At 40.7% G+C, this 491955-nt stretch overlaps 3 protein-coding genes, 1 long non-coding RNA gene and 1 other non-coding gene across 55 annotated transcripts; 3 read left to right on the forward strand and 2 right to left on the reverse strand.

Annotated features, from left to right (window-relative positions):
* Nucleotides 1-66359: 66359 nt before the first annotated feature.
* Nucleotides 66360-383001, forward strand: Sorbs2 (sorbin and SH3 domain containing 2). 50 transcript variants are annotated; one of them, XM_052752150.1, is made up of 28 exons: nt 66360-66574; nt 82976-83062; nt 209613-209751; nt 290150-290199; nt 295751-295843; nt 299567-299593; nt 299861-299985; nt 314620-314758; nt 318364-318536; nt 324461-324527; nt 325229-325273; nt 327221-327395; nt 329891-330005; nt 337401-337565; nt 338155-338238; nt 339879-339935; nt 345157-345206; nt 347266-347453; nt 349340-350926; nt 353635-353723; nt 355299-355345; nt 358021-358135; nt 358220-358348; nt 360092-360292; nt 374095-374196; nt 374830-374879; nt 378781-378887; nt 380791-383001. In XM_052752150.1, exons 4-28 carry the CDS (start codon nt 290190-290192, stop codon nt 380850-380852), a joined length of 4002 nt encoding a protein of 1333 aa, XP_052608110.1. In that variant the 5' UTR covers nt 66360-66574; nt 82976-83062; nt 209613-209751; nt 290150-290189; the 3' UTR covers nt 380853-383001. The 50 variants fall into 50 exon arrangements, with proteins under 50 accessions (XP_052608110.1, XP_052608109.1, XP_052608114.1 ...); XM_052752151.1 differs by lacking the exons at nt 66360-66574; nt 82976-83062 and adding exons at nt 180473-181149; nt 250666-250721; XM_052752149.1 differs by lacking the exon at nt 82976-83062.
* Nucleotides 383002-415409: 32408 nt separating this feature from the next.
* LOC128119535 (U6atac minor spliceosomal RNA) lies at nt 415410-415535 on the reverse strand. Its single transcript, XR_008221565.1, has one exon. It is a non-coding gene; the product is annotated as a U6atac minor spliceosomal RNA (small nuclear RNA).
* A 16443-nt stretch (nt 415536-431978) lies between these two features.
* On the forward strand, nt 431979-467947 carry Pdlim3 (PDZ and LIM domain 3). 2 transcript variants are annotated; one of them, XM_052752204.1, is made up of 8 exons: nt 431979-432193; nt 444634-444785; nt 445947-446031; nt 454685-454752; nt 459397-459660; nt 461012-461142; nt 463174-463285; nt 464436-467947. In XM_052752204.1, the coding sequence occupies exons 1-8, from the start codon at nt 432101-432103 to the stop codon at nt 464623-464625; spliced, it is 1095 nt and encodes a 364-aa protein (XP_052608164.1). In that variant the 5' UTR covers nt 431979-432100; the 3' UTR covers nt 464626-467947. The 2 variants fall into 2 exon arrangements, with proteins under 2 accessions (XP_052608164.1, XP_052608163.1); XM_052752203.1 differs by lacking the exons at nt 454685-454752; nt 459397-459660 and adding an exon at nt 454120-454307 and having other exon boundaries at nt 431986-432193.
* On the reverse strand, nt 435870-443597 carry LOC128119079 (uncharacterized). Its single transcript, XR_008221442.1, has 2 exons — nt 443467-443597; nt 435870-437288 (listed from the first exon to the last, which is right to left on the reverse strand). It is a non-coding gene; the product is annotated as an uncharacterized LOC128119079 (long non-coding RNA).
* Nucleotides 467948-471867: 3920 nt separating the features above from the next.
* Nucleotides 471868-487328, forward strand: Ccdc110 (coiled-coil domain containing 110). Its single transcript, XM_052752861.1, has 8 exons — nt 471868-471964; nt 474374-474519; nt 475986-476131; nt 476267-476580; nt 482090-482145; nt 482393-482458; nt 483946-484056; nt 484880-487328. The coding sequence occupies exons 1-8, from the start codon at nt 471868-471870 to the stop codon at nt 487040-487042; spliced, it is 3099 nt and encodes a 1032-aa protein (XP_052608821.1). The 3' UTR covers nt 487043-487328.
* The last annotated feature ends 4627 nt before the right edge of the window (nt 487329-491955 follow it).

Below are 491955 nucleotides of genomic sequence, written 5' to 3' on the forward strand. Positions count from 1 at the left end.
ACCAATAGCCTTTGCAATATCCTGGGTTATTTGGGGGTTCCCATGGGACTACTTTGGCCAAGAAAATTAAGTACAACTTTTTTTTTTCTACCGGAAGCTTCATTTGATGACTGGAGATGTCCAGTTGGGACTCTGTGTCGCCATTATTTGGAGATTTCATTTAGATTGGCTTCACATATGTGTATGTTTTAGAAAGTTTCTACTATATTAGGTTTCCATACAACACAGGTGTGTAGCTAGAGTTTTCCTGCCTGGCCCACAGTCAGGACAAATCTCTATCACCCGCCAGTCCCACAGCCACTCAGACCCGACCAAGTAAACACAGAGACTTGTATTGCTTACAAACTGTATGGCCGTGGCAGGCTTCTTGCTAACTGTTCTTACAGCTTAAATTAATCCATTTCTATTAATCTATACCTTGCCACATGACTCATGGCTTACCGGCATCTTCACATGCTGTTTGTCATTGTGGCGGCTGGCAGTGTCTCTCTGACTCAGCCTTCCACTTCCCAGCTTTATTCTCTTCCTTGTCCCACCTATACTTCCTGCCTAGCCAATGGCCAATCAGTGTTTTATTTATTGACCAATCAGAGCAACACATTTGCCATACAGAACATCCCACAGCACTTCCCCCCCCCTTTTTTTTTTCCAAAAGGAAGGTTTCAACCTTAACCTAGTAAAATTATATATACTTTGGGAATTTGGGCATAGCTTCTCTTACTACTTCCTGCTGGAGGGGGGCGCTGTATCTTATGGGGACACAAAGAAAATTTTAGGATCATAGAGTAGTCTGTGAGGCTGTATCGTCTGAGCCAGTTGCCTTGAAACCATTCTGGATGTTGGATCATCTGGGCCATGGTGTCATCGGAGACCTTTCAGGGGGTCTTGGCTGGTCAAACCTGATGTATCTTTATCTGGAACAAATCCATAGCCTTTGGCTTTCTGTGGGAACAAAAGCAGAGTCTCTTTTCCAAAGCAACATATCCTTATATCCAAATTTTGAAGTCAAGGTATCTTTAAAATATACATTTTGGCATAACTCAACAGCTTTTACAATCAAATGTTTTTCTGCAATTAAAAATCCCAAAGACAAGACAATCCAGATTCTCTGTGTAATATTCATCTTTACGTGGGTTATTTTTTATATTAATTTTACTGTCTCTTTAAAGACTTTATTTTTTAAAACTATGTTTGTTTATATAACTGCATATATCACCTTTTTTGTCTCTTTCAAGCCTACGTATCTTTTACACACATTGTAAACTATTACATCTGAATCTGTCTTATTGTGAATCTGTTGCTTTAAGCTGCAGCAGCAGTGGCTGCTGGCTCCACCCACCTCAGCTTCCCAATATGGCGGTGGTTTACTGCCAGCTCTGGGAGCTATCATGGGTCTATGCTTTTATCCAAGCAGCGTGTAGCCCAGAAACCTCTTTTTTTTTGTTTTGTACTAGCAAAGGCTAAATCCACCACGCAGCTTAATGTGCCACTTGCAGAGGCCTCATTCCCGCCATACAGCAGGTCGAGTATGCACACCAGGAACCCACAAGTAGCTCAAACCGGCAGCTGCCGCTCATTTGAGAGAGACAATTAGGAACTGTTTTTAGCTCCATTTTAGAATCTTTTTTCTCAGTTTTTAGGTGGAAACTCTTGCCACCACGTCGGACGCCATTTGTAGCTAGAGTTTTCCTGCCTGGCCCACAGTCAGGACAAATCTCTATCACCCGCCAGTCCCACAGCCACTCAGACCCGACCAAGTAAACACAGAGACTTGTATTGCTTACAAACTGTATGGCCGTGGCAGGCTTCTTGCTAACTGCTCTTACAGCTTAAATTAATCCATTTCCATTAATCTATACCTTGCCACATGACTCATGGCTTACCGGCATCTTCACATGCTGTTTGTCATTGTGGCGGCTGGCAGTGTCTCTCTGACTCAGCCTTCCACTTCCCAGCTTTATTCTCTTCCTTGTCCCACCTATACTTCCTGCCTAGCCAATGGCCAATCAGTGTTTTATTTATTGACCAATCAGAGCAACACATTTGCCATACAGAACATCCCACAGCACAGGTGACCCTTAGTTTTAGATATCTTTCCCTGTATTAGCTTCCCTGTCCCCTCTTCTCTCCCTTCCTATTTAATATTCCTGTTCTAGTCACACCCTTCCTTCATCCATAACTATCTATTTATCATTCCCGTTCCTAGGGAGAGCTCTCCTTCCCTCCTAGTCCCTTGCTCTATACCTAGCCTCAGTGGTTATACAGATTGTAGCTTTCTTATTAATCAATGATTTAAGAGCTAACATCCACATATAAGTGACTACATACCACATTTGTCTTTCTGTGTCTGGTTCACCTCACTCGGGATTATTTTTTTTTTCTAGTTCCATCCATTTGCCTGCAAATTTCAATGCGTGGATATACCATTGTGTAAATGTACTACATTTTCTCTGTTCATCCATTGATAGACATCTTCATTGTTTCCAATGTCAGGCTATTATGAACAGAGCAGCAATGAACATGTTTAAGCCAGTTTTGTTTTTGTTTTTGTTGGTTTTTTTTTTTTTTTGGTAGAAGGACGAAGCATCTCTGGGGTATATGTCATTTGTTTTATTGACCTTGACCATTCTGACAGGTGTAAGATAAAATCTGAACGTAGTTTTGATTTGCATTTCCCTGATGGCTAAGGATGTTGAGCATCTCTTTAAGTGTTTCTTAGTCGTTTGAGCTTTCTCTGTTCAGAGTTCTCTGTTTAGATCCGTACCACACCTTTAATTGGTTTGTTTTCTTGATGTCCAGTTTTTTGAGTTCTTTATATAGTTTGGATATTAACCCTCTATCAAATGTATAGTTGATAAAAAAAAATCTTTTCCCATTCTGTGTGACTCAAATTCTTAAACTTAAGATGCTTGTTTCCAAATCTGGTGACCTGAGTTCAATCACCAAGATTTATTCAGGAGAAGGTAGAAGGAGAGAACTGAGTCCCACCAGTTTGCTATGGCCTCCCTATGTGTGTGCCTCATGACATGTACACACACACACACACACACACACACATGCATGCATGTGCACATATATGCACTAAATAAATTAATAGATGCAAAAAATGCAAGCTAAAATTATAAAAATTCTTAGGAGAAAACACAAGGGTAAACCTTCATGGTGTTAGATCTGACAATTATTTCTTGGATAAAATACCAAAACATTAGTTATAAAAGAAAAAAATATAGATAAATTGGATTTCATCCAAAGTAAAATCTTTGTATACCAAAAGGGACTGTCAAGAGATTGAAAGATAGTCCAGAGAATGGAAGAAAATATTTTCAAAATATCAAATAACAGATCAATATGTAGAATACTATAATCAAACAATAAAAAATCCAATTAAAAAGTAGGCACAAGAGCTGTGGAACTGGGATGGATGGTAAAGTGCTTGCCACACAACCACGGGGACCTGAGGTCATAAAATCCCAAGTACCTACATTCACATAGCTAGCAGAAGGCATGCACCAGCAATTCTGGTCTTAGAGAGGTGGAGACAAGAGAAACAGTCCCTAAGGCCTGATGCTCTTGATGGTTTCCAAGCCACATGGCAGCAGCTTCAAGGGCATCAACACTTAGGGACTCGTGACCGATGTGGGTTTGTTTTTGTAGTTCAGTCGTGATGTTTTGAAGATGGGAATTGACATTTGCTGTAGTTTGGGGAGGTTGAATAAAGTTACTGCAGCAGTGGTAACATCTGGGAGAGTGGCAATCATCATTCTGATGAATCTTCCTGTGTGTATGTGTCCCAGGTCATACTTAAGTTATTCTAAAGCAGATTCCCTCCATGCCATTGGTAAGTCAGAGTGTCAGGAATCCAGGCACGGACTTGTTATCTTAGATTTAAAGCCAGGAGTTGAAGATATGGTTTAAAGAAAGGAAGTTTGGTTAAGGGGGTAAGAATTAGAAGTGACGTGTTAATATTCTGATACTACCCCTTGGGGCCACCCTGCATCCTGATGTAGAAGTTTCTTCTTAAGGAAAAACTCTGCCCCTTTCTCTCTCCTTCCGCTTTCCCTCCCATGGGGTGTGCATCTCCCTCTCCCTCTCCCTCTCCCCCTCCCCCTCCCTTTTTCTGTCTCTCTGCCTCTTTATCTCTCTACTATAATAAACTTCCCAGGTAGATGCAGCATCTGGACTGTGTATTACTGGCCGCCGCCATCACCACCGCTATGCCCACATGGCGTGCATCTGCCCAGCCTGCCGCTGCCCAACATGTTTCCCTGCAGGAGCAGGATACCCTCAGCACTCCCCCACTGTGTAATAAATCATAACAACGTTTGTTTGCATGCATTTGATATTCAAGCAATGTTCCCTTTTGTTACCAGGTTGTAGTCCCCTGGTGCCAGCTCACCGGGTGGGTTTACCAATCATGTTGGAATCCAGAGAAAATCTGCAGGAGAAAGCACAGCTATGGAGTCTCAGCTCCAAGTGACCTTGGACCCAGACCTTGCTTAGGTCCTTATGAGAGTTTACAGAAAGTCATGAGTTTGGATAAAGCTTTTCGTATTATGATGTTGTCTTTGATAGGTGTCAGAAGGAAAGATGAAGAGAAACAATTTTTAAAATTTAAAGGGTAAACTCCTTTGGCAAGTTGCTCCTGAGCTGTTATCTTATTTCCCCCTTTGCTGATTGTGCGCTTGATTTTTGAATAATAAGTGAGCTTGCTCAATCATGACTTGTCCTTGAGCGTGGTGGAGAATGTCATGAGACACATGAACTTTTTAGAGTTGACAAAAACATGACGAAGGCTTTGGGTATATAAGCAGAACCACCGTCCACTTGAATCTCTTTTGCGATCTCATCATAGAGAAAGCCGTCCTTACACAGCTTGAGCAGACTTGTGTTCCACTGAGCCAAAAACAGAGCCTGAAAAACTATCAGCATGAACGTGAGAAAACTTTAGGTGGCCAAAGGAAATTTAATCTTTTTGAGCTTGTGTCTGATTTTTTTTTTTATTGCTTTGGTCAAGCTTTAGTAGCCAGTACTTATAACTGTCACAGGTAGTAGATTAATAATTTAGGAAAACAGCCGGGCGGTGGTGGCGCACGCCTTTAATCCCAGCACTCGGGAGGCAGAGTCAGGCGGATCTCCGTGAGTTCGAGGCCAGCCTGGGCTACCAAGTGAGTCCCAGGAGAGGCGCAAAGCTACACAGAGAAACCCTGTCTCGAAAAACCAAAAAAAAAAAAAAAAAAAAAAAAATTTAGGAAAACGTCATTGATTTTAAGCATAGGTTTAACACTGACATGTTGAACTTTGGACTTGAGAAATTTAATATTATATGCATTTTCTCTAAATCTCATTTTCCACATACCTTAAATCACTTACTCAGACCCTCACAACTTGTGTGAATCTTCTGCTTTTCTTTTCTATTCTGGAAACATCCAACCATCTTTTTTTTAATCCTTTCTTTTTATTTATTCAACGTGTCTTTTGCATCATGCAAACTAATCCATTCATTTCCCTGTCCCTTCACATCTGCCCTCTGCCCCTGCAAACCTTCCCCCAATAAAACAAAATTTAAAAGGAAAAAATTAAAAATCTCATCATGGAAGCTGTAGTGTGGCACAGTGAGTTGCGCAGTAGACCCCCTTGTCCATATATCTTTACTTGCAAGAGTTCACTGCAAAGAGTCCTTGGTCTGGTTCAAAGCCTCTGGTTTCTACTACACCATTGATGCTGGGCCCTTGCGAGTCTCCTCTTGGATATCCTGTTGTTGCCCTGTGTTGTGGAGATCCTGAACCTTTGGGTCTGAGAGTTAAGCCCCTTCACGTGCTCCAGCAGATCACAGATGGGGTGGATGTTGGGATGGGCCAAGTCATAACCCTGGTTCCTGGGCAGCAGCAGGGTTGGCCTACCAGTTTTCACCTTTCTCTTCCATCTGGAAATGTCCAAATGTTTTAATTTTCATATGTCAATTCTTTTTGTTTTTACTAGTATCTTTCCATCTTTTTTATTTGTTGTGGGAGCCCACAGTGACTCCAGCTCGTGGCTTGATTCCATCCTTGACTTAAGGTCAGAGAGTTCAAGCTTGTTTTTGCTCCTCAAGGCAGAATAACAGGATGATTGGCTAAAGGCATGGTTACTAGATGTTGTAAGAATTAAGAAGGTGTTTATGCTTGTTTGTTTCTTGAACCATGGTAAGGAGGTCTTTTGCCCCCCTTGCTTTGGGTATAAAAAGGCAATGAGAAATAAATTCTGGATGCTGCAGTATCCACCGAGAGCCCTCCCGATTCTGTCTTCTGCCTCTTTCTTTGTTAATCCTCACTCCCTTATTCAGGTACTGTTCAACAGGTTGGCTGGTCCCAACAATTTATTTACAGATTTGCCTTCTTAATACAATGAGACATAGGTGTTGGATTATTGAGAGTAGGCACTGAAAAGGCACAGCTTTTTTTTTTATTTTATTAAATTTTCTATTCCTTTTACATACCAACCACAGATCCCCCCTTTCCTCTCTCCTGCCCCCCAGCCTTCCCCCCAACCACCTCCCATTCCCACTTCCTTCAAGGCAAGGTCTCCCATGGGGAGTCAGCAGAGCCTGGTACATTCAGTTGAGGCAGGTCCAAGCCCCTCCTCCCTGCACCAAGGCTGCGCAAAGTGTCCCACCATAGGCACTAGGTTCCAAAAAGCCGGCTCATGCACCAGGGATGGGTCTCGATCCCACTGCCTGGGGGCCCCCTAAACAGTTCAAGCTAAACAACTGTCTCGCTTATCCAGAGGGCCTAGTCTAGTACCATGGGGGCTCCTCAGCTATTGGTCCACAGTTCATGAGTTTCCACTAGTTTGGCTGACCGTCTCTGTATGTTTCCCCATCATGATCTCAGTGTTCCTTGCTCATAGAATCCCTCCTCCCTCTCATCGATTGGACTCACTGGATAAAGGCTCTATGATGACAGTTAGGGTATTCATCCATCTGATCACTAGAGTAGGCCAGTTCAGGCACCCTCTCAACTATTGCCAGTAGTCTAAGGTGGGGTCATCCTTGTGGATTCCTGGGAACTTCCCTAGCCCTCTATTTCTCCCTATTCCCATGATGTCTTCTTTTATTATTGTATCTCTTTCCTTGCTCTCCCACTCTGTCCCTGTTCCAGCTCAAAACTCCCATCCCCCTATGTTCTCATCCCCCATCTCTTGCCCTCCATTATCCCCTCTCACTCCCAGTTTGCTCATGTAGATCTCATCTATGTCTCCTTCCCAGGGTGATCCATGCATCCCTCCTAGGGTCCTCCTTGCTAGCTAGTCTCCCTGTAGTGGTGAGCTGCAGTCTGGTTATCCTTTGCTTTACATCTAGTATCCACTTATGAGTGAGTACATACCATGCTTGTCCTTCTGAGTCTGGGTTACCTCACTCAGGATGATATTTTCTAGTTCCATCCATTTGACTTAAGGCTGTTGTGCTACTATGTACTCAGACTGTTTGTTTAACCTGCCCTCAAGTCTTCAGTGACTTCAAGGTGCACTATTAACTATGGCTGTGAGGTCTGGAGTCACATTCACGAAAGAGATATTTTCATAATATTGCATCACCACAGAAAATGATATGTTAGGGCCTCAAGATTACTGCATGATTCTGAAATTTAATGTCTAGATATATCTGCAAGAATAAAAAAGAGCTTAAGGAGATATATGAATAGTGGTAACTATAACAACATTAATGATAATAATCAAAAGGTGAAAATAGCCCACATTTATCCATTGGGATAAGTGGATAAACAAGATGTAGGATGTACATAAGTCAGATTCCTTGAAAAGGAAATGCAATCCTCACATTTTATTCACCACAACATGCATGGACCGTGAAAGCATTATACTAAGTGAAATAAAACTGACTCTAAGATTACTACATAGTTCCCTCATTGATTAGAATAGTCAAAATCATTGGGAAGCAGTGGTTGGTCACATAAGGCAACACGGCTTCATTAACCTGTCAGTCTTTGGTGGCAAAATAGCTCTGAGACAGATAGTGCTGATGGTTACACAATTATGTACCAATGACACTGAATAGTGCACCAACTATGGTTGAAGGGTCAAGCTCTATGTTATGTATATTTGTTGTAGCCAAAACCTTTTTAAAAGTCCATTAAAAAGTATGGGAGTGGTCATCATACAGTGTTGACTATAACAAAACTGAGGCTACATTGTCAAAGGTTTTAAGGGATGGTTTCAACATCCTTATTATTTATGTGATTTGGGAATTCAGTTCAAAAGAATTTTCTAATGGGGCTGGAGAGATTGCTTAGTGGATAAGAAAGAGTACTGGCTGTTCTTCCAAAGGACCCTGATTCATTTCCCAATCATTTACATGGCAGCTTACGATCATCTATATAAGTCCAGTCCCAGGGAATCCAATGCCCTCTTCTGGCCTCCTGGAACACTGTGTTCATGAGATGCAAAGACATATATTCAGATAAACACTCATATACATAATATAAAAATAAATAAAATCCCAAAAATATAATTAAAAAAGAAAATCCAAGTGCCCACCTTTGAACTTTCAAGAATACCATATCTTCCTTTCTTCAATAATACTTTTTGCCATAAATCTATTGTGTCATAGGTTACCATGCCATGCAAGTACCTTCTGGAGCAGACTCTTGTGTTAATTAATGTACCTTCAATTAGCCTTTCCTTCATTTTCAGCTAATATTTGTGGATGAGTGCTATGTATGCCCAGAAACAATTTTGTGCATCACTCTAATCCTTCATGTATGAGCTCCCTGACTTTGAGGTAAGCATGAAAAAAACAAAATAACAAAAACAACAAAACCCAAACCCAATAACAACAGAAAACTGTCTACTCTCTTTTCTTTTGAAATGATGTGCTGAGGGTGCTTAGGAATAAGCCCAACTGTGCATGAATATGTATAGGCTCCCTAAATAAAATCTCCATGGTTCCTTGTTTGAAGAGGGCATTGCTTTGGCAGTGACCCTTGTGTTTTCTTTTCCAACTCCAGGAAATAAAGCTTTCTCTATGCTCTATGTCCTGGCTGTGCTGATTTTGCCTTTGCACTTACCAAGATATAAATCCATTGTTTGATTGCAGTGACTCATGGTAAAAGTAACCTTTCTGTATATAAATTATAAGATCTGATTTCTGACTATTAAGAAAGGAAGATGAAGTCATAGAAATAACATGAACTTTGGAACTGAGCAAAACAAAATTCAAGCCGTACCTCAGTGATTAAGTAGGTTATGACTTTTGACATATTATTCTCTATTCTTTCTGAGCATGAATTTTCTCCTGTCATTTGGATACAATGTACCCAAGTTGCATAATTGCTTGTAAGGGTTAAGGACAATTCAACTAAATATTAGCATACAGAATAGTCTTAGTAAATTGTTATTGTTGTTGTTGTTATTCAGATAGGTGAACTAGAAAGGTGGTACTCAAATTTTGAAAACTCCAAATAACAAGTCAGGTGGGTAGCATAGTTTGTGAGCATCTTAAAAACTGCAGTTGAGCCGGGCGGTGGTGGCGCACGCCTTTAATCCCAGCACTCGGGAGGCAGAGCCAGGCGGATCTCTGTGAGTTCGAGGCCAGCCTGGTCTCCAAAGCGAGTTCCAGGAAAGGCGCAAAGCTACACAGAGAAACCCTGTCTCGAAAAAAAAAAACCGAAAAAAAAAACCAAAAAAAAAAAAAACAAAACTGCAGTTGAGTGTGCTGATGAACTCCTTTAATCCCAGCACTCAGGAGGCAGAAGCAGGCAGATCTCTATGAGTTTGGGGCCAGCCTGGTCTACACAGTGAGTTCTAGGACAGACAGGTCCATGTAGATAGACGGTCTCAAAGGAAACAAACAAAACAACACAACAACAAAATTTTGCATCAGATTAACAATTCAGTATTTCTCACAAAGTAATAATAGATACTGTTTAGAAAAATAGCAAATGATTTTAGCTTGGCTGTCTAATACTATTACAGATAGATGCCCCATATCATGGAATAATTTCAGTACATTTAGAAGGAGATTTGTCAGCGATATTACTGACAGGGTTTTCACTGAATATTTTAAGGAACTTGAAAAATTGAGACTTCAAAGCAAGCTTCTGGATCTCATAGATCTGTTACGCTGACTACCTGGTTGCTTTTCAAAGGAATGTCATTTGTCCCACAATGACTTGAGAGCTGTTCTCATATTCTTAAACAGACTGACATTTCGACAGCTTGGGAACTGGGAAATAGCATATTGCTGTTTGCCTGTTTTAAATGAATGAAGCTGAACATTTTTTTTCATATTTGGTTATTTGTATTTCCCCCTCACTAGAGTTCCTGCTTATGTCATCTACCCAGTTTTCTACTGTTTAGTACCCACTCTCCTATAGTTAATAAGAAGTCTTCTTCCCCCCAACAGTGCTGGGAACTGAATCTTGGGCCTCATAGATGCTAGGCAAGCATAAAACTACAGCTTCATTCTGGTAAGAAGTTACCCTTGTCCCATAAGATATCCTTTTGCCTGGTTTATTGTTTTTTTTTTATTTTTGAGTGTTGGGTTTAACCATACAAAACTGAAATATCAAATTTAACCATATTTTATTCATCTGTTCAGCATGAGTTTTGTTTTGGGCTTATAAGGGAGTTCCTACAAAATAACTTTAATTTAGAAAGTCCATTTCAGAGGATTTGTCTCATAGATGCAACTCTGGAAACCAAGGAAAATAAATCATGCTAAAATGCTTTTATTATATTAATAGGTGACTGCCTATGCTATCTTAATAAGCAGAATACCCTTTCAAGCAGTTATAGAACTAACTGGATATATATATATATATATTTCTTTTCAGAAAGATTTTAAATCATAGTGTTAAATAACTTAATCAAGTTACAGAAAAGAATGATATAAAGTATGACTTGGTTTGTGTTTAAAAAGGAAGGAAGGAAGGAAAAAGATGTATGTTTGAAGAACTGTCTTCTCTGGCATTCTTAGTAAACGTCTAGAAAGCCATGTAAGACTCCATGAGCAGTACTTGCTTCTAAGCAGTTTGGGAAACTCTGGGTGGAAGGAAGATTACGTTTTCTCAGTACTGCTTCTGTAGTATTCTACATTTGTCATGTCTGTGTGCAGTTTCCTAATAAATGAACGAGAAGATGGCTGGACTTGGAAGATGTGCAAACAGCAGCAGTTGCCATAGGAGAAACAAAACAGAGGAACTGGATAACCAAATAAAAAACTGTGGACCGCATCAAAGGCAAATTCTAAAAGTTGATGTTCTAGCAGTTAAGAGCAGGACAATGATTAGCAGTGATGGGGGAGAGTAAGAGGAGATGGTGAGGAGAGAGACTGATCAATGTGTGACATGATTATTGGGTAAGAAGACTTACGGCTAAGTGTCCTATCATACCGTAGGGTGAATATAGTTAAGAATAAGACGTTGTTTTATGTTTGCATCACACAGACCAGAGGACGTGACATAAATAAGGGAGGGACTTTTTTCTCATGGTTTCAGAAGGATTTCAGTTCGTTATGGCTTAGAAGAAATCACAGAAAGCATCAGTCGATGGTGGCAGGCACTTGGAGACAATGGCAACAAACAGGAAGCAGAAAGAATGGACTGGAACCAGGAATGGGTAAAGCACTCAAAGGCCCATCTCTAGTGTCCTACAGCTGTCACCTAGGATGTACAAACGTATTGTCTAGCTAGACTCTTAAAATGGTCTCTTATAACAGACTAGATCTTAAATATACTTTTCTTTCTTTGTGGGATATTTACTAATAACTCTCTCCTTAATTTATGACAAAAAAATCAACTAGAACATTCTAAAGTAAGTGAAATATTTCAGTATTGTGCTACATAGTAGGTCTAGTGTTGTCAAGTTGAACAACTTCAGCAATAAAAGATATTTTTGCCCCAAATCAAACCTTCCTAGGATGTTTTGCAGACCTCAAAAGAAAATTGTGTTGACCAACAGTCTTCTATATATATTCATTGAAACTTTAATTGATATTGTTGTAAAGTTCCTGCAGAAAAGACAATTTGGGAGTGCATGCTTGTCACATAGTGAACACTTTGGTATTAGCTTGTCTATGTGATAGACAGAAGCTAATTACATCCTGACATTTGGAAATGCTGCACAGAATTAACTTTTCTTTGCTTTATCACAATGGTCCTCAACCTTCCTAATGCTGTGATCCTTTAATACAGTTCCCCATGTTGTGGTGACCCCCAACCATAAAATTATTTCATTGCTACTCCTAACTACAATGTTGCTACTGTTAGGAATCATAATGTAAATATCTGTGCTTTCCGATGGTCTGAGATGAGCCCTGTGAAAGGGTTGTTTCAACCCCCAGAGGGGCCGTGACCCACAGGCTGAGAACCATGGCTTTATGACTTGGGATCCACATTTTAAATGACCATTTCAGCTACCCTGTATTTCTTACACCATTGTTGTATTAGTATTATACTACTCTAGTGAAAGCGAAAGGAAAGAGATTAAGCATCCCAAGTATGGAATTGTGATTGGTCCTGACTTCAAAGCATTTGGATAGAAAGAGGCATACAATCCATTAGAGCAAAGCAGAGTTTTATAATGAGAAAGGTAGAGAATCACATCATCATTTTGCTGTTTAATGACTATGTGACCTTGAGCAAGGTCACTAACCCTCTGAAGCCTCATTATTCACATGTGAAAAATGATAATGATAATGTGTACCCTAGAGGACTATTGCACAGATTAAATAAAATAGCATAGGGACATATTTAGCATATGACAAATATTCAACCAGTGGCCATTGCCATTGTTACTATCCTGTTTAATGGAGTTTCATCAGACTTACTCTAATAAAGTAGACTTCTGGTAATGTATTTTACTGAAGCTATCCATTTGCCTTCACTAGATATGATTATATGGATTGTTAGAAACAGGAGCAACAGGTTCAGGAAAGGAGCAGACACAGTTGCCCTTCAGACATGAGTTGAATTAGGAGATACAGCCTTAAAATCATGAAGACCACGATCGGGCCCAGAGGTAAGAGAGTGTTATGAAAACAGTACATCACACCAGAAGCAAAATGGTGGAACCCTGATGGTAAGGGAATTATAGACATTATGAGAACATTAGGGGAGACAGCTTAGAGTGAAAGATTAAGAGTTGGTTGCCATGGACAGCATGAGGCAGGGGACCTAAGATGAAGGGAGACTGTAAGAATGTGTGAGACAGAAGGAGTGGCAGAAATCCCTTATTTCTATGTTTCCCCAGGGGTGGGAGTAGCTTGGCATAGCTCAAAGCCAGTTTCTGGGTCTACATCAGAGTTGTCTGACATCAAGAAGAACATTCGTTTACAAATTCCTATTACCTCCATGAGTGATAGAGACCAGAGCTTCAGGGGAGGTGCAGACCATAGCTGCAGAGGAAGCATGGCCTGGCTTCTGAGAGAGAGGCAGCTAGGGGGTCTGTTGTGATCTAATGAATACAATACCTCTCTATCCTCCGGTCCCACCATGCCTGCCTTCTTTCCCATTCCTTTCTTCCTTCTTTCCATCTGCCCTTCACGCCTACCTTCTAGAATCACACAAGAATTTGTACAATCATCGGATGCTGAAGTTGACTTGTGAGGCCACCGTCTAAGCCATGTTTATTCTCACTCTCTTGGCAGCCAGAGGCTTGCTTCCAAGGCACGATATAGTTGCTGTCTTGCCTTAGATGTAAGGATTGCCTTAACGGCTTCGAGGAGATTCACTTGATGCTAGGAAATTAGCATCTTTTGCTTTGCAGCGCTTCTCACGGTTGCCCACAGAGAACTTGATTTGATCCTGTTCCTCATTCGGTTTCAGGTTAGGTAACTGGGAAGTGAGAATTGCCCGAGACGGATGCCATTTCAAAATGTAACACTAGATGGAGTCGAGAGACCATTTTCCCCCTTTATCTTAGTAGTCCCCGAAGTTTGGATACTGTACTGGCAGTCACGTTAGATGACTAAATAAATTGTGTAGAGTATCTTTTTCCTCATCCTCTTCGTTGTTTTTTTTGTTGTCTCATTTTCCTTCTTTGGGGTCCTACAGCCTGCTACAAAGGGCCGGGGGAGGGGGCGAGGCAGGGGGGGGTGAGGACAGCTGGTAGTTCAACTGGTGTGGATAAAGGGTTATACGGAGTGACTTCCTGTCTTCTAGGTTCTGGAAAGCTGGTGTGTTAGGCTCTGGCCAATCTGCCTTCAGAGTCCTTCCGCATCTCCTCAGTGTGTCAAGTTAAAGAATGTGACCATGGGTGTTTATTCTAGTCATTGGTGCCATCATTAATCTGCAGTCTTGCCTGTAAGATCTCTCCCTTTTCTAGAAGAGGACACCTTTTAATCCCTTCTCTCATATGTGCAATAAACACATTGAACCCTACCTCTGGAATCATTTTCCTGTAACAGAAAACCTACTAGCTTCCAATTACAACTTTTTATTCCCTTGTTCCTCTTTCTATTCTCTGAAATGTCATATAATATTCTGCAAAGTTTTTTCTAAATCAAGGGTTCTCAACCTTCCTAATGCTGCAACCCATTCATACAATTCGTCATGTTGTGATACCACCCCCCACCCCCCCCCACCCCCCGCACCATAAGATTATTTTCGTGGCTACTTCGTAACTGTAATTTTGCTACTGCTATGAATTGTACTATAAATGTCTGTGTTTGCCAGTGGTCTTAGACGACCACTGTGAAAGAGTTGTTTGACTCCCCAGAGGGGTCATGACCCACAGGTTGAGAACCACTATTCTAAATAAACACTTCAGTCAATGAATAAGTTGGTAAGTAAATGAATGATTAGTTTCCTTGACCTCGTCAATCTCCAGTGTTTTCTTTCCTATATTCACCTCTTACTATTTAACTGTTTTTATTGTTTAAATGTCCTTTTTTTGTTAATTGAATTTAAGGATTTTATTCAAATTGCTCCATTATATATGAATTTGCTGATACAATCCTTCTGTTGTATGGTTATGTCTTGCCAGGTCATTTTAATGGCTAGTGTTCTATACCTTGTTTTCTACATTACCTCTTTATATGAACTATATTTCTACTCATCAAAATGGACCGAATGAGACATTTATTATCAAAGTGGCAGATTCAGTTTCTCTTCAATCCTCAAACAAAATTTGAACCAGAGTAGCAAGGTTATAAAAATAAAGCAGAATTTGGAGTGTGCGCAGCTGGGGAGGACTAGGCCAACAAAAATTATGGAAGCATTGTCCCTGGGATCAATGATCTGAAATGCATATAACACACAGACGGGGTTAGAAGTTGGTTCCTGGGGTGTGGGTCAGGAGTCAAGCACTTGACTGGGGTGGGCGGAGCCTCTAGTTTGGATGTTCAGTACAGCAATGACAAAGGGACAATGGACAGCAGGTAGCTGCTTTCTCCGCATGCTAATGACTAACCAATGGCATTACCCATAGTCCTCTGCCTGCTTCCTCTTGTTTATATTAAATGTCAGTAGCAAATTTCTCCCAAAATGCAGACACACTCAAGTTGGATACATATATAAGCATATGTGACTTTAATATTTGAAAATAAACGACTTGGTAGTGTTGCTAACTGATAGGGAGTATGCTTAGGATGTATGTGTGAGGTCTTGAGTTTGTTTTTTACCAACACACACACACACATACACACAATGATTTGAGATCTTGGAAAGTAATTGTATGGTAATAAATTATTTATTGAACTTTGCTATAATTTTAAAAGGTTTTCAATCTGAACTTACTGGTGCATGCCTTTAATCCCAGCACTCGGGAGGCAGAGACAGGTGGATCTCTGAGTTCTAGGCCAGCCTGGTCTGTGTAGTGAGTTCCAGACTGGCTAGGCTATATAGTGAGACCCTGTCTCTACAACTCCCCCAACAAAAGTTTTCAATCCTTAAATATTTTCATAACAATTTAATTTTAAGAACACAAACAGATATGTGTTTAAGTGCTAGTTAAGGGGAAAACTAGAAATATCTATTTTTCTAAAACATTATTATGTATCATTACAAGCATTGTACTTCTGAGGGTAGGAGAAGGGGGATGTACCACAAAGAAAAATGGAAATCGCTCTATCTATTAAAATTGTATGTGTAATAGGGGAAGAGATCTTTTAAAACATATTTCATTAATTCTCTGAATTTCATATGATATATTTTAATCAAATTCGCCCTTTTCTTCCCCTTACCTCTTGCCAGATATTCCCCATCTCCTTACACCTTTCCAAGTTGTCCTGTTTTATTTCTTAAGAACTCATTAAGTCTAGTTTGTGCTGCTTATGAGTGTGAGGCCATCTCCTAGCGCATGGTTGACCTGCCAGGGGCCACACTCTTTAAGAAAACACTCTTCAACAGAGGTGGGGTCTTGTGTGCCCCGCCCCCTCCATGCTGGGCCTGCCCCTCGAGGCTAAGGCCCCTCCCCCTCCAGGCTGGTGCCCCGCCCCTCCAGGCTGAGGCCCCGCCCCCTCCAGGCTGGGATTCTGACTGGCTTGACCTTGCCCCGGCCATGGTGAGTTCACTAGTGCTGGGGTCCTGTCAGGTCCCGAAGACACTGTTCCGCACTGGTCCTTCCCAACCTCTGGCTCTTAAAATTGTTCCTCCCCCTCTTTTGTGACAGTCCCTGAACTTTGGGGGTGGGGGTGGGGCGACACAGATGTCACCTCCATGGCTGAGCGCTCCATTGACATTCTCTGTACTTTGACCCAGAGTCCCGACACAAGGACACTTGGGAGAAGAGATCTTAATGAGGAGGGAGGTAATGAAATACACTGGTCCCATGAAAAGAGAAGGGAGGGTTGCTTTCATGGGAGACAGGGACCCAGATGGAGGGGGAAGGAGCACAGAGTGGGGTGGAATAGAAAGAGAGGAAAACATAATGACACACATGTGTAACAAAGCCATAATGAACCCATTGCTTTCCGTGCTAACTTAAGAATAAGAAGAAAGTGGGGCCGGGGGAGTATACAATCAATAAAACAACTGTATATATGCAGCAATCTTTGTGGATATGGATGCTGTTTCAGTAAATGAAATAAAATGTACTTAGATGTTTGAATTTTCTTGCCTATTCAAGTAGCAGTTTCCTCCACACTCTTTGTCATGAGTTTATGGTCTTTAGAGAGGGCGGTAGCTTTCTGTTTAGATGCTTCGCTCAGTTTCTCCTTGTTGAGTTCATCTTCTCATATTGGTTCTGTCCTCTAGCCTTCCCAGGAGAGGAGTCAGATGGGAACTCAGTAATGATTGATGTGTTGGTCCGTGTAAGCCTGGGGCTGCTCAAATGGAAACGTCAAACGTCGGAAGTAGACACATCGCTCGCTCGTACAGATCAAAGTCATTTTAGGTTAAGTAGAAAGGGACTTCAGATGTTGAACTCACCAGGCCGACTGGCATCACCGACAAAAGCTCTCCCATTTTGTGGGGATGAGAGGCTAGGGGGTCCCTGATGTACATGGTGGCCATGCTGACTATGGCTACTACCCTAGTTCCTTATAGCAACCGGGTAAGAAGAGACCCAGGTCTCCCTATGATCTCCCGTGTTGTGTTCATTCACCTTCTCCTTTTGCCTCTCACTGGGCTAGTCCATTGATAAAACAGACTCACAGCACTGGATACGTTTGATGACATGGATGGGTATGAGTGGCTCACCTCCAAGTCAGTCATGTAAAGACAATACAACTTACAACGTTCTTCATGAACAGCTTCTCACTGGTGTCAGATTCCTGGAGTTGGGAGTGGGGTAGGACTATGGATCAAGATTTAATACGACAAGACTTATTAATTTAAAATCCCCTCTTTTAGCAGATGCTCAATTTCTTTAATACTGAGTGCTATGGTTTGAATATGTGTTCCAAGTTCATATGGTAGAATCTCACAATTTCTATTTTTATTACATATTTATGTTTTGTGTGGACTGGACTGGATGAAACATTCACCCTCTATATTCTGAGGGCATGATAAGTGAGTTTACAAAATTAACTGATAACAGGAAAAAGAAATAGAAGTTTGCTATGTGCAAAGTAAAAGGCAGTTTCCTCCAACTCAGGAACCCCGAGAAGCTCCCATACCCCAAGAAAAGAGACTAGGCTTGTAGGCAAATCAGAGGAGAGTGAGTGATTGGAAGTAAAGACATAGAGGCCCTCAGAAGGTCAGGTGGTAGTCTGTGACAATGTCTGCCTGGAAGCAGCATTAGCTGCCATCCTCTTCTATTCCTCTTCATTGTTGAAGAGATAGATCCCTGGGAACAAGTGACTTCCTTTCGTAAGGTTTGTTTTTTGACATGAGCAAAGTTCAGAATAAGTCATCCCTTGCATTTGCTGTTCCTCAAGTGGCATCATTTAGGTATTGACTGTCCCCTGCCAAAGGCCCATCTGTTGAAGACTTGGTCCCCAGCCTGTGGTGCTTTTGGAAGATAATGACCCCTTAGTAGATGGCAGCTAGTAGAAGGGATTTAAGTTATTGAAGGCTTGTCCATGAACAGAATAGTGAGATCTTAGCCTCTCCTCTTCATCCCTCTGCCTCTCAGCTACGACAAGGTGAACTCCTTCCTCTACCATGTTGTGCCACCTCCCATGGGCTCAGAAGAAACAGAGCCCCTGAAACTGGAGCCCCGATGAACCTTTCTTCTTCTTTTTCTTTGAGTATATGTGTGTGCTCCTTTGTGTGCAAACACGTATGCTTACAGATGCGTATATGTGCAGTTGTATACGGAGGCCAGAGGTTGGCGTCCAGTGTGTTCCTCCACTGGTCTCCACCTTAAGTTTTCAGACAGAGCTCACTTGAGCCTGCAGCTCACAGATTTGGCCAGGGTGGCTGGTCAGTGAGCTCCAGGGAGATGACTCTCTCCTCTCTCTCTCTCTCTCTCTCTCTCTCTCACACACACACACACACACACACACACACACACACACACACACCGCCCCAACTCAGACTGTAGATGTGTACTCCTGCACCTTGTATTTCATGTCAGTCTGGGATCCAACCTCAGGTCCTCATGCTTACATGTCCAGAACTTTATTACTGAACCAACCTCCTGCCTCCGTGTTTCTTCTTTTTGTTTGAATGGGTGAGCTATCTTGTTGCAGTGATACAAAGCTGACTAATGTACAGTGCCCTCTGACGTCTTCACTACCAGAGCTGTGTGTGTGTGTGTGTGTGTGTGTGGTGGGGGGTGGGGGTGGGAGGGGCATTGTCTCAGCTTCTGCACCTGTGAACACTAAAGCCCACCACTTCAACAGCCAGGGGTATCCAAGGCATTACAATTTATAGGAAATTGGCATATACCCGACAAGGAATGCATTTAAAACATATGTTCATTATGAACCACCCCAAACACAAAGAGAGGTGAACATAAGGAAAAAATTCCCCAATCATTCCCCACTTTACTCCTTCAGGAAGGTCCCTCATGTTCCTTGTCATGGGGGGGAAACAGGCTCATGGTATGCTAATTTGGCAAGATAACAGAATTGTACAAAAGAGAAGGTCATAAGACAACATTCTCCAAGGAAATGAAATCAGAAAGTAGAGGGAATGTGGAACAATTTTATTCACTTGCTGTCTACTGCTGGCTTGCCTTTGAAATACAGAAACCATCTAACACATTAATCACCAGAAGAAGCTTTCCTTGGTGCCAAATTGAAGTCTTTCAGCAGCCACAGAACATTTACTGTTCCCCGGGGGTAAGCAGAAGGGAGCCAAGCAAGCAAACCTCTTTTTTTCCCTCCAACCAGTCTGCCTTGTGATGTCCTGATCTGTTTCCAGGATCCTAGGGGAGTGTACTTTTCAGACAAGCCCCATCACCTCAGTCCCTTCTTGGAGAAAGAAAGAGGTCCAGGGACCTCCTGAGCTCAGTGGTGGGTCATACCCACAAAGCTAGGCAGTTAGAAGCACAGAGCACAGAATTCTTCTCTTGCTCCAACGAAGACCAGTGCAGCTCTGGAAGGATTCTTGCTAACTAACCTCCCTTCTTGGCTCTTATTCAGCAATTGCAAATTATCCTCTAAGCCTCTAGCATCTTTTTAGCTGTAGAAAGGGAATGAAAAAAATGCACTCTAAGACCTTGGTTGTTGGATTTTGGTTTTTTGGTTTTTGTTTTTTTTTTTTCCAGCTGGCACAAGTTCTAGGAATTTGTGCAATGCGGACTGGAGATATACCAAGCAGTCTCCACAGGCTGCCAGGCACTCCCAAACATGGTTCTAGATCATATCTTGTACTTTTAGGGTAGTGAGTTTCCAGTAACACATATTCCACACATGCAGAGGCTTGGAACTTGTGATGTTTTAGATCAATCTCTGTCTCTGTCCCCCCTTTCTCTATCTCTCTCTCTCTCCCCCCCTCTGTTACAAAGGATATTTTGAGCCACATGTATCTTAACAACTGCACATGCAAAATATCTGCATCACCTACATATCACTCCTGCACTTTCCTCCTACAGGTCTCAGAAAGGTAAACATAAACATGTATGTGCTTCTCCATGGGAAGAATAATCATTTTTAATTGAGTGCTTGCTGAATTCTCAGAATCAGATCATTTACTAAATAATCTTAGCAAATGCAAACTCTATGCTATTCAAACTTACAAGGACACCCGGAAGAACAAAGGAACACAAAGAAAGGCTTGATTGGGACATATAAATAAAAGAGGGCAGGGCACAATGAACAAAAGAACAACAATTTTATTTTGGTAAAATTGTGCTGTCACTATGAAAAAATGAATGGGGGTCTGATGTTCTGTTTCTAGTTGAATGATAAGCTAACAGTATTACCAACTGGATTTTCAACTCCCAATTTTTACTCACTTATAGAGTTCTGAACTATAGCTAGAATTCCTGTCCATCTGGAACAAAAGAAAAGCCATCAATGACAATCATAATACCTATACTTCCTAGACTCCCTTGCAGCTAAGGTCTGATAGCACTCTCCTTGGGACACTTAGAGAACATGAGCAGTACCAAGGAGAGACTAGAGGAGCAGAGATACCTTGGCAAGCCTGGTGACAAAAGGACTCCTTACTCCTCCAGTGCCATGGGTGCTCAAGGACCATGGTATTGGTGAGGTGTTTATATTTCTATATTGTGTCACTTTCAAAAAACTCCCCAGTGCCTGTGGCAACAAAGAGTATTTACACCTGTATATTTTACAGCATCTCCTCTAGAACAAACATCACGCTTTTCTTTTAGAAGCAAAAGAAAAAAATATTCCTTTGCCAGGGATTGGTGGATGGACGGTTTCCTGTCTTGTCTCAAATATTGCTCTTGAACATGCAACAAAAAACTGGAAAACAGCAAGTGGATAAATATACCACACACTCACATACATACAGAGAATCACACATACACACAGAGTCACACACACACACTCATCTCCTTGAAGGTCCTCAGTGCTCTAACCTACCTAGGGCACTAGCCTGTGCCTCATCTTTATGATGCCTTTGCTGAACTTTTGGCCATTTTCCTTCACCCTGTTCTGAAGACAGTCCATCCCCTCCCTCCAGCCCCTCATGCAGGCCCTTCCGCAGGAGATACAGTGTGCGTCAGCCGTTTCTCCAGACTTGCCCCTCTTCAGAGTCGAGAATGCTGTGATGCTTTGCAATCTCAGCTTTCTAATGCATTCAAGAAAAGTTACAGTTTCGTAGATTTCCTGGATTCTCTGTCTTGCTAAGGTGGGAATGATAGCTTTTTTCAACTACCTTTATCACAAGCAGAAGCTAAATTCTGTCTTAGATACTCAACACCAGTGGTCAGGAGTTTGGTTCACTCCCTCAAAGGCGATCAAAGCTTCCATACTCCCAAAGTCCCAGAAGTGAAATATTTGATCATTCACCAAACACTGGTGAGAAATCTACACTTAGATGCTGATCAGTATCCTTCATCTGAACTGATTAGAAGTTTAGCTATTTTTTAAGATTTGTGAAATATTTACAAACAACATAATGAGTCGTCTTGGGAAGGAGACACAAACCCAAGCACAAACTTTGATTAGGCTTTATATACACTTTCTCCAATAGCCTGAAAATGATTTTGAACAGTATTTTCAGAATGTCACTGTTTTGCCTGTGACCTGTCAGGGGTGGAATTTTTCACTGCGATGTTCTGTCAGCACTCAAAATGTTTTGGACTTTAGAGCTTGGCCTTAGATTTTTCAGATTGGGGTCCTCTGCCTACATTTGCATGTCACTATGTACAGAGCGGAGGGGACAAAGATGAGTGAGGCACAGTCTTCGTTCTCATTGCTGCTAATCTAAAAGGAATTAAGGTACATAAACAAGTCTAAGGCAGCGTGGTGAATGCCATCATGAGAACGGGTGGGGGACACCATGGGAGCATGGATCTGAGTAGATGGGACCCAGAAACAATGCTGAGGTATAATTGTTTGCCATATGTCCTAGTTGGCTTTCCGTTCCTGTGAGAATGTCATGACCAAAAACAACATGGAGAAGAGAGGGTTTATTTCCTTTTACACCCTACAGTAGTGGTTCTCAACCTGTGGGTCACAAGCATCGGAAAACACGTATTTCCGACGGTCTTAGAAGCCCCCGACCACAAGTTTATTTTTGTTGCTGCTTCCTAACTGTAATCTTACCACTGAGCAGTATCTCAGTTCCTAAGACCATAGGAAATGTGTGTCTCCCAATGTCGTGCCCCAGAGGCTGAGAACCACTGCCCCTATGGTCAAGCATAAAGGAAAGTCAGGGTAGGATCTCAAACAGGAACCTGGAGGTAGGAACTGAAGCAGAGGCCATGGAGGAATGTTCGCTGTTGGCTTGCTCCCCCTGCCTTGCTCAGCTACCTTTCTTATCCAACCTCGGGAGTGGCATCCCCTGAAATGATCTGAATCTTCTCACACCATCATTAATCAAGACAGTGTCCTACAAGCTTGTCTACAGACCAGTGTAAGGGAGGTAATTCCTTGACAGAAGGCTCCTTTTCCACGTGACTCTAGCTTCCTTCAAATTGAAAAAAAAAAAAAAAAAAAAAAAAACCAACCAGCATGCTCCTGGAATTTTAATAAGAATTTTCCTGACTGAAAAAGTTGTATATTATTCACTGTCTAGGTCTAGGAAGCCAGGCTGGTCTCAGCCATTGTCTCCTCTGAGCCTGAGTCCCCCGGGTGACATTAGCCCCTCTGTAGGTTAGCGGCTTCTGGGACTACAGCAGTCACAACAGGGACTCTGACATTTCAACCTGACTAAGGCGTATTTTTCTATGAGAGGAATTTTGTCATCAGTATCTCAGATGCTGTGTTTTACAATTTCCCTGCCTGTGTTTATCTGAGCCTCAGGTATTCTGTGTTGCACCCGAAATGTGTGGCTCTCTTACTTTTGGTTCCTGGGACTGTGTGTGTGAGCTTCAGTCCAAAAAGAGCAGTGACTATGCACTACCCAAGCTCTCCTATTTCGGTCTCTTAAGTGGAGTCCAGACAGTACAACACGTCAGCGCCAGGCCCCAGAATAGCACAGCCCAAGCAGAGGCTTGCTAGAACAAGATGCCCAGAGGAGCATGGGACATGAGTCAAAATTCGTTCCTGATGGTCAGAGGAGAATCGATGGCAGACTGAGTTCAGACGGCATCTTACCAGAAGATCAGTGGGAGAATGTAATTTTAAAAGTTAAAACAACAAAAAAGTATTCCTTTTCTTCAACTGCTTACTTTATAAACAGGTCGACAAAGACAAGAAAGAACCAGCCTATAAATGAAAGAAATTTCACAGCTGAGTCAGGTATAGTAACACACACAAAATCCCAACACTTGGGAGGCTGAAGCAGGAGGATTGTGAGTTCAAGGCCAGCCTGGGCTATCAAGCAAGATGATGTCTCAAAAAAAAAAAAAAAGTGGTACATGAGAAAGGGGAGGGGAAGGAAATGAAGAAGGAGGAAGACAGAGGTGTGGAGGATGAAAGAAGGCCCCACAATCTGGTCTACATATGCCAACGTATTCCCCGGTATTTAAGGGCCAACCAGAGCAAAGATGGGTGTCCTGAGCCCAGAAGTATGTTAACTAGACATGCTATTTACACAGCCAGTTCATTCTGGGTTATCTCAGGGTCAAGGTTTCTGTTTTTCTGACTTTTCACACAACGGAGAAGTTAAAACATTGTCGACATTTGCCAACCAAGATGTGAAATAACTTGGTATAGTTACATATCCAGTATCTATTTATATATTACAAGTCTATAAAAATAGCAATGCCTGAATTAAGTAAAGGTTTTTCTCTTAATAGAAATAGCCTTTCATATCCTGTATTGCTAGCACACAGCAGGTATTTTCTATTGTTTTGTCTCTCAGTTCTGATATTTTTATTTTTCTGGCAAAAACACAGTCATCATATCACACAGTTTGAATCCAAGTATCATTGCCTAATTCTCATCCTCACATAGTGGACAGGCGACTTCTCAGTGGTCCTTTATGATGACGCCCTTCTTTGAGCTTTAGTGCCTTGAAAGTAGTTTAAAGCAAATCAATGTTTGTATCTCGTGGGAAACTTGCCCTTCGTTGTATAAGGGCCAGAATATTCCACTGCACAATGTTGTCTGCCCAGCACACCCATCTTCGTGATAATCCTTGTGCAAAGGCAGCTGGCTATACCACATGGGTGTTCTGGAAATGTGGCTTGCACACTCTTTGAAGAATCCTAATGATAAAAACATGTGTTTTTCCAAAAGTCGCAAGCCATGCAGTTTCTTTACAGTGAGATTTTTAGTAGTAGGACTACACTGGAGGCAATTACAAATTATAATATATCATAGCTTTCAGACAATTATACATTTTAATGCAGATATTTTAATATCATTTACCTATATTATATAATATATATTTAATATAAATTACCTATAACATTATGCAATATAATTTGAATTTAATTTACCTAGAATTTAATTTCATTATAACATATGATGCCACATAATTTTAGTAGAATGTGACATAATACAATAAATGCTCACACGCATAAGGAGGGAGACAGAGAGATTGAATGTCTGGGGCAAATCCTAAAACAGAAATTCAAAGAAGTGTTCTAAATGTTGACAAAGAAGCATCCTTTTTCCTCACTGGCAACACATTTATTCAGAATTTCACTCTTTTCCACTTTGTATAAGGGTGCTCGACTCTCATTTGTGAGGCAGACAAGGGGAAATTGATAGCAGAGTTAATCGATGAAAAGATTGCTACCAGATTTAGTGGGGATAGAAGCGTCTTGAATTTGATTGTAAGAAAACTGAATTATGAATGACATAAATGTGTGATTTACTGCCCCAGAGGCTGAGTAGGACTGTGAGGCTGTAATCACCCAGATAAGTCAGACAAAACCAGGATTATTCGAGTCTGGATTTTATCCAGTGAATTCTGTCAATCATTTCCTTCACTTTGGCAAGCAGCAGACTGCTCTGGGGACAGTCCTGGGAATCACACACAGGGTCAGGAGGGAACTTTAAAATCAAGGCCAGTTCTGCGCATTGGTCACCAGAGGGCGCTATTGTTCTCTGTATGTGTTGCCAAGAGTTCTGAGAGTATTAAACCATAGGAAGCCTGAGGCTAACACACAGCCACCTCGCAGGGCATGTGTAGTAGGTCAGGGATGTGCCCATGCATGTCTTGTTCTACATGGCATCTCCGCTGTCAGCCACCATGCCAACAGAAAATCAGCCCGCATACTGAGTAGCGGGGTGTGTGGAAGGTCTCTTCCTTCAGCACTTTGGTCTATTCCTTTAAGTCTCTGCCTATGAGTTGAGCTCTCAATCCCGAACTGTGAGCATACTACTTTAAGCCCACAGGTCTTTTCTTAGTGTTAAGCCATCAGACATTAATGGTTAACCTAGACTCACAAATTAGGGGATGATTTATTCAATCTCAAGAAAGGAAAATAAGCTGTCAAAAATTTACGAAGAGGAAGAGAAAAATTCTGCTCCTGGGATACATGTGCACGAGCGCATGCACACACATGCGTGAGCACACACACACACACACACACACGCACACACACACACACACGCACACCCACCCACACACTCACCTGTGAGCACACACACACACACACACACACACACACACCCCTGGACGGCCCTTTGCATTGAGTTCCTCTGCCAACTACACAGTGGTTCCACAGGTTTGTGTGTGAAAAGACATTTCCGAGGTCTGCAGGATAGCCCACTGTTCCTAGAAGGATAGAAAAACAGCCTATAGCAGTTCTGCAGCTGGGGAGAATGAGCCCTAACTTTGCCTGACTTCCTGGCCCATGGGACTCATGCTCGCTCCCTACAATGCCGACAGAAGTCATAGCTGCTGACATGTGGAACTTCTGCAATAAGACGGAGCCGCTCAGGGCTGTACACCTGCCTCCCAGGAGAAGCCCATTCGTGTTCTCTGGCTCAATGTGTGCCCTCCTCTAAGACAAACACACACATACCCTCTGACTCCTTTCTGCTTCCCTATGTTTCAATCCTATTTTCTGAGAAACTAGATAGATAATTACTTTCAGTCCCACAAAATGGATTACACATGACTTACACTGTGCTGGGCCATGTTGTAACACATACCTATGTATGATGCTGGTTTCCACAGAGCCTCTTTCCCACAACAATCTGGTCCACTGGCCGTTCTTCCTTCTCGGTTCCTGCTGTTGCTGTACCACAGCTTATGATGCCCACTGCCCTGAGCAGTTATCACTGGGAATCATGTCTCATGTGTATTCTCCCGTGTATGGTGTTGCATGCTCATTTTGTTTATGGCTCTTTTCCTGAAAGCCCTAATAAGGGAAAGAGTTCTTTATGTGGCTTCAGAAAAGGACAGTTTCAAAGGAGCCATGTCCTAGTGAGCCTGAGCTGATGACCCTTTCTGGAGAAATCAATAAGATGGGGTTAACCTCTCCCATGGCCCCCTCTCTGAGCACATCTCCAAAAATCTAGGAGGAGATCTCATGACTTCAAACCCAAGCTTTTCTTATCCTCTTACACTCACAGAGTGGGGCAAATCCACTCCCTCTCATTCAACACAAGCCCACAACTGACCCACTCTGGCCAGGCTTCTAGTGGATGGTTGTAGAAGTAACCAACCATCTTATTAAATAAGAAACACAGAACCAATACAGAGATAAAACCCAAGAGGTCAGAGCAATAGCTAAGAGCTAAAAACCTTACCCTTCACTATCACGGTGGTCCTACCTCTCCGAAAGAGACCTACTTCCTGTGTGTCTGTCTTTATAAAGACTTTCTGTTCTGCCTTCTCATTGGTTGTAAACCCAACCACATGACCGCCTTGTCACTGCCTGTCTGTACAGACCTCCAGGTCTTCTATGGTTGGTATTGAGATTAAAGGCATGTGTCTCCAATGCTGGATGTATCCTTGAACACACAGAGATCCGCCTGGCTCTGCCTAGCAAGTGCTGGGATTAAAGGCGTGTGCCACTACCACCTGGCTTTCGCTATGGCTTGCTAATAGCTCTGATCCCCGGCAACTTTATTTATTAACATACAAATAAAATCACATTTCAGTACAAATAAAATATCAACATAGATGGTCACTTCAGATGCCTCTCGATTCCAGCACAGTCTTGTTGAGCCTTCTCTGGAGAGGACAGATGGTCTAGGGCATGCTCACATGGTCAGTTCACAAAACTCAGCTTTGCTTGTCCTGACTCAACAGGCTAGATCACATATAGCAGGTGAAGAGAAGTTAGGATAATTGTGGAGGCTTTCCTTAGTTTTGTGGGTTACTGATCCATCATATCATCTGGTTATTATCCATTGTGCCAGGGGCTGACCCTTAATACAGGACTTTACTCACTGATGTGATAGAATCCATGTGGATGACCTCTCCCTGATGAGACCACCAAGTCTGTTGGGGCAGAGAGTCCATCTTTTCATTTTGTTTCTTTTTTTTTCCCTCATCACTGTTATAGAGCACCTCCACATTCCCCATCTCCAGCACCCCAAATCTCAGCTGGGACTTTTCTTCACTCTCAGCCTCGTCTAGCTGCCCGTATCCAACCCTCCTTCCTCCGGCGCATCTTCCAGTCTTTGCTAAAAATGTCACCTCTGCCAAGACCTTTCCTTATGCTTTATTTAAATTTGCAGGCTGGGGCCCCTGCCTCTGTAGCACTTAACCACACCGCGTTCACACCATCTGACATGCAAGGTATTTTCATTTGTCTGTTGCCAGTTCCTCACTAGGAAGCAAGATCCACAAGGGAGTGTTTGTCTATGTTGTAGACTACTGCATCCTCAATGCTTACAGAATTGCCTGACATGTAATCAACACTCAATAAATGTGTGTTGAATGAATACATAAAGTGTTTAACAGCGCATGTTCCCAAGTCTGGGCGGTAAAGGAATACCTGTTAATTTGAGTCACCCTAGCTGTTCAGGAAAATGAAAGTCAAAAGTCACTTATGGAGGGAAACATAAGAGTCTTCAGTAGGTTAGCTGCTGTTAAAAATCTACAGAACGGGTACAAATGAGGTTTTCCTGGGTTGCGAAATAAGCCAAGAATTCTTTGATATGAAGCCCTTCAGAAATTGAATCATAGAAGATTCTGGAAGCTGAGCTTAAGGATGGTCAGTTAAAGATTTCAAAACCACCTGACCCACAGCATTGTCTTCCATGGTGCCAGGCATCTAAGTGGAGACCATGTCTATAGCTGAAAGGACTTTGGTAAGAACAACAGCAAAAGCCGCATGTAACAAGACAGTGGTGACCTGCTGTTTAGTGGAACGGTGCTTCGTAATATTAATTATTCCTAATATTTCCTTTTCATTTTACGGATGGGGGTAGCAAGTAGGAATTGTCCATTTTACTCCATGTTTGACGCTGAAGAATGTTTGCATACTACGATGTGCTTTTGTTTTCTGTCTTTGCGCTTTGAAATCTGGGGCCTTTGCTGGCTCTCAGGGACTGCTCACCCCAGCTCAGCCCATGACTCGCCATGGAAGCCCAGTGCGAATGAGCCGACTCAAATCCTCCTACGTGTGAGCTGTCAGATCTGGCTCCTAGTCTGTTCTAATCACTCCTTAACCAGCTACCAAGCAAAGAACAATACGGAGCCTGGTGAAATGGCCTAAACTAGCCAACACAAGCCTGCTTGCCCTGCCTCTCCAAATCCTGCCCATCCCATGAGCACTGTAGCAGAGGCCCTCACCCATGTTTTCTCTTGTTCCCTCCTCCGCCTCCTGGCCCACTGGAGCTTCTCCCTGTGGATGCCCATGTGTGTGTGATGTGTCCCATCCTTTGGCTGTCTGGGAGGAGTAGATTATCTTTTCAATGGGAGTTGTCTGTTATTCTCTTCTTATCAGGCCTCAATAATAACAAAAGGTATGTTTGAGAATTATGTGGAGGAAGAGAAGTTAACTTTAGCTTTTTAGAGTCCTTTATAATGTGGTCTGGCATATGCGTGATGAGAATCGGGACCAAGCTGATCAGGATGAGTGAGTCTCTTGTACTTTCAAGATGAAGAGGAGAGACTATATGGTAACAAACCGGGACTCCTGGGAGGGCCCCAGGAGTGTCCACTGTGCGTCCACTGCCTTACCTGTTGTTATCTGGGGTAACAGGGCTGGGAGGCAGCTTTGGGCACCTACGACTACAGGCAAACCTTCATCCTCCTTCTCTGGAGTTGCAGATTGCCAACCTCAGACATTTCTCTAATACACATCAAAAGGTTTTGAGCTGGCTATTGTCACTAAAGATATGACAAATGAGATTCAAAGGGATTAAGATGATGCAACTCATAAGCCAATGGTGTGAATAACGGCGCTGTCTGCCACACTTCATCAGTGCGTTTCATGTGACTACTTATTTACAACTTGTTAACACAACAAGTCAAGTGTACAAAATAAAATATAAAGCCACACAATATCCCTAAAGATATATGATGTGAAAACTGCAGCCTCTAGCCTACTCCCAACCTCGCGCCACCCTGTTCCTTGGGAGGAACACCCATCACACTTACAGGTGATGCCTCAAACAGGAAGATACACACACATGTATACACGCACACACATACATGTGTACACACATACACACATAATTCAACACTGTACACATATATACACGTATACATGTTTACACATACATATGCACAAATAAATACACACAGACAGCACACACACAAATGCGATGGAGAAAATGAATGTCTATCAGCAAAAGGAATTCTAATGCCCCACTAGCAGAACTACAACAAACTAAGGATTAAAAAAAAATGAAAATCACGGGTCTAAGGGAGGACAGAGAACAAGATGGTGCCAGGATGGCAAACCATGCAGTTCCCCACGCTGCCTGTTTGTGACACCATTAGCCTGAGATAATGAAGGTGAATCTCAGGAGTGGCAAGGGTGATCTCCACTGGACAAAGGTGTGATAATAGTGCATGCAAGTGATGATGCACACAGTGATTCGGGGACACACACACACACACACACACACACACACACACACACACACACGAATAAAAGACAGAGTGTTGGAACCATAGCCCCAGGTAGTTTTTGAGCCATTCACCCTGCTGAATCTAGTCAGTGGTAGAGTCATCACAAATCTCACCTTAATAGACTTTTTGAAAAGAAAATATCCCCTTGGCAATTCTCCTTTTGTTGATTCTCACCTCTGGCTATATCAACACCTGTGAAGCTCCCTGAGTTCCACACTGCAGATGCATGGGGAAAATCTGCATCTCTCTTCAGTTGTATTTAGCTCTGCTTTTTAGTTTTAGGTACAGGTCCCACATTATACTCATCATATAGGCTGCTTTGGATAGATTATACTGGTTAGCCAATGACGGAAGAGCTCCTTCTAGATTGTAGGTAGTGGAGGACACGTCGAAGGTCGTCAGTAACAGGGAGAAAGGCATAAAAAATAAAATGTAGGGAACGCCGTTAAAAGTGAAAAATGGTATAATAAGCAGGACAGATAAATAGCTTGTGGTGTCCGTTCTCAGGGAATAGATATTATTAGACATGCATTTAATGTTGAACCAGTGGAAGGAAAAGAGTAGAATGTTGAGCCAGAGAATTAGTTAAACGACTTTGGAAAGACCAAAATTCTACTCCCTGGCCGACGTCGTACTAAAAGTAATTTTAAGATTGTAACTTATGAGTCATGGAGATGGCTCCATGGATAAAGGCACTTGCCACCAAGCCTAAGGACCCAAGTTCCATCCCCAGGACTCGCATGGTGGAAGGAGAGAACTGACTCCTGAAAGCTGACCTGTGACTTCTACCTGTGTCCTGTGATATCCCCCCACCACATGTTCACATGTGCATGCATGCATACACAGGCACACACACACACACACACACACACACACACACACACACACACACACTAAATAAATGTAATTAAAAATCAACAAAAAGGCATACGTTTTGTAGAGAATGAGAATCTTTAAAAATGGTGACATTAAAACATTCTTCTGTATCCAAATATGACACAAAATGTGAACCATGAATTGAAAAATAAGCAGAATTTAGATGTGGTCAGCAATGTGGAATCCTGATCACAACAGAGCAGAGAGAAGTCTCTTTACTACGCTTGATGCAAGATTGCTGCTCCATATGGAAAAATTCAATATTTAAATAAAAGCCTCACAGTATTAAATTCATTGCCATTTATAACTTATATCGAAGTAAATTACATAATAATTTAAATATAGTTCTTATTCCAAGGTATAGTGTTGACAGTTCTCACAAATATTTCCATTGGCTTCATGAAACGCTGAGTCCAAGATGCTCCCCACTGCTGATAACGCTGTACCTCAGGTCTAGGTTACCTCCTCAGACGTAGCAGCTCCAATTCTAGTAGACTTAGTACAAAAATCTGTGAAACCAACTTCTCCATTTATTTCCTTCCCAGGTTTATTTTACTCTGATTATGTTTCCACAAGACATTTCTTAAAATGGGAAATAAATTACGTAATTATTTATTTAGAGACATGCCTCCCTTAGCTCTGGTAGGATAGGTTCTGAATGCCGCAGGGATGTCTGAAACCAGGCCCAGTGCTGGATGCTCTATAGACTGTGGCTTTCATCTCAGCAACCTCCATATAGATGTTGTTGTTTGTTTCTGCTCTTTTTGGGGGACTCGCCATCCAGCTCCCAAATAAATCACACATGGAGGCTTATTCTTAATTATGAATGCCTGGCCTTAGCTTGGCTTGTTTCTTGCCAGCTTTCTTTAACTTAACTTATCCCATATGCAATTTGTCTCTGGGCTTTTCTCAGTCTCTTCCTTCAGTAAATCCTACTCTTATTCCATGGCTTGCTGTGTAGCTGGGTGGCTGGCCCCTGGAGTCCCCTGGAGTCCTCCCCCTTCTCTAGCTCCTCCTCTGGCTGCTTGCCCCTCCTCTTTCTCTGTCCTGCCTCGCTATTGGCCATTCAGCCCTTTATTAGACCATCAGGTATTTTAGACAGGCACAGTAACACAGCATCACAGAGTTCAACAAATGCAACATAAACAAAAGGAACACACCTTAAAATAATATTCTCCCACATACGGACTTTTTCCTCTCTACTTTTTATAAAGTCAATAATGTTTACCTTTTCCTACAAGGAATCTATGCAGGCTTTGGGGGTGTCTATTAAAAAAAAAATCCGGGCTGGAGAGATGGCTCAGAGGTTAAGAGCACTGCTTGTTCTTCCAAAGGTCCTGAGTTCAATTCCCAGCAACCACATGGTGGCTCACAACCATCTGTAATGAGATCTGGTGCCCTCTTCTGGCCTGCAGGGATGTGTGCAGACAGAACACTGTATACATAATAAATAAATCTTAAAAAAAAAAAAATCCAAGGGCTGTTTGAATGCACACACTGAAGTTCCTGATACCTGAGAAGGCTACTAGGTGACTAACGGACAGGTGGTATGTACGACATGGATGCAATGGACACGGGGTGGGGATTCGTGTTCTAGGCAGGACAGAGAAGGACGGTATGAGGTTTCATTACACTACTCAAAATGGCATGGGATTTAAAATTTACACATATGCTTATTTCTGAAATTTTTCATTTAATGGTCTCAGACTACCTTGTACCACAGGTATCAAATGATAGGAAATGAAACCACAGTGAAAGGAGACTACTATATTTATACATCTCAAAGTGCTAACAACACTCAGAGGTGAACTGCATAGATTATTGCGCTAACACTCAAGGTAAATTACCTTAGGCTGTGATGTTTCTATTTTCACAAGTTGCAATTGATGTAGTACACCATATCTCATATACATGTACAATTTTTATGCACCAGCTAAAAAGGTAAGTTTTTAAAGAATGGGGGGGGTCAATGTAGTGACATGTCACCTGTCACCTGTCATTCTTAGTCACACAATGCCAGAAATTTCTCTAGAAGTAGGGGAATAATCTAAGATGAGGACAAAATCAAATCTGAAAACTGTTCTTACAAGAGAGAATTTCTTTTACATACTACTCTTGTTAATTGTTTGAGAATCTCGTGCGATGTATTTTGTCCATACTCATCTGTTCCCCAACTCCTCCCATATCTACCCCTCTCCACCCTCAACTTCCTACTCACACAACTTTGAGATTTCTTCTTTTCTCCACACTGAGTCTAAAGTTTATTTTGTGTTGCCCAAGTAGTCTTGGGAGTGGGGCCTGCCTTGGAGTGTGGTTGACCTACCAGGGAAAACAAGAAAAAAAAAAAAAGCAAGTCTCCACAAGAAAATTCTAAGTCATCTTGAGGACTTGTTGCAATGTGGACTAGGTCAGGGCACATTGCAGCTTATCAGAGTGCTCAAAGGTGGCAGCTAGCTATCAATTTTCCTCTTGAGATGGAGTCTTGTTATACTTCTCTAGATGATCTTGAATCCTGGATTCAAGCAACACTTTCCTTCTGCCTCTTAAGTTGTGGGGCTACATGTGTGTCCTCTGGCTTTGCTCTCATTTGCTCTGTCCAAACCGTAACTCTAATAGAAACCATCATTGCATTAGAGAACATAGTTTTCATGAAAAATTATATCTACTTGATAATGTGCCATCGTGTTTTCATGTTCTAATCAGAGCTGTCATTTACAGTTCATTAAATAAACAGAAACCATCTTGGGAAAAGAAAGTCTAGAAATGATCTAGTACCAAGGACAGATCAAGTAGAAGAAGACATCAAGCCCAATCTAATCTTTGAAGAAAGAGGTTGGAACACCTGGTTAGTAAATTGGCTCTCACCAGATGCCCAAACTTTCTCCATCACATGCATCAGTTATATCAGGGGGAGGAAGGAGAACCTGCCACTGTTGGTCAGTCACTGGATGCCAAGCACATCTCTTCTTGTTTCACTGCCAATCCCACCAACCCATTACACACATGTGGAAATTCAGGCTGTGGGAGGTAGAGACATTTGCCTGAAACCATAGAGATACAGAAAGTCTGAAAAACGAACCAGCCGAATTTTTACTGAATGTACACACCTTCTCACACCAAGGTATCGAAGCACCACATTTGTTATATTAATGCAAAGCGAATCCTTAGTTTTTGTATGCAGATATACGTTACAGTCACTATTTGCCATAAGTATTATGTTTCCTTTCTCTTTAATCCATATATGCCTTACACTCATTTCTCTTTTTGTGTGAATGTTTGTGTGTCTGACTTTCACCGGTGAATTATTCAAATAAATTCATTCTTTACACTTGGCAATTCTGATCTGGTTGTACAGGAGATGATATATAGAAAATCCTTTTATAATTAGGCCACTCTTACTCTGGGGATTTCCAGGATTCTCACCTTTTAATTAAGTCAGTAGTCTAGTGCTGCTTTTGAAATGTATTTTTACCTATAGACATGGTGAACAATTTTCTGACAATGTACTCAAGTAGAATACGATGCAAGCTTTATGTATTTTGCATAGTTTGTGCCACATACAAATGATCACTTTTTAGAAAAATATTATTATTATAAATCCAAATTAAGAGTTAATTTAGTTTACAGCCTACCAAGTTTACAGCTTCTATGCTTGGTAAATTCTTTTTCTAACTGGTCTCCTTACAACTACACCATCCATTAACTGATCCTAAGAGGCATAGCCAGACTCAGTCCCCAGGAGATCATCTTTAATTTGTAACCTCACAGCCTTCCTGATGAGCATGGATTCCATGCTTTCCTTTCCCTCAAGCCATTTCCTTTTTTTTTTGCAAACTCCAATTCTGGCTCAAGCCCAAGGTTTCAAAGGAATGAGGTCACTAAATATCACTTGCCAGATCTCTCCAGCAAAGGACAATGACCAAGGACCTCATGGAAAATCTCATACAAAGCCAAAAGTCAAGTTTGTGCTAATGAGGCAGAAGTGTTGGTTACCGCGATGCTATCTCTCAAAGGCAGCATAGTTACTGTCACCGCCCTGGCCAGCCCATTCCTCTTCAAGCTCTCTTGCGCAGACCCAGAGATTCCAAGTCTAGATCTGACCTCATTTTCAAGAACTTTCTTTCTTTCTTTTTTTTTTAAACATGTACAACAGCCAGTGCCAGTCCTGAAAACTAAGACAGAAGGACATGAAGAACAATCTCGCCTTTCAATACAATGATATTAAATGTGATCTATCATCCCATGTCATCCACGTTTATTATAATGAGCTGTATTAGTAGAGATGGATTTCAGTAGACACAACGGCGTGAACTTGGAAAACATCTATCAGTTATGTGATTTCTGTTTCACTTTACCTCTGTTTGCTTTTTCTCCTTCATTGTTAAAAACTGAAAAAACAAGCCGGGCGGTGGTGGCGCACGCCTTTAATCCCAGCACTCGGGAGGCAGAGGCAGGTGGATCTCCGTGAGTTCGAGGCCAGCCTGGGCTACAGAGTGAGCTCCAGGAAAGGCGCAAAGCTTACACAGAGAAACCTTGTCTCGAAAAACCAAAAAAAAAAAAAAAAAAAAAAAAAAAAACTGAAAAAACACTAATAACCGGATCTGCTAAATTTCAGAGATGTGGAAGTACTGTATAAATAGAACAAATTCTTGTTGTTTAATGTGAAACCAGATAAAACCTTCAACATAGATGAAACTCCAGCAATGAATTCTACAGGGTGAGCCAAACCAACCTTCCTGAGGGGTGTGAATCAGTAACGAGGACTAATCAGGTGGTTTTATTTTTTCCACATCTGAACAGACATAACTCTCAAGAAATTATGCTCTTCATGGAAACTTTGAGCATATTAGTCTTGGCAAAGCCTGAATAATATTTTTGGAGCTCTGAAAGGGCTCTTTCATTTTAATTCCCATGAAAAGCTTTATTTTTATATACTGTATTAGAGAAATCCATGGAGGAAAAACATGAGGACCATCATGCCTCTAATAATGTTTTATGCATCGTAGGGGCTCCCCAAATGTCACCTTTGCCACCATTATGATCTCAGAATATAAATTAACCTTTCAATCTTCATTCATTAAATGTTCATCTCACACTTAGTAATTTCATATGCTCGTGTTTGGGCAATGCATTAATAAAATTGACATTTATAACTGCAAGCAGGTTTTATGCAAAGAAATTTATCACATGTATCTCCATGAGCCAGATTCCCTCTAGCTGTCTTCAACTTGTAGAAGTCATACGTCTTATAAAACATAATGACTCTTGGAAGCTACTGCAGTGGTGACCTGTCCTACTTCTGAAAGTTAACTTTCTGTAAGAGCTGGTTGACACAAAGGCTATATAATAATATGGGGACTGTGGATAAAATCTAAACAGCTTTTGTTCAGTCTTGTATTTTGAGAGAGGGTCTCATGATGTATCCTTGGCTAGCCTTGCCTGAAACTCATTATGTAGACCAGGCTAGTCCCAAACTCACAGAGATCTGACCGCTTCAGCCTCCAGAGTGCTGGGATTAAAGAATGAGAGAACCACCACCAAAGGTAGAAAAAGCACAAGATTGTTTTACACTGGACAGGCTACCCATGTCCAGGTTTTAGGAGGTAGTGGTGGATCTTTCAGTCATAATAATAGAAACAAGGTTTGGAAGGTGGAGGGATTAAAAAGTACAAAAGACTGAGACCCCAGTGCTGTCTGAATATGGTGACATCATAGGCCACCTGCCTCTTGTGAAAAGTGCCTGTGAGTGGTCTTGTCCAATGAAGTCTCTCTCACAGTAAGAGACTGTCAAGGCTCCAATTAGCAAATCTCTATATCTCAAAGTTAATTATGTGGGTCTTGAAAATGGTGGAAAAACTCATTCCCAGGAAAGGCAGTAACAATCAGGCATTAGCCACCCTGGGTGCAAAGAAGGATTGGCAGCCACCGTATGAAGTGTCCACGTGTGCTTATTGTTGATAAATAACTTTGAGGAATTTTTAAAAAGCAATTAAAGATTATAGAAGGTATTTAGATGTTTATTCCTCTTAAAATAACCCTTAAAGTCTTATGCACAGTAAGGGAAAATACAAAACTCTATTCCAGATATTAAGGGAAGAATAAAGACAAGGAACTCTCCTTAAGTTGTCAACATCTGGAATTCATGACTAATGTAGTAATAAAAACTATGTTAGTAAATAATGAAAGGTCACATCTGTGCCAAGCAAATAGGACTGATCTATATCAGAGGTAGATAATACATTATTGAAATACTGCTAAACTAAGCAGAAGCATGAAAAATAATAATGAAAGAGCATATATGTCAATGTCTTGTTAAAATTAAGCCACTGAATCTAGCAAGCCAGGATCTTTAAGAACTGAACTGGAGTTAATAACTGTAGATATCACCAGGGGGGATTTCTAAAGGTTGCCAACAACAAAATATGGCCAAGAGTATTTTACTCTTAAATATTTGCAAATGAGCAGATATTTGCTTGTAAGGAAGATTGCTACTCTGATGGCAGCTTCTAGGTATTCATCTGGTTTCTGCTTCCTATGTTCTGTAGCACTGAACATGCTGCTGTTCCCATCAGTGATCATTTAGTCTCTGTGTCTCTAGTCTCTCATGAGTATGATTTGCAATGCTCTAATGATGATGATCTGGATAGGCATCATGACTGAACTAAATGGTGCCTGGGAAATTCTGGGCTTTCTATGAGGAGTTTTACAGAGAGAATTTGATCTGGAGGGTCTGACCTCATCAATAGTTCAGCATAGTGATAATTCAAACATCAAGTAGATCATTGGGAGGTGGTAGAATTGTGAAAGGGTGGAGTCTCAGGCTTTGACCACTTCCTCTAAAAAGGCCACGCCTATTCCAACAAAGCCACACCTCCTAATAGTGCCACTTCCTGTAATGAAAATGGAAAGCCATTTTCATTCGAACCACCACAGCAGGGAGGAGCTGGAGGAAGATGGCCACGGGAGGCATGCCTGTGGATGTTGTATCACAGTGCTGGGTTCTTGGTACTTGTCTTTGACTCCTGACTGACCACTTTCCTACACCATCGCCTTCTTCCGTGATCTATTTACCTTGCCATGGGCTGAAAATCAATGGAACCACTGACCATGGACTCAAACTTCCAAACCTGTGAGCCCAGATCAGTCTTTCTTCCCTTAAGCTGTTTCTGTATTTATCAGAGGGACAAAAAGTCTGACGGGCACATTTTCCCTTAATGAAAGAGGATGCGGTAATTCCATGCCTTTAAATACTGTACAAGCATGAGTCTGTATTTCTCTCTCCCCATCTCTCTTGAATATGGAGGTATTGTGAGTCACAAGGAGTAAGTCCTAAGAAATGGAAGGGGAAAAGGTAAAACTGGCACACAGATAAAGGTCATGCTACCAATTCAGACTATTCCCCTCTGTCCTGTTTCACTGGAGTGAGAAAAGTTCACATTTTAAAATAGCTTGACCATGGTTCTGGTTATCATTGCAAAGTCCTGCTTTATGCCTGTTGTTCTGGAGTAACCACCATTGGCATTTTCTTTCACATTCAAAATAAATTACATGCAAATCAGTGCATCACGACACCTCTTTACATCGGCAGTTTTGGTATCTTTACAACAAATACAAGAATCGAATCTGTGCCTGGGGCCTGTACTAACTCAGCAAGACCTGGAGCCTGTGTACTAACTCTACAGGGCCTGGAGCCTGTGTACTAACTCAACAGAGCCTGGAGCTTACATTCTAACTCAGCAGGACATGGAAACCATGTTCTCGGAAATGAGGTGAGAAATCTGGCCATGTTAAATATTGCTTAGCTTTGCTTTGCAATGAGTTAGCTTTGCTTTGATAAAATAATTATCACTCATATCTCAAAAGGCCACATGTACCTACCAAACTGAAAGTTATTGTGCCGGAATGTGAATTTGTGTGTTTTTGCATTGGTGGTGGTGGTGGAGGTGTTACTTGAATTCTTTAGGGCAACAACATAGAAGAAATCAAATCAATCGGGTTAGGAATATCTTCTTTGATTTTTCCAAACGTCAGTGGGCGAACACTCACAGTTCCTCAGTCTTTCTCAAAGGCCCCCGGTAAGCTAAAACAGACTAGATTTGGTTAAGAGTGCAACTTCTGTACACAAATTCGAAGTTTAAGATTCCCTCAAAACAGGCACCTTTGAAATGGAGGAGAGAGTATATCCTGGAAGCCATTAAGAAGGTGGGCATAGGAAGTATGTATAGAAAGGGGTTCTGTGTGTGTGAGGAATGGAACTTCAGAATAACTGGAGAACAGTAACATACTATAAGGCTTCTACATTCTTGAAATTACAGACCTGTCAGCCTAAAGCTCATAACGATTTGACCTTAAGTGAATATATGCAATATATATATGTAAACATATATACACTATATGTATATATTATATCATATATTGCATACACACACACACACACACACACACACACACACACACACACACACACATTCTATCCAGTTCAGATATTGGCAGAGAAACAATGAGTGTTACAGTTAGTGTTAAATGTCAACTTGCCACAACTCAAAATCACTTGGGAAAATAATAATTTTTCTTTAATCACATTGGTCTGTGGCCATGTCTATGCCTTGATCGTTACTTGACAGGTGAAGATGTAGCCCATTGTGAATGGCTTTATCTCCTAGGCAAGACGTTCAGAATTACATAGGACAGGAGAAAGCTAGGTGAAGGCATGTGTTTCTCTCTGCTCTTGACTGTGGAGGTACTGTGACTATCTGCTTGGGGTCCTGCCTTGACCTCCCTGAAACAATAGACTGTAACTTGGAATTCTCAGCTAAATAAATTCTTTCCTTCCCTATGCTGCTCTTAGTCAGGATATCTTATCGTAGGAACAGAAATAGAACTAGAACACTGAGTCAGAAGGGGCTTTCTGCAAAAGGCAAAACCAGTCATCTAGGAAGATATCAAGACAGATATTAGCAAAGGAGAACTGGTCCTTCTGTAGTGAACCAGTCAGAGACACACATCTGTCAAAGCAATGAATTAGTCATTCCTGGGGGTGAGCATTCTTCCTGGGTTTCATTTTTGTTCCCCTCTCTGCCCAGTTGAGACCTTTACTGACGTTCTGCTGTTCACACACCACCATTGGGGCGTGTGAACAGGGCAAGACATAGACAAGTGGACCACATCAAGATAACACCATCCAGGTATGGATTGGGCTTGCTTGACATATCTATAGCCATTTTAGTCCTAACTGACATTTTGTTCACCAGTAACCAGGGCATGCATCTCCTATAAAGTCACTAAAATGGCTGGTCAAATTATGGAGTATCAGATTGTTTATTAGGTGATGTTTAACAATAGTAATAGAATTTGTCGAAAGGCCGATCATGGTTCAATTAGTAGTGGCCAGCTCACTGTTGCCTAGACAACCTGCTATGGAATATAGTCATCCCCATCTTTTCTTCACCCAGCATATGTGTCTGTCTGCAAGCCCATAATACTTCATGCCATAGTGGGTCCAGCCCCCTCTTCTTTGGCCACCTGGTACCGTCTGCCTTTGCTAGCTGGTTCTTATATACTGGAAAGCAGGCTTTTCAGAACTGACTCATTATTCAGAACACCTAGATTTTGATATGGATCTAGTACAGATAGGACTTAGGGTATTTCCAGTGTAGGGTGAGTTAATGTGTCCCAGTGGAGGGGATTTAATATTTGTGTGAGAAATGGAGGGGTCTGGATAAATATAGCAGTTATATATCAAATTCATTCCCTTTTTTTTTTCTTTACACATTTTACTGCACTCTGATTCATAACTGGCCTTTTAGGGACATTTCTGAGCTGCCTTTGCAGATGAGGACAGCCTCTGACTAAGGTTCCTCTCCTGCAGGAACCTGAGTGGAAGTGACATTTATCAGATCAAGGCTTTCAAACAGAGTCTAAATAGCCCTTGAACTCTTCTCTCCCCATGCTAGAGCCTCGGACTCATGTTTAACCACAAACATGAGGATTTCCTGGCAGGATGGAAGTAACCTTGCTCTTTGCAAGCTTGCATGACTCAGCTAGGTAAGAATGCTATATGTGAGGAAATTCAGAATTTTTATATCACAGTATCAAGGGATTTACTTCTTATGTACACTAAGTCTTGCTAACCAACCACAGTGAATTGTAAACTCAGTTCACCTATCTGTAAGGTAAATTGATGTGTAGCGATCACCAACTAAATGTCAGACAGGACCTAGATTGTTGGGCCACTGTGCCATGGCCACCAGCCAGTCATTGGTATTCCACCACTAGGTGTGGACCATGTCCACTTGCGGTCTCTGGCCTTACCACACCTTGTAGCATCACTCAACTAGAAGTGGAACCCAAGGCCAACTCAATCTAGAATTGCTTGTCTTTCCATTTATAGATATGCAATGCCTGTATCTTGTAACTGATTTACTAACATACTAAAGTCTGTCTGGGATACAGGGTATGTGTCTGTGTGTTTGAGTGTGTAAACATACCAGATGTGTTTCTGTTGCCTTTCTTGTCATGCATTAAAGTTATTTTGCCCAAACTTTGGGCACTTTATGTTGTGTTGACATGAATAAAGGCAAGGATACCCATTTGATTTCCTTTGTTTAGGTACTATGAATTTTCTACATATTTTGAGTCCCAATTGGACTTTTGGTAAAGCGCTGTATTAGAACTCTGGGTACCATGACAGAAATTAATACCAGGAATGTGGTATCTTTTCATGTCTTGGCATGTATTAATCTTTGTGAAGAAATTAAAATTATAGTTTTAAGAAAGAACATACTACTTGAGTGTTCTTGGGTTCACCTTAGTAAATTCACTGAATCTCTTATGATGGGCTGTTTATTTATTTATGAAGAAAAAGCAAAACATACCATAGAAGACATTTTACCTCCCAATAGACAATGTCCCAAATTGCTTCCGGTGTTATTAATATCAAACAGGAAAAGAAGAATTTACTAATTTTAAGGTATAAGAGCATACTCTTAAAACATCCATTCACTTTTGCTTAGCTACTACTTACAGAGCAGGTATTACGTACCTGGTACTCTAGTTGATGCTAGGGTCAACAGCAGAAGGCCTGGAGCCTGCCTGTGGGTTACTCACAGACTAGTGCCTCTCTTCAATGCTGACTCTTGGGCTGGGACAAACAATGGCAAGAGAAACAGAGCAAGCCCTTTGTCTCAAATGCATAGAGATCTCCTTTGAAGGCACAGGCTCTAGGTTAAACAATTTCCTTTCTTTCGTTATGATTATCATATTCCAGTGCCGGAAAATAAGTATCAAATTGTTCACTTTCGAGGCTTTCTCTTCAGACACACATAGTGTGTGCCATTTATAGTTCACTCTGCTCAGTGTTTGGATATTAACTCTGTGCTGCTTTCTTAGGGAAGGCTGTCCGAAACATGTTCCCTACTCTGTCCCTCTCTCCCTCCCTCCTTCCTTCCTTTCTTCTTCCTTCCTTCCTTCCTTCCTTCCTTCCTTCCTTCCTTCCTTCCTTCCTTCCTTCCTTTCTTTCTTTCTTTCTTTCTTTCTTTCTTTCTCAGATAAAATTTCCTCATATATCCCAGGCTAGCCTTGAACTCTCAATCTTCCTGCCTCAACCTCTTGAGTACTGTGATTATAGGTGTGAGCCACCATGCCCGCGTCAGGGCTGCAGAGATCCCTTTTTATTTATCTATTATAATAATATTAAAAAGTGTCATTTTCATGTACATATAGTAAGTAGCTCAAAGTAAGTAAATGCCTTAAGAAACATCACATAGCTAATATGAAGGAAATCCTAAATTACAGTAAAGATTCCTAAATTAAAATAGTGGGAGACAATGAAAGAGGATTGGGAAGAACATGTTTTTAGCGTCTTCTTTCTCTTTATACTCTATTACCGTCCAGGATAACTTCAGATCTTTTTACGATTTTATTTGCATGTATTTCCTTGTTTATGTGTATGTGTGTGCCTCTACATGTGTGTGCCATCTATATGCAAGTGTCTCCAGAGGCCAGAAAAATGTGTAGGACCCTTGGAGCTGGAGTTATAGATAGTTGTGGGCTGCCTGATATGGGTGCTGGGAACTTAACTCGGGCCTTCTGCCAAAGCAGTATGCATTCCTAACCACTGAGCCATCTCTCCATCCCCAATATCAGACTATTTGTGGGATTATCCCCAATGATCTCTCTATTTGTGAACAAATCAGAATGGCTGCAGGTTATAAGGGGAACAAAAGTGTCTGCTGGTACAGCGGCTCTGACAGGTAAATTCAGAAACAAACAAACTGTAACCCCTCTGGGCTTCCATTTCTTCATTGTAAAATAATGCATAATGTACACATTAAAACCTAAAATAGGGACCGGGAGATGTGCTAGTCTGAAGAGTGCTTGCTATGCAGCCATGAGTTCAATCCCCAGCAGCCACGTAAAAAGCCAGTGCAGTGATGCAGACCTGTAATTCTAGTGCTGGGGATGTGGCGACATGAAGATCCGTGGGGCTCAGCGGCTGTTAAGTCTTCCCTAGTCAGTGAGCTCCAGATTTAGTGAGAAATTTTTCAAAACTAAGATGAAGAGTAATGGAGGAAGATAGCTTACATCAACCTCTGGCCTCCATACTCACACACACACACACACACACACACACACACACACACACACACACCACATACCACACACACACACATACACCATACACCACACCCACACACCACAAACTCACACACACAAACACACACACACACACACACACACACACACACACACACACACACACACATACACGACATACCACACCACACCACACACACCACACACTCACACACACACACCAGACACACACATGACACACCATTTTCCTTTATCTAAGTTTTGTTTTCAAGCGCAATGGCAATTACATAATTATGATTGGATTATTTTTTGAAGTTATTATCATTTAATTGATCCATTTCTCAAATAGTTACTAAATACTTATTGCATCCGGGGCTCTAAATGAATCTTAGATACAGAGGTGAACAAAGAGATCTGAAACTTGTCATCTGAGATCATAAAAATCTAGCTGAGGAGTCAGCCATTAACAAAAAGTACAAGGAGAGATGTTTGCTTCATGGTTTTAACATTGGTGTGAAAGATAACTGATCTTGCACCATAAAGATACAGAGCGAACCATCTTAAATCAGATCTTCAAAAATATTGACAGTCTTCAGAAAGAAATTATACAGCAGTGTTCTTCGCTTGTATTGAATGGCTGGTTTCAAAAAGTGTCAGAAAAAAAATAGAGATTTTTAGTTTAAAAGTCAACAGTACACCTTGCAATTGATTTGTTTAGTTTCAGTTAGGGCTGGAGAAAATAGTGTTCTCTTGGTGTCATGAACACACTCTTTCTTTCCCTTAGCATTAGACTTGGCTTCATCCCACCACCTAATGAACCCTTAGAGAGTGTCCTTCTCCAGGAGTGCTGAGTTGTGGTTTAAGAGAGAGAGACAGAGACAGAGACAGAGACAGACACACACACACACACACACACACACACACACACACACAGAGAGAGAGAGAGAGAGAGAGAGAGAGAGAGAGAGAGAGAGAGAGAGAGAGAGAGAGAGAGAATCAGGAGAGTGACTCACTTGTCCAGCTGAAGGCCATTCGTGATGATTTACATTCCACCCTTTTCTATTTCTGCTGTTGCTTCAAAAGCCCTGAGTGTTTTCTGCTGATAAAAACCAGTGAAACTGGAGCGAAAGAAATACTCCCACCTACATCTCAGAATCCTGTAACCGGCCTGGTTCCCACAGCTGGGAAAGTATTGATAAATAATAGATAGAAGCGTCACAGCCTTTAATTGGATCCCATCTCTGAAATATACTTTTCATTTTCTGCAGGATTGAGGACCAGATGGCTCTTAGAAACCATTTCCAGTAAAATCAGCGATTACTTGGTACTAATTCTTCAGCCTTGATCATCTTCCAAGCAGGATGAGATTTTGGTTGCCGTGGGCATGAGCTGCTTATTTTGTTTGAAATTAAGGGACTAAATCTTTTTCATGTTTCCATCATGTCAATTCTGATGCATCAAACATCACTTAGTTTGCAGCTAAAGGAAGAAAAAACATAGAAGAACAAAAACATCAGAAAAATGCTGCTAGGATTTGCCCATGCTTGAGATTACTGTGATACTAGTTTGCAAATGTTTTCTATTGGAGAAATAATCATGTGGTATGGACAGAAAGCCCAATTCAAAGTGACTTGGAAAATGCCCATTAGCCTAACTTCATCTTGACATGTCAGGAAATGAAGACAACTCTGAGTTTCAAGTGTTATTTCATTAGCTTAAATCTGGTGAATCATCTAGCAGAGCTTCATTGGGAAACTGTTACTTCAAAAGGACTGAATTCTAACATATATACCAGAGGACCATCTGTCCTGGGCTGTTATGTTACTGCCTCACTTGGAGATGGCATGGTTAGGGAAATACAAGCTGTGATAAAGGAGTACTTAGAATTATATTAGCTTTTTGTCAGTACTGACACTAAAAGAGAAAGTGCCCTTCTCTCTGATACTTAAAAATCCAAAGTTGAAGCATTTCGAGGACCTTAGGGTTGTGGTAAAATCTCAGTACCAGTTCCCTACTAACCTGAAGTCTTGCCTCTTCTACAATGATGTTCTTAGCTTTTATTAAAGGACTGGTTTCAAACATATTGAACATCTATATTACAGAACTTTCTGTTGACATCTAGAAATTCAGAAACGTCACTGCTTTATTTACTGCTCAATTTTCCATTATGTGATTCTTCAGTTAAATATGCAAATACTTTTTTGCCATATTTTAAAGGATTTCATATTTTAAAAGCATTTTCCATAATAACCAACCTATAATATTTTGGATAACAGAACTTCATATTTCAATAATATATCTTTATTATAATTATCAGAGATCACAACTGTCTTTAATCCCTTACATCTATGACTATACACTATTTACAAATATTATTTAAATATTCCTTAAAGGAACTTGACTTTAGACCCCTGGCATCATTAAGAGCATAATACATTTATGTCTTATTTAAATGTGGTCTGGATTTCCTCATTCTCATTCTGTAATTTTGTGGTAGTTTGAATAAGAATGGCCCCCATAGACTTATATATTTGAATGCTTGGTAACCAGGGAGTGCCACTATTTGAGAAGGATTAAGAGGTGTGGCTTTGTTGGAAGAAGTGTGGCAGTGGACTTTGAGGTTTCAAAAAGCCCACACTAAGCCCAGAGTCATCTTCCTCTCTGCCTGTGGACCAGGATGTAGCTCTCAGTTACTGCTCCAGTGCCAGCCTGAATGTTACCATGCTCTCCACCATGATGGTAATGAACTCTTCTCTTTCCTTACAGAACTTTACAGTAAAACTGAATGTTAGAGTAATGAGTAGTTGCTAAGAACAAAATGGGTGATCCACGTATTACATTTTAAAAGACTATTTCTAGACAGATAGGTTCACAGAGAAATAATCAGATGGTGTTGCTGGATCCTAATGGCTCCCTTGGGGGAGGGGGTGAGAAGGCAAGGCGTCAGCAGCACAGACATGGGGAGTCAGTTGAAGGCAAACAACAAACTCCTTTATTTAATAATGGGGGAGGCATTATATACTCTCCTTCCAGCACCCAGTCTGTGTCCCAATCTGGTGGCATTGCATGATCATCCCTCACTGGCTGGGCACGATCAGCAACTCTGAAAGTGCCTGTTGCTAGGCCCTCAGGGAGACTCCAGGTTGGCTCATAAGGAAGTACATTATGTGCATGCCTTGGCAACTGGTTTGAGCCAATTTCCTCAACCCTATGGGCCTGTCCTACTGCAAGATGGTAGACTGAGATTTTGAGATTTAACTGCTTAATGGTACAAACCTTGGCTGACTTGGACTTCTGTCTTGAGCTCTTGGGTGGTTACTCTTACCTCTGATCATCCTGCGTAAGTACTATTTTAGTTGCATTTAGCATTTTAATTGGCCATCTGTCCCACTCATGAGTTCAGAGATATCACTCGGCTCTCGTTCCACATTTCTTTTTCTAATGAAGAAGTGTGATATTTAACACGCTGTTTTCCATCAGTACGTAAACCATCTTTCCTCCCTCATTAGATTTTGAATTTTTAGTTTAATTTCCTGCAGTTTCAACATGAGTTAAGCATGGACACATTCATCTTGTTCAGAATGAACTCACTGTACCTCTCTAGTCTGAATAATCATGTTGTTACTCCTGGAAAATCCTCAACTAACTACAAATTACTATATTTTATTCATACTAGAACCCCACACTGACTAGAAGTTTTCAGTGGAATGAGAGGTATTTTATATATTGTTGATGGCCATTCTCATGAATCTGATTTCCCTGAACCTTGTTTAGATACAAATTGGACATTTCCATTCATCCACATTGTGTTTTAACTTCTCTAAACATTTCCATTTCAAACTTTCCTGGCTTTATCTTAAAAGCCCTCCTCCCATCTGTTGTCATAGATACTTCAAATGCCCCACCCCACCCCCATCAAGCAGTACACCCTTCCTCTGCTGTCTCCTGAAAGTTCCCTGTATTCCTCTGTAGTGGATTGTTCTTGAGTGACAGGAAACACTTGCTCAGGAAACACAGGTTAAGCCCGTCCTCTTACATGACCTAGCTGAAAATGAGTGGCTAATGAGGTGGTAAAATCCCTCAGCTTGTTTGCCTCAAGGTAGGAAAATTCTGTGATGCCATTCAAGATGACGAGGCCCCTTGAGGCTGGAACTGAAGCTCAACTCAACTGACATCTTTGTCTTGCTTGAAGGTTTCTCAGGTTTCTCTCAAGTTTCTTGGTTCAGCACTCTGTCCCAGCTCCCCTGCCAGGCAGCATAGCTGCTGGAGTCACCTGCTGTGGCTTTTTCTGACATCTCTTCCTGTGTATGTAATCACCTGTTTAACATCATTTTATTTTTTATATATTAATATGATATATTTCTTTTTATTCTTTAAGTTCTATTGGTTACTTTTAAGAGCTATATGAATTTTTCACACATGATGTACTTCCAATATATTCTCTCTGTTATGCCTTCAGTCATTGTAAACATTTATTGTTTATTTCAGATGTTTAAAAACAATATGCTCAGTTCTTGGTATTAACTATCCTTTATGTTGTCACTTCTTACTTTTCCTGATAAATTTCTTCCCTCGAGTTCCCTATAGTTTTTTGACTTTGGGTGGGTGGGTAAGTGAGTAGGTGTGAATGTGGGTGGGTGTGGGCATGGGTGGGTGTGCGTGTGGTTATTGTTGTGTTCTCTTGCTGTGATGAGACACCATGACCAAGGAAACTCTCATAAAAGAAAAGCTTTAATTGGGGCTTGCTTACAGTTTCAGAAGTTTAATCCATTATCATCATTGCAGGGAGAATGGCAACATGCAGGCAGGCTCTGGAGCAGTAGCTGAGAGCTACATCCTGATCCATAGGCAGAGGGAGAGAGAGACACTGGGCCTGGCTTGGGTTTTTTAAACCTCAAAACCCACCCTCAGGGACACACTTCCTCTAACAAGGCCATAACTCTTAATTCTTCTTAATTAGTGTCACTCCCTGATGACCAAGCATTCAAATATATGAGCCTATAGAGGCCATTCTTTTTTTTTTATTTGATTTTTTTTATTTTTATTTTGCAATACAATTCAGTTCTACATATCAGCCACGGATTCCCTTGTTCTCCCCCCTCCCGCCCTCCTCACCTTCCCCCCCAGCCCACCCCCCATTCCCACCTCCTCCAGGGCAAAGCCTTCCCAGCGGACTGAGATCAACCTGGTAGACTCAATCCAGGTAGGTCCAGTCCCCTCCTCCCAGGCCGAGCCAAGCGATCCTGCATAGGCCCCAGGTTTCAAACAGCCAACTCATGCAATGAGCACAGGACCCGGTCACACTGCCTGGATGCCTCCCAAACAAATCAAGCCAATCAACTGTCTCACCTATTCAGAGGGCCTGATCCAGTTGGGGACCCCTCAGCCATTGGTTCATAGTTCATGTGTTTCCATTCATTTGGCTATTTGTCCCTGTGCTTTATCCAACCTTGGTCTCAACAATTCTCGCTCATATAAACCCTCCTCATTCTCGCTAATTGGACTCCCAGAGATCCACCCAGGGCCTAGCCATGGATCTCTGCATCCAGATCCCTCAGTAATTGGATGGGGTTTCTAGCACGACAATTAGGGTGTTTGGCCATCCCATCACCAGAGTAGGTCAGTTCGGGCTGTCTCTCGACCATTGCCAGCAGTCTGTTATGGGGGTATCTTTGTGGATTTCTGTGGGCCTCTCTAGCACTTTGCTTCTTCCTATTCTCATGTGCTCTTCATTTACCATGGTCTCCTATTCCTTGTTCTCCCTCTCTGTTCTTGATCCAGCTGGGATCTCCCGCTCCCCCAAGCTCTCTTTCCCTCAACTGTCGCCCTTCACTACCCCCACTCATGTCCAGGCTGCTCATGTAGATCTCATTCCATTTCTCTGTCATTGGGCGATCCCCGTGTCTTTCTTGGGGTCCTGTTTTCCAGGTAGCCTCCCTGGTGATGTGAGTAGCAGTCCAGTCATCCTTGTTCCACATCTAGTATCCTCCTATGAGTGAGTACATACCATGTTTGTCTTTCTGAGCCTGGGTTACCTCACTCAGGATGATTTTTTCTAGATCCATCCATTTGTCTGCAAACCTCACGATATCATTGTTTTTCTCTGCTGAGTAGTATTCCATTGTGTATATGTACCACATTTTGTTTATCCATTCTTCAGTTGAAGGGCATCTAGGTTGTTTCCATGTTCTGGCTATTACAAACAATGCTGATATGAACATAGCTGAACAAGTGCTCTTGTGGTGTGGTTGAGCATTCCTTGGGTATATGCCCAAGAGTGGTATAGCTGGATCTTGGGGGAGATTGATTCCCAATTTTCTAAGAAAGCGCCATATTGATTTCCAAAGTGGCCATTCTTATTCTGACCATCACAGTGACTTCATTTTTGTTGGTGTTTATTTTTCTCTCTGTGAATATAATGTGTCTCTTAATGTATCTTCTTACACAGTGCTCTCTTGATTACTGAGACCTTCAAACTTTCAGTGGTCTTAAGCATGACTTGTATGTTAATTTCTCACATCTCATCAAGTATAAATGTCATTTAAATTTGCAAACCATACTTGTACCTAACATACGTTTATTGTGGGTAACTTCGATGTCAACCAAAATTCCAGTGAGACAGTAAAAACTTCCTGGTGTGGTGGGTGTATAAACTGACCACATGACCATTCCATGGTATGGTTAAAGATAAGGTTTGTACTGTAGATATGAAGAGAGAACAGCCAGAGGCATCTGGAGGAGTCCAGAGCAGAGAGAGAAAGTAGTAGACTGAACATAGACAGCAGAGTAGTCATGGCCTTGAGAAAAGCATGAGCAGAGCAAAGAGAGACAGAGAGAGAGGAGGAGGGAGGGAGAAAGAGGCCAAAATAGTAGAGTTATAAGTAGAATGAGTAGTTGGGGGAGGTGAGCTGGGGTGTTTAGAGTAGGAGAGGAAGTGAGTAGGGCTAGGCTGCGAACATGGACTCTGAAATGTGTAACAGGTACTTGTGATACTGAGGGATCCTGGACACCAGCTTTGGTTTGCTAATAGTCACCATAAGTAGCCATTTATCCTTTTGCAATTTGGGGAAGTGGAATTTCCTTAGGACACGGCAGTGGATAAGCACCTGGGGTGGTTTGAGTGAGAATGGCTTCCACGTGCCCATGTATTTGAATGTTTGGTTCCCAGATTGTGGACTGCTTAGGAAGGATTAGGAGGTGTGGCTTTGGAGGAGGTGTGTCCCTGGAGCAATAGAACAGGAACTAAGACAGAAATTGGTACAGGAATGGAGTCTTGGTGTAATAGGCCTGACCATGCTGTTTGTGGGAGAAATATGGAAGACTTTTGGACTAGAAGAGCAGCTGAATGCTTTAACCAGGGCTTAAGGAATCATCAAAGTAGGAGGATAGAAGAATAGTAATGCAGAGCACAATGGGGACTGTGGAGAGCCCGTTCAGGGGGATTCAGAGGGAGAATAATACTAGAGACTGTTAATACTGTATTTTGGTAAAAAAAAAAAAATGTGGCTGCTGTGGGGCGTTTACCCACCAACCCCACAGCTCCCCAGAGTTTTCTTGAGTGCAAGCAGCAGGAAATATTAGATAGAAGGATTTATAGTGCGGAGAATATTGCGGAGATAAACAGGTAGAAAATAAAGGATAGCCTCGAGAGGGCCTGGAACCTTTTCCAATGGGCCCCGACTGTCTCTGCCCCAGGGTTTTTATAGAGACGCCAAGGGGTGGAGCAAAAGACCTCCTCCCCCAGCACAGCCAAGTGCAGACCATCTCAGACACCTGCACTCAGGTCCGTGGTCCTAATCATCCTCTATGCGGATATGCTGGGTAAAGCCACAGAGGAACCCGAAAACGGGCTCCCACAGGCTGCTTTCTGCTCTTGTCCAGAAAAAAAAAAAAATCTGCCAGAAGCTAGATTGAATTGAAGAGTTTTAGACTATTGTCATTGGCAGAAGAATTTTCAGGACAACCTAGTATTGACTGTGTCGTGTGGTTATTAGTGACTACTCTACAGACCTAAAATGATAGAAGAACAAGTAAGAGAAAAAGACAAAATGTACAGTTTTAGGAGAAAGAGAGCACCAGAGATTGTAGTGTGGGAGCCAAGTCCTGTGCTGTTTAAAGCAAGGGCCTGATGCTAAATGGAGTAAAGAGAGAGGTGACCTCAGGGGAGGACCCCACACCCACTAAACTTCCAGCTTGTGGAAAGCAAAGTTTATTCAACAAAGGAAACTTTCAACAAGTCAGAGCTTGTGCCAATGCACAGGGGCAGGTTCCAGCCCTAGTAGGCAGCAGAAACTTGGTAGCAGCTTTTCATTCCATTCTGGCAGAGATGACAGCTCTTCATTGTTGTTGTCATATAAAAATTTACTTTTACATTTTATATATTGCCGAGGGGATATGATTTCTTCACGTATTAGCATTAAATCTGGCATCCTTTGTTGTGTGAACACTGGGTTTTCGTTTTTTTCTTTATTTTGGAACCGTCTCTAACTTTCTTTCCTGTTCTAAGGAAATTATTTTATCTCTTACCCAAAATCGGGTGTCTACGCTTACTCATCCTTCGCTGGAACAGTAGGTTTTCTTTACAGCACCCCCAGGTTCATACCTCACTTCTAAAGCAAGTGTCTGGGAAAGACGCAGAAGGAACACGTCAAATCCAGTCTTTGACATCTTGTTATTTACACCTGCGATCTAGAGAATTCTGCATTGCCTGTCACAGTATCTTTGTGTGAAAATCCTCTCAGTCCCTCAACACCCTAAAAATGAAGCTTGTGGATACAAAAGTATTTGCAGAAGAATGGGAACCCTAATTACAAGAGTATTGGGCAGATTTGTTGTATTTGAAGGAAGAGTTGAAGGGAGAAAGATCTCGGGATATGCACTGATATAGTCTGTATACTCTTCGATCAGATCATATCTCTTTCATGCTCTCTCTCTCTCTCTCTCTCTCTCTCGCTCTCTCTCTCTCTCTCTCTCGGCTTCATTTTAATGCAGACAGAGGAAAGAACATTCAGCATCCGAATACTCAATGAGATGCTGAATTAGTTCCAACATGGTGCTATAAGGAGTGGGAACCCATGTCAGAGAGAGGAAAAAACTATATCTCGATAAGTGATTTAAAAAAAAAATCCATGGGACATTGTCCAATATAGATCTTTATACTGAATTTGTAGAAATCACAGCTGAAGCATAGCGTTATACATCTATAATCCTAGGACATGGGAGGTTGAGGCAGCGAGGATTCCCTAAAGTTACACAGGCCAGCCTGTCTCAAAGTACCACCACAATGAATAAATAAATAAATGAGCAAACAAACAAACATGTTTTATTAAAATGATAAACAATGTAGATTTCTAGTGATAAAGTAGCAAAAGCTGGCACGGAACTTGAAGCCTAGCTGACCAGAACTTTGTCCAGGTATACAAATGATGACACATGCTTTCTTGGTAAGTTATATTCATACATAAACTATTAAGAGAAGGGGGTGGATTTTGAACCATATCAGCCAACTGTGTGGCATTCAGCTTAGGAAAGCAATATAAGGAAGACCGTGGCTCACTAGGAGATTAATGCTTAATGACAATTTTGTCAGGTTCCTGACCTTTCAGCTCTTCCGGAACAGACCCCCTATAGATTGTCTTCCTTTCTCTCTGAACTGCACATTAAAAATCAGGACCTCTCTTAGTCTGCCCTCTGGGACTCAATGACTCAGCAGCTACATCGTCACTGGGTGACAACCCTTTAAAGGGTCCCCACCTTCCTCTTGTTCTTCTTTCTGTCTTCTGGTCTCTCTGTCTGTCTCCATCTCACTCTCATGTCCCCACTTGAGACAGCCTTTCACCCCTCCACCCCCACAAACCCTCTTACGTGAGATCTGTTGCATGGTGTGATCTCTTTATGGCACACCTTGACCCCAATGCATCAAGAGGTACCACCACCACCACTGAATCCTAACACTGCACAGTGCATGTTTCAGCCTCACTTAAGCTCCTTGCGACAAAAGTTTCTCTCTATCCTTTTATCCTTGAACCAAAGTTCTTATCCTTGAACCAAAGTATAAGGAAACAGAGGAGGCTTTGGATAAAATCAATTCCATTCAATTTCTTCTCTTAGTTTTTCATCTTCTTTTATTTCAGTTGAAGCCAAGTATCAATAAAAGACAGTTATGATCAAATTGTGCCTCAAGGGGACGGAACTAATAGGTTTGAGTGAAGGATTACTTACATATATCGGGGGTTGAAGTAACACATTGAAACATGCTTTGAAGCAGAAATGTCTATCTTCTCCAGTTCCTTATGCAGATACAAGTAATTTACTTCCTTGCTCATTGCTCAGAAGAGCCAATATGAATGGGTTGGTTAACAGAAAAGGGAAATTATTTTTTTTATCAAGACTCTAGTATACCAGATACTTTCATGGGAATAAGCCCTAGAAATCTTCACTTTCCTGAAAATAAGTGAATAAAGTAGGTCAAGGTGGTAAATTTAGCCCAATAACGTTTAGCTGTGAAGGCAACTCTAAGACAAAATGGGTTTCAGCCCTGGAAACCAGACACCAGCCAAGTGCATTGTGTTTGAGATCTGCAGCTGAATATGGCTTTGAAGTGAGCAGACAAAAGCAATGACAGATTGAAAAGAAGGAAGGTACTGTAAACAGAATGAGCATGAAGTGAGGCCAGTGGCTGCCTTCTTGTGCCATTGGCAAGGTCTCAAAAGTCTCCTTGGGATCTCTGCCTTTTGGAATTTGAACTGGCAGTTCATGTTTATACCTGAGAGTATCCTTTCCTGTACAGTCTAAAATCCGCAACAAACATACAATTTAATTAGCCAGACAGTCTGCAATAATTATTTCATTTCTATATATCATAAAAAGCTAGTCACTTGCTTTCTAAAAGAAAAGGTTTATTTATTTTTATTTTATGTGTATGGGCATTTTGCCTACATCTATGTCTGTGCTACATGTGTGCCTGGTGCCTGTAGAGGTCCAGAGAGGGCCCCTCATAGTCCCTGGAACTAGAATTATGGACAGTTATAAATTGCTTTATGAGTGTTGGGGATCAACCAGGGTCCTCTGCAAGAGCAGCCAGTGCTCCTAACCACTATTCTCAGAGGATCTGCCCTCTTCTGATATCTGGTGGCAATGCTTGCACATGGTATACATACATGCAAGCCAAAAACTCATATACATGGAATGAGTAAATTTTTAAAAAGATTACTAACTAGTGAAAGGCTTATTAATAAATAACAAGGACATACTATTGCCTCCTCCTGTAATAGGCAATCTAAGTGGGCTTATCAGTCACCTGGATAGGAAAACATCTCTCAAGAAAAGTTTTCTGTTCTAGAGGCTTTAAAAATAGCATAGAACCTTCCTAAAATGTATACCAGCACAGAGATCTCTTTTGCCTTTGTCCACTCCTACCCAATGAGCATGTGCATTCCTGTGCTGTGTGGTGAACTCTGTCTGACTTCGACAGTACAACCTGTGTGTCTCGTTTGAGCTCTCAGAATGAAGATCGGGACTGGGGAACTGAAAGGATCCCAGCACAAAGTCCCAGGGACACACACATGGACTTAGATTATGTACAGCTCTTCTGCTGAGGTGGGACAAAAAGACAGGAGAAACCCAAGGGACATGAGAAAGAGAAGAGCCTTGTACTCCATAGGCTACTTAAAGTTTGGGATGGTTAGTTTTTTGTCAACTTGACACAAGTCTGAGTCATCTGGGTAGAGGAACCTAAATTGAGAAAATGACCCCACTGTATTTCCCTCAAGGCAAGTCTATGGGGCATTTTCTTGATTAATGATTGATGTGGGAGGACCCAGGCCACTGTGGGCAGTGACACTCCTGGGTAGGAGGTCTTGCGGTTTATAAGAAAGCCAGCTACGCAAGACATGGAAAGAAAACCAGTAAGCAGTGTTCAGTGTTCCTTCACGGTCTCTGCTTCAGTTCCTGCCTCTAGTGTTTTTGCCTTGAGTTCCTGTCCTTGACTTCCTTGTGTGGTGGACCATGGCCATGGCATTTATCACAGCAACAGAATGCAAACTTAGAACAAAGGTCTTTCACCACCCAAAAGTCAGGAATTCTAGCACAAATTAAAACTCACCATGAAGTTTGCCTACATAGAGACAATAGTCCTTTATGCACCCCTACTTCAATATGAACGTTAAACTAGCAATGTTTAAGACTTAAGGCCACTGTGTGTATGATCTTTGAGTTTAGCCATGGTCTTTTCCTAATTGCAAACTCATAATTCTTAAAGTCTTACAAGCTGTATTATAAATGTTAATTATATAAAAATGTATCTCTACTCTCCTGTAGCCTAGTACAGTATGGGTTCCTTAAATCCTAGGACTTGTATTTTTATCTTATCAGCCTGGACTTCTAGTCAGTGCTTCTATGTAGTGTACTCAGGAACGGCCCTATGATTTCATTTATAGAAGGGAAAAAGGATACCAAAGAAATCTTTTAAATACACACACACACACACACACACACACACACACACACACACACACACACACGGCTACTCTAAAGGCCTTAAGTGTAACACGACCAAGAAGAAAGTCCAACTACACTAAAACCTGATTCTGTCTTGAAAAAAGCTACACCTACATGTCTCTCACTCTCTGCACACTGTCCCGTTGTGCATCTCTTTGTTATTTGCCATCTTCTACAAGAAGGAGCTTCTCTGATGAGGACTGCGTGATGCACAGATATATGGGTAGAAAAATATGTCATTAGGAGTCATTTTATTGCTGTGTTCCTTAAACAGAACAATAGTAGTAGGTTTTCCTTTAGGATCCATGGCCTACCTAGTCTCAGGCCCTTGGCCACTGTAACAGGTTTTACGTTCCATCTCAAGGAAAACCCCTGCCATTATTGCACCAGTAAATCTTGCAGGCAGGGTCTGTAGCCGGGTGATATTGATGATTGCTTTTCTCATCTGGTAACATGCAAAGTACCTTCCAGTACCATGAATGCTAGTCAGCAGTGGTGAAGTCTCTACTTGGGCATGAGGTGTCTCTTTATCAAACTCCTCCCCACTAACCTCAGAGATCAATGCAGAAGAGGAGATGGGAAGACTGTAAGAGCCAGGGGTGTCAGTTGACTCCAAGGAAACAGCATCTTCCAGACACAACAGGACTAATACACATATGAACTCATGGCGACTGTCACAGCACACTCAAGACCCGCACAGGTACAAAGCAGTTAAAAACCCAGCACTGAGAAAAAGGAGACAAATTCCCACCCCTCACCAAGAAGCTGTTTGCAATAGGTACCTGCTGGGAAAGGGAAAATCCATTTTCTCCAATAGAGTGCCGCTGAGTGCATCAACCACATTCCAAGGCAGGCCCCACACAAAATGGACTCTGGGTATGGGCATTTCTGTGCACTTTTTGTTTCCTTCTGTTTCACTTTGCTATTTTTGTTTTGGTTTTCAATTGTTTGCTTGTTTTGTTTTTAACTGTTTTGAGAGAGAGAGAGAGAGCTAGAGAGAAAGAACATGAAGTTGAATGGGTAGGGAGGTAGGGAGGGCCTGGGAGGAGTGGGTAAAGGGAAAGAATGTCACCAAAATCTATTATATAAAAAGAAAATTTAAAGTAATTAATTAAAAAGAATTCATATTCGCCTGAGTGAGGGTCTCTAAGAGAACTCCTCAGCTTGCTACAAGTGGCAGCATAAGACTGAATCTCCCTTCCACTGCCACTAACACTATTGTTACCCTCTCTCATCCCCCCCTCTCCTTCTCTGGACTCCCTTCCTCTTCCTCGGTAGTGGTCAACTTTTTTGTGGTCTTTTTTCCCCCCTGGATTCTACAGTATGGGAGAGAGAACATGTGGTCCCAGTCATTCTGCATCCGATTTATTTCACTGAATCTTATGAACTCCATTGACACACACTTTCCTGCAAGTGACATAACTTTATTCTTCTTTATAGCCAATATTATACTCTAGCATGTGTATGCACCAAGGTTTTCTTTATCCTGTCATGCATGAGTTGATGTTTAGGGAGATTCTATAGCTTGGCAATCCTAGGTGGGCAGGTGTAATACACTGACGTTGACTCCTTTGGGTATATGCCTAGAAATGTTAGAGTGGGGGGTTATACAGTAGCTCTATTTAAAAATTTGTTTTTTTAATCATAGAAGTCAAATTATCTTGGGAAAGTGGAGAGTAAATGATAAAATAATCAGATATAGGGTTCTTTTATTGACTTCTATACTTTGCTGCATTGAATAAAGTAGCCTATAAGAAAAGCCATTACATAGCAAACCGTCACATTATGTGAGATATTTAAAAAGAGACATATGGAGGAATCATAATCAGGAAATAAAATGATGCTGATGTATTTCATAAAGAGCTCTGCTATACCTAATACAATTTCTTTGATTCATTTATCATTTAAAGAATAATTGAATGGTTTACAGGTGTTTTGTTTTATGTGTGATAGCCAGGTTGACAACGTTGAGGTTCTAAATGTTTATATGAGCTACCTAAGGCTTACAGATTTGGTAAATGATGGAATAAACATGACAGTTAAAGTTTCAGGATGCCTAAATTATTCACGTCTGTCACTTTTGGGAACAACAGTCCTGTGCTTCCCACCTGTGGACTGCAATTCCACCTGTGAGCACTAAAAATACTCTAAGTTTTCTAAGTTTGTGCAGCTTCTGCTGTGCTGAGAAAAGGATGTGGTGCTTTGTCAGGCTAAATACAGTCTGGTACCACATTGTGTTTCACCTCAAAAGGGACTTCATGTGTAATGGGAATCTCATAAAATTAAAATAAAGCAGAAAATATTCCATCACCGTAACTACCATAAATGTTGCCGTCATAAGGTCATGGTACACCTCAGTGCTCACACATTGGTGGTGACAGTGTTGTAAACAAGCCTGGTTCCTTGCCAAATCATATAAAAGTACAGTGCATGCCAGGAGATATGTCATGTAATTCTTGTTAGCGATAATAATAATAATAATAATAATAATAATAATAATGTCTGCAATGGTTAATTCTGATGGTCAGTTTTGTCAACTTGATTTGATAAAAATGCCCAGGTTAGTGAAGCACCCTTCTGGGTGTTTCTATAGTGGCATTTCCAATGATGATTAGATTGCAAGGGCTCTGACCAACTGAATGGATCAATCAATCCGTTCGTTCATTCACAGTAGGATGGCATTATTGGTAGGTGGTGAAAAGTAGGAGGGGGAGCCCGACTGAGGGAAATGAGTCACAGCAAGTTGTAGCACGAATCTTAAAAGGTCTTATTAATAAAAACAAACCTGGAGCCAGGTATTGGGATGAACGCTGAAAGATCAGAGGAACAGAACACGCCACAGCTACCTCACCTCGCCAATTCCTCAGCTGATCTTGTTTCCTCAGACTGAAGCCTCTGTGTCCTCATCCAAATGGATCTCAGCTGAACTGCTGCTCAAAGCTAAAAGCTTAACAAAAAAAGGCTCTAGTTCTTGGTCCTCACACCTTATATACCTTTCTGCTTCCTGCCATCACTTCCTGGGATTAAAGGTGTATGTCACCATACCTGGCTGTTTCCAGTGTGGCTTTGAACTCACAGAGATCCAAATGGATCTCTGCTTCCTGAAAGTTAGGATTAAAGGCATATGCTACCTCTGCCTAAACCTATGTTTAATATAGTGGCTGGCTGTTCTTTTCTCTGACCCCCAGATAAGTTTATTGGGGGGCACAGTATATCAACCACAGCAAGTGTGTCTTTGGGGCTATATCTTCCTTTGGCCTACCCCTTTCAGATCTGCGTCCTACCTGCCATGAGTTGAGCAATCCATCACACCCACCACCACCCCACCCCCGTCCAAATGTAGTGAGACCTCTGAAACCATGTACAATAACTCTTTCTTCCCTTCGGTTATTTATATTAGGTATTTTTGCCAAAGAAATAACAAAACAATAAAGACAACAACTGTGTTACCAACATATGTGCATATTTTGTTTTATTTCAAAGTATATTCTCAGATACAAAAAATGTTGAATGGAATGAAGGTGTGACCCAGTAAGAAAGCACTCATCTAGCATTTACAAAGCTCTGACTTGAACCTCTAATATACTAGAAATGTTTCATTGTGAATTATTTTCCTGTGTTAATCAGAAAGAGCTTCATACACCCATGTTTCATGCTTCTCTTGACTGAATCCCTTTCTCTTATGCTTGATTCAGTTTCATATTTTGTTCATCAAAACACCTGAGTGAACAAAATTCATGGTTCATGTTGAGTAGAGACTACATCAGGTGATTAGCCTGGACACAAATGTTAATGACAGTGGGAAATCAGTGATGGCCATTGCTTGACAGGCACACCTTATCTCCCCCCCACACATACACACAGCAACAATTGTGAAGCTTGAGAGCAGCGCTACAGAAGCAATGAAGGGTCTACTTCACTGAAGTCAATGAGACTGGCAAATATTTAAGAAAGGCCTCCCTCTTGAGATATGAGAAACATCTAGTGATATGGATTATAGACACAGAAGTTTATCCCTCTCAGGACCCTAATGACCGTAACCAAATTTTTCAAAAATAAACATTATATATATATATATATATATATATATATATATATATTATATATATATATATATATAATTGGAAGGCTGTATCCAACTATAATATTGCATTTACTGCTAGGTCTGGGTAGTTTGAATAATTCAAGAATTACTATTCTTAACATAATGTGAGGAGTGAGTCTCCAAGTCCCGATATTAAGACAGATGAAAACATTTTGGAAACTCTAGATAAGCAGATTGTGTAGGGGAATTATTTGCCTGTGGATGCTTTTATCCAGAAATGGATGCCTGTAAAGGCTTTCATCTATAGAGGAAAGCTTATCAAGCCTTAATAAAGACAGAATAACACTCTTGCTTGGGGATCAGTCTCTCAGGCTACTAATTGAAGCCTTTTGTGATGTCTATCATTGATAGACTGTGTGCCTTCAAACTCAGTAATCATTGTGCACTGCATTCATTACCTGTTTAACACAGGAGCTATAAGAAATCAGAGATGACCTAGTTCCTTATCCCAGATGCTCCCTGAGTTACTATTCTGGAGAAATGGAGAAATGCTTTCAGGATTCTGCTCAATGTTGACAAGGCTCCAGCACATCCTTTCCTGATTTGTGATATCTATCCCAACATGGATATGATTTTTACCTATCCAAAATCCACCCCTGCTTTTTGTGACTGAGTTTTTCTGTCTACCTCTGGCTGTCCTACAGTTCACTATGTACACCAAACTGACCTTGAACTCACAGAGATCTGCCTGAATCTGTCTCCCAAGTGCTGGGATTAAGGGCATGTTCCACCATGTCTGGCCAAAAGCTCCTTCTTTGATCCAACCAATAAAAGAAGGAGTTACAGCAGCATTCCCATTACATGAGAAGGATCCTTACCTGGCTCTTGCTTCAACTAAAAAAGGTACTTTGATAGTATGGTACTGAAGACATTCTGGAAGGATTGTAATACCTATGAGTGCAGCTCCTGGCTTGGCTTGGGGGTGATGTCACCAAGAATTACACAAAGAGTGTGTAGAGTAAGAAGCTCAGCAAGTTCATCCATGACTTCAGTGAATCACTAAGCATGAGGAGGTTGAAGAAACCAACAAGGCTGTGCTGAAATGTCATACTTCCAAATGTGGACAAGTATGCGACCAAGTAGCTTCTTGAAAGCAGAAGTTTCTGTTCCACCAACAACTCCCAAATACCCAGAAGTCACTTCCCAAATAATTGACTCAGAGGTTTAATATTATTTGTAAATGCTCAGCCAGTAGCTCAGGCTTATTAGTAGCTAGGTCTTACATTTAAATTAACCCATAAATCTTATCTATGCTTTGCCACATTGTTCATGGCTTGTTACCTCATTTTTCTACACATCTTGTGTCCTCAGTGGCTGGCTGGGATCTCCTCACTCTGCCCTCCTCCTTCATATCATTCTGTTTGGCTTTCCCACCTAACTTCCTGCCCAGCTACCAGCCTATCAGCTTTTTATTAACCAATGAGAGTAATACATATTCACAGCATACAGAAGGACATCCCACAGCAACTCCTAGTGGTGCTTCAGAGGAACTGACCAATGAGTAGTGACTGGCACACCACAGGAATGTACAGATATAGAAGAAGCAAGGAAAAGGAAAACTAAATGAGCACCTCTCAAGAAAGTGATACTTTAGCCAAGGCTTTTGAAGACCTCAACAGATTCTCTAAGAAGTTTAAACATCAAAAAAATTTCTATCAACAGAGAAGAAGGTTCATGTTTTATTTTCTGCTTACAAGTAAATCTATGGCAAAGAAAAGAAAGAAGGGAAGAAACCAAGTCAGTCACCAAGGACACTTTTCCGAAAGGTTACATCTCCTCCAACAGCCTCTGGAGGTATTCATGATGAAGCATCCTCATCACTGGGGATTACAGCTTCATGTGTACGTTGTCTCTGAGTGAAGAATCGGAAGTGATGGGACTGACAATCTGGCACATGTAGGCTCAGAATGATGTGTATTTGAGCATGTCTTAGTTTTCAACACAAAGCAAAAAGTCAATAGAAAAATTAAAAAAAATCTTACACAGCAAGGTTATGAAGACAGGAAATAGGCAGGGTTTAGGGGTAGATTGAGGTAAGACATTGCAAGTTCAATGCCTGCTTGGTTTACAGACATCATTCAAGGCCAACATCAGCAGTCTCCTGAGACCCTATTTCAAAATGAAAAGTGAAAACAGCACAGGGGAGATATAGTTCAATAGCAGATTTTTTTTTATCATGATTGAGGCTCTAGCTTTAATCCCAAGCAAGGGAAGAAAGGGAGGAAAGAAGGGAGAGAGGGAGGGAAGAAGGGAGGAAGGAAGGGAGGAAGGGAGAGGAAAATAGAGAAAATATTTTGTACAGGCATTTGTAGTTTAAGCTAAGTATATTATTAAACTCAAAAAGCTGAACAACTTTAAAAGTTTATGAAGTAGAAAATTAGAGCAAATTAGTTATTTTATTATTGACAAAAGAATAAATGTTGCATAGCCCAAGTATTTATAATGTTCATGCTGTCTACAGTTATGGACAGGGCATACCTTCCAATAAACTCACAAGGAAGATTATTAAAATAAAAAATTTTGGGGCATTTTATAACCCCCAATATTATTCTATTTGAACTGAGAGATATTTTAGATGGGTATAGAATTTTAAGTAGCCAGTCATTTCTCTCAGGACTTTAAAGACATTTTTACTCTGCCTTCAGCTTTTAGTCTTGCTATGAAGAAGAATATTCTGTTTTAATTTTTGATCCTTCACATAGAATATATAGTGTTCGTTTTAAAAAATGAAAAAATTTATGCCCCCAAATTTTCTGGAAGTCCTGAATTATGAGCCTTCATACCACCAATCACATGCATTCATATCACACTTCTATTCTCGAAACCCAAACTTACTAGAAACCAGTTCATGTCACACTTCCATTCTAGAAACTCAAACTTACTTTGCGTTATTTTGCAATGATTTTCTTCCTTTTGATTGATTGTTTGCTTGTTTTTGCAGTCTCTCTTGATATTCTGTTACACTGGATCCCAAGACTATATTTCCAATTTTATGTTTTATATTATAATTTCCCTTTCTTGACGTTTTATTCAGCTTTTAAGATCACTTCTCCAACTTGATATTTAACTCCCACTGTTTAAAGGACTTCCCATGTTTCTTGTATTTCTTATGGCTGTTGGTTGTTGGTTGGTTGGTTGTTGTTACTGTTGTTGTTATGATGGGCTCTCATTGCATAGCCCAGACTGCCTTGAAATAATGTAGCCCATACTGACCTTGAACCAAGGCAGTCTTTTCCACTTCAGCCTCTGGGGTGGTGTGGATTACAGACCAGCACCATTAGACCTGGCATTTGTTCTTACTTCATGCATACAATAGAATCAGCCTTCAACTGGTGTGGTGAAGGAGGCTTGGATAAATGATCATGTGAGCTGAAACCATGAAAAATAGTTGTAACAGGAAACTTTTTTTCATATTACTAAAAATTCTTATGGTGTCAATTACAAATGTACAGGGAAATAGAATTCTTAAACTAATATTTAGTTGGTATGCTCTACTTTAAAACATTGAAAAATATTATGATTTCTTTCTTGGCACAGACTTGCTGTACTTTCTTGATGTGACTTAGAATGTGTTTCTTTTCTATATTTTGGCAAATTATGGTACTAAGTTTGGGTCAGTTTCTAATCATCCATCTTTTGTGCTTTTAATTCTATGGAATGTTTCCAAGGGTCATTTACTGTGCATCATTTTACCAGAATCGCATCCTCTGGACATCTTTATACTTTTCATAACAACCATTTCATCCATATGGAATATTTTTAATCATCACATCTTTGTCTTTAGGATGATGGAATCAAGAAGGTCAGGAAGTTTTATATCAGAAATATGAGTAATAAATCTATCTCTGTCTTTTTGAAATAACTTAGTACTGTGTTATTAGGAATAGAAAACAGGCTAAGACTCCATGTAAAGGGAGAACTGCCTCTACATACCATTTCTCAAAGAACATCAGGGATTACACACACACACACACACACACACACACACACACACACACACACACACACATTGTTATCTCCAATTTGCTATTTTTTCTAACTCTTATTTGGCTGTTTATTTGTGATTTCTTCCTTTCTCTGCACCACAGAACTTATTAAGGTGGAATTAAGTAGTAGATGTTCTAGACATAAAGCCTGCAAGTTTATCTTTTGGAGATAGACCTAGTGTTACAGACCTATAATCCCAGCTACTCTGGAAGCTGAGAAAGGGAAGTTACAAGTTCAAGGCCAGTCTGTGCAATTTAGCAAGTGTACCATGTTCTAAGAGTCAGTCTACAGTACAAAAAAAAAAAAAGTCCCATCTCTTGAAACAGTCATGTTCCACAGAAAACATTCTTCAAATTATCTTTTTGTAGAGTGAACATCCTGCTACCTGTCTCTTCACTGAATGGGGAAAGGAAGTCCGAGAAGTTGTATGCACATCCATTTCCAATTATCTCCAATGTTTATTCAGTTTGGTACCTTTATTCTCACCCATGTGTGTTCAGAGACCTTCTATTTCAGATCTCTGCAGAGGATAAAGCTTCAGCATTCTACTTTAAGGGGCAGACAGTCAAACCACCTGCTGTTCTTAAGGTGTGTGCATGAGTTGTGTGTGTCTTGTTTTTTTGTTGGGGAGACAAGCTCTCACTATGTATGTAGCCCAAGCTAACCTGGAACTTACTAAGCAGTCAAATGCTGGCCTCAAATGTGGTCCTCCAGCCTGCCTCTTGAAGGCTGGGATGTTTGTGTGAATACATCTGAGCGCCACCTGCTGTGGTTTAGCCCCACCTTCACCCCCTCTTTCACAGGTCAAGTGCGCCATCAATCAAAGGCTTATGGGTGTGGAGGGGCGGGGCTAGTAGCTGTAAATGTCATTGCTTCTTGGTTGCTGGCTGAAGAGTCAGTGCTCTTGAAATCCTCTAACCACCTGCCCATCTGCTTCCTACCTTTCTAAATTTGGTTACTATTTTCTCTATTATTTTGTCTTTCTGCATAAAGATTTTCAAAGTTAAAGCTTTGTGATCATTTTGGTGGGGTTTTGAAAGGGAGAAAATTTTGACTGTGTGTGATCAATTCACTATCTCCATTCTAAAGCCTTTCATCTGATGTATGTGTGTGTGTGTGTGTGTGTGTGTGTGTGTGTGTGTGTGTGTGTACACATGTGTGTGCGAACATGCATATGTATACACACACACATATATAAATAAATATTTTTCAATACTTGAAGTTCTTGACCAATCCAAACCTGTGTAGCTGATAAAGATATACTTTTTGGTTCTTTTCTCAGTTTTAGTACTTTCAGAAAGTAAAGATTTTTTTTTTAATGTTTTTTCTAGACCCTTTAATAAAGGCTTTAGTTCTTGTTATTCATTTTTATGTTTTTTGTATCAATACTGTATAAAATAGATCATAAACATTGTAAAGACCTTTTGTGTAAATGACTCATATCACTTTCTCGAGATGGCTTCTGTAGAGTTATCCACCTGCATCTCTCGGCATTTTTTTTAATAACCTTCTTAATATTTTCTGTCATCCCCATCTGTTTGGATTTCAGCTTGATTATCCAGACAAGCTGCACTGCAAAGAGCCGCCTGATCACTTCAGGGTGTGTGATGCAGGTGTAAGACTCGTGGCATTTTCAGGGAGGAAACACAAAACCGCTCCCGTTAAATTATATCCACCTCCTAGGTAGGTGGGTTACCTGGAAAGCTGGAAAAATTAAGCGTAGACACAACCATGGAGAAATGTGTCACTGCTTCTTTAAAGCGGCTCAATTTAACCTGGCACGGATTCCCTAATGGGCAATTCTCTGACTCTGTCCCTAGGGAAAATATATTGAGCATAGCCAAAGGTTAAGGCAGAGGAGTGCAGTGAGGCTAGGAAGCAGCCAATCAGACGCGGAGAGTCTAAAGATCCACCGCCTGCAGGCGAGCAGCACCAAGCCCAGCTGCTTAGTCTCCTTCAGTTGCGGGATGAACATCGCACATATGTTGCAAAGGCTTCTCATGTTGGCTGTAGGCACCGAGCAGCCCCGTGTCTAAGAAGAAACGGGTAGATGCCCAAGCAACTCATTCTGCACAGCAGCCCCCAAGACAACGCTCCTGTGCTGGAATGTTCTCACTTGAAGGTACCGGTTCTTTTCCATTGAGCCCCTAGGATTTTTAAGAAGTGGACAGGCTGGTGCTGGGGAGGCTTTCTGCTTTCTAGTAATGCTTTGTTCCTTCTCCAGCTAATGCCTGCTTTAAAATGGGTTAGCCTCTAGCTGAGCCAGGGCTAGGCAGAATAAAGGGACACTTGCCATTGCTTCAGCGGGCTGCGCTGCACACAGACCCTTTATTAGAACAGCCCCTTTGTTAATGTTGCCATTGTTCTCAAGGTAAGCTGGTTAATAATGCTGCTTTCAATCATCACATTCTGCTACATTCATAACTAAGAACGCACAAGGGGAAGGATGGGGGCTACGTGTCTTCAAGGTTGTTGTGGTTTCTGTAATTATCTACCAGCCTTAGAGACAAAAAGCTCCAAACTGCTGATCAAACAGAGAGAAAGAATCTAGCTGGTAATTGGATTCCTCTGTGATTAAGATACAAGGTTATTTAGAAAAAAAAAGCTACTTCTCAATCCTGCTTAATAATTAAAATACTCTAATTATTATCTGCTTCTGGCAGCTAATGCAATCATCTAAAAGTCATCAGCGTATGAGGGGGGTCCTTGTTTTAGTTGCCAAGGTAATTGGAAGGATAATTCAATATGCTCCAGAGTAACAAAAGATCTCTGAGAAACATATGCATTAGGTGAGGCATGGGATTGCTTCACAGAGCATTTATTTCTAAGAGTGTCTTTTGTCTCTTGTCCACCAGTTTTGTTAGCAAAAATAGATAACACAGGAACTTCCATGGTATCCCCTGTATTTAAACTCACACAATTATTTGTCCTATATATTACATGGTACTTAACTTAAACCTAAGATGTTAAATTATTGATCATATGGAAGGTTTCACTGGCTAAGCTGTGTGTCATCCTCTGTGGGACATTTGAAGTCATGCATCAGTGGGTTGTGAATGGTGGCCTGAGAGAAAGAAGTAGATAGAATCTGTTTTTGCAGAGACTGGACACCAACGCCGGGGATTGCTATACTGCTTCCTGTAGTTGTCCCCAAAAAGTATGACACACGGACAATGTAATCTTCATAGCAAATTGCCAGGACTGACTTTTTGTGGAAGCAGTGCAGATTATTTGGGCAGTTAATTTTTAAAGTTTTTGCTTTTAGATGTTAAAGCATTAATAGAGTTTCTAAATTTCCAAATCCAGTGGCATTTTGTTACTTTTTATTCATTTAATTATTGTCTGTGGAACTAAGTTTATTTACCTCTTCAATATTATCAATTATGTTACTATGACAGACTTTGGCATTTTGGGTTTCTCTATTCAAATATGAATGATTCTACTTATCGAGTATGGCAATCAAGTCAAACCAGTATTTAGAGCCAATATTTTTTTAAATCATTGCTTAATAATCATAAACCATATAATATATTAATGATAAGAACATAAAATTTAGACTCAATTTATAACATTCAAAAATCAGCTATAAAATAAATTAAGAGTATTTTTTCCTATGTGGGAAAAATCTTATTTCTCACTGTTTTCAAAGGACATTGGTTTTGAGAAAGTAAACAATTAACTAGATGACCACATGGAGTCCACTAACAACTTTGATAAATGACAATGGAGTCTAGGACCTGGTATCTGGTAGCACATGAGATCACATAAGGACAGCATCTTGTACTTGACTTGTAAAGTTGTATTTAAGATGGTGTAAGTCTGTTTCTGTTAATGGGAAAATGGAAAAGAAAAGCAGGAGGTAATCCTGGAGAAATAAAGTCGGTGTTGATGAAGCATTCAGGGCAGCAGGAAACAGTATAAAAGCCAAGGACATGGCATTTCCCAAGAGGCACTAGAGGTGTGGAACTAGAGGTCTGGTCTTAACACCAGAAAATCCCACTTCTGGTGCAAACTAGGGGTATCAGGCCTACTTGACTGACTTATGAGAATTATAAGAAACCCACATAATAATACCTAGTTCTCGTAAACAAAATCAAGGCATTATTATGAGAATCTGAGAGCAGATTGACTGTCATTCACTGACACTGACAAATTCTTTCTTCGAGAACCCTCAAACTTCTCCTTCTATGTTAGAGTCCGAGAAATGTATTCCCCAGGAAAGAGTACCCTAATTGTTTATCCAATACCAAGCAGTCAGCTGTGAGATCATATACATACAGGCAACATTATATGGACTGAGCAGGCTGTATTTACATATTAAGGAGTCTATGCATCTGTGTATATGTATAGCAAAAGGGGCCACGAGTGTGAAAGAGGCCAAAGGGGGTGCACAGGAGGGGTTAGAGGGAGGGAGGAAAGAGAAGGGAGGAAATGATCTAATTTCATTACAATTTCAAAAACTAAAAAATTATTATAAAAGAACTCTCTTAGAAGAGGGACTTATTCCAGTGGAAACCTTAGAAAAGCCTGTAGCGTCTCTATATCTGTCCCCACTCTCCCCTCGTCTCTTGCATCTCTTCTATAACACCAAACTTCTACCTTCTGAGAACATTATTTTCAGTTGGATGCCCTCGGGTCCTATCTCAATGCAAATCGCCTCGGGAAGAACACAGTAAGTTGTTATTACCTGGTTCTGTTCTGTAAAGACCTGAGAGCAGGTGCCTAGGAAGCAATGCAGAGTTAGATGGCCAAGTTTTAGGAAGGAACGGTGGGAACACTAGGCCCAAAGGGTACTCTTGAAAAGAAGAGCTAACTGAAGAGTAAAGAGTGTGGGAAACACGTTCCATGATGCTGAGATATCAATAAATGCCGACAGAGGGACCTGCTTAACTCTCAGCGTACTGTTGGGATGAGGTTCCAAAATGACATCAAAATCCCAGTAGGCAGCAATGATGGAGAGAAGCATGGCATACATGTGTTTTCTTTTGGTTTTCCCTCTTGGTTACCTATGATGTTGGTAGCAGGAACTGACCACTTGCTGGAGAGGGAATAACTCAAGGAAAAAAAAAACTTAACTTTAAGAGACAAAGCAAAATTTTAGTTTTGTTGTTATACCAACTTTTGTCAAAGGGCATGTAAAGGAACACTGTGAAGAACAGCACCCATGAAAATTAGCTCTGGTCCTCTAGACTCCAGTTACAACAGAGATCAAAATGGTCCCACAGCAAGGATGACCTTCAAACTTGGGTATCTCTCCACCTCTCCATTTTCAGGGTCACTCCTGTATGCCTCTTTCATCATATCCAACTTCAAACTAATTCTACTTACTCCCTCATCTTTGGGAGTAATCTGATTTAGAGAAGGCCTCATTCTGATTGGATACTAAATCTCTAATCCCACTGCAATGCAAAAGACTTTGAATGAAGGAACACCATGAAAAACTATTAGCTTTTGCTCTTCTAGCAGTTATGACAACCTGTCTACCTTACTTTTATAATTTTTATTTCCTTACCAGATTGGAGTTCTTCCAAGAAAAAGATAGCATATGCCTTCAAATTTACCACTGTGACTTAGGATATACTATATTTTATTTAAGGCATTAACATCATTCCTTTCTCAGAATGTACACTGCTACATTCACATTGAACTGCCACCTACCAAAGTAACATAAGGATAAAGGAACCTGACAATAAAGCATGTGTATGAGCCAGGCATGATGGTGTATGGCCATTTTCTCAGTACTCAGAAAGCAGAGGCAGGAGGAAAGGGTTGCTAAGACCAGGTCAAAGGGATATCAGAGTGTTTGTTACCCCCTAAAAGGTGGAGGTTAGCTTCGAACAGTGGTGGAGAGAACAAGTTGCAGCATTAACTGGGCAGTAAGTTGAATCTCTGGAGTCAAATGAAGGGCCTCCAGCAGAAATCATGGTGATCAACCAGAGAATATATAAAGGTATTTGCAAGCTTTCTATAAGTAGCCCTTCTCCATCCCTTATAAGTACTTGAATCCACTTGTGTCTCCCCCTCAAATCTTTGTATAGACTGTGGACCAAGCCAAGTGAGTGTTCATCTAATATGTCCAAAGAGGTGACGTGATGCACATACCTGTGAAGAACCAGCAACAACCAGTTACAAAATCCCTTTTGGGCAGGTCGTGGAAAACAATGAAGCTCTTCTCTTGGAGTGCTACCAAAGCTGGTCTTGTTTTGTTAAGGATGATGTCAGTGAGGGATCATTTGAAGGTAGAATCTGGGTTTATGACCTGTGAGTCAGTCAGCCTAGGACTCCTTCCTTCCCTCCCTGCTGTAAACACTATCAATGGTATCTTCCTCCCCGCAGACACAAAGGAAATAGCTCAATAGGTTCACCAGGTGGATGTTCAGCTTCTTTGTGGAGCATCTGGGATTCTGTTCCATTTATATTCAGTCCACAGAGACACTCACATTCCTGTTACCCAGCACCATAGAACAGAGATGGTCACCCACGGTTGACACGGGTCATGACGCAGTACCTCAAGTGTCTCTCAAAAGCCTGTTCAAGTTATTTTTAGAGGAAAAAAAATAGGCTATGTTAATAAAAAAGACCCTCAACAAGTAAAGATATATATGAAAGATTACAAGTATTGAGATCAGGAGACTGGCTTGTTTATAAACTCAGGTGTGAACACCTGAGTTCCATCAGCACAACACACACACACACACACACACACAGGACCTTGTCAGGGTGGAACATGCTTTTTGTAAAGTTAGCACTGAGAAGTAGGAACAGGTAGATCCCTGGAGCTCATTGTCCAGCCGGGCTAGATGAATTTGAAACCCCAGGCCAATGACAGACATTGCCTCAGAAAACAAGGTGGGCAGCTCCTGATGAGTGACATCTAAGGCTGTGCTCTGACCTTCATGTATACACACACACACACACACACACACACACACACACAAACACACACACAATACATATACATACATACACACAATACACACACATACACACATGCACACACACACATACACACACATATATACACACACATACACACATATGCACACACATACACACACATACAGAGTACCCCATAGAGATTTCTATTTATTCTGGCTCCAAAGATGCATTTTCAAAAATGAGTACTACCCCTTCCCCACTTCTGAGAGGACCTTCTTTGACATTCAGGCACTAAATAGATATTTGAATGGACTCAACAGTCCCTTCAAAGTAACTTGTAAAAAAGTTGCTTTACCATCTTCATCCTGTACAGGAATAGACTTCTGTCAGTCACTCTGGCCGCTCACTACCTTCACTACCTTTGACAAAGCCATAACCTACTCTAGGTCCACTTCCATTTCATTTGTCAGAGCTGAGGTTACCTCCAAAGTCTCTATCAAAGTAGACTGTACAAACCTCATTCTCAAGATACTCTGGTCAGAACCAATTACCTTTTGTAGGAAAATGTCTGGATCCTTCCTCTCCCTTCTCTGGTCATCACAGGGCATGTCAGAACATAGACAACTCAGGTTTCATGAGAAAAATGCCAGTGAGCATTTTGATAATGATGACATTGTCATTTCAATTCCCAAATGAGTCTGAAATCCAGCATTTTCTTTGAAGTTCCCATTGTCTTTGTTTAGACTCCCACATCTCTTGTCAGATGACTATGTATTATTTCTTTTGAAATGGGGTCTTTTTGTATAGCCCTGGCTAGCCTTGAATTTACTATGTATTCCAGGCAGGCCATGAACTCAAAGCAATCCCCTGTCTCAGCTTCTCATATTAGGACTATAGGTGTGCACACCCACACCTGGCAGTGGTGTTCTTTATAAATGAAAAGAGCCTGTCCCATGTGTGATAATACCATGTGTCAGGTAGGCTTGGTACATGTTACCTAATTAAATATTGAAAAATCATTGTGTGTGCATCACAACATCTTCCCTACTACATCTGGAACTACTGGAGGATAGAGAAATGTGGTTATCAGAGATGGAATGATGAATAAAGAATGAGTGAATTAATGGAAAAGACAGAGATGACAGACTAATGCATATTAACAACACGACACAGTTTCCTAATACAGAAACCATTTAAGGAGAGAACAAAGTCCATGAACTATAGAAAAAATACTTTATAAGCAAAGAAAAACAGAGGCAGAGGGAAACCTTAAAAACTGTAATGCTCTAATGGAGACTGGACAAATTCAGACAAATATAGTCAGTCTGATAAGAAACATAAAATAACAGAAAAGCTACATTAAGGAACATGTGTAGGAAGAGGCTAGAATGCATTGAGCATAAGGTTTAATTCCCCAGGAATCAGCTGAGGTGGAAAAGAACTGCCTGAAGCATCATGCACAAGGTCTTCACAGGTTTGCATCGGGTCCTCTGTATATATGACATGGCTTCCAGTTCTGTGTTTTTATGGGATTCCAGAATGTGAGAACAAGTGGGTCTCTGATTCTTGTCTTGCTCTACTTTGATGTGATTGTTTTTGTTTTATCTCATTATATTTAATTTGTTATATATATATATATATATATATAACATTAATATGTATACATGTATATATTAAAATGAATGAATGAGTGAAAACCTAGCCACTGGGGTAAAGGTAACAACTGAGCCATCACTTCTATCCACTGGCAGAGGGAAAATCAGTTTTCTCTAATAGAGTGACACTAGGTATATCAACCATATAATTGGACTCCACGGGGTTTTTTTTAGGTACTTTTATTTAGTTATAATTAGGTGACTTTTGAGGGGGGATGTGGTTTTATTTTATTTTCTTGGTTTGGGGTTTTTTGTTGTTGTGTTGGCTTTTTTATTTCTTTTTTGAGAGAGAACTTAAAGTTGGGTGGGAAGGTGGGGGAGAGGACCTGGAGGCCTTGGACGAGGGGAGGAATATATTCAAAATGCATTCTGATTTGAAAATTGTTTTAAATAATGAAAAATATGATGATGATGGTGATGATGGTGATGATGATGATTGTGATGATGATGGTGATGATGATGATTGTGATGATGATGGTGATGATGATGATGATGGTGATGATGATGATTGTGATGATGATGGTGATGATGATGATGATGGTGATGATGATTGTGATGATGATGATGATGGTGATGATGATTGTGATGATGATGGTGATGATGATGATGATGGTGATGATGATGATGGTGATGATGATGGTGATGATGATGATGGTGATGATGATGATGGTGATGATGATGATTGTGATGATGATGATGATGGTGATGATGATGGTGATGATGATGGTGATGATGATGATGGTGATGATGATGATGGTGATAATGATGGTGATGATGATGATGGTGATGATGATGATGGTGATGATGATGATGATGGTGATGATGATGATGATGGTGATGATGATGATGATGGTGATGGTGATGGTGATGATGATGATGGTGATGATGATGATGGTGATGATGGTGATGATGATGATGATGATGATGATGGTGATGATGATGATGATGGTGATGATGATGGTGATGGTGATGATGATGATGATGATGTAAAGAATAGAAAAGAGCCAGTCACACTCAAATTAACAATCACATCTTTAGATAGAACTTGCTCTGTGCTGGGCCATGTTCTAAGTGTATTACACTCAATTAAACTTTTAAAAACTCAGAAGAAAGGGGTTTTGTGAATCCCATTCTGCAGATGAGCCATCAGAAGCAGCACACTTGGACTTGTTTCAGATCATGTGGTTGGAACCTGGAAGACCTGGCTAATAATGTCTACACCTTTTATCACTCTACTGTGGTGTGCCTTTCTAGCCTGGGCAAGAAAAAGTTGAATATGTGACTTTGGTAGAGAACCGTCTGATGTCACCTCCAGAGTTTGAAATTAGAGGCAAATTAAGAAACTCAAGAGCAAAGACAATTCAGAAACTAGAAGAAACGAAACCTTTCCATTCCAGGTTAAGTGAATTGAGAACTGGGAGATTTCCTTACCTGTGGTCAGGGCTCTGAAGTATCCCATGACCACAGCAGGGGAGTTACTGTTCTTACTGAAATCTAACCGTATGCTCAGGTGGCAGTGTTCAGGAGGAGGTGAGAGGGGAAAGGACAGAAACAGAGCTGAAAAAAGGAGAAGCTATAAATGCTAAGACCATGATCCTAAGAGACAAAGCCCCCCCCTTCACCCTTTGGCCAATATTTATCCTGGGTCTGTGGCATTTAAACATCAGAATGCCAAGTTACAAGCTATCAGTCTGTCCAATGTCCAGGGAGAAGGGTCTGACTTTTCCATTCAAAACCAGTTATTTTTGTAAAATATTTTTAATTGAAATAGAATTTTATTACTTCTGCCCCACCCTTTCCTTCCTCCAGCCCCTCCCACTTGCCTTCCTTCACATCCCTCCCATTACCCACTTTCAAGTTGAGAACCTTTTTCTTTTAACTATATTTTCTATATACACCATATATATATATATATATATATATATACACACAGTTTATATATACATATACATATATATAATATATATATATTCTGCTGAGTCTGTTTTTATTGTTTGTATGTTTATGATTACAAGGCTAACCACTGTGCATTGGACAAACATACAGTTATTGATAAAGGATTATTTCTAGACTTGAGGGCAAATCTAGTAAGCTATAATTTTCTATTTTATGTAATTAAAGTAAATGTGTCATCCATTTCAAGAGATAATATGCTAACTGCAAGTTTTCTTGATATTCTAAATTTGAAAAGTCTATGCTGTAACTAATATATGTCCTAGCTACAAAATTTGGTTAACAAGTGCCTAGTGAATCTATTCCATTGATACATGTTTTGAAAGAATGAGTGTGTTATTTAAGAAGACATCCAGTGGCTAGGGAGATGCAATGCTGTTCTACGTCTTTCTTTATTTTGATCTTTATTATATTCCCTTTGCTGATATTTTGATCAGAAAACCATCTACCAAATTAAAATGTTTTGAAACATTACTGCTCTAGGAATGCCATATAGCAATTCTTCTGTAGTCCATATCCATATCTAACTTAGATTTCAAGTTGTATGCCTTGTGTATTTTCAGATAACAACATTTAGAAAAAATATGTGGGTTTATTGCTCTTTTCAACCCATTTCCCCCAATGTTTCCACTATGTGATGGCTTTTTTTGGGTTGTAGATTTGACACACCTAGGAAAAGTAATATCAATTGAGGGATTGCACCTGTTAGGTTGGCCTGTAGGCACATCTGTGAGCACTTTTATTATTGCTAATTGCTGGAGGTGATACGAGCCCACTATTGGAGGTAGCACTCTTGGGCAGGTAGGCTAGATGCAGGAAGCAAGTCAGTAAGGGGTGTGCCTCACCATCTCCACCTGTGGTCTCTCTCCATGATCTCTGCTTCAGTCCCTGCCTCCAGGTTCGTGCCTCAGCTCTCTTCTATGATGGACTGTAACCTGTAAGCCAAATGAACCCTTTTCTCTTTTGGTCATAGCATTTACAACAACAGTGGGAAAATCATTGGGGCAATGTATTGTGCTTTGTTCTGTCATAGTTATGGCAATAACAGATCTCTAGGCCCGCCTCTGCCAGGATCTACATAATATCAACTTCAAAGACACATCTACTCAAGTTAACAACTTTCCTAAATTTTGCTTAGATCACCGTATATGCTCAGAACAGACTCCAATTCTCCTCATGGATTAATTTGTCTTTCTGGGTTATCTCTCAATATAGAAGCTGGCTATTAGGTCTCTACACCCTTGTTCTATATTGCACATATTTTGAACTGCTTGAGCTGCCAAACATTTCCCGTCCCAAGCTCTTCTGAATGCTGTTGTGTCTAGTGGGAACATAAGCTTCCCTATCCCTCCACCAGGCCACTCACTTTTGTCCACTAACACTTCTTGCAACCAGGACTTACACATTTGTTTCATTATCAGAATGTTTACATCGTTATTTATTCATTCCCTTTTAACCTACTAAATGGATGTTATTTCTTGTAGCTTGAGCAGACATTGTTTACATATTTAGAAGAATGCATCCCAAGTGGGGCTGTTTGTGGCCTCACATCTGAAGGACCCATTCCATAATGCCAGACTTCACTGGGGCCATGTTTGGCTTTTGGTTAAGGAGAACTGCAAAGACCCTTCCATTATAAAGAACACATCTTTTCTTTTCAAGTATCAGTTACTCCAAAGGGAAGAAATTTATCATTTTATTGAATATCATGTTCTAAATCACTATGAGGCTTGTCCACATTGTGAACTTAAAGAATCCAGAGAGCCTCTCTAGCTACATCTGCTCTGGATGTGTTGAAGTGGTGGTCTCTGAGCGAAATAATTCTCCTAGAAACACCACAAGTGCTGCTCTGAACTTGTGAGGCAAGGGGAGCAAGAGAGATGAAATGCTGATGCCTGGGACACATCTAATACCTGCCACACACCCCAAGGTTCTTCCTGGGACCTCTGAATCATTAGTCAGGCTCTAAAATCTGTCAGGAAGCAAGTGGATATTCTTTTGATAAAAGCAGTGAAAAGGTAGTTTCTATCCAGACACCTGGCTTCCAAGATGCAGAGGACCAGAACTACAAACTGGAGTGCATAGTGCAGGAGAGTGAGAAAGAAGTGTTCTGCCAGGGACCAGGCCCAATGGAACCAGGTTCTCATGATGTAAGCTAGACCTAATCTACATGCATTTGTTCCACACAGATAACTGTTGAAACACTGACCACTCTTACCAAGTGTTGAATTAAACCACTTACATTATAGAAAATACAAATGATGCCACGCAGATTAATCGCTCATTTGCCCTTCTCTTGCCCTGATTATTAAATATACAACATTCTGATCATCATCTAGGGAATAAGTCACCTGTATTAGTTTCTGTTGCATGACTATGACCAAATCACTTAGATTCAACAATATAGGGAGTGGAGATTTATTTGGGTTCCAAGTCTCAGGGAATTGGAGCCCATCAGGGTGGCATCAGCATGGTGGCAGGGGCATGTAGCAGATGCTGTTCACACAGAAATGGCCTGGAAGGCAGACGGCAAGGCTAGAACTGGGGCCTGGATGAAAATCATCAAGCTCCATCCTAACAACCCATTTCCACCAGGCAGGCCACAGCTCCTAAAGGTCTCCAAGCTTCCCATCATAATGCCACCTGCTGAGGAAACAAGTATTCAAAATGGGAGCCTGGGAGGGACGTTTCACATTAAAACCACATTCCCAGCCTTATTATTATTATTATTATTATTATTATTATTATTATTATTATTATTATTATTACATTCCCAGAAACACATTGGGCAGTTTGAAGAATTGTGACGTTTTCTCTCCAGCAATAAACCAGGAAACCAGTTTGTATCACAATGGAAGACTCAAGATGAAAGCAAACAGTATCTTTTCCCCTGTCTGTATCACAAATGAACTAAGGGCAAGGAACCACCTACATAATGTTGCCGGAACAAAGGAAGGGTTGGGAGTGGTGGCTAATGCCTGTCATCCTTGCACTCTCATTCTAGTCCCAGAATTAGAGGCAAGCCTGGAATACAGAATGAAACCCCAACTCAAAAGCAACACAACACACAAACAAGTAATCAAGGAGTTCTAACTCCACAAACAACAACAGGAAAGAGAAACTGTTATATTTAAGAGATAAGAGCACCAGGACACATTGGCCTGAGGGCTAGGAATAAAGAAACTGTGAAATAGGGACTAGAGAGATGGCTCAGAGGTTGAGAGCCCTGGTGGCTTGTGTTGGATTGACTAAGAATGGCATCATAGGCTCATATAGATGTGGCCTTTTTGGAGTAGGTATGGCCTTGTTGGAGGAAGTATGTCACTGGAGGTGGGCTTTGAAGTTCCAAAAAAGGCCATGCCAGGTCTAGGCTCTATCTCTGTCTTTCCTTTTGTCTCTCTGTCTGTCTCTGTCTCTTTGTCTATCTCTGTCTCCATCTCTCTGTCTGTCTCTGTGTGTGTTTCTGTCTCTCTGTTTGTTTCTGTCTCTGTCTCTTTCTCTCTCTCTTTGTTTGCACATCAGGCTGTAGATCTCATCTACCACTCCAGCACCACGCCTGCCTGCTGCCATGTTCTCTGCCATGATGAGAATGGACTAAGCCTCTGAAACTGTATGTAGCCCCCAGTTAAGTGCTCTCTTTTATAAAGGTTGACTTGGTCATGCTGCCTATTAACAGCAATAGAACAGTGACTAAGACATAGCTCTTCCAGAGGATCTAGTTTGAATCCCCAGCATACATATGGCAGCTCACAACTGTCTGTAACTCCACTTTCAGGGTATCTGATGTCCTCTTCTTGCCTCTGTGTGTACTGCATGCACAAAATGCACATACATACATGCAAGTAAGGCACCCATCCAATCTACATAAAATAAATTTTAAAGAAATAAAGAAGATATGAGATGGGGTGCTGGCCTAAGTGGAAGTTCTACACTAATTAAGGAAGAGACAAAAAGCTTACCTGAGTAAGGGATGGAGGGCTTTCTTTGCAAAGAAGTTCCACAAATTCTCTTTTTCCACTAGCATTATAATTAGCATCTTATGAAAATTCTCAAGATAAAATTGAATTTTTATCATTGTCCTGCTTAGTTTATCTGAGTCTTGTTTTTCTCTGTTTAAAATACATAACTGGATTTGGGCCTCCTAAAGTAGTGCTCTTTGAGAACTACAGTGCAGATCTATTGACCTAAAATGTATTATGTAGGATTTGAGGCCAGGGTGGCAAAGTGGTATAGTATTGATGAAAACATTAAGATGGACAAACCAGACCTAAGAGAGGGTGGGCCAAGTCAGAGAGACAGAGAACAGAATTCCTCAGCAGTAGAAAGGACATCATTAATTGAAAGTGGCCTTTATACAAGAAAATCCTATGAAGTGAGGCAGGGAAGACATGCAGAATGGTTCATTATTCAAGATTTTTTGATAGCTTACACGTCTAGACAGAGAGGATAAAGGAGGGGTAAACAACACCAACAAATCCACTCTCCTCGTGGAGATTATACAGTAGAGAGGAAAGACAAATAATATATAGGAAAAATGTAATTTCACGGCCCTATAATATAAGGGTGAAAGGAGCCGAGCCAGACAGTCTGGACTCAAATCACAGCCCTCCAGCATGACCTAGAGAAAGACATTTCACCTTTTCATATCCCAGTATTATCAGTGTAACACAGAAAATAAGACCTTCCTCTTACTGTTGTAGATATGTGAAGGTTAATGAGAGTAGCATATCTAAAAACCTTGAACAGTGTATAATGCATGTAAATTGGAAATAAATGTTAGTGCTCACTGTGCTGGTCAGTGAAGAGATGGTAATAAAGCAGCCGTGCATGCCTCTCTGCGTCAGTCCAATTGACATTTATGGTGTCCAGATAAATCTTCCCTACAAGGGGCTGCTCTGCATGTCATAAATGTTTAGCAGTGTTTTTGGCCTCCATTCACTAGTGCTAAACACACTTCCTGGTCATGATAACCCCAAATGACTCTAACCTTGTGAAAAGATCCGTTGGGAGGCAAAAAAAAAAAAAAAAAAAATCTCTCCTGGTTGAAAACTGCTAAGTTGGAGAGTGAAGAGCTGCCACACTTCAGAGAGAGTTATGCAGAAAACCCCTTTGAAGAGCAACAGGGAAGAGAACCCTGAGTGATGAAAAGGATGCATTCAGGCAAAGCCACAGTGAGTGATGGGTGTTTTCGCAGAGGGAAGAGCAGGATGAAGACCCCCAGAGCAGGAACAGAATAGTGTCCTCAGCTTGGAGGAGAGTGAAAAGAATGCTGAAGAAGTACCCTGGATCAGAGTATAAAGACCAGAAAGGGGTGCCAAGGGGTGGGGGTAGCTCATTTGCCAACATTCCTGAAGCCCAGTTCTATCCCAAGTACCAGGTAAATTGGGTGTGGTAGTATGCAGCTGTAATCTCCTCATTCAGATGGTAGAAGCAGGAGGATCGAAAGTTCAAGATTATTCTTGACTATAGTTTGAGGCTAGCCTGGGGTACAGGAAACCCTGTCCAAAGCAAACATACATCACGGTAATGAATTTGGGTTTTATTGGTTCTGTGCTGAAAAACTATTATAGGGTTTTAAGCAGGAGAATGATACGTTTGTTTTTGGAGTTCATTATTTGAGAGTAAAGCATGGAAGCGAAGGAAACGCAATCAGAGAGAGGCCACTGAGGCTGTAAAGGCAAAGCTCAGTGAAGAATGAGAGGCTGGGGTAGAGGTGGTAAGGTCGTGGCTGTAAATGTGGAAAGATGTGACAGGATTCTAACGTACTGTGATGAAAGAACCTGTAGACTAGACTGGATATGACGAGGAAGGAAGTGCTGATGGGAAAGGAGCATGCTGTAGGGAGGAACTTCAAAGGTCAATAATTCTGTGGAGGCAAAAATCGATATTTCTGAGTCGGCACTGCTCAGAGTCTCTTCTAGTCCTTCAAGAGGTACATTGTCCATTGACCACACCATTCTGGAGGTGAGCTGAGAAGCAGGGACTGGAGATGTGTGTTCCGAAGTCCTTGTCCTTATACAGCATCTACACCATTGCATCCTTTGAGATCTCTCCACCCAGGGAGAGAACAGGTGAAAGGCCAAGGACCGGTGCTGAAGCCTTCCCACTTTCTGGCTAGAGGCAGAGAATGGGAAACCTGACGACGGTGAGATGCAATAGAACTCAGAGTCTGTGATGGCCTAGCAAAATATTAGACGGTTCAAAAAGAAACGTGGTCATCCGGGTCAAAAGTCACCAAAAGGTCAAGTAAGGTCAGGGTTTTGAATATCTATTTGGGTTGGATGAGGCAGAGTTGTGGTGGTGGCTGTTGTTGAAGAGTGTCTTCACTAGAATGATGGAGATGAAGGCCTCACTGGGGATTATGTGTGGAGAAAGGAGGTGATAAAGTTGGAAGAGAAAACATAAACACTTCTTTAGAGTAACAGTGAGGGTGATATAAGCCAAGGAAGCCAAGCATAGCCATTGTTAGTGTGGGAAATTACAGCTGTTTCAGTGCACGCCCTCACGGTATAAGAGCCCGCCATTCTTTCAGTTGACGAATCCAGTGAAAAGGAAGACACTGATCATGGGGGGGGGGGGGGGGGGGCGGGGCTTGTGAATAACTGCATGGGAGATTGATTGAGTAGTAGAACAAGCAGACTATGAACCAGACAATGACTCCGTTTACCTTCAGAGAGATAGTGAGATGAATGAAATGGTAAGAAAGAAAAAAAATTAGGAGAAGAGCTTATTTACTGAAAGAAAATGAAGTAAAAATTTCCATAATATTTCTATTTTCTTGCAAAGTAAATTGTAAAACAAAATCAATTGATTGGTCGCAGACGGTCAGAGAGCATACGTTGAAGGATTAAAGATAAAAAAGGGGTCAAGTGTGACGTGTCAGGAGGAAGGTGAACAAGAATGTTTATGGGGGTTGAAGAGATGGATCAGTGGTTAAAAGCACTGGCTGTTCTTCCAGAGGACCCAGATTCAATTCCCAACACATACACAGTGACTCACAACCTTTCATTCTTATCCCAAGAGACTTGATGCCCTCTTCTGGCTTCCAGAGCACCATGCACATGTGTGATGCACAGAAAGAAATGCATATGCATGAAAATAAATAATTTTACAAAGACTGTTTATCAGGAAATGCGTTAGAATTGCCAAGTAATGTGAACTCTACTTTTAATACATAGCCCTACACTTAACTGAGTTCCATCAGAAAGTCTGCATGCTTTCAGGTCATATTTATGCCTTGAAGGGGGCATAGAGAGTCAGGCTAGTACATAAAGTGACAGGTCAAGGAGCAGGACAAACAAGGGAAAATTGAAGACATGGCTGCAGCAGGGTTATGGAATCCATGTGGCTGGGTAGAAAGGTAGTTCCTGGAGAGCTATGCTGATGGGCAGTGTTGATACACTGGAATGCTCAGGGAAATGAGAAGCAGTTGGAGTAAAAGTGCCAGGATACCTTGCCTAAGATAAGAGAATTATCAGAGTGGATATTTACAACAGGGATTTTAGATATGGTCAGGTGTGTGGTAATAATGCCATTATACAGAGACCAGAACAAGAAATTTGAGTTAATTGGATAACGTGGAATTCATACACAGAATTTGAGCTCTGAGGTAGAATAGAGTATTGAGAGAGGCAGAGAGGCAAGAACACACACACACATACACACACACAGATGTATATATACATACACAGAGAATGATAGAAACACAGAAAAAAGATAGAGAGACAGAGACAAAGAGACACAGAGAAATGAATCAGCATGGCAGATTCCCTCAGGTTTCTAACATTCTCACAGTATGTCACACTTATTTGTTCTTCTCTCCCTATGTCCCTATCTCTTCATTTCTCATTGAAATGAAGAGGTGGCCTATATTTTATGCTTTAGCTGGGCATCTCCAGGTGAGTTATTAAGTCAGGAGCCTATAGCAGAGTTTAAACAATGAATAGTCCTCAATGCACCTCTTACATAGTCTGACTCAGGACAGACCTAGACATACATTTTAACAAAGGTATTATTCTCTTAATTCTTGTCCTCAGGAGATGTGACATTCTCTATTCCAGAAGCTGATCACTGAAGTTTGAGGTCATGGTCTTCTGGTTCCATTGCTTTGGACCTGGGGTCAGGTAGGATGTCACAACAGTAGAAGCATATGGCTGAGGAGACTCTCCTCATCATGTGAGACATGATGTTGAGAAGTAGAGAGAGGCTAAAAGACACAGTCCCCAATAGTGTACCCCTAGCTGCCATCTTCTCCTAACATGGTCCTACCTCTGAAATTTTCTACCACTTACCCATAATACCATCAAATTAGGAACCTATCAATAGGCTAACCCATTTATTAGACCACATCTCCATGTCTCAATTATGTCTCAATGATGAGACCTATCAGCTGAGGCCCAAGCCTTCAACATCTGAACCGTTCAAGGACTGCTTCGTAGCTGTCCTATAAGAGGGACCACATCCAGACAATAGCTACCCATGTTCACTGTTCATATTCTCCAACGGTGGTTTGCTTTGATTTCCAGTTGTATCTTCATCTGACCTTTCGAGTCTCTGGAGGGTGAAATACATTTTGACCATATCCCACATCTCAAAAATAGCTTGCCTCATTAGATTTTAACTGGACTATTTCTCAATGATGATGGGGAAGGTGTGGAATGAACTCATATATTCCCACAGCTAAAGTTGATATGTCTAAGGAGGTAGCTTGGGTACTCACAATGGCTGCGCAATAATGAAATGGTGTCCTTTTCTGTTGGGGCTTGTTCTGGTGATCTGATGCCCTGGCATCATCACCACACATGGAATAATGCTGCTGCACAATGGGCACAATTTATGTATTTGGTGTCATTTGACCATGTTGAAACTCAGATTTCAATAAATACAGGAGAGTAGAGTAAACCGGAACCAAATTCAAGGAAGCTCTGTTTTAAGACATTATCTGCCATATATTTTACTGTAGTTCTGCCTTATAGACATACGGTTTTTAAACAGGGAATAATATGTTGAAAATTCTGCATTTGCCACAGAAACTCCGGCCCTTAGCAGTGGAGCAGAAGCATGTGGAAATAATAGCTGCTTTGGATTAAATCCTCGTGGCTTTCTGACACAAACGCCTCTCCATTATTTAATTTGGCTTAGGTTTTATTCAACCACCCGCTGGGCAACTGATACATTCCTCATTAGTTTTGGTTGTTAGTCTATTTTGACATCTATAATTATTGGATTTGATATAGAGAGACAGAAACTATTTGATACATAAATGGCACTGCCAAGTACAAATAACACAAAAGTCACTTGTCTTTGTAACAAACTGTCTGGAAGAGTCATGATCAAGGACCTTGTAGTTAGAGGAGTCCAGAATGCATCTGGAGGACTATATAGTCCTCAAGGAAAGGGGACCACATTTTGAGTGTATGGTCTGCATCGAACGTTCCCAACTATTTTGCGTTCTCTCTCAAATATTGTGTGTGTGTGTGTGTGTGTGTGTGTGTGTGTGTGTGTGTGTGTGTGTGTAAAATCTTACATGACTTTCAGAAGGACAACAAATTTTCTAAGTTAAGGCAAATTGGACCTCTTTATTCTAGAAGAGTATCTTTGGTTGGTTCTACCAATACAATAGAAGTCCTTGGGTGGCTGAGAAAGTACCAACACATGTTTCTGTCCATAAGGGCTTATAAGGTTTACCTTGAGGACTAGTATTCAAGACTGCTTTTCCTACAGATTCTCAAGCAAACAGTTCTGAGTTGCTAGTACCTAAAGAGGTCATGAGGAAAAAGACACAAAAGCTAAAAGAGAGGTCAGTTCAGTCACCAGCTGGAAAGGGAGACTGAAAAGAACCCATTGGGAAAGGTTTGAGGATGCATTGTCCCTGTAGATAGTTTTTTTTTTTTTTCTGTAGAGAAAAAGTTTTGAATAAAAGACTTTTGATTTAGAACAAAACGAGAATCTCTGAGAGGCATGTAGTCCATCAGGCCAAACACAGTGAGAGCTAAAAGCCAGTTTAAGGTCAACTCCTGCAGCTAAGCTTCATTGTCTTTTCATTCAGGATACTAATTTCATACAACTTATTTCCACCAAAGTACCACTGCATTGGTTAAATTGTACCCACTACCTTCAAATGCATATTTTGAAATCCCAACCTTTAGTATCTCAGGGTATGATCTTTTTTGGAAACAGGCTATTGAGTTAATTAGTTAAGATGAGGTCATGGTGGAGTAGGATGGACTCCTAGGCCATTGAGAGTGATGTCCTTATAAACAAAGGGAATTTTGACACAGACAAACATGGGAAGAACACCTTGTGAAGATGAAGGCAGAGAATGGGGTGACATAGTTCTAAGTTAAAGAATGCCAAGCATGTTTGACAAACCATTAGAAAGCAGGGAGAGGCATGGAACAGATCTGCCCTCATAACCACAGAAGGAAACCACCCTGCCATAGCCTTGCCCCTAACCTTCTGGCTTCCATATATATGAGATAATTTCCATTGCATAAGTCATTCAGTTTGTGTTCTTTATTAAGGAAACACACAAACAAGCACACAAACTGATAGACTCACTAAGATCATTTAAACACTGCTCTACTTCAAAGGCCATGGTAAACAAAACAGTTGATAATTCTACAATAATACTCTCCAAATCCTGTAATGTTCAAGCAGACGTAAGATCACTGGGTAGGTGGTGTTTCCATCAGCACATGAAAATATAATTGCCCTCTACTCTGCTCTGCCTTTGAAGTCACTGCTGGTGTGAGTCATTCTGATCTTCCTCCAGGAAACTGGTCCTTAGTGCACACAGTGATGACAAATCAGTTTTGTCTCTGAAAGCTGCAAATGCCCATCATTGCCTTGACTGCCTGAGAGCCAGACACTTTTTCCATGTTGTGATGCTACACAACTACCTTTTAGCAGAGCAGGACATTTTCAGATGGATTTTTGAACCAGAAGGCTTTGATGAATTCTGTTTGTTTTTCTCTACAACTGTGAAACAGTTCGTTATTGAGAACTGAAAACATTGTAGATTAATTGACAACATGATACTGACAGCTGTATTTCTAGTGGGTGATAGAAATCTAGATAATACTTTTATTAGCTTTTAGGGTACGCTATGTGTCTTTCAGAGAACAAATCATGGTAAGACAGAATAACCAGGCAAGGTTTGGCCTCATCTAATTTGGGGCTGGACCATACTTGTAGCTGTTGATAGAGGCTGGCTCAGAGGCTTGCCAACACTGACATCACATTCAGGTGACTCTGTTCTCTTCACACTTCACAATAAAAACCTGGCGCTCTCTGGAGAAGAAAGCCCACACAGTTGGCTTGCTTTGGCAGGAGTTGATTAGAGATAGATCTATTTTTAGCTTCATATTTTAATGCATTTGGGTTTTTCCTTTTATTATTTTTTTTAAATGGTGACAGTAGTCACTGTCCAAGGTCCACAGGCTTGTCTAAGTCACCGAGAATAATGAAGATGGTAGAATCAATCAGTCCTGCGTGCTGGCGACTGGCAGAGTGACACTGAAAACCATGTGCAGGTCATTAAAATTTACGTCTCCTTCTGCAGCTGCTAATGTCTCTGAGATTTCTCCAGGTCCTCAGTAGTCAACCTTCTTTTTCTCTTTATCTGCTGCTGCCCCATAAGGTCCCCCTTCTTCCACTCTCTCTGCTAAGCTTAGGTTTTCAGCTGCTTTTAAGCAATTTCCTTTCTTTAGAACCTTTAGGCTCCTTTCTCCCGACAGTTGGTTTACAAAGGCATTAGGTGCTGGTTTCTTTTTTTTTTTGGTTTTTTTCGAGACAGGGTTTCTCTGTGTAGCTTTGCGCCTTTCCTGGAACTCGCTTTGGAGACCAGGCTGGCCTCGAACTCACAGAGATCTGCCTGGCTCTGCCTCCCGAGTGCTGGGATTAAAGGCGTGCGCCACCACCGCCCGGCAGGTGCTGGTTTCTTAACACTTAAGGATATTTCCAAACTAAGGCATACTGCGGGAGGGGGCAAGCTCATCTTGCCATGTTTTCCACCATGTCTACTTCATCTTGATTGTTCTACACTTGGACTCTTCATCTAGACACCCTCTCCTTTCTCTCTAGACACCCTCTCCTTTCTATCTAGACACCCTCTCCTTTCTCTCTGTACTGACAAAGACTGTCTCTGACCTGACTTGATCCAGGCATCGCTTGAGTCTCAGACCTTGAGTTCTGCCCTGGCATATTTAGTCAAAAATTCTGACAGCCAATAGAGTGAAAAATCTCCCACTCCTGGTATCTAATCATCCTTACTATCAGACCAAGTTCCTGAAGCCCCACCCTTCATATCTTATCACTCTGGCCTGCCTATTACAAGGTCCTTTTTCGTTTTGTTTTGGTTTTAAATCGTGCAGCAAAAAAAATCTGTTTAACCTTGATGTTTCCTCTTCCATTTTCTATCCGCTGACCCCTTAACCCTGATGCTGATCTACAAAATCCTATTTGTGCATATATTGGCATCGCATGTATGACAAAGCCACAGCTCTAGCTGTCCTCTGAATAAATTTGGTCTAATTGTCTTCAACAATTTTGGGAATCATTTCTGGCAGTAAAAGTTCACTCATCATAATAGACTATAAACTTTTCAGGATGAAACTTTCTTAACTCTTTACATAGTGCTGAGCGTGGACCAGTTGCTCAGCAAACATTTAAGATTGTTTTTTCTTTTCTTTTTTTTATAGATCATAATACATTTTTCATTTTTTTTTATTTATTTATTTATTTATTTATTTATTTTTCTATTATCAGCTTGATACAGTACAAATTCTTATCCTAATAGTGAAATGTTTCATTGAGGCTTACCCAGTCATTGAGTCAAACCAAAACTTATTCTAAGCCACAGTCATCCTAGGGTCCCCCCTGCCATATAGCCTCCCTGGTTCTGTCTGTGGGTTGCAGTCTGATCGTTCTTTGATTTATATCTAGTATCCACTTATGAGTGAGTACATACCATGTTTGTCCTTCTGGGTTTGGGTTACCTCACTCAGGATGATATTTTCTAGTTCCATCCATTTGCCTGCAAATTTCATGCTGTCATTGTTTTTCTCTGCTGAGTAGTACTCCATTGTGTATATGTACCACATTTTCTTAATCCATTCTTCAGTTGACGGGCATCTAGGTTGTTTCCATGTTCTGGCTATTATGAATAGTGCTGCTATGAACATAGTTGAGCATGTATCAACTTTTCTTTCTTTTCTTTTCTATCTCTTCTCCTTCAGTCTTTATTCCCCTCCCCCACTCCCATATTGAATAGGAATGAGAAATCCTCTTTACACAGTCTTTAACGTAACCATAACATGTGCAGTTATATACAGAATTATACTGTATAGAGGGAAGTAAATTTCATCATTGTAAAGCATTTCTGTGTAATTTTTCACTTAACCAGCATGTTTCTAACTTCACAAATTATGAAGTGATCTTTTCTATTACAAGACATAATATTATAGGAAGGCTTCACAGAGGCATGAATTACACAGCATTTGGAATTTTAAAAATATGTTAGACTAATAAATAAATTAAGAAAGGATTCAAAGAATTCTTACATGTGACTGTGTTACCTTTTTCTCTCAGAGATGTCTGCCTATTTTTAAAAAGAATTTAGAAACTATGATTTTTTTTTCAAAATTTGTTTTGGCAACCAAGGGTGCCATTCAGAAAACAGATCAAGTTTCATGAGTTATACACTCAGAATGGGGTGATGTGAGAGCAAGGAGAAACACTTTAATAGAGAGAATTCAAACGATTTGAAATGTCTCAGTGTAGAAGAAGCCTTGGAGGGGTTGCTGGCTTTCTAATACTAACATGACATAAACCACAGCTTCAGTTCTTTTCCTTGGGGGCAGAGTGGAAGATATTCAAAACACCCCCTAAAACAAGTACAAAATTATGTTTCCTAAGGGTTTAGTATATGGTGTGGGTTCTTAGAGAAAAACAATGGCAATACCAGCAGGAAGTAGTTATTCTGCACCCTGTGTACCAGGAAAAGGCATACATTACCTGATTACATTACTTGCATACATTACCTGATTCCTCACAACTAGATCACCCACCCGGTTAGTTCTTTATGTCTCCATTTCACAGTGGCTGACGTGAGATTTGAAAGATAAAGCAAACCTCCAAAGTTTATCATCCTTTTAAAAAAAAATCTTTAAATATTTAAAGGTATATTTAACCATTTATTTGTGTGTATCTCTGTGTGAATGCTTTTAACAATTTCTTCCAGATCTTCAATCAGGGTGTTGATCTATTGTAGAATATATTAATAAAATATTTGAGTGTTCTTGGCCTCAATCTCAATTTGTAGAAGGTTTTAGAAACGGGAGACTGAGATGAATTAAAGGTTGAGTGCTTTTCCATCATCTAAGGTGGAATTCTTGAAGTGCCACACATTTATACTAATCATCTCTGAGTGTAGTTGGTTAGAACAAATCCACCATGATTGATAAAACATGTAATTAAAAACTTGACACATGTTCAGTTCTGATCTTGTTTATATTTAGTCTTAGAAGCCCCCCACCCCCAATGCACACACCACCACCACCACCACCACTAAGGGTTGATTGTTGAAGGCTTAGTCCTCAGTGCTATGCTCAGAAGTAGGACTTTGGGGGGAAATTAGTGGATCATGAGGGCACTGATATAATGAGTGGAATAGATAGATTCTTAATTGAATGGCATATTATTGGAAGGAAGTGGACATTAGGAGGTCGGATTGGTTGGAGGAAATTAATCACTGGACACGTGCCCTGAAGGGAGTATCTTGTGCCTGGTGGCAACTGCTTCTCCTCCTCCTCCTTCTGCTTCACCACAGCCCTCTTATTCCTGGCTGCCATGAGGTGAACAAGTTCCACTACCAAATACTCACATTACTGTGATATTCTGCCTTATCACAGTCCCACTGAGATGAGTTAATCAATCATGGACTGAGCCCTCTGAAACTGTGAGCTGCAAGGAATCTTTCCACCCTAAAATTAATTTGCTCAGTTATTTTGTCAGTGAGAAAATGTAGGGTAGACAGGTTGATTCCTGTGCTTAGAGGCTATTAGTGTTTATTGACTATCCCAAATATGGCACATAGCTCGTTCCCTGCCATCAAGCTCTATACTGTATTTGTGATTTGTTTAAAATATTGCTTGACAAGCTGGGCATGGTGGTGCATGCCTTTAATCCCAGCACTTGATTGACAGGAACAGGTGGGTATCTAGTGTTCATCCTCAAAACAGAACAAGGCCAGCTTGATCTGTATAGTGACTTCCAGGCCAGCTAGAGCTGCATAGTGAGACCCTATCTCAATAAAAATATCATTTGACTATAATATCTGTCTTGCTCCTTAGATTATAATTTTGTGATATTGGAGTCATGGCTGCTTTCTTTCCTGGATATCTACCCCTTATCTACAGATATAGTCCTGAATCTTACACATTCATCTCTCAATAAAATACGAAAAATGTGAAAATAGTATCGATGTTTACCAATTATAAAATATCATCAAAATATAGTTTTTAATATATACACTAGCAAATATATATATATATATATATATATATATATATATATATATATATTTGAGGATGCATATAGTGATTTCTGGGTACTGTTTGGCATCCTATTTGGTACTCTGCACTCCCACTGCAAGATGATGAGTATATTAATCAATCATGCATTTAAAGATGACTAACTTTAGAGAAAGTGTTCATCCTCAAAACAGAACAATGGCTTCTGGGGGATGAAATTCACATTTGTCCTCAGCAAATCACAGAGCTTACCAGAAAAGTAAAGAATATACCTGTCAGCACATCATAGATGCAAGCAAAACTGTGTGCTTATATCATGATAAATATTCCTGCCCTGCTTTCATCTTTCATATGAATCTAAATGTAACAGCTTTTTGGCATGACTGTGCTCATCATTGGCATGCTGTGTATATCCACTTAAGAGCATCATCAGACTGCCTACTGAGGCAAGAAGAAGTGAGGTTTCTGTCTCTCCCTTTGTTTCTTGAGACCCATAAGAGATGAGCCTTCCTTGGCTGTTCACCAACAACGTCCACATTCATTGAAACTGTGTGCCCCTCTTTCCTTGAATTCTGTCCTCTGAGCAAGCCCCTTGATAGCAGGCATGTGTTGTCTGTACTTATTTACCTATCCTTCCACATATAATATGCTCAATCCACCCATGTGTTCATGTCACAAATATTTGCTGGGACCTACTAGATTCACACCCCTGCTTTAGATGATAGGGATAGAGCAAAACACACAGCAGACCCGATCTACATTGAGGAACTGTTGCTCTCCCCCAATGGGGATAACACGAATCACCAACAAATGCACTCATACGTGTTCATTTGCTGATTGAGATTTCATTGGAAAATCTTGTGCTGAGAATCAACTGCTTTTAAGATTTGGGAAGGTTTCTAAGATGTGAGAACTGCTTTCTTTTTCCTTTTCAGTTCTTTTAGGCATATTTTAGAGTCCTTTTTTAATTTACAAAGTTAATTTTAAGACCCCAATGCCATATCTAAGATAGTGGGCATCCCCATTTTGTGTGTGTGTGTGTGTGTGTTTAACATATAAATGTAGTATATTCTTTTTGCTTTGTTTTTTCAAGATAGACCTCACTATGTAGCTCTAGCTGTCCTGGAATTCACTATGTAGAACAGGCAGACCTCAAACTTAAAGAGATTCCATGTGCTACTGCCTTCCAAGTGCTGGGATTAAAGGCATGCTCCACTACACCTGGTAACATGTAGTGTATGCTAAACCTCTGTTCACTAGTCATCATAGGAATGAGTACTCATTGCCAATAAGATTTCAACTGAGTTCCATAAGCACGTCAAAAGGCTTACAGAAAGAGGTATTCTGATTGACACAGGAGAAAAAGTTACTCCAGAAAAATAGGCGGGCTTGTGGCTAGCAAAAGCAACACAGATTCAAAGTTGATGTGGAAGAAGATGGGAGAGCAGTATCTAATCATAATCTGCCAGACTCTGTCAACCTTCCAACTTGAAGATTATCACCCTCCCTCCTCAAACCTCATGGAGCACTCACGTTAGCATTACCATTCCACGAGGGTGAAAGCTCAGAGAGTTGAAATGATTTTCTCAACATCCCGAGAGAAAGCTTCGGCCAGAGTTTACAACTCGCTTCAAACTAACCTCTGGCAGTAAAAGTCTAAAGGCCATGGATTCTCGAAGTGTTAAGAAATATATGACTACTTTTTCTTATTTCATTTTATTTATTTTTCTTAAAGAACTAGAATCATTGCTTTGGATTCTAGAATGCTTGCAAATTATCTTACATCAAGTATTCATTCAAAATAGCAGCTAGATTGGTATCTGGCTGATAGGACTGTGTTCTGGCAAAGGGAAGACAGTGGCCTCTGAACGCCAGATCTTTACAAACCTGTGTCTTCCCATGCATTTCCTTCTATTTCTTACACATGCCAACTAAAATACCTCAAACTCTCAATCACAATTTCCCCCACCCTTATTACGGTACACTGTCTCCCAAAATAGGATCTGTGTTTCTGATGCAACCATCTCGCAAGCTTCAAGTTGCTCTTCTTTGCTTCTCTAAGCAAGTTCCCATCAGGGAATCGTTAACTTGCACAGCTCCATCAAATTTGTTTGGAAGTGGCATTGTATATTTTTAAGGCCTGCCATAACTCTCAGGTCCTTGCAGACACGCTCAGCTAAACCTCGTGGTATTGCTATTATCCTCAAGTGGGCGTGGGCGTGGGTGTGGGGAGATTAAAGCTGCCAAGGGAGAGATAAACAGAGCCGTCTAGTGTCTATGAGAACAAGAGCCATGAAAAATTGAAAAGCACACATAATACAAAGTACAGCCATAGCAGGGCCTAGCAGGCTTCCTTCCTTTATCTGTTGTGACCTTCTGTTCGCTCATTGAAGAAGTTAGGCTGGTAATTGCCAAGGAAGGTAGCGTTTGTCTCGAATCCTTCTGTCTCTCACACAGAGGGGCTTTTGTCAAAGGATCAGCCCACAGATTCCTTTTATACTTAATATTCAGACCCTAATGACAGGGAATCCCACGAAGGGATCTCCCTGTGTAGTACCTGATAATCTTATCGTCATGGCCACTACGTTCTGTGAATTCATGGAAATGTTTTTTTTGTTGTTTTATCAGGAAGAGACTCGCATCACCCCCTCCCACCTTTCCTTCAGAGATGTAGACTTAATTTTGTGTCAATATTGAAGTGTTAAATCTGTACTGTCCCAACTTCTTGAGTGAATCTAGTAAAGTCTCACAGATATTTTCTTAGAAACTGTGTTCAAGTTGCCAGTTTTCTTTCAAAAATAAAAAAAACCACTGAAGATTTAAATTACATCCCATTTGGGGCATGTCGAGTGGTCAGACCCACTCTGATACACACACACACTCCATTCTATCCTAGTTTTCGTACTTTCCATCACTCAGGCACTTCTGAGGAGGATGGGATGGGGGTACTTTGTGCGGCAGCTCTGGAGGCAGAAGGGATCTGTTACAAGTCCCCTGGCTGAAAAAGTACACTTCTTTCAGCACCATTGTGCATTAGCTGTCTCCAGTTACAGGCAAAGTAGGTGTGTAGTATGTGACTGGACTGGCTACAAACGCAGGTACACAAGTCCCAGCACAGAGACACCTTGTGCTGCCGTAAACCGATCTGCCTCCGGCTTCCCTCAGGTCAGCCAGCGCACAGAATGCGAGCTCACATCAGAGATGTGGGAACTGGCTGGGGCTCTGATTTTTATCCGGCCATTCAAGAGCCGGAGAAAGAGTGAATTTAAAAGTCCCGTTTTGTGGCAACCATGAAGACCAGTTAAACACCCTTAGCCTTCTCAATTCAGAACTATGACTCTAAGACTATGCTAATATTTAAAACAATTCATTATTATAATCTAATCTGCTAACCCTATTTAAACTGATTTTCTAATGTTTTCTTTCCTTAGAATTATTAGTATCTGATGGAAATGATAGTAGTTCGTGTATTTTTTTCCTTACATATCACCATTAATATTGAGTAAGATTAATGGAAAAAATGATGTGCTGGGGCTAAGTCACATCCTTGTATGATAGTCCACAATAGCAGCAAATTTTTTTTGAATGTTCTAGTATAAACCAAATCATTTACTGTGTTTTTCTAAATCAGTATGAGTCTGAGGGGAATAACATGTATCTTATTAAGGTATTTGCGGTTCCTCTGGAAACTTGGTGATGTAGGTAGGAAATGTCGTTGGTCCAGTGGAAGCATAAGAAGACACAGAGAAAGCAAAGCCAGTGCCTCACATGTATCCTTCAGCATGTACTTCTCATTAAGGATCCAATGTGCATTGTCTCGGGCAGATCACCCAGACATACATATTATGTAAAGATGGAAACAAAGGAGTAAGATGCTATGAAAATAAAGACCTCCAGTAAACACTGGAGCACACCCACTCTACCAGCTGTCCTACTTATACCAGCCCAAGTCATTGTGAAGTAGCGTCATATGAAATGACGTCTTTTATGATGCCTTTTATTGTTCTCATTGTGACTGTTCTTGCAGGGGAGAAAGTAGAAGAGAGAAGGGAAGGAGGAGAGAGGTCGAGATGTTATGTTGTGTCCTTCGATTATCACTAAATGCCTCAAATCTCCTCCAGAAATCTTAAGGGGTTTACTCAAATAGCCACAGATGTAGTGAGCAGCCTCAATGATGTTTGGGGCTGTTTGTCTTGATGAGGAGCCATGGCACAGAGATACTTAACTATGAATTCTACACAGCCGCAGCTGTGTGTCTGCAGGGTGTGTATCCATGGATTAAAAGTTTGCAAGAAAAATAGCTGAATCTGTCTTGAACATGGATTGAAATTTTCCTGTCACTATTCCCTAAACGAAACAGTCTAACAAGCATTCACATTGCATCAGGCGTTATAAATGATCTAGAGAGGATCCGAAATATGTGAGATAATGTGTGCAGGGTATATATAGATTCTATTCCATTTTATGGGAGGGTCTTGAATGCAGTACCCCACAGATGCTGAAGGGTGATGGTACTGTATCCTGTGGCTATGGAAATAGGATGGCTTAGGACTGATTTCTGTACAGAACATAGAATAAAATATCTGAGTGATATCTTTTAATTTCTAATTAGGTAGGAGATTGAATTAAACAACAATGAATTGATGTTTGAGGAGATGGGTTAACTCATAAAACAGGGGTGTTTGGCTTGCAATAAAGATTGAGTTCTTCATTAGTCTCCCCGTATCCCATGTTGTAATATAGCTGTGTAAATACTTCACTGACATCAAGAATTACCTATTATCTAGGCAGTTGTGATTTATCAGTCCTATGCTTTGATTTCATGAACACTCTTAGGTACCAAGGCCACTTCTGTTGATTCATCCAAATTGGCATAGATGTATGCATCGTTGGTATACCAACTGCAAGGTACTTTGTGATCAAATATGCAATTTTTATTTATCCTTAGGAACATGTAAGCCATAGCAATATAAGTTGTAGTCATCAGGTTACTAGCAGAAAACAATTAAAGATGAATATATTAGCGAGAGCTGGGAACAAGACTATTTCCAATGGCATAAGCATATTATAAATTAAAATCCAAAGGACATTGTAATATGATGGGGTTTGTTTCTAATCTGAGGTGAATGCTGGAAAAAAAAAGGTATGCGGGATGCTACCAGACTTCTGCAACCACTCAGGGGAAATAATGACCCCATACACATACCTTATTTTCCCTTTTCACCTCTTTTTGTCTGACACCCCTTGAGGCCAGAAGGTAGAAGTGTATGTTGGAACAGACATGAACCCATGAACAGTGTACAAAGGTAAAGAGGATCTAGAGACAGCAGCAAAACCTATCCAGCATAGAGGCACAACAATATTACCTAAAATCAGAATGGAAACTGGAATTGCTAAATTCTATAAGGCCATAAACTCACTTTACCATACATAATGTATTTCTTCTCCAGCTTTAAATGTACAAAGAATATGAATTGCATTATCAGCTAATAGGATCAAATAGCATGCCATGTTTGAAAAATGGCAAATACAGTTTCCGAAGAAATGCTTTACAAAACTGTTTGCAGTGAAAGATATATCACAAATTAATAAATCTGCAAAAACAAAAAAAAAAAAAACGTACCATGCATTGTCTTCTTCTCTACCAAGCATTTCTATTTGATTTCACACTTTGTAAATACCGGTTGTACATATACCCAAGACATTGCAAATGACCTATGTTGTTAGCATATGTCAACTTACTTCCTTTTAAAATGTTTCTCATTTCATTTCCATGATGGAGATAAGGATTTTGTTTTGTCTGCCATGTCATGATAAATGGAAATCTTATCAGTCTGTTTTGAAAAGTCAGTGTTTCCCAACCTTGGCACTTTGAACACTTGGAAACAGATCATTCTTTGCTGCTGGGAGGGGCTGCTATGTTCATCAAAGGATGTCCAGCAGCTTCACCATCTTCTGGCCAGTAAATGCCAGCAGCTCTCACCTCCCAAGTTGTGATGATCAAAAATGTCTCCAGATATGGAAAATCTCCCCCAGGAAGTACAGCTGCCGCCAGTGAGAACCACCATTGACAATGAAATGAGAACCACCATTGACAATGAAATGTACCGAGAGAGTACATCTTAGACATCAGATTCCTCACTGCCATACTGAGCCTCTCTGCCTAGCAAATTACTTTAATAGCCCGTGAGAAGAGCAGCTACATCACATGGTCTAACTTGATCAATTCAATGACAATTGTTAATAATGCCTCCCTGAGCAAATGGCTGCCTGGATTTAACTCAAAGGTGAGGTTGGGAAAGATGAGCAGGGAAACTCACATGGTCACAGTCACAGGAAGCCATTCTCCTCCCTGTGATTTCCAGTGACTGCCTGGAGGGGTTCCACTGCTATAGACTGTCTAGCTGGAAATGGACCAAGAGTATCACAATGTCCTCATTTTTCTAATTTATTTCCAGATCTTTTTGCATAAAAGTCCACCCTCTTCAGTCCAGACTCTGAAATGACCTCCTAATCTAGACTCCTTGCATCTATTCTTTTTTTCTTCTGGTCTATGACTCATACTTCAGTCTTAATAGCTCTTTAAAAATGAAGACACAATCCTGTCACACTAGTTTAAAAGTCTTCAGTAACTTCCCGTCCCAATACACCCCGTACTTATCCAAACTCTCTTAAACCACCTGCCCTTCAGTTCTCTGCTTTCTTGCCATATATGTTCACATAAACCCTTGACCATGGGCCTTGTGTATGCCATTTCCTCCTTCAGATTCCTTCCTGTAGTTGCTTTGCATTCTTCAGATTCCAGAACGCATGGTCCTCCCCATCCAAGCTTCCCTGATGGTAAGATGTCAAACCTTCAACAGGATCGATCCAAGTTGAGTTCCTTTGTTTGTTTAACCACTTTAAGGGGCTGTGTTCCTTTCGTTCATAGCATTTATCTCTCTTTGCAGTGACACATCCTTAAAGTAACTATTTGATTAATGTCACTCTTTCATTCAACCTAGTGCCCCTGAGAGGCATGACTTGTTACATTCTTTTCTCCACCAGCACATAGGAAATATACTCAATAAATACTTCTAGAAGGAAGAGAACAGGCAAAAGAGATAGAAGTAGGAAGGAAAATGGGAGAAATATGGAAAAACAACAACAAGAAAAAAAAACAAATATCAAACGTTAGTGTGTGACTACAGTCAAATCTGCTTATTTCTTCTCATCTGAAGCCTAATTTCACAATTGGCTTTCTTCCCATGACAATGACTTTCCCATGCTGTTATAGTGATCTTTAAGCTGATCATCACTAGGCTTCCTACCAAAGGCAAAACATCCCCAAGGTTCATACTGTGTGAGAATGCTTTCTGGGGTGTCAGATAAACCATGGGTGAGGTTGTGGTAATACAGAGCAAATGTGCCTTCCAAACAAATGCTCCATTCAAGTCTGTTAAAGTCACCAATCACTTCATTACATAAGAAGGTTGTTGAAACCTGTATAAAGGAGGGGAGGGGGGAAAGAGAGAGAATTTTATTTTATTATTTTCCCCAAAGATGCAAGAGAGAACATGCTTGTATTTCAATGAATAATTTATGTACAATCTGATGATAAAACAAGGTAGATAGAAAACACATAGTATTTCATCTGCTACGCATGGTGATCAGCTGAAAGGTAGTGTCTATGACCTTGGTCCACAGGGCATCCTGTCCTTCCATATGACAACCTTTTGTTTTCCATAACTATTCTTCCCATCAGTCTTTGGAGCCATAATCTATTACACAGCCTGTCTTCCTTTACAATCCATTTGCCACACACCACCACTGAAGGACACTGGAAAATCTCCATCAGACACTTAGACACATCGTAGGCTTTCCCCTACCAGCAAAGATGGTCAAACAGCCCCTTGAAAGTCATTTCCTATTCATTACAAAGTGATTGTGGATAAACACTTTACACTATTTTTCAAATGATAATCAACCAGTCAGGATCGATTACAGAGGTTAGATAATGGTGAGACAGGAAGAGGGGATGGGAGGGGCAGGAAAAATGAAACAAAGATGCCTGATAGTTGAGCTCTGTGGTATTCACAAACGTCAGTTGGGACTGAATGATGGATGAGTTTCAGAAACCTCAAAACCCCAAGAATGCATAATGTTAACTTAATAGATTCTCTCAGGCCTAGGTTTCCACACTATTTACAGTAACCTTATGTCCATGGTAATAGCATAATAGTGCCTTTCAGGTCTAAATCTCAGTCGTACATTTAGAGGCTACCAATTTCTGAACGAGCTGACTAATAATACTCTGGCATGCGCCTGTATAACTTATTACAAAACATGCTTAGGTGATTTCTCAATGTTAACAGTACACAGCAGTAATTCTGTAGACTGGATTATAAAGGTGTACTTTCAAGAAAGGAGGAAGTAAAAATCATGCAAATTATGCTGGTGTGGTCAAATGATCCTTGAACAAACTATTCAGCTGAGGTATATTGAAGCCATGATGAATACAGTGGTACAAGTAGTAGCTTCCATTTCAGAAGTTGGAAGTAGAGAATAATACATATGTGTTTATAATTTTCCTAGTGTAAAATGGATACTTCAATGAGGTATTTTATGGCCAGTTTTCACATTTACTTGCTAGTAGTCGGATGCTGCAACTTTGACCTATTATTGTCTACAATAAAAAAAAAACCATTTATATAACCACAGGAGCTCAGGCTGGAGAATCTACAGTGTATCCTTCCTTTTTTCTGTAGAGTTTTTTTTTAATCTCCAACATTTGCATGTCAACAATTGTACATATTTAATGTTTCTGTGCTGTAAATGTTAAGAAATGTATACAGATTTATGAGGGACTGTTGCAATGGAATTCTGTGTGATTTAGAGTTAACCATTTTCTCATAGCAGTGTGTTACAAAGGTGAAGTTGTTTCCTTTATGAGCACGGTGTTATTTGGATCTTCAAAGCTCAAAATAAAATGTTAGTGGGAAGAAATTCAAAGTAAACCATTGCCATGAGTGAGTCTTTGAAAACTCACCTGTATACTCTAAATCCCAGAATAACAGCCTACCACAGTTTCGCTGTTAATAAATTACTACATTTTTCTAACTACTGGCTTGTTGAAAATGACCATCTACTTGCCATGTTCTTTAAACTCCCATTTAATCAGAACCTCAAAAGCAAAAACAACATGGGAAAAATTATTAGTGGTAAATGACTTCTTAAGACTTACTTTTAGCATAATGATTGAAAACACGGAAGAACAGAGTCCAAGCTCATGTTGAATTCTTTGTGAGCCACATTGGTTTCAACTTGACTTAAAAGAATTATTTACTGGGAGCTGGAGAAATGGCATAGTGGTTTAGAGCACTGGCTGCTCTTCCAAAGGACCTTGGTTTTGTTCCCAGTACCCACAGGATGGCTCACAACCATCTGTTACTCCAGTTCCAGGGATCCGAAAGCCTCTGTTGGCACCAGGTATCCATGTTGGGCACCGACATACATGTAGGCAAAACACCCCATAAACATACAATAATACATTTTAAAAAGTTTAAAGTATCATTAAGTGAATCCTTAGGGAAAATTGTAGCATAGACTTTTTAAAAAGTTATGGTATGTCTCCTAGGTGAGTGTACATCAAGGTACATACATATTTCTAAGTTCTTGAGTAAAATGAGACTGATTTGTAATGCTTTATTGGATGCCATCTTGGGAAACCTGGCTTTATTCGTTCCGTAATTTGATGTGGTAATGATGGCTTTGTTTTATATAACAGTTGCTTATGTAATAGGATATAACTGTAGAATGGGTCCCAGGAACACTATTTTATTTGTTTGCTTCTGTTTTTTTTCCAATTAGATGGCATGAGTAAAACATCTTTGTACATTTTTAAAGTTCATCTTGGTTTTTGTGTCGCTGTTCAAACAGCATCCATTTCAACACAGCGAGATGTTTCTGAATTCAATCCTGCAGCACTTTAGCAAATGAAAACTTCATTTTCCATGAGTCATTGTTTGAATTACAAGGTGTCATCACCCAGAAGGGCTCACTGTGTCCATAAAACAAAAGGGGCACAATCATAGGTGTTAATGTAAACAATCCCAGCAGCTCACTAAGCAGCATTCAGTGCAGGTTAGTGTGTGCCTGGTGTTTTTATTTGTTTTGTAACATTTTTAGTTGTTCATAATGTTAAAATGCTTAGAAATCAAATTTGTTTTCTCAATAGCCTCCAGGGCAAAACATACTTTCACACACACACATTGATGTGTTTTTGTTTATTGTGAGCACGGTGAATGGCAGGATTTTGAAAAGTGAAGCTCCTGAGATACCAAAGGTTTTTCTAGCTAAAAACTGCCTCTTGCTTTGTACACCTTTCCATTTCCTTCTACAGTGGTTGCTAGGAACTCTTATAGATACAGGGGCTTCATCTCTAGGGACCATACTGTTCAACTGTATGTATCAACTGAACACTTGCGAACACTTACTCGGGGTCTACACGGTCCTTGACTGTTAGGATATCTGAGCAGGGATTACATTTCCACATTCTATTTTCACATAGCCTAGAGGTTTTCATCCTACTTAAATCAATCCTCTCCATACTACCAGTTGAAACAAAAGAAATGTAAAATATTGCTGTGCCACATATGAAAGGACTGCCCATTTCCCAACATGATGCACTCAAGTTTGTAATAAATCAAAATCAGTTATTCATAAAAACAACACAGATTTTCCCCCAAAAGTAAGAGGGTAAGTGTATATCACTAATGTCAAATTGTACTGTCTTATTAATCTGCTTTTTTCTCACAAAGAGATTAGAAGAAAAGTACAAAAAAAAGTGCACATTGAATTTTTCTTTTTTTACCATTTTATTGTTGGATCAAAACCTGTGCATTTCATTTTCCTCATTTGTTTATTTAGGGCAAATTATCTACCATATAGGTATTCTGAGACCAGCAACATACAAGTAAGTGAAACGCTTTCAATAATAAAAATATGATACTCTCGCCGGGCGGTGGTGGCGCACGCCTTTAATCCCAGCACTCGGGAGGCAGAGCCAGGCGGATCTCTGTGAGTTCGAGGCCAGTCTGGTCTCCAAAGCGAGTTCCAGGAAAGGCGCAAAGCTACACAGAGAAACCCTGTCTCGAAAAACCAAAAAAAAAAAAAAAAATGATACTCTCATAGTGATATCTTAAACCAAAGAGAAAGCATGTCAACTACTCACCATGATGAGCAATAGAAAATCTAGACTCTTTATCTTTTAATACAAAATTACTTATTTCATGTGTATGAGTGTTTTGTTTTCACGTATGTCTGTGTACCATATGTGTGTCTGGCACCTGCACCAGGTCAGAAGAGAGCGTTAGATCCCCTAGAACCTGAGTTATAGACAATTTCGAGCTGCCCTGTGGGTGCTTGGAATCTAGCCTGTGTCCCCTGTAAGAGCAGCACATGTCTTAGCGGCTGAGTCATCTCCAGCCCCAGGCTATTTGACTTTGACTTTCAGGTATCTTTGGAATATGGTTAGCACAATTTCACAGCTTAAGATGTTAAGCTAAGAGTTAGTGTCCTATAGGCTTCTGAGTGGTAGAAAAAAAATTTAAAAATTAAATTTGTGGGAAAAAGATGTAAGCAACCCTTAAATTGAACCAGTTCAGTAAGAATATTAAACAACTGAGGAAAAACATGTCAAGGATGCTAATAATCAATAATAAAGTCAAACCACTTCAGCAAAAAATCTAATCAGAGATTGTTTTTCTAATAAGTGTTAAAAACATTGTGGGGGGAGTATATGAGAATGTGTCAGTCATTGCATTAAATATACATATTTGAGAGTGTTTAAGGCAGGAAAAGAACATTCATTTGTACTAGAAAGTAGACAATGGGTTGATGCTAAGCAAGACCAGAGGCAAGAGAAGAATTGAGCAGGTGGCCAACTTGGAGAGAGGCAGGTTCACATAGTCACAGCTTCAGGAATGTATAAATTGGTCAAAATATGCAAATAGAATGACCACAAAATATCACCCACATATAGGCACTTTTGAGAATTAAAAGAGTATCCTAGGGTATCAAGCATAAACCAGACTGGCAGAAATAATCAGGACCCTACTTAGGACAGAATGGGCTGTTTTCAATATCAGTTGAACATGTAAATAAACTATAGGAAGAAGTGTTTTCAGAAAAAGAGATGATTAATCAGATTTAAAACTGTATATTATAGGGTGATATAGATATATTATAGAGTAATAATATAGGATTATAAAGCAGTCATCCTAACCTTCACCAAGAGCCTCTAACCCAGTGCCTGGATTATTTAAGAGCTAATGCAGATGGGGCTTTATGGAACCAGCTGTATTGTATAAGCATATTATGACCATTTCAAAGGCAGTAAATGCATGTGGGTGGTGTAACATTCTGCTCCTTAATTCATGCTAAATAGCCTCCGATCATGTGATAAGACTGAACTAGACACTTAGCAGCAGCAATGGGTAGGATGTATAATATCACCTAAGAACATCACCCTAACATTATTCTTTATCTTGTTGGAGAGCCACAAAAATAACCAGTCTCACACAATTATCACACCAATCATAAGGATATGGTCCAGCAATGTAGACATTAGATTCTAGAGTGGATTTATTATGGAGATCTCAGGGAGAAATAACCTTGAGCTTGGCACATAGATAATAAAAATTATTCTGTTTCCATCTCAAAGTTACAAAGAATTGGGTTACTGAAAAGTGGGATTATTTCCTACTGGCTGCTAGAAAATCTGGTCTACGGTAATAACTGGTCCCCAGCACCGCTGGAAACATCACAGTGTGCACTCCATTGGCTTTGTTCTTGGTTTTTGCTTTGTTCTTGGTTCCATTTTATTCTTAGATTTGGCTTGCTTGTTGGTTACATTTTCCTTCTCCTTAAGTGCGTCTCTATTTCGTGTCACTGTGACATGTTTTTAATGTACAAAGATCTTTTTATCTAAAATGGAGCTTATTCTGTAGAATTGTTAACATTTTTCACAGAAAAAATGCAGTAAGAGATTATTTATATTGCACATAAGAAAAATATATTGTCATAATATATCAAGACAATTTAAGAGAAAAATTACTGAGTAGAATGGCTAATAAATACTACAGCAAATCACCTATATAAAAACAAATAATTAGTCCCATATTTTACATAGCTTACCAATATAATGTTTAAATTCATGAGATAAACCAAAACTTAATTGATCAAGCCTTGTAAGATAGAAGAAACCACAAAGGCAGTTAAGTTTATAACTTCTCTGCTGTGAGAATATAAGCAAAATATAGAAAATATTTATAGAATAATTAATTTTTCAATTTAGATATATATATATATATGTAGTGAAGAGGTGAGAGGAGATGGAGAAACCACAGTTTGTGTCTATATTATAATATGTCTTCATCTAGATCCACACATTGCCCTACTGGAAAAACAGGATAGCTTAACCACTAAGACACAGAAACTAAAGTCATATACTATGAAAACATAAAATATGATATTATGTAAAATACCAACTATAAAGAAACAAAATAAAAATAGGCTGAAACTAAAACTCTCCAGGGGGAAAAAAGCACCAAACATAAACATTCAGGCCATAAAATTTGTTTTCAAATAACCAAAGCTAATGTAATCACAACAATTACCTTATGAAGACTGTATCCAATTACCCTCCAGAGAAAGCTGAGCCTTCCCACATCCAGCTTTAAAATGAGACTGTTAAACAGAATTTTATACTAAGGTATCCTAGATTAGCTAATGGATGTATATGGGTGAACACACACTGATATATATATATATATATATATATATATATATATATATATTAGGTTTATAATTTATTATGAGTTTTATCATATTCATTTGTATTACATCCATGCATCTAGCCAAGAAATGTATACAATTTTATCAAGAATAGTCATTGATTTTTAAAGAATAAACTTTATTTAAAAACTTACAAATGCATAAAACTGTCATCCACCCAAATTAACCAGACCTAAAGTCTATACAACTCATTGAGCTTCTATGCAGTAAGAGAAATCATTGAGAACTGAAACTGTGGAGCTTCACATTAAATTTTATACTTTCCATACGGAGTATATTTATGTACTTACCCCTCACCAAAATCCAAAGTTCCATGACAGAACTAGAGAAATAATTAGCTTTATATCCTCTTTCATAGCTCATGTCCATAACCTTCATTCAGTCCTTCCTCACCCCTTAATATTTAGCCTTTCTTGTTTTCTTTTCTTCCTGTTATCTTCCACGTGTATATTTGTTTACATATTTACCTATATTATTGGCTAGATTCTGCACATGAGGAAGAACATGCAGTTTTTTCCTTTCTAAAAGAATTGTAATCTCCCTTAATATTATAGATTCTGTCTATCCATTTTCTTGCAAAAATTTTAACCCCATTTTTCTTGAGAACCAAATAGTATTCCATTTTGTATGCATACCAAATTTTCATTTTCAAATAATACATTTATACATTTGTTGATAGTTTTTTGTAGAACATTAAGTATTTTTCTTAAGTCATACTTTAAGAATGACAGTTTTATAAGTAACTTCAATGAATATTCAGTTCATGTCAGAATAATCCTTTTTAAGATGATTGAATAGCTTTTTTGTCTGAATCCAAACATTTTAGCAAATGATCTCATTAACTTTCCACAGTTTGAAAAGTGTTCATGCAAAGAAACTTTGATAAATAAATAATAAAACATCCTACTTTTGCAAGCAGAGGCATATTAAATATAGAGATGTATAAAATAACTCATTGCTCATAAAAATAAGTAGAAATCATTTTTCAACATCTGTATGGCTGATACAGACTGCAGGTTCTTTGTATGAACACTTCACCTAAGCCAAGGTGAATCTTTCCTTCTACCCATGATGCCTGATACCACCATTGTGTTTGCCTGAGCCTGATGCCAATGCTCAGTGACACACCTGTCTCCAGACCAGGGTCCAGCACTTCACTCCATCTTCCACAGACCTTACTGACCTTCAGAGGTTTAGTTTCAATTATTTCCCCCAGTTTTCTTCTAAAACGACTTTGAAATAGTTTTCCCTGCTTAGTTAAAGTAGATTAGTGAGAACAGTGTGGTTTGCAGCGAATAGCTACAATAGTTCAAATATTCTTACCAGAGTTCAGATTGTCCCCTGAGACTCCAACTGAATATGAGAAAGAACCCTAAAATCCTAACCTCTCTGTGGAGCTCAGAACAGACTGTGGCGTTCTTGGGACAGCAAAAAAGAAATTCATTTTTGGTTGAAATACTCTACCTAGTCTGTTTGTCTTGTAGGGTCTTTAACTTGGAAAGTTATATAAGGTCATCATTAGTATATTTATACAAAGAAGGAATAATTAAGACCTAATTAAAATTCAAGGACTGATGAATTTGACAGTGTGTCTTTACACTTCAGAAAAGGCTTATTATTGGTATCATGAATGCAATATTCCATGGCTGGAGAGATGGCCTACTGGTTAAGAGTATTGACTGTGAATTTTCAGAGTACATGGGTTTGATTCCCAGCACCCACACAGTGGTTCACAAACCTTCCACAACTCACATATATGATACACAAACATATATACTGGCAAAACTGTATATGTAAAGAATGGAATATTCCTTTGTTCAAGACTCCAGTATTTTTGTGTTAAAAGCATTTTTTTCAGAATAAAAACATGTAGCTTGCCTTTGTATGAATATAATACAACTTTCAGTACCTCTTAAGTGAGAAAACACTGCCATAAAATAACCATTACATTTAAAGAGCTCTCCTTGCATTTAAAATATGTATGCATTTATGCTTATAACTGTATGTATGTTTATATGACTGAATAAATAACACTGAAAGCAACCTCATCTTAAAAATTATTTTATAGACTCCTTGAGTTTACTTGCTAGATCTCTATGGGTTTGAATCTCTAAGATTTGGGTCAGCTAGTCCACTGGGAAGATACAGTCTATTTTAAAACATCCATCGCATTCTTGAAATTTCTTTATCCTTTGGAGATGGCTGCACTTTTTCTTTGGTTGAGTTTCCATAGAAGACCTGAACTTTTCTAGGACTCTCTGAAAAAAATAAATTCTCATTATGTTTATACTTTTTTTCCCTTCTTGGTTGCTGGAATGGGGAGTCTTCTTTACAATACGAAGGGCAGACTTGAAGTTGCCTTTCCCAACACTTGATGCCTCTGCTCCTGACTTTCTGCAGCAGACAGCATTGAAGTCAATAACTGCAGAAAATTGCCAAGATGGAGGGAATATTTTTACTTCTTACTGTTTGGGGGTCATTATATGCAGGTAGAGAATCATATAAGGCAAGTGTCTCTCCACAGGCCCAAGTCTAGAAAAAGCCAGTGTCATCACACAATACTCTTCCTGGCTCTTCAGCTCACTCAACACCACTGGACGGAGGTGGGACACACTTCAGTGAGCTTGTACAACCTCTTCCTCATGGCTAAGCACAAAAATGTATACTCCAAGTCCAGTGTCAACAGTTCCTGAATGGAGACTGGGACCCTGCTGCTGTTATACTGGAGGACAGTAGATATTTACACTGGTCTTTTCTTTCTATAAATGGTGTTCACTTTAATTAACAAGACTATAATGCACTAAGATTAAATTAAGAAAATTGAGGTCACAATAAGAGGCTACAGTTCTCAAGTAAATAAAATTTCCATTTTCAAGTAGTTTTAAGCAGACATGTAGTACTTTCTAGATTTTTAAAAAAAAAATGATATTATGGTCAAGGGAATAAGTTTTCTTGAAGCTATCCTGGAGGCAAAATCACACAGGCTAGCAGTTTTCTGTAAGTGTGATCTTGAAAGTACAGCATTGTAATTATCTGTTTGCTGTCTACATGCCTAGTGACTTTACTACTCTTGGTACCTCCCATGGATTTATCCCTTCAACCCAATTCCTTTATAACCAGAGCCACCTTTATTAGTTTCAAGGTTGTGGTGGAATATGAGAGGCTGTGGGAAAGATCTGGGTCCTCACCACCACAAATGCAGGACATGCTAGCTTTATCTTAGTTTCATGAATTATCAGTCACTGTTAAATTTAGCATGAAAAGCACATAGAGAATGGAATTATTTTCCTTTTTTATTTATACTTTTCCCAAACTGTGCTAGACCAAGGGGAAAGGAAGGCCAGCAGCTATGTAGGGGTAGCTACTCTTGAGGGGTAAAGGAACTTTAAAGGGCATGCACTGGCCAGAAATTTGGCCTTCTCCACAATGTTATCCTGGATGACCACGAATAACTTCTGTGTGTCCAGCCAAAAGTGAATAGGAAATAATTTGGACCATCCTGGCAACAGGAATTATAGAACCTCATACCATACACCATCAGACACAGCATTGCATGACAGCATTTGGTTTCTGCAAACTCCACAATAATCTAGAGTATCCAAAATTTTCTCCCCTGGAGATTAAGGATATCAAATTCAAAATTCAGAAATACCAAATAATTTCCTATTTCATATCTCTCAAAAATCACTATAAAAATAAGCTATGTGCATTTAGTTCCTTTAGCTCTTCAGTATGGCCTGGTGGCTGACATTTGTCTAATATAGAATGTTCCAGGCAGGCATCTCACTGAGAACCTTCAGTGGGTTTGGTACTCATGCAGTTCTCCAAGGAATGGGATATTCACAAATGAACAACTGGAGACTTGGAGAAATTACATAATTTCTGTAAACGCATACAGCTAGCAGATGCCAAAGGCAGATTCCAATTCAGCCATAATGGCTTTAGAAAGGAGCTTTGCATCATTTTGCAATAGAATGAATGTCACAGCTGGGAATATCTCATGAACCTAACTAAACCATTTGCTCTGAATAGCAGTAAATTGAAATACATATAACGTCAATAAGAAAAACTTCAGAAAAATCCAGGAAGTATCTGGGCTTGAATACACACAGTGGTTTTCAATAAAGATTTTACTTTTATTTGTGGATATCTGTGTGTATGCTTATGTGTTCATGCACATATGTGCTTGGGGTGCCTATGGACATGAGAAGAGGGCATTGTATCCTCTAGAACAAGTGATCCTTCCTCTGCACTATATCTCTAGTCCGATGTCATTGATTCTATCTTTAATTTATACCTGGATACTTTGCAGTTCCCCTACATAACCACTATCATCTCCCAGGACTAGTCACAGGCACTTTTAGTTGGCACACAGTTTTTTTTTTTTTATTTGTGAGGATACAATATAACACTTTGAGATATATATATATATATATATGGTAGTGATGTATTCACCATGAAGAAATGATTAAAATGTAAGATAAGCATTGATGTATGGATTACGCTGAACTACATTCTTGGTCTGAAATGTTTGCTATCTCCCTCTCTCAATACACACAGAGCATTGTGACTAGTTCCAGGCAGTTTCTTCCTTCTAATACATTTAGTCCCACATTTCCAAACAGAGTGATTTTGGCTCTCTAATTCACATGTATTCTGGTAGAACTGCCTTTCTTGTCTGTTGTGATTCTTCTTGTATTCTTATCCCGACACGTGACCCACCTTCATCATCTCCTGGTTTCTTCCTCAATCATTTCAAGTTATTGAGTAATAAGACTTCCACCACTTTGAGGTAATCAGCTCTGCGACCTCACAGCCCCAATCATTTTATGTTTGGAATGTTTTCAAGTGAGACTTTCAGTGCTGTCAGATTCTTCAACCTTCAGATAAATCCAGCTTGAATTTGCTTCGATAGCAAGCTGGTCCTGGGGCTGGAGAGGCAGCTCACCTGTTAAGAGTATTTCCTGTTCTTCCAGAGAATAGAAATTAGGTTCCCTCCACCCACATCTGATAGTTTATAACTGCTAATCACTCTAGCCAGGGGATCTAGTACCCTCTTCTGGCCTCAGAGAATATCTACATACATGTGTTATAAATTCACACACACACACACACACACACACACACACACACACACACACACACACACTACATATAAACAAAAATAAGGCTTTTAAAAATGCATCTGGTCTTGAGCTTGCCAAAAATTTAATTCCTATTGCCCTACAGGTATTGGTTATTTGCTAGGGTCTCTAAGTGTGATGGGTAGATTTATTATAACTCAAAAATTAGTATCTCTCTAATTTATTCTCTTATTTTGAAGCATGAGCATTTGTTTATCCATCACCACTACCAGCCTTCATCTATCTTTGTCTAAACTGGGGCAGCATCCTAACTACTTTTTATAGTTCCAGCGTCCCTAACTGTCCAGTAGACAGCCATTTGCTGAATAATCGTTGAGTAAATGGGTGAATTCATACAATTATAAAGATGATGCTAAACCTTCAAGATGAGTTACTGTTGAGCTTTTGCATACTACTGAGCTCAAACAAGAACAGATCTACTACCTGAGATAGAATTTGCTAATAAGATTCTCCATCTCACATGTCTAAGCCTGAATATCAAACCCTGGCTCAACCGGATGAGTTTAACTCTGGGGATTCCTAGGGATATAATTGGTTTGGTTGCTTCTTAGGTGGATTTTAAACTTTTCACAAAATGAAAAAAAAAGGTTTTTTTCAATAGTGATTGAATCTCCACTTTAAAATGAAAGAGATTCAACATCCTTGTGCACACATCAGTACAGAAGTGAGATGTGACAGGTCCCGAGAACACCATCTTTTTTTTTCCTCATCGGAGGACCACAGCTAACCCTTAATCATCCAGTGAACAATTTCTGTCCAGTTGAGCTTGGATCATCCCACATGACCACTGCCTGGGATCAGCTGCTGCTTGTATCTGCCCACTGGTTGTGGAATCTGGGATTGGTTGGGCAGCACTATGCCATCTCTTTATAACAAGAGCATCCTATGGGAGAGCCTGCTCTGCTTCCTGTTTCCCTTGATCCTGAGCAGACAGCCCTGTATTAAGCATCATCTCAGTACATTGTCAATGAAAGGGACTGTAGGCTCCTGCTGACTCCCTTAGCTGTAAAAGCATCTCCCCAGTTGAAATATGAACAAAATAGAATTCCTTCCAGAAACAAAGCAGAACATTTTTTTTGTGTGTCTGCAGCTCGATTAAACTTCCCCTAGGCAGGAGTGGCCCAGGATATTATCATTAAATAAATCATGCAAAATGCTGTGCAGTTGTACGGGCATAATAACTTTTAGATTTATGTTCCATAAACTTTTATGGAATTTCACAATACCTTGCTCTACAGTGAAGCTCGGAGCATCCAAGTTACATTCTCTTTGCTTTTCCTGAAGCCTTGCACATCACCTCATGCTGACCTGACATTTCACACACAGCTCTTGATTTTATTTACAGTACGTCTCTGTTCTTTTCCTGTGGACAAAGACAAAGTCTTAAAACTAACATGTAGCATGCTGCCAGAATTGTTTAATTTTTGCCCATTTAGTCTTTTTTTTTTTTTTGGTTTTTCGAGACAGGGTTTCTCTGTATAGCTTTGCGCCTTTCCTGGAACTCACTTGGTAGTCCAGGCTGGCCTCGAACTCACAGAGATCCGCCTGGCTCTGCCTCCCGAGTGCTGGGATTAAAGGCGTGCGCCACCACCGCCCGGCTCCATTTAGTCTTTTTATGTTTATTTTGCCATGAACTCACTTCGAGCAATAATGTCTTTGAAATGCCAAGAAATTATTGCTTTCCCACCCAGGTTTCTATTATCAGTCAATCAGGTATGATTGCCTTAAACTCTCCCTGCACTCAATGAAGTGGATTTCTACCCAGCACACATACCTTAACATGTCAATGGCTTCACATACAAGGGAATTTTGTTGGATATGATGCTAGTAGATGTGTTAGCAGGACCTTGACCACTTTATTCTATCCTCAAGAGTAAATAAGATGTTAGTGAATAATATTCAGCAGAACACCTTGAGCAGGTATTTGCCCAAAGAGTCATGATATTAGCATCAGTCCACTTAGAGAGGACGTTAGCCCTGCTCTTAAATCATCATATAGTTAGCTTTTTAAATTCTAGTATATTGGCTCAACACAAGGACATTTGTGTTCTCTGACTCTATTTACTCATGGCTATGTGAAAAAAGGGTTCAGGACATCCTTCCTCAGCTTTCCACCTTTCCAGTTGCTCCCGAAGATTAAGGCTTTCCCAATGGTTCAGCAACACACAGTAGCTTGGACAAATTGTGTGGAAACTCCTCGAATTATTGCTATGCGATAAACTGTCCCCTGCTCCATAAGCAGTGCTTGTGGAGCAGGGCATTCTGGCACTGCTAGGAAAAGCTTAGAGTGGTGTGCCAACACTATCCACTACTTCCCTGCGATGCATGCCATCATCCTTCAAGGATGGACTTGCTCTCTGCAGCATCTTCTGAAGAAGACTGGATTTTTTGTTGCTGGGCAGGTGTGGACATGCGCATAAGCAAGGGGAGTGAAGACCACCCTGCAGGGCTCACAGAACACCCCACAGCAGTTGAGCAAAGGAACAACTTGGAATGGGAGGTAGGGGGTTTTCATATGTCAAAATCCAGGGGTTGTCTGCTCAGAGCAAACTATGCAGCCATAGTACATCTGACGTGAGATAATGTTCTGTGAGCTGGATTGAACCTGTGTTTCAAAACTTACAGTAACCTGGGTAATTTCTGCTGTGGGATGTCTTTCTGTACACTGTGAATATGTGTTGCTCTGATTAGTTGGTAAATAAAGCTGCATTGGCCTATGGCAGGGCAGGATAAGGTTAGGTGGTACATTCAAATTGAAGACGAGACAAAGAAGGGTGGAGTTGGGAGAGATGCCAAAGAAGCAACAAGATGGCAGCAGACCAATAATGCCAGGGCCAGCCACATTTAGGTTAATAGAACATATAGGTTAACATATAGGTTAATAGAAATTGGTTTAGTTAAGTTATAAGAGCTAGCAACCAAAAGCCTGACCCATAGGTCATATAATTTGCAATTAATATCACCCCTCTGAGTGATTATAAGTGGCTGCAGGACCCAGCAGGACCAGAGAAACACAAGACTGTGGGGCCAGATGGGACCAGAGAAATTCAGGGCTACAAATTTCCATTGTTTAAAGTTTTTTCTTTTTCAGTTTATGAAGGTTCAAGTTAAACTCAGTATGATCTCTCAGGCATCTTTTTCTGGCATTTTTCCCCTTTTCTGAGTTCTCCTCTTCCAACTTCTTGTAATTATTTGGGGTGTCAAGGCCTACTCTTTCATCACTGCCAGAACTTGACCTTGGCATGTAAAATTAGTTTTTGATGTTGCTGTCCTTGATGAAATGAAAACATAACATTGCTGGCATTTCCTTTCCTTTCCTCTGATCTATGTTTCCAGCCCACAGAGGTCAGTGCACACGACAGCCTATTCCAGCTGCGAATGCCACTTCAAGATACAGTCCATGCTCTGTGTGAGGGCTTTAACACAACCATCATCAACTACTGCCTGAAATACAACCACGCTGTTACATCAACCACACTTCTAATGTAATAAGCCTGTTAATTTGCTGAATGTATTCGTGGCCACCAGTTTGTTTAAATCTGAGAATTGGTATATAAAGAAGAACCCACCAATGCAGAAAACGCTCCTATTTTAAGGCCATTTCCTTATGTATGAATCATCTGTAATCTGTCTTCTTCTCCTAACATATTCCACTAAAAAGTCACCATGGACTCCTACCACTCTCCCATTCTCAGTGTGTGATATTGTGTCTAACACAAAGATAAGTGTAGATGAGTTCCTTCCTTCCTTTCTTCCTTACTTTGTTTTTGCTAATAATCCATTTTCATAAAGGAATAATTGTAGCACGAATCTTAAAAGGTCTTGTTAATAAAAACAAACCTGGAGCCAGGTATTGGGGTGAATGCTGAAAGATCAGAGAAGCAGAACAAGCCACATACAACCTCACCTCGCCAACTTCTCAGCTGATCTTGTTTCCTCAAACTGGAAGCCTCTGGGTCCTTATCCAACTGGTTCTCAGCTGAACTGCTACTCAAAAGCCTAAAAGCTTAAAAAGCTAAAGTTCCTGGTCCTCATGCCTTATATACCTTTCTGCTTCCTGCCATCACTTCCTGAAATTAAATGTGTGTGTCACCATGCCTGGCTATTTCCAGTGTGGCCTTGAACTCACAGAGATCCAGATGGATCTCTGCCTGTGGAATGTTAGGATTAAAGTCATGTGCTACCACTGCCTAACCTCTATGTTTAATATAGTTGTTCTGTTCTCTAACCCCAGGTAAGTTTATCAGGGTGCATAATATGTCGACTACAAATAATTAAAGTTATTCCTATTCACTGGGATTTCAAAACTGATTGGTCTAATATATTCCCTCTAGCTGAGCCTTGTTCATGAGTCTTCTTTCTTGATTTTAATACAAATGGGGGTTTGTGATATGAATTTGTGACCAAATATTCTCAATAATAGTATTTTTTAGAAGAAAATGATGAATTGGCCAGAGACATTTGAAAGTTAGCTATATTTTTGTTCAAAGCAAACAAAACCCTATAATTTGCCTACATGTTACTTTTCCAAAAAGAAATTAATGTTACATTGTGATGAAGCCACTATTATTCAAATTTCTTGGGGGGGGTGCTAGGTGATGGCTCCATCTTGCTGTACAAGCATGAGGACCTGAGCTCACATCACCAACACCCATGTAAATGCCAGTGGTAGCTGTGGTATACCTATAATCCCAGCACTGAAGAGGCAGAGATGGGGATTCCTGGGGCTTGCTGGCTAGAGAGTTCCAGCTTCAGTGAGAGGACTTGTCTCAAAATGATAGTGGACCCGTGATTCATAGCAGCAGTGGCTTCCTGTGCAAAAATTGTACAGGCCTGGGAACATTGACATTACATCAGGGATTGGGGAGGGACTAATAAAGCCCCACCCCTGGTAGAGGAGCTGTAGAAAATTAAACATTGCAGAGGACGGGAGTCGTATTCCTCAGTTGTGTGTCCATTTGTACTTTGTCCCCATTCAAGTGACAACACCTCCTTCATGCTCATGTAGGCAAACCTAATCAAATGCATGGAACACACACACACACATACAAAAAAATAGATTTTTGCTATTGGGGAAGATTGTTCAAGTAAGAACTCTAGGTTTTCATTCTACACTGTCTGACCTGTACCAGTCATGTTCCCAGTACTGTCTGGGGATATGAACATTAAGATTTGGTCACAAAGCAGGCAAGTGGCCAGGTATAGGACAAGGTTTTAGGGTTCCTAGCTTGAACAACGGACACCATCCAGATGCCATGATCACTGCAAGTTGGAACATGGTTGTTACTCCATGGCCACTGGTTTTTACTATTCACACTGAAAATCTGAAATTGTCCCACAGGCTGAGGCTGTGGACAACTGGGCCCACCTTTATGTGTTCTCTTGGGATAGTTCAATGGAGCAAAGTTCGTATGGAAGAGAATAGTTCAGACACAAGCATTGCGTTCAGAAGACAGTGCACATTCAAAAGAATACCCTCTGCACCTTGGCCTTGATTAGTTGATTGTCTTTGCTTCGTTGACATCATGACTTGCCCTGTCACTCAAAAGGGCTTTCTTTCTTTTTTTTTTTTTAAGATAGAAGAATTTGGTCCATAGAGAGTCTACTACCCTAATTCACTCTTCTTTTCTGGATCTTGGGTTCTTGTGAGCACACAACTAAGTCACATTTTATCGAGTCTAAAATGAAGATATCACCATACAGCAATGAAAGCAGATTCTGTAAGAGGGGGGAGGTGGTCTCTAGACCCCACCCCTTACTGAGGAGCTATTAGCAGTTGATAGCTAATGGGGGAAGAAGAACCATTCTTCTTTTGAGGGTGTGACCACTGGGAGGTATCCCATGATCCAGTGGGTGGACCCACACCTATGCATGTGTGGGCAACAATAATTGGACATAGTGCGTTATTTTTTAAAAAAATATAGAGTTGGGAGGGGTATAGTGAGGGGATATGAAGGGAGCTGGAGGGAACTGGAGGGAGTTGAGGGGGTAGATATGGGAATCAGGAGGCATGTGTAGATGCCAGCTCTGTTCTTAGCTCACCAGGCAATCACTACCCTCTTGTTTCTTCTTCAGGCAGATGCTAGATTGGCATGAGATAGGCTCCAGGCCCTCTTCATTCTCTGGCAGTCTGTGATTTTCAAGTCATGGAGATGCTTGCTGTAGCAGTGGGGTGCCATGTCTGGGATGACTGTGTGTTTTGTTCCTTTAATGGGGACCTCAGCAGCAGTCCTGTTTGGCATCAGCTGGGCTGTGTCAGCACAGTGAAGCTGATTGGCTGAGCCTCAAAAGCAGACCCTAGAGAGAGATTGATTCTGACAGGGAAATAATTAAAGGGGGAAATTGGTGCCTTGCACGGTAAGACATCTGCACACTTGTGATGCTCTTGGTCAAGTCTTCAGTATAATATGTGCTTTAATGAGTATGGACAGAAATGCCCTAGGTTAAGGCCATTCATGAAACTAAAAAGAAAAATTAAAGAACAGAACAGACATGGGCAGATTATACACAGGCAAGAAAAATATGTTTTAATTCTTGAATGACTAGTTCTTTCTAATTCTTACATTTGGAGCCAAGCAATTTGTTGGAAAATTAGTCAGGCTTTAATTTTAATGTTATGCAAATACACCAGCAGCCTGAAGCAGTTGGCAGGGGTAGCTCCCACTTTCTCCAGCACCTCCTGCCAACATTCTCTTCTGCGTTGGTCCTTTTGCTCTGTCCTTTCCTGCATCTTCTACTTTAGTATGTCCCCATACTTTTTTAGCCATTTAAAAATATGTACGTTTCCATGATTCTACCAAGCCCTGACTTTACATCCATGAGTGTGGTGCCGAGCCAATCCAGGGTCTCTCTCAGTATCAGAGAGAATATTGAAGTCTTCTGAACACCAGCTCTCTCCGTGGATACCTGCCAACATCGAACTCAGCCTCTGGCACTTCACCCTCCATGTGGTAGAGGCTGCTGCCTCTGGTGTATTCCAACCTGTCCATCCAGATTCAAGCAAGCTCAACTTGGCAATATCAGCACCTATCATCTGAGTCCAGGGCAGCCCTAGGAAGCCCACATGTTAAGTACAGCAGCTTCTCAGTGCATTCCCCTTCCTTGTGATGCACAGAAATCTTAACTCCTTCTAAGTCATGAAATCCTAATGCTTTTGTCCTTGGCCCTCCACATCCAGCATCCTCCGAAAATTCAAGGCAGTCATGTCATTGGCTCCACACTTATCTCAGCAGCTTCCCACTTAATCTTGGTCACAAGGCCAAGAAATGATGTGCACTATTAGCTCTAAACATCAACTTGTCTGGATGTCTGGGCCAGAGAAGAATGTGTTATGAATTTTCCCTCATTCTTGTTTTTGGATACTGTAGTTGTCCTTCTACATGACAAAGTCCTCCGCTCTCTTTCTCTTTTTAAATTGTGGCAAACTATAAATACTATGAAAGCTAACCATGGCAACCATGCAGCTCACTGGTATGAGACATTTACATTGCAGTGAGTCAGCACCATCTGTCTCCAGCGCCCCTTCATGTTCCTGAACTCACACTCTATTTCCATTAAGTATTCCATTTCTTTACTCCTACCTCCCTGACTCTCCTGTCTCTGTGCATTCAACTAGTCTGGATAACTGGTCTAACTGGAACTATACAATATTTGCTCTTGTGTGACTGATTTAAGTTCCTCAAGATTCGCCCATGTTGTAGCACATGTCAGAATTCAGCCTTTATTCAAGCACTTATTAGTATATTTACATACTTATGTATATGTATATACCATCCCCACAGCCAATTCATCTATCAATGGACACTGGGTTGGTCCAATTTTTTACCTATTACAAATAATGTTGCTATGAACATCAGTATACAATCGAAATCTTTCTTAATTACGTAAAGAGCTTTGTTTATAAAGAAAAGTTGTGGAGCTGTGTGAATGGATAGTTCTGATCAGGTCTCATCTTTGCCTCTTAAGGACACATGGCACAGTCCTACACAACAGACAACATCAGGGGTCCCTGTGGTTCTCTTTCCTTTTAGTCTTTATTCTTCTGTAAACACAGTTAATTTCTTTTAACAAATGAATGTTCCAGTTTATGTTACTTTCTTGAGGCTGATGATACAAAAAAAAGAATAAAGTGTTCTGTACTTTTTTCGAAAAAGAGATAGATAGAGAGATAAATATAGATAGATAGATAGATAGATAGATAGATAGATGATTGATAGATAGATAGATGATAGATGACATAAAAAGTTGAGAGATGAGAGATAGATAGATAGATAGATAGATAGATAGATAGATAGATAGAATAAAATTGGGTGGATAGGGAGGTGGGAAGAATCTGGGAGGAGTTGGGGGAGAGGAAACATGATCAAAATATATTGTATGAAAAGAAATTAAATAAAAAAGAGAGGAAAACCCATGCAGAAAAACAAATAAACTATGGAGTGAGTAAAAACAGAAAGAAAGAAAGAAAGAAAGAAAGAAAGAAAGAAAGAAAGAAAGAAAGAAAGAAAGAAAAAAGAGAGGAAAAAAAGGAAGAAAGGAAGGGAGGGAGGGAGGAAGGAAGGAAGCAAGCAAGGAAGGAAGGAAGCAAGCAAGGAAGGAAGGAAGCAAGCAAGGAAGGAAAGAAGAAAGGAAGAAGGAAAGAAAGAAAGAAAGAAAGAAAGAAAGAAGGGAGGGAGGGAGGGAGGGAGGAAAGAAAAGAAAGAAAGAAAGAAAGAAAGAAAGAAAGAAAGAAAGAAAGAAAGAAAGAAAGAAAGAAAAGAAAAAACTCATCATCTAAAATTACATAAAAATATGAAAGTGGTTTCTCATGGAGTTTTTGGCAAGTTCATTAAATCCTCTTACTTTTGCTTATTGGGTATAAGTCATACTAGCTGGTACAGGATCTCGACTAGTAGTGTTTTAGACCTGAAAGCACTCTTGGGGACAGCCCATCTTAACTCCTTAATTTGTAATAAAATGTCTGGATAGTTAACAAGATTTGTTCTGTTCATCTAGTCAGTATTCAGCCAACTACCTATATCGCACTGTGCTTAACACTGCAACATAAAAGGCTGCTTTTGTCCCTGGCCTTACAGTGCTCCCCTCTGACCCCTTTTCCAGCAAAGAAAACAAAAACCAAAAAAACCAAGGCATTGAAATGCAACAGGTCAGTGAGAAAAACATACAGAAACAGATACAAAGAAAAGAAAGGGCACTCATAGTCAGGGGCATGCAAGCAGCCAGTGAGAAAAGATGCTTGCACATTCTGAATGATAAGCACCTAAGTGAGGCACTGAGGGTCAGTGGAAATGGAGGGAGTTGAAAACTACATCTCTAAAGAGAAAATGCTATTCCACCCAACATTACCTCCAGTCTTGGAACCCACTCAAAGCGAATATGGGACAGTAGAAACCACGGAGGATGCTATTTGCTAGCTGGCTCACAATAAAGTTCATACTCAGCTAGCTTTCTTATACAGCCAAGGATCAACAGCCTAGGACAGTGGTTCTCAACCTTCCTAATGATGCGACCCTTTAGTACAGTTCCTCACGTTATGGTGACCCCCCAACCATAAAATTATTTCATTGCTACCTCATAACTATAGTTTTGCTACTGCTATGAGTCATAATGTAAATATCTATCTGTGTTCTCCAATGGTCTTAAGTGACCTCTGTGAAAGGATCATTTGACACCCCCCCCCACCCCCAGGTTGAGAACTGCTGGTCTAAGAGATGGTGCTGGTGACAGTGGGATGGCCCTTCCTTTATCAAATAACAATCAAGATAATCTCCAACAGACGCCCACAGGCCGATCTGATGGAGTCAGTTCCTTTCTCAAAGGGTTCTAGGCTGTGTCAAATTAACAGTTAAAGCTAAATCAGGATACGGGACCACGTGCTAGGCACAAAATTCAAGCCATGTACAGCAAGGGAGAGGGAAATAGGTCAGTTAGACCTAACTCTGCTCCAGGTAGCACATTCAATAGCTTTAATCTTTCCAATGCAACCAACCATCGGGAGACAATTTTCAGAGGTAACACACTGTGGATGACTTTCTTTGTATTGTGTCTTGTAATGGAGCTGGGTGATTCCCCTCATTGTACTGTTTGGTGTGGAGACAAGTAACTGGTCAGACAACTGTGGGAAGCTTAGACTTGAAGAATTAGCAGAGACTGAGAACAAAGAGATGGAGAACAAAGATCCCAGAACATCTTAAGGACAGCTTTTCAGAGTCAGAATAAGGCTCTGACCAAATGTGAAAACACTGGATGGATTCCCTATGGATGCTATAACAAACCCAGTGTCTTACAGTACAGAAATCCATTCTTCAGGTTTCAAAGCTTTAAGTCCAAAATCAAGAACCACAGCAGAACCACGTTCCTGAAGTCTCTAGAGAAGAGTCGGTACCTTGCTTCTAGTTTCTGAGGCTACTAGCATTCCTTGGCTTGTGTCTTACCATTCTACTCTCTGCTCTCCTCTTCATACTAACTTCTCTACATATTAATTAGAACTCCCTCTGCCTCCCTGTGAGGATCTCCATGATTTCATGAAGGACCCACACAAATCATCTAGACCCTCCTTCTAGCTAAAATAACATTCACAGGTTCCATGGTAATTGATCTTATCTGTGGGAGTCATGACCAAACACATGAGAAAAATCATCCTAAGTATAGGGAGAATCCAACATACATGGCTTAGGACCATCAGTATATCAGATCTCAGAAGAAAAATGAAATTCAAAATGTCAGCTTCTACACAGTTCATCCTTATTTGAATTATAGTGGAAATCCATAGCAATTAATGTACTCTGGACACATGCAATGTGATTAACTTCTGATAATTTAGTAAAAAGCCAAGCAAAAAAAGCAATGAGTTGTATTCAACAACTCAAAAGGATGCAATCTTTGAGAAAGAAAACCAGACACATGATTGGATAATTTGTCATTGATGAAGACAACAACAATGTCTCAATAATCCCCCAGAAATTATCCTAATTGCAACAACTGCAAATAGGCAAAGGAGAGTTCGCTAAAGTCTGAGAGTCAAGTCACCTCCGGCTCTGCAGAAATCTCATGAAGCTGTGGTTTGGTGTCGGAACAGTGAGCACCCTGTTTAACTGGGTTACAGTAGCTCCTTTTGCTAAACTATTTAAAATGGTATATTTCAAATCACCTGTGAAAATATTTTTAATGCACCACAAAATATTTGGTTTATAAATCAGCACTCTATGGTGTGCATTTACAGTGTCAAACTCTTCAATAATCAAGGGCCTGCTTTGAAAAAGCCAGGAAGTTAAGATTTCTCCATCCTGAGCTACACCATGGTTCTTAGTCAAGCAGTGAACTTTCAGCACGGCAAACAAACTGAACTTTGTATCCAATTCAGCCGTGTGTAAAAGAGGAAAGTATATTTCTTCAAAGAGTGTTGATTTGCTTGCTTAAAAACTTCCTTGATACACAGGGCTCTCTCTTCCTGCAGCCCACTGGAGGAAAGCTGGCATTTTCCCTTCATCTCTTGAACTGTAAGTGCCTACGAAGGTGGGTTTATGAACATTCTCAACAACCGAGCTTTGTTCCCTGGGCTCTTAGCCTTCTTTTGACTAGTGCCCCCTTGACCTCCAAGTACCTCTCCTGCTTCTCACAGCATGACTGTCCAGGTTTTGTTCATGGCATAGCCAACACACAACCTTTCAAGGGAGACTGTTCATCTTTGGGCTGGCTGGAAGGTTCCCGCTATTATGGAGAATTCATTTCTCTCTTAGCTTCTAAGCTCAGTTATCCCATTTGGGGAGAACCAGTCTACATACAACTCTCTTTAAGGCATAGCCTTAAATCCGTGGAGGTAGACATGCCCCTTCCTGTGTTTGTTGCAGACTAACCAGCCTGTATATCTTCATTCATCTAATACATGTTATTAGTCCCAGTCCTTCTGTGCCTTTCCTGGTTACAGGTGTCCTGATTTCCTTTCCATGTGGCTTCCTATGCCAAAGTCCATGTCCTCATTTATCCCAAGCAATGGCAAACAGAGCAGACATAGGCCACATGGCATCCACAGCATACTCCCTGACCACGGCCAAAGGTGCCCTGAGCTTCACGGTGTCCACTTCTCACCTGATCTGAAACATTTTAAATGGCCATTCTTCATTCATCCACAATTTTTCATTTCTGCCTGTGGACGTGTTGTGTTTCTTTGTAATGCACGACATTTGCCTACAAACACTTGGAGTTGAAAACCTGCCCTATGGATTACTAAAGAGCCCAGTAACTTGGGAGAGGAGAAATGCTTGGTAATGTGGATTTTCCTGGAGTCTTTAAACAAGAAAGAAAAGTAGAGAAAGCTGTGCTGGGTGTCTGTATATCAGATGAAAAGTTTCTGAACACAGTATAATCTACATATGGGAGCTTAGTGAGTAAGACCTAATTCTTTTTTTCCCCCCTCTAACATGACATCCCCAGAGAATATAACAGAAATGGAGGGGCCTGTGTGGAGCACAATTTGCTATTCATTGTGGTACTTTATTTTTCTCTACATAAATGCTGAGGATATTCTAGAAGAATCCTAAACAAAGCCAAATGTTCAAGTTCGTTTATATATATATATATATATATATATATATATACTTTTTCTTTTCTAAAAAATTTTAAAACCATGACAAGAGGCTATAAAAATAACTGGTTGATTCTTTTTCACTTGAGTTTATATATAATGGAGAGAAAAGGCCTAAGGAGAAATTGAGCAGTAACCCATGAATTGCTTTTGAATTTTCATTGGCAGTGGACTTGAGCTCATCAATGTGGTCTATGTCTGTGGAGGTGACCTTGATCAAGATCAGCCATATGCTATAGTTGGTGGCTATGGTGGCTGGAATGAGAACAGCTCCCATAGGCTCATATGTTTGACTGCTTGGTGGAAAGATTAGGAGGTGTGACCTTGTTGAGGAGGTATTTTACTGGGTGTGAGCTTTGAGGTTTCAAAAGATTCAGGCCATTCCTGTCAGCTCTCTCTCTCTCTGCCTCATGGCTGTGTTTCAAGATGTGAGCTGTCAGCTACTGCTCCAGCGACATCCCTCCCTGCCTGCCTGCCTGCTGCCATAATGGCCACGGACTCTAACCATCTAAAACTGTAAGTTCCAAGCAAACTCTTCCTTCTGTACCTGCCGTGGTTGTGGTATCTTATCACAGCAATCGAAAAGTAACTAAGACAGTGGCCCTCCACACTCCTGGATTCTCCAATGCGTCTTTTTGGTTCGGGTGTTTGTTTTGTGGGGCTGTGGTGGTGGCAGTGTTTTGTTGCTGTTTAGTTGGTATTTTTGCCTTCGGTGCCAGGGGTGGAACACAGAGCCTCTTCTGTGCCAGGCAAATGCTCTACCGCTGAATTCCATCACTGCCCTCACTACATTCTTCACTGCCCTCAAATGCTTGTTAGTCCTAGAGAGGCCAGGCTTCTGTGTCTTTTGTTTTTTTTTCAAGAAGGAAAATAAAGGAACAAGAGAGAAATTCTGTTTTACCCTCAGTCTTTGAAACCACTTCTGGTTATCTACCTGTAAATTCTATTTGGCTAAATAATACTTTTTTTTGGTCAGCAATGTTCTGTAAGTAACTTGATTTTTTTTTTCTTACTATAATTCCAGAGTATACATTTTAAAATTCTTATATTTGTCACAGAAGTGAGGAACCAGATCATTGACAGGGCTTTGACACTATCTGTATTCTATGAATCTAGATAGACAGGTATAATTTCCCTTGAATCAAAACACAGAGGAGTATCACTCTGACCTGCCTTATGTCCCTGTGGGATCAGTTACACTAACTCTGTGCAAAACTCAATCCAGGTTCTGCAGCATAGCTTTGTCTTTTCTAGAAAACCTTATAGACATCACCAAATAGTACCATGTTTCTTTGGCTTGCAGACGTACTTTTGAGTGTCTTTGATGATGTGGTAACAATAGTCTACTCATTTTTAGTGCTGACAAGCATTCATGTATGATTGTACCATATTTTGTTTACTGAGCAGTGAGAGAGCATTTGAGTTGATCCTGGTTGGGGCATTATAAGTAATGTATGTTTGAACATGTACTTAGGATATTGGTTTTCATTTGACTGGGATAGATACCTAGGAGTGACTGTACTAATAAACACATGCAATAACACAAAGAACTAGAAAATGGGTTTCCAATATGTCTATGCCATCTTATATTGTCATGTGTGTGCAAAGTAGCATCTCCATGCCCTCATCAGAATTTGTGCTGTGAAGTTTTAAAATAATTTTAATAGGTATATCATAGTGTCTCATTATGGTTTTAATGAACATTTTTCTAGTTATATAAGTTAAGCATATTTTCCTGTATTTTGTCAACAACATGCTTTTTTTGTGAATTACCTCTTCAAATCTCTTACCTACTATTTAAATTATAATTTTCATAACAGTAAATTTTTAAAATTATTTATTTCATTTTTTTGAAATTTTAATTATACCATTTCTCCCTTTCCTTTCTTCTCTCCAAACCCTTTTTGTTCTTTTTCAGATTCATGGTCTCATTTTTTATCATTTGCTGTTACACACACACACACACACACATTTATCTACATATATATACACATACATACATGTATACATATATACACATACATACATATATACATACCTTCCTAAATATATAAATGCATCCTGCTCAGTCTATATAATGTTACTTGTATGTCTGTTTTCAGGGCTGATCATTGGTACTGGATAGTCAAGTGATGTGCTCTTCCCTGGGAAAGATTATTTCTTGTGTTCTCAGAATTCCTTGGTTTCCTGCAGTTCTTCATCTATGCTTTCACCGTTCCACAGTAGCATATCTACTGTTATCTGGTTAGGTCATGTTTAAGCAGTCGTGTTAGTGAGACTCTATGGGTGTAGCGTCTACAACCAGTCAAAATGCCGAGTTGTGGGGCCCAGTGCCTATGGACACATCTACAAAACAACCTCTGCCCCTATGACTTAGGGATCATTGCAGAAGAGAGGGTGGGAAGACTGTAAGATCCAGAGGGACGGGGAGTTTGCTGTGAGATTGTGTCTTCTGGGGATATCAGAGGGAACATTTTAAATGTAGTATTATTAGTAATTCTTTGAGAATTTCATATGTATACTCAATGTATGAGTAAAGCTTTGAAACTCTTTTTTGTAATATAGATATGTTATTTTTTCCCTATACTAGTAAGTAATTTTCTCTTATCAGTAGGGGTATTCTTTTTTTTTATTTTGCAATACAATTCAGTTCTACATATCAGCCATGGATTCCCTTATTCTCCCCCCTCCCAACCCCCTCACCTTCCCCCCAGCCCTATATTCTTAGCAGTGAACTCTTAACAAGAGGAGCTTTAACTTTGGAAAAACAATTTACTCATTTTTTCTTCTCTGAATCATAGTTTTTGTACTATTTTGAAATTTTACTCAATATGAAAACACAGTTTTTGTATTTTATTCTGTAAGGCTTATGTTTTTAAGATTTATATGTATGTCTATAACCCTTTTGAGCTTATGGTATAAAATTAAAAGAAATACAGAATTCTCTTTAATTTACAAACTACTAGTCTCTTAAGATCACATCAAGAAAATTAGAGAAATTTTTTAAAGTAAAAACTATTTAGACCCATTAAGGTTTTCATAGCTCTATTTCAAATTTATGTGTTAGCTATTAAAAAGATTAAAAGATACATGTAATAACTTTATGCTTCTTTCTACCCCATCCTATTTGTTCTTACTTTTAGTACATTGTTACTAAAAGTTCAACAGTAACTTAGCTGTAATATCCTACAAAGAATTGTATTCACTTCTCATAGCCAATCTTTTTCCCATTACATCTGTATGCTTCCTAGCATTCTTGTTTGAATTAATAATACATTTCATAGTCTAAAGTTGTTGTTTTCAAAAACTAATTACCCAGTCATATATTCCCTGCAATCTGTGGAGATAGATCCACGGGGAGCCTAAAATTGTCACTTCTAAATGACTTTATTTTGTCTTGTCTGTATGTCCACAATTCTTTTTCTCAGAGATGGTATGAAGTTGTTTAGAAGAAAGTGTTTTGCTGTGCATTGTTCTGGATCCATTTTTCCTGGAACACATTTTCTGTCTCTGACTTCAAAGAACTCTCATTGGTGCAAAATTCTTATACAGAGAACGTTCAGTGCTGTAATGTCTTGTCGTTATTGTCCAGTCTTCCTTCCTCCTCTTTGCTTTCCTCTTCCTGTCCCCTCTTCCTCCTTCATGGAGCTCTGGCCTTGCAGCTGCCATGCCAACAACCATCACAATACAACTCACCAGGGACTATATCATAGTTACTGTTCTATTGCTGTGAAGAGGCACCATGACCACAGCAAGTTCTTTTTTAAAAAGCTATTTAATTGGGGCCCTGCTTACAGTTTCAGAAGCTATCGTGGTAGGGAACATGGTAGAAAGCACATGGCACTGGAATAATACCTGAAAGCTTACATGTTGAAACAACAACTACAAAGTACACACACACACACACACACACACACACACACACACACACACACACACACACACACGCACACGGGGGCATTGTTTAGGCTTTTGAAATCTCAAAGCCCACCCCCAGTGACACACCTCCTCCAATCCTCCAACCCAGCCACACCTCCTCATCCTTCCCAAACATTTCTACTAACTGGGAACCAAACATTCAGATATATGAGCCTTATTAGGGCTGTTCTCATTCAAAACACCACAGGCTGTTTCCTCCAGACCTTACATTTGCTCATCCCAGGCTAGGACTTTCTATAAGATCGTGTAGTGATATTTATTCATGGATTTCCTGGAAAATCTATAGCTTTTCAAGTTACATTAATGGTTTATTCTCCACATTCCTATTTCTATTTATTGTTGAAGTACAGAAAACTTAACCTTTTCAAATCTGTTTATCTGGTGATATACAGCCAAATTCCTGTTTCAATTCCTGTGCAGTTTTTAAGCCAGGACAACTTTGTTTGCCTGTGTATAAAATAGTATCACCAGCAATTGCAGGTAGTTTGATATTTTTTTTCAATACATAGGCAATTGCTTTCTGCCTTAACTGTGCATACCATAATCTTTGAAACTAATGACACAGGGGGATATCTCCTGTCTACTTACTATTTCCTATTTTCATGTTGTATCTCTTAAGCTGCTGTTTTGTTTTAGTTTTTGGTAGAGCTGTTATATTTGATTGTCTCCATATTTATTTGTAATGAGAAATGAGTATACTGAATTCTGACCATTCCATATATGATCATCTGTTTGTGGATTCAAGAAAGTGGTATTTATTTTTTATGTGGATGTGGTATGTGTATGCTCAAGTTTGTGTAGGAGTGTTCACCGTGTGTGTGTGTGTGTGTGTGTGTAGTCCAGAAAGAGATCAATACAGTGCATCTTTCTATCTTTCTTCCAGTATTCTCCATATTGATTTTGAGACAGGAGCTCTTCCTGAACCCAGAGGTGGCCATTTTGGCTGGACTGGCTGGCCAACCAGCCCCAAGGATCTACCTACCTCCTCCCCCTCCAGCTCTGCAGTTTCAGGCACATACTAACTTTCCTAGCATTTTACACAGATTCTGAGGATCCAAGCTCAGGTCGTTGTGCTTGCTCAGCCAGCACCTTACCCACTGAGCCATTCCTCCCTCCCCCAAAGAGTGTATTTTTAGTAATTATGTCAAATGCAGTATGGCTTATATGGGTATTGGCTTATTCTTAATTAATTAGAGAAATGATGTCTGAGATAATTTGTAAATGAATCAAATTGTTACATATAGTAAAATTAGTATCTTGAAAATAGTAGCCTTATTCCATAAAATTTCTTTTTCATGTTTATCTTGGCTCTTTTTTTTTATTTATTTTGCAATACAATTCAGTTCTATATATCAGCCACGGATTCCCTTGTTCTCCCCCCTCCCGTGCCCCTCACCTTCCCCCCAGACCCCCCCATTCCCATCTCCTCCAGGGCAAAGCCTTCCCCACAGACTGAGATCAACCTGGTAGACTCAGTCCAGGCAGGTCCAGTCCCCTCTGCCCAGTCCGAGCCAAGCAATCCTGCATAGGCCCCAGGTTTCAAAATCTTGGCTCTTTTTTAAGCTGTTTTGAAAGGCTAGGCTTCAGTTTTAAAGCAAATGTCTTTAATAGACTTCACATTGTAATAAAAGGTTGTATTTTTCTGAAGGTTATGTTTACCTGTTTGTAGGTAGTGTATGACATTATGACAGCTGATTATTTCTGCCCCCCAGGATGCCCTTTTTAAAAGACATGCAATTCTGTGTGCTATCATTTTACTCTTACGTTGCAACAGATCTTCCACTTGCGGCTTATTACATTTCTCCATTGGATATAATGGAAAACTACAACCAAGAGCCACAGCAATTAACAACTCCAAACAGTTACTTGTTACTTTAACCATATCAACATATTGTTTGGTTCTTAGATTTCAGTTTTGTGAAGCCATGGATAGTTTATCTCACACTGGAGAGTCCTGCTACTGCTAAGGGAGCTTATAGTTCCCACACCCTATTTGGGCTCGCTTCTGCTTTTGAATGTTCATTTAAACCAAATTAGCATGTGCATTTCAATATGCTAACAGTAGTTAGATCAATCTGTAATATGTACTTCCAGAATTTGCCAAGGCCTGTTTTTCTGGGGCATGGGATATGTGAGCAGAGGAAGAGGGCTCCCTGGGACATGAGCTCTGCCCAAGAATTGATTAAGGACATCTTTTCCCCTTGGAGACTCAGTATATTATGCCTCATTTCTTTATATTTCTCTGCTTCCCTCTCTTCCTCTGTTCTTACCTTTCTTATATTTTCATCAAGGTTGTTTGTTTGTTTGTTTGTTTGTTTGTTTGGGTTGTTTTGGGGGGGTTGTGCTGAAGACTGAAGCCAAGACTTTAAACACATTATGCAAGCACTGAGCTATCTTACTAGCCTCTTCCTGGATATTCAAATTAGTCCTTTCCTTCCACTATAGGATTAAAGATACTTAGTAGTCAAGTGCACCGAGTACATACTGTACCCATTTATGGTCAGCTAATTCTCACAAGTATTTGTAGAACTCTAAATTAGTAGCTTGTATTCTATGGATGAGGTAATTTTATTAGAAAAGATAAATATTTTAAGCCTTAAACCTTGTCATGTCTTTTAAGATTCTGTTATATATAAGCACTTTACACTAAAGTCAAAAGCTGTATGGAGAAGGGATCCAAATACAGAATGTTGTTGTTGTTGTTGTTGTTTCGTACAAAAAAATATCAGAAAATAAATGGCCCCTACTGTGGGAGAGGAAGGACCTAGATTAAGCATATCAATTCCATATTGTATAACTTCAAAAAAACCCCTAATAATGTATATTCTGAGGTTTAAAAAGTCTTACAAGTCATATTATTAAATGGCTAAATGCAAACGAAAGCAGATAAAGACAGGGCACAGACTTCAGGATGCTGTCTATGCTTCACCAGGGCAACAGCTATACCTATGTGCAAATGTGCAGCTATGTGTGTGAATGCAGAGGCCCAGTCAAATCCTGGAAAGACTCAGGCAAAGCCTTCCTCTAAAGAGAGAGGAGGGCCAGCAGGCAGAAGAAATATAGAAAGGCTGTCCTCTTTGTCTTCTCCACACTGTAGTCATCATACTGCAATCCCTATGAAGACAATATACAATATCGTCACATATTGGATACATACTTTACAAAATGAGCAGAGTGAAGGGAAATGCCATTCTCATCCTATCAACTGTGTGCCTCAGCCAATGTCACAGGAATATTTGCTCAATTATAAAGTGATAGGAACTGACCACAAGGACAATTACAATGCCTGTCTTCAAAGGAAGTGTTTTATTGGGTGTTTTTTTTTTTTGAATTTTGTTTATTTTTAACCTAGAAATAAAAATTAGATATATTCATGGTATACAATATGATGTATATCATGGAATGGCTAAATCATGCTAATGCCTGGCATATTGGCAAATGACTTCAACCCTAGCTTTGGGAGGCTGGAAGTTTATGAATTTCAGACTGTCTCAAAATTAAAACAAAGCAAGATGTAGATGTGAGATATCATATGTGCAAATACTTCACATAGTTATGATCATGTGATAAATACATTTAAAATATTTTCAAGTTATGTAAAAATCTTCTATTTAACTGAAGTTAACATGTGGAACAACAGATCCTTTGAACTCCATGATATAATTATTTTGTTTTAACTAGGGGACTTTTAACCTCACAGTCAGCTCTTATAAAATAAAGAGTTTAACTTGGGCTCCTTGGTCTTAGATTTTCAGATGACTCCCACATGATGACCTCATATTCTCTCTCTAAATCACTCTTACACATTTTTATTACCAAATCTTCTGAGTCTATCCAACCAGATAAACAGTAATAAAAATGATGAGATTCAGAATTCTTAAAATACAAATTTTCATGTGTATATAGCATTATGCCAAGCTCAATATTCTATAGTATACAAAAAAGTAATCACAGCTTTTTCACTTTGGACTAAAATAGATGGTCTTCCAATGGCCTTGTCCCTCTGTTAGGAGAGAGATCATTCCCACAGTCATAACCCAGGGTAACTAATGCAAAGATAATTTCAGTAAGCATCTGAAAGCAAAAATTAAAGTTTAATGTGAACTAGAAAAACATCATATAAAAAGTAAATGTTTCTGCTTTGCATAACCTAAAATAAGAGGAAAACACATTACTAAACTTAGTCTAATCTAATTCTAGTTAGTTTAAACTGTCAAGTTGACACAATCTAGAATTACCTGGGAAGAGATCCTACATTGTGTGGGCCTCTAAGCATGTCCATGGCAGGGGGCAGGGGATGTTTTGATTGTTGATTGATGTAGGAAGATCCAGCCAGAACCATTCCCTGAGCTTGTGATCCTGGACTACATAATAATGAAGAAAGCTAGCTGAGCATAAGCAAGCAAAAAGGATCCATGAGTATCTTTCTCTCTGGATGTGATGTGACTAGATGTTTGAAGGTCCTGCCTTGACTTCTGCTGAGTGACAGGTTGTTGACAGGCTATTGCCTGGAACTGTAAGCCAATAAATCCTGCTGCTCCGATGTGGCCTTTTGTAAAGATATTTTATCCCAGCAACCACAATGAAACTAGAGCAATGGTCTATTTTTAATTCCTTTCTTTAGGGAACAAATGATTTGGAATTTATAGTTTTGATTAATATACAGGGTCAATAATGAGTATAGGGCTCCATTCATGGTCTAGTTTTTCTCTCAAATACTTTTATATAAAAGCAAAGATAATAACTATTGTCTAATGGACCCATCCTCATGACCAGTACCTAGCTGCCCAAAAGATGTATTTGTTTTCTCTGAATCTGATCTCAGTGTCTAATTGGAAACAAAACTAAAGCTGTCACACATACAAGCACCTTAAATTTAGTGTTAAGAAATTTCATATGCTGATGAATTTATGTTGGTGTCAACTGGAAATTCAAGACTGAAGTAGAATTGGCAGCTACCACTCAGGGAAAGAAAAAATAGAAGCAGATATCATTCACAATAGATTTCTATATTCCCATTACCACTAGTTCACATAAGGTGAATGACCCATATAGTCTTCTGAGATTCAGTCAATCTATCACAGAAGATTTAAGACCAGTTATAAATAAGGTCATCGTGGCATAGAAAATGACAGATTTTCTAATGAGAGAAGAGAATCTGGCCTGATACTCTGTGAGTCTTTTTCTGGGTAAGCTTATTGGGAAATGAATATATAAGATAGACAGACAGAGAGAGAGACAGACAGACAGAGAGACAGACAGACAGATAGATAGATAGATAGATAGATAGATAGATAGATAGATAGATAGATAGATAGATAGATGAGAGATAAGATGATAGAGGAGCTAATTGGGAAATAAATATATAAGATAGATGATAGATAAGCTATACATATATATGCATTCATATATATGGATTATGTATACATACATTGATTATACATACATAGATTTTATATATGTGTGCATACATAGATGGATTATGTAAACACATACATTGATGGATTATACATAAATATATAGATGGATTATATATACATACATACATAGAGAGTTATATATACATGCATACATAAATGGATTATACATATATACATACATATGTGAATTATGTAGTTACACACACATACATAGTTCATTTTGTACTAGAACTTATGTGTCCTCTCTTTGCCAGCCTGTATGGTAAGGACTTGGACATTTATTAGTGAATGGAAGCAGAAATGTCCACTTTTGCTCCCATTGATTGGCCATTAAGCCTACCACCAACTCTTATTAAAAATGGTGCCCACTGCTACAGATAACCATAGGTGTTGATGGTATAATTAGCCCTATCAGCCACCATCTTGAACAAGAGGAATTATGAAATAGAGCTCTCTCCTTTTCCAGCACGTCCCAACATGAGAGAGGTCTGAGGCTCTCTCATTATTATAGGCCAATATGGAAGCACTTGAGGAAGGATGAAGCAAGGTGTCTCTGTGCTCTGCTTTCCTCCATCTTGCTTTCGATTTTTCTCTTCCTCAGCTGACCACTTAAAAAATCTTGAGGGGTCCTGATTGCATTGACAAAGTATAGTAAAAGAAGACCAATTTCTTTTACATCATTGATTTAGTGTACATGTGTGTGTGTGTGGGCACACACACAAGTGCCACAGCATGCCTGTGGAGGTCATGGAAGGTCAGAACTTTCAGAAGTCAGTTCTTTCCTTCCATGTTGTGGGTCCCAGGAATCAAACTCAGGTCGTTACCCTGAGGTAAAAATTCCTTTACCTGCCAAGCCATCTTACTGACCCAAGATCAATTTCTTAAAGTTTTCTTTTGCTTTTTCTGTTATGTTGCATCAAGGAACGTTAGGGGATGCTTTCACCGATGACTGTAATCATCCTTCATTGTCACATCCTTGGCCATGTATTGGTGTTTGGTGCTTGCAATGCACAAAGATGTTTGTATGAACACCTTATCAAATTCTCAAACAAAATGATATGAAGAAGATACTATTACCCTCTTTGAATGAATAAAGGGAAATGGAGCCAGAAGGTATAGACCCTCAATTAACAAGAAGTGCCCAGGTGTCCAGTGCCATAAACCACGTCCCAGATGTCTGAGTTACCTGGACTTGCTATACCTTACACATTTTCGGTAACAGTTGCCCATGGAAAGAGCCAACGGCTTGCCCACCTCCTCTTTTCCATGTATCCCCAGAGAAAAGTGAAACCAGATGCTCTGCTGAAGGGTCCCTTCAGACTTCGGAAATGAAGTTAAGCCAAGGCCAACCGGAAGTGCTATTTTGAAATCTGTTGTCTCTTTTTTTTTTTTTAAAAGAAAACATCAAGTACCCAAACCTAAACTTACTCCAACTTCAGCGCTTTTCAAAGGAAATTCTACACAGCTGTCTTCGATGATCACGGCAACATTAGAGATTAATGGCAGCCCTGAGAATGAGGTTATATCCGCCTACACACCAACATAGACAGATAACACTAAGATGGTGTGCACAAAGAAATATAAAATTAGACCCAGAAAGCCTACTTCGGTACTGGGCAGCTATGTATCAAAATGAGCATCCTGACTGCAGTCTTTTGTAAGGGCCCTAGTTCCATACATGAGGCTCCACCCTAGTGCCTCAATCCCCTGGTAGGGGCTCTTAACGCAATCACATTGGCCCCCTGTTGAGACTTGAATTTGGGGGGCGGGATGGCACATTCAGTCCAGAGTAGCATGGAGAAAAATAAAACAAGAACTGTGCATGGTTTTATGGATTCGATATTGTCCACTAATTGCTTTTTTGATAATTGCATTAACTTTCACTTTGGAAAATTATTTTCACCGACTCCCTGAAACGCAGCCAAGGCCTTCCTATTCCCAGTGCACAAATGGGAAAACTGAGAGTGATCAACGCCCCTTCGCTTCGTTTCCTCCATGGCTTCCACAGCCACGGAGGCTTGACCGGTGCTCAGAAGGTTTCAGGAATGGGTGGGGCTTCTCTCCGTACTATTTACTAGTTCCTGGGACTTTGCTTTTCTTTTTTATTTTCGTCTGTTTGTGGTTTTGTTTTGTTTTGTTTTGTTTTTTCAAGACAGGGTTTCTCAGCCGGGCGGTGGTGGCGCACGCCTTTAATCCCAGCACTCGGGAGGCAGAGCCAGGCGGATCTTTGTGAGTTCGAGGCCAGCCTGGGCTACCAAGTGAGTTCCAGGAGAGGCGCAAAGCTACACAGAGAAACCCTGTCTCGAAAAACAAAAGAAACAAAAACAAACAAACAAACAAAAAAGACAGGGTTTCTCTGTGTAGCTTTGGAGCCTGTCCTGCATGCTCTGTAGACCAGTCTGGTCTCGAATTTACAGAGATCCACCTGCCTCTGCCTCCCGAATGCTGGGATTAAAGGCATGCACCACTACCACCTGGTGAGACTTCGCTTAATAGTCACTAGAGAAAATCCTTGATTGACACTGGTTACATAAAGAAGACAAATAAATGCTCGATCAAAACCGGATTCTTAAAGCTGCTGGACAGACCTGGTGCCCTCACTCATCCGGCCACTCTGGATCCTACTCATCAGAGAGGAGGGTAATTCCCTGTAGAAGGCACCCAAGGGTAAAGGACGCATGCGCTGTACTTTCTCCCTACGTGATCATGCAGCCTCAGTCCACACTGACCTCAGAAACCCGCTAGGCAGAGTCCTCTGATGTGTCCGACAGTTTGGTCTCATTAAAGGCACAGTCATGTGATCAGAGTTCAAATGAGATCAGAGACAAACAGTTTGAAACATAATGCTGAAAAGAGCTTGCAGCTTCCAATTATTTTATAGGAGTGTTTTTTCTTGGAATAAAGAGAAGCCCATACTGGGTCCTGAACAGAAAAGAGGCAGGGTGCAGAGGTAGAAGGTTTTCTGTGAGACCCCCGTGGGGCAGGAGGTGTCGTGTGATACTGTGGGCATCTTTTATTTCCTGAAGATTTCGTGTACCTGGCAATTCTCCTGTACAAGCTTCACATTGATGGCCATTTGAAGTACATAGGAACTATATAATAACCATGGGGTCAATATAATCGCGATTATATACTTTCTTTAAAGACAGTTAAAAGCCAGACATGGTGGTTTGAACTTGTAATTCCAGCACTGGGTAAGTGGAGGCAGAAGAATCAGGAGTTCAAAACCAGTTTCAGCTACAGAGGGAGTTCAAGGCTAGCTTAGGCTAAATGAGACTGGGTCTCAAAAACAAACGAACAAACAGAAGACAGCTAAAAGCGGAAATTCAGACTAAACAATGGGTGAAAAGTTTGAAAATGTAATAATTGCTAAGGGTGTCAATTATTAGAGTGGTAAATCATAGTCATCGCATATTAGTTGTGATACATTTGGTTAAATCTCTTATTCTCTCAGGAAACATTTTAGAAAGTTTTTTTCCAACTTTTAGTTTTTCACAGTCTTATAAACCAAAAAGGATGAATGTGATTTATAGTTATCTTTTATTTTTAAAATGTTAATAAAGTTGTACTTTTGAAATGTTTTCCCTAATAAGTTCATTCTCATGGAACTAGAAAAAAACCTTCATTTTGCAGCTGAGAAATATTTCAAAATGTCTTTAACTAAAACGAAATACATTTAATAGTAATGAAGTACTTTATTTAAATTTTAATGTCTGTATTGTCTCCTTTTTTCCATCCCTGCCCCTCAACCCAACACCAATCCTCTTTACTGTGGCTGGGTGACTTGTCCTTGACACTTCATTCCTACCTGGTGACTGTGGCCAGCACTCCCCAAACACCCGCCCAATACCCAGCCATTTCTTCTACTGAAAGGGCCTCATTTTTCACTGGGCACGACATCATGTTCAAGAAAACACTCTAGCATCTGCTGCAGCTGGTTTGGGTCAATGCAACATTAGCATCCTTCAACACTGTTGGCCTAGGCTTCATCTTTGTTCTTTATATTTCTTCTATCTTCTTGCCTGGAACATGGAGGTGATAGTTGAGAATGTAACAGCTAATCTGTGTGAGCCAAATATGAGAGCAGGTACCCAAGGTAGCAGAGCATCAGGATAGGAGTCTAGGTCAGGGGTGATGTGGTAGGCCCTTTTTGTGAAGTTCTAATCTGCCTACAAGATATTTTCAATAGAAAAACAAAACAATAAAGGCACCAGACCTTGGTTTATGTAAGCTGCAGTTCAGATTTCTTCTACCAACTGAGTATTGTACTGGCTAATTTTAGGTCAACTTGACACAAGCTAGAGTCATCTGAAAGGAGGAAATCAATTGAGAAAATGCCTCTATAAGATAAGGTTGTAGGCAAGCCTTATGGACATTTTCTTGATTAGTAATTGATGGAAGAGGGCCCAGCGCACTGTGGCTGGTGCCACCCCTGGGGTCATAGTCTTGAGTTCCATAACAGAGTAGGCAGAGCAAGCCATTAGGAACAAGCCAGTAAGCAGTACCCCTCCAGGCCTCTGCATCAGCTTCTGCCTCCAGGTTCCTGCCCTGTTTGAGTTCTTGCTCTGGCTTCCTTCAGTGATGGACTACAATATGGAAGTGTAAGCCAAACAAACCCTTCCCTCTCCAACTTGCTTTTCGGTTGTGGTGTTTCGTCACAGCAATAAAAACCCTAAGACAAGTTGGTACCAGCATAGTGGGCATTACTGTGCCAGACCTGATCATGTTTTGAGTAGAATTGTGGAAAGACTTTGGAACTTTAGGTTAGAAAAGCCTTTGAGTGTTTAGAGCTCAGTGGGATGTTCTCTAGGAACTTGGAAGATAAGAATGTTGAGAGCAGTGTAGAAGATGGAGGCCTGACTTGTGAAGTTTCAGGGGGAAATTTACTCTATCAGGGTCATTTTCTATTTTGAATTATGGTTCTGTTGTTCTGGTTAGCTAGACTGAAGAGTCAGCCATGTTTTGTTTTTAATCACATTCAGCCCAAAACAGAACACTGTGTGCTATCTATCTTGAGTGCACATCATATTTATTTCTGACAAATTGTCCAAGCACTGCCCATGACAGGGGGTTCCTATGTAGATGCAGAAATTGTACTCTCCACACAGGGCAACATACTCCTAGTTTGGGTACAAATTTCTAGCTGGTGAGTTTTGCCAGGAATCTTCTGCTTTTCTCTATTTCAGTAACCTGTTTTTACAGGGAGAGTTCAACACAAAAATAAAAAATTACAATAGGTGAAGGTTCAAAGAAGATGGCACTCAGCCAACAATCATGCTATTTAATAGGAGGACTGGTGGGATAACTCAGCAGATAGAGGCTCCTCCTGCTGAGCCTGAAGACCATGGTTTGATCCTCAGAACCCACATGGTAGGAGAGAGTTGACTCCTGCAAACTGTCCTCTGATCTGAACACATACTCTGTGGCACATACATACAACATACTCCCTTCCCCAACACACACACACACACACACACACACACACACACACACACACACACACACATATACACACTCAAACATTCACACACACATACACACAAATGTTTTAAACTAAAACAAAATACATTTAATAGTGATGAAGTACTTCATTTAAATGTTAGTTTGTCTGTATTGTTTCTTTTTTTCCATCTTTTTCCATCAACCCTACACCAATCCTCTTTACCTGAAATATTAGTGGGTAAATATTGCCTTATAGAAATAGAAGCTTTTAATATTTACTTTATTATTCTAACTTTTTATTTCCTGTTAGAAGTAGGAGATGCTTTCTGTCTTGTATAGGAATATGTGTTAGTCAATTTTCTGTTCTTACTAAAAATACTTAGCTAATCAAACTATAAGAAGAAAAGTTTAATTTCACTTGAAGGTTTAGGGCTTTCAGGGCGTGGTTGATTGACTCCATTGTTTGGGGCCTGTAGTGAGGAAGTACTCTGTGGTAGGAGTGTGTGATTGAATAAGCTTCTCACCTCTCGGGATCAGAGAAGCTTAGAAAGAGGAAGAACCAGGGTCCCAATATCCCTTTAAGGGCACAACCCTAGTGAATTCTCCCTCCCACTGGGCTCCACCTCATAAAGATTCAGGCATATCCCAATAATCTACTCTATGAAACAAGATTTCAGCACATGGACCTTGGAACCATTCCAGATCTGTTCCAGAACTTTAACAAGAGGCTGAAGTGAATTAAGATTATGTAGTATTCTCAAAGACAGGAAGAAAGGATTTGGCCTTTGGAGGTGTTAGGAGAGTGGTCTCCTAACAAACAAGACACAAAAGAGGTGGTAGATATGTATCCATTGAGTAGTTTGTAGAGTTGGCATGTCCTTTGGGAGTTGGCTGTATTCACTATTCCCTATGGAGCGTGTTCCCCCAATATTTAAATACTCCAGCCTCATTGAAGACTTCCAGACCCAAGTAGAGCAACAGGAGTCCATACACCTGAAGGCAACACAGAAATGGTTAGTAGGGGATTGTAGTTATACTAGTAACCAAACTTGCTTCAGAACTTCTGAGCCTAGAAATGCCCTTGCACAACGAGGATATTCTCAATGAGGCAGAACAGTAACTAAGGCTACGTTCCCTGCCAGCCCAAGGGGGTAAGTCAAATTGAAGTTGACAAAAGAGAAATGTGAACATTTTTTTTGTCCACCTGGCATCTTGGACAGAAATCTCACCTACTGGGTTGTTTATAGAGGAAATGAAAGATTGCACATAAATCATACAGTAATGATGTAATGACCCCTGGGCACCTGCTGCATTTTTAGCTCTAACTGTGTTTCTTATCAGATGAGTTGGGTCGTCTTAACATAACTTAGAGTTTAGATTAGTCAAAGATGATTTAGAGGAAAGTCTGTTTTTACCTTGAAAACAGACCTGTCGTGTTCTAGTGTGCACCAAGCACCTGGATGAGATCACTCATTAGAACGCTGCCATCGTTGTTATCTCAAGACCCAGAGTCCCACTTTCATTGTTTCCACAATGGCAACCCTTTCAGTAAGCCATTCCTGAAAGTAGCCATGCAGGTTAACAAATGAATATTCATCCAATTTAGCAAATCCAAATGTAGTACTCATACTAATAAACTCTTCAGTAGCAAGAAGAATCTGCACCTCCTGTGGAGGTTTCTAGCCGGCTAGCAAATGGGAAACAAACACATTTGTCAGCAAATATAATGAATTACACAGTTGAGAACGAGAGTTTCAAGATGAAAGAAAAGGGGAAAGTGAGAACAAAACTGACTCTTCCTAGCACAAATAGTGTTTTCAATTGATTAAATGAAATGCACTAAAGTGAATTGAAACAGAGCAACCACAGAAGCTAAGTGAATCTGTTGCTGCCTCTAGTATGCTTGATGGGACAGGAAAAAAAAGGAAGGAAAACCATGACCTTGAGTTGGATCTCAGTTCTTATAAAGTCAAGCTGTGTAAGTGTGGCATCTGTGTATAAATGTCTAATTGTTTTTCATCAATGGGCAGTTCTTTTTAAGCAAAACCCATTGCTGAGGGAAAGTCATTTATTTTAATGAAGTTTTTTTGAGCAATTAGTAATTTTCAAGTAATTGAGTTAGAAGTGAAATGAAACCCAATTTTGGGAAAGTTCTCCTTGTTGGCTTCCCAGCAAATATGAATGTGGCTTATTTGCTGCGAACTGGTAGACACTTGCCTGTTTAGTGTCCAGACTGTTATTCACCCACCATCGGCTTCCGCCAGCCACTCCATGGTAATGGTTACCAATATCTCACAGCACTAACTGGATGGCACTATACATCTCTTCAGAACTTCAGAAACCAGTTCAATAAATACAAAATGGGGGCACAGGGGTGTGTAGAGAGAACCACAAAAACCTCTCTCAAATATGACTGCATAGTTGAGGCTTTCTAGGCCTTCTGGAATTTCCTGTGGCCATTTGTACAAACCATGACAAGCATTTCCTGGGTTAAAGTTCAAGTATGTACATGGCTAAGAGCCCGGTTAGGTCACGTCACCTGAAACCAGTCTCTGGACAATTTGTGCCTTAGAGACAAACCTGTGTCGTCACTGAAATAAGAATCACAGCAGAAAAGAAATGAGAAGTTATGTCAGTTAAGAAAGAGCTAGAAAGGCTGGCTGGGGGATATTGCTCAGTAATATACAAGGGCTGAGGTTAACTCATACCTCACTACTGCCACCACAGCCCCCAACAATGAAAACAAAGAAAAAGAATTAACTGTCATTTTCATGATACAGTACATGTCAAAAATATTGGAGCAAAATTTAAAAGCTTTTGGTGCCACATTTAACTGGGGTTCTTAGAAACTAGAACCAAAGGTCACATTGGAAAGAGAGAAACATGAATGCTTGATAGAAAAGTCTTTAAAGCTAAGCTCTAATATGGAAGATTTATGGGGTAAGTTAAGTCATGTGGTGAGCATGCACTTCAGATGTGTTCTGTACAGACTGTAGTGTAGATAGCATTAGGTATCAACCCCTCTAAGGGCTTTGTTTATTTTTGTTGATTTCTGCCATTGTTTTTACTGGATTTGGAGAGAGGGGGAAAAAAAAGTAAATCTGGTGATTGTTGATCTAGGGTTCGTATACAGCACTTCATCACATAAACAAAGATACATTTCAATATGGTAGAATTCATTTGAGGGATTCGGTGAGTGTAGAGGTACTGGAACAGTGTGAAAGGGTGATCAGAAGCAGCATGAATCCAGAACTCCCACGGGATTTCCACCTTTTCTTGTCCCCCTGCAGAGGAACGGCCTGTGAGTTATCATTGTCACTACCTCTCTTGAGTTTCAGTCACGTGAGTTTGAGGTTGATAATTAAACTTATGCGAAATATTCTCTTTGAAAAATAAAAGGAATTCTAAATTATTCCCTCTTGGCGAGCACATCAAAGACGAAAAATGTAGAACCCAAAGATTCCTCAGGTAATATCTAACTCAAGCTTCCATTTGAGGAGACAGGAAGAATGTTAGACAGGCTGGACAGAGCAAGGTGAGCAACTTACCTACCACCAAGGATATCAGCTCCTGGGAAGCTTTTCCCGCCGTTCTCATTATCTGCCACCCTCTTCCTATGGGATAACTTGTTTACTCATACCAAGTAACTTTCTTCACAAAATCCTTAACTGATATGTCCGTGCCTGCCTGATTCCCATACCCTTCAAACTTCACTGATACAGCCAATCCACGGGGAGGTTGATAATTTTAAATCTTTAAATGTGGTAACCATCAAAATTAGACAGATGTCTGTCCTAATTTTTATGCTGCATAGAAGTCACAAATCAAGGAATGTACTGCCAAGCAAGTAACAAACTGAGTTTCTGAGATACTGCTTGAAATCTCTTTCTTCTAATTAAATGCTGAGTTGTAGAGAAAAATTCAGTATTTTATGTGATCGTGCTCACGTTAAAATGTATCTCATTGGGTGCATGAGATTTTTTTTTTCCAGCCTGAGGTGTTCTTTCATCCATCTGGTATATGCCATTTTTTTACGGTTGGGTTATGAGAACAATGACCTCATTCTCTCCAGCTGATAAGAGGAAAGGCACACTTTTTATAACTTGAAAAGTCCTCTGCTTATTGATATGGGGGTTAAAATTAACTATAACACAGGAGTCGCCCACTGCATACCTCACCTTATCTTGCTGAGCAAAAATGAAGAGGATGGAAAAACATGTACAGCTCGTGGCTCAGGGCTTTGTCAGGGGCAATCTGTGTTCCTGTAGAAACCTTTATCTCCTCTTTAGGCTCATGCCACAGCTGGCTGAAGTACATTTTGTTGAATGCAGCCAAGCCCAATGGAACAATCACACTGAGAAAGGTAGATTCAAAAGCCTTTACTGAAGACGTATTGACCTTTAACTCACAATAACATTTGATAGGCTAATAAATGTGAAAATTAACAACTGATCTTTGTCTCTCAGAGGCAGCACATATCTATCTCTTAAGTGCACACCCCAGTTGCATTTTCTGGGTTAAATTCTGACTAAAATCTACAAAGCATGGTATTTAAATTAGTTGGGGATTCAACTCTATCTCTAAACAAGACTGATAACTGAGTTTTGGACCGTGGTCTGATAAGAAGCCTGAAAATGGGATTATAATCTTATTCGATCATATTAGTATTTATGAAACTAACCCATTTTAAAAAAATCTCTATTCAAATGGGGAAAAAAATAGCATAGTTACATGTGGACCTCTCCATATGAATTGCTAGCTGCTGGTGTGGTGGGCTACAGATAATGATCCCATCATGAATGTGAAGAGTAAATCTTTGCATCTTATTGTAATTGTCTGTGGTCTTATCACTCTCCCCAAATTAATTCACATAACCCCATAAGATTGTACACTGTTTTTATCTCTGTTTTCCAACCTCTGTCTTGGGCAGATTGCTGGCACGTGGACCGATTGCTGGCAAGTATAGATGCTCTCCATCAAGGTTTATTGTTATTCAGATTATGCACAGTGTTGAGAGAGGAATATCTCATCATTCCCAGTTTAGCCTGCTGCTCTTTTTTAAAATATGTAATGCCTCTAATGTGGAAACACCAATGTCATGTGGAAGAATTAGTCATTTATCCTATTCATGGACTACATCAGAATAACACACATTAATCCATGGGAGAGCTTTTTACCACTGTCTCAGCCCACTGCTTGCCTGATGCACACAAGGCTATATGCATAAATATGACATCATTCATTTAACTTTGCATTTTTTTTAACCACCATGCAGGGGAAACGAGAGCAGGGCCTGACGGTGAAGGGCAGGAAGAAGAAGAAACAGCTTTCCCAGACCTTCTCAGGGTGAAAAAGATCCGTAACAAGGCAAAGCCATTTGAGGAATAAGCGTTTCTTGCACATCATGGATGAAATGCTAGGGAAACATTCCCAAAGGTTTTAAATAAACCGTATTCACGTGTTGCCTTCCATAGCTAAGGGTTTAATAAGGGCGAGAGGGCTGTTCAGGAATGAGCTGCTGCTGCCGTCACGTGAGGGATCGGGTTGCCCTTCATGTTCAAATAGGAGACCCCTTGGGAAGCTTGGCTGTCATAGTGGTGAGCTGAGGTCCCACACCCATGGCCTTTCAGTGAACTCTTTGCATTTTAGTAATAGATGTGTAAAGTTAAATTCATGTCACCTTTATGGGTATCATCTCAATGACCACTGCACGTGGCTGATGGTGAAGACTGCACAACCTGACTTCGTGCAGTCTGGCCTCTTGGGACCTCATTTGCAGTCACCACCGCCCAATTCCCACTCACCTCCATGTTCCCATCGCACTGAAAATTTATCTAGCACTGTTCCTCATGCACACATAACTTGCTACTCAATTTTTACGTTTATGAAAATTACGCTCTTTTCCATGCTCTCTAGCCAAATAACCACTATAATTTCAATTTTCCCATCTCCGCGGCCGGGATCTGACTCATGCTACCACCAGCCCTCTTTCAAGCTACTGTCCTCGCTGCCCTGCTTCAAATCACTGACTGCCCTATTATCAGGTCTCTGCCACACAGCCAGCAAAGCATTATGTATCAAGTATAAATCTGTTTTCACTCCAAGAAGGAAATCCAGATTCAGTGTTTGACCTCTAAAGCACTGCCTGGCTGCCTTTGCTCTGCTTCTCCATGCTCGTTATGGGAATGACTTCTGTTCTATGTCCCGCCCACACTGGCCTCTTTTTGAGTCTCTTAGACACTCTGAACTCCCTCTAATCTCGGGGACTCTGACACATCCCACCTGCCCCAAAGATTCTTCTCCCATTTGTTCTCACGGCTCCTTCACTCAGCGAGATCTTGGAGTTAAATGCTATCCATCTACGAGGCCTCACCTAGCCAGGTAAACTTTTCAGTCATCCCTCAGCCTCTGGTACCCTCCGGCACACTCTACAGTCAGACTTCCCCTGTTCGCTGCAGTTATCACTAACTAGTCTGTTCACTATCTTAGCCTTCTCTGGAAATCTCCAGGCGAGAAACATTCTCCGACTCTTTCATCTGATGCCTGGTATAGTCTGGACTTCACAGACTCTGCAGCTGCTTCCTTATTCACGAGCCAATTTTCTTCCTCTTCTTGTTCTTCATCGGCTCATTGTTTTTCTGTGTGATCCTATTTCATACTTGGTGGAAAGTTTCCCAGAATCTCTGCAAGTGCTTATAAAATCGCCATTGACCTTTTATTTATGGAGTACCTTCAAGCAACCTCCAAAGGGGGAGAAAACATTAATGAATTATGAAAGGCTCCTTAGCATATGGTTAAAATTTTACTGACTCAATGTCATTTTTCCCTACTCCTCATCTTTCTGCATGACTAACAGTATTTGCTTCTTTACTGGCTCATTATCTTTGAGCACCTGTTCTTGGAAATCACAGCCACCAGCACCTTGGGTTTTGTTGAGTAGCCACATTTCTTCTTGCTTCTAGGTCCCATTTACTCCCTCCCCATCCTTTATAGGTTAACCACCATGTCCCAGGTACTAGCTACACAAAAAGGACTTAAAATTCATGGCAACTTTGGGAGGCCTATTCTATCTATCAGAGAAAATTGACAGGTAAGGCAACGTCTAGAATACAGGTACACACAGCAAATGAGAAGATCCAAACAGTCAGGGCCCTACAACCAGCCAATCTGGAGATGCTTTTTAGAAGGAGGTGCCCATACTGTCAGCCCACAAAGGAAAAACCAGGGTTTCCGGACAAGGAAGGACAATCAGTTAAGGCAGGAGTAGTCAAAGAATCTAGAGTTTTGAGAGACTGGCCTGTTTAAAATGTATAGAGTGTGCAGGAGATGGAGGGAGAGACTAAAAAGGGGTGGGACATGGAATAAAACCTTGGGGGAATGAGGAGTGATGTACAAACATCTGAATTTTATCTCTGGGGACAAATGGCCACTGAAGGTGTTTACTTTCCAGCCATAGGAATAGCAAGAAACTATAGTCACTCACTACTGAATCCTCTTCCATCAGTGTTTCTGAGTGAAGAAATCCCATCACAGCCAGTACTGTACTTTCTAAAGTCTTAGAAGAAACCTCCTTGCAGACAGTAAAAAATAAACTGATTTACTGTTTTGATCACTGTTCATTCTCCTATTTTCTTATGTTTATTCCCATTAGTCTTTTAGGTTCACTGAAACTCTGGATGAAGTCACTAGAATGTATAAATAGACTCACCTTGATGATGAGAAAATAATTAATTTTTCCAGAACTAATAATTACTTCCAAGTATCCCTAGACAGGGTTATAAATATATAGACTTCTCTTAAAGTCTTTGGTCTTGTTTTGCTTTTATTGTAAGAAATAGATGAATATGTCACAAGAAAAGAAAAGGAAAATTATTGCTTTCCTTTGTCATACTTTTGAATATTTCTCTAATTATCAGATGAAGCTAATTTACTCCTTTTTTATTTTTCAAGACAGGATTTCTCTGTGTAGCCCTGGCTGTCCTGAAACTTACTCTGTAGACCAGGCTGGCCTCGAACTCACGAGTGCTGGGATTAAAGGCATGCGTCACCATGGTCCAGCAATAATTAACTCTTTAGGTAGGGGTTTGTTCACCTTTCTGTTCAGTGTATTTCCATCTCATTCATCACAATGACATGGGCTTCTTTTCAGCCCTTTTCTTGAGTCTTCCTTAACGCTACACTATGAGCTGCAGGCTTGCCTGTGATCCACCAGTGTTTATGCTGTCTCCGGCTAAAAGGCAATTTATGGACCCAGAGGAAAGGAATTGTATCACATGGAAATCCACGATGTACAACAAACACTAAATACTTTATTTTACCACAGCACTCTTTATCCCCAACACATAAAGGGGAAAATGGGGGGTGGGGGAGGTAACAGTGGGAAATGGGACAGAATACATCAACAAGAGTATTTCAACTTTCAGCACTGGGTTGTGGGGTGGGGACAATGGTATCTAAAGGGTCCCCAACAGTAGAAAACATTCAGTGTTTCACCAAGTTTACGAAAATTTTGCCTGTGTATATGAGAGGAGGTGACAAGGTAGAGTCTGAAGGAAGGAACAAGTCACCTCTATTGTATAGATACCACAAGCCAACCGATGACATCAGGATATTAACGCATACTCTTATGATCTCTGTTGTCACAACTTTGGATTGTGTGATTAGGCTTTACCTAGAAGGAAGTGACAACCCACAGGCTCAGTAGGTGGACCTATAGATAATTTTCAGACGCTGTTATTGGGAATCTGTGGAGAAGGGTAAAACTCAACGGACCAAGTACCATGGCTGGGTCAGGTGGTCATGTGGGAGAGAGCAGAGTGAGATTGGCACCTGATCGAGAACCCTATCTATAATCTTGGTAGCGCATGACACTTCCTTGTGCATGAAGAGCATCCTAGTAAAGAACTACGATTTAAGTGGTAGAGACATGGCTCAGAGGTTAAGAGCATTGATGCTCTTGCTTGCTTCCAGTATCCATGTCTAGAGTCTCACAACTGCTTATAACTTCAGCTCTGCAGCATCAGACACCCTCTGCTTGTGCCTGCACACACCTGTGCACATGCATTCACACACACATACACATACATGTACACATAAAGAGTACACATTTTAAATACACTTTTAATTTTGATGGTTTGAAAATAATTTTTTTAAAAGATGATTTAAAATGGACATTAGATTAAAGGAGTAATAGAAGGGAATGTGAAGTACGAGCTGGTTTGTGTCCCAGTGTTTATTTAACTTTGTACTCTTTAAAAGAGAGCTAAGTGTGAATAGACATTGCAATGTTGCACACTGAGTTTCATATGTCACCTACATTTACTAAGTATTGGAATTTACTAAGTGCCTGGAATTACAGAAACACGTTAAAACGTGGTGTGATTCATTCTTCAAACCAAGTGACCCAAAGCAGTGTCTGACTGTCTATTGATATCTACTATAATTTACTGCAGGGGACTAAGTCAAAATGGTATTTTAATGCTGACCTGGTATTATTCTGCATAAAGTCACTACTGCAAGCCTCACAAATGGGCTGCTCAGAGGTGATGGAGGGCTTGATGGTCATTAAGACATGTGAAGGATTCGGTATGGTCAGTAACATATCAGAGAAAAGACGCCAGGCTTTCATTCTGCTTGAATCCTGGGTAATTTTACCATGTTTCTATTTACCAAAGAAAAACAGGTTCTCTAGGTGTGCCTTCAGAAAGTGCCTCTTGAACTGTTTGTTTTTCAGAGAAGGAAAGTTGTTTCCAAATCAATATGCTTAAGGAAATGGAAAGCCCTTGATTAGCAGCCAAGAGGCCTCCTAATGAAATGACATTTCCCTCCAGGGATTTCAAGTGGTTAATGGAGCCTGGCACTCTCTGTGTAAAGTGCTTGTGTTTGCTCTGTTCTGTGCTGAGCTGCACTTTACAAACACCAGTACACCATGAAAGTGACCCCAAATAGACACATTTGCATGTCCATTTCTGTCTTTAGACAAAAAAAGAAAACGAAAAAGAAGAAGAAGGAGGAAATATTCACACCTGGGTTGTGTAGCTGAAAATAAAATTTCAAGTCTGAAGTAAACAGACTCGAAACAGTTCTTCATGAACCTTCAGAGAGTAGTGGGCAGTTATCAACCTGAAAATATAAAAGCTCATATACTGCTGGAGGCATGGGAACACAGATGAGATGAACAGCAGTCCAAGCAGTTGGTTCTTGAAAAGATGGACAATCCCTGTTTTGTTGTTTTCTTCCTGAAGAAAGCAAACAGACTATGGTCTGTATTATGGTATGATTTCAATGTGTTTATAAATGTACGAGGGCATCGTTGTCCATCTTTATGGTATCTTCACATTATCCGTGTGTATAAAAATGCCTTAATTTTAAAGCTTGGCAACATTTCTGTATTCTTTCCTTCCCCTCTTCTCTATCTCCCCACCCTCCTCACAAATGGGGAAGCTATCTCCTGAAAGTGATCACAGATAAAGCTACTTCTCATTTGTAATCACAGCGTATTTCTTGATTGGAGCTATGAAAAGCTTTATATCTTTATATCTGTTTTTAAATAAAATTGTAAATAAATAGGAAAACATTGTCTTGGTGCCATTTTAAAGTGGGATTCTTAATTTCTGAGGAAATAGAGGCTTTCTGAGTTTAGTAGCAACAACACTAAAGGCAAAATGCATGGAAGATAAGCTGTTTATTGTGTCTCTGAACAGCTGTTTTTGATACATGCATATGTATTAGTGAAAGTTTTCTAGAGAAACAGAATACACACACACACACACACACACACACACACACACACACACACACACATACACACACACTACAGAAGATGCCTTATGGAAGCTAGGAAATTCTATGATCTGCTGTATGCAAGCTGGATGCCCAAAAAAGCCAGTGATATAAGTGTGAGTCGGAGTCTGAAGGCCTAAGGACCAGAAGTGATGTCCTAGGGCAGAAGGCAGATGCTCTCGGGGAAACAGAGAGCGTGAATCCACACTTCTCCTTTGCTATATTCAGTCTCTGAACAGATGGGGCGGTTCCCACTCATATTGGTGAGGGCAGATCTTCTTCACTCAGTCTACTAAATCAAATCTTTTCTGGAAACACCCTCACAGGCATACTCAAAAGGTTTTACCAGCCATCTGGACATCACTTAGTCAAGTCCACCTCTAAATTTAACTATCACATATTCTGAGTTTATTCTGACTGCACTTCATAAAACATACAATACAGAGTGCAGTGGTCTTTGACACAGGCACTCCAGACATTACCAGTGCTACTCAAAGGAGATGAAGCAAGACAGGTTTGTTTTGTTTTAGAATACAACCCATGAAATGAAGTCATCAAGTCTTTTTATTGTATTCCTTTTGTGTCTGCACATGGAGATATCATTTGGAGTACACGTATCTGAAGGACAATCATGCCATACCAAGGAGCTGTGAGTGTATTTGCTTGAGTTTTGACATGGATGAAGAAACTGTTCTCTTTTCCTCCAGCAACTTCCACTCAAAACTTGTTAGCCTCTTAACATGGGGGCTCAGTCAGTGGGACAGAATCTTAGGTTCCAACATGGCATCTCAGCATTTGAAAGATGCTCTGAGAACTGGTGGCAAGCAGATGGTTCAAGGTGTACATTTTCCCTAACTCGGACCTCACCCACTGCGCATCCCACATGAAAGTCATGTTTAGCATTCCCCCAGATTTGAAGAGGAAGTGGTGAGTCATGCCTGTGAGCAGGCTAAGAAGAAAGGTCTCACAGGGATCTTCCAATCAGGTCTGCCTCCGCTTCACATTTATATCATGAAAGAGCTTTGTTTCATCAGAAGCCAGAGACCAAGTATGAATTAGCATCACCACAGTCATGGAGAATGTTAGGCTTAGGCAACTGTCGGAATGGCCATGGTGGGTGTGGATCAGAAAGCCACGCGGAAGCCCTCATGCCATTTAGAGCAGACTGTGCTGGCCAAGCAGTTGTTCTTGTCATTTTAAGAACCATATCCCTGGCTTCTGTTTCTTGGCAATCTAGATCTGCTCTTTATTTCTTTTTTAGTCTCGGTAGAAATTAAGTGGTCTGGCCATCAACAACCCTGTCTTCTCTTGGTCTCCTGTGAAGACAGCCAGATGGAATAAAGCCTTGTATACTTGCACTTTCGTTGGAATCAAAATAATGGCACACTAATTCTTCATTTTGTAGGTAAAGGCCCAGGTCTGCCCCCAGGAAAGCATGGCATGCTGGGCTACCGTCTTATTCTACAAGGAGAGTTGAAGCATCAAAATCCAATGACAGCATTGAAAAGACTAATTATAGAGACATGTGGTGGTTTATTTAGAAGGAAAAATTTTAGAGCCCATGAATGAATTATCCTCATACTTCACTGGTGCATTTTTCATTTTCGATTCTCAAATATGTGTGTTTGAGGGAAAGAGGCAAATGATAATCCAGCTCAACCAGTTTAAGCAGTCAACTCATAACGTCACTTTGAATTTATGAATTATCTCCTTGTCAATTGAACTGAAATAATAGAGAAAGATTTTTTTTCCATTAAGGAAAATCCTACTTCAAATATACAATGGGCTGAGTCTTTCAGAATCGCAAGCCGGAACTCACAGTAGATCAGTAGCGAGTTCTTGTTCTCTGGAGTGAACCCACAATCAACAAGGGCATGCTGAGGTGCAAAGACCTCAACCAAATTCTGAGTAGGAGGAGATGATGCTCCGCCGGGCTGAAGGGGCCCTAACCTAATGAGGTTCTGAGACAGTGCATCTTGTTTTTGAGGCTCAGTCACTCAAGAGATCCTCCAACTCTCGCTTTCATGATGGAAGGTCACTCACTGTCTGTATTCATCATTTTTCATGTGGCCTGACCAAAACACATTGCCTGACAAAAGCAGTGTGGGGAAGAAAGAGCTGAACTTGGGTTATGGTTTGGGGGATCAGTCCATCATATCATCAGAAGCTTGAGGTACATTGTACCCACAGTCATGAGGCAGAGAATGCCAACTGCTCTTGCTCAGTTCCTTTTCTCCCTTCTAGCCAGTCCAAGACACCAGCCCACAATGCTGCCCACATTAGACTGGGTCTCCTCATCTCAGTTAACCTAATCTAAGAAATCTACTGCACACATGGACATAGCTTATTCTAAAGCCATCAAGTTGACATCAAGATTAACCATCATGAACTGGGCGGTGGTGGCGCACGCCTTTCAACCCAGGAATCGGGAGGCAGAGCCAGGAGGATCTCTGTGAGTTCAAGGCCAGCCTGGTCTATGGAGTGAGATTCAGGACAGGCACCAAAACTACACACAGAAACCCTGTCTTAAAAAAACAAACAAACAAACAAGATTAACTATCACATTGCCAAAAATCAACAAACTTCATCTAGCCATGGTCAAATCACTATGACACAACAATCTCACAACCATGTGCATCTTTGATGTAAATAAACCACAGTGGTAAAAGTGCTACAGAAGATAGTTTACCCTGCTTCATCTAGAGTCTTCTTAAAAGGTCTCAACTTAAGAACGATTCATACATATTTACTGTAAAAATGAAACTTAAGCTTAAGGTCCATATCCAATGAACCTAATTGTCAGATGAAACACTAAAAGCTTTTATCTTTCTATACTGGAATTTAAAATTTGGGTTTGATTCTGAACAAGAAAATTTTCATTTATGTAACTTTTTTCTAGTTTTTTTTCCAAGTCTGTATTTCACAAATTTATGTTCCTTTGAATTTCCTTTTGCATTCAAGTTGATTTCTTGGGTCCAACTTGTAATTGCAGAGTCATAGCGGTTATGGACATGAAGAATATTTACCAATACAAAATTTATGTTATGATGGAATTTCATGAGATCTAAATCACCATTGTTGGGTGAACCACTCCCTATTCTCTTATTTCCCCAATATTACAGTTCCATAAGTAATATTTAGCAATTCTTGTAGGTTAACCATTATCCACAAGCCACAGCCCTTCTCCCACAGTGTTCCTAAAGGCCTGAAGCACACAGGAACCATTTCATACCTGGCCTCAATCCCAGAGCCTTTATGAAAAAAGTGAAGAACTCTACATTTTCTTCTCTATTGCCATTGAATGATATTCATGAAGCTTGGGATTGTATAAGCCTAGAACTTAAAGTGTCGTTCCTACACAGTCCCTGAATTTAATCAAAGTTGGCAGACAGCCCAACAGAAAACTGATTATCTGGGGATCAGTTTGAACATTCTTTTTTCCCCCTTTTTATTTATTCCTCTCTCATACAATCCTGACCACAGTTTCCCTTCCCTCCACTCCTCATAGCATCCCTACCTCCCCTCTGCCCCAGATCCACTCCTCCTCTGTTTCCCTTCAGAAAAGAGCAGGCCTCCCAGGAATATCAGCCGAACATGACATAACAAGTTTCAGTAAGCCCAGGCACATACCCTCAGTTTGGACAGTCTTAATTTTCTGGAAAGTTTAGATCTCAGAGTGTATGCCAAACCATCCCTGAGTCTTCATGAATGTGGTAAGTTATGGGATTCCAAAGATCCAGGTAGTTCTCATATAGAAGGCAGGCCATTTGCTATTTGAGGAGAGCAGTCATGAAAAAGGTCCCCAGAGGCCTAGAGAATGTGACCAAGTAGTAAAGTGAATAGAATAGCTCAGTCCCAGGTTTGGTCCTTAGGACAAATGCATAACCAAACAATCAAAACGACACTTGAGAAACTTTACTCATTATTCTGAAGTCCATTTCTGCCTCATGAACAAATCTCCTTAGATGGGTGCTCAGTGCTTCCACAATTTAGTCATCTGCTCAGGCCCTCGGGTACAAATTCTTGCTCTGGAATGACTCATTGCTAGGATTCAAGTTGTCACATTCCTTATGGAGTCAAGGTTACTATAATTGTCACTGCCGTCTACAGCAGCCTGGGAAGGGCACCAAAGTGAAGGGAATTTCACACATGCCATGAGTCACTTACTCATCCTTCTTCGGGGATCTGGCTGGAACTTGGTGAGGTGAAGGAGGGGGAGATCTGTCTGGCTGATGCAGTCACAGGGACCAGAGAGCCTGCAAGAATGGAACTTGAACTAAAATTGTCCACCATGACGCATGTGTGTGACTTGATTTTATGGCACTGGCATTTTGGCACTCAGTGGCCACCTCTGCACCAGGCAGAGTGAGATATTGATACATTCATCCAAAAGATACTGCAGGTGTTTTCAAAAGGAGACCAACTCAGATCATTACTCCCAAACAGCAACCAAAGCCTTTCCTTTTGCCTTTACCCAAAATGTAGAACTTAAAAAAATTAGGTTTTTTTCCCTCATCCTAGAACAAAAAATATTATTAAGTCTTAAGTATAGTGCAGTAGAAAAATTAAAATAATGTCAATATTGCATCTATTACTAAACACAAGATGAGTGTAAACTCATTGCATAGGCTTTATCTAATTTTTTATTCCATATCCCCTTTTATTATTTTAAGAAAAGAATCCCTACAGTCATTCTTACTACACCAAACCATCCCTGGGAGCAGGGGCCTACCATGAGTCACTTTTCAATATCTTGGTCATTATCATACAATAAAAGTTCACCATCCTTCCCTTTTCCTAGCTTTTATTTGACACATAGGATCTTTTTTTATTTTTTTGCTCTCAAAATTAAATATCATAAATAAAATCATCAAACACCAGTGCTTTTAGAGATTCTGACTCATTCTCACCAACTCCCCGCCCTATCTCTTCCAAATGTTCCTGGGTTTGAACACTGGACTGTATTAATGACAGACTCATCAGCAACCAACTCATCCCATCCTCCACCTTGCTTTCTGCCCCATTGAATGTGTGCTGTGATCCCTCTCTTAGGGATGTCGCTCTCAGGAGGATTGCCAAGGCTTTGCATGCCTCGATCTTAGTCACCTTCAAGTCAGGCTTATAAGCATATAATTGGTGCTGGGATGTAGCTCAGTTGGTAGAATACTTGCGAGCATTCATGAAGCCTAGGGGTTTGATTTCCAGCACCATGTAAACCAGGTATGGTGGCAGGGGGATAAAAAGTTCAAGGTCACCTTTGGCTACATGAACAATTAGAATGTAGAATGGACTACATAAGACACAATCTCAAAAAAAAAAGCATACAAAATAATAAGCATGTAATTTATAAACATTCATTCTTTTAAGGTGTACATATAAATTTTGAAAATTAGATGGAATCATGAGACTTCTATCACAGAAAGATTAGAACATCTCCATCACTCTTGTAAAACACCCTCGTAGCCACTGATACTCATTTTCCTTCCCTACCCAACAAACCTCAGACTGCTTTCCCTGGATCTGTCTTTTCTCGAATGCTGTGTCGATAGAACATGTCTTTTTGTCTTTTTTTCTCTTTTCATTGTCAACACACATTTGAAAGTCATCCATGCTTTTCACCTATCAGTGCTGTTTGCTTTTCCTTTCTAATAGTGAGTAGCATCCTATTGTATTGATCTAACACAGTTTATATAGCCGTTCTTCAGCTGAGAAATATCTGTGTTTCAGGTTATGCTGAACAAAGCTTCTATAAGGAGTCACATACAGGTTTTCCTGCAGATGGTAGGTCTGAATAGACAGCAAGGAGTAAGGTATTTCATTGTGGCTTTCCTTTGCATTTCTATGGGTAGCAGTGCTGAAAACGTTGTGTTCTTTGCATCTATACCTCCATAGTCATCAGTTAAAACCTTTTGTCTAGTTTGAAAATGTAGTTACTTGCTTTCTTCTTATTATTGATCTGTAAAAATCCTTTACATAGTCTGGATATCAGTCCATTAAATTTTGTAAGATTTTCTTCTGGTTTATGGCTTTCATTTCTTTAGTGATAGTAGTCACTATGTTGATTATGTTCAATATATTAATTTTTCTATGACATGAAATATGGGTAGAATGGAAATTTTTTATAACCCATGTTCAAATATTGACTCCTTTATTTCTATAGATTTTACAACTTTTAATGTGGTGAAATATACATTATATAAAATATAATTGTTATCATTTGGAAGTATGCAGTCCAGGGACGATTATCTGATTTGCATTGTACAGCCAGTGCCAGTCTTCTTCATTCCCAAAAGAAACCCACAGTCCCTAAGCAGTCAGTCCATTTTCCAACCACCCAGGCAGTGTTCATCAATGTTCACTCTTTATATATTCTATTCCATGATTATCTGTTTAAAAGACAATCATTTCTCCATTGAATTGTCTGGGTGCTTCATTAGAGATGTGGGATATAATGTGTTTGTTCTCTTATTCTAAACTGTGTCTTTCCCATCTCCAATAATGATTGTCTTATCTCATACATCATAGAATATTGAGTCTTGGACATAGCATCAGGATTATGAACTGCCCTAGTTAGCTTTAACTGTCTACTCGACATAGCCTACAGTCATCTGGGAAGAAAGCCTTGGTCACCAAATGGCCTAGATCAGATTAGCCTATGGGCCTTTCTGTAGGGAATTGTCTGGATTGTTCAGTGATGCCCGAGAGCCCTTCCCATTGTGTGTTTCACCATCCCTAAGCAGGTCGTCCTGGGTTGTGTGAGAAAGTTACCTAGAAATAAGCCAAAGAGTCAATCAGAACTACAATTCCAATATCGTTCCTGCCTTCAGGTTCCTGCCTAGAGTTCCTGTCCCACCTTCCCTCAAGGATGATCATGGCCTGGAACTTTAAGTTGAAATCAACTTTTCTTTCCATAAGTCAGTTCCGGTCAGATTGTCTTATCACAGCAGCAGAAAGGAAACTAGAACACAGAGGGAAGCTACTGTTCCCAGTTCTGCCTGGGTTCTGGGAATATGAATTCTGGTCCTCTCCACTGCACAGTAAGCACTTGCCCATGGAGCCATCTTCCCACCTAGTTATCTCATCCGTGAACTTGATAGACGTCCCCATTCATTTAGGTCTGCCTTTGTGTCTTTCTCTCATAATTTTTAGCTATAATAAATTATTCCTGGGTACTTAGTTTTCGGTGCGATGGCAAATGATACTTTTGTTTGCAGTTTTCAGTTGTTCATTCCCAATATGTACACTTAGGATTAATCTGTATGCATTTAGTTTATATTCACAATCTTGTTAAACTCAGTTACTGGCTCAGTAGCTCTTCCGTATTCTTTGAGATTTCCTTTGTCGATAATTGTCCTCTCTGAACAGAGGCTGTTGGGTTCTTTTGTTCCCACCCATGCATCTGTTACTTCTTTTCCTTTCCTTATTGTTCTACTGAGGATATCTCATCCAATAATAAGAACTGCAAAAGCTGGAATCTTTTCCTTGTTCTCGACCAATCACATTTTAACTACTGTTTTATTTTCCCATGATGAAACACTCTTGGTTTTTGTAGTCCCAGCCTAAATTTTCTCTGCCTTCCTCCTTACATGGTAGGCACCTCTTCCTCCCACTGCCCTTATTGAGTGTACCCCACATAGTCAGCAGCTCCCCCATCAGCTCATATACTCTTGTGTTTTGATGTCTTACCTGTGTATAGACTCCTGAATGCTAGACCTTTCCTAGAGGAATCTTTTTTGAAGTTCCATGCCAAGTGCATGTCTTAGTGGCACATCAAATTGATGTTATTAATACTTACCCATCATCAATACTCTTTCATTTGCTATATAACTTGTTTCTCTGGTACATATTTTTTTTAAAAAATGTATCTAATTATATTGGCAATTGGCTAAATGTATTCATGTCTTATTTCAAGTTTTGTACCAGAGCCAAGCAGGCCCTACATGGTACTTCTGTCTCACTCTCAGGCTTGCTCATCTCCTAACACTTCCCTTCATGTCCACTACATTCCACCTTCATGGGTCTTTGTTTTCTTCAGAGACAACCAAGCTCCTTCGCTCTTCATAGCAGCAGTAGAACATCATGCGACTAGTACTTTTTAGATGTTGTAGGTCTTTCAGGATCAAATGTGATCTTCTCGGTCAGCTTTTTTCTCTCCTCAGTCTAGGCTACACTACCACTTAGATGTTTTCTTTCATCTGATAGTCTGTTATTTTGTGCCCTAGCATTACTCTCTGACATAACATTGTTTGCTTAATTATTGCTTTGTTGTACCCTTTTATCTGCCCCTCTTGAAAGTAAGCCCCTTGAGGGCAAGGGTACTGACATTGCAGCTTTGTTCTCTGCTTCTTATTCCAACGACTGAACTCACAGTAGATGTTCAGTAAATAATGAACGCTGAAAAAATAAAATCTCTAATCACTTGGCCACTGAAAATGGAAATCTCAGTATTATCTTATTCCAGCAGTAAAATAATGAAAGCCATTCTAGACACGTGTGTGTATTGTTTTGTTATTGTTACAGATTGACCCCAAGTCTTCACAAATGTTAGCCTAAAATCATATCACTAAGTCTATAGGTATGAGATGGACCCTGGATTGTGTATTTTAAATAAGTTTAGGATTCTCTCTCTCTCTCTCTCTCTCTCTCTCTCTCTCTCTCTCTCTCTCTCTCTCTCTCTCTCTGTGTGTGTGTGTGTGTGTGTGTGTGTCTGTGTGTCTGTCCCTACTCTTTCCCTCCCTTCTTCCCCCTCCCTTCTTCCCCCTCCCTCCCTTCCTGTCTCCCTCCCTCCCTTCCTCTCTTTCTCCTTCTCCCTTTCCCTCTCCTGAATCCATCTCCTTTCCTCTTGGGCTGGTAATTAAATTCAGGTCTTGCAGATGATAGACAAACACCCTACTTCTGAGCTACCTATGAGACTTTTGAATCAGAAAACAATTTAACACAGAGAATTAGGACATTGTGGAATCTGTTGTAAGCACTTAAAAAGCAAAGGCCAGAGACACTCCTGCTAGCATTTAGGAAAAACAGATTTCAGGAATTTTGATGAACTCCTGCCAAAGCTCTCAGCTGTCCACAGCACCAAAGATTCTCAAGGGGTTATGCAGCAGTCCTGGCCAAAGTTCTTTCTACCAGCTGCCATACCCATTTGCTTACTCATCACTGCTGAGTAATAACAGGGTTCCTTTCTTTTCTGGCTTCCCATCTTCCAAGAGTTCTTTTCAAAGCAGAGAAACATGAGGTCCTGTTGGCCAGCAATAAAGAAACATATTGGCCCAGGACCCCAGGCACCTCTGAGAAAGGAAGCAAAGATAGAAAGAAAGGAAAGAGGAGTAGGGGGAGGGAAGGGAGGAGAGAGAGAGAGAGAGAGAGAGAGAGAGAGAGAGAGAGAGAGAGAGAGAGAGAGAGATACTAACCAGCCAACTCACACATCACACAACCACTCTGTGATGAAGTCTTTACTCATCTTGCTCTCTCCATAGCCCCACTGTCTCCTTTCTTAATCTGTCTGCCCATGGCAGACTAAACCGGAGATTTTGTATTTGACTTTGCCATTTTTATTTGTCTTTGGGTTCGACTTCCTCCTGACAGTTTTAAAATTCTGGCTCACCAAGGAGCACAGGTCTTACCGTTCTGAGTCTCTCTTACACAGTGTGATGTGAGAGCTGAAGGGTCTCCCCTGTCTTGCAAACTAACATCACATGACACTAAGACCTTGAGGAGCTGGTGTCTAAAAGGTAGAGTGAAAGTGATGTCCTCTAAGAACACTTGCTTCTCTTGCAAAGGACTCTGGTTGGATTCCCAGCACCCACATGATGGCTCACAGCCACCTATAACTCTAGCTCCAGATGATCCAGCATCCTCTTCTGGCCTCTACGGGCTACTGAAGACATGAAGTGCACATAGACCCATGCAGATCCACACACACAAATGAGTAAAAGTAATAAAAAATAAAAAGTAAAGAAAACACGGCTGGCCAACAGGCCACGTGAGATAAAGCTGTGTATCTCAAAGCCGCGCTTCCTCACTGCTGTGTGGTAGTCACTGAGGACACCAAGGCTTCTGTGACTTGAATTGTGCCAGATCTAGGTGGTAAATTGCCATAACTGAAACTCCGGGCATGATAGTGGCCTTGCCTGCCCCCAGAGGAAGTGGAGGGGCAGCCTGTGAGGTAAGGAGAGGGAGAGCAGGGACTCTGCTATGGTTTTACAACCACAGGAACGGAGCAAAATTACAGCTGAGACCACTCCAGCTGGAAACGGAGAATTATGGGGTGAGTGGGAAAAACCAGACCTCCAGTGTGTGTAGTGGGAGCCCTATACACACTCTAGCATGCCACAATTGAGGAAATGTGAGGAAACACTGGGTACATCCAGGTTTTACAAATTACAACTACTGTAATCCTTACAAAAGCACGATCTATTAGACATAATCTCAAATGGGAAATGCAAAGGAAATTGTGGGATTTTAATGAAAATACAGATCTGTGGGCTTGGGGAAAAAAGAAGAGCTATTAGGGATCGTTTCCAAATTAAAAACCAGTACTTCAAATGGAAGGGACTGGATCACTTGCCTTTGAAAACAAATCTACAAAGAAATCTAGATTCCATTAGTTTCTTTATCAAAGAGTTCATTTTTTTTTATCATTAAAGAAGATATATAATAGCCGGGGTAATGGCCCACACCTGTAATTCCACCACTTAGGAGATTGAGGCTGGAGGATCAAAATAGTTAAGGCCAGCCTGGACTACACAGGAAGATACTGGGTAAAAAAACAGAAAGTGGAAGCCATGCCCTTGGGAGACAGTCTACATAATCTTGGAATAACCTAAGTGATTTGTTATCCATATCCTTTGCATTATGATTTTGTATTTCAATGCTCTTATGCTAATTAACTGCCTAAAGATGTATAGGCTTTTCAGAAGTATTTCCATATGTCTGGAAGAATTATATTTATATAGAACAATCTCGACTACAGATTAAGTTAAGTTGCATATATTAGTGATTATGTTCTAAAGATAAATCGTCTACCTCAACCTGCTTAATTAGAGTGAAATCCACTAAAGCACTAAAGTTCAGTAATAAACATGTATTTTCTTCTGACCCAGTTGCATTTGATGGAGGACTCCATCTCGTACTTTTCTTTATCTGAGGATTTTTTTTAAGTGCTTTTAAAATCATCTAACAGGAGAGTTTGAAAGTCAGTGACTTCCCTGATCAGTAAGAACCATTCAAGCCCCCACAGAAACTGTTTCAAGAGCATGGTTGAAGTTCAGCTTTCCTGGCCTAGCTGTGCCTGTGAAGAAAATGGAACTGCAATTTGTGAGGAAGGCTTTGGCTTTCGGATGGCGTTTGTTTGGACTTGTAGTTCTCCAGGAACAAGTGTCTGATGCCCTCTGTTAAGGTCAACAATTTGCATAAACTGAATATTCTCCTGGACTTTTTCAAAAACAGCAAGCTTACATACATTGACATAATTTTAGGGTTTTTTCCCCCCACACACATGTATTTTTTTCTCAAAAATATGGAAGTTGGCTCCAGTGTCTCATGAAGGTTGCTAAGAGAGAAATCAGCCCACACCTTTTCCCTTTTCTTGTTAACTAAACACCACTGGAAAAAAAATGCTGCTCAAAATTGGCAAAAAACTCAAACAACACAATTTAAGATCTTTCTATCCTTTATTTTTCAAGCAACACTCAAATACATTTTCACATATAGAAACATATTCTAATATTCTTTTGTCAAATTATTTTTCTTCAGTAGTTTAGATTCCTTGAGGGGAAATGTCATGAATTTACTTAAACATGAGAAATGGTTTTGTTTCATTTTCTACCAAATAGACCAGTTAAAGTTTGAACACCATTGAAATGAAAGGGTCTTGTATTTTTCTCTGTAGCTAGGCAACAATTCTATATTTAAATGTATGTTTTATTTCATTCCATCTTATTTGTACGATAATTGAAAATTACTTTTTGAAGACATCCTTTAATGTGTTTTACATCTCTAAATATTAGGTATACTTTATGACTTTGGGAAACATTTATACTTTGGAAATTGCCTTGAAAAACAATAATGTGGGTACCAAGAAAAAAGGACTTGTTTTTTGTTTTGGTTTTTTCAAGACAGGGTTTCTATGTATAGCCCTAACTATCCTGGATCTCACTCTGTAGACCAGGCCGGCCTCGAACTCAGAGGTCTGTCTGCCTCTGCCTCCTGAGTACTGAGATTAAGGTGTGCACCACGAAACCACCCAGCTAGGATTAGTTTTATTATGTACAAAACAAATCAAATATATGCTGATTCTGCAATATCAATTTCAAAACTTTTTGAAGTCAAATTTTTATAGGGTCTATCCATGGGTTATATTATTTAAACATAAATATTTACATTTACTATTTTGGAACTATGAAAAATAGTTCTCACTTTAGGACCTATTAACAAATGGCTAGTAAGGGGAATAAATATTTAGTATTGTTCACATTATACTGAGATGAGAGCAGCATGTATTTATTTTTTTGCTTATGTAAACCTAAACTGCAAGAGTATGGGAACATAGTAAGCATGTGGTACAAATGTACATGGCCCAAACTATAAGACAAAGTGCATGCTTTATCTCATTAATGGATCATAAGTGAATGTATTTTATATTTTGTGCTTACTAATGGAATACTTGTTGAAAAATCTGGTTAGCTATTATTTTATTATCTGAATAACTATTAATTCTCCATTCCATTATCATAACTTATATTTACCCCAGACACAGATTAATTCTAGAACTGTTTGCTGAGCATGTGTTCTGTGCAAGAAGCTGTATTATAAGCTCCAGGCTTATACTCCCTGAGGTGATGGTCTGGTAAAGGATACATACACACACTCTAGGTGATGAGGAAAAGTCACTTGGCTTCAAGTGCTATCTCCTATTCTAATGTAGGTCTTCGTTAACTGCAATAAAGATTAGTTGAGAATTAGTGAGAACTGTTAATTAAATGCTCAATAGTAACATGAAATGTTACCTGAATTAAATCCCCTGCATGAATCATGACCAAAATAGTATGAATTAGATGCTAAACTTATTTTTACATGGGGAGAAATAGTGTCTCTACTTACCAAACTATAAAGTGACCATCTATTTATATTTCATACATATTTGTAACTTATTACACAAACTATTTCTCCTCCAAACCATTCCATTTAAAAACCATGTTAAAGATGCATCTTAATTATGGGTTTTTACGGCCCTGATTACTTAATTTCTTACGTTTGGAACAGTCTTAATTGGGTGGACACAGAAGCAAGGCGTTACAGGGTGATAATCCCAGCCACTGTGTACGTGACGTTACTTCATTGATTTGAAATGCCAGCTTCTGGAATGCACAACCATGGTTAGACTTTGAGGAACAAAGAAAGGACAGTGACCTACCCGTGAAAAGAATGCTATGGACAAGCCGATCAGTTACTTATCAGCCTGCTATTGTTTCTGTGCCAAACCGCCATGTTCGCATTGCTTGGGCATGATGTGACTGGTGGTTACGGTCAGACAGCATGATGAAGATAAAATGATGACGTCATCCTCCATGGCCAGCTCACACCTCGCTCTCTGGAATTAGTTGTTGAGGAAAGTGTAAAACCAAGAACATGTTCCAACTCGGCACAATGGTGCTCTGATGCTCAGTCACAGCAAGAGAGGAAAGATAAATTCTGCTGAACTCCTTTGTTGAGAAGGAAATAGCTTTGTTGAAATAGGGAAGTCTCAAAACAGTGTTAACCTTCAGGATTACCCGTGAATTCAGACTAATGCTTAATGATCTGCTGAGAAGTGTCTCCCATCTTCGGGTTTGGAAGGGAATTGATTAATACTTTCTCAAAATTCTTGTTGGAGAACATGCCCATTATCTTCCACAAGAATGCTTGTAACAAATTCAACTAGTAAAAGTAAGGTTTTTAATGTAACCATGTGCAAATTCACTTCTGGGTAAATTCTCAGCCAGAAAAGTCACACCTGGACAAAAAAAAAATCAGTCTAAGTTTGGGACAAGGATAAGAGTAAGGCATAAAAATAAATAATTATTAAAAAATGGGATTCTTTGTCATCAACTTTCTTGAATGGCATTTTGATAAACAATAACCAAAATAAATCATGACTGTACCAAGAGGACACCCCTTCTCTTTTTTTTTTTTTACTTCTAAGGCAAAAATATGAGAGCAACTTCATCTGTAAGCAGCCCAAATGGATAGAGATGAAGTAGGTAAATACAATTGTTTGATAATTTCACTGGAGTTGATCTTGGGTGGATTACTGCTTTAACAATTTATATATACTGAGTCTGAGTCTCTTAAGGAAAGAAAAATCCTAAAATTTAAGAATATAATACAATTATATATGATATGCACGTATAACATGTATAATATATATTCATTATCACATGTAGAGTTTAGACTATGGCTGCTGGTTTTGAAATCTCATTCCTTGCCTGGACTGTAAGCAAAGGAGTAACATGTAAAATTGACAAAGCTGACAGAAACTAGCATGGCCTAAGTAGAAACATCTGAAGAAGCTGCTTTGCAAAGTGCTAGTATGAAGAAAACAAATATTTCTAAGTTTCCATTTAATCAAAGTCTCTTTTTTTCATGATAGGCTTGAGAATATTTCTACCAGAAAACACAGGTGATAATTAAAACATGTACTGAGCCATTGGTGTGTGCCGAACACAATGATTAACTCTTCCTTTTGCGGGAATGAGGTAATCTGCCATCAGCTTAGCAAGGCACTGTTGTTGATGCTAATGTAGAAATGAGAGAGTTGAGAGGTCTTGCTAATCTCCAGTCCGACCCAGTTTGTCCCTAGTTAGAAAAATAAGGACTATGTTTCCCTATTTGTTTGTTTTCATGCTTTAGCACAGGACGTCCCTCTACAGTCCAGCCTGTCTTTGAACTCGCTCAAAATCCTCCTACCTCAGCCTCTGGAGTGCTAGGATTACAGGTGAGAGACTGTGTGCCAGGCTCAGGGACTAGACTTTGAAAACCACCAATGGTATCACGAATTGAGTGGAGAGAGCAAGGTTTGGGGACGTAAGAGAACCATGTTCTAGTCTGGACTATGATTCCTTGAGGGTGGGTGCCGAGTCTTTACACAGTCCCAGGGACTTTACCCGATTGAGGCAGTGAGGGAAATGAAGAAAAGACAGGTATATGGAGAACAGAAACATGGACACAGAAAAGCTGGGATCAGAACATCTGGGCTCTCACATAGAGAAGCCACAGCACCCCAGAAGCTCAAACTGTTCATTATGTACAGTTGAACAGGGGTGTGGGGTTACTGCATATTTAGCTAATCTGGGTAGGAGCAGTCTTTGTAGGGGAGCAGTCTTCAGGATATAAACATTTTGTCGTGGAAGAAAGCTATGGTGCATATTTTCTACACACTGTTAGAATTCACACTCAGACCTCCAGAGTCTACCATCCCTCTGAGCCTCAGCTGGGAAAGACTTTTCCATTCCTATGGAGCTGAGCATTGGAGTCCTTCACATGGTCATGTCTCTGGCAACATCACCCATTCACTCAGGACTTCATTTACTCTGACTTCCTCCACTCCTCAAAAGTAGGTGTTATCTTCATGACTTTTCTGGGCAATTCTTAAGTTCTCAGTTGACTCCTTTATAGAGCAATTGACTCACATCTGAAGAAAGGAAGTGTTGACTCAATACATGATAGCCACCAAATTGCGTGATCCCTCTAGGTACCATCTATATTCCCCTTCGTTCTCGACTTCATTTCCAGAATTTCCTTTGTTCCTGGAAACGATTTGAAATAGCCTAATAAAAGATATACCGCCTAAGACCTTAAAGATAAGAGGTTGAGGGCGGTGTACTTTAAGGTGAAAATAGCTGTTTCCTCATCTTGGAACTCAGACTGAAAGTCTGTGCAGAAATGGAGCCCCTGCTTGATGGACTTCACCCCACCTACCTACTTTTCTTCTGCCACATTTGGCCAGAGCAATCTGCTTCTGTGGGAGTCTTGGAGGAAAGAAGAAAAAAAGCCCAAAATACCAACTTGGTTGTCTAATTGTTTTTAATTGTCCAGTCATTCAAGGTCTAGATAAGTGCCTTAAGCCTGTTCCCGAGGCTGTGATCCAAATCCTCAGACAGCAGAAAACCTTGGGAGCAGAACAAAGAGGTTTCATTATCAGCTAAAATCTGAAAGGTTCTATGGAATGGAGAGTCACAATTGCTCTTAAAATAAGTAAGAGATCTAAACAGCAGGCTCAAAAAAAAAAAAAAAATCAAAAGAAGCAAGGCTCAATAAACCACACACACCCACACAGCAGCACCAGTGATCCTTGGCCTGCTCCTGAGAACAAGAGAGACCATGAAAGAACAAGAGAAAAATGGTCAGCCAACGCCACAGAAACCCAGTTTAGAGAGGGACTAACTGCCCCAGGGAGGTTGTTTGTTTGGGGTTCAGACGGAACAATTTGATAAGAAAAGAATCTGAGAGGACCGGTGAGAAATGTAAATAATTAACCTTGCAGCCCCAGTGAACTGCAAGCTAGGACAGTCATGTTAGAGCTTCAAAGCAGAAACGTTAGCACCCTCCAGCCACCTCTTTATGCTGCAGGCACTTTCCCTTTCTCCTGGGAAGTCAGTCCTTACAAGCCAGACCACTCACACTTTAGAGATCAAAAGGAGGCCTTTCCCAACACATTGAAGACAGTGCTCTGAGTTCTTCAATGCCTATGAACGTGTTTGCCCACCTGCTTCCTCCCGTAACTTCCGTGTTTGCAGACTTAAGGCGAATGTTAGGCACATATGGAGCTATTTCATGGAAAAAAAAAAAAAAGAAGAAGAAAAGTGCTCTATCAAGTGACATGATGGCATATACACACCTATAATCATAGCCTAAGGGAGGCTTCACTGGGAAGATGGCAAGTTCAAGGCCCGTCTGAGCTACATAGCAAGTTCTGAGGTACACAATGGGATCTTGTTTCAAAAACCCAGGGGCTAGGGGTGTAGTTCAGTGAGAGAGCTTTGGCCAAACAAAAACAAACAAACAAACAAAACAACACCCAAGAAAAGCAAGCACACCCTGTACTATATTGTACTAGCTCTTTCTTCTGCATGGTTATCGTACAGAATTCCTTATTGAGACATTTCTCATAGCACAATGGCTCTTTCTCTAAATTTTACCCTGAAGTATCTAGATGGACAAGCAGAATGTGTTCAGTTAATCTCATTTTTCCCCCCTAAGGATCTTTCTATCTGAACATCAAGGTGAATAGAAATCACCAAGGAAATAGAAAGGGATGTAAGGAAGCAAATGGGGTGAGCTTTAGTATGAAAAATATATATATATACCAAAGTGGACATAATCAAATTATTTCTAATTACCATGGTGCCTCTTAAAATTCTGTCAGAGCTAAGGTTGACAACCCTTGAGAAAACGAAGGGAATCTGACATTCGGACTTCAACTCAGGGACAAACAGTCCAGGAATGTTGACCTTCTCATTCTTCTCTCGAGTCCAGTTTGGCGAAGTCATTTCAACTGGGGATCTGAATCTGCAAATGAGATTATTTGTTTTAATCTGTTTAAAAGTGGAGTGGACACGCAATTCCGTATCACATGGAACCATGGCTTAACTAGGTAACTGGCTGATAATGAAAAACAGCTGATATTCTTTATGATATATCTTCACAGCTATTTTTATTCAGAACATGAGCTTAGAGTAGGTGTTCACATTTTCTAAATAAATACTGTGCAGCCAAAACCAAGGATGAAACTTATAAAACAGCTCATCTCTTTTTCACTTGGTGAGCAGAACGCTCCATCTGCTTTATCTGATCCTTCTAACTCACTTCCCTGTGTGCTCAGGAATCTCGTGAGACTGAGCATGGGCATGGGAGTAGAAATTAATTTCTCTCCACTTTAAAATTCTTTTCCTAAAAATTATGTGTTGTTCTGGCCAATGTTTTTAGTGTGTGTGTGTGTGTGTGTGTGTGTGTGTGTGTGTGTGTGTGTGTGATCACTTTAGTAGCACTTCAAAAAAAATCCTTTTCCACAAAAATGAGTCTCCATCAAGATCCCCAAATTTTTTATCAGAGACAAAACTGAGTTATACTTAAGTCTACATGGAATCTGTCACTGGCATTCAGAAAAAAGAATTCACTGTATTAATGGACGATTACAAGAGATTGGGCTTCATGCTTTGTTTTTCAACCCCATCATACCATTCACACATGGTGGTTACATGCTAGTGTTTTAACATGAAACCACCTGGAGAAAGAGACCCAGCAGCCCCAAAGGCATTTGTCAAATCCTTCCTGCATGGGATAGAAAGCCCGTGGGATGATTGTCACCGTTTAGGGGGGAGATAGTTGAGAAGCAGGGCCATGTACTGATTTCGAAAACATTACAAATCAGGGTCAAGGTTTGGGAACGGAGCACATTTCAAAACAAAGGACTTTTCAAAAGCACATATGAGTTCACGGAAGATAGATCAATTCTAATCTCTGCCGTCCTGTAGCACACCAATGAGAACAGAGGTAACAGACAATCTGCGAAAGTAGATTCGCCACAGCAGGCTCAGAATGCAGTGAGTGCATCCTTTCAGGGACTGGGCCATCGAGGTGGGGCTCAGTAATGTTTGACAGAGTTGTTGCAGAGAGCTTCATCACAAGGCGGTACTTTAACCAATTGATCTGCAAAGCCCTCCCCTTCCCTGGGCACCTCTCATTTAATATGTGGAATGGAAGCTCAGTGCAGTTAGTGTGGAGATGAGAGAGTTTGATGGAATCAATGTACAATGTGTGCCCCTGGGCCGTTTCAGCAGATCCTAGATTCAAGGCCTCTTGAGGTCCTTCAAGGTTCAGCTATAATGTGGTGCTTCCTATCATGATGACTGTGTCTTTTCTTTCTTCTTGTGATATGGAAAGGAAATAAAAATGATTGTGTGCTTTTAAGGACTGCCTCAAGGCATGCTGAGGCCCAGATTGTGTTAATGATATTAATGGATGCCACCATCCTCTCTATCTCCCCTTCAGGACCAAAGTGCTCACTTATCTGGTCCTGTGAGGCCTTATCTTTACTTTGGACAAACTGGAAGGGTCATCTCAGCCCCCTAGCTGCCTGTAGGCATCTGTTAAACCCTGTGATGGTTAATTTGATCGTCAGCTTGGTGATATCTAGAACCACCTAGGAGGCTAACCCCTAGTAATTCAATGAGGAAGTTTCTAGACTGAATTAATTGAGGTGGGAAGAACCATTCTAAATGTGGTCTACCAGCATCTCTCTCTGTGTCTCTCTCTGTCTCTGTCTCTCCCCCCCCCACCTGAGTATGGATACAATGTGACCTCAAGTCTCCTACCACCATGTCTCCTCCGCCATGATGGACTGTATCTCTTAAACCATTCACCAAAACACACCCTTCCTTCTAAAAGTGCTTTCTCAGGAGTTTCGTTATAGAAACAAGCTAAGTCATTAATACAAAGTCTCATCAGAGGTGTTCTTTCCTCTTTGCCCAATTTTCCCTACAGATATAAACCCCCTTCAGTAAAGCCTTCATGGGTTTCTAGAAAACCAACCTAAGACAGTAGAAATGATGATGGTACTGATGAGGATGCAGGGAGGGGAGGCATTCATGCAACGGACACAGTGATGATGGAAATGGCATTCCATGCACATGGTACTCTGCATTTGATCCTTATAGTAATTTGTGGATAAGAGAACTGAGTCACATGAAACATGGCTCCATATATAAAGACAGAGCTTTCGGTAAATCTTGTCATTTTCAGTTTGAATGTTATTTCACCTGATTTCCGTGCCTAACACATCAGAGAACTCAAAACATCTTAGCTGCATAAATGAGCCAATTTCATTGGCTCTTTGTACTTCCCTTTACCCTGAGAATTGGGGGATGGAGGTAATATATTCAGAGGTCCTGCCTTGCAAGACAAACATGATTTCAAAGTTTTGACCTATTCCATTCCATAGATGGTATATTCACTAGCTCACAAGAACAATGTGTTTCATTTAGAAAATGTAGCAGCTTGTATATAAGTAATATGCAGAGCAAAGTGAAACATTTAAAAGAAGAGGTAAGAAACTCTGAGATCCTGGCCTGCTGAGCTGGGCTTCTGGGGTTGTGTTTGTCACAGACCGGCAGAACCTGAATAACAAGTATTGGTAGTCAATGAGTGTCCATACTTCAGCGAGGTGAGTGCACTTCATCGGCCACTCAGAGTAAAACACCATTTTCAAGAAGCCCTCAGAGCAAAGAAACGCTTCAGGGAAAACTCCCCAGCTTCACAGAGCCCAAGAGCATCAAACGATGTTTGTTATGGCGGTAGCATTGACATGGCAAAGTGAACTGAAAAGCATTCCTCCTTCCGAGTCCGCATCTGCTGAGGCCTCTGATTAAAACACTGCAAAGACAGGCTTCCCCACTTGGATTTTACTTGAATGAAGTTGTTTGGCTTGTGTAGCGGAGGACTTAGAGGCTGGAGGGCCAGCTGGTTTAATTAAGTACAGAAAGACTCCCCGCCATGACCTGAGATATTTCACTCTGCGGGAGTGCTAGGTGAAGACGCTTCCACAGCTGAGGGCGGGAGCTGTTGAGCAGGGGAGGGTGGCCCATTGCAACTGGGAGGAAATAAAAAGCGATTCTTCTATCTTCACAATGCAGTTACACACCATGCAAAGACAGGTTAAAATAGGCATTGTTTCTTTCGCCCCAGAAGCAGCCCTGTAGTTTGGTTTTCAAGGGATGGTGGTTGCTAGTCAGAAATCTAGCCTTTGCATTGGAATAACGTTTTTTTTTCTCTCCTCCCCTTGGAGGAGGCAGGAGGGGATGGTACATTGCCTCACCCAGCAGAGTCGCTGCTGTCACTTCAGGCGACAAAGACAAGTAAACATTTGCTAACTTGGAGAAGTATTTTTAAAAATGCATTTAATCAAAGTTTGGTGTGTCATGGGAGCCTTCAGAAGTGAAGACCCAAGGACCGAGGAAAAGCTACTTGTGCTGAGGGTGCAACAAGGGATGGACAGTTATGCAGGAAGGTGATTGGATAAAAGGGGATGGTGCGGTAATACAATGTGGTGGGTGGGGGAAGGGCTGTCTGCTCAGATCTGGGGGGGGGGGGGACTTCCCAGAATAAGGACCTTCAGGAAGGAGTGAGAAGAGAGAAAACAATCTTCTTAATTTTATGGATTACTTTGAGGAGCTGTCAAAAAACGTAACCAGTGGCAGGGTGGTGGTGACACACATCTTTGATACCAGCATTTGGGAGGCAGAGGCAAGTGGATATCTGTGAGTTCAAGGCCAGTGTGGTTTACAGATGAGTTCCAGGATAGGCAGGGCTCCACAGAGAAACCTAACCAGCATACTCAGCTCTCTTCCATCATTGACCATATATCCATTTTTTTAATGAATGAGAGTGGAATTGTGGTACTGGGCAAGTCCATGGATTTGTTGCTGCTGTTACTCATTTCGAATGCAGTATGAACATCTTTTGTGCCATGAATTTGAATTTTTTGTGTGGGTGTATACATGGACAGGCTAGAAGGTCAACAATGACTGTCTTTCTCAATCACTTTACACCTTATTTTTTTTTAATATTTACTTTTTAATTTTATGTGTATGAGTGTGTTGCCTGTCTGTGTGCATGTGCATGGTGCCTGTGGAGGAACTGGAATTACTGACAGTTGTGAGCCATCATGTAGGTGCTGGGAATTAAACTCATGTTCTCTGTAAAGTAACAAGTAGTCTTAACCACTGAACCATCTCTCCAGGCTTCTACCCTATTTTTTGAGAAAGGGCCTCTCACTAAACCTGTAACTCACTGATTTTGCTAGGCTGGCTAGCCAGTCAGTCCACAGGATATGTCTGTCTTCCACCTCCCTGGTGCTTAAATTAAAGGAAGTTTTTGGTGTTTTTGTTTTGTTTTGTTTTGTCTTTAGTGTGAGTGCTATGGATCAAAACTCAGGTCATTCCTCATATGTGTATGCCCCACACTTTACTGATGTAGCTTTCTCCCCAGCCCTGTGGTGAGATTTAAACACTGAGCATCTCCTGTGCCATGAGGCACAGAACTCTAATTCTCTTGCTGTGCAAATCACCACCAAATTTTAAAAGTCTTCTTTTTAAATGTTGTCAGATTCCCAGCCAACTTCTTTTTCAAAAAATTTACTATACCTCTATGATGCTAAGACATACATGTTTTACACTTTAAGTCCCCAGAAAACAAGAATAATTTCAGCTGGGTCACAGTCATGACAGCCTTGTCTTGCTCATCCAAGAAAACCCACCAGATGCAAGAAGATACAGAAAACAAGCAGGCCACTGGTTTAAAAGTGTTTCAATGCTCATTATTTACTGTTTCTCAAACTGGGGATTCTAGAAAACTTCAGAATACTAGCGCCCTAGAATTGTTAAAATGATGTAGTCTGGACCTCTGCTGTGGATGACTGATTGATAAATAAAACGCTGATTGGCCAGTAGCCAGACAGGAAATATAGGCAGGACAAAGAGAGAGGAGAAACCTGGGAAGTGGAAGGCTGAGGCAGAGAGATGCTGCCAGCCGCCGCCATGAGGAGAAGGATGTAAAGTACCAGTAAGCCACGAGCCATGTGGCAAGGTGTAAATTAATAGAAATGGGCTAATTTAAGATATAAGAACAGCTAGCAAGAAGCCTGAGCCATTAGGCCAAACAGTTTAAATAATATGTGTTTATTTTATAAGTGGGCTGTGGAACTGCCGGGGCTTGGTGGGAGCTGGAAAGAAACTCTCCAGCTATAGACCTCTGTTATTTCTTCTTCTTCTTCTTCTTCTTCTTCTTCTTCTTCTTCTTCTTCTTCTTCTTCTTCTTCTTCTTCTTCTTCTTTTCTCCTTCTTCCTCCTCCTCCTCTTCTGCTTTTCCTTCCTTCTATTCTGGAAACTGAACCCCTGTCCTCTGGAGGAATAGTCCACATTCTAACCTGGTGAGCCATCTCTTTCCCATCACCCCCAGTATTTTACTTCTATTGATTCTGAAATGTCAAACTTTGAAAAGCACTAGATAGAGAATACTGCCATTCAAAACAGTCCAAGTCTGTATGTAAAGAATTTTAGGAATATCTTCACCTAATAATTCCGAGTCTTTCTTGTATACAGAGTGATATAGATGGGGAAATATAATCCTAATGTATTTGAGAAAGCTCTTGCAACAAACAGTAATAAAAATTCCAGTGTACACAAAGAACATTGTGCTATGCTTTCATTGGCAGCATGTATTTTTTTTCTTTTTCATTTTAGTGGAACATAAAATATCAGTATGTCTTATAATCCGAGTTTTTCATTTTGTTGGAAATTTTTTGGCACCTAAAATAAATACCTTACATAGAGAAGGTATCCAACAGATGTCTGATAACAATGATGGGGAATAAAAGCAGCTAAAATATAAAGTCCTGTATGTTGTGCTATTAAAACATATCACCTAAGTAAATGTTCCCCAAGGTCTTCTTTCTAAAATACAAATACGGGCAAGGCATAGTGACACATACATCTCAAATCTTAATGCTTGGGAGGTAGAGCCAGGAGATCAGAGGTTCAAGGTTATCCTCAGCTATGCACCAGGGTGCTGGCTATCCTTATCTTTGTGAGACCCTGTCTCAAAAAGGGGGGTGATGGTGTTACATCTCTGTTGTTATTGTTGTTGTGGTGGTGGTGGTGGTGATGTGTGTGTGTGTGTGTGTGTGTGTGTGTGTGTGTGTTTAATCTCATGATTTAAGTTGGGGAGAGATGATCTGGCAGTTAAGAGTGGGTATTGCTCTTGCAGAGGACCCCAAGTTTTGGTTCCAAGCACCCATATTTAGCAACTCACAACTGCCAGTAACTCCAGATCCAGATCCTGACACTCTGGCCTCTGTGCATACCCATACACTCTGCGCATATACCACCCCACAACATGTATACCTATATATAATTAAAAATAAACCCTTACAAAGGTTAAGATTAAAACGTGGTGCATGGTGGCTTCCCATTCCTTGGGAGATAAAGTCTCTACCATACATACCTCATCACCTATTCTGCCCAGTCCAAAGCTGCAACTATATTCACTTCTGGGGACTTCTTGTCTCTGTGCTGTCTGTCACACCTGCTGCTGCCCTCAGCAGAGAAATCCTGTTTCTGCCTATCAGAGTAGCCAAGCCCTCTTCATCTACTGGACCAGTTTAAGCACAGACCTTCATGAAACTCACAGACTAATCATTTTTCTCTTTGCTCACAAGACACAATCACTCTGAGAAATCCCATTGTGGTGCCACTAGGGATTGGCTTCTGTTTTCACACACACACACACACACACACACACACACACACACACACACACACACACACAGAGACAGAGACAGAGACAGAGACAGAGAGACAGAGAGAATGTGACCCTTGATTCAATAATCTGACAGTTGATGCTATTCTTAGGATGTGGGAGGAGGAAAGAAAACTTTCGATTGGATGGAGGGAAGACATAACTCAACAATGACTTGTCTAGCCTCGCTCAATTTTCTGTTCATTCACTGATTCTGTATCTGAAGACATGCACTAGAGATAGGATGAAGTTAAAGCAAAAATGATTCCTGTCGTGGGGAACTCCGTAATCTAGCTGACAGTGGTTATATATATATATATATATATATATATATACACACACACGGACACAATGGAAATGTGGTCAACGGTAAGCTAAGACCCTGTGTCCAAGTGCAACTAAAACAGTCTCAAAGGAAAAGGTGCCTCTTTCCGTAAATACCCACTCTGTGACCTCAGAAGCATGTTTGGAATCCTCCTAATGAACTTCTTCTGCCCCCCAAGATGGATGTGTCTTCCCTGTGTGGCTCTGTCTCCACCAATCTACTTCTCCAGACCCCTTTCTTCCCCAGCTGTCATGCTGAGGACAACCAACTTCAGAAGTGAGCTCTCCTCAGAAGTAACTTGGCCCCAGCAGCCCCCTGGGCATTCTGGCAGCAAAGTTATTCACCACGCATAAAGAAAGGGTTCGTGGGAGGAAGAAACTAGGGCTATGAGGGAGGATAAGATACTCACTAATTTAAAGCAGAGGGCAGGGACAGCATTCATGACAGGGAGGGCAGAGGGTGGAGCTGAACAGGCCTCCAACAGCATCACATGGTTTAGCAGGATCCAGATTAAATCCCACGTGCCCTTCCATGACCATTAATAACCAGTACCTGTTTCTTCATCTCTGACCACCGTTGGCCCTTAGGCTCTGGGAGAGCCAATAATAAAGCTCACTGTCAATAGGATGAGCTCCACAGTCACAGGGGAGAGGCACACCTCTGAATGTGTCTGAAGGTGTTTCCAGAAAGGTTTAACAGCAAAGAGCAGACCCAGTTTGAAGATGGTGAACACCTGTCCAGGAGCTGGCATCCTGAACTGAATAAGGAGGAGGAAGCCCACTGGGCATCAACATTCATTTCTCTCTGGTTGTTGACTTTGGACCGATGAGACCAGCTGGCCCAGGATCCTGCTACTGTGCCGTCCCCACCAGGATGGACTGTGCCCTCCAACTGCGAGTCCAAACAAGCCTTCCTCCTTGAAGTTGCTTCTTGTCAGGTACTTCGTCACAGTAATGAGAAAAGCAACCATCTGATCATTTCTTTTGACAGGAGACACATTAACAATGTCATTTTTTTAAAAACCTCTATGTTCATCTAATTTTTACAATTATATACAGGAAGATCCCAGACATCTGTACCCATCACAATTCTGCTCACATTATAGCAATGTAATAAAAATGAGAAATGAAGTACCAAAGAAACACATAATGACCCTTTAATCCAGTTAGTCGCCATAACAATTATCGTCTGAGTCAGACAATATCCCCTAAGGCACATAAGGGTTAAGTCATTCTCACACGAAGATATGGCTGATGCTGACACAAAGGTTGGATCTGTGCAATGTATTTATTTGTCCGGTGACTGGTGGAAGAATTAATTAAACTGGGGTAGAGGTAGGAAACTAAGATGAAGAGTGGCCCAGGGCTAAGCTGCTTGAGTCCCTGCTGGGACCCCTGCAGGACACCCTGATGGATCAGTGTTCCACCACACTAGAAGGGATACTTCTTCACCCCGTCAGTCAAATCAGTCCTGTGGATGGAGTCTCTGATGATGCCCAGCCAGGCCAGCAACATAGGAGGAAAAAATAAGAATGAACTAAAAATGAAGCTTCACGGAGATTTACTTCAAGGCAGCAAGGAGGTTATCAATATGTGACCAACACCCCCTCACCCCCCACATACCGGAAGTTCACTCGATGAGGGTGTCCATGACAATGAGAGATGCCATTTCTAGAGACATGGCCAATATCATCTGGCGATGGATGCCTACCTAAATCCATTCTCTTTTTCTTCATCAGCAGCAGATCACTATCTATTATTATTGCCTGGGGCTATAATGAGCCTGGCTGGAAAAGACAGCATCTGCAAGTTTCACTTGGGATTAGGACTTGACAGGGAGACATCCGTCGGGGGTACTGGATGGAGGGTGTGGGAAGGTCCTCCAAACAGGCCAAGTTGGAGATGTAGCTCAGTGGTAGAGTACTTACTTGCCTGCCATGAACGGGTCATATAGTTTATTTTTCCTGGCAGTATATATACTGCCACTGGCAAGCCTCTTCCTGAGTACCGACTGCATCCAGTGTGGTTTTCAGTTATTTTTTCTGATTTAGTATTGGGCTGCTGGGTCCAGAAGCACCCATGATAGTGCATAATGCTTTGGCTCCATCTTACTTTGATGATTGAATCTCAGCATTTATATCAGAAGTATTGTATCAGAAGCATTTATATCTGAAGGACAAAAGGTGACGCTTCCTATTTTCATTTTTTTTCTGGGCCTTTGCGCGTTTGGCTGCTGCAGGATTTGGCCTTTGCCTCCTCAGCGTAGACAAACCTTGCCAAGTTTCACCCTGTCCCTCATAGTTGGTTTCAAGGGCTCCGGCGAAACCAACAGCATTTGTTTTAAAGCGCTTCTTGCCAGACTTTGTTTGCCGAAGCTGACGGTTCAGTTACTAATTCAACACTGCTGGGAGAACCCAGCCTGGGGCTGCTTCTGAGCTAGAAATGCGGCGCGGGCCTGCAGCTACCTGGGAGGCATTATTCCTCCCAGGTAAGTGGGAAAGGTCACTCCAGAAACACTCCAGATGTGGTCTGAGTGCCTCGCTAAAACGAAGAGTGACTCCCTCACAGGAAAAGGGACAGCTCCAACTCTCCTCTTCCCTGGTCCCTTTTCAAGCTTATTACAAGAAAGCACCAATGGTCACTCTTCAGTGAGCCCCGGTACAGCTTTTGCTGGGCTGCTTGCAAACTCACACAGTGGGCTTAACTCAGATCTCTGGTCTTGAGCCGGGCCTAGCAAAATGTGTTTGTGCTCAGGGAGTTGGTTCTCAGAACTGGAAGGGCGTGGGTGGGTAGTATAATTGTGGGTTAGTTTTGTTGTTATTGAATAACAACACTGCCCCCGCCCCCCACCTCCTACTGACATATAAATGCAGACTGCCCCTTTCAGCTTCTGCAATCATAGTGATTTGCAAGGCCAGAGCTTGGGAAGGCTGGATGACTAAAGGAACGTTGTTATTACCGGGCAGCCAAGAGCAGTGTAGGCCTTGCTAACTCTACTTCCTGTTCCCCTTGCCGCCTTTTCACACAGCTTCTGATTCTAGAAGGGATGCAGAGCGATGACAGGGTCCTGGTTACTCCTGGTGGGGTAGTCTTCTATGGTACACACACAGTAGTGCTCTGTGCGTAGATTATTTTATGTCAAGTTTTTAAAAAGTTTTATCTTGCTAACACTGAATTCTCACCATATCTCCTGTGACATTTGTGGTTCCATGATCATTTCCTTAATTTTGACTACTCTGGTAGGTAGATTTCTGAGAAGGCTTCACTAGGCTGCCTGGTTTTGGTCTTGGGGGCTGGACATCTGAATGTCACTCTGAATATTAATGGGAATTAGGATTCTTTGGCGGATATGAAGGCATGTACTGAACAGACCGAGGACGCCTCTGCTTTCTGGCAGAGCATCTTGGAGAATGGATTCTTCAAACCAAACCCAATCTGCTTTAACTTTCAACTCCCAACCTACTTCCTGTCCTATCCAAGGTGACACTTGATGCATGTCCCATCCTGATCCCACTTAGGATGTGCATTTTTCCTGTCATTGTGAAAATGGCTGAACATGTAAGATTTTGGAACAACCTTTGGTCTATTCCATTTGTTATTAGGATTTAGGAACTTTTACAAAAGCTTTATAAAACTATGTTATTCCATTAAACCAAACACACTCCAGCTTCATTCCGCACAGCGATTCTTACAAAGAGTTCTTTGTCACACCAGAGACGGGATCTTTTGGTAGAATCCCATGATGGAGGATCTAGAATAGGTGTGCCTGAGGAGCATGTTGATCTAAGCAACAATGCTCTCATGGAGTTTTACAGCAAGGAAGGAACCAGATTAAGAAGGATTTTAACTTGGGAACCAGCAAATGCAGAGAAACAGGAAGTCTTTTCAAGAAAGTACAAAATATTCTCAGTAGTTTTTTTTTTACCAAAATTGTCTTTTAATAAGAACAATAACATTATCTTTGTTATTTCATAATTTAATCAATCTTCATTTTTAACTTTACTAGTAAGTTATGTCCCATCAATTTAACCTTAACCTTAAAACAATATCTATTCCAAACACCACATTTCATTCCATTTTTAAAACCTTTGTAACCTGAAAAGAAAAGTTTCAAACCGAGAGAAAAGTGAAAAGAATTGCAAAATAAAATAAAAACAACCTTCACCTAAGATTCACCAGGTGTTACTATGTTGCATATTTGTACTGTCCTCATTTAGAGAGAGATAATAGCTAATAGATAACTACAGATAGACAGATAAATGATAGGTTATTGATAGATAAGTAGATAATAGAGAGACAAAAGACAGATGATAGATATGAATATATTTGTACATACGATATAACTTAGCTCTTAAGTGACAGATAAATAAGTGACAGGTAGAAGTATTAAAAATTTGTATGTTGTATGATTTAGCTCTTAAAAGTAGATGGCAGAGAATGATATTATCTAACTTAGCTGTTTTACCTAATATTATTTCTAAACATACACTGTATTTGTTTTAGAAAATCATATTCTAGTGTGGTAGTACATGTTTTCATATAGAACATAATGTTGAAGTGGAAATTTCCACCCCATTCTTCATTTCATTTCATAATAAACCCAAAAAGTTAGTGTGTGCATTATTGTTATGTGCCAATGGACATCTTATCAACTTTTAATGACATAGCAAATGTAATTATGATGTTTAGCTATATAGAAATTAGAAAATATTTTATGGCCATTCTGCTCAAGATTTCACTGTAAGACAATAATACCTCAACAGAGGAAATGGGCAAAACTGTCAATAGAAAGTTGACAGAGGAGGTGACCTACAAGATCCCCACATGAAGAGATGTTCAGTTTTGTTAGTGACTTAAGAGATGCAAAGTAAAACCATAATAAATGATGACTTTGCAGCTACCACACTGACAAAAATGTAAAAGCTAGATGATACCACGCATCCTCACTAACAAGACCAACGCAGAGGGCTGCCAGATGCAAGGCATTAGTGATTTAGAAGACATCTCATCTTCTTACAGTGAAAGATGAGCTAGAAAGGCCAGATTTGCCTTCTTGGAAGCCTGTACATAGCAAGTTTTAAGAATAGAAGTTAAAGATGTGAATTAGAATGGGCCGATAGGACAAGAGAGATACTGATAAGCCATGCCAGAGCTTTTGATATAAAGCAAAAGCCAATGGAGTCCCAAGTCCTTATACAGAGCTGTACTTAGCAAGCACTCTGCAACCTTGGGTTCAACATTGACAGATTCAGACCATCACAAATAAAAGGTATTCACCAATTGCTTCTGTGGGATGTGATACATAGTAGCACACACCTATAATTCTAGTACTTAGGAGGCAGAGGCAGGAGGATCTAGAGTTCAAATTCAGCCTCAACTACATAGCAAATTCAAGGTCATCCTGGGCTAATGAGATCCTGCCTCATTAAATATATATATATATATATATATATATATATATATATATATATATATATATATATGTGTGTGTGTGTGTGTGTGTGTGTGTGTGTGTGTGTGTGTGTGTCCGGACTTCTTAACACTATTTTCTAAGTGCTATGACACAACATACATAGCCTTTTTACATTGAATTAGATATAAATTGTATACCATATGAACACCACATTTTCTATAAAGAACTGGAATATCTGATGATTATATTATTCTTGGTGAGACAAGGTTGTCCTGGAAACAATCTCTAGTGGTTGACAAGGGACAACTCTTTAATAATCAGTAGAGATGCTTAAAGGACACCATGGGGTCCACAAATAGCAAAGGGTTGGTTTCGGTTCCCACCAGCTTTTTCTAGCCCCATGCAATGTGGAGGTTTCAAGTTCTCTTCTTTAGAGCAGGGACTGTTTGTGGTGTGACAGATGAAGGAGATACACCATTAAGGAAGAAGACCCCTTGAATCCCAAAAGAAAATGACTTTGATGTGTAGGTGGGTTTTTCTGTCTAGACCTCCAGCCGTGCCTCAAGTAACCACACAGAGACTTACTAACAGTTACAAATGTTTGGCTGATAGCTTAGGTTTGTTTTTAGGTAGCTCTTATAACTTAACCAATTTCTATTAATCTATGTGCTGTCCTGAGGCTCATTTACCTGGTATATGTAGTTCCCATCCTGCTCACTCTGTGTCAAATGACGTCTCCTCCAACTCTGCCCTTCTTCTCCTGCCCCAAAAATCCTGTTTAGCCATCAGCCAATCAGCTTTTTATTAACAATGAGAGCAGCACATCTTCACAGTGTATAAAAGGATTATTCCACAGCATTGATAATTCCTATACCCAACTAAACAGTCATGTAGGGAGAATAAAGACATTTTCAGACATATCATGAAAAAAAAAATCACACAAAAATCCAAAATAGCTTTAGAATATTTGTTGGTATCTTTTTAAAGTGCCAACATTTAATCAGAATCACTTCAGTTTTTCTGAAATGATAGCCTCCATAAATGTATGGTGCTTGAAAATGAGTTAAAATGCAGAATACCCATGAAGTCTGAGAGTATTCAATATTAAGGAAGCCACACATAATAACATGCACCTAGAGTTACAGCTACTCAGCAAGTTGAGCAGAAGGACTCCTTGGGTTCCGAAGCTGGAGACAGCCAAGGCAACACAGTTAGATTCCATCTTACACTCAAAAAATTATATGAATTCAGAAGTTATGGTATTCAACTACAGAAGGCAATAATGTATGGGCCAGATTGACTTTCAGGCAGTGACAGGGGAAAACTGTTACTAACTAAAAGGGTATGACAAGTCCCCAGACAATAGAGACAGATCCCAGGCCCAGTGGGAGCACCAGGGTGCTCAGAGAGCGTCACTCATAAGGTGTCCATTTGGACAAGATGTTGAAGGATAAAGAGGAAGCTTGGAACTGAGGTTAAAAGTGCTGGGTGGGGGTTCAGTAAAGAACCTGTCAGGAAACAGAAACATCCAGGGGTCCAGGAAGCATGGACCTTTATGCCACTCAAGATGGTGACATTTGTGATGTCAGCAGACACACTCAAGGAATCGTAGTACCCTGTTCAGGACTAGCAAGCTCAGCAATGTGACCTGAGGATGACTCCAGTGACGAAATATAGTGTGGGACTCTAACCGAGCAGAAAGGACCGACCACTCAGTCTTTCTTACTGGACATACTGATCCTTTGCAAGTCAAATATGACCTGCTTGGACAGGAACAGGAAATGGAGCCCCTAAATCTGCATCCACAGGATTCCTGTCATACTGACGCTGGGAATAACTACAGAAGGCAGGAATGCTAACTTGGGCAGGAAAATGCAATCCTTACAACACATAAATCAATGTCTCCTAGCAAATGAAACCTGTCTGTTTACCAGTCCAAAGTGTTAACACACTATTTCAAACAGATTGCTAGAGGTAAAAGTAAGTAGGACACTGCTTTGAAAGTATATCAGGTAGAATATGGCTGATGACAATATGAAAAAGTAGAAAAGGCGGGGGGGGGGGGGGGGGGAGACTTTCAGAAGATTTAAATTGTTAATGGCATTAACCATGGGAGATACCCTCAAGAGATGGGCCTTTTTTTTTTTAAAGTGTGGAATGTAATCCCAACTCCTGCCTTGAAGGTAATGCTTAAATTCCCGAAGAGTTTTTCATTTGGTTTGGATTTTTTTTTAAGTATTTTAAATTTTAAAATACAGTATAATTGAGTTAAAGAGAGTGTTCCACAGGAACAGCAAAAGAACTTTTTTTTTAAAATACTACTTTAAACTGTGTAATGTACTAAGATATTAAACGCAGTCTATAAACTATTATTTGTACTAGGTATAACATGCAATTCATGGGGGCTTTGTTTGAATTAAGTTGGCTACGAGGTTGTCATTGGAAAACAAAAACCACAGCTGCCCCCATTGACCAGGTCTCCTTCCAGCCCCTTCTGTGACTCCGAGGTCGAACCTGTTTAGACCCATGGTTCCCATTAGCGTCTCTCCAGCGATATGCATATTATTAACCTGGATAGATGCGAACACAGCTTCGCTTCCTCGATCTCACAGTGGAACCCTGATAATGTACAACAAAAGTTCCCCAGAAAGGCTGTGTGTATGGGGGAGGGGGGGAGGCCAGGGCGCTTGCGCTCTCGGCGAAACATTCAGAAAGGTAACAGAAGCTGCCCCCCTTTCGAAAAATGATGAGTTTGATTTAAAAAGAAAGAAAAAATTAACAAGCTGTGTCGTGCGCTGCACATGATCAGCCATGCTTGCTAAGTCTGTCTGTTGGCTGTTGCTATGGCTACGGAAAGCCAATGGAACCCAATGAGCTGTCGCCGCAGCGCTGAGAGGACCAGCCATTTTACTTATGGAAAGCACTGTGTGGCAACGAGAGCTTCGCGGTGGAAGAAGCATTTATTTCTTTTAATCTTTTGAGAGAAGAGAGCCACAATGGGCATGCTAGTGCACAATCATTGCAGCCACGTGTGCCTGCGAGCTGCCCCTGCGACAAGCTGTTGTTGACTGCTGTTGCAATTAGCTGATTGGAGCGCGGGGAATGCAGGGTGATAATGCTGCGTATCCGCTCGCGGGCAGCAGGAAAGGGTTTTGTCTCGGGAAGGCAAGCCTTCCCCCCCGCCCGCACAGTTATCTCAGCAGCTCCCCAGCTGAGAGAACTGGGGCTCTGAAAAGAGGGTGTCGCCCTCTGCTAGCACGGATCCTGAGCCAGGCTGCTGCTGCTTAGGAGCCGCGGGTCTGGGAAAGCAGGTGTGTGTGTGCTCGGATGGGCACTGGGCTGGAACGCAGGCGGACGCTCTTGAGTCCACCTGCTTCCTGTGAACAGACTGTTAGCTCAGAGCATCTGCTCCAGCACGCTGACGCTGAGAAAGGGGCTCCGGGCATCCCACTTGACTGACGGAGGTAAGCTTTTCCCCCTCTTTCGAAAGCTCGGCATAAAAATAAATTGAAGCAAAAACTTAACCTGAAATTTTTACATTGATCGTTATGATCTGAAATTAAGGAGGAAACACACACATTGCTTCCACAAAAGTAAGTGTCTAAGATACAGAGTTGACTCTGTGAGTTGAGGTTCCAAGAAATTGTATGAAAAAGAAAAAGGCGCTACTGTTTTGTGTTAGATTTTAAAAGAACTATGTACTGTTTTAACCAACTATGATGGCTTGTCTTTCTGGATAGACCTGATAGCCAATAACCTTTCTCTCCGACAGAACAATGGGTTCTTTTGTGACTTGCCCTTTGACACGTTAAAAGAACTACACAGTAAACCGGCTGCATGCAAGCTGTGAAGCGTTTGGTTTGAAGCCTCATAAATGTTTTAATCCTTAACACCTATGCACACCTTTAAAGCAAGGAATTCTGTTTCCTATGTGGATCATAGTAGCTAGTGGATTGTGTCCTTGCTCATTCTAGACCAAATGGCCCGGTGTGCTGTTTGGTTTAGTCCTCGGCAGTTATACAGCAAACACTGTAGGTATTGGAAGTTGCTCACACCTCCTCTCGCAATATCCTGCATGCCAGGCTACCCCAGAGCACAACACCCCCATTGTACTCCCCAGGCTCAGAATCCAGGGAAAGAAAAGAGGTGAATTATCGGCACTGAACTCCAGCATAGCTATAGGAAAACTTTTCTTGCATAATTTTTCTCACAAGTAGACAGATTTCACAGGAGAGTGAAACAGAAAAAAAAAAAAAAAACCCACATTCTTCCTACAGATACACACACCAATAATGGGAGTGATGTCTGCTGCTGATCACTGCCTGAAAGTGGGACAGACTTGGAATTGAAAGGGGGATTGCCTCTTCGTGGGCATTTCTTTGGTGTAGAGTCTCTTAGGAACAAGCTGGTCCTGTGAGTTGAAATTGGTCAGCCAAATCAAACTCCCTGGCAAGGGAAGGGCCCAGAAATGATTAAATTCCGCTTCAGCACCGTCTCAGCCTTTCCTAAGTCAGTTCTGCTGCTGGTGTACCAGGAATGTTGAATTAGTCATAATGCTGTTGAAAATACTTACTGAAAATTATTTGGCTGACAACTTCTGATAATACATCTCCGCCAGCTAAAGATGGAGCTTATCGTGAAATTTCAAATAAATAGTAACTGAGATCTTTTCCCAAGAAATAATTTTATTATTTACTGTCTTTTACTTGAAAAATATAGATCGCATAAGGAGTCTCCTGATAACATTACTTGGGATATTTTCACTGATATGTGTGAACACGTATCACCTGTTTCATATGTCAGCATATTCTCAGAGCAAATCATAAAGCATAAAAGGGGGTATTTTATAGCTTTTCTTCTGTCTGTTCAGGATATGATAAAGATTTAGACTCAGAATCCTCAGTGTAGAAAAATGTGAACACATGTTGGATACGGAGGCATGTGAACATGACTGAGTGGGAAATGGTCTATGGGATAAAATGCTGAGATGATGGAATTGCGCTTCACTTGGTTTAGTTTTCAAAGAGAAGTCAATGAACAGACTTAATCTTAAGTCAAGTTCTAGGAATAAAAATCTCAGCCATGTAAATGAGTCAGTGAAAACAAAATGAATGATAAAAAAAAGTCCCTTTCAATTTCACTTCCTTTTTATGATACCGCCAAAAGGATTCTTAGATTAACACCATGAACACACCTGAGGCAAGAAAATAATTCTCTATTAGGTTCCCTCGGGGTGAATTTTAGAACAGGTTGTAGAAACACCTACATCACACCTGACTGGTGAGTCCTGTTGTGCTTGTGGTGTCTTTATGCGGGACAAGAACGTGTGAGGAAAATAGACATGCACACTCCTTACCCTGGCTCTGTATTTCCGCATTGCTAACCATTTAAGGCGGCAGCTGTGGACGATGGACACCTCAACACCAGTTCTGTGCAGCACACCAAGAGCTGTTAATTCATCAGTTTTGAGAACGGAGTTCAGAGAGTCCACATCCGTCATCACTTGGCTCATTTTTTTTTTTGGTCTAGTTTTAGACTCGATTTCTGCCATTCCCAACTCTCCTATTGGCAAAGTCAAATATTTTATCATTTCCAAAACACACTATCAAACTGTGACAAATGTTGACATCCTCCGTTGTAGATTTCCCAGCAGCACTGGTCATTTTCATGGACCCAGCAAGAATGCCTCCCCAGACTGTTCCTTACCACATCTGGCAACCCATGTCTCTCTTTCTGTCTACAGCATCATCTTGTGTTTGCCTCTGTTCACGGGTTTTCACAGTCTTACTGCTCTCTGATTCTACAGCATTTAGATTGATGATTGATGATTGTACACTATTTAGAACCTAGCACTCAGACATTATGTTGATAAGTTCATGCTTCACTATTAGCTACTGTAAATATAGCCTTAACTCAGGACTGCCTTTTATCAGAGAAACTCAGAACATAAAAAATAATAAAACAAAATAAAAAAAGACATCCACCTCTCCGATATGAAAATGTCACAGTTTCATAAAAGCAATGAATATCTTGTATTAAATAGTCATTTTCTGAAAGGAAATCTTTAAACGTAACTTTTAAACAAACCAACAAAAATTTCAGGTGAAAAGAAAAAAAGTAAACATTGCTGTTTGGGATTTGCTCTGTCAGCTTTTGACTAAAAGCTGAGTATAATGTAAGACCCTTAGGAAGCAGTTTTTCATATTGAAGCTGAGAAAGAGGAGTTTTGAGCTGAGGGAGGACTAAGGAATTGGAATGCAGCACCTAGTAGCCAAGTTTCTTTCCATTTCGTAAATAAACCTTGAAGGTTACAGGCTGCCTCATCCTGCATCCTTCCCCCTGAATGAGCTCCTAGGTAAGAGAGGGGCATCACTCTAGCTGTAGACCTGATTTTGATAGAGGCTTGCCTTTTCCCCAGATAATGGCATAATTATTATTTTTAAAATATTCTAATTACCATTTTTTTGGTGGGGAAATTGCTAGAATGTTGTCATCCATGGGAGTGATGCATCAGGAACTCTCTGTACAATTCCGTCTCTTAAGGTACCCATGTTCAAGACCAAAGTTGTCATTAGTTTGGTATGAATGTTTTGTTCACAAAGTAGCTCAGAATAGAAAGTTCAAAATAGTCAGATGTTTCAAATGAGGAAGGAAAATATTAAGAAATTCACATTTCTAGACATTCTAACATCTACTCCATATTTGAATTTTGTAATGGAAATGAGTTAAGTAGAGGTTCCTCATGATTGTACTGGGTTCTAATGGCTTGCGTTAGCCATCTTCCAGCTGATGTTAATGTATAGCATCCTGTAATTAAATAATAGACAGAGCTTGATATTCATCTTAAAAACTAGTTAATTATCTCAAGTCACATATAGAGATTAGATTTTAGGAAACACAATCTCATCACATCATTCTCTATATTTCATATTTAAATAACATGTGAAGGTTTACATTATACATAAAAATATTTGGTAGTATAATGATTGGCCCTTGCCTTTTGCAATGAAGAATTATAATAGATGACTGCACTTGGTAAACTATCCCTGTCGAGAATTATATTGAGTATTTCAAAATATCTATAAACCATTTCTGAAAACACTAAGACGTGTGTATTCAGCTATAGGAGCGCAGTTGTGTAACTATTGATCTCTAAAAATGGCCCCATACCTCTGATTCATCTTAAGTTCAATCGAGGTGATGTTAGTTGGATGGAGGATGGATTGCTTGCTGGGGATAGCATACATCGTGACATACTTACATAGAATAATGTCACGCTTTCCAACCTTCAAAGCAGAAATGTACTAGTTCATTAAATAGGAAATTTGGCCAAAAGGCATGAATTTCTTGTCCCTATATGAGTCAGGCATATGTAGGTCTAGCATTGTTTTTGCTTGCTCTCTGAAAGGTTTTATTTAAGCAGAATTAAAAAAGCTGTTATTCTTCCTCTACCTAACCAAGAGCTGTCTCAAAGAAAACATACCCATCCCCTTCAAAAATATCTTATTAATATTTCTTAAGTTATTTTTACAAATATATTGTAAATAAAGGAAAATCAAACAAGGAAAAGGTGTACTTGAAATGTTCAGGGACTTTTAAAATGCACATTTGCCTGGTATTTTTTGGTTTGGGGTGTTTTTCTTTAACTCAGACATTCAGTTCCTCTACTTTTCCTTTGAGAAATGTTCATGAAGAAGGACAAATATCAAAGAGGAATTTCTTATAATGAGCCATATCCTATGTCTTGAGAAGGATATAATTTTGTGCAGTATTAATTAAGCAGCATGCGGGGGCTTAAGTTCAAGCTAACATGCTTACAGGTTATCAAGGTGAGTCTAGGCCAACCAACATGGAAAGAGATCTTTTCAGATTCCTTTCCTACTCTTTTTTTTTGGGGGGGGGAATGGTTGGAGTTGAAAACAGGGGCAACTTAAATGTCCCCAATTCCACATCCCCTCCATGTTCTTCTCAATGTGACATCCCTTAGAGACTAAGGTGTTTGTATCAGCTACAAAGACCAACAAACTACAACCTAGATAGACTTTGGACCAAGAGTATCAACACTTAGAAAATTCCAAACAGGAGGTACAAATGCCAGTAGGACTTTGGTGAAGTTTTTAAGTGCACAGAAAGATACACACACACACACACACACACACACACACACACACACACACACACACATATTCTGGCCACACTGGAGAAAATGCTTTTGTTTAAATGTTTATTCTGTCATCCTCTACAAAGTACCTAGTAGTCTAGCCTAGGATAGCTGGTTCCTCAGGAGCATTTAGAGCTCCAAGGAAGTGACTGTCCATGAGGTGGCATCCCTGTAGATAGAAGTGTACTTACACTTTTGACTATGGGAAATCTTTCTCCATCTATTAACTAAGGCTCAGCTACTTCTGGACTTATTAGGATATTGAATATTTTACCCCCTTTGTCCATACTTGATACAACTGGAAAAACACAAGAAAACACACCACAGCTGATTGGAAGCCCACATTGGCTGGCTTTTTGTGGCTTATCAAGATGCCCTCACACCTTACCAAGTCTGTTTTCTTTGCTGGAGTTAACAGAGGAAAGAAGATTAGATAACAATAACTCCAGCTATTCTTGTGCTCACTGTATTGTCTGGTGAAGGTTTAGTGTGTTCTGAAACAAAGGTATGTAATCCGTCAGCAATATTATTGCATGGTAAATACCAGGCTTCACACTGTGAGAGTAAGCACCTTTTGAAAGAACTTGTCCCTCAACAGCTAGATCTAGATTTTCTTTGTTATTGTTCTTAAATGTTTATTTAATTTTACTTTATGTGTATGGGTGTTTTCCCTGCACTTCATCTGTACAGGGCATCATGCAGTATCCATGGAGTCTAGAAGAGGGTATCAGATCCCCTGGAACTTGGGAGTTACAGAAGGTTGTGGGCAGGAATGTATTGACATGGGTTTTCTGCTATAGCATCAATTGCTCTTAACCACTGAGCCATCTCTCTGACTCCCTTATTTTTATATTTGAGAGAGGTCTCCCTAGCTACCCCAGGCTAACTTCAAACCCCTAATCCCCCTGCCTCTGCCTCCTGAGTACTGGGAATACAGACATTTGCTACCAGACACAGATAGATCTGGGAATTTATATAGCATGGTGGTCCAAATGAAAATGTTACAACCAATCAGTTGCTGCTACAGCGAGAATAGTCTTATGTTTTAGGTTAGACAATTTTAGGTAAAAGGAAAGTCATGTGACTACCCAATGTTAAAACAGGAAAAGGTTCACAGTGCTTGGGGAGAACAAAAGAGACAACAAAACTCGCCCAGCTTTAGAATGTCAGCTGAGACATTGAAGGCATTCAGGAAACCGGTTGTCCCATTAAGTTTTCAGTCAGCGTTCACTGAATGAGTCAATGGCCCGTAGTGGTCAGATCTTCCTCTACAGTCCACTAATGCTGACATGTGATTTTTAAAAGACTGTTTCTACCCAGAGATTTTTTTTTTTAAGTTTTTAAAAAACATTAACTTTTTGAAATTACAAAACAGAGTAGAAAAAAAATAAAATTTTAGGAACTATTACTTTTTTTAAAGCAAAATATAGTCTTCCTGAAGAAAGGCCCCATGCTCCAACAATTTCATAACACAGGAATACTGCCAGGACCTGGGTAAAGCTCAAATGCAACTCTGAGTGTCATGAATAATTCAGACAAGGAAATGTGATTTCTGTTCATTCTAAAGTGTCTGCTTATATTCACACCCGTTGAGAAAACAAGATCAACACGAAGGAATCCATATTTGCCTTCTATTTCAAATAGCATACGGAAGATAATTTAAACACTACACATTTTAAGATATTTCTTCTTACGCTTTGGAGTATAATTAGAGAACTTAAGCTAGAAAATGATGTCAATTTAAGGAGATCTTTTTAAGTTGAAAACCCCTAAAAGCTGGAAGAACTTATATAAGCAATAAAAATAACAGCTTCCAAGTAGACTCAAGAAAATGAAAGCTTGAATACTTAGCATTTGGTAAGCTACAGCAAATATTTGCATGATTTTTTTTAAAGATTTATTTTATTTTTTAATTTTGTGTCTGTGTGTCTGTGCTCATGTGTGCCAGTGCCTGCAGAGACCTGAACCATCTGATCTGTCAGTGGCTGGAGTTCCAGGTAGTTGTGAGCGGCAGGGTGTCGGTGCTGGGCTTCAAATCTGGGTCATCAGCAAGAACAGGAAGTGCTATTAACATGGAGACATCTCTCCAGCCACACTGCAGGAAACACTCATATGAAAGTGATCCAACCTGATCAATCCAGAGGATGCTGAAAATAACAGACCAGCATTTGCCCTGTGTTGGCTACTCTCCCAAGAGCTTTACATGTGTTACTTTAGGGGAGGGACTGAAAACCACAAACGTACCAAGAACAGGTACATTCAAGGACATGTGACTCAGCGGTGCCCAGTAAGACTTTTGTGATCTTTCTGCCAAAGGAAGATTTAACAAAGTCATCTGCTCAGCTGCTCCTTACACTTTGCACATGGCATTCTTGTGATATTGCAATGAAGCTTTTCTATATATGTCTAACCACCCCATGTGAAAGTAAATTCCATGAGAAAACAACAGTGTTTTTGCTGATTACTCCATCGAGGACTTGGCTGATGATGGGGGGATACTAGATGGAATAGGTTCTAGACATCTAGGTTTATATGTCTGTAAATAACAATATATGTGAGAGTATGAAGGTCAAATCACAGTAATGAAAACGGATTTCATGCAACTTTTATCATGAGAAAATTAATGTGGTCCGTGGGGATTTCTGCATGGGATTTGTGTCCTTTTTATGTAAAACACTAAGCTAATGTCTAAGGAATCCTTTGAAGTCTTCAAGGTATCTTGAACAAAGGAAGTCCTTCCACAATAGAAAAATAACTTGGCTCATTGAACACACTATCAACTTCCCCCGCCATTTAGTCTCCAGAACAACCTAGCCTCAAAGTAGTGATATCTGAGAATTATGAAAAAATAAAAAAGGGGGAGAGTATAGTCATCTGCTTTACTGAAGAAACAATAGTCATCTCTTTTAACTATACCTGTTTAGGAGAAAAGGTTTTCTTCTGTCCTGAATTCTCTGACTTTACATGGAAACACGTATTTTCAGATGAGATGCAGTCTGAAATCTGATTATATCACTGACTTCCTTTCTACCAGAGCTTTAATTCTATAAAACTAACATAACTGATGACATTTTCTCTTAAATTAAACAAAGCTTCCCTTCTACAGTGTGTAAAGTATTAGGCTCCATTTTAAATTAATTTTTAGATTTATTGGCAGGACAGAAGATATCATCACCCTTATTTAATAAAAGCAAATGATAATCAAAGTCATAAATAACCTGGTGTAGTTTGAAAAGTCACCGTCCTTTTGACCCAGTGTCCCCATAGTGCCTCATAATAACCATGATCCAGCAAAATCATTTGACTTGAGCTGTAGATTATCATGCAATGTAGTATTGCAATTATTTGAAACCCTAATTTTTTCTCTTCCTTTGAAAGAAATTAGAAAAACATGTCCTCAAAACTCTGTTTCCTCCCTTTGGGCCTTTGATATTTATTTTTTTTAACAGTCAGGAATGCAAAGATTAGGATCATCAACTTGTTTCCTACAGAATGTTCTATCTGTGAACTGCCTGGTTCCCAGACTCCTCAGTGGTTTATTGAACTCCACTTCTAACCCAGTGTGTGAGCAGAGGTCCTGGAAGTCCATAGCATGGAAAATCCCTGCAGGGAAGAAAGATAGGGCCTTAATGACTAGGACCCAAAAGGACTTCAGCGCATGGAGTGTGTACCATCCATTGGCTCACCTAACCAAAAGAGCATTCAAGTTCAGAAGGAAGTAAGAAGAGTGTTGATTTGAAATTCAAGTGTTTCCATTTCTAACTAAGAGGAAATCATTTCCAAGAAATTTACATATGTTCTTGCTGATGCATCCCAGAGCAAGGGAGGATATTTTATCTGGCCAATAGGATAGGATGACTTCTTGGGTGACTGGCGTTGGGAAACACTGCTTCCCACTGATTAGAGAATTCATTAGTTAGTACATTCTCTTGGGAAATAAATCAGTATTCTACCTGGCAAATATAATTCCAGGTCACAAAATGATTTTAAGAGCATTATCAATGTATTCGCTCATTAAACATACCAGTACCATGAGTTCATACTTCTAAGTAAACCAAGATATGAAGGAATTGTTCTTTCTGGCAGATGGGCATTCCTATATAAGATGGGTTCTTTCATTTTACCTTTTCAGACTTTTAAAGCTAGTGTCTCAATTGGTGTGCTAATTCAAGTTAGCTGGCCATGCCCTTTCTAATTCTATCTAGTATTGAAAAATTCTCAGTAAAGGAAGTAATTGAGGATGGACCTTAGTGGCAGAGTGCATGCACTGAGGGTCTGGCTTCAAGTCCATGAGTTCAATTCTGAACTCTGCAAAAAGATAATCAGTAAAGGAAAGAGAATAAGAGAGATCCTAAGTTCTGGGTACAAATTTAAGGAGAGACCAGATAGAGGCATAGATGCTGAGATTGTAGTTCCTGTTGTTGTTGTTGTTGTTGTTATTGTTATTGTTATTGTTATTGTTGTTGTTTTGAAACAGGATCTATTATATAGCTCATGAAACTCGATATGTAGACCAAGTTGGCTTTCATACTCACAGAGATCACCTGCCTGTACCTCCCAAGTACTGGGATTAAAGGTGTACGAAACCAAGCCAGGCTGTAATTGTGTTTTAAGGTTGATATTTCCACATTATTAATTCATCTGTTTCTTGTACTTCTACCCAGGGCCCACCCTGTGTTTATGATAGAAGAAATGATGAGAAGTTGAGTTGGGAAGCCATAAAAAGAGCTCAGTTCAATTAGACAGAAATGTCAATTATGCAATACATAGAAGATAACCTGCTGTACACAGGATACAATGTAGCAACTAGAAACTCTGTGTTGGAGGAGATGACAAGGAAGGACTCCGAGAAGAGAGACTTCTTAGAGGATCAGGCAAGGCAGACTAGAGAAAATTGTAGTGACAGGGCGTGTCACACAGGATTGGTGCACCAATTTAATCACTCATATGACAGCAAGGAGGGAATGCCACATAAATGTCAGCAATTCTCTCTCCTCGCTTTTTATCTCTTGCTAGAGCAATTCTTGACACTTGCTTTCCCAAGTAAATATCAAAATCCCAGCTTAAACAAGGCCTAACTTCAATAGCCTTTAAACACACCATGAAGGAGGATGTAAACCAGTGGAAATCATTGTGGAAAACAGAATAAAAGATCCTCCAACATTTAAACTATCCCTTCGCACTCATTGGAAGGGTTGTACCACAGGCTGGGGGCTAGGGGAACAAACCCCATAGGACTTCCTAATTATGAAGAATGACTTCTAAAATGAGCAGGACTTTGGTAGTGAACATCACGAAGATGTAGACCCTGCATAATTCACAGAATCATTATCTGACATGAAGAAGGTTCTATGTATGTTAGCTGCAACTACTGTGATAGCTAATCGGAGAAGTTACAGAGAGGCTCTGCTTACCTCTGGGTCCTTAACAGTCTTGCAGGTGGCGTGAAGGTCCACCCCTACTACCCTCTTTGATGAGATCCTAGTTTAAGAATCCCAGCAAGCTTATGCAATGCCCACCTAAGAATGGATCACAGGGATGTTGAAAAGAAAAGATTCATGGGTAATGAGGTAACAGGAGAGATGATGATACCATTAACCAACATGGGAAGAGGGTTTAAACATGCAGGACTTGACATGCTTGCTGGAAATGTCTTAATAAAGGTACCCAGTAAGCAGGTAGGAGCAATTCAGCTATCAGAAAGAAGTAAAGCAAATTCTGGGGCCAGTGAGGTCTCTGATGTTGCCTACAGGAAGGGAACAGGCATAGGCTGGCAGCCCCTTGTAGTTTGACCCCACAGCCTCTGTGGGAGACATTTTCCCCCACCGATGCATGCTTGATCAACACAAGACTCTAAAGCAGTGGTTCTCAACCTGTGGGTCATGACCCCTTTGTGGTCACATATGGGATATCCTATCAGATATTTACACTACAATTCATAATAGTAGCAAAATTATAGTTATAAAGTAGCAACCAAATGATTTTATGGTTGGGGGTCATAGCAACATGAGGAACTGTATTAAAGGGTCACAGCATTAGGAAGATTGAGAACCACTGTTTTAAAGAAATTGTTTTAGTTCCTCTTTAAAAATGATTCACATTTTTTTAGTTATGTTTTAAATTTTTTATTTAATTAAAATAAAATTGCATAATGTCCTCCCCCCCTCCTCCTTCTAGCCCCTCCTGTGTTCCCTCCCCACTCGCTCTAAAATCCATGGCTTCTTTTTCTTTAATTATTATTGTTATATATATGCAAATAATTATGTAAATGCAGCCTGTCAATTAATTGTTCAGTTTACCTAAGTCAAATGTTCTAGTTGACACCACCATTTCCCCATTTCCCCATATGATTTTAAAGTAAATGATAATACTCCTTATGTCTTTGTTTTAAAAGTATGCTGACTGATAAATGCAATTATGGTGACGTAATAATGAATATTAACAAAAATCAACATATGAGCCAATTTTAGTTATTTTGTTGTTGGATGTGGGACAAAAGCTGTTTGTTTTTGTTTTTGTGTTGGTTTTCCACTGAAGTTAATATTGTAAGTTAGGCTTCTTGCAAAAAGAAAAAAAGATTTAAATGATAAATTATTTCAAAAACTTTGGTGGAGATTAAATGGAGTACATGCTCTAATTGTGTACATTGAGACTGATATATAGAAAGTACTAAAGAAATGTGGCAGGATGTGGTAGTGCAGGCCTGGAATCACAATGTGTGTGAGGAGTCTGAACAGGAGGGTCACAAGTTCAAGCCCAGCCTGGGCTGCATAGCAAGACTCTGTCCTCCCCTCACAGAAAGGGGGGAGGGGAGTAAAGGCACTTGCTGCCAAGGCTGATGGCCTGAATTTGATCCCTAGAAACCACATGGTGGAAGGAGAGAACTGAGTCCTACAAGTTGTCCTTTGACCTCTACATGTGGAATAGGAGTACACATGCACCCATACATATATGTGCATGCTCATACATGTGCACTCACAAACACATGTGCATACAATAAATAAATGTAAATTAAAATGAATTAAAAAGAAGGAAGCAAGCCGGGCGGTGGTGGCGCACGCCTTTAATCCCAGCACTCGGGAGGCAGAGCCAGGCGGATCTCTGTGAGTTCGAGGCCAGCCTGGGCTACCAAGTGAGTTCCAGGAAAGGCGCAAAGCTACACAGAGAAACCCTGTCTTGAAAAAAACCAAAAAAAAAAAAAAAAAAAAAAAGAAGGAAGCAGGTTAGGAAGCAAGGGAAGAAAGGAAGGAGAGGGAGGAGGGGGAGGGGGGAAGGGAGAGGGAAGGATGCGTGTTACCCAGTATTTCTGTCATTTTGTAAGCTTGAGTTCACTGGAAAGACAGGTACTGAGAAGCCCCCGTTCTCCTAACTATGTGATGAGTTCAGTGGTGACTAGCTAGAGGTCTGCTCTTGGGAACTGTTCACAGTCTCCTAGACAGTCACGCAGCATCAGAGGGAAGTGACCGAGCATTCAGAGGGCACACACAGAATAGAGTATGATCTCACCCCGGACCACTTCAGGCAAGCACAAAGCAAAGACAGGATTTGGATGAAGTGGACCCTGTATGCTGGTGAGCAGAGCATGGAAAGAACATGGGAGGTTGCCTGGTGGGTCTGAATGTAGGAACAAAATGGAAATGAGGTGTGGTGTACTGCAGGGGTGACTACAAGGCCATTGCAGTCACAGGAACCTGGGATTCCTTCCAGCCCTGTGATTGTTAACTCAGGGTATGTAGACAGGTTCTCAGCCTGCTCTAGAGTGCTGTTTCTGACTTCTGGTTGACAGCAGTCACCTCTCAGAATTACCATTAGAACAGAATGATGTGTTTGTAAAGTGAGTGTATAATTTAAAATGACTGATTATGGAGCAGGGATTTAGTCCATCAAGACCCACTACCAACCAATCACCGGTCTAAGGTCATATAAGGGTTAAAAATGGACTACTCCTGGAATCACAGGGCAGTGGGGAACTCTTTAACAATAATCAAGTTTGGCCAGGTCTGGAACAAAAGACTAAAACAAAAACAACTACATAAAACAAATAAAAATGCATTTCTACAAATAATGAAATAATACTTGCTATAAAACGTACTAGGTTTCAATGATCACCTCGTTCATAGATTGCTATAGTCTACTGTAAAGCTTAAAGAAACTAACCCAGGAGTGGGGTTGCACTCCTCCATGTCTTCTGGTCCTAACTGGATTGTTCTTAGTAAAGCCCACTGTTCTTCCAACGCACAAAATAAGGGAAACAAACAAACAAATCCAACATTGGGTAGAATGTGCTCAAACACTGCTTTTGAACATCAGAAGCTGGACTCTAAGCCCAAAGAACTCGCTTACCAATGCCTGTGTTCATTTTGTAGCCGCTTTACCTGCTTAACTCCATTTTTCTTGGGCTGACCTAAAACTTAGTCTTCAGCTCTTGGGGTACTGGAGCTTTGTGATCTTCAGAGTTAGTCAGGGAGGTAAAATAACATTAAGTATCCTTAGAGCTGCTTGTAATGGCTGCCATTCACTGGATGCTGCATCAGGCAGCATGGCAAATTCTTCAAACATCTCTCGTTGACCATTCACAAAAACACTCCAATGAAGGGATTGTTCTCAGCTTACAGAAGAGGAAATGGCCTCAGAGATGTTTGACAACTTGCACAGGGTCACACATATGGGGAGAGTGGGACTCAAACTTGGATCCTTGACATTCCAAACCCTGTGCTCTCAATGTTTTTTAAGACTATTTGTGGGAACTATAGGTCAGCCAAAAGAAAAATTTGCAATTTGCATTTTATCATTCTTTCTATTGTTTTGCACGTGGGTTCTATGGAAATATTTGTTTAGAAGCAAATATTGATTTTCCCCCCAAAGGCCCCAAAGAGTGCACCAATAAGAAGAGATAGGCAATCAAAATCTAAAATGTCAATAATCATTTTTATATATATACTGAAATTATAGATTTTTTTTAACTTTTCTTTCCTTGGTACTTTTTTTTTTTTTTGCTTGTCTGAACTATTTTCTTTTTTATTTTGTTTTTAGTTTCTGAGGCACGGTCTCATGCATCCCAGGCTGGGCCACACAGTCCCTATGTAGCCAAGGATAACCTTGAATTTCTGGTTCATCTCTTTTCCTTCCCCTCAAGTGCTGCCATTACTGGCCTGCTCCCCCACACTCAGTTTTACGGGTTGTTAGGGATCAAAATGAGGGCTTGTCGCATGCTAGGCAAGCAGTCTGCCAACTGAGCTACATTTCTAACCTGTTTGTCCATACTTTTTAAATCCAGCTCAAGTTTTAAAAATTTAAAAATAAGGAGATGCACCTAAAGGAACCAAAGAAAATATATGAGGCCCTGATTGGCATTTTGATAGCTAATTATGATGTTAGAAGACAACGCAATAAAAAAAAAAGTCAAGCTGTCTGCATGTAAATTCTTTACCAGTTCCATTTATTTTTAAAATTAGCATCCTCTGTAACTTAAGAGAGTATGTGTACCACTGGAAAACTGATAGCTGCTAACTTGACATTCTGTGTGTAATGTCAGCAGACCCCTGTGTTTGCTGGCAATGAAGATTTGCCCTGGATTAAGAATGATTAGTCCTACTTTGGAGCTGAATAAGTTCAAATGGAGTTCAAAAATAATCAACAGGCTTGTACCAATGCACGTGTCAAATAGTTTCCCTCTGTTGACCATAGAGATAAATCTAAAGAAGAAAAATGGGGCACTAGAAAGCATGTGCCTTGGGAGAACAACCATCTTGCTGTCTCCACGTTTTTAGGGAAGTATCTAGTACTATAAATAGCAAGTTTGAACACTAACTTTTATAAGATTCGTTGCACATGTATGTACTAACACACTGGGGAAGAGAACTCATCCCGCCCCTTTACAGAAAGAAAAAGGACTGAGAATGTAGCTCAGTAGAAGAATCTGCCTAGCATGCATGAGCCTTTGGTTGGGGTCCTCATCACCAAAACTAATAAAATAAAGTCAGAAAAAAAAGGCATAGTAATTGAACTCGTTCTTTACAAGACTTTGGTGCTCAGTTCACATCATAAGGCATGGCCATGCCTAGCTGTGTCCATGCTTCATCCTCTCACGCATTTTTCATCATCACTAGTTAAGTTTCATCATGAACTAGGATAACATACTATGTGAACAGGCAAAGGTCCATGTCCTCATGGAGCTTCTAGTCTGTTAAGGTCTATTTGTAGGTCTGTTAAGGTCTATTTGTAGGTCTGTTAAGGTCTATTTGTAGGTCTGTTACACTTTGTATCTGAGGCTCCCTATAGGTGGAAGTTTCTGTCCCACCTGGTCCCACAGCCATCTGGTCCCAAGTAAACATGCAGAGGCTTATATTAATTACAAACTGTTTGGTCTATGGCTCAGGCTTCTTGCTAATTAGCTCTTACAAGTTAACTCAACCCATTCCTAATAATCAATGTTTTGCCACATGACTTCATGGCATTACCTGTTCTCTCACATCTTGCTTCTCCTGGAGGCAACTCAGAACATCTCCTCTGACTTTGCCTTTCTTCTCTATCTCTCTTGGATTTCCTGCCTGGCTCCATCTTGCCCTGCCATAGGCTAATGAAGCTTTATTTATTAACCAATGGGAGCAACACATATTCACAGCATGCAGAAAGACCACCCCACAGCAGCTGGGTCAGCTGATTAATTATGAATCTGCATAAACAAAACATATTTTTGCTAGATGTTTACTCCATTAGCAAATGTGTTTCCCATATTTTCTTCTTACGTAGGTGATAGATTTATACATGCCTTTGGAGGGTAGTAAAATGTGGCATGTAGCATGTAGTAAAGGTCTACTCTTACTAACTTGAGTAGAGGTATGTAGCTTTAAAGTCGTGCTAAAATCAGCATGCTTTCAGAATTAGCAACTAAGACATTAAAGTTGCTTACAAAGAAGGTTATTTTAATAAACACCAACATGTTATACCCTTAAAAGTACAGTGATTTTCTTGGATTACTTCTGTATTCTACTCAAGGCCTTCAATTGATTACTCAATTTTTTCAGAAGTTAGACACTGTAAAATATTCATAATGAATACCCGAGTCTTCCCTTCTGTCTATGTGTGGGTCATGGGAGATGGAAGCAATTACAATGGTACAGAATCAACGCCTGGTTACAAATATTGCTCATTTCAGGCAACTGTGAGCACTCATTTAGCTGGGTCCCAAGTGAATCCCATCAGTTGTGAAGGGATAAACATATTTTCGAGTCTTTGAGAACTAAGAGGCACTTTCTGTCAGTCCAAGAGCCTGGTGTATGAACAAGGATATTAACATTCCTAACATTCAAATGCCAAAATTCCTTTTCTGTGGAGAGATCATTTATAAGTGTAACTGGCTGTATAAATCACAAATAAAATTAGAGTCTGTATTGGCTCTTTTCATGTGAAAACCATTGCAATTTTAGAGACATCCATCTCCTTGGGTACCTTGCAATAATCCCTGAATTTTACAGCTCTTAACAATTTGAGTCAAGTTATTAGAACACATCCAACAGATGAAATGGCTCAGAGATCTGTATTTTACTTGGAAAGCCACAATGTGAGAGAGCATTGGGAACATTTGAACTGCAACGTGTCTTTGTGAATATAGACGCTGTCTTAATAGACTTCTGGTCTACCTCCTTCATTGTTCGTGGGTTTTACTTTTATCCCAGTGCTTGTTTCTCTTAGGACAAGCTAATATAACCACCAGAGCAGTGGGTAGAGATAAGTGTAATCACGAATAATGCTCCATATCTCCTTGGAAGCTGTGAAATGAGAGATGCTTTCTTAGCCTAGAGATTAGCAAGTGCCATTCATAACCCTTTGTGGTATGATAAGTACATTGTTTTTCAGCAAAACGCAAATGACAAATGAAGCCAGCATCAGGGAATCACTCAGTCCAACTTCAGAGTAGCTCAAGTTTGATGTTATTACTATGTGGGAAGAAACTTCAGAGTCAAAAGAAGTTTCTAAATACATTGAGAAAAACAGTGAGAAAATGGTCCAGAAGCAAGATTAGTAAACTGCTTAACAAGCCTTCATCTTGACCATTTTCATGAACTTGAAATTCTTTTTCATTTTTTTTTTAAATTTTATGTGCATTGGCGTTTGGTCTGCATGTCTGTCTGTCTGTCTTCTGTGTTTCTGAGGGTGTCAGATCCCCTGGAACAAGGGTTACAGACAGCTGTGAGCTGCCATGTGGGTGCTGTGAATTGACCTGGGTTCTCTGGAAGAATAGTCAGTGCTCTTAACTGCTGAGCCATCTCTCCAGGCCTGAGTTTTAAATTCTTAAAAGAAAAATGTCATCAAGTATTGCATCAGAAATTAGAATGGTACATTATGATTTCTCCTTCAAATGACTCTGTTGTAACAAATGAATATATTCTGAAGACACAATATAAGTTTGCCTCTTTAAAAGTTAAATGAGAATGTAAATGAAATAATTTGTTATATTTACATAATTTCTTATGAAATCAATTTAATTATCTTCAATTGTATATGACTACTAATAATATATAATGTAGTATATGTAGTTATATAATGTGCAAGGTATTATTATAAATATTTTATTATTCACTTGACAAACTGTATGTTGATAAGTAATGGAGTTATTATGTCTTTATTTATTTATTTATTTTTTTTTGGTTTTTTGAGACAGGGTTTCTCTGTGTAGCTTTGCGCCTTTCCTGGAACTCACTTGGTAGTCCAGGCTGGCCTCGAACTCACAGAGATCCGCCTGGCTCTGCTATGTCTTTATTTTTAATAACTCCTTCATGGAAACTGTAAACTCCGAGTAGCTTTCTAATTAGTTCATCTGGATAAAATGAGTGAGATAAATGAGAACAGGGTGTTCTCTACAGGGCTGGTTAGAAGAAGGAAATCAGCTCACTTCCTCTAAATAAAAAAACTATCTATTGGTTATCTCAGGGTGGCATAAAAGTATTCCTCAGAAATAGACCTTAGACTGATTTTTGAAGATTAGAAAGAACATTAGTTATTATTTTAACTGAAGGATGAGAAAAAAACATCACAACAAGTTTGACCTGACCTGGTCTGAATCAGTAAGTCAAACACCTGAAAGAATAATTGGAGCCCACAGCCTGTAACCCTGGAATCCTGTACACACTAGCTCATGTTCTTAAGTTTATAGGTCGTGGTGTTTGTTACAACTTGAAATTTCCAGAACCTTTGTAGCTACCCTAAATAGAATGTGATGCCTAAGTCCAGTTTGGAGGCTCAAAGGTGTGTTTAAATGTGTGTGAGTCTTTTAAAGAGGCCAAGTGGGTAGGCAGATCCTAATCAAGTAACACGAACATAGAGTTCATGTTACAGAACGATCGAGCCGCCAGAGCTTACAGTCCAGGGTGAGTAAAATGATGGGCACCATTTGTCCTGGACTGCCTGGTTCCTCTTCTCTTACCTAGCACTGTATATACAAGCCCAAGGCCAACCTGAATTCTGACCTCCTTATCTGTCTTTGCAGGTAAGATTCATTACATGGTATAACTTTTAGACTTAACCAATAAACAAACCACAATAGAATTCTATAAAATTATTGCAGCTGTGAGTTTCTTTTGTGTTTCCAGAAGCATTTGACTAAGTAATTCTCACATTCACAGAATTAATTTATCTCTAAGAATCATTTTTTTCTAATTATCCTACATAACATCTTCTCCTTTGATAACTGATTCTGACTCATTTTGCCCTACTCGAGTGTCTTTTAATGCCTTCATTAAATGTGCCTCATTTTCAACCTCAATGGCTCCAAATTTTGTCTTTCTCTTTAGAAGATATTCTATTCCTCCTGTCTCAAATTATTGCAGCTCTCACTGCCTCTGCTGTTGGTGTCTCTTTTCGTTCCTCCATAGAAGCCTCTTTTTGTTGCTCCATCAAAGCTAGCACCGGATACTTAAATGAACCGGCTGTTGTACCCAGCAAGTTCATCAGGGTTTGAACAGCAAGTCTCAGTCAAGACTGCTCCCCAGCAAAGAAAGCAGCAGTTGGCACTGGAGCAGCCCTGGTACACATGGCACAAATCCACAGAAACCTTTGGGAACACTAGCCCATCCCAAATAAGCGATTGGTGTTGTTTGTGGCCTTCTATCTCAGACGGGAACAATGTTCCTCAGATTCTCATTCAGTACTGTTTTCCTATATATTCATCCTTCATACTCTAATTTTCAAGATGTGATGCCTTGTTGGCTTTGGGTGTTTCTTCCAGCCATTATTTTAAGAATATATGAAAAGTAACCGATACCTAAAGTTAGAATTGGTCCTGGAAGTCTAAAGAATGTGCCAGATTTGTGAAGTGCTGACTTAGGAACAACATACTAAGTGTATTTATACGTGTGTGTGTGTGTGTGTGTGTGTGTGTGTGTGTGTGTGTGTGTGTGTCTTGGAATTTGCCATAAAAAGTCATGAGTTCTGAAGGTGGAGACCCTGTCAGGGGAGACACAGAATAGGGGTAGAGGAGTAGACAGGAATTAGAAGTGAGGTTCACACAAAATGCTTCTGAGTTTAATTAAAGCAGACAGTACTCATAAAAATCAAGATCCAGCCGGGTGGTGGTGGCACACGCCTTTAATCCCAGCACTCGGGAGGCAGAGCCAGGCGGATCTCTGTGAGTTTGAGGCCAGCCTGGGCTACCAAGCAAGTTCCAGGAAAGGCGCAAAGCTACACAGAGAAACCCTGCCTCGAAAAACCAAAAAACAAAACAAAATAAAAAATCAAGATCCTAAGGTAATTACCATCTTTCTACAAAATAATAAAACAACACACACAGATATATGACAATTCCACTTCAAGATATTGTTTATAATATGACCATCAATGTGACAACCTTTCTCTGTCCTTTACAGACTACCTCTCCTCTCTAAGTCCTGTGAAGAAAATGGTTTTTATTTACTATTTATTTAGATTTCCTTTCTAGTGTGTCTATTCAATTAGCCAATGCCTGTTTTCACTTAAGTCGTCTTTTATTCATTTTTGCTGTTTTTTAAATTGTCCTTTTATGTTAGTCCTTTATTTGATCATATATTCACCCATCACCTATAGTGACCAGGTACTGTACAAAGAGCTAGCTGTATTCAAGGTTTTTTGCCTTTATTTATTTATTTATTTGTTGGTGGTGGGTGATGGGTGATGGGTAAACATACTTACAGCCCATGCAAACAGGGCTTACAGGACTCAGTTCTCTTCTCCCACCATGTAGGTACCAGGGATGGCATTCAGATTGGCAGGCTTGGCAGCAAGTGCTGACCTGCTAAACCATCTCACTGGTCCTACATTCCAGTTTTCAAAAACAAGGTCTGTCTTCAAAGAATTTACAGTCTCTTAGGACAAAATCAAATGGCTGCTATGATAGTAAATAGCTACCATGATAGTAAATCTCTTTCTACAACACATTTACTTGGAGTCACTTTTCACAGTCTCATTTAATTCTCTCAAAACACCCTCAAACAGGTAGACACTATTGTCTGCATTTTCTATTTTATCAAGTAACTCCCCTGAAATAGCATGCTTTGCCCCTGAGGAAGCAAAGACCGGAGCACAGCACTGTCTGATTCTAAAAGGCTCCACTCCTCACGTTGGCAAGGTAATCACCACTTTAGTAGACAGATCTTGGACTTCAGCTATCATTAGTTATAATTATAGTCAACCAACATGGGTTAGTGTGTGCTTGTAACAAGATGCCCAGGGTTATAAATCTGCAGAGGGTATGATAGATTCACTTCTGCTTTCTCCAAGCCGTTCCTTTAGATACCAATAACATTCCACTTCAGCCTTCTACTTAACATATGAGATGATAATGTCATTGATTTAAAGAGACTATCCAATCAACCGCAGGACAAAACTGGGGTCGAGATGATAATTTCTTAATTCAGTTGCCTGACAAGTCCATCAACTCCTATTTAAAATTAAATAGGAAAAACAAAACCCAGAATGTGAGCTATCTGAAATAAATTATGAGGAAATTAAATTCAGTATCCAGGTGGGTTCAATCCACTTCACTTTCTCATCAGCAAACTAAAAATGCTTAAATTTTTTGCAGCCAAATTATTACATTTGGAAAGCATTTTTCTATGTAGCTTTTGAAAATCCACTGTCTAATGATTACTGTGTGCCAGGAGTGATTTCTTCAGCACTATATTCAGTCCCCTATAAAACATTCTCAGGTCATGGATTGTAATCCCATTTCCAAAGTGAAGGAATTGGGGCTCCGATGTGCCAAAACAAGGAGTTCAAACAGTGCAGAAGGAGAATTTTAACTCAGAACTATGCTGAGAGGCCATACTTTTAACTACAGCACTGTGTGTCACCAAAGTGATGAAGATAAGCCACAGCAATAACCACCGCTTAGGCAGCACCTGCTGTGTGCCAACGCTGTCTGAATAGCTTTTTCACATGTCAACTCACTGGACTTGTATGGCAATCAAAGGAGTAAAATGCCGTGATGATTCTTATTTCATTGTTAAGACATCTGTCATCTCAGCACAAGCTAGAGTCACCTGAGATGAAGGAAAACTCAATTGAGAAAATACATCCATAAGTTGGGCCTATGGGCAAGCCTGTAGAGCATTTTCTTAATTAGTGATGGGGGTGGCAGCTCAGGCCATTGTGTGTGGGGATGGTGGCCCTGGGTTCCATAAGAAAGCAGGCTGAGCAAGCCACGGGGAGCAAGCCAGTAAGCAGCACCACTCCATGGCCTCTGCATCAGCTCCTGTCTCTAGGTTCCTGCCCTATTTTTGAGTTCCTGCCTTGAGTTCCCTCAATGCACTGTGATTCAGGATATGTAAGTTAAATAAGCCCTTTCCTCCTCAAATTGCTTTTGGCCATGGTGTTTCATCATAGCTGTAGAAAACCAAAAACAACATCTAAAGCACATATTATCAAATTTCCTATAATAGTCAGAAACAACTGTCAGATTCTACAGTAGCAGCCAGGTTCCTTGGTTCTTAAAAATTATAAAGAAAAACAAAATGCAAAACAAAAACAAAATTATAAAAAAAATGTGACTCCCTGCTCTCAGATCAAATGTGTTATCATTTATCTTTATTCTTCAACTAAGGTATTTAATCAGAAAACACAAACAAACAAACAAAAGCAGGAATCCTTTGAATCGTTCCTGTGTATGCCATCACGTGTATTGAGTTCTGGGAAACAGTAGGCTTCCTCATCCAGGATAGCTGAACTTGTCATGAGTGGCAGCATCCACAGTTCTCAGAAAGGCACAAGTGGAACTGTTGTTATCGGCCAGGAATAAGTCTTCAAACTGTCTTTTCAGTAACAAGGAAAAATTCCATCTTTCAGTTGAGATTTTGAAAGCTTGGGTAAGCTACGTAAGTGACCCTGTTCAAAGTTTTCTGAACAATGACCTGGCCATGTCCACCAAGAACAGGATAAACACTGGGTTCCTGTTCTGGGTTTCCTGACAATTAGTGCTGTGTTCTTAGTCCTCTTGGCATCACTGGCCATTAGCTATAGAGTTTAGAAAAGCCGAACACTTTACTGCATTTAGAAAAAAAAAGAGAGAAATATATCAAATGTTGAACCCGCTATGGCTTTAGGCATCTTGAGTGTGTTTTCCATGCCATTCTTTACTCCAGTGGGCCTGAAACCTAATGCAGTGGCAGCTTTGAATGCTAGTGTTGATATCTAGAAGTTACACTTCTGAATCTATTTTTATGTGGTATCTTAATGGCAGGGCTAATGGTTCCTGCTATCTTTCAGCCAGCCTGATGTAATAAAGTTGTTCTTAGATGATTGTGTTTATTGAGTCCAGCTTCAAGAAACAGGATAACTCTGCATAGCTCTGAAAGCCTCTGACAGGCTGGATTTGCTTCAGACAAGGAGCTCAAGCAAAGGCAGTCTGGTATGGGTTCACCTCTATTATCTGGCCTTTAATGTGGGCTTCCTGAGAGAGCAGGTCATCTCAGTCATAAAAGGAGTACAAGGCAAAATGGCACAGGACCAAAAGCAGCCTGCTGGGGAGAGTTTGTGTAGTTATTGTGTGTGTGTGTGTGACATTTTCCATGTTGTGTAGCTTATTAGCTAGGGTGAATACAAGGAAGTATGGGAAAGCAAGTTTCTAAACAGGTATGCTCGCCAGACTCCTTTGTAATGAAGGAAGCAGAAAACGGGTCCTCGGCATGTAGTAAACAGTGTGGCCCACAAGCATGTTCTAAAACATAATAAACATGGGATGTTTATTGATGGGTGCAATAAATATGGAATGTTGATTTGATTGTAAAAAGCAAGAAAGAAATAGACTCAAGGAGAATCTTTAGGCAAAATGATCTTTAAAGAAAGAATCACTTGATGAGAAAATACTGGCACTGGCTGCTGGGGAAAAATGTGAACAAACTAAGTTTTAGAACAAACTTAGTTTCTAAAACTAAGATGTCTCACAGCTGTCTGGACTCACCACTGGCAGGTTGGACATCCTTCCCTGTCTGCCTCCATAAACCAGTCTAAAATGGTTCAGCCCAGAGGACATAAAGGAATATTCAACCACCCCATTATTTTTTGCAAAATTGAGTTAAGGTCACTCATTTTTTAGCATGTCTCCCAAAGAGTTCATTTCTGCCGTTTCCTTTTGTGATAGAACCATTGTTGGTATTTGTAGGAAGTTGACTTTGCTGGCTAATATTGGCCCTCCCTGGCTTCTTTGTGCAAGGATGTCAGGAACATGAGAGGTTTTTTGTAGGCTTACTGCAGTAGACAAAGGAACTGTGAAAATCCAGAGATGATTTGGTCCTGGGCATCTAGCACGAGGGCCTTGTCTGTCCCATCTGAGAATAAAGGGACTGATAGAGAGCATTGAGCTAAAGGTAGATCTGTACCTGTGTGGATAAGCGTGCCAACGGGCAACAGAAACAGGCAGGAAGGTTTTAGTTTAGGAAAGTCATAACATGGACAATACTCTTATATCCAACCTACATTCATATGGGGAGAAGTTTTTATTTTATTATGTACTTAATAGAGTCTGTTTGTTTGACTGATTTTTTTTTTTTTTTTTTAGATAGAATCTGGCTATGTAGCCCAGGCTGGCATTGAACTTGCTCTTCCTCTAAGTTTTCCCTTGTGCACCCCCAGCCCTGCTGCGTTTTGAATACTGGCAAACTGGTTTTTATTCTTGACCCTTATGATTTATAAAGACTTTTCTAGCATTCTGTGTAGTGTGTATGTGTGACTGTCTTTCTGTGTATTGTGTGTGTGTGTGTGTGTGTGTGTGTGTGTGTGTGTGTGTGATATAGTGGGAAAAAATCAGTCTCAGTTTCTCCTATACACTTACTTAAGAATAACCAACAGATAAAACTTATGAGACTTCAAAAGATACGTGGATTTCTCCCACCAGCCAGCACCCAGCCGGTTCAGAGTGGATGATACCTGGGCATCCTCTACTCTAAGCCAGTTCTGACACTCTCTGGAGTCTGGATTCTAGAATGTGTGTGACCCCCCACCCCCAAATAGAAACAGATTCTAGTGCTGGCAAGGACTTACAGTTTACCTCAGAATGCAAGTGCAGAGGAGGGCTTTGTGAGTGATCAGGCCCTTGTCTTGGAGTTCAGTTTCCCAACTTCGGGCACTGATTTTTGTTCAGGGCACAGCAGACCTGAGAATGAGCTGATGGGTACTTACTGCACAATGAAACGAAGAGCAACGTTTTCCTCGCCCACACTTCACTTTGACGAGGATGGCGGCGGAAGCAAACCACCATGCCCAACTTCAGCTGTATTTTACAGTCTCTTGCACGCCTTCCTTTACTTCAGTTTTATCAGATTTCTATAGTCTCCATGGTAAGAAAATCTGACTGACATCCTTTTCCATACATCCTTGAAATCCGTGCCCATCTTTTGGATGTTCTTGCTGCCTCAAACACGAACGCATTTGCCTGAGAGAATGAAACCTTGTTCTCCTGGATTAGAATGCTGCTAAGCTGAGGAAGGCTACAGAAGCCTTCAGGTATCCTGAGCACAACTCAGTTTTCAAAGGGGGGGGGGGGTGAACTCCTGAAAACAATATTCCTGGGAAAATGGCATCTGCTTCCTTCCTCCTCAGACCCTCTCAAATAATAGGGTATGATGAGGCATCAATTGAGAAGTCTGAGTTCTCTTGAGAAAAGAATTTTTAAAAGTTCCAAACTACATGAATTGAAAGTTGCACAGAAAAATTCTTAAACTCATCATGTTGTCTAAAAATAATTGCTAAATGTAGCCACACATTAGCCGTTGAGCCTGGAGTCATTACATGTTTTTAAAGATTTTCTAAAATTACCCCCACAAACAAAACAAAACAACAACAACAAAAACACCTGAAAAGTAAGGCCCCGAGTGAAAACTGGGGGTAGGGGGTCATCTTGTTTGTCTCTTCTTCGTCTCTGTCTGTCTGTTTTGCTGTGCTGGGGGATGGACCCAGAGTCACCTCTGTGGTATACTAGTGCCATGCCATAGAGCTTCAGCCTGAGTGGAAACCCTTGAGTGGTGCCAATGTGAGCCCAGATGTTCTTTCCAGTGGGGATTTATTTTTATGAAGTTCTCTGGAACACTGAGCCCTCTGGGCCACTTGCAAGTGAGGAGTATATTTGAAAGGCTGATGAGGTTATTAAACTCAAAACCGGCATATTCATTTATTTAGGGTGGTACAGCAGTATAGGAAAGAATAACAAAAAGTCTCTCTCTCTCTCTCTCTCTCTCTCTCTCTCTCTCTCTCTCTCTCTCTCTTCCAAATCATATCTCTGCCTTACCAGTGGTTCTAATTGGGGTGTTATGTGAGTTAACAAGATTCTCCCTTGGGGTATAAATACCCTCTAGGACGGTTTGGTCTACGCAAACTGTGTCTAAGTGGGCATGGTTCTAATGCAACATTGATCTCAGAACCATCTAGATTCTTGCTAAGCATTTGGAAGGAGAAAAGAAAATGCCCAACTGATTGGCCTTTCAACATTTGCTTCCATTTTGTGCTCACTAATCTCCTTTGGAAAGCTCATTCATAGTCCAGCATCGGAAGCCTATTTTGTGCTTACACAGAATGTAAGATGCTCAGTTACTACTGAGGCAACTGGCCCCACTTTGGATTTTCATCAGGGTCCTCAGGTCAGGGTCCGACCTTCTTTCTTAGAGCCCACATTTCTGCCCAGATATTTTACCTATTGTTTCTCACATCTCCAGACGAAGACAGAGGTTCACTTAAATATAGTCATTGATGGTTTATTCGAAACTGATTTATATTAAAAAGAAAAGAGAATATGAATGAATGTAATTACTGTTGCCATTGAGATAAAAGTCACAGTGGTTACATGGAAAAAACAAAATAGTCCACCCTTTACCATTTTAAAATATGCTTGAAGTCTAATTTGCTCTCTGGGATGCCAAATATGTTGGAAGGAGCTGTTTGGATCCTGGCTCAGGATCTTTGGGAACAAAGGAGACTTTGGCGAGACACAGTGTACCACAGGATTGATGCTAAGTGGAAGCAGGGACCAGACCCATAACCTCTTTGTTTGAGTGCAGATTTTGAGGTAACATGACCACACAGGTAAGACCGAGGCAATGAGGCTTCTCGTGGGGTTAGCGTGGGAAGCAGGCGGCCGGGAATGAAAAATCATAGCTGACTTAGTACTCAGATCGTCCATCTTTATTTATTTCATTAACATTTATAGTTTCTCAAGGAGCCACATTTAAAAAATATTTCTTTTTGTAAATAAAATATTGTAAAAAGAAAAGAAAAATAATTTTAAGAAACTTGTCTGAGAATAGATCTCAAATCTTTATTGGTAGAATTGTCATTCAAGAAGTAAAACAAGTATCTATTTTAAACTAGTAATTAAGTAATGCTTGGTAAAATAAGTCTATTTAGTCAAGCAGAAAAATACAGTATTCTATAATGGCATTTTAAAACTGGTAAATATTTTAAAATCAAAGCTAAACTTATTTAAGGTTATAATTAGATACCTCAAATTTAAGTCAGGTTTTTCTTAAATTAGAATAGCTGCATCATTTTAGTATATGGTGAACTCAGCTGAAATATTTCACCATTACAACACACGCTGAAACGAGTCACATGACACTGCTCTCCACCATGCTTGGCCCCCTATGTTTTTAAAAGCCATTCCCCGTGTCATTAATGCAACCAAGGAATTGTATTTGTCTCAAAACAAAGCACACAACAGCTGGAGAATCTTCTTGTATCGCTTGAGTAAAGCATTGCTTTCTGACTCCTCACATGTTTCTGTGTTGCCGGATACATGGGGAAAAAAAGATTGGGGGAATTCATCGTCATGGAATCAAGGCTTTTAAAATAATGTTGCAGTATTTGCTTGGTAGGGCCACTGCCTTCCATTCCCAGTGGAAGTGCTGCCTAATTCTTTGATATAAGCTAGGGGCTTCTGGGAAGAGGGGACCGTAGTTGAGAGATTGCCTGTGAGCACGCGTGTACGGCATTTTCTTAATCAGTGATTGATATGAGAAGGCCCAGCCCACTGTGGGTGGGGCCACTCTTGGACCGGTGGTCCTGGGTTACACAGGAAAGCAGGCTGAGCAAGCCAGTAAGCATGATTCGTCCGTAGTCTTTGCTTCAGTTCCGGGCTTCAGGTATGTGCCTTGAGTTCCTGCCCTGGCTTCCTTTGATGAAGGACTATGATCTGTAAGATAAAATCAAGCCTTTCCTCTCCCCGGGTTGCTTTTGGTCATGGTGTTTATCACAGCAACAGACAGTAGCTAGGACAAGTGACATAGGGAAGGCCTGATGAAAGAAGTGTGCACACACTGTCCTTTCCTTCGGTCTGGGTAGAGAGAGACCTTGGCTCTGTTTTTACTCTTACAGCCTGAGTATAATAAATCTGTAAATGCCAAGGCAATGTTGATCTGCCCATTTTTGTATTCACAGAGTTCCCAGCCTATGGTGAGCTGAGAAATGCTTGCCACATCCATTGAATGAATTGCCACAAAGTGAACGAATGCAGGAATACAACTTCTAGATTGTGGCTATTCATTCTGAAAACGAAATAAAAGTTCTCTAAGTTTGCCCATCATGGTGACCCAGAGTGAATGGTTATTTTCCCCCCACTGGGCTTGTGACAGCAGAAGTCTCTCTGCAGCATGTCATTGGATGGACCCCAGCCTTAGCCAATAGATAAGAAATGTCATCAGCTTAACTCAGTAGCTTTCAAAAATAGCATAGTTAAAGTGGACGTGTAGGTGTGCGCTAGAAAGAAACCATTTGCCTGTGGCCTGGTAGCTGATGTTCCTACCTGAGAGATCTAAAACGTTGCCTAAGACCCGTTGTGAGCAAGCAAGGGGGTAATCAGAAGTCTCCTTGCCAATGCCCACCGTAGTGTCTTACTTTCTACTGATCTGGTAAACCCTTCTGAAAACCTCAGGGGTGGAGCAAGGTGCTGTGTTCCTTTAAGATTCAGTCAAATCTCTCTCTCTCTCTGTGTGTGTGTGTGTGTGTGTGTGTGTGTGTGTGTGTGTGTGTGTTTTCAATAGTGCTTTCAGTTTCCCTCAAAATTTCAATGAATATTTGCACAATGAACCAAGTTGTTGTGGGTTTCCTGGTTTGTGTTGGTTTTCCCCCCCAGGGTGGGGGTGGTGATTCGGGCAAGGCATTTTCATCCCTTTGCAGACAAGTCCAGCTGCTGGTAATGCTGAAAATAGCTCAAATGCTCTCAGGCCAGAAGCACCACCCAGCAGCTGAAGTTCCTTGCCTCTCTCGTTTGCCTTCTCTCCTGACCCCCAGTCCCCCTTCTCCTCCCTGCAGACGCTTGGATTGGACTTAATCTTAAACCTCTGGAGGTCAAGACCTTTTAAAAAGGGCTACATAAACAATCTCTACACGGAAAAGGCCCCTGACTTGTGCTTCCTCTGTTGGAGCAACTGTGAAGTTCAGCCTCTTCAAGGTAAGGTTTTTGCTCTGGAATGACTTCTTTTCTGGTGTGGTCATGACTAGTGTCTCTAAAATACCTTTTTAGTGAACATAGGAGGAAGCCAAGGGAGTCCCAGGTAGACCCTGTGTCCTGGGATGCAGCGGCAGCATCGTGCATTTTTTTTTTTTGAGAGTGTAATTGTAAACTTTGCCTAAAGCCCTCTGTCCCGGGTGGCTGCCGCACTGACACTCCTCTTGCTGAGCACTGCCCCAGAGTCCTCATTACGAGTGACTGCCACAGACGTGAGAGGACCTCTAGACACCATCATTTCCTTGTTTAGACTGCTTTCTTATTTTAACCTTCTAAAGGTATTCTTTAAGCAGGATGCAGCCCACCTGAGGAAAGACAGTGTATTAGCGACTGCCCTTGACAGACAGTGAGGTGGCTATATTATAGTATGTTCCTGTCTTAAGCATGTTATTCACAGCTGGTGTGGAATGGAAAGTGGTTTGGGGAACTGGATTATTATCATCATCGTTGTTGTTGAGTTTTAGATGTCTAGTGCACTTTGGGGTGACTGATTTTGAGAACCCCTTCCCCAAGCTGAAATTTAGCTAAGCTGCTCTCTTAGGAGGTAGATTTTCTGACAGGTTTTTTGACAGTACATATTTTTTGCATAGTATTCTGGCTCCCCCTCCCCCTCCCCCTTATACTTGTACTTGACATTTTGCGAAGTACTTTAATCTGTGGACTTTAACCTCAACCACACCATTTACTTTGATTGTATTTACTATGTTCAGTAAAAAGGCTTTTTTCCCCCGCTCAATGCTTTGATAGCAATTCCTTCAGATAATTTACTGGCTTAGCATCTTCTGCCGCTATGATTCAGATTTTATTTCTAAAGGAACCTGCAATTTAAAGAAAAATGTTCTCCTGCAAAGCACTTTCATTACATTGACTAACACAGTGGTTCTCAATCTTCCTAATGCTATGACCCTTTAAAACAATGCCTCATGTTGTGGTGACCCCAATCATAAAATTATGTTCATTGCTACTTCCTAACTAATTTTGCTACTGTTATGAAACGTAATGTAAACATCTCTGTTTTACAATGGTCTTAAGACACCCCCCATGAAAAGGTTGTTCAACACCCCCAGGGGGCATGACCCACAGTCTGAGAACCACTGTTCTAACAATTCATAGCTCAGGATATCTAAAACCAAATATCAAGGACAGTTCACAGAACCAATTCTGTCAACTTGTACTGGAGTCTCTTGCTTCCCCCAAATTACCAATGTGCCTTGAGACCTAATTGTTGCTTTTGAAAACATGAGCATGGAAATCCTTGGCATTTCAAGATGCTTTTTACCAAAAGAGTTTTGGTTAAAAACAAAAACAGAAAAACATGTATTTCAATGGCATGGTGATCTTTTGAGTAACAAAAAGAATAAGACAAAAGAAAAAGGCAGAAGAAAAAAAGAAAAGAAAAGTAAAGTAAAATAAATTAAAAAGAAAATCTTCAGTAGCCAAAAGTTTTAGTGAAACTTCTTTGATGTATGGGATGAAGAATTTAATGAAACAAAAATTCCTTCTAAAAATGGATGAAATCTTAACACTTTTACTAATCGTTAATCACTTTAAAATATTGTCTTGACTTTCAAAACCTCATTGCATTTGCTTCCTGCTCTTTTCTTCCCCAAAGCTTTGACTATTTTCAAAGCTCCCTGTTAGCTACTGTTCTGGGTATCCTTGGTAGTATGGTTCCTGTTCTGTTGGCGGCTAGGAGCCTAATCCAGTCAGGAAGAGGCTGTGAAGTCTCAGACTGTGACTCTACAGGGCTGACACAGTCTGTTCTGTGACCCTTGTAAAGAGAAGAAGCCAATAGCCACCAGACAGGACTCAGAGGAAGTTCATGGAGTTCTCCCCTCCAGCGTGTGGATTACAGTAGGAAAGCCTGGAAAAGGGTCAGCATCATCGCCTTGCTACTTGACTTATTGGAATGTACATTATAAAGAACACATCAATGGTCTTATTTCTGTGAACAGTCAACTTGTGAGTCCCCCTGTTACTCTGAGCGAGGGCTTCACTGCTTCCAAGGACCTCTGAGGATCAGGGATGGTCCCTTTTAGCAGGGGGAAGGCTTGGTGAGCAGGGCCAGGTACAGATGTGTTCCCAGAGCCAGCAGCAGGGCCGTTAGTGCAGATGCAAAATCAAAGACATCGGGAAAAAGGAAGTGTTCGAGATGGGAGACTGTGATCCCATCCTGATGAGCCATTCGGTGTCCTGTTTGCCCCTTCTTGTCAGGCCCCTCTGTTTTATTTTACTTTGAAGCATTGGGTTGTTCGAATGTGAAACTCAAGGAGAAACCTAGTCAAGGCCACCGAGTTTCACATAGGCTACACAGTATTCTACCTGGACTTGCTCGAAACTCAGCCCCTTTTGCCAAAAGTTTCATGAGTGTCAGCGAGCCTGGATTGGAAACCTAATCCGAAGCCAGGTGACTCCTGGTGACTTAGAGGCTTTGTTGTGTAAGTACAGAAGCTGCCACACAAGGGCACTTCTTATTTCCATGACTTCTACTGTAATTCCATGTGCCGACACAGTTCTTTCTATATATTCTGTGACATTTTAAGGACAAGCGGAAGTCTAATATGAACTTCTGTAACTGTGGTATTTAAGCTCTGGCAAATAGAAGCCTGCGTTTTAAATTCCAGCCCAGTTTGAATCACAGTGGTGTGAACATGCTGGTATAATTCAGCTAAAGGAAGGAAGTCCCAAGAGAGCTATGGAATGTCTTTCTTTGCTTAAATATACCTCTGTGCTTGGGAAGAACAAACAGTAACATTTTGTCCAGGTCTGTCCTCCTGACAGTACGCCTTTGTTCACTTTCCAAAGGTGCTGTCAAATATAGTGGTGGAAAAATAATAAACTTCCCCCAGATATGTTTTCCCTGCCTGCTCAGTTGATACACTCCTAGGGAACATTGCAAGTATTGAAACGTTTGCTACTGTTGCCCTGTAACGTAAACTGAGAATAAAGGGGTAGTCATGAAGCCAGCTTCTCAGAAAGGTGTGGCCACCCAGAGCTGCTGTGTATGTGAACAGTCAAATGGGACCTGGTTATTAAAGTGTGTGTGTGTGTGTGTGTGTGCGCGTGTGTGTGTGTGTGTGTGTGTGTGTGTGTGTGTGTGTGTGTGTGTGTCTGTGAGGGTGTGAGAGTGTGTATATATTTGTGAGTCTGAGTATACGCATGCACATTTGTGTGGGGGAGGTATGTGTGTGTGTGCTTATGTACATATGTGTGTGGAGGGAGGAGAGAGGAAAATGGGTTTGTGCAACAAATCTATGACCTCAGAAACAAAAGTGATCAAGCCCCAGATCTGAAAACATTCCTTTGTTGATCATATTAATTTTGTTGGCTGCATGTCAAAATATTTTTGGTATTATTTCTCCCATTAAAAGCAACAAGCATTAGGATTCCAGACATAGTAAATAATCCTCAATGAAAATAGGACCACTTTTGGAAAGTCACGTACTTGTAGAACTTCGATGGGTCAGTCTCAGAAAAATCATCATGATTGAGGCCATCCTAAGATGAAAAGTCACCCAGAAAACTAAGATTCAACTTGACATTTTCTTAATTGGACAGTGTGTGATGCCATCTGAAGACATTTCAGAGAAATGAATTGGTGACCTCAATAAAGATTTGGTTAGACTAAACTTACTGACTTTTATGAATACAGACTCCTGATCAAATTAAATTCCAGAAAATTTATTTTTGGAAACTTTAAAGTCAGTTTTAAATTTAACAAATTGTACTTTTATTGAGGATAAAGTTTATATCTTGCTATATCACTGTTGTTTGATTTGACACTACAGAAAGCATAAAACATTATAACAACAGTAAAACTTGGACTAATATATGTAGGTTTAGCCCTGGCTTTATTATTCTTGCTGTGAGATTTATGGGCATATAAGAATTTGAATAGTCTTGAATTAGCAAAATGAGAAGAAATTGCTCAAATCCAGGTCCTAGAGGAAATAGCATGAAACAATCCATATTATCCTACAAAGAAGAATATTATTAAATGCACCCTAGAACAGGAGTTTAATCTTTCAGGCAGGTCTGTCATCCATAATATTCATAAGAAAAGAGCAAAGATACCATACCAAAAATGAATGCCAAGCTTATGTATATGCGCATGTTTCGCTAGATCATTAAACAGCTTTTTCACAAATGTCTTCAGCTGTCATTTAAGAATGCAAATATCTCTGAATTGAAAATCATTTTGGGCTTAATTTGCTACCAGAAATAAATGAGCCATTTCATACTTATATATTTCCTAAGGATATATTACAAAAGCCTAAATTGATATAAAATACATTTTTCTTCTTAAGCAGAAAACAAAAAATAATAATGTGGTTCAGATCAGGTCAAGATCAGAGAGTCCCTCCCAATAGATCAAAGAGTATTATTTGCACAGCACAGATAATGCACTCATCTTCAGAAAAGTCATCAATTTAAACCAAATACAGATATTGGAAATAGGAAACAATGCAGGGGCTAAGCATGTAAGTCATCAATGATAGAGCATCTGCCAAGTATGCGTGTTACCCTGAGTTGAGGTTGATCTTCAGGACCATCACAGGAGGAGGAAGGGAAAGAGAGGAATTAAAAACCACTTTAATCCTTATAATACCCACATCCCATAGTCATTCTAGAGTCTGCCCATCTCTCTGCCTTTTACACTGATGTGCACAGTGAAATACAGGGATTACTGTAAGGGTACAGGGGCCTTCTCATTGCCACTCTCATTCCTAGGCTTTCTCCTGAGGAATCATGGAATGAGGGATGGAAATGAACCTCTGAATCAGCCCTATACTCACTGGGAAGTGTTGGTCAACTGGTCTACCACCTAGGGTTACAGAGAGAAAGGACCAGACTGGAGGAGAAACTAGACTGCCCTCTCCCAGGAACTTGACAGAGAATTCGCCTGAGTCCCCAGGTCCCATTATATTTTTTTCTTTCTCCTAAGACCTTCTCTTATATTTTCCTCTGCCTTTGTTTAGGAGAAACAGAGATCTCTCTTATAAATTCGCCATTCTTAAGCTGCTAATGGAGAGAAGAGGTTCAGACAGCTAACTCTGCATTTCAAGATCCACACACATTACAGAATTAGCCCACAACCTCTGACCTAGGAGATGATGGGCATTTGGGTATTACAAGAGATTTGTGCTTTATAACTACTGTTGATGGGTTCACACTAAAATGCAAATAGACTAAGCAAGATTTCCATTTATACTTTTTATTTTTTATTAAGAGAGTTTCTATTCATTTTACATATCAACCAGATTCCCCTGTCCTCCTTCTTTCCACCCCCAGGCTTCTCCCCAACCCACCCCCGATTCCCACCTCCTCCAAGGCAAGGTCTCCCATGGGGAGTCAATGACATCATGAGGTTTGCAGGCAAATGGATGGAACTAGAAAATATCATCCTGAGTGAGGTAACCTAGACTCAAAAGGACAAACATGGTATGTACCCACTCATAAGTAGATAATAGATGTAAAGCAAAGGATAACCAGACTGCAACCCATGGTTCCAGGGAGGCTAGCTAGTAAGGAGGACCCTAGGAAGGATGCATGGATCACCCAGCAATGGAGAAATGGATGAGATCTACGTGAGCAAACTGGGGGTGGGGGAGTAATGGAGGGCAAAAGACAGGGGAATGAGAACTTAGGGGAGCGAGAGGTTTGAGCTGGAATGGGAACAGAGTGGGAGAACAAGGAAAGATACCATGATAAATGAAGACACCATTTATATTTTTTAAACCAAACATTTTAGAACAACTTTATATTTATAGAAGAACTATGAAGACAAGTGTTATCTTATGTCCCATGCTTATTAGTACAACTTACATTAAACGGTATCCCACTATAATTAATAAAGCTCATTGATGATGGTATTATTTTAACCAAAGCCCATGCTTTCTTCTTCTTTGTACCCAATGACCCTCCTCTGTCCTGGGATCCTGTCCAGACTATCATATTACATGTAGCCATTTCTCCTTAGGCTCCTCTTTGCTATGACAGTTTCTTTCCTTGTTTTTGAGAGCTGTGACAGTTTGGGGAATACCTGTCAGGTATTTTGTAGACTGTCCTGTTGAAACTTCTCATGTGTTTTTATCATAATTAAACTCAACTCACTGGCTTGGGAGAGGGAAACCTCAGAGCAAGGGTTCTGCTCATCAGATCACGAGGGTACATGCAATCAGCAGGGCATATGGCTACTGGTGTCCTTGACCACATGGCTGAGGCAGCACTCAGTAGGTTTCTTTTCCTATAAAAGCACCTTCTATCCCCTTTCTATGTTTAAATTAAGTACTGTTTAAGTTTTTAATCACATTGTGGTGATAAAATACAGGATAGAAACATCTTCTGGGAGGAAAAGTTTAACTTGGCTCACAGTTCCAGTGGCTATAGTCTATCACGTGGACAAAGCAAGGCAGCTCCCTGGTGGGGTCATTTGGCCATTGTTGCTCACACAGTGACCAGACCAGATAGCAAAGAGCCAGAGGGGATAAAACCTTCAAAGGCTCACCCTTTGTGGCCTGTGTTATTAAATAGGCTCTAGTTCCCAAAGGTTGACTTTCTTCTACAAGGAATATTTGAAACTAATCTACTCATTTATTTGTGCCATCATAAACAAGTGGACATCTGTTTTATACTTTGAGTTATGCGATGATCAATATTGAGATCTGAATATTAATGGGTGAAATCAAAAAATCACCAAACAGACAAGCTTCTGGTCATGTTTGTGAAAGACTGTCTAGGTTAGGTTAAATGAAGTGTGAAAATCCACCTTAAATGTGGGCAGCACTATTCCATGGGCTGGGACCCCAGACTACATAAAAAGGAGAAACCTAGAATTTATCACTTTCTGCTTCCTGCCTAAGGATGCAATGTGACCCTCCATCTCCTTCTCCCTCTACGCCTTTCCTGCCATGTTGGACTATATCACTTCTGTTCCTGTAAGTTGCTTTTGTCACAGGATTGAGATAGTAACTCACGCAGTTGACAGTTAATTCATGGATATATTCCTTTTTCTTCTTTCACATTATTCCAATTTGCCAATTGATGTGGACATCTCTTTGACATACTCCTATCATTTTAAGGTTTTACTCTGGTACCACAAAATACTCCATATTCATTTGGTGTATTCACTGATCCACAAACCAGCTATTTCCTCAAAGACCTCTGGTTACTTTTATTGAAGGAGAGTGTTGGTGAAACCCAGAGCATTCATTTTAGTTTTTGTGGGAAACATTTACAAATTATAACCAGTTTTAACTTTTATATTACATAAAAAGGAAAATGTAGGCAAAAATCAAGGAGTCCAGAAAAGGCATGAATACGCCTATTCTATCAAGAACCAAGGGTTATGATTAGTCCAGCTGAAACAACCTATTAGTACAGCAAAGAGAAGTATGTTAATAGCTCAATGCAGTTTATATTTAAAGTTCTACTCTTATGAAAAGACAATTTAGTATTAGAAAGGACAGAATGGAAAAATCCATGCCTACCCCATGCTAACGTTCATTTGCACCTGAACTTTGACAATGGCTGAATTGACTCAATAGGGAAGTAGGTGTACATTTGAAAACAGTGTTTGAGGGCCTAGGGGGATGGCTCATTAAGGAAGTGTGAGGAACTGAGTTCATATCCCCATTACATACATAAGTGGGCAAGGCAGCCTGCCTATAATCCCAATGCTCTAGAGGCAGAGAAACGGTACCTAGCATGAGTTGGCTAGCTACATTAGATGACTCACCAGTCTCTAGTTCAACAAGAGGCCATTTCTCAATATATAAGGTGGAAGGCAATGCAGGAAGATGCATGATGAAAACCTCTGACTTGCACACACATGCTCACATCCAAAGACATATGTGACCACAAACATGAACACATGCGCACACCCTCATATCACACATACACATGTTCAGTGGAGGGGGGGCATGGTAGAGCATACATTTTTAAAGCACTGCACTTTGGTTATTTTTAACTATTGAAAATGCTGCTCCAAACCCAACTTCTTAATTGTTCTTGACAGGCATTCAGCTCAGTGGTACCTTACTCATTCAAATTTGCAAACCCGAGAAGTTTGGTGACTTAAAATTTAGTCACAATTGGTACTCTGGTGATTTGGTTTTGTTTGAATTGATTTTCAGTTGTTTAATTCCAAGAATGTTGGAAAAGCCCTATGAGGGTATTTAAGAGCTCAGTGAGCATGGAATCAAATAGTTTCCAAATATACACTTTTCACTTTTTAAATTTAATTTTATGTACTATAGTTGTGTGTGTGTGTGTGTGTGTGTGTGTGTGTGTGTGTGTGTGTGTGTGTGTGTGGTGGGGACAGGGTGCATGCATGCATATGTGCACACACACACACACACACACACACACACACAAACACACATACAGGCACATGTGTGGACACACACAGGTAGACCCATGTGTGGCATATGTGTAGAGGACAGAAGACAAGACATGTTTCAGGAGTCAGTTCTCTCCTTCTACTTCACTGAGGCAGAGTCTCAAGGTAGTAAAGAATTGCTGATGGGGCTGGTGCCTGCCTGCTCAAGGAAGGCTTCATTTCTGAAGTAGGAAATGGCCCTTGCCCCACAGAACAGGAATGTAACACACCTATGTTAATGAGAAGCAAATAGCATTCAACATATCGCCTCCCCATCATAGAGTCGGAGGAAGAAAACTAATAGTGTTTCTAACATAAAATTAAATTGTTGGCATTTTGTTTTTATAAATTATGATTGTTTTTGTTCAAGACAAAATAAGTCCTAAGTTTTGAAGGAAAAAAGTTCCTAGGCTTAATATGTACATCACCAAACTATGTGGCTTATAAGAAACTAAAAAAAATGAAAATAATAAAGTGAGCAATATTTTGTGAAAAGAAGAATGAAAGTCACTTTTAAAAGCTTGGGGTTTGTTTATTTTGTGTGTGTGTGTGTGTGTGTGTGTGTGTGTGTGTGTGTGTGTGTGTGTGTATAGGCCTGTGTATGGAGGTCAGAGATCAACCACAATAGCATTCCTGAGGAGCCATCCACATTATTTTTGAGACAGAGTCTCTGGCTAAGACTGACTGGTGAGCAAGTTGTGGGGCCCTTCCTGTCTCCACCTTCCCTCCATGACAGGCTTTTTACATCGGGGCTAGGGGCCAGCTCAGGTCCTCATGCCCGTGCGGTGAGCTCTTTAATAATGGAGCCATCTTTCCAGCTTGTTAAAAAGATTTCTTGGTTGTTGTTTTATTTTATGATAGCTAGTTAAGTATAAAATATGTTACCATTTATGTTGGCTTTGATTCACATCGTGAATATATTTAATTTGATGAGTGTTGTTGAAAATTGGCACTCACTCTCTTTGTCTTATGTGACAAGCTCTAGCACCAGATGAGCCTAAAACAAAGTGATAATTGTCTTGCTGAGGTGAGAACACTTGACTGTTGTGAGATATTTACCCTCCTTATAGAATTTTATCTATTTCTGTTATAGAAATTCAAAAGAAGGCTACCAGTCATTTATATCTGTACAATACACAATAATTCCATGTATTCACAAATATCCTTTTTCTAATCATTATTCTGAATGAATGAGGACATATGTGTCATAAGATGCATTTCACAGCAGACCTTTTCATAATGTTAGTGAATATTAAAATTGAGTACATTTAGCACTCAACTGTACTTACCAAATAAGAATGGCTTTATTTAGAAATTTATTAATAACATACTGTTAATAGTGACCACAGATAACTACTTTAATGTCTTAAGCAATTTTATATTCCTTGAATGAAATATCATCACAAGATTTTTTTTATCACTTCAGTTGTTTATTTATTTTTAGCCCTTTTACTATTTGATGATGATCATATAGAGTTTGTGATTTCAAACTTTATACTATGACTATAGAAAGATTCAGTACATATGGAAAAATTAATAGAATCAGTATAGCCTTTTAAGATTAAAAACTATCCATGAGACATAAGAAAGAATTACTTTAATTTGAAAAGTTGTATCTATTAGAAAACTACATCAAAATAGTATAAAGAAATATGCATTGTCAAATAACAAATTTACATAGTGGATGTCTTTGAGGAGAGGAAGGAGATTACAATTACAGAGGTATATGCTAAGCTTTAATTAAATTAATAGTATCTCATGTCTTAAGATCAACATAGATATAGGTATATTTGCTTTGTCATTCATTTTATATATTTAATATTTGAATAAAAAATGTGAAAAAAATCTTCTCCCTGAAGTTACATTTCTTAAGATTGAGATATATCCTAAATGCAGAACAAATTCGAAGGATATCTCTCAGGTGAGAGTTAATATCATTTCTTCTTCTGCTTAAAGCATCCCAAATGTTCTGAAACTTTACAAAGACAAAATGACAAGCAGATGACATGGCATTTAGCTTGTATTTCTGTACTTTTCCCTTGGGTGTCACCTTGGTCATGGTGTTTCACTGCAGCAATAGTAACCCTAACTCCACAGAGGGCCTTGTTTTCTTGATGTCCTCCCTTCCCTCTGGCTCGGACATGCTTTTTGCCTCCTCTCCTGAGGAGTTCCCTGAGCCCTGAGGGCAAGGATTTAATGGAGACATAACATTTAGGGATGAGTTAGTCCAAGGTCTCTTACTCTCTGCATAAAATCTGGCTGTTGCCAGGCGGTGGTGGCGCACGCCTTTAATCCCAGCACTCAGGAGGCAGAGCCAGGCGGATCTTTGTGATTTGGAGGCCAGCCTGGGCTACAGAGCGAGATCCAGGAAAGGCGCAAAGCTACACAGAGAAACCCTGTCTCGAAAAACCAAAAAAAAAAAATCTGGCTGTGGGTCTCTGTGTTTGTTCCCATCTGCTACAGGAGGAAGCTTCCCTGATGATGGCTGAGCAAGGCACTGATCTATGAGTATAGCAGAATGTCATTAGGAATCATTTTATTGGTACTTTTTTTAAAATTTTAGAACAGTGGTATTTGGTTTTACCCTAGGTCCCTGGCTATCTAGTCTCAGGGTCTTACACCAGTGTCAGGTCTCAGGACGTGGGCCTTCAGTCAAATCAGATACTGGTGGGTTAATCCCGCAAACTTTGTGTCTCCATTGCACTAACATATCTTGCAGGCAGGACACCACTGTAGATCAAAGGGTTGTGGCTGGGTTGGTGTTTGTTTCTCCTTGGGTAGCATGCACAGTACCTACCTCCCTGTAGCAAAGACACTAGTACATAGGTGTGAAATTCTATGCAGTCACCAGCTGAACTCCATGTTCAATGGGTTGTACTGGTATTGTTTTCAGCAATGGGGCCTTGCTGTCAGTTTGTGGAGAGCAACCTCTATGGCCTTGGCAGCAGCCAGTGTTGTTTGGGGATTCCCATGGGACCCCTTTGGGAAAAATTCAATTAGATGTAACCCACTTCCAGTACTGGTGGCAAGTACTTCCATTTGGTGCCAAGAGATGGCCGCCTGTGGCTCTGTGTCCCCCATTATTTGTCAATTTCATGTAGATTGCCTGTGCTAATGATGTTCTGTTTGGAAAGTCTTTTCCCATACCACTACTCCCCACATTTTCTTCTATGAGGTCAGTGTATCAGGTTTCATTTTGAGGTCTTTGATCCATTTGGAGTTGAGATTTTGCAGGATGATAAGTATGGATCTATTTGGATTCTTCTACATGCAGCCATTTTTATTTTACCAGCACCATTTGTTGAAGGTGCTTGGTTTTATTTCCAGTGTACATTTCTTGTTCCTTCATAAAAAGAAAAAAATCAGGTGTCCATGGGTATGTGGATTTATGTCTGGGTCTTCAGTTTGATTCTATTGATTGATGTGTCTAATCTTGTGCCAATACCATGCTGTTTTTATTACAGTAGTTCTGTAATACAATTTGAAGTTGGGAATGGTGATATCCTAGCAGTTCTTTTATTATTCAGGATTATTTTAGCTATCCTAAGTATTTTGTGTTTCTATATGAAACTTAAAGTTGTCCTTTCAAGATCTGAGAACTGTTTCTGGAATTTTGATGGGGATTACATCGAATCTGTAGATTGCTTTTGTAGGATGGCCATTTTTACTGTTAATCCTACCAATCTATGAGCATGAGAGATCTTTCCATCTTTGGATAGCTTCTTTAATTTCTTTCCTCAGTGACTTGAAGTTTTTTATCATCTAAGTCTTTTACTTGCTTGGGTAAAGCTACCCAGAAGATATTTTATATTATTTGTGGCTATTGTGAAGGGTGTTGTTTCCCTGATTTCTACCTTAGGCCATTTGTCATTTGTATATAAGAGGGTTACTGATTTTTTTGTGAGTTAATCTTATATCCAGCTACTTTGCTGCAAGTGTTTATCAGCTGTAGGAATGTCCTGCTGGCATTTATGGAGTCAGTTTTTTATATATATAAAACCATATCATCTGCAAATAGAGATACTTTGCTTTTAAGAACTATAAGGAAGGTCAGAGTGATTTTGTATCTGCCATTGTTCAAGTGTCTTTAATTCAAAATAATATATCAGAGGGGAATATTTTGAGTTGGCATGATCTTAGTTCCCTCATAAGCAATGTTCATGAAGTTTATTCAAAGTATTTTTATTTTTTGATTTTTGAGACAGGGTTTCTCTTTGTATCCCTAGACTGTCCTGGAACTGATTTGTAGACCAGGCTGGCCTTGAACTTAGAGATCCCCCTGCCTCTGCTCCCAAGTACTGGGATTAAAAGCTTGCACCAGCACACAGGGCCTTAAAAATATTTTTAAAATAATCAATAAATACATGAGAAATCATAGTTCTAATTAAAATGGAAAGTAACTTTGAATTTTTTATGTCATTATTATTAATGCTGCGAAACCAAGTACTGCATACTAAAATAATAATAATTGTGAGTGAGTGTGAGGAAGAGACTTTTGGATTGCTGGCATTAGACACTAGTGAGTGCCCGCACCTCATCCAAATCTCTTCTCTCCAGTTTTCTGTGCCACTGGAGCTCCTGATTTTCCTTCAGGGCCGATTACAGCATCTGAATTCCACTTTCAGGAGTCTTTCTCTCTGCCTAACCTTACAATCACTCCCATAAGTTCTGTCCCTTTTGCCTAAGTCCCTGTAACCGTCCCAGAGTCCACCTCCTTCCTCCGTGGTTATCTCCAACTTTACACCTCTCTCTCTTCCTGGTCTGTCTCATAGGACCCAGACTCACACTTCCAAGTAGTTCTTGTATCAATGCCTGCTGAATACCTCAAACTCCACACTTTTAGAATGTACCCTCTTCTACCTACTCCCTCCTCCTCCTCACCCAAGGATATGTCATGCTACTGAGATCACCCAGTTACATGGGACTAGAATCTTAGAGAAGCAGGAAAAGTTCTCCCCACTCCTTCTTTCTCACTACTCATTGATTCTCCAGTATTCCCCTTGCCCTAGTTACAAGGCTCTTGCAACACTCTTGGCTTGGATTTCTTAGGAGTATCCTGACTTCTCTTCACATCTCTTCTCACCTCCAACCAGCCTAAATGCTTGCCGTTGCCAGTATCCTGTCAAAAGTAGGTGAGCTTTGCATATAGAGTTCCGTCTACCACATTCTCCTGTTTTGTAGCCCCGCCCCCAAGCCCTATCAAACCATGAAGGTAAATTCAGTGCATCATGTTTAGGAATAAATAGCCCCATGTTTCCTAAGGAAACAGGCAGATCTGGCAACATTTCCCAGCTCATTCATAAGGAAAGGGTGTGGTTCCCTGGGATGCGCTTGGAGCACAGATCCAATGCCAGCGCTGCTGCTTACCTCCACAGACCCTTTTCCCCCAGCCTCTCCTACCAAACCATCGCTTTGTTGGCAATTCCTGAATGCTACTGTGGTGGCTGGAGGACAAGCGCTAAATTAGAGCACCCTTGTTTGATAAAGTGGATCCATTAAAACCACAAGCTCCATGTGATTAATATAGAATAGTCAACGTTCCTACAGAACGTTAAGAAACAAATCGCTGAAGCACCTCGCGCCTCCTGACTCTCATTTCATTCTATGAGGATGTTGCTTAAAGCAGGAAAAGCAGTTATGGGTGGACACTTACAGCACTGCTTAGTTTTACTAGTAAACTTTTCATTTCCATCCTTTATGTTTCATGTAAAAAAATCACTGTGTGTGTGTGTGGGCACATGTGCTCACGTAGAGGCCAGAGGCCAACCTGCCTTGTCCTTCCTCAGGGCATATCTACTTCGTTTCTTGAGACAGGGTCTCTCATTGCCTGGAACTCACTTATTAGACAAAGCTAGATAGCCACTATGCTCTAGGGAGCTGTTTGTCTATGTCTCCCAGTGCTGGGATTAAAAGTGTGTGCCAGCTGGGTGGCGGGTAGCATGCAGGTCTTTAATCCCAGCGCTCGGGAGGCAGAGCCAGGCGGATCTCTGTGAGTTCAAGGCCAGCCTTGGGCTACAGAGTGGGTTTCAGGAAAGGCACCAAAACTACACAGAGAAACCCTATCTAAAAAAAGAAAAAAGTGTGTGCTACCATGCCCAGATATTTTACATGGGTTCTGAGGATCTGACTCAGATCTTCATGTTTGTTCAAGCAAGCCCTCGATGGTCTATGGTATCTCCCTAGGACTGCAAGAGAATTCTTGTCTCACTGTCTCTGTCACCACTCACTTTGTCTCTGTCAGTCTCTCATTTCTCTCTCTCTCTCTCTCTCTCTCTCTCTCTCTCTCTCTCTCTGTATTAATATTGTGTTGGTGTTATATCTGCTAACTTTTTACTGTGTGATCAAAAGCAGCTATGATTTGGAATGAAATGTTTCCACTTTTCAAGCACAATGACAAATTATTCAGAATAAGATCAACAATTATTCTGCCCCTGATACTCCCTTGCACATTCCTGAGATTGACAAGTGAAATGACTTATTTTTAATGCCACTGTTGTCAACTAAAAATGTCTGCATGCAGCTAATGGGGGATTTGCTTTTCTGCACATTTTACCTTGCTGGATCCTCTTATGAACTCTTAGGTGGCAAGTAGCTGAAAACGCTCATGTCATTTCTTTTCCAGCATTTAACATTGTGACCTTCCTGAAGGTCACAGTCTAGACAGACCCATTCTACAGACATAGGATGCCTACAGGCATTTTGTTAAATTTTTGAGTATTCCTTCCTCATGTTTGGCCAAATCACGGAGAGTAATTTTAAAAAGTCATTTTCAATTCCTTGGAAACTAAATATAATATAATACACAATGCTGTCAATAGGAGAGTTGAATGCAAATAATAGAATTACAGTAGTGGTTTCCTACCTACTTCTGTCCAAAATAACATTTGACCTCTGAATATTTATTGCAGTAAATAACTTCTAGAGTAGCCATCTAAAACACAACCAGATCTTGTTGGATGAGTTCATTTTCCATATTTTTGTAAATTACAGTGGAGAAAACCCCCTATCAGCCTCCAGGAAACCCATTTACATCAGAGACTGAAGTCTTCTGTGCTCTAATCATTCATCAGGAGGTGTTTTTAGGTGAACTGCTGAACCAGTGTTCGCCCTACCCACTGCCATTCATGTGCACACCATGAAGTCAGTCATCCAGCACAGGCCTCGCACACCACCACCTCCCTCCACTGCACACACAAAGTTTATTTCGTTCCTGCGTGTGCCAAACGAAACACCTTACCCCCTTACATATAAAAACAGGATATAAGAGCCTGACTGTGAATGGAATTGTGAGAATTAGAGGAAAAAGAGAAAGAGAGCTCAGTTCTTAGAGGCTGATATATGAGTGGCACTGACTGTACGAAGCAGAAATAGCTTTGTTCAATCCTACATCATGTCTTTTTTTTTTTTTTTTTTTTTATTAATTTATTTTGCAATACAATTCAGTTCTACATATCAGCCACGGATTCCCTTGTTCTCCCCCCTCCCGTCCCCCTCACCTTCCCCCCAACCCCCCCCCCCATTCCCATCTCCTCCAGGGCAAAGCCTTCCCCACAGACTGAGGTCAACCTGGTAGACTCAGTCCAGGTAGGTCTAGTCCCCTCCTCCCAGGCCGAGCCAAACAATCCTGCATAGGCCCCAGGTTTCAAACAGTCAACTCATGCAATGAGCACAAGATCTGGTCCCACTGCCTGGGTGCCTCCCAAACAGATCAAGCCAATCAACTGTCTCATCCATTCAGAGGGCCTGATCCAGTGGGGACCCCTCAGCCATTGGTTCATAGTTCATGTGTTTCCATTCATTTGGCTATTTGTCCCTGTGCTTTATCCAACCTTGGTCTCAACAATTCTCGCTCATATAAACCCTCCTCATTCTCGATAATTGGACTCCCAGAGATCCACCCTGGGCCTAGTCATGGATCTCTGCATCCAGATCCCTCAGTAGTTGGATGAGGTTTCTAGCACAACAATTAGGGTGTTTGGCCATCCCATCACCAGAGTAGGTCAGTTCAGGCTGTCTCTCGACCTCTGCCAGCAGTCTGTTGTGTGGGTATCTTTGTGGATTTCTGTGGGCCTCTCTAGCACTTTGCTTCTTCCTATTCTCATGTGGTCTTTATTTACCATGGTCTCCTATTCCTTGTTCTCCCTCTCTGTTGTTGATCCAGCTGGGATCTCCCGCTCCCCCAAGCTCTCTTTCCCTCAACCCTCGCCTTTCATTACCCCCACTCATGTCCAGGCTGTTCATGTAGATCTCATTCCATTTCTCTGTCATTGGGTGATCCCTGTGTCTTTCTTGGGGTCCTGTTTTCCAGGTAGCCTCCCTGGTGATGTGAGTAGCAGACAAGTCATCCTTGTTTCATGTCTAGTATCCTGCTATGAGTGAGTACATACCATGTTTGTCTTTCTGAGTCTGGGTTACCTCACTCAGGATGATTTTTTCTAGATCCATCCATTTGTCTGCAAACCTCATGATGCCATTGTTTTTCTCTGCTGAGTAGTATTCCATTGTGTATATGTACCACATTTTGTTTATCCATTCTTCAGTTGAAGGGCATCTGGGTTGTTTCCATGTTCTGGCTATTACAAACAATGCTGATATGAACATAACTGAACAAGTGCTCTTATGTTGTGGTTGAGCATTTCTTGGGTATATGCCCAAGAGTGGTATAGCTGGATCTTGCGGGAGATTGATTCCCAATTTTCTAAGAAAGCGCCATATTGATTTCCAAAGTGGTTGTACAAGCTTGCATTCCCACCAGCAGTGGAGGAGAGTTCCCCTAGCTCCACATCCTCTCCAGCATAAGGTGTCTTCAGTGTTTTTGATCTTAGCCATTCTGACAGGCGTAAGGTGGTATCTCAGAGTTGTTTTGATTTGCATTTCCCTGATGATTAGGGATGTTGAGCAGTTCCTTAAATGTCTTTCGGCCATTTGAGTTTCCTCTGTTGAGAATTCTCTGTTTAGTTCTATAGCCCATTTCTTAATTGGACTGTTGGGCATTTTGATGTCTAATTTCTTGAATTCCCTATATATTCTGGATATCAGTCCTCTGTCAGATGTGGGGTTGGTGAAGATCTTTTCCCATTCTGTAGGCTGTCGCTTTGCCTTGTTGACCGTATCCTTTGCTCTACAAAAGCTTCTCAGTTTCAAGAGGTCCCATTGATTGATTGTTTGTCTCAGAGTCTGTGCTACTGGTGTTCTATTTAGGAAGTAGTCTCCTATGCCAATGCGTTCAAGACTACTTCCTACTTTCTCTTCTAGCAGGTTCAGAGTAGCTGGATTTATGTTGAGGTCCTTGATCCACTTGGACTTAAGTTTTGTGCACGGTGATAGATATGGATCTATTTGCAGCCTTCTACATGTTGATATCCAGTTTTGCCAGCACCATTTGTTGAAGATGCTTTCTTTTTTCCATTGTGCACTTTTGGCTTCTTTGTCAAAAATTATATGTTCATAGGTGTGCGGATTAATGTCAGGGTCTTCAATTCGATTCCATTGGTCCACATGTCGGTTTTTATGCCAGTACCAAGCTGTTTTTATTACTGTAGCTCTATAGTAGAGCTTGAAGTCAGGGATCGTGATGCCTCCAGAAGTTGTGTTATTGTACAGGATTCCTTTGGCTATCCTGGGTTTTTTGTTTTTCCATATGAAGTTGAGTATTATTTTTTCCAGGTCTGTGAAGAATTGTGTTGGTATTTTGATGGGGATTGCATTGAATCTGTAGATTGCTTTTGGTAAGATTGCCATTTTTACTATGTTAGTCTACATCATGTCTTTAAGAAAGAAGCTTTTATCTCCCCCTCAGGCTTTTGACGTACTATGGATATGCTTTACTTCTAAACTTAGCAATACTGACACCCTTGTTATTTGTGACAGGGGACAGTCATTCCCTCCTGCACATCCAAATTTGAGAACTGTCCAAGTCTAAGCACCGCTTGAGGACTTGGGACATATCAAAGAACTACTCCAATAGAAAGGCATCTTTCCTGCAGTTTCTGAATTCCAAGTAACAGTATCATTGAGAAGGAACACGAACATAGGGCTCTAGAGGTTACCATGTGTAAACACTGAGAATGGAATTCGGCACTCCATTGTATGCTTTTTATACACACACACACACACACACACACACACACAATTTGGGAAAACTTTGGTCAATTATCTCCCCATCAGTGAATAGCTTATCTCATTTCTGAGGATAATTATGAATCAACATGGTGTTATAGTAAAAATCACATTTACAAGGAACTTTGAGTTATCTAAATGTCTTAGGTCCTAAGAGAAGCCACTGACGTGAAAGGGGGAAAATCACCTGGATAATACCTTGAAACATATGTTAGTAAACTGAACCTTCCTAAAAAGTAGATTCCTGGGTTTTCCCTGCAAAGCACTGGGAGAAACAGAAACTAAGCCCAATGGCATGTCAAACCTATACAGTAAATAAAATTCTGCAGGCTGATCCTGTAAAGGTGTGCCGTGTTCCAACTGTAGACACCAGGACACAATGCTTGAGGTTTGGGATAGCTCAGAGAGGCATAATTTTAGTGTGTGGACTGACGGGCCTGCTTTCTGTCCAAATAATAAGCTACTTAAAATCAGGCTCCTCAACCTGAAGAACGAAATTTCATAGAGTATTTTGTTCATAACTTTGAAAAGTTTGTACGATTAAAAGCCCAGGTAATATAAATGGCTAGCTTCTAGCTATGGGAAGGAGAAAATTTTAATGTGGCTAAAAATAATCTTTACATTTTATAGAGGTGCGTGTCCTAATGTGAGTAATGGTTGTAACAGCAGGAACAAGATAAGTGCACACTGGAGAGGCACCTGCTTGAGCATCCTCTCTCTGAGAAGCTGGGAATGCAGAGTTCCAGGGATTTCTTGTCTGTTCTACCAACCAGTGATCCAGATAATCTGCACACTATTAAAATACGTGGATGTCTTTATTGGTTTCCTATCAAACTGCCTGGATTCTATGGCTCCTTTACAACATTTGTAAAAATCTAGAGGATTTTTTATTTTTGGTTTTGGTTTTGTATCTTAACTGATGTAAATTTATTTCAGATCTTTTCTGACACTCCTAGTTAAATCCCTTCAGTCAGTGTAGTTAGGTGTGCAATCGAGAAAAAATTAGGGCATGAGAAGATGGATCAGTGTGTAAAGTGGTTTCTGGGCAAGCCTGAGGACCTGAGTTCAGATCCTCAGGGCTGACTTAAAAGCTGAATATAGTAAATCAGGACTATAACCTGAGCACTGGTGGACAGAGACAGGAGGATCTCAGGGACTCCCTGGCTAGCCCTTCTATCCCAAATGATGTGCTCTAGATTCTGAGAGAGACCCTGCCTTGCAAACTACAGTGGAGAATGACAAAGGAAGCTATCCAGAGGCAACCTCTAACTTCTACATGCACACACACATAGGAACACACCTCCTACACACATGCGCTACACACACATACTACATACACCAATAAATAAATAAATAATGTGAGATAAACAAGCATCAGAATTTATTCCTATTGAGCTATAAATAGAGAGATGTTTCCTTCAAAAGGCTAGGTCTTAAGAGAGAGAGAGAGAGCAAATGAAGATTCCCTTAGTTCTAACACCAAATGATTAGAAAGTTAAAGTGAGAACTTCGGCCCCTGTAATCTGGGGTAGGTTGACAATTGCATTTGGGCTTTCAAAACTCATAGCTATTTCCAAGCTCAACTCCATTTTCACTACGATGTCTCCACCTACTATCTGCTGCAAATTCTGCCCAGCATTATTAAGGTCCTGGTATTTTTATCATATTTTATGTAGTATATTTTGTGGCTAGAAAGGTGTCTTTTATGGCTAAATCCTCACATTTGTACATACCTTAGGGACCTTGTATTTTTTACCCTTCAGATAATTTAAAGCAGTGGTTCTCAACCTGTGGGTCATATCGCCACAGGGGTCTCATATCAAATATCCTGCACATCAGACATTTGCATTATGATTCATAACAGTGGTTCAATTATAGCTATAAAGTAGCAATGAAAATAATTTTATGATTGGGGGGTCACCACATCATGAGGCACTATATTAAAGGGTCGCATCATTAGGAAGGGTGAGAACCAGTGGTTTAAAGGAATACATGAGGACAATGGAATCCGTGGCCTCATTCCAGGTTACATTGACTCTTCTCCATGTGAAAATGAAGATGGGTGACAGAATCAGATCTCATCCATAACTGTGAGGGGAATCAAGGATGTCAGTCACCATGTGAAACAATGACCATGATTTCTGGGAAGAGCTGGAAGGGGATCTAGTCAGGACATCTGATTGACTGGCTCTATGGTCAGTTTATGGGAATACAGGGTGATCATCTTGCCACAAAGCCAAGCCACAACTGCATTTCAGATCAACATTCTGTTGAAGGAGAGAACTGAGTGTTGATTCTACAGCTGTTAAGTATACAGACAAATGACTATTTTTTTTCTCCTTGTGATTTAATTGCCAGAGATGATACTGTGCTATAAATGAAGCCCCTTTCCTCTCCTCCTGGGAATACAGCCAGGTCACATTCACCCACATCCATACCCTCTCTGCTAGTGAGATTGGTCCATTCCCCTATCAATCTGCCTCCCAATACCTATATCCTCCATATTTCCCCTCTCTGCCTCTCTGCCCATTCGGTTTAGCTAGTATGAGAGACTCTGGGCACCTATGGAATGTTGGAGCAATGTGTGAAGGAAGCCATATTCCAAATGACTGCCAGAGACAGAGACCTCTGTTATCCAACTCACCTATATTGGCTGTTTGATTTTTCTGGTGCTCAGCCATGAAGATTTGGAAGTTGGAGTGTCAAAAGTTGGATAACTTTACACAGTTGGTAAAACTATAGAATTACATGATTATGATATAAATTGTGGATGTGTTGTGGAGGATTTTAAATATACATGAAGTTACATTTTCCACAGATAAATTTTTAAAAGATAAATGAGTAACATTGAACCCAAACTCTTTTTTTTTTTTTTTTTTTTTTGGTTTTTTTCGAGACAGGGTTTCTCTGTGTAGCTTTGCGCCTTTCCTGGAACTCGCTTTGGAGACCAGGCTGGCCTCGAACTCACAGAGATCCGCCTGGCTCTGCCTCCCGAGTGCTGGGATTAAAGGCGTGCGCCACCACTGCCCGGCGAACCCAAACTCTTATACCATAGTGCTCTAACTTTGAGAAAATTAGGAGGAAAAAAGTATCAGAGAAATGAGCTTTCCTATTCTATTTGGAAGCATTTTAGTTACACATCTGCAGTTTCTCCTTTTGCTGAATATTTCTCCCTCTGAGGAGGATTTTGTCCTAGTGAAACTAAAGGCAGAGTAGAATTGTTACTTTTTTTTTTTTTAGAACATTTTTTTTTAATTTATTTTAATTTATTTTGCAATACAATTCAGTTCTACATATCAGCCACGGATTCCCTTGTTCTCCCCCCTCCTGTCCCCCTCACCTTCCCCCCAACCCTCCCCCCCCATTCCCATCTCCTCCAGGGCAAAGCCTTCCCCACAGACTGAGGTCAACCTGGTAGACTCAGTCCAGGTAGGTCTAGTCCCCTCCTCCCAGGCCGAGCCAAACAATCCTGCATAGGCCCCAGGTTTCAAACAGCCAACTCATGCAATGAGCACAAGATCTGGTCCCACTGCCTGGATGCCTCCCAAACAGATCAAGCCAATCAACTGTCTCACCCATTCAGAGGGCCTGATCTAGTTGGGGGCCCCTCAGCCATTGGTTCATAGTTCATGTGTTTCCATTCATTTGGCTATTTGTCCCTGTGCTTTATCCAACCTTGGTCTCAACAATTCTCGCTCATATAAACCCTCCTCATTCTCGATAATTGGACTCCCAGAGATCCACCCGGGGCCTAGTCATGGATCTCTGCATCCAGATCCCTCAGTAGTTGGATGAGGTTTCTAGCACAACAATTAGGGTGTTTGGCCATCCCATCACCAGAGTAGGTCAGTTCGGGCTGTCTCTCGACCATTGCCAGCAGTCTGTTGTGTGGGTATCTTTGTGGATTTCTGTGGGCCTCTCTAGCACTTTGCTTCTTCCTATTCTCATGTGGTCTTCATTTACCATGGTCTCCTATTCCTTGTTCTCCCTCTCTGTTGTTGATCCAGCTGGGATCTCCCGCTCCCCCAAGCTCTCTTTCCCTCAACCCTCACCTTTCATTACCCCCACTCATGTCCAGGCTGTTCATGTAGATCTCATTCCATTTCTCTGTCATTGGGCGATCCCTGTGTCTTTCTTGGGGTCCTGTTTTCCAGGTAGCCTCCCTGGTGATGTGAGTAGCAGACAAGTCATCCTTGTTTCATGTCTAGTATCCTGCTATGAGTGAGTACATACCATGTTTGTCTTTCTGAGTCTGGGTTACCTCACTCAGGATGATTTTTTCTAGATCCTTCCATTTGTCTGCAAACCTCATGATGACATTGTTTTTCTCTGCTGAGTAGTATTCCATTGTGTATATGTACCACATTTTGTTTATCCATTCTTCAGTTGAAGGGCATCTGGGTTGTTTCCATGTTCTGGCTATTACAAACAATGCTGATATGAACATAGCTGAACAAGTGCTCTTATGGTGTGGTTGAGCATTGAATTGTTACTTTTTTAAAATTAGGGAATTCTTACAAATGATCTTGAAGAATAGCCATGAATCTCTTTAGTCAAATTTCTAGTCAGTATCCCAGCTAGAATCTGTAAATTATGTTTTGTTGGAAGTACATTTTAAACCTGAACTTCCCAAGGAAATAAAATAAATTAAGCAAAGAAAATGAAAATGTCTGACTCAATGTAAAATATGTTGCATTGATACTATTTGGAATCTTCCCGGTGGGCTTTTTAACCACATCTACCTTTTATGAGACTCCCAGACAACTCTCCATCATTGCTAACTAACTCCGAGAAATGAACGATGTGAGCAGTCACATTAAAATGACTACAATTCAAAACTCAATCTCCCCAGACTTTTTCTTTTCATATTTATGGGTCAGTGTCCTAAAAAAAAAAAAGAAAAAAAAACCACCATGGCAAATACAGAATGATAATTCATCCATTATGTCTAATTAGTATCAAAGATTCATTATGCACCAGTAATTGCAGTGAGTGTACTTCCTAGGATGGAAATTGTTTGTGGCTAATGTACTGTAGGAATCCACGCAATACTTGTAGCTACATTAAGTGACTCCGAGAAAAGTTCCCCCCTTGAGGAATGTCTTTCATCTCAGTGGCTGCTTTGTAAGTTCGCCTGAAGCTCCCTCTGTAGTCCTAAATGTGGCGTATGTGGACTAAATATCAAGTATTATGACCACAAAACAAGCAATATTTTCTTGTCTGATACACATCCATTAGGTTCCTAAAAAGAACACACATTCTTTAGGTTACACATTTTGTCAGGGCTAAATGGGTCAGCATTTATTAACCGTTTGAAAAGACAAATATAAAATGGAACCAGAGCCAGACTTAATTAAATTACTTCCCTTAGTTAGTCTTATTTTAAGGTCTTTTTCTACTCACAGTATCTAGGTTTTTGCTGAAAAGGATTGTGCTCAGCTTACCTCTGCCTTCTACTATCATGATTTTGAAGGATGTCCCCTTTTTATTAAGAAGCCTGGTGACACTGACTATAGTCTTTAAAAACCTACTGTACTACATAGATAGATAAAAAGAATTCTAACTACAATAATATTGTTACTTAATTTCATTTTTAATAAGTGTGCAATGTTAGCATGCACCAACTAGACAATCCTATTTTGGCAGCTAGATAACATGATTTATCTTTAAACTCTTGCTCTGTTGCCACGGGGATCCTCTGGACTAAGTTTCTTATCCTTGGCATCGTTAGCATTTTGATCCAATGATTATTTGTTGTCGTGGATTCTTTGGCACGCTGTTGGATATTTAGTAGCATCCTGTCCTTTATGAGATGCCAGTTAACACCTCTCCATAGCTCAGTAATTGCAATTAAAACTGTCTCCAGATGTCACTTGTCCCCCTGGAAAGCAAAATTACCATGGCTGATCCTCAATATTCATAAACTTCACCTTAATGCAAGACTGCTTTTGCATTATAGTAGGTGTTAATGCCAGTAGATACCTTTTCTCCACTGTTCTTTGGTGGGGTTATCTCCATTTTTTTTCCCCTGTGCTTGATAGTGTGTGATGGTTAGAATTAATCGTCACCTTGAGAGGATCTGGAAACACCTCAGACAAACCTCCAGGTACAACTATGAAAGACATTTAAAGCTGGATTAGCCTCTGGTTTCACCCATGAGATATTATCTTAATTGAATTAATTGGAGTTGGAAGACCCACCAGAAAGAAGGTAGTGCCATTCTCCACCCCAGCTTGGGTTCTAAGAAAAAGGGAGCTGAGCACTAGCTTTTATTGCCAATGCTCCCTGACCGTGGATGCAATGTGAGCAGCTGCCTCAAGCTCCCTGACAGCATGACTTCTCGGCCATGAGGAACTGTGCCATCAGATGATAAGTCCCCCTCCCCAAATCTTTCTTAACTTGCTTTTATCACAGCAGCAGGAAAAGCAGCTAGGACATGGCCCCCGGCATCTTTCTTTGATCTCTTTTCCTAGTTCTCTCCTCTCAGAAACACCTCTCTCCATTCCATTTGTTTGTACATGGTCGTGTCCATATTTCGTTCCTGTTGAAGTCCGTATTTGTCTACTTTATTCAGAGTGGTTTAGAGTCTAGGACCAGTTAGGCAGCTGCCTGATGCCTGCCTTCCTCCTTTAACATGAGAGCCACTCCTCAGCCAGTTGGTTTTAGTGTATGTATGAGCAAGATGCAATGTTGACACATGTAAATGATGCTTTAGGTTCATCTTTTTCCTTTAATGGACTAGAGATGCTCTCAGAGCAGTTAAGGGGGGGAAAAAAATCTTGTCTGAATCAGCATGCCTCGTGTGGGTGGAGTAAGGATTCTAACCTCAGTTAAGAGGACATTCCAGGGAACAACATCAGCCCTCCTCAACATAATGTCTCTCTGCAGTGTGCTGATGAGACCAGAGGGTGATATTTCTACATATCCTTGTAAGCAGTCATGACCAAGGCTAATACTTCCCCAGTGGTTCCACTTCCTAACCAGCTCAGCAAGTGTTTATAGACAAAAATTGAAGCCATAGCACCCAGCAGGTGAGCAACAATCCCTTAAGATTAATTTCTATTAGTTTTGTTTGTAAGAATCTTAAAAGGGATATAGCTAGTGAGCATGCATTTTTTTTTCCCTCTCCACCTTTGCATTGAGGCCATGACCTCCATTTCTATATTCACTCATTTGTCGGAAGGAACCGCTAAAACTCTTCCATTCATCTGTAGACTCGTCTGCAGCATTCTGCTATCATCCCCCCGCATCACCAATTGCACCTCCTCATACATGAATGCAGGCTCTGAACTAATTTATCTCTAGTTTTTCCTTTCATACAATGCTACTGGCATCATAGCCCATGTACTGTCAGGTTACACAATGTAATGCGCTGATCTCTGTAATTCTGAGCCAAACTGGGCAGGAATCAGAGGTCTGTGTAGTGGATTAATTGGTTTCCTGTCCTATTGGGATTTCAGATGAAAAGTTAGTTAGCTTTCTTTTCTTTTCTTCTTTCTTTTTCCTCCCTTTTCTTCTCTTCTGGTCTCTTTTCTTTTTCTTAATACAACGTGAGGCCTCCTCATCGTTTCCCCTAAGGCTGATTCTCCATGGGATATCAGGAAGGCAGGAAGGTCAGGGCAATTAAATCTCCCCTGCCGTTCTGTGCTGATGCCAAAGGTAGCTCAGAACAGGCCTGATCCTGGGGTTGCTCTTAGTGACAGCTTCAGAGCTTCCTCAGGCTGTGGAGCTGTGGCATTCCCAGGTCCCAGCTGTCTTTATGGTGAGTCTCTTTTCAGGTCCCCTGGACCAGTTTTTCTATCTAGGAAGACTAGGTAATCATCCCAGGCAGCAGCTTCAGCGGGTAGCCAACTGCAATGGTTCTTCCTGCCGACTATGGAATTTGGTGTTCTCTTCGAGGAAACACATTTATGAAAGGGATCTTGTTCAGACTCCCTTAAAGACGTATGTTAAAATAAAGCCAGAGCATTAGTGCCCAGAGCCAAGTTCAAAACACACAACTGTCATCATGTCACTACAGAATAGCATCCCACTGGGTTCTCCTGTGTTTCCCCACTGGTTCTCCTCTGAGAATACTGTTGGTGTGAATCTCATTCTCTTCCAGTCCATGCTGCTGCTGCTGCTGCTGCTCCTGTTCCTGCTTGCAGTAGGGCTCAGAACTTCCGGCTCCAAAAGGACCCCGGAAAAATCTCATAGTCATCAGAGGTAGCTCTACTTCACCAGTTTAGCTATTAATTTTTACCATGGATTACCAAAATCTCACTTTATGAGAGAATTGTTTTGAGATGATTAAGCACTTTACTTTATGTATGACTAACATCTCATTAGTAACGAAAGACAGATACAAAATCCATTGCAAACCTCCTCTTCCCAGAAGTGTTAGGTTCCTTAGAATTGGCCCTGGGGTCTGTCTGGAGAGCCTAGCTCAGCTGCAGAGATATCTTTCCTTATATATACAGGGACATTTGGGTGATCCTTAAAGGTTTTAGAGTCATGCTACCCAGCCCGCCATATTCCCATATTCCATATTCCATAATAGATTCCAACATGGAAATATAAGAGTAAGAGAAAGTAAACGCTGAAAATATTTTCAAGAACATATTGCATAAACCAAAGTCAGCATGATTAATGAGTTTTTCTGTTGAGTATAGGAGGAACCAGAAATGCAGCTAGTTATTCCCAAAAACTCCACTCAGCACACATTAAGGCCCTAAATGGCATTTCCCTTCATTAAAACTTGGCACTAACTAATGAGGCCAAGGTCACATGTCCTGATAGTCTCTGATTAGATGCTAATTTCCTAGTTCAAGTGAGAGCAGTCCTTCCTACCTCAGAACAAGCCACTGGAAGCTTACAAAGTGTACCTCAAGTAAGAACAGTCTTACCACAGCTTAGACAGAACCAGGATCTTCCAGGGGCAAAGCAAGTGGGTGTCAAAGGACAAGGAGACACCATTACCTGACCTCTGGGGTCTGACTCATCTATGGTGGGTGTGGTGGACTCCAGCAAAGCACAGATCATCCTAGGAACCCCAGCTGCCTGTGAGAGATAACAAAAATGTCCTTTCTTCTGGGTCAATGGTTCTCAACCTGTGGGTTGCGACTCCTTGGGGGTCAAACAGCCTTTTCACAGGGATTGCCCAAGACCATCAGAAAACACAGATATTTACATTACAATTCATAATAGTAGCAATGAAAATAACTTTACGATTGGCGGTCATCACAACATGAGGAAGTGTTGCTAAAGGGTTGCAGCATTAGGAAAGTTGAGGACCACTGTCTTCGGGCATTCCTACTGACAGAGTCTAGTTAACCTGATCACACCACTCATAGACTAGGGTCTTCTAGTCCATTCCGATCAGATCACAGCCTGTTTCTAAATTCAACTCTCTGAACCTGAAATAAAGTTGCGTTCTGTGCTCAGAGCTTAAATTCGACATTATCTTCTTTTGCTTACACAATAGAGGTCTATTTCTCAAAGTGCTGGCAGCCAGAAAGAAATTCAAGAGGCTGTTCAAGATCAAGGTGTCAGCAGATCGTTTGCCCGGCCGCATGTCCTCTTGTTTTGGGTCCGTCCCCTGGACAGTTGCTTTCTCACCACTGTATGAGGACAGTCCTTTATCTGCATCCTTGCATCTGTGATGTCTTTTTTGCATGTCCACATTTTTTTTCTTATAAGGATTCTAGGTAAATTGGATGAAGGCCCACCTCAATGGCCTAATTTTAACTGAAGCATCTTTCTAAAGGCCTAGCTCCAAATATAGTCACATTCTGAGGTATTTGAGAGTCAAGGCTTCACCATAGAAAGTGTGTGTGTGTGGAGACCAGAGGCTGACATTAGGCGTCTTTCTCAGTTTCTCTCTATATCATATTTTAAGACAGGGTCTCTTAGTGAACCTGGAGCTCACTGATTTAGGTATACTGGCCAGCCAGTAGGCTTCCAGGGATCCACCTATCTCAAACTTATCAGGACTGGGATTATAGGAGTATTGACATCACCTAGCTTTTTTTTTTTTTCTTTCCAATTCCTGGATGTTTTTATTCTGAAGACCAAATCCCTAGCATGCATGAAGCAAACAATTTTACCACTAAACTATAACCTGAGCCTTTATCATGTCAAATTTTAATAGTCAGTTTATAGCATAGTGATGATTTCCAAAGACAATAGTCAAAATATTACAGAGAATCAAACTATGTTGCAAAGAAAAGTAGAGAAAATTCTATTAGGAAACAATGATGATGATGACTATGGTAAGGATAATGATGATGGTGGTGGTGGTGGTGGCCTTGGGGTTGTATATACCAATTCTCAACGCACTAGTAATAAAGAGATTGTAACTATGATTATATTAAAAACCAAAAAGGCAATCTGTAAGACTAGCTTTTTATTTTTATAGGTTAATGGGGATTGAGTTCAGGGCCACATGCTTATATGGCAAACACTTTATCTGCTTAGCCATCTCCCCAACCCTCATCATGGGAATTTTGAGAGGACATATTTTAATGACTGATATAGGTTGTTGACTGAATGGAAGTGATACTGTCTTAGAACACCTAGAACTCATACTGAGATCACACCCTTCATATTTCTAACCATTCATCAATCCCATCACGGTCACCTTAGCCTTTCAGAGCTTGTCCCAGGCACTAGCTCCAGGCTCCATTCCCACCGGTATACTCTAATCAGATCAAAGTGACTATGGAGAGGAGGAGAAATTGATCACACTGTGTAAAACAGCCCTGAGAACACGCTTCATGGGAGTGCATTGGAGCACTCTCAGACATAAGTAAATGTATTTGAATTATCTCACTAGGCATTCATCTTTCTATAACCCTTCAAGCTACTTAAGTGTAGAGAAAACACGGCCTGCCATAAATCTCACAGAAATGGAGCCCTGATGAAAAGCCACTTGCCATTTCCCTCTCCATGTCTGTCAGCTTGTTATTCCTTCTCTGATTTCCCCCAGGCTTCCTTTTCCATAGTTTACAGTGGAGAGAGATGTGGTTAAGGTTTTGCCGATGCATGGAAAGATCAGAAGTAGAACAGGAAGACATAATTCTGAGAGTTGGATCTCCCCCAACTTTTTGAGAAGACTGAAATGGGTGGGAAAGGTCATGGTCAAAAGATAGTGACCATGGAGACCAGTAGGACAGGCCTTCCTCAAGGCACTCTTCAAGCAGCTTGAGTTGAAGTCTTCATATTGGCCTAAAAGGTAATATATTACAGGAAAGCCAAAAAGAGAATGTTATTTGTTACGGCTGTTTAGTTTTTATGTATAAGAATAATATCTAACTGTTTGTTCTCAAGTATTAAGCTAAGTGTCCAACAAGACATACCCATTAAGTAAAGTATGGCTACTCACTAAGCAGATTTGGAATATCTTTCCATTTTCAAGTCTGAACAGTATGACTTGAGGACGAAGGTTCCATGAGGAAGGTACCTACCATGTCCCTTGGTCTTCCTTTTGTTCATGAATGTTGGTTTAGAAGATGACTTACACTACTACAGAAGTGAACTGTGTATTTTTCAAGATATCTGTGTAAAAATGTATGCAAATCAAAACATAGGGCCACTTAGGGCCCCTCTTTGCTTTAGGGATGTTGTTTCTGGTTAGACTTGCATTCCTATCTGTCCAGGGATGGTACTGACAAGCACCTGTTTGGCATTCTATGGAGAAGCTCCTTCATCCATCCTTCATGTCTGGTTCCCACGTCAACTACTCATGAGTGGTAGTGAGGAAATACTCCCTATATGCCCACTCATCTCCAAACAATGTGAACTTGGTACTCTCTGCCCTCAGCTGGGCTACAAGTGTCTGCCCATTTCTTCTCCATGTCTTTATTGATGGATGATGGCTAACGAGAGTCTTCTGGGGGCTAGCCCAACACCTAAACTGTCTCTCCATTGGGAGCTCTCCTTCCTAAATGAGAATCACCAAAGCATGCTGCCAGTGGTTCAGAAGAAAACCTCCCTTCACAGTACAGGGAAGTCTTAATGTTCGGCACCAATTTTAGCGGCATTTAATGGCCATTTATCATGACATTAGCCTTGTTGTGTCATTCTGTTTTCACCTGTAACAGATCCATCCTGCCGGTGTGTCGGATATTATTGAATTTGTAAAAACGTGTTCATTTCGGGAGTCTGACAGTTCAAAATCATCTCAGTAGAGCAGGCTTGCTGCCAGTGTCACTTGTTTGCGTAAGTTCCAAGGTGACACTACTTCTTTGATTGATTTGGGCTAAAGAAAATGATGACTCGAGCAATGATAATTGATCAGTTCTCTCCTATCTCAATCAAACCCGCAGGTTAGGTTTAGTAATACAGTATAGAAAATAGCCAGTGATTTTTTTCAATTCCAACTATACACTGTGGATTGATAATCTACTGATTTAATGAAACAAATCCAGGGTCAAAACCTCCCAGTTACTTTAAGGAATCTGGGAAAGGCCACATCAGGCTTATTATGGTTCCAAGGTCCCTTGTGAGTGCTGTAACTTATGGCATGGGAAACACCGTTTGAAACTACCGTCCATCATGTGATCAAAGTATAATGGTATTATTATAACAGCGTCCAACCACATGAACTTTTAGGAAGGAAAAGTGGAGAAAGCCTAACAAAAGTAAGGGGAAAGGGAGGGAGAGTCCACATTTCAAAGCTTGCATTGTCCAACATGCATGGACACCTGATCCCTGCCTAGCATAAAATCCGTGGGGTGTGGAAGACAGCTATGGAAAGTAATACAGTAGATTAATATGGTTAGGAAGCTATAGCATACTGTGATAATATATAATGGAGGCAATAAATCATCACATATAATTTTTATAGGCATGGCTTCATATTCATCACCAGAGAGAACCATGGAACAAATAACTGCAACACCTTAGCAATATGCTAAAGGATTATGTGGGTTCCGTCCTACTGGGCAGCCATTGTGAAGCTAGTTGGGAAATCTTTGTAAAACCGGTTTGATCCCAAGTTGAGCTATTAACAATGAAATGGGTATGTGAAAGAGAGAGATGACTGGAAACATCCTACAGTTCCCAGCATGGCCAAATACAGTGATATCGAATGAGTTACCAGCAACAAGTTTTCTCTAAGCTACAAGTTGCAAAACTGGCCTGCCTCACCAGGATGCTATGAAACACTAAGAGATGAAGATGGAACTTCGAGATGACACTGTACCTAATAAAGAGTAACACAGCGAGCCTCCATCTTGCTGTCTTTCTGATCTTAAGATCTGAAGTTCAGATCTAGGTTGCTTTGGTAGATGGATGTAAACAAGATGTCTCTCCAGGAAACGGAGCCAGTACCAGCCAGGGCCAAAGGGCTCAAAGCTATAAGCTGCTGTGAGTGTGAGGTTCATCTGTTCAAGGGGTGCCAGTTGATGCTGGGGGCTGTGCAGCTGTGCAGAGCAGGTGGACAGGTTTGCCCTCTATATTCCTGGATATGCAACACCGCATAGACGAGTATGGGCCAACGCTTAGGAGATACTCCAAGCCTACCTAGTATCAGTCATGCTTGGGAAATAATTCCTCTTCCCTGGATTCCATTTATTTCTCTCTCCTTTTCAGTATAGCAGCTTTTTGGTTTTGTGGGAATGTGAGAATGGTGTTCATACCCATGCATGCACATATGGAGGACAGAAGTAGTTTCAGCTGATTTTTTCTATCACTCTCTACTTTATTTATTGAGACAGGATGTTTCACTGAACCTGGACCTTCCACACTGGCTGGACTGGCAGGCCACCATGCCCTAGTAACCCTCCTGTCTCTCTGCCTCATGTCTCTGGGATTACAGGCACATTCTTCCACACTGGCTTTTCATGTGGATGCTGGGCATTCGAACAGAGGTCTTCATATTTGCAAACACTGTCATTGCCTCAGCCCTGGCCTTATTTATTATTTCAGCTTAATCCAGTTAAAACTTTGGCTGAGCACTTATTTTTATGGCTATGACAATAACTAATAGCTCTGGAGAATTTTCCACATCTGAGGCACTATGGTGTGCAGATTTGATGGATTATATTATTTGAGCCCAAAAGTAAACTGTAATGGAATTTCAACTCCATGTATTCATGGACCCTAATTTTCTCTGGACGCTTCTGGTCCTTTTTGCCTGGAAATTAGTTAAGGATTCAATGAATACTAAAAGGATGAATGGTCAGTGAATGAATGTGAGAGCAACTTACAAAATCAACACTATCATTATTTTTACTTTGTGCTATGCCAAGTTAAGCAGCCCATGAATAGTCACAAGTGAGTTCTAAGCCAGGACATATGTACAGTCATGCTGATGGTGTGTTGTTTTGCTTTGCTTGTTTGTTTGATTGGTTGGTTGGTCGGTTGGTTGTTTGGTTGGTTGGTTGGTTGGTTGATTGGCTGGTTTTTATTTCCCGCCTACCTTAGAAACTGAGTAGCCATACAATGTTAGCTGACCAGCTTGAAAAGTTAAATCCTTAGTGTTGCTTAAACTCTATACCAAAAAATGTTTGACACAGGACTAGACCCTAGAGGACTGGACATTTGTCTTCACCAAAAATTAATGGGGAAAAACAAGCCACTGAGACAAGTTAACTGGAAATAAAGAAGCTGAGAAACCAAGGAAGGCAAGTTGAGAAAATCAGGACAAATCTCTGATTCAGGAAAGACTAAAGGCAGCCCAGACACAAGGGGTCTGAACAGCAGGACATAAGACAAAATGGATACAGACCAGGATCAGGCAGTGCACAGGGTGGGGAGAAGGAGATGTATATCTTAATGATTACCAGGAAGGCCAAGCTTGGTTTGCTCCTGTCAGTTGGCCAGGGTATGATTTGTCATCAAAAGAGATAATGAAAACAGACATGCATTTGCAGTTTACTTCCTGCTGTGTCCAGAGAAGACCACAGCAAGTTCAGGAGCAGAATGAAAGGTGAGAAACAAGGCTGCTCTCGGGCATGGCTTCTTTGTAAAGTGGAAGAGGCACAGAGGAGCAAAAGAGCCTTTACGCTTCCCTACAGAATGTTAAAGATTTCAAGTGGTGTTTTGAGTCTGTGTGTGTCTGTGTGTCTGTGAGAATAAAATTGCATCATGTGCCCCCATGTACATGTAAAGGCTACAAATCAATACTGGGTTGATTTGCTCCTCAATTGCTCCTTCACATTATTTTTGAGGCAGGATCTCTCACTGATCCGGGAACTCACCAATTAGAGTTGCTGCCTGGTGAGCCCTAGGGGATCCTCCTGTGTCTGCCCCCCAGGCAGGAATTACAGGTGCCCCACAGACAAGGCTGGCTTTGTACACAGGTGCTGAGAATCTGAACTTAAGTCCTCATGCTACATGCCAAGTACTGTACCAAGTAAATCCACATCCCTGGCCCTCCAGCTGATTCTTTCTTGATGACTTTGTGTCATATTTTGCATACTTATGATCACAGACATTGTTATAGTTAGGCAAGGATCAGACCACAGTTCTCAGCTTTTCAGCTTTCACACATTTTTCTAGCCATCTTTGGGCTCGGAGGATAAACCAAAACATTGGTCCATGTACTTGGTTCTGCTCCGAGCCACTGTTACACACTTAGGCCTTCCAGCATCCCTCCTTGCTGTAGCACAGACTGGGTGACTTCCCAGCCTTCAGTCCACTGCTTCCTAGCTTACTTCATGCCACAGTCACAGGACACTCTGGTGTTGAAAATTACCCTTTGGCAAAAAGCAATAAAGCAAACCCAAACAACCATCAAGAGCCCAGCTTGCCCACCCCACAGTGACATTCCACAGGCTCACATTTCTGTGCCAGAGGGATTCTAACAGGCACGCATATGTTCAGCTTCCTGCCATTTGTGAAAATTGAACCAGGCGTTGCCCCGTGCCCACAGTGATGAATGCCCTGACAGCATGTGTACACGGGTGTGCAGCCACTTGTCAGCCTAAGACAAGCCCCCGTTTGATGACTAGACGGGACCACCGCTTCTTTCTGCTCTCTTTCCACACAAGACTCCCCTCCTACAGAGGACTTGTGTTTCTGTCCGGAGCTCTGTGTTTCCATCATCTATTTTTTATAGTGTCGACACCAACCCAATGGCAGCAAATGAAGGGTATTGTTTCGGACCTGGTGCATCATGATGCTGATTTTGCTGGTCCTAAGAGGCACATCGGCTGCATTGGGTTTTATCATTTTTGTCATGGGAGACCTGGTTCAACAGAACGTAAGTGTTTTGGGGTACTTGATGTTTCCGAATGGTAAAGGCTTCATTTCTTGTGCGTGAGCAGGGAAGGCGTATGTCAAGGTAACATGAGAGATGGATGCTAAGGATGTTGGTGGGATTCCTGGCACGATGGCAATATAGTGAAGACAAGCAAAATAATGTGTCACACCCTCTTGTTTCTCAATAGATGGGTAATTTTTCCAGAGATGTTGGTTTGCCTGAAGGAGCTGTGTGATACTTCAAAAACATGTGATCTCAGAAATGTTTGTGCATTCTCTTCTTTATAAACTCTCCAAATATAGTTTTAGGCTTAAAGGGGAGAGGGATTAAGGACCTTCAAAATACGACATTTTGAAGGAGCCATTTGTAAGGAACTAGAACCTTTCTCCCCACCCTCGAACACCCCTCCACACACCAACAGAACACTAGTAATTAAATTAACCTGCTAACTGGTAAGAACATTATATACCAACTTAGAAGTCCTTTTGCCCACCATGGGCTTGCTGATAGTGGCTAATCACCAATAGCAAGTGTTAAACTTTAAATCTGTAGCATATCACATCCATAATAGCTTTAGGAGAGAGAACACATTGGGTTTACTTCTCTATGAATATTTAGTGCATTTCAGATGTATACATATTACTGCTTCTTTCAAGCATCTTTCCATTTTGCCCTCTTTCCAACTTTCAAGACTCCTGACTCAGCTGTTCGGCTTTGCAAATGTAATTACCACACTGAGCTGGTAGAAGAGGAAATACTTGAGCATCCCCTACACACTGCTGCTATCTTTCCAGGGCTCTGTGCTTTTATCTCAAAGCAGGATCAATAAAAACAGAAAACAGGTTAGCTTTAGGCAGCTTCATGCACTTTCTATTAAACTTGACAGCTAATTTGCAAGTTCACGCTTTAAAAAAAAAAAAAAAGCTGAATCCTCCCAACTACGCAAATAGAAAATGGAGCCCAGAGAATACCCTTGCATTAGGGTGCTAGCCAAGGCATTAGTATGGTCAAAGACAGAAATTAATTCTCATTTAATGCTTTTTAGTAAAAGGACACTAAAAGAAAAAGTAGGCAGCATTATGAAACAAGCCAGAAATTTCCATTGAGAGTCTCACATGGAATTTAAAACTTTTCATTTCATCTGAATTCACAAAATCATCCCAAGCAAGGATGCCTTCTTAGACCCACTGACGGGATGTTTCAAATGCTTTTTCTATATTAAGATGTGTTTAATCTGATAGAGCAAGTGACATTTTTATAACCCAGAAAAAATTATTTATTCTTGGAAAAGAAAAAAATCCTGGACATGTGGCCAGATATGGGAAAAATATATTTAGGGGGTGACATTTTTTGGCATGAAATAGAAAGGAAAGAGTTTTTTTTATGAAACACTTGGCAAAGCAGAATCTCAAAACTATTTCTAAACTTGTCCATTTGCAAAGCCTCCTAGTCTGCTTTGCCTTCTCCGCTATGGGAGAAGGAAAATCCCTTGCCTGGGATGGGCTGAGCCCCGTTACTTTGCTTCTCCCGATAGGAATTGGTTAAATTAACTAAACTCCTGTTGGAATGTCTAGCCTGTCATCAGCTCTGCATAAAAATGAAACACATGGTATTCTAAGAGGGAACCCAAAACAGCCAATTCTCAGAAAATATTTGAATAACCCTTGAAGGTTAGCAGCACAATCATTCACACACACACACACACACACACACACACACACACACACACACACACACACCAACACACACACACACACACAGAGGATGCTTTGAATTTCCCTTCTAGATCCAGAATAGGACAGACTCATATACCCTTCCGATCTGGGCACATTTCTTCAGAAGGTATGATGCCCTCATGGGGAACCTCAGTGGCCTGGGCTTGGGGTTCATGGTGCTGGGAAGAAATGAATTCTGTGTATTTTAGCAAAATTACTGTTATATGGGGGCACTAGCCAAGGCATTATTATTAAGGACACAAAACAGTAGGTCAAAGAATATAAGTATACCCTGACCTTAAATGCGAATAGTGTGTTCTTCCAGGTCAGCAAAGCATTTACTTGTTGAATGCTGTGCCTAACCAGCCCTGCCTGAGTAAATAAATGACAAGCACAGGTAGCTGTTGATCAAGGAGACAACATGGAAATCACGAGAAGGCTGTCAGTTTGCCTCCTCACTCTGTTATTTTATTCATCCCGTGCTTCTTTTCTCCCCTGGCAGTACAGTCCTTAAAGCCACGCTCAGTGGCGATCACTCAGGACTCAGTACACTTGTTCTGACTGGCAAACAACTAACTGTACTTGTGTCTCCTCCTCGGTCAACACCGTCTGTTTCTGTATGCCGAGAGGAGCACAGGCAGGCTTGTTTACTGAGTGGAGACAGCCGCGCTGATAAAATGTCTTCTGTTTTCCTTAGGGCTGAGCGTGAGTCTAGTATTCCAAAGGTGGACAGAGCTTGCTTTTAGAGCAATGTTGTTCTGTCGGTGGGAAAAAGCCCTTCGCTTCCTCACATTCTTTCCGGCTGTGTAAAATGTTAATCCCCACCAAGGCGTTAGTTTAGATCCTCACCAATGTGAGGCCGCATACACACAGCCTTTGTCCATGTGTCAGAATCAACACTGCTGCGCACATCCTTCCAGAACACTGAGATTTGGACTAGACCTTTGTGAAGTTTTGTGGGGTTTGTGTGTGTGTGTGTGTGTGTGTGTGTGTGTGTGTGTGTGTGTGTGTGTGTGTGTCAGAGTCCCTTCTTTTCCCCATTTCCAATTTGAATTTAATGTCTTTTGGACTGTCCCTCTATTACCAGCCTAGCTCTCTTTAAACAGCTCAGGCAACCCAGGGAAGCAAAAGTCACACACGCTTGACATCGATTGAGGAAAGAGGTGGCCCCTAGCTCATCGTGGGCCACTTGCCTTCACCATCTCCCTCTCCCCACCAGTTTTGGGGAGAGGTCAAGGGTCAGATTTAGGTCAGTGCGGTTTTTTTTGTTAGGAGCCGTTTCAAGTTCGAAGCCTGAAACCTAAAGGCGATGGAAATTCTAAGTCCAGTTGCCAGTTAGAACAATCACTGGAAAATCTACCTCGCTTCTCGACAGTGAGAGGTATTGCTTTTAAAGCACAAGACATAATTAGAGACGGGGGGACACGACTGCGTCAATGCTGAATCCTTACCTTGGGTATCACTCCCAAGTGCCAATCGGCATCGCTAAGGCGTTTGAATCATACTTCACCTGACCTGCTAACCTGGAATTTTAAAATGTTGGCTTCCCGATGAGGCAAAGGGAAAAGGTATGCCAATGAGCATGCTCATATTGGGTGAGGAGAATCATGTTTGCCTGTTGAAAAGCATTTCTTCTTACCCTGAGACGGACTATCAGCTTTTGATTTTCCAAGTCCCTGCTGAAGATGCAATGTTGTGCAGGTGACATCTTTTGAAACCCTAGTGGATTTGCAAACACAAAAAAGTTAGCCTTAGGCAAAGTCCTGGTGGGGCCTGGTGCTATCAGGTGAGTGTATTAAGATGACTGTGAGCTAAAGACCCCCAAGAATAACTATGGAAAACTAGGGTTGGTGTCATTCACATACCTGTGGCTAAGCAAGCATTGACCCCATTTAGAAAGGGTATTTTGTTTGGGTCCTCTTTTCTGTACACGTATGAAAACATAATGTGATCATTCACATGGATGGCACTGTTTTTTTTTAATTTATTTTTATTTCATGTTCATTGTTGTTTTGTCTGCCTGTATGTCTGTGCGAGGGTGTCAAAAGCCCTGGAACTGGAGTTACAGACAGCTGTGAGCTGCCATGTGGGTGCTGGGAATTGAACCTGGGTTCTCTGGAAGAACAGCCAATGCTCTTAATCACTGAGTCATCTCTCCAGCCCCAGATGACATTGATTTTTAACCCTTCCTTAACACCCCCACCCTGATTTCTTCTCCAACTTTCCCTTGAGTCTTACATTCTCTGGTGAGGAACCTGCAAATACCCAGACTCTCATGATCGGCTTCTGGGATGCTCTCAAGCCTCACACAACACCCATTGAGAACACCCATTTCTGACCTGCAGCGTACTGTTGCCTTAGGTGCAAGCTTGCTTTGTTGTTTAATAAAAGACTAGATTTGCACCACAACATCTTCATGATTAATCCTTTTTTGAGGATGCTAAGACTTTAAAATTTATCGAAATTAGGTCTTCACTGTCTTCACATCCAAGCTCTCAAGAAGCAGTGTTGACAAAAACTACTTAAGACTGTTACAGCAGGTCCATTTTATGGCAATAAGAATGACTCCATATCTGAGCACTGATGTCAAAGGTAGGCTGCAGTGCAGGAGACCCACGCCACCACTGAGGCCTGAGTAACTTGGCACCTGGCCGTGGCTCTATTTCCAATTTATAAATGGGGGAGAGGGCGGGGAATGGCAGGGCCCATCTTGTCTGGTATTGTAAGCATAACCTGGCTTAATGTGAGAGCTTGGGAAAGAGCTTTGTGACATAGCAATTTTGATAAGTGCTAGCTCCAGGGAATACTATACCTGTCTGATGGTGAACCCAGCAACACTAGAGTTGTATTAAAATGTTACGGTCTAAATATTTTCCAGGGTTGTCTGTTAATCATGACTGCTAAATGACTTTGGCTTCACAGAGGCACACACGCAGGGCTTTAGATGTGTTAGTAAGCTGTTTTTGTCTGTTCTGTGGTTAAGGCACAAAAGTGCGTACAATCACAGATGTACATACTGTGGACTATTTCTGTGATATAGTGTAGGGATTAACAAACATCTGATACAGAAGCAGATGCAGTTTTGGTGAGATTAATCCTCCAATGCTATTTGCAAACAGGTAGTTTAAGGAGAATAAAGACTGCAGGGGATTTGGCGCAGGGCTGCATGTGCATGCCTGAGTGTGTAATTTGTCCTTTCTCCTCGTCACAGTGCTTCCCTCTAGGAAAGAAATGCTTTCTTCCCAATTTGCAGATGCCACAAATAGTATTCTGCCTGGAAGGGAGAAATAATTTATTATGACTCATCTGAAGCAAGTGTCCTAGGATGTCAGAAATGAAGTATTTATTGCTGCTAGGGGAGTGATCTCCAGAAACACGCATTGCTTCTCACCACGAAATCAGAGCCATCCTGTGAACCGGGCTGATGCTGAGCATGGAAGACCACAGAGAAGTTCCCTTTAGCTCCAAAATACTCACACCATTTCCTATGACTGTGGCTTCCTACTTTGTCTCAAATTTCTGCTGCAGGATTAAACCTTGTATTTAGAAATCCTAGACACTTGTTTAAAATATCGTATGATTTACCTGAAAGGAGAGAATGTTTCTCCTCTGTTAACACATCCAAGACCTTACACAGTCAGATGAGCTACTGCACTCCTCTCCACCGCAGAGACTCATCCATCCCTAAAAGATGATTTTTTTTTCAGTGAATGAATGCATAGTGATAAAGGAAAGGCATTTTTGATGACAGGGAGCAAAAGTAACCCTTCGGCTTTAGCAGGGGGTGGGAGACAAAAGTGTGGTAGCCACCAGTGGTGTAAGCAGGGAGAGCTCTTTGGGAAGGCTTATTTCATAATGTAAACAAATAATTGCTTCCCTCTATGGATCTGTATCCCTCTCCTCGCCTAGCCTACTCTACACATATTTAGAATGGACTAGAAAAGCTCAGAGGAGTCCGGGATGCAGGTGTGGAGTGTGGAGTGTGTGAACCTGCTACTCTACTCCACCGTTCCATTTTATTAAAATACCCATCAGTGGCCACATAAATCTTTGGAAGAAGAATTTTGTCTTAAATGAGGACCAAGAAGAGAGGAAATGAATCAGCAAAACATGTCAGGATCTAGGACAGTCAACATTGCTTCATAAGCATCTAATGTGACCCAGAGTAAATAGCTCTAGTTTACTAATTTCATATAATTATTGAGTACAAACTAATTGTGATATGTAATTCACTCACAATAATAAATGTGTTTGCAGAGTTTCCTTTCAACTCTTTTTTTTTTTTTTTTTTTTTTTTTTTTTAGTCTTTTGGGGAAGTGAACATCAAGCTTTGTTAAGAATAAAACCTACCCTGATAAAGATAGGTTTTGCCTGGTTAGATCTTGCTTCTATTTTGGTGATTTTGCAATTGTCGAGCAGACCCCACCCACCTATTCATTGTAACATTTCTCTTCTAGAGCCAGAATAGGACAGACTCATATACCATTCTGATCTGGGTGCATTTCTTCAGAAGGTATGCTGCCCTCATGGGGAACCTCGGTTGGCCTGGGTTTGGGGCTCCTGGTGCTGGGAAGAAATTAAATGCATGTATTTTAACAACAACAACAAAAAGATATCTCAGTGAAGTTAAGGACCTAAGACAGTGGCCCTAAGAATATAAGTATACCCTGACCTCCTCTTGACCTTTACCTCTGTTATTCCCAGAAGGATGCCTACCTTGGGATTTGCACAGACGCCTGTGTTTAAGCTGATTCAGAAGGTCCCTAGGGGACCTCAGAGGAAGGGGGGGCCAGGACAGGATCTCAAGAGAACTTCCTTTTTGCTTAGTGATTGTTTTGTTTATTTAGGAGTGCTAGGGATGGAACCTAGGACCTTGTACATGCTCGGTAAGCACTCTGCCACTGACTCACATCCCAAGCAGACGTGATGAAATATTCTTGAGTAGGTCTCAGGAACACTGAGAGAGTAACTGAACTCTACCCTTATACTAAAAAAATCTTCCTTCTCACATAGATACCAATGGGTACAAAGGCACCACCATCAGGAATGTCCATTCCAGCTTCCTATCCCACTCCAGGCAGTGTAGGGTTAAGTTGTCAAATTACAGATTGGAGGACATTTATGAAGCATGGCATATCATGCCCTGCCTGAGATCTACTTCAAGTGATATGACTTTCGTTAAAAGGCCATTTGAACTTCTAGGACTAACTTCCTTCTAACTTCACAAAGGAGTCTTCACAAATCTACCCTCATACACACAACCCCAGTGTTGATTTCCTTAATTTTCAACACCCCCTTGGGTCAAATTGGTTAAATTTGGTTGGTCGCTAATGACAACCTTGGACTGCTAATAACAAAAGGCCTCAAGTCTATACTTCAGCCAGTGAATTAGTTTTCTAAGGTTGTTGAAATAAAAATAAATTGGTAACTCTGTTATTCCCCAATAGAACTCTGAAATCAATGAGTTAGAAGAGCCGTGTTGCCTTTAAGACTGTTGTAGGGGGAAATCCTCCTTTGCCTCTTCCAAAGATCTGGTGGCTTCTAGCAATTCCTGGCATCCCAGGGCTGTAGTGACATGATCATAGTCTCTGGGTCTGTGGTCACACAAGTCCTCCTCCTTCATGACTGTCTCCACATCAGCCTCAACATCTCTCTTCCTCAACCCCCTGGGAAACTGACATTGCATTTAGGTACCCTGTTCAATTAACTTTGTAACTCCAAAGATGCTACTTCTAAATAAGGCCACCTTCACAGATACCAAGTGTTATAGATACTGACGTCAACATATCTTCTGGGAAAACACAACTCACACAGCAACAGCCACTATTAGACATGGAGTCATCTCCAAGCAGGAAACAGCTTCAATGCATCTATTACAGGTTCAAATCTTACCCTTCATCTCGCAAACTCAACACTCACTTTCTTGCACACGCATACAGCTAATCCGTTCTGCAGGATCCAGTGAAAGACTTGGGCATCTGGTCCTTGCTATTTCTGAGCAAAACTAGCATCCAGAGAACGGGAGGACTAACCATCCCTGATTATCACCCAGGCACTTTGGTCTCAGACAGCACGTGAACTCCTGAAGAATATATGAGTAGCCACATAGGTTCACAACTCACTTTTTTCTTGGTGCTGTGAATTTCCTTGTGAAAGTATCACTTTGTTTTTAATTCTTTCTGTTATACTTCAATGCCCTTCCTATTCACATTCTGTATTTGAGATAATCTTCCAAGATGATGGAGTTTTCTACATCTTCACATGCCCCTTGATTACTGTGACCTTGGAGAGCCAGGAAACACCCTGGAATTATTTGCTCTCATGCAAACCATTTAGAAGGTCATCAGTCTCCACTGAACTTTCCATCTTTTCTGATAGTTTATTTTGTATAGGAAATAAGTTACTTCCTCCATTGTAAGTCACATTTTTTTGGATGCACACGCTTTTCAAGAAAGATCACTAAAAATTATGTGAAAAGAAAGGTCACATATCAGGGCACAGGCAGAAGATTGTAGAATTTGTTTTCCATTATTGCAGTCAATAATAATCTGTGTGATGTTCTTAGTCTTCTGCAGTATGAAAATATGAGTGGGTGGGTAGATGAGTGGATAGATGGATGGATAGATAGATAGATGATAGATAGATAGATAGATAGATAGATAGATAGATAGATAGATGGATAGATGGATGGATGGATAGATGTAAATAAACAGACAAAAACTAGACTTCCTAATCTTTGATTATTGTAACAGTTTTTTGTGTAAGGACAAAGAGAATCTCATTGAAAAATAAATACCAAGAGGCTTAATTAAGCATGACACAGAAAATGTATTTTATAAATATTTTGCTAAGCCAATAAGAGAAGAAGTGATTAGTGAGGTGGCTGTTTTGCCTTATGCTGCTTACGGAGCCTGTTGAAATTCCTCATTGGCATTAACCATCTGACATGTTTTCCATGTGGAGAATGTTCTATTCTAAGTTCCAAATATCCCTCCATTTTCAGTGTGCAGGGTTAGAGTCCCTGTGTTTGAATCACCAGGATGGCATTGTATACTCCAGCAAACTCTGAATATCATTGAGATGAGAGGTTTAAATTAACCATTTGAGTTCTCCAAACTCCTCTTTAAGCCATTTCCATTGTGTAGATGCTTGGCCACGAGAGCATCCTGTGAATAGATAGGACCACAAGTTGCTTGTGTCATAATAGAAGATGATTCACCTACTTAGCAGTCTCCATAGGAATGATCAGTAAATATATCCATTGACTGTTTTTAAATTAACATGTCATTTTGTTAGGAAGAATAAAATTGGGTAGAACTTTGATCTGAACTGGAAAGGCAAGGAGTCTCTTTCCAGATCTATGATAGTTAACATCCCACCATCCCTTTCAAAGGCACAGCTCCAATAACCCAATTTCCTCCTGCTAGGCCCATCTCCAACATTCCTGTTAACTTAGAGACATTCAGGCCAGGTGCCTGATGCCCAGCTCAAAAAGCAGGGATGCATATAAAGTAAAGCCTGGATCTATACAGTCCCATTACCTCTAGAGTAGGATGTAAGTTGAGCTATTTCAATTTTTCATCCCTGAGATGGCCAGTGTAAAGTAACTGTTGCAATATGGATCCTATGCCAGTGCCTACAGCAGTCAAAGAGGGACCTCTGACATTTTAGCCTCGGAAGGACATTATCTGAAGGTTGTCACTAGTCCCAGAAGGACTAAAAAGACATTTTCTGAAGGATGTCTTATTAGTGACAGAAATAACTAAATCACTGGAATTCTCTAACACCTTCCTGAATGTAAGTGCTGCTCACATTTTGCAAAATCCTAACTACTACTGAAGCATACGACTTAATCCACCTTCTCTCTCATCCTGATAGTGTCTTGGTTACTCATTTTTCCATCATTATGACAAAACATCTGGGCTACCCTGGACTTCCAAGGGTCAGTTTCAGTCTACGGTATTCAGCCCTGCTGTTGTCTTTGGGCCTGTGTTGAAGCAGAGCATCATGGTATAGAACGTGGGGTAGAGGAAAAGACCAAGAAGCAAGGTGAAACAGGGGAGCAGCAAGGTGTCCCACTGTCCTGTCCGAGGGCACACTCCCAATGACTTAGCTTCCTCCCACTTGGCTCCCCCCATCAACCTCTTCTCAATAGCACCACAGGACAATGACCAACTTTTTATCCCTTGAGAAATGTTTAAAGGCCAGACCATAAAATGTTCATTTGAGTGGACGGGGATGTATTTCAAAACATCTAAAAGGAAGGTGGCTTATGACGTTGATTGACAGTGGTAGCGCCACATCCTCACAGGGAGCCCTCCAGTCCCCCAATTCAGGGCTCTACCCTGGGAGCAACAGCAAAGAAGAGCTGTTCTTTAATATAAACTGTATGTGAAAGAAATTAATATTTAAAAATTTCAACTCACCATGTGAGTGACAAAACGTATATTTGGGGATATTTTTCCGTTTGACAAAATTCATGTTGCTGTTCTTAAAAATCAGATTGTATTCTCTCTATTAGTTTGTATATTAGACTTACGATCCTTTGTTTGACTATTTTTCAATAGCATTAAAGTATTCTTTTATAATAAAAATCCATTAGTGACAGAGGAAATTAGCCACTAAATATATAAATTAAAACACCCCAAGGATGAACTACTGAGATCTGATATCTTCTAATGTTAAAGGAATCAGAAATGCTTAACATTGAGTGTGCTATATCTCCCCCAGCTCCCTGAAGAAAAATTATGTAAGTTGTACTGTACATGAAATGCCAGTGTCCCAAACCACCCCCCCCCTCTGCCACCAACACAGAGTGGATCGTGATCATTCTAAATCTGAACAGAACCATCTGGAATATGAGTCATTAGACTAAGTAAAAAGAAAAAGTGAGAAAGTCATAAGCCCTCTTCCAGGAACCTGAAGATCTGCATCATTCCCTGTGTTCGCAGACCGGAAACAGGGGCTCTTGACACTGAGACCTTGTCTCCCAAAGCTGCAGACCTGTGACCATTTGTCAGGATGACGAGGGCCGTCCTCCTCCTCAAACCAGTTCTAGGCAGGCGAGGGAGGGCCTGCTCTTCTCTTATTCAGAAGACTGAATGTGGAAGAAATTTCAGAAGGAACTACTTACTACAAAAGCCCACACAAAGCAGCGCTGTGCGGGAGGGGAGATTTTTCTTAGATCTGCGGAGAAGGTCAAAGGAAAAGCTACATCTCCCCACAACCCCTACCCCTTTTCACCACATCGGAGTCCAAGCTGGGTCTTACATAAGAGGCAAACGCCCTACCACTGAGCAAATCCCCCCGCTTTTTTCCCACTCTTTTGAGACAGGGCCTTTATAATTTACCTGGGCTAGCCTTGAGCTCGGTCTGCAGCCTGAGCTGGCTTTGAACTTGAAATTCTTCTGGCTTGACCTAGGATTATAGGCATATAGCACTCACCCCAGCTTCCTGTCCTTTGTCAGCTCTGTAGATTTAACTGTTTAGTATGTTCCCTGAACCAAGTTCTATTTGTTCAATGCTGGGAAAATATACTTTACTATGTAAGGAAATAAACAGTTTCTGTAGCTCTCTGTCTCTGTCTCTCTCTGTCTCTGTCTCTCCTTCTCTCTGTCTCTCTGTCTCTCTCCCCATACATGGAGACCAGAGATTAAGACAAACTGTCATCCCCACAAATGGCGTCCCCCTCCTTTGAGACAGGATTTCTTTTTGACTCGTGGCTCATCAACTAGTTAGACTGACTGACCGGTAAGTCACAGGGTTCCCCCTGCCACTGCCTCCCTGGCACTGGGATTATCACACACACCATCACTCCTGACATTTTTATATGGGTGAGTGCTGGGGTGCTGACCTTGGTTCTCTATGCTTTCATATCAAGTGCTTTTCTAACTGAGCTATCTGCCCGGTCCTTTGTTTTAAGGGCTTTTGTTTTGTTTGAGGCATGCTTTTTGTTTGTTTGCTTGCTTGCTTTGTTTTTTATGCTCTGCAGCTCAGGCTGGCCTCAAACTTCTCCCATTTCCTTCCTGAGTGTTGGGATTATAGGCCTGAACCACCAAGTCCAGTTTTTGTTCATGGATTTCTTACCATACTCTATTACACACATCATCTAATCCTCACAGCACCTAAAGGCAAGTAAGTGTCCCATCTTGTTTTACAGTGGAGGCAGGAAATATGGGAAGGCTCAACTCTAGTAGGTGACTCCTTCTCTGAGAAAGCACTGGTGATGCTCCTGATTAGTGACTGGCACCATTCAGTGCTGGAGATGCCATCAGGGACTTGAGCATCACGACTAATTCCTCACAAGGCAGATAGACACACCACTGGGGTTCATCTCTAGTCTGTCTTTTTCCAAAGCATTGAAACAGTGCAACTTAATGTACTTCTTGATTAACTGTTTAGGATACCTACGAGGTCTCATAAGGGCCTGGTAAATGTCGTTCATCTTCATTTACTATCTGCCTCATCTTAGAATCACCATGATTAAGTTTAGGGTTAGGAATGGCTCTCTGGTTAAAATAACTGGTGTTGCTGTGCTTCAGTTTGTGAGAATCTGGTAAATAAAAAGGAGACGTTTAGTTAACCAGATTTCAGCACAGCTTTGCTCTCTGACCAACACTAAGCTTCCTAACCCCTACATTTCCATAGTCAAGACAGTAAGAAGTATCCATCAGTGTACCTCTAGATCCACTTACAATTACAGCATCATATATAATGGCAGACGCAAGCCTAGCCAAATAATCCTCAAGACGATTCCCATCCACAAACATCTTGGCGGGGGACAGGCAGGCTGTTTGCTAGTTTGGTTTGGTTTTGACAAGCTAAGAGCTCCTCTCTGAGTGCCAGGAGAGTACAAACCTTTGCCCAGGTGATAAAGGTAGGAACCAAGCTGGCCAGGTTGCCTCAACAAATGCAGTGGTGTTCTTTGAGAATCACAGTCACAGGCTCCTATAAACCCTCGGATCTTTATAACCAAAGACAGAACCTTGAACCCTTGGTCTGGCTGTGTAGATACAAAAACAAGTACTGTGCTTTGTGGGATTTTTTTTTTTAATTGAACAGTCTAGTAATCTCTGCAGAAGTTATTTTGTCTGAGTTTACTAAAAGTCAATTAATTACAAGATTTGAGTATGGAAATTGTCTTTGTCACATCCAATCCTAAATACAAGGCCTGTACTAGCTGGTTTTGTGTGTCAACTTGGCACAAGGTAGATTCATCAGAGAGGAAGGAGCCTCATTTGAGGAAATGCCTCCGTGAGATCCAGCTGTAAGACATTTTCTCAGTTAGTGATCAATGGGGGAGGGCCCAGCCCATGGTGGGTGGTGCCATCCCTGGACTGGTGGTCCTAGGCTCTATAAGAAAGTAAGCTGAGCAAGCCACAGGAAATAAGCCAGTAAGTGGCACTCCTCCATGGCCTCTGCACCAGCTCCTGACTCTAGTTTCCTGCCCTGCTTGAGTTCCTGTCCTGACTTCCTTCAGTGATGAACAGCAATGCTAATGTATTAGCCAAATAAACCCTTTCCTCCCCAACTCACTTTACTATACATGGTATTTTGTCACAGCTATAAAAACCCTAAGTAAGACAAGACCATATTGTAAGGATCAGCTAATCTTTAAATCAATTGTATTCCCATGACTGAGTCATTTAGGAAAGTATCACCTCCACCCACAGCAGAGTCCCAGACCAACGCTAGCCACTAACTCAAAATGGCGATAAAAGTGTGTTTTCTAGAGTTTAGCTGCTTTCCCCGAATCAGCTGTTCATCTTGCTTTATGTTAAAATGTGGAATGAACATCATTTTTTAACCATAAAATAAGCACACCAGGGGTCATTTTAGGATACCATATTTTGTTACATCATAATGATTTAATTACCTTGATGAAGAAGACTTACTTCCTAATGAAGACACAGTTTAAAGAACTTGTTGAAATAAAGTCAGTCTTTTCAAGTATTTTTTTCTCTGTCATGTACCCAAGATCTGATAAAAGGCTTAATTTGATAATTTAGCTACAAAATTGTTAACTTTTTCTTAATTTCTTTTTTGTTGTTGTTGTTTTATTTTTTTTTATTTTTTATTTTTTATTTTGCAATACAATTCAGTTCTACATATCAGCCACGGATTCCCTTGTTCTCCCCCCCTCCCGTCCCCCTCACCTTCCCCCCAGCCCCCCCCCCCATTCCCATCTCCTCCAGGGCAAAGCCTCCCCCGAGGACTGAGATCAACCTGGTAGACTCAGTCCAGGTAGGTCCAGTCCCCTCCTCCCAGGCCGAGCCAAGCGATCCTGCATAGACCCCAGGTTTCAAACAGCCAACTCATGCAATGAGCACAGGACCCAGTCCCACTGCCTGGATGCCTCCCAAACAGATCAAGCCAATCAACTGTCTCACCCATTCAGAGGGCCTGATCCAGTGGGGACCCCTCAGCCATTGGTTCATAGTTCATGTGTTTCCATTCATTTGGCTATTTGTCCCTGTGCTTTATCCAACCTTGGTCTCAACAATTCTCGCTCATATAAACCCTCCTCATTCTCGCTAATTGGACTCCCAGAGATCCACCCAGGGCCTAGTCATGGATCTCTGCATCCAGATCCCTCAGTAGTTGGATGAGGTTTCTAGCACGACAATTAGGGTGTTTGGCCATCCCATCACCAGAGTAGGTCAGTTCGGGCTGTCTCTCAACCATTGCCAGCAGTCTGTTGTGTGGGTATCTTTGTGGATTTCTGTGGGCCTCTAATTTCTTTTTTTAATTAAGGAATTTTTTATTCATTTTACATACTAACCACAGATCCCCCTCTCCCCTCCTCCTGACCCTCCAGCCTTCCCCCCTAACCTCCTCCCCATTCCCTCCTCCAACAAGGTAAGGCCTCCCATGGGGAGTCAGCAGAGCCTGGTACAAGACCAGATAAACAATTTAAATAGACCTATAACCCCTAAGGAAATAGAAACAGTCATTAAAAGTCTCCCAACTAAAAAAAAGCCCAGGACCAGATGGTTTCAGTGCAGAATTCTACCAGAAATTCAGAGAACTAATACCAATTTTTCCTTAATTTTAAAATAAGAAAGCATTGACCTAACCAAGTAAAATTTGCTCATTGTAAATGCAAAAGTACCATAAAATATAACATAGCAATTTGCTAAAATTCTTCTATGTCTACTTCTGTGCATTATTACCATTATGACAAGATACTACTGAAGTATGTTGACTCTGCATGACTTGGCTAGCTGTTGTGACTCCGTAAACATTAGGACTTCCTTAATATTCTACCCACTTTTTGGAAAGGATGAGAACAGGTTATGCTGAAGGTACTTAGATCACATCCATGCCAACTGAAGTGACTCATTCAGTAACCATGGAAACATTGCCCAGCGGTAAGAAGAGATGTGCATGTGTGTGTTCTTTTGATGCTGTTACTTCTGTGGAGATAATCTGTTTGCGATTCCTGATCTGTCCCAGTGCATTCAGGTCTCCTCTCCCTCAACACTTTTGTTGAGTCTCTGCAATCGCCAGAGTAAATTTAAAACAAGGCAACCAGAATCTGTACCCTCAGGACCCTATGTTCTTTCCAGAAATGAGTCTCATATTTAAAGATGCATGCTCGAATGTCCTAAAAGCAGACTCTCCTCCCAGATACATTTCTCTCCCTTCTATTTCTGAAGTCCTGGTCTAGGGCCAGGCTTCCATTCTCTATTTATGTCATTCTGTTTTTTTTCCTATGTCTCCTTTCATAAGGTTTTAATATATTAATACTTAAAGAGGAAAGTATTAAAAAAACAAGTAAATAAGCATTCTATCTCATTATACATTGAAGTTGCATCATATATATGTATGTATATATGTATTCATGATACCTTAACTGTGGTTTTGAAAGCTGCATGTATTCTAATGCAGCAGCACAAATTTCATATCAAGCAAACTTTATAGATTATGTATCTATGGAGCATGGAGTTTCTAAAAAGGGCCCATGAAAACTATGGGTAATTTTAAATTTAAAGTCAAATTATAATATTCTATTCCTTCATTAGTAATTATATAAAATACTGAATAACAAAAAAAGCTAGATAAAACATGGCCACCCTTAAGAAAACACATACATCATAAAGACAAGATGAAGTGATAAACAAGGCTTGCCTCATAATGAAAACACGTTTATTTAAAGGAGCATGTTGAAATGAAGTCAGTCTCTTCAGGCAAGGAGCTGTAAAGTTGCATGGAAATAAGGGCATTGAGAACTGCTTTACCATGTGCTTCTAAGAATGTTTATTATTTTAAGAATCATTAGGAGGAATCCCAATGAGAAAAAAAATCTCACCAAAGATAAGCCAGCCACACCAGTTTGTCAATCAGTCACGTGTTCCCCAACAAGGACTTACCCGATAAACCTGACTCCCCTTAGACCCAGAGCAGTGTCTGGCACAGGGTAGGCACCCAGTCAGGGTGTGGTGTTTAGATCCTAATGGAGGTTAAAATGAAATGTGACCTTAAAAGGCAGAAAAGCGTCCTGAAGACCCCAGTGTGAGAAGGGAAATAAAGGACAAGGGACTGAAACTTTGCCAGAAATTATCATGTTGGGAGGGAGGGAAGGAGTCAGGAAGGGAGGAGAAAAGGCAACCAAAAGATTATTATGATAAAATGTTAAAGATAAAAGCAAGAGTCCTGAAGGCCACAGCAGCAGTAGCATGACATGTACAATAGCAGTCGCAACTGATATTCATGATAAACGCCTGTGAGCAAGCACAGAGTTAACAGCTGGATTAATACCCTCTTAGGCATCGTACCAAGGTTGTTCTTCCCGAGTCTATGTGTGAAGAAAATTGAGACTGGAGAGATTAACTTATGGAGCTGGAGAGAGAGCACAGTGGTTAAGAGCACTGGCTGCTCTTCCCAAGGACCCAGGTTCAATTCCCAGTACCCACACGGTAGCTCACAACTGTCTATAAATGCAGTTCCAGGGGGTCTGACATTCTCACACCAATACACATACATACATACATACATACATACATACATACATACATACATAAAGCAAATTATTAAGAGAGAGAGAGAGAGATTAACTTACTCAAGGATGTTTTGTTAGAATTCCTACTCCCTGCCCGGAGAGAGTGGGGAGATGCTCCATCAGAGGACATCTATATTTCACTCTGCCATAGAGTTCCAACTGGAGGTGCTAGAAAGCCACAGTTAGAAGTTTTGTCTAGTGCAGCCTCCCAATTAATACAAATAAGTGGCTTAATTATCCATCACCACTGGTAACAACTAGAGACTAGAATGTGGGCAGGATGGTGCCCTGTGCTTCTCACTGCCGGATTGTAGCAGGTGAGCATGGTTCATAACTATTAACATACAAAAGGCTGCAGTTCAGTGTAAATATTAACAAGAGAAATGCTCAAAATTAGATCCGAGTCTTTTTATAGAACTCCTCAAAGATTCACAGCAATTGCCTGGGGGGGGGGGAATGCTTTGGGTTAAAATATACACTGACAGCACGTTCTTATATGTGATGATTCTTAATGCACTGAGCATGTCGGGATATGCAAGGTGCTGAACCAGAAGCAGTGAGAATTAAATGGTGAGAAAACATCCTTAGTCTCATAAAAACAGAGGAGCAGAGAGATGACGAGCATCCTGTCTCTGTTGAATGAGCATGTTTCCGAGAACAGAGAAATACAGAGTAGCTGATCTATGGGGACGGGACTGAGTGAGATAGCATGTCAGGAATCTCAGGAGGCTGAGGCAGGCAAATTTAGAGTTCAAGGCCAGCCTGGGCTACATGACCCTGGAAAGAAAAAGTGGGACCGAAAAAGGGAAGAAAGATGTATACGATTTGGGAAAATCAAATTTATATGTCTAATCAAAATTATATGTCTAAATTTGGGGAACCAAAATGGAGTTCGTAATAACATTCAAAAGGAGCAGACGGACAGCCAAACTGGAGGGAAGCAGACATCACTGATACTGCAAATAGAGAAAGAGTTGGCAATGTGGGAGAACTTGCTAGAAGCTTATTCCTTGGAAAAAGAGTCAGCAGAAGAGAGAATGGCACAAGGTGGCTAGGTTTTCAGAAGAACGCTCTGGTCATAGGATAAAGGGCTATAAAGAGGGAGAGGAAAGTCAAATTAGACGCCACCCATTAGAGTTCTTAAAGGCAAGCCATCAAGCTGACCACTCACAGGCTCACCGGGACCATGTTCAGAGAGCCAGCTCAACAAATACCACGACACTCTGGGAAGTAATTAATACTGAATAGCTGGCTTCACCCTGGGGCTGCGAAGACAGTTCGCTATTTTTCCTTTTGTCTTGTTTCACCCTGTGGGAACATACCCCACATTCAATGAAATATATAAATTTGTCTCCCCACATCGTAAGTTGTAAAGCTATGGCACCCTCTCTCCAAAAACACCTAGCACTGTCTAAAAAGCCTAGACCCAAGGAAAGAAGAGGCAATACCAAGAACTTAGGGTCTTTCCAATGCTTAGCTTCCACTTGCAAGCTGAATACATGAAAAGCTAATTGCTAGACACCCTGGGGCCTTCCCAGCTGTCCAGCTATAATGAACGGCATACAGGATGGAGAGTAAACATCTTAGCATCTGATAGATAATAATATCTGATAGACATTAGCAAGCAGATTCTGACGACACTGGAAATCATTGCCATTTAAATTTTAGATGCCTTATATGTGGCATATCAAGGAAAGTTTAAAGTAAGGAAACTGATGGGAAATGCATAGCTGTGGTGCTACCAAAGTCTGTTGTTTATATACTGCAGCTGCTTCCCCATTTCCAACCTAGGGCCTGGGCACTCAATGAAACAATGTGAACGTCTTACCCTGTGACCTATGAAATCTGTTTATTTTTCCTTGACCCTTCAAAGACAGTTGAACTATAAAGATACACGTTGAAAAAGAAATTCTTAAATGATGAACTTTAATATTTACATTGTGGGTGAGGCATGCTCTATGTTTTAAGTCCTGCAAATTCCGTGTGTTGAACTATGGGAAATTAGTCTAAGGAAGCAAATGGAGTTGGGTGAAGAGCAGTGCTTGAAGTGGTGGGTGTCTCCTCTTCCTGGTTATTTGAATGTGTTTGCATTAATAAGTTTTTTTCTCTTTCTCTTTACTTCCTTTAATATTTCCTCAGAATCCTCATAGAGCTAGACTGTTCACACACTCAAGATCTAGCTCGTTAAAAACATAGCCAGTGATTAGGACACAGTGTAAACCTGTAATCCCAACACTCAGGAGATGGAAGCAGCAGATCTTAAGTTCTATCTTTGGCTGTTATATAGTGAGTTTGAAACCAGCCTGGGCCATGTAGTTAGACTTTGAATGAATGAATGAATGAGATATTTTTCTTCCATTGTGATAATATAAACTCAAGTCTTAGCCATTTCAACTATTGAAATTATACTGAACCTCAGAACACCAGTTAATTTTCCTGAGTACATTAGGTACTGGTACTGTTTGAGGGACATGAAAGGAATGTTGAGAAACCCTCTGTGCTTCTGGCAAGCAGACACTCAATATTAACAGCATCATCCATGCTCAACTTTTAGTTAAAGGGAAAGGAACTGATTCCAGGTAGTTTTGGAGGAAGAGGACCCTTGTGGGTAGCTCCAACTTCACTCTGTCAGGAAGCTTCCTCGGAATCCCATCCTAGAACCCGGAAGGGTCCCTTTCTGATTATTTCTTAGCACCTATCATATGCCAGAGACAGACTCATTGTAGAATTCTACAAAACTCAAAGGGTTTTCACGCCTCTAAAAATACCCCCAAAAGGCAATGCAGCAGCTGCTTCACGTTAAATTTGTTCAGAATGAATTGCAGAAACTGTCTTCCAAATAATACCACTTTAAAATTCAGTGCCCATATGAATTTAACAGAAATGTAATTTCATATAGCTAAGTAGTATGAAAGGCTAAGTTTAGGATCCAAAGAATTACAAACAGTTTTTCATTTGTTTGTTTGAAGTAAAATAAATGTAGATGGTAACTCATACATTCACACAGCCCTGATCCTTATATTCAGGTAAGTAGAGAAACTTCACCCCCTCCCCACAATGATCATAGCCATTTTAATACCTTGTGGCCAGGGTACAGAATAGTCAATTTTTCACTTATATTTGTGGACTGTTCTGAAGTACTATCTGTTCTAAACTCTCTCACACACTCCATAGCCATTTCATGGGTATCAGTGGTGTTCATGTGTACATGACTTGGAGGTTCAAATTATTGTTTGAGCAAGGATCTAAGAATATCAAAACAAAACAACAAAAACACGTTTTTTTTTTCTTATATTTTGCTACACACTGGTAGCACAAAATAGCTTTGAGGGTGGGGGTGGAGAGATGCACTCTCACATGATAATTTTACTGAATTATTTGGAAGTTGAGCAACCCAGGACCTAATTACAAGGGACAAAGGCCTATAATTCCAAGAAGGCCAAGTTGTCTGGCAGAGAGCAATTCCTCAAGTGATTTACTTAGTCTCCTGAAACAACTTGTGTTTTCCTCTTGGCCATACAGAAAGGTCTGGGTATTTTCTTCTACTTTACAGTGAAACATTCAGTTTCATTGTGGTTATGGCCTAGGGTTTTCAGCTGGTCACAACAAAGTAAAATGTTTTCTCTACTGTGTTTGGTTTCCAACCCCTCACATTTTTTTTTCACATCCAATCAAAATTTCAGCTGAAAATGTCCAAAAGGAAAACATAAGAGACTTCCACTGTCTGCTCCAAAAAGTTTCTTATCTAGAATTCAAAAACTCCCTGCCACTTACTGTGTTGTTCGTATAGGAAGATAAGACCAAGATCCATCTGGTCACCATGGTTATCTTGTCCTCAGAGAGACAACAAATCAAACATTCCTGTCTATCCCAGCCAAAGAGGATGAGGAATAAAAGATTGAGCATGTCTTCCCTGTGATTCCTTTGGGCTCACTGTGGGACCGTGTCCCATACTGTCTTCTCGACACCCCACCAAATGATTAGGAAACTTTGGATCATTGCACTGCGAAGGTAGGAGGCCTGAAGCCAGGAGGCAGAAGTGGTCTGTCTCTAGTCATGGGAGCCATGTCAGCCACGTGGCCAGAATCTAAACTTTCAAAGACACTGTTCTCACACTCCCTCTCTTCAAGGAATGGATTAAGACATAGGTCTTCTCAAGGAATCTGTAGTCTGTATGATGAATGGGTTAAAGCAAATAAAAGAAGATGGGAAGGGGTGGAATGTACCATGACCTGGGACCATAGTTGAGAAAGAAATTACATTTGCAAACCCATTAAATGATAGCTCCACCAGAAGTATGTCTAAGTGAACATTTCAGTCAACCTGTGACTATTTAAAGCAGTGGTTCTCAACCTGTAGGGTCACAACCCCCCACAGAGGTCATGTATCAGCTATTCAGCATCTCAGATATTTACATTATGATCCATAACAGTAGCAAAATTACAGTTGTGAAGTAGCAACGAAATAATTTTCTGGTTGAGAGTCACCACAGCATGAGGAACTATATTAAAGGGCCATAGTGTTAGAAAGGCTGAGAACCCCTGGTTTAAAAAAAAATAAAATTCAGTATAAAATTGGGACTTTTTCCTTAGAATGAGGCATAACTATAAACTTAATGGGAGTGTTAGAGTTTTCTAGAGTCCACCTGTGGTACTACGCATTTCTTACGGGTAAAAGCTCAGCTGCTTTCGGGTGCCCAAAACAAAGGTGGTATTAACAAGAGAAAGCTTTGTTGCCTACTGTGTGAGTGTAGAAACTGGTAGTGTAGGGTATTGTGGCAGCACTGTATGGCTTTCCTAGATGATATAAAGAAACATCTTGCCACGCCATGCAGAAAGGGTGCTGACAGACTGAAGAAATCGTGCCATCCAAGTCCTTCTGGGGAACCAATGAGTTCACTGGGGTTACTCTCAGGATCATGGGTGACTTATGAGGAACTGAAGCATCAAAAAGTCTCATCCTGGACAATGTGCATCCCTTATGTAATCTCAAGGAAAGGACGGGCCTGAGGAAGGTTTTGGAAGATTCTGAATGTACTGGGCCACTCTCTACATCCATGCAGAAATGTTACTAGGCCTGGCTTCATGAGGCTTTCAGGCAGCTCATCATAGCTGCTCTGTCTTTAAGACAGTGATGATTATGTCTGACCCTGAGCGAATAGCTATACCGCAAACAGCTGTACAGTTAACCGGACTTGGCACATTCAACTTTTTTGTTGTTGTTGTTTTTCAAGACAGGGTTTCTCTGTGAAACAAACAGTCCTGGCTGTCCTGGAACTTACTCTGTAGACCAGGCTGGCCTTGAACTCACAGAGATCCACCTGCTTCTGGGCGTGTACCACCACTGCCAGGCTTCAACTTTTTATCTCTGCCTTTTTTTTTAGCTCCCTCCCTTTCCCTTTGGGGTCAGGCTCCCACTTGAGATCCAAACAACTCCGTTCTAGCCAGAACAAAGCAAAAGAGGCTAGCATGGCCCCTCCTCTAAAGACCATAGCCTCTTGAATTAAAAAAAAAAAAAAAGGCCCACATGATTTCCTCTTAGGTCCACTGGCTAAAATTTGGTCACAGAACCTGAGATCTGTAACTGAACCCTGGATAAAGCCATGTGTCTGGCTAAGATGTCTATAAATAAGGTAAGAAGGGAAGGTTTGAGCATCTGAGGATGTTGGCTCTCTCTGCTGCATTAACCTAACTATATTTGAAAAAAGAATTTGTGTGACAAATTACTAGGGCTTTGTTTCCAAACGTAGATTAGGAACAAATGTTAGGCCATTTCAACAATTGAAGGAGGATTTCTCACCTTGTCAAGCGCTACTCATTTACAACTAAATCTAACACCTTCTGCTAAGCTAGTCATAGCCAAATTCAGCTTGCCACCAAGATATCGAGACAAATGTTCTTGTAGTGTGGCACTCTATCGCTCTGCCTTCATTTGGTTTATTTACAATTAAAAAGTAGGTTGAGGGATGGAGTTGGAGAAAGTGATCTGGATAACTGTTACTCTATATGCCACGAAACTGATACCCAAATGATGCTGGAGGGGGGGGGGGTCTGAATTGCCTTAGTGTAGAGTACCCTAACCTGAGTTCATTGAATATTTAATTGTAGTGTATGCTTTATGCTGATTTGAGAATCACAGTAGAAATAACCCCAACAAGCTTGTTTACTTCATTCTTCCTGGAGCATTCTTGACCTAGTTCAGAACCACAACTCCTACCTGCTGCCCCCCTCGACTAGCTGCTGTTCCCCTGAACTGAATGACTGACTTTAGCATCACTGCCTACATTTCTTGACACAGCAGACAATAGGCAAGGCAAATTTCTGAAACTCAGAGCCGATTTAAGAATCTCTGGGCAAACTTGCTGCCCCAAGGAATCTGGCAATCCATTTGTAGGGAGTAGGACTCCTTTGCAGAGCCAAGTAAGTCATGCAGCTGCTTCCGCTTTATAACAGGGTTTACGCCTTGTAAGTCAGTTTAGAGCCGAACTGGGAAGGGGTGCATAGTTCACAACTGGCCTGTGAACTTACACAAAGGAGAGCATGGGACAATTATAAATGGTTGGCTGCCATTGTGCAAATGAGGAAAGTCCACAAAGGTAGAAAGTGACCTGCAGGCACCCACCTAATTAAGCACTGCGATCTGGAACACACACACACACACACACACACACACACACACACACACACACACCCGCTCACAGAAATGTTCCCTTTCTGGTCTTGACACTCAGGAGAGCATCAGACATTTAGATGGAGTCAACAGAACCTGGTGCACACACACAGTGAGTGCCCAAAATGAGGAGCGTGTGTGTAGATACATGTGTAATTGTTCAGCAATGAACAAAATGAACAGTAGAGCAGTTTTCAATTTTCCCTTTGAGTCCTCAGACTTTCCCCCATGTCAGTTAACTTACCCTATTTATGAAAACATGTGAAGCCACAGGCTTTTTCATTATTTGAAGTTGCATATGGTGGGTCCTCACACTTGGACACTGTGGCGTTGCACTCAGACTATGACAGAATAATGCTGACAGTCACAGAGGGAAACAGCAGCTTGTGTCTTTTTTTACTGTTTTATGCCAGGTACCTTTCTGTTGCATGCATGATTTCATTCCATCTTCCCCTTGACCCTGTTCTGTTTACGACGACAATGGAAACTGACAATAGAGTATATAAGTACCTCACTCTATGTCTGCCAGCTAGTAAGTAATTGTCACAGTATTCACTGTACTGTATTGGCTACCCGAAAATAGATGATGTCTCTCATAAGTGTACTTACAGGAAGCAGTGAACTGAGCTCGGGTATTTTCCCTCTCCTGTTTGCCTGTTTGTATTTCTCAGTTTGTGGCACAAGATCTCTTTTGATGTAAAATTGCATGCATCTCTTTATATATATGCATTTATGTGGTGAAGATCCTTACCTTATATCATCTCACAACCATGCGTAATGCTATTATTTTAAGAAATGGTGTTGAATGCTGGACCACTGCTGGAGAACAATGGCCTTGCTCTGACACCAGAGACAATCTTGGCTCTCTTCGTCTCCTCCCTTTGTTCAAAACAGTCTGACTTTTAATATCTTACTGGAAGTAACAGGAAAACAGTACGTTAAGTGATCGCTGTGGGTTTTTTAAATTTTATTTTGGCATTTTGACAATGAGTGGTTATGCCCTGTAATCAAAGGAAAACATGAACTGGCCATCTCCTAGCAACTCATTAAAGATTACTCCCAGGGAATAATTTATGGGTCAGAGTGTACGTGCATGTAACCTTCAAGCTGAAAGCCAACAAATCCCACACTCGCTCATTAACATCTTTCAAAATCCTACAAATACATGAACCTATTTTGAATGAGACGGCAGAGCCAATGAGCACAAAATGTCCCCAATGGGCAATTTTGTGTAAAAAGTCAAAGAATGGACCTTTTTTTTTTTCTGTTGTTGAAAATCTAATTACAATTTGAAGTCACTAGTAATCATTCTGCCCTCCTACTGCTGCCTTTTCTGAAGTCTCTTCCACCTCTTTCATGGAAGGAGACATCTGTCACACACGGGCGGACTGTGCCACAGCAACCTGGTCTTCTCTGACGTGTTCTCCCAGTGGGCACCTTCCCTGCCTGTGAAGTCTGGTGTACTGAGGAGATCAGTCAATCAAACCAGCTCCTCCTCACTCCCAGGAAGCTGCCACTCTCGGAGCCTTAATGAGCCAAAGGAAGGTGCAATCAACACAGATTTTATTCGGCCATCTGTGCAGTAAAGAAACAAATATGGCTTCAGGATAATTCATTCCATCTCTCCAATCCATGATTTAATCAATTCTCTTTAAAACTGAGAAGACTGACTGGGGAATTCATGTGAGTGATGACCAAGGCAAAGGGGGATTCCATATTTGAAATAATCTAACTACAACTCACACACTTGAACACTAAGATGTGTTCACTGTTTGCTAGCAGAAGAGGTAACATTGGGGGACCGTGTGTCGGTTGCACGTCTAAGTGCTCTATGTGTTTAAACCCATTGACTCTTCCCACAACCCTGGGAATCAGCACTACTGTCAGCCCTATTTCTAGACGAGAAACTCAATCTGACTCAGGGCCAGGGTGAGTGACTTTCTGAAATTACCCATTTGCAAATGGTAGAAGGGCTTTGTCAAAGCTAATTGATTGGGTTCCACGTTCAAAGCGGTTGCTTATAATCTGGATCCATGGTGGGGGCAGTGTGGTCCCCTACTCCAATCGCTGTTTGGAAACCAAAGGCAGCCAAATGTTGCCATTCCTAAAAATAGCTCAAATCTGGATCATGAGCACTTGTTCTGAAATGCTTTTTCTGAGCTGTCTTCTCATGACAGAATGTACACCTATTTCTACTTATTATGGAAGGGGCAAGACTGCTTGGTTGTGGGTCCCTTGCTGTGCAGCTGTCAATCTAAGCAGGCTAAAGAAATGTGACTAACTTCAAGCTTGCTCAGGGCTGTCCAGGGTCAGCATCCTGGACCAATGAATAGGAAGGGCCACTATCATTTAAAGTTATGCTGTTCCATACTCCACTGAAACGTATGGAGCAATTAATGTGTATTGTTACCTATCTACTGGGCACTTAGTATTTTTCAGTCTTTACTAATACTGTCTTTATGCCATTTATACTCAAGGGAAACATGAATGAAGCCATCATTCATGCATAGTCCTAAAGGATTTAGGTTCAGCCTACATTATCAGCCAATTATATTTCAAATCACTGAGTTAAAAATTTTCTATGTACTACATAAAATACTCTTAAGTCTGTTTTTCCTTAAGGTATTCCTAAAGTGTAACAGGGTTCCTCACTGTCCTGATAAGTCAGAGTCTACTGAAACAGTAAATTTTATTAATGTTTATCCTGATTTTAAGCTTTCAGTAACATTTTTCTCTGGTCCCAATTACTGTAGGTTACACTTAAAATTTCTTTAAAATGAAACAGTTTTTATTTTGTGTCATCTTATTATTTTTAAATTTTTTATAATTTTTGAGAATTTCATATGTATATGCAATAAAATATAATCTTATCTGCCCCCTCATTTTTCCCTTCCAATCCCTACATACCCTTCAAACTTTGTGTCTTTTTTTTCTTTTTGATAACCCACTAAGTCAGTTGGTACTACTTATATGTACGTGTGTGTGTATGTGTGTGTGTGTGTGTGTGTGTGTGTGTGTGTGTGTGTGTGTGTGTGGCCATCCACTGGAGTATGGAAAGTCTACCAGTTACCATATACTCAATAAATAATGATTCTCCTGGGCTTTAGAGATGACTCCGTGGTTAACAGCCCTTGTTCTTACAGAAGACACAGGTTCAATTTTCAGCACCCACATGGTAGCTCACAACCATCTGTAACTGCAGTTCCAGGAGATATAATGCCCTCCTCTGGCCTCTACTGGCACATAATGCACATACGTAGATGCAGGGAAAATACTCACATAGAAATAAATATGAACAACCCCACCACCGCCACCTGCAATTATTGTCAGTCGCTCTTCAGTAGAGCGTAGGGCCTGCAGGCTTGATTCTGTGCAGTTCTCACACAGATAACCATGGCTGCCATGAGTTCATGACTGTCATAGCCAGAAGACAGCATATCACAGAGCTCCTCCCCATCCTCTGGTTCTTACATTGTGTCTCCTGTGACGTTCCTTGAGCCTTGGTGCTGGGGGAATTAATATAGATTACTTTCGGGGGCTGAGCACCAAGTCTCCTATCCTTAGCACTTTGAAGTGTTATGCACCTTTCCAGTGACTGCTGTTAACTGCCACAAAAGAATCTTCTCATACCAAGGTTGAGCGCAGCCCAGGTCTATGGGTATAAACATAGATATATGGAAGGCAATTTGACAGCATGGCCAGTTAGCAAAATACCAATAGCAGGTTCCACTCTAGGACCTGTGACCTCTTCAGTCAAGGGTTTTCAACCAGGATTACAGCATCAGGAGTGAAGTTCCCTTCTGCGGAGCCGGTCTCTCATCCAATCAGAAAGCTGTTAGCTACCCACAACAGTAACGCCACCTCTGCCTCTTTTTTTTGGCAGGCCCTTATTATAAGCCTTTCCCCCAATTTGTTATGTTTTTCTTAAAATTCAAGGGTAGTTTTTGGAAAGAAAGGCTACAGATTGCAGGAGACAAGTTTAAAATTGAGACAAAGGGAAATATTCTCAAGTTATTCTTTTTCTGTTTGGATAATCCTATCTTGTGGTTATTGAATCCAAATAAATATTAAAACATTTGCTTTTAGTCTTAACATCAGCTCTCCCATTTTAGACAAAGTATATAACCAAATACCTCTAAAATTCATTATGATTAAGTAAATCTTTTTATTTGCAAATATTGACATACATTGACTAGAGAAGTTGGATATATCTTAAAAACCTTTCATAAGACATTCTACTATGATTGATTTATCTTTAACAAAATGATTTATAAGGCCTTAATCTGTTTTCTCACAACGCAATTCCTTATCTTTTCATAGAATCAACTGTTCTAAAGATGTGTTAAGATAAACTCTAAAATTATTATTTGAGGTATTCAGGTAGAAAGATTTATTGCATTTTTGCTATCGTAAAACATGTTTTCGTGAGAATTTTAGGTAACCAGTTCTGGGTGCTGATGAGGTGTGAAAAGCCTGAAGCAAATTAACATACAGATGGAACTGCATTAATGTATTCATGAAATTCAACTATGATCTTGATACAGATCAAGTATTAGAGTCAGTGGGTCTAGTGAGAGCATGGTGACGCATTTTGAAGTTTTCCACAAGGCACTGCTCAGAAATATCATGAGTTCCAACCTGCTGACCTTGTCCATTATTAGAAACATTCATTTTGAAACAAGTAGTAGAAAGTCTGCTAAAATGCAAACGTGTGCTTTAATAAGTTAATGCTTCATCACTTGTAATTTTAACAAAACCCCAAGGAGATCAGATGTAAGATCTAAACTCATCCACATAACCAATTAATGAACGATGGTTGTTGTATCCTGGAAAGCCAATGTCTCATCACACATAAAGATAAGTGATGACTGCTAACATCTCACAGCATTCAAAACGAAGGTCACAAAGGGAGGTGGTGGTTTCAGAGTTCACTGATTTGCTCCAATATTGACTAGATTCATGCCCATGATCAGAATCCAGTGCTAAATCAATTAGTGCCTAAGTTCACAAAGGTAATAGTGGTGTTCACTCTCAACATGTAGCAAAATTAATTCATGCTGCCACACTGGAATGACAGGGAGGTCACTAATGACAGTGCCATTTCTGTGAGACAGGATTTCTTTTAACCCAGGCTATCCCTGAATTCACTATATAATCAAGGATGATTATGAATTGCTGATCTCCCTACCTCCACCTCCCAAGTGCTGGGATTACGGGCTTGTATCACGATGCCCAGCTGATGCTTACAGTTTGGGTTCTATTATGGAACACAGGCTTGTTCTACTCTTCTTGAGATTCTCTGGCTCACATCTCCACCACAGGAATATTTCCATAGTTACCCAAGTGCTAAAAATGACTATCTCCTTGAACTTCCTAAAAGGAAGAGAAATCTTGACTTTAGCATCTCACCATATTCATTCTTTCCCTGTCCTGCCCTATGTGGGGCCATTCCCAGAATGAGGGCTGTTCCTCCCCGGAGGTTCCACCCCATGACTGAGTTTCCTGCCTCTGAATCACATTCTCCTGTTGAAGGGCCCTGCTGCAATGATGAAAAACAAGATAATAAGCAAGCATGGAAGATGCAAGGCAGTAAGAAGGGCTCTGCAGGAAAACTTCCAAAGGAGAATGGAAATCAAGAGGAAGGCAGTGTATATGGGGTGGTCAGAAGTGGCCTCTCTGATAAGGTGATGTGGTTGTTTGAATAAGACATGTCCCCCATAGTCTCCAGTGTTTGAACACTTGGTCCCCAGCTGGTGGCACCATTTATGGAGGTTTAAGAAGTGCAGTCTCCTTGCAGGAAGGATGTCATTGGTTTTGGACTTTGAGAGGTTAAAGCTGTGTCTACTTCCAGTGTGTTCTCTCTGCTTAGTGCTTACAGTTTGAAGGTGTGAGCTCTCAGCTCGCTGCCATATGTCCCCATTATAATGGAATTTCATTCCTCTGGAAACAACAGCCCAAATAAACCCTTCCTTCTGTATCTTGCCTTGGTCATGGTGTTTTATCACAGTAGTAGAAAAGTAACCAAGGCAGGCGTCATGTGAGCATTAAGCTTAAGGACGAAAGGACAAAACTAGGGATAGATAGAAGTACCCTAGACAGAAAGAATACCCCTGTGATAGTACTAGACTTGGTGTGTGCAATGAAGTATTCCAGATTCTGGAACAGACTGGGCAAGGAGGAGGAGTGGTAGCCATGAGCCTAGCTACTGTGAGCATCCCAGACAAGGAGGCCCCTTTCGGCCATGGCAGGGAAGAGAGATGGGACCGTGAGTTGGGGGTGTTTGAATAGAATGAATGTTCTCTATCAGAAGTTACAGCCATTACTCTGAACATTCCAGTGTCTGAGTACAGCAGATTCATGTACATGCAGAGGAAGAAAAGCAGCCATGAGGCACTAAAACAGACAAGACAGAACCAAGGTACAGGATGCTCACAGAGAAGTGGATATTGTATGCTTGAGTTCTGGATATGTTTTGAAGGCAGATATTGTAAAACCTGATCACAAATGAACATGGTAAAGACAATTATGAGTCAAATATCATGTCAAAGCTTTGAGGCTGGAAAGCAGTAAAATTTTTGGCAGCACATTCTAGGATAGTGTTCTCTCATTGAGCTATGTTCCCAGCATTTGCAATACTCCTTTTCTCTCTCTTTTTTAAGATAGGTCTCATTGAAGACCCAGGATGGTCTTAAACTCACTCTGTAGCTAGACTTGAACTTGGAACATTCCTGCCTCTGCCTCCTTAACACTAGTATTTCAAGTCTGTGTCACTAGACCTGGCAAATGGTGATGCTTTTTGCAGAGAGATAGCAGGGTGAGCCCAAGCTCTGGGGAATGTGCCCATGGGAAATGCACAAATGGGTTCGTAAATAGGCAGCTGTTACTCCAAGCCTGAAGTTTTGAGGGTAGGAACTTAGGAATGGTCCAACAGCTGTAATTTAAGTTAATTAGTCCTTTTTTTTTGAAATCCACATATCTTACATATCTTACACTGACTGATTCTAGTGTGATTGCCTAAATCCCAGCTATGTTGAGAGTCTCCACCAAGAGAGATGGAGAACACATGGTAATGGGGCAGAAATGAGAACAATGCTGAGGGGTGAAAACGGAGAAGAAAGTGGTTGAACCCCAAGATGCTTTACCTCCCTGATCTACATGTGTAGGTACTTTGACTCAGAACTCACTAGGGTGATGCAGTGTAACCAGAGTCCATATGTCTGTGTGGGGGGGAAATGTATATAAGAGTGTATGGATGTTTGTACCTATGTATAACATACATATGTGTATTATCTGTGAAGTACATATATGTGTATATATGTAACATTATATATAATTATATATAGATAACATAGATGTTATATATTACATATTTTATATATATATATATATATATATATATATATATAATTATATAGAGAGACTGTACTGGCTGGCTGGTTTTGTGTGTCAACTTGACACAAGCTAGTGTCATCAGAGAAGAAGGAGCCTCAGTTGAGGAAATGCCTCCATGAGACCCAACTGTAAGGCATTTTCTCATTTAGTGATCAATGGGGGAGGGCCCAGCCCATGGTGGGTGGTGCCATCCCTGGGCTGGTGGTCTTGGATTCTATATGATGGGCTGAGCAAGCCACAGGAAACAAGCCAGTAAGCAGCATCCCTTCATGGCCTCTGCATCAGCTCCTGCTTCCAGGATCCTGCCCTGTTTTGAGTTCCTATCCTGACTTCCTTCAGTGATAAACAACAATGCTGAAGTATAAGCCTAATAAATCCTTTCCTCCCCAACTTGCCTTTTGGTCATGGTGTTTTTGGCGCAGCAGCAACAGAAACCCTAATTAAGACATAGATAATATACATGATTATAATATATATGCATATATAATATGCTCTGATTTATATATATAAAATGGGCTGTGATAAAGTACCTGAAAAAAATCAATTTAAGGAAGGGAGGGTTTTTGACTCACAATTTGAAAACACAGCCCTCATGATGGGGAAGCCATGGCTGCAGGAACCTGAAGTAACTGGTCATACTGAATATGAATTCAGAAGGTAGGCAACAATGAATGTTTGTGCTGAGCTCATCTTCTTTTTATTTAGTCCAGGACCCCTTCCCACGGACTGGTGTTATCCACATTCAGGGTAGGTCTACCCATCTCAATGATCTCAATCTAAAATTTCCCTCAAAGATATACCCGGAAGTTTATTTTCATGATGATTATAAATGCTGTCAAGTTTAAACCATCATATTACTTGACCTGAAATATTAGCTCAACCTTTGAATTTCTACACATGACCTTCATTGAACTTGAAACACTAAATATCTGCAAGAAAAGTCAAGGCCTATTAAACAATCATTGTTTTGTTAATTGTAGAACCCATTAAATTAGTTTCAAGATTATGCTGGAATATCTAATTAGCTTTACATGTATTCATTTGCAACTTAAGAACAGAGTTTAAGAACTCAGTTTTGCGTCTGAGAAAACATACCATTCTTTGCCCAAAGAGCCAGGGTCCTCTAAACTCCACCAGACAACATCACTTATTTCACTGCATCTCTGTTGGATCATGTCATCAGGTATGGGCAGTAGACTGGTTACCATTGGTAGACTCCACCAGCACACAACTCATATGTATGAGATGAGGCTCTAACCATATGGGACCAAGTGTGTAACTCATATAGGAGGCAAAGGCAAACAGAAATCTACTTCAGTGGTAGACTGTGGTATCTGTAACTCAAATACAGGCGTCAAGTGGGAGAGGGCAAATTAAGTGATAAGGTAGAGGAAACACAATTCATTTTGAAACTTCAGATAAATGTAGATCTGTTTTTTTTAAAGCAGTTGAATGCTTTGGAGACATTCAACTGCTAAGAGAGCAATTCCCTCTTGCTTACCTTGTTACAGTTGCATAATGAAGTTCGAATGCTTGAAGTGACCTTTGGAGAGCAAGGAAATTGAGTTTGAAGGGGAGAGACAAGGTGTGGAGACATCAAAGAGACCAAAGAGAACAGGAATGGAAGGTCTATGTTTAGAGAAGAGTACACCAATTTTTCTATGACATTATTTTAAACGTAGAAGGGGTGTGTGTGTGTGTGTGTGTGTGTGTGTGTGTGTGTGTGTGTGTGTGTGTAAATTATACATGTTTATAATTTACTTATATGCTACTTTCATTAACCACTAATAAAAGTGCATTCTAAAAGTAACAGAGTACATTACACACAACATATGGGAAATTAGAAAAAGGAAGCCAGCAAACATCATCCTTACTCTAATACTGAAGGTTAGCCCTTCTTTTAAATCTGTCATTTCATTTCAGGAAAACATAAACCACTTTATTGTAAGTTTGTAAATTTAGTTTTCTTGTATTGAATAATAAAACGTTGAAGGTATATCTGGTTTATAAGGACTGAGTCAAAACTTTTGACAAATAAGAGAGACTCAGCTTTATATAAAATCATCTCTGGCTTATATTTTAAGTGTCCATATATATTTAAAATCTGTATGGATATGTACAGAGGTATATAAATATATACATTCATTCATCCACACATACATAGGTATAGAAATAAACATTGGAGAACCAGAAGTAATATCAAAATTCATATCTTAGGACCTAGATAGAACACTATAAAAGTTAGTGATAAGCATAACTTTAAATGGCCTTCAAAACAGTTTGAATCATGGAATGATGCTCACTATTAAAATGTCATTTTCTGTGGTGTCTTTTTTCTTTGCCTTAAAGATTTGAAGGTCACCAAAGCCACATGCTTCTTCCTTGTCCTTTTCCTTAACCTGACCAGAAAAAGTACTAGAAAGGAAGAAAGACAGATATGTGCATAATACAGCACAGAAAGAATGGGTAAGATAGATAATTCCAGGAAATGCTCAAAATAGCTAAATTAGCCTTATGCCAAATATACATGAAGTAATGTACTTTTTATAATGTTGGTTCAGCTGAATAAAATGATTTCATCTTCGAGTGTTCCGGTGATTATAACTGAAATGTGACTCACTTCCATGAGGGCTCCTCTCCCTCCTCTTTGGACAAAGTGGTCAGAATCAAGATAAATAAAAACGTTAACAGCCGTAATGGGTTGTTCGTTGATAGGGCGGGTCTTCACTTTGTAAGGCCCGGGCTTTGTGCCTCCTGACTTTGTGTTTATGTGTACCTATGACAGTGTAGTTTGACAGAATTTTATTATGGGACACCATGTAGTAATAGATACAAACTTAGGCAAAGTCATGTTCATGTGTTTCCTTCTGTTCCACACATTTGTGAGACTGCTATGGGAAAGACATGGGAGCGTTCTTAGGGCTTCTCAAGGGCTCACTTTGTGCTTTTAGCAATGGACCATAGAAGGAGTCTAAGCTACTTAAGCACTTCAAGTGCAATGAAAAGAGACCTAAAACACCCTAAGACATGTGAGGAAAATCATCTGCTCCCACTGTGAGGCAACATGGCACCTCCTACCATGCACAATCAGAAGATCATCTATTAGGGGTTCCTTATTCTCAAGGGATAGCAACCAATAGTACTGGCCTCCAAGTCAGCATGAATTGATTATTGGCTCCCATCTGCTCCACCCCATGTGCTAAACTAGGGTTAATCTGTGTTTCACTTATATAAAATCAAAAGGACTGAAAATGCTTATCTCCTCCTACCCAAGCTGTAGAGTTTAGACCAAATGAATCGCAGGACTTCAGTAGAAGGATATATTCTTTCCAGAGTAAAAATGTCTTTTACTTCTGAAGACACACATGGCAGAGAGGTAGAGCCCCATTTGGGGGGAACCCCAAGTTTTATTTTACACAGGGTCTGAAATAAAACAAGCTCTTGCCATGTTTGGCTGATAATTAAATGCAGAATGAATGATGCCATACTCTGAGATGGGAGATGCAGGGAAAATGGACCCAAACCTGAGGAGAAGGGAATTTCTTAAACCCAGAGCAGCATGAGAAATGCATACGAGTCGCATTTGAATTGGAGCTTAGACACAGCAATATAGAAACTGGGCTAACCCAGGCCTGGCTTTGCATCAGAGGAGACAGAAAGTTAGCTGCTTTGGCAGAGTACTACTGCAAGTACTTAAATTATACAGAAACCTTTAAAAAAAAAACCATTTGCTGCATATAAATTGATGTTTTATGTGCAGACTATTTTATGTAGTCATTAAAATAAGACCCAGGGGACCCATTTGAGCATTATCTCCTGGGCTTGGTGTTCATCTATGATTCTGGAGGAAAATAAATTTTCTTTATAAACATTTCACACTTCATACTCCTCATGCTCTCCCCAGTTCAGATCATCTCCTATCAGTATTTTCTTGATGATACATGTGTCATAGGGCAGCATTAAAATAGAGTCAAGTATATTAAATCATAACTTGTGTTAAGTAACCAGTTTGATTTCGTTTTTTTTTTTTTAAAGAGGGGAACAAGCTGACATTTTTGTGTCACAGACGTTGGTAATTGTTCCCAAAGCCCAGCACAGCAGTCACCCACACGACAAAATAGCTTCAAATGCCACTGGGCTCCCCGTGCCGTTGTGATTTACCAAGTGATGACATGAATGACTCTACCAGTTAGAAAATGTGATGAAAACATTGGCCAGGAATACAGTGTGCTTCGATGTTCTAGCCCTGGTTCCTCAAAACTAGTAGATTGTGCAAAGAATGCGGCATTTGGAATGGTGAACTGTGCTGTGATTTGTTAGTTTCAAAGGACTTCTCTGCTGTCAACGCCAGCAGAATACAAAGAAAATTAATAATTCTTGTCGCCCCCAATATCCCTCCTGCTTTTACAAGCTTATGGTAATTTATGGGCTGAAGTTTGTTCATTTTTTTTTAAGTGGAGATTTCTGAAATGGATGTTATCTTAGACACAATTTCTCAAATAGAGCTCCCCAGTGGAAAGACACGAGACAACATGGAAAGACGTAGGATAGACCTTATTTCTGGAGTCAAGTTGGCAGCTGAGAGAACAGCCCAGTTGCTGTAGGCTTCCATTAATACATATCCCCTCTAACCCTGGTCATATCAGAAATATGAATCTTTTTTTTTTTTTTTTTTTTTTTTTTTTGGTTTTTCGAGACAGGGTTTCTCTGTGTAGCTTTGCGCCTTTCCTGGAACTCACTTGGTAGTCCAGGCTGGCCTCGAACTCACAGAGATCCGCCTGGCTCTGCCTCCCGAGTGCTGGGATTAAAGGCGTGCGCCACCACCGCCCGGCTTAGAAATATGAATCTTTTAATGATCTTCTTCTTGTGAATTCTAATATGTGAATGAATCATTAAAAGTGGCTTCCAGTTGGATTGTGTTTGGGAAATGCAACCAGAGCAATAAGCTTAGTGGTCTGAATATAAACCTTCGATGGATATTTGTTGGCCGCCTACCTTCTTAGATTTAGTATATTCCAGGTGATTAAAAAAAATCCTATGATTCTGTGTTTTAAAACAAGTCTTTCTTCGTGTGAATTAAAATTTGTATATACTTGAATTTCTAGATTTCGTTAGTATGTGGATATGTATGAAGGGGATGCAAATAAAAAGAGAATGATTTAGAGAAGAGAGATCTGGGGAACAGCAGGAGATGAAGGAACGTATGTGTCATGAAAGCAGAATCCAGGCTGTTGAGGAAGTGAACAGGAGCCCAAAGGAGATATGAGAGACCGGAAAGGGTGGTGGGGATGTACATAGGAACAATAACAATATAATAACACATGTCTGAAAATGTCCCAATGAGACTCATTTCTTTGTGTTCTAATCAAGGAATTAATTTAAAAAGTCAGACACACACATGTAGTTGTTTTGGTTTGGTTTGGGGAGTTTTTCTCTGGCCCACATTAACAGGACATCCACTTTAGTGATAAGATTAAAAGAAGTTGTATTAAGAGCATGTGCCTGAAAGCTACCTAAAACTTGAGTTGTTGGAGTCTGTCCCTGTTTGTGTGTGTGTGTGTGTGGTGTGTGTGTGTGTGTGTGTGTGTGTGTATGTGTGTGCATATGTGCATGAGTTTGTGTGTGGTGTGCATGTATGTGCACATGCATATGTATTTGTGAAGTCGCTGCTTCTGTAAGAAAGAATTAACTTTTGGGGTTGCCCATATTTTTACTTCCTCCTTAGTAAGTGACATTACTGACCCTCAGCCATAACCAAGAAGTACAGACTGCCAACATGTTAATGGTAATAAAATAAATTATAAATTAACTAGGTATTACTGAAAAGTGATTGCTCTCCTCAGACATGCTGGGATAGAATTAATACAAGCATGCATGATCCTGACAGATTCTGGATTTCCATTACTCACTGCTATGACAAAATGAGGAAACACTTGTATTTTCATTAGAAAAAGAAATGAAGAAATTGGTGATTGGCAAGTTATCACAAATTTCCAGACAGACACCCTTTCTATCTATGAACCTGGAATACAGTAATACAATATACAATAATCTCTGGATGCTGTGGTAGATGAACCCATGCCTCAGTGGCTTTCCTCTGAAGATACAACCAGGTTGTTGCAGATGGGAAGAGTTCATGACCTCATGCATTTAGGAAGTTAAAAAGAGAGCTTTCTGGCCTTTCTAAGAGTCATAAACATCAAGGATTTAAAGAAATAATTGAGAGTTTTTGTAGATACAGGGGGCAGGGAGGACAAATGTCTAATAAAGATGAGACCAAATAAGACCTAGTTGTATAAATTAAAATATGCCAAACATCTTATTCGAACTTTCTAACCATTACTATTTAACAACTGTGTCGAGTGAGTATGGAGTTCTACGAATTTTTGTTCAAGTGAGTCTCACTGTTCTCCAGCGCTCAACTTAAGGGAAAATTTGTATGTTTTCCTTGCCTATTTTTGGTAGACTGAGTGATAGGCAGCTTAGCTTTAAATAGTGGTAAGGTATGAAGGACTATATTAGGTATAAACAGTGAAGCATGCTGGGAACTCATGAGCTGGCTAAGGACTAGAAGTTGGATTGTTTGGGTTGGCATTTTTCTGTACAAAAGAGCAACAAATGTAAAATCCCATTTTGTTTTGGTACACAGAAATCTTAAAGCAACTTGGTTCTAGCATGTACCTCTTTGCATTCTTTCAAAAGAAGATTGATAACTAGACTTCTAAGAACCCAGCATTAAAGGAACAGAACAGTCAACATTTGGATGTTGTATTTCTTAAACTCAGGGACATCCCTTAGGAAACACTGAAGTTTCTAGTTGTGATTGTTATCTGTACAGCTGTTTGTCAGTACACACTGCAAACTTGGGTTATTTGAGATCATTAACCCAAAGGACAACTAGCATGAGTTATCTGAAAATAAAAGACAATCGGAGTGCCTGCCAATAATATTTCTCACAGCTGCTAATACTTGACCGACAGCTCATCATAGTGTTTCCACCATGTTGCCGGTGGCCTCACCAACTCCCCACCAGTGTTATCTAAAGACCTTCAAAGCCCTATTAGACTTGCTTTCTTACCAGGATGTCATGTGCATAAATAAAGAAGATGCTTGTCAACATGATTCCAGTGGGCCCAACATCCCAGCACAATAGGATCACGAGCTTGATTTATAAAATAAAAAAAAAAAATCCACAGTTGATTTATCCATTGACTTAACTGCATTTTAAAACAGTTGTGTTTCACTAAGCCCACAGTCCATTAAATCCCCTCGGCTTATTTCATGTCAGTTTTGAGAAGGCAGCCTTTTCCATCAAATCATATTAGCTTTAGCCACCTTGAAGGATTTCATCTTTACATGGGCTAAAACGTAACGCTGTCACAATTCTTTGTCTTCTCTCATGTGGATACCCTCTGCAGAACCAACAAGTATGTCTCTTTTTGTTCTCTTTTCAAAAGGATGGTGAAATCACACAGTCAGAAAAAAAGGAACTCCTTTAAAATGAGTGTTTCTTCACCTTTTATTCCTTCTGAACACTTGGCACATAGGGACGTCATACAAGAATCTTGGTGGTGTCCTTGCTAAGTTCTAGAGAACCATCCTTGCACTCCAAAGAGTAGTGTCACCCATGTGATCATAGTGCTGCATTTCTGATATTAGAGATAAGTAACTTTGACAATGAAAATATAAGACATCTGTCTTTATTGCACATTTCCATAGAGCCAAAGGGATGCCACACTAAACAGTCCAACAAAATATCAGAAATATATTTTAATAAATTTTATATATCACACGGGTTTTTTTTCCCTCTGCTTTTGACCCATTGTTTTCCTCCTTAGGATTTCTACAACGAGCCAACTTACCAAATGTAAAATGTATACAAAGGAACTATATATAGTTTCATTCTGGATAAACTTAGACTAATCGACCAAGTTAATTTTGTCCTACACCTTCATGGAAATTGAAATTCCAGGTGACAGATGGGGTTTCTCCACTGCATCTCTGAGATACTTATAGGAATACTAGAACTGGTCAATCAACCCTGTCATTGCCAAGTTATGTCAATGTTTTCCCAGGTGTTCAGCAAACAGGTGTATTAAACCAGAAGAAATATGACTGTGTCTTTAACAGTCAATTAGCAACACAACGGATTATTTTACAGTCATAACTTGGTAACATAACATGCCATGGAGTTACGTTAGAAGACACATACCTTTTACATTTCTGGGGTTTTCATAGAAAAAGCAGCAATAGCCATGGGCCTGGATTTAGAAAATCAAAATAATGCTTTCCATCTGGATTTGCACAGTAGCTAGGAGAAAAAGAGTCTGTCACAAGCAGCCATTATTCCCTCTTGGTCTTGGAAGAATAAGCCTGTGGTTCTATGTTAACAGTCCCAATTTTATTCATCAACCAGTTTTGTTTTCCATCACACATCCTCATAGTTTGTTCCTTCTCTTACCCCTCATAACCCAATATTTAATTAACACTATGTTGTGAGGCTTAGGAGGGCTTGGTCTTGATTTCAAGCTTCACTTCAGGATTCCTTGAAGAAGGAAGCATGTTCTTTATTAAGACTCCAGAGAGCTGAGCTGCTGCCCTCTCAAGTGTCAGCTTGTTGCTCTGTCATCTTGGAAAAAAACTTTTTTTTTTATATATCCTCATATATCTATCCTCAGAAATCTGTTTTCTTACAGGGCTGGAATTTAGAAAATAAAATATATATCAAACCATAAATCTCTGTTCCTACTAAAGCATTTAATGTTTGTCTCAATTTATGTCCTAAAGTATAAAATATGGAAAACTAAACCAGCAAATGGAATACTTTTTAATGTCAGAGTATTATCAATATATAAAAACTAGAACAGAAAATATAAAGCTTTATTGTAGAGGGATATTCTACCAAGTACACAATTTTCAAAATTAGTTATTGTTAAAGATCAAAGATGTTCCCCAAGATAGGAATAGGTACTTCTGGGACAGTGACAGGAAGAGAAGCTAGTCTCACTGAGGATGCTAGAACTCTTCCATTTGTCTCACAATTCGTTGTGTTACATTTTATAAGCATCTCTTTCCTGCAGCCGTCTTCCGGGATTCTGAACCATCAACAGCAATGGGAAAGACCTTTTAAAGGCTAATCATCGCCACCTTTTAATATCACTCTCTTTGGCTTTAGCAGTTTTGACTGCGGTTATGCTAAGTGGGGAGTGGTTGTTCCAAATGTTTCCTGAAGTTTGTCTTATCATATTCCCGGCAGTGTTTGAAAAAAAAAAAATGTCCTAAATAAATGAAAGATCTGTTAAGAGTTGTCCTCCCAGAGAGCAGAAATCCTCCTCAGTTCCAGTATTCTGCTAAGTTGGGGTGGGGTAATTGGGGGATGGGAGAATGTGTACAGATTAACTAATAAACCATAGAGCTTGCCTCAATCTGGAGTGATGCAATAACTCCCTATACATCTGTCAGAAAATTCTAGGTTATCTTCTTTTTTGCCTTGTTGTTGTTGCGTGTTTGTGAGAGAAAGAGACAGGGTTTCTCTGGGTTGTCCTGGCTGTCCTGGAACTCACTCTGTAGATCGGGGTGCCCTCAGGTTCACAGTGATCTGCCTCCTGAGTGCTAGGATTAAAGGCGAGCACCACTACCACTGGCTTAGGTTATTTTCTTATAACATAGTCAAGGATAAAGGCCTGCTTTAACATAGGGGATGATGTATGCTGTTCATGGTAAGTGAGGGAAAAGGTAGATTTGATTTGCTGCAGCTGTTGAAGATGATCAATAGATTAGTATACATTGTATTGGTGATTCAAGGTAGATGTAATTTGAACTCAGTCATTCTTGACCCCATGTCTTCTCTGACCAATAATCCAGTACCACAGAATGGGAAAATTGTAAAGAACAGGGCTTATTTTAACTTTTCTTTTAGGTGTAAGGGAGACATCTTAGAACATCATATGGCAAGGGACAAAGAGTCGGGGTATTGTCTGTGATGCTTCGGATCTGTTTCCGTCTCCTTTGGAAGCCACCAGGATTCAGTTGTGCGGGCTCCATCCTAATGATCTTACCTAATTCTAATCACTTTGAAAGGACCCCACCTCTAAACACCATTGTAAAGATTACTACCCTTTTAATAACTGACATTGGAGATTAATTCTCATATATGAAACTCTAGGAGGCACCAACTATATTTTAACCACAGCACCTTCCTTCCAATACTATTCGATTCACTGTCATTATGTTAGGGGACTATTCTAATTGACTGTCTATAATGCTTTTTGTGCCTGACTCACCAGATCCTCTTTGGGGATCTTCATTTTTATGAAGAATCCATTTGATTTATGTGGCATAATCTCATGTAATTTTCCTAGTACCACACTGTTAAATTGAACAAATGGGTATCTTAGTGGAAAACAAAATGTGCAATTCAAACACCGAGAGGCGTAGTTTAATTATCTGCAAGAATTATAAGCATACATGACACCAGAAAAGTAGGATGCTAAAGTAATATTTCATGTGACCATGCAAAATAAATTTAACATTCATTTAGAGTATTTTGCAGACTTCATGTTTGTGTAGGGTTATGTACTTATATAAAAGCATGTGTGCATATGTACATACTGATGTGTTATGCACATGTGTCTGTGAAGGCCAAAGATTAACGTTGGTGTCTTCTTCAGTTACTCTCTGCCTTAATTTTTGGGACAGGTTCTCACTGAATCTAGATTTCACTAGTGGGCAAGGCTGACTAGCCAGAGAGCCACAGTATTCTGCTGTGGTGTAATTGCACACAGCCTTGGTGCCAGGGAATCCACACTCAGGTCATCATGCTTGGGCAGGAAAGAGTTTACCAACAGAGCCAGCTCCTCAACCCCTGATGCTGACTTTGAAGCATTGAGGAAATACCAGACAGCCTTACCTGTCTACCACTGACTTCTGTCTTCAGTATGGCTTTAGGGAAAATGTGTGTTTTGGAAAATCTATAAGTGTTTTGAGTAGTTCACATGGTAACATCCCCAAAAGAACAATTACAGAAGTCCTTCAACCCATGATTTTTTTCAGAATTTTTCCCCAGATACCGGGCAATTTAATATGATTTAAAAGAATGATATCTATTCTTATAACAATCATTAGTAGCTCCTTGATCTTTTGGGGTTTTTTTTAGTACTTTTAATTACTTCTCTTCATTCTAAATAATGATGTTGAATGTGTTGAGTCCCACTGCAGTGCCTAATTTGCCTTCTTAATACTGTGAGCCCATCCACAAGGTTCATTAGCTGAGTAATAGTGGGAGGTAGGATCCTTATGCATGGAACATCCTGCCCTTATAGCTACAGTGATGAGTTTTGTACCACCCACCTGGAGACAGAGGAGTTGATGTCTCATATGTGGGGAACAATTTAGAGGAAGTATTCAGAAAGGGATTTGAGGTGTGTTTTTGTTTTCAAAACTAAGGAAATATAAAGGACAAAATGAACTGATTGGCATTTACTTGTAACTATTTCAAAGAAACATGTTGACATATTCCCACAGATAAGTAATGCTAAATGTCAACTTGAATTAAGCCATTTGGCTCTAATTGAGACATGAACTGATTTAGCAATTTTGAATACTTCTTATCTCACTACAGACAGAAAATGGGAAGTGCATTGACCACTTAAGGTGTTTTAACCAGAAAGGGTGGTATAAAAGAGGTCATTTCAAAGAACACATAAAATTCAAGTTGGACCTTAATGTATAGCGTATTGCCATCTTCATATTTAAAATACATCTCTAAACAATCTAATATCCCAGGGTTTTCTCACTGTACAGACTATCCACATACTTACACCTAAATTATGTAAACCATCAATATATTCCTTCAAAATAGCTATATCAATTTGAGTGATTAAAATCATTCTATGGAAAAAAATTAGAGCCTTAACTTTCAGCCCAAATTTAGTCTCTCACTTGATCTATGACCTTGATGTTTACACTCAGCTCTACCAAAATAACATGACTTATGCAGAATTCTTGGGTAAAACTTGAGGAAAGATATTGCTTCAGCTCTTCTTCAGAATACATGGCTGATTATGATGATAAATAATAAATTCAAGCATTATTGTAAGTCTGTGGCCACAGTTGTGTTGCTATGTGGTCAAACCTCTTAGGACGCCCAATCAGAGGAAAACTTGCACGGTCTATTCTTCCATGCACATTGAAAACAAAGGCCCCTCTGCTCCACAAAACAATAATGAGGTATCAATAATGGAAAGGCAGTTGGTACAATTAAAAGATTTTAACACAACATGATGTTGTTGCTGAAGTATCAACCAGTAGTACAATCCGTTGTCATACACATGCTGGAAACAAAAGTTAGTTCCCCTCCCCCCCAAGTAAAACAAACCCATTGCCATGCATATACTGAATTGGTACAATGCTGCTTTTTCTGTCGACTTTGTAAAGAACTTATTTAAGTAAATATGGCCCTTCACAACCTATGAAAAATGATTTTGACCCAGCTCTTTGTTCTGTGGACTTGTCTTCTTTGGGTAAATGATTTATATTTTATGACCCATTGTCATAGCTTTGGCCCTGATTCAATTCCAATTTAAGAAAATACTTGCAGTGCGGTCTTTTAGTAGCATGCAAACACTCCAAGAATTTGATGCTCCCCAGAATAATCTATGCTTGTTATGCAAGTGCAGTCAAAGGCACTTTTTTCTCAGAACAGAACAAAAGAGACTGGATTCTCTGTAGCTTAAATTGCTTCAAGAGTTCTCAGTGGTGGAATTGCTGATGGTTTTGTGCAAACAAGGGAGACTGAATCATGCATTTTTATTAGTCACCCAAGAAGCCTTTGGGTTTCTGGTTATTCTTAAGCATGCAAACACCAAGGCTCATCTTTAAGAACCTCAAAAATGTCTTGCCTGATTAGGAAGTTAGTCATTTAATGTTTTGACAACTAAAACAATATAATGTTCAAAAAACTAACAAATTACCCTTAGAAGTAACAGGATACATCATTTTAAAAATGAGCAGCCCGAGGGTTGGTGGTGCCTTCCTTTGTTCTGCTTAATCCTCCTTTGCTGTCTGAGAGTCCAATGTTTTGCAAATATCTGCACTGATTTCTAGTAATACAGGTTGGTGTTAATTCTCCACTCTGTGTAGAAACATTATTTTAGACATTAGCAGCTTTTGTGGTCTGAGAATCAACCCTCCTTCCACAGTGATCTCTTCATCCGTTCAGTATTATTCTGGTGTGAACACTGCCTTCCTCCTCAATCAGTGTTATTCTGGTGTGAACACTGCCTTCCTCATCAGCCAGTGTTATTCTGGTGTGAACACTGCCTTCCTCATCAGCCAGTATTATTCTGGTGTGAACACTGCCTTCCTCATCAGTCAATATTACTCTGGTGTGAACACTGCCTTCCTCATCAGTTCAATATTATTCTGGTGTGAACACCACCTTCCTCATCAGTCAGCATTATTCCAGTGTGAACACTGCCTTCCTCATCAGTCAGCATTATTTCAGTGTGAACACCACCTTCCTCATCAGTCAGCATTATTCCAGTGTGAACACTGCCTTCCTCATCAGTCAGTAGTATTCCAGTGTGAACACTGCCTTCCTCATTCCCCTTTAAAACCTGAATCAGTCTTCAGCATAATATGTTGCCTTGTTCCAGAAGGCACGGCGAGGTCAAATTTGGGAAATGTCCTTACAGTTCTCGTGTTCTGGGACTATTTACCCCTTCTTGTTTTAGAAGTTGCCTCAGCTGTGGTCACAGACATCCCCTGAGGCCACTTTTCCGTTTATTTTGTCCATTTAAGGGGAACATACTGAAAGTTTTGCTACTGGAAGATTAAAATAAATACATTGAGAGGAACGTTCTCAAAGCTCCTGCACAGACCACTGCCTTCTCCCTTGGGCCCATCGGCATCCCTACCCTACAGGCAATAAGGCTGCCAAGTCCAGTGTTCAGAAATATGCCAGAGTAGAGAAACAAGGTTAAAAACCAGCCAGGAACGTGCTTCTTTGTTTGTATACATTTAAAAACTAAAAGGTAAAATATGATAAAATGACTTTTTAAAAGTACATTGCCTATGAAAATTGATCCACGTGTGTAAGGTAATGATTCCAAGATACCAGCCTATGTTTCTGAAATTCTAGAAAGTGATACTTAACAGTGAATTCTTTGTAGTGTTAACGAAAAATCAATCACATGGATATTTGTTTAAAAAAAAAAGACTTCCTTTGTGTGCCAAGTTTGGATCATGAGGTCTCACACAAGTTAGGCATAGAAATTAAACATCTTGAAATGAAATTTGAGGCTATGTATATAATACACTGGGTAGAACACATGCTTGGTTTGCATGAGGCTGAGTTTAGTCTACAGCAAAGGAAACAAAGCTAGACAGAAAGGAAGGAAGGGAGGTCTCCATTTTCAACCATCACTGATCACCATTATATGAAAATAGAACTTTATTATAAGACAAAATGATTGAACCCTAAGTTGAATGGAATTATCAATTCTACCCTCCTTATTAAACTTTGCCTTAAGCAAGATTAATGATAATGTGGCATTAACTTATAAGTCAGCAGTTCTCAACCTGTGGGTGGCCACCTCTTTGGGCTTTGGGTGGCAACTGGGGTCACCTAAGACCGTGGGAAAACAGATATTTACATTATAATTTGTAATAGTAGCAAAATTAGTTATGAAGTAGCAATGAAAATAATTTTATGATTGGGGTCACCATAACATGAGGAACTGTACCAAAGGGTCCCAGCATTAGGAAGGTCAAGAACCCGTGTCTTAGGTACACCAAAACCAAATATACTTTCACAGCATTTTGTTCCATGATTTAGTATGCAAATTCTTGAATCACCTCTTTTTTTTCCCCCTTTACAGGAAAACTGAAGACTTTAATAACAAACCTTTCAAGGTGAAAATGAATACAGGTATGCTTTTTTTCCCCTAAGCTCTTTAATTCTGCTCTTTAAGCCACCTTGGTTCTACATTAGCATAGTGCTGTATTGATTGTAAATGTGAGGCTGAGTTTCCGAATATATAGAGAGTTACATTCCATTATCATCATGTCCCAATCTTATAGCCCAAGGTATAGTTTTTTGTTACCTGCCATTATTGATCTTTTATTATATATTTTCTTTGTGTGTGTGTGTGTGTGTGTGTGTGTGTGTGTGTGTGTGTGTTCATGTAGCAGGTATACATGTGTACAGGTGTGTGTGTAAGGAGACCAGAGGTTAACCTTCAGTATCATTCCTTGCTTTTTAGTCCAGCTTGATTTTGAGGCAGAGCCTCATTTGGCCTGGAACTCTGTGATTAGACTAGGCTAGCTGTCTTGTGAGCTCCAGGTATCCCCCAGTCTCTGAATCTCCAGTACTGGACTTATCAAGCACTTGCTACTGTGCCCAGCTTTTTAAATTGAAGTTCTGAGTCTCCAACTGAAACTTTCAAACTTGAATGGCAAAAACTTTATGAGCTCAGCGATTATCTCAGCCCTTTCTGGTTGTTGGGGTTGGTTTGTTTGTTTGTTTCAATTAACTCTTAAAACCGCTTGAAATTGTATTTATACATTTGAAATCTCTTAAAATATGTTAGGCTCAAAAGCAAGTTATTCTGGTGAACAGTGTTTAACCTTTTCCATTTTATAAACTGTTTATATTGACAAAGTCAGAAGATAGAATTCCAAAACCTCATACAAAATGAATTCTGTTAATTCTTTATTATCACACAATACACATAAAACCATAAGCATGTTATTTTTAGACTTGCATACAGTATCCTTAACTATTTTAACACAAATGCCCCTGAACCCTGTGTTGTATGCATTTTAACTGTAAAATGGTTTATAAATGCCTGGTAAATACATAAAATGTCATTTTGGTCCCACAGTAGACCTCTTTGGCTTGTATTTTCACCTTCCTCCTCATGGTCGATGGTCTCATACACAGTACACTAGCATGTAGTAATTAAAGAAAACAACTTTCTCATTGAAACCCTGTGACTGTGTCATAGCTCATGGCTGGAGAATTGTTTTAGCCAGCCGCCCCATAGCAGAGCAAAAGGAAATCCCAGGTCATCCTTTTTCATCAGGCTCCTTGTATCAAAGTGTCTAGGAGAAGGATTAACAGCTGGCTGGTAAGAGCCAGTATTTAATCCCTAGATCAAGTCTGGAGACATGTGCCAGTTCCACCTCCCTGTGGCATCTTCTTAGCTAAAACCTGCTCAAACTGGCCTCAGAGAACACTGTCAGCTGGCTCCTGAGGACAGAACCCACATGTAGATAGACGTTTCGAGAAGTGAACAAGACAGGGTGTTTGAGAAAGAACTGATGACCTTCTCAGAGAGCCAAGTAGAGGAGATTTAACAAGTGAAGATGGGTTTGCCTTCTCCAGTCTCCTCTGCCTAATGATAGCTATCATTTTATTTTGCACATACAATGTAAATGGACTGTGATGAGCCATTTTGCACTCTATGGAGTGACCATAGAGTCACTCCAGCAGACTGTTCACATGAAGAGGTGGGGTTTACTCACTATTTCAGAGATATCGCCTCTGAAAATTTAAATTCTACACGGCTTCCCAAAATAGGATTTTCCCATTATGAGAAATATGCATATATAATTATACTAAACATACAGTACTTGTATACAATGTATTCAACAGTTGGTCTTCGCATTCCTATAATCACATCCTAATAACAAAGTAGGCACAGAGAAATTGGGAAATTGTTTAACTCTCTGGTACCTGAACCAAGTTGCTGCTGAGCAGCATGAATAGAAACCTCTGCAACAACCTTTCATTTATAAGGAGTGATCTTGACTCTAGTGGGCACAAAATAGTGATCTTGACTCTAGTGTGCATAAAATTGGGTTGCCTATGTGGATAGATTCACCTATGGAAACATGCAAGTTTAGTTGTAAGTTGAAATCCTTTGCTTAAGATTCCAAAGTAATGTTACAATGTTGCAATAAAAACATGCTACTTTGAAAAATATGGACGACAAATGTTTAGGTAGAAGATAGATAGGTACACATTGCTTTCAGAAACAAATTATTGTCACTGTATTTACAAAATTAAGGAATAATTGATTCCTGAGTAACTAATAAATAAAATTGGCTCACCTTATCTATCTATCCATTATTAATGATATATAATATTTTTTAAAACTCTATATACCAGAGCCGGGCAGTGGTGGCACACACCTTTAATCCCAGCACTCGAGGAGGCAGGTGGATCTCTGTGAGTTTGAGGCCAGCCTGGTCTACAAAGCGAGTTCCAAGAAAGTACAAAACTACACAGAGAAACCCTGTCTCAAAAAAAACAAAAACACAAACAAAAACCTCTGTATACCAGGTTTGAGACAGGTGCTCAGTTGAGTAAAGTGCTTGCTGCTCAGTCATAATCCCAGTCCTCCAGGTAAAAAGCCATGTATGGAACAAGCACTGGCAATCTTAGTACTGGGAGGCAGAGAGAGGAGGATCCTGGGGTGCCCTGGCCAGGCTAGCCAGTTCTAATCAGTGGGCTCCACCCTCAGTGAAAGATCCTGTCTTTAGGATAGAGAGAGAAACAAGGATTCTCTTAACCTTGATCCCTGGCCTCCAGAAGCACCCACATGGACAGTTTACACATACACATATATACGTCACATACATGCAAAAAAAGCCTACTTGCCAGTCACTATGGTCTAAAAATTCTTTTATATCCAATATTTATTTTTAATAGATGCATAACAAACTATCCAAGGAGAATGAGTTTCATGTTTGCATTTTAGAATGTCTAAACTATGACCTAGCTCCACGCAATAGCAATTGTGACTTATTACTTTCTAACACATAAGAATTCACTATCAGGGTCGGGGATTTAACTCAGTGGTAGAGAGTGTTTGCCTAGCAAGCACAAGGCCCTGGGTTCAGTCCTCAGCCCTGAAAAAAAAAAAAAGACTTCACTATCATTAAAAAAGATAATTCATAGACTATGGTTTACCTAACTAAGTGTTTTCTAGATGTGGAAACAGCAACCAGGCATCTTAAAGCTCAGTGGAAGGGTACTCGACCAGGCTGTGGTCCATGGATAACTGTGATGGTGGGACCAGCACTTGGTTGCTTTAGGATGAGCTATGCGTCAGAGATAGCATTTCATATTGAGTCCTTAAAAACATCTTCAAAAATCAACATATAAGTAGAAACAGAATATTAATTTCTAGTGGTTTGTCTGTTGTACCAATTTCACAACCTCAACTTGTAAAAATAAGCCCTTTAATAATAGCCAAGAGTCTCCATTTACTTGGTCTAAAGATTCCCACACATTTTTTGTCTCACAGTGACAATGTCTGGGTATTATTTTTTCATGTTGCTTCTAAGCCTAAATGAAGTATCTAATAATTCTATTGATTAAGCAGTTTGGTGCAAACAATATAATAAGCATTTATGTCCTAACAATTTAAAAGTCATTTGACAAAATAATACATGTGCATTGAAAGAAAAATAGTAATTTACTTTCAATGTAACCACAATTACTTAATAGCGGTATGGATGTACCTGTCATGCACCAAGACTTCTCAGACCAGGAAATGAAGTCGCACATAACCACTCTTGTTCACGGATCCAAAATGACTTTCATAGGTCACTTGCTTTTTAACATAGCAACCCTCCACAAACTAGCACTTAGAAATACAACGTGATCAAAATACAATATAACCTATAAGATTGAAACTCTGAATTACCTCAATCTTAATATTTCCTAAAGTGCCCCTCTGTTTTATGAAAAAATTTTCAATGTTCTCCAACGGCCTTGTGGATTCACGGCGATGGCGCAGGGCATCTCAGCACACAGTTTGAGCATCCTGTGCTTGAACCATGTCTCTCTAGCCTCTCATTCTGAAATGCTATCCTTTCATCTCCACTCATTTTTAGACAACGAAAGTTTAAAAGAACCAGGAAAATGAAATCCTTCTAAAAGTGATGCCACTTTTCACTTCCAACACCCTTGACTACCCAGCCCTTTTAGACCAGCTAGAAGTGACTAGATCTTATGTCCTATGTGATGTCCAATGGCATTATGTACATTTTTCCAGACACGTTGTCTCTCATAGGATTTTAGCAAATTAAACGTAGCTATTGGTGTTCTGTTGAGGGTATCTTCAGCTGTAATTTTCTACCATTTGTGTTTTTCTCTATTGGTTGCTAGCTATAGATTTTTTTATTCTTTTAGCTTATCTGCATTTTGTGTTTCAAATCAGGTTTCCTGTATAATGGTTTCTGCGTTTAAAAATTTTATAATTTTAAGTCAGATTTTAAAAATTACACCAATTTTGTGGTCTATTGACCTCACTGTTTTATGACTTTTACCAGTAATTAATACGTAATTCCAAATCTCTATTCTCTTATGTTTAATTAATAGGCTGGGTATTTTCTCTATGAAGTAAAGAATAAAGAAAGCATATGATAAGAAATAATAAGTATATTCTCATATTGTTGGTTATCTGCTTTGTCTTTTTGTATGTTCACCTTCAAAAGGAGAACTGAGGTTGCTTTGATGAGCAGGGAAAGATGGAGAACTATTTACTGCACATGCTATATTACCAAGGAATGTGGGAGCAGAATCAGAGGCTATTCAGAAATAGAACTCTAACCTTTCAATCTTGGAGACTGGTCTTCCAAATTTAGAAGTCTCGACTTCTCATAGCATAGAAAATGGCTGATGCATTTGAACATATTTCACTTCACATTTTGATTTTCTTAGCATAGATATAGATTATGACATAGCTATTATTCAAAAGTACAAGAGCAATCCATTCATTTTAAAAATATGCTCATTTCACTGTGTACATCAGTGCTGTCCATTTCAATTAGAATAACTATTTCAGAACTGTGGGAAGACATGAAATTGCATAGTGCTGTGTGTTTCCTTATGACTTGTGTATATGAAGTATATAATGCCTATGTCAGCAGAAAAATAATATTATTTCAAAAATTGTTAAATCAAGATAACTCATCCTGATCATCTTTAGTAATCATAAATAGAATAGATTAAATCTAATCTAAATTATTTACATAGGTATGTAATAATATAATAAAGTACCATAATAAGTATGGCACTTTAGGCTTAAATACAGGTAATCCATAACTCCAAAAGCTAGCTGTGCTGTTTCTGGACTTGGTGTGCATTCAATACTAATGGTGTCAACAAAACTGAGCTCTGTATGTGGGATATCTTTAAGTAAAAAATGATGAACATTAAATATAAAACCTTTTGTTTCATTTTAAAGCATTGCTGTCTGTCTCTGAGCAGACCCCTGGTTTTTCACTTTGGTTTCACTTTGTTTCTTTTAGTTTGGGAGTGAAATTTGCAGGTGTATCTGTGACTACTAATGCTCAACTGTTCATCTTTCTCATGAATGTCTGACACGTTTCACTTATAATGCATGACATTGCATGTGTGTTCTCTGTTGCCTTGGCCTCTGCTAGATCATTTTTTTTGCTTCCAGATAGCGGTGGGTGTGCTCGCAAACGTGCTGCCATGTCTGTTACATTAACATCTGTGAAGAGAGTTCAAAGTTCTCCAAACCTATTGGCTGCAGGTATAACATCACTAACTCACAGTGTCATACTTGAACGGCTTCACCTCGCCTCTCTCTTTCCAGAATTATCTTGTTGGGATGTGTACAGGGAGTTTAAATGCCTTTCAAATCCCCCACTCAATCTTATTTTTTTCTAATCCCAAGAATAGCTTCTATCCTTTCTGGTTTTGTTCTAAAAATAAAAAGCCAAAGGAAACCGATACCTTGTTAAAAACAAACATTTAAAAATATAATTAAAAGCGTCAGTCACTTGCCAAAAATACGTTAACTGTAAATGTTAATAACTATTTACGTTTTTGTTATCTCATGAACTAAAGTAACATGATACTTTGAGAATTCAGGGTTAGGATAAAACACTTGATCAACATAGATCTTTATTAATATGGTTCTTCCCAAAGATTGCAAACAGAAAACAGACCTTCTTGCATCTATCTCATATACACTTTAGAATGTATCAAAACCTTAATCAACTTAGACTCATAGGAACCCACAGATGAAAATATACTTCAGAAAGCAAAGAGGATGGGACATGTCAGCATCCACTGAGGTAGCTCTCTTTTCACTAACTGTCTGTGATGACTTACCTACACCTGTGGCACAGACTTCATCTAGAGTCTGCAACTATGGAAGATCAGCTGGCATCCCAGCCTACCCCTAGACCCTTGAGGGAGTAACACAAAACTCCTGGTAACTGGTTAGTTAATTGGTTGATGTGGTTGCAGTCTAGGGTTCCCTCGAGTTTATTTATAAGATTAATTAGTTATATAGAAGGAGGAGGAAAGTGATGGAGTCACTAAATAATTTTAAATCCCATTCTGTGTTTAAGTCTATAAACATGTTTAGTGATCAGTTGGAACTGAGGATGTCCTACACAGTTTTATTAAAGAAAAACAAACTTTTAAAGGTGACTTCCACTTCCACCCTCTTCCCCACCTCACAAATGGATTTCAAGGTCCAAATTTAAATGTCAAGTCAGGAGTCTCGTATTATCCTTCTTTATATAAAACCACTACAATGTATATAATCTGATCTCATCTGGGTTTAAAAACCACTCTGAATATGTTTGTCCATGCATATGTGAGTATGAAAAGATATTATAAAAGCTATAGACGTATTTATACTAGATGCATGAGATATGAGAATGATGGAAAGTAAAATAAATAAAAGGCAAGTACATTGTACTATTGGAATGCCTGAACCATGGATTTCACCGGCATTTCAACCAAGTAAAATCTCAGATGTGACCACTGATGCATATGCCAGAGAATGACTCACTATGTTAACAATTCGTATTTGTTATCACTTATAAAAAATAACCCACAAAAGATAGCATTGGCTTGAACTAGAGATTGCATTTGAGAGAGTCAAAACTGTACTACAAGCAATTTCATACCATTCAAGTTATGGGGAAAAGACTAAATGTTCCATAGTAAAAATAGAAAAATAAGCTGAGCCAAGCCTGATGGCATCATCCTATGATTCCAGCTACTTAAAGTTTAAAGCTGCCTGGGCTATCCAGCAAGTTTAAGGCACATCTGAGCACACTGTCTCAAAATTTAAGATAATTAAAATGAGAGTAAGGGATGAGTATATAGCTCAGTGAAACACTTGCCTAGCATGCACCAGGCCTATCATTCAATTTCTTGTACCCAAGGGCAGGAGAAGGAAGGAAGGAAGGTTGGTTGATTAAATAATTCAGTAATATGAGCAATTAGTAGCTCTTGCCTGTTTTATGTCACTAGAAATAAGATTTTTTAGCAGTTCCTTGAATTTCAGATTTAACTTTAAAAGATTTTCTTTTCATATATTGACACATAAAGTCTTCAAAGACATTTAATGACATTTTAAAGAATCAGGATCCTTTCTGCCTAGGCTCATATATGTTTCAACATCGCTAGAGAATTAATTATTCATTAAGGTAGATGCTAAAATCATCAACTCAAACTTTACTAAAACATGGCCTCGTCTTGGCATTTCATCCACCAGTCTGTCTGTAGTTTGCCATCATCAATATCCCGTGGGTTACGCAGGATAAACAGTCCTCTGTTTCTCCCACTTGGTGTTTCTTAGGGGTCTATAACCCCACAATGTTAGAAACTATCAACTGGAGGATTTGTATTCCAAGTGTCCTTCCAGTTAGCTCAATGTGCCCTTTCTCCCCTACCTCATCTACATCCCTGGCACCTCCACAAACATGGCTCCTATTGCTTAGCCACCAGCTGCCTCCTCAGCACATACTTCATGTCTTCCTTTTCTAGCTTTGTGTTTTCAAACCAGGAGTAAAATAAATGTCCTGTTCTCAAGCAAACAGTTACAATGCACATGCGCATTACTGATGCTGTTTCCCTGTCCTTTAACCTCTTCTCAAGTCCCCAGAATGTAGACCCACAGTGGTCAGTAAGTCTCTTTCCTTAAGTGCCCCCAAAGCAGAATTCCAAAGGGAGTTGTGCATTACTATTCTCTCTAGAGGTGTCATTGTCCTTTAACTGAATGAAATGGTGGTCTCCAGGCTCTGTTATACTCTGGGTGTGGAATCCAGAAAACATGTCATGAATAATTCTACAAAACTATTTTTACTGGATTATACTCATTTTTATTCTAATTTATGATCATATATAATAAATGAGACTATGTTTCTCTTCTATAACTCACTTGTGCTAGAGTCATTCCAGGCAACTCAGATGATTCACATTTATTTTTCTTCCCTTGATTTGAGAAAAAAAGAAATCCATCTTAAATATTTTATAAAACAAACTTTGCATTTCTCAACCCACTAAATGTCATTCCAAATGTATATGTGTAAATTTTAAAATGCTATTCCTGAAGAGTTTGGGAAGAAAACACAGAGTCATTGACTAGTAACAATTTATTAGTGGTCCCAGGGAACATATCAAAAGAATCCAGGAGCTAGATAGCAGTGAAGTCAAAGAACTCTTCCAGTCCTTTCCAAGGTCAAGGCTTTATAGATCCAATAGACTAAAACAGTGCAAACTGATTTCTCAGATGACCCTATGGGAGGTTCTTGAATATATAGTGCTAAGACAATTGACCGTTAGTATGTGGAAAACAAATTATTTACTATGATTTATTTTCCACAGCTTATGAGCTAAAAGACAAGGAAATACACACTGTTAACAGTTTTCAGGTTTGAATAAACAAAGACTTGAAGCAACAATAAGAAAATTCAAATTCTAGAGAACAATATGAAAATATTACCTTATACAGTAGGCACATCTGCCTTTTGTAAAAGTTTTAAAAAAAAGCAAGCTATTGAAACATTAGTCACTATCTAATGTAGCAGTTAAATATAGTGAGTTACAGGTGGCTTCAGCAAGCTACCTATCTGGTGACTTCCTTTAACATTCTAAAAAGCATTCATTGTTTGCAAATCAGGTCCTTTTCAATCCTTTAATTCTATGTTCAGAATTCATGTATCCACCTTGGGCCACAATAATCTTAAAATTACATAGCTGAAATATTATTAAGGGTGAAAATTAGTGTTTGATATATGTTCTAGTTATAGAGTATAGATATTCAACAAATGATAAGCCCGCTGAAATTAAAAATTGTGCACAACCCTCTCATTACTACATTTAACGTACCCCGTTTTAGGACTGAGATAATGTCGGCAAAAACAATGCATGTGGTTCTTTGCCAAGTATTTTTACTGGAGGGCTGGTTTGTCGCACACTCACATTAATTTCAACATTGTTTTTCTTTCAGGGCGTGATTCTCAGTCTCCAGACTCAGGTACAGAAAAAAAAAAATATCGTGAATAACTATTGTGCTTATTCCAAGAACATTTTTTTCTTTTTACATATCCACAGTCACATCATTGACTTATCATTGATTTCATGTTCAATTTAAATTTCATACATTGTTATGCATATTAAAGTCCTATCAAGACCACTTTGATTTTAGAAAGACAAATCAATTTTCTAACACACCAAAAAAAAAAAAAAAAATTCAAGTGAACGTAGATATTTCTGTGTCCAATTTGTTTTCCCTTAATAAAAGCGTGGAGCTCTTACAATGATCGAAATCCAGAGACACTGAATGGAGATGCCACATATTCCTCTCTTGCAGCAAAAGGTTTTAGAAGCGTCCGACCAAACCTGCAAGACAAAAAATCACCAACCCAGGTAATTAAAGCTCATTGTCGTGTATCTAGTGCCTAGACCTCTGTTTTCTCATTCTCTTGGGGACCTCATTTCTAGAGTTCTAGCTTTAAAATGCTTCTGCCTTTTCCTTTTGCTTTGCTAGTCATGCTAACATGTACAACATGGGGCATGAGTTTTAAGCTCAAAACAGGTAGGTTTTCCTTTGTTGTTGTTGATGTTGTCTTTATTTTTTCTCTGGGTAAGCTTATAAAAGTAGGCCAGCTTCTACCGCAACATTTAAGATTAATTCTAATTATTAAAGCTCCGACAGCTGATGTTTTGGATTCCAGAGTTTGAGAGTCAGGGATACATTATGTGTTGAATGGATGTAAGTCAGACAAATGCTGAGCCTTTGAGATGTTCGTGAAAACTGTGCATGCAAAATGTTCCAAAAAACCATGTGACTAAATGAACTATCAACCTCCAGGTCTAAAAATAGGACCAGATAATTTATGTTCACTTTTAGCATAATTTTTAAAACTATGGATGGAAGCAATATCTTTGTAATGTGTTCTAAACTAAAACAGCTTTTCCAACTTGGGAGAAAATATTGATAATAGTATACAAAGCATTCTTACAGGGCTGAAAGTAACAGTTTAGTCTAGCCTTTCCAGGGCATAGTGTGTATGGGTTTCTTCAGGACAGGTTTGAGAATATTCCTCTCATGACTAACTTGGACTTTCTTTCTGTTTTTCCTTTAATATCATTTCTCTTTCTGAACACTTTCGGCCATTTAGGCACCTCTTCCACCAGGCAGGAAAGAGAGCTTTTGTCGGTCCTTGATAACCAATCAAACAAAGGGTGACATTTTAGACTCATTAGTAACTAACACAGAAAGTCCATGGTGCACCGAGAGCTTTACTAACCTTAAACCTTTCCAGGGAGCTATGCATTCTAGTGAAGATTCTAACCAGACAATAGTGTATTCTGAGGAATCCAACACAACTCTGTCATACACACAAAAATTCACTAATCCACTACCAGCAGCCTCCGGCTCCAGTCCTGCACCATTTGGAGACATGAACACTTCATTTCTACAAGAGGACTACATGCGAGATTCTCGAAGAATTTCTACCTTAAAACTAACCCCTAACCAGGAGCTAGGGAATAGTTCCCCATTTAAAACACCACAGTTTTCCCAATCCACTGACATTCCATCATGTCTGAAAAGGTCTTGCTCACCAACCCCTAAGCCAGGACCTAACACACACACAGCATCTCTTTCCATTCAGATAGCTCCCCATTCAGGACATGATCTTGAAAGCCACCAACAGATCCCTGAACGGCCTCCAGAGCCTGAAGAGATACCTTTTCAGCAAGAGAGACAAATGTCTGCAGACGCCGAGACCTGTCAGTCCCCAGCGGTACATTCTACTTCCCAGTCCCTTCTTCTGTGTGTGTTGCAGAGACCCTAACTCCTTGGGTTTGAGCTTCTGATTAAACCTAACGTATTATTGGTTTCTAAACAGGAAGGGAAAGGAGAAAGAAACTACTTCAAATCTGACTGAACTCAGTCAATTTCTTTGCATGTTTTTATATAAATACAAGCACATAGAGCTTTCATACAAAAATCATGTTCTATGTTTTTCTTGAAAATCATTGATATAAAAGTTGTCACTTAAGATGCTGTAAACTACATCCAACCTTAAAGTACTTCCAGACACCAAAGACCATTTTCCACATCAAAACTTTGGAAGCCAGGTTAACCTCATTTAAACATACAACATCTCTCAAGATAATTCTCAATCATAATATGCTTTATCTTAATTTCAAGCCGTATTTATTCCTTTGTAAGTTGACATTAATTTTCTCTAAAAATTGATCAATCATTTCAGAAAGCACACTAACCAAATTTTATTGCCTAGAATTTTACATATGTGGAAATAATGGCCCCCCTAAAATATCTAATTCTAATGATACCCACCATCTCTGTCAAAGGGGAAGCCATTCTTCCCTCAGCTTCTCCACAAAGTGACACCATGTTGGCAACATCAACTTTAAAGAAAAACTATGCAGTGTTCTCCAGCTTTATGATGAGGCATCCATAGTAACCCCTCTGTGAGTTTGAAATAGAATCGGGGATAGTAATTAATCCTTTATTCATAGGATGAGGCAAGGCAAGAGACTTAATAGAATACAGAAAACACCAATACATGGTAGCCGCTACTAAGAGAGGGAACCCCGGCAGCAGCAGGGACAGACCTGAAGACACTGCTGCCTATGGAGGTTGTCTGGTATCTAAGTTACTAAAGATCATGCAAACATCTTGGCGGACAAACATTTTCAAGCTGTAGAAAACCTTCAACAGGTAACATGACTGACACTAAGGCTCCCCTTACCTCCCCATAGTGTAGAAAGTTGAAACATGGCATTTTACAAATCTATTAAAATGTAGGACGATGCTAGTGCTAACAGTAGCTTTATCTGTAACCCATGACATGTCCAGGAAGCAGGGAGGAAAGTCACAGAGAATGTTCCTAACTACTTGATTTCACCCAACATAATTTGGGTCTTCAAAATGATTATTCTAATGTTTCAAAATATAGCATTGATACTTTCTTTTCCAATCATTTTGTCACTATCCAGACTAGCCAGAGACAGTGGGGGTTCATTAAAGATTCCCCATAATATTAGCCTGGTATGAAAGACCCCATCACTCTTACTCACTCACTAAATAGTTATTGATTTATTGATATATCAGGGTTCAATTCTCAAAGCTCTGTTAAGTCATCGATGCTTAATGTCTGCTGTGTAATTTTTAAGTAATAAAACAAGCAAATTTGCATTCATGAAAGAGTGATTTACGGAAATTACACCATGCTGAGCTGTGGTGTGGGGAGGATATGGCATATTCAATAGAAGGTCTTATAGAATCCACCCAAAAGATTTAAAAAAAAGTTGAAAGATAGAATATTCTGGTCAAAATAACCTGTACTATAAAAGCTGTGAGGCTGAGGCAGGAGGAAAAAGGGAGTAAGCAGGGCTTGGAGTTGTAGGAAGTTAATTCAGCCAGATTACAGAAGTCCTTGTAAACTACTATAAAAATTTTGACTGTAGGCTTAATAAAAATGGGAGTCTTTTAGGAGATTTGGAGGCTACCACTATAATGATTCAACTAACGTTTTAACCAAATCATCCTAGCATCTCAATTGGGAAGAAACTGTAGGAGGAAGGCAGGCAAGCCAGCTAAGAAGCTGTTGCATAATTCAGTCCAGGAAAGATGGCAGTTCAAGGTAGGGTGGAAGCCTCGGAGATGGTGTGAAATCCAACTGTGGGAATATTATTTTGAAAGCAACCTTTGAAAGTAGAGCAGACAGAACTTCTAGGGCAGGTGCAAGGCAAATAAGAGAGGAGAACAGTCAAGCTTGACTCCATCTGAGAAGAGGCTAATGCCATTAACTGAGACCAAGAGACCACCAGGGAAGCAGGCTTAGTGAAAAGTCATTTGTGTCAGTGGGGACATGTTTAAAGTGTCTCTAGTCATCCATGAGAAGTAGTAGAGTGTGGGATGAGAGGGTTTGGGGCTCAGAGGAAAGGTCCTGGTTGGAGATAAAAGTGATCAGCTTATAGATGCTTTTTGTAGCCAACAGACAGTGAAGCCAACATGAATGGAGGAAACCCAAGAATCGAGCTTATGCAAAACTTTCCATTCAAAGGAAGACCCAGTCAAGCAAACTGGCATTGGTATCTCCAAAAGGGGAGGAAAATCCAGGAAATGTGGCACACTAAAAGCTAAGAGAGAAAATCATGGAAGGATAGGAAAAGCAACCTCAAATATTGTTGCTAGGACAAGAAGGTGAGAGTTGAAGGCATGCCACAGAGAAGAATTGAGGAGGGAGGCTATGTTACAGTGGCATTGGGATAGACAGGGAGGAGACCAATTAGATCATGGCTTCTTTCAAGGTGTTATTATGTGCCTCCCTGGACTTTGTTTCTTCATCTATAATACAGGGTTAATAACAACATTTATCTTGGAGAGTTTCTCGGCAGGTATGATAATATATATGGGGAATTTGGCATACTGTCTTCTACATAGTAATTCCCCGACATGCAGAAGCCACTATTATTTTAAAATAGTATTTTCCAAACTATGTAACAGTTTGGGAAAATAAATTGATGTTTTCAACAATAATTTTGAACAGATAAATGAAAGCTTATTTTATCAGATTAACAGTGTGTCATATTGGGTTGTCTTACAACACCTTGTAGAAGGTGGCATAAATTGTTGCAATTTTTAATGTTGCCAAGAATGTGTGAGATCTACCTTCTTCACAATACTTTTTCGGTTCATGTATGGGTCAGGTGTGTATGTTGGCATGTGTTTGGAATCTTTCTAGATTATTCTCCACTTCATTTATTGAGGCAGAGTCTCTCACTGGACCTGGGGCTTGCTAACTCAGGCTAGTCTAGCCACTAGCTTCCCACAGGGATCCCCTATGTTTATCTCCTAAATGCTGGGCTTTTGTGGGGGTTCAGAAAAACCCCAACTCTGGTCTCTGTGTGTGCATAGCAAGCACTTTATCAACCAAGCCACCTCCCCAGGACTTTCCTCACAAATTGTAGGTGTTCCACACACTATTGTTAATAATTTCACATAGAAAATTCCTAGAATTTGTCTTGCCTAAATTAAACTCTATACACTAGATAGCAGCTCATGCCCCCCTCCCAGCCCCTAGTCACGACCTCTCCCGTCTGCTTCTGGGTCAACTGTTTCAGATGCCTCGAGTAAGGGGAATCATGAAGTATTTGTTCTCTGAATGGTTCATTTCACTTACACAATATCTCCTGGGTGATCCATGTTAAAATACACAGTAAAATTGCCTTCTTTTTTAAGACTAAAGGATAGTCCATAATAATATATATCTTATTCTCTTTATCTATTCTTCATCAATGGACATTTAATTTTCATGTCTTTCCTATCATGGTATACTTCATTTTCTGTTTAATAGTCTTTCACAATGGTTTTTACATTCCCTGTTCTGGCAAGAAGACATAGTAAATGTCAAGGCCTGTAAGCTACACTCTGTGAATCAGATAGATAGATATATAAACACACACATACACAATGATACAAAATTGGTCTCCCAAGAAATTAATAGGCCCAAGAAACAAAAATGTTCTAAGAAATGAAAAGTAAATCTTGGTATTTAGAGATTTCATTTACATATATGTAAACTCTGACAATTAGTGTAAAAAGAAAAGTATGGGCTATTCCCATATCTGACAAGTTAGACATGTGGTTTTATAAACTACATGTCTTAAATAATAGCTCCTACAGTTTATATATAGAAAGACCACAAATGAGGTATGTTGCCCTTCTGTGTAAACAAATATTCTGCTGCTAAAAATGTCATTGGTCTTCTTGTCACATGACTACAAATGTAACTCAGATGCATAGTAAAGACCTCGAACAGCCACACTCAGGCTTTCCATGGTATTTGTAAGTGCTGTGACCTTTGCTTCTGAAGGATAAACTTGGTCCTTCCAATGTGGGGTAACATAATCCACCATCGGTCAGAACATCACTTCTACTGCACAGATGTTGAGAGGTCAAAGGTGAAACTCTATCAGTGCCATGTAGAAGAGATGTAAGACTTTTCTTTTGCTCCATAAGATCCATATGTAGGAATGAAGGAAGACAGAATGTAATGGTTAGCTTTATGTCAACTTGAGACAAGCTAGGCTCATTTGGAAGAGAAAACCTCAACTGAGAAAATGCCCCCACCAGTTTGGCCTGTGGGCTAGCCTGTGGTGCATTTTCTTGGCCGATGATTGATGTAGGAGGGCGTAGCTCACTGTGGGTGGTGCCAGCCCTGGGATGCTATAAGACAGCAAACTGAGCCAACCAAGGAGAGCAACAAGCCAGTAAGCAGCACTTCTCTGTGGCCTCTGCACCAGCTCCTGACTTCTCTGAATGATGGACGCTAAGCTCTAAGATGAAATAAACCTTTCCTCCCCAAGCTGCTTTTGGTTGTGGTGTTTTGTCAGAGCAGTCAAAACCTTAACTAAGACAGTGTCATGCATGGATGTCAGCAGCATTAAATGATAGAACACAGACCTTCAGAGCACACTTTCTGCACCACCCCCACCACGGCCAAGCCAGATCATTGATATCTTCCAATGCATAGCCAGTCAGTATCCTGTAATGTCTTTGTGGGTTTGTTATGTTTATAGTTGAGCAAGTCTTTGGCAAATTTCCAGTTGAGAGTGTGTGTGTGTGTGTGTGTGTGTGTGTGTGTGTGTGTGTGTGTGTGTGTTAAAATAATTGAACATTACAGCATGGTAGGAGAACAATATGAATTTAGAAATTGGATAAGCTCCCCTCTACTCTGTCTTCTACTAGATGAGCAGTGAGCCCTTTCCTGAATACACATAATGAGGAACTCCATTAGTTTATAAGGCAGCAGTCTAGGGCTTGAGGAATTCTGAGATCTAATTATTAGAAGCATTTCCTATATGGAGTCATAATCTGCCTTCTTTAAATTCTACATGTTTATCCCATGGGGCAAAAGAAGTGACCTTTTTTTCTCCTTCAATACAACAAATTTCACATTAATTGTCTACCCCCCCCACACACACACACACATCCTGGTCTTGGCTTTGTGCAAAGCATTACTAGGCTTCCTAATCACTATCATTTTCAAACTGTGGTGCTTTTGAACAGCCGTGACAGTACACCAAGCACCATGGTGCACATTTATTCTTCATGTCTTACTCTTCGCTGTAGGAGAGGAGTTTTAATGTTTGTAACTGACATATGAGGGAAGCGAGACCAAGGGAAGTTAAACGGCTTACCCACGTCACTGCAGATCCACAGTTGGGAGGTTCTCCTTCCTGCTTTCCCATCAGTATTAATCTTACACTCCATCTTCGGCAGTGTTCTGAGACTGTGACAGCTTCTCAGATATGAAATTATGCCACAGTTCCTGCTATGGACTACCCAATAGATTTGCACATTCCGAATGCCTGTCTGCTGTAGATAGGCACTTAGGTGTAGAGTGCTTACATCCATCATGGTTTTCCCCACTGCTGAATCACCCTTCATCCAACCTCCTTGTTAATTCTCCGTAGAACCGATACTTCGATTTTCCCATCTATGGGTTCTCCTAGTGTTCTGGATTGGCTTCATCTGAACCAAGAGGCTCAATCTGATTTGGAATAATTGAAGGTATTCTTAAGTATGTTAAGGCTTAAGGACTCCCTTCCTTAGTGCAGAGCAGGCAGCTGGGAGGTGGGGTCTCTAGTTCCTCCCTTGGTGGTTAGGGAAAATAAATGGCAACTTGGGCTCAAATAAATGAGTCTAAAAAAAGCAATATTTGAATTTATTCACTTTGCATGGTCCTAAAAGCAAGAAGACACAAAGCAATTTGACTGGCCTTTCTGAAGTCATCTACCTGTCACTAAATAGAGTAGAGTGGGAAACCCATCCTTGCTTGAAGCTATTTTTTTCCTACTACAAGCTAATCCAGAATGGGAAAATACTTACTTCCTTCTTTTACACATGTTTTTGGTTCTCTTCTCATACTTTCCTCTGGGGAGACATGTAAGAAATGATGTAGTGCAGCAGTTTCTTCCAATTTTAAAACCTTCTACTGTACAGGGAAACCCCTTAAGGTATAGGTGGGGAAAAAGGATGTGAAATAACAGGATATTTTAAGACAGTGTTTACAGGCAGGTGAGACAATAGGATGTTCTAAAGGGAGGTGAAGCATTTTATCCTACAAGGGAAAGTCATGAAGACAGGACATAAAAAAAAAAAAACCTCCAAATAACAACAGGAAGTACCTAAAACTGACCAGTTTCAATAGGCCCTACCCTCCCCAAGGTTATATAAACAGTAAAGAATACTGAGTCACTCTCAAACAAGCCAAGCTACCTGGAAGAGGCTCAGCCCAGTTGACATTGTCCAGCCTGTTAGGCTGCCTGTAGACCTTGCAGGGTGCTCCAAGTTTCCATCTTTCCTGCACTATCACCCATGTTGGGTGGGCTTTTGGTGATACAGGTGTCTTTGAGTCACTTCTGCTCCTGTAAGTAACCCCTATAAAACTTGTTCGTTCACCAAGTGGATGTCCAGACTTTGATATGGCATCATTTCCCTATCTGAGGTGATTAAAGGACTTTCATGTCTCCCCAGGAATAGTGGCACACACACACAGATGGTCCTCTCGAGTCTAGAGGGTATTTCATTAACATAGAAGTCAGGGTCATGTGAAAGGATTTCAATTAATAATGTAGAAAGTCATTGGCATCTTTACAGGATGGCATTTCAAAGCTCTCTGTGGCTGACCAACGCTGGGACTGTATCATTTCTGCTACAGAAATTTTAAGGGTGATTGGATTCATCAAGAGGCATGTTATTTCATGTTACCTGTACATATGCACATGCACACACACACCTATAAAGACTCAAATTATGAACATGACAGAAGGCAGTAAAAGAATGGAAAATAGTTCTGTTTTCCATGGTCATTCTCTTTGGAAGGATAAATAATGTGTGACGAACACCTCCATGTATGAGAGTGCATAGAAACAGTCATGGTGAGATTACCCAGGACCGTGTCAGGGAGAACATGCTTCAGCTTTTGATGTGTCGGGTTGAAAGACATGAACAAGTCAACTCTGTGAGAGTCAAAGTCTTTCCCATCTTAAAGGGAAAATGGTCTTGTTTGAATGGACAACTTAAGGACTTTTTGTGATTTCCCTTATTTATCATGGGTTGTCACTCGGCATGGAGGAAAAAGTGAAACGATCATGATCTATGCAAACTTCCTAGGGGAACTGCTTTCTATTCGCACTTTTCAATGACTGCTTTAGACTGAATTCCTTCAGACCTGAAGAAAAACGTAATGCATTAAATAAAAATGATTATAGTTATATATCATCCTTTACCTCCCATAAAATTTATAATTGCAAACATCAACTAATATAGACGATAAATTCCTATTGAAATTTTTAAAGTCGTGGTAACAAAGATTTCTATCAGGTAAATCTAGAGAGATTTTTTTAAAGCATACACAGCTTTAAAAGCCACATTTTAAGTGGATCTGCTCAAACAACAACATCATTAAGCTTAAAACTAGAATGAAAAACTATGTTTTCCGATCCCTCCTTGGATTTTTCTCTAAATTTTTTCAGTTAGGAATGTACTTTAGCATATCCATGAGTCCCTATAGTTTATGTAAAAGTTTATGCATATATGAATGAGTATATTTTTCTCAGAAAAAATAGTTTTCAGCAAATTCCTAAGTGATCCATGACCCAACCTTTTAAAATAGTGGACTTTTCAGTATTTAATTAAAAGTGATAGAAAAATATGACCTTAATAAGACTAACAGGCTACATGACATCAGCTATTCGGAAAATTAGAGTTGGTGATGAATAGCAACTGGTGCCATTAAAAATCTTCACTAGGCAGTATCTAAGAGTTTATATAGTCCTGTTCATTCCCTTATCTTTGTGCTAGTATCCCATAATATCTGTAGCCATCTTATATCCTCAGACACTCCACACAACAAAAGAAAGAAAAGAAAATGTCCTCTAGGTAACCAGGAAAATGATTCAAATGCTTCCATTTTTCTTGTTCATTCATTGAGTTGGATGCGCATCATCACATCTGACATCATCAAGGGTATAACAGATGCCAACAAAAACTTTTGATGTGCATCTTTTCTCTCCTTGCAGGGGTGGTTCTTTCCTGGTGTTTAAACTCTTGGGTTTCATGCAGGTTTCGAGTTCTTAAACCTTTTATTTCCCCTTCAGTTTCTTTCTCCTTTCTTGAGACTCAGTGCCAACAATAGCTCCCTCCAACTAACCCAGGGCCACTCTAGCCATTGTCCGTAGCTGATGCTGTTTTCGTTTATTTTTGCACATCAGCCCCACTGCTAACACTGCTAGCGTGTTTAAAGGTACAATCGTTTTCGTATTTCATAGTGAACCAATGAACAGATTTGGTGAGTAGAAAGTGAACAGAAACCACACACACACCCCTCCATGTAGTTGTTTTTAGTTTGATCAACTTAAACGCTAAGTCAGGAAAAAATAAGACAAATAGATTTATATTGGGGAATTATTTTGACAGTGGAGAAGCAATAGGAAGAACTGGGCTCCAAGATTTTTCTTGAAAGACAAATTCTGCCAAGGAGCAGACAACTTGATAGCATTTCATTGTCGCTAGGACAAAACATGAAAACTTCTGAGGAGGAAGTTCCATCCTGTCAAGGCTTTCTCACCCTTCCCAAGCTTGTACTGCAATATTATCGGAACAAGGGCCTTTTTTCCAAATACACTGGATTCATGTTCTTCACGCTTCTATGCTTTTTCCCATACTGTGTGTTTGCCACCTAATCCGTGTGAATGTATTTCCTCAGTGTTTGCACATTAAGCCAATGACGATCTACCTTCTCTGTCACGGTGTGAAGTTCTTATTAATTTAAATGATTTCTACTGCCTCTTCTTATTCTTCTCCCTCAAACTCAGCTTGAAAGTCAGCGCTTAACTGCCCGTGTGTTGGAGGTAAATGCTTCACAGACACACAGAGGAAGTATGCCAGATGCCTCTTCATCATGCCTGTCTGTGATCACTTTTCACCACCCCGCTTTTTCACCAGGCAGTGGCTCCAGCCCACCACCACCACCTGATGATGATCTGGAGCCTTCCTGCCTGCCTTCAACCCAGGGCCTTTGTTTATATATACATCCTTTCCTAGCCAGTAACAGCCTTATACACAGCCATGCCACAGGCTCTCTCAGGACAGACTCTTCCCTGAGCGAGCACTCCTCCCAATCTGAGAGTGAGTCCTCCACAGCCCTTCTGGCTGAACTTCAGCTGGGAAACTCTGACACTCCTGACTGCTCTGAGACACCATCCCCAGCTTGGGGTCAGAGATCTGCTGTGACAGATGGCATCACCTTAGCAACCCCTGCTGCCACACATGTAATTATTCTTCCTTCCTTTGCCTCCGCCATTTTTTTCAGGACTGCACTTGTTTGCTATCTGAACATTTTTATTTGCATAGGTGTTGATTAGTGAACCGACTCTATACCATCTGCTAGGGGAAGCTATCAGAGTCATCCTCATTAAGCCCACTTGGTGCTAAAATTTTTACTGGTATTCCCTTCTTACACACAGGTGCTATCTATGGTAACTGTAAAATGATCTACTTCTGATTTACTGCTTTTCTGTGGCTCATAAGCTATAAAGTAGTTTACTTATAAGGCCCTGTATCAGAAATGTAAATAAGTAGATTATCATCATCCATTATGGTTAAGTTATAGAGAAAGTCCAAAATGTTTCAAATATTGTCACTTACCATTAATTCCTGGAACATGACCCTTCCTCTGAGACTCATATCACTGTGTCCTGGGTTAATAGTTTGTGCACTGTCTTTCTCCCGAAAGTGATTCTGCCTGCATAGCACTAACTGTTCTTTGTAGTGGGTAGCTGTTTGATGCCTGATGCCTCTGATGAGCGCTCCTGTCACTGTGGGAGTGGATGATAGAAACCATCTTAGCCCATCTTACAGAAATTTAGCCTGAAGTTGCCTTGAAATGCTTTTCCTCAGCCATCCCAGTTTTGAAATTCATGAAAACATTTTTGTCTTTTATATCTCAACAATTTTTCTTTCCTTTATGCAATATATGAATAGTTCTCAGATATATGATATCATTGAAACAATGTCTGTCATTTCATTCCATCACTCATCAGTGGCTAATGAATGACTCAAACGCTGCTAATTTTTATCACGTAGATTCTCAGTCACTGATAACAAGGACATTGTGACTTCCATTGAAGGATGTACATGACCATCTACAACTTTAAGCAGAGAGAGAGAGAGAACTTTCTGAAATTGTTACCATCATAAACTCCTGATAGGTCCTGTCAAAGGGAATATATATCTGTGCTCATAATTGCTACATACTGTCAAGACATAAAACTTTAATTTGCATGCACAGAGAAATTCCACAAGCCATATTTTTTTTAAGTTCTACAACTACAGAAAATTTAAAAAAAAAATACCTCTTTGCAGTTGTTTGAGGTATTGGGGTGACTTAGTATTCATCAAGTGGCCGGATATAAAATTTGTTTTCTGGGAATAACCCAACCAAACCCCTAGCCACAGATGATCAGCCACCTGCCTGAGGTATGTCCTATGTTTTAGAAAAAGATTTTGTTTTGTTTTGTTGTTTTATTTTTAACATCTTTTAACAACTTTAAGGAATTTTATCAGGACATTCAACAAAAAAGGTTTCCTTAGTTAAGGTGCTTTTGGATCCTCACTTATGTGTCTTATATATAATACATAAAATCTTGTACACTGTCAGAGGTGCCTGTAACTGAAACTAGTCCCAATTATCAGTTTATTGCACCTGACTTTTCCATAAGGAATTTAACTTAATATGACAAAAAAATAAATCTGCTTTCAATGTTTATTCTTTTATCTCTAATTGGTGCTATTGAAGCCATCAAATTAATTCACATTTCCTAAGTATTATATAGGTTTGATATCCCTAATCCAAATATCCAAATTCTAAAAGTTTTCAAAATTTGAAACATTTTAAGCATTGGCATGACATTGTAAGTTTAAAAGTCCACACCTGACTTTATGTGTGATTAAAAAAAAAAAACCCGCCGGGCGGTGGTGGCGCACACCTTTAATCCCAGCACTCGGGAGGCAGAGCCAGGCGGATCTCTGTGAGTTCGAGGCCAGCCTGGGCTACCAAGTGAATCCCAGGAAAGGCGCAAAGCTACACAGAGAAACCCTGTCTCGAAAAACCAAAAAAAAAAAAAAAAAAAAAAAAAAAAAAAAACCCTCAAAATGGTTCAGTGGTTTAGAGCACTGGCTGCTCTTGCAGAGGGACCTCCATTTAATTCCCAGCCCCTACATGGCAGCTCACAACCACCTGTAATGGGATCTGATGCCCTCTTCTGGTGTGCAGACATACATCCAGACAAAGTACCCATATACCTAAAATATATAAATTAAAAAAAAAAACTCAAGGGCACTGATTATGTTTTATAAAATTACCTTCAGACTATATGTATAAATTGTCTATTAAAAAACTAATTTCATATTTAGACTTAAGACCCATCCCTCCCAAAAGATATGTCATATGCATTTATCAACATCCCACATCCAAAACTCTGTGAAGTTTGAAATACTTCTGCCCCTAAGAATTTGGATAAGGGATACTCAACTGTACTAAAAAACCTTAGTGTTTAATAAAAAAATATTGTTTTTTACATTCATTATCATAACATATCAAAGTTGATTTAGAAAAAGACAAAAAATATTTGTAGGTTGTTCAGCAGAGTTACGTAAAAGCTCTGAAGTACTGGTCCATCCTGTGCTTTACACATGCTTAAATGTCCAATTCAAAGGGTCCTTAACATGTGGCTGGTCACAAAATAAGAGAATTTTTCCAATAGCTTAAAGAAATATTTGAGTACAATCCTTATAATTGAATATTTATTGATTTTAGGACTGATGTGATAAGACTTTTAAATAAATTAGCTTTCTTCTGGTTCATTTGAAAGCATAATCATCTTAGAGTGAGGTCATAAATATACACCCACTCACCTGCTGTGTTTCATACTTACATAATTGAAGTTTATTTTGTTAAAAAATAGTAGAAAATTTTGTAAGTTATGAGTCTCTATGTCTGTGCATATACATATCTGTACGTACTTATCCATATTGATGTTTTAACTAAATATTCTTACTAATGTTTTACCTCATTTGCATGCATCATTCAGTTTGCATCATGCTCAATGAACTATGAACTGAGGACTGTGTAAAGATAGTCCTGAGCTCAACTTCTCTGATCTCAGCTGATTCAACTCAGTCACAACATGTGTCCTCTGGCTATCTACTAGGTCATCAATGCCAAGTTGCATGTTTTAACAACTACAAAAGAAGCACATGCGTGGCGGTCTCAAGGAGAAGCTTCAGGTAGCATTAGACGTAGAAAATATTCAGATGTAAACAAGGAACCCAATTTATTAGGAAATCAGAATGCCAAGTAAAGTTGAAGGAGGGAGAAGCCAGGGTTTTAACATCTTCACAATGCTTTGACCGGGTATATGACTGCTAGAATAGGTCATTCATGACTCATAAGTCCAACCACTTGCCCTCTGTGTTAGTCACCTTGTTTTGGAAATACAGACTCATTAGAGGGTGTTCTGACTGAGTTGTGAACCAGCCCCTCCCCTCCTGTCAGAGAACATTCATTTCAAATCCACCAAGCAAAACAGTGTGAGGGAGTTGTGACTACTTCGGGCCAGGCTGTGAGAGCTCAGTCATCCTCCCCATTTGCTCCGCAGTGACCCCTGTTGGTGGCACCTCTAAAGGCAGAGAGTGGTGTGCCCGCTGGCCGGCTGCTCTCACTTTTCTTAACCACTTCCCATGCCCTCTGATACTACAAAAGAACAACACATAAAGGATAAGATGGAGAAAACTGAAAATAAAAAAGGACTTCGGCCCTCTGACAGCAGTTTTCAAAATAAATAAAAACCTTGTCGTTGATTACTGACCTGTAGTTGGATACGCCTGCTGTCACTTAAAGGGGTGATGTTTACAGGGAGCCATGTGCTATAACAGGGTCCATGTGCTTTTCTCAGAGCCAGATAACCATCAATGGCAACTCTGGTGGCGCTGTGAGTCCAGTGAGTTACTACCAAAGGCCATTTTCCCCTTCCGCATACTCCCTTCCAGCCTCACTCAACTCCAGCATTATCATGCAGCATGGCAGATCGCTTGGTAAGTACCGCAGTCATGATTTCCACGACCACTTTCATGTGACAACTATCTATCACAAGAGAAAATATAAGGCAGCAAAGTTGAGGCAGGAGTGACCAACACCACTCTCTCTGGCGACCCTAAGTTGGGAGGAAGGGCACACATCGTAGAAAAGAGGTCCCTTGCTATTTGGAGGTAATAATTCCATCTGTAGCTAAGCCTGGAAAATGCTAGTTGACATTTAAGTGATGGGGTAGAAAGAACAGAAAAATGCCTAGTGAGAGAAGGGGGAGCTTGTAGGACCCAGAAAACACTAATGTAGCACTTTTCTATTGAGGTGGCTCGTTCCTTCGTGGAAGAACTTCTTTAGTTCTTTAGTTAGGCTGTAGAAAAATTGTTTGACAATGAAAACAGTGTGAGATGGGATAGGGTACAGTAACACATGTTGAAGTCCTGGATCACACTGTCATAAACTATCAAACTGAGGTTTCAATGAAAATTCTACAATTTATAGAGACAAGTTCTTAACCCTTTAGAGATTAAGAATTAGGCAAAGACTTATAGTCCTTGGTTCTGAGGAGATAGCTCAGTGGTTAAGATCATTTGTTGCTCTTCCAGAAGACCCAGACTCAATTCCCAACACCCAAATGATGGTTTGCAACCATCTGTGACTCCAGTTTCAAGGGATCTGACACCCTCTTCTGACCTCTAAGGACACCGAGCACACATGTGGTATACATACATACATATAAACAAAGCACTCTTACATAAAATAAAATATATAAATTTAATTTAAAAATTTTGTTATAGTCCTCCTCCAATAAAAATGATTATTTCCTAAATAATCATTAACTGTGACTCTTTTTCCCATTACTTGCTTCGTGAACACAGTTTTCCCTGTTCTACCAAATAAAAAAATATAAATATTCAAGTATAGACTGGCCTTGACTTTAGACCTAACATATAAATAGATTTTACATGTTTTTATATAAACAATGAACATATAAAAGCTCGTTTCAAAACTTTAAGCATATAATTTTGTGGGTCTTGTGAACCCTTTAGAGCCTCCTGGAAAAGTCCTGAGCTACACAAAGATAGAAACATTCTTATGTAGCAAAATATATTAGCATAGTTTAAAAATAATGTTACAACTATTTCCTTGTTGCTAAAAATTCAATATAAAAATTCCAAAATGTTGTGTGAAAAATGTTACCAAATTGAACCATTATGTGAAGTTAGGTTGAAAATGTTTCCATGATATTGAGAACCTAGAAAGTTTTCAGAACTACAGAGCAGAAAGGATGCTAAGGAGAGCATACCTACACAAACCTCTCAAAAAGAGAGAGGGCCCATCTTGCAGCCCCTACAGGTCAGTAACAGAGAGAACAATCTAGAACACAGAACTGTACGCCATTCTGTAGTTGGTAGCAGACCCCTTTCCCTCTTCTTCGTACATTGACTCTGAACTAAACAAATACACCACAAGTTTACTAAAGAACACTTTCTGTGGATCTCAAGCCCACTCATGGTAGAACTCAGCTTCTATGGTCAACAAAACTTCTATAAGGTTTTAAATATAGTCATGGGACTCATTAAAGAGGAGTCTAGATATACTTGTGCCTTTTCTAATGCTACTCCTGGGAGCCATTTGTGAAGCTTGTAATGATCTCCTTTTAGAGTGTAAGAAAGAAGAGCTTGCTTGTGCCAAATTTCTCTCTTTGACAACCAGTCCACAGCTCAGTTTTATAAGAGACTCCACTATTTCAAGATTTTGTAATGTAACTATGCTTTATTATACATGAAAATGCAACTTCCTAAATTATTTCAGCCATAACATTTTACTAAATAATCATTAAATAGACTCTTTATCCCATTGCCTGTCTTAGTGAACAGTTTTCCCCATTCTATATAAATACTCAAGTAGAGACAGGCTTTGACTTTAGACCTAACCAGTGAGTAGATTTGACACATAAACTGTTTAACATGGAAAGAAATTTCCTGTATAAACATTGAACACATTCCAACTGGCCAAGGCAATGATGAGAGCGGAATTTACAGTTCTACTCTGCCCTAGGTGAACTTTAGATTTCATGAAAGACAAAGGATTGGAAACATAACAGTTTGTGGGCCATATAAGAGAAATATAAAAAGATCTGGCTTGCATTGAACAAGCTGTGTATTTGTACCGTCCCATAAACTGTGCGTGAAGACAGACTTGATGCTGTTTCTTAGGCTAGGACTGTGGCACATCCTTTCTGTTCAGAAAACCTTGATTGCTGACAAAAGTCTAGCATTGTGGCTATCACGTCAAGGGGTCTGAGGAATTAAAAAGTCAACCAGGGTGAAATAACACACTGTGACTTCATTTAGAATAGCTTGGGAACACAGGATTTGTATGACTAATCAATAACACATGAAGTAATTCCATTTCCAGACTCATCCATTCAATTCAAAAATGCCTCAAAATGCTTTTCTGTTGCAAACTAAATTGGAAATGGCCTTAATTATAACAGTTATAATGATACAATGGATATCAGCCTAGAGAGAACATAATGCTAAACACCTATGTGAAAATAAGTCCAAGTCTTAAAATGCTTATTTAATAATGCTTTATACAACATCTTCATGAAAAATACATTTATATATATGGTATAAAAGTTCATTATACTATCTATACATGATATAAATTATGTGTGTATACAAAAATGAACCCGACACACACCTATGAATATAATCAACAAGTACTATCTTAAAACATAAGAATTTTCAGCTTCCACAGAAAAGAGCCCAGAAACAGACCAGCTAAAGCAGGTCACACAGAGCCTAAATGAAGACTCAGTTCTGCTCACCAAGTTCTGAAATTTCAAAACAGCAGAAGTCATATCACTTTTGTATGATGTGACTGAAATTATTCCAGAGGTTCATAACATTAACATGAAGATGGAAATTTAATAAGCCTCCTGTAACTTTAATCCTTAAGACAATTAATTGTCAGTCTCAAAGGATTAAAAAGCTATGGCATGGGTGTTTTTACCATAAAACCAATATTAAATAAAATTCAATAAATTGACATCACTGAAAAGCACTTATTTACCCACAAGCCTTCACTTGCTAGTGTATGTCTAGATCTAAAAAAAAAAATTAACTGACTTTCATTTTCCATTTATTTTTATGGAATCATTTCTTTGGATAAATAATCCTAGTGCCTCGCTGAAATGACCTCTCATTACTCCCTCAAAAGGCAGTCAGCAGCTTCACAAGAATCATGTGTGACTAAGGACCTGAGTAAAGTTACTAGGTTTCTTTCAGCTTCTGCCCCCTCATCTATAAAGGTGACTCTTGTCCGTCCTCCACCCATCCCGTCCCTCTAAGATTTCTTCTCAACATGGCTATCTTCATCATTCAGCAAATATTCTTCCTCTCACCCTTTGCTGTAAAATGGTGAGGTCTTGATCCATACATATATGTAATACCCACTTCTGAAGGAGATGGGGTAAATATGGGGTGAAAAGGCACAGGGGTAGAAATGTGGATCTTATTATGGTTGGCAATCAATGTATAAAAGGCACCATTAATTTATAATCTGTGCATCCAGTGTGCTCCGTGTCACTGTATTTTCCACACAGATTCTGCAGAGGCATATTCCCAGCATGCCCAGTCTCTGGATGGCACCATGGGAGGCTCCATCCCACTCTACAGATCCTCAGAGGAAGAGAAGAGGGTAACAGTGATCAAAGCCCCGCATTACCCGGGGATCGGCCCTGTGGACGAGTCCGGCATCCCCACAGCCATTAGGACGGTAAGCCATGCCAGCATGTGTGTCTTTCTGGGTCTGCACATGAGCACCACAAAGGATAGATTGTGCATGCTGCTGTGCATTCCTAGGGTCTTATATCATGAGGACTGTCCTCTGAGCCTTCGGCGCTCCCATGAATACCACGCTGTGTGGCAGAGGAAGAAAATTGGGGAGCGAAGACAGCTACGCAATCTTGTCTCTCTGTTTGAATGTAAAATCATGAAAATGTGGGTTTGTTAAATAATAACACTCTGTTTTTAACTTTCTATCAAGGAGAGGTAAAGCCTAGAGAGAAAAAGGGGAAGGGGGTGAAGTGAGTGAGTCCTTTCACAGCATCCAATTCTAGCATGCGCTGTAAAAAAGGCAAGTGATTTGTTTCTTGAAATGGATGTGAGTTCACACCAGGGGATGGGAAACTGTGAACTGGGACTTGGGAGGTGAGATGATTGCAGTAAAGGGAGGTAATATCATGGGAAGGAAAAGCTGTCTGTGAAAAAGCAGGAACATTTGCATGTCCCTCTCAGCTGAGCCTGCTGAGAGCTCCCTGGATGATAAGTCCAAGTGTTGAGGGCATTTTTTTTTAAGTCTTTAAACTCTGCCAAAGCGTTACTCAGTGTGCCGGGGCAGCCCTTTCTGGCAATGCTCCGCAGCAGCAGCAGCAGAGCCTAGGCAGGCAGCTGTGTGTTGACCACATCCACTGCCAGAGGAGGTCTGTGGTAGCAGAGGAGGAAGACCGGGAAGCCAGGATGAGAGCCACGGCGTCTTTACAGGTGAATTTGGTGGGGGTGAGAGGAGGGAGCTCTAGCTACATAGACGTGGCCTGTGTACCCTCATCAAGGGCTGAGAAGACACTGCCAAGAGCAGCTTCCCCTGAATGGAAACACAGGGAGCCGGGGACAGTGAGGGACCCAGCACAAGAATGTAAAGGGTGTCAGGACAGACACAGTGGTGAGACAGGACACCTTTGAAAACGACCGAAGATGAACTAGGAGCCGTCTTTGAGTTTGCAGTGACCATGTTTTACATACAGACGTGAGTTCAGAATTGATTATTCTTGGCATTGGCATCGTAGCTGAAGCCAAAAAAAAGTGTATCCGTATAGCATGCCCTTGGGATTTAGACTTTTCAGATTGTTAAGGATGTTGCATGTAACTAATAAAGCTTGAAAAGTCTGTGTTGGAATGATGATGGTCGTATTTAAGTGACAGGAAAAATCCCAGGGCTTGTGACTAAGCCGCTCCGTTTTATGACAGCTGTATGTTTCTGGTGGCAGTGTTTTGACAGTGTTTGCCTTTCAGAATTTCTGACTCAAAATGACTAAAATTGAATTTTCCCATGCTAATGATGGGCTAATGACTCAGATAGGGATGGTGTCATGGATTTTGCCTGTTAGTCCTTGAGACACAGTATACACAAAACCTAAGAGCGCGTTGCTTTCTGTGTGTCCAGTTGCAGATCCTGTCTGAAAGATTCCATCTGAAAACCGATAGATGTGTTTTTAAGTTAGTAAATGATGTGTAAAAATGGACCACATTAATGTGACCCATTCTTTTTAACCTACCGATTTTTTAATCTGTAATGTTTGACTCACAAGTCTTTGTTTTGTTAGGTTTTTGAGGAAAAATCTAAGATGTTGGAGATGATAAATAAAACTCAATTAATATTAAAAGTTTATATTGTCTGCTGCTAAATAAAAAGCATGCCAAATGATAAGCAACCACATATATCCACTAAGCATGTGGTGCTAATTTCCCTTATAAGAAATTGAAAGTGAATTATTAGCCACTGCAGAAGTTCCTTAAAAGGAACCCTGGTTTTTTCCGTGGAACTTGCTCAGACCTTTAAAACTTTATAAGAGGGATCCTGTTCGTGTTTACTACTTTGCAGCCTTAAGAATCACACATCCAAGTATAGACCTGTATTTATAAATGTTGAATCCTGCCATCCCCTGGGCCAAGAATATCCAAGATTATTTCCTTTCCTCATTTGTGTAGAAGGTAATGATTATCAGACTCAGCTTGCCTCAGCTTCCTGCTCAGTATGTACATTAAAACCAGCACTGTCTCAAATGTGCCATGTCGGGGTATCCTTAGATAACTGTTACCCTGGTAACAAGATATTATAAAGTGGTCCAGAAACTGTTGAAAACAATAACCGAGTACTCACTACTTTTGAGTGTTTGTGGTGAAGGGAGAAAGTTTGAAGTGCCTCTTCTCCTGTGACTAGGATGTCTACATCAGCCTTTTACTGCCATATTCTTAAAAACAGTAACAAGAATCTCCAGGGCTCAGAGCCCATGAGACTGTGTAAGAAACCTGGCTAGTTAAGTGACATGCAATATTTATTTCTTCTAATCCAAATATAAGAGTTGTCTGGCTATTTTAGAGCTATCGGGGCAAAGGTAGAATAGGATTGTTGTGTTATACGTAGAAAATATGTCTGTTTTTTAATGTCTGCACATTAAATTAGTATACAGTGCTGATGTTTCATGACTAGAAGAAGATGAAAGTCGAAGCCTAGTCTGATAAGGCCATGGATGATAGCTGCATAGTAGAGTCCCAGGAGTTAGGTAGTCTTACGCAAAATGCTTTTGAAGGACACATCCAAAGGTAAACTTCCCGAGTGTGGACTTCTGCATTCATAATCTCAATGTGAGACATGACATGCTCCAAAATGGCACTGGCTAAAGGAACGGAAGAGCTCACAGCCTTTCTTTCAGAAAGACACACTGAGGTTGCAAGTCTCTGCTTTGCCAGCTTCCGAGTCTCTCTGCCAGCTGACTGGGCATCTCCTGGCTTCTCTGTACTCACCATATAAAGCTAACAGATGGCATAACTGTGAGATCCTGCCTGATATAGGCCCTCTGGCAAGTGCAGACAACAATGCTGTCTGTCACGGTGCATGGCCATATACAGCGACACAACTTCCTTTTTCGGCCTCCCTGTCCCCATTGGCTGTGTCCAGGTACAGTGAGAAAACTATTTTCACACACAGCTGTGTGTTACTTCTGTTGTTGCTGCTCTAGTAGCATAAAGGTAGAATAGGAATAAAGCTTAGTGAAAGAGAAAACCGCCTTCAGAGAAATAAATGGTCCCTAAAGATAAATGTTCAAGTATTTTGTGTGTGTGCATGTATGTGGGCATGGAGAGGCTAGAGGTCAAACCTGGGTGTATTCCTCAATGGCTGTCCGGGCTTTCTCACCAAAGCCGGAGCTGTTTCTGCGTCCTTAATGCTGGTGTTACAGGAGCCCACTGCCATGCCCAGCTTTTCACACAGGCGCTAGAAATAGGAACCCCGGTTGCCATACTCACATGGCAGGCACCTTACTGACTTCAGCCCCAACCCTCATGTTCCAGTATTCTGTTTGAGCCAGCAAGCAGCAGATTCCTGCCTCTTTGTAGATAACCCCCGACACCAGTTCCCATCATTTGGCCATGCATCAACGACACCCTCAAGCCCCCATTGCAGAAGAAGCCTACAATGCATATGTGGTTCCCATATCTCTAGTGACTGTCAGAATTGTCTACTTCCAGAGTCAAAATAAATGTAAATACTGCCTAACAATTTCTAGGTGAAAAATTCAATGACCACATACATAAAAATCAGAGTATAAAATATCAAACAGTTTCCACTCTTACAAGTCCTAACCAATTTTTTTTCATTCTGCTCTCATACATTACATCCAGACCCAACCACAGCTTCCCCTCCCCCAACAGAGCCCCCGACCCCAGGATTTCTCCTCAGAAAAGAGCAGACTTCCCAGGGACATTGACCAAACACACCATAACCTAACCAATCTTTTAAATCAGGGCAATGACCTCGGAAAATCTGATGCTTTTTAAGTTGCCTGTGCACAGAATGGTTAACTTCTGGCCCAGCTAGCTCTGATATAGTTGAGATGAAGATCTTGCTGAGCAAAGATTGTTGCGCTACAGTTAGAATAAAGAATGTATGTTTTCACAGCCTGTGAGACAGAGTTGCATCTGATACGCTAGGTTTGCCCAGTACTGCACTCCTCAGATGTTGGAGCTCCCCGGCTGTGTGTAGATACTGAGATTTGTTTTAGTGGAAGGGCTATCCTAAGCCCCCTGACACACATCGTGAGAGACCCTGACTCAAGAGAACAAGGCTGCGAGTCAGAGAGGAGGATGTCTGACATCTACCTCTAGCTTCTACATGCTCACATGGGCATGCGCACCTGTACACACATGCATATGCCCCCATACACCCAAAGAAAAGAAGGGATACGTAAGTTTCTCATATTCCTATTTCTAGAAAGCATTAAGTAGTAACTAAAGGCTCCAAGATTTGAATGATGTTTAATATTTAGACATTAAGTTCCTATTTGTACTGTAACCTGCTGCTCCTATCACACCTAAAGCCTGGCACGCATAAGGAATGCCTACCATCACATGGTTTATAATTTAGCAAGGCGAAAGTTGTATATACTCTAATGTCTTGTCATAGAAGTTTTGAACTCATAGTCACACTTTTTTATATATATATATATATATATATATATATATATATATATATATATATATATGCTCTATGACTGTGCATTGTCTGATATATTCAGTATCTTAGTCACTTAGACTAGTAAATGCTAATTTGGTCTTCATTGAAGCTGATCAGAATATATACTGCTTGAGTCAAAAATATGCCCTCATTAAATTTTTAAATGTCTTCACAGAACACTCAATAGAAAATTTTAAGAATAATGAGAAGGACTAGGGAAATGATCTGTTAAATGTCTGCTGGGCAAGCATGGGGACCTGAGTTCCATGCCCAGCACCCACATAAAAAGCCAGGCATGGTGGTACACACTTGTAATCCCAGAACTGGAGGGTGGGCACAGCAGGTTCCCTGGGGCTGCCCACCCTCATTGGTAAGTCCCAGGTCCCAGAGAGAAACCCTATCAAAAAACAGGATTGCTTCTGAGGAACAACATCTGAGATTGACCTCTGTCCTACACACACACACACACACACACACACACACACACACACAGAAAGAGAGAGAGAGAGAGAGAGAGAGAGAGAGAGAGAGAGAGAGAGAGAGAGAAATAAGCTGCTCGTGGTACATCCATGTAATCTCAGCACATGGTAGACAGATCATGAGTTAAAGGCCAGTTTAGGATACATATGGAATCCTTGCTTCAGACATATACACTTAACAACAGCAACAACAACAACAACAACAATAATAATAATAATGAAAAGGAGCTGATGTTTCATCAAATATTGGCTATGTACAACTGGGCACAGCTAAATTGAATAAATAAAACCATAACACAGAATGTTCCAATCCAGTCAATATGAGATACTCCACTTACAAACTGCATAAATAACAAGATAAATTGCTGGAATTGCCATCAAGTCATAGCAGAAATGCAAATCTACTGTTGGAAATATCAAATATTAGCAGTGAAGACTTTCCCCGGGGGTGTTGACTTGAGAGTGTGAAATCTCAGATTGTGGGTCTGGGACTGAGGTAGATTTATTATAAGAGTTACGACATCATAACTAGACAGCAGCATTGTAGAAGTTCTGAAGACAGGTCAGGCCCACAAGGCTAAAGGCTCAAGGAGAAAAGGCAGGCCCATCCTATACAGCTAATAAGTAACCTTATTGACTGCATGTGCTTGCAGTCAAGGTGTCTCAGATACTCGGTAGCAGGGGAAAGATTAGACCTTTTGGTAATGTGGGTCCGTCATTCAGAATGTGCCACCTGTAGCCCCTGATTACTTGGGGTGTTGGGTAAAACCACTTTGGGGGCAGTGAGGATTATAGACTCACAGACAGTCACATTTCATAGCAGCAGTGAGGGTAAAGAGAGAGGCTACAGCAGGTGAAGCATGGCCTGAGAAGCCTTAAGTCCAAACCTAACAGAAAGGGTTGATCATTCTTGGATGTTCTCTTTGACAGACAGTGGACCGGCCGAAGGACTGGTACAAGACAATGTTCAAACAAATTCACATGGTACACAAGCCGGGTATGTATGTTCTTCTGGGTTTTGTTTTGTTTTGTTTTTTATCGAGTGCTTATGGATTGAAGGATATATACTCAACTTTTGCATAGACTTTCTTCTTTCGTCACACAAAAACATCAAGACCCCAGCAAATATGATGGTCCCTTCTTTTCAGCATGTCTCCTATTCTCCCTTTACCCCTAAATCACAGATGTGTGCCTCTGCATTAACCATGAGCTCTCAAGAAGCCTCCGAAGAGTGTGTCCTTTGGAGGTTACCAGATGTTCTGGTCTTAGCCCTCTGCCCATCTCTGTCTACATCCACACTGGGGTATTATGCACATCTAGACCCATTGCTACACCTGTCTGCCCATGTCTGTTTCTTACTGCAAGAGGGACTGGAATGGCTTCTCCTGATCCCCACTCAGTATAGTTGACAAGAGACCTTAAAAACACTTAAGGAAAATTAGGATGCAGCGGACACAGAATCTGCCTAGGGAAGTGAGGACAAGGGACCAGTTTTGCGTGTGTGACCAGGGCAGAAGTTCACTCTGCAGAGGCCTGGAGTGCAATATTTGGAAATGCAAAGTGCTGTTATATGCTAGAAGAAAGAAAAAAAACATTGCTTTTTTCTGCTGGTGTGTTTCTGTCATTTTTCTGACCTTCTGCTGTCTTGGCAACAAGGTGGCAGAGTCTGGATTATCATGTTTATGTTTCATTTTCTAGATGAGGACTCAGACATGTATAATACTCCTTATACATACAATGCAGGTAGGACGCCTTTCCTCGCTTGCCATGACTGGTCACACTCCACTGTCGGGAAGAGCCCCAGCCCTCGTCATCCCACCACCACCCCATGTTGTCAGTTCCTGTGAGGAGGAGGGTGCCTCACTTCCTTTCTCAGAGCATGTCTAACAAAAGATTGATCCTTTCCCCCTGGAAATGGGAACTAACACTGTTCTGCGTCATCCATTCCCCCCCCAACCCCCAACCCCCACCGGCTGTTGGTTTATCCTCAGCTTCAGGAATGTTTAACCAGTGTGAAGGGACAGGGTGAAAGAACAGACTGTGACCTGGTTACACAACAAAAAGAAAGATCTTTTTTATCAGCAGAAAGACCGATTATCATTGCATAAGACCTCTCAGATACCATTCCCCCAAAACAAGTCAAGCAAAGTGTTTTACGACCATGTCCAGGCTTTTGCTCCAAAATGGAACCATTCATTGAAAGATGTGAAAACCTCCCTCTTGGCCGGACCACTTCTCTGACTCAGAGTTGCCAATGCTCACAATGGAATGACCTCAGCTCTGGGCATTCCCACTTGTATTCGAATGTGCTGGTTTCTTGTGGGGTGGTCTTCATACTCGTGAGAGAGACACCGAAACTATGTCCCCTTCTATCAGTTTTTCCTAAATATCACATCGGGAGATTGTACCCAACCGAGCCATAGGCCCAGGATTGTGCCTTTATTTAGGGTCCACTTGCCACCCTAAAAGAAAACTCAGTGAGACTCTCCCCTCCCTAAAACCTGATGACCAGCAACCAAGCCCTTTAACTGGGTAAGTTTGCTGCTCAACTCGAGAGAAAATGATTTAAAAAAAAAAAAAATCAAGCTGGTGATCTCCGAGTTTGATTCTGTATCCCCATATTACTTCAGGAAGTCCGTTAAGATAAATACTCCCATCCTGCCCTGCTCCACCAAACTCACCTCCTTGATTCACCTCACAAGTTAAAGTCTGACTGTGGAGTTGACCCAGACACACTTCAGAGCAGGTGTTGTTGAGTGTCACTTCTCAAGGAAACAAATGCACACAAGAGGAACAGTCAAGCCGAGATAAACTTAGGCCAAGATTGAGACTCCGAGAAACTCCAAATTTTTACAGACTTCTAAATATTGAAATGGGTCCATCTCACTGGTAATTAATAAGCTGAAGTTGAGTTATGTTACCCTGTAAAGCCTGGGGAGTTTTATCATTCAGTCAGCCAGCAAAACGCCTATGACCACCCTCTACTTCCTAACAACCCACAGCTTTGTGTCTTGCATGTTATTTCTGCCACAAAAGCTAATCCTTCAAGCCCAACTCTAGTCCCACGAGATCCATAATATAGTCTGTGTCTCACTCATCATCTTCAAACATCCTTTAATTTTTACTTTGTCCTTCTCCATTGGATTTTACTAACTGCCACAAACTCTTTTTCAATCACACATCATCTTGCATCAGCTTGTTCCGGGACACTCCCCTGTCCCATGTGGGAGCTGCACCTCATGCATACAGCATGTTCTGTATTTGGTGCATTGCAATTAACACATCAACTGTCTTATGTACACCAGTATTACAAAGTATTAGCTGCTATTTTAATCTTCCTCTGAAAGTTTACCCAAGGTGTTAGTTTCTGTGATTGGGAAGAAACCTTGCTGAGTACCTGTAAGTTTATTTTTACTAACTAGCCTCAATTCTCATTAATCCTACAATAATGGATAATTTACTATAATCAGTACTTACATGCAAGACAAATTGATATCTAACTAATAAGTGATGATTCATAAATTAATGTTGACAAGTTAATAAACAATGTACCACCTCTAATGTACACATTATGAATATGCTTATTGATAATTTTTCAAAACCATTGGCTGTTTCGCATAGCCCAACATAGCCTTAACGCATCTTTAAGTTATTTGCTCGTTTTGTTGGTTTTTCTCTTTTTCATGGTAGGTCTGTACAACTCACCCTACAATGCTCAGTCTCACCCTGCTGCGAAGACCCAGACCTACAGACCTCTTTCCAAAAGCCACTCAGACAATGGCACGGATGCTTTTAAGGAGGCGCCCTCCCCAGTGGCTCCCCCACATGTTCCACCACGACCAAGAGATCAGTCTTCAACAGAAAAGTAAGACTCCTTCCCCCTGAAATGGCTTCTCTTAGGATAAAAACCAACCCATAATGGCACTCAGTGAAGAATCAGCCCAGCATTGTGGAGCAAATATATGCCAAGACTTACTATATTAGCCCATATTGAGCATCATTACTGAGATTGTGCTGGACACTCTCAGGGAAGTCTCGGTCATGTTCTCATAATGCTCTAAATTAAATTTGATGTATCAGGGACACAAACTCTATTTTCTGTTCAATAAGTGCATATAAGAAGTAAAGAGATCACAGATGGAGTTCATAAATAGAGCATTTGTCCGAGTACTACAAACAACAACAAAACATGTATACACACACACACACACACACACAGTGTTCACAAGCCTTGGAGATGAGTCTCAGTGATAGTGACTTGCTCCACATACACTGGACTCCGGGTGCAATTCCAGTTCTGAGCTGAAATGGGGTAGAGTGTGTTACATCATTCATGTAATCTCAGTCTTCATCAAGATGAGGCAGGAATTCAAGACCACTTGGAGCTACCTAACTTCCAAGCCAGAACTGAGCTACACATGAGCATTATGTCTCAAAATAAAAACATATAAAATTAAATAAAATAACTGGAAATAATGGGCAGGGATTCCCTTTGCTGCCCCACATTCAAGAGACACTAAGCAGTTAATTTTTAATTTGCACAGATTTGAAATTTCAGGTCTTTTAAGTTATCTTTTAGAAACCAAGAAAAATATTCTTAAATCATAAATAAGGCATTTTAACAAGTGCCTGTGACTCACTCCACCAGTTATTTTAACTGCTTCTAATTTTTATTTCTCCACTGAAATATTTTTAAATATGCTATTCACACCCAAATAAATTTTTATGAACACATTTCAATTGTGTTATGTTAGGAGGACTGTAGCTAATAGTCCTAGTTATTGGTAATCTTTCCTGACAGCTCATTATGAGGCAAACACTGTGCTAAGCACTTCCTTGTATTACACCATTTTATTCTGATAGCAACCCAATGGGACATGTTCTATATTACAGAAAAAGAAACTGGTTAGAAGATTATAATAACTTGCTCTATTTGTATAGGTAGAGTGTCCAGGCCAAGATCCAACAACCTCAGCTTCCCCTAAAGACACATCCTATGCTATGTCTACTGGTAATTAATAAGCAGTAATGGAAAGGGTGTTTATTATTACTGGGTTTTATATTACTGGTTTTTAAAGTATTTTCTGCGATAATACTGTCTTAGTTATTGCTCTGTTGCTCAAACAGCAAACAGGACACAGCTTCACATGGATATGAAAACTGAAATGGGAAGGTGTGAGGGCTCTACCAGATAGAGCTTGTTGACTGGCTCTGCACCTAGGGCTTGGTTCTCATTTTCTCTCCTAGAGCACTTCTGTCTGTGTCCACCATTCTGTGGAGAAGGAATTTCACTCTATTCCATAGGAATCGGAATTCCCTAACTCAAAAGATCAAAAGCTCCTGTTTCTCAAATATAAGTAAATAGGTATTTAATAACCCTTCCTGCTCTCCAAAGGAAGTTTTCTGATTTAGTTCTAGCTGCCCAGAAGAGCTTGGTGTTCTGAGTCCTACTGTAAAAATGCACTTGTCAAGAGCCCTTGACAGACTCTCAGTGGTATCAATGCAAGGAAGCAATACATTCCGGAGGGCAGGGCTGTGGCGGGGGGGGGGGGGGGGGGGGGGGGCGGGTTGGTGTGTTTCAAGGCTCACACCAAGGGGTCTCCCACCACTCTGCTTATCCCTATGCATGCCAGCCCAAGAGATGCAGCTGTAATTCTCACACATGCACTCAGATGCCATTTACAAGAAAGAAGATCAAACATGATATGTGCATTCCTCCTTGTCCCCCTGGATTAAGGAAGCCAGGCCACCAGGTAGTTAACTGACAAAGCTTTGCAGAGCATACTGCCACTTATTTTAAACTCAGACACACACAGCTGTAATTAGGAACCCAAGGGTCTAGCAACATGTCACTCTTCGTGTGTCTACAAAACTCTTCTGTGAGTTTTTACAACCATAGTCACAGAGGTCAAAATAGAAGGAAAAATGATCTAAAAGGGAGAGTTTAATGTACCATTTATTAATTAAAGTTAAGCATATGTGGTGTTTTTTCATAAATTTTCAACCAGAGAGATGTTTTAGTTGTATTGGCTTTGTTTTGGTTCATTTGCTGTAGTCTCTCAGGGTAGGAGAGATGGCTCAGCAAGAAAAATGGCTTGCTGCTTAAGCCTGAAGAGCTGCATTCAATCCCCAGAACCTGTGGTGAAAGGAAAGTACTGACTCCCAAAAGTTTTTCTCCTGTGTGCATGCACTCATGTACACACACACACACACACACACACACACACACACACACACACACACACACACACACAATCAATAAACAATGTTAAAATTAACCTTGGAAATTGACTGTGGGTGGTATTTCACAGGTGTTTTATGCACACAAATTGCTTCAACACGTTTGCTGTTCATTTACAGGCATGACTGGGACCCTCCAGACAGAAAGGTGGACACCAGAAAATTCCGATCGGAACCAAGGAGTATTTTTGAATATGAGCCTGGGAAGTCGTCCATTCTGCAGCATGAAAGACCCGTAAGCACTTGTCATTGGTCAAAAATCTAGGCCTCCAGGGTTCCCAAGTAAACCTGAATTTTACCCCCATTTTTTTTATTATTGAGGAATTGCATTTATTCTTAATCATGATTTGTGTACCTTGTCTCTGAATAGTAGCATATCTATGCAGGACTCATTATCATTAGCACATAGTTGACTGTGCCTAATCACAGCACTTATACATGAAATACTTCATTGCTATTCTAGCTTGCCTGTGTGAAAAATCATGAATCCATATCCCTGATGTCCAGACCCAGGCAGATGAATCCCTTGACTTCTATGTTGGTTTCTTATTATTTCTTTCACTTAAGAGGAAAATTTCCCAAACACACTTTCTATAACAAGTTGTTTAATTGGTTTTTATTAAATCCCTCTCAGGTCACCAAGCCTCAAGCTTCCTGATTGATTACCACTTTAATGGATCAAGATTGTATTTCTCTTTATAGTCTTCTTTTCGTTTACTTTGGTCATACACAAACTAAACGATGTATGAACACAGAAAGGACCGCTTGCCTTTGCTAAAGCTAACAGCAGCTTCCTCCATGGCCCTCTGCTCTCTGGGTCCTCTCGCCCATCATTTTTGCTTCCCTTGTTTCTGCCTCAGAGCTCAGTGTTCTCAAGACCTCTTTAAAACCCAGCAGCTCCTCTGTATGTCCAAACTTGCTTCCAGATAAACCCTATTGGTGTTTCCTTGTGTGTTCCTCCAGTGGTCCAGAGCATCACACTAACACAGAGACTGAAAGTCAGCCCTGAGATTTAGTTGGGCAGCCTGTGACCTTACCACACCCAACATAAGTGTCCTTGATTTTGAAACCCTGTTTTTGTGTTCTTGAGAAGTATGTTCAAAAATCTTCCAATCACATAATTCAACTGCTATTCTTCAAATAATTCAAAAATTTCTTTGCATGATAAGATTGCAGCAGAGAAACTGAAACAGCAGGAACATTATTGATTCTCGGCTCTAGATTATAACCCATTCACTAAATTTGTCTAACTAAATATCAAGACAGTGAAATTTCCAAACCAAAATTCAATGGAATACAGTATTAATTCTGAAAAAGCAAATCACAAAATAATGAATCTCATATTAAATTATAATCGAGAAGCTTTAATGATTTTTGAGGCTCTTGGAGTGATGATATGACTGAAGATAAGAAACCTTTTAATGGCTAAAACAGAAGCATATCTGAAGAATTCTCCCCATGAGAGCTCATTTATGGGGCCCCCTCACTGTCACTGAAAGCTTTGAAGGCTCTTTGTTTTAAAGTACTAACAACAGTGATAGCAATAATGGCATCTGTAAGTGGGTACCTACTGCATGCCAGGCTCTAGAAGTAGTAATAATTCCTTTATCTTATGTAGTGTTCCCAACAACCCTATGAAGCAGATGCACCAACCTCCTATTTCACAGATCGAGACTGAAGCGGCATCAGATGAATGCCACATGGCCACATAGCTGGCATGCACTGGAACCAGTTTAGCCTAGGAAAACTTTCGTTCGGTGTCCTTCACTGCTGTGCTGGCTCCTCGGAGCAGGAAGCCATTAGCAAGTAGTCACCACACCATAATTTGATTGTTTTAGAGTATAGTATAATTAGTGGCTAACTTATAATAAGTTAGTGGTACTTACCTTTCTCTACCCCAGAGCTGGGCTCAGAGAAACTATAATGCAATCCCAGTATTCTTAACTGACCTAAGGAGATGGGGACCTCAGGACAATGGGTGTGACCAGAGGAGATTCTGCTGTTGGATAAATCTCTTCAGCCACAGGAAAAGATGAGTGGGAGGAACTAGTAGCTTGGAAGAAAATGAGAATGGAAGGATTATATTTTTATCCCTCCTAAACCATTTTGTTGGAAGACAGTGTTGTGACAAATGATATGAGAGAATCAAAGATATAATTTGGGCAAGCCTTGTTAAATTATCATTTTTATAGGGTGAGACTATTACCTTTTTTTTTTAAATCAGCCCTCAATTCATCCCACTTTAAATTTAAAAAGGGGGGTGGGCAAATTGAGCAATGGTATTTGAGAGACCAGCTAAGTGTCTTGAAGGCTCAGACTGTAGGAAAAAGAGAGTGGGCATGCTAGGTAAAAGTGACGTAACACCAGATGGATTTCAAGGTCTTCTGAATGCATCTTCTGTCTTTTTACTTGGAGGTATTTTGAGAACACCCCTTTGTTCTTTTCAGTTCTAATTTTTGAAAATTATATAGACAGCTAGGCAATTCTGTACTGTTCCCTTCAGTTCCCAGAGAATCCTGTCAGCATCCCTATTTTCCTGGATCCCCCTCACTCTCCTACCCACAGGGAGAAATGTCATGACCAAGTATTCCTTCTAGTCGACAACTGTCTGTTGTCTGTGTTGCCATGACACGTTCATTTCCCTGGTTAGTGAATCTAGTCTCCAGATAATTTTTAAAAAGCCTCCTGACTCTCTCTTGTCCCTGGAACAAAATCTAACTCTTCTGATATAATTTACAAAAACCAAAGAACAACAACAAATAAAACCTACCCAAATCCTGTGGTTTCACTCCCTGCCAGCTACACAAAAGGCTTTCGGGCCCCTCTCATCAGACCTTGGCACGGTTTGTTCTTCCTTCCAGGGAAGGATTCCTCACCACCTCTCTTTTCTTTTTATGGAAAGCTGCATGCACACACCCCGCTTTGTCAGAGGTACACTTTCCTTAGGGGATTCTTCACCCTCAGCAGTGGCTTTGTATCTCTCCTTGCTGGATACATGCAGGATATCCCACTTTGCCTGTTCACTTGCACATGCCTGTTCACTTGCCTGGGTTCCTCACTATATGCTTTAGGTTCCTTGAAAGCAGGTACCATGTCTGACTCAGCATTTATCTATTCTCCATACCTAACCTAATACCTGGCATGTAGTAAATAACTCCTTGAGTGACTAAGTGAATGTGACCTGGTGTTACTTTTGCAGTTGATGGGTAAAATTGGTGAGAGACTGAATCTATCTATGAGGCCCAGTGAGTCTCCATCAAGACACAGATGGAAGTCACCAATAACTCTAGTTCAGCGTTCGTGATTCCATGAGGTATGAAGGAAGCAAAAGGAACATGTCTGCCCAAACAGAAATTCTCAAACCCTGACAAAAAAAAGATTGTGTTCATCCTTAGGAACTGAGAGCATATCTGTCTATTAATGGGCTTTAACAGGAAGGCAAAAAGTAAATGCATTTCTTTGCAGCTCATAAGCTCATTAAATAATCAAATAATCATAATCAAATATTCATTTAATTATTATAAATTTCAGTGCTGACTAAATGGGCCTAATGTCTGATCCATAGAAAGACTTGCAATCCCCAGAAATTTGTCTTTAGCTGATCTGACCCACAGATTAGACTATATTTCCAGTATACAGATTCCATATGACAATCATAGCAACTCTCCTGGGATCATATTAATAAAAGCATTAGCAATCATCTGAATTGGATACACTTGTAGATAAGCCATGTTAATTGTTTTTATGCTTAATAAAATAAAAAATCTGCAAAAACATTGTTACCTTTCATATATTAGCTGTGCTTACATATAATAATAATAGCAGAAAGGAATACACATTGGATGAGTTAAAATATAAAATAAAAAATCTGCAAAAACATTGTTACCTTTCATATATTAGCTGTGCTTACATATAATAATAATAGCAGAAAGGAATACACATTGGATGAGTTGAAATACAATGTAAACCTCCAGTGAATATGAATTAAAGCATAAAAGTTTGAGAAGTTTTATCTGATGGTTTGATCCATGAAGAATTATCCCATTATGCAATAGTATTTGCTCTGAAAACAAAATAAATAGAAGGCATAGCAACCTATGACTTGACGCTTAAAAGCCAAGAGCATTTACAAGAACAAACTCATGGGTTCTCCAGTGTGTTTAGGATCATATAGAGAGTGTGTACTCAATGAGAAGACTGAAAAGCAGGAGAGTTTCTCTGACCTCGAAAGCATCTAAAGATTTTTAAGCTGGGAAAACTTTAAATTAAATGACACATTCTGGGGAGCCTTTTAAGAACAATCACATGTAAGCTCGGGTTTTAGCATATCTGAGGCACTTCCTCTCACACCAGAGATCTGGTTCGTAAAACGGACAGGAGTAAAACAAGATATCCATCAGCTCTCTTCTGCCAATGTGAGACTCACACTGGGAGGTAACTGCCATTTAGTGGATTCCTAGGTGTTCATATTCGCTGGGGACGAAGAAGAGTTTCCCTGACCTGAGGGAAATGATGGAGTAGTGACATTGTTCGTCTGCCTATGCTCCAGTTATCCGACTGTCTGCATGTGTCACTGGACGTTGTAGTGTTTCTGTGTCCTTTAGAGGTAGTTCCAGAACACATTAGATTATAACTAAAGGAACTCAATAGGTCAGCCACAGCAAAGAGACAGTTCTAGGTCTGGCATGCCCCTTTTTTGGGGGGTGGGGACACAGGCAATTTGTTGAGGGTTATTTTGAAGGTTATGTTGTTTTGTTTTATGTTCTTTCGAGACAAGGTCTTGCTATGTAGTCCAGGCTGATTTCAGACTCACCATCCTCTTGGCCCTGCTTCCTGAGTACGTGCAATTGCAAGTGTGTGCCTCCACACCCAGCCTAGAAAACAAAGGCTCTGCTCAAGTGTGCACCATTCACTACACCCCAGAATCACACAGGAAGACTTGTCACTGTTTGTGCAGATTCTAGCAGGTTGCTCGCTGTGACTATAGACTGAAGCTCTGTGAAATAGCAAGATTTAATAAATTTTACAACTATATAAATGTCGTTATAAATGTGTACTTATAAATAAATAAATTTAATAACAGGAAATTGCTATTTTAAGTTTTGTAGCTGAATGATAGACATAGGCTCCTTTTCCCTGGATTCTATTATAGAAATGTATCTCTACAAAGGAGAATGCAGTCTATCCATTTGTTACAGGTTTTCTTAATTACAAATCGAAGTGAAGGTAAAAAGCCTGTTTTCCTATTTGTTTAGTAGATTTGCTGCCCCCTGCTGTTCATAGTGTTTTGAAGCTCCCCACCCCCCCTCCAAAGCTTCTAGCTTCCCCCAGCAAAACAAAACACTGTAGCTGAAAGCATAGGTTTGGGTTTTTGTTGTTGTTGTTGTTTTGGTTTTTCCAGACAGGGTTTCTCTGTGTAGATTTGTGCCTTTCCTGGAACTCACTCTGTGGCCCAGCAGAGGTTTTAAGTCGAGAGCTCACAGCCACTAAGTACACAGTATTAGGAACTATGGAGTTTGGGCGTTCAGAGGTCTCTTTCCTGTGAAGGAAATAGTACACCCCTCTGAACAGCACAAAGTTACTGGTAAATTCTCTCCAACGTTACCTGTTCAAAGATAAAGGCTCCAGCAAAGTTATGCCATGAAGCAATTACACACTGCAACTGACATCTTCTAAATAATTGGGGGAAAGTAACACTTTATCACCAACAAAATCTTAACACTCATAACTACTGAATCAAATTTTTTAATTCAATGGAAAATAGTTATTGTAATTTTTTTTTAAATTCAATGGGAATAGATTACTGGAAGATGTTATTTCTACAGATTGCACTGTTAACTATAAAGTGGAAACCAGCAGTAATATTGACATAAATTGGGCTAAATATCTTGTAGCTGGAAGTTTTCCTGTGTCCTGCCCAGTCCCGCAGCTGGCTTATATTAACTACAAAACTGCATGGCCTAATAGCTCAAGCTTCTTGCTAGCTAGCTCTCACAACTTAACTCAGCCCATTTCTATTTATCTATGCATCGCCATGTGGCTTCGTAGTGTTACATGTTCTCTCACATCTTGCTTCTCCTGGCAGCAGCTCACAGTGTCTCCTAACTACACCCTTCTTTATCTCCATCTCCAGTTTGAATGTACTGCCTAACCTTATTCTGCCTCGCCATTGGCCAAACGACTTTATTATCAACCAGTGAGAGTAACACATATTCACAGCATACAGAAAGACATCCCACAGCAATATCTCAAGCGTTTCTGCAGCATTTTCTCTTTCTAATGGAATAACCTCTTCAATTGTTATTTATGGCAAAAAAAAAAAACCCTCATAACCAAAAGTAAAATAATACTAAAAAGACAGTTTCTATGCTTGACCGACAGTGTAGTATTTTGTGTACACATGCATTCCTTCATGTGCCCATCGAGATACCCACATGGGGATACCATCAACCACTGTACAAGAGTGCTGCAGTGGAGTGTTATTCCAGCATCAGTCCCAAGCATATGCCAGGGTTACTCTGCAGTCATTCTAATCACTGCCACTACAGATAATGCATAAGCTTGGCCTCTGCACTATTTTGTTATGATGCCTCAAACTTTTCTATCATTGTGTGTAGTTACTATAATATCACCATCTTCTTTCATAAAAAATATTAAAATAAAGCTATACCACTGAAAATGTTGTGGGAATAATGTATCATTCACTGTAGACCAAATGGCATTAATAAAACCACTGTAATATATTGACAGTGAAACACTACAATAAGCTCATGACAGAATGGTGGCCTTTTTTGGAATGCTGAATATTTCAACGCCCCCAGCACTATAGGGTTATAGAGCTACTCAGTGGGAATCTTTGAGATCCGTAAGTATTCTAAGAATAATATAGGATTGGAGTAGTGAGTGTTTAGAAGCCCTCCTGGATGGTAGTGTGGGTATCAGAGCTTTTCTCTTGGCTGGAGTGAATGGCTTTTAGGGGATCAAAAAACTTAGAATTTTTTCTGACTTGATGTATTGTACTATGCAACTATACACATTTAATTAGGGACATGAGATATATCAAAGAGGTAGTAGTGCACATATATGGTACTTCAAGTGCCATTTTATAGAAAAGCAACCAGCATGACATCATCTAGCGGGTATGTATTGTAAAATAAACATTGAGGGTATCACTGGGTTGAGGAAAGGCTGAATGTATATGTTCTATTGCTCAAGTAATTGTATTTGTTTTTCTCAACTGTTTTATGTTGACACCCCTGGCATTTCTATCTTAAACACAACATTCACAAACCACCTGAGAGGCAAGTCAATTAGACTCCACGCCCTCCCTCTCCTTCCTTCCCTACTATGAAAAGCCTGGTTCTACCCACACCCTCCTTTCGCTCCAAGTCATCATGAGGAGATGGAATCACAAAATGAGATATATCTTCACTTTTGGAGAGACTTGTGACCTTGAGATCTTTGCTATGGTGGGCCATTTTTAAGGACTCTGCTCCCCGCAGTCAGCCCAGGCATAGTCCCTTCCTGAAATATTAGTCTCTAGGACTAATGCCAGCTGGTGTCCCCCTTCAGGTTCCATCAAGAGCCCCTGTCTAACGAACCAGTGTTTCCTCACCCCTCTCTCTTACAGCCCCCTCTCCCAACAACTCCGACACCTGTTCCCCGGGAACCCAGCCGGAAACCTCTCTCGGTGTCGCCCTCAACAGATGGCCTGCGTAGCCCTTCCCCTCCGCCCCGGAGCTGTGTCCCCGCACCCCGTCAGAGTCCGAGCGCCCCAGCTCTCTCTCCCACCCGGGTGAGCTCCTTCCTTCTTCACCCTCTCTCATGCTGTGGGGAAGCAGAGCTCAGCCTGCGTTCCGAGGCTAAGGCATGGTCAGATCCCGTCTCTGCTGGGGTTCTTCCTGCTCCTGGACCCCCCGCCTTTCCACCCTCATCCCCACCATTCCATGCTCCAGCCCGCCCCATCTGCAATATCTGCATACTGCAGACCACTGCGGCCGCTGCTGGTTGCCAGTTAACTTCAGGGACAGCAGACTGACCAATCCAGGAGAGCCCCTTGGTTCCTCGTTTGGACCTGTCTTCATAGTCTGGCCTGCCATTCTTTCTGTATTGTCACTACCAGGATAATTTCCCTAGTTCATGCATCAGGCTAAAACGTTAGCGATGGCGGCGACAGGGACCCCAGGGATGCCACGGACCCTCATTTTCATACCCTCATTTTGCTCATGGTATCTTACTTTCTCCGCTCTGTCCTGCTGAGGTTTGTTGGACGAGTCCGATGCATGTTTGCGTGTGGATGCGCGTGTGTTTTCATACCACACGGCGTTTTCCCTCACTTCGCTCAGTGTGCCTTTTCCTTCCCTTTTCCTTCACATCTGCTCTAGACTGGTCGCATAAATCCAGATGACATAGATTTAGAAAATGAGCCCTGGTATAAATTCTTTTCAGAGCTGGAGTTTGGACGTCCGGTAAGTGAGGCTAGACAATTACTATTAGACAAATAGGAGGATGTTGTTTGATTTCTGAAGCATATTCTTGTCAGAAGGGAGACGTGTCATGTCGAGAACAAAAAGCTGGATGGATTAAAATACATGTGCTCCAGCTTTGTGCAAATTCGCTTTGGTGCCAAAATGCCTAAATGTGTTCATTCGCTTCCCGTATGTTTTCTCCTAATCACGCATTAGAATCACATCCAGTTAACTGCGAATCTATCATGTTGAAGTAGCTTAGGGGAGAGCTGTATTGTGTACAGTGCATTTTGGTCTAGTTGAACAGTAACTAGTACCTTGCCATCTACAAGAAGACTGTACTACAGTTCTTGTTTGCTGAGGAATTTTCAAGCCACCACAGAGCGCTTGGTTCCCAAGCCAATGACTTGAGTCTTCCTGATGCAACAATTCTAGTAACAAGAAAACAGACCAGAAAGGTCAAGGAATTTGTCCAAAATTGTCAGAAATTAAACCTAGGCTTTTTATACAACAAGAAAAATCTTTGGGCAGTTACAACTATAATGTATTGCCAGAATATTCCCACTGTAAATATTCCCACTGTAAAATGATTCTTTGAATAGGAGAGATGTAACAAGGAGAGAATTAAGAAGCCTTATGGACCTTGATTTGTAGTTTTGCTCATGAGCCACCAACAGATCTCTCATCACCAGACTCCCATATCGAAAGCCTCTAGTTTGGCCCTCATGGGGTCTGATTGATCTGTTTGGGACATGGTCAACTCAGGCTTCTCATAACTTCCTTTAACTATTGATTCTCTATTGAGGAATTGTTTGTGGGTTTCATGTTTTCTGTAACATGCATTTTTACAAACCCTAAACTATTGAGCATGTCACTTACTCTGCCCAACAATTTGATAAGAACTCAGATTTGTTCTTTCTCCATGTCACATAAGGACTTATAAAGATGCTGATCACATATTCCTTACTGGATGGCTGTGAGAGCCCTTTTTATGCATTACAATGTAGTCTTGGTTAGCCTCATTATATGTTTTATTGAACTGAATCAAATGTGACTGTAAATGAATATTAAACAAAATTTCCTGGCATTTCTATTACCTAATAAGAGGATTGTTTCCTCCTATTTTTTTTCTGGCATCTCCTCTTATTAAAATGTATTTTATTTCATTGGGAAAATGCTCTCTTGTTTTGCTCTATGTATTTGCTATAATTGGGTAGAGTTTCCAGAGAATGTACCGATTTCTGTGTTGAGCCCAAATTACCAGCACTTTTTTCTGCAACCCTCCTCAGCCACACAGGGACACCCACCTGCATGCTCTCCACCTACTCCTCCGATGTTTCCTTAATAGACCTTGCAATCTGCTGTGGCCAAAGACTGGGAGTGCTAATTTGGATTTGACGAATTAAGTTTACAAATCTACTAATTGAACACAAGCAGCTTTGCACAGTGCTTGGGAATATTTGCAGACATTGCACTCTTCCTCTGAGGCTGCCACTTTGTCCATTCACGACACTCTTTCTGTGTAGCTGATGCTCGATTTCTAACTGTTGTCACCTTTTCCACATGTTCATTACTCGCTGCCATTGACTCTCCTCCATCCCATCTCTCCACTTCTGCTTCTGTGGTGCATCTACACCCAGCCTCCTAAAAAGGCTCTGGATTATGTTCAAGATCATTCTTCCGGTGTTTCCAATGAGGTAAAGACAAATTCTTCTCTCCTTCCACATTTCCTGCTTTGTGACTGTCAGTCTGAACATATGTGTTTTTAAGAGTTTCCTGTATTGTTCAAGCTGGTTTTGAAAAACTCTTTGTATCACTGTGTTGCATGTAGCATTATCTAGACAGTACAAAAGGGTTGGCTATTTCTGAGTTCCAGGTAATGATTGTTTTCTAACTGTTACTTCCAGTTAAAATATTCAGCAGCATGCAAATAAAAAACCCAACTACTGAACTTCAGCATGTATTAACTGCCCACTTTCATAAACTGGGAAAAGTACTACTGGAAGGCATCTAGAAGGCAATTTTTCATTGTGCTTAGAGGTACAGACTCAGAGTTGAGGTTCTTGGGCCGTGGAGATGGCTCATTAGGTCAAAGCATTGTCTGTGACAGTTCAAGGGTCTGACTTCCACCCTGGAACCCACCCACTGTGCATGAAGAGAGCATGCCCTCACATGCCGTGGTGAGTGTGCTGCACCCACACAGACAGGATAATATACTTTTTAAAATAACGTTTTGATTCTTATACAATCAGATACTTATTCCTTATATTTTTCTAAGTGTTGTTAATCTTTCGTTTTACTAAATGCTTGCAACTTGTGGCTGTTTCCATCAGTCAAGACTAGAGATGACAAATACCTGGAATGTGCGTCCCAGTTTCCCAGTTCCACAGCCTCTTTTGACAGGCATCGCCCACTCTTGATATTGGAACTCAGGCAGCCACAGCAGCAGATAGTCACTGCCATGTGCAATAAAACTTAGTTGAGGTCTCTGCTGAAGGTGCTATGGGTGGGGCTGGAGAGGTGACTTGGTGGTTTAAGAGCACTTGCTACTCCTGCAGAGGGCCTGGCTTTAGTTCCCAGCACCTACATGGCAGCTCACCACCATCCGCAACTCCATTTGTAACACCCTCCTCTCGCCTCATCAGCACCACCATACACATGGCTCACAGGCATGCAGGCAGGCAAAACACTCATGAACTAAAACTAAGTAAATCTTTTTAAAAAAAAAAATAATAAAGATGCTTATGAAAATCAGCCAATCGGCTAGGTGAAGAATGTATGTCAGGCCACGTAAATTTTAACCTGGATAAGGAAAAGATAGTATGGAAAGGAACAGAAAGGATCCTAAGCCAAACTTTGCCCTCTACAAAGTAACCAGAAGGCTATAGTGAGAAGCACTTGGAAGACACAAGCAGATATGTCATCGTTAACTATCAGGCAGATAAAAGCCTCCTGAGGGCACTCTCGGAAGTAGCCAGGCAGGAGAGAAGCACACAGAATCAACTGATTTTGTCCCAGCCGTTGCTGTGTATTCTTAAGTGAATGCAACGCTGAATAAATATCTTACTATCACTGCAAAGCCCTCACTCAAGCAATGTGCAAGGTAAGAGCCAAGAACTCGTGCTAAGGATGGTACTCCTGATACACAGCGGGGACAACAGATTGCAGGCATGGAGTTCGAAAGGGAAATACTCAAGTTTCCAAAGGTTTAATCTGCAACTCCACATTATAGGTCATCTAATTAGCATCATGGTGTGTGTTAAAACACAGAAGTGACCGAAAAAAAATTTTATCAAATGAAAAGTAAAGTCTAGTAATCAGGAACTTTTTGAGGTATTGAATTCAGTAATTTTTCAAGACTCATGTTTTGTAGCCAAGCCTGCCCTCTAAAGAGAATCAAATAAAACCAACAGTTCTATTCTGTATGTTTTATCATTGCGGCATATGGACAACCTAAGAATTTATTTTGATATTCGATTCAATCAAATATTTTTCTTGTGCTCTCCGCACCAAAACTATGCTACTGTGTTGATGAACTTGTTAGACTTATAATCCATCGGGGGGGGGGATATCTTTATCATATTGGGTACTTGTTATTGTTGTTGTTGTTGATTGAGACAGGGCAGGGTTTCTCTTTATAGCCCTGGTTGTCCTGGAATTCACTCTGTAGACTATGTTGGCTTTGAACTCAGAGATCTGCCTGCCTCTGCTTCCTATAAGTACTGAGATCAAAGGCATGTACCACCACCACCAGGCTCCATTTTTTTTTTTTTTTAGTTCAGTGTGAGACTGATGTGTTTAGATAAATGAATCAACATTTCGTAAATATTCCCCAGATATTTTGATCAGGTACTTCTGGATTTTGTTAAAGTAGTTGGCTCATTGATTTTGAAACAGAACTTAGAAAACATTATATTCAACTCGTTGGATTTCTAGTTAAGAAAAGTGGAATGGAATGGAATAACTTTAAGGAACATATCCAAAGTTGCCTACTAAGATGGCTGTCAAGAGAATAAATCACCAATTGCTCATCCTTCATTTCAAAACTATTTCCTTTGTACCACACTTTTTACCATCCCCAGGAGATGTTTTTAAAACTTGGCTCTTCTAGAAACTATTTTTTAATTATTGAGTTTGTATAAAATGGGTTCTAGGAATTAACAATGCACAGTAATTGCTGAGCACAGAGATGGGAAAAATTTAATTTAATGTACTTTTTATGTTATGGTAGTGACCAAAATACTACATTAAAAAAGCAGGTTGATAGCAGTAAAACTATGTGTTCTTATCTTTTGGGGACTGAGAGACATAAGTAACTTTAATAGCATAGTTAACTAGGGTATTAATTTAAGAACATGGCCTTTCAGAGTTTAAAAAAATATACTCCCATAAGATATTTTGATTCCGTCTTTAATAACATTTATATGACATTTCTAGTAAAAACTGTAATTCTTAGATAATACCTCAACTATCATTGATCAAGTACCTGGTTTTTTCGAGCATATGTTACAAATGACATAGTTTTTTAAATCAAATATAACTGAGACATTTGTTTGCGAATGTCAGAATGAAACCTATGCTTTGCTAATTTGAAACAAATTTTTAAAAAGAATACTTAAGAACTTGTTAGCAACATTTGATCAATAATTTCTTAGCAGAAAGAATGATTTAATGTCTGCATCCTGTGTTAAAATAGTGATCTTTGTAAATGATGAATAGACTTTGTTCGGTAAAATGGACTAGTTCTTTTCTTGGGACTCTTTTTTTTTTTCAGCTGAGTGTCATAATTATTGTACAAGATTTTGCCTTAATTATTAATCTAATTTTTTTATTATTACCTTATAATTGAAAACTGAAATTTCTCTTATGATACATAAAATCAAAGCATTTCTTTTTGGGAAGAATTTTTTAGCAAGATGGCTCAGCTGTGACCTCAATTTTATCCCAAAACCCATATTGTATAAGGGGAGAATTGATTCCCTTACATTCTGACCTCCACACATATACCATGGTACACACACACACACACACACACACACACACACACACACACACACAACAAACACATACACACTAAATGTTTTTTAAAAAACATTTTTAACTTACTTAGATTATGAAAAACAGAACAAAGAAGAATGATTACAGTTTGTCTTAACTCAGAAACATACTTAATCAGTTCTAATACAGTGTTTTATTTCATATAACAGAATTATCCAAGCTTATCAAAACTGGGGGTTCATATTTCTGATCTTGTTAGGAATATTCTGAGTGCATCCTGAATTTGACCCTTTTAGTGGCCAACTATGTGTCAGGCTGTCCCATAAAACCTGTGACCCACAGGTAACGCTACTCTGAGGCTCTCTGATATCACTCCTGCAAACACGCAGAATTATCTAATATTATTTTACTTGTTTTCTTTCTTCCTTACTATGTTTTCCTTACTTTCTACTATCCAATTCAGACAAATTCAAATAATTATGTAAACTGAGCAACATGGTAGAACAGTTTTCTACTTTCATATTTGTTGAGAACATAGGAACCTAAGAATTTCCTAAAAAGTACAAATATTAAATATGCTTTCCCTGTCCAAAATGAGGAAGGAATGTTTTCATGACAACAGATCCTTTGTTTTATTATGGATAAGATTCCATTCTCAATCAGTAATATGGAATTAAAGCAAAATATTACGTATGAGGTTTGTCAGGCTGGACTATATAAAAATCATAAAGTTATAATCTAGTGTTTTAATTGGGAAAGTGGTAGTATTTACCAGTTAATAGAAAAGAATAGTAGGAATCACTTATAAAGTGAGATTGTCATTTCATCTAAGTAGGTTTTTATTATTCTGATAAAAAAATTCTCCATATAGGAATTTAAGGTAAGAGTTATCAACTCTTGCCCTTATGGTTGACAATTTTAGACCTTCATATAAACATTTTCAAAATACAATTTCCATTTTTCAACAAACCAAAGTTCATCTATGATGATGATTGAGCAATAAATATCTCCAAAGCCAAAGGTATATTTCACGAGGAATTGGTTTGCTATGAGTGTAGAGATCACAACACAGCGGCTTCTACCTTGCAGTGTCCCCTCAGAAACTCAATACCAGTCCTCTCCTGTAATCTAGATTATTTCAGCAAGTGTCCCAGAAACAGCCATGTACCATAAAAACTTTATCTACCGCTTTTGTGTGGTACCAGTTTCAGTGTGCTGTTCTTAATGAGAGGTGTAAAGCACACCATTTAAAGGAGTGTATCTTGATTCATTTGGTCATTTATTTTCAATTAATTTCCAACTCAAATTGTTCAGGATTTATAGATCTGTACCTAGCTGAAGTCCCAGGTGATTTAGATTAATTTCAAATCAAATTCTGTGTGTTTTATGAAATAATGTGTGTTTACAGAGGAAAGACATTCAAGTTCCACTTATATGGTATATTTTCAAGATAACACCTGGCAATAACAATGAAATTTATAAAGAACTTTATGTTTTTATCAGGATTTAATGATGACTGCAAATATTTTCTTACAAATAAAGCCAGCCTTTTATAGAGGAAGCTCCTACTTAGCAGTTGTTGAGAGCGTGATGTTAATGCTAAAGATAATTAGCTCTTCATTCAGTCCAGTCTTCCTGATGATAATGTTACTGGTTTGTTTCTTCTTCTTCCTGAGGAAATAAATGGCTTGGTTGTGTTACATCACAGAATGCAGTGTAGTTTGTTAAAAGGGAACTCAAAGACATGTTGCCTTTCTGGAAAGACATTTTTGTAATCACAACAAATGATTCTTTTGATCACAATATTTAGACTCTAAATCTTAGAGTATCCTTTTTAGAATGCAGAACTCAATGATGACAAATAAATGAAATTTTGCTATGGTAATTATTTTCATGGAGACTGCTTTTCTATCTTTACAGGCCTCCATCTACCAACCCTCCATTGACAGAAGCCTGGAAAGACCCAGTAGGTAAGGATCTCATGACATTACACTAACAAAATATCCTATGCCAGCATTTGCTTCCTCAATAGTAATCTTCGTTAGTGAACTACTGGTGCAAATCACATAACTCTCTTTCTTATTTTAAGTACCAGACCTCATATTCGATTTATACGTTGGCATATCATATTATATGACTGCATGCAAGAATTTACTAAAACTCGAAAATGTAATTCTGGATTTCTTCACTAGGGTCAGTTCTTCCCACTGCGGCCTTTGCATCCTGTGTCTTCTTTCATTCCATTGAGGGTTGAAAATATTCTCAATGTTGGTTTAGAAACATTTTATAAATTAGAAGCTACTGATAAGTGTTAATTACACTTGATCACACAAATAAATGTTTTCACTACATTTCAAGGCATCCCAAGTCCATACATATTCAATCCACAGACAACATGATGAGTTAAAAATTAGTCACCAACTTGCCTTTGAAGACACTAATGCTTAAGCTCAGCAACTTACAGAGTTTAGAAAGGAGAGAGAGGGAAAATAGAGTGAAACAGGTTAACTTGTCACCACTAGTCACAACTGTCCTCAGATCCAACCAATCTAAGCTCTGTTCATAGGTTTTAAATATACTTAATTGAAACTATCACCAAAATTCAGATGTAGTTCAATAGCAGTTAATATAACAGTCATGGTATACCATCAACAAACAGTTGTATAATGTTACTTTGCCTTTGCACAAGTTTGTGTCAACCTAAGTAGAAACGCTTGTGACTTAGGTAAATTGGAATTTTGAGTGCTTCCCAACTGCACTAATATTACAAAGAGAGGCATTCCTCCACTCCCTCCACTGTTATATTTTTACATCTATGTGTGTGTCTAAAATGTTTGAAGTGCTTAAATTCTGGAACTTGAGTCTGACCTTAAGGTTGCTATCAAGACATAGAGCCTTACACAGCAGGATATTTCGTAGGAGAAAAAGTACAAGGCACGTTCATGATGGATGCATTTGCATTTCATTACGACTAACAACCCCTAAATTATGTCACAGATATCATGAACCCTACATATAGAAGATAGATTTTGAGAGATGATATCCAGATAGCGTCATTAGCTGTTACACATGTCCATAGATGATATAAAGAGAAATATGCTCAAGAAGAAAAAAACGGGCATAGAAGAGCTCTCTGCTCAATTGACTGTTGATCTCTGTAGAGGACTAAGGTCCTAAGACTCACCAAGGATACTAAAATCTACTGGCTCACAAGTGTCTTATATAAATGACATAATATTTCTACCACCTGGCCGTGGTGGTGCACACCTGTAATTCCAGCACTCAGGAGGCAGAGGCAGGCAGATCTGTGAGTTCCAGGACAGCCAAGGCTACACAAAGAAACCCTGTCTCAAAAACAAAATACAAAAAAAAATTATACATAACCTACTCATGGCCTCCTATATACTCTGAAATATGTATAATGCCTCATGCAACACAAATGCTATCAAAAAGAATTATTGGGACTAGAGAAAGGACTCCATGGATAAGAGCACTGGCTGCTCTTGAAGAGATCCCAGGATCAGTTCTCCAGCCCCCACATGACAGTTCACAACCATTTGTAATTGTAGTTCCAGGGGACCCTGTATCCTCTTCTGCCTCCACGGGCACTGGGCACTGGATGTGGTACACAGACATATATGTAGACAAAACACTCATACACATAAAATAAAAATGAGTTCAGTAAGTGTTTATTATAATGGCTCACATGGGGAATAAAAACACAGTTTGTACATGTTCAGTAGTAATCCAATTCCTAATATTTCCAGTGCATAGTTGGCTGAACCTATGGATATGAAGAGCCTGTATAGTCCAGCCAGATGTTCTGTAACTTGAAACTTCCCTTTAAAAATGAGATGTTTTAAAAGATGAATCTAAAGACAGTATTTTGAACGTGGAGGAATGACTTTCTCATGGTGCAGTTTTGTGGGTAGAAGGTTAGGGGTTCTGCCATTATCTAACGTAATCATCAGGCTTCTTGTGCATGTGTTAACCTCTTCCAATCAAAGTGACACTGATTCCCTCCGTCAGCTCTGCAAGTATGGCTGGTGACTTCAGGAAACGGAGGAAGAGCGAGCCTGCAGTGGGCCCACCCAGAGGCTTGGGGGATCAGAGTGTGAGCAGGGTCAGCCCTGGCCGGGCAGACCTCCCAGGATCGAACTCCACATTTACGAAGTCTTTCATTAGTTCCTCTCCTTCCTCTCCCTCAAGAGCCCAAGGTGAGTCACAATTAATGAACATTCTCACTAGTTCACAGTTTAGGCTGGAGTATGGGGGAAGGCCCATCTCACGATCACGACTTAGGCTGGCTTTGCTTGTGGTGGTGTCCCTGAAGCAAATACAATTCCCCAGCAGAGCCATTGCTCCTACCCAATCCAATTCAAGCTGGCAAGCCATTTAAGAGTCTTAAAGAACGCAGACTAACATGTTTTGTTACTATTTTCTCAAAAATATATTGCATTTATTATTTTTTTAGACACAAAGTATTATAATTTGTTGTCATAGTTACAGAAATGGCATTTATAGGCTTTTACGTAGGCAAATTTTCTAATGTTATTACAGACAACTAATTAAATTTGTAGAATAAGAATTATAAATAGCAGCAGAAAAAAATATCACTTAAAACATGCAATGGGGTACTTTAAATTCTGGATTAGAAAATAGTTTACTTAAGTCATGCTTTTAGTCATTTACTCTGTTTTGTTCAACCTTTATTTGTATGGTAGAGTATCCCATTCTACCATGTAACACAGTGGTGCATAACAGTTTACAATAAGTACACACTGGCTTGCAGGTACAAATACCAAATTTAGCAATGAGGGGCCTTAGTGAGATGACTCAGTTGGTAATGGCGCTTGCCACCAAGCCGGTCAACGTGAGTGTGATCACCGTGGTTCATATAGTAAAAGGAGACAATGGACTCCCACAAGTTGTTGTCTGACCTCTACTTGCGTGTACACATACATGAAAGAGAAAGAAGGAGGGAGGGAGGGAGGGAGGGAGAGAGGGAGGAAGGAAGGAAGGAAGGAAGGAAGGAAGGAAGGAAGGAAGGAAGGAAGGAAGGAAGGCTGGCCACTTTTTTAGATGGCCTTCTCCTCTTTGGAAATGCAGTAAGCTGAGCATTGAAGGGACAGAGTTGCTCATTTGGGTCTCTGGTAGATTACTTGGGTCATTTTTTTACCTCTTTTAACCATAATCTATTAGCATGCCAAATTTGGGCCCCCACAATTCTCTCCAGTCTTTGAGAGTTAAAATAGAAGAGAATGAGTTTTCAAAGCATGTAAAGAAAATGAGTTTCAACAGAAGTGTCCATGATGTAGGACAGAGTGGGGTACACCTAACAACTATATGCATTAAAACTGGCCCCATGCCATGGTTTAAGCAAAGCGGTAGCTAGTATACGAACAACAGACTGTTTATGATGACTGGTCTCTGTGGAGGAGGATGGCTGGGCTGTCGAAGACCTAACTAACTCTCAGAAAGTAATTTCCTCATTAACTGACGCGCCTTCATCATATTCTACTCATCTACACAGCAAATACCCTAAGTAACAAGTCAGTTAATGAAATGCCACAGGTCCATCATTCTCGGGTACAATTCAAAATGTAAAAGGACCCTGATAAACTTAAGTATTTTTCTTACCATAGAGAATTAAATCAAGTTCCTTTCCCAAGCATTGCATATCAACTGAATGAATTACCAGTTTTTGGAGAATTCAGGGGAGGTTGTAATTTGTAAATTGTTGATAGAGAGAGCCACACTGTTAATAGGTCAGAGTCGTGGCTGGGCATGCCTTGTTGCCCCCCCCCCCAAAAAAAAACCATTGAATTATGCAGTAGAAATGTGTTAGTTACATCGAGTGTATTTTATGTGTGGTTTTGCTTACTGTAGTATCTGCAAAGTTGCACTGAAAAAATACGATCTTGTACTAGCATCAAAAATTTAACCTCTTTAATGGAAGCTATGTCTGTGTCATAGATACCTAGAGTAAGCCACACTAACTGCCTTCTCCTTGCTGTGCTAATACTGACATGCTCTCCTTTCCCTGTGAACCTTTTAACTTCTCCAAATGTCTTTCTCCTGCCATGCTGCTCTGGATTGAAAGGTGGGGATGATGGCAAAATGTGCCCATCCCTTTGCGGTTACTCGGGGCTCAATGGCGCCACCTCTAGTGAGTTAGAGTACTGTAGCGCTTATAGACAGCACTTGGATGTCCCCCGGGACTCTCAAAGGGCCATCGCCTTCAAGAACGGCTGGCAGATGGCCCGGCAAAATGCAGAGATCTGGAGCAGCACTGAAGAGACCGTGTCCCCAAAAATCAAGTCGCGGAGCTGTGATGATCTCCTGAATGACGACTGCGACAGCTTCCCAGATCCTAAAGCCAAGTCAGAAAGCATGGGTTCTCTGTTATGTGAAGACGACTCCAAAGAGAGCTGCTCCATGGCATGGACTTCCCCCTACATCCAGGACGTGTGCGGTAACAGCAAATCTAGAATCAAACACAGGTCAGCCCATAATGCCCCGGGCTTCCTCAAAATGTACAAGAAGATGCACCGCATCAACCGCAAGGATTTGATGAACTCGGAGGTAATTTGCTCCGTGAAGTCCAGGATCCTGCAGTATGAGAAGGAACAGCAGCACCGGGGTCTGCTCCATGGATGGAGCCAGTCTTCCACTGAGGAGGTGCCCCGGGACATGGTACCCACGCGCATTTCGGAATTTGAAAAGCTGATACAGAAGTCCAAGTCCATGCCCAATCTAGGGGATGAGATGCTATCTCCTGTCACTCTAGAACCCCAACAAAACGGTCTGTGTCCCAAGAGGCGATTTTCTATTGAGTCTCTGCTGGAGGAAGAAACTCAGGGTAGACAGCCTTCTCAGGGTCAGCGGAACTGCAAGTCTAAAACCCTGGTGCCCATCCACATTGAAGTCACCAGTGATGAGCAGCCCAGAACACATATGGAGTTTTCCGACAGTGACCAAGATGGCGTCGTGTCTGACCACAGCGACTACGTTCATGTAGAAGGGTCATCCTTTTGCAGTGAAAGTGACTTTGACCATTTTTCATTCACATCCTCTGAAAGTTTCTATGGATCCAGTCATCACCACCACCACCATCACCACCACCATCACCGACACCTCATCAGTTCTTGCAAAGGCCGATGCCCAGCCTCTTACACTCGATTTACCACAATGTTAAAACATGAAAGAGCTAAACATGAAAATATTGACCATCCCAGAAGGCAAGAAATGGACCCCAGCCTATCTAAACTTGCATTTCTAGTCAGCCCGGTGCCTTTCCGACGGAAAAAGAATTTGACTCCCAGAAAACAGACTGAACAGGCAAAATGCAAAGCCTCTGTAGTTGAGGCTCTGGACACTGCCCTTAAAGACATCTGTGACCAAATAAAAGCTGAGAAAAGGAGAGGGAGCCTGCCAGACAACAGTATATTGCATAGGCTTATCAGTGAACTGTTGCCAGAGATTCCGGAAAGGAATTCATCCCTTAATGCTCTGAAAAGGAGCCCCATGCACCAGCCTTTCCACACACTGCCTACAGATGGTGCTATTCATTGTCCATTGTACCAAAACGATTGTGGGAGGGTGCCTCACAGTGCCTCTTTCCCAGACGTGGACACAGCCAACAACAGCTACCACGCACAGGACTACGGTAGTACCCTGAGTCTCCAAGGTGGACCAACTTTTCTTTCTTTTTCCCTTGTGGTTCAGCTGCCATCCTCCCCCTCATTCATTACTTCCATCCTGCATCTCATCATCGCTCCTGAGCTGGGAGACCACTTGACAGTCATTATGTGTGGCAAAGCCAACCTGTGTTGTGCAGACATGTCTGACTCGGTAGTTCTCATTTGCTTGTGTGGTATCTGACGTCCATGTGTTGACTGAAAGTAATCATCAACTCCTAAGCATTTACTCCCTTGAAAAGAAAAGAAACCCAAATTTGTCACTAAATATTAGGGCTAAAACAAGTAGGACACTGAGAAGACAAATGAACATCATTAGTGCCTACGTTTGTTTGCACTGATGCTAGGCAGCATGCTTCATAAACAGGAGATTAGAATGTAAAAACTTTCTGCTGTTAAAAAAAACAGCAAGTTCTATCCGGACATTTTCAGATTAAGATGTGTCAGAATCCAAGTTTCTAACAAAATAGCCATTTCCTTCAGTTATCTAATATCCTGAAGGAATCATCACTCGATTTCAAAAGAATATATCAAGATAAAAACTATAATTCAGTATCTGCATCCCTAAGATATTTTTTGATTCATTGTGAAACAAAGTCAGTAGTTTCACAGCCTTTTCCTTGATTTCTATATTAATGTTAGAACATTGTACCTGTTCAAAAAATCTGTCCTCTCAACATATATACAAATATATGTATATATTTGCATATATATATGAGAGAGAGAGAGAGAGAGCGCTGTAGCTAGAAGCAACATCTAATTGAACCCCCCTAACTCAATGGATGAGAATTACTGTAAGTGCTGTTTTGCAATTGAGAAATGGAGGGACAAAAGAGCTAATGTTTCCAGTGTTACACAGATTACAGTAACGGCGGGAGAATTCAAGGCCCTACTAACTAAAAATGTATAATATAAAGTATAATTTCTAAGGGCAAAAGGAAACCAAATTGTTAATAACTACTGGACAATTTTACTTATTAGTATTTACCTTCACTTTAATTTCAACTGGACAACATGCTGGAAAACAATCAATTAAAATAAGTAGGGGCTGGAGCAAGGGCTCAGTGGTTAGGAACCCTTACTCCTTCCTCTTCCAGCGGACCCAGGTTCCATTCCCAGGGTGTCCGTGGCAGCTCACAATTGTCTCTGACTTCAATCCCACGGAACATAATGCCCGCTCTGGCCTCCAAGGGCCCTAAATACACATGGTGCACAGACAACATGCAGACAAAATCCCATACACACAAAAATATAATATAAAAAAGATATAAAAAAAGAGAGAATGATAAATAGAACAAAGGATAGAATGATAAATAGAATAATAGAATAATTATAAATAGAATATTTTATATTATATATAAATAAATAGAATAATATAATAATTTATTTGATAAATAGAATAAGTTGTTTTTTTTTTTTTGGTTTTTCGAGACAGGGTTTCTCTGTGTAGTTTTGCGCCTTTCCTGGAACTTGCTTTGGAGACCTGGCTGGCCTTGTACTCACAGAGATCCGCCTGCCTCTGCCTCCCGAGTGCTGGGATTAAAGGCGTGAGCCACCACCGCCCGGCTGGAATAAGTTTTAAATTTAATAAATTAATTAGAATTTCTAATCAGTTTCTATATAGACTAAAACAACTTTCATTCAATTTTTTAAACTACCTTCTTCAATTTTCTGATACCCTGATACAATAAGCATAGTACATTATGGAAACATGAGTTTGAAACACTGAAAAAATTATACTGTACATAAGTAAAATTTATCTTAATGATTTGTACTATTTAACATATTTAAATTTGTTAAAGTGAAGAAATGTTTTTAAAACTTGGACCCAGGTACACAGGTAAAATGCCATGATGCTGCCCATTGTAGGCAACCTTTAGGTACCTCCCCACATGCAAGTCACTCAACTATGTAAGTTTTAAGAAACTGAGAGGGATATTTGCAGTTATCATTTTCAAATGTAATTATTTAGACTTTGCTTTAATGTAAACAAGACCTCAATATTTCATAAGTTGCAATGTCATATGAGGTTTTCTGATTATCATTTTGTTTTCTGAAATAAATAATTTACTTTCTAATTAATTGACTTCCATGTACAATGAAAGGACATAAAGGATATGAAATCTCAATACCCAATAAGTATTTACAAACAGAAACACACACACACACACACACACACACACACACACACACACACACACACAAGGGTGGGGGGAGATGACCATAGTCTTCTCATGCTCATACTTTATCTTTCATTTCATCATGACTTCTTAAATTATATTTGACACGTTTGTTTCTACAAATATGTTATTTTTAAATCCTTTATATATCTTATAATAATTATATATTGGAACCAAAAAATAGAAATATTCAGCTTGATAAATTTGGAGTATGAAAATTCCTACAACTGTGAATCATCTACATCAAGGATTGCAGTGTAATTAATTGACAGTATAATACTACTACTTTATATATGGTTATAATACTTCTGTTACTTGTGTATTTCTTCATTTTCAATGTGTATGTGTGTCTTATATCATTACTTTACAGTTAGTTATAAGTTTTACATCCATGTTCTCACTAGTGACATCTCTCCAAATTTGGGGGGTAAAATAATTGCCACCAGGGAAAAGTGGCTAAGCAGTCTCCTTTTAATGAAATGAAATCTCATTCTGGTTCACCTTATCATTTCCCACAGACCATGAGTCCCCTAGAAGTTACTCGTCTACTGTGACTGACTTGGGAAGAAGTCTATCACGGGAACGAAGAGGAAGTCCAGAAAAAGAGGTAGTTTACAGTATCGGAGGGTTTTTCAAGGACCTTCTGAGAAAGCATTCACCAGCTAGCTGTGCACCTCAGACCAGTAAAGACTTCAGCCTGAAGCCTGACAGCAGCAAGAAGAATCTAGAAGCAGGCATAGAGCCTGAGTTTAGGCTCCAGTTATTCCCAACTTGGGATGCACTTTGGGCAATGAGGCGTTTCTGAGTCTTGGCCTGGCAGCCATGAACTAACAGAGTTCTAATTAGCCTGTTCTGTGTAAGACTGGAAGTTTCTACACAAGTACTTTTTTTTTCACTTTTTAAAATTTATTTTTCTATTAGCAGCATGATACAGTATAAATTTTTATCTTAATTGTGAAATGTTTCATTGAGGCTTGCCCAGTAATTGAGTAAAACCAAAACTTAATATAAGCCACAGTCATCCTAGGGTCCCCCCTGCTATATAGCCTCCCTGGTTCTGTTGGTTGCAGTCTGATGGTTCTTTGCTTTATATATAGAATCCACTTATGAGTGAGTACATACCATGTTTGTCCTTCTGGGTTTGGGTTACCTCACTCAGGATGATACTACTTTTGTTGGAGAAGACCACCAAGTTCTTATAGCATTGAGAAGTTCTTATACACCACTGACTCCTGGTCCCTCCACCTTAAACCAGAGCTGGACCACCTATTCCTAACTGCCCTGGGGGCCATGAGGGCTTGATGGAAACTAAAAACTGACCTCTCACTGACAGGTGTCTGAGAGACACTGTGAGACCACTACAAAGTCATGAATTGCCCAAGTTTCTTGAAGCTCACTAGAACCCCAGGGGAAGAAAAATTGGATGAAAGGATTACTGGTTGGTGAGAGGGAAAGAGCTGATATCACTACCTACATGGTATAGTGTGCCTCAAGTAGATTTGTGGGCCCCAGAGTTTGAGGGTAGGCATGGGGATCACTTCATAACTAAAAGATAAGCCAAAGGATTCCTGAACCCTCCATTTCTCTGTTTTTGGCTAACTAACCTCTTGATAACTGGGCTACTACTTCTTGGATAATCAGTATTTAGTGAAGATTATGATGGCTTCTTTTGTGGGTTTTGTTCCTTTTATTAGGACTCAGACAGACTAGTGTCAACCCATAGAAGTTAGAGCAGCTGGTCCTCCACAAATGGTTTGTTTGTGGTATTCAAAAATGGCACATTAGGACAGAATCTTCGATGGGCATTTTATCATATTGTGGCATAAATCTACTTCAGTTGCTGAAATGAAGCCTAGTGAGAAATCAGCTGTTAACCAGGCGGTGGTGTTAATCCCAGCACTCGGGATGCAGAAGCAGGCGGATCTCTGTGAGTTCGAGGCCAGCCTGGGCTACCGAGTGAGTTCCAGGAAAGGCGCAAAGCTACACAGAGAAACCCTGTCTCGAAAAACCAAGAAGAAAAAGAAATCAGCTACTGTAGCCCCATTTAGTTCACTAGTCTAAAGGTACCACTAACTGATACATTTGTAACTGGAACATATCACTTACATCGCATGTGTTTTACTGTTCTCATATGAAATTCAAAATTTTTAATTTAGTGCTCAATGTTTACCTTTCTTTTCAGAAAATGCCTGCAAAAGCTGTCTATGATTTCAAAGCTCAGACATCTAAGTAAGTGGAGTAAAAACTCACTATGTGTTTGAACTTCATTTTTCCTATTGTAGGAAGGTGTGTGTGTGTATGTGTGTGTGTTCCATGGGATGTGTTATAAACAAGATTCAAATCACAATTCTATAATACACTCTAGTCAGCTCCTTCAAAATTGCTAACTCAGATAGGATCATTTATTTTCAAGTTCAGTTGTGAATCGCCAAATCTCAAATCACATCAGTTACATTGAAGCACAATGAATTCAGAATAGGAAAACAATAAGGAATAAAGATTATTTTTTTCTAGAATTTTTCCTTTCAATAATTTAATTTTTTCAGTGATTGGGAGTAATTATCCCTACCTAGCAAGGGGAGCTTGACCTCATTTATTTGTTCAGCTACATCAAGGACAGTCTATGGGTACCAGCACACAGATGATCCTGTCGTGAATACTTAATCTCACATCACTCAAAGCTTAGAGATTCTGAGGAAAGCCTGCTCCTGTCCTGTGGTCCTTCAGTGCTGATGTTTTCATAGTCCTGTGTTCCATTCTTTTAGCCTGTTTCTTTAGGATCTTCTTCATCCAAAAGGCAAGGCAGATAAATAAAGAAGAATAGTGCTGAGCATACAATAGATCTACATCTGGGGGTGGGGGGGATGTCCTCTTTACAAGCTTGGTCCCCCAATCACCAGAAACCCTCTCATTTGGCTTCCTCTCAAAGTCTCCATCACAGCCTCAAAGTAGAGCTTAGCTAGGAGAAAAGCCTAGGGCCTCGTGGAGCATTTGAGACACGAACTACAACATAACAGCATTTTGTTTCTTCTGTGCTCCAGAGCTAATTGCTGTTCTTAGGCCATGATGTGATGCTTTGCAAGATGTTATGTGAAAATTACATAAAAGATATTTATTTTATTTATTCTTTGCGACAAGCCATCCAACACTTTACTAAATATGTACCACCAGAAGGGCATCTGCCTGAGGCTCCAAAGGTGTTCCATGAGGTACATGAAGTTGAAAGGGAGGGGCGGGGAGGGGCGTATGAGAGAAGTTAGAACGGAAGGAGCAGGCGTGGATTTGATCAAAACACATTGTATACATGCGTGAAATTCTCAAAAAAAATATTTTTGAAAAATCAAGAATAAAAGTGAAAACACCCACAAGATTCGGGGTCAATGAGATGGCTCAGGGGATAAAGGTTCTTGACACTAAGCCTGACAATCTGATCCTCTAGTTTCTTATAATGGAAGAACCAATACCTACAAGTTGTCCTCTGATTTCTACACATGGTGTTATGTGTGTGCATGCATTCACACACACACACACACACACACACACACACACACACACACACACACATAAATGTAAAATAAACAAACAAATATAAACAAGCTTCAAAGAGAAGATGACACCCATCACAGAGGAAGGGGCCAGGAACATGATTGGATCACTGACTTTAGATTGCACCACATAGCAAGCCCCTCATCCTATATCCATGGACTCCATCCTCTCCTGGGGTTCCCCAGTGGAGAGTCAGGAAATCTTGCTCTCCCACATTGCTGAGGGGGAGCTATGGCACCTTTCTGTCTTTGCCATCCCACCTTTCACTGAGCACATGAGTAGGTCTGTCTAATAAAATCTAACTGTAGTAAAGTAGATTCACCAGCCTCCCATAGAAGCCCAGAAAGAAAGTGGGTCCACTCATCCTATAAATAGCTTGGTCTTATTATAGCTTAATGATCCTCCTCTTGTTCTTTTTTCAGAAGATATAAAGAGAGCATCCATCACCCCCAATACGGTTTTATAATTGACATAAAATTCAGGGTGACAGGCAACTTATGTAACTTTCGTGGCTCATACACCCAAGCACCTCTGAAAATGGCAGAAAAAAGCCAGTTTTAGCCCCTTTAAATGGCCAAAAAAAGATATGAATGCTTTTGTACATAATATGAAAAGGCACACACTTATAGATCTATATTTTAAATAAGTATATCTTTAAAGCTGTTTTTAATCATTTAACAGTTCAAAGCTAATAATTCTAAAATTACAGCTAAGTAACTCACCCAACAAAAATGTCTCAATTTTAGATGGGAAAAGAGACATTTTATTTCCCATAGGTCCACAGTAGCCAGTATTCCAAAATGCAATAAAAATACGGCAAATTTATCAAAATGGGACTCTAGCTATGACAGGAGAGGGACAGAGTTTTGAAAAGTAGATAATAAGGCAACTTTCCCTTTACTGGATATATCCAGATTTCTAAATGCAAGCCTAAATTAAGTAGAAAAGATCTATATCCATCTTAAAAGAAAAAAAAAATAGTTGCCTATCATTTCCATCCATATTCAAAAATTTCAACTTGATGCTTAGAAAAGCTCCTGCTACAAGCCAAAGTGTTAGGTTATAAACATTATATATGACTATAGACTGGCAAGGTCACAATAATCTGTCCCCTCTTTCAAATTTCATGTCATCACAGGATGTGGTTTATACAGGGTGTGATCCACAGCCTTGCTCTTCAAAATCATTTCCAAGATTACATAAGTGACTTCTAGAAATCTGTAAGGAAAATCCTTATCTAACTGAGCTTGGCAGATGTTTTCATGTGGGAAGTGTATTTCTCAGATAAATATGGAATATCGATCGTAAGACTAATTGTTACTCACCCAGAAAGAGTCCACTGATCATGTCTCTTCCAGGGAGCTATCATTTAGGAAAGGAGATACGGTCTACATCCTCAGGAAAATTGACCAGAACTGGTATGAGGGGGAGCACCATGGAAGAGTGGGCATTTTTCCAATCTCCTACGTAGAGGTATGTCCTTTCTCCTCACCTCCAGAAGGATGCTGACCCAAAGGTTATCACAGGTTTAAGAACCAGTAACTGTTCTCTTTATAGAAGCTAACACCTCCAGAAAAAGCTCAGCCCGCCAGACCACCGCCCCCAGTCCAGCCTGGAGAGATTGGAGAAGCCATAGCCAAATACAACTTCAATGCAGACACAAACGTGGAACTCTCCCTGCGAAAGGTAACCTGGCTGTGTTCTTCATTGGGGTGTTTTCACTGACTGTGCAATTCTGAACCCAAGATGGGTTACCTTATTTTCTAGAACACCCTAGGGCTTCTTTAGTTTCTGCAAGGGACTCAGGATTGCTCAGAATCACTGTTATCTCTGGCCTCTGTGTTCCTTCCAGAGTGGGGTCCCTGGGAGACACAGAACTCTGAGAGTCTGTCTGTGACCTAGCCTAAGAAGCAAGACCCGAAGTCCGCTCTTTAGGGGAATCTTGACTAGATACTAAGGAGCACACATATGGGACCCCAAGAGGAGAATCCATTTCAGTTAGAATGCATTTTAGAGTGCATAAAGAATGCAATTTGAAGAAAACACTTTAAATTATCTTTATACTGTCTCATTGCTCAATTTTAAATATAGGTAGCCAATAATTATTTTCTCTATCTTGAAATCGAGGAATGGTCTTAAAGTAATGAAAATACGTCCTCTCTAAAAGCCTTTTTAAGGTGCCATCTGTACAGTCCTGTTTTCTTTTGATCATTCTCCAGGCCTCGTGATGAGTCCAAATCTCTCTCACAAACTATCCAAGTACTTTGTCTGGTAAAGTGAGGGCAGTTCAAGTGTGCAGGAGATGGTCTAGTTTTCTCCTCCCATTCCTAGTTCTGAATCATCAGCGATTCTCTTACTTTCCATGTGCACAACCCAACACAGAAAACTGCACATGGTGTGCCATCTTCTGTTCCATACTTTAAAGACAGGCTGCTGTGTGAAATACCCAAGGAAGGCCTAACTATCAACTGCCTGTTCTGGGCACATTAGAAAATGGGTGCAATTTTGAGATTTGGGGAAAATTCACTTTTCTTCGGTGTTCTCCACTCGGTGGTGATGGGCACCTGTAGCAAGCCACCCAGCACTTTGAGTTAAAGAAAACCTTCAATGTGCTGGCATTGAAAGGGCTCCCTGCTGTGCTGAAGTTCATGAGTAGAGGTCACCTCCTCTACTCTATCAGATGCTATCAGATTCAGTTCCCCACAGTTCTAGAGCGCCTTCTAGCTGCACCTGCTGGGTTTGCTCTCTAGCAACAGCTTGCTAACCTTGTTCTGGCCCTCCTGTGGTTTTGAGTCAAGAGTTAGATAAAGTTATCTAGCATTGGCCCGCTCTTTGCAGGAGGCATAATAGTGATCAGAAACGTCTACTACTGCAAAAGCCAAAGATTCTATTCAAAGGGCCAGAATGGCAGAGCCACTCACCAGTTAGAATGGATGCTGGTGTTACCCTGTCCCGATGAGAGCAGGGGGATGTTAGCCCACTCCACAGCTATGGGTGTTCTAGGTTACCATCTTCGCCCCATGCTCTTCATTCTGAAGAAACACTTTCTTCTTCCCGCTGATCGTCACATTGATGCTAGTAGAGATTAGATGGGGCTACTGCCATTGAGATGACATCTCTCATACCATCTGCCCTTTGAAATGACTTCCACAAGTCACTTTACTTTGCACCAGTATGAAACATGTATAAGCCCATTCCCATCAGGATTCTAATGTCATGAATGGGAGGTTTATGTGCATCCATGCTGACAATCTATGCTTTTCTAATAAACACTAGAACCTTACTTGCATTCTTCTGATCAAGCAAAAAATGGGAGGTATAAAACTTTTCCAAATAGAAAACTACTGTTCTATCAGAAAACAATGACAATTATGCTTTTTATATTACTGTGTCTCTACTTATAATGCATTTTCCCAATGCTCGTTACAGGGTGATAGGATTATTCTTCTTAAAAGAGTTGACCAAAACTGGTATGAAGGGAAAATCCCAGGAAGCAACAGGCAAGGCATCTTCCCCGTTTCCTATGTAGAAGTCATCAAGAAGAACGCAAAAGGTGCTGAGGACTACCCCGACCCTCCTATACCCCACAGCTACTCTAGTGATAGAATTCACAGCCTAAGTTCCAACAAGGTAAGAAGCCATCCTATCACATTAACTCTGAACTTGGGATCTTGGGATATTAATAACCAGTGGGTGACTGGGGGTATATCAGACCATCATATCTATTGAAAAGAAACAAATGCATATATCATATTCATATACATGAGTTCCAGATCAGAAAATAAGTTCATTTTCCTCAAATAGATGCTTGGATAAAGGCTTAGTGTTTATTTTTGCTAATTCAGTTTTCAAGTTTAAGTGCATAAAGAGAAAAAAATGTTAGTATCATCAGCATTTCTTGACACGTCTCTGTATTTAGGTGTTTATACATACACACACACACACACACACACACACACACACATATACATACATGCATACATACATTTACCCCTAAATTGTGTATCATTATATAATTATTAGGTGTACAATAGCCTATGAAAGCCTTCAGGCACTTTCTACATAACGTAAGACATTATTTTTAATTTAGGGCCTATAATTTTTGCACAAAAATAAGGTAGTATATTAGAAATGTTCACAGTTTTTTCATTAGTTTTAGGGCCATAAATTCCACTGACTCACTTAAGCTGGTAGCTGAAGATGATTATTTTTATCAATATAATTTAGAAAGGACTTTCCCTCCTGAATGGTTCATTAGATTAAGGCTAACCTCCTACCTCCCTTATTCCCAAAATATTTTTCCTCATTTTTCTATTGTTATAAGATATTTTATGGGTGTATGTAGGGATTTCTTTCTCCTTTACAGTTACTTTAAAATATAAAAATTTTAAATCACCAGGGAATGATTTCCAAAACGTTGTCAAGTGCCTCCCAATGTGAAAAATGACGTATTCGGTTGTATAATATGTCACCTGTTTTAGTTGAGATCAAGGCAAAAATGTACATAAACAGGCCATTAACACTGTGAAAGGGTGCAGTCAAGATCACTTTCAGACAGCATCCCCAGGGACCTAAGCCACTCTACCTATTTAGTAAATTTAGTAAATTATTTAGTAAATAATCCATGAATGGTAAATAACTTATGGATTTATCTCAGTTGAGATATTTTCCTTTAAAAAGTCTTAATATTTGTCATTTTATTCATTCTAATCCTCCTTGAAGACTGGGTTTTAGTCGTGGGTAATTACTCAAAAGTCCCTATCACTGGATAGCTGAGCACTTTACATCAATTTGTTTATGGAGGTTCTAGAATTTAACACTTAGAGATCAACATCCTTCCTTTGCTAGTTTCTATTGATAACGGGGAAATATAAGAATCTTCACCCATCCATGTATGTTTTGCCTACCCTCCACTCACCTTCAAAGAACTATTAGTTGACTCTCAAGTGACGGAAGCTCTAGATAAACTGATGCAGGAGAAAACAGCATGTATCTACAAATGCTTACTTAGCACTGAAGAACTTCTCCCATGTGCTTTAATTAATAATGGCAGGCTAATAGTTTAAGTCAATGTTTTTGGATTTTTCTCTGAATATATTTTAAATGCCATTCATGTTTTTTGTTGTAATACCACATTTTAAATAGAGGAATGTATTAGTTTCACTAGTAACCAACTGTCTTCTTCTTATTGTTCAAAAAAAAATGTATGTTGAAGTTGATATCCATAATTTGAAAGAAATTCTAGTTTCATTTCAACTGGTTATCTACCCTATGATGTCATTGGCTTAATGAAGGAAATTTCTGTAGTGTTGCCCTAGTCAAATTTCAGACAAAGAAATAAGTCTTTTTAAAGAGTGAGATACAAAAGCAGCAGCCAGGTACAGCTCCCGTTTTCTGACTGACACTTGCAAATAGAGAATGCGATGCGTTAATGACGTTTGAATCACTCTGGCAAATTCAAATCACATAACTTGACATATTTCTATTTTGAGGAAGGCTCAAATATAAGTTGCTATTATTTCTGATTTTGGTACAATAGAATCCAATTCCAATCCTTTTTTTAAGATGAAATAACCTGTTAAGAGTACTCACTGCTCTTCCAGAGAGGACCCTGGTTCAATTCCCAGCACCCACATGGCAGCTCACAACTGTCTATAACTCTAGTTCTAGGGGGCCTGACACCCTCACACAGACATACATGCAGGCAAAACACCAATGCACATGAAATAAAAGGAAATAAATTATTTTTAAAAAGATGAAATAGCTTTCATTTTGTGTTATAGGTATGTTTTGAGACATAGGTACTCCTTAATCAAAATTAACACTTAATTTGACCTTTGGTATTATCAAGTCCATTTTAAAGTGTTTGCTCTTTTGGCCTTTTAACCTGTATAGAGGTGACACGGGGCAGTGACAGTAAAGTTGGTAGGAGCAGATCACAATAGGGACTCTGGTTGCAATGATGATGACAAAATTGAGAGATTCCTCGTGCACATAACATTCCCGTCCACCCGAGGAAAAACATAAAGGTATTCACCTTGAGTTACTATCAGTTTCACTCATTTCCAAAATCTAAGTACTAAGATCACATCTTGCACTTTTGTGTCTGTCACAGGAAGTGTAAAATTGAATTTTAGCCAGGAAGAGAACTTCCATAGACTCTCAAATAAGACTTGACCTACAGGACCGGAGCAGCTGTCAGCTCATCACAAAACACATGCACAGTATGACTTCACGTCAGTGCCCAAGCAGACTTGGATCTTGTATGAAGATGCTCACAGGGTCGTGTTATGCTTGGTGCCGCTTGCGACACCCTGTGAGGAGATTCCATCATATGCCCCTTAAAATTTAAATAAGTGCCCCATCCTCCAATAGAACACTTTAAATCAATTATTCAGTGGCAGATACTGCGCAGTTAGACATAGCAAAGCCCATGGCTGCATGTGTGAAGCCTTATTCTGAACCATCAACCAGAACATGCATCTCCAGCAACCTTTTCTGGAAGACTGTTTGTCTCATAAACCAAAGTCAACTATCCAGAAAACACAAAAGGCCATCTACATCCTCTTTCATGGCCTTTGGATGCACAATATGAAGCATTGTTTTTCTTATCCAGCAAGGGTAGAGCAGGATAAATTACAAATTACTCAGCAGCCCCTCTAGAAGTACTTCTTTTGAATTTGCATTTGTTGTTTTATTTAAAATATTCAAATTATATCATTATTATGCAAATATAAAGAATGGTATTTTGGCTTCATAAGATCCAGCTTCATAAATTACATTCTTCGGGCTTACATAAAATACCAGGCTTAGAAGATGACTGCATCAGCATCTCATGTCTCCTCCTGTGTGAACATTTACTTCAGAGTATTTTTTTTTTAACTTTGAAGCAATGGTTTTGCAAGATTGGTTTCATTCTGATCACAGGTCTCTATGATTAAGAAATACGTTTTTAGCACTTATTCCCTTAAACATGTGTACATGTATACTAATCAAAAATATTTTATGCCGTGTAAATGGGACAACTGTAAAAACTCAAAGGAGTGAGCACCTCTGCAAGGAGGGAGAATGGTAAATAAACTCAGGGATTGAAACAAAGCTTAGTTATGTGATATTATTCTGTGCTAACCATCCTCAGATACAACTGAAATATAGATAAGAGTCCACATAGTCTCAGACAGGTAGATTAATACTAAGCTTCTTGGGGTTTCACTGTCTGCCCTCTTGATCTCTATGAAGCTCTGTCTCCTCTTTTGATGCTTAACATATCTTCCATAACTAAGAGAGTTTGGTTGCTCCAGTCAGGTTCACAATTAGTCCAAATGATTTTATGCATTTAAATTTCAAAAACTTCTCCCAATCTAGATATCTTCCAAGTATCTTCCATCTGTGTCTGTGCTGCAGTCTAAAACTGTATTCATCACCACACCTTTCCTGTATTTCCCTGTTGTCGTACTTTCATGTGTTATTATTTTCTTTGTTCATTTTACTTCATAACTCCTGCTTATTTATAAGCTGGCTTCCGGTGAACAGTCCTGTCTTCCTGTGTACAATGCTCTGCCCAGCACGGAGAAAGAAGCCCTCCAGGGGACTGCCCAAGAGTGGCTTTCCCTCACAGACTGGTGTCCACCAGCAAACCCATTGGCCCCAACACCATCCTCTTTCCTTGACAACTTCTTGGTTGAATTAGAGAAGTTCAGTGCTTTAACCTTACCATCTGACCAGGCCAAACCGAACATCCTAAACCAGGTCATTCTTGAAATTAAGGAGGAGCCCTCTCATCTCCCCCTCTCACTGCCTCCAGCATCTCTACCAGTCAAATCACCTCGCTATCTGTTACCTTCTCCTCACTCAAGTACCAGCTCAGCTGGGGCCCAGAATGATGAAATGGTGTCTCTTCAGGCTCCCACAGTGGACACTCAAAGAAAATTTATAGATTTGAATAAAAAGAGAAGGGGCTTTTCAAACCCTACCAAAATCCTTGAAGTCTTAGGCGATAAATTTGTGGCCTCTGCGTGCATCAATGTGAATGCCTTGCCTATAACTCTTCCTGCCATTGGAGAGGAAGATGAGGAAATCTGTAAGGGGCTTGAATACCAAAGATGGCTGCCAGGATCTCAAGAGCAAGATGTCGTGTGGTGTGACCACAACAGTGCAGAGGTGACACCACAACTACACATCAAGGAAGAAGAAGAAGAGGAGGAGGAGGAGGAGGACTGCTTAAAACATTCACTAGGCATTCGCACACATCCTAGGACCCCCAAGGAAGACATCAATGCAGCAAAACCCAGTAATGAGGTATTTAATTTTGCCTAATTACTGGGAACTAGCCAGTTTTACAATTAGCCAGAAGAGTTAATGATATCTCTAAATATCTGCTTTGGACACTGCCTTAACAGGCTTCCTTATGAGGAATAGAAGCATTGGAAATTCTGGGGTGGAAGGAATATGCAAACACACATAGTTTATTAAAATGATGGAGGTTTGTATGGTACAATTCCACTCTTCCATTATTCCTTTGTCACTATAAATTTAACTTTTATACACTGAAGCTTATTGTCTTCCTAATATTCTAATATTAATAATGATAGCTATTCACTAACTCTTAGTGTCAGGGGCTATTCTCAGAACCCAACATCTTGAATTTTCAAAACCCAGAGAGCTAAGAAATATGGTTATCCTCACATTAGAGATGAGGAAGCCGATGGATAGACAGGTTTGTCTGAGTCTAAGATGAGAAAACAGTACCCTTTGACAAGATGGCAGTCTGCAAAACAGGACAATGAGATAAATGAAGCAAAATGTCAAACAACTGAAATAGTTCTTGATTCCCCTTTTGACTCTTCTGGGGTGGTTGTTTTCTTGTGGTTGGTAGCTACTTGTAATCCAGGCCCTTCCTGCAACTTTATCTTACAAAGGACCTTGGGCAGTAGTTTCCATCCATAAAGGGAGGACATAACCCGAACCTTAAGTTTATGAACTTCTCTCTTAAAAATAAACTAGTTGATATCCCAGATGTGAATTATCTAAATTCAAGAGCAAGTAAAACCACCTATACATTCTGAGCTTTTTAAATAAAAAAGAAAAGTCTGTAGTATATTAAGTCGTGGTGGCATTACCTAAGTCATTCCTTCCATGATTCCACTATTTCCAAATAGCCAGCCACAACTTTGTAGAAAACAAACCCACTGTTTGTTTGAATAAAAAGAGAAGGGGCTTTTCAAACCCTACCAAAATCCTTGAAGTCTTCGGCGATAAATTTGTGGCCTCTGCCACAAAATTTGTGACAGAGAGAATTCACTGTAATAAGAAGCCAAGCATGCAACTAAGTCTGTTGTCTAAACATCAAATTTCCCCCTTCAATATTACCATTTTGAAGGTGTGATTAGACATGTGGTTTCATTTGCAGGATGTGCTGCTACCTGCGTGTTTCAGACAGTATCCTACACATAGCATTCATCCTACTGAGGGTAGCTTTGCAGACAGTTCACTCAGTGCTCAAAGAAGTTCCAACTCTCCTAGCTGTGTGACTGTTTACCTTACTCTAAGCAACTTTACAGGCAAGTTATATATGTCATTAGGTACTTTCCTGCCATCATGTTGGAGCAGGGGGTGGGGAAAGCCCTCACAGACAAGACTAATAGAACATAGAAACTGTTATCTCTAGGTATCCACACTCTCTAAATCATACCCATTGAGGTTTTAAAATAAAAATTCAATAGGCTCAGTTGGTGCTTTCAAAGCAAGAACACATTAATACCACTCTCACCAAGATATTTTACAACTTTTCAAGTTAGTAGATGTGGAAGGTACTCTCTTAAGACCAGCTCCCTTCATCTGGACACAATCATAATCACATCTTGTCTTTCCTCAACATTTAAGCCATCTTCATTTGCTTCGGGAGATCGAACTGCTACGTCTTGCCCCAGCTGTCCATTTCCCTCCCCTCCGTTTCATTCTCCTATGGCCTCTGTCTCTGACCTGGCCTGTGAGCTCTTTCAGCCCACCCAGGCCTCCTCACCTCCTCTCCTCCCCAAATACCCTCATCAGCAGGAGATAAGTTCATCAAAATCAAAGGTAACTGCATCTTGAGTGTGGTTCAATTTATTGCATGTCTTTCCATGATGTTCAGTAGATGTATGCGTTTAGATTCATGCTGTCTTACAAGATCTAAAAAGTTATGTAACTTGTGACTGCTAACTTTTAACATCATCAGCATGGCCTCCATCCCAAAATTTAAGAGACAAATCCGCATAGCAACTACACCCATACTGAGAAGGAAAACCTAAAACTTACTTCATAATCAAAGGTGACTACTACATTCTGTTTTAAGCTTCGAGTCAGCTTGGGAGCCATCACGTTTAGAGGCATAAGTTCAGTGCCTGCCAACTCCAGTTACTTCTCAGTAGACATGATGCCTCCCATCATTTCACTCATCAGCAGATTCGCAGAGCCCAAGATCAGGGTGGTCCTCGACATTACTCGTCTGGGACCCTGCTCTTCCACAGGATACACCAAGGATGATTCTTTGGTGCTGGCCATAAAGCATCCATCTCTAATACAGTGCAGTCCAACAGCCCAGCTGGTACTTAACTTGCCCTAGGATACCATTTTTAAATGAATGATTGGTCTTTAAAAAAATGATATTGACAATCCAAGAGGAAATCAATCTGTCACAGAAAAGTTTTGATTCTAGATTTAAGAGTGATCCCAAAATCTTTCCCTTTAGACTTCAAATAACAGCTCATCCTCAGACTCCATCTTTTGAAAGTAAAGCAAGGGCCTCTGTAGATAAGGAAGGAGTTAAAGCTCGGATGCAACCACATTTCAGTAGCAGTAAGCACCAGTCCTACATCCAGCATCCCCAGTAGTCTTCAGAATCCCCATCACCATAAAATGACACAGTCCATCTATGTGATGCTGCTCCAGGTGTGAAAAGAGATCTTGGGAGGAAAGAATAACGTACTTTAAAGACCAATTTCTCTCCACTCTGTTTTCATCTCAGCTAGCAAAAGATAATTAAAACCTTTTAAGAACTATAATGCTGCTTTAGATCATGTCTGAGGCTAAGAAGTGCCTTTTACCCCTCTTTCTGTAGCTCTATTTTTGAAGTCAATATAAAGCTTAATCAGTACATGAGAAAGTATTTCTAGAGCAGTGGTTCTCAACCTTCCTAATGCTGCGACCCTTTAATACAGTCTCTCATGTTGTGGTGACCCCCCAACCATAAAATTATTTTCATTGCTACTTCATAACTGTAATTTTACTAACATTATAAATTGTAATGTAAATATCTGACATGCAGGCTATCTGATATGCAACCCCCAAATCTGTCATGACTCACAGGTTTAGAATCACTGCTCTAGAATCTTAGCTCTCTAATTCAGAGAGATGTTGAACTCATCATTATAGTAACAAGGAAAAAAGTAAAATTTAAAGGGGTTTATCTCTGCCATAAGAGCCAAGATGATTTCATATAGTCTTTTAGGATCAATGTTTCTAGAATCATATGGGAGACTAGAAGTAATCACAATAACTTTATTTTAAAGAGTCATTTTAATATCTATATGAAATGACTAATTTCAGGAAAGCAAATGTTTGTTTCTTGTATTTATCTCATATTTAGGAATAAATGTTGAACATTAATCCCCCGCTGAGCCTTCTAAACCTTGTAAATCTATTTCATACTCATAAGAAGACGACTATAAGTTAACTGAACAAATCTGTGTTTATAGATATGAAAACAAACTGATTCAGTCTCAGATCATTACAAGGAAAGAAAGCATTGGCACAAAAGAAAAAAATGTTTTAATAGAACAGTATACCTAAAATCATTATAGTAACATTTTTATCAACCCATATCAACTATTCTGTAGCTCACATAAGTGAGAGAGAGAGAGAGAGAGCACATCCCATGCCAGCACAGTGGTTCCACGGGTATCAGAAACCTGGACCGTCTCAAAATTTGCTGTTTCCTCTTTCAGAAAGGTCATATGAGCACAGCTAGGTACAAGAAGTTTAGAAGTTGTAGTCTGATCTCAAGGACCCTGTGCATGCATGAGCAGAGACAAAAATAGCAATGGATACTGAAGAGCATCAAACATCCTCTTCCACAGCCTTAGACAAGCGTGACAACCATATACCATCCCAAGAGACTAGAGATCGTAACCACTAATTTAGCCTAAGCTGGAGCTACAATCTTTTTACTAATGTTCTCTTCATTCTAGTCAAATTCTAGACCATGCATTGCTAGATCTTGACTGTCCTGGAAGGAAAAATAAAGCTAACTCATGTAAAGATTCCCCTGTTCGCTGTCATAGTGAAGATCTTACTTTGAGAGAATACCCAAGGAAGCTGGAATCAGGCAATATGCAGTATTTGATTATATTTACTACCTCTCATCCCCCACCCCCACCAAAAACAATTTCATTTTCTTCTTAGGAACTTAGTTAGAACATTTTTACCTCTAAGAACCTAATGCTTTCCCTAAAACTTGATAGGCAGTAAGCCAAATTTTGTCTTATCTCACCTTGTTTATTACTGCTTGCCACTTGGTAAATACAAAGAAAACAGACAGGTTGAAGGGTGTTTTTGGATGCAGTTATTAAGCATTCTTTTAATAAGGAGGTAATATTTCTGATGTGTGTTCTTAGCCACATCCATTACATTCAAACACATTCTCCTGCCAGCTTCCCTCTCCACATCTTTTCTTCACCATGAGCCTCCCACCATCGTAGCAGCTGAGTCTGGAGGGTAGAAGCTGTACGGAGCAGAGAAGCTGTATGCAGATTGCTCGCGCTCCCTGTTCCGCTAGTATTCATGAGCTTGGCATGCTGTGTGTGCATGGAACAAGCCAACCAAGAAGGTTCCTCCTGAAGGCCACATAATGAAGATGAGAACTAACCCACTTCTTATGGCTTTTCTAGGCTGATTTAAAAAGCAAGACATTTGTCCTGGGTAAGCCGCCTCGTAGCCCAGTGATGTCTAAGAGGTCCTGCAGTTCACCTGACAGCAGTTCCCACAGGGTAGGGTCGGACACCCCCACCTGCGGCAGTCATCCTGGCCACCCTGGCTCTTCCTTAGGTGACTGTGCTGTGTATTGGGCGGTAAAGTGAGGCTGGGGAGGAGTCCCTTGAGATGTAACTGCCAGTAGTTGAGGAGCTACAGGCTGTGTGCTTCCCTGTTGTATGTGTCAAGTTTCTCAAATCCAAAATGGGTGTTATCAAATGCTTGTCTACACAAACCAGAGTGCCGTATGTGTGTGTTTTCTACATCTGTCTCCTTTCCATATTCAACTGCTGTTCTCCAGTCATTGTTCTGAGTATGGAGAACTAAATAAAGTGTTGCCTGTTGTCTACCGAGCCCACCTGCTTTCAGTCCTGTTAGCTCCAGTGTCTCTCGGTTGCTATGGATGTATTTTCAACTGTGAGCCATTTCAAAATAGTCAGTTGCTCGGGGGATACATGCCACGTTCTCACCACGCTGCCCCCTGTAATGCTGCTGCTCTCTGGAGTCAGTGTGCTCCCAATTCCCTCACAACTTTGATTGAGCTTTGAGGTCCCTTGCCTCCCCTCTAACTATTCAATTCTGTAACATCTGCAGAACTTGAGAGCGGATGGATTCTAAATGGTACCCCGGGCTCTGGGGAAGGCAGCCAAGGAATCTGGGGATTTCCACCTACACATACCTCAGGGCTCCTTTCACGGTGTCTAAGTTAATGGACCCTGATTTAGCTTTGACTGGCCTGCCTCACAGTTATGCTCTGAATTTCGAGTTCTCTGGGCTTAAATTTTAGTGTTCTTTTTTTCCATTTCATACGTGCAAATATCGTTTTCTGTGTAAGGCACTTTGTGTTTGTTGCTCTGTGTAGCCAGACCTACTTTTATTGTTGAAGAAGATTGTATTGCCATAGGCAGAGGGAAGTGTCAGTTTGTTGTAGATATCCTTAAGTCTCTACTGAACAGCCTACTAAAGCTAACACATATATTTGGGGGTGGAGGGAAGAGAGAGAACAGACAGGGGCAGACAAAGAGTGAGTCAGTTCTACAAAAATTGATGGCTCTCATCCGTAAGTTCCCAGGGGTAAGATGACATGCTTTGCGTCACCCTGAGTTTTTTTTTCTTTTGCCCATATTTCCATCTTATTAATTTGTATCTTAGATTCAATGTGTTTGAGAACCAGAAGATTCTCTTTTCTTTTGATTTATGCAGAATGTGTTTCACCTTCGTAATCTAAGAGGGAAAATAGCCAATAAGCATAAGCATAGTATTGTAAGTTACCAGAGTTACAGCCGGGTAGTTCTGGCTAATATGTACTACAACTAGCGTTTTCTGAGAAAGAACGGTTTGGGACCCAAGAGCTATTTTTAATGCTTGCAAAGTTTTTCCACATTTGTTTTTAAAGTAACAGCACATACTTTTTAAGGAATTCTCTAACATATAGCTAATTCTCCTGGGATAGGTCAAGAGAAGTATAAATAAAAACTTGGCTTTTAAACTTCCATCTGCAATAGTGTATGTAGTCTACTGATCCCAGATTCTAGGATAGGTTTCAAACCAGCTTCATTGTAAGCAGGGGTTTATAATTGTTCCTGGCTGTGAAAAACAGCATGTGTTTAAAAACCTGCCTCTTTTGTATGCATTTTTACAACCATTTTTTTAAAAAAGAAAAATCAAGGGATGTCATATGTACTTATGAAAAATTTTAATGAAACTGTTGCTTTCATACAGTTAATAACCACCGTGACACTAAAAAGAGAAAACAAAAGAAAAAAGTTAAATAATTAGGGTGCCATGAAAGTAGCATGATGCATCATCTGATTTTCAAAATTTTCTTGAACTCTTAAAGCCTCCCGGAGGAATATAATCATAGTATAATTCTTGCTCAAATTGCCCTGTATGGTAATGGCAACCTGTTAACTTGAAAGCCGCTGTCTCAAACTCACAGTCTGTGTAAGCCTCTCCACATGCTCTAAGTGTATATTGTTCTATATTTACCTCAGCAGTGCTGAGGCGTTATGCGTGAGAGAAACGTCTGAGCCATTAAAATAGAAATGAACGCGGGCCGTAAACACCAGTGCCAGCAAATCATTTCTTCTCCAGAATTGAAAACACGGGAAATGGGAGAGCATGGTAGAAAAAACAGATCATTATCTACCCCGTGGGCTTCAGAATATCCTTTCACAATCAATCAACACTGAAGGAATTTGACCCACGTCAACCAAAAGCAAAAACAACTTTTAATGTGTTATTGCCACTGCTTGCCATTAGGTGGCAATAGAGGGCAGACACAGAAGCAAAGAGCATTCAGAAGCACTTTGCTTGAATACCCACCGGAAACACGAACAACATCCGTACTAAGATCAAAACACAGACGCTGACCTTAACCAAGTTGGTCCATCTAGTCCATCATAATACTTCATTCAACATGGGGCTAGTTAAAATTGTCCTTCCATCCCTTTTTAACATGCATTTGCCGTAGTAAACCATCCAATGTCTTTAAGTTTAGAGCTTGACTAACAAAAAGTGAGGGTGAATTATCGCCACTGTGGTTTTCACATGATGAGGCTATATTAGCTAATTTTCTATATAAGGTTGAGGACAGAACTCTTTACATGCCACTGTGGTTTTCACATGACGAGGCTATATTAGCTAATTTTCTATATAAGTTTGAGGACAGAACTCTTTACATACCAAAGGGAAGCTGTCAGTGAAATATCTATTGCTTTATGGGCCCCATGAGGGGGCAAGATTCACCCTCATCATGTCTCACCCACTGATTTTAGGATGAGGAATCTGAGCTGAAGGTCCACAGGTCGGTAGCAGACGGTGCTCCAAACAGCAACAAATGCCCATTCCTAAGTGACCATTAATGCTACCGTTCTTCTAGTGGCCAAGACTTTGTAAACGATATTAACTCCAATACTGGAATTAGACAACTTTCTGCACTAACAGGCCACTAGTTATCAGTTCATCTGAAGATAATTCCTGTTAAAGAAAGGCTTTGAGATGTTTTCAAAAGTCATGATCTTATGAGGTATACAACTTCTCTGTAATAAAAGGGTTCTATTCTGGGCTGAGGATGTGAATACTGTGGGGGAAACTGATGGTTCAGGAGGGAAAAGGAGGGGCCAAGGTTTGGAGGGTGTGAAGCAAGGGAAAAGACATGCTTTGAAAGATGATTAAAAGCCAGGAAATTTCTGGCTCACACCCACAGGAATTAAGTGACCCCCCACACACACACTTAGAGATACACCCCAGCTTCCCTAACTGTCAAAGAGACAATTCATTTAAATAATTTTGGAAGCTAGAAAATCAAAGGTACTGAGCAAGTAAGAGTCTAATGATGATACTAAATAATGGACTACAACCTTCAAATTATAGATCGCTTTAAGTTAACTAACAGATTGATTTAAAGTGGTATTCAATTTTTAACTTAGCAGGAAAATAGAAAGGGACTGGAAATATAATACATACATATGGATGGCTTACACTTGCTTCTTCATATATTTAAATTGATTAATTATCTCTTTAATTACAAATCTCAAAAAATGTCTGGAGAATGGTTTGATCTTCATTTTTTTTTTTAGACAGGCACTTCCTATGTAGCCCTTGTAGGCTGGCCTTGAACTCACTAAGGTCTGCCTGCCTCTCCCTCCAGAGTGCTGAGATTAAAAGCATGCCACCATACCCAGCTTAGTCTTCATTATCTTTAAAAATGATGTAATTTATACTTTTAATATTTTATATTTAATAATCTTACTTTATAATTTTAAATACTGTTAGGTATTTTATACTGATTTATAGTAGTAAATCATCTATATAGCCAGTAATTCTTATCCACTCTTTAAGTTTAAATTTATGTATTCTATGCATAGATGTTGAATAAAACTCTAGGAATGCTGTTAATAAATGCTACCAATTAATAGACTTAAAGCTTCAAGTTTCAGTGGTGAAAATACTTAATCTGCACTCAATAGACAATATGGATTGAAAGATAGTAGATAAATTTAGGATCAACAGACTCATACTGAAGGGAACCCCAGGGTTCCCTCTCCATCCTTGGACCAGAAGTTTCTATGGACAATTTCAGGGGAACTCTTTCTACATTATGATAATCAGTAATAACTATGTGTATCCAAGCACTGGTCCTGATATCTAAAGACACGGCCCGATAAACAACTAAATTCCATTATCATCAGAGTCCAGGATCTGACTGGTTATCTCACCAGGTTGCTGTCGTTTCACAAAAAAAAAAAAATGTTTGAAATGTGAATGGATCGAATGCATCTATCTCCCAAAAACATAGCATGTGGATGATCAATGCAAATTACACTGAGTTTCCATATTCAACCAATGTGTTAAAGTTCATTTTCTGAAGTATTTGTGTGGCTATACAGGATGCTAAGGCTCGTCATTTCCAATATTATAAGTATCTATTACAGATACTGGTCTTGATGCTTAGTTTAAAAAGAAAGGAAACTCTTTTGAGAGTTCAGTGCACTGGGGATTTCTACCAATATTTCTCTTCTAAGGTAAAGCATTATATGTTTCCTGGATATTGTCCGTTGCATTCTTCTGAAAGTTCTCTGTCTCCCCTTTTGAAAACTGCATGTGCTTCCCTGCCCCACCCCTTACCCCACTGAGAGCAGAGAATTGAAATTCAAATGCAGCATGGGATGTCTGGCTATTGACTTTCTCATCCGTACCATATGTGGCAATGTCGTCGTCTGTGGAGGAAAAGCTCGGAGTGAATGTGGTTATTGCTCGACGTGGCTCCCTTCTTCTTGTCTGAGAGAGCGCTAGAGAATGAGGGTGAATGACGGGGTCCAGACTCCCTGCTTCTGTGACTTAATGTCCTTGTTCTTGCCATATTCCTGACCTTGGAAAAATCAATGGGACTCAACCTTCCCCTAAAGCTGGAAGAGACCAGATTGTGGATGTGTTCAAAAGTTTGAACCTTGGGTATTCTGATTCAAAGCACCCTTTAAAACACTTTAATTATTAAGAGCACAGAAACCCTTTATTTGGTGGATTGTTTTTCTTTCCTCTTGGTTTTTTACAACAGGAAATATTAAATGTCCAGAAAAGTATCATGCTATAACCCAAATTGCCTTTTAATGATACCTGTTCCAGCACTGATAACACTGAAAATCATTTCATTTCAGCCGCATCGTCCTATGTTCACTCACGAAAACATTCAAGGTGGGGGGGAACCGTAAGTATTGTTCTTATCTTCTAAATCAAAGACTAACCCTGACCCACAATATGGACAACAGGCGTACCAGACAAAGGACAATAGGACTTTGTAAGGGAAAGGGATCGAACAGTGAATGTGAAGTGTCCCGCACAAGAGATCGAAAGGTTCTGCTTTCTCAATGAGATTGGACGCTAATGCTTGAAGGAAAACAGAAGGGCTGGCGAGATGGCTCCATGGCTAAGAGCACTGGGCTCTTTCAGGGGACCTGGGTTCGATTCTCCACATCCACAAGGGGGCTCACAACCATCTGTAACTCCAGTTCCAGGGGATCCAACACCCTCTCCTAGCCGCCCCCCAATGGGTACCAGGCACTCAGAGGTGTAGATACATACATCAAGCAAAACACATACTCACAGGGTGCAGATACATACATCAAACAAAACACTTAAAAATTAATAAATAACAAAGGAAAACTCTCCAGTGTTACAGTGACTCCTACAATTTATAAATCCATCTCTTCCTTTACTGGCTGTATAACTGGTAACCACAACTTTAAAGACAGACAAACCATGTCCTAACATTGTCTTTCCACTTATTGGAATACTTCAAAAGTATACCTAAGCTCTACCTTAGTAGTATAATTCCATGACACTATGACACATGCTTCAAAATGTCTTTCAGAGATAGCAGTATTAAAGCACTCACTACTCTTCAGATACATGATAAAAATTTCCACCACACCAAGAATGTGCCTTTTCAAATGTTCCTTCCAAATTCCCTCTCCTGATACATTTGTGAAATCAGCCTGCATGGATCACACATTGCCATGAAGAGTCCCATTTATCTTCCTCTGGCCTAGTTTACAATAAGATTCCCAGCAGTTATCCACTTCCTATTGGCTCCTGCCTAGACTGAGTCCCAAGAGACCTCCAGAAGCCACCGCCAGGGTCCTCGGCCTTTCCCTGTGCACCTGAGCCTTCTGCCCGAGCTCTGTTCACTTGGTGAAAAACATGCTGACCCAAGACTCTTCTCTGTGGGCAGGCCCTGGTGTGGAACTGGTGTTTTCGGCACCAAGAGTCCCTCCTTGTTCTCCATGGTTAAAAACACACCTTTCAGAACTCATCACTCTCTGAAAGTGCCTCTCGCACAGTGTGGCCAGGAAGGTATTCCTAGGAAGAGGTCTTTATCCCAAACAGACTAGGTTAGAAGTAATAATCATTGAAAAACCTCACCTAATTGGAAAAACTTAAGGACGACTTGTAATAATGTTTCTGTTGCTCGTTTACAAGTGCAAACAATGATAGGATTACATCACAAAAAAACACACTCCAGGGTATGAAGGGTGACGACAAGGCTAGCATGTTCTACTAAACAGCGTTCGAGGCATATGAACAAGTAGTGCTCTGTTGTGTCCTATGCAGCCGTGGTCATTTGGCTATTCTAATATCACATAGCCCACAGGCAGGAACAATACACTTCCAAACCTTGCCTTAGATTTTATTCTTTATCAAATTTATGTTTCGTTGCTGCCTGAATTAGAGGGATTATGGAAGGTTAGATAATTGCATATATTTAGAAAAATATTTTGTGAAGCAAAAGTAGAAACCTAAGCTACTTTGCTGTGGTTCAGTTTAGGGACAATAAAAGGTGCAGGTTATAGTTTTGAGTTTGGCTCGGCATTTCTTAAGTGACAAATTTATTTTTGAGGCAATCTTGACCCCTCCACCACCATTATCTCACCAACTTATTTAAAGGCAGCATTTTTTTATTTTAATTGGGCTGCATTTCCTGTCATGCAACACTGATTTGAAAACCAGCAGAGGTAGAAGGATTTCCAGGAAGGTTTGTTTGTGTTTCCATGAAACCTTTTTCTGTGTGATCTAATTAAACCACTATGGTAAATAAATTTTGACAAGAGTACTTGGCTTTCTTTATATAAAAATGAGCTGGAAGTCCATGCCAATTCTGGTTTATTAGCTCTGAGGACCCTGAGAGTCTTCAAGCAGCTGGAGTCTGTGGCCTTAAATAGACCTTAAGTGGTTGGAGTTATGCCTCAGTAAGGTTAGAGCCTGAGAAGCTCAGTGAGAGACTCTGCTTTCCCAAAGCAACTGCAGAGTACGTCCATCAACACAGCAGCCAGGGGTGACCATGTCCCTCAAGCTCGAGAATGGACAAAGAGCCTTGCTGAAATCCCCTTGCCCTGTGAACATCCCAAATCACATCATTCTATCACCAACAGCCTCAGACGCTAACCAACACGCAAACAACAAAATGGTTTTCCTCTTCTCCTAAGGCTGGACCCAGGCAAATGTCCTAGTGAGGTGGCCCCTGCCAGTCTCTCTTGGCACCTCTTCTAGGGTCTGGCTCTGTTTCTCTCCATGACCAGAAGCTGAAGCCCCTCCCAACAAAAGACATCAGAGGACTTGAAAGGGCTCAAAGAATATCAATGGCTAAAATTGCCCACTAGAAGGGAACATTATTAACTAGGGGGGAAATCTCTAATGTAGGGATTTCAGGGTTGGATGCCAGGTTAGGGAAGATGATGGTTTTTACAGAGAGGCAAAGCTCTTTCATACAACTCCCTGAAGCCAATTTTATCTATATCCCATGATCAGGAGACAAAAACAGAGAGGGAACCAGTGAAGTTGTTGCACATTTATAGCACAATGTTTCAATTCAAGTACCAGAGTAGCCTTAGTCTACCAAAATACGATTGTTCTGACTTGATAAAGTAATCAGAAATAAAGCATTCTTGTTCCAAAGTAGAATTCAGTGTCATCTACTTTTTAACAGTGGCCTAAAATAAATCTAAAGGGCCCCCTTGTTTTCTTACATTAGCACAATTATATGACAATTATAAAAAGCAATGGAAACAAATTTTTCAGTCTTTTTAATCCTCTGATCATACCAGTGACAAATAAGTGATATCACGAAAATTTCCCACTGACTGCATATCAAATTCTTTCCAGCCTTCTTAGCCTCCAAAATGACAGTCTTTACTTTCCCAAGGACTGGTCCATGCTAATAGTCACAAGATTTAATAGTCATAAAAGTCAATGCCAAATATATTCAGTATTCAAACACATGATAGATAAATGTCATCATCTCTCTATCAAAGAGTTCAGACAAGAAAAACAAGATGGCGGCATTCTTTCCGTAATTCTCTCTCACACATGATTATTTCAAAGGAGACTTTTTAACGCAAGCACAGTTTTTTTCCTGGACACCTTTTTAAAAGTCCAGAATCTGCTAGTTGTGCCAGGCCAGGGATGGCCATGTATAAAGCCTCACCTATGATTCAAGGTCATAGTTGAGTTGCATGAAATCTTCACACTTCAAATCCTGATTCAGATTATAAAACTAATCTTCCTTAAAGGGTTTCCTATGATAAACACATAGTCTTCCTTTGATAATAATTCCCACATCATTTACAAAATGTGTGTCTGAAGCATTTTGTACAACTCAATTTAGAACCATTTGAGAATTCCATTTCCAAGTCTGCATTATTTGTTTATGATTATGGTTAGCTAAATCTGTAATCCATCTTAATGTGGCTGTCCAATACAGATACCATTTATTTTAGATTCTATATCATTATGTAGCACCTGAATGACAAACATTATATGTCTAGACAGTTTAGATGCAGGTCTGGCCTGCAAATATCAGAATGCTTTTGCTGAATTCATGAATATTATAATCTTCCCTGAATATTTTTCATTGTAAGTTTGAAATGTTATTAAAGTGTTGTGATTCCCATGAGAATCTGAATGTTACTATTGACTTTACATGTTTCGCAGAGATTTAACATTCCTAACACAGCACATTGACAATAGAAATGTTAGAGCTGAAATGAATGTTGTGCTAATTTCTATAACTTCATGAAGATATGGAATAAACATGCCCATTTGTCCCGTTTAAGGTTTCAGGCTCTGTATAACTATACTCCTAGGAATGAAGATGAGCTGGAACTCAGAGAAAGTGATGTCGTTGATGTGATGGAAAAGTGTGACGATGGATGGTTCGTGGGTATGTGCTCAATTTTTCTCAGACACGTCTGGCTGTTTGATCATTTGTTTAAATTTGCTCACTTGCATGGGTCACTAGGAGAGTTAATCTCTTTTCAATTAATGGTGTACTGTATATCCCAAAGCCACTGCATTTTAATAAAGTGTAGCATTTACTGCTGTGGATATATGTGATTTTCTGCTAGTTTTATTTCAACCCAACTAGGAAATTTTCTTTAAATAGCCCCAACTAGAAATGGCTGTGATGTCACAATAACAATTACAAAAACACCTTATGTTCCCAGGCAGGAAATACCTTTGCCCTGTTCGATGGAAAAATGTTAGCTGTCAACAGGGGCAACGTCATTTGATGGGGAGCAAGATGAAAAGGAGAATGACCCATTTGCTAGGACTGATGTAGTCCATCATTAAAGTTTAGGGATCCTCCTCCGCTTCAGTTAGCAGAAGAGAGACTTACCTTTGTTGCCGCTTCAAAGGCAAGCCCAGAGTTACCATCCTAAAGACTGAAAGCTCTGTCATGGAGTACCTGCTTAACATCCGCCACTGCTCAACTGTCCAGTCCCCAGCACAAGAAGTGGGCGAGGGAGATGAGCAAAGAGATGAAGAGGAGGAGGAGATAACTTGAGGTCTTCTAAGAAAATATTAGTAGACGAAAGTATATACCCAGACACAAAGGAAAGAGGTGACAAGGAAAAGTGTAGGGAGGGCTGGAGAGAGTTAAGAAGATCTGGGTTCCATTCTCAGCACCTACGTAGTGTCTATTAACTGTCTATAACTCCAGTTTCAGGGGCATCTGATACCCGTTCTGACCTCCATATGTACTGTATATGTGGAGCAATGGACATACATTCAGGCAAAAATACCCATACACATAAAATCTTTTTAAAAATAAAAGTGTGAGGATGAAATCTTTCTCTAGACTAGTCCAGCAGTGGCGAGCTAATGAAAGGACTGATGTCACATGGGCAGATACATGCCTTAGATTCTGTTATTTCTATTAATCCCCATCTACAAGAAGAGAAATGGTATACATACATGATTTGTAGGGGTTGTAAACAAGCCAATAAATTATAGAATGTTAATGAGAAATGAAATTTTAGAGGCCCTACCCAATCTGCTATGATAAAATACAAAATAATTTATTGTAAAGACTTTATAGAAAATATCTGAAGAATTGTGGCATATGAAACCAAAGAGGGCCATAAGAATAGCCATGCATGCCCTTGGTTTAACTGCCCTTGTTAGACATCATCCTCAATGGTTGAGCTCCTTTGAGCTCCATTCCACATACCCACACAAGTAGTAGCCAATCTTCTACTTTTTAAAAATTTAGTGATTTTTTTAATTGCTCAGAAGTCTCTATTTAGTTAAGAAGTGTGACCACTTTTTTAGTGAGTGAGATAGCACTGAGCATGAGATTGTAACACTTGTGATATTGGCTGTGTCCCCTCTAGTGGCCATGTGGCACCACAGAGGAGGCCTCCTGCTCCTGAACCAACCCTTCCTCCTGTGTGTATTCCCTACTCATCAGTCATCTTATCCCACTGCAAGCCTCAGAGCTGTCTTTTAGTCCTTGTTTGGCATCATGGTAACCTGAGTCCTAGTGCCCAGCTTTCTACGCAGTTGTCTGTCTCTCTAGATTGGGATACTGGGATTCTCCATTTAGCTCAATGTGATGGAAATCTATCATGTATGCAAATGCAACAATAACACATCAGGCAAGACAATTAAACTGCCTGCTTTCTCTTTTAATTGTCCTAAAGTGAGTTTTCTTTATTCCTTCCCAAACTATTTAGGGCTTGCTCTCTCAGTGAACCCTTGTAGTTGGAGAGTCTTCAAGCAGACGTAGTACCTGACATTTCATTGCTGTTACACACCTTTTCGTTTATTGCCTCTGTTTTCAGGAACTTCAAGAAGAACCAAATTCTTTGGTACTTTTCCTGGGAACTACGTCAAGAGGCTGTGAATCACCTCCCTCCTTATTTACTCCACATGTCAGCAACACATCTGCATAACTCACCTGGAACATCCTGTCGCTGCCATGCCTTATGGTTTCCCATAGGCCATCACCATCTCCACCTGCTGCCACCAAATCACCAGCAGTGACTGCCGCTGTGAGCCTTGGGGAGGCTGGGAGCCTTAGGGAAATGTGGCAAACTTACACCCACATAAATGCCATTTCCTGCTTTCTGTCCTGAACTTTGAAACGTTTGTGTGTGGAATCAGAATGAAAGTCATCATACTCAAAAAGAATGGAATAGTTAAGGAAGGAAGGAAGAAAGAAAGAAAGAAAGAAAGAAAGAAAGAAAGAAAGAAAGAAAGAAAGAAAGAAAGAAAGAAAGAAAGAAAGAAAGAGAAAGAAAGAAAGAAAGAAAAGAGAAGAGACTCCAGGAGGCTGTCTGGTCTCATGGCTGTACGTCCACCTCTCTGGAAGGAGTTCTGTCCTCAGGAAGCCAGTTTTCTGAAATGCTGTGGTTTGCATTTTCACTTTCAGCTTGGCAGTATATTTTCCTTTCACAAGTTTGCCTGGTGCCCTGAGTTTACACTATATGACAACTATGCTTCAGCTATTGTTTGCCTGCACTTATATATATTGTTTTATGCACAGTGATTATAAAATCTAGAGTGAGTAGGAAAGTTAATAGGGATGGGTGTGATTTTTGTTGATTGCATTAAGTTTTCACCTAGGAGTCTTTCCTGCCCATTTTTTTTTGTGTGTACTTACTAGAAGTGCAAACAGTGAGTGATTAAGAGCCATTGGTCACTACTATGACTATCATGAAGGTTTAGCCACACCGCAGGAAAAATTGTGTTGTAAATTTGCATTGCTGTTTTATATTAAAATGTAATCATCAGCACCATGAACAGTGAGCTCTTAGTGTTTTATTTATCTGTTAAAACTTAAAAGCAGTGTTAGTAAGAGAGGCAAAGAGATGAATAATACCCATAGGTAAGTTTCACTGTGTGTACACTTACACATTCAAGGTTGTATAAGGACATAAAAATCATATGCTATGTTGTACATTTTATGGAAATGTAAAAGAATCCCACATGATTTTATAGAGTACTTCAGGAGCACCCTGAGTGTTAAGGCTGGCTTTAGCAAGGACAATGATCAATACAATTATTTTTACTACAATAATTATTTTTCTTCTATGGAACCCAGAATCCTGACTCCATTTGCAGACAGGAATATATATAATATATATGTTGAGCCTGATTTTTCTGGTGTGTGTAAAATACTTCCTAGAAATAATGAATTAGGCCCTTTTAGAAACAATGATTAACTCATTCAGGTTGCATTTCCTGCCCCCAAACAGTTCTATAACATGATACCAAGCCTGAAAGACTGAACGGATTCACAGTGCCTGTGTTCCACATACCCTGAGACTTACCTTTGTATTTCGAATGAATTTGCATAAGACCTGTTCGTCTTTGAATCTTTAGCACCTTATAGACAAAACTTTTTACGGCTTTCCTCCCATGGGCAATGCTTGATCTCATACAACATGTAGACTCTAGCATTTTGTACATATGTTTGTTCTTCTTTTTGTACAGACTATTTACTTGTTCAGAAAACAGGGGGATTTCCCAATTGGATCTTTATCCTGCACTTACACTGAGTTTAAACACTTCCAGCAGATCACCCTTTATGATATCTTCACAGGTCACAGGCTAGCATGAATCTGGAAGCTAGCATTTACACAAAATTCTATGAATTGAAAAGATCTTTGTAGCCAATCTGAAATGCACATAAATCTTACTTACAAAGGAACGTCATTTAAGGGGTGGGGGGAATACCTTTGAGAACGCCACTTTACTATCCAGTTCACAACCAACTTTATATTAGATAAACTAAACTTGGGATTGGAAATCAGTCAGCCACATGCAGCTGAATGAATACTACTTTTTCACACCGTTTATGAAAACAAATCTTCAACTGCGTTGCCTGTCATATTTAAGAAAATTTGCTGTTTCTACTCTCTGTATCTGATTTTAAAAGGAAAAAAAAATTATTCAGACCTGGCTTTCAGGTCATTGACTTTGAATTCTTACAAGCAAAGGTCATTGTGTTTTTCTTGAGTAGATAACCTAATAAATTTTGCTTGAAAGTACTTCCACTTTTCTTTGGCATTTATGTAAACTCTGTGTTTTATTCCAAGGTATTGGTTAAAAATAATTCGAAACATTTGGTCTATGTTCTCTTGACACACGAATGGAGAAATGCATGTTTGCATCAACTCGGAGGAGAATTTTAAAAGTCTACCACCAAAGCCCACTTGCTAAATCCTCTTTTCTTAAATATTGCTCCCCAGCCAAAGTGACACATCTCAAAATATCCCTGCCTCAAGCTTGGCTATTTCCCAAGAAGACGTTAGTCACAAACATTGTAAGCTATGCGCACCTGTCTTGGAACTCTTAAATGCTCTCCTAAAGAACGTCACCATCATTGGTCTCTGAGTGAATTTCAGAACTCCTGCTGCAGAGAGATTGTTCTTTTCTGTCACAGAAATAACAATGTGTTACCACTAGGATGTGGGTTCTTTCCACTATTAACTTAGTCCCTTCTTGATCCATATGTTTCAACACACATCCATATCCGTCAAATATTCAGCATCAGGGTCCTCTCATGGTCCTCAGTTTGTAAGCAAGTCTTGCTGCTTCAACAGCCACTCGGGTCTCCTCTATTCCACTGGGTATTTCCTCACGATCTCTAGCTCTCCACTGAGATGTGCCGCCTTGTGGGAAGAACACTTCTCACAGGATTTTGCAGTCTGGTTTTCACCTCAGCGCTGGTCAGTCACTTCAGTCTATACACCTGAATCTGTCCATCCTGGTCACTGGGAGGCTAGCAGGAAGGGATGCTGATATTTACGTACCAAATGGTAAGCCCTGATTTAGCTGCATCGTCACTGGAGACAGGCTGGTCTTTTTCTTACTTGATCAAAAGCCGGGAGAATCTGTTTAAGTGGCCCTCTGCTTTCCTATCTATTTATTGCTTGATTATCTCTTTGTAGGTGGTCAGTTTGTGTGGCCTGATAATGTCTCCCCACTCTTTTCCAGATCGGCCATAAAAGAGGATATTCTTTGGAGAATCATCTAGTTACAAAAGATTAAGTACTCTGACAACATCTCAGAGTCCATTCATTTAAAGAATTATTTCTGTCTCCTCTCCAGATGGCAACTCTTTAAGAATTGTGTGGTGAGATATTGTGTACCCTAGTAAACTTGCCTGAGGATCAGAGGACAGAGCCAGCCACTAGATTAGACATAGAGGTCAGGCAGTGGTGGCACACACCTTTAATCCCAGCACTTGAGATCTCATTCCTTTGCTTGGGAAGCACACAGGCCTTTAATCCCAGGAAGTAATATGGCAGGGCAGAAAAAGGTATATAAGGCATGAGGAAACAGGAACTCACTCTCTTAGGCTGAAGATTTCATAGAGGTAAGAACAGTGGCTGCTGTTCTTCTCTGATCCTCAGGCAAGTTTATTAGGGTACATAATATATCACCACAGAATTGCTTATCAATTATGTTTTCAAATCATTTACTCCTCACTAATAGGGTCAGAGCACAAGTAGAGATTGGCCTTAGAAATAAAATGTCCCACAGTAGGGATTTGTTTATGGAACAAATTCATTATTTGCTTATAGAACAAATTCAGTCTGCTGTCTGGTATTGGATATCTTACCAGCTAAGACTGCTTTGTACAGAGAACAGGGGCCATCAATTTGATGATAGGATCCCTAACTTTGAACCTTAATTAAATGAGATGTTATTCCCTGCCAATTCCTTTATTTCCATTTTATGTTATATCAGAAGAATATTGTACATCATCTTTATGCTCAGATTCGTGTACTTTCATCAATGAAAACTGGCAGAAATGTGTTTCCCCTTTGAAATGTAAATCCGTGCGTGGTATCTCAGTGTTTCCTCTCGTCCCACTACTGAAACACTTACTCCCTGTCCCTTTACAGGAATTAGCTTGTGAAAATTTGTGATGGATGCGACTTGTCAGCCACACGTCTGGAAAGTGACCAGAGAGAGAAGAACGTTCAGTGGCTGCCACACACCAAGCCTTTCTTACCCGTGTTCTATGTCTTTATCCTTGCAGTGAAACTAGGAGGAAGTCTGTGTGGTACCCTCTCCACAGATGAGGAAGAGAGCTGCAGGAGGCTGGGTGGCTTCTCGTTATGTGTGACGTGTGGGTGCATGTGGTAGAAGTCGGATTCAGGGCCTGATGTATCTCTCTCCCAAGCCTGCATGCTGCCTTCTGTATCACTCAAACTTGGTGACAAGCACATCATTGATCAAACTATGCGGTCAGAATTAACTATCGTCATTCACCCACTCTTCCCCCTTCACCAGTCACAGACACTCTGCTATAGCATTTTATGATGTACATGTGGCGAGAAAGAATATGAGCCCAATGCAGCACTGAAGTATCTCCCTGAGGGAAGCTCACTCGGGTTTCTAAGAGTACACAGTATCTGTGTCTGTGAGTTCTGGTTCACTGAGGCGCTGGAGGCCACAGCCTGTGAGCCTGCTTAGCAGCCAATGGTGTTTCAGGGAAGTGTTTTGTATTCAAGCCACTTGGAGACCAGCAAGCCCAACATGCTCTAGGAACACAGAGTACTCACTGGACAGCTTTTAAATATACACAGTCCCAGGATACACTAGCCATTCTGCTAGTGACTGCTGGGTGACTCTCTCTGGGGCTCAGAGCCTTAGCTCACTGCTAAATTCAGCCCCGCGGGAGCTCAGGAAAGTTCCATCTGAGCTCATACACATACATATATCTTGACCCATAAAACTTGGAGCACAAGACAGAAATCAGCCTAGCAAATCTTCACCTGTTCCTTTGGGGTTTCTTGTTTCATCCTTCCCCCTAAAATATGATGGGTGACTCAGTCATCCTTGTGTCTTCTAAAAATAAATGCCATTTCAGTCAAACTCTTGTTACTATTAACACCCGTAGACAGGTGCCAAGTCTTGCATTATATTGCGGAGAGCTTGAGAATGACTCCTTAAAGCATTTTTAATTTTTTAAGTTTAACAATCATTAGACATCTATTGTACAAAAAACAGAAATGTGCAAAAGAAGGAAACATTATAAATTCCACTCGAGTGAGTGTTATGCTTTGAAACATATCTCTCCAGTGTGTGTGTGTGTGTGTGTGTGTGTGTGTGTGTGTGTGTGAGCATGGACATCTAGTGTGCTTACATGTATGTGCAGACAGGCTGGGATCACACTAAATACACTCTTTTATATTCTACTCCTATCCTTGAGTAGGACTCCAGAGTCAATTGGTTAAGTGAACTGGACATTAACAAAGCCTTTAAAGAAAAGAAGGAAAAGTCAGTTTTGATCCCCAGGACTCATGAAACTGCAATCCACTCAAATTCCCAAGGCCAAGAATTGCTCAGTTATAACTAGATATAAAACACAATGGAATCTAAAGACTTTATCAAGGAAGGGAAGGAAAGATGAGGGAAAAGAATATACTACTTGTCATCCACTTATACACAGTAGGTCTCTTTCCAGCTCAGTGGTGGTTAAAGGAAGATATTAAGTTGATAAATGTGGAAACTGCAGAGTAGTTGGGTGGAACAGCCAATCCATCCTGGAAGGAACAAAGGGCCCACGTTCTGAATCAACACTGCCAGAACAGATAACAACTTACTTTGGGGAAAAAAAAATAACATACCATAGAAAAGTCAGAGGTAAAATGCTGTGATGTGTTCCCGTGGCTCATCTCACTTGGAAGATTTTGTCCCTCCATTGGGACATTTGGCAAGGTAGGGAGACATCTGTGATGACCAAAATGAGAATGCTCTTGTCATCTCGTGTGTGTGTGTGTGTGTGTGTGTGTAGAGACCGAGGCTGCTGATAACTTTCCACAAGGCCGAGGATGCTGACAATATCCCACAATGCACAGAAAGGCTTCTACAATAATCATCATCCAGCTAACTATCTCCACTGTTGAGGATCAGAAATTCTGCCCTAGAGTAACTCCAATGTTTAAGGGAGATTTGTATTATAAATCATACTTGGCAAGGTTATTTTAATCCTGAATTAGCAAGTGAATAGCTGTAACCATAATGGTTACTATCTTCTGCCCAATGACTGACAGACCCAGGTCCTCTGGCAGAAAACAGCCATCTTCCCGTATTCTGGAGGTGAGGCTGAAATACAGTCAGGAAAGAGAAGGTAAGTGAGGAGACATGTCGAAATGGGAACCAAATGATGTCTGCAGGCAAACATTCATCTCTGCAAAGTGTCTTAGAGGAGAGCCAAGTCCAAAGTCAAAGCGCCAGCAGATTTGATGCGTGAGAGGGCACCCTCCCTCATAGATGGCCATTTCCGTTCTGTGTCCTCTCTTGGAAGAAGAAAGAAGCTCCCTGTTTCCCTTTTATTAGGTACCAATGTCGTTCCTAATACCTCCATTCCTGTTATCCACCCAAGTCCAAAAGTCCCCGTTCCCATATAACATCATAGTGGGGTTTAACGCTTGAATCTGATGGATGGGCATTCCATCTACTGCACCAAGCTTCATTTCACGCACGTGTCTTCCATGGCAATGCCCTCAGTGAGAACCACACCTATTTCTAAGTCACAACTGCATAACTAAGAAAAGACATACTGAGCATACCAAGGGTTATGGAGACGACTCAGTGGGCAAACGGATTGTGGGCCCAAAGAAGAAGACCTGAGTTCAGATCTCTAGCATCCGTGAGGCAGCAAGGTGGGGAGGCAGGTTCCCTGGAACTCATGCAACCTAGCCAATTGGTGAGCTCTAGACTCCAGGTTCAGTGAGAGATTCTCAAGAAAGAAAGAAGGGGAGAGGAAGGGAAGGAGGGAGGGAGGGAGGAAAAATATGAAGTAAAGAGTAAAGAAAACTAAAGAATGACCGAGGAAGACGACACCGGAGTATCTAAACCAAGAGAACTCACGAGTACATGCACACATGTGTGCATATACACACACACTAATTAAAGGGTTGTGTGCGGAAGAGGCAAAGCAGCAGCAGGAAATGGGTACCTTGAGGTCTTAATACTGCAGATTGTTTCAGGTTCTCTAGTCAGCCCCTAGTCCCATGAGACCAGACTATTTGATCTCCTTGGTTTCAGCTTGTGTTCTCGATCATTCACTTACAAAATGAACTCAGTTGAACATTCAGAAAGGCCTCGGGAGGGGATTATCAGCACTCACAATTTCCATTCTGCAAGGAACCGAGGACGGCACTGAAACATTGGATCATCAAGGAATGATCCCATTCGTGAGTGTGACTTTGAGCACTCATACTGTGCCTGTTACACATGAAACACTAAAGTGACATAAAACATCACAAGTAATTGCAAATATTGTACACAAGTATTCCATTGGATAATTGTAAAATGTTGGTATTCCTTACCAATGTGAGAACATAGATAAGGTCATGAGGAACTATGAAGAAGTTAGATAGACGCTCTTCCTAGAAACATTGACCAGTTGGAGAAAATAGCAAAGAATTTTATATTTATATGTGTTGTATATAAATATACTATTGTTGGCTGGCTATTCTTTAATCATATAAGGGGAAATTGGTCTCCGGATTAGACGGGGATAAATATTCAGGGTTTGTTTGGGGGTGTCTATGAAACACCATTAATGGACAGCACCTGGTTTTACCATCACCATCCAAACACCTTAGTCTAGATTTGAAACAACACCATTGCTTTCTTTTTTTAACAGATGAACTTTCATACAAAGAATGGATCACTAAGACCAAAATTCCACTAAAACTTGGCATTCAGGCCTCTCTCTCTGCCTTGACAATTCCTGGCTGAATGCCACTGGCATCTCAGCTAAGTGCTGAGTCTCAAAAGTGTAGGCACAATAAAACATAACCTTTTTCCATAATTACAAAGATAATTCTCATCCTGATGACTCAGCATCAATAAAGCATGTGTAATTCAAAATGAAAGGAAGTACACATAAATGCCAATCTATTCAGAATGTGCCGTGTCCTTACAGGTCACGCTGGGGACATGAGAATTTCTTACTTTTTTTTTTTTTTAACAATAAAGCTCTCCACTAACTGCTCCTATACAAACTTATCTGTTAGAAATTTATCAGAGTTGCTGATAGCATAAATTTCCCCTAGAATTCTTGGCATTTTCTCCTAATCCTTTAAAATGAGTGGGAACTGGCAAGGTCATCTTTGCCCTATTCTTTAGGAACACACTGGTACCATTTGGTCAAATTTGTAATTAGGTTCTTAAAATATTTTTTCTCTCTTTCTACCAAGCTTTCCTTTTTTCTGCTTACTAACGGCTAAGTCTCACAATGTTTAAGAATTCTCAGTCAGTGCTATCCAGAACTTCTGGCCACCCAACACACACACACACACACACACACACACACACACACACACACACACACACACACACATTTTAAGCCTTTGGTCAGCTGTCAGCTGATATGGCAGAAAGCTTAACAGACATCTGCTCATGCATTCATGAGTATGGTATTTCCTTCACTGTCAAAGATATATTGCTAGACAGCTGTATTGACAACCACACATACTTCCCGACACAGATGATACATAGATGAGATGGCCTATTTTCTAAATGGAATCATGGATAATCTTCTGACTTCAGGAACCACAGTTTTTCCCCTCGGGACACATCTTAAAACAGCAACAAGGGAATCATCATACAAGCTTCAAATACAAACATGTCAAAGCCTCTTTTTTCATGGCTGTGTAAGTACTCACAATGATGTATAATTTGAAGATTGTCCCAGAATTCATCATTTACACAATTCTATTTTAAATTCAAAGAATTTTTAAAAGAGAAAGACTATGAATTTCTAACTTTATCAATATAACTCCTCTGAACCCTGTGAAAAGAAAAATTTTCAAACCTGGCCTCACTTTCTTTTTAACTGGTGAGAGTGTCAGTTGGCTTGTATAATGGGTAAAATAAAGATAATATCACACAATGTTCATCTGAGAGTAGATGAGATAAAACACACAACCAACGCCACACACAGTTGGCACGGAAAGGCTTAGATCCCTATCTTTCCTTTTGAAGTTACCACGTTGGCTGTTAGATCCTCTTGGCTCACTGACCAGCTTAATCAGGCTGGCAGATTGAAAAGGGGGATTAGAATATGGCCTTCAAGATGCCGCAAGCCAAAGAGAAATTTTTAAACAAGATATTGTAGGGAGAAAAAATACTGCATTTTTTTTTTTTACAGTAAACCAATCAGTTCTTAAGAAAGAAGGAGCGTTAAAACAGAATTCAAACGTAGAGGAAATATTAAAAGGCGATTTTAATATTGTTCTATTAGCCAGTATCCTATTTTGATTAGTTGCCCCACAGAGAGCTGTTCCATAAGAGGCTGAGGAAGGCTGAGGGGTGATGAAAACCAATAACCTCCCTTATGGAGCCCTGTGTCCTGCCCTCATGTGAACTGTGACATTGAGACAGTTGTTAGCATATTCATATGCTAGATCCTCGCGTGAAGTGAAGAAAACGAAATCATCCGATCTCTCCACTTCTAAACTCTCTATGAAACTCTTAGAAATGTTTCATGGAAAACCAATACTAGCAGATTAAGAGACATATATAACAGCTGACTCCAAGGACAGAAACCCCTGCATCAGAACTAGTGGCCAGAAGTGGATGTGGTGGCACGCGTCTACAGTCCCGACACCCGTGAGGTGGGGACAGGGGATGGTTAGCTCAAAGCAAGCTTGGGCTACACTGTAAGTCCTATCTCAAAAGAAAGAAATTAAGGGAGGAAGGGAGGGAGGAGGGGAGGGAGGAAGGGAGGGGGAACCAGAGGCCAGACTGCAATCTTAGATGCCTATATAGGCTGGACTGATCCAGTAGAAGCAACAAATGCATAAAGAAACAATTTTAAAAAACAAAAAAGAAGACTAAGGAAGTACAAACTGCTAAGTATTGGAATAATTATCCAGACTCAGGAACAAAAGGGGAAATAAATTAGTTTTTCACCTAGCAAACTGGCAGAGAGGAAAAAAATGTGTCTTTATACCATGTTTACAGGAATGGAAATGGATAAAATACAAGGAACAAAAATTTTCCAATTAATAAGAAAAAATTTAAAGTATTATATATCTATTGGCCTATGTATTTATTGAAAGGTAGCGATTATATCTTCACATTTCAATTATAAGTTTTATGTTTTTATGTTTTTTCTGCTATTACATACTTATTTTTATAGCCTAACTACCAAAAATAAACTGATTCTTAGTAGACATTTTGATATTATTTCTATAATAAAATGGCAGTGGAATACTATGTTAACATTTAAAAATGGAGTCATAGGAAGGTTATGATGTGTAAAGATATTCTCAATACATTGTTAAGTCAAAATTTACAAATAATACGTCCTGTTTTTATAAGAAAGAATGCAGGTTTACCTATGTGCATGTGCACAGAGAACATGAAGGTGTGTATGTGTTGTGTGTACATACATTCTCCTAGACTGTATTACCCATGAAATATGCAATTTCACAAATCAAAAACAGTAAAATACCAGTAATTTCATAGGTTACAACTGAGTAAATGAATATATACACATTGGGAAAAAAAAAGACCAAAATTTCACTAAAATGAGGGGTTTTGTGATAAGACTATGATTATATCCTCAGTGATCAAATTACGTTTATAATTTTAAGTTTTTATAATTAAGACACACTTTAATATAAAAAAATTGTAGTAAAGTATCTTTGTATATAAGCCCTAAAAGCCTAAAATACATAATTTCTTAATTACTCTGGCTTTCAGAAGTTATATACAACAAATATGTATATATAACAGAAATACATATGATGAATATATATATAATCAAAATTTTAGTGCAATTTAAAGATTTCACTATTCATTCTAAATTAAATTTCTTATTAATTTAGAAAAACTGTTTCCTTGTGCCTATTTTCAGCTTTTTTCACCTTATAAATTCTTCCTTCGAAAATACTCGTGTTGTAAATATCAATCCTTTGGAGTTTATCATTTTTCTTAAGTTGTATATTTTGATTAAAGGATATTATACTGTAAGAATTTTTATTCATTGAACTAATTTCAATATAAGCTCCTGTTTCTCTTTAGTAATTACATGCTGATATTTACCTTGCTTAAAAAAGAAGGAAAGAAGGAAAGAAGGAAAGAAAGAAAGAAAGAAAGAAAGAAAGAAAGAAAGAAGGAAGGAAGGAAGGAAGGAAGGAAGGAAGGAAGGAAGGAAGGAAAGAAAGAAAGAAAGAAAGAAAGAAAGAAAGAAAGAAAGAATCACTGAACAAAATGCAAATGCCTAGTCTTCCCTAGGAGGGACACTTCTCTCCTATACTTCTTCCTAATATAGTTTCAGTCAAACGTGCGTGTGGCAAATTAGCATCCTCATGTGGTGGGGAGGCCTGGGCCTTTGGTCCTGATGTCCTCTATCTTCTCTCTCTCCAGGGCTGTGTCCCTCGTTTCCTGGCCTTCAATGCCGAAATGTGAGAGAGTAGCTGGTAGTCTGCTTACCCCTCCTGCTGACGCAGCCTTATGCTAGCTCCTACAGTCTGCAGACTTGCATATCTGCAGATCCTCCAGTCCTGGCCTGGGACTTCTGTGCAGTAACCTCACCTGGCCATGTGGTCAGCCTTGTACTTCTCAGTTCTGCATCACTAGCATGTGAAGATTTGGGGCAGCATAGAACACTAAGCCCCAGAGTCCCTTGGCCACCAGGGCTCAGCTCTCTTGATATGACAGAAGTCTGGATTGCTACCTTAAGCACCTTGAACAGATATCTCTCTCTCTCTCTCTCTCTCTCTCTCTCTCTCTCTCTCTCTCTCTCTCTCTCTCTCTCTCTCCCTCCCTCCCTCCCTCCCTTTTATTATTCCTCAGGAGAGAAGATAACTGGCTTCTTTGCTACTTCTGCTATTCCAAACCACCAGGCAGATATGCAGGTATTTTGTAGTGTTGGGGGCAGAGGGGAGGGTGGGTTAAAAAAAAACTCTCTGAAAAGTGCTCAGTGCTTAATTTGACAAAGATATAAGAATCCTTGCTCAAAGTGATACCTTACATCATTCTTTCCTAAAATTGTCCAAATTAATTTTAAATATTTCCTTGCAATTTCCTCCTATTAAAATTATGTTTCACAGGATGATCGATGATGATAGAAAAATCAAGTTTTTGACTCATTAAAAAACATGGAACCTTGTGTCCATTCAAAAGTTATTTAAGAAAAAACAATGGAAGAGTCATCCAAAACACGTATCTAGCAAAAACGGGAGAGAGCAGAAGATGGAGAATGCTGCTTTGAACCAAAAGCCAAAGGGCTCTGAAAGCTCGCAAAGTGGGTCAAGAAAAGCCAGTACAAAATAAAGAGAAAACTCAAGATGTGAATGGAAGCATCTTGTGTATCTTTACTTGTAAACTGTGTGTCTCTCTACATACTTGAGTGCTTCAGAGAGGGCCATCCTGAGCCAAGCAGGCTCCCGGGCATTGACACAAAACTTTTAGGAGAGTAAGATAAATAACAAAAACACCAGCGTCCAGATTTCATTTTGCACCAACTTGTTTGAGAAAGAATCTCAGGCAGCCAACAGGATTCTGATCAGTGAGGGATCAAAAAGCTTAAAAGAAAAAAAATAGTCTTTACAAAAGACATTTAATAACCATAAACTTCAAGGCTTACAAAAGCAGAATAGAATTAAAGGGGGATATTTTGGAAATGATGGGTTTTTTTTTTCAAATAACAATCTTGGGTGCATAAAGAAGCAAGCCATGATTAACCCAGAGTTCAACAGGGTGAGGGTCAGAAGATTGCTTTAGCATGGCGTCTCTAGAGCATGGAAGGAGCAAGATGGCCCAGCAGGGAACCAAGAACCCTAAGGGTGCAGATGCAGGAGATGGTAGACGAAATCGCCACAGCTGTTAGGGGACCCACTGTGAGAGATGTCAGCAAGGTGAGCTGAGCAAGGCTTGGCCACTGGTTGGCTCCAGGGCTGGAAGTAAATGGTGATTGTGAGGCTTATGGTAGGCCGAATGCAGGAATAATGGAAAAGAAACATATTCCATCTGGCTTTTAATACAAAATGACAGCCATTCATTCCCACACGTAAGTTTTCTCTTCCGAGAGTATAAGGATCTGGGACTGGAGACATGATTCAGTAGTTAAAGAGCATTGGCTGCTCGTCCAGAGGACCCGGGTTCAATTCCCAGCATCCACATGACAGCTCACAACTGTCTGTAACTCCAATTCCAGAACCCTGGCCATCTCTGGCCTCCATGGACACTGCACATACATATAAGCAGGGAAAACACTCATATACATCAAATAAAAATAAATAGATCTTTAAAATTACAAAGACCTAGATGGGAAAAAATGTAATTTTAAAATTTGTAATGATTCAGTATATTCAATGGTATTAAGAAATACAATGTATGGTAGTCTGAATGTAATTGGCCCCCATAATCTCATAGGGAGTGGCACTATTAGGAGGTGTGGCTTTGTTGGAGTGGGTATGGCCTTGTTGGAGAAAGTTTGTCACTGTGGGAAAAGGCTTTGAGGCTTCCTATGCTCAGGATGCCGCCCAGTGTGACAGTCAATTTCCTGTTGCCAGCAAGATGTAGGACTCAGCTCCAGCACCACACCTGCCTGAATGCCACCATGCTCCCCGCCATGATGATAATGGACTGAATCTCTGAAACTGTGAGCAAGCCACCCCAATTAAATGTTTTCTTTATAAGAGTTGCCATGGTCATGATGTCTCTTCACAACAATAGAAACCCTAAGACACAATGGGTATGTTTTTAAGAAGCATTCTGATAGAATATCAGAAGTGTATCTGCATTTACACACAAGATCTCACACTGCCATCCACAACCTGCACACTTTCATTTCAGCGTAAGAATTTGTTTTCTACATATGTAGTAGCTGAGTTGAACTCGGATATTGGCTTGTTGTTTGAGTAGAAATAATGTAAATGGAATCATGGACTTTTATCTGACATGCTACAACTCTGGGCTAGTTGGAAAAAATCATGGCTTGATTAGCAACCGTCAGACATAGTGGACTTCATTCATCTCGCTTTTCAGATATGCAGAGGAAATCTTGGCTTCCCTGTTTCCTTTAACCAATCTAATTATCGTGTTTCTACAGAGATACAAGTCACAGGCCAGATCACTTTAAAGTATCCAGGCCCACACATCTGTGCAATCACTGCCGTTATCTAATTCTAAAACACTTTTATCACCCCCAAAAGAAATTTCCAAACCCATTAGCAGCCGCTCCCACTTCCGTTCCATACAGCCCCTGATAAACATTAATCTACTTTGTCTCCGTGGACTTCCTGCTCTAGATGCTTAGACAAATGTAAACATAACTGTGTGGCAACCCACTGAACTCCCCCTCTGAACGCCCATTCAGCACGGCAGCAGCATAAGTGGAGCTCACGTTTAGCAACCACTATTTCCTCGGATTTTTCCAGTCTACAGACGACTTGGTTCTGGTAAACACGCACTAAGCTTAAAGTTCACTGACGTGTACTCACTTCGTCCTTCTCAAGTTCATCTAGGCACAAGGGACACCAAGATGGTGGTGTGATGATACAAGGGTGAGATGGCATCTCTTCTAGCCTCTGCAGTGGGATGGGTTGACAACTCCGGTCTCTGGATCGGTGCCCCTGAGGTACAACTGATCCTGACTGATCTTGGCCAATGATGGTGTCTCATGTCTGAGCCCTACACTAACTACCTCGATCACTAAGGTTGTGGCTCTCTACTCTAGTCAAGTCCAGGCCTTGCCATATCATGATCTCTCTGCACAGCATGTGTGTGGAAGCCAGAGGACAAATTGGGGAAGTCTTTCTCTACTTTCACTTTTACGTGAGCCTTAGGGCTCAAACTCAGGCTGTATGGCTTGCCTGCAAAGTCCTTCACCTACTGAGCCATTAATGACCCTCTAAGTATTTTTATATAATTAAAAGTTTGCTATTTTAAAATAATAATGTGCATATTTTATAAAATAATCAGATGGAAAAAGTATATAAAATGAAAACTAAGTCTGTAGTCAGCCTCAGTTTTAGTTCCTTGTGTGTGAATATTTACATTACTCCCAGAATTATTCTCTCCCAGCTGCTTTATGCACAGTATGTGGGGCAAGCTGGAAAAAAAAAGAAATGTATAGTAGGAGCTTTTAAGGGAAAAAGAATCAATTACAAAGAAACACGTGAACTCAACTGTCAGCAGATAGAAAGGCAAGTCAAAGCCTTGTCAACCATGCTGTGGGTTTCACCTTGAAGGCAACAACAACTGCCCTGCTGCTTCTTCAGCTTCTATTACGGGTCTGTCAAATCTGTCCTGTAGGAACTTATGCACGACGGGTTGGTCCTGATGGCCACCATTTACTTATATATCATGTCCAACATACTTCCACACCCAGAATAAATAACCAACCCATGTAGCTCCAGTTTGCTTGGGGAAATGTGATGTGGCACAGTTCTAAAGTGGGAGGCTCAGATTTCTGTGTTGTAGGCTGTTCTGAAAAAAAAGTTATTGGGCTGACAAGCTAGCACAGTGGGTAGAGAGGCTTGCCACCAAAATTGATGACCTGAATCCACTCTCCAGGACCTCTGCAGGAGGACAAAACCAACTTCTGTACCTTGTCCTCTGGCCACACACAAATATAATTAAGGGTTTTTAATCACTAACATTTTTCATGCTCTCTTCCATCACAGTTCCATGTGCCTCCTTCCAAGTTATTCAAGGGTTCTACACACAAAACATTTATTAAGGTTTGTAGGAGGAGAGATGATCAAAGCAGTCTCTTCTACTGAGTCCATGAAAATGTCTTTACAGGGCAGGGAGTCTCTCTGGAGATGGAAGTCCTGCTGGTAAAAGTGAAGAACAAGGGGGCCAGGTGTGGTGGTGCATGTCTGTATCCCCAGGACTCAGAAGACACAGGCATTCAAGGCGAAGGCAGGAGATCCCAAGAGCTAAGGGACAAGTTTCCGGTTCAATGAGTGATTCTGTCTCAAGGCAAGGAGGCAGATAGCAATAAAGACACAAAACACCCTGCTCTGATCTCCACATACACATGAGCATGCACCACAGATAACACACACACACACACACACACACACACACACACACACACACACACACACACACACGACAGCAGATGCAAAAAGATTTTGACTTCAGGGCCATCCTGGACTACACAGCAAGAGCCTGCCTCACAACCAAACAAAACAGCAGAGAAATTGTCTGGTTTTGGATACTGGTTGTATACTCATAGAAGCAACTGAGAGCACCACTTGTGAGCAACGGTTCTGAATCAAAATGTCTGGATCTAGAACAGTGTTTACCCTGTTGGCCTTTATTTTGTTGGAATTCAAGATACTAACAGGACCTACATGTTAGGACTACATAAGTCCTGAATGAGTTGACATTCATCTGAACAGAATGTCTGGCATCCAGTTGATAGCCCCTGTTCCTCACCCACCTCAGCCATCCCTAGGCAATTCCAAGTTTGTACTGCTCTCCCCATCTGAAGACTAGACACTCATCCTGTTCCCATTGGACCTCATTCTCAATAAGCACCATGACAGGGCCCTTGCTCCTCTCTCAATCGTTTACCCAGTAATTGTGAAATGAAAAGCCCGAATGCTCACTGTCCTAGTCCATTTTGTGAAGCTATAACAAAATACTAAAGGTAAGAGTGGATTTATAAAGAACAGAGGTTTATTGTCTATGGTTCTAGAGACTGGGAAGCCAAGATCAAGGGCTATATCTGGTGAGGTCATTCACTCTGCATCATTTCTTGGTGGAAGGTGAGAGAGGAAAAAAGAAAAGGGAGTTAGAAGGAGGGAGAGAGAGATGTAAAATTGTCCTTTTATTGGAGCCTGTTCCTGGCATAACTTACGTACTCCCACGGTAATGGCATTAAGGTGACTGCATTAATCCATTCACAAGGGCAAATCCCCCATGACCTAATCACTTCTTTGAAGTCCCACTCCAACACTTGCAACAAACACTTCAGTAGGGACTGAGGTCAAATGTGCAGTCTCGGAAACACAGTCAATCCACACCATCCACTCATACAGTGGCCCTAAACAGAGAGGCACCATCCTTCTCTTTGCAATACCACCGCAACCACCTGTTCTAGGGCAAACAACGAAGTGGAATAACCCGGGCATGGTAGCACCAGCCTTTAATCCCAGCCCTTCAGAGGCTGAGGCAGACCTTGATGAGTTCAAGGCCAGCCTGGTCTGCATAGTGAGTTCTAGGACAGCCAAGGTTACATAAGTGAGACCCTGTCTCAAAAAGGAAAAAATGGAGTAAGTCCCCTAAGCAAAAAGACAAGAATGGTGAACAGGCTATACCTACCCGTGGGTTGCCTGCACGGGACTGTGACATTGCAACCTCTGCCCCAAAGATCAAGAGACCCTTGTTTGAAACTGAATACAAATCAACATTGAGTTTTGGCTCCTGTGCAACCTAAGTTTCCTTGAGATGCAAAGAAAAAAAAAACCCACTGTGCTCCTTTATAGTCCAGTCAAGTTATTCAAGCATGGGTGATTTGTGGAAATAAATTTGTCACTGAGGGCATGAGGCAAGCACCTTTTTGAATTCTCTCAATCTCTGGATCCACGATGCCGGCCAACACTCTCAAAGGCCTCATTGTGGGCCTTTGTGCTCGGGGCTGCTAATTGTTGGCTCCCTTCCACCCCTCCCTGCCAGCACAGGACCATATTTGTCAGTCAGCCGCCAGGATCTGTTAGGAGCCGATAAACAGAGAAGAGCCTTTCTTAGCAACCACTTTTGAAAGAGTACAGCTTCCCTTCCCCCCAAGAGAAAAGCCTGAGATGGGGAGGGAAATGAAAGAGGAGAAAAAAGCAGCCGGAAGTTACTTGGGAAAATCAAAATGACAAATGATGATCCAATGTGCAAGCTGTTGGCTGCCTTTGTCTTAAGGGGTTAAAAAAAAGAAAAAAGTAAATAAGACCCTCTTGAAATGTTTTCAGAGGCCATGTGCGAACAGATTAAGAAGAGGCTAGAAGTGACCTCACCACCATTTGCAGACGTCTGGTCACGCGGATATCTGCAAGATAACCAAGAATAATCCAGTTATGTTGTTCGGCTTTATCTCCTTGGAGAACACGCCAGGCTTCGTCTTGCTATTTTTAGTCTTGAGCGTCAAACACCATGGGAGGCATCATCGTCCAGAGAGCTCGAAGCTCCTTTGTTCATAGCAGCAGGTAAAGCTCTGAGGAGCAGAAATCGCACTCACCCAAAGAGCAGCTGGAGCCCCGAGCACATGCACACAGGTGGGCAGAAGGAAGAGCTGAGAAGACACAGCTGCAGGCGAGGTTTGGTGGAGGTGGAGAACTGTAGGGAAATCATCGCATTTATAAAGAGCGCACGGACCTGACCTTAACCGAGAGCGCCACAGAGGATCCGTGGGAGTGCTCACGGCCAGTTAATCTTTTTGGAAGTGGAAATGTTTCTGCACTTAAGTCAGCTCCCTCTTGCCAGCCTGAGAATGAGCTAGTTGGGAAAACAGGACGGGTAGGCATGGAAACCCCGAGGATCTTGGTAACAGAACTTCTTACAGGGTTTGCTGGAGACCAACGTGGGGAATCTTCCAGAAGGAAAGTTTGGTGTGATTCTGGGAGACTAGATCGGATGGAAGCTAACACGGAGAGCTGTGATATGCTAAACTTTCACGACTGGGTGGAAATAGTTAACCTTTTATGGGTCATCCTCTTTCTCCTTCAAGGTGCCTGTCTGCAAACAGAGGCTGCCAAAAATCAGCGAGTGAGGAGATCGGGAAGGATTTTTCATCCTGTTTCCCTACTTTTATCATGTCCTTGAAGGCATGATAAAAAATGTTCAGTTCTGAACTCTCATGAATGTTTAAAGATATGAAAGAATTGTGAACAGAAAGATTCCTTGTGGAGTGTCCCAACTCCCGTCTCTACGATCTCCATGGTTGCCCTTCGGTTAAGTTACTGCCTGCAAGGAAGTAACAAACCCCAGAGAAACTGAAGTCAGGAAACAGCAGAGCCGGGTTTCTGCCCTTCCTTCAACTAACCTCCTCCTCTCCAGCCCCCAAACCACACGAGCTGAGCATGAGGTCAGAATGCACAGACACCACCAACACCCCAGGTACCATAGGGTCCTTGGACAGTGCTGGGACTCACCTGCAAAACGCTACTGCAATAGCATGTAGAGGAATTAGCTAGTCAACTTAGAAAAATAAAAGGGTTGTTTGGGCTTGTGGTGTCATGAATTCTAGCCCAAGATAACTTGGTTCCATTTCTTTTGGGCCCGTGACAAGGCAGCATAACACAACAGAAGTATGGGGTAGAATAAAAGCTGTTACTTCACTGTATGGCCAAGATGAGAGAGAGAGAGAGAGAGAGAGAGAGAGAGAGAGAGAGAGAGAGAGAGAGAGAGAGGATGAAGAGCTGAAGGCCTCTAGTTCCTCAAAGAGGATACTCCTGATGACCAGTATATTTCCTCCTAGGCCCAACTTCTTTTTTAATGTAACATTTTGTATTAATTTTGAGAATTTCATACAACATATTTTGATTATATCCACCCCCCTACTCCTCCCAGATCCCCCTCACCTCCGCACCAACTCCCTAATTTCTATACCTTTTTTAACAACCCATGGAGTCTAATGTGTGCTGCCCATATAGTCCTGAGTGTGAGGCCATCCACTGCACCATGGTCAGCCCAACAGAAGCTCCGCCTTAAAAGGAAAACAATTCTTTCTCTTCCAGAAGCTAGCAATTCTATAGATCCTCATCAGTGGATGAGGATTTGTCTTATTGCTCTGATGAAACACTATGACCAACAGCAACTTGGGGAGTGTAGCATTTATTTGGATTACATATGCTGAATCACAGTCTATTAAAGGAAGTCAAGGCAGGAACTCAAACTGGGCAGGAACCTGGAGGCAGGAGCTGATGCAGAGAACTTGGAGGAATGATGCTTACTGGTTTGCTCCTCATGACTTGCTCCACCTGGTTTCTTATAGAACCCAGGACCATCAGCCAAAGGTCATACCACCCATAATGGATGCTCCCCAACACATCACTGATTAAGACAATGTCCTACAGGCTTGCTTGCCCACAGCTGGATCTTATGGAAGCATTTTCACAGTTAAGTTCCCTCCTCTCAGATGATTATAGCTTGTGTCAAGTTGACATTAAACGAACCAGTACAATTTATCCCTTGTCAACTTGAAATGCAAACACACCACTGCTAAGCCATAACCTTTCCTTTCTTGCTCATCACCAAGATCACATATCAATATCAAGATCACAATACGAAATATTCCTAACAGTCTTTAAAAATCCGAACACTTAAAAGTTCAAAGTGTCTCAACTCTGGGCTCCTATAAAATCAAAATCAGTGAAATATTTTATTTCAAGAGGAACGAACCAGGGCACAGCCACAATCAAATCAAAGTAAACCCAAATTCCAACAGTGTAAATAATCCAGTGTCTAATGTCTGAGATTCACTTACGATCTACGGGCTCCAACAGCCTGGGTCACTTTCCAGCTCCGCCCTCAGCAACACACACTGACTGTCTTCTAGGCTCCGGCTGTTTCCACTCCGCTACTACTGCAGTTCTTGGTGGTCCTCTCATGGTACTGGCATCTCCAAAATGTTGGGGTCTTGTACTGCAACTAGGTTGCAACCTTCACCAATGGCCTCTCCTGGGCTCTCTTCAGGGACTCCAGCCTTTTCTCGCAGTAATAAGCCTTAGCTGCTTTCCATTGACCCCTTCATGCCTTCAAAACCAGGACCACCTGGGTGACTCTCACGCTGCCAAGTTTAGCTACCAGCACGAGCGCAGCCTTGGCCATGTCTGGAATACAGCTTCTGGGTGCTGGCCCCGAGGAAACACTTTCTTTCCAGAAGGCTTCACCTCAATGATGCTGGTCTCTTAATTACCGTTCATTTCTCAGCTCCAGCTAGCCAGCATCAACTGTCTCCAGGAAAGCAACAGTTTTACTTTGGTGGTACTGTCTCTCGTTAACCACAGTGAATTCTCCAGGCCCCGCTGACCAGAACCACAGATTCTTAATTCAAAATAGCAAATGTCCCTCATAGCGTCTTTGCTTTTCTCAGAAACTTCACAAGCCAGTGCTCCATCACGTCTGCTGTTCTCCGCAGCATCCTCTCATCTTCCAAGTTCTCATAACAGCTCACCTAGCTTTAAAAACTCAAAGGCTTCTCTACCCCAAAGTCCCAAAGTCCTTGCACAGTCCTTCCCAAAACACATGCTGAGGTCTGTCACAGCAATACCTCATGATCCTGGTACCAATTTCTGTCTGAGTTGGAGTTCTTACTGCTGTGATGAAACACTATGACCGAGAGCGATTTGGGGAGTATAGAGTTTATTTGGCTTACATACCCTGAATCACAGTCCACTGAGGGAAGTCAAGGCAGGAACTCAAACTGGGCAGGAACCTGGAAGCAGGAGCTGATGCAGAGGACATGGAGGAGTGCCGCTTGCTGACTTTCACCTCATGGCTTGCTCAGCCTGGTTTCTCATAGAACCCAGGACCACCAGTCCAGCTTGTTACCACCCACAATGGGTTGGGCCCTCCCATGTCAATCACTGATAAAGAAAGGGTTGGGCCCTCCCAGGTCAATCACTGATAAAGAAAATGCCCTGCAGGAGTGCCTACAGCTGGGTCTTATGGAGGCATTTTCTCAACTGAGGTTCCCTCCTCTCAGATGACTCTAGCTGTGCCATAGTGACATAAAACCGCACAGCATTCATGAGCCTGTCCCACCTGCATGCTAGAATACTGACTGCCTTGGTCTTGCGCAGGTCTGGTATAGGCAACCACAGATGTGAGTTCATGAGTCCAGTGATCCTGTCATGTTTAGACAATGTACTGAGCACTCAGTTATTCTCTGCACTTTGACCAGTTGTGAGTTTCTGTGGTAACCACTGTCCACAGCACAAAGAAACCTCCATAATGGGGTCTGGGAACTGCACTAGCTTGTGGGTAGAGAGGACTTTAGAGAGCAATGTGATGCTATGTCCATTCTGCAGAATAACTGTAGGTCCCACCCCAGGAGGTCCCACCTCTTAAAGATTCCATTGCTACGGATCAAGACTACTTACCACATTTGTGGGCTTTAGGGGACATTTACGATACAAACTATAATAACAGCTTCCGTTTTTACTACAAAAATAAACTATTTGAAAAGGAGAAAATTTTCTTTCTATCATTTTTGCATTTTTAGAAAGTTTTTTCCCTTGGTCTTAGTCTTAAAGTTCTCTCTCTCTCTCTCTCTCTCTCTCTCTCTCTCTCTCTCTCTCTCTCTCTCTCTCTCCCCACCCTAGCCCTCCATGCTTACATATGCACCTTCCATTGGAGCCCACAGATTCTTCAACACCAGCCCACACTGAATTCAAGACTCATCAGCACATTTGCTATGGCCAGAAGGGACCTCAGTGTGCATTCATGTCTCCCTTCTCCTCTGTTCTATTGGATTGTTACTGCATAATAGAGAAGGTAACAAACAGCCACTGAACCTAGAGGCAAAACAGAAACTTAGTCACATCTGCTGCTGCTGCTTCTCATGACCCTTAGCCTCCTATAAGACCTTCGTTAATGTGGCCAGAGTGGGGGTAGGATGTTCTCCTCTAGGTTAGCTTAAAATTCACTCCGCGTGCAGCCTTGAAAATCTTAGGTGCAGGTATGGTTTGAAGACGATGGTGTGGTAGACATCATTGGCATCATCGTGAGAACTGTCACATTGTAATCGAGTTCCCGTATCTCATACATGGCTTTTAATATTTTTGTCCTCTTCATTAGTTGTAATTCATATATTAAGAAATACTGTTTTCTGACTAGAATCCTAAAAAAAAAAAAAAAAATCACATTATTGGTTAACCTCCACTATAATGAGTTATAGTGTCCCCAGGGAATTTGGAGAATATTACTTCCCCTTGCTAGAGTCTGATTTAACTTAGCATAAAGGAGAAAAAGGAGAAGATAGATCCAAAGCCCTCTTCATCCAAAGGCCAAAAATTATCCAGGATTACTTATAATATACATAATCACTATACATTTACAACAATCATTCTACATGAATTTACACCTTAAGAAAAAGGTGATGTATATTTGCAATGCAAAATGTTTTATGTAAGAGGATGTCATAATGAAACCCAATATTTTGTATGCTAAATTAAAACATTAACAAAAAAGAGAAAGGGAAAAGAAGGGAAATTCCAAATGGTGTCAGAGCTATGGAGTTACTAGAACTCAAACACTGCTGGGTTTAAATGCTGAAACCACCCTGGAAAGCTGTGTGGCACTCTCCAAAGAGGAATATACATATTAGATATTGGCCTAAAGAAATGAATATAAAAGTCCACACAAAGTCACACATCAATGTTCACAGCCACATAATTTAAAATAAGTCTATAAACAAACCAAATATTCATCAACATGTCTGGATAAACATGTATTCCTGTGTCTATATGACAGACTACTACTTAGCCAAAATGAAGAAAGGCTATGGGACAGTAGGGGTATAGACACCTGATCCATTCACCACACGGGTGAATTTTAAAATCACTGTATTTTTTAAACATGTCATTGCAGTAACCAAATACCTGACAAAAAAAGAAACTTAAGAGAGAAAAGGCTTATACTGGCTCATGATTTAGGAGCTACAAAGAGGGTGATAGAAGTAGCGCATGGCTATGGCAAAGAGAAGTTGTGGTAGCTAGCTGTGCTGGCAGTCGGGAAGCAAAGAGCAATGAACACCAGAGTTCTTTGGGTTTTGTCTTTTCTTCCTCTTTAATTCAGCCTGGGACCCCAGCTCATAGAATGCTGCTCCCCACATTCAGAGTGAGTCTCCTCAGCTATACTTCTCTGGAAACACCCTCACAGATTCTCATGCAGGTGTGTCTCCTAGGCGACTCTAAATCCGGTCACACTGACAATGAAGACTAGCCATCTCTATCATTGTGCCGTTCAGCGATGGATGGGAGAAACCAGAAGCAGAAATGTCCACACTGCAGGATAGTATCTAGTCAGAATTTCAGAAAATGCAAATCAAGTCAGCAGTGACACAAAGCAGGTCAACCACTGCCTGAGGCTAGAGAGAAGAGGAGGGACAGAAGGAAATGTTCTGGGACAATGAAAATGTTCTACATCTTAATTTGAGCAGTGACTTCATAGGCTTCTGCTAACATGAAAGCATAGCTCCTTGTTTCCTTTGGATAAATTCAACAGTACTCTCTGAGTGGATGCTTTTTACTGTATATAAATTTTACCTCAATAAAACGGAATGCAAAGTATCAGTTAAGCTTTAAGTGAGTGTTTATATTTGGGCAACGTTCTTTTCATTATGAGAGGACATGTTCTCCATAGAATCTCTTACATCTCTGGAACATTTTAAATACCCTTTACTTCACATGAGTCAAACCGAAGGTCTCAGCAATGCCTCACCATCACAGTTACTTGCAAATCACCGGAGCCCAAGTTAACCCACTGACAGGCGTGTTTTGAGATAGTGTTTAATGTTTAATTTCTATTGTTAATACCCTTGCTTGGTCTTCCCCGCTGACCAGCCTCCGCCCTGGCTTCAAACGCTCTTCTTTAATCAGCTGACATAGACCCCATCAAGAGGTCCCTGCTTTAGAAAGTTTATGTCACTCTCAAGGGTGCAGATAGAACCACTATTTTATGTTCCCCGAGGTTGTTTTCCATCCCAAAGTTGTCTGGCAACCGTCTGGGTCAACTCCTCTCTGGTAATCTGTAATGGAATGCTTTATTCCCAGCATCTCTCCCCCAGTCCGGAGGGGCAGGCTCTAGCAAACACTCTGATGTTGATGCAGGAGAGAGGCGTGACCACCTGGGAAGACTCTGAACCAGAAAGGGTTCTGTCTCAGGGCAGAAGCTGAACACTGTGTTCAGTGTTTAGGATCTGCACCCTTGAATTTGATTCTCAGAGCAGCAGGTCCATGCCTAGGGAGACAATGACTAAAGGTTCCAGGAATGTGTCACTCCACCCTAGAGTTGGGAATGAGACAGAACGCGGCTATCAAAGTGATGCCAACGTGGAACGCTCTAGAATGATACCACTTGATTAACTAGGTTTCATGGATGCTACAGAAGTGTACAACCCAGAAAGAGAAACAAATAGAATCCAGTTAGAGGACTCAGAGTAGAAATAGTTACTATATAAGTAAATGGCACGTGTATGATATCCAATCCTTAGCGTATGGATCTAGTTCCAATCTCTCACTCTTCCCTCATCGGGACATGGAAGAATTCTGAGTCCTGCACACTTTGGGGGATGGAGATAGATGTGACCCTCCATCACCATGTCTGTGTGCATTTCACCCACTGAAGCTCTTGAGTGCTACCTTTACCCATGTTTAATTTTACAAGGATGAACATACAAAGAAGCAGAGGAAGACCCAGAAGAAAAGAGGTTAGGGTCTCAACTTTTTGCTTAAGTATATCAACCATATTTTATGGAATAGGATAGCCATGTGTAAGACAACAGGCACATTGAACATAACGATGGGAAAGGGAGTCCAGAGTGTAGATGGAAACACCACAGTAGGACCTAGGCAGTGTTTGAAATTGCTGGTCCTGCAGTCATTATGTACTCACTGCTGACACACTGCTCGCCCAAAGACTTTGTCATACCAAAAGTATTAAAAAGATAATGGCTTCATACAAGAATGAAAAGGGCCGGGCAGTGGTGGCGCACGGCTTTAATCCCAGCACTCAGGAGGCAGAGCCAGGCGGATCGCTGTGAGTTCGAGGCCAGCCTGGGCTACCAAGTGAGTTCCAGGAAAGGCGCAAAGCTACACAGAGAAACCCTATCTCGAAAAAAAACCAAAAAAAAAAAAAAAAAAAAAAGAATGAAAAGGATGTGTCACCAAGAACTGTGACATCAGGAGATGCTCAGAGCTCATAGAGTTGTGTTATGGAATATTCTTGGCTGAACAGGAACATGAGAGTAGAAAGTTTGTTCATTCTCTTTGGCTGTCTCAGGAAGGCTGAGATGCTGTGGCCTATGAAACTTGACTATGCCTAGTCCAGCCTTAGGACCACAGTACTGACTTTAGCTTGAGGGCTTCCTTTTCCCAAAGAGTGTTAAGCACTTACCTGCTGCGCTGGCATCATCACCTACGTACATGTATACAGAACAGAAGCAGGAGAGCCCCCACCATTTATATGTGTCAGTCTTAAGGCTGAAAAGATGAAGACATATCACTGCTAGTGTGTGGTGAGAATCAGTGCTGAAGGACAGACTCAGGCCCTATGTGAAAGCAGTATTCAAAAGCTTACAACTAGCCCTTCTGCATATCCCCATATCACAGAGGCCCGGAGATTTCTCCACAATTTGCCCACAACAGAATGCTCATGCCAGGAAAGAGAACCTTGGTCAGGGCAGAGAAACAGCTGTTTCTTTGTTTACCATCCACATTAGTTCTTCTAAGTGAAAACTCAAGTATAAAAGATCAGGTTTCAACAGAGACCTTGAAGTGTATGATTTTAGTCTTGAGTTATTCTCAAGTACAATCTGTACTTCGTTGGCCAAGTTGTGGGAGATAGAGGAAGAATGCATGTCCCTTCCAGGTTGGGAAAGAATGTGTACTTTGCATGCATTACTCTTCCTTATCACGTTTGCTCAACTCAAGGCCTTTTGCTCAGGAACCACAAGATGGGTTTAAATAAGACAAAAGGGAAATTGGGTTCCATCTCTCAATGCACTGTAACACAACCCAAATTGGACGTCTTGGAGTTGCCCAGTTTCTCCACTTACAATTAATATTGTTTATGACACCCAGTCTGAGACAGTATTTGTTTAACTTTTCATTTCCTGCAAAGCAATTCATCTTCCAGCTTTTCCATACACAATGAAAAATTCCATAGCGAGCCAAAGAAGGAAGGAAGGAGGGAGAGAAGAACAAAAGGGAGGGAGGGAGGGAGGGAGGGAGGGAGGGAGGAAAGCAGGGAGGGAGGGAGGGAAGATGCTCCTTTGCTTAATTTTAAAGTACAATATATTATAGACAGATCTCCTTTCATCTGGGTGCTCCATCTTTTAAAAAAAAATCCAACTTCCAAGTAACAGTAGTTTTTGGCCATATCATCATTCTTTTGTTCAAACCAAAATGCAGTGGTGATATTTAAATCAGAAATAACTAAAAGGAAATTGTCCTAGGGTACTTTTGTTCCTTTTCACTAGAATGGTCTTTTCTTAGATCAGGAAAAAAAGCTTCTAAAGTTTCTTTTCTTTTTTTTTTTTTCTCAAAATACAGTACCCAAGGGCACTATGCCGACAGCTAATGAACACACAGCTCAGAAGAGGACTGATAAAGATAATTCTGTACTTCCTTCTTGAGAACAGCCAGGAAGCAGCTGCTATGGAACTGTGTTGGTTTTTTTTCCCATCACATTGCTCTCCTTTCTCCAAGTAGGATCTGAGTCGGGAAGCTGGCTGTCTAATCACATGCAAATTAGTCACCTCTGTTATTAGTCACCTCCAAGTCTGCCCACTGCAGAATGGGGTTTCTACAGGACTTCACATCTGGAGCTACCACATAGGAGCCCAGGAAACAGCAGTTGGTGGCAGTGGTGGAAGTCATGAGTCAAGGGTGGTTTTAAACTCCCAGTTTAACAACAAATAAACGTTGAGTAGATGTCAGGTAAATGCTACTCAGCCGATTCACAGATACATTTGAATGGATGTTCACACTAGCAGAGCATGGGACAGAATTAACTCTATTTGGTTACGGGAAATAAGTCTTCTCAAGACCATTCCAATGCTGTTGAACTACAAGGAATGTGACCACCTACTTTTAGAATTGTTTGAGTGGAGTGGATCCACACTGGAAAGAAACTTCCAAAAGGTTCAGCATCATCTATAAACTATGTAGAACAAACATGTAGAATCTTGGTTAACACCAAAGCACCAAGTTCAGAGTTACAAATAACCGAGGCCCCAGCATCACTTGATGAGATTGTCTAAGGAAGTATCTAACACTGTCTGAGTTAGTTTCTGCATTAATAAAATGGAAATTTAAATACATCCCTCACAGCCTTAGGGAGAGTAGTAAATGAGTTAATGTGCATCTGCACAGTTTAGAAATATAACTGGAACACAATAAGCCCACAGTAAACATTAACATTTGAAGTTCAACTAAATTTTACTGAGGTTCCAGTAGACATCGGGCCCTGTACTGATCACTGCAAACACAAAAATCAAGAAAAGAAGAGGGAAAACAATTAACATTTGAGTTTCTGTGGACCCATCCCTATGACCTATGCTTTTCATACATGATATGAATTAGTTTTTAATCAGAAACTTTATTGGGTATGTATTATTAACTGTTACAACTGAAGTGTGTGGGATAAAAGAAAGTAAGGTCTCTGAGAGAGTAAGAGATGTAATGGGAATTCAAGCTATGACTAATCTCATTCCAGATTCTGTGGCATCGAAAATGTCAGGGGTGACCTTGTAACATGGCATAGTCATCTCCAAGTGCAATAGCAGCATTCACACCTATCCTGGGATGCAGTAAGTGAAAGCCCTGGACCTCAGGTTGGACATGACTGCATAGAGCAGTGGTTCACAACCTCCCTAACGCTGCAACGTTTTAATACAGTTCCTCATGTTGTGGGGACCCCCAGGCATACAATTATTTTCATTGCTACTTCATAACTGTAAGTTTGCTACGATGATGAATTATAATATCTGATATGCAGGTATGCTGATATGTGCCCTCTGTGAAAGGGGTGTTTGCCCCCAACAAGAGGTTGCAACCCACAGATTGAGAACCACTGGCATGGAGAATCAGCAAAAATTAACCAAGAAGGCAGTCTCTGTAATGATAACTTGGTTGAGACTAACAATCCTTTCCCACAAAGCATATTACTACTTTGCTGGGGACCCCTCTGTGCATACAATGCCGGCAGATACTACTTGTTAAACACCGGGGCCTCTTTGCAGCTGGCCAAACCTGTGTCTACTGTTCATTTGAGTTTTGCTGTGTCTTCAAGGCCTCTCTGCCGTCCTCTTGCTCAATGGTCCCCTGTGTTACAATACTCTCTCAGCTCTCATGATGTGCGAATTGCTCCACAGGACTTTTTACAAGCCTGTTTCATCACTTCTATCTGCTGAGGGACATTTGTTTTCTTCAAGATGTTTTAGCCCTCCCTCCACTCCAGGCAAAAAGAATCCATGTGCTTCAATTAATCCTTGTTACCACATTATTAAATTAAAGGCTGTCTAGTCTCTCTCTCTCTCTCTCTCTCTCTCTCTCTCTCTCTCTCTCTCTCTCTCTCTCTCTGTCCCTCTGTCTATCTCTGTATGTTTACGGTCACTCTCTCTCTCTCCTCTCTCTAAATATAAGCATTATTCTTGTTCATTTCTAATGTCTAGTCCAAAGCCTAATGTTTAACCATTTGACTCATAAACTCATTCAAACCCCTGCCACTACATAGATCTACCCAACCTGTTCAATATTTTCTTCCAATACTCCTAAAAAGAAAATTTCATAATAGTTCTTTTACTGCTCAGCCCTCCTTCAAGCATTCAATCTCCACTTTAAGTTCCCACTGCTTTTTCAAGTGCCCTTTCATTTATGAAAGATGCTTTTACTGTTGCTATTATCTACAAGCTTTGCTATTCAAATCAAATCTTCCTTTGCTACCAAAAAATTCAATATTTTGTTTATGATATGAAAAATATTGAGGTATCCTTTTCTAAATATTTACATTGCTATTTTTCAGAATTGCTTTAGTTTTCAGAACCTCATTTACCCTTGAATTGCCCTCTGTTATTTTATAAAATAACATAAAAGCATATCCTGGGTTCTCAAAGGCATGGGAAAAGCTTATTAGACAAATAAGATGCTAATGGATTCCCTTTGACAAGTTAATGGCATCTTGAGATGATGTTATACAAAATATTTCTAGTAACAATATCATGGCTGACTAGTATCAGTATGCACAGCCATGGAGTTTTATGAGGAACTAACCTGGGTCTGACCTTTTCCATCTACAAATGTGTTCCAGTGACATGATGCCACATCTTACCCTCATGACTACAAAAGTGCCATGTGATGGTTTGAATAGGTATGGCCCTCATAGACTCATGTGTCTGAATGCTGGCCCCTACAAAGTGGCACTATTAGGAGATGTGGCCTTGTTGGAGTAGGTGTGGCCTTGTTGAAGGAAGAGTCACTGTGGGGGCAGGTTTTGAGGTCCCATATGCTCAAACTATGTCCAGTGTGGAACACAGTCTCCTACTTCCTGCAAATCAAGATTTAGAACTCTCAGCTCCTTCTCCAGCACCAGGTCTTCCTACATGCCACCATGAGGATAATATACTAAACCTCTAGAACTGTAAGCCAGCCCCAATTAAATGTTTTCCTTTATAAGAGTTATTGTGGTCATGGTGTCTTTTCACAGCAATAGAAACCCTAACTAAGACATGCCCTGATTAGGATTTCTGGGATTGAAAAGGTTTTGCTTTTTCAAAAATAGTATTTTTTTTACTTTAATTTTATCTTTATGTACCTCTTATCTGCATGTATGTCTGTGTACCACTTATGTGCCTAGCATCCTCAGAGGTCAGAAGAGGGTGTTGAATTCCCTGGAACTAGAGTCACAGACAATTATGTACTGCCATGTTGGGGCTGGGAATCAAATACAGGTCTCTGGAAGCAGAGCCAGTGCTCTTAACTGTTGAATCGTATCTCCAGGCCCCTAAGAAAAATCACTTTTTATCCTTTGAAAGTCTCTTCCATTTACAGAATGTACATTGGTCATATCCATCCACTACTACCTCCCTCCAACTCATCCTAATTCTTCTCATTCCATCTCCCTCCCAAACTCAAATCTTTTTATTTTTTCTTTGTTACTAATAACCCCTGAGTCCACTAAGTGCTGGCTGGATGCTCATGGGCGCATACCCACTCATGAGGACATGAGCAACCTACCATCAACCAAGTCCCTGCAGAAGAGTAACTCTCCTCCCTCAGCAGCCCTCAACTGCCAATACCTTCCCAGAAGGAGGTGGGGCTTCAGCCCATGCTTGCTGGAATTTGTTGTTCTTGAGACAGTGTCTTTCTAGGTAATCCCAGTGGGCCTGGAACTCACTATGTAGTCCAGGCTGGCCTTGAACTCACAGAGATCTGCCTGTCTCTACCTCCAGAGTGCACCATCATATCCAGCTCATCCTCAAATTTTGACTGGCCTGATCTTATAGCACAGAATTTCTTAAATGTTTTCTACTCATGACCCTTTTCACCTGAAAAGTGTTATACAGCCCTGGGCATATAAGTGTGCTAAATACGTGTACAAATCACTTAGTGATAACAAATCATGAACCAGCTTAAAAAATAATTATTTGATATATGTTAGCTTTTACTATTTTTTTTAAAGAACAAAGCAAATACTAATAAGATGATGTGCTTGATTATTTTTACATAAAAATTTAAATGCTAGCTGAACATTTGACCCTACAGGATGTAGAACTTCAGCATTTCTCTGCACTGAACGTTGTTTGGGTTTTATAATCATTAATGCTGAGAAACATATCACTTCATGTAAATATGTGGTATAAAATAGTAGAAATGTTTTAGTGGCCATTTCAGATATTGCTGGGGAATTCTGTGTTGATCTCAAACAAAAATTCACCTCATGATTTAATGACCTTTTAGGAAACTCAAGTCAGCAACTCAAATGGCAATTTTTAAAATCAAGCATTCTAACACAATATAACCCAAGTATATACAGATGTAATGCTTACACCCTGAGGAGTGATGGTAAAAAATATTAAAATGCTTTTATTTTCTGTAATTAATCCATCATGTTTTTACAAAAGTGAAAAGCTTTGCCTGCACAGTAAAAGCAGTCAATTCATAACCTATACTAGTCTCAAATCTCAGCCTAAATGTTTCAGTCAGCAATTGTTGGAGTAGCATCATGTATGGTGCAAAGTGTCTGTGTGTTGTGTGTTCAGAACCAAGGTTGCAGTGAGGTCACATGATGTGACATGGGTGAGCACTACCAGGACCACCTCACGTTCACTTGCCTTTGATTTTGAATCAATTTGTGGTCACTGCAAGTTCAGAAACTTTTCACCATCACCAAATTTTTGCGCCCCCCACATTCAGTGTCACAGCCCCATATGCAGGCACGGCCCACAGATCAAAACTCTGCACTTTGTCACCTGGTGTCCAGAGTCTAGAGATTTCACTGTCGCCCAGAGGGTATAATTCACAAGACATGCACTGCCAACCTTCCTTCTGATCCCTGCCGCTCTGGCAGACTTCCACGCTGTTTCAATCCAAACCATCTCTTCTGGAACAAGTAAAGTTTCATCTTTGCCAGAATAGGTCTTAGCCCTAAACCAAACCAGGCAGCTGTTTGCCAAACTCAGCAGTGATGCTGGATGCTAATGATCAACATGGAGCTAAGGCCCTAGGAATGAATGATGGAATGGAAAGTGATGATGCTTGATTTTCCAGCAACAGTTGTAACGTATTTATAATATAACATAACATAGGATCTATCTAGTTGGCTCTGGCCTGCAGGGCATCCATAAAATTTATATTCATTTATTATTCTTCTACATTTGTGGAAAGAATGTTAATGAAACATTTGCTTTATCAAAGACCCTTGGTATAAAATAAGTTGGCCATCTTGAAGCTAAAGAGATCTTAAGCATTATTAAGATATACAGAAGGAAGTTTGGAAGAGAACAGAAGGAATGCATTGTAATTCTTTCTTCATGATTCTCTATGGAGAAGTGGTCTTTCTGGATAAACAAGGATGGCCTCACACAAGATCTTCCTCCTTTAGCCCCACAGCTGCTGAGATTCCGGCCACGGGCCACTGTCTCTCTTAGTGAGCCATTCCCCCTGAGTGCCTACATCCCCCAAACATTCACATTGAAGCTGAATGTCACATCCACACTGCTCAGATTCCGTCCTCAGGTTATTCTAACTTGGGATCAAAAGACAGCCACAATGAAAAGCAGAAAACTACAAGGCTGCTTCTACAACCTCAATTTTGTAGGAATTCCAACTCTACTTAAACCTGTACGCAACTTTCCAGGTGAGTCTCACATGTACGGCTGCAAGGTTCATACCAACAGTGGCAACATATACCAGGTGATATCTGGATTGCCCAACATTCTTGAAGAACAGAATAAATAAAATACATGCATGTTTAATCTATAAATATGTTCATAAATACCTATGAGTATATCAATAGATGATAGAGATTTATTATAAAACACTGGTTTGTACAATTGTGGGAGCTAGGAAGTTCCATGATTTTCATCTGCATGCTTGATACACAGGAAAGTCAATATCATAGCTCAGGCTTGAGCACTGAAGAGCTAATGATGAGATTTCAGACCAGAATTGAACATCTGAGAGTAAGGAATTCAAGAGTAGATGATAAATGTCCCAGCCCAAGCAGTTGGAGTACATCCAACCCTCCTCCAACTTCTTGTTCTAATTTTTAGCCCCTCAATGGATTAACTGATGGTTATTCACATTAGGAAAGTCATCTACTTTGCTGGACCCACCCCCTCAAATACTAATTTCTTCCAGTCTTTGAAGACATTCCCCAGGGATCATTCTTAATCTGCTATCTGGACATGCTATGGCCCAGTCAAGTGGGCACGTAAAATTAGTCATGAGTCAAAACCACTGTCATCATTCCTATTGCTGTCTACTAAAGCACTAATACTAACAGTTTCTAGGAAAACATGTAACCAGACTAAGTCAAGTCCATGATATACTTGCCCGCCCGGATACCATGCTGTCACTGTTCATGTCTAGCTGCTCATGTTGTAAGGCCAGTAACGTCCAACAGTTGCTTATGCCATTTTTGATGGTACTGTTAGCTAAGGAAGTTGTCCTTTGGAGCCACCACATTTTTACACTATTATAAGTGGCAGAATATGTGCTTAAACTACACAGAAATTTTCATGGAGTCACTTTTTCTCACTCTTTTATTCTCTCTTACTGCCTTAGGATTCAGACATGCATTGCCTTGGTTACTCTTAAATGACACCTGCCTGCTACACTGGTAATTACCTCTCCTGTTTATGCCAGTCCACGGACTTGCTACAGCCTTTGAGTATATACCCAACCTCTTGTTCTCTCTTCCTTTAGGTCTAGTGCATCCAGAAGGAGTTGCCCACGTAAACACCCTTTATTAAAATACCCATTTAATATCTGGTGGACTCACAAGTCCTCCACATGTGCCCAGGCAATCCTCTATCACAGGGCATTCAAGGTGCAAATGTGAATTTTCCTTCATTGAGAGTATTTGCTCCAAAAGAGAGATCATTTGTAGAAGACAGTAAGAAATGCTCTTTTATTTATTCATGCTGATTTGTAGAGGAACTTAAAAGTACAAAATCTGAATTGCAAAAGTCATAAGTATTCATCTCAGTTTTGACCTTTGTTCTCCCTACCCCTTGATGCTCCCCAAAATATCACAATAGCCTTCCTAAGTAAATGGCAATGCCTAAATCATCAAGGTATTGTAAGGCCAGAGGGCCTCTTCCATCCTTGTCAAGGGAAGTGTTAAAGAGAAGTCACCTTTTATACAACATACCACGGCCTTCTTAAATAAATTATACAACACACCATAACCTTCTTTAAATAAATTGAAGTATGTTCACTATCCCAAAAGGACCCATCAAGACCTTAATGAAAGATATAAAAATAATAATAAAAGAAGTTCCACGTTGGATTTCATGACAGAGTATAACAACACAGAAATCTCAGGTCTCTCTTAAACAACTTTTAGTCATGATATTATTTCTAATGTGAGGGCCACAGGGGAATAGCAGCAAGAACAGCTAAATGACAAAGCAATATTAAAGACCCTGGGGGTGGTGGGGGGTATTCTGTGTTTTCTTTTTTGTTTGCTTTCCACTGTGATGTGTTTGTGAAGTATTTTTTATTGGAACATATTCATGGTACATAGTACTGGGTTCCATAAGGACTGTGGCTTCCAATTTAAATTGCTTTATAGAATGAAGTTGGAAATTACCACGGCTGTAGAAATGTCTACCAAGTTTCCTACCAACCCTTCAAGTCAATCACCATTTCATCTATCTTGAAAATTAATTCGCTCAGGACCCTGGACCATGAGGACCCGTGGGTGTCTTTTGTAGCTCTGGCAGGTAAAAAGACACCCACAGGGCAACCTGGGTCACCATGGTCCAGGCCACCTGAAGGCATCCACAGGCCCACTTGATGCTACATGGCTCAAGACAGCAACAGACACCCACAGGGCAGTCTGGGTCCTCAGGATCTGGGCTGCTGGAAGGTATCCACGGCCTTCCCAGGGGTGCCATTATGATGAGCAAGTATATGGTGGAGAAACGGGAAAGAAAGAGATGTGCAATGATTTGTGTGCTGTGGTAAGAGGCTCATGTCGGCACCCTGCTTGCCGCCCTAGACCAGCCTGACATTCAGGCTTGGGCTGCTGCCTAGGGCCATGTTTGGGTCTGTGGTCCTACCGTAGCTGGAGTCTGTGTGGACCTCCATGGCCCACATTGCCACCAAGGCAACAGGGATGCTAGGGGTCTGGGCCGACACCTGTAGCCATTTTGGTATCCAAGGGCCATGCTGCCACTGGGCCCATGTTGATCTTGAGGGGCCTGTGCTGCCACTGAGGGACATGATGGTCTCTGTGGGAGCCCACAGAGGTTTCCTAGTGAGATCTGAGCTTGCTTTTCCCAGCCGGACTGCATAAGAGGATGATTGGACCTCGGGCCTGGGTACCAGGTGTTTGGAAGGGTCTACACTTGGCTGTATCTAGCAAGGGGGAGGTCTTCTGCCTTGCCCCGTGGCAGGTTCTGAGCCATTGGGTATTGGCCCAGGTCCTCCTGAAGCTATCCTGTTTCTTCTTTCTTCCTCTCGTCAGCCAGGCCCATCCTTCTATCTACAAGTTATTTATTCCTCTCTCCTCCTCATAGGAACCCTGTGAAAGGTGGGGGCTGGTTCCCCACAGACATTCACCCCCAGACCTGAGCTGCTGCAGAGAGCCATGTCTGGGTCCGTGGCCCTGCAGCAGCCAGGGTCTGTATTGACGCCCATGGCTTCAGTAACCACTGAAGGCTGTGCAGACAACCAGGGTCTGGTCAGAGTTTATGTTGGTGTCCTGGGGCCATGCTAATCTGGATGGCCTGTGCTGCCACGGGGTCCATTGTGACATCTCCAGTCTTTACAACATATTAATAGACTATTTCACCCCCATTAGAGATGTGGACTGATGGCCTTTACCCACCAACAGGTAATAAGAAGAGCAAGTAAGGGTTGGGTGAGGGTCAAAGACTGTTATGACAGACAAGCATCCCTACATGAAAACAAGAAGGGGAAAGACTGAGTAAATGTTCCTCTCTAATACCACCCTGTTCATCTCTTGTATTCCCACACTGGTCTCTGAACTAATCTTCATATGTTCACTACAGTTATGTTCCCACAGTAGCTAAACAACTATTATTATTACTGTCAAATATACATCATAATATTACGGATGGGATTGTTCGCTTCTAAAATGTATACATTGAAGGGCTAGCCCTACCCCACCCCAGTGTGGCTACATTTGGACTATGGAAGTAAAAGGTTAAAGAAAATCACAGACTTGGGCCTCTGATTCAGTAGAATTAATACCCTTTAAGAAGAAACATGGAGGAATTTGATTTTTCTGTTCTCCTCTCCTCCTCTCCCCTCCCTTCTCTCCCCCCTCCCCTCTTCCTCCTCTTCTCTTCTCTTCTTTCTTGCCTCCCTCCATCCCGCTCATCTGTCCCTGTTACACACACTGAGAAAAGACCAAGTGAGCACACGCCAGGAAGGCTGCTGTGCACAACCAAGTCGAGAGCCCTCACCAGAGATCAACCCTGTGTGGTCCCCACCTCCCTTTTAGACCTCCCAGTCTCTGGAGTTGGGAGATAATGTATTTCTGTTGTTTAAGCCTCCTCTTTGTTGTGAAAGCCTGAGCTAACTAAAACAAATATCATAACATTTACCACTAACACCATTTTACAAAAGTGTTCAACTCAGTGCTGTTACATTCGTCCACAGTTTTTTACAGTCATCACCACCATCTAGTTCCAGAACCTTTTTATCACCCTGTAAGAAAAACCCTACATTCACGGGGCAGTCATTCTCCATTTTCTGTACCCCGCCCCCATCCCTTGGTAACTACTGATGCTTTCCATTCCTATAGATTTGACTCTTCTAGGTATTCATATATATAAAGCCTGAGGCCTTTAAGTCTGCTTGGGCTTTGCTTGCTTGCTTGCCTGTCTCCCTGTCTGCCTGCTTGCTTGCTTGTTTTTTGAGAAAGGGGTGAGCTTAATCTACCACACTGCTGGTAGACAGGCATGGGCAGGCTAGGACTCTCTACCCTTGACTAGACAGCCCATTCTGGCCTTTTACTTACAATCTCCTACCTCAGCGCCTCTGAGTGCTAGGATTACAGGAGTATGCCACCACGTCTGTCTGTCTGTCTGTCTTCTTTCAGCGAGCATGGTGTTTTCATATGCTGACTCTGGGAGGTGACTTTTGTTCTGTGAGGAACTGCTAGACTGTTCCGCAGCAACTAAATTCCTACTGCCATTATTCTAGTCTTTCGGTTTCTCCACATCCTGACCCTTGTCATTCTACAATAATCTTTTGGAAGTGCAAACCCCGTCAAACATATCCCTCCTCCTTTTAGATTAAAAAGAAACCCCTTTGCTATGCCTACAAGGCCTAACATTCTTTGGCTGCCTTCTCATCCCTATCCACTAGCACTTCCTACCCTCCGTCTCTGAGAAGCAGTGCACAGGTCATCCACTAGAGCTTGTAAAATGTTCAAGGCACTCTAATTACACAGAGATCTCATACCTGCTGTTCCCTTGGACCTCAGGCTTGTCTCCTGCTAACAAAGATCTCTGTTAAAACAGACATGCTTGAGAGAATCTTCCAGGGAATACTGTAGAAAGAAAAGGCCTGGAGAGTCACACATGTACCCTTTAACACCCGTAATCTCATCACTCAAATTCATTGCCTTCATAGCCTTCAGATCTAAACCTCGTCGTATATTCACGTACTGTCTTTGTCTACTAGAACGTGAGCTTTATGAATGCGGAACTTATGTCATGTTCGTGTTCACTGCTACATCTCCAGTCACTAAAGAGTGTCTGGAGCAGAATAAACACTCCACAGCATTCATCATTCATGATCAATGACTTAATAAGCGAATGAACAAAAGAATTCCAGACCAAAGAAGATTGTGGGTCAAGAATGTAAATACTAGTTCCATTAAGCACCAGATGTGTTTTGTTTTGAGTCAGGGTCTCATTGTAGAACTCACTATAGCAGCCAGTCTGACTTCAAACTCATAGTGATCCCCGCTCAGTCTCCTGAGTACTGGAATTATAGGCATGAGACACCATCCATGCTAAGCACAGGGTATTGTAGATGGTGGGACTTTATTCTGGGAGTGGCGAGAGCAAGAAATGGGTAACAGGCTTGAGACAGAGCTTCAGGTTCTCATGAGCTTAGCTAAGGGCCTTTCTGCTCGTCTCGAAAGCTAGTCGTGCCACCAGCCCCTGGGGAATTCTAAACAAAGGTAGTTACACACCTTATGAAGTATTACAGTGGTGGCTATGTTCAGACTAAAGCCAAAATCAGAGAGAGATGTGAAAAAACTGTGAACACCTGAGAAGAAAGAGAAGGGCTTGGATGCAGAGCTGATTGTGCACCCAAATGATCCCTGGTGCTTGCTGACCAACATATTCCAGGTGTGCTTGGTGACCTAGCACATGTTCCAGGTGTGCTTGGTGACCTAGCACATGTTCCAGGTGTGCTTGGTGACCTAGCACATGTTCCAGGTGTGCTTGGTGACCTGTCACATGTTCCAGATGTGCTTGGTGACCTAGCACATGTTCCAGGTGTGCTTGGTAACCTGTCACATGTTCCAGGTGTGCTTGGTGACCTAGCACATGTTCCAGGTGTGCTTGGTGACCTAGCACATGTTCCAGGTGTGCTTGGTGACCTAGCACATGTTCCAGGTGTGCTTGGTGACCTAGCACATGTTCCAGGTGTGCTTGGTGACCTAGCACATGCTCCAGATGTGCTTGGTGACCTAGCACATGTTCCAGGTGTGCTTGGTGACCTGTCACATGTTCCAGGTGTGCTTGGTGACCTGTCACATGTTCCAGGTGTGCTTGGTGACCTGTCACATGTTCCAGGTGTGCTTGGTGACCTATCACATGTTCCAGATGTGCTTGTTGACCTATCACATGTTCAAAGTGAGGAAGGTATGGAGTGAAAAACTGCACTAAGGTCTGAGCCCTGTCAAATAATAGTGTTGCTGTTCACCAGAAGAGAGGGGAGAAGAGGGGAAGGAATGAGATTTGGATTCTAGAAAAGCTTGCTTCGAGTTTTCATGATATTAAAAGTCAAGTAGATACTTCTACAGATGAACCTCAAATCCAGCCAAAGAGGAGAAAAAAATGGGGAAGAGAGAAGAGAAGGGAAAGGGATAGGAGAAGAGGAGGAGAGGAAGGCAGAGGGGAGAAGAAAAGAGTCGGGGGAACAGAGGGGAGTAGAGGGGAGGGAGGGAGGGAGGGAGGAGACAGGACAGGATGGGACAGGAGAACTCGACTGGAGAACCAGGCTTTATTTCAAGGGGGCAAGTCCATGGATTTTGAAGAAACCGCCGGTGAGAGTTCAAGCCATGATATGAACATGGGAACAGAGGAGGTAAATGTACAAGTACCAAAGAAGCAGCTGGAGATAAATGTCAGAAAGGAACAATCTAGAGCATCCTGGTGGCCCCGGACTCCAGAGGTGGGTGTGTTTAACAGGACACCTAAGCCCGGAAGCCTTCACTGACTTTGACTTCAATTCGTATCATGAATGTCTAACATGCTTCTAAACCTCAGGGATGAGCACACAGAGAGAAGACAGTCCCTCCAACTATGACTAGGATATACACCTAAAAAGTTCATTTCCTGCCTTCCCCCCATACCATCAGAAAACCAGAGAAATCAGAGCAGAAGCTCCACCTTCCTTCCGAACCTGTCTGTTTCACGAGACACTGAGACACATTTATTCTAGGCTAAGAGTAAACTTCCCATGGAATTTACATGTGTACTGCCTAAAGTAGTTCGAGTTATTATACCCATTTTTCATCTTCACTTAAGGAACTTTTTCAAAAATAGAACCAGACACCACTTAGTGTGGAAGTAAGGTCTTTCTCGACTTCACTGACATGTCTGGTACAGAAGACACATGCTTGATTTGTTCCGAGGCCAGGTGGAAATGCTCAGGAAGCAAGCGGGCCAAGGGCTGTGAGAGATGAAATGCGAGCATGCGTGCTTCCCTAACCGAGGCCAGGCATGCAGCCATCGACAGCCAGAGCTCCCTGTAGAATTCCCCGGGGTTTTCTGTCCACTCTGCTCTCGTTTGAACTGTTTTTATAGCCATGATAAACGGACTCCAAATAGAAATGCTTCAGAACACATGGTCTCTGGTGCTGGAGTAGGTTCAGATGTGTTTCTGTTGTAAATACGCACCCTGGTTCTTGGGATTGTTCTCTGGGGTCATTAAAAGCCCATGAAGGAACATGGAGAGTTAAAGGCTGATTAACCTCAGCGAGTGAAACACCATGCAATGGAAGATCAGGTATGTTCAAATTGTCTGAAACCCATTCTGGCAGGAATGCCCAGGCTCCTACCCACAGAATTCACAGGCTTCACTGTGTGATACATCAATATTCAGAGAGTCCTCCTCCAGGGTTTTGTGGCCCTACCTTCTGCCCTGGGGAGAGTAAGACTTCAATGGGATCAATCTAACAGTCTTTCATGAATTCAAACCATTACACCAAATGCTAATGAAGATTAGAGGAACCTAGGACCAATGATCCAGGGCCGATGTACTCTCAAGACACAGTATGAGGAGATCTAAGAAAATGGGCATGGCAGACAGCCGCAGAGCCATGCTGGAATCCAGCTGGACAGGAATCCCTGACCTTCCCATAGTCCCTGTGCCCTAGGATTATTAATACTGGTTTTGCAGAACTGTTTTAAGAATTAGAAACAAAGGCCATGCTCACTGCTTAGATAACAGTTCACGGTAGCTCTCCTGATCTAGTCCACTATCACAGAACCAGAACAGATGCTCAGCAATAATAATAATAATAACAATAATAATAATAATAATAATAATAATAATAATAATAACCATTTCTCAAACTGCTGATGGTAGGAAATGAAATACTCTCTTTCAACTTGAAATCCAGCCTGAGGATAATCCAGTAAAGATAAAAACAGAAACGCCCCTGGTAATCTCTTTTAGTGGGAAAATAGGCTTTAAAAATTAATTTCTATTTTTTCTCCCTTTCTCTCTGTCCCTCAGTCTCTTTCTCGCTATATTTTCGTCATTATTCTCTCTCTCTCTCTCTCTCTCTCTCTCTCTCTCTCTCTCTCACACACACACACACACACACACACACACACACACACACACACTTCTTCACAACTGCGCAGTCAGCAAGTGAGCTGGCATTAACGTGGCAGCAACAGGATCTGGTGGGCAGAGGAGGGCCCTGCTCACACCACAAAACTCTAATTCATGTTCCCCAGCATCCTAATTCCCTTGATTGTCATTCGCTAATTCAGAACAAACAGTGGGAAAACTCAGCGACCCGACTGTTCAGAGCAGACTACCAAATGAACTTGAGCGGAACCATCCCATCGGCTCAAGGAGCGAGAGGACATGGGAAAGAAATAATACAGGCTCCTGCCAAGACAGAGGGTAGACAAAGCATGGATTTCAGTGTGGCTAATTCCCTAGGAGAGATTTCACAAGGGCCCAAATCTTGCAAAGCATGAAAATCACATGGGCTTTTACCAAAGAGGAAGTCAGACACAATGCAGGGAAGGGCTTGGGAGCATTGGCTGGCTGCCCAGGCTCCTGAATGTGTCGGTTTGTCCAGCCAGCCCAGCAAGTACATGCAAATGCAGCCCCAGAGCTAAGTGGAGCTGAGGGAGGTGAAGCCATAAACAATAGGGGGAGTGGTGATTCTCAAGGAAGGTGTTCCTTAGCGGTCCATTGTTGAAGATGGAGGTGAAAAGGAAGTATTGGCTACCCACTCCAATACATCTCAGATCCAAAAGCTGTTTCCACCTAATCACCAACAAACAGCCCAGTGCCCAGCTCTGGGCTGTCGGTATGGTAGATTTTTAAAGAACACAGCCCTTCCCTGAAAGGCAGCCCAATGTCTGATAGGGAATGTAAAAATCACCACCAGGAAAAGGCATCCTAATGGAAATATGTAACTCTCAAAATTCAGATCCATGTTCTGTTCACTATTTAGTCTCCAGTGCCTACCACCCATTGCCAGTTGTTTGGCTAAATGGAAGGCAAGTTAAATTCAAAATACTGTTATACTGATCATATATTAGAGCTGAGGTCTGAGCGTATAGATCAATGGTATAACACTTCCCTGGCATGTGTGAAGGCCTGGGTTTGATTCCCTAGAATCCCACGAAAAATAATAAAATAAAAACTAAGTAAGGAGAAAGGTTAATGTAGAAACAGACGGTCAACTGAGTTTCCCCAGAGAAAAAATAAAAATACAATAGGATGTTATAGACAAAAGAAAATATTCCAGCAAGAAGGAAGAGTATAAGACTGTGTATATAAGTACGCAAGAAATTAGAATCCCATGTGTTGATCTGAGTTACTGTTCCTTAATGTGTGGTCTATAGACCACCCACAATGGATTTTGACTTTACAATTTAATTCGAGTCTCTTGAATGGAGAACCCAGAAATTTACATTTCTAATAAGCGTCTAATCTGTTTTAAGGTGTATAAAAATTGATCTGGCTAAGGGGATAAGGCAAATTTAAGCAAATGTATACTCTTCCCTAAACAGCAGTCATACACACACATACACACACACAAATAAAATAGTAGGTAGGGGGAGAAGGAAAGAAGGGAGCTAATTTAAGTTCTGTATAGAGGACGTTAGTGAAGGGGTTTGAGTCCACTCCACCTGCTAGTCCACGAAGTGACTGCTGCGCTGTGCTGAGACCAAACAGGACATCTGTGGCCTGTGTCAGACAACCGAAGTCCCTCTAAGTCATTCGTTAGCAGTTTTACTCTATCCCAGGGGCAATGAAGCACTAGTGTAGGTTCCAAACCAAGATCCTGACTGCCTCTACCTCTCAACCTACCACGTACTCGTTGCGGGGAGGGGGATTCCTTTTGACCAGCATCCCAATCACTGACTTTCCCGCCCCCCCCTTTCCTGTCCTTAACAATTCTTGAGTGCATTTCTTACATTCACCTCTCCATCGACTAGCCTTCACACGCTCTGTCCTCACTGTTCTGTGGACATGGCTCTGAACCCTCCAGTAACTTTGTAATTGCCAAGTCTGCCAGACATTCTGTGGTGCTTGCCTTTTCTCCTTGAGTGACCCTGTGTTAGTACGTTAAACCTCATCATCCACGTTCCTCTTATTTTCCCAAACTTTCTATTGTTTCTATTATTCCACATTTTTAAAATCAATGAACATCTGTTCTTGCCTTTGCATACCTAATTCCTGTGAGCAAATTCATCCAGCATCTGCTACTATTGTCTGGGTACAAAAGTTACCCTAATATTGAGAAGCTTAAAAATATCCATTTTATTATGCTCCCACAACACTGTGGGGCAAGAATCTGGAAAGGGTACAACAAGGATGAGTCCTCTTTATCCAAAACATCTGAGCCTAAGCTCAGAGGACTCAAGGCTGGAGTGACTTACAGGCTAGACATGTGTGGTAGACGAAATGTGTGCAACCCCAGATATTGGTATCTGGGAGCCCTAAACTCATTGGAGCGGAACTATAACACTATAACGTGGAAACTTTGAAGGGAAATTGAGTTTGGATGAGGTTTGTGGGTGAGGACATCACACTGAGATTGGTGTCCTTGGGAAAAGGGGAAGAGAGTAGAGCAAAAGGTATACAGTACAGCCAAAGGAGACCATCGGCAAGCCAGGAGGAGACCCTCAGCAGACACAAGATCTCCTAGCACCTTATTTTGAACTCCCAGACTCCAGAAATAGAACTGAGTATTTTGTTTTGCTCCCCTGTCGATGATATTTTTGCCATAGCAGCCCAAATGGATGAAGACAGACTGGGGAGAGGACTCTTTACTGGTGTTCAGTACCTAGTCTGGAGTGACCAGGATGTGTTCCAACATGTGATCTCTCCATGCAGCCTAGGCTTCCCTGAAGCGCACTAGCTTGGGACTGGAGGCCAGGATGTTATAATTAACAGGGCAGCAGCTGCACGGTATTTTCTGGCTTAGCCTCTGAAGTCACACAGTATCGTTTTCACCTGTAACACATGAGTCACACATCTATGTGAGTTCAAAGTGAGGGAACATACACGCCATCGCTTAAAATGAAGACTAATATGCAAGAGCTTTGTAAGAGTCATCGGACATCCATAGTCATAGATTATACATAACTTCAAAATAGTCATCTCAAGCCTGGCTCTATATTTATATTTCCAACTGATTGTTGTTGTTGTTATTTTATTTAAAAACAAGATATAATTATAGGCACTTGTTAGGAGGAAGACACAGTTCTAAGTATATATATATATATATATATATGTGTATGTATATATATATATGTATGTATGTATATATATATATATATATATATATATATATATATATATATAAAGTCATACCCCACAATAACACTAGGAGGTCAAAACTATTATCATTACTACTTGAAAATATTTTTAAATTATTTCCAATGGTATATAATAATTGCACATATTTATAGGAGACTGTAATGTATGCATGTATTCAACATATATTGATCAAATAACAGTAACTAACATATACTCATCATCTCAGTCATTGTTTGCTTTGAAAGCACCAAAATCCTTTCATGTACCTATTTTGAAACATAAAATAAGCCATTATTAAATGTAGTCACCTCACCGTATCATAGAATACTAGAACTTCTTCCCTTATATATTTCTTTGGGTTTTTTTTTTGTACCCAATCACCATTTCCATTCCCCATTCCCAACTTCTGGAAGCTACTATTCTATTCTCTACTTCTATGAGGTCAGCCTATATAGTTTCCACATGTGAGTGAGGACATATGGTAATTGCCTTTCTATGGTTATCATCACTGTTTTAAAAAGATGCTAAACATTGCTCATTAAGAACACCCAGAAAATACAATGGAGCTATTCTATGACCCAAGCAATCTGTTTCCAAATCTTAGTCTTTTAAGCAAGAAACTACCTGGCACAGATCTTCCACGGGCATTTCAAAACCAGAACAATCAAAATAGAGTTTTAATCTACCATTTCCCAATTAAAATAAAAATATCTTACTGTATTTCTTACACAGTCTCTCCTGACTAAAAATTCTACCATTCATGTAAAGTCCAAACAACATGTTGAGAACCAACCAAATCTCCTATACTCTTCAAGTTCCCATGTGAAATTTGTCCCCAAACTATGTCAATAAACCGCTTAAGGATTCCCACAGTCCCCCACTGTTTCCCATCCTGGGAACCCCATGAACATTGTCCCCTGTTCTACTGTATTCAGCTTCATCTGGACTCCTGCTTTGTGGTGGTTTGAACGAAAATGACCCCCAAAGGGAGTGGCACTATTAGGAGGTGTGGCCTTGTTGGAGGAAGTGTGTCACTGTAGAGGCGGGCTTTGAAGTCTCATAGATGCTCAAGCCATGCCTAATGAGACAGACCACTTCCTGTTGCCTGCAAGTGAAGATGTAGGACTCTCAGCTCCTTCTCCAGCACCATGTCTGCCTGCACACCACCATGTCCCACCGGGATGATAATGGACTAAACCTCTAAACTGTAAGCCACCCCAATCAAATGTTTTTCCTTTATAAGGGTTGCCGTGGTCATGGTGTCTCTTCACAGCATTAGAAACCCTAACTAAGACATGCTTTCTATCTCCTTCTATGATGATATTTCTAAGTAAAAATGGATCATTATACCTATTGCTTAAAACTTTCAAAGGCTTCTAATGGAATAAACTAAAAATGTTAGTACACCACACAAAATCCCCTCTGGTGTGGCCTCTGGACACCCTGACCACCTGTGCTCTGCCTCTTACCTTTGTCAGCCTCTAGCTATGAGAAATCCCTTTCACCTCCTAACTTACCATGCTTCTTATCTTCCCCTATATACACTTGGTTTTCCCTTCTAATCTTGCCCCCGTTCAGCCACTTGGAAAACTTTCTTTTAAAATAGATAGCTAAGCAGACATGATCGGGATGAAGGACGCTGTTAAGGATACTCACCTCTTTTGAGATTGTGTACAATATGATTGGGTTAGGGAGTCAGATGTCAAGAAACCAGGGAAACCAATCTCCATCCTGGTAGCTTTGTCTCTTTATGGTTAAAATGCCACTTTGTGACTCAGTAGCCACTGTTAGGTTCTTCCCACCATATCAGAAATTCAGATAGCAGTGTACCTTCATGATGACTGTGTCCATACCCATCAAAGAACATCTTGACAAGCAGGGAAAGAAAGAAAACCTTACAGGACCATCTTTGGCCCAGAGCATATCTTAGAATGGGATGAAGGTTGTACCCAAAGGGAAGAAGTTAATGATGACATCAGAAGAGGAAAGGAACTGTCGCACCCACCTCGACCAGCAAGGAAGACACAACACCGAGCTCTTCTTTCTGCTGTTTATTTAGGAACCTTGAACAATCTTCTGACCCGGGGGTAAGTCAGCCCACGCCCTTTATAGCCACTGGGCAACCGACCCCGTAGTGCCACGTGGACAATGCCGATAGGGTCAGAATTACGCAAGCAAGCCAGATTCCACGCCCAAGCCAAATAAGGAGTTGTTTATCCCAGAGAACACCCGCCATCGGGAAGGCGGAAGCCGGACACCGGCGCCATCTTTGAGGTGCGGCCGTGCACGGCTCTCTACAAGGAACTATAGAAAACTTCTTTAAAATCTACACCGCAGAGCTCAATGGGCCACTATCACCCCTCGAGTCGGCCCCACTCATCTTTCCCTGGAATATTTTGCTTTGCTTTGCTAAGTAAATTTCTGCTTGAACTGCCTATGTCTCTTGGCTTAACTGTTTCCTTAAAAAAGATAAGAACTGAGGAGAATTCTGGCGTGGTAGCACAGGCTGCAATCTGAGTACTCAGGAGTCTGAGGCGCAGAGTTGTTGTGAGCTTGAGGCCAGGCTGGACTATACAGTGAGTGCTGTGTCGTCCAGATATATAACAAGACTATGTTTCAAAAAGCTAAAAGAGTAAGACTTTGCCTAGCAGCACTGCCCACTTACAGTCAGCCTTACAGAGCTTTTCTTGACATCCTTCCCCAGGACCGTTGATTACGTCACTTTATTCCATCACACGGGTGCAATAGTGGTACAATAGATGTGGGAGAAACCAACGAACATCTGCCTGGATTTAAGGCCCACTCCACGAGATGGAACTCATGCCGGACACTGCTTGGGTGGGTGAGAATCTGAGACCAGATAGACCATGAGACCAATACTACCATTTTGCTAAAAGAGCATAGCAATTTAATGACTCCCAATGACATTCTACTAGTCTCATAGATCCGTGTCTTGCTTAGCCACCATCCTGCAGTATATGGGACCTATGTGCGCTAAACAATGTGCAGAAAGTGAGAGACCTTGGAACTCACTTATGGGATCCTAAATGGGATGTCTCCATCAAATCCCTCCCCTCAGGGCTCAGGGATCTATGCAGAAGAGGAAGAGGAAAGACTGTAAGAACTAGAGAGGATGGAAGACAGCAAGGAAGCAGTACTTTCCAGACACAACAGGGCTGAGTACATATGAACTCACAGAGACTGTAGCATCATACACAGGTCTAAGGCAGACGGGGCCCCAGCACTGAGAGGGAAAGTGTACACAAGCTCTCATCCCTAACCCAGAAGCTACGTCCTATTGTAAAAAGGAAAAAGGACATACTAGTTTTCTCCAACGGAGTCTCAGTAGATGATGTACAACAACACTTAAGGGCCAGCCCCATGCCCAGCAGTAGAAGGCCAACACAAAATGAACTCAACGGTGTTTTTAGAGGTGTTTTATTTCATAATGCTTTGTCTGGGCCTTTTTTTTTTTTTTAATCTTACAGGCCTTTTCCTGTATATTGTGGTTTCCAATTTTGATTTTTTTTTTTTTTTGTGGGATTCATGTGTGTGTGAATTTGTGTGTGTGTCTCTGTCTGCATTTCTTATGCTTTTTCTTTGGCTCTTTTTTGTTTGTCATTTTCCACTTTGTTTGTTTAATTGTTTATGTGTTTCCTAATGAGAGAGAAAGGATGGGTTTGCATTTGGGTGGGTTGGGGAGGTAGGGAGGACATCGGAGGAGTTGGGAGGGGAGAAACTGCAATCAGAATATATTGTGTGACAAAAACTATTTTCAATACAAATTAAAATTAAAATAAAAACTTACAAATATGCTGTTCTGAGGTTTCATTTAAAAAAGGAGAAAAAAAGAAAATGGAAATGTCATGAACAGCTGCTGTCACTTCTTACTTGGACGGTCATCTCTGAACATTCTCCTGTAGACCTCAGTGAACACTGATGGAGGGAAGCTGCCCATGCCACTTTTTTTTTTCTTTCCCCACTCTGCAAAGCCTTGAGAACCCACGGGGTGGTATATGAATGTTGTATCAATGCTGTCTGTATCCACATCACAACTGCTTTTTCAAAGTATTTATTTGTGTGCATGTGGTTGTGTGTGTGCACACAAACACACAAAACTGGGTATGTGCACCTGTGTATGTGCACAGAGGCCAGAAGATGGTGTTGTGTGTCCTCCTCATTCATTCTCTGCCTGTTCCTTTGAGGCAGGGTCTCTCCCTGAGCTTTGTGATAACATCTACTTGATAGGCCCAGAGCCAACAAGCTCGAGCAAGCCATCTTCTTGTCTCTGCTTGCCTTGGGGCTCGGGTTGCAGGCATTAGCCAATGCCCAGCTTAAGTGGATGCTAGGATCCGCACTCCAGTCCTCGTGACTGTACAGCAAATGCTTCTGTCAAGCGTTCCCTCATCTCAAATCACAGCTTATTCAACTGTGTGTTGTGATCTCATATGGGTTTCATGAAATGAAATGTGTAGATCACAAAAAAAACGCAAAAAAAAGTTCTGAATACTTGATGTCCCTAAATTAATTCAAAATCAAACACGTCATAAATCTGAAGTGTTTCTGGAAGGGCTGGCCCATGTTGCATCTCTGACTGCATTCTAGTCTTGGGTCTGCACACACATGTGCGCGTTACATGCCATCATACCCTGCAGCACTAATAAAGGCTTCCTGGAACACCTCTGTTCAGCTTGAGTGTATTGTGTGCTATAAACTGCAGTGTTTTTACTCTACAAACACGTCTTGCTTTTAGAGAAGTGTAATGGCTTAGTCACAGAAAACAAAGACTTAATGTTTTTCTATTATCATTCTTAGTCCATCACTATGAAACACTGTTCTGTCCTTTCCTTTACAAAAGAGAAAAAAGAAAATGAAAATGAATGACAGACCGTATGACTAGGTCTTAGGATATTTGGTTTTTAAAACTGTGGTTTAACAGGGCTGGAGAGATGGCTCAGTAGTTGAAAGCTGGAAAGATGGCTCAGTGGTTAAAAGCACCAACTGTTCTTCTAGAGGACTCAGGTTCAATGCCCAGCATCCACATGGCATCTCACACCTGAATCTCCTTTCTCCAAGTGCATCCAAACAGAATGCTCCAAGACCTTCCTTGGGATGTTAAGCATCTCATCCTTCTCTTTCCACATCCTTGCCTCTCTTCTTGGGAATCAGAACATTCTGACCCACAGCATCAGATGTGCTTGAGTCCGTACTACAACTAGAGTACGATGCTCCAGACTGCCCTGAAGACCTCCATTCCTATGCCAGGCGGCCACTGGAGTGGAGCGATCTGGACTGTTTATTTCACTTCTACCATTCGTTAGCTTTGTGATCATCTGTGAGCTAGTCCAGTTCAGAGACGTTATTCCCTAGCCTAAGAAATGATACTAACCGTAGCAATTTGCTGGACTGGTGAGGATGAACAAGACACGGGTAAAGCAGTCATTACCACACCTGGACCACAGAGGCATCCACGAACAGTCACCCGCTTTCTGACCCACTGACGTTTCCTCAGTCTGGGGGTCCTCCGGGTCCCTTCATTCCCATTCCCGTAGACATGCTCCTTTTATCGCAGCACCTAGACAGAGAGCTTCAATGCCTACGTTCTCACACTTGCCCCTGTGTATCAAACAGTCCCGGCCAACCTGCAGACCCTGCACTTTCTAAAGCTGCCACCTGCAGCTGGGATAGCTAGGAATGTAGCCCAAACTCAAAGAGAAAATGTACCTAACACATCATGAGATTTGGAGGGAGGGGTAACGGCATGAGAGGGGGGTAATTCCAAGCATAAACATCACAGATAACAAATCATGTCTGTGTCACAAGATCAGACATGCCTGATTAGGCACTGATACTTTAATTGCAGAAACACTTGATATTTACTTTTTATGCTGTGCGGGGCACTACGCAGAAACATTTCATTTTATTGTCACCGGATTCTCACAAGACTCCCACAAGTACAATAATTACTCCTGTTTTACAGATGAAGACATGAAGACTTTTAACTTGACCCAAAGTTAGAAAGTAAGAAAATATTAACGCACTCAATACTGCTAAATTCCTAAGTGCCTGGATGTGTTTGTGTTTTATTTTAATTGAAAGCGCGGAGGCTGTGGTTTGATTGTTTTCAATGTCCCAGTAAAGCGCACTGCTGAGCAAGTAGACGAAAAGCAGGACAGGTGTTACTTAAGGGAATGATGGAAGCTGAAACCTGAAGCCTCTTTGGGCGGGGAGAGGTCTGGGCGACCGCTCCCCGCTAGCAGTTCCTCCAGCCAGGCGTTGTCTCTCACTTCCAAAGTTGGAGCTCTCCTTGGTGGGAGGGGGCGGGGAGGAGGGGAGGCCAGTGACGTCACTGGGCAGCAAGGATAAAACTCCCCGACAGCATTCCCAGCTAGGTCGCAGCCTGGGGAGCTAAGTGCCTTGTCCGGTTCCGGGACACGCAGTGTGCACCCATCGTTGGACTCACTCGCCGGAAGGCATCATGCCCCAGAACGTGGTCCTCCCGGGCCCTGCGCCCTGGGGCTTCAGACTCTCGGGGGGCATAGACTTCAACCAGCCTTTGGTCATCACCAGGGTAGGTGTTTTTCCCGTTCTGATTTTTGCTACAGGTCCCCTGGCGTCCAGGAGGCACAGGCAAGTGGTCTTGGAGGTAAAGGAGAATAGCCAAGAAGCCCGGGGAGGGAGGCAAGGATAATGCACGGGGTTGATGAGGGGGGCTGAGCTTTCTGGCTCCCAGTTGGACTTCAGCAACAAGCTGAAAAGATGCAAAGCAGTTCTGAGATTTAACCAAGTCAGCTCACACACCCTGCATCCCTTTTGATTGATCCCCCGGCCACATTTCCAGGAGAGGTCAACTGACAGTGAGAGTTCCTGGGCTCAGAGGAGGGTGCCAGAGCTGGGGGTGCTTTGGGCTCTCCCCACCCCACTTCCTTTCATAGTGAACAGATGCAGGGAGAGAGAGAAAGAGGTGCTGAGAATTCACAGATATCTGGTCGAGCTAAACTTGCATCTGGGCCATTTTCCTGCCTGGATGAGAACTTGAGCAGGGTGCTGTTCGCAGGGCATAGCATGGACTGGTCAAGTTGGAACCACTCATATCAGCCCAGACGGGGAAAATATTACCAATGTGTATTCCTCCGTTTCCAGGCTTTTTGAATAAATATTTTCCAAAGCTGGGAACTTGGCTGAGGAAACATTACCTATAATTCAAACTACAAAGAAAACCTGTACAATAGTTTACCTGATAGAGAACAACTACTCAGGCTAGTCACTTTGAAAAGAAGACTTCAGTAGCAAAAGCAAACTGCCTTATTCCATGTTATCTAAAGCAGAAACCAACAAGAAGAGGGGTGTAAAAATGAAACCCAGGGTTCCTTTTCTGCCAACAAATTTCTAGAGTAATTGTAACGCTTTATTTGGTCTAGTTAATAGTTTCTCAAATTTTTTGAAAGCAATCATTTCAATTACCACATGCAAGCCATTTTAAACATAAAGGCATAAACTTCCAAATATTATAATTTTATTTTCTAAATGTTATACTTTTCTTACTGTTCATACTATATTTTACAAATTGTATGCTTTACAATCTGATCATTCACAGATTTTGAATAAGGCAACACATGTATGTCAATATCATTTGGGAAGTACTCTGCTTCTTTTAAAATCTCAAAGCATGTATCATAGGGATGCATACAATGGGGCATTTCAAGATTTGTTTTACATTTTTCAAAAACATATAAACACGTCTGACATGTGTTTTTATATGAGACATGAAAACATACCCCCCAGAAATGCCCTTAAGTAAATTAAGCAGCAAATGCTTCCGTGATCTGGGCCAAGAACTTCCTTTTATAGATTTACCAAAGAAAACAATGTCCACTGTTTCTACTAAGAAATATGCTTAGTTTATACAGTTTCACTTGCTCGTATTAAATAACAGCTCTTGAATCATAACAAAGAATAAATCATATTTAAATTAAATCCTAAAGAATGAGTTATGTCATAAAGACCTTGAAGAAACTTACAAAAGAATTACCCTACTAATAATCTATAACATATCTGTCTAATGAATCATGTGTTTGAAATTTGGGATTGTTGACACTAAAAGCAATATTATCTTAAAGTAATCTTAAGTCTGCATTTGGACTATGAAAGCTGTTAGTGAATGCACTTGATGTAATGACAATTTTATTTGAAGAGCCATTCTGTCTTGGATTTCTAACTCATATCTAATCTGTGCCATAACTGTAGACACTTGATTCAATAATAGACCAGACATTACTTATTTAAAGTATGCCTTTTCAATTATTTTAACTTCTAGGGACCAGATAACACTGAATTATCCAACCCCAATTGTCTCTAAAGTCATGTACATCAGGAATTCCTGTTGAATAAATACAAGCCCACTCACTTGGGCTTTTATGCCTTCATTGAAACTTATTAAGAATATGTCCACTGAAATTACAGAGACATGAGAAATCATTTGGATAAAACCCCAGGAGGAATTAGTCAAAAATAGTTGCTATTACTATGTAGTGGATGTACTATGTACATTCTACTTTGTAAATTTTAATATTATTCTAGAAAGTATTGGCTAACATTGTGTATGCTGTTACATTTTTTGCTTAGCACACATTCTTCTAAGACTGTTACTTTGGTTAACTCACTCCAAGCTCAGACCATCACTGTAAGAGCAGAAAGAAAAGGGTTCCATTTCACAGATTAGAGGAATGAGGCCTCAAGGCAATCTTCAGCTCACTAATGATCACAAGCGGAGGACCAGGTCCACCCAGCTCTAGCACCTGCCCTCTTAAGCCTACACATGAAAAAAAAAAAAATGACCTTCACTGTCCCCGTGACATCCAATATGCCAGTGGCCCCATCTCTTCTATTTCAAGGTCCACTTTCTGTTCTTTGGGCTGCTGTCTTTGTTCAAGATATCATAACTTCCTGCCTAGAAGCCTGCCTGCCTTCTCCAATTCACCCTGCATGTTCTTACCATCCATCTTTGAAAAGTACAAGGGGCCTTTCATCCTTCCCTCAAATCTTCAGTGACATCATTAGCTTGTCGCGAACAGAAGGCACGTTCTTCAGCCCTTTACTGTCTTTTGGGACTTCCTGCCCTCTCCTCTTCCTTCTCTCACTCCATACATGGACAGTGAGAGGAGCCCTGGCTGCTTGTGACCTCCCAAGCATGGCTGAGCTTCTAGCACCCACCACTTTCTCCCAGAATTCTTTTCTCCACCCCCACCTCATGGTCCTCTCTGCCTATGAAAACCTATTCCAAACGTCTCCCCATGCTCTCCTCTGGACGTGGTCGTTTCATTTATTGCATAATCATAGCTCTCCTCTTATCTTCTCCTATGTCTATGCCACAGACACTTAAGCATACCCCACTCCTTGCTCCTTGAGAGCAGGAACCTTTTTACACTGGAAACTTCAATACGTAGCACTGTCTGGTACATCATATGTGCTATAAAATACATATAGCCATAATATGAATGACTGACTTGCTCACCCTTTACATCACTTTATTACCACAAATAGGTAGATTGTGTTCTCAAAATATTCACTTTACAATAAAGGTAACTGTTTGTCTGTTTGGTTATATTCTTAAGGACACAAAAGACTGAAATGCCAAAAGCCATACTTACTGTCAAAAGAAGGTCCTTCCATACATGAGAGGTATTTTCTCAAGCCATTTTAATCCATTTTTGTCCTCCTCCAAGCTAGGTTATATGTACCCTTCCTGCCCTGTGACGTATAATTGCAGACTATGGAGGGCCCCCAATTCATGACACCACCACTTTATAATGGTATGAAAGTGCCACACCTTCAGTTCAGACCATACTTAGAGTTTTGGCCTCTGCCTGGGCTAGCAACTGGCAGTGTGCTACTCTGTCTTGGTGCTGGATAGTGGCAAAAGGCCACAGCTAGAGTCAATCACGTGACCAGGAGAGCAACAGGGAGCCTCTATAATGTATTGCACTCTCTACATTAGGATGTTCAGTAGGATTGATACATTAAATTTTTGCTAATTTAAGGTGTTTTCAACTGCATAAAGAAATTGCAGTTGATTGAGATGTAACCTCAGCCTGCATCAAGGAGCTTCCAGATAGAAGTGCTCCCTAGGAGACAATAGACCTCCAACCAGAGCCTGTAGGAGGGCTCCTGGTGGATAGGGTCTGGGCCAGGACTGCCAGGTTCTTGGTCTCTGATCCAAAGAATTGAAAATAGGGTCTCACAAGGACTTGCAAAAGCAGCAAGATAACTTTATTCTGAGTACAGATTAGAGACGGGGACACCCACCCCCATCATTGTTCTGAGCCTATTTTATGGGATTTAGAAGAAGGAGTTGGTTACCAAGGGGCGTGTAGTTTGGGTGGTTCTCTGTGTTGATTGATAGGTTAAGCATACACTCAGTTTTCCTACTATGCATGTCCCTTCCCATAATGCAACTGGTTTTAATTGTATGATAGCCAATTCTACATAGATATAAAATGGTAAGTAGGAAATTCTCCTAAAAGTTTACTAGGAAACACAGTTTTGCCTTGTTGTGCATATACCCAAAGCCAAATCAAGGTGGATTAGCCCTTCTGTTCATACATATATGTGATGGGAATACACTTGAATAGAAACTGTCCAAATTTGGTTGCTACTGGGGTGAGAAAACTCATATCATTCTTAGAGATGGGAATGCCTGTAGCCTGGCATAGGATGGGAGGGAGGTTCTACAGTATTCTAAGGTCTATAAGTACACCAGAGTGGGAGAGATGCATAGTATATGCAAGCAAAGGAACTAGGCTGCCAAGTACATTATTACTAGCGGGGGCGTACATAACCGAAATTGGGGTCCCAGGCTGCTAACTATCTCCCATGCTCTCCTGCTTCAAGGTAACAAGTTACTCCCTCCATCAGCTGAAACTGCAGTTCACAAGGTTAAGACAAAGAGTTTCTGTCCCATAATTATTCACTGACCCACTAATCAGTGCAATAATTTTTAGTGTACTTTGAAGAAACACATGCATAGATCAAAAGGTGGGAAACTAAACCACCAGACCCAAGATTTCTAGACAACACATGCACTGAATTTTGTGTAAAATAAAATGTAGGTTTGGGACATTCAGTTTAAGAGAGTGTTATGGTTCAAAGCTGAAATGCTTCACACTGTATTGCATTTTGAATACTCAGTCTTTAGCTCATGGTGGAATGTTATAGGAGCTTTTAGGAAGTGGGGCCTGGCTCATGGAGGCAGTCATGAGGGCCAAGACTTCGAAGTTACAACTCCCCACTCCCTACCCATCCACCCCTCACCTAGGCAGCCCTCTGCCCCTCTATAGGTTATTCTGCCGGATAATCTGTCACACAGTGACACAGAAAGTGGTTACTTCACATGTCTATGTCAGCTTCTTTGGTTTTTCTTGAAAGAAGATCCTAAAGGTTCTTCTGGAAGTTTCTTGACCAACCAGGAAGTGGATTTACTCTCACAGACAAGTCACAAATTGTTGATATTTTAAAAATTCCAATATGGAATGTAGCACAAACTCAAGTTGTTCACACATATGAATTGGGTGTGTATCCGAGGCCGGTGTGTCATTTCCTCCCTTTTTATCCCCTCTTCCCTCTCTTCAGAAGGCTCCAGGGTCAGTGGCTGTGAATGCTGCATGGACCTGAGTTAAAAAAACACAGAGTGTGTCAGCATACCGTTAATGCTTACAGTCGCTCTCTCTGTCTCTCTCTCTGTCTCTCTCTCTGTCTCTCTCTCTGTCTCTCTCTCTGTCTCTCTCTCTCTCTCTCTCTCTCTCTCTCTCTCTCTCTGTCTCTCTGTCTCTCTCTCTCTCTCTCGTGTGTGTGTGTGTGTGTGTGTGTGTGTGTGTGTGTGTGTGTGTTGCTTCAATCTAAACTTTATTTGAAATTTGAATATGGGATGGTTGTAGTTGGACATAATCTTTTCCCAGAAAAAAAAACAGGGTAGTAGGAAGACTGATGTGAATAAAACCTGTGTAATTTTGTGCTAATTAAGACTTGTGTCTACAGAGAAGCACTCACTGGTTCATATGTTCATAATATTGATTGCAAAATATCCTATTACTTGAAAGGTGCCAAGGGAGAACAAAAGCGCCAAGGGAGAACAATTATAATTTAGATGGATCTATAATATAATATAGATGCATGTCTCCCCTGTGAGAGGCTTACATATCAGCGGAAGAAGAGACACGAACATAAGCTACCATGACAAACTGGTCCAAAATTCTCCAAGAAAAGTATGGCTTAAGAGGAACAGTAGTGGGGAGGTCACCCACAGGGAGGTTGCACATATTAGTAGAAGAGCCTGTGCTATCAAGAGAAACAGCCACAGTAAGAATTTTAGATTTTTCACTGAATAAATAACCCCACATGAGTATCTTACAATTTCCGAGCATCAGTTTTCTCATATTAAAATAACAGAAAAGTAACTGTTTTACAATATTGTCTTAAGAATTAAGCAAGATGATATCCCTCAATAATAATACTATTGTGACAGTAAATAATGGTCTTCATCCCAGACTGCACATTCGAATCACGCAAATCACTTTCAAAATACCTATGCTCGGGGTCATGAGGAGATTCTGCTGTAAATGATGTGAGATGTCACTCTAGAAACTTCCATAGTACCCAGGTCCTGGTAGGATTTTATGTGCCTGGTAAGGATTCCAAAGTTTATTTGGTAGGGAATGGAGGACAACGGAATAGGTTACCGTGAAGAGCCAAAATCATCTAAGGTATTTGTAAATAACACAGCTCTGGGTCCTTTCCTAGAGATTCTGAGTTTTGATTCCAAACATCTGGTATTGAATGGAGTCGTTATGGCCAACAAAGACCCCAGGTGATTCTTTTAACAGGGAAGTTTAAAATCGTGATGCTGAGTGATTAACTGCAGGGCTATGGCCAATTATCTCTCTGGTTACTTTAATAGTTAAGACCTTAGTGAGCCCAAATACGAAATAATTCATTTTAAAACCCTATGCTTCAGCCAGGCAGTCATAGCACACACCTTTAGTCCCAGAACTTGGGAGGCAGAGGCAGGTGAATCTCTCAAGTTCGAGGCCAGCCTGGTCTACAGGGTGAGTTCCAGGACAGCCAGGGCTACACAGAGAAACCCTGTCTTGGGGGAAGAAAAAAACAGAAAAATAACAGAAAACTAAAACCCTATGCTTCATTTCACCTCTCTGTTCTCCCAGCTGGAGAAAGCATAGTAACAAAAAGCTGTGAGCACGCTATAAAGATACAATATAATAATAAGATGACAGAAATTAAAATAGAGCAATAATATAAATTCATCATGGACCTTGAATTTTTTTTTTTTTTTTTTTTTTTTTTTGGTTTTTCGAGACAGGGTTTCTCTGTGTAGCTTTTGGAGCCTGTCCTGGAACTCACTCTGTAGCCCAGGCTGGCCTCGAACTCACAGAGATCTGCCTGGCTCTGCCTCCCGAGTGCTGGGATTAAAGGCGTGCATCACCACCTCCCGGCTGGACCTTGGATTCTTATACCTCAGTAAATGGTTTAACTTACAAAGTCAAGTTAACAGTCATTTTAGTCATTAGCCATCCTATTCATCAGCCTTACTGAACCAGAAAACTACAAACAATAATGGCATTGAATCTCTCCTTCTCCCTCTACATCCATTTTCTGCCCAATCCATCCATCTGTGGAGGACAAAAAACAGTAGTTGCCGCGTTGAGAACAAACAAACAAAAAAAGTCAGACGTGGGTTCTTGCCGTCACTAGCCATGTTCCCTAGCTGACCTCCATTCTTCTTTCGCTTCGGTTGTTGTGATAAAACAGTCTAACCAAAAGCAACGTCGGGGAAAGGGGGTTTCAGCCTAACAATTCCAGATCAGAGTCTATCATTGCAGGGAGCGAGAGGGCCTTCATCCTATTTTTTTTAATCTTATTTCATTTGATTATTTTGGGAGGCAGAGGCAGGTGAATCTCCCAACTTTCTGATAATAATTATTTAATATGAAATAATGATAAAGTACATGTAGCAAGATATTTGTCACAGTATTGTTTGTGATTTTTTTCTATTATCAGCTTGATACAGTATAAATTCTTATCCTAATAGTGAAATGTTTGATTGAGGCTTGCCCAGTAATTGAGTCAAACCAAAACTTATTATAAGCCACAGTCATCTTAGGGTCCCTCCTGCTATGTAGCCTCCCTGGTTCTGTGGGTTGCAGTCTGGTTGTTCTTTGCTTTATACCTAGAATCCACTTATGAGTGAGTACATACCATGTTTGTCCTTCTGGGTTTGGGTTACCTCACTCAGGATGGTATTTTCTAGTTCCATCCATTTGCCTGCAAATTTCATGCTGTCATTGTTTTTTCTCTGCTGAGTAGTACTCCATTGTGTCTATGTACTACATTTCCTTAATCTATTCTTCAGTTGACGGGCATCTAGATTGTTTCCAGGCTCTGGCTATTATGAATAGTGCTGCTATGAACATAGTTGAACATGTATCTTTGTGGTATGATTGAGCATTCCTTGGGTATATGCCCAAGAGTGGTATGGCTGGGTCTTGGGGTAGATCGATTCCCAATTTTCTGAGAAACCGCCATACTGATTTCCACAGTGGTTGTACAAGTTTGCATTCCCACCAACAGTGGAGGAGTGTTCCCTTTGCTTCGCATCCTCTCCAACATTGACTGTCATTCACACAGCACTGTGAACTCATTTCACAGCCAGCACATACAGCAGGAAGTATGGAGGAAGCTGCTTGCTGGTTGGGCAGCTTGTGCTTTGCCAGTTTTCCTGTTTGGTTCAGGACCACCTGCCCAGGGATGATACTGCTGATAATAACAGGGCCTTCCTCCATTGATCAACAGTCAAGACAATCCCCTACAGACATGCCCACAGGCCAATTTAGACTAAGCAATTTCTCAATTGGGGCTGTCCTTTCAGATGACTACTCTGTGTCAAGATGACAATTAAAGCTAACCAAGCCAGCTTCTGAAGTGCCTGGTCCTGTCCATACATGGTCCTGTAGCTGTTCTTAGCTCAGCAGGAAGCCCTGGGTTAACGAAACAGTCCTCTCTGCTCAGCCTATCGTAGAGCATTGCTGAAACAATGGAAACAATTTTAGATTAGCATTTTGTACAAAGATAAGATGAAATTCTTAACTTTAGTATTTACTGTTAATAAATTTTAGTGCCTTCTACTATCTAAAATATTCAACTTTGATACCTACAAAGTCAATATTTATTACTTGTTCAACATTCAAGTTCTGATGTCTGCTTAAATGTGTATATTTAACCCACCCAACAACACAGCTTACAAGCACAGATACATATAGACACACACATGGACACACAGCTCTATTTTCCATTTATCATAACCAAAGCTAAAACAGAAAAAATAAAAAAAGAAAAGTTAACCACTCCCAGATCGGGATTGAGTGTTCTACACTTGAGTCTGTTCAACTGTATTACTAAACCTAAGATGAGATTTACAAGCAAGCACATTAAGCCTTATTTAATGTTTTAACCCATATGAAGCATTCTGACCTTAAAAGCTTAAAAATAGAAAGTACTGCCCTTGACATCCTATATTGAAAGCATATTAAATGATTAGGATTATTTTTATGTGTACGAGGTCCATTGAAGATGGAAACTTTGTCCTGGCAGTCCTGGGTCTGGGAGAACTTCTAAATGAAACGTATCTAGGAAACAGCCTCCAAGGGCTAAGATGTACTGAGCCAAGTTGTCTTTACCAAGCCGTATCAACTGTTCCCACTAGAAAATCTTCATGACCCAGAAATTAACCAAGTACAATAAACAATGTAGTGATAGTACTGGAGAAGTAGGACACATGGGAACTTACTGCTTTTCCAATTTTATTTGTTTAAATGAACTTGAATCTCTCTAGAGGTTCAGAATGGGCTAGAACAAGCAAATAGAAAATAGCAAATTGACTATTAATCCTAGAGGAACATATTGGGGACAGTAGAGTTTATTCCTAGAGCAATCTGAAGTTTAAAACAAGACTCGTGGGTGATTCTGATTTACAATTGCCTGTTTCCAGTCATAGCAATAGTAAGTTCACAATAATAAACATAAGCTGGGCTGGGGCGACGGCTCAGTAGGGAGAGCTCTTGCTGAACAAGAATGAGGATCTGAGCTCAGATCTCTAGCACCCAAGAAAAATTCAGGCATAGCTGGACCTGGAACCCAATCATTGTGGAGTGGTGGAGACAAGAGAGTCACTGGGCCTTCTACCTAGCCAGCCTAGCAGGTTCAGTAAGAGATCCTGTCTCAAAGTAACTAAGGAAGAAAAGGATAAAACAAGGCACCCAAGGCCCTCCTCTGTACTCAGAGCACACGAGTGTGGACACAGAGAGCAAGACAGACAGACAGACAGACAGACTACATACATACAAAACATACACACATACATAATTTTGGGGTACTATCTTTTTCTTATAAGCCCTGATTTAAATGACCTTTTCACTCATTCTTCAGTTTTTCATGTATTAAATCTAAACTCCTGGAAATAGACCATGAAACATTAGAAATACAGATACTCCCTGACCTATGATGCGACTACATCCTGATAACACCATCAAGAGTTGAAAGTATTGTAAGTTGAAAATGCAGAATGCATCTTGATAGATTTAACACACCCAATGCCACAGCTTAGAAGCATGGTACACTTTTAGAACATTTGTTGTTTACCAACCTAACCTGAACTTCATAATCGTCTCCTCTCTCTCTCTCTCTCTCTCTCTCTCTCTCTCTCTCTCTCTCTCTCTCTCTGCTGAGAGACTGGGGTTCTGCTCTTACCTCCCAACATCATGAGCAAGTGTTATACTGCAAATCACTGGCTAAGGAAAAGATCACACTACAGAACCCAAAGTATGGTTCATCCTGAGTTACACACCTTTTGAACCATGGCGAAGTTGAAAAATCACCAGCTAAATCATCATGTCAGGGGCCCTCCATCAGATGAGCTTGAAGTTAGTTAACAAGACAGTAATACACAAGCAACTAAACAAATACAAAATTAAAGGTAATCTTCCTGAAGGAAATAAACAATATATAAAAATGAAAAATGAGGTTGGGAAACTAGAGAAAACATACTTCAGAACTTGGGGGATTTTCTAAAATGCATCATTTGCACTTAAACCTAAAGGATAAAAAGCAGCCAGCAGGTGAGGAGTATTTTGGACAGAAACAACTATGCATGGAAAACCTTGAGGAGGCACAGGACTGCTCTGCTTGCGAACTGAAAGGAAAACAAAATGGCCACTGAATCTTGGATAAAGGAGAGCAGGAATGGTATCAGATGACTGGACAGTTAGCTAGGGAGATATCCATGTGAGTACAAGACAGAAAAAAATGAGAGAAAATTTTACCCAGAAAAAAATGAGAGTATGAATGACAATCAAAACGACCTTCAATTTTTAACTGGATATTCAGCATACTAATATTCCACATTTTCTATTTCTAACCATTAAAAACACAGTAACATATATGTTCCTATATCTTGAAGCACTGCTTTCATTTTCTACTTCTAAATAAATCATACACATTTCTTTTTTTTTAAATTATACACATTTCTGGTAGAAAGAAAAAAAATGAATCTTGCTTTTCACTATTTTGAAAAGTCTCTGATTTTTAAGTAATATGTTTAGACCATTTATATTTAATGTAGTTACTGACCTGGTTTAATTAAAGCTTATCTTATTAGGTGTTTTCTTCCACCTGTTCTTCATTCATGGAGTAGCTACCATGACTGAATACAAACTTCCTTTGTGTCAGTGGTTATTTACATTCATGCTAACTCACACCAAACTGTTAGCAATGTTTTACCTCACTGCCTTATTATGGCCACCTCTTCCTCCATGCTCCATCACAGGTGAGCTCGCGTACAGGCATGGGCTTTTCCTTCCTTGGAGGTATCCATCTTTCCTTGAATTTCTGGTTTTCTTCACAGTGACTTCAGTTCTCTATAATGTTATAAATGTTTATATTTTCAGGCTTCTTCTTGTCAGCTCAAGAGTGACTCTCTCCTCAGATGTCTACACATAGATGTTCTGTCTTAGTTTAAGCTATTATACCTAGGTGGAGTTTCAACAACAGAAATCATGTCTTACCATCCTAAGAGCTAGAAATCTGAAGTTAAGGTACTAACATGGTTAAGGTACTAACATGGTACTAACATGGCCTTGTAAGGGCCCTATTCCAGATTTCAAATAACCAACTTCTTGTGTCCCTACAGAAAAGGCAGAAAAACAACAAAGCTGTTTCAGAGGTCTGTTTGTAAGGTGCTAGTCTCAGTCATGATGGCTCTAGACTGCCCACCCTCCCAAGGGCTTCTCCTCCAAAAGTCACCAATTTGTAAGAAATTCATCATAAGAATTTGGGGAATATAAATATCCAATCCATGCTGTTCCCCTCACAATAATGTTAAAAATGAAAACATATCAAGTTACTAAAGTAGTTTCAATTCAAGTATACCAAAGTCATCATTTACATAGAAAACTCTATCTCCAAATAGAAAGTTCTGGCGAACAACAAAAAAAAAGTACTGGTTTTCGACAAAGAAAATATTCACAAATGTAGTTATAGAAAATATTTAAAAGATAACAAGAGACAGAATGGTTCTTAAAACATGGCTAGTATGAAACAAAATTATTATTTTGTTATTATTAAACATAATAAAATAGCATTAACACAATTGATCGACTGAAAGTTCTTTTAAAATTAGGTTTAAGTTTTCCAAGATAGCATTCAAATATTAAGTATAAAACTCAAGATACTGAGCCAGGCGGCGGTGGCACACGCCTTTAATCCCAGCACTCAGGAGGCAGAGGTAGGCAGATCTCTGTGAGTTTGAGGGCAGCCTGGTCTGCAGAGATCCAGGACAGGCACCAAAACTACACATAGAAACCCTGTCTTGAAAGAAAAGAAAAGAAAAAAAAACTCAAGATACTGCTGGATATTGGATTTTAAATGGTGTCTTGATTTATCTTCCAGATCACTCCGGGAAGCAAGGCGGCAGCTGCCAACCTGTGTCCTGGAGATGTCATCCTGGCTATTGATGGCTTCGGTACAGAGTCCATGACCCATGCTGATGCACAGGACAGGATTAAAGCAGCATCATATCAACTGTGTCTCAAGATTGACAGGTGTGCCTTGGCTAATGGGGTCAAAACTTGATCTGTGTTTTCCGAAGAACCCAAACCAGGGCTCTAAATGATCTCATCTACCTCATGAGAAATGTCATAGACCTAGAATTTTGGTGGAGTTTTTGTTTTTTATGTGTCAGCCACTTTCTTCTTGTTTATTCACTGAAACTGGTCAATCTAGTATATGTGGATGAACCAGTTTTCAAGACCAAAATCCTCTGAAATGTCAAAATTAAAACGGTGCAGAGGAATGACTCCTTCATATAGTAGCCCAGTGACTTCACTGTGAAAATAATTACAGCCATGAAAACAAAAGCAGAATGAATGATTGGACCATAGTACTGTGGGATGGAATAGGATTGAAAGATGCTCCTTAAAGAACCTCTGGATTTGCCCCAATGTGGCCATGTTAAATTTGATTGTTATTTTCCTTTATACTGTAGGCTGTTTTGTACATATTCATCCCAAGAGAACACCACAAGGTGTGGGAAATATATGTGTGTGTAGTAAATATGCAGGTATTTCTATCCTATCTTCCAAAATTGAAATTTAACCCCAACTTCTTGTCATGAAAGCCTTGATATAAAGCTAAAAATATGAAGTAATAATTGGTTATAGTGATTTTCATATAATGATCACATTGCTGTTGTACCCACAATCATGCACTGGTACAGATGACTCAATCCATTATCCATCCATAACCTTCATGGAGTAAAATAGATTCTCTTCTATCTGTGCCCATGCTTCTGAGCCACAGACACCTAAGAGCTGAACCAACCACAGCTCTTGGATGCCAGTCTCTCCCTGGCTCCTGTGGTGGCCTTAGGAGGATAGAAGAGAAGAGAGAGCCACCGAGCTTGCCTCTTGGTGTCTGTGGTGTGTCTCTAAGTGTCCCTCTTCTGTTGTTCTTACACACACTTGGAGACATACTTTTTCCAGAATCCACACCATGCACTTAATCTGTTCTCGTGGCCTCAAAAGGACACTAAAAATATATAAGGCTAACAAAATGGGAATATACAGAATAAGTAAAAACTAAATTCTTCCGGCTTAAATCACTGAAGGTTGCTAGTATTTTTCACAAACGGAATGGGAAATAATGTACATTTAAAAAGGAGTGCCATTTGGATTCAGAGTTTGCAAACTTTGTTTTATTTGCAGGGCGGAAACCCGCTTATGGTCTCCACAGGTGTCTGAAGACGGAAAAGCACATCCTTTCAAAATAAACTTAGAAGCTGAACCACAGGTAGGAAGTTCAGAGGGAACGCTATCACATCGCAGCTCCCGTTCAAGGGTGGGGGGACGTAAGAAACCTAAGAATCAGAACAAGTCACCTGGGAAGCCGCGAGTGGGCTCTGCTCTCTTAGGTTAACTTACATGATTCATGTTTTCCCACATCCAGGGAAAAACAGAGAGTGCTAGGCAGGTATCTCCTTAAAAGTCAAGTATATTCTCTGCTGGGCATGTTAGCATATGTCTGTAATCTCAGAATTCGGGAGACAGGTGGGATTGAGGCAAGGTTGATGCCAGCCTAGAATAGACAGGAAGTTCCAGGCCAGCCAGGGATTACAGATTGAAGCCACAACACACACAAAATGGGAGAAAACCCACTTTCTCATTCAGAACAGTTTGACTAAGTCTGCATGGAGTCCACTTTTCTTTTTCTTTTTTTTTTCTTTCTTTTCATTTCTTGTGATAAGACTTCTGCTGAATAAATGGCCATGGTATAATCTAAGAACTTTACATTGTTTAAATAAAGCAAAATAAAACCCAGGCTGGGCCATTTGAAATGGGTAGCTCTAATCTAATAATTAATAGTTATTGTGATCTTCAGTCCTGTAAGGTCTTTGCATGGGTCTTATTTGGACACCCTTCTTTAATTCCCAGTTCTGACATTCTATAATTAAATATACCTTACCGAAAATGAATTGAATTTTGTTATCACAGAGATACTCTATGTGTGTGGCTAACTTATAAAAGATATAAGTTTTTTCCCTTGAGGCAACCCTGTCTCATGAGCCACATGAATCTAATCATCTGAGGTTTATCTGGCTGTGTCCACTTTCAGAAACCACCGCCCCCCCCAAAAAAAAAAACCAAAGAACTAAAATTGAATCAAACCTCAATTATAATACACTGGAAAACTCTAATTAAGAACACGGTTTTACAACGTCTCCTTAGAAGCTGCCAAGGCTTAGAGATACAAAGATACGTGTTTAATATCATCTTTGAAACAAGCGTTCCCGTTAAGATGGTAGATACTTCCAGCGTGCGGTTTTCTATAGACCTAACGAAGACTGTCTGAGAACACATTTGTAATTCACGCTTCAGCACTCTTTTTGGCAGGTTCACCGGCTCTGTGTTTTCTCCCTGCCCCAGGGAGCCTCCATTTTCTCTTTATAAAATAGACCTAGCACAACATAAGTACGAGTGTCTCAGAGACTCCCCAAAGATTTCAATAAGACGATATAGGCAAAGGCCTGAAGCTAATCAAACAGGTGGAAGTTCTTATGCTTAAGGGTTTTCTCCCATCAACCCCCCAAGCTGTGATCAGAAGCCTCCCCGGGTTTCTTGACAGTATGCACCTGCTTACAGAAGGGCTTTCGTCCTTGCTGTCACTGTGTGACAAGGAAGAGTCCCTTCCTCCTGACTATTGCAAAGGTCCTTATAAATCGTGCTCCTTCAAAGCTTTATGTTAGTTAAAATACGGCCCCCTCCCAGCCCACACACAGAAAAGGAAACACAATATGTATTCTTTAAAGGGAAGGGTTGATAAGATCCTTGACCTAGCTTTTGACTAAAAGGGAAGTCAAGAGTCTGTGCCTAAAAATTATGAGCCAAAGGAGAGAGAGGGGGCCTCGAGGAAAGTAAGCAAGATAAAGAACATTCTCAAGACAGGAGCCATGTGTCTGTTCCCCTCAATGAGACTTCCCCAGGCGTAGCCCGCAGCAAGCACCCAGTGCATCGCAGACTAATGAGTTAAAGGGATGGGGGACAAACTGTGTTTCCTAGCAGTGACCAGGATGGGTCCTGGGGACCAGTTCTCAGAATGGCTACTGCCTCCAGCGGTTAAGTTCTGTGTGATCTTGGAAGGTGAGTGGCATATTTAGGTCAGAAAAAAAACTTTCATTCTTCAAAGTAAGTGAGCAAACGCTGAAAAAGAAAGGAGAGGTAATAGAGATGGACTAGCCCGCCTTAAAAGTGCTTAGGGCCAGAAGCTTCAGGTAAATTTCCAGTGTTTGCATATACACAGTGAGATACTTTAGCGAAGAGACTCAAACACAAAATTTATTTTTGCCTTTTTTTTTCACACCTTGATACATAGGCTCGGGGGAATGAGCTTTCCTGTTTAGTTAGGACCCATTGCTTGAGACCCAGGCATGGAATTTTCCACTCACAACATACCATTGCTTAAAATCTTTCTCTTTTTGGAACAGTTTGGATTTCTGGGTTTTAGTTTAGAGACGTCCAACCTGTTAACGTAAAGAAAGCTTCTAAAAGCCATTGGTGGCTCCCCCTGGCATGTGGGGGTCCTTTACATTGGTGACTGGCAGTACCTCCAATCAGCACTTAATTTGATACAAGGAGAGGTTAGATGAAACACAGCATTCTAGACACATCACTGTCATGTATACACAGCCCTTTGCAGGAATGCACACACCTGCTTACTTCCCACACGGATCAATTTGTCATTTAGAGGCAACAGAAGTGAAAATGGAGACCTGTGTGACCCTTGTGCACACATCTGTTGACTGTCCAGACTTGGAGTCTCTAGAGTGCATTGGGTGAAATTCCCATTTCTTTGTCCACTCACAGCACACATCAGTCACCGTATTGCATGCACCCTTTTGCAAATGACTTCCCTGTTCCAAATGTATCCTTGTTTTTAAAGCTCTAACTCACCAATATGAGATGTAAGGGCTGGGGGAACTAAACAGGTTTAATCAGTGGGTCAAACCCCGGCTGATACTTCATCACAATGGCCATTCCTACCCTAGTAAGAATTTATTAAAGCAAGATGTACTAAAGTCATGATGGGAGTCTGCACTTTGCTACCATCTCTTAAGAATTTAGAGTTGGAGGGGCTGGAGAGATGGCTCAGAGGTTAAGAGCACTGCTTGTTCTTCCAAAGATCCTGAGTTAAATTCCCAGCAACCACATGGTGGCTCACAACCATCTGTAATGAGTTCTGGTGCCCTCAAAAAAAAAGAAAAAAAAAAGAAGAATTTAGAGTCGATGGTAATTTCTGAGCTGGAGTGAGAAAAGAGATCTCTCTTGCAAATCTGTATGCATAAAAATATAACTATCAATTTTCCAAGAATTAGCTTCTAAGGCATCATTCTAATTTTAAATATTCTGGCCTCTTGTTAATCATTTTATTAGCTCGGATATCCTGAACTTAAGGGTTAGATTATACTTTTTTATTTATTTGTTTATTTTAAATTCTTCAAATAAGGAAAAGGAAATGAATTTCTTTCTTTCTTTTTTTTAAGTGAAAAAGGTGAGGATTAGGTTAACAACTGTAGCAGGCACTCAGATGGCGCCTCTTAATATTCCATTCATTTGAGTCACGCCTACTCCTTACTGGCTCCATCTCCAAGAAGCCAGCCTTTGACGGGCTCAGAGATAAGAAAAAGTTCAGCTCTCCTAATCATCAAAGGGTTTCCCCTTATGCCGCTTTTCAGCCAGATTGCAACATGACTAGTTCACGGGGCACAGGCATTTGGTGCTCAAAACAGCTGAATTTCAGTGGAGCTCCGCCATCTGAGAGTCCTGGTTACAACACAGAGAGCTTTTCTTCGAACAGATTTGTGACCTTTGCATTTGGAGAAAAATACTAATGTTTAAGTAATACACTGCCTTACGGAAAGATTTGCTTTTCCCCCTTAATGAGAACTGTGTAAACAGAGCACTTTCTGGAAAGCAGAGATGGGTCAGTTGGGGAAACAAATGGCATCAGCGGACTAAGATGCTACTACAGGTGAACGGCAAAATGCCAACAAACAATAGAAATTGAGTTCTTGTTTCTCAACCCAAGTCAAATTGTTATAGTAAGTATTGTGACCTTTGGTATGGGACAAAATATTCTGATTTTAAACATACTATCTACTATGATATATATATATATATAGTTTTTTCCCTCTAAGTTTAGACTTGGGGGACTTTTTCTTACACAATTATAATAGTTGATATAAAATTTTAATGGCTAGATTTTTTTTTCCATCTTTCCATGCTATCACTAAATGGAGAAGTTTTGTTTTTATAGATTCAGGTTTGAGTCTTATGCTTCTAAAGGACCTTAGAACTTGTTCAGATCTGTTTCCAGCAACTGAATGAATCCTTGAGTCCGGCGGTCTGTGAGCAGACTCTTGACATTTTTTCTAAACAAGGTATCGCTCGAGATGGGCGTGTTGTTAGTCCTTCTTCAAAGCTTCCTTTCTCAAAGCAAACTGTTACTTTCATTCCTGCTTAATATCAGCCTGACAACTCAAAGATATGATGTACCTATTGTAGCAAAAATAGATACTTTCTAGAAACAAACAAACAAAGGCTCTTATCTAAGCAGGAAGAACATTATGCCCATGTCTTTGTAAAGTACTGGGTCTTCCTATTAAAGAGGTACTTACATGTGCAGCCAGCTTGTTTTCCTACAACAAACTTCAGTCTCCAATGTTTTGGTAACTGGAAGGAGCTAAACAAAGCGAGCTCTCACCCACGTTTCCCCTGGAGTTCCTCCAATGGGGAGTAAACACGTGAAGCCCATCACTAGAGGAAAACGACCGTTCCAAGAGTGGCTTTGTTTTCCACTTGAAGGGTGGGCGTGAGTGGATAGCTTCACCAGTTCCAGGCACGAAGATCCTTTGCCTCACTTTGACTTGATCAAATATTTGCTAGCTTCGCGTCATGGGTTTCTTGCTCCCCTGCAGTTTTCATATGAAAGATTTAGAAAAATGGTAGGTAAATGAGAGAAATGTGTATGAGTCAGACCCCCTGCTTCCGATGAAGACGGTAATGGCCTTGACCCTTCATCTATGAGCAACGTCATCAAGTGAGACGTTGAGGGTGAACTGACTTTGAGTGTTGTCCTTGTCTGAGTCATTTCTAGGACTTGGGGGGCTACTGCCAAGAAGCCCATTTTTCTGGTATCAGTGGCATTCCATCAGATGCATAACTTTCACTAGAACTGTTTTAACATTTCACTTCTTCAGCATACTATTCTTCAACAAAAGCCCCTAAAATTTAAAAACCTTATTTTTAAATTGAGAATTAATTTGAATGACTACTTTTTGTTAAGGTAAGAATTATTTGATGGCTTTCTCTGGGTGGAATAAACACAAACACAGGAATATAGAAACTGCTATATAAAAATTTTGTGTTGCATGTGCTTTTCTAAGAAAAGATGAAAAAAAGGAATTAAAGTGGACGAGCAGGCGCCTAATTGGCTTTGTCTTTTGATTCTGTTTGACCATCAACAATGATGTAAGACTTGGACAGAACGCTGCCTTTCTGTGCCATCGTTAAATCTCTTGTTTAACTTTGGTGTATACACTCCATTGTGCTTTGGGGAACAACTCTAGAAGCCCATAAACTAACGCTTTGCAAAGCCTAAACAAGAATGTTTTAAGCCTGTGTTAGAAAGACCTCCTTTTATGATGTGAGTGGAACGTAAGAGGATTTGTCTGTTAACCAATCATACATTTCTAATGTGAGAAAGAGAGACAGAGAAAGACAGAGAGACAAAGAGAAACCAAAACTGAAAGTCACAAAGGAAAATCTTGGAGCTGGCTAGCGATGTACTGCCATTTGGAAGTCCTACTGGGGATTCTGAATGCACAAATGCCTTCAGATGAGCTGGTCCCTTTGTAGGACAACCACCATCCATGCTTATTCATTATTTGAAGGCTTACAAAATGAAAACTGAAGGCAGATACTTTCTTCCCCAATCAAGTCATCATAGTATGTAAATTAATTATTGTAAATGTCGCACTATTCACCAAGGTTTTTAAGACATTTCATACTTCATTCTGAAAAAAAAAATCAATGAGGTTCCATAAAGCTTGAATGGCTTGTTATCCTGACTGACTTACTCTATAATTAGCATGGAAGATTTATAATCCATCAAAGCTAAATTGGGCGATTAGCCTCTGTCTTCTTCATATCAAAAAGAGTTACAAAGACTCAAGCCATGAGTACTGTCATTACTTACAATTATTTCCAGCACACTTTTTCAAGCCATGATAATGGTTAATCAAAATGGTAATCACAAAACACAGCCAATCCAAATTAAAAATCAGCTCAACACCCTGGGACTGTACAGCTATGTAAATGTTTGCACACAGTTTTATGTGTTATGTGACTCAATGCTGGGACATTTCTAAAACTATGTTTGGTGGTTTCAATACTCTTTCTACCAAGTGGCAGCAAGAATAATGTCATCCAGCCAGTGCCTCAGCATCGAGTTATTCTTGTAGATGAAAAAAGGTATATGAACAAGGTATTAATCAGTCTAATAACACTGTACAATCATAGGCTAAGCTGTATTCAACTTAAACCTTTTGAGCTTCAGGAAACTGTTAATACATGTGTCCCAGCTTGAGGGGACAAAGAACCTGTCCTTCATATCATCAGAGATTCTCAGGTCTCATGACATTGGGGACAGATGGAAAAATGACTCGGTAGCTAGTAATTGAAGCTGTGCCCATTTGCACGGTCATAACTAATTTTTAACACGGTCAGTTTTAACATGGTCAATAGGCCTATATGGGAAAACATTTAAAATGATTATGCATTATTTCAAATCTGTGTGCAACACTGACTGCACATTCACAGAAGAAATGAAGACTATAAAGATGGGTGTAGCTACTTCTGCTGAGTAGACTCATTTGTACAGAGCACAGTCTTATGAGTATTTTAGCATCCCTACAGTTTCGTTTGGTGCTTCTAAGACAAAAGTGAACAGTTTCAAAAACTATCCATGGGCTGGAGAGATGGCTCTGAGATTAAGAGTTCTTCCAGAGGTCCTGAGTTCAATTCCCAGCAACCACATGGTGGTTCACAACCATCTTTGATGAGATTTGGTGCCCTCTTATGGTATGCAGGCATAGGCAGAACACTGTTTACATTATAAACAAATAAATTTTTTAAAAAAGGAAACTATCCATGTATTCAAAACTAGAAAATATTATTCCTACACATAGGTTGGGTCATTCGGGTATGTTTCAAACTCACGGCTTGAGTGAGACACTGCTGTGTGGTCCTGTTTTTTGAGCAACGGAGTGAAAAATCTGTTTTTAATTATACACACACACACACAGAGAGAGAGATATGTAGATATGTTGATATCACATCTCTAGATTCCTTTCATTTGTCCCCCAAGACAGGGACAACCATTCTTTAAACATACATGTGTCATTATCATAATAAAAGAAAGGAATTCTATTTGTATGTTCCTGCTTTCATAAGTTCTTCTCATTCTCCTTGCTTTTTAAAAGTACAGCCGCACTCAAATTAATGATTGGGCCTTGTTGATTGTAAATGATGATTAATTGGGTCTTGTCATTGTAAATATTTTTAAAAGCAAAATAATAATCTGTGCCTAGATAAGTTTAAACAATTCACTGTAGTTATTCACAACTGCTCATTTGCCTGCTGATTTTTTTTTTTCGGTTTTTCGAGACAGGGTTTCTCTGTGTAGCTTTGCGCCTTTCCTGGGACTCACTTGGTAGCCCAGGCTGGCCTCGAACTCACAGAGATCCGCCTGGCTCTGCCTCCCGAGTGCTGGGATTAAAGGCGTGCGCCACCACCGCCCGGCTAGCCTGCTGATTTTTTATTCTCTCACTTGGAGGGAAATCCATTAAACCTGGTGGTAGCAGGCTTTCCTGAGGTGTGCTGGACCCTGGGTTCTGTCACCAGTACCGCAAAAGCAAGAGTGTATTTATAGAGAAGAAAGCACATGTAACCTCAGCTGGAGAGAATATTAAATCTGGTAATTTTTTTTTCTAAACTAAAAAATCTTCTCATTTCTAATACATTGTTTTTGAGTTTTATAAAAGAAGTAGAGGAAGCCAGAAAAGGAGAAGGCCAGACAGTGCTTGAATTTTGAGATATCAGATGAGGTCTGGTCCATTGCGTCTAGCGTTTGGTCAATGAATGTAGCATGTGTAAATTACAGAGACATGATAGAAAGATGGACCCTAATTCCTCTCCTAACCACTTCGCTAATCCTATAGCAGATAACGATGCCTTAATTAACAACAGCGTTGCTGACGGGTTTGTTCATTAACTGCTTTGTTGTGCGTTCTGTGGCTCTGTGTGTTTTGTCTGCCATGTACAGGAATTCAAACCCATTGGTACCGCGCACAACAGAAGGGCCCAGCCTTTCGTTGCAGCTGCAAATATTGATGACAAAAGACAGGTAGTGAGCGCTTCCTATAACTCACCAATTGGGCTCTATTCAACTAGCAATATCCAAGACGCACTGCATGGACAGCTGCGGGGTCTCATCCCCAGTTCACCTCAAAAGTAAGTACTGAAGCTCAGTTCTGGCCAGTGTTCTTCATGATGTGGTTTCTTTCCTGACGTCCAGCTCTTGCCATTTTCTCCTTTACTTTCTAGAAGGTACTATTACACTTTTGTTTTTAAAGAGAAGCATCTAGAACTTGGCTCTAATTGTTCTGGAGCCGGTCAGCCAGTTCCTGAATATTTAGTAGCTACGAGGCTTTAAAAAAAAAAAAAAGAAAAGAAAAAAGGGAATCTCTGGTTCCATCATCACCCTTCTTAGTCATGTGGATATTCAGTGGTAAATCATCCTCTCCACAGAATTCTCATGCATTTGCTTTTACCCTCAAAAGAGCAAGCCACCACTGAGGGATTTTTCTTTAACCGTTTGTTTTTTACAGGATGTGAACTACTTTGAACACAAGCACAATATTCGGCCCAAACCTTTCATAATTCCAGGCCGAACCAGGTCATCAATTCTGAGATTGTGAAGTTTGAAGAGCATGTTGCTTTAACCAATCCTTACTAATCACCCGGAAAAGTAACTTCTAGGTGCCTGGAGTGATTTTTCATTGCAAAGCTTAATTCAGAAGAGAAAAGAAGCCACTCACTTAACAGCAAACACTAGCCAGAAAGCATCCGTTACTGAGGGTAAATACTGACCAGCTGGCAGGGCTGTGAGATTTTATGTGATCACCATGTGTATTTATAACTAGTGCCCCAGAAGCTCTGTGGATCCCATCCAGAACACAGTGACCTTTGAGACAGGCAGATGTAGCCTGTCCCACGTCAGGAAAGCCTAGCCTGCAGAAACAAACAAACAAACAAACAAACCCAGCCCCAGGTAGTAGCAAGGGGAAGCCAGGATTGCTTCAAGTGATGGGCAGACTCTGGCCATCCACCTCAGTGCCTGCTTCTCTTTGCTCCTTCAAACCCACCATTTTGGCCCTTATATAAGAACAGCTGTTCATGCATATGGATCCTTGCAAAGGAAGAAAGGCTCCTTGAGACAGAAAGTTTCTATCTGGTGAAAATCAATATAATTTGAGAGAAGGAAAGCAGTTACTGTTAGTATTGCTGACTCTTACGGAATACGTTGTATAAACCATATTAACAATGATGAACAAAATCTGAAGTCCTTACCTGTCAGTCAGAGAAGTGACTATAGCTACACAATCTTTTCCAGAATCTTCTCTGAAAATTGAACCTGAACTTCAGTTGAAAGGAATACCAAATTTGTAACTTCAGGAAACCTCAAACTCATCACTCTGACCTTCAGTTAGTTAACCCAAGGAAGCTGTTGATCAGACCAGGTGGATCCTAACTGGTTAGAAATGCTGCATAACGGTTTACATCAGGTGCCCCAAACTGGTAGCCCATAGGTGAACTCATATCATAGGCATAATTTATTTAGCCCTCCCACTGTTTGCTATATGTGGGAGTTAATTAAGTAATTTTACATGCCAGCTTATTGAAATATTCATCACTGTTAAGTACCTGTTAACTGGTCCATTTTATAATTATGTGACTGACCCTGTAGAGACTTAACTCCTGTGACTAGTAAATAGTTACATAATATATGACTTTGAAGTGTAGACCCTTCAATAAGCTACAAGAAGGGCCAGAAGATTGTCTCCAAATAAACCACACAATTTTCATAATGTCAGACACAGAAAGAAATGTGGGAGAAAGATGCTAAGAAAACTGTGATGCCACATGAAGTGTCTTTGTCAGACTGGCTCCATGTTTTCTCCACAGAACCTAGAAATGAGCCTGGAACATAACAAACAATGTATGCTCATCACATGTTCATTGGATAAAGGAATAAAATCCTAAGAGTGCTCAGTATTAGCCGCTCTCCCCTCTCAACCTTTCAGCTCTACACCATCCTCTTTGTTACCTTGTTCCCATTCCTTTTTCTCCTTTTTTTCCCCCTTTTTCCCAATACTACCCCTACGCCACTCCACCTTCAGTCACACAACATACCATATTAAAAGTTAAAAATGCACAGGGCAGTGGTGGCACACGCTTTTAATCCCAGCACTCGGGAGGCAGAGGCAGGTGGATTTCTGTGAATTCAAGGCCAACCTGGTCTACAGAGCGAGTTCTAGGACAGCCAGGACTACACAAAGAAACCCTGTCTTGGGGGAAAAAAGAGTTAAAAATGCTATTTTACTGTTGGATAATATATAGCTAAATATATTGAGTAAAGACCTAGGACACATTTGATTGTACAAAATTCAAAGAAAGTCAGAGGGGCGTTCTTCTATGTTTTCATCTTAACTTTAACGTGGCGACAAGGACAAACCATTTACAAGCTTGCCACTTGCAGATACCTCTTAATACCACAGAATTTAGAAGAAAGGAATTCTCTAAAAATAGGTACATAAATAAATAACAGGTACCTGTGCACAGATTCTAAAGACTAGTGGAAATGCCTCTCCATTCTTCCTTTCTTCCTCTGTCCCCTCACTATTTACTCTACCCTTGGAACTTTTTGCTCTCTCCCAGTGATCCAGTGATTTTTCCACAAGGTACAATTTTGCGAGGCTCCATACCAAGCTGCTACTACTGCACTGTGAATGAAAACCTTGTTTAATCTGAAGTAAAACAGGTGCAGTGGATTTATGTGTCAATGTGCATAGTGTTTCAGTCCTAGCTCTGGCTCAGTTTGATGACTTCATCACAGTCGAAGCCATTTAAAGCACCAGCGCCTTTATTTTGAAATATGTGACATTTTTAAGTCAAAATGATAAATCACAATATGCGCAAGATACTTTTGTAGATCTGGATGTAAAACATGAAATGTTTCTGGGTAGCTTTAGACAAGTTACAACTAGAAATCTGCCCTCCCTGCTGGAAGTCTGAACACAGTCCTCCGAGGGAAGTTGGTTGTCTGTAAAAGAAGCCACCTGGGTTGTAAAGGATTTGAGGTCACCGTCCTCATTACAGGTGATGCTGCCAAATTACTAAGACAGTCTCAAGAGATCAAACTAGCATCTGCATTCCGGGTCATTAAGGATAAGTCCCTGGACTCATGAGGATATCCCACAGAGCCTAGAGTCCCTGAGAACAAGTTTATTGAAATCAACACAGGAACTCTTTTAACATCGTCTTGGATAGTTATAAAAGGTCACTCTTGTTGATGTTACATCATTTCCTCCATTTAGGAGGCACGGGCCCCTAATTTATTAGTCACAGGACCCCAATTCAATGATAAAGGAAGGAGAAATAGAAGACACAATCTTTGACAAATTAAAACCATATGCACATATGTATCAATATACGATCCCTAACAGCAGAAAAAAAATTGCTGATTACACCTCAAAATAAAGCATATCTGTGAGTTCACGTTGACGATAGATGACCCAGCATCCGGCATCCTGCCTGATGCACAGGAAGTCAGAGAAGTTCTAAATCTTTCCTGAATGGGTCTGTTATGTTGGTCCCTCAAGATTTAACTCACTGTCTCAAACTCCCATTTTTCAAGTTCCTGAACCTCATTACACTTACGTCAACTCGTTTAATCCTGACCAAACTGCTCTACAAGAGAAAATTTCCTTCCTTTTTTTTTTTTAGCAATTAAAGTCAATTTTAGGAATTGTTGCTGAGCCAAAAAAAAAAAAAAAGTGGTGAATAAGGCCAGATGGCATTTTGGTATATGACTTAACTAATGACCTGACTGTGTTTTAAACAAATTCTCAACAGGTAAGAGTGAAAGGAATGGTGTAGGAAGTTGTATTGTGCAACACAAGACCCTAAAAAATAATTAACTTATTTATTGACAGTATTGTCCAAACTAACCAGGTTACAACATTGATTTAAAGAAAGAAAATCAGTGCCCAGCATCCTTTTTGGGTTTAGTGTCTACATGGGGCTGTAGTTAACAACAGTAGCCTTTTAAAGTAACTGTAAAGGTGGGGCCCCATATGTCACAGTTGAGATCGCTGACTTTAAGACAATCACATCACATACATGTGTCTCGGGTTCATGGCAACACTAACAGGCAATCATAACAGAGGTTTATGTTAATAGCTCAATATAGCTCGGTGATTGATTACTTAGCATGCCTGAGACCCTAGGTTCAATTCCCAGTACCAAGTTAATTAATACTAATTAATTAACAGATGCATGTCCATTGTGGCTGGTTGCCAGTTCAGTTTCATAAAGAGTACCAAATCGCCCTTGTCCTTGACTAGGATGACCAACCTCTGTAATATTTTGAAAGTCCCTAAACCTTATCCTTAAAAGGAAATAAAAAATATGCATGGAAATATGTGTGTGTGTGTGTGTGTGTGTGTGTGTGTGTGTGTGTGTCCAAAATCTTGCATGAAACACCTCTGTGTGAAGGAAACAAACCTTAGCCTAGGGTAGCATCCAAATAATCCAAGATGACCTACTTGTTCCATAATCATCAACTGCAAGGTGATGGGCATTTATTGACTGTTTCTAGTTCCTGTACAAAGTTACAGAATGGCTTTTAAAAAAAAAAAAAGAATATTCTTAACAAAATCAGTGAACACTAAGATGATGTATTGAAATGGTATAGTACTGATAATATAGCTCAAAAATACAATCTTTATTTAGCCTTACCCACAAGTTGTCAATTACTGTTCAGTCCAGGCTTAACTCTCTGATTGAAGCATGCTTGTTTTGAAATGTTCAGCCTAAATCTTCATGCTATATAGTGTTATTATGTGTGAAATACCACTCTTTATACTCTAACTATACAATTGAGAGACATGAAAGGATATCTAGCTAATGTTCCTCCACCATTTACCTGTGATACTGTCAGAAACCAAATTATTTGGCCAAATTTTTTTTAAAATGAGGATAGACATTTGTTATCTACCTGCTTTATGGACCCTTTCTACATGTTAACCTTCAACCTGACAGAATCAAGCCAACAAATGCAATATCACCAGCAACTTTTGACTTGTCCAAGTTTTTCGAGTGTGAATTTTTTTCATCGTCCCTTTTAGAAACACTTTAGACTGATGTGATCACCTCTTCTGTCCCCAATTCCTTCTCACCTGTCTGTACTTGTCTTCTGTGTTCTTCTGTGTTCTTCTGGTTCCTGTGTCCTCTCCGTGTAACCCTGTCATTAACACAGCGGCTGCAGCACTCCTTCCGGTATTGACGGTGGCAGTGGACGTAGCACCCCTTCTTCTGTCAGTACCGTTAGTACCATCTGCCCAGGGGACTTAAAGGTTGCGGCTAAGATGGCCCCTAACATTCCTTTGGAAATGGAACTTCCCGGCGTGAAGATTGTGCACGCCCAATTTAACACACCTATGCAGTTGTACTCAGATGACAATATCATGGAAACACTTCAGGGTCAGGTTTCCACAGCTCTAGGGGAGACACCCTCGATGAGGTAATATGAGTCTTTTTGAACTGTGGGCATGTTGACTAAACACATGGGCGATGTCTACTTTGATGGGGTCTTCTAGCATTGTCTTGGTGGAAAGAAAGCTATGTGAAAGCTTCAAAGGAAAAAAAAATTATTGCAAACATTTAAGCCTGGTGATGAAACCTAACTATGTAGATAATAGGACTGATCAAAATAAAATGAAATTACATAAAGACCAAATGGATGTCTTTTGAAAGCTGCAATGTGCTTTGTAAATGCCTGATTTAGTATTCTCAGAAGTGGCTTGTGAACTTACATCTGTCTTTTGTAAGTGAAAAGATGGGAGGTGGGGATTGGGAGAGTCCAAACACTGTTATGAGATGATCCTTTCTCTTTCTCTAATTAATGTGGAAAGGATTGTTTTGCCATTTAAAATGTTTGCATTTCATTAAGTTCTTATAAGCAAATGCTTCAAGCTGTTAGTGAAGATATTCAATTCCCGTCAGTCTTTATTTTGACTAGTTTCTTCTTTGTTATTAATGTCTGTTCCAAGTACCTTTGCCACCAAGCTTTTCCAATTAAAAAGATTTATTATGGAATAAAATCGCACTGCTTCTTTTAGTATCATAAAATCACTATCTATAAATTACTGTGATACTTGAGAATGCTATGTAGCAATATCTCAGAGTTGACTCAGGGTTTATTCAGTGAGTTCATCCCAAAGCCATTTTGTAAAGAAATAAATATACGTATGATTATTTTAAAATATAACAGGTGATTAAAAGATATGCAGATAAATTTCTAGATGATACAGTTCAATAACCAAATATTTAGTGCCTAACAATTAATATTATGATAACATTTTTAATTGTTCTTTATTAATATATTTACTGAAAGCATAGTATATAAAATTGCTCTCATTATTATTAATGTGACTATTAAAAATAGAACAGTCAGTTTAGCAAACATTGATAGAAGTTTCTGCATTGTGTTGTTTGAAACTCTGTCGGGTGAATTTCATCAACTGATAAGTCATATGAAATTTAGTTTTATATCAAAAAGGGGAATATTTAAACTTCTATGAGTGCGAATAACCAAAATGAGCTCACTCCTGTATTGTGTCTGTTGTCTTTTTTTTTCTGAAAAGGGGGGGGTGCTATTTTGGTCACATCTATAATTATATGGCCATCAGACACAGGTCTTGTTTTTTAAACGACCGTGTCCTGACAGAAATCGCCTCTGTGATTTCACATGGTATTTCTTGCATAGAGATTCACTTGAGAGTGATCCCTGCTCGGCACAAAGGATGATACTTGTCATCCTGTTGCCTCACGGGGCTCCCGACGATGCGTCACCAGCTGTATTTGTGTTTCAGTGAACCCACGGCCTCAGTACCCCCTCATTCAGATGTGTACCGCATGCTCCATGACAATCGGGATGAACCAACTCCTCCTCGCCAGTCCGGCTCCTTCAGGGTGCTCCAGGAACTAGTGAACGACGGGTCTGGTGAGCCTCTACTAATATCTACTGACATATTTGTAAAGGCCCTCGGATGGGTGGAGGAGAAGAAGAATTGAGCAACAGGGAATGAATGTCTGGATACTGGTTTTAGTCAGTATTCAAGTGAGTCTTTGCTCAGAAGGAGTTAGGGAAAGAACTTTCTGGACATGTCCAGGTATTCATGAAATGAAACCACTCATTCAAACAAAAAACACCAAAAACAAATTCTACCCATAGTAGTCAAGGGCCAGCATAGCTTATTAATCAGAAGATTTAGTTTTCAATGGATATTACAAGATTTCTCAGCCTCTTCCCCGACAACTCCTTAGAATATTATCAACCTTGAGACAAAAAAAAAAAAAAAAAAAAAAAAGCATGAAATGGCTGGGCTGTGGGTGGTGCACGCCTTTAATCCCAGCACTCAGGAAGCAGAGGCAAGTGAATCTCTGAGTTCGAGGCCCATCTGGTCTACAGAGTGAGTTCCAGGACAGGAGGGCTACACAGAGAAACCCTGTTTCAAAACAAACAAACAATATAAGAATTGATGTTAGGAAAATTTTCCAGGACAACTAGGGCTACACCAAGAAACCCTGTCTTGAAAAAACGGGGGGGGGGGGGGGGGGGGGACAAAAAAGCATGAAATGAAACCTACTGTGTTCCTCAGTCTGGGCAAAGCACCTTGTATATAGTACTACTAAGTTTCCGCAATAACTCGGGAAGGTAGAAACTGTCATTTGCCCCAGTTGAGAAGTGAGAAACAGGCATAAGAAAAGTGAACTAGAATACGGTCACACAACCAGTACACAGGAGAGCTGACCTCTCACCGACTTCTGTTGACCTCTGGTTTGTACTTTAGCCCATGCTTTTTGTCCCCCAAAAGATATATACTGCCTTTTAAGAGTCACACAAAAGGCAAAAAATGCCTCATTAGGATGGGTACGACGGAAATGGAAATTAAGTGTTGGTGGGGTTCTAGAAATAATAGCGAACTGTGGGCATCGATAGTGTGGATGTGAATGATGCAACCACGGTGGTATGCAGGACAGTTGCTCCTTAGAAAGTTCATTAAGAAATGACCCATCACCAGGTGGTGCATGCCTTTAATCCCAGCACTTGGGAGGCAGAGCCAGGCAGATCTCTGTGAGTTCGAGGCCAGCTTGGTCTACAGAGCAAGATCCAGGACAGGCACCAAAACAACACGGAGAAACCCTGTCTTGAAAAAAAATATAAGTAAATAAATAAATAAATAACAAGAAATGATCCAGGAATTTTGTGCCTAGACAGACATCTCAAAGCAGAAATGAAAACACACACTTGTACAATGGTATTCCAGTTATTCACAAGGACCAAATGGATGGAAACATTCAAATACCCATTGAGACCGGAATGGATAAACAAAACATGATAACATACCTGGGACACGATGTTATCCCACCTTTAAAAGGCATGAAATTCTGACCGATGCGAGACTATGGAAGAACCTTGAAAGCGTTATGATAGGTGAAAGAAACCGGACATAAAAGGAAAGATCTTGCTGGTTCTATTTATATGAGACATCTAGAACAGACCAATTTATAGGCAGAAAGTGGAGAAGAGGTTTCTAGGGTTGAAAGGGAGGGGAAGAACACTCCCCATTTAGGGGTTACACAGTCTCCAGTTTCTGTCTGCAGATGATGAAAATGTGACAAATATACAGTGATGCATAGCAGGTGAGCTACGTTCTTAACAGTCACTGGGATGGTACATTTTATGGCATGTTTTTTTTTTTTTTTTTTTTTTTTTCCCCAAAGTGCCCTCTGCTCCTTCGAGCATCTTGCAACAGTTCCCAACAGCAGATTTTGTAAGTCATTTCACTTTAAAGGGGCCTGTTTCAGAACCCAGTCTCTCCTGCACCCACAGGCCCTGCTCCCTTTTGAAACCACGGTGCAGATGCCGCTGTAGAATTCCTTGGGCTAAAGTGCACATTTTAAAATAGACTCCAAGCGCAAACCGGAGCCAGCTGCTCCCCACCATAAATGGAAACACTTTGTTTTTCAGATCATCGCCCTGCTGGAACTAGGAGCGTGAAGGCTCCGGTTACGAAAGTCCACGGCGGAGCTGGCGGTGCCCCAAGGATGCCACTCTGCGACAAGTGTGGGGGTGGCATTGTGTACGTCTCACTTTCAACTCGGGAATTCGCTTTGAGTCTTGTTGGCAGTTTTCCACGTCTTATACTTTTTAAGCCTCTATGTAGAAAAGGGGCAATTTTGAAAAAGTTAAATTTCTCTTCATTAACTTAAAATAGAACATCTACAACGCTGTAGCATATTTGGTCAGGGTGCCTTAGTCATAACCTTAAAGTGGAGTAGATATGTGAGTCAGCAGTCTGTGCCTTCAGAAATACTTTTTGGAAAAAAAAAAAAAGATTCTGCCCAAACATGTACACGAAAACAATTTCCAAGAATTGTGACTTCCACTTTGTAAGTTAATTTCATTAATATGTAGTCTTTGAATACGTACTTTTCTGTGTAGAAGAGAAACAAATGCAGGGACCATTGGGTTGTGAGTTAAAATGCATTGCGTGACCAATTATTTCAATTATACAAATATCAAGATATAAATTTCTAAAATACAGTCAGCTTCCATCGTCAAGAAAGTCCATGTGTTGAAAAGTCACCTTTGCTGATTCAGATTCTTCAAGTGAGTCACACCATCTTAAATGTGTTTCATGTGGCCACTTCTTCTGTCCCTTTATCTGGTTCCCCCAGCACAAGTAGAGACAAAATGTGTCTAGTTATCTAAGAGAGCAGTGAGAGGAGAGGGTCTTGGTTAGAACCGAGGGAAAGGAGGTGGGGCCGGGGGCAGAAAGAAAAGAGGGTGGTATGGCATCACCAAAAGTAATTATTGCTCCGAAACGAAAAGAAACCAAGTCCTGGGTTAAGGTGAGCCCACCCAGTGGGTGTGCCATCTCTGCTCAGTAGAGTAGATGCTGGACCCAGGATAGAAAGTCAGCTGGGGGACTTCCAACTGTGCCTCCCATGACCTGGCTCCAAGTACCCACATATATTATGGCTCCCACTTGTGAAGAAACTGGGGGTGGAGCATGAGACTGGAACCTACTCAGACTGGAACCTCCCTAAGTTGCGCGTCTGAGACTCTGGAGACTATCCACACCTCAGTTATCAGAGAGAAAGGGGATGGTGAGGCCGAGCTGTGCCATTGCCCAAACGCCTGATGGGAAACTGCCGAGCTTACGGCAGCATCCTCTCCCTTTCTGGACTGGTCTCACCTGTATCTGTACCTGTGTCTTCTCCCCACAGAGGCGCTGTTGTCAAGGCCCGGGATAAATACCGGCACCCCGAGTGCTTTGTGTGCGCTGACTGTAACCTCAACCTCAAGCAGAAAGGCTACTTCTTCGTGGAGGGGGAGCTGTACTGTGAGACCCACGCGAGAGCCCGCACGAGACCCCCAGAAGGCTACGACACCGTCACTCTGTACCCCAAAGCTTAAGTCCTTTGCAAATGAGAACCCGCATGCACGCATGCACGCACCCACGCACATGTACACTGGCCGATGATATGGATGGCTTTAGCAGAAGGAACACAGTCCCCTCCCAATCTGAAGCCAAGGCTTTTAGGCATGTATCTTATTGTCTAGTGAGGGAAAGAAATGGGGAGCCAAAGGCTCCCAAAAACAAGTGTTACCTATGGTTTGTAACTCTTCAACTTTGGGGACAGCAATGGTGACATTTAAAGCAATAATGTTTCAATGTTACACTCCACAAGTTCCATCTGTTAGACAACCATCGGATGTGTAAACACATGGATATTTGGGGGAGTCAAGTGGTTTTTCCTCCAAAATTGCTTTTGATAATTGTAGTAAGTGGTGCCAAATAGCAATCTTATACTCTAACAAAACTCGCAGGTGTCTGTGTCTGTTTTTCCTAACGTGCCTGTCAGGAAGACATTTCCAGGATTTCTCTGTTTTACATGCAAACAGCTGTATCACTGGATGACACAACCCGATAAATACGTGAAGCATGTTTTTTAATTCATGGTGAAGTGGTAATCAGTGGGTTCATCATTTCAGCAAGAGGACCCACTCCTCTCTTAGCATGTAAACTAACAAATATTTTAAGAAATCTGTGCCCTCGTCAGTTTTAATAGTTCAGTCTTTTATGTGTATGGTAGGGGTTGGAATACGCTCATAGGGTAGGGGGCCTGGAGCATGACCATGTTTGTGGAGGCCAGAGGTCACCCTTCACATCATTCTTCAGGAGCCATCAACGTTGGGTTTTGAGACAAGATCTCTCCCGGGGACTCCGGGCTTGCTGATTCGGGTAGGATGAGTAGTCAGCAACCCAGGCATCTGCATCCCCAGGTGACATCACAGGCAGCTGTCAGCCCCTCTGCCTTTTTATAAGAGTGCTGAGGGTCAAACGTTGGCCTTCCCGCTTGGTAGGCAAGCTCTTCACTGACTGAAGTACTTCCTGCCCCCCCCCACCCCGCTGTTTCTTATGGGCCCTAAGTTTCTGCTGATGGAAGGAGCCTTGAAATTTTCTAATTTAAGGCAATTCAGTATGTTTCCCATTATACTTTTTTTTTTTTTTTGCTTTGGCTTGTGCTCTTTTTATCTTTATTTGTTTTATTGTATTACATGAGTATTTTGCCTGCGAGTATGTATGTGTACCACGTGCATGCCTGATGCCTACGGAGGTCTGACGAAAGTGATGGGTCCCCTGGAACCGGAGTCGTGGAAGGTTGTGAGCCACTATGGAGCTGCTAGGTAGGAACTAAACCCTGGTCCTCTGCAAGAATGGCATGTGCTCTTAACGAATGAGCCATGTCTCCAGCCCCCAGCATGGGCTCTTTTGGTGAGATGTCTCTTTCACGTGAACATTCAGTGAAATGGAAAGCTAAGGTCCACCAGGACTGTTTGTTTCTCTCTCTGACTTGGCAGCACCCTCTTCTGTATCCCAGGATGACATCTCTATGGGGAGACCTCCTGGAGAAGGTGGGTACTGCCTCCCTGCTAGGACTTGCTGGTCCCCACTGCCGATCTCCACGCCTTTGCTGTGAACTTGCTCTTGACATAGTTCAGCCGAGGCCTTAACCTTGGCTCCTTTGTCATCTCTAAAACTCTTAGCTCAGTCTTCCAAGGAGTCTTGAATTGGGACCTGAACTCTGTCTGGCCCCTGGCCCGGGCAGTCTGCCATGGAAGTCCTGCTAAGACTCACCTTCCCAGTCACCTAAGCTAGCCCCACAGCAAAGCCCTTGACTTGTGCCTCTCACCTACTTCCTTCCCTGGTGACACTAGAGCAGGTCTGAGTTTGTCCTTTTAAAGGTCACACAGTGGGGGAGCAGTGAGATGGGGTGATGACTGTCTCAGGGAGTCTGCCTTTCATGGTGTCACTCAGCCGTGCCTACCTGCTGGAGCTGCTGCTTGCTAACCTGGAGCACGTGTCTTCCTCCTAGAGTGTCAAGTATGAGACATTTAACTGTCTCTGACCCTGACTTCTCCAGAGAATTCCTGCCTGGCTCCCATAGGCATTTGCGATTATAACCTCTGCAATAAAACATGTTTGTTACTAGAGCTATTAAAACTGGTAAGTTCTGATTGAGGTCTAGAGATGTGAATTGTGTAAAATGCATTTCATTTTTGCTCAAAGGTTATTTTTAAGAATTTGTCCTGGAAAACAAAGTTTTGGAAGGTGGAAGTTAAATGAATGATAACTGGCTGAGAAAATTAAAACCAAAACCAGCAACAGAGTAAATAGAAATACAGGTGAATTTACTTTCTAGACTCTTGAAAAGCATCAGAATTGACAAGACCAGGGCCAGAGGCCAGAGGTTAAAGATGGGGCCACCAAAGGAGAAATAAATGGAATGTATTTAAGACACACTTCTCAGTTGGTGGAGTTCTTGCCTTCCATACACAAAGCCCCAGAGTTGATCCTCCACTTTAAATAACCCAAGTGTGGATCATATCTGTAATCCTAGCACTCGGGAGGCAAAATCAGAAGGATCAGAAGTTCAAGGTCATCCTCAGCTACATAACACTTTCAGAACCAGATACACCGGTCACTATTTCAAACCACAAACAACAACAAAGAAGTATTCAGTGCCTACACGCCACCTACTGAGTCTTACATACTCACATCAGTGAGCCTTACACTGTGGAACCAGAAAAGGAAGCACAGGGAACGACTGTATACTTGTCTAAACACAGAATAAATTAAGATCGGATGGCTCATGAAGAAACATTAGACATTAGTGTACACTGTGTTTCGGATGTTAGATGATATTTTCCAAGAGGGGCATGGAGACATGTGTCTGTAATCCCAGCATGTGGGACTGAGACAGAAAGATTATCTTGAGATTGGAGGCTAGCCTGGGCTACCCATTGAGACCTTGTCTTAATTAATCAGTCAGTCAATAAACACAGAAATGATGGTGGATTTCTTTAAATTATAGTTCACATATTTTAAGTGCAGTAGAGCACATAATGAATTGCTCATGCTCAACTTTAATAAGGAACTTCTTATTATAGTAATGTATGATAGTGTCTGTAAAATCTGACATTTCAGAGAGATATTGGCTGAAATTAGATAATTTAGATTATACGATTAAGGCTTCTGAGATAAGCCCCAAAACTTCACATTCATTATTTAGAATAAATACTATTCTTCAAACAATTCAACCTAAAGTTTTTAATATATAGAAGAATTTATAATTAATAAAGAGAAATGAATGTCATATGAAAACTATTTTAAAGTATGTAAGGTAAGACATAAAAAATCAATGATAAAAATTAAAGAGAATTATTTAAAGTATTTTCCTGAACATTTTATTTATTATTTTTATGTGTATGGGTAATTTGCCTGCATGTATGTCTGTGCACCACGTGTGTATACATTGCCCACAGAGGCCAGAAAAAGTGTTGGATTCCCTGGAACTAGGGTTACAGATGGTTGGCAATCACCATGAGTCCTGGGAATCAAACCTGGCTCCTCTAGAAGAGCAGCCAATACTCTTAAACACTGAGCCATTTCTCCAACCCCAAGAATGTTTTAAAGCAAGTGAGTGAGAAAGAAATATTCTCCTTATATGGCATTTTGTCCTTCAGTAATGAATTCACTCCAGAAATTCTATGTAGAAACTCATGTCATGAGCAACAACAAAAAAGACAATTTTGGTTTAGCTCAAAGAGGAATATATTCTCTTAGGGACAAAAGAAAGAAAGGCTTGGACATTGTTTAGATTTACAAGCTGTAGAAAGCCAAAATACTCAACGACACTACCCATGTTACTGTGTATTTTCACACCTGTTAAGTAGAGGGGCATAAAACCCATTAGTGCCTCCCATTAGCAGCTTACTCACCTCTACATACGACAAAGCTTCTCAGTTGCCCAACCCGAGAACACCTGAGGTAAGCAGATGCTTTGGGTCTCTTTATTAACTCTAGTTGCAAATGTTTGCCAGAGGGCTGGAAATATGACTATGTGTCTTATCCTCACAGAGGACCCAAGTTCAATCCTGAGCACCCACGTCAGGCAGCTCACAACTGCTTTTAACTCCAGCTCCAGGGAATGCCTCCAACCACAGGCACAGGAACATATACAGACATACACACATAAATACATAAATCAATAATAATAAAAATATTTAAAAAAAAACAAGCAGATGTTTGGCATGTTGTCCTTTGAACCAACCTGATTTTAGCCCTAAGAGAACTTGCTTCTTGTAAGCTTTACTCTATTATTCTGTCATCATGGGGGAAAGTTCTTTTATTCATGCTGTACCTTGAGTCAAATAAGAAAAGAACACTGAGAAAGAATAAAGGGATGAAAAAATTTCAAGTAAATGAGTCTCACCTGTAGACGAACTTCTACATGGTCTTATTAAATAAAAAACACAGAGCCAAATATAGGGGTGAAAGCCTTAGAGAGATTAAGGAAATAGGGAAAGCCACCAGCCAACCTTACCTCACCAACTCTGCAGCTTCCAAATGCGAACTACTTCCTGTCTACCCACACCTTTATTGCCTTGCTTTTCTGCCCTTCTCATTGGCTCTTAGCCCAGCTACCTCACTTCCTTGTCACTGCCTGTCTGTACAGACCTCCAGGTCTCTATGGTTGGTACTGGGATTAAAGACGTGTGTCACCACACTTGGTTCTGTTCCCTAGTATGGCCTTGAACATAGAGACCCCGCCTGAGAAGTGATCAGATTAAGGGCGTGTGCTACCACTGCCTGAATTCTATGTTTACTTAAAATGGCTGGCCTTTTGCCCCAATCTCCAGGCAAGCTTTATTTATCAAAGCACAAATAAAATATCACCACATTTCAGCACAAATAAAATGTCACCACACTCACCTGCCCTACATGGCAGTTTCACAGTAATGCTCTTAGGTCTCTGATCACTGTGGGGACACTTCAATAAACAGTCACTGGGCACTAACAAGCAGGAAGTGGTGGCAGCCAGACAGGGCCAGTCATTTTACTGGTCCCATCGGCCTGCAGAGCTCTTCAAAGCTCATGAGAGTGTTTCTTGGGAGTGATTTGTAAAACCAAGTACCTTTAAGAGGGGCTACTTTATCATAATTATTTTTAGATTGGTGAAATATTATCAACCATTTTTATTTGATTACTTGACGAACAATCAAACAAAATCGGGGGCCACTGAGATGGCTCATCGGTCAAGGTACTTGCTGCCAAGCCTGATGACCTAAGTTCAAATGCCTGAATTTCACACAGTGGAAGAGAACTACTGATCCCACTGCCAGGGGTCCCTTAAGCAGGTCAAGCTACACAACTGTCTCGCTTATGCAGAGGGCCTAGTCCAGTCCCATGAGGCTCCACAGGTGTTGGTCTAAAGTTCATGAGTTCCCACTAGTTTGGTTTGGTTGTCTCTGTAGATTTCCCCATCATGATCTTGATGCTCCTTGCTCGTAGAATCCCTCTTCCCTCTCTTTGACTGGACTCCTGGAGCTCGGCCTGGTGCTTGGCTGTGGATATCTGCATCAGTTACTGGAGAAAGGCTCTATGATGACAGTTAGGGTATTCACCAATCTGACTACCCAGGTAGGCCAGCTCAGGTACCCTCTCCACTATTGCTATTAGTCTAAGCTGGGTTCATCCTTGTAGATTCCTAGGAACTTCCTTAGCACCAGGTTTCTCCCTCTATCATGGTATCTCTTTCATTGCTCTCCCACTCCATCCCTCCCCCAGCTCAACCATCCCATTCCTGAATGTTCTTATCCCCCATCCCCTACCCTCTATTGCCCGCCTCAACCCAGTTTACTCATCGGGATCTTCTGTTTCCCCTTCCCAGGGCGATCCATGCATCCCTCTTAGGGTCCTTCTTATTTCCTACCTTCTCTGAGCGGTGGGTTGTAGTCTGATTATCCTTTGCTTTACATCTAATATCCACTTATGAGTGAGTGCATACCATGTTTGTCTTTCTGAGTCTGGGTTACCTCACTCAGAATGATATTTTCTAGTTCCATGCATTTGCCTGCAAATTTCATGCTGTCATTGTTTTTTTACTGCTAAGTAGTACTCCATTGTGTATATGTACCACATTTTCTTTATCCATTCTTCAGTTTAGGGGTATCTAGGTTGTTTCCAGGTTCTGGTTATTATAAATAATGCTGCTATGAACATAGTTAAGCAAGTGTCCTTGTGTTATGATTGAGTATTCCTTGGGTATATGCCCAAGAGTGGTATAGCTGGGTCTCAAGGTAGATTGATTCCCAATTAATAATTGATTCCAATATAATAATAAATTAATTAATTAATAATATTAAATGTTTTTAAATGTTATCTAAAATACAAATTATTTATTTTAAAATGAAAATTACTCCATTTTTTCAAAAGAAAGTCAAGCAAGCAACACTTACTGAGAAACAAAGAAGCGCCATCCTGTAGCTGAGAGAAACTTTGATATGGAGTTGCCCTCCATTCTTTTATTTTTTTGATTATATACCTAGCAAAGAAGTACACAGATGGTCTATGTCTGTAGCAAGAGCAAAATTATGGTGTAAGTTTAAGGAGTAACTTTTACCAGGTCAAGCTACCATTCCATGCCACTTTATGAAGAACACAAGTTGATGAGTAAAAGTATGTATAGGTTTCTACCACAGGTATATTCACCAGATGTGTCCATCCCAGCCATTCATTAAACCCTGAACATCTGCAGATACCACCACAAGCAGCTGCCTGCACTGTGCACAGCTGTGCCAGTGAAGGTTCCTGCGGGGTTGCTGGGCCCACCTCTCCTTGCAGCTAATGCTCCAGTTGCTGCTACTTGAGTTGCAAAAGCAGTTGAACCTTCTAGAACACAGTATCATGCCGCAAGCCCTTCCTTCTCCTCATGAAACCTTACATAAATAAAATCATGTTGCAGGGACACATCGGTCTCTACTTCCTGACCTGCACAGTCTCTCATTCTGTTGCTCTGGATTGCCATGTTTCCGCCTTCCCCCAGAGCGCCCTTTGCTCTCTGGGGCAGAAGGATATTCCGAAACCTTTTTACTTCATTGTCATTTGTGAAATGTTACTTCAATTGGTAAAGAATTCAAGGCTGACAATCTTCTTTAATTTTTTACTGTTTTTTATTGTGGTAAAGTATGCATGATATAAAAATCATCCTTTTTAATTTAATGGCCTCAAATGCACTTACAGTGTAGAGCAATCATCATAGATAGTCACTTTCAGAATGTCATTATCATCCTCAGGCAAAAACTGTGTCCATGTTAAATACAGTAACTCTCAATCGCCCATATGAGTGCCTGGCGACTTCCATTACACTCTGTGACCCCGTGAATGTAACATTCCGGACACCCCTTTGTAAGTGGAATCATACAATATTTGCCTTTTTGGTCCTGGCTCCTTTCACGTTGCATCATAGCTTCAAAAATCATCTATGTTGTAGCATGGAAGAAAATTTCACTCCTTTTAACAGGTAAATAATACCCCGTTGTATAAGTCATACCTTATTTGGTTTACCCCATAATCTGTCTCTTGGGAGTCCTATAGGTTGCTCTTGCTTTTTTTTGTGTGTGTGTGTGACTTTTAATAGCTAATGTTGCTAGAAACATTTACATGTAGATGACAGTTATATTATTTTAGGATCTTAATTTCACAGATTATATTCCTAGTGATGACTAAATTATAATTAAAGACTGTAAAGCAGCCGGGCGGTGTTGGCGCATGCCTTTAATCCCAGCACTCGGGAGGCAGAGGCAGGCGGATCTCTGTGTGTTCGAGACTAGCCTGGTCTACAAAGCGAGTTCCAGGAAAGGCGCAAAGCTACATAGAGAAACCCTGTCTCAGAAAAAACAAAAAAAAAAAAAACAAATAAAACAAAAAAAAGACTGTAAAGCAATAATAAACATAAAAACAGAAAGGAAAGTGACATCACCAATAACCACGTATATGTGGTTTATAACCTTGTTGACACAAAGGGAAGCAAGGGCCTTTTGCTGCCTATATACTTTAATTGTGTATATTATCTTAGTCACTGCTCTACTGTTGTGAAATCTTTAAGCCTATCAATTTTATTCTCAGTCTCACTAAGTTTCTTCCTTTCTGCTGGGTTGCCTTATATTCAGGCCACTATTAAGCTGAAGCCATGCTTGTTCTCTTCATAATAAAAATCATTTAATCTGTGAGTGAAGTGCTAGGGAAAATAGTATGAAAAAATAAAAATATGAAGCAGTGGTATTGAGTAATGAGATGACTGGATTGTCATGGAAAGAACTCTGGGTTGGGACTTGGATTCTAGCTGCGGTTCTCCCACTGGCCTTGAACGTTCTCATCTGCGGAAAGGAAGATGAAGACTGAATGATGCTGGAGGTCCCCCCTCCTAGTTCACTCCATCATTGAGTGATCTGAATTTGATATTGTGTTTATCATTCCAGACTGGGCTGGCCTTGACAATGTGGTCAGGTTCTTGGTTCAGTTTAGATGTTTCTTTCTGATCCATATTCACAGACACCTCCTCTGGTTCATGCCATGGTTCCTGGTAGAAGTCAAACAAGGAGCATGGCTTTGTTGTTTTAAAATGCATTCGCTCCATTGAATGTACGCATGAATGGCCCATGTATATAGCAAGAGGAATATGCTATTTTAATGAGGATGTTGCAGAGTGAACTGAGGCAGGAGATTTCCATGAGTGTCTAAAAAGTGAAAAGGAGCTTATCAACTCGGCTTCTCTTTCCCTAACACCTGTTCATCTCCAAAATCTCTATCTATCTATCCCCTTAGCAGACCAAACTTCCTATAGTCAGCCCCACTTAACTCATCCAGCTTCCTTTCCTCCAAACAAGGCCTCTGAAAAGCAGTGATCAACTGCCTACAAGCGAGAGCTGGTTCCTATCCTTCGTGAATCATGGCATTCCATCTCTCAATAGACAGAGTCAGGTTGAAATTAATACTGCCAGTAACTTAATGAGAACAGGGTGTAGAGATGTTTTCGTCTGGATCAAGCTTTGAGGTGTAGAAGTTACTTCTGTAATCCACCAAAGACTTCCTAAGTCAATGTCATGAGGCTCCCTTCTCCATCAAAACGCAAGCCTGAGGAACAACTACCATATTGTATATCCTCAGGGCGAGTTGGTGAGTATCACACTACTGTAGAGTCCGTCTATGCCTAGTAATAGCCCTGTAATCCCAGGTTTAAAAAAAGATCATATGAAGCTGAAAACCCCAGATGTCTTGTAGTCTGGTCAGATATTGCTAAGAATAGATCTGATGAGCCTGTTTTTGTGTGGCGTTCTTAAGTTTGTTCCAAATTCTTGAACCTGCAGCTCTTGGTCAACAGGAAAAAGTAAAGTTTTTTCTAAAAGGCAAATTTTAAGATTTTGAAGTATTGTGACTCTCAGCTTTAAAAAAAAATGGCAATGTAGATTTTAGTTCTATCCCATAGGAATGAACTTCACGATAAAAAGTCAGGCTTTTTATAGGACAGTTGGAGGGATGATCCAAGTACTGGGCCAGAGAAATCATATCCTGACAAAATACACTTTGCTGTCTGTGTGATTTGAGGCTGAGTTAAATTGAGAAACTGTTACCATCCAAAACAGGAAACATGAGGAATAATACAAGTAATATTAGCAGCATAATAAGATCCATTATTAGCTACTAAATAACGTAAGAAACACCCATACAGGCAATTGTTAGTAAATTAGCAAACCAACAGTTTATGAAGAATGGAGCATTACATAAGTCAAAGTAGTTTAACAAACTGTTTCTTAGTCGAAAAAGAACCAAGGTTAAATATCTCTGCAGTGGAGACTAGTAAGTCATCAAATGAGCGCCACACTGATGGTGCAGATGGTAGTGCCTGCCACCTGACAGAATGCCAAGAGGACAAACAGCCATCAGGACGCCCCGACGAGGATGTATGACCTGAACCCACCCACTAGAAAACATCCACAAAAGACGCAGAATGATTTTACAGAATAACTGATCCAGAATGTCCTAAAATCCTAAGGTCATAGAAGTTCAAGGTAAACCAAACTCATCAGGCTGAACTATAGTAAGCAAACAGATCACTGCAATTAAATGTAATGCAGGCTCTTGGACTGGGACCTGTGGCTACCCAAGGCGTTATTGCTAGAACCTCAGTGAGGTCTGAGGACTATGGCTGATTAGGCATCAGTGTTAATCTCTGGAGATTAATGGCTGTACTGTGCTTCTTTTCAGTGCTCTCATAAGATACACACCCAAGTGTTCAGGAGAGGTGGGATGTGAAGTCCTCAATTCACTCTTAATAGCTCAAGAGAAGGGGCAGAGGAGTTGGTGAAGAGCTTACCACACAAGCGTGAGGACCTGAGTTTGATGCCCAGGTACCATGTTAAAAAAAAAAAAAAACAGATGCAAGAGCACATGCCTGTAACCCAGCGCATGGAGGACCCCAGGGGCTCACTGTCAGCTAGGATAGACTGTGAGTACCAGGTTCAGTGCAAGACTCTGTCTCAAAAACGTAAAGTGGAGACCAATAAAGGAATACAGACAACATAGACCTCTGACTTCCACACTGCATGCACACACAAACACATGCATGTGTGTATGCTATACACAAATATACAAAATAAAGGTCTAAAATTAAAATAAGCCTTCCTTACTCAGAAGGAGTTTTCTGATAGATTGATTGATTGAGACATTATCTTAAAATAAAAGTAGGTTTCTGTGGAGACTAGTGCACAGATTAAATTATAAGCATCTATCATTAGTATTTTATATTCTATGCCACCTGTTTTGACTTAGTCATCCTATGAAAATCTCCAGTTAATTTCACTTATCATCATCATCCACAAATACTGCACATAAGTTAGAGTTGTCATGTAATATTTTATTGTTACCATATTATGGATATTAACACATAGCATTAGATGAACTATATTATTCATTTTCTTTACAATAGTAGTTTAAGAGACATACTAGATTGAAGAATTAAAATTTATTAGGATTGTCCACAATGCCAGTCTGGTAGAGACCATTGCTTTAGAAAACAAGAAATTATAGCTAGTTAACATTAAACTATCATGCTTTGTTCCCCGAAACTAAATAATGTATAATTTATTTTAGGTAATAAATTATTATATCATAGTGTCTGTCAGTTCCTACCCATTGTGATTTAAAATTCAGTTCTCAATGACTATATTCTATCTGAAATAATTGATTTTGCAAAATAAGTCATATGTACTTATTGAAAACTTTTACTGAAAGATCGGGCTTTCCAACCAGTCCGTTAAGCAACCTCTGCTTCCCAGGGCAACATTCGCCTTTTACAAGTGGTTTATCAAGCACACAGGAAAATCAATGGACTTTGATAAATGAAGACCAATCACGTCCTCTGTATCAGCTCACGGAAAAGGGTGGGGATGGGCGCGGCTTCCTGACCCCTCCGTTGCTAGGCAACGGGATGCTGCGGCTTGAAGCGGCAGAGCTGAATGCTTGGGGCAAGGCAGTTGATAGCGAGAAGACCTTAAGCAGCAGAAATGAGCCCCGGTAAGAGCGATCCAGGAGGCTGTCCTCGAGAGGGGAGCTGTGGGAAGTGGAGGATAGTGGAGCCACACCCGGGTCCCTTCATCCCCAAGCCTCTGGGCTTTCCCAAGTGGGTCTGGAGTGCGGATCTTCCTGACCTTACATCCTCTGCTCAGACAGTGGAAAAAGCACCCGCCTGCCCCCTGGCTACAGTCTCCAGCCCTACTTGCGGAGTCTCTACCTGACCCCAGCGCGCCCTCCGGTGGCCGCCGAGGGTGTGCGCCACCCGAATCTCCGTGCCTTACTTCCTCACCTTCCCAGGCTACCTTCCAGCTCCTCGCCAAAAGCTGTGCTCAGTTCTGTTCCAGAAAAGCATCTTGAGGAAGAGGATGAAGTTGACTCCATTCTCCTTTCAGCATCCAAGATCCTGAATTCCTCTGAGGGGGTAAAGGAGAGTGGGGTCAGTGAACCAGGTAAAATCTCTGGGTGGGAAAAAAAAAAAAAAAGTTGAGGTTTTGTTAATTTATTTTGGTTTGGTTTGGCTTAGTTTGGTTTGATTTCAGTTTCAGACAGACATTTAGAAGATTCGTGAGTTTTCTATGAAAATCTAAGAATCCAAATAGCCACAGTTTCCAATAAACCAAGAATTGAATGTGTAGACTAGCCAGAGAAACCTAAGAACAGACGTTGAGATCTTCCTTCAGAGAAGCCCAAGGTGACAACGCCCCTCTCACATGGTTCTGGTGCACAAAGGGACATCAAAGGAAGGAGCAGGAGTTCATGAATAAGGTGGATTTTAGGCTAACGGGTAGGACCCCAGTTGCGGGCTCCCCATGGGGTAGGACCCTAGTCGCGGGCTCCCCATGGGGTAGGACCCCAGTTGTGGGTTCCATGTGTGAAGCATATGGTAATGAGATGAGAGAAATGATGGATCAGAAGCCTGATCATGGGACAGGGTTTCTTTCTGCACCTTGGTCAATCCAGGACCTTCACAATGCCTGGGCAGGGACCCTGAGAGAAGAAGCCACCGAGGCCACACCTCAAATGATAGAAATCAACTTGATTCAAGATGAGGGACATGGAGGAGGACAGGATCAGCACCCACTGCATTCCTCTGTCACCAGTCATGAAGATCTATAGTCTTCCCTGAGCAACCAGGAAAGGAATACAGCAAAAGATCATCACAAGACAGTTTAGACATTAAATTGACCCGGTGTTTAGCTCTGAGGTCACCAAGGATCAGAAGGGATGGAGCTGCCTCAATACAGCAAGGGCATGAGAGGCTGAGGAGAAGGTTAAATGAGTGACGCTCTTATTGAGCAAGCATAAGGACTGAGTTCAAATCCCCAGAACCCATGTAAAAGCCAGGCTCAGTGGAGACAGGAGAATCCCCGGACGTCCATAGGCCATCCAGCCTCATGAATCCGAGGCTACCTCAAATGTGGCAGATGAGGGCTGACACCTCCTCGTGACCCATGCTACTCAATAGCATGACTTATGCACATAAGAACAGTTAGTTAGCATAACTAACCTGTGGCCCGTTGGGATGGGGATCGGAGGTGTACTTTTGAACCTCAGCCATGACCAGCATGTTGGTTCTGGCACTTCTGTACCGATTCTGAACCTCCATCCATTTGCTCATCTGCCGAGTGTTTTCAAGTAGCTGCTGTACCTAGCCCTGTTCTAGGGGTTGCACATCTGTGATTATCAAGGCTAGTCACCGACTTGACAGATGCTAGAATCATCTGGGAAATGAACCCTTGGACCTGCCTGTGGGGGACCATATGGATTTAGATGACTGAGGTAAGAGGAGCTGCCCCTTGTGGGTGGCACCATTCCTAGACCACGTTGCAGACAGCATAAATGGGGGAAGGAAGCTGAGCATCCATCCCATGCTCTCTGCTCATTTTCTGCGGATGCAACTCAGCTAGCTGTCCCAAGCTCCTCCCACTGTGACTCCCCCGGAAATAATAGCCTGCACCCTTGAGCCGTTCGCTGAAATAAACCCGTCTCTACCTCAGTTTCTTTTGTCAGAGTATTTTATAGTAGAACAGAAAAGAAACTAAGACAGGATCCCAGACAACATACGCAAGGTGGCCGTCCTCATTCAGCTTATCTGTCAGTGGGAGAGCGGACATTGTTTACAAGATAGCGGCAGTCTGTCCTATGGGGAAAGGGAAGGGGGAGGTTTCTGCAGTGTCACAGGTGGGTGAAGAGTCTTCTGTTTTAAAAGGGGAAGGTGACAGAAGAGCGCCCCATTCAGCAGGTTCCATCTGAGCAAGGACCAGCGGAGGTAAAGACCAAATCGTGCCAAGCTCTAGAAAAGAACACTCTAGGCATCAAGACTGACAACAGCCAGGAGCCTATGGTGGAAGCATGGCTGGCGTGTCTGAGGAGTAACTGCTGTGGGCAGAGCAGAACGAATAATGGGAAAGGTAGCAGGAGAGGGTGGCAGTGGGATGGAAGAGAAGAAACTTTGTAACTTCAGGCAAGGATTTGGGGTTCTATTCTGTGTAGCTGGAGTTTTCCTGCCTGGCCCACAGTCAGGGCAAATCTCTCTCACCCGCCAGTCCCAAGCCGCTCAAACCTGATCAAGTAAACACAGAGACTTATATTGGTTACAAACTGTATGGCCGTGGCAGGCTTCTTGCTAACTGTTCTTACAGCTTAAATTAATCCATTTCTATTAATCTATACCTTGCCACGTGGCTTGTGGCTTACCGGTACTTTACATCTTCCTTATCCTGATGGCGGCTGGCAGTGTCTCCCCTGACTCAGCCTTCCACTTCCCAGCTCTATTCTCCTCCTTGTCCCGCCTATACTTCCTGCCTAGCCAATGGCCAATCAGTGATTTATTTATTGACCAATCAGCAACACATTTGACATACAGACCATCCCACAGTAATTCTGAACAAAACAGGAAGCTCTGGAAGGTTCTGAGCAGCCTCCCTCCATCCTGACTAGAATTGTTATCATGGATGCATATCCTTGGAGTATTCACTGTATGCCATGCTAAAGGTGTCTCCTACAAATCGGTTACATGCTTAGAGTTACATATCACAATATGTTATAAAGCCAAGATTCAACGTTCAGGAAGCCTGAATCCATAGCTGACACCCTAACTTGCAGGGCAAAGTATAGTTTTTTGTTTGTTTGTTTGTTTGTTTGTTTACTCTTTGCTCTTTGGGGGCCCACCAACCAGGTCCCAAATAAATACAGAGACTTATTCTTACTTATAAATGTCCAGCCTTAGTTTGGCTTATTTCTAGTCAGTTTTTATTAACTTAAATAATTCCATCTATCCTTTGCCTCTGGGCTTTTAGCTTTCTCTATTTGTATACCTTTCTTTACTTCTTACTCCTGTGGCTTTCTATGTGGCTAGCCCCTGAGGTCCTCTCTCCTCCTTTTCTCACTCCTCTTCTCTCTTCTCTTCCTATTTATTCTCTCTGCCTGCCAGCCCCACCTATTCTTCTCCTGCCTAGCTATTGGCCATTCAGCTCTTTATAAACCAATCAGGTGCCTTAGGCAGGTCAAGTAACACAGCTTCACAGAGTTAAACAAATGCAGCATAAAAGAATGCAACACATCTTTGCGTCATTAAGCAAACATCCCACAGCATAAACGACTGTAAGACATCTTCAACTAATATTCTACAACAACAGAGTGTGCTCTAACTCACATGGCTTCTACAGAACTCACTGGTCCTGTCACAGCAGAGTTAATGTTTATACTTGAAAACCATTCTACGTAGCACTTTAAAAATCGACTTGTTTTACCATGGTCTCCTAATGAAGACCACATGAGAATAGGAAGAAGCAAAGTGCTAGAGAGGCCCACAGAAATCCACAAAGATACCCCCACAACAGACTGCTGGCAATGGTCGAGAGACAGCCTGAACTGACCTACTCTGGTGATGGGATGGCCAAACACCCTAATTGTTGGGCTAGAAACCCCATCCAATGACTGAGGGAACTGGATGCAGAGATCCACGGCTAGGCCCCGGGTGGAGCTCCGGGAGTCCAATTAGCGAGAAAGAGGAGGGTTTATATGAGCCAGAATTGTTGAGACCAAGGTTGGATAAAGCACAGGGACAAATAGCCAAACGAATGGAAACACATGAACTATGAACAAATCAATGGCTGAGGGGTCCCCAACTGGGTCAGGCCCTCTGAATGGGTGAGATAGTCGATTGGCTTGATCTGTTTGAGAGGCATCCAGGCAGTGGGGCGGGTCCTGTGCTCATTGCATGAGTTGGCTGTTTGAAACCTGAGGCCTATGCAGGATCGCTTAGCTCAGCCTGGGAGGAGGGGACTGGACCTGCCTGGACTGAGTCTACCAGGTTGATCTCAGTTCTCGGGGGAGGCTCGCCCTGGAGGAGGTGGGAATGGGGGGTAAGCTGAGGGGAAGGGGAGGGGGTGGGAGGGGTGAGAACAAGGGAATCCATGGCTGATATGTAGAACTGAATTGTATTGTAAAATAAAATAAAATTTAAAAAAAAAAGAATGGAAAAAAATCGACTTGTTCTCCTCTGCCTTTAAGCACAGGCATACACTTAACATTTTTCATAAATATTGAATATGACATAATTTTCTGCAGGCTTGGAAATAAACTCCCCTTGTCTTTATTATAAAAGGGTCATCCCATTGATAATTAAGCCATTTTTTTTTAATTTCAACACTTAAATATGAAAAAGAAAATGTAAGCTAGATATAAATAATATCTCTTACATTCTCAACAGAGAATAAGCTTCTTCAAGGGTGGGGCCATTGCTCAACTCCCTTTCAATGCCTCCCAATATCATGCATGTAGCAAAGACTTAGTGAATGCTGAAATGTGGTTCTGGGCTGACTCCTGTCGATCTCTGATCATTCCCTTTCCAACTCAAGAATCATATATTTCCACGTGGCTCTTTAAGCATTATTGAATTTTAAAAACCTCTTTCTTTCGGAACAACACCCAACAACTCATAAGAAAAACAAAAAGTTCTGTTATTACCCTTAAAAATAGTTGAGTCCCAATTTCCTGCCTACTCACTGCCTGCACTGAATCATCAGAATGCTGCTGAAGAGAATACTCATTTTTTTGAGTCAGACCATGAACTAAACCGAGCATCTTAGTGCTATTTGGAGCACTTGCTTTATTGCCAAAGTAAATTCTTTTTCAAACGCTCCCTCCCCGAGATAACTATGTCATTTCTCTCCCCACGCTGTCTCAAATCACACAGCATCATCTCACGGTATATGAAAAAGTGGAAACAACCAGAGCAAAATCCCCCCATCCTTACCCTTCACACATGCTAAGCTCCCTTCTCAATGTTTCATTGGAAGCACTGCTCCTACTCAACCAGTGACCAGTTCATCTAGATCCCACATCCAGAATCCCTCTGCCATTGCCTGCCTCGTTCTCCAGAACCACCCTTTCTTCCTCTTTCTGCAATCCGTTTCCAGCAAACAAGCATGTTAGACTCCCCGATAGCTAAAATGCTAAGTTAAAAAATAAATCGTCTTGGGCTAGTGAGATGGCCTGGCAGGCGATGGGTTTGCTGCCATGTTCAGTCCCTGGGTGGGAGGAGAGGACCAGCTTCCCAGATTTGTTCTCTGACCTTTACATGCACTTTTTGGCTTGAGAGCTTACCACTGTAGAGGGTGGTGCACACCCATGCCCACGGTGCAATTGTGGAGGTCGGAGGACAAGGTCAGTGCTCTCCTTCCATCATTATGTGGGCTCCAGAATCAAACCCAGACTGTCAGGTTTGAGGAGCAAGCATGTTTATGGCTCAGTCATCTCCCTGTCCCCTCAGGCGGGTGCTTCTTAAAGTGAGAGCTGTCCTTAAGTTCAGTGTGTGGCTAAGATAATGTAAGCATCAGACCTTCTCGTCACCTCTCCATCTCACTACCTGGATTGAGAGTGCTTTCTGTAGCAGCTCCTGCAGAATTAAAGTTTCGGAATGAAATGATACATGTCCTTTATTTTGCTCCTTAGAATATGGCTGTGTATCAGAACCAGAGAATCAAATCCAACCACAGTCAGCACTGAAAGTGAGTCTGTTTCATTTAATTATGTGAAAACCCTTCCTAAACCAACACTGGGTCTTCCACACTAGTCTCACAGAAACTTCCATGAGCAGGCTTAAAGGGTCGGCAGCACAGCTAAGGATGAGTTAGCTGACTCACGCGGTACTTGGTCGGGGGATTTTTTTTTTTTTTTTTTTAATCATAGCAATTGAAGACTGCATTTAGCCGCCTGAAAGTGTCCCATCTGACACTTGGTTAAATCTCATTGCAGGTCCTTCAGCACCAGCTGCAGTCATTTCAGGCTCTGCGGATGCAGACTCTACAGAATGTCAGCATGGTATGCTTGTTGTAGTCCATGTGTAGGAAATCTCCTAGTTTAAGGTACCAGCCCATCTTCTAAACTCACCCATAGCCAGTTGTTAAGAAGATGCTGAGTTTAATGTATCAGAGGTGATGATGTGTTTCAGGCTCGAAATTCATTTGGAGTGAGCTAAAGTCTCCTATCTCTTTGGATGTGTGGTCAAAAAAAAAAAAAGGCACTCATATTTAAGTGCTACCTGGGGCAGATGTGGCTCAGTGGTTGAGTGTTTTCCTAGCATGTGCAGAGCCTTGGGTTTGATCCTGGCACTGCAAACACACACACACACACACACACACACACACACACACACACACACACACACAGCCTGCAAATAGAGACTCTAAAATTTAAACCAGAACTCAAAGTGGCTCTGGGGGAAACTGTATTCTGTCACCTCATGGTGCTGAAGACTCTAGGAACAGCTCACTTCTGGTGACATGAGTCATATGATCACGATTCTGGTCATCAGGCACAAATCTCAGCCATGCGTTGGTCTGCTTTCCAGGACAGTGGGCGGTCAGATTCCACATCTTGGTAAAAGGGTTAGAAGGAGTTCCAAATCTTTGCCCTTCTAAACTCAAATCAGGATGGGGGGAGGGGGAGGGGACAACGAAGGGAAAGGGGAGAGAGAGGGAACACTTTGTTCTCACAATAGGTTATACTAAGGTCCTTTGCTCTGATTCTGAGTAGGTTATACTAAGGTCCTTTGCTCTGATTTTGAGTAGGTTATACTAAGGTCTTTTGCTCTGATTCTGAGTAGGTTATACTAAGGTCCTTTGCTCTGATTCTGAGTAGGTTATACTAAGGTCCTTTGCTCTGATTCCGAGTAGGGTGGTTATACTAAGGTCCTTTGCTCTGATTCTGAGTGCCACAGATTGGCTGAGAAGCAATCCAAGATCATCATCGCTCTCTAGCGAGAGACTCAGTGCTGAGTCACAGACCCAGCCTTGCAGCTAAAGGTAGAACTGGTGTCATCATCAAAGACACAGACTTCACCTGGAGAAATTAGGGTGAACAGAACAGTGTATGCATGTCAATGTACACAACACACACCCACTAAAGTCCTGGCATCAGCTTGGACTCAGCGTCCTTGTTTTGAAAGCAACTGCGTGGGAGTAGACGACCAAATTCTGCCACAGGTGACAGACCGAATTCTGCCTTGATGATGGATATCAGAGATGTCTTCTTTACTCCACAATGTAAAAAGTAAAGCCTCTGAAATTATTTAAACATAGTGCATAAAATTTTACTTCTTTCCCAAATGCGCCTGATTTCCACATTCTTTTCTTCAAAGTCCTCTAATGACAGATATTACAATAAATAAGTGTAACTTATTCTCTTAATGGCAAAGAACTTTTTATGGACGGGAAATGTAAAGGTGTCTTTCAACCATGTGCTTCTGTACAGACACAAGCTCACAAATCTGAATTCAAATTCTAACATCCTCAATTTCTCTTTCAAAGGTACAGTCTGAAATCAGCGAAATATTGAACAAAAGTATTGTTGGAGTAGAAAACCCACAATTTAACTCAGAAGAAAATGTAGTATTCAGCATGCACCCTGAAAAGGATTTGGTATGTTTTTGAAAGAAAAGAAAATCATTCCTCTCTCCTGGTGTTTAAAAACTATCCCTACAACTGGTCTGTTCTTACCTTTGTGTTCTCTCTTTCTTCACGGGAACAATGGCTATTCAGAGATGAAAATGAGAAAATATCTGTCCTGAAACACTTAAAAGAAGTGTATTTATCTTTGTACTGGAGAATTTGGCTGTTTCTTTTAGGAGGGTGTGAGAGGAATTTCACTTCATCTAGATGATGGAAATTCCAAAGCGAATTCAAGGCAGTCTGGGTAGCCTACCTGTCCAGAGGAGGCTGAGAAACCAGGGCTGAATTCTGTAGAAAAACTCCAAACCAGGATGGCCAATATTATCTGTGCTAGCTAGAAAACGGTATTTCCCAGATACCTGTGGTCCTAAAATTACCCTTTCAAACCCATGAATGAAAGCAGAAGCTAACAAACAGCCCAGAGGCAGACGCACTTGTTTTTCCCTGAGTTCCCATGTGGCCTGTCTACCTAGGATAATACATTGAAGCATAATACATTCACTACATTTCCACATCTGAAATGAAGAGGTTGGCCACATGTCTCGTCCTCTACGGGAGGAAGGGAAAGTCTAGAGCACTCTGTGAAGGCCAGAGTTGCGGATCTCAAAATAGCTGGCGCTGTTTTGTTCATGTCCAGCTGAAAAAATGGGGACACACACACACAGGCTTCTTTGATTAGTAGGCAAAATACTCGATATGGTTGTACACATGAATCTTCCCCAAATTTTATCTTAGTTTCTTGGTCACGTGGCAAATGACAAAATATTTATAGTATACTTTTTATTGCTGCTAGCCTAATGAGAAGGAAGAAGAAACACTTTCTATCAAGAAAAGTAGTCATTTTGAGAACCCTAAGACTCTTCATTCAATGGAAGAAAACCTTAGTAGTAATAATGGTGACTGTCTCTCTCAAAGTATAAATATTCCACCCCAGATACAGGTCGAGGACATGTTAGCTCTGGCGAGCCTGAGAGCTACAGCAGATAACTCACCTCCCAACAAAGCTACGGGAGCTTTGGGCCAGCCTAACACCATGCAGAGTCTCAGTCTTCATCGGTTTCTACCTCCCGCTCCTCCGACTAGGACACCTCAAACTGCTCCTGTGAGTCTGGGTAAATCCACAATCACCGTGCCTTTTCTGCAGCATGAATTTTGTGAAAACTTAGATGATATCTGCCACTCTATTAAACACATGAAAGAAGAGCTTCAAAAGTCCAGCGACAGGGAACTGGCACTCACAAACGAACTCCACACTTTCCAGGCTGATACAAATATGCAAAGTCACGGTAAATACGAGCTGTTTCCCATTCATAGCTCAAAACTGAACTTTATTCAGGAAGAGAATGTGAAAGGTAACTTAAGTGAAGATATCAAATCAAAGAGGATTTCCGAATTGGAGGCCTTAGTAAGCAAATTACTGCCACTCAGGCAAACAGTGTCAAAACTCCATGTAAATTTTTGTAGGAAATGTAGAAAGTTATCTAAGAGTGAAATATGCCGGGGTAAAAAGAATGAGAAAAATAAAGACATCCCTATCACCAGCAAGAGTACTACAGATTTAAAATTCCACTCCCGAGCTCCAAGGCACACCCTGTCATTCCTTGACCCAGCAAAACACGAAAGCAAAGACGAAGAAGAGCAACCATTTGTAGTCAGCCAAGGATCCCTGACGTCTGAAAATGAGAAGACACCCAAAGCCAACGGTGTCACCGAGCAGTGCGTTGCCAAAATTCATTACCTCCAGAACTACCTAAAAGAGTCCATGCAGAACCAGAAAAAAGTGACGGAACTGGAGAACGAAAACCTGGCCCTTAGGACCAAAATGAAGCCCCTCATCTTCACCACGCAATCCCTGATACAGAAGATTGAAACCTACGAAAGGCAACTCAAGGCTCTGGGGGAAGAAAAGAGTGCTCTGCAGTCCAAGTTAGTGGAAGCGGAAGAAGAAAACAATGACTGTCTCAGGGAACTGAAGAAGATCGTCAGCACCTATAACATCCTCCAAGACCAACATAAAACGCTAGAGGAAAAAAACAGTCAGCTTTCTTTGGAAAAGCAGCAGATGATAAACACCGTAGATCACCTCAAAGGTAAGGACCACAAGTCCCAAAGTGACATGGCCGTTCTCAAAAATGAAAACAGCAGAATGAACATACAGATAGACGCAATGAACACAAACATGCTGTTGATGCAAGACGAAAGAGAAACGCTCGAGAAAAACATGTACCAACTCCTGACGGACAAAGGCTCCCTCGAGAGCGGCCTGAAGGAGAGCCAGCTGGAGGTGCTGCAGCTGAAAGAGAAAGAGAGGCTGGCCGAAGCCGAACACCAGTCGCTTCTGCACCTACTCGAAGCCGCTAAAACCGAGAAACTCAACCTCGAGGCGGCATTGCAAGAATCGGCTTCGGCCAGGCAGACGCTGGCCAGGGAGCTGGAGGCCATTCAAACCTACCAGTCCGCGGCGGAAGAGAATTTCCGCAAAGAGATCAAAAGCGCAAAATCGGAGACGAACGTTTACAAAAACAACTTGGCGGAGATCAGCCAGGAATGTGAGATGCTCTCCAAAATGGTCCTGGAGATCAAGGCGGATAACCAGATCCTGAAAGAAGAGCTCAAGAAACACAGCCAGGAAAACGCCAAGTTTGAGAGCAGCATCAGTCGGCTCATGGAGGACAAGGTGCTTCTGGAAAACTACGCGCGGAGCATAGAAAACGAGAGGGATACCTTGGAATTTGAGATGCGGAATCTTCAGCGGGAGTATCTGAGCTTAAGTGACAAGGTCTCCAGCCACAACAACAGTCTGTCGAAGTCGCCTTACATTTCAAGAAGAGAGAAATTCTACTTCGACAACTACGACGCCTATGAAGACGCTTCCAGTCCCAGTCAGAGGAGCAGGCATTTGGCTCCTGATTTGAAAGGTGTGTACGTTCTGACAGATAAGCAGAGGCACCCTTAAGGCTCTTTTAAGCTTACTGGCACTAACCAAGTATAGAAATAAGAAGAGAGGCCTAGAGAGGGGGCTCAGAGGTTAAGAGTGTGTACTGCTCTTGCGGAGGACCCAAGTTTGGTTCCCAGCACCCAGCCTCCTCTAAGTTCAGCTCCAGGGGATCCAACACCCTCTTCCAGAGACACCTGAATTCACAAGTGCAAACCCACACACACACACACATATACACATAGCAAAATTAAAATAAATCTCCTTTAAAGGAAATAAGAGAACATGAAGATGAATACAATTTAGTTTTGTAAGATTTTTCTTACCTGATCTGTTATATAAGGGAATCAGTTAGGAATTTTGTTCTGTAGATACAATCCATAGTCTATTTACATTGCTTATATACACTGAATCTATACACAGTATCTTTGACAGAGAGAAGTGTTCCTAAATCCTTATTAGAAATACACTTAGCATTTACCACCTTAAGACATTTCCTTTTCTTTTTCAGGAATTCCACATAAACTGTATCAACGGCTTCCATCCAAGATATGTAAATAAATTTCAAAAGAAATCAGTGTTTTAAAAAGTTTTTTTCCAAGTAATTTCCCCCCATAAAAACAATACTGAAGTAACTTTTACCAGTGACTCTAAGGACTTTATACCTGACTCAACTAGTTTTAAAACAGACGTTAGGATTAGATCGGATTGTCAAGAACTGTGAAAAGTCTGGCATCAGACGCTAACCACTGTCCCACGGATTCACGGAAGCTGGTGGGAGAATCAAGCTCAGGGTCAGAGAGCCAGGAGAGCTTGCTACTCCCAGCAATGGCCAGAGCATCCCCATGCATGGGTCCTCCAAACACATTCCCACAGACAGCTTAGACAGCCACACAGCAGGTTACGTTAAACGTTAAAACAGGGAAGAAACCTGCCCTGCCTCAAAGGAGACCCAGTCTTTCACAAGCACGGCTTGCCTTTGCTGTACAGGACCACACTATCTCGTCTATGTGGGCTTTGCAATTCCCTGTTGAATTTTATCAAATGCTTCTTATGCATTTATTGAAACAATGATTTTTTTTCCTCCTTCATATGCTGTTATATTAATTTTGAAACACCTCCCATTCCTGGAATAAACCCTACTAGGCTGTATTATTATTCTTTTAATGTATACTACTGGGCTCAACTTTATATCAATCATTAAGGATTTCTTCTGCAGTTGGACATTGGTTTGTGTATTTTCTTGCAATGGCTTTGTCTGGTTTTAGTATTACGAAAATCTTGGCCTCTGCAATGCCAGGCACATCCATCCACATTTACTGCTGTGTCTCAGTGCCACAGCTGTGCCTGGATGCAGTAAATGAATGGTGACCAAATAAACTGCCCTTATACAGGACAGTCTCATGCTGGACACTCCCTTGGTAAGACAGAGATACAGAACTTTGAACATCAAAAACTTTAGACAATTCAGTTTTATGTCTCTCCCTAAAGAGTAAGGATTGCAAATTTCCTGTGAAGATTTTTAAATGAAGCAATTATTGTTTTCTACCCATCTCCCATAGGTTTCTAATCAATGTCCTTGATAAGACATGCCACAAGGAAAACTGGAAGCAGGCCTTCCGTGTGTGTGTGTGTGTGTGTGTGTGTGTGTGTGTGTGTGTGTGTGTGTGTGTCTGTGTGTGTGTGCATGTGTGTGTATGTGTGTATATGTGTGTGTTGTTCACCACCTCCAAATCTTACAGTCTTTCTGCTTCCTCTTCTTCATTGATCCCTGAACCCGTAGGGGAGGGGTGTGGTAGAGACATCTCATTCAGGGCTGAGCACGCCCAAGTCTCTAGTCACTGCACATTGTCCAGTGGAAGGTCTCTGTTAATTACTACCTACTGTAAGAAGAAGCTTCTCTAATGAGGATTAGGAGGTGTACTGTCCTCGGCCAGATGTTTAATTAGTACAGATGTTTCTCTTCTCAGTCTTCTTCCTGCTTTCCTGTGGTGGATTTTGTCTCAGAAACCTGTGGATTTGCCCTGCTGGAAGCAAAATGACTTCAGAAAATGCCAAAAAATGGGCATCCTTCCCAAAAATTCCAAGCTATGTTATGCCAGATGGTTGATTCAAAGATAAGAGACTATAATACAAAAGAAAATATGTGATTTCTTCTTTTACCCTCTGGACTTTTGTGTGCCTCATGGAGATCATTGTTTTCAGGGATAGGGTAGGTTAATTTAAGAAACATACCACCAAGTGATTGGTGCTTCTGTGGCTCCTCACTTCTGTCATCTGGCATGGATCAATGTACCCACAAAAGAAGCAAACAAGGGATTGGGACCTGTAGCCGGAAGGTTTCTCTGGTCCCACCCAATCTCGCATTCACTGGGACCCAAGTAAACACACAGAGGCTTATATTATTTGCAAACTGTATGGCCTATAGCAGGCCTCTTGCTAGCTAGCTCTTATATCTTAAATTAACTAATTCCTATTCATCTATGTGTCACCACGTGTTCTGTGGCTTTACCTGCATCCTATTACATGTTGCTCCTTGGGCAGCTGGCTCGTGTCTCTCCAGACTCCACCTTTCTCTTTCCTGTCTTTCTCCTTGAATTTCCTGCCTGCCTCTAAGCTGCCTTGCCATAGGCCAAAGCAGCTTATTTATTAACCAATGGGAACAACATATATTCACAGTGTACAGAAAGACATCCCCCAGCAGGGACCCATGGACATTCCCTTGGCATTATTCCCAAGCACATCATTGTTCAGTTTTATGAATCTTAAAAAACTAATGAAAGTGTCTCCTTTAGGGGCCTCTTTATCATTCATAATAAAGGTGTCCTTTGCCAGATAACTTCAAATGATCCTTCTCTTGGCTGCTCTGTGTATGAGAGTCTGAGACTAGTTCAGGCCTTCCGGTTCACTAACAAAAGGTGACTGAGGGTGTCCAGATGGCTGGGAACACCTGGCAGTGATACCATCAAGCCTGATGTCCAAAGGAGCAAAGACTATTTCTCCAAGCAGAAGTTGAACTCTGAGCTGTTTTAATGCCAAGCAGGAAAAGTATCCAGGAAATGAAAATCTCTTTGGTACTTTATTCTTGCTTAAGCACAAAATGTGGTGTGATTCAAGACATGCTTTCCTACAAGGTTGGGGCAGGTCAGTCTTTCTTCTACTGGTGGGAATGGCCTGAGCTATATTGTGGGCGACCATTTGATGTACCAGTCTGAGCAGGCATCAGCCCATTGTCCTTTTGTAATGTTTTCTAAACCTGAACTGAGGGAAACAAAGTGGGGTTTTTCCCCATTCTGTAGGCTGGCTCTTTTTTCAGATGACGGTGTCCTTTGCTGTATAGAAATTTTTCTTTCATAAGGGTCTGTTACACATTCTTGGTGTTAATGCCTGCATTTTCAGGGTCCTGTTCAGAAAGTCCTTTCCTATGCCAATGAGTTCAAGCCGATTCCCAATCCCCTTTTTTTCTGTCAGATTAGTTAATTCTAGATTAGTCTGGTTAACATCCACAAACCTTGTTTCAAGTATTGAATGATGCTGTTAAATGCTTTGTAGCTGAGCTTAAGGGCTGGCTGAAAAGTTTATCTCATCCCTTATTCATTGATGATGGGTAAGAAAACTACCCAAGTCATACCTACATCATAACGGAAAAGAAGATAGTATGAAGTTGCCCAGAAATAGGACATCAGTTATCAGTTCTAATTGCCTCTAACTTCATCATATCTGAGTGATTTGCATCCAAAAATGAATGATAAAGCTGTTTTGCAGGAAACTACATAATGCTATATATTTGCATTTTCAAAACAAAAATGAGACAGACGCATCATAAGAAAACAATGAGCCCCTCAAAATGAATGTGTGTTCTACCCCAAAACTGTGGAAATCTGAATTTCTTTATATTCTTCAATATGCCTGTCACTGGCTTTGGCACTTGTTTACTCTAAGTTGATAAAATAATACAAACTCTAGACAAAAATCTGTCAGTTGTCATAAACTTCTTAAACCTTTCAGCACCCTATCTCTGCTCTACCCTTGAGTTCTGAGGTTACAGCATTTCTTTCATGCTCTTTAAAGTGCTAGAGTTTAAACATATTACCATAACTCACAGTAAGGTCTCATAGCAATAGCTTTTGTTCAACATGGGTTACAGTTGATGTTTACATTTGAAAAAGGGAAATTTTAAACATTAAAATGTATTGGGGAAGTTCTTGCCCAGCAAAGGTGATTTCTGAGTACTTGTCCATCTGCCTGTCTAACCTGTCTGAGAGCTGGAAATCACCCCACACAGATGGGTCAGGGCTCTGCTTTGGGGTCTATATTTCTCAGTGGGGAAGCTACATTAAGCCAGATATGTGCCTGGCTTTCACAGGCTGAGGATAATAGGAAAACATTTTACCATTGCTAAATTTGTTTTTAAATAGTTCATGATGTGTTGTGGAACATTTATTTTAAGATGTGTTACATTTGTTTATGCTGTGGAACATTTGCTTTAATGATGCAAAGGTGTGTTGCATTCTTTTATGTTGCATTTGTTTAACTCTGAAGCTGTGTTACTGTGCCTGTCTAAAACATCTGATGGTTTAATAAAGAGCTAAACAGCCAATAGCAAGGCAGGAGAAAGGATAGGTGGGGCTGGAAGGAAGAGAGAATAAATAGGAGGAGAAATTTGGGAGGAAAGGAGGAGCAAGAGAACAAGGACACTAGGGGCCAGCCACAGAGTAAGAGTGAAAATTAAGATATACAGAAGTTAAGAAAAGGGCCGGGCGGTGGTGGCACACGCCTTTAATCCCAGCACTCAGGAGGCAGAGCCAGGCAGATCTCTGTGAGTTTGAGGCCAGTCTGGTCTACAGAGCAAGATCCAAGACAGGCACCAAAACTACACAGAGAAACCCTGTCTCAAAACAAAACAAAAAGTTAAGAAAAGGGAAAAGCCCAGA

The sequence above is a fragment of the Peromyscus californicus genome, unplaced genomic scaffold, assembly GCF_007827085.1.
Source record: "Peromyscus californicus insignis strain IS unplaced genomic scaffold, ASM782708v3 Scaffold_23__1_contigs__length_62951481, whole genome shotgun sequence".
In the NCBI taxonomy this organism is placed as follows: domain Eukaryota; kingdom Metazoa; phylum Chordata; class Mammalia; order Rodentia; family Cricetidae; genus Peromyscus; species Peromyscus californicus.

Coding starts and splice junctions, on each gene's coding strand:
- Ccdc110 (XM_052752861.1), top strand. CDS start 471,868: ATGTTAAATACAGTAACTCTCAATCGCCCATATGAGTGCCTGGCGACT. Junction 476,581..482,089: donor GAGTGGGGTCAGTGAACCAG/GTAAAATCTCTG, acceptor TTTGCTCCTTAG/AATATGGCTGTGTATCAGAA. Junction 482,146..482,392: donor AACCACAGTCAGCACTGAAA/GTGAGTCTGTTT, acceptor ATCTCATTGCAG/GTCCTTCAGCACCAGCTGCA.
- Pdlim3 (XM_052752204.1), top strand. CDS start 432,101: ATGCCCCAGAACGTGGTCCTCCCGGGCCCTGCGCCCTGGGGCTTCAGA. Junction 454,753..459,396: donor ATAATTCCAGGCCGAACCAG/GTCATCAATTCT, acceptor TCATTAACACAG/CGGCTGCAGCACTCCTTCCG. Junction 459,661..461,011: donor GGGGAGACACCCTCGATGAG/GTAATATGAGTC, acceptor TTTGTGTTTCAG/TGAACCCACGGCCTCAGTAC.
- Sorbs2 (XM_052752150.1), top strand. Junction 327,396..329,890: donor GATCAGTCTTCAACAGAAAA/GTAAGACTCCTT, acceptor GTTCATTTACAG/GCATGACTGGGACCCTCCAG. Junction 355,346..358,020: donor TTCAAAGCTCAGACATCTAA/GTAAGTGGAGTA, acceptor TGTCTCTTCCAG/GGAGCTATCATTTAGGAAAG.